Source organism: Nothobranchius furzeri, chromosome 2, assembly GCF_043380555.1.
Source record: "Nothobranchius furzeri strain GRZ-AD chromosome 2, NfurGRZ-RIMD1, whole genome shotgun sequence".
Lineage (NCBI taxonomy): Eukaryota > Metazoa > Chordata > Actinopteri > Cyprinodontiformes > Nothobranchiidae > Nothobranchius > Nothobranchius furzeri.
In genome coordinates, this window is record NC_091742.1 from 73,135,739 (window position 1) to 73,695,926 (window position 560,188).

General features: G+C 41.3%; 8 protein-coding genes and 1 long non-coding RNA gene across 21 annotated transcripts in view; all 9 read left to right on the forward strand.

The window, feature by feature from the left end:
- Positions 1-192,726, forward strand: part of adamtsl3 (ADAMTS-like 3) — a 193,177-nt gene extending 451 nt beyond the window's left edge. Inside the window, exons 2-26 of one of the 5 annotated variants that reach the window (XM_015946509.3) lie at positions 76,435-76,539; positions 136,777-136,904; positions 145,991-146,036; positions 146,193-146,429; positions 148,536-148,662; positions 154,335-154,409; positions 160,018-160,175; positions 171,987-172,098; positions 172,221-172,359; positions 172,455-172,505; positions 172,582-172,786; positions 174,185-174,332; positions 174,417-174,501; positions 180,002-180,288; positions 182,515-182,644; positions 184,879-185,089; positions 185,177-185,356; positions 185,456-185,609; positions 185,966-186,953; positions 187,032-187,159; positions 188,433-188,544; positions 188,687-188,900; positions 188,983-189,092; positions 189,218-189,438; positions 191,982-192,726. In XM_015946509.3, the coding sequence (XP_015801995.3) occupies positions 76,435-76,539; positions 136,777-136,904; positions 145,991-146,036; positions 146,193-146,429; positions 148,536-148,662; positions 154,335-154,409; positions 160,018-160,175; positions 171,987-172,098; positions 172,221-172,359; positions 172,455-172,505; positions 172,582-172,786; positions 174,185-174,332; positions 174,417-174,501; positions 180,002-180,288; positions 182,515-182,644; positions 184,879-185,089; positions 185,177-185,356; positions 185,456-185,609; positions 185,966-186,953; positions 187,032-187,159; positions 188,433-188,544; positions 188,687-188,900; positions 188,983-189,092; positions 189,218-189,438; positions 191,982-192,091 (4,461 nt within the window). In that variant the 3' untranslated portion in view covers positions 192,092-192,726. Of the gene's footprint in view, positions 1-76,434; positions 76,540-107,216; positions 120,228-134,597; positions 135,905-136,776; positions 136,905-145,990; positions 146,037-146,192; positions 146,430-148,535; positions 148,663-154,334; positions 154,410-160,017; positions 160,176-171,986; positions 172,099-172,220; positions 172,360-172,454; positions 172,506-172,581; positions 172,787-174,184; positions 174,333-174,416; positions 174,506-180,001; positions 180,289-182,514; positions 182,645-184,878; positions 185,090-185,176; positions 185,357-185,455; positions 185,610-185,965; positions 186,954-187,031; positions 187,160-188,432; positions 188,545-188,686; positions 188,901-188,982; positions 189,093-189,217; positions 189,439-191,981 lie in introns of those variants that run through there. The other 4 variants (XM_015946510.3, XM_015946511.3, XM_054747522.2 and 1 more) reach the window with 4 other exon arrangements.
- A 6,881-nt stretch (positions 192,727-199,607) lies between these two features.
- LOC107377085 (NACHT, LRR and PYD domains-containing protein 3) lies at positions 199,608-207,028 on the forward strand. Its single transcript, XM_015946507.3, has 6 exons — positions 199,608-199,975; positions 203,069-204,791; positions 205,738-205,821; positions 205,947-206,030; positions 206,225-206,302; positions 206,399-207,028. Exons 1-6 carry the CDS (start codon positions 199,690-199,692, stop codon positions 206,715-206,717), a joined length of 2,574 nt encoding a protein of 857 aa, XP_015801993.3. The 5' UTR covers positions 199,608-199,689; the 3' UTR covers positions 206,718-207,028.
- Positions 207,029-207,166: 138 nt separating this feature from the next.
- larp7 (La ribonucleoprotein 7, transcriptional regulator) lies at positions 207,167-225,484 on the forward strand. 2 transcript variants are annotated; one of them, XM_015946508.3, is made up of 13 exons: positions 207,167-207,313; positions 209,805-210,005; positions 210,082-210,182; positions 210,258-210,341; positions 214,732-214,896; positions 214,977-215,079; positions 215,158-215,454; positions 218,054-218,207; positions 218,295-218,407; positions 218,627-218,739; positions 218,845-219,004; positions 224,677-224,768; positions 225,137-225,484. In XM_015946508.3, exons 2-13 carry the CDS (start codon positions 209,810-209,812, stop codon positions 225,212-225,214), a joined length of 1,656 nt encoding a protein of 551 aa, XP_015801994.3. In that variant the 5' UTR covers positions 207,167-207,313; positions 209,805-209,809; the 3' UTR covers positions 225,215-225,484. The 2 variants fall into 2 exon arrangements, with proteins under 2 accessions (XP_015801994.3, XP_054603495.2); XM_054747520.2 differs by having other exon boundaries at positions 207,178-207,313; positions 209,784-210,005.
- LOC139065663 (uncharacterized) lies at positions 219,018-223,229 on the forward strand. Its single transcript, XR_011518639.1, has 2 exons — positions 219,018-221,491; positions 222,099-223,229. It is a non-coding gene; the product is annotated as an uncharacterized lncRNA (long non-coding RNA).
- Positions 225,485-235,160: 9,676 nt separating the features above from the next.
- On the forward strand, positions 235,161-485,372 carry LOC107377084 (collagen alpha-1(XXV) chain). The gene is made up of 39 exons (XM_070547918.1): positions 235,161-235,642; positions 235,728-235,797; positions 371,257-371,301; positions 371,924-371,928; positions 372,617-372,637; positions 395,539-395,565; positions 401,557-401,583; positions 417,063-417,134; positions 418,698-418,814; positions 419,706-419,741; positions 429,774-429,800; positions 433,469-433,513; positions 439,842-439,886; positions 440,386-440,412; positions 443,131-443,175; positions 453,609-453,641; positions 454,153-454,188; positions 458,286-458,330; positions 461,096-461,158; positions 462,543-462,611; positions 463,169-463,213; positions 464,243-464,287; positions 464,677-464,754; positions 465,221-465,244; positions 468,832-468,876; positions 469,006-469,050; positions 469,162-469,242; positions 469,333-469,395; positions 470,561-470,611; positions 471,603-471,629; positions 472,510-472,590; positions 472,883-472,918; positions 473,308-473,361; positions 473,469-473,522; positions 473,654-473,680; positions 474,926-474,979; positions 480,873-480,950; positions 483,612-483,650; positions 485,120-485,372. The coding sequence occupies exons 1-39, from the start codon at positions 235,388-235,390 to the stop codon at positions 485,144-485,146; spliced, it is 2,064 nt and encodes a 687-aa protein (XP_070404019.1). The 5' UTR covers positions 235,161-235,387; the 3' UTR covers positions 485,147-485,372.
- A 10,616-nt stretch (positions 485,373-495,988) lies between these two features.
- Positions 495,989-508,507, forward strand: etnppl (ethanolamine-phosphate phospho-lyase). Its single transcript, XM_015946499.3, has 13 exons — positions 495,989-496,118; positions 496,405-496,523; positions 496,748-496,907; positions 499,204-499,278; positions 499,389-499,482; positions 500,410-500,526; positions 500,822-500,904; positions 501,525-501,750; positions 501,869-502,023; positions 502,224-502,313; positions 503,703-503,833; positions 508,219-508,289; positions 508,400-508,507. Exons 1-13 carry the CDS (start codon positions 496,060-496,062, stop codon positions 508,490-508,492), a joined length of 1,473 nt encoding a protein of 490 aa, XP_015801985.3. The 5' UTR covers positions 495,989-496,059; the 3' UTR covers positions 508,493-508,507.
- Positions 508,508-511,648: 3,141 nt separating this feature from the next.
- rpl34 (ribosomal protein L34) lies at positions 511,649-518,942 on the forward strand. Of its 2 annotated transcripts, none has more exons than XM_015946498.3 (5): positions 511,649-511,716; positions 512,102-512,173; positions 512,254-512,353; positions 513,791-513,894; positions 518,819-518,942. In XM_015946498.3, exons 2-5 carry the CDS (start codon positions 512,109-512,111, stop codon positions 518,901-518,903), a joined length of 354 nt encoding a protein of 117 aa, XP_015801984.1. In that variant the 5' UTR covers positions 511,649-511,716; positions 512,102-512,108; the 3' UTR covers positions 518,904-518,942. The 2 variants fall into 2 exon arrangements, with proteins under 2 accessions (XP_015801984.1, XP_070404021.1); XM_070547920.1 differs by having other exon boundaries at positions 511,699-511,791.
- A 1,103-nt stretch (positions 518,943-520,045) lies between these two features.
- ostc (oligosaccharyltransferase complex subunit) lies at positions 520,046-527,127 on the forward strand. Its single transcript, XM_015946496.3, has 4 exons — positions 520,046-520,263; positions 520,863-520,956; positions 521,039-521,236; positions 526,652-527,127. Exons 1-4 carry the CDS (start codon positions 520,125-520,127, stop codon positions 526,668-526,670), a joined length of 450 nt encoding a protein of 149 aa, XP_015801982.2. The 5' UTR covers positions 520,046-520,124; the 3' UTR covers positions 526,671-527,127.
- Positions 527,128-539,850: 12,723 nt separating this feature from the next.
- Positions 539,851-560,188, forward strand: part of LOC107377079 (sodium/potassium/calcium exchanger 2) — a 68,785-nt gene continuing 48,447 nt past the window's right edge. For 4 of the 7 annotated variants that reach the window (XM_015946492.3, XM_015946495.3, XM_015946493.3 and 1 more), the window contains exons 1-2: positions 539,851-539,990; positions 541,946-543,019. In XM_015946492.3, the coding sequence (XP_015801978.1) occupies positions 542,117-543,019 (903 nt within the window). In that variant the 5' untranslated portion in view covers positions 539,851-539,990; positions 541,946-542,116. The remainder of the gene's footprint in view (positions 539,991-541,945; positions 543,020-560,188) is intronic. The other 3 variants (XM_070547922.1, XM_070547923.1, XM_070547924.1) reach the window with 1 other exon arrangement.

The window sequence follows — 560,188 nt, forward strand, 5'->3', positions numbered from 1 at the left end:
AAAAAGCCACCTGCTGCTTTCAGTTTGGCAACAAACAACTCAAAAATAGACTCAAGTCTTTAAAAACAAATCACTGATAATCAGTCAGCCTCTGGATCTGCTGACATAAACATTAAGGCTTCCAAATAGGGATGTGCATATTTCTGCAAATCTGAACACACTTAAATAAAATACTATTAAGGGATGATCAATAACGTGAATATTCAGAGGACGTTTAATATAGATGGTGTTTAAAATTGTATATATATTATATATTGTGGAGTTCTACTCAGAATGAACGAGGCAGCTTGTCCAGTTCTTGATGTTAAACCTTTCAGATGTACAGCAGCAGCAGCGCCACGACAACCGGGGTAATAGCGCCAAACAGCGGTGCTTGAATCAATAAACGAGGCTTGCTAGCTCTCTTCTTTGCCACCTGCGCCATACACACCCCGTTGCCAAGGCAACAGAATGACAGCTCTTCATACCTATAGGTTGTGTTTAATTGTAGGCAAATAAAAACATTAAAACACTCACAGACTTTCCACACAGAAAGAACATGCAAGTGTAATCCGGGCATATATTTTATCAACACATTCTCACACCCGAAGCGTCGAAAAATGACGATGGATGACCAACCTGGGGCTCCCAATGTGCTGTGTCAGACCGTCATTTTCCAACTGCCGCGGTAAAACGGAGATTTCACCGAAATGTGACCTTTACCATCTTGCTATCTAACCTTCTCCTCACCCCCGTCCTAACCTCAACCCTTTTGCGCATGCAAAACTTTGTTTCTAGTTGTATCCTCCCTGTACAACACAGTTAACAGGAAGATGAGAATGGGCAACTGGGTTAAGGTTAGGAAGTGGGTGAGGGGAAGGTTAAATAGCAAGAGGGTAAATGTTGGTGAAATGTGCGTTTTACCGCGGGTGTCAGAAACCCTCTGGCACAGAGCGTTGCATCCCAACGATTTTAAAATGTGAAAAAGCACAAACAGGAAGTCAACTTTTACTTTGATAGCTGCACCTCAACTACAAAGCAGAAGTACCGCAATTTTGCTTGGATAAGATATTGTGAGGTCTGTTTTCTCCGTTGTTTTCACAGTGGAGGACGACCTGGCGAAAGTATGCAGGAATATGTTCTTCTGACTTTTTTACGGCTTCTCTGACTTCATCTTACTTTGTTTCTTCTGGACGCAATTCAAACACCCTGCAAGATGTCGGCTTTCACCCTTTAGAGCTTTCTCATGATTACGAGTTATAAAACACATTATATCGAGAAACTTTCTTGTTAAAATGAGATTTATGTCACTGAGCGCCCTGACGTAGTGTGGAAGACCTGATGCTGCCTGATGCTGCCGGGGCAGATGGCTCCTCTGATGGCGTTTCCTTGTCTTGCCTTACCTTACTTGGCTCATCTGGACTCAGCCAAATATAATTTTTACTTGTGGGTGTGTGTGTGTGTGCTTGCATATGTCTGTTAATGTTTTTAACCTGTTATGGGAATCTAGGGTCATTTTGTAAAGCACTTTGACAAGCACTTTGTTTGAAAAGCGCTTTATAAATAAATTTGATTGATATTAACGAGAGTCTTTTATTACAAGATAATGATCCTTCATTTTTTGCGCACACTGACAGTAATACGCTTCCGTACATCGCAAATGTCTGCTCAGTTATGGCGAATGACTGTAACCATGATGATTTAGCGTCATTACTCATTAAGTATGTAGAGTTCACATTTTAAAAAGTCTAGACACTGGTTTCCATCAGCAGGTGTCAGAGTTGTGCTGTGAGTTAAGCAATCAGAAGAGGAAGAAAATGAAACAAGAGTTTGCTTGCAAAGCAAAAATATTACAAATTAATTTAATAATAAGCAGAGGCCTTTTGCTTCTGCTGCTTCACTTGGGTCAAAGTTGGTTCCAGCTTAGCAGAAGAATGAGTTTGGCTCCTGGAAGTTCTGCCAGTGAAGCTTGTTTGTGTGGGGGCCAAATGGCCTTTGCCTTCATCCCTACATGGAATAGACTTTTCTTTGTGGATGACTTAATGACATGCCTCACGCAGCTTTTGCAGGGTCCAGTTGCTGGTACTCTCCGCTGGAAGTTGCTTTATAAGATATTTGGAGGCAAATTTCTTAAAATGTCTCTTGATTTATTCATGTAGCACCTCCCAGCCCATGGAATAAACATCATCTGTCTTTCATCTTTCAAAATGCCCTAATTATTGTTTATTTTGCAGAATCTGAAATCAGATTTCTGTACTGCTTTTAATTTGTTGATTGTAATTCAGTGCAGTCCTGACATTTCTCAAAAAATTCTTTTTTTTTTTATTATAATTTTTAACTAATCCTGCGATGGACTGGCTCTCTGTCCAGGGTGTACCCTGCATTATTGCCCATTGACCGCTGGAGATAGGCACCAGCCCCCCCGCAACCCTACATGGACAAGTGGGTTCAGACAATAGATGGATGGATGGATATTTAATTAATTTAGTCATTTGTTTGATTGCACAGCTGAAAAACAACTTCAATGTTAGTGACAATTGCTGCAGCATCCAACAAACTCAGTGAAAAAATATTTCAACCACTATTATTTATGATTAGATTAAATCATTCTATTGTAAAAGCACATTGTTTAATACAAAAGCAAACATTAAAAAATGTATGTAAATTTGTCCATCTGCTGGCAAATGATTTGATCGAAATACATTTGTGAACTGGAATTAAACTTTTAATTGCCTCTTTGCTGTGTTATGTTCACTGACTGGAAAAAAAGTTGGACTTTTAACTGTCAGATTGGCTGATCTCAAGGACTATTGTAAATGAGCCCATCCTGGTCTCTGGGTGGTACTGGTAGTATTTATGTGTTTTCCTAGTTGGTGCAGTGGCGGTTTTACCATTAGGCATAGGTCGGCGGCCGCCTGGGGCCCCTATGTTGGGGGCACCCTATCCCTGACTGCTGGCACCCCTCTGTTAATGCCACAATGGACTATTCCTTTAAGACACCGATGCACAAACAGGAAGTGATTGGTAGTCATTCCAGTCCAATCCAGTTGGTGGCAGTAATGCACCAAATTGTTGTTTGCCAAGTGCCATGAGACCACAAATGAGAAAAAGAGAAAGCAGAAAAAGAAGAAGAGAGGCGGGAGCGTTCGTAACAAACTCAAAGCGATAGTCAAAACATTAAGCATGAAATGGAGTTATCCTAGTGGCTCCAATAAGAGAAAGAAGCAGCTTGCTTTAAAAAAGCTTTTAACGTCACTTCCAAAAGTGACGTCGTTTTTCTATGTAAACATCAAAAGAAGCAGAAAAGGAAAGACAAAGGAAAATGTTTAAAGGGAGGAAATCATAGACCAAAATGGAAAATATAAGGGGAAAAAAAGGCAAACGCACAGGAGCACTTACAAGAAGTAGAAAGCAGAGCAAATATTGAAAGCACTCAAAGGGAGAGAAAGGCAGGAAAAAAGAGGACTAATAAAAAGTGAAAATAACTAATGTCAGAAGAGGGTAGAGTTTTACAAATCCAGGTGAAGATAAGATTGTCAAAAAGTTAGTGTAAGGGGGCCCCATGTCTGTGTTCGCCTTGGGTCCCCAAATTGCTAAATCCGCCACTGAGTTGGTGAGTCTCACTAACCTGTGCCTGCAGGTTTGATGTAATGCACTTTAATGCATTAAAATACTTTTAGTTAGATTTCAGAATTGATCAATTCTGATAAGTATGCAATTTTTTGCCAATTTTCTAATAATTGGTTAAGAATGAAATAATGTATTTTGAGCTCAACACTGTTACGCCCTTCTGTTTCATTGGAATTGCTGGGTGCACCCGTTGGTGCAAGACAAAATCCTCCTCAGGAGCCTGTTCACTGTTTTAGGAGGATGCTATTAATAAAAAAAAATACTCTGGGTTAAATCTCCTTTTGGGGTTCAACAAGCCCCCAATTGTTAATGGCCAGCTCGTTGTGCCGTAACAAATGGAGAGACACACCATAAAAATGAATAAAATATAATTTATTCAACCAAAATGTTCTCAAATTAAAATGCAAACAGCAAAAGTTAAAATCCAATGAAAACCACTTTTGTAATTTGCTGTTATATTTTGTGCTCCCAAAAAGTGCATCAACCTCTCATTTACCGTCCTTTCCATCAGTTTACACACAATAGCGATCTAAGCTATTGGCCTATAATTCAGAGCTACTGTGATCTCTCCCAGGTCTCCATAATGGGATAAAAGAGCTTTCTTCCAATCGTGTGGCAAGCACACGCTTTCTTCCAATCGTGTGGCAAGCACACCTCCTTTCATATGAAATTACGTAATAATTTACATAAATTAAATGTTTAAATATAATATGGCATAATTCCTGGCTTTGCCCAAAGTATTTGCTACTTTGTCAATAAAAAAGGATAAACTTTAACATTATCTTTTATTCTGCTGGTTCAACAGGTCCTGGACAAGCCCCCAATTATTAAGTAATGGCTCGTTGGGACTAGGGCTGAAACGATTCCTCGAGTACCTTGAATAATTTGCGTACAAAAAAGCCTCGAGTCAAATTCTCTGCCTCGAGGCTTTGTTTAATTCATGTTTAATGAATTCGTGGCTTTGCAATCGCCCGGGGGTCATGTTTCACCCGGACCGAAATAAGTGACGCACATACACACTGCACTGAATGCAGACGCGAGTAGCGAATGTAACTTAATTTTCTCTTAAGCCATGGCGGACAACGTGGACCCTGGTGGAGTGCGAAAAAGACAGAAAATGCCAAAGGTGTGGGACCATTTTTCACTTTGTAAGGCGGAAAACGTAGTCCAGTGTAAATACTGTAAAATGGATTTAGCCTACCACAACACCACATCCTCCATGCTGCAGCACCTGACCAGGAAACATCCACATGTAAATGTCACTTCTGCAAGCAGACTCGGAGGTCTGCTATATATTCTGTGGACACTATGTGACTTTTCATTTGTAGCACTCAGTTTCAGCTCACACTGTGAGTCTGGTAGCAACACATCGGACCTAAAAATGTGCTAACAATAGCAGTTTTTACACATCGCATCAGACTTTTATTGTATTGTTATTGATGTCTGTTGTCCCTCGGGATTGTTGCAGGAGGACACAGGTATTTATGAGTGGCGGAGGAAAATGAAAGAAAGTAAATAAATGTTTTGTGATCAGTATAATTTGACATAACCACGGCAAACATGCTTTCTCGACAATCCTTGTTATTGAGTGAGAAAAAAAGTGTAGAAATGAGAACGGACGTGAGTTAATAGGGAAATAGCTGGCGAGCCATGTTTGCGCATGCGCCGTGAGCGGTTCTGGTGCTGGTAGATTCTCGCGCGAGGGGAAAATCGGCTCAGGTTGTATACTTATTTTTTTGCACAGGTATTTGCTTACTGTGAAGTAAAGTTGAAGTGCTGAAGTTTTGAAAACTAATTTTGAATAAAACGAAGAATAACTGGCAATTGCTTGCTCATTTTAAGAGGTCTTTCATATTTTATAACATGCTATTTGATATAAGGGTTTACAAACATAAAAGGGTCATTTATTAGAGTACTCGATTAATCGATAAAAGATTCGATAGAGTACTCGATTACTAAAATATTTGATAGCTGCAGCCCTAGTTGGGACATAACAAAAGGAGCAACGCCTGATGTAAAGGTTAATAAAATATAATTCAACCAAAATAATCTCACCTGTAAACAACATGGGTCAAAAGATGTGTGGCAGCATACCTGCGGGGAAAGCAGAGAGAGAAAGAGGTTAGACTACTGCAAGATTTCAGTAGACACACTCCAGGTCCTCAGGTGTTTTTCATCACCTCAGTCGGCTTGGTGTTTGAGATAGACTGCCCTGATTCGCCACTAAATGGCCCACAGGATCATAACAAAATAATAAAATCTAGCGTAATCAGTCAAATGTCCCATTTTTAAAAGTTTGGCATCGCTATCATCTATCGATAAAACCATATCTGTATACTGAAAGCTTTCTGCTAGTTTCTTCAAGTTCTCTGTAAGGTTTTTGTTTCAACTCCAGAAGTTGATTAATAAATATCAGTAACTAATCCCTTTTCAGCTTGTTCAAGCATGTAATAAATCGTGCTACTTTTTAGAAAAGCTGTTGAGTAATACGTTGTATGGCTTTCCGCTTTTAATGGATTTAAATTAGTCTTGATTGTAGTTTTGCGCTGCCACGGTCACTTCACCACATGCTTTTTCTCTAATAACAGCTTGAATTCAAGAGGAAATTAGCCACAAAAGCAACAGATCTTGGTGTTTATTCAAGGATATGATCCCTCTGAGTCTTTATGCAGCGAGCCGAGTGGATTGAAGTCTGCAGGACTGGGAAGCTTTGCGGTCTAATGGTGGGATTAAGTGGGGTCACGGTGCACAAATGGTCCCAAGAGAGGGTCCGTCAACAACATCACTTGTTCCCTGAAACGTGCACTTCAGTTTGATCACTTGATCATAAAGCCCACAAACTATCCAATTAGTTTTTATGAGTGCCTTTGTTGTGAAGTTATGTGGAATGGGAAGTGAATTAATTTTGAGAGGGATTGGTCCCTCTTGAGGACTAAAGAAAAAGGCTTGACTGAACATCTGGTTGGTGATGGATGAAGCAAGTTTTTGGAGTGTGTTAACAAGGCTGGGTGTTTTCAGTTACACAGCAAAAGCCCTCATACTCATCTCATTGTTCCCATCTGGGCTTAATCTGTGGAGTGGGACTGAGGATTTGTTGCATGTGGATGTCTGCGTACATGTGTGCTTGCAGCCTGCTTAAGCCCAAGCACTAAATTTGCTGGCGGCAAAACTGTAAAGGTACCCATGAACAGTTTCATTTACCATGGTAGACTCTGATCTCCTGGCGGGGTGGAACTGCTTCCTGTGTGTGTGCCACTAAGGAGTGCCAGCATGCCGCTCTTTCAGCTCCAAATGCAGAAAGCAGGCATGCATCTCTAGAAAAGGAAAGCCAAAAGTAGCTTCACGATGCTCTCAGCGGGCCAGTGAAGGAAAAGTTGTGCAGAACAGAAAAGCCTGCTTTACCCTTGGTGCCTTTTGGAAGCATGTGGATAAAATTTTATCTGTCACTGAGCGTTTAGTCTTAATATATACAAAACCTGGCTAAAGGGTTTTGTCTTTCAACTCCAGAACTTTATTTCTACTTCAAGAAACAATTTGGTAAAGTCATCAAAATTGGTATCTGTTGATAGCTTTGCCTAAAAATGGACGAACCAAGTCTAGTCTAGTTTAAAAGTGTGTGATTCCCTAGCCAAGTTTAGATATTGGTTGATTAGTCTGATTCAAAGGGAAGTTGATGGGTAACCTAACCTCTAACCTAGTTAAACATTTGGGAAAGTCAACAAAGTTAGTACTTGTTGAAAGTTGATAAATAACATTATATAGATTAAATATTGGTTGATTGATTAGTTCAGTGTTTCTCAATTACTTTACACCCCCCCCCCAGGGAATGTATATTAATTCGTGCACCATACTAAAAAGTCAGTGTGTTGGCCACTGAATGGTTCGGTCTGAGTGAAATTGTTTGAACACATATAAGACACTCCCCCATTGGCAATCCCAACCCACTTCAATGTTGGCAATACATAAACGCTAACCACAAAAGAACGCTAGACTAAGCTACTGCTAATGCTAGCCTGAGCTACTGCTAACATCTTTGTTGCACGAGAGGAAAACCACAAAGATGAAGGTCTGGGAATATCCAGACTTTGAATGAAGGCCCGATAGATCCATATCACCTCCCTCTGTGGCCAGAATACCACATTTGCAACTTCAGCCTGCTGGTCCAGTCTGTTGGACTTAGGAAAAATGGAGCTGACGTACTTGGCGCTGCAGTCTACTTCAAGCAGGTTGCCTGCATGTTTTAGATCATGAACTCAGCCATTTGTTTCATTTTGTGATCAATCACTCCTGTAGACACTAATGAAGGCCGAGGAGACATTTCAGCATGTAGATGAAGGTCTTAAAAAGATGAACGAAAAGCGAGGAGATATTTTTCATTTTTGGTTTTACTAGCGGACACGAGGGGGTGCTCAAAGCAAGTCAAAACTGCTTAGTCTCCCTTTAAAGGTCAGATATAGGTTGACCCCGGCTTTCCACAGGAGCCGTCAGCAGCACGTTACTACAGCAGCACGTCATAGCTGCTGATAGGAACCGCTGTGGTCAACAGAACCTTTTCCACCGGAGCCGTCGGCAGCCGTCAGCAGCGCGAGTCGGCCGCGTCTCAGGAGCAGCATGTCGCGGCCTTTACGCGCCGGTTCTATTTTCTACGCGCGACGCCTCTGAAACGGGTCAAGTTCGACATTTTTGGGGAAGGAAAGACAGGAAATCGGACGCGGAAATGGAGAGAAGCTCTCGAGATTTTCAGAATAAAGAAACGTACTGCCTTCCGGTTGCTTTACTTTTAAAAAAGGTTACTAACTGTGCGTCCCCGTGAGAAGTTATCACATAGCTAGCGGTCTCCTTTGTTTTTCAGGTCCGTATTGGCGATTATAAAATGGACAGAACATAAAACACAAACCATGTTGTAATTTTCTCCTGCTTGTTATTGTGTTTACTGACGAAGTCACTCGTGTGACTTCGTGCTCTGTCGGTGACAGCGGCTCCCCTGCTGCTTCGCGTCTCGTGGGAAGGGCCAAGCAGCAGTTTAAGCGAGCAAGACGTGCTGCTGCAGTAACGTGCTGCTGACGGCTCCCGTGGAAACCCGGGGTAACATATAAAAGTAAACATTTAGTAGTAATAAAATCAGACAATAAAAACTGTTAAAGGTTATTTATCAGCCTTTTACATATAATGTTTAAAAATGAGGAAAGTCACATAACAGGGAACATAATATGCTAATGCTAATGCATCCTTAAAGAAATGGCTTGATGAGCCTAGATAATTAATCATGTATGGCAAAAAAGAAACTTTCTGTGGACTCATTGCCTCAACTCCTGGAGCTGATGAACAAAGCGTGCTTTGTGAGCATTTATTACATGTGGAACGCAGAATTTGGAGTTTGCTGCCTCCCTTCTGAAATCCTGGAGAAATGGATATTGTTGTTTATCTTTCCATCACTTGATGCTGAGTTCTAATAACATGATGTGACTGAGTGCCCAGAGTGGCCTGTGCCAGTAAAACCACAAAACTTCCTGGAATCGGTTTGCAGCGTTCTGCCAGTGAGTAAACAGGACGTGTTACCCAGACTTCAGCACAGAAGTGCATCACAAGTTTCATGTGGTTCCTGGGAAATTAGTCACGCTGCATCACACACAACATGGTTTTGTATTAATAAAGCACTGCCAGCAGATGGCAACATCTCTGCAGAGGCTTCCAGCCCATTGGCGATAGCTTCTGCAGCTCCCACGTCCATTCAAGACTTTATTCTATTGTGATTTTGCAGGTGGCTGCCCCGTGTCCCTGCTCTGCTTCCTCTGAAGCTTCTTGCCAAAATATTTGTTCCTTCATCATGAAGTTTATTTGTTATTGCCGAGGTTGAAAGCCGAGCCTCTGGCGTTCCCGTCCTCTGATGAAGCATCTTGGGCTCCATCTGCAGCGAGTTGATGTTCTCTCCATCAGCGTGATTGAGCATGGTTGTTCTTACCCCGTCGTGTGTTCCAGGACGCCATCTGCAGGAGCCGGGGCCCTCCCGTGCATCATCTGGCCTCCACATTTTTTTCATGCAGCGCTAACTTGAAAAGCTACAGAAAACCTTGCAGCTGATCAGCATGTGGTTATTCAGTTCTGCCCCAGCCTTGACCCCCGGACCTATCGCAGGGTGGAATTGCAGCAGGAGTGCCGGGGAGTGTTGCTAACGAGAAGGAAGAAGCAGCACTGACCTCTCTCGTGACACCTAATTAGACGGGAGTAGCAGGTAGGAGGATCTTGGTGTTTGTCTTGCTTTACAATCAGCACTAAGGAGGACTGATGAAGGAGAAATGTAGATCCAACTGACACTCCAAAGAGGATGATAGAGGTGAAAGGTCAAGAGTGGTAGATGAAGGAGGAACAGCCTTTAGTAAATAAAGGATTAAAGAGAAGCAAGAGGTGAACTGCAAACCCAGGAAATTTGCTTGATAGGTAATACGGTACAAACATCTCCATCAAAGGTTTTAAATATTTAGTAGAAAAATAAGTTAGAAAGACGTTTATATCTGGCCCCAAAACCTGATTTAAACTCCTGTCAGCTCAGTGACAGAGACACACAATGCCACGGTAGGGACCCTCTGGCAGGCGCGCAGAGGCTGACGGAGATGTACCCACGTTTTTACTCATCGAAAGTGATGGAGAACAGAAGTCTGTGATTGGTCTGCATGCCACTACACTTAAATTTGTCAACAGTACCGCCATTTGCCCCCAAAACAATAAAACCAGTGCTAAAGACATCTAGCGGCAGACATGGAACAGATAGGAGAATGTGTTACGGAAAAAGTGAACATTTATACTACCTTCACTAAAGTAGTACAACGATATGCAGAAAACTTTTCATGGACGTGGGTTTGGATGCGGAGGACATTATAAATACAAATATGTAGGAATGTCCGATAATATCGACCTACCGATATTATCGGACATCATTGGCCTCAAAATGTAATATTGGAAAATATCAGTTTGGTTCGCTGGAGTTTTTGACAATTAAAATTGCGCCCACATTTTCAAAGTTAAACACATTTCTTTTAACAACGGTAGTTTCTGCTTCAGCCCTCTCCCCCCTCCCCCTGCGCAGCGGCCGCAAACTCACTGATGCGCCTGCAGCCTCTCGGAGTTCCTGCTGCTCTAAACATTAAAATAATTATTTCATTTTCTGTTCCTCACTTCTGATTTCCTTCAGTGGTGTCTGTTTGTTGCAACCACCAGGTACAAAAACTAACTTGTTTTTATTTGACTATTTTTCTGTCCTGTCTGTTTATTATCTTCCTGCATCTCCTCTCAATCCTAAAGAAAAGCTGCTACCTGGGTTCATTTATATTCACCTTATGAGTTACCTTTGAACTGCAGTTCTAAAAGATCTACCGACCGCAAAAACAGCGGAGTGCGAGCTGCTCGCTGGCCACAGTTCGTCACCGGAGGACAAAACAGGTGATGCGCCCCGCTCTACAGCAGCGGGGTGCATCATGCAAAAATAAAAGACAGAAAAAATAAAAGGAAATGAGCCGACATGAACGATCGCGTGTTAAATTTGTTTTTGAGTGGTGACACCTGATTTGATAATGTTACTGTGGCCGTGCTCAGGACGCAGATGTTTGGAGCGCGTCAACGATCAGAGCTTTGCATGAGCAAGCTGGTTAAGATTAGGATGGGGCGAGGGGAATGACTCAGATCCTGTTCTTTTTCATAATGGCCTCAAATTTATTTTAAAGACCAAAAAACAAACAAACAAACAAAAAAAAAACTAGGAAAAAACCCAACCCATCCAATCTATGGAATTTGGTGAGTTTGTTTCATTGATGATCTACAAATATTTACTGCTTCTTTTCCATAAAAACAAACAAACTTTTCATTCTTTTTTTAAAGGTTGTGTGTTTAAAGTCATAATAAAATCTACTTTGCATATTTTTTTTCATTAAAAAATCTAATTGTTGGCCTCCAAGTTTTTCCTATTTGAGAGTTTTGGTCTGCGTTTAGAAAAATCAGGAACACCCTGCATTAACTCAAACATTTATTACTCTCAAACTAAGAGTACATGAAGTGAGGGGCCCAGGCTGATGGTGGATCTGGGCTAGCTTAGAGGTGCCACATTAGAGTTAAAAAGCAATTTTGGTATTTTAATTGACATAAAAATGAGTAATGAATGCCATACAGATGTCATAGTAAATAAAACCGTAGGGGGGTGGGGTTTCAGTCCAGGATGGTCCATCGACATGAAGTAGGGAGTGAAATATAAAAGTGCTTTTCGCTGGTCAAAATAAAGATGCAGTAAATTTGGATCCACTTACTGGTTGACAGACGTGACAAACAAACAGAGACAGTTTTCTCATTCGTTGATCTCATTCCTTTGGGAAAACAAAGGTTGAATACGAGTGTGAGAATGGCTAGCCGTAAAATAAATAAATAACGACACTAAAAATCTAGTAGAAACGCAACCGACTGCAGCGTTGCTCAGTGGAAGGATCTCCACCACGGTCGGCTGCAGATTCCCACATCTGTTTCCCTCCGGTGCCACATGTGCTTTGAGTAAACGCAGGGCAGGCACGACCAAACAACACAAACCCGGTTATAAATGAGGTGCCGTTGGGATTACAACGCATATGTCCACAGAAGCAGACTGATGAGCATGTAATCATGTAAAGCAGGAATTTGGGTCTCTCTCTCTCTCTCTCTCTTTAGATGTGTTCCTGTTATACTCATCAAATCAGACATAATATAGGAAAAACTTCCATAAAACAAACTGCAAATTGTTTTTGCACTTCCTTTTCAGTGTTATAAACACAAAAACTGATCTTCATCCATCCCATCCATTCCCTTCCACTCTTCCGGAGTCGGGTCGCAGTAGCCTAAGTCGAGAGGCCCAGACTTCCCCCTCCCCAGCCACTTGGGCCAGCTCTTCTGGGGGAATCCCAAGGCGTTCCCTGGCCAGCCGAGAGACATAGTCCCTCAAGCGTGTCCTGGGTCTGCCTTTAGGTCTCCTCCAGGTTGGACGTGCCTGGAAAACCTCACCAGGGAGGCATCCTGACCAGATGCTGGAGCCACCTCAACTGGCTCATCTCAATGTGGAAGAGCAGTGGGTCTACTCCAAGCCCTTCCCAGATAACCTATCTTTAAGGGACAGCCCGGCCACGCTGTGGAGAAAACTTTTTGGCTGCTTGTATCCGCAATCTCGTTCTTTCGGTCACTACCCAAAGCTCATGACCATAGATGAGGGTTGGAACGTAGATCGAGCGTTACATCGAGAGCTTTGCCCTCTGGCTCAGTTATCTTTTCACCATGACAGACCGGTACAACGCCCGCATCACTGCAGATGCAGCATCAATCTGCCTGTCAATCTTGCGCTCCAGCTTTCCCTTACTAGTGAGCAAGACCTCAACATACTTAAACTCCACTTGGGACAGGACCTCATCCCTGACCTGGAGAAAGCATTCTACCCTTTTCCGACTCAAGACCATGGTCTCGGATTTAGAGGAGCTGATTCTCATCCCAGCTGCTTCACACTCGGCTGTGAACCACTCCAGCAAAAGCCAGAGATCACGTTCTGATGAAGCCAACAGGACTACATAATCTGCAAAAAGCAGAGACCTGATCCTCAGGCCATCAAAACGGATCCCCTGAACACCTTGGCTGCTCCTAAAAATCCTCTCTATATAAGTTATGAACAGAATCCGTGACAAAGGGCAGCCTTGGCGGAGTCCAACTCTCACTGGGAACTAGCCTGACTTACTGCTGGTAATGCGGACCAAGCTCTGACATCAGTCATATAGAGACCTAACAGTCGTATCAGAGGGCCTGGTACCCCATACTCTCGGAATATCCCCCAAAGGGCCCCCAGAGGGCCGCGGTCGAATGCCTTCTCCAAATCCACAAAACACATGTAGATTGGTTGGGCGAACTTCCACGGACCCTCCAGGATCCCCCTAAGGGTATAGAGCTGGTCCAGTGTTCCACGGCCAGGACGAAAACCACATTGTATCCGCTGAATTTGAGGTTTGACAATCCATCAGACCCTTTTCTCGAGAACCCCTGAATAGACCTTACCAGGGAGGCTCTGAAGTGTGATCCCCCTGTAGTTGGAACACATCCTGCATTCCCCCTTGTTAAATAGGAAGACCACCACCCCAGTCTGCCAGTCCAGTCTACACGATATTGCAGAGCTGCCTCAGCTAACACAGCCCCGCGACACCCAGAGCCTTAAGGAACTCTTGGTGGATCTCATCCACCCCTGGAGCCTTGCCATCAAAGACCCTTTTGACCACCTCAGTGACCTCAGCCCCAGAGATTGGAGAGTCCAACCCAAAATCCCCAGGTTCTGCTTCCTCAACTGGAAGATGTGCCAGTGGGATTTAGGAGGTCTTCGAAGTATTCACCCCACATATCCACAATGTCCGGAGTAGAGGTCAGCAGTGCATCATCCCCACTATAAACAATCAAAATGCTCTTTGTTTGTAGAGGGACATTAGGCAGGTTTAGCACTGTTTTGGCAGGTTTTTTTGTACAATTGAAAGCAAGCTGTGATGGAGCAAAACTACAAAGATGGAGTTGGCTCAGGAAACCGCCTTGGCCCTAATTTTGGATGATTTAGACCTGGGCTTAACTTTGAGACACAAGCAGATAAAGATTCTGCTTCTTGGATGAAGTGTGACACTCTGTCCCATTGACTGATTTCCGTTGCTATGAATACGTCACATTGTCCGTTGCTCTCTTTACTCGAGACAACAATAGCACAAGGTGATCAGTAAACAGTGTGAGATGATCTGTATGCGGCACAGAAGCACAACTCGGCACAAAATTGGTGGTAATGTTGAACATTCTGCTAACTTTTATGGCTTTTTGTCAGACACAGGAAATGGCTGCAGGCAGCAGCCAGAGAGCTCCGGAGCAACCAGTGTCTCTGCCCCCTAGCCAATCAAAAGCCGACAGTCGTGATACTGGCCCGGCTCAGCCCTTGGAACCACGATGGAGCAGGGACTGAAAAGTAGAGGGGGAAAATACCAAACTGACCTGTTGGAAAAAGCGGCCAGATCGAACCGAACCCTCCCGAGTCACGCTGAGTAGTGCTGTTGGAAAAAGCTTATAAGGCATGCCAGTCATTGGCACACACTATGCTAACGCCTGCCTGTTTGTGATCAAGGACAGCAGATTGAGTAGAAATCCAGTGGGTGACCAGCTTAGGCAAGCTAGTCACCAGCCTCTCCAATGCTAACAAAAGCTAGCAGTCTCCTTCTCACTTTGCCATCAACATCTGCTCACTTACTAGTGTCGGCCTATCATTAACGATAAATAAAACAAACGTAAATAAACAAGGCTATGGTCAATTATAAGAATTTAAATTGAGATGAATACTACGACATAGCTCATATCACCTATCCCCACGATGACCCCTAAACCAGGCCAAGCAAATTCAAAGGTAGATTTGACCTGAAGTTGAACTTGACCATACACTGTAGATGACCTGTATTTGAAACCCTTCAGAAGGCCCGTGTAGTCTTACTGTCTGCATGTTTCCTGGTGACTGATGTTTGACCCTTAAAATAAACTCTACCATGACTAAAATGCACCCACAGGTCACTGTAGTTTTCTGTCATCAGCTCGCCTTGGTGTTGCGTTTGAAGTGTCACTGGGGAATTCCATCCCAGCATTCCTATGTGCCGTGACATCATCCTCAGCCGAGAAGCAGGATGGGAGTTGACATTGAGCGTGCCACTCACCCCTCATTTTCCCTGCTCCTCTTTCATTGGGGCATAACGCTGTTGAAAATGAAGCCTTTTGTGTAAGCAGTCGAGTTTCTTCTCTCATCTCGACAATGAGTCACATCGTTACTGGAATAATTGGGATTGTGGCGACCAGGTGGCCTGCGAAGCCTTGAGGTTGATCTGACAGATGCTGGAGTCAGTTTACTGTGAAAAAATCTGGATGTAAGTCGAGATCAGTTCAGCAGAAAGCTAAAAGAAGACAGACTGATGAACAAAAACAGACCAGGATATGGACAGTATCTGCAGAATGTTTTAGTTTGGTTTTGGCCACCGTTTATCTCTAAATTATCCATTAAAATTTAAACACTCAGATGAAGTAGCGTGTAAAAGGAATACGTTATGGTGTTCATCTTCCCCAGGACCACAGTTTTACAATAAAAATATTTTAAAATGCCTAAATACATTAAACTAATCAGCATTAAAACTCAAAACAAAGGTTAGAATAAAATGTCTTTAAACAATTGTTTAAATATCACTTATTTTTTGCCTTTGAAATGTAAATGAAGGCCCTAATATATTTGTTTGTGTTCCTCACTGGACACATATGAATGAAACTCGCAGAAAAGTGGTCATCGGATGTACGTCTACAACTGAAAATTGCTCCAGTCAACATCATGTATGCTTTTGGTCTGTGGGAGGAAAACCGGATTGCTAAGAGAGAACCCACACATGCATGGAGGGAACATGCTAACATTATACAGAAACTCTGCAGTCAGTCTTCGTACCTGCAAGCTTCTTGCAGTAGTGTTACCATCTGCACCAGCATGCAGTCTAAAGTTTAAATCTTAACAATTAGCAATGTAAGACAATAACAGTAGACAAAATCGTTGTGATTATTTGTGTTAGAGATACCGAAGTGATATTTAAAAGCCATGTAACGATTTTTTTAATGAGTTTACGTATGTGCAACCATTTACTGTATTTCTTTAGTGTGGTGCAGTTCAAACTCTGACTGCTAGATGGCAGCAGTTTTTACTGCCTTGACTCTGACGGAACAGGATCTTGTGATACCATTGGATGTTTCTTGGAAGCATCAGGCTTAGGTTTTCTAAATAAACTCCATTTTAAAAATTGTAAATATCATCTGGCTTTTATTGTCCCAATGAATAGGGATATATACCTTATCCTCTACGGCGGTTGGGCAATTGGACAAATTATTAGACTATCAACAATGGCTGAGCCGTTAACAGTCGTTTTCACAAAATACTTTATTAGTTTGCCCGTGAGTACGTTTGTTAATGACTCGATCAGGTGCGCAGATATTTTACACGTTACACACTGAGTACATTGTGGAGGTGACATAATCATTCAACAAAAGATTCCCATCAGAGCATCTGAGCATTATCTCACACGTTCTCCGCATTCTGCTGTCGACTGTGTGGAAGCGGACAACGCGCTGAGGAGGATCTCTGAGCGTCTGACAGACCACTAGTACACACGAGCGCAGTGTCAAGTGCTTCCAGATAAAGTGGAAGCCCTTCTTTCAGAAAGTCTGGTAGACTTCTGGTTATTTTATTTGGAGAAATGTTTCCTGATTTTAAAACTTTGGCTGAAGTAGCGCTTGTTATTCCAGCACTCCCTTGTGTATCCAGTGTGTCAGAGGAGCGTGGATTCATCTAAAACAACATGTAAACAGCCATGAGTCTGTTTGACCCCTTCTTTCCTGCACATGAAAGCAACTCCAAATGGCCGTGAAATGTACTTTGTGGCAGTTAGCCGTTGTAGTGGATGGCTTCCTTTCCACTGGCAGCACAGTGTAATGTTTTGGATGCACCCCAGAAGCGAGGGAACGCCATAACTCTATTTTTTACCTGTTATTTTCCAAAACACATCAGCTCCGCAGTTTAGATCGAGCCAAACAGGAAGTTTTTTTTTTTTTTTTTTTTAGTTTAGTTTATTTCAAACAAAGAAAACATACATTTTTTAAAAAAAAAAAATACCACAAACAGAAAAAATACATATCATCCCTTCTTCTGTGTTTGAAAAGGAGTAGGCTGAAGTGGAAACTTATATGTCCCTACCCCTTTATACAAGTAATTTTTACTTGTTTACTAAATCTAACACAAAACCGACATTAAAACAAACAAAATGGTACAAGTCACCAAAAACCACCAAATTATATGGAAAAAAAACAACAAAAGAAAAAAAAACATCTTTTTACAATTGATACAATTTACTTTTCCTTAGAATAAAGGACACTCACATAAATCATCTATTTTCTACTATATACTTGTTCAGAATATGTTTTTTATAATTCATTTTAAACACATTTATATTTGTACTTACTTTAATTTCTTCTTCTAAATTGTTCCATAATTTAACCCCAATTATTGTGATACACATCTGTTTTAATGTTGTTCTAAACTTATGTATCTTTAAGTTTAGTGTTCCTCTCAGGTTATATCCTCCTTCTCTCTCTGTGAACAGTTTCTGTATTTTATCAGGCATTAATTTATTTCTTACTTTATACATTATTTGTGCTGTTTTGTATTTAACCAAGTCCTGGAACTTCATTATCCGTGTTTTAATAAAAAGTTCATTTGTGTGATCCAAATATCCTGCATTTGATATTAATCTGATAGCCCTTTTCTGCATTGTTGTTAATGTCTGTAAATGACTTTTGTACGTGTTTCCCCAGACCTCTACACAATAGCTCAAATATGGCAGTAGCATCGTATTGTATAACATATAAAGTGCTTTCTGATTAAAAATATACTTAGCTTTCCCCAATAAAGCAATGCCCCGTGCAAGCTTCCCCCTAACATATTTGATGTGTGGCTTCCAACAGATTCTGCGGTCTATGACCACCCCAAGAAATTTTATTTCATATACTCTCTCAATTTTTACATTATTAATTACTATATCTAATTCATTGTGTCTTCTTTCATTACCAAACAACATAAATTTTGTTTTCTCTAAATTTAGTGACAGTTTATTTACATCAAACCATTTTTTTAATTTATTTATTTCCTGTGTGACCACATCCAGGACCTGTTGCAATTCCACCCCCGAGCAAAAAACATTTGTGTCATCTGCAAACAATACAAACTTCAAAACTTGTGAAACCCTACAAATGTCATTTATGTACATTATGAATAGTTTAGGTCCTAAGACTGATCCTTGAGGCACCCCACATTGTATCTGTCTTAGTCCTGATTTATGTTGATTTATTTGCACGTATTGTTGTCTATTTGATAAATAACTTTTTATCCAGTCCAATACTATACCCCTGAAACCATATTTTTCCATTTTTCTCATCAATACATCATGGTTTACTGTATCGAAAGCTTTCTTCAGATCTAAAAACAACCCTATTGCATGCTTCTTTTTGTCAATGCATTCTGTTATTTCCTCATTAAGATCAATCAGTGCCTGGACTGTTGACCTATTATTCCTGAAGCCATACTGGCATTCCGTCAGCAACTCACATTGATCAACAAAATTATCGAATCTTTTAACAAACAGTTTTTCTAATATTTTGGAAAATTGTGATAGTATTGACACAGGTCTATAATTTGTAAATTGATGCTTATCTCCTGTCTTGTAAATAGGAATTACCCTTGCTACTTTCATGTTATTTGGAAAAAACCCCTTTTGAAAAGAAAGATTACAAATGTGTGTTAATGGTTTTACAATGCCCTCAATCACATATTTCAGTGTTTTCATGTCAATATCGTTCCAGTCTGTACTGGTTTTATTCTTCATATTTCTAACTATCTCATAAATCTCCTTCTCATCAACTGCTCTTAAAAAAACTGACTTTTTATTTCTTTCAACATACTCTGTGGCATCCGTTTGTATCTCATCAACTATTATTTTTTCCTCCAATTTAGATCCTATGTTTACAAAATATTTGTTGAATTCATCCACTGCTTCATTCATGTTTGTAATATTATTTTTTCTCTCTATAAAATGTTGTGGATAGTTATTATTCCCTGTCTCTTTCCTAATTACGCCATTTAATACTTTCCAGATGCCTTTTATGTTGTTTCTATTGTGCTCTAACTTTTTAATAAAATATTCACGTTTACAGCTTCTCACTATATTTATGAGTTTGTTTTTATATCTTTTGTACTTTTGTTCTGCTTCTGTCGTTCTGTTTTTTATAAATTCTCTGTAAAGTGTGTTTTTTTTATTGCATGCATTTTGTAGACCTTTGGTCATCCACGGTTTTTCTTTATACTTATTCCTCTGAATATTTTTGATAACTGGACAGTTTCTGTCAAATTGACTTTTAAATATATTTAAAAAGGTATCATATGCTTGGTCTACTTCATTTTTTTCATAAACAATATTCCAATCTTGTTCTAATAGATCATTTTTAAGACTATTTAACCTCTGTTCTGTTTTCATTCTTTTATACATATAGTTAGTTCCTTCTGTTTCATTTTTATAATGACAGTCATAAGAAGCAAAAACCGGTAGATGGTCACTGATATCGCTTATTAATAACCCACTTTCCACCTTTTCTTCCATTATATTAGTGAATATATTATCTATTAAAGTAGTGCAGTGTAATGTTATTCTAGTCGGTCTGGTTATCAATGGAAATAAACCTAGACTGTACATTATATCAATAAATTCCTCTGTACTTTTGTTTTTATTTGGATTTAGCAAGTCTATATTGAAATCTCCACAAATAAACACTCCCTTCTGGTACAAATTTGTAAACATCTCCTCCATTTTATTCTTAAATGTTTCAATCTTAGAGCCTGGCGTTCTATATATACAGCTTACTAATATGTTCTTCTTCTTTTTCATGCTTATTTCTACTGTTACACATTCCATCACTCCCTCAATAGTAGTCGTCATCATTTCTACTTTTTTGTAATTAAGATTTTTGTCAATATAAAGTGCCACCCCTCCTCCTTTTTTTCTTATTCTGTCTTGGTGGATAAAGTCATATCCATACAATTCAAAATTTCCTTCCTTTTTATGTGTTATCCATGTCTCTGATATGGCAATGACCGTAAATGGTTTCTTGAATTGTGCTATATATTCCTTGATGGCGTCAAAATTTGCATATAAGCTTCTGCTATTGAAATGAGCTATTGTCAAACTATTTTCTGACTTCATCTTTATATTGAATTGTTCTTCATTGTAATAATTACATTCATGTATTTCATTATTAAAGAAATTGTAATCAGGATCAATATTGCTGTCAAAGTCCCAAAACCTATCTTTACAGCCTATATTTGTGTCAATATGTAGTTCATTTGTCATCCTGTCAATTGTAAATTTCTAATCTCCCTCACACTAATCATGTTTCAAAATCCAAATATCATTGAAAGATCAAGTCCTAAATGAAATTTCATTATCCTCATATTTTAATCTACACATTCCATTCCTCCATCCCATCATCTCTTTCACTGAAATTGATCCAAATCTTCTAAACTTTTAATCACCAGTATCTTTGCTTCTTCTGGAGTTCCATTCAATTTAACAAAAATTTTACAATTTGCAGTCCAGGTACCCTGGATCTTTTTCTGCTTTCTCAGAAAACGGGCTTTCTTTGCAATTTCTGCATTATACTTTGTCAGATGCTCATTTACATAGACCTCAGATCCTTTCAACTTTTTTGCCTGCTTAAGGAGTGAATTTTTCATCTTTCTGCTCACAAATCTCATTAACACAGACACTTTTCCCTTCCTATTCCTACTTGATAAAACATGACATGCTTCAATGTTGTTCTCACTGATTTCAATACCCTTTGAGTGAAAGAAAGTTGTTACCTGCCTTTCCACATGATTCATATCTGTTTCAGTTGGTTCCTCCCCATTATTATTTGCTACTGCTCGAGCATATGATCTAGGTTTTATATCAACTCCTGTAATGACAACATCATTTATTCTTGAATATTGCTCTAGTTCATCCACTCGTTTTTGCAAAATATAGATTTGTTTGTCCTTCTCAGCATTTTGTTGTTTCAGTTTTTTTACTTCTTGTACCAAATCCATAATACTTTTCTGTTGTTGCCTGACTGTTGTAAGTTCTTCAGCCAGAAAGTCAAGTGATTTTTTAATTTCATCCACTTCGTCATTATTAATCCTCTTTGGTCCCATCTTGAAAAACTGTTACTATCAGCAGTTAAACCTGTTTCTTGGTAGCTTGTGTTGAGGCCTGTAGCCAATGACTCACCCAGTTGCTAATTGCTGATGTTGAATCCTTTAGCCCAGCTTCCTGAGTTGATGCCTGTAGCCTGTGGCTTTCCCAGATGCTGGTTGCTGGTATTTTTTCCTTTTTAGCCGTTAGTGTTTAGTAAAACCTGGGCTTCCGGGCCTATTGGCCTATGGTATATCCCAGAATCGTTGGTGGTGGTTTGTAGGCTGCTGCTGGCCTGGTGGTGGCTTGGTAGCTGCTGCTGGCCTGGTGGTGGTTTGTAGCTGCTGCTGGCCTGGTGGTGGTTTGTAGGCTGCTGCTGGCCTGGTGGTGGCTTGGTAGCTGCTGCTGGCCTGGTGGTGGTTTGTAGCTGCTGCTGGCCTGGTGGTGGTTTGTAGGCTGCTGCTGGCCTGGTGGTGGCTTGGTAGCTGCTGCTGGCCTGGTGGTGGCTTGGTAGCTGCTGCTGGCCTGGTGGTGGTTTGTAGCTGCTGCTGGCCTGGTGGTGGTTTGTAGCTGCTGCTGGCCTGGTGGTGGTTTGTAGCTGCTGCTGGCCTGGTGGTGGCTTGGTAGCTGCTGCTGGCCTGGTGGTGGCTTGGTAGCTGCTGCTGGCCTGGTGGTGGTTTGTCAAACATAAAAGCAGTGTAAAACATCTGGAAACTTTCAAAATAAAAGTCGCATGCAGGTAAACATATTGATTTCCTATTAAAACTCCTGTAGCCGAAGCAAATAGAGCAGAAAATAAACCAGACCTTTTTTTTATTATTATGCTTATTATTGTGTGAGGACTTGAAGACGTGCGTGGTCTTGCAATTCTCCTGTGATTTTGTGACATCACAGGATGAACTACGTGGAATGCTTTCACTCCCGTTTCGCATCAGATTTGCTCCCGGTTGGGAATGAGCTTGCAGGTAAAACGCTGCTAATACATTACGCGGCAGCTTCCACGGTCAGTGGAAAGAATGGGTTAGGCAAAAATCCAGAACCTCATGATTATAGCAGCTTTAGCATGCTCCCTAGAGACATTTGATTATAGACAAGCAGGTGCACAGTTCAGGTTTACATGGAGCAGAAAAAATGTGCACTTTGGGCCGCAGCAGCTGAAATGTTCCTAATTTAAGTGAAATTGTTTAATTGCATTTTTCGATGTTTCTGAGGCTTTTTGTTCAGATTGTTTAGACTAAAAATGAATGGATATTTAATGGTATTGTTGAATGTTTATTTATTATTATTTTAAAAACAAAAGTGACCAGGAGACATGGATCATACGACCTTTGGCTGTGAACAAATGCACCCTCCTCAGAATGCGTCCAAATGCAGCAGCGATCATTTAATGTCTTACTCAAACTGATAAAAGAAAGAAAGCCGGTAATCTATGTTCATTAAAACAACTGTATTTAAATAAAATGCCACAGTAGCGGGCACCACAGGGGAACACTGATGAGGCTTCTTTTTAACACTAATTGTGTTTATTATGAGCCGTTTACACGTCAGTCTATCAAACAACAAATACAAATTTGAACAAAAAGTAAGAAAAATCACAATGACTCTTTCAGCGAACATATGCAGTGCGCTTCCATTTATAAAGTCCACGTTTGGACTTCTGTCGTATCGTCTGCCCTGTATTGTGATTTATATGGTATCACCGGGATCTTGCCAATACACACCCCTTATCACTATAAATATATGGACGCCTTTCAAAGACCTACAAGTAGAATTTAGTTAAATTCTACTTTACATGTTTGACCTTTAATTCGGTCTGTAGTTCCTCTGATCATTTGCTTAACTCTAGCTTTTTCTATACACGGCTCTCTTATGGCGATAACTTAAAGAAAAAAAGAGATCAGACTTGGATGATTCCTTTCACTGATTCCCAGTAATAACCACATTTCTGTTCTTTAAGAGCTGCTGACATTTGCCTTATCTGCCCGAATAGCTCTCACAGTCACACAAAGTACTCACTCCAGGGCTTTACACATCATCTTCACCTCACAGCACCAAGTGGATTTAATTAAAACTTCTGGAAATCATCCCATTAAAATAAGAAACAATGAGATGTAACGCCTGAGATGAACTGAGTTGACTTTTCCTGTAAAATCTGGAGGAAGATGGAATGTGGGAGCCGGTTGCTTCATTTTGATTGACAGAGAGAAAACGGCTATCTGTTAACTGAGCATATCCTTGTGTGAGTGCATTGTGTACTTCTGCTTGCAAACAACCTAGTGAAAGGATTGTGTGTGTGTGTCAGGATGAAACGAGTACATCAGCTGTCACTGATTGGCAGGAGGGTGCAGCAGGAATGTGGCTGACTCTCTGTTGGACAAGCTGCTCCATCAACACGAGCAAAAGCAGTTATGGGCAAATCATTACCTGAAGACACAGCCTGGGTCTTGTGTAGCTCTTAATAACCTTATGTAGGTGGAAGTCGTGGCACATAACTCGATAAACTATTGCAACTCGTTCCCAGTTTCCTGAGGCATTAAAGTGATTCATATCTTTATAGCTGGTTTCTGTATAACAATTAATATCTTACATGTTGCAGATGAAACTTTGAATGAACTCATTACACAGATACTACCCTCAACAGAGCTCAGAACTACAAAGGCTCTTTTCTCTAAGATTTATTGGAAACCTCAGAAATCATCTTCTCTTATCTTTTGTGAACTCAATCCTCATTAGAGCTGCCCTGCAGTCAGAAACTCAGGATATACGAAACGGCAATAAACCAGAAGGAAGAGCAGGTCAGCATAACTTTTAACTTGAAATAAACTTGTATTAAAACAGGGAAATATACTTTATGGATTGAGAATGCCGCGCTTTAACTCAACTTTTAAATCCGTACAGCAGCAATTACTCCCCGAGCCGCTTTTTTTCATGTAAAACTCACAAGGAAGTAGTTTGTCTCATTCTGGCAACACCTCACAAACACATGCTGCTCCAATAAATAAGTAAATAAATAAATAAATGATAATTGCAGCTGGCATCTTAGTTCATGCAGCCCCTGTCATCATTTTCTTTGGTGCATGGTTTTACTCAAATCAAAGCTATTTGCAGGTACACCTAATCCAGGCCTGGCCAAGTTTCACTGACACTGAGTACAAAACGGTCTATTTGTAGCTCTGACACATACAAAGATCGTACAGCGACACATAAACAAGATGTACTCTTCGTGTTGCTGTTGATTGGTGGTGCTGACTAAAAAAAAAAGGTGCTGTAGAGCCTTATCAGGCTCCAGTTTCACATATCTCAACACAGACTTCAATTTAGCTTATGGTGTGCAGTTGCTGCCGACTCAAAGGAGCATCAGCTTTTGCCCTTCTCAGACTCTGGGCCTCACGTATCGAACAGGTCCAACATTGAACCTAGAATCTTTGAGTCTTTTCAGAGCACATCATTTTTTGGAAGACCAGATAGATGCGCGTGATCTCCTGATTTATGGTTCTACAGTTCCACCCTCCAGTCCAGTTGGTGGCAGCTATTGTGCTGGTTTTCTTCTAACACAATTCAGAATGAACAGTTATACATACTTTCACTGAGCCTCAGATTGTTGTCACGGTGAGAGGAGAATCATCTCCCCATCTTCAACTTTCTGGAAGAGTGAAGTAGATTTTCTTCAAGAACTTGACATTTTTTTTGCCCCATTCATTTTTCTTCTACTCTAACGAGAGCCCCATTCCCTGAGGCAGAGAAACCCCCCACAACAGGACACTACCACCTCCATGCATTACTGTGGGGATGGTGTGCAGTGTTGGGAACGTTACTTTAAAAAAGTAATTAGTTATAGTTACTGATTACTTTGTCAAAAAAGTAACTCAGTTACTAACTGAGTTACAAGATCATAAAAGTAACTAATTACCAACAAAAGTAACTACTTAGTTACTTTTTCATTAAAGCATGCAAGAATTACTACAATAGTAAAATATAAATGACTAATGACTGAACATAATAAAATGTATGTCCAAATGTTTTATATAAACCTGAATAATTTAAACAAATAAGCACTTAACAGGAGGAACTACTAATAGGAACATTACACTAATCTAGACTATTAAAAGGTCACTGTGTGATATTTAACAAAAACCCAATCAGCTAAAATTTAAAATTGCAAATAGAAACACCTGTAAAGGTTCCCGAGCCTTTAAATGGTCTCTCAGTCTAGTTAAATTACAGAAATAAATGTAATTTTGCACAGCATTCTAATTTTTACAGCTTCACATAATTGTGTGTTTTTAGTAGCATTTCTGTTGCTACTAATCTAGTAACGGTTAAATAAATAAATAAATATCCTTTAAAATGACACTAGAAGAGGCACAAGCCTAGGACTTAAATGTACTAACGTGGGTCAGACCCAAACACAGAAGATCTGAAGCTGGGTGGTGAACACACACAGGTAGTTCTAATAACACCTGAGCTCCATGACGTCTGAGACTAATGCATCAGTGTTACAGCGTGACTAAAGACATGATCAGAAACAGGTTACAGCTGGATGATCTAGGAAGGTGGAAGATCAGGACGTCTGAGAGGTGAACAGATGAGCGGACCTTCGGGACGTCCCGCTGTCACGCTAAGGGCACGGCTGCAGACCCGCAGATTCGCTGCTGCAGCAACAAATCTGCGGGTCTTTCATCACGTCTTCCTCGTTCTTCACGGGCCATGATGCTCTTAAACATCTGCCTCTTTAGCTCCTGATCAGCTGACGACAGCTTCAACACACCGCACTGCTTAACGCACGCATTTCCTTACCAGTAACAGGAACAACGTTTTGATAAAAGAAGCGGGTAATTAATTAGTTTGCTTGTTACAGAAAGACATATTTTTTATTAACGCGGTTATTTTAAACGGAGTTGTTCCCGTTGTGTCTACAGAATGCAGCGACTGAGACCGTGAGGGTCTCCGCCCACCCGGCCAATCATCATCGTGTTTGTAAGTGCGTTACCGACACCTCTCTCTCCCTGGCTGCAGCTGAAGTGTGGCGGTCAGAAAGCCTCACACTGTTGCTCAACGTTCGACAAGCACATAGTAACGCACAGCGTTCCGTCCCCAGTAACGGTAACGGCGTTGCAACGGCGGGAAAAGTAATTAATTAGATTATTCCGTTACCTATAAAAGAACGCCGTTAGAAACGCCGTTATACTTAAACGGCGTTACTCCCAACACTGATGGTGTGTTGTGGTTGGTGAGCTGTGTTGGGTTAACAATCCCTGTAACTCCTTCAGAGTGACCATTGGCCTCTTGCTAACCTCTCTTACCAGTTTCCTCATTGCTCTTCCATCCAGTTTGAAGGGACAGCCGGATCCAGGGAGGGTCCTTGTAGTACCAAACATTTCTTGATTATAGAATTTTCCATGGTCCTTGGGATTAATAAAGACATTGAGATTTTTTTTGTATCCGTCTCCTGCCTCATGTCTGCCTACAGCTCTGTTCCGGAGATTATTTGAAAGTGCATTGCCTCCCATAGTCAGTTGTTCGCTGTCAGTTGCACTACTACTTAAAGCCCCCTTCAGACAGGCCATGAAAAACGGAAATGTTCCGGAATCTGTCCGTAAGACCTTTCTGTCTGAATACAAACATCCGGATAACGTGTTCCGGAATTTATCCGGACAAAGCCCCTAGTAACAGGTCCGGACTTGTTACGGACAGGGTGGCTGATTCAGACTGGTGAGGTAAAGTTCCGGACAAGAGGGAGGGAGAGGAGGAGGGGACCGGGGGACGCTGTGTGCACCTAGATAACCCGCTGCTGTAGCATGCGGCGAACCACGGCAGCTCGCCTCCTACGGTACCGTCTAGACGCGCGACGGAGCGCTTCACACAGCTTCCGTGATTCCTTTAACCATTGAGCTTCATCATCCAGGTCTCTTATGCGTCTTCGTGTGCGCAGAATTATGCTTAAGCGCCTCGTGATTTTTATCTTGAGAGGCGCTATAGAAACGATATTTTCTTCTTCTTCTTCTTAACATAAGTCCGATTCCCCCCCACCCCCCGCCGCCGTCAGACATCTGGAACTTTTCCCTGCTGTGTGAACGCAGCCGAAAGGACAAGTTCCGGTACAAAAGTGGTGTGTCTGAAAACACAGTTCCGGTTAAAAACCGGATTGAATTGTCCGCAAATGTTCCAGAATGTCTGTCTGAAAAGGGCTTTATAGTGGTGCAGGAACAGCTGTTTTTATGTTCTACTAATCACATAGTTTGCAATTGATCATTGAAAGCTATAACTATGGTCTGCTAAGGAAATGATGGTTGCTGTTAAAACGAATCTGCAAACAAGCTAGATGATTTTTTGCCCCGTGACCTGTAGCAATCTATAGTAATCCGAATTGATGCACGAATGCCAAAAACAAGCCTTATAGTTTTACGTTCACAGATAGAGCATTACAGATTCAGCTACAATGCCCCACCTGGTATAAAAACTTTATTATAAATGTTTTTGGTTATGCTTAACCCTAATGGAAGGGGTGGGGTGGTGGTGGTGGGGGTGTGGGTGAGGGGGTGGGGGGTGGGGGGAAAGGGAGAAGCAGGAGGTGGGGAGAAAACAATTCCACTAAACAAACAATACAGGATGTACAAGAATTCACTCTTAGGCCTGCAGAAAGAAAGAACTAAGGGACACACAAACATACAACAGAACTGAGACGTCAGTGCCAAACAACACAAGGGTACATAACGGTAACAATATTTGCTGAAAAGTGCTGCAATAATAAATTCACTGTGTATTTAGTGCCAACCACAGCCCAAAGTAACGTGTCAAAAACAAGCTGGTTTGGAATGCAAACACGGTCACGGAGCCCTCAGACCCCCCTCGGGTATCATCACTGGTTCTGCCTTCACTGGAACTGGAAACCCACATTACCAGAGGAACCAAAAGGGTGCTAAACACCAGTAGTTGCTTTCTATGTCTTTTGTTACCTGTGTTTTTCTTTTTGGGACTCTGGTAGTTTGTCCTGAAGGCGAAGTTACGCAGCCATCTGTTTTTCCTTCTCTGATATTATTGAGCGGAGAACCTCTCACTAGGGCTGCTCGATTATGGCAAAAATAATAATCATGATTATGGTGACTGAAATTGAGATCACGATTATTTAGGACGATTTTTCAATTTATGTTGATTTTATTTGTTTTTATTCAGTCATAAAATTGCTCAGGGCACAATCAGGACAAAAATAAATAAGAAACAAGATGATCACTAAAATAACTCCTGATTCCCAGTATAAAAAGACCAATATACTTATAGCTCATAGTTTATGACCCAAGGGCTATAGATCTTGGTTTAACTCATTAAAGTCTAACCAGTACAGACCCATATACCAATATCTTGAAAATACTGACAGCAAGAATTATACAGTGGCATTTATAACAAATAAACGCAAATAAATTGATGTTCACAAAATGTTGCATAACATTTATTGAGTCGTGTCAAGGTGCTGTAGGAGCATGCACTAGCACCGTGTCCTCAGAGAGATTAGTTATTAGTTATCAGCGTGAGGAACTTATTTCTACCTTATTTATAAACTATTTATTTACAAGTCCATCAGTTAATGTAATAATTGTCCCAACCACAGCTGCACCCCCCACCCCCCAACCCGGTCTCACAGCAATCAGGGGCAAGCTGCACGTGTGTTTAGCGCGCCGCACACGCACATTTAGCCGTTTTTAGCGGCTCAGGAGTCCGCAGGTACGGTGTGTGTGTCACTCACTCTGGTTAATCCAACAGGGAGCCGGCTCCGAGAGCTGTCTTTAGCGACTGACACACATCATTCCCTTTCCTAATGTCCTGAAGAACAGTCCGGAGTGCAGGTGGTGTGTTTAGCTAACCTGCAGGAAATGTCGACGACAGTTATCCAGAAAGTAGCTAAGGGTTACCAGAGATGTTTCTGAGGTGTTTGCTAGGTACTTTTAAGTTAAAAAGTCAAAAAGGGGGTCTGAAAAGCTGCTAGAAATAGCGTCAAAGTCACTAAGTTGGCAACACTGTGGGAGGAGCGCTTCATTTGCAGCTCAGGGCAGCGCAAGCGGGAGGAGCAAATAATCGGCTTGTTTTGTTTTTTCTAATCGTTCAAAACTCAGATCGTAATTGTGATTAAAATTCGATTAATTGAGCAGCCCTACCTCTCACAACAGTGATGTTGTGTTGCTAAATGTGTGTGTCTAATGAGGGAAGTGTGGAAATGCAGCAGTTTGGCGAGGCAGACAACTGGGTGGTCTAATAGTTGGTTTTGGTCCGAACTGTGTTATTGGTGGAGGTTTTTAGACAAATGAGAGAACCACTTTGTACTTTTTTATTCATAACGTATTTATAGCTATATTAAACAGCTTTAATATATTTCTGGTTTTCTGTATTTTTTTTAATCTACTTGAACTGTAACTGATATTGTTAACGAACGTTACAATTTGCATTGGTAAAGATGGTAAAATATGTATTTGTGTTTCCATCTAAGGCTGTGAAGCAAAAAGACTGAAGTATACGGTCTGTATGTACAGACCAAGATTTGTTAAAACTGTCTAAAAGTCAGTTTGATATAAACATATAAAAAAAAGAGTCAGTTTCTTTTCACTAAGAAGTCTTTTCCTGACCTTGTGAGATTTCAGTGAAATCATATAACTTTCTTCTGCAAAAGTAGGAGATGTCCCTGTAGCACACACGATGCAATCAAACAGTGCAGTGGTTGGATGGTCAGTCAGTTCAGCAATTTGTCTGAGTGCATTACAGATAAACATAACTGGCCTCCAGCCTGATGTTCAACAAGTCTGGAATCTATTACATTTACCCAAAACTAACAAAAACAACAGTTCCTCTCTTCAAATTCAACATCGCTTGCTCCCGCTTGATGCTAATATTCCAGTGTGTGGTTTTTGATTTGGAACTAATCTTTGCTGACAACAAATATTTTTGCAGGAGGATATTTCCTCTGAAACCAGACTCAGCAAGCCAGCCGCTAATTTATACAGCAGATGTGGAATTGGGCAATGCTTAAAAAAGACACATTTAGGTGGACCGAACACTGTAATAACCAACGACAGCTAAACGAGTTTTGCAATACGCTGCAATGAAACCTACTGCGTTTAAAACCAAACGGTAAACCGTTTAGGTTTGAAGTGTCTCTTTACCTGCAGCAGCGTTTGCGTGCAGGTGTGTGGGACGGCCACAGGTGCAGCTTCACGTTTGACGAAGTGTACCAAAACCATCTGGCTTGTCACTTTTAACTTTTTATCTGTGCAAGCATGTGTATCTTAAACTCAACTTGAGGTCATTCCTGCCCCAACATGTTGTATTTAACAGATTCTGAAGCCACATCTTTCTTCTCTTCCTTTTCTTTCTCTAGGTTTTATCCTGGATTTGACTCTCCCTTTTTGCTAATGATCACCATGAAACACTTACACACTCTCTGTTCTGTTTCCCCTCTACAGTCAGTTTGACCTTTGCTCCAGATGAGCCTTAATGGGATTTCATCCACCTCCACCTTTTCCTCTTCCTGGTTCCAACCTGCTTCAGCTTTCAGGCTTTTCCTTCTCTGCCTGGGTCAGTCTCTGAGGCATAACATGTGAAAGAGGAAAGGCGGACACAGCTGATTATCGGTTTAGGTTTTGGTGAATGACCTGGAACTGCCACACCCTGTTCTTCTGCTGTGCAGAGTGACGGTTGTGATTTAAGATGACCCGGGTCATGGAAAAGATAAAATAAGGCTCGAAGGGACAAAAGTGACACTTGATGAGAGAAGCCATACAAACACTGCTTTCTCTATTTTGTGCTTCAGCGTTTATATGAACCTAATCAACCTCCACAACTTTTATTGTAGGGCTCTCAGATTAAAGCTGTAACTCCAACATGCAACAAGAGGTTGCTCCAAGGACCCCCAAATATAGAAATGCTTCATGATCTAAAAGAAAGGCATGATTTGTCTTTCTGCAGAACTAGACTGACATGAATGAACGATTGCACCTACAACTCAAATTAAATATGCTCAGGACTCTAAAACTTTTTATGACTGACTTGTATCAGTCGGGAAAGTGGACCCAGCAGTACGCATCCCTGTCATCTGTGTGATGCAAGCAAATGAGGGTAGGTCTCGCACTTGTTTCATTAAACCAGGTGCACACAGCTTCTGTCACTACAGAAACAAGGAGCCTGTATGATGCTCTTCTCCAACAGTTTCACGAGGCCTGTTCCTGAATTGTAGTAACATGTTATTTCTTCACAAGTCTGGTATGTTTTATTTTAAATTTTGCAAAATGGAGTCCACGGGAAAGTTCCAAAGAGAATCCCTCCTCTGAAGAAAAAGAAGATCTGGAAAGAACTGGCAACTGTGAGATTTGTGTTGGGTCCCGTGGTTCTTGAGAGATCCCAGTCCCTCTGCAGGCTTCTGTTACCAACAATCATTGTGATCTTCATCCTTCCAACGATCTTGGGACCAGTGGTCTATTTTTAACATGCCGACTTTGGTGGAGGAGGGTTGCAGATTCAAACCCCACTCAGTCTGTCACAGTTGTTGTGTCCTTGGGCAAGACACTTGACCCACCTTGGCTGATGGTAGTCGAAGGGACTGGTGGCGCCTGTTTTCAGCAACTTGCTTTTGTCAGTGCGCTCTAGTGCTACATTGTAGCTCATCACCATCAGCGTGTGAATGTGTGTGTGCGTGGGTGAGTGACCGGTTATGCTGCAAAATGCCTTGAGGGGTGTTATGTATATACAGGCCATTTGCTGTTTATCATTTAAAGCCACACATTGCAACTCTTTCATATTTTTAAATCATTTTTGAGCCAATATGCCTAAAATTATGGTTAAATAAATGTGCACTGCACTTGAAACTTCAGAGTGCTGGTCTAGTCCCTGTTGGACTTCAGTCAATTGAAGCTGACATGCCTGGCACTGGAATGTGCTTCCAGCACATTTCCTGCATGTTTTAGATCATAAACAAAGCAGATTTGTTTGATTTAGTGATGAATAACTCATTTAGACCCTAATGAAGGCTGGGAGACATTTCAGCTGTTAGATTAAGGTGTTAAAAAGACTTAACGCAGAGAGAGGAGATAAGTTTCACTTTTGCTTTGACAAAGAGACTCTAGGGGGTGTAAATGCTGGACTCTTCAACCAGTCATCAGGTTTAGAGTCAGTTACTTTTGCACACAGAACCAAGAAATGCAGAAAAACTGCATTATGTATTTACTCGGGTTATCTCTGGTATTGAAATGCCTTCTCTGATCAGAAAATCTGAAGTGCAACAAAAAACCATAAGAAGACAAAAATTGTCATAGCTTTGAGGCAGGCTCCACCATCTCAGTAGATGTTACCTCTGTCCTCTCCGTGACCTATAATTCCCTTCTTCCTGCCCACCTAGCTCTTAAAGATTAACAGTGCTCAATACCTGTCCACCTGCTAGAGGCATCATGTTTAGGGGCACCGGTGTAATCTCATGGGTCCAGTTAGCTTTCTAATCCTTGGAAACAGAAACAGAAAGCTCGACCAAGGTGGTGCCGTTCAATTTCCAGAGGATCTGTTTTTGGGACGTCCATTGTTCGAGCTGGGAGGTCACCTGTATCCATATCACTATTTACTGAGCCAAATGCGACTTATACGGATATCAGATTCTCTTGGCATCACTTGGATGTTTTACCTTGATTACAGCTTCAGCTTGTTTCCAAATGAACAAAGGAACAAGCCAGAAGAGGCTGGCTCGTGCACTGATTTGTGGCAGTTTGAGTTTTTGAGAGTGTCCTTGTTCCAAAACACACAAGATTAATATCAAACTGAACCTGAAGCTTTCCCTGGTTTCATGACTTCCGACGAATCCCTTAAGATCCTGGGACACGTGCAACACCGATAGAACACCGGGGTCATCCCTTTTACCCTCACCGGCAACAATGGACGGGCCCTTTGGACCACATTTTTGAAGGTTTTGGTTGCAGAGACAATTTTGAGGCTATCAGATTGAAACTGGAGATGCCAGGACAAGTCGGTCCTGTCGGGAATTTCTGAGAGTGGTATGCATCTGTTTTGAAAACCATTCTCCAAACATAAGAAAGCAAAAAGATATCCTTTCATGGCCTTGGTGAGATTATAAAGTCTCAGATATCACCAGAGATCGAAGAGTCATGCCTTTGAATTACATCTTGTCCATAACCAAGCTGCAAAGGTATTTAGTAACCCTACATACCTTATATCAAGTTGTTCGTATTATATTTCCAGAGGACTTGACTGATTGATGTGATGCTACATTAATGTTATCAACATACTCTATCCTGTCTGGTGGGGAAAAAAGACACTTAGATCCCCCTTCATTGGATCTTGCCGGGGTTTCTAATTTATTTTACACGAATTTTAGCCACAGTTGACAGGATTATTGTCTTTTGCTAAACTTTAGGTTAGTTCTTTTCGGTTTGGTGTGCACATGCATGATGTTTCCCATCAGGGTTAAATGGTGCCCGGCACACCCAGACAACATCCTAACAGTGTGATACGATAAAAGCATATTTTTATGTCTTTCTTTTGAATATGATCCAGGTCAGTCTGCCCCCGAGTTTTAACGAGAGAAAATAAAAATGTCCTCCCTATCTGAAATGATGCTTCATCAGAAGACTCCTTAGAGTTTGGGTAACTTCATTTTTTTTCTGAAAAGGAAAAGCTAATGTTGTGTTCTTCAGCAGATTTGTACTGCAGCGGTGCCCGGCAGTGTCAAACCCAGCTTCCCCGCTGAGATGACCCTGGGCACGCTCTCCAGCTGTGCAAACACAACCACATTGCTGAGCACAGAGTCACGTTCAGGTCGAGCCAAATTGAATTATTTTCTTTGCCTTGAACTTCTTTTTCTTCTTTCAGTAGCACACATGCAAACCCCCTCCTGTGCAGCCGGCCTGAGCGAGGCTGCCACCGAGGGTTTTTCCTGTGAACACTCCCCTAGCTTGTCAGGCCTTAACTGACTGAGATGACATGAGTGATAAACATCTAAGCACCAAGACAGTTGTTATATTATTTTAGTTTTGCTTTTATATGCCTGAATTGCATATTTTATAATCTAGTTAAATTTGTTTTTCTTTGCATTTTTATAGGTTGCATAAATGACAATTTTATAATGTAATATAAAACTTTCAAGAAAAGTAATACATTTCAACAAAAACACAGTACAAATGTTGTTCAGTTAAACTGAACATTAATCGTTCAAGGCCAGCAGCGCCTCTACATAACTTACTGAAGAGCGTTTTTTCTAAATCATAAAAGTGGTTTGTTACTTATTCGAGTGTACAGCTCACATTTCTTCCCTGCCTGTGCGATAGCAGCCTGCAGAAATCTGTTGTAAGACCGCATTTTAAATGAGCTAGTCTTGCTGGTGCAGTTCCTGGGTTACTCCTGATCCATGTAAATGCCGTGCCTCATGTAGCAAGAGAATGCTAAAAGTACCCGAGGATGACAGAATTATAACCATCGTCTGTTCTAGAGGATGACAGACATAGGTTTTTCTAATGCCGTTACCAATGCTAATATGTAAAGGTCACGGTCAGCCGATGGTTCACATGCGCTGTTGATTTTTTGGGCCAATTTTCTTGGCTGAATTAGTTTTTGAACACTGAATTTAACCTGTTAAATCTTAATTTTGAGAACGGCATCTAACTAAAGTTAATCAAACAAATCAAATAACTGACCAAGTATTCAAAATGGTAAATAAAAAGAAAATTTTTTTTTAAATAATTTTTTATAGCATTTATTTAGCAAATTCAGGAAGGCAAATCTATATTTAATTTAAATTCTGCAACAGCACTTTGAGTCGGCTTTTCAAAGGAGGTATACCAAATAAATTGTAAACATTGGCTCGATATATCGGCTGACTGATATATCGGTCTACCCCGGTCTGTTCTGCTCGCCAAACCTAAATGAATTAGATTTCTGGACATCATGTTTAGGCCCATCCGACATAGCCAGGTTGCATCTCGGACTGTCCAGGCGCAGTGATGCCAAGGTCAGGGTCTGGGAGGGGAGTCGGTCAATAGCAGATGGTGAATTATTTTTGGGTGGGGTGCATTATGGCATCTGTTAGATTTTAGATGCGCTTACCACATATCTCCACTAGGGGATGCCAAATGATGTTTTCTTCAGGGCTGCCGTCTCTCATGCATTAAGCGTGAGACACACGCATCTGACCCTGTTCACACTCACCCCTCATCTCCAATATATCACGCTAGGGCTGCTCAGTTAATCAAATTTTAATCCCAATTACGATCTGAGTTTCGAACATTACGAAAACAAAACGAGCCGATTATTTTCTCCTCCCTCTTGCGCTGCTCCAAGTTGCAAATCAAGCGCTCCTCCCACATTGTTGCCAACTTAGCAAATTAGTTGCTATTTCTAACATCTTTTCAGACCCCCTTCTTGACTTTTAAATTCTGAAAGTACCTCGCAAACAATGTAGAAACATCTCTAGTAACCCTTAGCTACTTTCTGGAAAACTGTCGTCGATATTTCCTGCAGGTTAGTAAAACATTCCGCCTGCGCTCCAGGCCGTCTTTCCGGACATTAGGAAAGGGAATGATGTAGTGATGTGTTGGTCGCAAAAACAAAACAAAACAAAACAAAAAAAATGCTCTCAGAGTCGGCTTCCCCTTGGATTAACCGGAGTGAGTGACACACACCGTACCTGCAGGCTCCTGAGCCGCTAAAAACGGCATAATGTGCACGTGTGGTGCGCTAAACACACATGTGCGGCTTGCCCTTGATTGCTGTGAGACTGGGTTGGGGGTGGGGGGGTGCAGCATAACTCTGATTGCTGTGGCTGGGACAATCATTACATTAACTGATGGTTTCCTGTAAATAAATAGTTTAGAAATTTATGGTGTTTAAAGCGTGCCACAACCCGTGCACGCGCATTGGGTCCACAGCGCGCGTGTGAACGGGACTCGCGAGCGAAAATATACATGGCAGCGCGCGCGTGAACGGGACTCGTGAGCGAAAATATACATGGCGAGAGGTCATTTGTGCACTGAGAGGGAGCAAACTGTGTCTGTGAGCGCACAAGGATGTGCACAAGTGACAAACCTGCGTGCGTGCGTTGCCAACGAGCACACGGCAGAGGAAAACGTGTGCGCGCGGCAGCCTCTCTGCGCGCTCGGCAGCCTCTGCGCGCTCGGTTTCTAATTCCGCTCGCTCGGCTGTGAGGAGTTTTGGCACTCTGGAGGCGTGGCCTGTGGCAGATCTTCCCTGTCCTCTGATTGGTTAGTTTACCCCGCACTTTACTCTCTACCTATCTATATAAAAAAATCTGAGATTCAGCAGTTGCTGTCATAGCTCAGCTGGGAGAGCGGGTGACTCTCACTCTGGAGGATCCAGGTTCGAGTCCGGCCAAGGAACATAGAGTTGATGTTATAATATTCTTTCCTAATTCCTGTGATATTATTTTACAGTTGTGACCGTTCAACTGTCATTAAACGTCCGAATGTTTGCTGGGCAGTGTTTTAAAAAGTGCACATAAGCTAGATGGTTTTAACCAGGTAAAAATAGACTTGGTGTAGGTATGTTCAAGTTTAAAAAGTTCTTGCCTCATTAATGTATTGTTTATTTTTTTTCAGCATTTAATTGACAAATTATCCTTTCAAATAATTAATTGAAGAGTTACATAATTGTCCATTTAGAATTGTTGAATGGACTGAGTCAAGTTTGGTGCACTTTATATATTTCAAAACATGTTTTTTTTTAATTATGCATATAAATAATTTTAATGTTAATTTATTGAAATATTTCTATTTTTTCATTACCTCACCCTTGTTTTGACAAAAACAAGACCTTGCTGGATAATATAACGGAGAAACTATTTGTTCACAGTACATGGCTCAGTGAGGATCTGTGTACCAAATGAGGAGATACTCAGAAATCTGTCTGCAGATTGTTACAACCCAGACTGGAAGTGGTGGGCTGTAATAAGAAAGGAGACCAAACAGAGGAGTGGGGGGTTCAACAACTGATTTATTTAACCAAAGTAAGGATTTACTAAAGCAAGTTAGTGAACAGAAAATGGCCAGTGAGGACTCTCCACCACACAGGAGAGACCCAGTGAAAGCAGAAAAACAGTAGGCTTTGTAGGCAGCACCACACCCTGAGCCCAGGTGCCTCCAAGGCTGCTTAACGAGCTGCCTACAACAGAAGAAAAACACAATTAAACACAAATGAAAACCCAATGAGATGGTGGGGGCATCACAACACGTTCAGGACTACCCAAACACCAGTAATTCTTGACTGCACTGATCTGAGGTGTCAATGGCTAGCCTAGTGAACTAGACCAAATTCTTGCTTTGCAAAGTTTGGTCTAGGCATGCTCCATTGGAAGCTCCGCAGCTCCTACCAGGACTCTGGCTAGCCAATCACAGCTCTCTAGAGGGGTTTCAAACACATAAAGAGCTGTGATTGGTCCATAATGGTGGGCCAATCATAGTGCTCTATCTGCTTAGTGAACAAATCACAGAGCTTTATCCGCTTTGTGGGCCAGTCAAGGCACTCTATATGCCTGGTGGGTGGGATGATGCAACAGAGTGAAACAAGAGTATGTCACATTCATTGTCCAGTGGAATGTGGAGATCATTTGAAAGACAACGGTAGAACCCGCCCCACAACCCAGAGCCGTCAATGGAGCATGGCCAGACTAAATAATACATTTATTTAGTCTGGCTTGCCAGGCTAGTCAATGGCCATATTCCCCTCTCTTCCAGAGTCATATATTTTCCTCAAGTTCAACTGCACTCTGAAGAGGCTCATTTGGATTGTGCCACATAGGCCAGTGACCTTTGTCTCAGCACTGTATGCTGGAACTATCAGCGACCAACCTGGGAATCTGGTGTGTTGAAAATGCTACAACTAGAGATGGTCTTCATGGTAGACAGGGGTTTCTTCATTGATGACATTGTGCCCTGCAAAGTGTACAGGCCAGCTTTTCTTTCTGGCAAACCTCAAATGTCTGCATGTAAAGTTATAGAAACAGAAGCCATAACATCTCTGAGTGCATGTGGAGCGCTCCATTCATCTGGTCCAAGAACACTAGGATTTTGATTGTTATTTCCCTCCTTGCATTTGTAAACAATCAGCTATATGCTGTGGTTTTTCTCCTTACCAACTTTTAAAATAGCCCACTAGTGAAGGCCTGGGCAAAGAAGCCTGATGTCTGAGAACCTCAACATATGTACGGCAACCATACTGTATATTTACACACTTTCATAAAGAAACTGCATATCAAGCTTTCATTCAGATGACCTTCAACAGTGCTGCACCCTGCTGAGGGACATCCGAGTAAAACCTTGAGATGGCCATTTTCTGTTCACTAACTTGCTTTAGTAAATCCTTACTTTGGTTAAATAAATCAGATGTTGAACCCCCCACTCCTCTGTTTGGTCTCCTTTCTTATTACAGCCCACCACTTCCAGTCTGGGTTGTAACAATCTGCAGACAGATTTCTGAGTATCTCCTCATTTGGTACACAGATCCTCACTGAGCCAAGTACTGTGAACAAATAGTTTCTCTGTGATATTATCCAGCAAGGTCTTGTTTTTGTCAAAACAAGGGTGAGGTAATGAAAAAATAGAAATATTTCAATAAATTAACATTAAAATTATTTATATGCATAATTAAAAAAAACAAATTTTGAAATATATAAAGGGCACCAAACTTGACTCAGTCCATTCAACAATTCTAAATGGACAATTATGTAACTCATCAATTAATTATTTGAAAGGATAATTTGTCAATTAAATGCTGAAAAAAATAAACAATACATTAATGAGGCAAGAACTTTTTAAACTTGAACATACCTACACCCACAAGTCTATTTTTACCTGGTTAAAACCATCTAGCTTATGTGTACTTTTAAAAACACTGCCCAGCAAACATTCGGACGTTTAATGACAGTTGAACGGTCACAACTGTAAAATAATATCACAGGAATTAGAAAAGAATATTATGACATCAACTCTATGTTCCTTGGCCGGACTCGAACCTGGATCCTCCAGAGTGAGAGTCACCCGCTCTCCCAGCTGAGCTATGACAGCAACTGCTGAATCTCAGATTTTTTTATATAGATAGGTAGAGAGTAAAGTGCGGGGTAAACTAACCAATCAGAGGACAGGGAAGATCTGCCACAGGCCACGCCTCCAGAGTGCCAAAACTCCTCACAGCCGAGCGAGCGGAATTAGAAACCGAGCGCGCAGAGGCTGCCGAGCGCGCAGAGAGGCTGCCGCGCGCGCACGTTTTCCTCTGCCGTGTGCTCGTTGGCAACGCGCGCACGCAGGTTTGTCACTTGTGCACATCCTTGTGCGCTCACAGACACAGTTTGCTCCCTCTCAGTGCACAAATGATCTCTCGCCATGTATATGTTCGCTCGCGAGTCCCGTTCACGCGCGCGCTGCCATGTATATTTTCGCTCGCGAGTCCCGTTCACACGCGCGCTGTGGACCCAATGCGCGTGCACGGGTTGTGGCACGGGTCTGACGCGATAGAAATTGATAGAAATAAGTTTCTCACGCCGATAAATATGAATTAATCTCTGTGTGGACACGTTGCTAGTGTACACACACATACAACATCGCTTGACAGGACTAAATAAATATTATGCAACATTTTGTGATCGTCACTAAAACACATGTTTATATGTTTTTTATTTATGTTATAAATGCCACTGTATAATTCAGTATTTGCAAGCTAAGAGCTCTCGTCGCTTATGCTTGCTGAGTAGTTTATAGCTTATTATTTTCTTTATAATCTTTGCCGGGTGTCTTTGCTATATTACAACGTGGCTATTTTACGAGCGCTAAACTTGATATATACGGTGAAACCCCTTTCGTTCCAACACAACACTATAAAGTCATTTATCTTTAAAACCACATACTTCAGCACTACGTTAACTGAACGATATCAACGTTTTACTTACTTTTCCACTCGAAAACTCCCGCTACCGTATTTGTTTGTTGTGGTGCTTCTTCTTCTTTCTCTTCATCAACAATGTGGCGCATTACCGCCAACTACTGGTTCCGGTTTTAGCGGGACTTCCGTAGTCGCGTCATTTCCGTTTTAGCAGAACTTCCGTTGTAGCTTTTGTTGTGTTGTGAGTTTTGTTGTGCTGTGGGTTTCGTTGTGTTGTGTTGTGGGTTTCGTTGTGCTGTGGGTTTTGTTGTATTGTGTTGTGGGTTTCGTTGTGTTGTGGCTTTTGTAATTTGATGACCCTTCTGGGCCACTGTAACCAACAGCCTTAAGATTTTTCCATCTAAAAATAAACAAACAAAAACGGGAAATATCCGGTTAACATGATTCCTGCCTACATCAAACAGTTTTGCCTTCTTGTGAAGATCACAAAGTTATGGAGAATCTATTAAACTTGATTAACATCAAAGGTGCACTGCACCATTAGCTCTGTGACTAAATAGGAAAAAAAATTATAATTGATTGGATCCTTTTCTTATGTTTTCAACATTTTTATTGTAAAGTTTCATTCAATACAAAGTTTTATGACAACAATCCAATGAGACCGAGCCTGAATTTGTATTGTGAGCTGTTTAAGCGTGTCAAAAAGCAACACCTGCTCAACTATATAAAGTAAAACCACTAATAGGCTGAATAACATCAAATCATTTTAGACACAAAGACTACATCTTATGTCATTTTCAAGTTTTTGGTTCTTCTTATTGTGTGACCCGGCATGGCAGCCCTTCACACAACAGGAATGTACCATTTTCTGCAGGTTTGTAAGCTCACAATCTGCTGGAGGATGTTTATCAGTCTCTGATGCCACATTCCACCATTTTCCGGTTCTTCTTAATAACAAAACTCCACGAGGTGACCTGAGCTGAGAACCCACCCTGCCATTCTTGTGCGTGTGTCATCATGGGCATTGTACCACTGCGCCCAAAGGCTCTCCTATTCTTTGTATTGGAGAAGGGTACCTGCTGCTCCCCAAAAGTAAAAGGAAATACATCACAAGATGATTCGGTAGTGTTAAAAGTGTAAATAACATTTTCAAACTACACTAAAATGCAGATTATACACAGCACTTATAGTCGCTGTGATGTAAAGATCGTTTAGTTTAATTTTCAGGGTTTTTTAAACATATTTTGCGATTCCTATTTTCTTCCCAGTCTTGTGAGACTGGTGGGGTGGCGCCTAGTTCCCCTATGGATGAGCCGCTACTGAGTTGCTGTTATGACTTTTAGCAAACTGGACTGGCCTACTCCATCAGTAACCATCTGTAAATTTGTAGTTTTCATTTTAATCAAAAGATGTTCCATGCTTTTGTTCCTAACACAACACTGATTCCACATCGGTGGATACCAAACCGCTTTCCATTTTGTGATCTGATGTGTTTCTTGAATCATGAGCAGGGTTTTCCTTCGTCACTGTATCTATAACATGACCGACCATGTTTCTGGAATTTTAACATGCGCAAGAAAACATTGCAGGGTTCTAGGAATTTAAATTTCAGAGGAAACCATGAACTCTCTGTCAACTTGTTACTATAATTAGAGGCAGCAGGCATGTTCTAAAAGAAGTTGAAAAAAGTGCCCCTTATGGTTTACTCGTGTATGATGTCAGATATTTCTCAAATGACATATTTGAGAGTTTAAATGGCGCCTCTGATCTGACTCTTAACACAACGGGAATGTAGAAGACAAAATGAGCCAAGTCACCCCTTCACCTATTCATGCTTTAACTCCCTCTTAAAAAACAGTTTGGCTGTATCCCAGATGTCAGGAGTGTCATTCATCGTTGACCCCCCTTACCCCATTTGCTGCCAATTACACAGGTATGGCTGGGATGTTGGAGTCATTTTTCCTGATGTGCTGTCATTGTCACAAGTCTATACTTCTCTCCTATTATTAGCATTGACTGTCCAGCCTCAGCATTCTCATTTTCCAGGATTTATTTATCTGAAATGCATTAATTAGAGGTATTTTGATGACATGTTGACCTCTCTACAGAGATTCTTCCTGCAGTTTTAGGTCATTGTCTGTCAGCCAACTGAGGTAATTGCACCCCATGGAATCTGTACATTTTGACAAGGCAATGAATGGATAACATTAAGCTGTCACATCATGTTGATTGCGCTGTCATAGTCCGATTTGGTGTCTCTGATCCTATCTGTGTCTCAAATAAGCCTCTCAAGGGGGGATGGTACAGTTTAGAGGCCCCTGGACAAATCACAGGGTTTCTGAGCTCATCTGTCGGAGCTGCTGGTTAGGTTGTCTGCTGGAGAATGTTGAGTCAAGTAGAAAGGTCTGAGGGTCTGTAGGACACAGCTTGAACTTAAGTAATGATGAAAATAATGATGAAAACCCCATTTAATACAAAGATACCCATTAAATAATACACATTAATTATAAACCCCTTATGGGATTTCTTTATTGTAATTAAATGTATTCATACCATAAGTTTGCCTATTTACTTAGTGATTGATTCTCCGTTGTTGGGGGTAGGTTCCAGTTCATGTGAGCGCTGTGCCAGGTTTAGCCCCACCCCAAATAATCTCATTGGTTAAAACATGGGGTGACATTATTCCCAACTAATAGGGAGCCTAAGTCACGTCCATACTTGCAGACCATGGGTCCCTAGAAGACTAAAAAAAATCTATTGGGCTAAAAACGGATTTTTCTAATCCTGTTTGCTACATTCCATGGATTTCACAAACGATGTCCGGGAATTTTAAAGACACACTTTGATGCGAAGAACTTGCTTATTTTGAATGGGAGAATGGTTTTTTTTCAGGTTTTGTGTGAAAATAACTCCAGGACTACAAATACACATCCCCAAACTGACGTCATCGAACAAGACATGAAGACAAACATGAACATTTTCTGTAAATTTTGCGAACTTCTACTTTTTCCTTCAGGAGGGAAGAACCACCACAAATCTGGCAGTGTGGTAAGTAGCAGCTACGCTAGAGGAGAGGAGATTCTGTGTGCGATGTGCCGGTGTCTGAGTTGCTAATTAAAAAATGTTACAAGCTGTTAAATCTCAAAGTATGGGACTGGCGGGGTTGAAACACACATAATTAGATTTCATTTAAATTAATGTACAGCATGTGCAATCCAGAGCGTAAAGGTTGGTTTATGCTTGACACGTCTGCGAGGTTCGCACGGCTCCGCGCGGCAAAATTGTGTCATTTTAACAACCACGCCCCTTCACCGCGCCTCCGCACGGCCCAAACTTTCCGCACCGCGCACCTAGGAAATGTTCTAACCAAGCGGACGGTCGAACACGGAAAAACATGGCGGACTGGCAAGCACTGGTATGGCAGAGGTTCGTAAATACAGACATTTGTATGATTCAGCTCTCAAAGATCACCGTGATCAACATGTTGTTAATTCTTGGAGAAAAATAGCTGTCGGAAAAGACGAGGACGCTGTTAAAAAATGCTGGAATGCCATGTTGTAAACAACAGTAATTTTTACTTCTACTATGGTGTAGTGTTGGTTGCATGCCGTAGAGCTCCATGCTGCCCCGTTCAGTTTGGGAGAATATTGGCTCACCGCAGATACAAGTAGGGCTGCAACAAACGATTATTTGGATAATCGATGAATCGGATGGGGTCTCGACACGATTAATCGATTAATCTGATTACATAGGGACATTTTTAAAAACTGCTAGGGAAACGTTATTTCTCTCCTTCCTTCACTTTATTAAACACAACATTATTAGAAAACAGTTCAATAGCAGAAAAACAACATGCCATCACCTAAATTGTCTTATAAGGTGTATAGACAGAGACCCTAAGCTACACCTATCTGTGACCTAAAATGCTTGGTCCAAGTTAAACAGCTTAAAGAGCAAGTCAACCCCTACCAGAGTCTAACTCCACTCCCACTTCATGTTTGAAAAATGCAACACATGCTGTTGCCTGGCAGACCGAGAGGGCGGAGTCACTAACAAATACACACACACTCAGGCTCACGACAGCATTGTGACATCATAATGTACCAGTTTACATCATAGCATACTTCTTAGCCAATAGCGGTGGCAGATTTAAATTAAAATACAGTGCAGAGTTTTTACCTGACAACGGCACAACACTGCCAGTTTTAGGCAGAATATTTAAATTTTAACTAAGATGCACTGAAATGCCAAATTATTGACGACACGTGTCTACAGCACGATTAGACACTCATTTATTTAGTTTATCAGCAAAAAAAAGTATTTGGGGGTGACTTGCTCTTTAAGGGCAATTCTCATCTGTTTTGTTTGATCTCATCTGTAGACATTTATTATAATTGGGGATGTCAAACAACTAATTTTTAAATGTAATTAAACATAGGCTGTGAATTAATCAAAATTAATCACTATTTCCAAAAATGACTGAAAAAATACCAAATAAAACAAAAATAAATGAATGCCATCCTCCTTGCGATGATGCCCTGGGCAACTGCCATAAAGTCACATCAAGAAATGTTGCTGATCATTCCAATGATCCCAAATAGACTCACATTAGGCCACATGAAAGCAACTGAACCCAAAAATATATTAACCAGTATATAACTGCACTCTCAAACAACACGCCTGCAGCAACAGTTAGGACTCCTCCCTCCCTTTTAAAAACGTTTTCGCTTCTGAGGACATTGTGGTTGTAAAGCCACATGTTAGTAGTCTGGCCCCAGTGTGATCAACCAGTTTCTGCGGGAATGTGACGGCGGAACCGGTTCGCAGCAGCGCGAGTCCCCCCCCCGTTTATCTAATAAGCGTTGCGCTTACGATTTTATAGACTTTTTTTAGAGGTTTGGGCATGTCTAGCGTGTGTAATAATCCGGGGCTTGGGTGAATCACTTTTGAAAAGTTTTTAACTTACCCCCAAATTCCACTACCTCCGCTCCGCTCCGCTCCGACACGAACGCCGGAGCAAAATCGGTCCCGTTCTAGTCAATCAGAGCAATTCCACTACTGCGGCCGTGCTCCGGCAGTGCGGCGCCGTGCGCCGCCCTCTGTTCCGGCGTCCGGCAAAAATAGAATCGATCCTATTTTTGCCGGACGCCGGAGCACCTCCGCAGTAAATGGACAGAAATCACAACGGCACAACAGGAAAAGGAGCAAGCACAATTTCCGTTTTTCACAATAAATCGATAAACAAAAGGCGTTTTTTGTTTCATATGCACAGGTTTAACAACTTTTAACAACTATCAATGGTGGCTGAAGTTTAAATGCACAAAAGTAAGCCATAAATACAGTTTCCACTATCAAAGTAGTCACACTTTGTTGATCCAAACACTGCTGATCTCTACACAAATGATGTGCAGATTAAACAGCTCATGCCGATGCTTCTCCCACACAACGGGTGTTTGGATCTAACTTCCGCGTTTATTGCTCGGACTGTATCGCAAGATCTTGAAAATCCCGCGCATGCTTGTTTGCCCACCTCAGGTCTCCGCACCGGAGCGGAGCCATTGTAGAGCGCGTACCAGTAAAAATTGAGTTCGGAAGCGAGCGGCTGCGGAAGGCGGGGGCGGAGCGGAGCGGAGGTAGTGGAATTTGGGGGTTACCCGGACACCGAGCTCTCTCCTTCCTCGCTGATGATTTGACATGCTTGCGTTTAAGACGCTGCATCATCACTGCAGCACTCCCGTGCCATGCTAAGTCTGACCTACAAACGTTGCAGGTAACGAATGTCTTCGCCTGATTTAACTGAAAATGCTCCCAAACTTTAGAAGTTTTTACTTTTTGGGGTCTCGCTGCTTCCGCCATTTTCCTCTTCCAAACACCTGCCGGCTCTGCGGTCTGCGCGCATTGGCGGGCGGGAGGGGAGGGGGCTTTTGGAAGAGTTGTGCAACACAACGAATCGATGACGCAATTCGTTGCCATTGCTTTTAGTAATCGATTTTCATCGAATTTATCGATTCGTTGTTGCAGCCCTAGATACAAGCCGCATGAACCATAAGCGCTGCGAGTTGTGAAGCGCGTTCCATCCGCGAGCCGCATCACCAAGCGGAAAGTAAATGCGTCAAGCATAAACCAAGCTTTAGGCAAAGCGGGTTAGAAAATAGCTCTTTTAGCCCCATTGACTCATTGTTTCATTCTTCCGGGGACCCTTGAGCCGACCGGAAAGGGAAGAGAATTAGACTCTATATATTGATGATCTCAGCCCTGCTGTGACCCTGGAATCATCATTACACACTGTGCAAAGACCTAGTCCTACAGACGTGGTCTGGACCGACGGACAAAATATAAACATGGTCTGCAGGTCCATGTGACGTTGACAGGGTTCATGTCCAGCTAGCATAAATCTTGCAAAACAAAAATAATGGAAATGTGTCAACCAAGCCCCCATAATTCGGGTCTGAAAATGAAGCCAACATGGAAGTGAAATAAATTGCAGTTCCACCCTCATCCACTAGGGGCTGGTGTCAGAAGCGAGCAAATCCTCATTGATTCCCATGTTAAAAATGCCAATTTCACAGCAGAAATAAACATGTTTACAGCATGCTACCAGAACATGTTTTTTGTTTAAATTTTCTAGTTCTCACTCATGACAACTCTGAGGGGGGTGAATTTTTTGTCACTCTTCTGTTTAAGTGTATTAAGTGCCTAAAATTCTGAATAATTAATGAGCATCAGACCCATGTGACCACAGAGCTAGCCCCGGGGAAAGGCCTGAACCTCGGCCTCACCTTAAAACTGTTCCGCGACTTTCAGTCTCTCAACTTAGACCATTAGTTGTAGCGTTTGTGCGTTCTTTTTTAATATTATTTGTGCAATTGTTGGACAAAATGACTTGTGGTATTAATTGCACTAATAGAGCGTCCAAGGAGTCTCCACTTCATTTTTTCAGTAAATAAAATTATATTTATGCATTTTAGGTCACTGCCGCTCTTGCACTAGCTGAGCTTAGATTTTAACATGTACTGTTTAACCATGCCATTTAAATGTAATAGGGTAAAACCCAGTGCATTTAACATAATGCTGCATTTTAGAAAATGGGTTGAAATATAACATGTTGGTGGAGCTGGGTTCCGACTATCGGCTTGTGGAGCTCTCGGGAGACAGATGTTTTCCACCCGTTTCTCCCCTGGCTTCGCGGCTTCTGTTTGCTGCGCGGAATGCCGGCTGGTTCTCCCTGCAGCTGGGCGCATCTCTGTCTGATCGCGGCTTCTGTTTGATGCGTCGGGCTGCCGGCTGGGTCTCCCCGCAGCTCGGCGCATCTCTGTCTGATCGTGGCTTCTGTTTGCTGCGTGGAATGCCGGCTTGTGGAGCTCTGGGATGGAAACCTTTCCACCCGGTTCTCCCCAGCGGCAGCTCTGCGCATCTCAGATCGCAGCGGCGCTTATCTGCTGTGCAGCTGCCGGCTTGTGGAGGTCTCGGAGACCTCTGTGTTCCACCCGGTTTTACCCAGCGGTCAGCCCGGCGTATCTCTGACTCAGAAGCTCTGGTGTTGTGCACAGTTAACTCCGGTTGTAGCTAGGTTGCTACCTCCGTTAGCTTAGCTCCCACCTCCGCGTTAGCTTTGGGTTAGCCAGGGTTAGCTTGTAGCTAGTTTGACCAGGTGTCGTCAGTTGATCCCAGCCTTACAGCCCCACCCTCAGCTCCTCCTCTCTTCCCTTTTGTGGAATTGTCTGGGCTTAATGGAACCTGTGACACGGTCAAAATGGCGGTGGCGGCCACCTCCCATTTGGCCTCAAAAACGTGATATTGGAGCATATGGAAAGGAGATGTCCAGTATATTTATGTCGATGAGTTTGACGGGTGTCGTCATTTAATCCCAGCCTTACAGCCCCACCTCTTTTACCTCTTTTGGAATTGTCTAGGTTTGACGGAACCCGTGACACGGTCAAAATGGCAGTGGTGGCCACCTCCCATTTTAGCACAAAAACTTATAATTGGAGCCCATGGAAACAAATTGTCCACCATATATGTCAATGGTGTCAACGCGTGACAAAATAGTTGTCTCGTTAAGTGTTAGATTTAATATGTGTTATCTTTTGATGAAACAATTTTTAAGGATGTCCCAATCCAGCTTTTTCACTTTCATACAATACCAATACTGCAGCCTTCAGTGCTAACTGATACCGATATCAATCTGATTTGATATCAGCACAAATCATACATACTTTTACTTATTTCGCAGTGTGGATTGTATGAAAGGCTTGAACAAGTGATATTACTCAGAGAACAAAAGCCAGCAAGAGTTAGTCTGAAAAAAGTATTTATTAACCGTATTGTTGCATAAATGTGAGCCTTAAACATAATTAATATAACAAATTAATAAAAATAAAAAAATTCAAAGACCCAGAAAAATATTTTAAATATATAAATAAACAAATAGATATATGTTTAAAGTGCAAAACACTAATTCAAAGTCACTTCAGTTATTTTTTTACTGTCAGCAGATAATAGGAACAGATGAGGGCAGGCACATACTGTAAGATAAAAAAAACACAATATTGTTCCTTGACCAACCGCTGCAAGTTGAGTGCACAAAGTTTCAATTTCACCCACACTGCATAAGTCCTGATTCAGTATTTAGTGTTGCTGCTTCAAACGGACGATGAGGTAGGACATATGAAACTTCCCCAATTCTGTTCCAACATAGGAAAAATTGTGCATGGCAAGTGTTGCACTTAGCCACCATGTCTTTCATGGACTTAAATAAAAAATATTGCTGTTGTTATTTGCTACTTCATCAACACGCTCTAATCTGATCACGTGGGCTTTGCATGCTGTATCTGGGTGCTACTGATAGAATTTAAAGCAAAATTGGAATTTAAAGAGCAAGTCACCACCAAATCAACTATTTTTTTCTGATAAACTGTATAAATGTGTGTCTAATCGTGCTGCAGACACCTGTAGTTAATAGTTTTGCACTTTAGTGCATTTTAGTTAAAATTTAAAATATCTGCCTGAAACTGTCAGTGTTGTGCCGTTGTCAGGTAAAAACTCTTCACTGCATTTGAATTTAAATCTGCCACCGCTATTGGCTAAGAGGTATGCTATGATGTAAACTGGTATATTATGATGTCACAATGTCGTGAGAGTGTGTATTTGTTAGTGGCTCCACCCTCTCGGTCTGCTAGGCAACAGCATTTGTTGCATTTTTCAAACATGAAGTGGGAGTGAAGTACACTTCTTGTAAGGGGTGACTTGCTCTTTAAAGCGAAACCGACTGCTTTTATAGGAAATTTTTGATGTAGTCCGATATAATCTGTTACAGTTTGTCTGGGCCGACGTCGGACCTATTTCTGATAATATATTCTAAGGACATCCCTAATTATTTTATACAGGTTTTTTTGGATACACAAATCAAAAGGCATGATAAAAATGTAAAAAATATATGTTTTTAATTCATTGTTAAAATATGTTTATTTTATACCCAAAGATGAATTAAAGCAATTTGAGAAAAAACATTTTTTGACTGAGCTCCTTATATTTTTTGCACAAAGGGTCAAGAATTTAACTTATGTAGGACTTAAACCGGAGCCCATCTGAAAAAGGCTGTTCTTTCAAAGAATATTTCCTCATAAGCACAGTATGATCTCTAAAGTGTGAAATTCCTTAAATTGAGTTGTAGAGAAAGATGAGAGTAACTGATGAAACCTTTTTTTGAGGCTCTGCCAGATCCACAGGCATCTGTTGAAGTCTGAGAGCAGGATTATGTAGATGTGTACTTAACCCTGCCTGTCTCCCTAAACCTGGAACCAGGTGCATGTAACTGCAAGATTAAATATAAATAAAATACAGAAAGTCTTTTATTTTACATTTTATTAGTCACTGGTTGATGCATTTTGTTGTTTTTGTTCATTTAGATAAATACTTTTTGCCAGTTTTGCAATAATTGATTTTTCTGTCATAAATATGATATTCCTATTTATAATTCTAAAGCTATAGATGGCTCTCCACTGTTGATGATCGTAAAAATAATACAAATAATTGTTAACTGGGATATTGGCAAATGCTTTATCTTAAATTAATCTTCCTGTGCAGTAGACAAATGTCAGGAGTCTTTATTGGCTCTTATGTTGTGCAACACATTTATGAACTCGAATCATTCCTTGTAAAAAAAAACAGACTTAATATCACTTCGTGTTAAAGCATGGAGATGTCCGCATCATGATGTGGCAACACTTTTCAGCAGGTAAGAAAAAACAAATAGTAATAGTGAAAATAGTCCCCTACACCTATCTCCTGCATTGGCTTCTGTTAGAAAATAGATTGGTGAAACCCTAGGATTTAAAAATTCTAACAGATCTACGTCACACTGTCTCTTAACATACATGTTGACTCACGACGGGGAAAGCTGTTGTGGATTTAGCATCCAGGAAACAGCAGAGTATGTCTCAACTAGCAGAAGCTAACTGTTAGCATTAGCAACACCACCACACAGCAGAACTCCTCCAGGCTTGTGTTATTTGTGAAGGTAAAACCTCAACAGAGTCAGTGGTAGAGTTGCATTGTTGTTAGCCAATCAGAGGTGAGATAACCAAATATCAGGAAATAAGACTCCGACTCCTGCTTTCTGAAGCTACTTTTTCCTCCAGCTGACTGGTACTTCATCAGACAGATGCACCAGAGCTTTTTTTTCCCCCAGGGTATGACTTACAACGCATTCATTGCTACTAGAGACCACTGCAAATGTATTAAAAACACAAGTAAGGTTAACCATAAAAGTTTAGCAAAGTATCTGGCAGATAGCTCAGCTTACTGGTAAACATCCCAAATTCCTTCCATACTGTGCCCAGTGTGCAGCAGGCTGCCAGCAACATCCCTCACAATTAAAGAATGGATTGTTAATCATGGAGCTAAAAACGTAAAGAAAATGCCACGCTACATGCAGGACAGCCTCACTGCCAGCCAGATGAGATCAGAGCTTGAGAATGCCACACAATTTATGGAAATTTAAATTGTTGATGGTTGGGCATCTCAGCAAATGAGGGGCCTAATTTGGGAGCAGGAATACTGCAGTAATTCAGTGGTAACCGCAGACAGCAGTTTGGAAAAGGGCCAAGACTTCCATAGAGGATGTCTGACAAAACAGTTGTGGAAACTATGGAACAAATTTCTTGGTTATAGTTGGGTTAGAAGAACGGGGTCCTCACAGATTACACCCCCCTCCCTTTGCTTTCATTTCACAGCAGCACCTGGCTGAACACCCCGAAGGTTTAATTTATTTGAATGTTTTATAATGTGTGGTCACGATTCAGGCCAACGACTCACGGGTTTAGTTTTTCTGTCCGTTACAAGGCGAACGGCAATTACTCGATTGGTCTTCTGGGAGGTCTGACATGGACTGCTTCCATGGATTTTATTAAAACCAAATATGTTTTGGGACTTTTCCACTGGCATCGTAGCAGAAGCTTATAGTGATATATTATCTTTAGCAGATAAAGAGATTTCTGACTTACCTACTTCTTGTTCCTCAATAAAATAGAAGAATATAAAACCATTTTGCTTTAAATCATGATTTTTTTAATGTGTCCATCATAACAACTGGAACCCAGTGTATTATGGTTTCTCTGCACTGAAAGTAGAAAACAGAAATAACAGAAAAATGGACATTTACATCATTTTGAGTCAACGTTCATTTTATAAATGAACAGAGGTGGAAAGTAACGAATTACATCTACTCAAGTTAATGTAATTGAGTTGTCTTTTTGTATATTTATACTTTTTAAGTTGTTTTTAAAAGCTGTATTTTTACTTGAGTTTGTTTTTAAAAAAGAATTGTAATTCGCTACATTTAAAATCATATCCGTTACTGAGTAAAAATAAAATGTAGGCTTATTAATAAATAAAAAATATTGTGTGTGGCAGGGTGGGAACAGAAGGAGACACCTGCATAAGTGCCGCATCTAAACCGTGTGTGTGTGTGAGTATACACATTTTGCTCGGAAACATTAGTTCAGTCCCTGTGATCCACTCGCTGTTTACCTCCTCTCTCCCTCCTCTCCTGTGGGTTGGGGTTGGAACCCACACCTTCGTGCACCTGTATTACGTCATCAGAATTCTGCTCGGTTCGGTAACCAGACTCGGTTCCGTGTTTGAAATGTGTTTCCCTCCTGCTCCGCACGGCAGCGGCAAAATAACGTTAAGCGCTCATAACAAGCGGATTCTCAGCGCTTTGCTCATCAAAAGAAGACCTGCAGGCCTCTGTGAGTTAAAACATCTTGATACTGTTGTAAACATTGTGCTCCATCCCCGTGTTTGAACTCAGAAGTTGCCTCTATATGCCACAGATACGTGATGATTTAGCTTGTTTCTTTATTTTACTCCAGAATAAGAGATTAAAGTATTACTAAAGCAGTTCGGTGTAGTTCAATCTGAATTAGTCATTCAGATGATTCTAACATGCTGCAGTGTGTGTGTGTGTGTGTGTGTGTGTGTGTGTGTGTGTGTTACACATATAGGTCTGCATGAGACAGCATGGGTTCATCAAATCCATGCATCTTATTTCTTGGTTGAAGTAATGGTGAACAAAAATAACTTCTATTTCATAAATAATGACGTCTCTATAGTGTCTATGATAATGTTTTATCTGATCTTTGGTCTGGGAGGTGTAACGTATCATGATACAAGCCTTTTAAAACATGTTAAAGTGTTACAAGAGGAGATAAATGCATGAATTTAAAGTTCATGTTTGGAGACCAACCTTCACAGTTTGGAGGCTCGCGCTGGTGAGGAGACTCCATTAGTTCTAGTAACACCTGGGCTCCCAAGGCCTGTTCTGACAGGATGGACGTTACGGGACCCTTAAGGATTCCAGCTGGATGATTGGAGGATTATTTAGGAGGATTGGAATGAACAAACTGATTTCATTGGTGAAGGGTTAAATGAGTGAGTGAACCCACTACCAAGGATGAACTCTGCTAGCTTTAAAAGCCAGAGAGGAGCTCTAGGATGGACACAAATGAAGGAACTGTAATGTAGAGGTAAAGTAGGGCAGGGCCAACGTTAGCAGCTGTCATACGGTCCATTTGAAATGTTTGAATTTCATTTAGCTTGTTATGTGACAAGTTAGAGCACAGTCTCGTGTTAGAGTTTTGTCATAAAAACTGAGATACCTCACATGCTGATGGCATCTAAAAAATTTTTTTTCTCTCAAATTAAAGAATAATTTTAATCACAATTGAAACCTACAGTCGTAGAAAAACCTCGTTCAATCACTGTGCACATCCTGTTCTCACGGACTGGATAGAAATCCTTCCATCAAACTGTGTGTGTGTGTGTGTGTGTGTGTGTGTGTGTGTGTGTGTGTGTGTGTGTGTGTGTGTGCGTGCGTGTGTGTGTGTGCGTGTGTGTGCGTGTGCGCGCACACACGAGCGTGTTGTGAACTGGTGTTGTGGTTTTGCACTGATGTAGCCATCCTTACACTGACCAAAATGTAACTAAGTAACTTTTACTTTGAGTACATTTTATTAACAATACTTTTTACTTTTACTTGAGTAAAAATTTAGGCAAGTACTTTTACTTGTACTTGAGTAACAAATTATCAAAGTATTAGTACCCAAACTTGAGTAGGAAAGTTTAGTACTCTTTCCACCTCTGTAAATGAACATTTAAATGCCTACCATTCTTTGAAGGAATACAGGGTTAGGGTTTAATAAAAGCATCTTGTTCTCCGACATGATGGAGCTTTAAATGTTTTGGTCACATCGTAAGAACAATGTGTTTTCTCACATAATATTGCAAAATTTTGCATGATGTAAAACAACATAGATTATGTCTTTGGTTGATAAGAGTTAGATCAACTGAGCTGAGTGTTTTCTAACGTAGGTTATGCGAGTCGGCCATCTTTAACTGGATGAACAGTTGTAACCAATGATTATTTGTATCGGTCCAATGGTTTCCGAGATATTTTGCTAATGAATAAAAACACCCGTCGCCCACCTTTCAGTACTACCCCGTGTCTGCGCTTGCTTATTTAAGTCTAAGTCACAGGGAGCCAAACTGCCCTCTTTCCAGCGACCTCCACCAGCTCCATCGATTGGATTCCAGGGCGTTAAATCTGTCCAATATGTCCTGGATTGACCTGGGGGCCTTCTTCTGGAATCTTCTGAATTCTCAAACTCTTCCCCCATCTTTAAGGCTGAGCCTAGTAACCCGAGGAAGGTAACTCATTTCAGCTGCTTATGTTCATGATCTTGTTCTTTCATTCATTATCCAAAGTTCATGGCCATAGGTAAGGATTGGGCTGAAGATCTCTTGGTATAGTGAGAGCTTTTCTATCTGGTTTAACTCCCTCTTCACCAAAACAAATCCATCAACTGGGCCTTTTCACTGGATGTGTAAGCATCACAAAACATCAGTGAGGCGTAGTACGCAGCATTTAGTCGTGGATGGGTGCATTTCCACCGGCCGTGAAGTGTCGTGTTTTGGAAGCGTGCTGAAATCACGTGTGGTGTTGCTTTTCTCTGGTGATTTTGTGACCTTGTGTGATCAGTTGCATGGAATGCTGCCAAAACTGCCATTTTGCATCTCAAATGCTCCCAATAAGAAGGGAGTTTATGGGAAAGACGCACCTACTACATCCACTGGTTAGCATCCGTGTCACTGTAGATGCTGCCCTGATCCAGCTGCTGATTTCTGTAACACTATTTCATTAAATATTTTTCTTGTTTTCCCCTTTTTTAGAATAGTTATTTTTACAGAAAAGATGAATGCAAAGATCCAAAATCATTTAGATTGGTTTGTGAATTGACAAATATGTCAGATTCTGATTGACCTTAAACTAGCACCCAACACAAAGCACATACAGCACGACATCTGTGGGAATGAGGCCTTATTAAGATCAGTCTTTAAAAACAAGTCGGGTTTATGTTGCCAAACTAAAGTGATGTGTCTTTTGGTACGCAGCCAAAGATTGAACTTAAGAGCTGTTTAAGTTCACCAGTACAACAACCCATTTAAACGGTCCTCATCCATCATAGTGACAGTCACCTTCAAGTGTGAAATCACACTGGTGTGTTAAATCGGTTCGATGGCAGCTCACAGTAAAAGGTGAACTCGTTGGCCTGCTATGTGTGGATGGTCGGGTTGTAATTGTGCCTCCCAGCTGTCCGTGGTAATCCTTCTACGAACTGAAAAGATGGAGGAGGACAGGTGGCTGTATACGTGTGTGGTACTTTGCTTAGTTGGGGCTCATTTTATCCCCTTTCTGCGATTACAGTGTATGTGGATGCTTGTGTTTGCACATACACTCACCCTCACACACACATTATTACTGACAAAAGTCAGCATTGCAGTGACTTAAAACCACTGATCCGATCAGCACGTGGCCACAATTGGACTAATAAAAAGCTTTGAGGGAGAGCTGTCACACAGCTGCTGCACACATCCTTTAGGATGGTTTTGTTTGATAAATCTATGGCATTTAAAATGGCCTGTAGGGTTAAATGTTAAAAGGCAACCCCCCCACAAAAAATCAACTTGGTCGAATCCTCCAAATCTGAATCCATGGCTTTCAACTGGAAAAAAGGGGACATACTATGATTTTTGAAAATTATGTAGTTACACAAAACTGTTTTGCAAATTATAAAGTTGTTCAAATCTCACATTTTTACATCCTTCTGTGCTGCCATGTAGCTCTCTACTTCCTCTATAAACACGAATAATAAATGACCATTGTTTTCTGTCAGTGTTTGGTTTCAGGAATTATTTTCCTCTACAAGCTGTTTTGAAAATGTCTCTTAATGTGACATCACAATAAGGAAAATTAGAATAGAAATACCTCTCACCTAGCAATGCTGGAGGAGCTGCAGCTCTACTCAGAGCCCCTCCCGCATAAACTCTTCACCTCGACTAATTGTGCATCTATTCTTTTTATCTAGTTTACTGTGGTTTTATCGTTTGGTCTTGTAGTTATTGGTTATTCTCATCTTTTAACTCATGGTTTTATTTATGTTTTGTTTTTGATGCCATAATTTTTTTACGTGTCTTACTTGGGCATGTTTTATTGTTCTGTTCAGCACTTTGGGTTGCGTGAGCAACAGCAAGGTGCCATAAAATAAAGTTGACCTTGATCATGACCTCATAGCAGCCAATCATGGAGTGGTTGGGCATGGCCATGCATGTTCATCTGTATTTGACTGATAATAAAGCCCACATGTGCTTACCCAGAAGTTTGTGTTCATTTAGATACAGGAAGAACCCCAATTAACCATATTTGGTCACACCACTTCCTGAACTCGAGGGAAATCCCTGCATTTCTCCTCAAAAAACCCTTAAGTGACAGCGAGATTGAGACACTGGTTGATGCAGAAGTAATCTCAGCTCAGGGGTAAACAGTTAAAGTAAGAACACTTCCCAGGAAAAAGAGGCAGAGGTAGTAAACACGGTCAGGATAGAGGAGAAGTCCTTGTCAGAAATTAAGAAAAAATGGTTCGACATAAAACAGAAAACAGAAAAATAAAGGACTGATTGTTCCATTCTGTTGTCATTTAAAGTTGACATTTCTCCTCTGTCAGCTGCAGTTCTTGTGGGACTTCAGAGACACACCCCAGTGCAAGAAGACACTGGAATGGGAGACGTTTAAGAACCTCCTTAACCAGCTGGAGAGTTGGAGTCACTTTCTGAACATAAGCTCCTGCACTCTTTGGTAAACAAAAGCTTCAATCACAAAACAAAGTGGCAGAAAAAATAAGTTTATTTTTTTTAAAAGCATGCTTTTTAGTTTTCTAAACTGGTGTGCCCTGAAATAGAAACCAGTTGCCTTTTCACCTACACAGAATCACACTGGATGAAGGGTAAATTACAGCAAATATTCCACAGATACAATGGTGAAATGAAACTGACTCATGTATTTCACTGACTCTGTCTGAATAAGGATGTAATTAATATCTGATAAGATAAAACATCTCCCCACTGTAACTCATAATTCTTAGATTCTTCTCATTGGGGTGGAAATCCACATGATTTGTTTGTTTAATGAATGTTTAAGCCATAGGCAACCAGGACCGTGGACGCAGAAGATGGATAATTTTAGTTTGTCCTCTTGCTAAAGCATGGCCTCATTGTGATTGGTCTACATTTGGATGCTTGAGTTTCACGCCCTCTCATAAGCCTCGTATGAAAAGGCTAAAGTCATCCATCATGAGCAGACACAGTAGGTAGAATAATATTTGCATTAGTGGAGGTTTTTAGGCAGAATTATTACATCTTAACTCCCTATTTTTCATTGCAGAGTATTTTATTTGGACTTTTTGCAAATGTGACTCATCTAGATACATAAATACTCAGAAAACAGTCAAGTTTGGCCTCGTGTGAATATGCAGCAATATATTTACTACAGCCGGTGCTTTCAAAGGTTTTACTTTATATGCAATGATTACGGGGCGATGGTTCAGAGGAGTGGAGTGCCCATCCCGTAACTGGATAGTTGCAGATTCGCATCCCGCTCAGTCGTGCTCTTGTGCACGATGCTCCCTGCCTGCTGTATGGAGGGACTGGTGGCCTTTGTGTACAGCAACCTCACTTCTGTCAGTGTGACTCACTGCAGCTTATCTGGATTCTCCGTCATGCAGAGTAACGCTCCATCGGAACCTCTGCAGCCCCAGCCAGTGTTGTGGCTGGCCAATCACAGCACTCCCATCAGCCAGGTGGGTGGGAAGTTAGTGCGACTGAGCGAAACAAAGATGGCGATGGCTCCAATCACAGCACTCTGTTGGTAGATGGGATGTTACTGAAAAAACAAAGATGGCGTCAGCTCATTTGAAACTGCTTTGGCATCAACTTTGAACACTTTAGGCTTGGGCTTTTCTTTGAGTCAAGAGCAGACAGAGGCACTTCAGTCCTTTATTTAGAAAAAGGTTGTATTTGTGTATTATTCAGTTCATTATTTTGATTGTGTCATACGTCTTGCCACGCCCAAACAGTTCCATAAAAGGGAAAAGAGGTGGAGCTGAGGGTGGGGCTGTAAGGCTGGGATCAAATGACGACACCCGTCGAACTGAAACGATGTAGCTACAAGCTAACCCAAAGCTAACGAGGAGGTGGGAGCTAAACTAACGGAGGTAGCTACCTAGCTACAACCAGAGTCAACTGTGCACAACACCAGAGCTTCTGAATCACAGATACTCCAGGCTAACTGCTGGGTAAAATCAGGTGGAACACATCGGTTTCCATCCGAGAGCTCCACAAGCCGGTAGCCTGCGCAGCAGACAGGCACCGCTGCGGTCAGAGATACGTCGAGCTGCCGCTAAGGGGAGTGGGACTATACTAATAGTCGGAACCCAGCTCCACCAACATGTCACATTTCAACCCATTTTCAAAAATGCAGCGTTATGTTAAATGCACTGGGTTTTACCCTATTAAATTTAAATTTCATGGTTAAACAGTACATGTTAAAATCTAAGCTCAGCTAGTGCAAGAGCGGCAGTTACCTAAAATACATAAATATAATTTTATTTACTGAAAAAATGAAGTGGAGACTCCTTGGACACTCTATTAGTGCAATTAATACCACAACAAGTCATTTTGTCCAACAATTGCACAAATAATATCCAAAAAAGAATACACAAACGGCACAAGTAATGGTCTAAGTTGAGAGACTGAAAGTCGCAGAACAGTTTTAAGGCGAGACTGAGGCCTTTCCCCAGAGCTAGCTCTGTGGTCACGTGGGTCTGATGCTCATTAATTATTCAGAATTTTAGGCTTTTAATACACTTAAACAGAAGAGTGAGAAAAAATTCACTCCCCTCAGAGTTGTCATGAGTGTAAACTAGATCTATTAAACCTAAAACATGTTTTGGAACCAGGCTGTAAACGTGTTTATTTCTGCTGTGAAATTGGTATTTTTAACATGGGAGTCAATGAGGATTTTCTCGCTTCTGACACCAGCCCCTAGTGGATGAGGGTGTAACTGCAATTTTTGTCACTTTCTGTTTTGCTTCATATCCAGACCCAAATTATGGGGGCTTGGTTGAGTCACATTTTTACATGACTCAAGGTGGTACAGCTTCTTAAAGGGACATGAATGTTGCCAACCTACACACATCTTGTCATTTTTTTATCATCATATTTATTGACATGGGAAAGATTATCACGATAAGAGTGAGAAATTTAGAAAATGTATTTATTTTCGATTTATCGCCCAGCCCTAACTCTCACCATGGCCAGCCATGGAAGGGTGTACTGATTTTGCAGCCAGGAAAGAGCGGAATGCGTCTTGGCTAGCAGTAGATAACCGTTAGCAACTCCATGACATGACAGAACACGTTTTGTTGCTGTTAGCCAGCTAGAATCAAGATATTTCCATATCATGAAAATCAATGAGTAAAACTACTTCCCGAAATAGGAGCGACAGATTTTTTTCCCACAAGTAATTGAGAGCTTCAAGCTAAAACCGGAGATAGTTTTGGATGAAAGCATCTGCTGAGAAAATGATCATGACAAAAAAAAATGTATGCAAGAATCAGATTGAGCTTCAGATCAATAGCCAATGAGGCTCAAACACATTCATGAAACTAAACACAGCAAGTGCTCTTGCACGCTTGTTACATCATGTCCTGCGTATTAAACGTCCAGGTGTCATCCGGGAGGGGGAATGTGTAAACAGGAAAAGGTGTCGGAAACTGACCTGTGAATTGCCCCAGATGTAGCCTTTCCCTCACTGCTCACACAGGAACCTTTGCAGCAATCCTCCCATTGTATCCTACAGCTGGTGCACACATTGAGTCATGTTACATGAAGTGGTAGTTTCTCTGCTGTTCCCGTTTAAAGCTGCAAACGATGATAAACCCAAACTGGGCTTCATGTAAAATAATAAAGAAGAGAAAAACAACCAAAGATCTGACCGATCATGGTTATTCACGTACAAGTTTGATTCCATACCACGACTATTTTGATTTCTAGGATAATGTTTGATTTGTTTGCAATACTTGGCCTCTCCCATGGTTATTTATTGCTTCCCACCTCATTTGCTGACTTGTCAGTCTGGAGTCTTTCCAAGCAGATTTAGTGATTTTTACAGTCTGAATTTCTGCTTTCCAGCTGTTCGAGAAAGTCTGTAAACAGTAAATCAACAACATATTTTATGTGCAGCTGTTTTGCTCTTGTGCTTTCTTACAGATTTGATCAGAGATTTTATTGTATTTTGCTAAGTGAATGTTTTAAAACTCAGGAGATGAAACTTCTGCACGGACACATCAGCTGAACTGGAGTAGAGAATGTACGACTTGTTAATGCTGCACCATTGGACAGGTCATGCACTTATGTTGAAGTCAGCTAGTGATCTGTTTAGACACCATGAAGTATTATTTAGTGCAAGCACATCTGTTGTGGGTGTAACATGCTTTGTGTCGGCCAGTATTTTTGTGGCTTATTCTTATGAAGAGCTAAACGTTGTGGAGTTGAGTAAAATGACAGATCTTCACATACGGTGCACAGCATGAATGAGTACACCCCCTTTAAAAAGTATGAATATCAGATTTTACTAAAACTAGTAAAAGCAAAAATGAATACACCTTGCAACAAAACCACTACATCTAGTATTTTGTTTGACCACTGTAGTTTTCAAGGACAGCACCACGTCTTAAGGGCATGGAATGAACAAGTTGGTGACATATTGCAACATCTATCTTTTTCCATTCTTCAAGAATAACCTCTTTTAGAGTCCGGATGCTGGATGGAGAGTGATGCTCAACTTGCTGCTTCAGAATTCCCCACAGTTGTTCAATTGGGCTCAGATCAGGAGACACACTTGGCCATTCAATCACCTTCACCCTGTTCTTCTTCAGAAATGCAGCAGTAGCTTTAGATGTGTTGTTGGAAAAGTGCACGATGACCAAGTGCACGGAGTGATGGCAGCATCTTCTCCTTCAGTATAGTGCAGAACATTGTTGAGTTCATGATACCATCAGTGAAATGCAGCTCCCCAACACCAGCAGCACTCATGTAGACCCACATTAGGACACTGCCACTACCATGCTTCACTGTAGGTACCATGTGTTACTCTTTGAAATCCTCACCTTTACAACGCCATACAGCTTTGAAACCATTAGTTCCAAAAACGGTGATCTTTGTCTCATCACTCCGGAGTCTAGAGTCCCAGTAGTCTTCATCTCTTCCAGCATGGGCCCTAGCAAATCCTAGGTAGCTTGTTTGTGTGTGGGCTTTAGGAGAGGCTTCCTCTGTGGATGATACCCATGCATGCCATTCCTCTGCAGTGAGCGCCGTATGGTGTCATGGGAAACGGTCACTCCAGTTTGGCTTTGTACTGCTTTAGCTAACTGCAGTGAACTTGCATGGTGATTTTCTTCAACCCTTCTCATGAGAGGATGCTCCTGTCCAGATGTTAACTTCCGTGGACGGCCTGGACATCTCTGGAAGATGGTTGCACTTCCATCTTACTTACATTTTTGGATCACTTTTGCAGCAGTATTTTGACTCATGTATTGGAATGTTTACTTTGTGAATTGCCTTGAGACGACTCTTGTTGTGATTTGGCGCTATATAAATAAACTGAAATGAATTGAAATGATTTCCTTTCTCAGATTCTGAGACATTTCTCTTCCACATGGAGCCATTGCTGACAGCATGAAATGGGAAGGGCTTTTCTTTGTTAAGTAATGCCCTTTTACAGTCACCTGTCTGCCGGACGCCTCTTAAGGGATCATTAGACTCACCTGTGGTTGAATCCTGTTCATTTGAATTTTGTATTCTTAAGTGTGGCTTTTCTTCTAAGACTATAATTGGCGTGTACTCATTTTTGCAACATGGGCTTGAATGGATTTGTTAAGAAAATCTCTTTTGATTGTGAAAATGAACAAATCTTGTTTGCAATCAATGGTTCACATTTGTGGGAGTATTTTGTAGTATGGCAGCTCATAGAAAACGAGGTTTTCTGACATGTAGTCAGAATCTGTCCATCTGTCTGTCTGTCTGTAACCCTGCCTGTTTGCAGATAGATAGATAGATAGAGGGAGGGACTTACAGCTTGCTGTCGTTTGCCAGGTGATGACTCAAAGACCTGAAAGTTGGTGAATGGAAAACTGACACTCAGCATTTTGTAGGAATCTCTTCGTTTACTGCAGGTTTAAGTCCAACCATGAGTCACCGTACGTCACTCCAACACCTTCCCCTACTTCTGACCAGGCCCTGTGACGTTTTTATTGTTCTGCTTTGAACGACCTCAGCGTTATGGTAAATAGTTTTTCTTAGCAGTACTTGATGACAATGATAGTTACAGTCAACAAATATTATGAACCTTATATTACAGGATTTGTACAGGTACAATGCCGGTGTGGCTTCACGGCAGTTCTTCCTTTACTGAAATCACAGTAAGAAGAGTAATACTGCTGTAGTGCTCACCTCCATCAAGGCAAACACAACTCCTTCTTTCCTGATGTTGAAAATGCCTTGGTGTCCAAACCTTTTTGTTTCCATCCTCATGCTCCAGACACAGCCTACTCCTTACAAACTCCATCAGTGGAGGGTAAAAGTCTTTAGAGCTTCTCTTCTGGTATTTTTTTGCTTTTATTTGCTGCGCAGGTTTGAAGCCATCACATTCAGGTGACTTGATCGATTCCACAGCCATGGCTTCTGATTACTGGAAATAAATCCCTCTCATATGAGCTTCTTGCTTATCAGATGTGGAAGCTGGACTGCGGTTCGTCTCATTGAAGCAACTCTATAGCTTCAAGCTTCTCGATGAGCAAAGTCTTGTCTTTATTGAGAGGCTTGACAGCAGCAGCCTTCTATCTCACCTTTACAGGCTCTGGACCAATAGTGATTTGTCAACTTATCATACCAACCTCCACTTATACCATAGATTTTGTAAGGTTTGCTAAATATGTTCACGAATCCTCTTATGAGCAATTAAAAAGTAAAAAAAACCTGCATTCCTCTTTGTTGTAGAATTGGTGCTTAATCAGGGAGAATTACTTTTTCTAGTCCCTTAAGATTTCCAAATTAAAGTTATATTGTATATTTCCACACAATCTGCAAAGTAAAATATATACAACTTTAAAAAAGGGATGAAGTGGTGGATATATGAAGGACTTCCTTACCTTCCATTGCTGTTCCTGAAACAAAACTCAGGTTTCAAACTCAGCATTAGCCATATACATGTTGTGGGTGTCAGCCGTCTAGTGAGATAGATTTATTAATATGTAGAGGATCTTGTATGTATTTTATACTATTAACACTATCAATAGTTTATTCCCTCCATTTTGCCTGATGTTTTATTTTTATATATTTTGTGAAAAATTCATAACTTTGGATCTTAACAGTAGTCAGAAGAAGAACGGCGTTTGTGGTGATCTGACAAGTATGCATCCCTCTATTTCAACATTTCCTTTGATTTATATTAACTTCTGATACATTACAAACAGGTTTTACTTGTTAGAGCATCTTTTAATGTTTCTATTTTTATTGATAGAAGTTTAGACCAAATTAAACATTTAAAATTGCTGAGTTGATTTTTTTTCAAAAATTTTTCCAGTATAAGAAAAAACACGTATTACGTAATTCTGCCACTGATTGAAATTTCAACCTTACATGAGGTTTTGTGCGCTGAATTAATACATGTTTTACATTTTAGCTTGCCCTAAAACTTGTGTTAGGAATATTTTATAGTTATACAGTGGGGCAAAAAAGTATTTAGTCAGCCACCGATTGTGCAAGTTCTCCCACTTAAAATGATGACAGAGGTCAGTAATTTTCATCATAGGTACACTTCAACTGTGAGAGACAGAAAGTGAAAAAATAATCCATGAATTCACATGGTAGAATTTTTAAAGAATTTATTTGTAAATCAGGGTGGAAAATAAGTATTTGGTCAACAACAAAAATTCAACTCAATACTTTGTAACTAGGGCTGGGCAAAATGATTATTTTTGTAATCGATTAATCTAGCGATAATTTTTTTGATGCATCGATTAATCTAACGATTAATTTGTTAATTTGATTAGATTAAATTATTGATTATTTCCCAATTATTTACTTGTATAGCAGTTTGATTATTACTAATTTATGTATCTCAGTGAAATAAATGCAAATTTCTTCATTTGAACACATTTTAATTAAAAAATTCAAAAATAAAGTTGTTGTAATAGTAGTACAATCTTACGTTAGAGATAACATTTAACAAAAAATCATATGTTGTGCAAACTATTCATATAAATCTAGGAGAATTTATAACAAAAAAATATATATAAATAGCAGCAATGGCGTCTTTTAACAAACAAAATCTAACATAAGTAACCTAAGTAGGACTCTGTGACTAGACTTGTCCAAGCATCAGTGGTAAAGGAGATTTTGGATGAGGCCTTTTTTAGTTCGTTCCTTAGTTTCTCAACTGAAGTTTGATGCTTTCTCTCCATCATGCTTGTAAAATGGCGCCTAGAAGGCAGAGTGTAACCTGGTTGAAAAGTGGTCAGCATTTCTTTGAATCCTTCACCCTCAACCACAGCAAGTGGTCTCATGTCTTTCAGAATCATAGATAGGACGCTTTCAGTAAGTACAGCCACCTCCTGGGGGGTGCAGGGCGTTCTTTTCTGACAGTAGTCCTCCAGACTTTTCTGTTTGTTCCTGAAAACATAAATCACACAGACAACACACAGATGAATTAAAATTATTACAAAATATTTATGTAGAAAGCATAATATCAAAATAATAATTTGAAGATCTGTAATTCAGTGTTTTCTCAAAATATTTAATCTATAAGATTTGTTTAAAAAGAGGTTTTTAACACAAAATGCTGCACATTTTTGTAGTCATTAGATGGTGCAACTTAGATCTATAAGATCAACAAGCTAACGTTCAAACAGGATGAGGCATTAAACTTGACAATCAAGAGTCCGTTGTCACTTTGCTTTTGCAAGCACTTCAACAATATTGTAATAATGTCCATGACGGCTACATTTAGCAGGTGATACATTGTCTTTGTTAACATTTTTACTGCGGACAATTAGCGCTGTCCCACATTTTCAGCTCTGGCCAATTCTCATAATCAGCACGTGTGTATTCCGACTCATTTGGCCATCATGAGCCACAAATAAAAACCAACAAAACAGATAACAGTTGCTGCTATATGTTACTGCTAAGCAGCGTGGCAGCAGTGGGTCTGCTTGTGTGTGTGAGTTAGTGCATGGCTACGTGGGAGTGTTTGGATGTTATAAAACAGCGTTAGTAAAAAAAAAGTTGAAAACTTACGGTGTTTTTTCGTTTGCTGAAGCTGCTCCTGGATGCCTTCATTTGAGGTGCTGGTGCATAGCCGTCGTGCTTTTATGATAGGCCATTTCCACTTTACACAGCCAGCAAACGACTGAATTGCTTCCTTTTCCGTTAAAATAGTCCCATACATTTGAACTGCGAGTTCGGGTTGAGTGATTTAAGTCGACTGCCCCGCTCATGTTGCCACTACTCGCCGCTGCCATGTTTGTTTTTGAACGTGATGACGCATCGACGCAAATTATTTGCGTCGACGTATTTTACGTGTCGACGTAATCGATTACGTTGACGCGTCGTCCCGGCCCTATTTGTAACATAACCTTTGTTGGCAATAACAGAGGTCAAACGATTACTGTAGGTCTTTACCAGGTTTGCACACACAGTAGCTGGTATTTTGGCCCATTCCTCCATGCAGATCTTCTCGAGAGCAGTGATGTTTTGGGGCTGTTGCCGAGCAACACAGACTTTCAACTCCCTCCACAGATTTTCTATGGGGTTGAGGTCTGGAGACTGGCTAGGCCACTTCAGGACTTTCAAATGCTTCTTACGGAGCCACTCCTTTGTTGCCCGGGCGGTGTGTTTGGGATCATTGTCGTGTTGGAAGACCCAGCCACGTTTCATCTTCAAAGCTCTCACTGATGGAAGGAGGTTTTGGCTCAGAATCTCACGATACATGGCCCCATTCATTCTATCCTTAACACGGATCAGTCGTCCTGTCCCCTTAGCAGAAAAACAGCCCCAAAGCATGATGTTCCCACCCCCATGCTTCACAGTAGGTATGGTGTTCTTGGGATGCAACTCAGTATTCTCCTTCCTCCAAACACGACGAGTTGAGTTTATACCAAAAAGTTCTACTTTGGTTTCATCTGACCACATGACATTCTCCCAATCCTCTGCTGTATCATCCATGTGCTCTCTGGCAAACTTCAGACGGGCCTGGACATGCACTGGCTTCAGCAGCGGAACACGTCTGGCACTGCAGGATTTGATTCCCTGCCGTTGTAGTGTATTACTGATGGTGACCTTTGTTACTGTGGTCCCAGCTCTCTGCAGGTCATTCACCAGGTCCCCCTGTGTGGTTCTGGGATTCTTGCTCACCATTCTCATGATCATTTTGACCCCACGGGATGAGATCTTGCGTGGAGCCCCAGATCGAGGGAGATTATCAGTGGTCTTGTATGTCTTCCATTTTCTGATAATTGCTCCCACAGTTGATTTTTTCACACCAAGCTGCTTGCCTATTGTAGATTCACTCTTCCCAGTCTGGTGCTGGTCTACAATTCTTTTCCTGGTGTCCTTCGAAAGCTCTTTGGTCTTGGCCATAGTGGAGTTTTGGAGTCTGACTGTTTGATGCTGTGGACACGTGTCTTTTATACAGATAATGAGTTCAAACAGGTGCCATAATACAGGTAATGAGTGGAGGACAGAAAAGCTTCTTAAAGAAGACATTACAGGTCTGTGAGAGCCAGAGATTTTCCTTGTTTGAAGTGACCAAATACTTATTTTCCACCCTGATTTACAAATAAATTCTTTAAAAATCGTACCATGTGAATTCATGGATTTTTTTTCACATTCTGTCTCTCACAGTTGAAGTGTACCTATGATGAAAATTACTGACCTCTGTCATCATTTTAAGTGGGAGAACTTGCACAATCGGTGGCTGACTAAATACTTTTTTGCCCCACTGTATTATTTTATCACGCTTGAATCCCTTAACGTGTGGCATTAAAAGTTCAGAAAAGATCCTCAGTAATGTCAATCCCCTTGAAAATTAGTTCATTCGTCCTTATTCTTAAGAAAGCTGATGTTCAGGGGTGGAGTAGAGAATGATGATCAACCTTTTGTACACCACGGTTGCATCATTAGCAGTTCTAATCTTCTAGTTTGTTATGAAGCTGTCAGTGCTTTATTTCTTATGGCAACAGTAGCTCAGGAGGCTGAGTGGGTTGTCCTGTAATCGGACAGTTGTAGGATTCTTCCCGGCAAAGAATTCTGCTGTTGTGTCCTTGGGCAAGACATTTAACCCACCTTGCCTGATGGTGGTTGGTGGAGGAACCAGTGGTTCCTGTGTTTGGTTCTGTCAGTGTGCCCCAAGGGCAGCTGTGGCTAAAATGTAGCTCATCCCCACCAGTGTGTGAATGTGTGTGTGCGTGGGTGAATGACCAATTGTTTTGTAAACCACCTTGGGGGGTTGTAGAACCCTAGAAAACACAATTTAAATACAGGCCATTTACCATTTCTTGTGACAGCAGAGTAAAAACAATGCACTGAACACACATCCCTGAGGGACTCCAGTAGCACAGTTTTATGTCTCAATGCTAACAATTACTGTTAGTCCTACTCCTGAACAGTGGCAGCTCCAGAAATTTTTTTTCTGCAGGTGCTGTGAAGGAGCTAGTCTTTTTATTGAGGGTGCCATGATGGAAGTGGTCATGCGTACCTATTGTTCTCCAAAACACCTTCAACACTAGCAGATACACATGCGTGCACCAAACCTCAACAACACCTGACACAATCATTAATATACATCATAAACATATGAACAATCGCTGACTTTTCCATGAAATCATAAACACATACAGCCACACAGAAAACCATCTATAGTGCTGCAAGGTTAGCTAACGTTAGTGTTAGCATCTCCAGCAACAAAACCCTTGACTGCTGCGGCGGTTGAGGGTTGACTCTCTTCATCCAGATCCGTAGGTTTTTGTGGGTCTGAGATCACTTCCAAAGATTCACTCGTTTCTGACTGAACCTGTGGAAATTTGGGCAACCAAAACCAATCCATTTTACCACTAGCTCTACCTTTCACTCGTTCACAGATGGAAAATGAGGTCAAAGGTTAACCTCAGTTTCCTGTTTTGGTTTAAGTTTTTACTATCTATATGATAATTTACTGATTATTTTTGTTTTTTATGTTAAATATTATCACATCCACACGTTAAATTGAAATTAAATTGTAAAAAAAAAAAATCTAATATTTACTTGGGGGTGCTAAGGGGGTGCAATGACTAATCATGGGGTAGCTATAGCGCCCCCCTGGCGCCGCCACTGCTCCTGAAGGGAACTCCCAATTGCACTTTATTGACGAGCTGCTCCAGGATCATGAGGGATGCTGAACAGAATCCTGGTTTAGCTTTAAGAATGACAGTATGAAGTAAATTACCCTAAACTGAAGCACACTTTGTGATGCTCTGCTGCCTTTCAACCTTTGCACTTAAAATTTTGAGATTTTCTGCTGAGCTGAAATAAGTCTTTTACATCTGAGCTTTATGCTAATCTTGTTCATTCCTGGTGTTTCACAGTAAGCAGCAGCAGCACTGGCGAGAGAGTTCAGTGGGCAAAGTCTTGTTTTTATTGAGACTTACGCCAGACTAACTTTCTTTATCAGGTTTATTAGATAAGTGAAGGAGTCATGTAACAACAACATTCTTTGTTGACGTAAATGTATTTTTTCTGACGTCCGTTCAGTATGATGCTTTGGTTGTAAAGGCAGACAAACGCAACAACTATTATCCCAATGTATAAAATATAATATTTTTTCTCATTGATTGGTGAAAAATAATCTGCATAATGTATTAAATCAGTATCCAGTTTCGGTATGAAATTGATCAAACTATAATTGAATGTGCTGCTTCATGAGAAAGGGTTTGTCAGAGAAACTTCTCCTGCATCAAAAAGGTGCCACTCATCATTATGAGACATTATAACACAAGAGAGGCAGAGCATGAATGCAAGAGGATGTGATGACAGTGCCAGAAAATGTTTTCCATCTACAGAAAGTGGATGTTTCTCCTCGCTCCCCTTAAGGCTTCTCATTTCTTGTGCTGTTCCAGATGAGTCGTGGTGGGAGTTGAAGATTGCAGCAGTGTGGATGAGCTGAGCTCCCTGCCACTCTTCTCCACATCTCCTCATGACAGACTGCACTTGGGAAATTTAAATCAAAGTGAGAGAATTCTGGCAGCAAAAAACAGGGGGGGATAATCTGGGTATATCTTTAAAAGAGTGCCTCAGGAAGCACACTAGATAACTAAAGAATCCATCAAAAATAAGGGAGTGTGAGTCTCGGTTTTGTCATGAGCGTGTGAGAAATGATCTGTGAGTTTCTGAACCGTAAAACATCTTTTCTTTATTTTAGCATTCAGGATGTTACTTAAGGTGTGGGAATGCCACAAAGGCCCTAATAGTTCTTGATCAGTCCTTAAAGTGATTACTTATTGATTACAAGTAAGGGCATTTGTTTGGAAAACAGTAGGCGTGAGCAGAAGTGCTCGTCGGAAATTCTCGCCTGATGTGAATAGGGCAGCAACAGGCAGCGGGCAAACTCCGTGAGTGATCCGCTTCGCGGCGCTCCGCAGCTGGTGTGTTCCGGGCGTTAGTGATGGCCAGCAGCATATTTATGCAGTTCATCCCAATGATTTATTGCAAGCCCTCTGCAATAGTAATATCACACACATTGATATTGCAAAGATGGTGCATTTTTGTGTTTTGTGCAGCCATAATTTAAAATGAGTGTTCATAGTCATGCTTTTTTCAACAAGGTAAAATAATTTTCTAAAGACTTAAGATGTGGTCGAAGAATTAGGGGAAAAGACATTTTTCTCCTTTCCGTGTGCAAAAATAACAAAATGAGAGGAAAACTGGGCACAGTGTTACTTCCTTAAAAAAGCATTAAGTACAAACCCCCCGAAGTCCCACTTTACAGAAATTAGCAAAAATGTTTTTTTATCCTCCCAGGTTAGATTAAGACAAGAGCCATTATTTAACTAGGTATCCTTGTCTAAATATTGGATCTTATTAATGTGAAGTGGTGGAACAAGAAGCATAGGGATTTGAACTTGTGTGGCACAAGAAATGTCACTCATTCTATGCAGGTCCTACCCAAACAGGAAGCTGGCACCCTGCTACAGACGAGCTTCATTATAGTATCAGGTTGGATGTTATTTCTGTTGATTATCTGCTTTTGAAGAACCGACTTTCCCCTGAGTTCACTTCCTCTTCTGTTTCGCTGATGAAGAAATGTTCTTTGAAACCCGAGCACTCCAGAGGTTCATGACTCACTGGTCTGGAGACATGTTTTAACTTTCACCCTGATCCTTTCTGGTACACACACACACACACACACACACACACACACACACACACACACACACACACACACACACACACACACACACACACACACACACACACACACACACACACACACAAAAGTAGATTTTGATAGCCTAGAAATCTAGACAGACAGAAGCATTTATATAGCACTTATCACAGACATAGAATCACCGAGTGCTTGACATAGATCAAAATAAAATAAAACAATGTCATAAAATCATAAATAGATTAACATCATAAAATCAAAGTGCTCTCAAAACAAAATTTGGTTAACATCAGGAAAATAAAGTCATAATATAAATGTTCATAAACAGATTGAAGATAAAAAATTTGAGTTAAAAATAAGAAAATGAAAGGTTTAGTTAAAAGCAGCTTTAAATAAAAGGGTCTTTAGCTGTTTTTTAAAAGTGTCCAGACTGTCAATACTGCGTAAGGATAAAGGAAGATCAATCCAGAGTCGGGGTGCAACAGTCTGGAAGGAGCGATCACCTCGACTTTTATATCTGGTCTGTGGAACTTCTAGAAGGTTCTGGTGTGTGGACCTGAGGGCTAGGTTGGAGCATAACCCCGGCTTTCCACAGCAGCCGTCAGCAGCACGTTACTGCAGCAGCACGTCATAGCTGTTGATAGGAACCGTTGTGGTCAACAGAACCTTTTCCACTGGAGCCGTCGGCAGCGCGAGTCGGCCGCGTCTCAGGAGCAGCATGTCGCGGCCTTTACGTGCCGGTTCTATTTTCTACGCGCGACGCCTCTGAAATGGGTCAATTTTTGGGGAAGGAAAGACAGGAAATCGGACGCGGAAATTGAGAGAAGCTCCCGAGATTTTCAGAATAAAGAACGTACTGCCTTCCGGTTGCTTTACTTTAAAAAAGGTTACTAACTGTGCGGCCCCGTGAGAAGTTATCATCTAGCTAGCGGTCTCCTTTGTTTTTCAGGTCCGTACTGGCGATTATAAAACTGACAGAACATAAAACACAAACCATGTTGTAGTTTTCTCCTGCTTGTTGTTGTGTTTACTGACGAAGTCACTCGTGTGACTTCGTGCTCTGTCGGTGACAGCTGCTCCCCTGCTGCTTCGCGTCTCGTGGGAAGGGCCAAGCAGCAGCTTACGCGAGCAAGACGTGCTGCTGCAGTAACGTGCTGCTGACGGCTCCCGTGGAAAGCCTGGGTAAGGCTTTAACAGTTCAGTAATATAGGGAGGAGCTTGACCATGTAGAACATTGAAAGTTATAATCAGGATTCTAAAATGATCTCTAAAGTTAATGGGTAACCAGTGCAGAGACATTAGAATAGGAGTGATGTGAGCTCTTCTGTTTGCTCCAGTTAGGAGCCTCGCTGTAGAGTTCTGGACCAACTGAAGGCGGTCAAGGGCTTTTTGTTAAAACCTGTGAAGAGTGTGTTACAGTAATGTAAGGATTGAGAATTTGGTGCTTTAAGAGCTCAATTTATATTACCTCTACTTATGACCAATAAGCTGTGACACTCTATCTAAATATAGAATATCAACCCTGCTTGGTCTTTACGGTGTTATATTAGGGGATTGTACACACTTCGTTTTGATTCAGAAAACTGTCAGGTTTATAAAAGTAAGAATTTATTTTACCAACAATTAAAACATGACCAGTTTAACATTTACTGTGATGGATGGAACTAGATATGATGTATGAAACCTACGTGTGAATGAGGTGTTATCAGAACTTCCGTATCTTAAGTTTGTCTTGACGGCAGAGGATAAATGACCAAGTTTTAGACTAATAAGGGGAACCATGCTTTCAGGGGCAATGATCAGACATTCAGTCTTTTCAGAGTTTAACTGAAGGAAGTTATCTTCTAGCCAGCTGGTGATAGCTGATAGACACTCTAGTAATTCAGACAGTTTGTAGAACTCAGAATCCTTAAAGGAGCAGTACAGCTGAATAGGTGAAGGGTGTTTCTCAATGCCAAGGAACCTTGCCTTGATGTCTTGGCCCCGCCCCGATTGCTTAGGAGATACGTCATCGGGAGCCGCCAAGACGCGTTCCAATCGGTTCCAGTGTTCATGATCTACCAAGGCGTGTGCTCTCCGTTTGTTAGCCATTTAGCTAGCTGAGCAAGGATACACGGGAGGTGTCTTGTAGCCTAGCCTTGGTCAAAAATGACCCACAATACACCGCTGTATTTTCAAAAAGACGGCGGATCAGAAGCCGGCAGCTACTTCAGGGACAATTTTCAAGTTTAAAAGTAAGTCCGCTAATTAAAAAAAATATAGTTTTTAGATCTAAAGTAGTTTTCTATTGTTGGTTAGTTGCTTAGTAGTTGCAGCTTCGGTGGCTAGCGGGTAGTAACTCACTTATATTTTTAATTTAATAAATATATACACAATTTAAAAAGTAAAAGGCACGTTATACATTTATATTGAAACTAATACGTATAAAATATAATGTTATCTCCCATGTCACGTGATGTTCCGTGACCGCGGCTTCCACTTACTGTAGGTCACGGATGTGCTCGGAGTTCTACGCCTGCCGATGACGTCATCATACTCCGGCAAAACTGCTCGGCCAAAATATATTACATCTCTTTTTGATTCTGTTCTTACACATTTTGGAAAGAGTTTAGCAGTTTTGTTTTTAATTCATGTTTCTTGCTGCCTACATGTTTTTGAATGTGGTAACGTAACTTCCAGTCATCTAGTGTGATGTCATCGACCAGAAGGAAACATGGCGTCTAATGTGGCATCCTCCAAAGACACTAGACCCATGCCCTATGTACTTTGGAGACAATTTTTATGGTTATATGTTACGAAGCATATTTTTCAACAACTGGGCATCTTAGATATATATTTTACCACAATTCAGATATTTCCAGAGATTAATGGTAAAAATACACGTTGTCTCTTTAAAAGGAGCCTGGAATATCTAAAGGGCACATTCAGTCTATTATAAAAATGCTTAAGCTGATAAAAAATGTAATCAAAAATGTCATTTAGCTCACATTGTTATATGCTGTTTTTTATGCTGTTTTTTCATGTCAGAAGTAGTTTAGTTGCGTGATTCAGTATTTTGCTGAATAAAAATGAATTTAAAAGTAAGCAATGAAAAATGTGATCATGAATTTACTGTTAAAAATTGTAAATAAAATGTGAAATATATTTTATACTTTTAAGTCAGAAAGATCTATTTTATTTTACATTTTGGAGCAAGACTTAAAATAAGTTTAGCAGCCAGCCACTAGAGGGAGCTTTAGTTCAATTGAGCTTGTTCTTAGATTGGTTTTGCAGCATAAAGTGAAAGGTTTTAAGTAAATACTTGTGTCAGTAATTTGTGGTGTTCAGGACGTTTGACATTGGCGCTGAACAGCTGAGTCGTTTTCTTAGCAAAAGGACTTTCATAGATTTTAAGACTCTAGTGAGAGAAAAGTGTGGTCACGCACCATTAACCTGCAAACTCTCCAGCAAAGATTTATAAGGAGCATGGATGCACATTTCAAAATAAATCGAATAACAGATCTGCTGAAGGTTTGTGAGAAAATAATTTCTAAGGTCGGGGGGGAAAAAGAGGAAAAAATCTCCTGAGGGATAGAAAAAGCGAAACCACATATATTCATCTCACTCCGGCCTCAACTTAGCCTTGAGCAAAGACATCTGGTCCCCTAAGTTGGTTTCTGAACATCTTAGCTGACACATTAGCAGAACTTTTCCTAACGTTTGCATGCTTGACTTATATTTGCTTGAACCCTGGTTTGTGGTAGTGCAACATTTTCATTGTCAGCATCCGTAGCAGAGAAGCCACGCTTCATTGCAACGCTGAGCATGTCGGGAGGGATTTTATTATACACCCAGACACTCAGTAGTAGTTTGTGTTTTGATTTCTCGTAACAGTAATTTATTTTTCTGCCGTTTGGAGATTATTGGGAAACACTTGCTGTATTACATTTCCATCCTTGCATTTCGCTGTGTTCTCACAGGTATGAGTTTTCATGTCTTTCCTGATCTGCAGACCCCACATGCTGCTACTTTTATGTAGATTGGTCAGTTTTCTTGTCTTCATGCTAGGCACTTCAAATAAAATGTTAGATGTGCTTCAACACTTCCCATTCTGGTGTCTATCAAAGAAGAATCCTATGTCTTACAAGCCTCAATTGGCAGGTTGTTTGGTTTAAGACCATTGATAGGTCTTTTTTAGTTCTGTGACCTATCCACAAAGAGTAAAGTTTGTCTGTAGTTGCTTAGAAACGTGGGGTTTTGCCCTGTAACTATAAATCTGCAACCTTGAACGATGTGAACGACCTCAAGACCCCCCCCCCCCCCCCCCCCCCCCAAATCTACATTCTTTGCTCCTGATTTGCACTACTTAGCACAAGCCCAGGAGGCAGGCAGTTGACCCCGGTTCATTACATGTTGTTTATGACCCGTGTAGTGCATCTGAAGGTCTCTGTGCCGTGAATTAGTGCATCCTTTAGAATGCGGGCCCTGCCATGCTGCTAATGGGCCCTATCTGAGATTCCCTCTACACTTCTCCCCACCAATCTTCCATGAACACGTGTATCTCTACATCTTATGGTATCAGATGTCTTGCAATGTAAAGTCCTCCAGAACCTGCAGCTTTTTTGCAGTATGAAAGATGCATGATTTAAATAATAACAATAAGGACGTTTCTGAGTGGGCGTGTTATTTCTTGCAAAAACAACAATCTTTAAAGCTGCAATAGCAAATCTGCAAAACAAGTTAGCTTTTAAATGCAAACACAGTCATGGAACTTTAACCCCTCACATCAGCTATCATCCCTAGGCCACGTCTGACTGATACCGGATCCTACATTACCAGAGGAAACCAGAGCGCGCTAAACAGCAGTCATCGTTTTCCAGGTCCAAATGTCTTTTGTTGTCCATGACTGCAAATGCTGTTTTTCCTTTTGGGACTCTGGTGGTTTGGGACCGAGCCGTGTTATTGGCTGAGGTTTTTAGACAGATGTGAGAAAACCACTTTAATTATTTTCTTTCTTTTACTCTCCACAATATATTTACAGCCACACTATGTTAAAATGTTGTTAAAAGGCATGAAAAAGAATAAAACTGCACCTTTGCCTATTTAACATGGTTATAACTACAGTAGCTGTCGTCAGAGTGTTGCCACCAGGTGCTGGTGGGAAATAAAGCCACTTAATAAAACAACTGATCTTAATGAGTTTTCAAACGTGTCAATCACTTTTCATCCCATTCGTCCATAGCTAGCTTAAGCTATGATGGCTTTAAACTAGCTATGGCACATTTTTAAACTGTAAGACCCATCTTTGTTGTGGATATGTTTTATAAGGAAAATATACAACGTATTTGTAAAATGTATTAAGCCTGGTAGAGGAAAAGAAAGGTTAAAAAGAAGAAACAGTGTTTAGGGTATGTCTGCAAGTGCATGGAAAATATAAATAAAGATTTTATATTTTACAATAGAGACTATTTTACAGCTGTTAATGATCAAACATACAGTGATAATGACATTAATGGTTTAATAACCTGGGTCCTTTTGAATAACAAATGAGAAAATGCTGCCATTTATCCTAAAATGATTTTTGTAGAGATGCAGATGTAGTAGTCATCTATTGCACTTGTACAGATGAGTGTGTGTGTGTACGTGTGAATAAATAAAGGACCAGAGCTTTACAACACGAAGAAAACAGAAATGGTCATGAGAAATGTATCGGGTTCATCCCTAGAGGTAGGACTGAAGGCAGATGCTTAACCAACGGACCTGGATGGAGTCATTTAGAGAATTTTATTGATCGTCCTCATGTTTCAGGTTGTCGTGTGGGCCAGTGATGGGGATGCAGTGTTCATCAGGGAATACACTCTGATTCGACGAGATCACCTTTCTGAAGAACCCCTCCAAAAGCCAGAAGACCCAGTAAGTTCACATTAGCATGTTAGCTCAGTAGGGAGTCACTTGTGTTCCAACCAAGTCCCCACAATTTGGGTCTGAAAGTGAGGCCAATGCGGAAGTGAAATAAATTGCAGTTCCGCCCTCATCCACTAGGGGCTGGTGTCAGCAGCGAGCAAATCCCCTTGTTAAAAATACCAATTTCACAGCAGAAATAAACATGTTTACAGCCTGGTTCCAAAACATGTATTAGGTTTAATAGATCTAGTTTACACTCATGACAACTCTGAGGGGGGTGAATTTTTTGCCACTCTTCTGTTTAAGTGTATTAAAAGCCTAAAATTCTGAATAATTAATGAGCATCAGACCCACGTGACCGCAGAGCTAGCTCCGTGGAAAGGCCTCAGTCTGAGCCTCGGCCTCGCCTGAAAACTGTTCCGCGATTTTCAATCTCTGAACTTAGACCATTATTTGTAGCGTTTGTGTATTCATTTTGATATTATTTGTGCAATTTTTGGACAAAATGACTTGCTGTGGCATTAATTGCACTAATAGAGGGTCCAAGGAGTCTCCACTTCATTTTTTTTCGGTAAGTAAAATTATATTTATGTATTTTAGGTCACTGCCGAGCTGAGCTTAGATTTTAATATGTACTGTTTAACCATGAAATTTAAATGTAATAGGGTAAAACCCAGTGCATTTAACATAATGCTGCACTTTAGAAAATGGGTTGAAATATAACATGTTGGTGGAGCTGGGTTCCGACTATCGGTATGGTCCCCTCCCCGCAGCTCTGCACATCTCTGATAGCCGCGGCGTTTGTCTGCTGCGCGGCTGCCGGCTTGTGGAGCTCTCCGATGGATACCGATGTTTTCCACTCGATTCTCCCGAGCGGCAGCTCTGCACATCTCCGATCGCAGCAGCGCTTGTCTGCTGCGCGGCTGCCGGCTTGTGGAGGTCTCGGGAGACCTCTGTGTTCCACCCGGTTTTACCCAGCGGTCAGCCCGGCGTATCTCTGACTCAGAAGCTCTGGTGTTGTGCACAGTTAACTCTGGTTGTAGCTAGGTTGCTACCTCCATTAGCTTAGCTCCCACCTCCGCGTTAGCTTTGGGGATAGCTTGTAGCTACATCGCTTCAGTTCGACTGGTGTCGTCAGTTGATCCCAGCCTTACAGCCCCACCCTCAGCTCCACCTCTTTTCCCTTTTTTGGAATTGTCTGGGCTTGATGGAACCTGTGACACATTCAAAATGGCGGTGGTGGCCACCTCCCATTTTAGCTCAAAAACGTATTTTTGGAATCTATGGAAACCCATTGTCCAGTATATATGTTGATGGTTCCAACTGCTAACTGAATGGTTTTAATTTCACCTGGACCATCTCTGGATGTCTCTACCTCACTCTAAAGCTCCTCTTCCTCCTGTCCTGTGAACCACTTAACTGACAGAGCGATCCAGGATACACCGATTGTTGCTTTGAGCCACATTAAGGGCTGAAACCACCCAGAACAGTCTGGATATTAGGGTTTGTGCAGCTAAGTGGTTGTTAATGACCACTATTAGAGTCACTTTGCAGCAATGACTCAAGACCCAATGAGAGGACACGTCTACTTAGTCTGTCCTCACGTGTTTCATGGATTTGTGCAAAGTGATTTTTTTATTTTGACACTTCTCATCTGATGGATGTTTTGTTCCGCCTGGATTGTCTTTGCCGTTTACACACTTGATTCCACATAAGGCAACAACAATCACGGCTTTTTTTAAATGTCTTCTTGTGGGACTTGAGAGTGAACAAGAGCCAAAGTGGTTCTGCTTTCTGGAAGAGTGTCAGAGTTGGGATTAATTGAGGTTGAGGTGGGGAGTGTTTAGTGGCCATGGCAGCAGCTTGAAGAACAAGAGAGGCCCGTAGCTCAGCCACACACCGACTTGGCAGCTGTGCTTCACATTTAACAAGAGGTGAAAAGAGTAGTGGTCTGCACAATTAAACACACAATTTGTCTTCTGGAAACGCACCTACATGTTTTTGTACGCCAACGTAAAGTAATATTTAAGCTCAGCTTTTTAAAGGTTAATTTTACTCCAAGGCAAAAGCTTCCAGGACTTTCTTAGGTTTTTGCAATATGAAGTTTACTTGTGCATGACTGAAAACATGCACTTTTATTCACATGTTATGTGGAGGAATGTAGAAGCAATGACATTTGGGTGGAAAATATTTCTGGAGGCATTCATTAGTAGTACACTAATAAATAAGGATATAAAACTGGCAAATGCTGGTTATATTAAACAGCAGGGTTTCCCCCAGCGCTTTATAAGCCTGGCGGCCCACCAGGCTTTGCTTGCCCACCCTCCAGGCTAAGCGTCATGCCCCGCTCCCCTTCCCGACCCTACCGTAGAGCCAGCAGCAGAACGTGTGCTGGGTAGTTTTGGCTAGCTTTTAGCACCCCCTAGTGTCTGTTTGTTGAATCAAAAGCAAAATGCCCGAAGTGTGACCTCTTTGAAAGGACGAGGAGATGTTGAAATTTGAACGGCTATAGCTCCATCTCCCCTCCTGGGGGAGGTGAAAGCCACTCCCCATACTGTGCAGGTACAGGGACAGCGGAGTCATTAGAGAAAGCTAACACGGCAGTCCAATGTAGGGCATGGTTGAACGCTACGCTAATATTTAGCTCCAATACACAAAAGAAAATATCTTTTCATTCCACTCCCTCCTCTTCCACAGTTAGTTTGAAGCTTACAGACTGACATTTGTTAAATGCATGTTGAGTTAGCATTCAAGCTAACGCCATGTTAGCCTATGGTAAATAATTTTCTGCACTGTTATTTCTTTTACGTAAACAAAATGTTTTTGTTTACAATTCTCTAAAACACAGTAAATTACTTAGTATTTCTTCTTCTTCTAGCATTGGTCAAGGTTCTAGGCTCACATATAGCATTTATTTAGCTGTAGAGGCCAGGAAAAGGGACTTAAGCAAAATAAACTCAGAAAGATGACCTAGAACAGGTTCAGATAGTCAGCTTTAAGCATTTTTACTTAGAAACATTTGAAATTACGTACCCCAGCTTTGAGATGTCTTTTCTTTCATCAGACATCCCTATTGCAATGTCAGAAGTACTGAATCTTATTTAATTTAAACTTTAAAATCACAATTTTTTATCAGATTTGTAACTTTTGATTTTCCTTCTTACAGTTTTGTATTATAAAAACAAAACTAAAAGAAACAAAACTATAACAAAAGATTTATAAAAACAGAAAGTTACAAAGATCTTATCCTCAATACAATTAATGATTTAACATCATCCACCCCATCTGGATGATGCCTACAACAGTGGCAGAGGGGTTGAGTGACCGCCCTGTAACCAGAGGGTTGCAGGTTCGAGCCCTGCTTTGTCGCAGTGGTTGTGTCCTTGGGCAAGACACTTAACTCTCCCTGCCTGCTGCTGGTGGTGGTCGGAGGGACTGATGGCGCCTGTGTATGGCAGCCTTCTGTCAGTGTGCCTCAGAGCAGCTGTGAAGCTCATCACCACCAGCATGTGAACGTGTGTGTGGGTGAATGACAGGATCTGATGTGAAGCACCTTGGGGAGTTGTTGATCTCTAGAAGACACGATAAGTGCAGCTAATTTACTGCATTGTTTTTTGAGTGTTGAGTCTGTAAAAAGCCTCATTTGAAATGAATTTAGCTCCAAAATTGTACCTTTGAACATTAGCTTGTAAGACAGGTTTGCATACTCTCGTGAGAGGCAGGGACAAACATGTTTCTGTGCTTCAGGTGATGCTCAGCCTCTTCTGAAGCTGAATAAAGGGTTTGCCTTTCTGGGGTCTCATTTATCAAGCTTGCTTACGTACAAAACGGGGTCACAAAACTGCGTAAGCAACTTTCCACGCAAACTTTGGGATGTATGAAAGAAAACTTAGCGGAAAAATGTGCGCAACTTTAAGTTGACTAAGGACCTGGCTTACGCACATGTTGGACATGGAGAGCACCTGCTTTGCTGCTGCTGAGAAGGATACAATTATGCAATCCTGCAGCATTATCACTTGTACCGCTTCGTTTTCACACAGAACAAGACCCCACACACTCACACGTGCGCGCGCACACACACACACATGCGCGCACACTTACACACACAACCTGAAGCGCAGAATACGGGATGCAGAATATCAGCGGGGGGACAGATTGAGACAGAATGTCATGCGTCTGTGACAGTGTGTGTCCTGTCACTGTGACCCGATTGATCATGTGTCCTGGCTACTTGGACAAGGGAGATCTCTGTTTGGCTGACTGGTTGGTGACTGGGGATCGAATCCCGATTGGACCATTTTTTTAATATCCGCCACAGATCTCTCTGAAGAATTCACAACATTGACGACTTCAGCCGTGGATTTTCTCTTATTTGTTTTGCAAAAGCACTTCCTTTCATTTCTCCACCTCACCCACAGGTACCTCAACTTCTGCTTCTGTGAAATTGAGCTTCCTTGATCTACGGTCGCCATCGTCATTGGCGGAGCGCTGCAACAGCCAGCTTATGTATATGCATGAGATCCACAAGGCACTTTGCATTGACTATTTGTGGCAGTAAGTGGGCGAGGTGAGGGCGGGATGTGACTAAAATGCAGTTGAGAACATTTCTAGATAGTTTCTGACTTATGAAGCGGAGACTGCGTGCAGCTGTGCGTACTCCATGTTTGATAGATCACAAACCTACCGGTACTTGGCGTAAGTACATTTGTTTTGCTGAGCTTGAGTATGGTTTTAGTAAGGATTCTACGCAATGTTTGATAAATGAGACCCCAGGTTTGTTTACTTTGGGTCGAGTGCTGCTGGATGCGTACAAGTGCTTCATGAAGCTTTGGTCTTAGTGAAAGTGCTGAGCGCTGGTGAGAGTGGTGTAAAGCCACGTGGCTTTGGATTCAGGATCCTTCTATCACCCGTTTGTTCCACCAGCATATGTGTTCAGTAAATGTTTGGCCCACGCTCTGCCACAGCGATTTACTCCCTCAGCTTGATGTGGTTTTGCAGCAGTGCACTGTGGGTACTGGCGTTGTGCTGCTGAGGTAACGCAGAGCAGGAACGGGACTTCACCACAACACCCTCAGCACAAGTGTGTGCGTGTGTGTGTGTGTGTGTGTGTGTGGGTGGGTGGGGTGGGGGTGGGGGGGCTACCAATTCTCACACACCCCTAAAATTCATGTAATCCTGATTCTGTTTGCATGCTGACATCTGCAAGTATTGTGCTGCGTTCTACAGAAATCCACGTGTTTGTGATTTCTGAGCCTCAGTGTTTAACCACACACACACACGCATGCACGCACGCACGCACGCACACACACACACACACACACACACACCTATAAGGAATTATCTCCCTCTCTTTGCTTCAGCTCCTCCTTAACATGTGGAGGCGTGCAAACTGTTCCTGGATGAGAGATTGATTGGTTTCTGATGTTTGTGTTCTTCTTCATTAACTTGCACAGACACTTGCAGAACGTCACAGACGTGATCATGCCAAAACAAAAGAAAAAATAGTTTTGGCACAAGATGAACTAATCCTCTGTTAGTGGAGGTGATTGTTTTGTTTTATTCCCTGGCTCTGGTCGTGTGGTTGGGCTCGTCATGGAGGCACCTGTCATGGATGTGGTTTCCCTCTGGGTGAATTAGGACATTGTAAGCAAAATTAGATCTCCACCGCAGATTTCAAAACAAAGATAGCGCAGCTAAATTACAACATGTCACCCTGGAAAGTGTATTCTAGATGTGAAAACATACAGTAACTCTTTGTCTTTAGCAGCTTGAAGGAAATCAGCTTGCAAATAAAAGTGTCACAGAAAAGCAGCTTTTCATTTTGCGGTGTTTGAATGAAAATAAACTGCAGGGAGGCGGTTAGGAACTTTGATAAAGGTGTGCGAGCCCACTTGGCTGAGGCAGCTTGGAGTTTGTGGCCAATCGTCAGTGTGAGCAAGCTTTAATCTGAGTTACAGCATTAATTAGCTGCTGCTGATGGATCTCTGCCACCCAGACAGCGCTGACACGGAGCTTATTCTTCTGCTTAACATCACTCGAGTGGCTTTCTGTCCTGGTGCACATTAAGAGTTCCGTGTGAACGAACATACAGTGCTGTTCCTTCTGTTTTTAGCTTTTTCTCTTTTTGTGTCTAATGAAATAACTTCTGTAAAGTTTCTACTTCTAAAGATATAAACGCTACCAACCTGGCCTTGTGTGATAGCCCACTTACTTTAAACAACTCTGCTAATCATCAGAATTCATGGTTGAATCAATTACAGCAAGTAGCACAGGTCCTGAAGCAGCAAAGCAGCTCCAGACCAACATACTACCAACACTGTGTCTGACTGCTGGTTTGATGTTCTTCTCCTGAAATAGTGTTCTTTTGATTTAATTCATACACACTCATTTTTTACAATACATTTACAGTGGTCTCTCTTATGAACGAATGCCTTCTGAATTGTTCTCCGTAGGGGAAAAAAAACTCTAGCACTTTTTTTTCAGGAAGTATAGTTAGCCTGAGGAGATGGGAGCAGAAGATGACAGGATCTGGAGTCTTACTCTGTAATATTCATGTATTCAAACATCTCACCTCTGATTGGCTAACAGTAATGTAACTCTTCCACTGCCTCCGTTTGCTTTGGAATGTTGATGTTATTTATGGAGACAAAACAAGTCTGGAGGAGTTCTGACCTGAGCATTTCCCTGTCTGTTTTCTCTAGGCAGCTAATGCAGGAAGTAGAGTCAGGGAACCGTTTCTCATTTAGCATGCATGTGGAATAGAAAAAGTATTACACATCTCTCCGTGAACCTGCTCTTTAACCAGCTTTGGTGCTAACTTAGTCTCTTGCAGCTGAAAACAAATAGAACAGAATAGATTAGACTTTATCAATCCCATAGTAGGGAAATTCACTTGCTACCGCAGCACTTACACTTAGAGAAAAGGAAGATGAAAAATAATAACAGGATTACAGGTAAACACACAAAAGCAATACGCTATTATTGTAACCTTCAACCACCAAAACAACAAATAAAAAGGAAACTATGCAGCATAAAGGACACAGACATACTAATGTACATTTGGTATTCCACAAGTATTGAACACATATTGAGTACTGCATTAGTGTTGTTGTGTACCAGGATAATGCCAGTACCAGTTAAACTGAGGAGTTATTCACTCTTACTGCAGAGGGGATGAATGACCTACTGTAGCTTTCTGTTTTACATCTGGGATGTCTCAGTCTGCCTCTGAAGGAGCTGTCCATGGTCTCCACTGTGGTGGAGGGTCACTTGGGTCAGAAGCAGCAGGGATAGTGAAGCTTGCATTGACAGGTGGTAGCACTAACAGCAACCAACTCACTGAGAAGTATTATAACAGTTTTGACTTAAAGAATTTAGCTGGAACACGTTTGGCCATATTGAAATGTTTTATTTTGAAAGTGGAACATCGTCAACTCTAGTCATTACAAACGGATCTAAGTCCTCCTAAAAGGAACTTGGATAAATGTTTTCAGACTCTACATCAAATGGATTCACAGAATACACTCTCAGCACTTACTCTCGGGCAGCTTTTTAAAGTTTTTTCCTCCCTCAGAGCCCTCTGAGGGAACTTAATCTTTTCACAAACCACAAAATTGAAAAATGACCTTTGACAGTTGTCCAAGTTGAAAAGTGAACACGGTTTGAAACACAAGCAGGCACACTTAGACCAAATCTTTGTACAACACAGAGGTAATCCACTGAACGGGTACAGGTATAATTTAAGGATATCTTTGGGTTCTCATTAATGTTGCCACACACACACACATATATATATATATATGGCAACACAGCAGATGTCCTAAGTCATGGTACAGATGTCGGTGTAAGTTTCTATGGAAAAAATAAGAATAATTAAAATCTTATCCGCTATGCTAATTGGAGGGTAGGAAAATGCCCACAGATGCACAAGAAATGCTACAGCTTGCTAGCATGGCAAGCCATCCTATGAACAGCAGAGGCCAAAAGTTTGACACGCCTTCTCATTCAATGTGTTTTCTTTATTTTCATGACCATGACCATTTACAAAGGGGCCAACAAGTGCTAAACACCTCTGGGAACTCCTTCAAGACTGTTGGAAAACTATTTCAGGTGACTACCTCTTGAAGCTCATCAAGAGAATACCAAGAGTGTGCAAAGCAGTAATCAGAGCAAAAGGTGGCTTTTTTGATGAAAATAGAATATAAAACATGTTTTCAGTTATTTCACCTTTTTTTGGTTAAGTATATTACTCCATGTGTTCATTCATACAGGGAGTGCAGAATTATTAGGCAAATGAGTATTTTGTCCACATCATCCTCTTCATGCATGTTGTCTTACTCCAAGCTGCATAGGCTCGAAAGCCTACTACCAATTAAGCATATTAGGTGATGTGCATCTCTGTATGAGAAGGGGTGTGGTCTAATGACATCAACACCCTATATCAGGTGTGCATAATTATTAGGCAACTTCCTTTCCTTTGGCAAACTGGGTCAAAAGAAGGACTTGACAGGCTCAGAAAGGTCAAAAATAGTGAGATATCTTGCAGAGGGATGCAGCAGTCTTAAAATTGCAAAGCTTCTGAAGCGTGATCATCAAACAATCAAGCGTTTCATTCAAAATAGTCAACAGGGTCGCAAGAAGTGTGTGGAAACACCAAGGCGCAAAATAACTGCCCATGAACTGAGAAAAGTCAAGCGTGCAGCAGCCAAGATGCCACTTGCCACCAGTTTGGCCATATTTCAGAGCTGCAACATCACTGGAGGGCCAGTGCCTTCAAGAAAAACACGATTTTCATGCAGGACAATGCTCCATCACACGCGTCCAAGTACTCCACAGCGTGGCTGGCAAGAAAGGGTATACAAGAAGAAAAACTAATGACATGGCCTCCTTGTTCACCTGATCTGAACCTCATTGAGAACCTCTGGTCCATCATCAAATGTGAGATTTACCAGGAGGGAAAACAGTACACCTCTCTGAACAGTGTCTGGGAGGCTGTGGTTGCTGCTGCACGCAATGTTGATGGTGAACAGATCAAAACACTGACAGAATCCATGGATGGCAGGCTTTTGAGTGTCCTTGCAAAGAAAGGTGGCTATATTGGTCGCTGATTTGTTTTTGTTTTTGAATGTCAGAAATGTATATTTGGGAATGTGGAGATGTTATATTGGTTTCACTGGTAAAAATAAATCATTGAAATGGGTATATATTTGTTTTTTGTTAAGTTGCCTAATAATTATGCACAGTAATAGTCACCTACACACCCAGATATCCCCCTAAAATAGCTAAAACTAAAAACAAACTAAAAACTACTTCCAAAAACATTCAGCTTTGATATTAATGAGTTGTTTGGGTTCATTGAGAACATGGTTGTTGTTCAATAATAAAATTATTCCTCAAAAATACAACTTGCCTAATAATTCTGCACTCCTTGTAGTTTTGATGCCTTCAGTGAGAATCTACCAATATAAATGGTCATGAAAATAAAGAAAACACATTGAATGAGAAGGTGTTTCCAAACTTTTGGCCTGTACTGTCTGTATATATACTGTAGTCTGGCCACGTTCAATAGACAGAGCTTGGTTGTGGGGTGAAATCTATGGTTGTCTTTCAAACTGTCTCTGCATGGTGATTGGACAACACTATCAAATCAGAGCAATGAACAATGTGATGTTTTCATCACTATGGAAATCAGTCAGCAGGGCAATCCTCCATAGACCGTCCTTTTTGAATGGAGCGTGGCTAGACTGACCTACAAAATTCTGCGGTTTGTCTAGAGTTCTAACAGCTAGCTGCTGCCGCTGTAAAAAAACATACATTATATGTAAATAATCACATCAAGTGAAAATGACAGTGTTTTATAAGGAAGCTCTATGACATTTTATTTAGACTGCAGATGTTTTAGGTCGGCAGAAATCCACTTTGGTCCTGGCTGATTTGTAACTAGCTGTTAGCTCATCAATCTGGTCAGCACCAACCTGATTCTCCAGGTGACGTCATTCAGCAGGTAAGGTAAAGTAATAACTGTCTATACCTTTTTACAGCAAACCCTCCTAAAGAAATCAAAACAGTTGCTTTAAAAACTTTTAAGCTAAAATAAATACAGTCTTTAAAATATTCTTAGGCATGAAAGTTTTTAAATAAAGTTTTAATTTATCTGGTGTGTTTTAAACTAAGAAAATTAAACCTGACAAGTTATTCTCCTTGCAAGTATGGTTTTAAAGACCAGAATCACCTGGAATCACAGACTTTCAGGCCTAATGATTGAAGGAAAGGAGACAACACCTCTTCTTATGGAGAAATGTAATTTGTTAAGAGATTGTTTAAGTTCACTGGCCTTTCATCTCAGATACAACCTGAACCAGAGCAAGATCTGTTTGCATAATTAAGTCACCATAGCAACGTGCCAACAGCACCTGATCTACAATTACAACACTTTCAGAGGGAAGTACATCCTCTCCTATAGACTTCCCGTATTCTTCCCCCCCTGTGATTTGTGTTTTCTACTCAAGTCTTGATCCAAATCATAGAGGAAAGTGACCCAGCGGAGTTCTGAAGCTTCCAGATTTATGAGGCCAACAGTGAACGATGAAGGTGTTGTAATAAAACCACTCTCTGGAGGCGTCGGGCTGGAAGCCAAGGTGTTAGCTGACTTAAAACAACCATTTGCTCTGTGGAGTAACATCGTCCCCTGATGAAACGTCTGTGTTGTCTTGCTCTGCAGCGTGTCAGTGAAGATATTCTGTCTCTGATTTATGAGGGTAATCTTCACGTTGCTGCTGAGCCAACGCAAAGCCATCAATCATTTGATTTTTGAAGAAGTGATTAATAAAACAGAAACAGCAGGAGACCTATCCTCTCATCCTCATTTTTATTTGACCCCTCAATAATCTGAAGCAACGTTCTGTTTCCTCCACGAGGACGGCTGTGATTTGTGGCGCCTTTCGGGTCTGCAGGTTCGACCACGGACAAACAAGTCATGTTTTTCAATGAGCCGAGATGAAGTGCAGTTTTTCTGCTGGAGGTGGTGGGAATGTTTAACGTAGAGAGATAAAAAATTAACAAATCTTCTGTAGGACCTTTAATAAATGTGGATATCACTGAGGCTTGTAGTTTTGTTTTGCAGACACAAGATGCTGCTCTTGAGCCACACAGCCTCCAGGTGATGAGAAATTATAAAATATTTATTTAAAATAGTTTTCAGTGACTAAACTAAGTAGGCAAATCATATTCTTAATTAGGGGAAAATTTCAAGACTCGAGATTATAACTCAGTCTCATTTTAAAAAAAGGAGTAAATTTACACACAACTATCAGCTTTTCCTTCAAAGATGTATAAAAAAATTTACTAGTAATTTTTAAAATGTAATATAATGAAATGTAATAAAGAAATGTTTAAAAATAAAATTTATGAAATCCATTATATTTTTTCCAAACTACATTTTTCATTGATAATTTTTTAAAATAATTTTTTCCACCTAATTGTTAATGTTCATTTATAAAGTATTTTACAAAACAAGAACTGTGGGGCTGCAGAAACAGCAAGACACTCAATAATAAAATAATAAAAATCCAAAAGGAAAGTAAAATGTAACAACAAATTCATAAAACACACTAAAAGGTAAGATTAACCAGGTCCCACCTTCGCTGAATACCATAGAAGAGAATTAATCGTTATCTTATCATCTGATGAAGACCAGCAGGTGGGAGCACATTACACCAGTTTTAGAATCTCTACATTGGCCCGCTGTATGTTTCACGATCGATTTTAAGGTTCTCTTAATGGTCTTAATGGTCTTGGGCCTTCTTATCTTTCGGAACTGCTTTCATCTTTCAAACCCTTGCGACCTCTGCACTCCTCTGGCCGCCGTCTCCTTGTGATTCCAAAAGTCAGGACGCATACCCATGGCGAGCCGTCCTTCGTGCCAGTTTTTTCCTCTGTGGGGCCCTCTGCCTCGGGGGTGGTGGTCGACTGTGGCGGCCTGGGAGCACCTCGGGGAGTTCTTAGGCGGTGGTGGGGGTTTTCGCCCTACCTCCCTGGGAGCCCTGGGCCGGTGCCTTTGCTGCTGCCATTGATCAACTACTACCGAGGCAGATGGCTCACCTGATAGCGTGTCATTCGTTACCGTTCATGTGTGTGTGTGTGTGTGTGTGTTCCTTAGGAAAAGGGTTGTGGGATTGGGGGGGTGCAACTGTCATAATTATTTTTATATTTTGGGGGAAATGATAGGATTAGGGGTTATATGGGATGATTTTAACCTGTAAAGCACTTTGAGCTGTATTTTTTGTATATGAAAAGTGCTATACAAATAAAGTTTGACTGACTGATTGAATGAAAACCAATCATTTAACTGAAAAATATCTAGAATGCCTTAAATATTTAATAATTTTAATTAAACTATAGCAAAAATTGTTTAACAGAGAAAATGCTTAATGAAAGTGCCTAAAGGTCAGCTGTTAAATTATAAATCTGAATTATTCCAGAATTAAGTCTTTCATTTAAATAAGCGATTCACATTTAAACTCTAAATTTACTCCACGTCGGATTTAATGCACAAACTGTGGTGTGAATTATTTTATACCGTCAATGTTACAATAATTATATCAGGATGCCTACTCTGGTGTTTTGTTGACTTTTGGCTACACTCTAGCTCATCCCCACCAGCGTGTGATTGTGAGTGAATGACTGATTGTGTTGTGAAGCGCCTTGGGGGGTTGTAGAACCCTAAGAAGGCGCTATACAAATACAGGTCATTTACCAATTAACTCCCATCTGTCTCCTGGTGCTGTGTTTTCATGTTAAAGTTAGCAAAAGCTGAAGCTAATGCTAGCTCATAGACGTTTTGATGTTCTGCTATAATCAAAACCTGTTTGCTGCCTGAAACTTACAGCAGAACTATTCAGGAAGGAGATCAAAGTCACACCTCATACAGTGCCCTTGTCGACAAACCATCTCCAATCAAAATTCTACTTAACTTTCTTAAACTTCTCACGGTGAGTTTCGCCAAAGGACGTTTGTACTGTTTACATTTTTATTAAGAAGTAGAATGCAGTTGAGGAGTCAGAAACTTCAGTACTTGATTTGGTTGCTTTATTGCAAACCTCTGACATCTTCCTGACCTACTGCTGCCCCGTCATACCATTAAACAGGGTCAGATAGTCAAATTGAAGCATTTTTAAGTTGCTTTAAAAGCTGTAAAAAATCTTTCCCTGCTTTAAAACCAGGTGTATGTTACTGATATTCATGCTTCTTTAAGATGCTGTGCTACAAGCTGGATGGGGTGGAGTCACGTTACTTTGTGTATGTAAACTAAGCTGAGCAAAAATATAAACGCAACAGGGTGTCCTTTCATTATGGGCAGTCTAAGGCTACGTTCATACTGCAGGCCTTGATGTTCAATTCAGATTATTTGCATAGATCTGATTTTGTTGTGTGGCCGTTCACACTATGACTGAAATGCGACATCAAACTCTCTCCAGTGTGAACGCTTCACGGCCCCAAAGTGACCCGCATGCGCAGAAGACAAGAAGTCACACTCAGTGGAGCCGAAACCAGGAGCGGCGGAGTCAAGGCCGGATTATAATATGGGCAAACTGGGCACAGGCCCAGGGGCCCACAGCCACAAGGGGTCCCACGCAAGCAACAGTCTTTTTTTTGTGTGTGCAGAAGTCTTATCGTTGGAGAAAAATGTTGACAAGTAATTAAACTTGCACCCACATTTTCTAAGTTAACACACATTTCTTTTAACAACAATAGTTTTTGCATCTTTACTGCCTCCTTCAGCTCTCCCCCCCCCCCTCCCCCTGCGCAGCAGCCTTTAAACTCACTGATGCACCCGCAGCCTCTCAGAGTTGCTGCTGCTCTAAACATTGAAAGAATCATTTAATTTTCTGTTCCTCACATCTCATTACCTTCAGTGGTGTCTGTTTGTTGCAACCACCAGGCACAAAAGCAAACTTGTTTTTATTTGACTATTTTTCTGTCCTGTCTCTGTTTATTATCTTCCTGCATCTCCTCTCAGTCCTAAAGAAAAACTGCTACCTGCCTTCATATATATTCACCTTATGAGTTACCTTTGAACTGCAGTTAAAAAAGATCTACCGACCACAAATATAGCGGAGTGCGCACCACGTGCCGGCCACACCGGTGAGGTGAAATCACCGGACGACGAAACAGGTTATGTGCTCCGCTCTGCAGCAGTAAAACACATCAGGCACAAATAAAAGACAGAAAACATAAAAGGATATGAGTCGACATAAACAATCGCATGTTAAATTTGTCTTTGAGGATGTTACTGTGGTCGTTCTCAGGACGCATCTGTCTGGAGCGCGTCATGAGACAAGAGGAGGAAGGAGACAGAAAACAAGAGGAGGAAGGAAACAGGAGACAAGAGGTGGAAGGAGACAGGAGACAAGAGGAGGAAGGAGACAGGAGACAAGAGGAGGAAGGTAACCGGAGACAAGTGGAGGAAGGAGACAAGAGGAGGAAGGAGACAGGAGACAAGAGGAGGAAGGAGACAGGAGACAAGAGGAGGAAGGAGACGGGTAACAAGAGGAGGAAGGAGACAGAAGACAAGAGGAGGAAGGAGACAGGAGACAAGAGGAGGACGGAGACAGAAGACAAGAGGAGGAAGAAAACAAGAGGCAAGTGGAGGAAGGAGACAAGAGGAGGAAGGAGACAGGGGGAGGAAGAAGACAAGAGGAGGAAGGAGACAGGAGGAGGAAGAAGACAGAAGACAAGAGGAGGAAGGAGACAGGAGACAAGAGGAGGACGGAGACAGAAGACAAGAGGAGGAAGAAAACAAGAGGTAAGTGGAGGAAGGAGACAAGAGGAGGAAGGAGACAGGGGGAGGAAGAAGACAAGAGGAGGAAGGAGACAGGAGGAGGAAGAAGACAGAAGACAAGAGGAGGAAGAAGACAGAAGACAAGAGGAGAAAGGGGACAGAAGACAAGAGGAGGAAGGAGACAGGTAACAAGAGGAGGAAGGAGACAGGTAACAAGAGGAGGAAGGAGACAGAAGACAAGAGGAGGAAGGAAACAGGAGGTAAGTGGAGGCAGGAAACAAGAGGAGGAAGGAGACAAGAGGAGGAAGAAGACAGAAGACAAGAGGAGGAAGAAGACAGAAGACAAGAGGAGGAAGGGGACAGAAGACAAGAGGAGAAAGAGGACAGAAGACAAGAGGGGGAAGGAAACAGGATACAAGAGGAAAATGGAGACAAGAGGAGAAAGGAGACAGATGACAAGAGGAGAATGGAGACAGAAGACAATAGGAGGAAGGAAACAGGAGACAATAGGAGGAAGGAAACAGGAGACAATAGGAGGGAGGAGACAGGAGACAAGAGGAGGAAGGAGACAGAAAGGGGGGGGGGGGGGGGGTAAGCACATTGTGCCCAGGGCCCCCTGCAATGATAATCCGGCCCTGGGCGGAGTTGTGATGTAATCCTGATCCTGTGGATAAACTATCAGTGAAAATTTGTACACCTGTTAATTCTTCCTGGGAACTGTTTTTAAACTGTAAACTATTTTACTCCTTGTTCCTGCCGTCTCCCTGGATTATTATTTACCAAAAATGTTCTGGTAGTAATTCATTCACGGAGAATCCCCCTCTCACGGAGCCCCCCCCCCCCCTCCTTAGCCTTAAGGCACACCTGTACATTATTCATGCTGTCTAATCGGCCCCTTAATATAACACACCTGTGAGGTGGAATGGATTATCTTGGTAAAGTGCTCACTAACACATGTAGACAGATTTCAGAACAATATTTGAAAGTCAGGGGTGTTTTTGTGTATGTAGAAACAGTTTCAGATTTTTCAGTTCAGCTCATGAAAAATGGGAGCAAAAACAAGAGTTGTGCATTTATATTTTTGTTCAGTACACACTCCAGCTTTAGAACTAGCCACCACTGACTAAAGTGTGGAACACAAAAGCAAAAAAACAATAAACAAGATAAAAAAACAAATAAGATAAATAATGTAAGTCAGTAAAATCAAATAAAATGTAAAAAAAGATCTTATAAGGCATGAAATACACATGGATTAAAAAAAAATTCCCACATATTAACTTTTTAAATGTCCTTGATTTTTGTCCATGTTTTGTTACTATCTAGAATTTTTTTTCCATTTATTTCATTTATTCACATTAAAATCAATACACAAAACCAAATTACTAAAACCAAAATGAAAAGGGGACATAAAGAAGAAAAATGTATGTTATCTGCAGTTTTTAACTAAAATAACATTAACACAAATGAATCACCAGTAGGGTTGTCACGGTGTGAAAATGTAACCTCACGGTTATTGTGATCAAAATTATCACGGTTTTCGGTATTATCGCTGTATTTTTTTTAAACGTGCTATATTTTTAGACAACTTAATAAACCCTGTATATCAGGAAAATATTGTCCTCAGTTTGTGTCTAAATTTTGCCTAAAATTTGTTATTGTAATTATGTTGTTTATTTGTTTACATTTGTCCCCTTTAGTCTTTAAAATACCAATATTTGCCCATAACTTGTTATTTTTTGTCTGTTTGATGCCATCATTTTAAAAATATTAGATCAGATGATACTCAGTACTCAAGTAGCCTTCTAATCAGATACTTTTTTTTACCCTTACTTGAGTAATAAACCCTATATCAAGAAAATATTGTCCTCGGTTTGTGTCCTTCCAGTGAGCTTTGCAGATGTGGGAAAATGTCATCAGGCAGTAATCATTGTTAAATTCATAATTATTCTCAGAGAGAGACCAACTCTTATCTGCCCCTGGAAGCCCCGTAATGCATAGCGTCATTTCAATATGGGGGTGTCCGCAACACGGTTTATATGCAGGTAGCGGCGCTGCGGCTGCTTTATATAGCGACTCGTTGCATGCTCCCTCAACCCAAATCCTCGGATCACCCATTTTATCTAAAACGCTAACGTTAACTTGCCTTGCGTTGACTGTAGAGTTGTGGGTGATGGTCACGCAGATGTGTCATGAGATTTGAAGCGTTGTTGCCTTTCACAGACTTTTTCTGCACGAGCTACAAACAGGATAGCCATCTTCTATCAACTGTCCCTCGGCATTCTTCAAATATCCAAAAAATGCCCATACTTCCGACTTTGTCTTCTTTGAGGGATAATAAATGTCCTGAGCGTGGCCGTCTCTTCCTTTGACCATTATTTCAGCTTTAGCTTAAAGAAAGTTTTGGTTTTAAACAATAAAGCGCGCATGTGCCGCCGGCAACTTCAGTAGATGATGCGGTGGCTGGTAAGGGTCACCGCACCTACACCACAGCCACGGTAATCCACCGAGATAATATATTTAAAAAAAAAACGACTGTTATTATTTTTGTCAACTTTTTTACCGAGGTTTACCGCTACACCGGTTACCGTGACAACCCTAAACACCAGTATAAGTCTAAATTAACTTTGAGCAATACACACACACGCACACACACACACACACACACACACAATATATATATATATATATATATATATATATATATATATATATATATATATATATATATATATATATGTATGTATGTGTGTGTGTGTGTGTGTGTGTATGACATCAAATAATATTAATTTCTCATGTCCTTCTCTCAGGATTTTACTATTTCAAATAAAACATTTGACCACAGGTCATTGAAATATTGAATAAATACATCCAAGAACAACACACCTTAAACCCATTTGATGAGAAGTTTGAGCTATTTCTAGCATAAACTCCACTCTAGGTGTACCCTGCAACAGTTACTTGTTTAAAATATTCCAAAGAAAGAAGCTTTTGTAACAATAACAAGCCTTGCTGCTGTTTCCGTGTGAAGTGGAATAATTTTGTCCTTGGAAAAACGTATCGACTAGATTGTAACATCCTCTCCTTTCATGGTTATCCTCCCTGCTTCCTGCCCGAGCTGCTTCCTACGCAGCGGTACAATCACTTCACTGCATGGGAGTTCACTACAGTAGCATATTTAGACAGCTGTAAGCTCAAAGTCTCTTGGGAAAACAAGGTAAAGAGTTTTATTTAGATTTTTTCAATGTGGGAGGAGGATGAAATGAGAGTGAGCTGATCTACTACAGCACTTTTCCTGTGTGGTTACCATCCAGTCCCGCTTAAACTGTTTCCTCGCCCTCCCCCGTCACCTAAACAAGCTCTGACTCGACGTCAGCCTTAAAGGTGGACAACTTTTCTGTGTAACCTGTAAAATAGGATGCACTTTCCCTGTTTCAGCTCTTGTGTAAATGAAGATGTACCGAGTTAGGAGTTTTGTAGCAGTAGCTCAACAGGTTGAGCGGGTTGTCCAGTAATCGGAAGGTTGCAGGTTCGATCCCGGCTCCGGACAGAGAATTCTGCTGTTGTGTCCTTGGGCAAGACACTTAACCCCCCTTGCCTGCTGGTGGTGGTCGGAGGGACCGGTGGCACCTGTGCTCGGCAGCCTCGCCTCTGTCAGTGCGCCCCAGGGCAGCTGTGGCTACATTGTAGCTCATCACCACCAGTGTATGAATGTGTGTGTGAATGGATGAATGATACACTGTAGTGTAAAGCGCTTTGGAGTCCTTACTCTGAGAGGTGCTATACAAGTGCGGGTCATTTATCATCATTTATCATTTGTTATATAAACGGGAGGTTTTCATAGTGTGTTTAAGGAAATAATGTATTACTTGGCACACCAAGGAGCATGGCACACACACACTCCTGTCTGGTTTATTTCCATCAGTAACTCTCATTAACTCTCTCCAAAACTTAGATGCTGAGAATCAGGAAGTTAGGGTTAACAGCATCTAGAAACCCTGGAGCTTCAAGAGATATTGCTGTCACCACTTAAAACATGAAATAATATGTTTTATTTGTTTTATGTGCTTTACACAAGAATTGTTGCAATATTCAGGATCAGCAGAAAGAAGATGTGCCATATATTTCAGTTGACTTCCAAGACGATGGACTTTTGATTGTTTCTTCATGCTTTTTGGGGGTCCTTTGAAGTTTGTAGTTCTTTAATTTTCAGTCTACTTTTCTGAACATTTATAGTGGAAATGTTTTACTTAAAGGTCTCATTCACTCGTTATTTCAATAAATCAGCAGTAGCCTCTAGTGTAAATTAATGCCTTGTGAGTTATTTTCTTCAGAAAATTGCTCTGATGCTCCTGTTTCAGGAAGTAGAAGTTAAGCCTGGTTCATGCTGCTCCGTCAGCTCCGCAAGGGACAGACACGCACGGATTGACGGAAGCGTTTTGCTCTCATACTTCTCCGTCTCCTGGAGAGTGTTGCAAAGCAATTGCCCAGTAGGACAACAGAGGGCGTAGCGCTGTTCTGTGTTTTATCCTGTCATGTATCGGTCCAAGATAGTGTGTTTATGTTGTGTTTTTTGTGTATATAAGAGACTTTTTAACACGGACACATTTGTCTCTCATCCTCCTCCACCTCTTCATGCGCTCCCCACCTCTAAACCCACGTTTCCTGTCATTTCCGTCCACAAATAAAACGCTTGCTGCACATCTTTTCACTCCTCCAGTCACGGGGAATTAAACGTTCATATTTTTAGAGTTTTTCACGAGGATTCTCCAAGCTTCGCCGTGTCTGCCGCTTGTTATCCTCGGCTCTCTTTATGTTTTTGAGGGTGCAATGGTGGTGCTGTAAACAACAGCGGCGTCCTGACCAATCACAAGCTTGCGTTGTCCGTCTCGACTGACGGATGTATTCAGAAAAGAGAGCTTGACTCCGTCCGTCCTTGCAGAGCTCTCCGGCAGGTACGCAAGGACGGATAATGGCGTTGCGTGTCTCCGCACTGACGCAGACGGAGAAGCATGAATCAGGCTTTAGTCGGAGGAGTGGGCGGTGGAAAATGGCTGGAGTTTGAGTCATGCTTATTAATATTCATGATATGCAAACGTGTCACCTTGCAATGCAACACGTCTCTTCCACTGCCTCCACTCACTGTTGATGTTTTATCTCCACAAATTACACAAACCTGAATGTGTTCAGCATGTGGTGGAGTTGCTAATGCTAACGGTTAGCTTCCACTAGCTGAGTTTCGCTCTGCTCGCTCCTGGCCATAAAATAAACACAGCCTTCTGCGATTGAAAACCAAAGTGGGTGGATTCACGAATTCAAACTTTCCCTGTGACAAAGACGAGACTTGTCTTTTCCCACTCAAGTCATTTCTGTTTCTTTTCTGCTGCTATTTTTCAAGTTCAGCATGCATGTGCAACTCAGAGTGACAAATCTTTTTTCAAACAGAACAATGGGGCTTGTGATCACACGTGATTACGCATAGCATTCTGGGATGTGCATGGACACGTTGGAAGCTTGACGAGTGTAAACAAACCGTGAAACAAACGGTACTGTCGCAGAAAAGAAACGGATTTGGGTGAAAAAAAGTGTTAAACAACATTATAAAATCCCAAAAAAGAATGTAGAATATACAGGAATACATTAAATAAAGACGTTGGGGACCGGGATGTGGACAAAATCAGCGTTATGAATGATTTTATCCACATGAAAGACCCAAGACTGGAGCACTGATGACGTATTTTTGCCGCTGCAGTTCTGCATAACGGACATTTTCGGCTTTCTTGTTTGCTGTGTGAGCGGATGTAAACGTCCGGATGAGAGGTAAATGTTTTATTTGTTGGTTTTTCTAGTAAAACAATAAAAATATCCCACAGAAGAAGTGTAGCAGGAGAAGTTGTTTTGTGTGTCAGCATGCCCGCATTAGCTTACCGGTATTTCAGTGTAGCCTCCATGTGTGTGTGTGTGTGTGTGTGTGTGTGTGCGCGCGTGCATGTTGTGGTTGAAAGAAAGAAGCGATGTATAAAAAACATGTTTTTATATTGTGCAACAGATCCTCCAGGCATCAAAAACCTGAGTTAGACAAGATATTAATTTATAACATTATAACTCATGTTCAATCTCTAAAATAAGTTTTGTCTTTATTGATTTGTATGCTTCTGGTGATGTTGTTTATCTTAAAACAACTTTTTCTCAAGCTGAGACGTTTAAGCTGCCATCCAGACACAAAGAGTGTTCTGTGAAATGGTGAAATTCCAGTTTTGCAACCACATGGAATCGTGGTAGCACCATTTTTGTATATCTTTGAAAACGTGTTCCAGAGTAACACGGTCTCAAAACGCCACCAGTATGTTTTCATGTCAATTCACTAACTACAATATTCATAAGCTTTGATGTCATCAACTCATGTCTAATATAATGACCCATCATCTTCTGGTGCAGTGCAAAAGCTTGCTACACACATTGTGGGTAATGTCTGGTGTTGGCTACATGAAGACATTTCTAGAAACAGTCTGATGAGTATATTTTTCAAACCAAATAATAAAAAGACTTTTAAACAAACTGTTTGCAATGTCTTGAGTCACCAAGTAATCCCCTTCTGGGTTTATATTAACTCTTAGACATGTTGAATTCTTCACTCAGCTTCGTCATACATCAACTCATGATTACATCTAAAAGAGTCGTGTTCAGCTGTTTTCTTTCCCTATTGTGGTCATATTTGTTGGATTTTGAGTCTCCCAAAAACAGAAGACATTGCCACAGCAGCATACTGTCACGCTTTCTTGTCCTAAGCAGAGACTTCTGTTTAATGTTAGTTAGGACATTCGGGAAGGAGGCTCTTTTCATGTTTTTGTTGAAGCTTTAGTAAAAATCTGTATGCGTCCCTGTGGGCCACATTATGTAGACCTACCAAAGAGTCTGCTGTATTTGATCTGCTAGTAGTTTGGAGAACATTTCTCATTTAGTTGTGTGAACTAACTTGTCTCTCCTGCTCACACCATGTTAGCAGAAAGTGATAAATTGACTCTAATTAAATGATAATCAGCTCGAGGCAAAGTCAACTAACCACCGTGAATAAATGGAGTCATTCCTCACGGGCCTGTTGGCAGCTCAGTTGTGTTCTTTATGTGCTAGCTGATTAAGAAAGCACATGGATGAGGAATGTGTGGTGGTAAAGCAAAGCCAGTTAGTCGCTGATGGACAGCTTCCTCTAAATGTACAGGTACTCCTTAAAAAATGTAAATATCATGAAAAAGGTTCGTGTTTTTGTCACTCATTTAAAAAGTAAAACTCAGATATTGTTGATTATTATATGTAGAGTGAAATATTTAAAGCCTTTATTTCTAATCATTTTTATGTCTGTGGCTTATAAACAAAACATTTTTTTAATGTTTTTCACAGTGTTTTTTAGATTGATATTTAATTCCTGCAGCACAGTTGATGTGAGGAAGTTTCGCTTGTGAAAGATGAGAGACAAAAGTAGAATGCAAAGATCTCCACCAGTTTCAAAACATCATTGAGCTGATTTTTTTTACCATTTTTCTATTCCAGTTACTGTAGTTCCAAAATATTTTTGGGTTTTCTTGGATCTTCTGCCTGTTTCAAATTACCTCCAAAATGTTTCAGGGATTTGCATTTGGGTATTGGCTAATCCTCAATCAAGTTTGGGCATAGTTGTGGGCAGTTCTTCTTGAATTATTCTCTGATGGATTTGCTAAAGATCACGTTGAGAAATCCTCCTCTGATTGAGAAGAGACAACGAGTTATTTTCTATCAGCACTTTTTTTTTAACCGTGTCCTGTCTGGCTGTGAAGCAAACAGAATTGATGTCTGAATGCTGGTAACAAGCCTTGCAGATAATGAACAAGAGTTTGCTTCTAGACCTGCAGAAAGAGAAAGAATAGAAAAAAATGGGACACACAACAATACATCAGGAGCAAGCTATCACTGCATCAGCCTGATGATGAAATATAAAATCAACATTGTTTAACTGAACAATCACACAGTATTAAATCATAGGGCAATTAGTGGCAACGACAGCCTTAAGACATGTGTTGAACGTGCCCAAGCCCATACTTTTGAGAGCACCATGTGAGCCCCTGTGTGTGTACACATGCTTGTTTATGTAAGGTTTCTCTCTAAAAGTGTTCAATAGAGTGTGAGGGACCACAGATCTGCCCCCCAAAGATGTGTAGGAGACGGGGGGGAGCTTCAAGTCCCAGAGATCCAGGCGCTTCCCCAGAACACAGGAACCCCAAGGAGACTGTAACCAGAAAGGCCCCCGCCCCTTTTGAGAGGCACAGAGGATCGCCCCGGGGGGCCACAACCAGCAGCCGGCAGAGTCCCGGGAGATATCAGCGGCAAGCACACAGGCCCGCCCGCAGCCTCCCACCCCCTAGCCGGCCGAGCCCGGGACCCACCCCTGCCGGGGACCCAGCAGAGCCCAGGGACCCAGACCCCACCAGGCAGCCACCGGGATTAATCAGGCAGACGCCAAAGATCTTAAACCCCCTGACCTGGGAGCCACAAACACTCAGGCAGACCAAGGCACCACACCCCACGTCAGGTGTGGCAGGGGGAGGGGAGACGAAGATCTATATCATCAAAAGAAGTCCCAGGAGAAGAGAGGAGTCAAAGGCCCCACCTGACATATACAGTCATACACAAACACAGTCACACACTCCCTCCCTCATGCTCACACATGCACTTACAACCAAAGACTTACAAAAATGCACGCCGGACACCCACTCATGCTCCCCATACACACCCTATTCACCCTGGTCCCGGTACTGCTGCACATTGGGTACAATCATTACCGGTTACCAGAGTTTGACCCTTTCTGCTGGGGTGCTGATGAGCAGGCACCCCGCCCAACACTGAGCACAGCAACCCACCACCCCAGACCCCAACCAGACGGCCAGATATCCCTCCTAGCCTCCAGCCCCAGGAGGCCAAGCAACAACAGATGTGTGCTAAGACCCCTAGTCTCCCTCCGCCTGCTCCAATATAGTGTTGTGTGTTGATGAGGTGTATTCCATGGCTGTGGTGAGCGGGCAGTGCGGGCATTGTCTGGCCTATGCCAGCTGATGTCACTGCACCACCCCACTTGCACCCACAGCCCTCGGTGTCTAAGTGCAGTTTAAAATTGGAAGTGGGCACCGGCACTCGGGAGAAGGCTGAGAAATCCCCCTGCCAAGTGCCGTTGAATGTGCTCACTCCCAAGGCCCTAAGTGTGTGTTTGCGCGGAATGTCATCGGTGGAAGTGTATAAGGTGCAAATAAAATTGGGGGGCAGGTTGCCACAGGAATGCGGAAATGGGGTCCATACCCACACTCCCTGACTTGTCCACCCCCCAAGGTCCTATGTGCATGTTTGTGTGATGATGTGAGGGAGTAGGAGGAGAAAAATATGCGGGGATGGGGAGAAATGGCTGGTTGGGCTTAGCCCTCCAGGGAGCCAGCTCCCCCACTGGCCCCAATAGGCATCTCTGTTGTCAAAATGCTATCCAGGGCATGGAGACCCCAGCCCATCCTGCCAGGGCCCAAAGCAGCAGCATTGCAGAGCCTCACGGAGTCCGAGGGCACCAACCCAGCAGAATATCTATGCCCATTCCTGCATTTGCACAACTTCCAGAATATATAAGACATAGGACATCCAGGTAAGGTTGGGTCCTCCCCCTCCTGGACCTCCCCCTCCCCTGTGATGGGACAGCAGAGGAGCCAAGGTCTACCCGAGGCCCCTGACCCCGGGCCAGGCACTGCTGCATGTTCCTGCCTTCTTCAGGACCCGACCCCCAAGGCCCCGCCCAGATCCCCACATGGGGCCGGCCACCCCCGCACCCCGAGCCCCCAGGCCCCCACCCAGACCCACCCAGGGGCAATGCAGCTGCCAGGCAGTGACCCATGGCCGCCGCCAAGACCTCCAAGGGGCCCCACTCACAACCGCCAGTAGTCCACCCCCCGAGGCAACTCAAGCACCTCCAGAGGGGGGCAACGGCCCCCCAGTCCCAGACACCCCCAGTGAACCCACCTCCAGGGAACATCCAGATACTCCAAACTCAGACCCTCCACCCCCCCACCCACATCATTCTGCAGGACAATATCAATGGTCCCCCATCGTCGCTATGTGATAGAACCGATCAAAGGAGCCCAGAAAGATTGATTTGAAGTGGAAGCAGAGGCTAAATCAAGTGTAATATGATCTAACAAAAGATTTCTATACTGGTTAATGCAGAGAGTTTCTCTATTTTTCCAATTCAAGAGGATAGTTTTCTTAGCAATGCATATGGCAGTCAGAACCACGTGAACCAAAGATGTTTCAATCGGGACATCGTCCAGGTTTCCCAGTAAACAAAGAGAGGGGGAAGTTGGGATATGACATTTCAGACATTTTGACAGATCATCACATACTCTACCCCAAAATTCCTGGACAGGTGGACAGGACCACAGTGCATGAATGTAATTGTCAGGAATGTTGTTTGTGCAGTGTGTACAGGTGTCAGATGACACAAACCCCATCTTGAACATCTGATGACCTGTTTAGTGTACTCTGTGTAGAATTTTGTACTGAATTAATTGTAAATTGGGGTGTCTGATAATTTTAAAAGTTTTTAAACAAGTCTGGGACCAGAAGTTCTGGTCAAAGCTAACTGATAGATCCACATTCCATTTTTCAATAGGATTGCAATTTTATCGTCTATTTTGGACAGTGTCTTATATACTTTAGACAGTAGCTTGGGGGGGTTGAGATTATAAAAGTCATATACCCTTGGTGGTGTTTGCAATTCTATTTTATAGAGCTTAAATTTTTGTTTGACTACAGATTTAATTTGGTGATATTCTAAAAAGCTATTCCAAATTCGGAGACTATTCGATTAAATGGGATGAAGTCCAATCCCTCATATATGTGTTCCAGGTATAGGATCCCTTTATTTTTCCAGTCTGGAAGGTTCATCATTTGGTTATTTTGCAAAATGTCAGGATTGTTCCAGATAGGTGTGCGTCTGCATGGTACTAGTGAAGACTCTTGTCATTTTTAGATACTCCCACCATACTGTCAGAGAGGTGCTGATACTAATACTTTTGAAGCTTTCATGTTTTCTTATGCTTGAGCTAATAAATGGTAAGCCTGAAAGCTCTATCGTATTGCAAAGTGTCTGTTCTATATCTAACCAGGACTCATCTAGTGGTTTATCTTGCAACCATCTTGGTATATATTGCAGCCTGTTGGCTAAGAAATAATAATAAAAGTTGGGTAAATCCAGTCCTCCTCTGTCTTTGGTCTTCTGAAGCGTTTTAAGCTAATTCGTTGAGGTTTATCCTGCCAAAGGAATTTAGTAATTGAGGAGTCCAGAGATGTAAACCAGTCAGCTGGTGGTTTGTTTGGGATCATCGAAAATAAGTAATTTATTCTGGGTAAGACCATCATTTTAATTGTAGCAACCCTCCCCATGAGTGATATCGGTAAGGATTTCCATCTTGCAAGATCATCTTCCACTTTCTTTAAAAGTGGGATGTAGTTTAGTTTGGTTAGATCTGCCAGCTTGGGAGAGACATTAATTCCCATGTATGTGATATTCCCTGACTCCAATTGTGTATTAAGCAAATTGACAAAAGAGAAATTAATTGGTAGAACTGTGGATTTTAACCAGTTTATAGAGTAATCTGAAACTCTTGAAAAAGAGTATCAGTTCTATTGAATGGGAGAGAGAGGATTGAGAATTCTGGAGAAAGAGTAAAACATCATCTGCATAAAGACTGATCCTATGTTCTATTTTCTTACACTCTATCCCTTTAATATCTGTTGTTTGCCTAATTGCTGCCGCTAGTGGTTCGATAAAAATAGCAAACAGTGAGGGGGAGAGTGAGCATCCCTGCCTGGTCCCCCTCTGAAGACAGAAGCTAGCTGATATTTGGTTGTTTGTCCTGACACGTGCTGTTGGTGAACTGTATAATGTTTGTAGCCAGTTTATGAAGAAGTTCCCAAAACCAAATTTATGTAAATTTGCAAATAAGAACTTCCAGTTAACTCTATCAAAAGCCTTTTCTGCATCTAGAGATAATATACTAGTTTCTATGTTTCTACTGTAAGAGAAATCTATCAAATTAAGTAATCTACGCGAGTTTGTGGATGACTGTCTACCCTTAATGAATTCTATCAGCACTTTGATATGATGCAGACATCACCGTTTAATGAGTGTATATGTAAGTTCTTGTATATAGCACATTTTACTGAGGCACAAAGTAAACATATTTTTAAAACAATACAGTATTATTATCAATTTAGTAACAAACTTACATGCAAACACAGATGATAAAATTTGTTAAGAAACTGCAAGGATTGAGATAATTTTAGCTTCAATGGATGAAGAAATCGATCCAAAATCTTGTTGACGTCAGCTCTAATATGTGGTTCTAAATTCAAGTCGAATTAGATATTTTTCAAGCCAATTTTACATCTGAGGCTTTCTGACAGAAATTATATTTAACTGGATACGATTTTCCCACTTTTGGGGGAATTTAAAGGCCGTCAATAAAATGCATCAAGAGAGAATATGAAGTGTGCCTGGAGCAGAACCCTGAGGGACACCGAAGGTGAGTCACACCATTACCAGAGGAGTATTTTGAAACTTTTCAGTTTGTATTTTACCTGTGAAATATGGCTCTCTCTAGAATAGTGATCTAAAGTTGGGTCTTATTTTAAGGATGCACCAATTGGTGACTCTAATCAGCTGATTTCCAACTTTACCAAGTTCATTTTTTATTTAATTTGTTGTGATGTAGTCATTTCTAGTCTTGGGCTAAGTTATAGCTCCTTTAATAATTTGTTGTAATCCTGTCTTCAACGTGATGGATATTAATGAGAGAGCTTTGGTTTAAAAAGCCCTTTTCACAGCTGACATTTTGACATGAAAGAGTAAAGAAAGCACAGGGGTATTATTGAGCACAACATTCCACCTTTGCATCTGTACAAGCTATTTAATCCATAAAACTGCTAAAAAACTTCCTGTGAGTGGAATGCAGCCCTCGATGATACACCTGTGCTTCCCCTCATCTTTCAGCCTACCTTTTTTTTTAGCATAAAGCTAATTAAAGTTTACTGGTAAATGTTTAAAATAACTAGAGAAAGTACAAGAGTTAAATATTTCACTATGAATGGACTCTAAAGTCATAAAAGGCAAAACAATGCATTATTTGTTGTTAATTACTTTTCTTAAAAGCTGAAATCGGCGTAAACGTAAATTGGCAGGTCAGAGTTTGACAAACTATCCAAAATTGAAAATCAGTCCATCCAGTAATTAACATTACTTGGTATATATGGTGTGTGCGCGCGCGCGTGCGTGCGTGCGTGCGTGTGTGTGTGTGTGTGTGTGTGTGTGTGTGTGTGTGTGTGTGTGTCTTTCTCTCTCTCCCTCTCTGCTCTGTCTTCTTGATCCCCAGTGAGTCGTGGAGGATGGCTGCTTAAGCCGGGCGTACACTGTGCAACTTTTTCACTTTTTTGAGCCGATTTTCCAGTCGTGCGAGAAGCCACGACATCGGGGCGAGTTTTGCGCCGAGCGGTCGTGTAGTGTACAGGGGGTTACGAGAGGCGATTAACACCACGTGACCAGCCGCCGATCAGCAGTCGTGAGGTCGCAGGGACTTCTGGTGTGTTTAATATTTCGCTCGTTCCTCGTGAGGGTATCGCACTGTTGAAGCGGCGCTGCGAGCAGCTGCGAGCAGCTGCGAGCAGCTACGATCCAAAAAAGTATCAGAACCGCTCACGGCGCATGCGCAATCCTGCGTCAACGCCGGTCGCTCGCTATTTCCCTAATAACACACGTTGTTCGTTTTTGTTTCTACACGTTTTTTTTACTCACAAAGATTGTCAAGAAAGCGTGTTTGTCGTGTTCATGTCAAATTAAACTGATCACAAAACACAGATTCACTTTCTTTATTTCGTTTTCCTCATCCAACCCCCATAAATCCCTGTGTGTCCTCCTGCAGCACTCCCGAAGGACAACAGGCAAAACAAAAAAGTCTGACGTGTTGAGTAAAAACTGCTATTTTTAGCATATTTTTTAGGGCCGACGTGTTGCTACCAGATGTACAGTGTGAGCAGTCAGGTCGCATGCGAGAACTGGGTCGTACAGTGTGAGCACACGACTCGTGAGATCTGCTCTGCGAGGAAGTCGTACAGTTTGAGCTGAAGCTGAACGCTGCGAGTGGAAAAAGTCGCACAGTGTACGCTCGGCTTTATACTGAGCCAGAATCCTCTGGAGGAATCTTCCTGGTAAAAGGGAGTTTTCCTCTCCACAGTCGCTATTTGCTTGCTTAGTATGAGGATTGCTGTAAAGTCACTGACACCAGTCAGTGACTCGATGCAATATTCTGGGTTCCTTATATAGGAAACTTTTTTCTGATTGGCTTAATGAACTGACCTGTATTAGAATGTTTACTGTGTGAAGTGCCTTGAAACGACTCTTGTCGTGATTTGGCGCTATTTAAATAAACTTGAATTGAATTGAATTTAAATGTACTTCATCTGCAAATGCAAAGTTTGTTGTCTACAATGTTGAACAAAAAATGATTTGTGGAGTTTCAGAAGATCATATAAACAATGTGCTATTTCTCCTCTGATGGGTTTCATATTTGTAGGTCAGATGCAGGTCACACCAAAGATTCAACAAAGACTCTCCTTTGGACTCTGTGCAATTGTATCATTATTTAACTAAGTGAAAAGCGCCAGACTTCAGTGAACGCTCCATGGGTTACCACCTTTTATCATATTTCTCTCATTCTCTCTGATCATCTCAGAGCCAAAGACAACACACAATACATCTTCAGCAATGAGAAACACATGTTACTGGTGTGAGTTAATTTTTCGGGTTAAAAAACAGTAACCTTAGTAGTGTGCAACCCATGCAGCGGAACAGACGTGTCTTTTGTGGCTACAGAACAGCTTCAGATTGCTGTGAGTGCAACAACCCCACTCTCAGATATGATAAGTGGTAAGCCTCTGAGACAAACCAGGGGCCTTTCGTTTCGGAGGTGCTCTTCTGTGTCTGCGGTTGAATTATTGTCTCATTTTGCAATTAGAGAAGATGTTAACAAAACAGCCTGTTTCATGTCTGCAAATCAACAACGCCTGTTTTTCAGCTTTGAACGTCACTTTTCTAGAGCTCCATGAGATCACGATGAGTCTGTCTTTACTTGTATTTTCCAAGTTGCCATGTGTGCTGACATGATTATGAACGTCATATTTACAGTTCTGCTATCCTGAAAGCCAAAAAGCTTCAGTTTCACAGTGTTGATTTCTGGAAATTACTTCAGATTACTGGATGCTATATAATTTTTTATTTAAAGACGGCAAAAAAGTCATGAACGTATAAAGCCAGTTTATGACACCAAAGATCCCGGTACCCAGGTCCCCCTTCATGTGCCACCTAGCTTCCAGTACACCCAATCTTTACTTCTCTCCCTGCAGAAGGTGAGCCAACACAGAGGTAGCCCCACAATAAGGAACTCAACCACAAAGGTTTTGCTTCCCACTAAACAATCTGAGTGAGTTGCTGCCTTCATCTCTGGAGGTGTTGGATGTTTTGCCAAAGCTTTATTGGATCTGATCAATAGTCTTTCATATGTCCTTACAAACTTCTATGTTGCCATCAGACTTAGCCTCAGCATCTACCTCTGTTGCTCACTACATACCCCTCCAGTACATGTCTACTGCCTCTACCAATCATTGGACCAGCCATGTCTTGTATACATCCTTTTTCAGTGGAGCGGCTCCCTTAAACCATTTGTGAACACCAAGGATTCCCACCACAGCGTGTGCAAGGAGCGTTGTCACTGCAGCTTGCCTAAGCAATCTCAACAATTAGAGTGGAATGACGTTCATTCTGACTCAGTGCCCCCCCCCCCCCCCCCCCCCACACTGCCATTGGGACAAGGTCAAAGCTCAGTCAAGAGGTGGGAGTTCAAGACCATCTTGACAGATTCTACCACTAGGTGTTCCCAGCAGATACTCACTGTATGTTTGGGCATATCTGGTCTACATGATATCTTCCCCCTGCTTTCAGATCCAACCAGGTGGTGAAGAGTCTTCTCCTTCCTTTACCTGAATGTCCAAAGCATTTGGTAACAGGTTGGATGACATTAGCATGTGGAGACAGTTTGAAAGACAGCTGTAGATTCCACCCCATGACTGAGATCTGTCGATGGGTCATGGCCTGACTATATTTACATGTTTATGATGGCTTGCCAGGCTAAAAAGTCAGTCGGTCAACCTGTGACCTAGGCAGCCCTGTCACAATACCAAAAATCAAATGTTGTCTTCCTAGTGGCAGAAATGCGACTCTCTCAGAAGCCCAGTAAAACTTCAACCCTAACCCTCTCTGCCTGACAGGGCATGTGCGATGTCCTAATACTCAGTTTTCGTGCCCTGGGATCAGTCTGTCAAAGCTCGTACCTTGGCCTGCTACCTGATTCACTCAGCACTAGACCCTTCATGCTCCTTGTGCATACGACGACGAGTCTACAGGTGGATAAGCCAATCTAACAGGTTCAGGGTGGCCCCATTGGTAAAACTCGGTAACCAAGATTTTCCAGGGATTCTCTTACGATGAAACATTTTCTTCAGTGTTAAGAATCACACTGGATAAACCAAGCCTCGGTATCTTAAAGCCTCGGTAGAGCTGCTGGTTTTCAAGCACATTACCATTTTTTATCTCATCTTTGAAGCATCAACAGCCATGAGACGACAGAAGCATGCAGGCTGATGCTCTGTTTTGATTATCTCAACAACAGTCATTAAAACGTTCATGTAACTAAAGTCTAATTTATGTTGAAAATGCACAAGAAAAAAAGGCCTCAGACAGGAAGTCATTTACAGAGAAGATGGATGAGAGGCACGATAAATGTTTCTGTTTAGCTTCATAGTTCCAGAAGGGGACAGGATGTGCTGCTATGTGTGTTTTAAACCTTTGAAAGGAAGCCGTGTTTACTTTATTCCCTGGAATTAACTATATTAATGTGATAAAAAACAGTGGCCAAGAATAATAACATACTGTTGATTTTTTTATCCCAATTTTTCCTTTTTGAAATGTAATCAGTTCATTTTGTCACTGCTTTGGGTCTTATTAGTCCCACTTATATAAATCACATCAGAAAATGGGGGATTTTCCTTTTTACTCCAACATAAATACGAGGTCATCATTGAGCTCAAGCTACTTGTCAGCCATTTCTTACCGAGACCATTTGATTAAGTCACAATTTAGATGTTTATTTAATTCTGTTCACTTTTAGATTTTATTAAGGAAATTATAACTGCTTGTCAAATAAATACAGGTTTGTTCAGGAAGCTATCGACAACAGGTAAAATAGTAATTACTAATAACTTAGCCAAGAAACATTTTTAAAGTTGTGGCTTTACTGATGACTGCAAGTTGGATACAGTTTTATAAAACATGTGTAAACTCTTGACAGAAACCATAACTTCCAGGTGATACGTCAGTACGATCTTTATTTTAAAGGACAAGGGATCAAGCTATAAATACTCCCTGGTGCTTTGGAGGTGCCCACATTTGAAAGCACGTCCCACGCTCCCCGTTTCCTCGCAGCCCACCATGGCGGTCCAGTTTTGACTGACTCCAGCAGCTTTACGTGGCTAATTTATCCCCGTCCTTTCCCTTTTAAAACGTCGCAGTTGCTATGATGAGTGAGGGGAAGTGGGGGACTGGGACAGAGGTGGTGGAGTTCATGTAGGATTAAAATAAAAATAAAAGCCTTATGGCGCTTGCCTGTGAGTGTTTAAGTAAAGCTGCTAAAACATTTGCTAATGGGGAAAGCTGGATGCTGAGAATATATGAGCGGCAGTTTGAGGAAGCAGTAAATGTCACTATTGATTGTTAATTACTCTGCGTGTCGCCCCCGTGGGCTGCAGCATTCCAGCTCAGGTGGGACAACATTGTGGTTTCTGGCTTTCTCATTATGTCACTATAAAAGGTTCAGAGACTTACTATGAAATATGACACTATAATAGTCATAGTTACCATTCAAAGTGAGACACATTGCCCCGTTTGCACCCATCTAACGTCCTCCTTATCAATAATAAATAGTCTGTAGCTTTGTGTCTACTCCAGCCAGACGAAAAATTTTCAAGAACTGACAGATTGCCCCCAAATTCATCATCTCTAAATGGTTTAGCTGCTTTATTTTGGTGTTCTCACTTCTGCTGCTGGACCATAACAAGATAGATGTTTATTCAGTTTGGTTTTTCCATTTTTTTAAATTTGTTATAGGCATTAGAAGGTTTTAGAACTGTGTGAAATTTTTCTTTAGAAAGAAGTTCCAGTCCAATCCTACTTATTTAGGAATGAATGCCTTGTAAGTTGTACTCAGGGGGAAAAAAACTCAAATGCCCCTATTAGAGGATGTAGAAGTAAGCCAGAGGAGAAAGTAGCTTTAGACAGCAGGTTTTAGAGTCCTAATTCCTGACACTTGCCTCTGATTGGCTAACAGCAACACAACTCTACCACTGACTCTATTTGCTTTGCAACATTGATGTTTAATCCCCATAAATAACACAAGCCTGAAGGAGTTCTGCTGTGTGGTGAAGTTGCTAATGCTAACAGTTAGCTTCTACTAGTCGAGACGTTGTCTTCTGTTTCCTGGATGCTAAACCAACGACAGTCTTCCTCGTTATGTGTCAAGTTGGGTGAGTCCATGAATGTTAAGTGACAGTGTGACGTAGATCTGTTATGAATCTGAAGTGTTTTTCCATCTATTTTAAATCAGAAGCTAATGCAAGAGATAGGTGTAGAAGACCATTTTCATGTCCAGCCTGTATGTTAAACTCAGAGTGAAAGACCATTTTTAAAAATGAGTAAAACAATGGTTTATTTAAAGGTGCTTTATGTAGAAATGAAGTAAAGATGACATCCTGTGGTAAAATGTGGTTACTGCAACCCCTTTAAACAACTCTGGAGGTTTTTGCCAACCGTCGTCAAATTACCATTGTCAGTGCTGCAGTATTAGCTCACAAGAGACACGGCAACCACACACTCACTGAGGGTAAACAGTGGTTACATCCCCCTTCCTTTGTTTTGAAACGACAAAAACTGACTATCACCGCAGCCAGCTGGATACGTTTCAGCATTACCTTCCTTCCAAAATGACAGAAACATTAGACTCTTTTGGGATTTTCTCACTCTAAAATTCTCACTATATTCTTACATACTGCACTGTAGTGATGTGACGTTCACGAACGAATCGAATCTTTTGAACGGGTTTTCAAAGTAAATGATGAGAGCCGAGTCCCTGCAGAGAGCCGTTCATCTTAACAAAACCTCCCTGGAAGTCGGTCAAACTCACCCGCTCAAGCCCCACCCACTGCTGTGACGGTCGTAGGAGGAGGAACCATAGATATGTATATAAACACGTGATTATAGATAACCAATCCCGTGCGCCCTCACGGACACCGCAGGAAGACGTTGCTCTTGATTACCCCCCCCCCCCCCCCACACACACACACACACACACACTCTTGGCTTCACTTCGTTCAAAGGAGCCAGCTTTGAGGTAAACGACCGACTAATGAACGGCTCCATGAAAGAGCTATAAATCCCATCACTACTGCACTTTTAACACAAGTAAAAAAATACAATCCAGAATAAATAGATAAAAGACAAATATTAAAAAATCACTCGGAAAACAGATAAAAACAACACAAAACAGCCCTATAAAAATGGGTAAAGGCTACACATCAATAAACTAAGACTTCCACAATTTATTCAATGACTAAAACAGATCATCTTTGTTCCTTAAAAATTAAAACACAAATTTAGACATTTTTACTGGCTTTTCTACCATTTCTCTCACTTTATCTCAATGATGTCACAAATACAAGAGCTCCTGATGGGCTTGAGAAACACAGTTTCCATCCTCTTTCTTACTTCCAGCCGTCATGAGGTGAGATGCTGGCTAAACTCTGATCTGGTCACCAGTCCAAGGCCACCTTAAGTCAGACATCCACCTGGGCTCAATGGAGGATCACCCATTAAATTAGCTTGCATGTTTTTGGACTATGGGAGAATACGGCAGGGAAAAGGCGGGAATGAAACCAAGGACTTTTGCTCTAACGCAGCAGTGGCAACCAACTGCTTCACTTGGCTAAGTGCTCAACATTCATGTAGAATATGTATCTTTTCTGCAGATTAGTACAAATTAAGTTTAATGGATGAATTTTCCTTGTTGCCACCTGAAAGTACATTGCTCTATTTCCTGCACACAAATTACTGACAGCAAATACTGAAATAACTTCAAAAATGCAACTATCCAACGGAACACCTCTCCTACACAATCAGAATGATAGAATAATTGTGCCACAATACATAATAAAAACATATTTGGTAATTATTTTTAAAGCTTGTCTTTAAACTGCTTGTTTTAGGTTCCTTCCATCTGGCCTGAATTCATTTTCACCGGTCGTCAGAGTTACATCTTTATTTTAATCCCTCGTTCTCTGGGTTGGGGAAGTGTCCTTGATTTTCAGCTGCATCTCGTAAAAATCCTGATCCTGGTAAAACATTTAATGCTGTGACCCAGTAAGCTTTTTAAACAATGACTTTGGTGTAAATCATGACTGGAACACATGTAGGCCGTCTGTGGGGGAGGCGGGAGGCTAACCCTCTTGGATCATGTCAAGTCTGCGTGGGAACCACCGTTTCAGCCTCTCCAGTGCATCTTAATGTCAGCTCCAGGTAACTTTAGCTTCATTTGACTTTCACTCTGAGAACTCTGGGACTGTTAACTCAGGTCGTCACTTAACGTGGCAAACATTTAAACATTTAGTCAAACATAAAGAAGTAGACTTGGAAGAAGTTAAACCGTTGGGCATGAGAGAGCTTTTCTAGCCTTGTTTGATGCTACATTTAGTCTTGTTTCTCAAACTTTGAGCCAAAAGCTGAAGGCATCTTATTCCTACTCCATTGTTTCTGCAAACACTTATAGTTGCCTTCAGGTCAATGTTACTTAATCATTTAAAGAAAACCTTTAACTAATGGCACCAGCTAGCTGTAGCACTTCCTGTGTAGCTGGGAACATTTTCTGAAGGAATGTCAAATTATGTTTGCCAGAATTAGCAAAACTTACAACATTGGACAATATTTGTATGAATCACAACAAAATTAGAACTTGTAGTGGGATCCAGGATTCAATTTTATTATACAGATTGTCTTTCCTTTGCTTTTTTAAAGCCACAGTGTATCAGCCTGGCAAGCCGTCCTATAGATATGAATATATATTCTGGCCACAACCCATATGTAGATCCCGGCCCATGACTGTTGTTTTTTCAGACCGTCTCTACATGCTATCGAACAACAAATAACGGGACATACTCGCCTCTACAGATGTCACTCAATGGGGCAGTCCACCACACACTATTGAAGAACACAAATACATCCTTTTTCTACCTAAAGGGTTTAAAGCTGCTTTCTGGAGTTTTCCCATTTCAGAAATGATGTATGATTTTTGAGAAATCTGTAAAAGTGATTGTCTCATCATGTAATGTGATAAAATGTAAGCAATACGACTTTTTTATTTTTCTTGCTAAGCACATCCTCTGCCCCGCAGAGCTCCGTGCAATAGGAAACTGAGCGCCCACCAGAACTAACCAATAGCGTTAGACTACTGCTTAGATGCTTCAAATTTAAGGAATACCTCAGCTGATGCAGAGTTGATTAACTTTTTACGGACAAGTAAGTCTCTAAAATATAAATCTATGAGAACACAACTACATGACAATAATACTCGTGAAATAACATGTTTCAGCTCTGTTTGTCAGCTACAGAATGTGTGTGATATGCTTGTCAGCCACTAGATGGTGCCATCGGATAAGAGAAATACTCCAGAAAGAAGCTTTAAGTACCTCAATCTGCTCTTGACTCAAAGAAAAGCCCATGTCTAAATAGTCCAGAGTTGTTGCCAAAGCCGTTTCTAAGGAGCCATCGCCATCTTTACTTTGCTCATTTGCAGTAACATCCTGTCCCCCAAACTGAGAGTGCTGCCATTGGCCAGCCACCAAGCTGGCTGGGGCTGCGGAGGTTCCAGTGGAGCGTGGCTAGATCATTTAGCTTTGGCTACTGACAGTCTAGGTTTTAGGCTAACGGTGTGTTATATTTATACTTGTTTACTGTCAAATTCTGTGTATGCCATTCCTAAACTTTTCCTGTTGCTGTAATTTTTTTCTCACCAAGGTATATTCTAAATGTTTGTATCAGCTTGAAATTTTACATTTTTATCAAGGATGACTGATATTATTGTTCTACTATTAATATCACCTGATATTGGTATTAAAATGTAATATTGGAAAATATTGACATCGATTTTCAGTCTTTTAATGACCCAACACTTACATAATATACACATATTATACATCAAGCCATCTACTTTCCTCTCTCGAAATGTCTAAAATATGACAGATCTGATATTTTAGTTTATTTGGCACAAGTTGTGAAGAAGAAATTTGCTCTGTGTACTGAACGTACGCTGTCCACACAGCACCTAGCTACATGTAGCTAACAGCTAACAAAAGGCTAAAACAATAACAAGAATCTTCACCCATGATTTTCTTTTCTGAAGGTCTTTATAAATGTTTCATCATCGTAGATGCAATACACAGAAAAAAGGAAAAACATTACTGACTAATACACACATCTTAGCGTTGCACTTAGGGAGAATGAGATTCAGCTGCTGTTGGAGACAAAATAAGCATGGCACTTTTTCTATTACTAATTTTAAAGTAGTTGCCATTTTGCACAGATAATGTTTAAGCATGCATGGTGGAAGATACATGATGTTAGTAACCTAAAGGATTTTTATCATGGGGACACAGCATTTATCGGTATTGGTTTATATTGGTATCGTAAATTAAGAGTCAGACAATATCAGGAAAATAATGTCAGTAAAACAGCAAATATCGAGCATCCCTTTTTTATCATTTTTTTAAAGCTGTCCCGTCCTGGCTGTAGAAGCAGACAGAATGGTTGACACAGGTGCCATTACATGCTAGAGCAGTTTTACTCTACAGCACAGGTGTCAGTCTCCGGTTCTCGAGGGCCGCTATCCTACATGTTTTATTGTTTTCCCTGTTTTGACCCACCGGATTTCAGTCAGCAGGTTATTAACAGGCTTCTGGAGAGCCTGATGAGCTGCTGCACAGGTGATTCAACCACTGAATCAAGTGTGTTGGAGCAGTGAAACCACTAAAACATGCTGGCTCCTGGCCGTCCAGGCTGGGAATTTAATACCCCTGCTGTAAGTGGCCCTCAGGTACTTTGGCCATGCCTGTTTTAGACTGTATTTCTGCTTCAACACAACAGGGGCCTCATTTATCAAGCTTGCTTACGCACAAAACGGGGTCGGAAAACTGCGAAAGCAACTTTCCACGCAAACTTTGGGATTTATTAAAGAAAACTTAGTGGAAAATGTGCGCAACTTTAAGTAGACTAAGGACCTGGCTTACGCACATTTTGGGCATGGAGAGCACCTGCAGTGCTGCTGCTGAGAAGGATAAAATTATGAAAATCTGCAGCATTATCACTTGTACCGCTTTGTTTTCACACACAACAAGACCCCACACATGCACGTGCACACACACACACACATGCGCGCATACTCATACACACACGCACACGCACACGCACACAGCCTGAAGTGCAGAATACGGAATGCAGAATATCAGCAGGGGGACAGATTGAGACAGAATGTCATGCATCTGTGACAGTGTGTGTCCTGTCACCGTGAGCCGATTGATCATACGCCCTGGCTACTTGGACAAGGGAGATTTCCTTTTGGCTGACTGGTTAGTGCGCAAGACTTTCACCTGGGAGTCTGGAGATCGAATCCTGATTGGACCATTTTTTTATATCCACCACAGATCTCTCTGAAGAATTCACAACATTGACGACTTCAGCAACGCTGTGCCACTCCGTGGATTTTCTCTTGTTTTGCAAAAGTACTTCCTTTCATTTCTCCACCTCACCCACAAGTACCTCAACTTCTGCTCATGAAATAGCGCTTCCTTGATATGCGGTCGTGGTTGAAATGCTGCAACAAGCCGGCTTATGTATATACTGTACATAAGGCACTTTGCATTGACCATTTATGGCAGTAAGTGGGCGTGGTGAGGGCGGGATGTGACTAAAAAGAAGCTGAGACACTTTCTCGTTAGTCTCTGATTTATGAAGCGGAGATTGCGTGCAGCTGTGCGTACTCCATGTTTGATAGATCACAAACCTTATTGGCGTGAGTACTTTTTTTTTTGAGTACGGTTTTAATAAGGATTCTACACAATGTTTGATAAATGAGACCCCTGGTGATTATCTGGTATCTACAGATGGTAATCCGATAATCCAACCATTGAGTTGGTTGTGTTGGAGCAGGAAAACATTAAACCCTGCGGGATAGTGGCTCTAGAGATGGGATTGGACACCACCGCTCTATGTTAAACACCAGCATCATCCCCCAACAGCTAACTGACACTTAAGTCCCACACAAACTAACAGGTTAGCCACATTTACTTTGAAGAGAAAACTTAAGTAAACTGTAAAGGAAAATGACCGTCATCTGGATAAACATTGTTTCAGTTGACCTCAAATTAAAGAGCTTTAGACCATCTGACTAAACAGGGGGTTTGTTCACAACCTGTGTATCCTCTGACATCTGCTCTCAGCTCTTAGAGATCAGTTTGGAGTTTGGATGTTTTTGTAGCTGATGACCAACCCACTATGGTCCTGGGTGATAAAAGGGAGAATATTCACTGGAGCAGTCACTTTAGCAGATCCTCTGCACAGTCTAGCTCTCCAGCAGCCTGATTACTTCACCTTCCTTGCTGTAGGAAAGAAAAACCAACAGATTATGTTGTGTCATATTTTTTCTCACCTCATCATCATCCTGGATTATTTGTGTTGTGCTAAAGAACCGAGTCCATGCTGCTGTCAATCAGACAGTGTTAATTTCCTCCCTGGATGTTTGGTTTTAAACTTGGGCCACACCACCCATACCATAATTTATTTTCTGTAGTCATACATTTGCAAATGTGAGAAGGATTTCCTCTGAAAGTAAACATCAGAAGGTTTTGGATTAAGACAAGCAGGGGTTGTATGACCTGCTTGTGAAAATGGCCATGTCCTTCACTGCCGACACCGCAAGAAACGTCAATGTTAAGTCAAAAGTTGTGTGCTCAAGTATGTTTTTGAAACTTCCCCTATTTGCACATTTAGCATACACCCTCCTGGAGTAGCTCTAACAGACTGAGCATTGTACTGTCAGCAGCAGGGTATGGGTATAGGTTTTAAAAATATAATTGGATTGGTTGACACTGTCACACATTCCTCACAATCTTTACTGAATAGAACAGTTATTTATTCATTTATTTATTGTTGGTGTAGAATTTACTTTATGAACTTTTTTTTATTGTTTGGTCTGAATTCCTCAATAAAAGACTTATAAGACCCATCCAGGAGCACCGGAAGTTTGGCGCCAAACAGCTACTGCAAAGAAAAAAACACCCCTGTCTGCTTCTGTTATACAGAAAAGGAACCATGATATCCTATGCAGGCAATTTGGAAAAGGTTTTGGTGGAGCTAAAGCTAAAAGTCTCATTGATACTCATCTGTACACAATTATAGTGGTATTGGTTACAAGTAACCAATTACAACCATGTGTATAAAGAAATACATTTGAACATACAAGATGCAAGGTAAGAAGTGATTAACACCTGGAGAAAAGGATTGTAATTGTATTTTCTAGTCCAGAAAATGTTCTTTTTGTTCCATAGAGGGGGTGAGGCTTAAATTACATACTGCAGCCAGCCAATAGTGAGCAATCATTTTGTTTTGCATTCTTTATTTTAAATATCCTGTTTCAAGTAGAGTTTTTGCATTCAGTCATGCATAATTTTAACTTAGGCCAGTTGCAACTTCTGCAATACCATAAGCCATATTGGAGCACATGTTTATTATTATTAGAATTTTTATAACACCAAATTACAGCAAGATAAACCTCAGTCTTGTCTGGATTGAAGAGCAGAAAGTTTTGAGTCATCCAGCTTTTTTCTGTCAAGACAAGCCTGTAACCGATTAGGTTCATCAGGGTTTATGGATAAATATAACTGAGTATCGTCAGCATAAGAGAGGAAGTTTATCCCATGCTGTTTAACCCCCAGAGACCCATGGTTGTAATATTACAACATCAGATTTAAGTCTACAAAAATAAACCTTCCCCATTTTTTTTCTTTTTGAAACCACATTTACATTGCTAATAGGTCCTATTGTTCAGTTCTGCAACACTATTGGCTGTTAAAATGTGTAAATAGGCCCGTTTATCTGGCCTCCTAGAATAACATGTGAAAGGTTAAAAAAAAGATTTTGCAGTTGCTTTCTAAATTTGGGTCTCTGGGGGTTAATGATTTTACCAATTGGAAGCATATATGTTTATATGGTAAAAACAATGGGTCCAAGCATTGAACCCTGTAGTACCCCACAAGTAACCCTATAGCAGTGCATCTCAATCCCAGTCCTCAGGACTCCCTGCTGTACATGTTTTCCATGGTATCCTTTCAAACACCAGTGTTTCCCTGATACCACACACACCTGACCTAAATGATTGAGTGATTAAAAGGCATCTGCACACTCATTGTCTTCCTGAGGAGGCAATGCAATGCAAATGCAAATCAGGTGTGCTGAAACAGAGACATGGAAAACATGCAGGACAGGGAGTCCTGAGGACGGGACTTTGGGAAACACTGCCCTAGAGTTTGAAGATTTTTCATTTACTTGAAAACTGAAATCAAACCAGTCTAGTGCTGTTCCTTTGATCCCTACAACATGTTCAAGTCTTTGTAAGAGAATATTGGGTTTATTTATTTAGCAGATGTTTTTACTCAAAGAAACGCACAAACATCACCAAACATCTTACCAGTGATTTGTAACAGTAGTTAGAGGTTTTTAGTCCCACACATTTTGCAATTTTTTTTACCCATTAAGAGCATTTAAGTTTTAAGGTGTCTGATTTCTAGCTAATACCTGTTTTTGGCACATGTGAAGGAACTTTGTGCTCCAGAATGCAACCTAGCATTCTGAAAACAAGCTCATAGGACAGAAACCTTTCAGACAAAGTGCAAAAGTCTGGTGATTTCCCTTCCTTATAGTGAAAGAACATTATGGTGTAAAGCTCGGTGAATGTGCAGATCAGTGAATGTTGGTGTTATATTTTGGGAACTACCTTTCAACCTAATTTAGGTTACATTTCTCAGTGACCAAACTAACATCATGAAAAGTAACAGCACTTATTAGTTTTGTGCATTGGCAAGAATCTAGCGATACGATATGCGATCACAATACAGGGAGATGATACGATATATCCTAAAAGCCAGATGTTATTAACAATTTTTAATACTGGGCCCAATCAGGCCAGATTCTTCCAAGACACATCCAGTGCCAGATGTAGTTGTTTTGGGAGATTGAAGACGGTCGAAAGTGCTGCCACCTAGCAGCTGGAGTTAGAATTGCACCACACAAAAACAAAGCAGTAACATTTCTGAATAAAAGATGCTCTGCTTTTAAATATCACTTCAGTTTCATAACACAAAATATCGTGATATTTCAGTGTATCAACATTGTCTCACGTTTCTAGCACTCAGGCTAGCATAACAAGTACAGAAAGGTGCTTGCACACAACCCAATGTATATAATTATTTGCACAAATGATCAGAATGGATCATAATATGTGTGTACTATGGGCAAAGGGGACTAAAGGCTGCTGGGTTTGCGCTCAGTCCTTTCAGTAATTTATGCAGTTTATCTCGTTGGTTTGCTGATTATGACAGAGACCTTGTCTCAGACATTTATGTTGGTACAACCACATTCTTTATAATCATTATCCAATATATTCAATCTATTGATGGGTAGAATGACTCAAGAGAATAATATACCTTGGAAAACCTGGAAATCCAGGTGGTGTATAGTAAATTCCCTCAGTTCCAGGAGCTGTTAATTGTGAATAGTATTTTTAAAATGATTATTATTGGTCTTTTTCCCCTAACAGGCAGAGGATTCAGTCCCTCTAGGGTTCACCTGGTTTATTCCCAACCTTCACACCATAAATGTTCTCTCTGGCTCAAAGTGCCAGATGTTATGAAAGGACCTATTGAAGTAGACCTTCACCTCAAATGGAACGGGAAATAAGTCTGATAGCTTCAGTGACCAGAGCATGATATTTGATTTACATAGGACTCTCACACATAACTCCATGATGGAGACAAAAACACTCCGGATTTGTAGACAGAGTCATGATGCCAAATCCATCATTTCCCGTGCATTGATATGGATGCCTGTTTGTGAAGAAACCACAATATGATTGTTTTTGGATAAAAGAAACAAAACGAGAGAGAAAGCAAACTGAAAGATTTTTTTTAAAAGAGCAGGAATGTGAGACCGAAATCTTAGATGATTTAAAAAGAAGCGGAAAGAAGAAAATTGGTGTATAGCTGAGCCATTATTCCCACTGTCTGACAGAAAACGTGTGAAGTTACGAAGCTGCAGCTCAACCAGCTCCTTGTTTGGATTAGCACGCTTGACTGAGACCTTTTTGGCCTATTTACTGATTGGCTGTGTGTGTGCCAGAACCAAGGCGTTGTGTAGCCCGGATCACCCCCCAGCTCTATGCACAGCACACACACACTCAGTCCCCTCCCTCCATCCAGTTCCACATGTTAACTCCTGAGGAAGAGCTGCAGAAAGTCAGAAAGGAGACTGCCGGTGGTGCAGGCAGGGCGCAGAGTGAGGGAGGGCAACAGGCACCGGACTTGGAAACAGACCTGGGAACAGCGAGGCATCATGGAATTCTCATCTTGGAAGCTTCTGCTGACAGCTCTTCTTATTCTGGTACAAAAAGGGTTTAGTTGTTTAATTTCTTCACTTAACTTTTCTCCAAACTTCCAAATGCGTTTTATGAGCTTTTTCAGCTGAACTGTTAAAAATAAATGTGTTTTTTGCATCTGCAAAAAGAAAAACGTCATTCACCTCAGCTATTTTTAGATCCATGTGTGCAAGTAGCGTATATTTTCCTGCTCTTAGGGCTCCCCATTACATTACAGGGACTTCCTTGTGGTGTGACAGTTACTTGTGTAGCTCGTGACAAAGGATTCAGCAGATGTGTGGATATCGTATGTCTCTCTCTGACTAAAAAAGGATATGGTTTGTATATTTACCCCGTCTGCAGGAGAAGGCACCAGCGTCAGGTTTCCTTTTGCTTGTTGAGGAGTTTTCCATCTTTAAGGGGAAAGTCTCAGCTGCTGACAGGTGTCTCAATTAAAGCCTGTCTGTCACAGTGTAACATATAGTGGACACTGTGCTTTACAAACAGTTTAAAACCGTCTTCGAAGCGGTCTTCATCAAACTGTTAGTAAATAAAAGAATAATTTAGGTCTTTTCAGGAATTTAACTAGGGTTTTAATGTCACAGTTAATGTCACAAAAAAGTTTTTCTTTTGTGTAAACCATATAAAGGCATCATGTAAAGATTTTTAATATGGATCTTCATTCAAGCATAGGCATACCTACAAAACACACAGTCTCCATTAAGAAATGTAGGCTCCCATAACAGCTCTTCTCTGCTTTTATAGCAGTGCTTTATGCCCATTATGTACGTGAATGATTTATGAAGTTAAAAATTAAGTGTAATTAGTAGGTGAATGTGTGTGTGTTCAAGCTAATTAAGTGTTAAAAGTATATTCTGATTATTTTCCTACGTAGGGCAGATTTTAGGCATATTTGTGATTGTTTTTTATTCCAGTTTGATAAGAAGTGATTTTGGTTTCCTAATTTACACTTTCATAAGTTTAATTTACTTCTAACCAGTACAACACTGCCACCTGCTGAGCAGTGTCTGCACTCTCCTTAAATCGCGATCTCTGTAAGTTTTAGGCTTTACCCTAACCCTAAAACCCAAAAAGTTATGCAAGAAATAGTTTAGCTTTGAAGACAAAGCCTAATGGATATCGGTGTTAACATTTCTTTCATTATTCATTCAACGTAAACAGCCATAGCCTGTTGGGATAGAAAACTCTCATGAAGTGAACAAACATCCTGTTAAATAGTGTGCCCAAAGGGAAGCTTTCTGCATGTGTTGATGCTCTTATTTTGAAGTCATTCTGCAGCTTTCATTGTGTTTTTGGCTAAAGATGATAAATAAAGCCAGCATTTTCCAACTCATTAGGTCTGTCATGGTTTGGGGCAAGAGTCTAACCCAAGACATGCAGAATCAGTACAGGACAATGGCTGAAGGAAAAATAACAATATTTTATTAAAGAACGTTAACTAAGGACACACTGGAAGTCCAGCGGGTGAAGGAACGAGAAGGCAGTGTCTAGAGGGGAGAACAACAGAGGTGAGTCCTGGGAGATGTAGTCCAGAAGGGGAATAATGAGTGGGGACTTATGGAGGTCGAGGAGACTAGGCGAGTAAGGGTAGGTAGTGAGCCAGGGGTTTGTCCAAGAGGAAGATTTGGAGCTGGAGAGAGAGCGGAGGGTTGATGGAGAGCGAGAGGTCCGGACGGGTGGATGGCTGAATGAAGAGGAGCCGGTGTGGAGTCCTATGGATTCAGCGTGGGATTTTCTTATGCGAAGCAAAACCTGAGGTAGGTTGTTCAAAAACATCCAAGAGTTACGAGAGTTCCAAAAAGTCACACAATACACTAGGAGACCTAGAGACGAGTACAATTGGCTAGAATCTACCAGTCAGTAGCAATCATCTCGTGTCGAGTAGTGTTCACTATCCTCCTTGAGTATCTAACTCGCTGATTAGCTGACGAGATGCAGCTGCCGCTCCCTCTCCTGCAAACAGAACACTCTGAGATGGTGAAGATGGGAAGAGTACTCACCCCGGCTTATGACAGTGCCCCCTTCCCCCCCCCCCCCCCCTCGGCATCCCAGCCGAAGCAGACTCGAACTCCCAGATCAGGGACTGACCCTCAATGAAAGACAGAGGAACCCAGGACCGTTCCTCAGGACCGTACCCCTCCCAGTCCACTAGGCACTGGATACCATGACCACGGCGACGTGAGTCCAGGATCCAATTAACAGTATACACCAGCCCACCCTTGTACAGGCGAGCCGGAGGAGGGGGCGCAGGTGCAGGACAGAGGGGACTGGAGACCAAGGGCTTGACCAAGGATACATGAAAAACAGGATGCACACGAAGGGAGCTGGGAAGGTCCAAACGAACAGTGGAGGGAGTAGGGACATCGAGGATCCTAAAGGGACCAATGAATCGTGGGGATAACTTGCGGGTGGTGGCTTTAAGAGGGATGTCCTCAGAGGACAACCAGACACTTTGCCCAGGAGCATAGTCCGGAGCCGGTCGCCGCCGACGGTCTGCCAACAGTTTGTTTTTGAGGACAGTACGGTCCAACGCCGTCCTGGTGGTGGACCAGCCACGTCTGGCACCACGGAGGAATTGTGGAATGGAGGAGTAGACTGATGACTGCTGGGGAAAGAGTGAAGGTTGATAACTGAGGGAGGATTCAAAAGGAGACTGACCTGTAGCAGAGGATACGTGGCTTTTATGTGCGTACTCCACCCATGGTAGATGGGTACTCCAGGAGGAAAGGTGTGAAGAACAGACGCAGTGCCGCATGGCCCCCAGTTCCTGGTTCATGCTCTCACACTGTCCATTTGTCTGAGGATGATGACCAGAGGTGGGCGCCACCTGGGCCCCTAGAGTCTCTGCAAACTCCTTCCAGACTCTGGAAAGGAACTGCAGGCCTCGATCCGATAGGATCTCCTCAGGAATTCCATGCAGGCGAGAAACGTGTTTTATAAGAAGTTACGCTGTGACTGAGGAGGAGGGAAGAGATTTTAAGGGAACCAGGTAACAAGCCTTAGAGAAACGGTCTTCTATGGTGAGTATGATGGTGAAGCCGTGAGAATTAGGTAACCCACAAACAAAGTCTAGAGCGATGTGAGACCAGGGGCGAGAGGGAATGGGTAGAGGGTGTAACAAACCTGCTGGAGCACGATGATTTCCCTTCTGCTGGGAGCAGATGTGACAGCCTGAAACATAACTCTTAATATCTCTATAGATAGATGGCAACCAAATGCACTGTCTGATGAGGGCCACAGTACGACCCACTCCTGGATGTAAGGCAGACTTGCCGGTATGAGCTCAGTGGATTACCTTGCTCCTCATTGACGGGCGTGTGTACAATCTTCCTGGAGGACAGTTGCTAGGATCGGGGTCCGCCTTGAGGGCTTCCAGCACTTGGTCCCTGACTTCCCAGGTAACCCCTCCTATAACACATGCTGGGGGTAGGATTGTGGAGGGTTCTGTGTCCAGATCAGGGGCGTACTGTCAGGAGAGAGCGTCTGGCTTGGTGTTCTTAGAACCTGGGCGATAGGAGATTTGGAAGTTAAAATGGGAAAAGAAAAGGGACCACCTATATTGGCGTGGATTGAGCCGTTTTGCCCCTCTTAGGTAAACCAGGTTCTTATGGTCCATCCAAATGATGAATGGTCTCTCAGCTCCCTCCAGCCAATGTCTCCACTCCTCGATAGCCAGCTTAACAGCAAGCAGTTCGCGGTCCCCCACATCGTATCTGCTCTCTGCAGGGGTCAGACGACGGGAAAAAAAAGGCACATGGGTGGAGGCATTGATCCATTACCGAGATCTAGGACAGCACAGCTCCCACCCCAGTGTCCGAGGCATCCACCTCTAGGGTGAACTGACGTAGTGGGTCAGCTCGGTAAAGCATGGGAGCATTTGTAAAATTCCTCTTCAGAGTCTGGAAAGCGGCATCTGCATATGGGGGCCACAAAAAGGGTTTGTTCACAGAGGTTAGGTTGGTTAGCGGCGCTGCTGTCTGGTTGTAGTTCCTGATGAACCTGCTATAAAAATTAGCAAACCCCAGGAACTTCTGTAACTGCTTTTGTGTGGAAGGCGTGGGCCATTCCGTGACTGCTTGCACTTTTTCAGGATCCGCCTTCAACCACCCGCTCTCAATGATGAACCCCAAGAATTTCACAGTGGGGACTTGAAACTCACACTTCTCGGCCTTGGTGTACAGTCTGTTCTCTAGTAGGCGCTGTAACACAGCCCTCACGTGATGGGTATGCTGTTCCTTAGTCTTAGAAAAAATCAGTATGTCATCTAAGTACAGTTACAAACTTGTTGATGTAATCACCCAACACTGAGTTCACTAGTGACTGAAACACTGCGGGGGCATTCGTTAACCCAAACGGCATTACCAGGTACTCGAAATGGCCAAGGGGTGTCTTGAACACCATCTTCCACTCATCCCCCTCTCTTATTCTCACCAGATGATAGGCGTTCCTTAGGTCCAACCGACTGAATATGGAGGTGTCCTGAATAGGCTCAAAAGTGGAGGAAAGTAACGGCAGAGGATACTTATGTTTTACAGTGATCTGGTTCAAACCTCTATAATCGATGCAGAGCCTGAGTGACCCCTCTTTCTTGGGAACGAAGAACCCCGCTCGCAGAGGAGACGAGGATGGTCGTATGGTTCCATCGTCTAGCCAGTCTCGAATGTAATGGGTTCGACACACGGGAGGCAACATCGCCTCTCCATTCATTTTCAATGAGACATGCATGACAAAGCGATAATCACGGGTCTCCCTACTACCAAGCGAAACGCGAAAAACGTGCGTGTGAAATTTTGCGCTCGTGCACGTGTCGTGCACAGGCGACCCAGCGACACGATCCAAGAAAGTTGAAACATTTTCAATTTTTCATCGCTGTCGCTCGGATGAGGACCAATCAACGGAGGTTTCATTCACTGACCAATGAGCGGACAGGATGCTCCGTACACCTCTGAGCAAACATGGAGGAGAAGTTGATTAATATTATGTTTTATATAGTAAAATCACAAGTAAGATTTCACATAACTCTAACAGCACCTTGTGAAACATCATCTCTACCACTTAATTAACTCTGAACTGCTTAAACAACCTTAGTTCCTTTCAACCTGACACAGCCAAGCAAAACAACGGAAGTTTCGATTTCGCCATGGAACAGAGCATGTAGACGGCTTTGCCGCTGGCCGCTACCGCGGATCACCTCCCGTGTGTCAGGTAATGAAAGTGACAGCGACAAATTTCGCTGATCGCGGTCGTTTGTCGCCTCCCGTGTGTCGAGCCCATAATGCTCCATGCTTTCTCCTTCAGGCTTGGAGAGGTGATAAAGATGGCTAGACGGCAAAGGGGCTCCTGGTAGCAGATCAATAGCACAGTTGAAGGGCCTGTGAGGTGGTAAAGAAGGTGCACGGTCTTTGCTAAATACTTGCTTAAGGGCATGGAAAGCAGGAGGCACAGCAGAGAGGTCTATGTTCTCTGTTGGAGGGGTTGTGGGCCCACAGGTGGTCAGAGAGGCAGAACGTAGACATCGTTGGGAGCACTCCGGACTCCAACCTATGATTCCATTTTTGTTTGTTTTTTTAAAACACAGGAAAGGGTTTTCATTACCTCGCTGACGTACGTTTCGTTTGCTGACTGCAAAACATCCTCAGAGCTGACGCTGATGGTGGCGTGCGTCACTTCCTACGATCTTGTTTTCCCTCCAGTCTAGCATGGGGTTGTGGCGAACCAACCAGGAATGACTAAGCACCAACGGCGACTGAGGAGAAGGGAACACGTAAAAAACCTGGGACTCAGTGTGGTTACCTGACACCATAAGACGGAGGGGAACAGTCTGGTGGGTGATGGTGGAGAGGTTTTGGTTGTCCAGAGAGGAGACTGAGAGAGGAGTGGTCAGCCGGTTGGTGGGAATCCTCCATTCAGCCACCAGTTGGGGGTCCAGCAGGGACTGCTCACAGCCCGAGTCCAGAAGGGTCTTGAGTTGGATCTGCCTTGAGTTAAAAAGCATAGAGCACGGGAAAGAGCACCAAGAACTAACAGTCGGAGTTAGCACCCACCAGCAGTCCCGGTCTTACTGGCGGGCTCTGCCTTTTAACAGAGCCGAGCAGTTATTGGCAAAATGTCTAAATACACCACAGTACAAGCAAAAGTCAGACCTTAATCGATGCTTTCTCTCCTCCTGAGAGAGTTGAGTCCTACCCATCTGCATGGGTTCCTCTGTTGATGTGGAGTCTGCTGCGGAGCACCCTCTAGCTCCTGGAAACCGTTCCTGAGAAGATGACACACTCGGTCCCGGTTCTTGTCGTCTCAACTCGAGGTGACGTTTATCGATGGAGATGGCCAGTCTGATGAGCTCCTCCAACGAGCCGGGTTTGGGGCCCAGGGCCAACTGGTTCCTAACCCGATCGTTCAGGGCCTCGGTGAAGGCTGCGATGAGAGCGTCCTCGTTCCAGGTCGTCCGGGCCGCCAGGATGCGAAACTCCACCGCCATGTCTGCCACCGATTTCCTGCCTTGCGAGAGAGTCCACAGCTTCTTCCTGATGTCCGAGCTGGACTTGAAGCTTCCAAAAGTCAATTTAAAAATCGGCTAAAACATCGCTAAAGGGTCCATGTAAAAAAGCGTCATTGTGGCTCTTAGCCTCTGCCTACCTTAGCGCTTTCCCTCGCAAAACCCCAACTATGTAGGAAATCTTTGCGGAGTCAGAACTTCCTAAGTATGGCACAATATGAAATTCCAGGGCAACAAAATGAAGTACAGAAAAAGGTGAACATTTTTACCCTGCCTTTCATTATCGCTGTTACATGACAATGCCACACAAACCATATTGGGACCCATTTTCCCCGCTAGAACACCTAGCATGTAGCTAACATGAATATCAGATTCTGCCAACAAAATGGCTCTAAAACAATTCATATGTAAATGTTTTGCATATTTATAGCAAAATCTAATTTTTCAGCTGCTTCAGTGCTGCAACAACATTATATAATAAGAAATGATTATACCTTGTGTTTTACAGCGTTGTTAAAGCTTCAGATTATTAAAAATGCATTGTTTCAGCTGTGAGATTAGTCGATGGGATCAACGAAAAAGAACGTTTCTCTCAGACTCCATGGAAACGTTAAGAGAATTCACAAGAAGTGGCTTTCAATTGGTTTTGTGACTGGCATATTTTTGTGAGTTTAGAAAAGAAGCAGATGAGACAGCGTGTCCGACAATTTTGTTTTTCACCTGACAATATTAGAATATGTCCGTAATGTCTTAGATGTTTTTACAAACAATGTATACTTAATACTCCTGGACAGGGTATGAATTACACAGAGGCTTGTGGGGGAGCCCAGTTATAGGGGCTCAAAACACGGGAAGCGACAAACGATGGCGATCAGCGAAATTCGTCGCTGTCGCTTTTATTACCTGACACACGGGAGGCGACCCGCGGCCAGCGGCAAAGCCGTCTACACGTTCTGTTCCATGACGAAACCGAAACTTCCGTTGTTTTGATTGGCTGTGTCAGGTTGGAGGGAATTAAGGTTATTTAAGAGGTTCAGAGTTAAAAAAGTGGTAGAGATGATGTTTCACAAGGTGCTGCTAGAGTTATGTGAAATCTTACTTCTGATTTTACTACATAAAACATAATAATAATCAACTTCTCCTTCATGTTTGCTAGGAGATTTACGGAGCATCCTGTCCGCTCATTGGTCAGTGAATGAAACCTCCGTTGATTGGTCCTCGTCCGAGCGACAGCGATGAAAAGTTGAAAATGTTTCAACTTTCTGGGATCGCGTCGCTGGGTCGCCTGTGCACGACACATGCACGAGCGCAAAATTTCACACGCACGTTTTTCGCATTTCGCTTAGGAGGGAGACCCGCGATTATCACTTTGTCGCATGTGTCTCATTGAAAATGAATGGAGGAGAGGCAATGTCGCCTCCTGTGTGTCAAGCCCAATAGGGGTGGGGGGTGTTCTGTTTGGCCTTGGCCCCCAAAATGCCTTGAGACGGCCCTGGTTGCGTGACAGAGTTTTGAAGGTGATCTGAATTGTATCAGATGTATAAATATTACATGTGTATAACTTATTGTTTTTTACTGGTAAAAACGTGTAGTGGAGATAAATCTACCTACATTTTACTTTTCAAACATTTTTCTTTATTTTCTTATTTTTATTTTACTATTTTCCTGTCCTGTCTGTCTCATCTTCCTGCATCTCCTCTAAACTCTCCAGAAAAATGGCTGCTTGGATTCTTACTTTTTTACCTCATCAGTTACTTTTGAGCAGATCAAAGGGATCTTCTGAACGCAAAGCGGAGCGCACGTTTCGATGCTGCGCCAGTGAGGTGAAATCAGCGCAGCACATGGTGACTGAGTGCGTCAGGCACGATTAAAAGACAGAACACCGGAGGATATAAACGGACATGAACGGTCGTGTGTTAATTATAGTTTTTTGGTTGCGCCACTGAGAATGTGCTGTGCGCAGAACGCAGCTGCCTGGAGCGCACTAATGCTCCCCTATTATTTGATCCCTGTCTCTGGATGAAAAACCGGACATTATCAGGAATACAAGACACCCCACCCCCACCCCCCACCCCTCCAGACAGTGAAAAGTGAACATGTACACGCAGTTTATGGAAAATTTAAACACGAAACGGGAGACTGTCTTAATTGCGAGACAGAGCTTGGTCACTTGGCTTGCTACTCTCCAGGCCAACGCATGTTGGCACGGAGCACGCAGGGTGTGGGGTGGTGGGGGTGTATTCAAGAGTTGGGGTTGCTAAGCTGTTGCTTGGCCCAATCTTCTAGCCAGGGGCGCTGTAAAGCGGTGAAAGATTAGGAAGATTCTAAGGGCCCACAGCTGTCAGGGGCCCAAAAATGTTGTTGAATAAAAAAATTAAGTTTAAAAATCACAAGTACTTTACTTTGCAGTATTTTTTCTCATTTAAGACATTGAACAAAAAATCTTTTAGTCTTTATGAAATGTATATTTATTGAGAGGTCCCTACTTTATTTTGACTAATTAATTTTGGTGATAAACACATTGTTTTTCCACATAATGATAATTATATATATATCAATCAGTAAAAATGTATAGATTGTTTTTGATGCTGGGTAGGTTGAAGCATTGTTATTTAGTCTGTTAACGTAACATAAATTACTGTGAGATTATTACTGTGAAGCACCTTTTTGAAGGCACCATACAAGAAAAAAAACCCTCTTCATCTACTAAACACCTTGAAATGAAATGTTTTGAATCTGATTGAATTATGGGAGGTTTTACAAGATGTAATTTGTTTATGTAGTTTTTAGAACACACCAAAAATCAGTAATTTCCAAATAATTCATCAGAGAGCAAAAATGAAACAAAAGCTGTTAATAATTGTAATAAATAAACTTAATATAACACTGAACACAATAAAATATGAAGAAATCCAGTATTGATCGTTATTGAGCATTATTATATCACTGTAAAAAATAAATCTTGCTGTGTACAATCAAGGCTGAATATATTTGTAGCAGTTTTGTTGTTGTTGAGAAAAATGGGTTTCTAGTGACTTATATACGTATTCATGCAAAGTTGTCCAACTTTAAAATTTTATGTAACCCTAACTGACTCTGGTTTGAACTGTGAGCTTATTCATTTTGTGTCTATGATGAAGCCATGGAGACTTAATAAAGAAGTCTCCTTGTGAGCAGTGAATCCTTATTTTTTGTCAGTCATACAGAAATACTTGATTTCAAGAGGAAAGACAGCTGAAAATGTAGTTATGTAAAGCTTTGACACAACATGGAAATTTAATTAGATATCCAAATTTGAATTTTATCATCAAATAAAATTTTAGAATAAACACATTTTAAGGGAGTAGTAGGGAAAAGGAGATTAACACCTTTCAGCATGTGCATTTCCTGCTTTTTCTAGCAGTGATATTGCTAATTCTGTTGAAGGAGATTCACTGTTTAATGAGAGACAGCCAGTGAAAATGATATGTAAATAAGTAAGAATGCACATAGACCTACATAATTAAGCAAAACTGAAACACTAAATAAAGTATTTATATATTATATTTTTTTCTCCCTTCGAATCTGGGAGGGTGGAACCCCAGCTCCAGCTATGGACGAGCCCCCAGGGGGCCCAACTTGATATTTTTTCCATGGGGCCCAAAATCTCTGGCAGCCCCCCTGTGTCATGATCCGCCCCGGCCTCCCTGACTGTGTCTCTCCTGCCCTGATTAGCCTAATTGTTCTCACCTGTCCCTGATTACTCTGCCCATGTGTTCCTGATTCCCTTGTGTATTTATACCTCCCTCCTTGTTGCTGTCTTTGTTGGTTCATTGTCGTTTGTGCATGTTCGTTCGTCCTGTTGCTCCCGTCCTACCAATTAAACATCTTTTATTTTTTACATCCGTCTGCCTGCTCTTCTGCCTCCTGGAACCCACCACCACACATGGTCTGCCACCTCCACCCGCAGAACATGACAGAATGAACCGACCAAACCTGGACCTGTGGTGAGCTAACACCTGCTTCTGGGGGATTTTTTTTTTCTTTTTTGTCCCCTTCAGCTGTGGGAGATTTCTGGCCTGGAGTTTGTGTTTTCGGCGCATCCTACCTGTTCTCGGGGTGGTCGAAGTTCCTCTGGGAGATCCTGGCGCATCCTATTTGTCTTCGGGGTGGCCAGGGTCATTCTCCTCCTGCTGTTTTGCCCCGTCCCATTCGTCTCCTGGAAGCCGCGGATCCTGGAGCCTCAAGGGAATTACACCCCCTACGCACGCCATTATTCTCCGGTGTGTTAGGGCTGGTCTCCCCGCTCTTCTCCGGTGGATCCTGGAGCCTCAAGGGAGCTACACCCCCTACGCACGCCATTGTTCTCCGGTGTGGTAGGGCTGGTCTCCCCGCTCTTCTCCGGCTTCCCTTCACCCGAGCCTCCGCCGATGGACCCAGCAGATCGGGATGTGCACCTGCTCTGATTGGGATGTCGAGTACCTGCCGCCGAGCTGGGCTTCCACGCGGCGCTCCCGCTGCTCGACCATTTCCTGGTCCACGCCTGCAGGTTCTGTGCCTGCAGGTTCTCCACGCGGCAGTTCCTGCTGGGGCCTATGCCTGCTGCTGCAGTTCCTGCTGGGTCCCACGCCTGCTGATGCAGTTTGTCTCAGTGTTCCTGGTGTCAAGTCTTCGTGAGTCAAGTCAAGTGTTCGTGTCTCAAGTCAAGTCAAGTCTTCGTGAGTCAAGTCTTCGTGTCAAGTCAAGTCTTTGTGTCAAGTCAAGTCTTCGTGTCAAGTCAAGTCTACGTGTCAAGTCAAGTCAAGTCTACGTGTCAAGTCAAGTCTATGTGTCAAGTCAAGTCTTCGTGTCAAGTCAAGTCTTCGTGTCAAGTCAAGTCTTTGTGTCCAAGTGTTCGAGTCCCAGTCAAATGTTCGAGTCCCAGTCAAGTGTTCGAGTCCCAGTCAAGTGTTCGAGTCCCAGTGCCAAGTCTTTGAGTCCCAGTGCCAAGTCTTTGAGTCCCAGTGCCAAGTCTATGAGTCCCAGTGCCAAGTCTTTGAGTCCCAGTGCCAAGTCTTTGAGTCCCAAGTCTTCGAGTCCGAGTTTCCCAGTCTGAGCTCGAGAGACCCTTTGTAAGACGGAGTGCCCCCTGATCTGAGAGGCCCCTGCTCCGCGTCCCTGGACTGAATTCGTGGAAACGTCTGTTGGTCGTAAGACGGAGTGCCGCCTGATCTTTGAGGCCCCTGCTCCGCAGCCCCAGACTGTGTTTGTTCCCTGGTCTTGTCTTCTGTGTTCCCTTGTCATGTGTACCCTAGTCTGGTCTTCGTTCGTGCCCGAGTCTCCTGTGCTCTGTGGCTTGTGGGCGTCTGGTATCCGCCCCTTAAGGGGGGGGTACTGTCATGATCCGCCCCGGCCTCCCTGACTGTGTCTCTCCTGCCCTGATTAGCCTAATTGTTCTCACCTGTCCCTGATTACTCTGCCCGTGTTCCTGATTCCCTTGTGTATTTATACCTCCCTCCTTGTTGCTGTCTTTGTCGGTTCATTGTCGTTTGTGCATGTTCGTTCGTCCTGTTGCTCCCGTCCTACCAATTAAACATCTTTTATTTTTTACATCCGTCTGCCTGCTCTTCTGCCTCCTGGAACCCACCACCACACATGGTCTGCCACCTCCACCCGCAGAACATGACACCCTACCCCTAGCTACCACCGCCCATGGACGGTGCAGAGGAGTTGGCGCTCTTTCTGAATCACCACGGCACAGCTCCGTGAAAGGCTGAGCAGAGGATGCTTTTGTCAGGGCTTCTCGTTAGGTGCTATTTCACCCAAATTTCTTAAATCACTCACTCCAGCTTGCGCTCTTCTGCACCCATTGGCCGTGGTTTCACTGGATTGCGTCTGTGACATGTGACAGACTTGCTCCGAGCTCCCGCAGCTATTACATTTTTCACCTCGCGCACCCCCTAGCGGCAGCTCGTTCAACCCCAGGGGTGCGCGCACCACACTTAGGGAATCCCTGGATTATTGGATCCAAACACCAGAGAAGATGGCATACCACCTAGTTGAACCATGTCTTCCTCTGCCTTCACAGGGAAAAATAGCATCACAGTCAGCCAAATGACTCTTCATCTTTATTCTTCCATCCTCTATTTTCTTCTTCTTCTCCTGCTTCATAATTTTCTGTAATTGAGCTCAAAATCCCCAAAGAGAATTACGTATCTAGCCTGTGTTTATTTACTGGGATCCACACATAGAAATGGTGAGTTGTCCACACATTTGGCTAAATGGTCTCTTGACTTTGTTGAAGTCTCACTGTTAGCCTTTGCCGTTCCTCCAACATCGCCAGCACTGACAGTTTCATATCGTCCCCTACACAGTTTTAATACCCACCAGCCCTCTCTGCTTCTCTACAGCGTGTTTTTGCTTCCACGATCCAAAGAAAACAATCAGTGCTCTAATATTGCCTTGTATCTGCTTTCCTCTGTGAGATCCATTCATCTCTGTAGACGAAGCACAGTGCCACACTGTTGGAGAGAGGACCTGAGGAGGTCAAGATAATTTAGCTTAGCCTTCCCTCTTTCGCAAGCCTGCCTGACTTGTAGAGGAACAAGTCTACTTCTGAGCAGAACTTGAACGCCTATCTAGAGGATTCTAAGTGAAGTGGTATATTATTAGGAATTTTGAAGTTGTCAAAACCTCACTTGGATTTTATTTGTGTTTAAAGGAAAAGTAATGAACAATTACCTTCTTAGCTGCTTAGATCTTTGCTTCCTGTTGCTAGCTCAGTGCTTAACTTGGACAATTAGTGATTCTGAGCAGATCAAGCTAACGTCTAGTTCTAGCATGACCAGTATTGTTTCTCACAGTAAATTGTGTGTAATTTTTGTCATTGTCAAACATGTTTTGAAGGTTCATCAACTTGAGAGAAAAAAAAGCCTTTTTTGTTTATTTGTTGGATTGTTTTGCTCCTTTTAAAAATTATAAAATCTCGGTTGAATGCTTGAGGTTTTAAAAGTTCACATTTAAAAAGACTTCTGTAAAAGTTGATTTTTATCAGCATTTGACCCATCCTTACTTCAGTAAGGAGCAGTGGGCTGCATTTGTATCTCACCCGGGGAAGCTTTAGGGTTCAGTATCTTGGCTAAGGATATTCAGCACACAGCCCGCCAGGACTGGGGATCGATTCAATGACCTTCGGATCATGGGACAACTGCTCTCCCCACTCAGCCACGGCCACATCTAATGCTATACTTTTTTACTTGAGTAAAAGTAAAAATGTAGTTATTTCAAAACTACTTAAAGTAAAAAAGCAAACACAATAAGATTTTTTTTTAAATAACATAAAGCTGTGCCACAGCACATACACCTCCCCAAACAAGCACTTTTACTATGGGCCTGAACTACTGATGGTATATAAAAATGTTAATGTTGAATAAAAATTGGGATAAATTAGGCTACAATTTCAGCCACATAGGATATAACAGAACAGACTCTATTGTCATTACACATGTAAAAAGTACAAAGCAACTAAATGCAGTTAGCATCCATCCAGAAGTGCCTAGCAAAAATATAGATATAGCCAATCTATAGCCAATGGTTTTACGGTTTCTGATATATACGTCCATTAAAGTTTAATGCATTCACATGTATTGCAAATACATTAAAGAACAATATGTGGATCATGGACGTAATTTTCACTTTAGAAGTGGAGGGGACGGGGGGAGGAGGGGGGGTATCTTTACAGTATGCTCTAATGGGAAACGGGCTTCAACACAAATGGTTGTTTTCTGCTTGGTCCTAGAGTTCAACCAGTGTCAATTTAATATAGTGTAACATTGTTTTTGGATGGTAAAAAGTGCAGGGGTCAAAACTTGACTTTGGAAAAAGTGGGAGGGACATGTCCCCCCCCCCCCCCCCCCCCCCAAATTACGTCCATGTGTGGATGGTACAAACCAACTGGGTATTAGAATTGTAAATGCCTAAAATTATTATCCAACAACAATAAAATTCACTACCTTGATGGTGCAATTAATCTAAATGTGTTTATTGAGTTTTGATTGAGAAGACAAGCCCAAATGTACTAGTACTAAATGTACTACTAGAGTAGAAAGCAGATAATTGAGGTAAAATTCACTATTACTATTACTACTTACCAAAATGTAAGGAGTAGAAGTGAAATGTTGGTGTCACGAGCTGAACTCAGAAGACCCGTAATGACGCCAAACACAGTTAAAGTATATATATATAAAAGAGTCTTTTATTTTTGGTGGCGTTACCAGATGGGCGAGGCAGGAGACAGAGTCAGAGGGCAGGCGTGAGTCAAAACCAGATCGGCACAAGCAGGTACAGGGAGCAGGCTGGAGACGTGGTAGAAGACAGGCGAGGGTAGTGATGGCAGGCAGAGTTCAAGGCAGGGGTCAGGAAAAAAAACAAGGTCCGGAGGCAGAGATCAGGCAGGGTGGATGGCTGGAGAATTTACTGGCATGAAGTTTTCAATAATCTGGCATAGACTGGATAGCAGGATGGTTCTTTTATAGCAGGGGAAGCAGGTGTGTGAGATGAGCTGAGGAGTCAGGAGCAGGTGAAGTGGATGAAGCTGATTACAGGAACAGGTGAGATGAATGGAGTTGATGGTGGTTGCCAGGGAAACAGGGCTTGTCAGGAGCTTGGTGAGGGGACCAGGTGAGCTGAATGAAGGCTGAAAAATGAGAGTCATGACAGTTGGCTAATATTTGATTACTCTAGTAAATAAGTAGAGCATAACTAAAGTCCCCACATCTCTTTGAAGCATTAGATAAGCTTAAAAAATAGTTAACAAAAAATTCTAATGAATATGGAAATGTTTGAAGAAAAGATGTAAGATTATAACATTGCATTATTATTACCTTATTATTACAATTATTTTATTACTATTATTAATTTACATTAAACTAAAGCCTTAAATACCACTCCCCACGGGGATAAGTCAAATGCGGAGATGAATTTCACCCGTGTCTGATGACTGATGGAACCTGACTTTAACTTTAAACCATTTTCTCATTGCTTGTTTCATGGTGAGGAAGTCAAAGGGTTAAGTAAGGACACCGTAGGTTTAATGGCACGATATTATGTCTAATGATTCACCTCCTGTCTCCTGAGCCAGAAGAAGGTGGATTCGTCCCGCTGTTCGTTCCAGGATTTTTCCCCTTTAATTTTAGTGAATCATTTTCCCATGTTTCATCCATTCAACAGGTAAAGAGACAGTTTTTCCTTTGCCACAGTCCACTAAGTTAAGCTGTCTGGCTTTAGGTGGCAAAAACACTCTACATGAGCCGAGTTTTCCTTGAATCTAGCGCTAACGTATTTTTCTAAACTCTGAAAAGTGAAGGTGGAAGCTGATGACTTAATCGGTGAGCTGTATATGCATCGTTAAAATTATGTTACAAATGAGTGTTTTTAGCAGCAGAAGGCTTAGGTTGACTTGCCTATTAAAACGGACTATGAGAGGAACGTTAGAGCAGGATAAGATTCTGGACATAGACGAGAGCTTCCTTTTTTGGCTGTTATTGTACATCTGAGATGTGTGCTGTCCTCTCATAATGTTGATGTTGGATTCTGTGGTAGTATATCTGACTCTAGTGCCAAATACAGCATAAAGCAATTAACAGAGAGAGGCCACAAGTGTGGCTGGAACTTTAATAAGCACAGGAACTTTCCATAATTTAAAGGTTTATTCAGTTTTAAAAGCATGTGAAAAGGTCGAAAGTCAAGAGCTCCTGATTACTTCCTCTTACCACCTCTCTCATTCTGTCACAAACACTCGTCACTCTCAGCAGCTACTGGGGTTCAGTAAAGCCTCTCTTTGTGAGCGTGGACTCAACAGTTTAAATGTTGATTGAAGGAAAAATCACAGCTCACATGACTGACTTTTATCCCTGAAAGTTACTTTCGTTTTATACTTCGGTTATTTTAGGGGAAATCATTTCAGGATCAACCAAGCAAAGCTGACATTCGCTAGAGAACACTTTGGTGTTACGACAGTCCCAATGCTTAAGTTGATAAAAGACTTTTTGGCAGCTAAAGAATTCTGCACTCATGCATACAAACTGTTCTCTGGTGTGTAGAGCTCACGGACGGCCCGATCTGAAGAAGACAGGGACACCCTCTGGGATGCCTGGGGCTCATGGAGCGAATGCTCTCGTACCTGTGGAGGCGGAGCCTCATATTCTCTGAGACGATGCCTCAGCTCAAAGTAAGACCAGCTCTTGTCTACCTATTTGTTGTTTTTAACTATAATTTTGTTCTTTTTTAGCTTTGAAATGTGTTTTTTATTTGTCCTCTATCATGCACAGCTCACTGTTTGTTTCATACTTTAATAAATTAGAGGTCTCGGTTCTATTTCAGAGATTTTGTTTAACTGATATATTTTCTGCAGTTTAAAAAAAAGTGAAAAGGCCCCCTCTATCCAACCACTCTAATACCCATTGTATCATTTCATCAAAATACAAAACAAGAACATTTGAAACAAGGTTAAAGGGCTGGTTAAGATACTTCGAATGGTGTTGTTGTGAAAGGGTGTTAACATCTGAAATAGTGGGTTATTAGGATGGTATATAATAACTTGTTTTGCCTTAATTGCTATTAGAGATCCAAAAGTTTGCTATAAAATTTAAATAATTATTGGCCAATTTGTTAATGAGGTTGAATGTGTTGCCAATCTGTACCCTTATTTATTTATAGAATAGAATGGAAAATCCCTTTGAAGTCCCTCAGAGGGGTTATTTTGTTTTCACCACACCAAACTTGGTTTATTAGCAACACTTGTATACTTTGGCCAGTGGCCAGTAGTCTTCTAGTTGTGTTTAACTCAGATGCAGAAAACTTTATGAACCATTGGTCCAGATTAGAAACTCTTTTGTACATTAATTGCGTGTTTATCTTCGTTATTCATTTTCTTGTTCTTTTTTTACAATTTAGTAAAAAATAATGTTTTTTACCTGACATGTTTCAGCTGGTATCTCTAGCCATGATCAGAGATAGCTGGTGATGGTGGCATCACTGTCTTTAATCTGCGAGCAGCAGAGGACAGTGTCGCCCTCTACTGCCTGCGTCCTCCTTGCTGATGAATTCTGTCCCATGCAGGATCCAATGTAAATACTCCATTGTCTCACAGAGACGATGGAGTATTCACATTGGATCCTGCATGGGACGGTGTCATCAGCAAAGAGTAAGTGTGCAGTAGAGGGTGACACCATCCTCTGCTGCGCACAGATAAGAGGAAGTGACGCCACCAACACCGGCGATCTCTGGTGATGGCTGCAGGTACTAGAGTGTATTTGACCCCAAACCATAAATTCATCATTGACAATTAGACCAGCCGATGTGTCAAAGTCTCACAATCATCTCAGTGGGTGATGAAGTGAAACGTGGTTCTGAAACCAGGAGACTGCATTAGTTAGGAACAAACAGCTTATCATCTTGTTTTGTTTCTCAGGAGGAACTGGGACTTTGAGCGTCATGGTTTTTTTTCACCCTCACGTCAAAGTCACCTGGTTGGAAAGACTTGGAGCTAAACTTTGTGAGCTTTGAGATTAAAGCTCGGGGTCAAGTGTTTACTGGGCAAAGTGGCCAATTATAACTGGGCTTGATGGGCTAGCAGGAAAAAAAGGACAGAAACACAGAGAGGGTATGTTTTCCACTGAAATGTTGTCACATTTATAGGCTGGGAAATAGCAGCAGGGTGACTTCACTGCATTCCTCAATTTTACAGTTCCCAGAATACATTGCTCACTAGCTAAAGGTAGCCAGTGAGCTTTGCTGTTAAAATCACCACTTTTGCACTTTCAAGAGGGAGCCACCAATGACAGGAGCAGCACACATGATTTTAAGGTCATAACCAGAGGTACCAGGTGGAGTTGGCATTACTGCATTACTATGAATCCATGCTGCGGAAACAACAGACCATCAAAACCTCACCTCAAAGGGCCAGACCCACCCCCTGTATTCCCCCATAAACACTGAGGCCAGTAGCTTTCTCTGGAGTTCCTTTCATGATGCGAGCAGCAACCACTTCTCCCTGCTGCCCAGAAAACTTTGGTCAGGCAAGCCTCAGAGCACTACTGGCTGCAAAACCGATTGATGTGTTAAGAGGTGTTTGGGGTTTAAACTCCATATGGGATGTGGACAGAGTGTATAGAAGTACATCTACTTGCTTTTTGGACCTTACATCCCAACCGCTGCATGGGAATGGAGGGAGCAGTAGCCTGGCCTGGGGTGGCAGATAAAACAGTGCAATTAAAAACAGCACAAGGTCTGTTGTGTGAGTGTGTGTGTAATTTCTTTGGCTAGAGGGGCTGGAAATGAGCCTGCAAAACCCTCCAATCCAATGTCGTTCCAACTTTTTACACACACACACACACACACACACACACACACACGTGCACCATGCAAGGAGCTGACTGCCTCTGCTGAAACACGCAAGAGTTGATTAGGACACCGATCACCTGGCCCTCATTAGTCTTATCCACACAACACTCTTCACATGATTAAAACCTCCAGCTCGTTGTTGGTTTGAAACAAGTGTGGACATATGGATTAGGTGCCACTGAAAAGAAAAAATGTTGTTCTTAAATTTATGAGGCTTGTGGATGGCAAATACATCAGATTTTTTAAGAAGTTTTCCCATTAAAGAGGCCAACCTCAGCTTCATTTTGACCAACACCAAAAAGACACTTTCATAAGACACACCGTGGCGGGAAGTCAGGGTAATAATGCCGCCATGTTGTGTCTTATGAAAGTGCAGTGGCGGTATGGCGATGTGGGAATAGTGCAGCAGTCTCGCCGCCAAGCTTGATTGTAATATTGACGCAACGGCAGACTTCTGAATGAAGATTTCGCCTTCGCGCAACAGATGGTGGTGTCATGATTACAAGTGGTCAAGCCTCGGCCGGCAAACAATGACAGTGAAATTGAAGACAGGCAGTCAGTTTTGCTTTTGAAAACAGAATCAGCTGAGACGGCTAACTAAAGCGACGCAGAGACACTGGAGCTTTAGAGCTGAAGCACAGATAGACGGTTCACGAGAACTGTGAAGGACAGTCTACAGTGGCTTCAGTGAAAAAAGACAAGTTACGTCGAAGCTGGAAGGATGTGCATGACAGCATGGAGACCACCCCGTGCACCCTTTAAACCGCCATCATGTAATCTTTTGTGAAAAACACATGATCATGCCACATTACTGCCACACGCTGACTACTTATGAATGACCAAAGACTCCCTACATTGCTTTATGAAAGAGTCTCTTGATCCCCCTCCACTAATTTGAAATAAAGATGAGCAAAGCACTAGTTAATTTCCACTAGATCTTTTCCCCTATTAGATCAAAAGAACAGTTCGTTTTGTACAACTACTACTATAACATTTTACAACCTATAACAGTGTATTGATAAAAATGAAAACATTTTTTGGGTTTCAGCTCGACTTAATCTTGGTTTAACGTCTATAGACGATCTCTGAAGCTAGAGAGAGTTCATGTTACAAGTACTCTACTCTTACTCTGGCAAAAAAGTACCAGGATTTAAGTGTGAATCCAAATTTTCTTGCCTCCAGAGTTTTAAAGTCGTAGTAATTCCCTACTAAATGGGACAGTCCTTCAAAAAGCTGAATTATCATCTGTTGGTTGTTTTTTGATAATTTTAGTACAATTACAATAAAGTGAATACTTTAATAAATAATAAAGTTACATACTTTGGTAATTGTTTCTACTTATTTTAATGCAATAATGGAAAAAACAAACCATAATACATATTACATCAACTTATGATCTATATAATTCTAGAAGGTTCACCCAAAGACAGACGGATGTCTTGAATATTCATCCAATGAGCTCTATCTCTTTTATTATATTGGAGGAACCAAACATGTACACAAATACACAGCCTGCACTCAGTTTAGCTCTTACATCTTACCCCAAAATTCCACTATCTCCGCTCCGGTCCGCCCCCGCTTTCCGCTGCCGCTCGCTTCCGAACTCAATTTTTACTGGTACCCGCTCTACAACGGCTCCGCTCCGGTGCGGAGACCTGAGGTGCGCAAACAGGCATGGGCGGGATTTTTGAGATCTTGCGATACAGTCCGAGCAATAAACGCGGAAGTTAGATCCAAACACCCGTTGTGTGGGAGAAGCATAGAAATGAACTGTTTAATCTGTCCATCATTTGTGTTGAGAGATCAGCAGTGTTTGAATCAACAAAGTGTGACTACTTTGATAGTGTAAACTGTATTTATGGCTTACTTTTGTGCATTTAAAGTTCAACCACCATTGATAGTTGTTAAAAGTTGTTAAACCTGTGCATATGAAACAAAAAACGCTTTTTGTTTATCGATTTATTGTGAAATAACGGAAGTTGTGCTTGCTCCCTTTCCTGTTGGGCGGTTGTGATTTCTGTCCATTGACTGCAGAGGTGCTCCGGCGTCCGGCAAAAATAGAATGGATCCTATTTTTGCCGGATGGCAGAACGGCGGGCGGCACACTGCGCCACAAGGCCGCAGTAGTGGAACAGCTCTGATTGACTACAGCGGGACAGTTTTTGCTGCGGAGTTCGTGCCGGAGCGGAGATGGTGGAATTTTGGGGTTAAGAGCATTGTTGTGACATTTGCAAACGAGCTGATTCTTTTGAACGGCTCATAAACATGAACGATGGGAGCCGAGTCGCGGCTGGGCCGGAGCCGTTCTTTCTGTCTGTCTCTTTTTTCTATGCGTGTTTCACACAGATGCACACAAATTAGCTACCCCGTGAGACAGAACCGTTATAGGGGAGGGGCGGGCCTGATATGATGATGTGATGCTCACAAACGAATCGAATCTTTTGAACGGGTTTTCAGAGTGAACGATGAGAGCCGAGTCCCTGTAGAAAGCCGTTCATCTTGTCTTCCGATAACAAACCTCCCTGGAAGTCGGTAAAGCACACCCGCTCAAACCCCACCATCCGCTGTGACGGACATGGGAGGAACGCTTCCCAACACCGTGCGCCCTCACGGGCACCGGAGGAACACGTTGCTCTCAATACCCCCGCTCTCTTGGCTTCACTTTGTTCAAAAGAGCCAGTCTGTTAAACGGCTCTTTGAGGTAAACGACCGACTACTGAACAGCTCCCATGAAAGAGCCATGAATCCCATCGCTACTTAAGGGCAAGGACACGCTGTTGAGGAAAGAAATGTTCATAATTGGGATAAAAAAGATCAGTGGTTCAAGTGAGGAGTAAAACATTCAGAAAAAGGATTTAAAAACTAGCCTGTGGGAGGGGGTTGATTTGTAAACAAGCTTGCATTAACAAATATCTCACTACAGCTTAAAAGCATTGTTCTCTGCCTTTTTCCTTTTAAATTAATGACGTTCCTCAGACAGGAAGCCAAAGGGCCTTACTTGGACCTACGTGGAACACCAAGAGGTGGCAAAAATATGGATTTCCAAACCAAAACAGGGCTCATTCAGGCAAAGGTGCATTTTTCGGGCATAATTGCTGGCACCCCCACCCCTACCCCACTCCAAAAACCCCAAAAAGATATGACCTCAGTTTTTGCCATAACTTTTTCTATTGAAGGTTATTATGAAAGGATACTGGGACCATGCACACTCTGCTACATTGGAATTTAATTCCTTCTAACAAGCAGAGTTTCAACAAAGATGTCCTGCCTGATATCAAAACTTTATTGGAATTGCTTTTGATTATTTGTTCTCCCAAGGGACTCAGAGATGTAAATGAAAGTGAAAGGAGGTAAATGAGAGGGAGAGAGAGATGGGGGCAAAAAAGTTCATGAAAATAAATTATACAAGAGGTACAGCTGCAGAAAGAGAAAAACAAGGGACACACACAAAAATACAACAGAACCAAGATATCACCACACCAAACTCCATAAGGACAAATGTCAGTAACAATGTTTCCTATTAAAAAGCACATGGTGATAATTATTTCATTTAGTACCCAAGGGCCTGGGCCACAGAGAGCGAGCTACAACACCCAGACATGAAAACCACCCATACACAAACAGAGGGAGGCACCACCCACTGGCAGGAGATGTGGCAGGGGGAGGATAGGATAAGATGTTGTTGTGACCCAAGATGTCCCAGGAGAGGCAGAGTCCAAGATCTGACCTGACAGATAAGCAGTCGCACACATAAACAATCACACACTCCCACCCTCATGCACAACTGATGAACACATCCAGCCTAAAGACACAGCAAGAATGAACACCATACACCCACTCACACTCCCCATACACACCCTGGCCCTGCTAAATGAGAACAAGGGTGTGAGAAGACCCCAAATCTCACTCTTCCTACATTTGAAGTAGGGCAAAAACAATCAAAGTATCTATAAATTTGAATGCCTATCTGTAGGTAAGATTCTGAGATATCCCATAGTATGAATTTTCACATCTGAGGGATAGGGCTACCCTTTGACGACACAGTGTGTCCCATTACGTCTACTGCTGAATTTGGTGATTACAAAGTCAGGAGCAAATGAAAAGGGGAAATTCATTTTATTCCCTTTTCCTCTCTTTTTTGAAAGTCTAGTTTGTATATTCCTGGTCCCTGTGGGAGTTTCCACCCCGATCTTTGGTACCTGTCTCTCAGCTCATGGTCTTTGAAAGTCTCTTGTTTGGGTTCAGGCCCCGTGACTCGCTGTTTGGCTTGGCAGAGGGGACTGTCTGGATTCGTCGCAGCCTCTAATGTTCTTGCCATGCCACACGCGCCACATCCACTCCCTGCAATAATACTGTAAAAAATCTTTAAGCTTTCACTCCAGTGTTATTCCAAACTCTTTAGACGTTGTCTCCAATCACAATTCCAGTTTAACTAAGGAACAGGGACACAGGAATTCCCCTTTAGTTCCCAAACCCAAAAGACTATCAGATAATCAGTTTCCACTGTGGTCGCGGATGATTGGCCTATCATTGTTACCATCAATGCTTTATCATCCCTTGACGAGAAGGCACAAAGGAATCCCCCGTTTCAATAAGCGGTGAGCTCAATAATTTGGGCAGAACAGCCAGACTGGAGAGAGTCATGATCCAGACTGCTTTAATCTGTTTAGCAGACACAGACTTGAGGACTCCACTGTGCCTGCTTTGTTAATGTATGTTATATTTCTGTTAATTTATAGAGCAATGATTTATTTATAGACTTCTACAGCAGAACACACGTGAGTCCATTCAAATTTCAAATTCCCACATGAGATTACCCAGAATAATGTAATTTTAACAAGGTTCCTCCACGTTTACTAGTTGGGGTGAGTTGATCAGAAGCTTCCCATACATGAACATCAGTTTACAAACATATACTTGTTTGCACTTTTAGCGTATTTTTCCTAGTTAACATGATGCATAGAGTCACCATATTTAATGCACAAGTTGTGACAAACTTTTCGCCCCCTTACAGTTGTCCTCTTTTTCTGCTTTATTTGTCACACCTAAATATTTTAAATAAACAAATTTACATATCAAAGATAACCCGAGTTAAAACAAGATGCAGTTCTTAAATGACGAGGGGGGAAATGCTATCCAAACCAGCCTGGCACTATGAGGAAAACATAAAAACCTCATAAAGTGATTGGGATAACCGGTAACGAGTCCCTCATGTTGCTGGTAAGGAATCTTTGTCACATTGGAGGGTTTTCCAGTATATGTGTAAAGCCGGATTTATACTTTCCGTCAGCTCCAAAAGGGAGAGACACGGACGGAGACATTTTGCCCTCATACTTCTCCGTCTCCTGGGGAGTGTTGCAAAGCAATTCCCCGCCAGGACAACAGAGGGCGCAGCGCTGTTCTGTGGTATCCTGTCATGTATCTGGCCCAAGATAGTGTGTTTATATTGGTTTTTTTTTTTGTATATAAGAGACTTTTTAACACGGACAAATTTGTTTGTCTCTCATTTTCCTCCACCTCTTCATGGGCTCGCCACCTCTAAACCCACGTTTCCTGTCATTTCTGTCCACAAATAAAACGCTTGCTGCGCATCTTTTCACTCCTTTCACGGGGGGAATTAAACGTTCATATTTTTAGAGTTTTTTCGCGAGGTATTCTTCAAGCTTCTCAGTGTCTGCCGCTAGAAATTGTCGGCTCTCTTTATGTTTTTGAGGGCGCAATGGCGGCGGTGTAGACAACAATGGCGTCCTGACCAATCACAAGCTTGCGTTCTCTGTCTCGACGGACGGATGTTTAGAAAAGAGAGCTTGACTCCGTCCGTCCTTGCGAGGGCTCTCCAGCAGGCTAGCAAGGACGGACAATGGCGTTGCGTGCGTTCGTCCTGACACAGACGGAGAAGTATAATTTAGGCTTAAGTATTCTGCTGTCCAAAACAGTCTGATGTCTCAATCATGTTGGACAGAAGGTTGTACTGAAACCACCTCGCTTTTAATCTAGAATCTTCTGGTGCTGAACCATAACTGGCAACAGCCATGAAACTCATGGTACGGGATTGAGAAAATAGTACCTTTGCTTTAAAAAATGGAGCACTAACCACATTTGACCACAGCCATTCTTACTAATTGCACCTTTAAGGTCAAAGGTCAGACATTCTCCTTCAGGATGTTCTACTAGAGCAACAGGCCATGAAGCAGCAAAGCAGCCCCAGATCATCACACCACTACCACCATGCTTAACTTTTGCTGTGGTGTTTTCCTAAAATACAGAGTTTTACTCCATGAAAGGAGATATTTTAGTCTACTTCATGTTGTCAGACAGGCTCTACTGAAGAGATTTCTTAATTTTGCAGGTCTAGTTTTACTGATGGGCTTAATGAATTGGAATGTTTACTTTGTAAAGTGCCTTGAGGCGATTCTTGTCGTGATGTGTATAAATCTGTATCTGTATAAATAAACTGAACTGAATTGAATTAGTTGTAGCTGGTTGGTCAGCATTCAGCTTTCTGAATGATGTGGTTAAGTACACTAAATTCGTATTTCTTTAAAGGGGTCAGTCACTTTTTTGCATACAGCCAGTTTGACTTTGGTAACTTATATTCCTTTAGGAAATAGTTGGTGCATGAAAATTGTTTGCTATTTTGTTAAAGCTTTCAGAAAACAGTAAGTTGGTAACATTGGCTTCAAAAGTAATATACCACTCATGTAACATGTACACATTTTATGTGTGGCTTTAAGTCAGAAAACAAAATGCTTTGTTGCAATGCAGAATTCCCTTCTGTTAGTGCAATGTCAAAGCCTTGCAGACTCTCCGCAGATCTTTGCAGGCTGACTCAAAATCATTATGAGTTTAATTCACTACATAGTACTTGCTTGCTCTTTTTACAATTGAGATGTCTGTTGTTTTCCTCTGCAGGACTTGTGAAGGGCAGAATATCAAATATCGCACATGCAGTAATGTGGTAAGCCCTTTAAGTAACAGATGTCCAATGAACTATTAAAAAAAGTAAAATATGGCTTTGGGATTAAACTTGATCAAATTTAATGCTCAAGCTGAGTAATATAGATTCAGTGGTCTTGTTGTGTGACTAACTCCTGTGTATTGGTGTTGACAACAGGACTGCCCTTCAGATGCAGGTGACTTCCGGGCTCAGCAGTGTTCAGCTCATGCTGATGTGCGTTACCAGGGTCAGTTTCACGAATGGCTGCCTGTCTATAATGATCCGGACAACCCTTGCTCTCTCAAGTGTAAAGCAAAGGACTCGGATCTCGTTGTGGAGCTGGCACCCAAAGTGTTGGATGGAACACGTTGTTACACAGAGTCCTTGGACATGTGCATCAGTGGAGTCTGCCAGGTGGGAGAAAGAGCATTATGTAAGGATTTCTGTCCTTGTGTTTACATTTTTGAGACGTAAAATGTACATTAGAAAGAACCCTTAATATGAGGGTTAAAACAACAAATTTCAACTTAAAAAAACAGTGTGTCAATCATGTTGGAAGGAACACTACATTGAAACAGATTTCTCTCTCAGCCAGCTGAGGGTTTATCAGTTACTCTTTTACAATCCGTGAGTTTATGAGCTTGCCGCGTCTCAGTTGAGCTAACGCAATAGCGTGGGCATTTGTAATTTGACACCAGCAGGCAAAAAGCTCCAGAGTTGTTTAAAGAACTGAAGCCAGTAAACAGGAGTGACCTAGAAGTTATTTCTTGTACCCCTAAGAAGCCACAGCATCTTTTAGTTTTACTCTAATATTGGTGGAAGCAGACTAAAGGCTAATGTTGAGCTAACAGTTCAAACAATGAATTAGAAGCAAATAGTCCATTCTAAGAATATCTCAAGCTACATTTTTATTTCTATACTATTACCAACATCTCAATATTACAGTGCAATGCATGCGTGAAGTGAATAATGAGTCAGTCGCTGTGTTTAACTTCTTTAATGAGTCGTTCAGAACTATAACAGCAAGCTAACAGCAAGACAGCTAACAAAACACTTCCTCTAATGCCAGAGACGCATTACCGTAATAAGTGTAAGATGTGCTCACTACTGTAAAACACCCAAGAGGGCCAACACCAGAGATGACAATGTATTTATCGACTTATCAGCTTACTGTGTATGACTCATGTTTGCTCATCATCTAGAATATTCTGGTGCTGTTCCATAACAGAACAGCAGTGAGAAAAATGATATTATTGCTTAGGGGAGTAGACTGTATTAACCCAATTGAACCACAGGACGTCATCCTTTCATATTACACCTTTAAAGCATACAACAGGCATACCAAACTCAGAGTTTCAGGTAATTATCTCATTCAGCTCTGCTTACCTACCAGTTTTCACCACCTTATTGCAAAAAGGAAAAAAAATCAATTGAGTCTGGCAATGTTTTAGTTCTGGACAGAGCTGTTGCAAGATCTGATAACTGGTAGCTTTCAAATAACAAAAAATGTTCTGAAAAGGTTTTCAGGATAATTAATCACTTAATTGCTCTTTGGTGGGTTCTTAACCCATGTTCCCATCAGAGAGTGTGCAGCTCTTTTAGAATAAGCAGAATAGGACATAGATTTAATAGGTACAGGTTGGTGATAGGCGGTGTTATTACAAATTAAATCTGCAGGCACTCCCATTTGAAACTTTGGAACATGGTTGTTGAAATAATAACCTTGAATGAAGACAATTTTCTGATTTTAGTAGGAATTGAACAAGCTCAAATAAAGATAGAAACAGTTCTAGACTGTAAAATTTCCCCTCATAAACCTGTCATCATGAGGAAAGTCAAATCAGATCAGGATTGCTTTGAGTGGTACGTCTGGTCCAAAAGGGAGTGCATTAGTTTTGATACAAGAACTTAAAAGTAAAAAAAAAAGAAATGGTGCACAGAAGGCCGAATCGCTTCTTATACCATCTGATTAAAAGAATCAACAGGAATAATCCTGGGGATGTGGGTTTTAGACCCGCTATTCAGGAAATGGTTTACAATGCTTTTTTTTATCTTGCTTGAATGGAATTACATCCTGAGGCAGTGCGTGTGCATGTGTGCACATGCACGCCCTAAGACACACATTTTCTAAGGCTTAAAATCACATTGTGGTTTTGGTTTTTGTCTTACGGTCAGAAAAAACCTCCACTAATCAACTATGCATTGGTGGATGAGGCTAATAAAAGAGTAGAAAGAAATTGTGAAATGTGTGGAAACCACAATAGATTCAACTGGACATTTGTGATGCAGGCATTAAAAATTACTATGGATGAGACCAAAGCAATGTTTGTTTCTCTTTCCTTGGGAGTACTCTTGAAGGTTTCAAGTCCTCTTATTTGAATACAGAAATTTTTGCAGTACTTTTGTTCAAAAAATATGAAATCTTCAACTATTTTATTTGCTGACTTTTCAAAAGGATACAGCAGAAACCAAGTTGCATCTCACATTGTAGGAGGTTTTACTGTTTTTTGTGTGCCACAGATCGTTGGCTGTGATCATGAACTGGGGAGCACAGCGAAGGAGGACAACTGTGGCATCTGCAATGGCGACGGCTCATCCTGCAGGCTTGTGCGAGGACATTACAAATCCCAGCATGCTTCTGGGAAAAGTAAATTCTTTCAAATAAAAAAAATAATAATAATAATAAAGGGGTCCTAGAATTCCAAGACAAATTTATGTTTATGTATTTAGCAGACGCTTTTGTCCAAAGCGACTTACAAGTGATAATCGGCAGGTTGCCCTTGAGGCTAGCAACAACAACAACAACAACAAACAATTTCCAGTCAGTCATAGGTGGCAGTGAGGCAGCATGATGAATCATGGAGACGAGGGAACAAGAAGTGGACAGTAGAGAGGGGGGACGGGAGCAGGGAGGGTGCTAGTTTAGAAGATGCTCTCTGAAAAGCAGGGTCTTCAGGAGCTCATTGAAAATCGAAAAGGAAGCCCCTGTTCTGGTAGTGCTTGGTAGGTTATTCCACATTTGTGGAATAATGCATGAGAAGAGTCTGGATTGTCCTGAGTGTGGTGTAGGCACTGCTAGCCGACGATCCTGTGTTGGCCGGAGCGGCCGGGCCGAGACGTAAGCCTTTGCAAGAGGATTCAGGTAGAGGGGAGCTGTACCATCCCGGACTTTGTATGCTAGCGTTAGCAATTCGAATTTGATGCATGCAGCTAGCGGTAGCCAGTGGAGCTCAATGAACAGAGGGGTGACGTGCTCTTTTTGGCTGATTGAAGACCAGACGCGCCGCTGCGTTCTAGACCATTCGAAGAGGTCTCACAGTACAGGCTGGAAGACCATTTAGAAGGGCATTGCAGTAGTCGAGGCGGGAGATGACAGTAGATTGCACCAGGAGCTGGGTGGCATGTTGTGTTAGGTATGGTCTGATCTTTCGTATGTTATACAGCGCAAAGCGGCATGAACGAGCAACAGAGGCAACATGATCTTTAAAGGTCAGGTGTTCATCAATCACAACACTCAGATTTCGAACTGCCTTAGAAGGAGCCAGAGATAGGAAGTCATTTTTGATTGAGATATTGTGCTGAATGGATGGTTTTGCTGGGATGACAAGTAGTTCAGTTTTAGAGAGGTTGAGTTTGAGATGGTGGGATTTCATCCATTTTGATATGTCAGAGAGACAGTTTGATATTCGTGCAGAGATAGTGTGGTCATCCAGTGGAAATTACAGATAGAGCTGGGTGTTGTCTGCATAGCAGTAGTAGGAGAAGCCATGTGATCGAATGATCTCACCCAGTGAGGTGGTGTATATGACAAAGAGAAGAGGTCCTAGTACAGAGCCCTGGGGGACTCCTGTGGCAAGATGGTGCATGGTAGAGGATTGTCCAAGCCAAGATACACTGAATGATCATCCTGTGAGGTACGATTCAAACCAGGCGTGTGCTTTCTCTGTGATGCTCTTGCTAGAGAGTGTGGACAAAAGGAAACCATGGTTGACAGTGTCAAATGCAGCCGATAAGTCGAGCAGGATAAGCACTGAGGATTTGGCAGTCGCTCTAGCTTCTTTTAGCAGAGAAGTTTCAGTGGAGTGGCCCTTTTTGAACCCAGATTGGTAAGGGTCAAGCAAACAGTTTTGTGAGAGGTTTTCTGTTATCTGCTTGAAAGCCACCCTTTCAATGATTTTGGACAGAAAGGGGAGGAAAGAGATAGGTCGGTAGTTCTCTACATGATTTGGAGGAAGAAATGCTTTTTTTTTATTATCAGCGATTAAACCTGAGCATGCTTGAGAGAGGTGGGAAATGTACCGGATGTCAGTGAGGAGTTAATCACATTTGTGACTGCTGCGGCTACTGTAGGAGAAATAGCTTGGAGCAGCTTGGTCGGAATGGGGTCGAGTGGGCATGTAGTAGGGTGGCTGCACGTGAGAAGCTTGGACACACAGTTCTCAGTGAGAGGGGAAAAAGAGGAAAATGAAGCAGTAGGGCTTGAGGTGGTTGGGCTAGAAAGAGTTTGTGGTAGCGAATGTTCAGGAGTGGCCAGTTGAGTAAATTTACCCTGTTGTTATTGAAAATAGGCAGCTTAGGGTGTCTAATGTAACAACAAAAACTTTGTGCCATCTCTGACCTGCTTTCTTGTGTGAATTAGTAAAATTAGCTCCGATCCAGTCTTGTGATTCGAAATAATATTTATAATATCATCATGTTTCTTTTCAATGAACTACCTGAAAGAGTGATGTTTTATGGCAGTTAAACTAGGAAATTAAAAAATACAAAAATAAAGAAATACATAAATAATGACAAAAAATTTTTAAGGTGGAATATGGAACATGAAAACCAAAGTGATATCTAGTGTGTGGAGGTTGTAGTTGCATAGAACAAGGTTTCCAGCCTTTGGGATATCAGGTTCGCTGCCAATACGTGACATTTTTTATTTTGGTCCGTCTGTATAGGCTTCACCTAAATTCACTCGGGTTTTAGATCTTTTATAGTCGCTCCTCTTCTGAGAACGAAAACGGCATCTCCTGGGCTCAGAAGCAGCTGCCATTTTCCACAGAGCCAGCCTCGCTGTGCCAAGCGGACTTATTTTCAGCCCTCAATGGCGCCCTCTATTGGCTGGTAGATGTAAACATAAACCCAGTGTCGTGCCCATCAAAATAAATAGAGCTAATATAACTTTTAAAGGAAATTAGCATTTCTTGGTTCTTTTTAAACACAAAAGCAATTTTGTTCTTTACCTTGTTTGCTAAAGTTCCAGCTACTTCTTTTTTTCTGTGTTTAAAAAGAAGCAAGAAATGCGAGTTGAAAAGAAAAACAGAATGACCGTACAGAAGATTTTAAAAGGAAATACTGTACCTTCATTCTGCACACCTCAAAACGCCCCTCAGAAGAATAATTTAAAAACAAACATAGCTTTTTATTCTGTTGTTTTTTTATTAAAGGCTGGTTTAACATGCCGTAACATGGTAAATGGCCTGGATTTGTATAGCGCCTTCTTTGGGTTCTACAACCCCCAAGGCGCTTCATAGCACAATCAGTCTTTCATCACACACACATTCACACGCTGATGATAATGAGCTACAATGTAGCCGCAGATGCCCTGGGGTGCACTGACGAAAGCAAGGCTGCCGAACACTGGTGCTACTGGTCCCTCTGACTGTCACCAGCAGGCAAAGCGTCAAGGCAAGCTTAGACACACCACTTCAACTTAAACATTATACAAATGCCAGTCACAGTAATGCTAACCACAGAAAAACGCAAGCCCAATCTACTGCTAATGCTAGCTGGAGCTCCTGCCAACTTCCTTGTTGGAAAACAGGAAAACAGCAAAGAAGAATGTGGGAGTACACATTTTTCTGGAAGTCCTGGGAATATCCAGATTGTGAATGAATGCCAGATAGATCCATAGCTTGCAATCCGGTTCAAAAGAGTATGGCTGCACACTGCCTTGTTCGTGCCAAAAACACATTTTATCCACCTCGATGTAGCGTACCATAGACACATTGCTTGGTGTGTGTGTGTGTGTGTGTGTGTGTGTGTGTGTGTGTGTGTGTGTGTGTGTGTGTGTGTGTGTGTGTGTGTGTGTGTGTGTGTGTGTGTGTGTGTGTGTGTGTGTGTGTGTGTGTGTGTGTGTGTGTGTGTGTGTGTGTGTGTGTGTGTGTGTGTGTGTGTGTGTGTGTGTGTGTGTGTCTTCTCAATCCCCAGTGAGTCATGGTGGATGGCTGCTTATACTGAGCCAGGATCCTCTGGAGGTTTCTTCCTGTTAAAAGGGAGTTTTCCTCTCCACTGTCGCTAATGCTTGCTTAGTATGAGGAATGCTGTCAAGTCACTGACACTAGTCAGTGACTTGATGCAATTTGCTGGGTTCCTTATATAGGAAACATTTTTTCTGATTGGCTTAATGAACTGACCTGGATTGGAATGTTTACTGTATGAAGTGCCATAAGATGACTCTTGTCGTGATTTGGCGCTATATAAATAAAATAGAATTTAATTGAATTGAATAGCGTAATACAGGTCATTCTCAAAAAATTAGTATATTGTGATAAAGTTCATTATTTTCTGTAATGTACTGATAAACATTAGACTTTCATATATATTAGATTCATTACACACAGCTGAAGTAGTTCAAGCCTTTTATTGTTTCTAATATTGATGATTTTGGCATACAGCTCATAAAAACCCAAAATTCCTAACTCAAAAAATTTGCACATTTCATCCGACCAATAAAAGAAACGTGTTTTTAATACAAAAGAAGTCAACATTCAAATAATTATGTTCAGTTATGCACTCAATACTTGGTTGGGAATCCTTTTGCAGAAATGACTGCTTCAATGTGGCGTGGCATGGAGGCAATCAGCCTGTGGCACTGCTGAGGTGTTATGTAGGCCCAGGATGCTTCGCCTTAAGCTCATCCAGAGTGTTGGGTCATGCGTCTCTCAACTTTCTCTTCAAATATCCCACAGATTCTCAATGGGGTTCAGGTCAGGAGAGTTGGCAGGCCAATTGAGCACAGTAATACCATGGTCAGTAAACCATTTACCAGTGGTTTTGGCACTGTGAGCAGGTGCCAGGTCATGCTGAAAAATAAAATCTTCATCTCCATAAAGCTTTTCAGAAGATGGAAGCATGAAGTGCTCCAAAACCTGATGGCTAGCTGCATTGACCCTGCCCTTGATAAAAAACACAGTGAACCAACACCAGCAGCTGACATGGCACCCCAGACCATCACTGACTGTGGGAACTTGACACTGGACTTCAGGCATTTTGGCATTTCCCTCTGCCATCTTCCTCCAGACTCTGGCACCTTGATTTCCAAATGACATGCAAAATTTGCATTCATCCGAAAAAAGTACTTTGGACCACTGAGCAACAGTCCAGTGCTGCTTGTCTGTAGCCCAGGTCAGGCGCTTCTGCCGCTGTTTCTGGTTCAAAAGTGGCTTGACCTGGGGAATGCGGCACCTGTAGCCCATTTCCTGCACACGTCTGTACACGGTTGCTCTGGATGTTTCTACTCGAGACTCAGTCCACTGCTTCCGCAGGTCCCCCAAGGTTTGGAATCGGCCCTTCTCCACAATCTTCATCAGGATCCGGTCACCTCTTCTCGTTGTGCAGCGTTTTCTGCCACACTTTTTCCTTCCCACAGACTTCCCACTGAGGTGCCTTGAAACAGCACTCTGGGAACAGCCTTTTCATTCAGAAATTTCTGCGTCTTACCCTCTTGCTTGAGGGTGTCAATGATGGCGTTCTGGACAGCAGTCAGGTCGGCAGTCTTACCCATGACTGCGGTTTTGAGTAATGAACCAGGCTGGGAATTTTTAAAAGCCTCAGGAATCTTTTGCAGGTGTTAAGAGTTTATTAGTTGATTTAGATGATTAGGTTAATAGCTCGTTTAGAGAAACTTTTCATGATATGCTAATTATTAGAGATGGGAATTTTGGGTTTTCATGAGCTGTATGCCAAAATCATCAATATTAGAAACAATAAAAGGCTTGAACTACTTCAGTTGTGTGTAACGAAGCTAATATATATGAAAGTCTAATGTTTATCGGTACATTACAGAAAATAATGAACTTATTCACAATATGCTAATTTTTTAAATTTTTTTAGAAGGACCTGTATTTCCTTGATCACAGAACCGTAAAGCTATAAAAATGTTTGTGTTTATTTTTTAGGAGTTTTTATGTTCTTGAGCGGTGTGCTCAAACTTTGACACATTTTGTTTGTCAAACTTATAAAAATTAGGTAATTATAAATTATTTGAGTTTGAAATTACCGTAGTTTAATTTCTGTTTTGTTAGTATTGTTGTTTTCTCTGTCTTGCTCCAGCGGAAGACACAGTGGTCATCATCCCCTACAAGAGTCGTCACGTACGTCTGGTTCTGAAAGGCCCGGATCACTTGTGTAAGTCCTGGTAGGTCTGGGGTGTCCTTCAATCCAAAACAGTAGAAAAATACCCTGCTGCTATTATTTGGTTGTTATATTGGTAGATTCCATTGGTCAGGAGTACACTGGTTAAGTTAGACTCTCCTATATTTAGTCTCTGTTGTGGTGACTCACTTTCCACCATAGTATAAAACAATAGGCTAGACCCTCCACATGAACAGCCATGACCTTTAAATGCATGGACTCCAATAGAACTTTGCACTTCTTCAGTTGAGTGGAGCACCAAGCTGAGACAGTTCTTCTTTTGGATCAGACTCGTTTGTGCAATGCATCCCACCAACACCTGATGATGCTTTGGTAACCTGGAGGCTTGAAACCCATTGTTACCGTACAACTCCCATTGGGAGTCATAACTGCTGCCAGGCTGTAATGTTTCCACAAAGTTAAATGTGCTTTAGCTGGTTCATTTGGAGCAGCAACATCTCGTCTCTCGTCTCGTCTTCCTCCGCTTATCCGGGTCCGGGTCGCGGGGGCAGCATCCCAACTAGGGAGCTCCAGGCCGTCCTCTCCCCGGCCTTGTCCACCAGCTCCTCCGGCAGGACCCCAAGGCGTTCCCGGACCAGATTGGAGATGTAACTTCTCCAACGTGTCCTGGGTCGACCCGGGGGCCTTCTGCCGGCAGGACATGCCCGAAACACCTCCCCAGGGAGGCGTCCAGGAGGCATCCTGACCAGATGCCCAAACCACCTCAACTGGCTCCTTTCGATCCGGAGGAGCAGCGGTTCTACTCCGAGTCCCTCCCGAATGTCCGAGCTCCTCACCCTATCTCTAAGGCTGAGCCCGGCCACCCTACGGAGGAAACTCATTTCGGCCGCTTGTATCCGCGATCTCGTTCTTTCGGTCATTACCCAAAGCTCATGACCATAGGTGAGGATTGGGACGTAGATCGACCGGTAAATCGAGAGCCTGGCTTTCTGGCTCAGCTCCCTCTTCCCCACGACAGATCGGGTCAGCGTCCGCATCACTGCAGACGCCGAACCAATCCGCCTGTCGATCTCCCGATCCCTCCTACCCTCACTCGTGAACAAGACCCCGAGATACTTAAACTCCTCCACTTGAGGTAGGACCTCTCCCCCGACCCGGAGGTGGCAAGCCACCCTTTTCCGGTCGAGAACCATGGTCTCAGATTTGGAGGTGCTGATCCTCATCCCAGCCGCTTCACATTCGGCCGCGAACCTACCCAGCAAGAGCTGAAGGTCAGAGCTGGATGAAGCTAGGAGGACCACATCATCCGCAAAAAGCAGAGACGAGATTCTCCTGCCACCAAACTCGACACACTCCACACCACGGCTGCGTCTAGAAATTCTGTCCATAAAAGTAATGAACAGAACCGGTGACAAAGGGCAGCCCTGGCGGAGTCCAACCCTCACTGGGAACAGGTCCGACTTACTACCGGCTATGCGGACCAAACTCACGCTCCTCTGGTAAAGGGACTGAATGGCCCTTAACAGAAAGCCACCCACCCCATACTCCTGGAGCGTCCCCCACAGGGTGCCCCTGGGGACACGGTCATAAGCCTTCTCCAAATCCACAAAGCACATGTGGATTGGTTGGGCAAACTCCCATGCCCCCTCCATCACCCTTGCAAGGGTATAGAGCTGGTCCACAGTTCCACGGCCAGGACGAAAACCACATTGCTCCTCCTCTATCTGAGATTCAACTATCGATCGGACCCTCCTCTCCAGTACCTTGGAGTAGACCTTTCCAGGGAGGCTGAGGAGTGTGATCCCCCTATAGTTGGAACACACCCTCAGGTCACCCTTCTTAAAGATGGGGACCACCACCCCGGTCTGCCACTCCCTAGGAACTGCCCCCGATGACCACGCAATGTTGTAGAGACGTGTCAACCATGACAGCCCTACAACATCCATAGCCTTAAGATACCCAGGACGAACCTCATCCGCCCCCGGGGCTCCGCCGCTGTGTAGTTGTTTGACTACCTCAGCAACTTCTGCCCCCGAGATCGGACAGTCCATCCCCAGGCCTCCCAGCTCTGGTTCCTCCTCGGAATGCGCATTGGTGGGATTGAGGAGCTCCTCAAAGTATTCCTTCCACCGTCCGACTATAGCCTCAGTTGACGTCAGCAGCTCCCCATCCCCACTGTAAACAGTGTGAGCGAGTTGCTGCCTTCCTCTCCTGAGGCGCCGGACAGTTTGCCAGAACCTCTTTGGAGCCGATCGATAGTCTTTCTCCATGGCCTCACCAAACTCCTCCCACGCCCGAGATTTTGCCTCGGCAACTGCCACTGCTGCACCCCGCTTGGCTATCCGGTACCTGTCTGCTGCCTCCGGAGACCCACAGACCAGCCACGCCCTGTAGGCCTCCTTCTTCAGCCTGACGGCTCCCCGAACCTCTGGTGTCCACCAGCGGGTACGGGGGTTGCCACCACGACTGGCACCGGCCACCTTACGACCACAGCTAGCAACAGCCGCCTCGACAATCGCAGAGTGGAACAAGGCCCACTCGGACTCAATGTCCCCCACTGCTCTCGGGACGTGGTCAAAGCTCTGCCGGAGGTGGGAGTTGAAGACCGTCTTGACAGGTTCTTCTGCCAGGCGTTCCCAGCAGACCCTCACTATGCGTTTGGGTCTGCCAGGTCTACGCGGCATGTTCCCTTGCCATCTGATCCAACTCACCACCAGGTGGTGATCAGTTGACAGCTCCGCCCCTCTCTTCACTCGGGTGTCCAAAACATACGGTCGCAGGTCAGATGATACGACTACAAAATCTATCATCGACCTGTGACCTAGGCTGCCCTGGTACCAAGTGTACCGGTGGGCATCCTTATGTTCGAACATGGTGTTCGTTATGGCCAAACTGCGGCTTGCACAGAAGTCCAATAACAAAACACCGCTCGAGTTCTGATCAGGTGGGCCGTTCCTCCCAATCACACCCCTCCAGGTCAAGCTGTCATTGCCCACGTGAGCATTGAAGTCCCCCAGCAGGACAATGGAGTCCCCTGATGGAGCACTATCTAGCACTCGTCCCAGGGACTCCAAAAAGGGTGGGTACTCTGAACTGATATTTGGCCCATAAGCACAAACAACAGTCAGGACCCGTTCCCCGACCCGAAGGCGCAAGGAAGCTACCCTCTTGTCCCCCGGGGTAAACCCCAACACACAGGCAGAGAGTTTCGGGGCTAACAAAAAGCCAACCCCAGCCCTCCGCCTCTCACCCGGAGCAACTCCAGCAAAGTAGAGTGTCCAACCCCTCTCCAGGTCTCGGGTTCCAGAGCCAATGCAATGTGTCGAGGTGAGTCCGACTATATCTAGCTGGTACCGCTCAACCTCTGCCACAAGCTCCGGCTCCTTCCCCGCCAGCGAGGTGACGTTCCATGTCCCAAAAACTAGTTTCCTTGTCCGGGGATTGGACCGCCAAGGCTCCCGCCTTGGTCTGCCACCCGATTCACATTGCACCGGACCCTTCATGTTCCTCCTGCGGGTGGTGGGTCCACAGTTGGACGAGCCCATGTATCCGGTTCGGGCTGGGCCCGGCCGGGCCCCATGGGCGAAAGCCCGGCCACCAGGCGCTCGCTCACGGGCCCCAACCCCAGGCCTGGCTCCAGGGTGGGACCCCGGTAACCCTCCGGGCCGGGTACTCCGACTCTTCGTTTTCACCACCATGAAAGTTTATTATTCGGAACATAGAACAACAGTTAGTTACATTTTACACATTTTAGATGTTTGTTCTATGGAGTGTGACAGACATTTCTGGAAGAGACATTTAAAGTGGTACTTCACTGAAAAAACATTTTTAAATTATTACATCTGATTATAATCTCTTGAGTTTTTCATGCGACTGAACATGTAAATAGTCTCCTACACCTTTCTCCTGCATAAGCTTCTGACAGAAAGTAGACTAAGTCTCTTGGATTAGAACACCCTGACAAATCTACATCACACACTGTCACAGAACATTCATGGACTCACCCATCTTGACTCATGATGGAGAAGGCTGTTGTTGGTTTAACGTCCAGGAAACAGCAGAGTACGTCTCGGCTCATAGAAGCTAACCGTTAGCATTGGCAACTTCACCACACAGTAGAACTCCTTCAGGATTGTGTTATTTGTGGAGATAAAACATCAATGTCAGAGAGAAAACTGAGTAACTAGAGCTGCATTGTTGTTAGACAATATGATGTATAAATATTAGGAAAAAAAGACTCCAAACTTGCCGTCTGAAGCTCCCCTCTGATCTGGCAATCTTCTAGATCCTGAAACAGACACACCAGGGCTTTTTGTACTCAGAATACAAATTAGAAGACATTCATCCGTACTAGAGGCCTCTGCAAATGTATTAAAATATAAGTAAAGTATGTATTTAAATAAACTTTTCCCGACATGTCTGCTCTCTGAGACACAACTACCACCAGCTCTTTGGAAGCTACACTTGTTTCATGCTAAATCCTTTTTAAAACAGGAAAACTCTTAGAAAATCACATGCTCTTAGTCATAAATGTGTATGGCTTTTCATTAAACACACATTCAACTTGACTCAAAATTGGGCTAACTGTACACTGAGAAAATCAGCCTTTGCAAAGCATGTTCAATTCAATGGTGGGTTTGGGTCAGAAGATTTCCTTGTTGTCTGAACCAGTGTTTCCCAATCCTGGTCCTCAGGGCACACTGTCCTGCATGTTTTCCGTGTTGCCCTTTTAAACACCAGTGTTTACCTGCTGCCACACACCTGACTTAAATCAGGCATCTGCAGCACTTGATGTACTCCTGAGGATCCAAAGTAAATCAGGTGTGCTGAAGCAGAGACATGGAAGACATGTAGGGCAGTGTGCCCTGAGGACCAGCGTTGGGAAACATTGGCCTGAACCACCTACCACCAGGTAGCTCTACCACATGATCCATTTTCTTAACCTCATCTATCACTGGTCATTATAGTATGGCTGATTAATGTATTTCTTTCATTTGCTCTGGCTCTGGTAGGACATGAGTCTTCCAGAATATATAACTTGATGTAAAACTCATCCTCTCTGCACGTATCGTTTGTTCCACACTTAATGTACTAATTACAGCTATAACTCAGTAAATCAAAGGGACAGTTAAACATTTCCCTCTATTAATTTATCTTTAAAAGGAACTAAGATTTAAACTATTCATCTCCAGAAGTCAACAGCTTCTGGTTCTTGTGTTTCTCAGCAGTTTTTCTTTGAAGTTTCATACTGGAGTTACACAGAATCCAGTCCGTTTTAGTATCAGAGGTAAAGTTGGGTCAAACAGGGGGGAAAAAAACCTCCCACAGATCTGCTGACGAGCCTCTTGATGGTTCTGGACTGATTCTCTTGGCTTTTAAATGTAAAAACCAGACTGTCTTCATGTGTTACTGGCTCCGTCTAAAGACCTGTGTGTGGTCCGAGACAAATTAAATCAGTGGTTTAAGCAGTCAGATGTCCTAATCACATTTTTATTTGCTTGTTAATTCTGTTTAAAGAATAGCGACACAAGAATGATGAAAAACTACAGAGAAATCAAGAATCTAGACGAAAGTTATACCCAAAGTTTGGTGGACAAACAAACAGCGAGTCTCTTGTTTTCTACTTTGTTTCATTGGTTAGATGTGGAAAGTAAGACTCTACAGGGGATAAAAAGTGAGCTGACGCTGGATAAATCTGGTCAGTACCACCTGGAAAACACCACCTTGGACTACCAGAAGCTTACAGATAAGGAAATCCTCAGGGTGACTGGACCTCTCGGGGCAGACTTCACTATCAAAGTAAGAGCTGACAACAGCACATATTTACACCTTCATTCTGATAAAGACTGATAATTTAAAGTTGCATGTTAAAACAACTCTTAGTGATTCCATCAGAGGGTTTAACAACCATGAAGACATATTTTCTTCTCAGTACTGTGTCAACATTTACTTTACCTCACCTACTCCAATGATCTAAACTAATCACGAGTCCAATTGGGAACCAGTGTTAGTTTTAGATCATGGCTTTGACAAGGGTCTATGCTAATGACCAAAACAGACAGCTGCTTCCTCCTAAATCAAATGTGAATTTTGTGTTAAACAAAACTCGACTGCTGAATAGCTTGTTATTCAACCCGTCTTGTGTTTCCTGGTTTCTAAGTTTTGTCCCCAAACAGAAAATTTTTTCTTGTACTTTCTAAAGTTTACTTGAAAAAAACAACAACAAAAAAAACAATAAGAAATTCTAAAGGTCTTTATATTTTTTATTTCTGTAGACTTTTGCTGCTTTTTCTACTTATTTTCAGGACAACACCTGGCAGTTTTCATAGGGAGGTTTTTCTCTTGCTTGTTATAGAAATGTTCAACATCGGCTTTATTATTTTTTTTAACCAATATGTGATATACTGATATAGTCTAACTATTTCTGATACTGGTATATCTTTAACTAACATCACATTTCTCCTATCATACACATTTACACTTAAAAAATTATCTGTTAAACATAAAATATATCATATATTATATTCAAAATGCAGTGGTGGATAAGGTGCCTCCCTCTCTTGACATGAAGGGAGAAATGAAAATCTAAAAAGTAAACTACAATATTTAGTCATATATTTACCATAAATATGTCAGTTTCGTATGTTAGTATGCACATACGTGCAATCAGAAGTATTTACTCATCATTTTGACCAGTTGTGTCTCATTTAACAGTGAAATTTCTCCACCAGACTCACTAATATTGCTTCTGGGATGCTGGGAAAAGCGCCCTGGAGTTGCAGTTAAACAGCTAATCGTGTTTGGTTGCTAGGAAGCCCTTGAGAATTTTTGGCCAATCAACATCACTGACTTTATTGCCTCTGGTGCGCTGTCGGACAGTGCCCTTGCTACAGAAAGTGGCTAGCTACATGCTAGACCCCCCTCTCCTGCTGTGAGAGAGACATATGTGCACAGTATTTAAAAGTTGTGCTATTAAAAAAACAAAAACTGATACCGATAATTTCCAATATTACATTTTAATGCCATTATCAGCTGATAATAATGAGGGGCTGATAATATCAGATATCTCTTGTTTAAGTCAGACAACGCTGGCCCTGTAAATCCTTCTGACATAAAAAAGACTCCTAAACTCAAGGGGTGAACATCAGATAACAGACATTTTGGAAAAAAAAAAATATATATATATATATATATATATATATTAAATTGGACCAATACTTGCATTTTTTTCAAAAACACTTTGTTCATTTATATATGAGATTCTATTTAAAAACACCCAAAATAACATTATAATTGGATTTTAGCATCAGCAAGGTGATTTTAAAAGAGCTGTTAACTTCATTCTAATGGACGATAAACCTGCCGGGTTATGTTTCAGGTTCTGGACATAAAAGGGTAAAATAAACAGCCAAAGTCTAACAAAAGAAAAACTTTCCTAAAGCCTCCAGAAAGACCAATCATCAAGACTATTTTAAAAGAAATTAATAAAGTCCAACTCACTCAAAGAAAAACATAGAAACTCTCCTATGGAGGTTTAAAACATTTGCACAGCATGTCTCCTTCATTTGGAGAGGGAGTAATTATTGGAGTGCAATGCATAAAAATGCATCTCATACCTGAAGTTTATGATTATATATTGGCCAGATAATAAAGAGCTAATAGAGCTTTATGAATCAGCTGTAAAGCTTGTGTTCACAACTGACACTTGAATTAGTTTTGATGTATTTTGTGTCAAAACGGTTGTTTCAATAATGTTTTAATGTTGTGACATGGTAGCGATAACTCACACAGGATCCCATCAGTTAAGTCCGACCTTTCAGCTGGAGTTTCAGCAGTTTCATTCATAGTGTTATTTTTTTCTGCTGTAAAGAGCCTTTCCACACCAGATAAAGCTCTCATTGATGAACTCCAGCTGAACCTCTCCGTGTTAAGCAGGGTACTGAGCAGATCTGGTTTCTTATGTTTAGATTTTAAGATATCGGAGCATGTGTGAGCCACTGCAGTCTGAAATTTAAATGACTCCTGTGTCTACTTCCTCAGCACGAGGGATGACTTGTGTTTAAGCACTGTGGTAAAGGGGTCCAAAAACAGCAGTTAACCTGCTTTGATGAAGTAAAGTCTTCGCAAAAAGGGCTTTTTTAGGTAAATCTGTTCTACTTTTGGATTGCATTCAGTGGCCTAGATTATTTTTAAATTGGTTACCTCTTTTGATAAAGTTTCAAACTAAGCTCATGTATGAGTGTTGAGTAAAGGTGACGTCATTAAAGTAACACGTTACTCGCAGAGCGTTTCGCTGCCCTGCATTGTCCGGGCTGCATCTGTTGACATACTTGCTCCTGCACGACACTGCACTGCATGTAGTACTGGAGTATTCCACTAGAGGTGCACTACAGAACTCGGACTGGAAAAAGAACTAAGTATGTGGAGTACACCCAAAACAAACATGGCATAGAATCCATTTTAAGTTTCTAAAATGCTGTATTCTACACAGTCTACCACATTTTTGAAACTTTGATAAAGATGCAACAGTCTTTCCTCACTAGAAGAGACTTTTCCCGACATCCTGCCCTTTTTTAATTATAATGTATGATTTATTTATTTTGATGGTTGTAGGACTCTGACTATTTTCAATGCTCGATAAATTTGCTAAATCACCAAATTGTAGAGCAGACCTTGGGTGTTTGGTTGGCATTGCTGTTTGAGGAGAAAAAAAGTATTTGTTGGGGCTTTGAGAATTAAACAAAGGATAAAAATTTGGGTCAGCACTTTAATTTGATGTCTACTCAAAACCATCCACCATCGGGTTGTTCTATGACAGTAGGCGCTGTAACGGCAACAGGCGGAGGAGTGGTTCAGTGCAGCTGCATGTCTGGTAATATTGTGTAGAATCGTGTGGAATTACTGGAATAATGACATTTGATCGAGAGTTTTGTGAATAACAAACAATTTCCGTGGAATGTGTTTGAATCACGGCCGGCTTTAGTGGGACCGATCTGTGCGCAACCAAACTTTTCTGTCACTGACGGGAAGCCACGGACAGCTGACAGCTGTCAAAATGAGAACATTTGCTGCAGTGTCCCTGCTGCTGCTTCTGCTGCTCTGGTTTATGTTGGGACCTCTGCTCGCATTTGAAGCGAGTCATGGCCATGAAACACTGCGCTATAATCGGGAGGATCTTCTACTTCTACGGGAGGCGGATTACCTGGTTCCAGCGGGTCTGCAGGACTGGGCAGAGTTTATGTTGCGCACACAACAAACCGGGAGTGTGACGAGGAGGACTGGCAGGAAGAGGAAGAGAGGCAGGAGAGGTGGAGTGCGGCAGAGACTGAAATATCTCTGTCGTTCTCAAAAAGTCCCCCACTACCCTCTATCCTGCTTGCTAATGTCCGGTCCCTCTGAAATAAACTGGAAGAGTTGCATGCAAATGTAGCGTGTCAGTGGGCGTACCAAAACGCAGGGCTGCTCTGTGTCACCGAGACATGGCTGGCTAACACCATCGCAGATTCACAGCTCTCCCTCAGTGGCTTGGGGACGCCAGTATGCCTGGACCGAGACACCGGGAGCAGTAAGAAAAGACATAGAGGCGGGTTCTGTATGTACATCAATCAGGCGTGGAGCAGAACAGCCACTGTAACCGACTCTATCTATACAACAGACCCAAGTATCTCCCCCACGAGTTTTGTCAGCTCACCCTAGTGCTTGTTTATGTCCCCCCATTGGGTAATGTGACGCGTGCATCAGAGACGATCGCATCATGTGTTCAAAAGCTGGAAGACGCCTCCCCCAACTCACCCGTGTTTGTCCTTGGGGACTTCAATGCCTGTAGACTGAATAAAACTACCAACCTACCACCAGTATGTCACCTGTGCCACCAGAGGCGATAAAACAATCGACCTCTGCTATGGCAATATCAAGGACTCATCAGAGCCTACAGAAAACCAACCACTCAGCACCGCAGACCATAATATTATCCACCTAGTCCCAGCATATCGCACCAAGCTACAGAGGGTGTTGTGAAAAAGCACATCCAACAGTGGAATAGTGAGGTGCAGGACACTATTCAGGGTTGTTTTGATTGTACTCTGTGGGAGGAGCTGACCACAGGCAACACCTTAGAGGAAGCTACAGATGTAATAACATCTTACATCTCCTTTTGTGTTGACATGCTGGTTCCCAAGATGACAATTTAAGTGTATTCAGTTAATAAACCCTGGATCACTAAATCACTTAAAACTACTCTGAATTAAATGAAAGTAGCTTTTAACTCATGGAACAGACTAGAGGGTAAACTTATTCAAAACTAGCTGAACAAGGAAATCAAAGCGGCTAAAAGGGTCTTTAAAGACAGGGTGGAGAAGCTTTTTAACCACGGTAGAGCCAGGGATGCTTGGCAGGGGGTCAAAACCCTGGCTGGGCTCCCTTCTAGAGTGACATCTTCTGTGCTTCCTGCAGAGGTGTGCGTTCGCATGGCAGACAACTTCAATAACTTTTTCTGCAGGTTTGATCAACGTGACTTTACACTTGAGGTAGGACCTCTCCCCGACCCGGAGTTGGCAAGCCACCCTTTTCCGGTCGAGAACCATGGTCTCAGATTTGGAGGTGCTGATCCTCATCCCAGCCGCTTCACACTCGGCCGCGAACCTACCCAGCAAGAGCTGAAGGTCAGAGCTGGATGAAGCTAGGAGGACCACATCATCCGCAAAAAGCAGAGACGAGATTCTCCTGCCACCAAACTCGACACACCCCACACCACGGCTGCGCCTAGAAATTCTGTCCATAAAGGTAATGAACAGAACCGGTGACAAAGGGCAGCCCTGGCGGAGTCCAACCCTCACCGGGAACTAGGGGTTGCATGACTTAATTTTTTAAAAAGTCGACAGTCAAGTAATGAAAATCGAGTCGACTTCGACTAGTCGTTGATGACGTCATACACCTGAAGCGGGGGGGGTCGGTAGGTCCGCTGGAGTTTTTGACAATTAAAATTGCGCCCAAATCGAAAGAAAGAAATTTCTAAGTTAACACGTTTCTTTTAACAACGGTAGTTTCTGCATCCTACTTCAGTCCTCTCCCCTCCCCCTGCGCAGCAGCCGCAAACTCACTGATGCGCCTGCAGCCTCTCGGAGTTCCTGCTGCTCTAAACATTAAAATAATTATTCATTTTCTGTTCCTCACTCCTGATTACCTTCAATGGTGTCTGTTTGTTGCAACAGCAGGTACAAAAACTAACTTGTTTTTATTTGTCTATTTTTCTGTCCTGTCTGTTTATTATCTTCCTGCATCTCCTCTCAATCCTAAAGAGAAACTGCTACCTGTGTTCATATATATTCACCTCATGAGTTACCTTTGAACTGCAGTTCTAAAAGATCTACCGACCACAAAAACAGCAGAGTGCCGCTGCTCGCCGGCCGACTACAATGGGACCGTTTTTGCTGCGGAGTTCGTGCCGGAGCGGAGCGGAGATAGTGGAATCTTGGGGGTGCGTCACCGGAGAACAAAACAGGTGATGTGCCTCGCTCCGCAGCAGCGAAACGCATCAAGCACAAATAACAGAAAGCATTAAAGGAAATAAGCCGACATGAACGATCGCGTGTTTCATTTGTTTTTGAGGTGGTGACACCTGATTTGGCGGTGCTCAGGACGCAGATGTCTGGAGCACGTCAACGATCAGAGCTTTGCATGCGGAAACTGGTTAAGATTAGGATGGGGGTGAGGGGAAGGTAAAATTGCAAGAGGGAAAAGGTCACAGTTTGGTTAAATGTCTGTTTTACCGCTGGTGTCAGTACCGACACTCTGGCACAGTGCGTCGCCTCCGCCTCCCGACGCGGGGGCTCATCACCTGCTGGAGGACTGCATCTTGTCAGTCATTATCACGTGACAGCGACTAGTCGATGACAGGCATAAAAAGTCACTACAGAGCCGTGAAGTCGACTAGTCGACTAGTTCATACAACCCCTACCGGGAACAGGTCCGACTTACTACCGGCTATGCGGACCAAACTCAGGCTCCTCTGGTAAAGGGACTGAATGGCCCTCAACAGAAAGCCACCCACCCCATACTCCTGGAGCGTCCCCCACAGGGTGCCCCTGGGGACACGGTCATAAGCCTTCTCCAAATCCACAAAACACGTGTGGATTGGTTGGGCAAACTCCCATGCCCCCTCCATCACCCTTGCAAGGGTATAGAGCTGGTCCACAGTTCCACGGCCAGGACGAAAACCACATTGCTCCTCCTCAATCTGAGATTCAACTATCGATCGGACCCTCCTCTCCAGTACCTTGGAGTAGACCTTTCCAGGGAGGCTGAGGAGTGTAATCCCCCTATAGTTGGAACACACTATAAGTATCTCGGGGTCTTGTTCACGAGTGAGGGTAGGAGGGATCGGGAGATCGACAGGCGGATTGGTTCGGCGTCTGCAGTGATGCGGACGCTGAGCCGATCTGTCATGGTGAAGAGGGAGCTGAGCCAGCAAGCCAGGCTCTCGATTTACCGGTCGATCTACGTCCCAATCCTCACCTATGGTCATGAGCTTTGGGTAATGACCGAAAGAACGAGATCTCGGATACAAGCGGCCGAAATGAGTTTCCCCCGTAGGGTGGCTGGGCTCAGCCTTAGAGATAGGGTGAGGAGCTCGGATATTTGGGAGAGACTCGGAGTAGAACCGCTGCTCCTCTGGATCGAAAGGAGCCACTTGAGGTGGTTTGGGCATCTGGTCAGGATGCCTCCTGGTCGCCTCCCTGGGGAGGTGTTTCGGGCATGTCCTGCCGGCAGAAGGCCCCCGGGTCGACCCAGGACACGTTGGAGAGGTTACATCTCCAATCTGGTCCGGGAACGCCTTGGGGTCCTGCCGGAGGAGCTGGTGGAGAGGATGGTCTGGAGCTCCCTAGTTGGGATTCTGCCCCCGCGACCCGGACCCTGATAAGTGGGGGAAGACGAAGACGACGAGACGATGACTTGGAATGGAGGAAACAGAACTCCTAAAAGCTATAAAGTGTAATTTTCTGATGTGTTAAAAAGCACACAGCTAGTTCATGCTGCACTGTAAAATAACAAGCTGGACACTTGGTTAATTCATCTGAGAAAGTTCAGTCATTTCCATTATGAACTCTTCAATATGAATGAGAGCCAGAAGACTTTAATCAAAAGTGTCTAAAATGTACTGTTTTCTAAATGTTGAAATATCTTTGATCAGATTGCTATAAGAGCACCGAAAGGAGAGAACAGACTAGTGTTTATGAAAGCAGGAGACAAATCCTTCTAGGATTTACTTTAAAGCGATTAAACATGCTTAGAAGCCAAAATGAATTAAAACATATAACCCACACCCTGTTGAAAGAGTGTTTTCTCTTACCACACAAAATGAAATGATTGAAGTCGTTATTTCTGTTTGAAGAAAAAGAGTCAGGGTGTGTTGTAACAAATGTGATGAGATGGGAAAATAATGTGAAGTTGATGCCTCGCTGGTGTTGAATTTTGGGTAATTAGGTTTGATTACGCCTCAGATCGTGAGAATCGAGCTATCACCGATGTGTTATTTGAGACCAGAAAAACTTCAGTGTTGTTTCCTCTCCTCACAGTTTAGAAACTGAAACTGGCTTCTACTCTGAAGAAAATTATGTATCTGTCAGCTTACAGGTAAAATAAAATCATCTCCAAGATCATTGCAGTGACATTAACAATGCATTTGACTTTTAAAAATGAAATTTACTTCTTAAAATAAAAAGTTCTGTAATTTTTTAGAGCAGGTAGCTAGAATCTAATACCAGTCTCATCAAGATTTTAAACACATCTGTGGCTGCAAAACCTTTGTGCAACTACTCTGCTCAGTCACTAATTTTAACAACTTGCAGGAATCTTGGAAGATTTAGTTGCAATTTTTTGAAAACAATTGTAACGATAACTATAGATTTATATCTATATTTCAAATGTGGTGTAGATTTAGCTTGTTTATAATCTTATATTAATTAATCGGGGCACCACCAGTTTTCGGAACTGGACCGTTGGATTTAATATCTATATCTTCGCAATGTAATCAGTCTCAGAGTTAACACCACTAATTAATCTAAAGGATACATTCTTGACAGAATGTGCCGATTATTCCCTAGAATTGCTAGACAATGATCCGGCGTTATTTACGTTTTGTGAGTTTATTACAAACATCAGTTGTGACAATTGACAAAGAGAACCAAACGCAGCTTATTGTTTCATGCATGAGAATAAGTAAGTGAATAAACCCAAAGCTTTATGGCAGTGCGACGACATTACTAGTCTGTAATAAAAGTGGAAATTTGGTGACACATTGGATTATAGTAAATATCTGGAATAATCTCTGAAAGGAGAACAAAGTGTGTGTGTGTGTGTGTGTGTGTGTGTGTGTGTGTGTGTGTGTGTGTGTGTGTGTGTGTGTGTGTGTGTGTGTGTGTGTGTGTGTGTGTGTGTGTGTGTGTGTGTGTGTGTGTGTGTGTGTGTGTGTGTGGTTCCTATGGGTATAAGAATGCAGGAGTGTGTGTGTTTGTGTGGCTCGTTATGGCAGAAGAAGGAAGGGGATCTTGGGTGCTAAATGTGAATTTGGGATCGAAATAAAACACGCCACAAAAGAAATGTAATAATCTGAATTTGCGAATCGGCTTATGGCAGAAAACCAGCCAGATAGAGATGCTCACAGACCTTTTTCCGTCGCCGGAAGGGTAGCCAGCGGCTGCCACAGCCTGGGGTCCTGGCTCGTGCCGGGGCCTTTTTTGGATTAGATGGCGCTGGCTCCCTGGTCGGTCAACATCGGTCATGGAAGGGAGTGTGTGGCCCTCATCAGTCTTGGCTTGACCCTTAGGTTCCTCCAGCTGCACCCAAACGTGCAATTCAGACCGCGAGTCCGAATTATTCAAACGAGATCAAATAAGAGAAACTGTTCGAAATTGGGTTTAACTCTTAATGTGAGGACTCGACCGGACCGCGCCGTTTTCCGGTTTCATGTAGAAAGTTAAAACAAAACAAAATGGAGCTCTGAGTTTACTGTAACTTTTGAGAGCTAATGGCTTGCATAAGGCATCTTTCTTCTATGTTCTGCCACCACAAGGTCTGAGCTCTGATTTAATAAACTTTCTTGGTCACACCTACATGTATTTCACTCATTAACCACTTGATTGCACTGTGGCTCTTTCAAATAACCCAGTCTTCCAACCATGAGGAATTCATGCTCACAATTTTAACAAAGTTATTCAAAATAAGGCCTCAAAAGGTATTACTTTAAAAAGAAAATAACTAACTTCAGGTCTTTGCCTTTGAATTTAATACAACAGTACTTCAATAAAAACGACGAGGTAGTGATTCCATTTTAACTTGATTCATTAATTAGAAGTAAAAAAACTGAGAAATGTTACAGGGTACAAGAACATGCATGGACTGTTTGGGTTATCACCAAAAAGTAACCGGAGCTTTAGCTGACATCTAATACAGGCTCCCCTTGTCTGGGTCACGTCTCCTTTAAGTGTTGGCATCTTCCTGTTGTATTAATTCCAGTGCCCTGATTCTTTAACCCTACTTACACACAGATCTGTGCATATTTAGTTTGTTGGGACAGTTTTACTCGTTGCATGGTATTCTTCATTTTGTACTTGTAAGTAGAAAGGTTCCTAAATATAAGAACAGCTCTGACCATATGAACAGCATCTAGTGGTAGAATGGGGGAACTGCAGTACTGAAGGTTTCGGTCATACACACGTGTTCCTCATCCAGTAAATATTTTTACCCAATAAGTGATTTAAATGTCTGTGGAAAAGCAGCTTGATCACATAACTGGTGTTAGAACCCATAAAAGACACTTATGACCGACGAGAATCTGACGTCGCAGCATGGCTGATCTTGTGTTATTGGAAGCTTTAGCAGAGCTTGTATTCTGGAGGGAATGTGTCTTCCGTGAGTACACTGATCTGATTCCTGAAGGAGATCCTTCTGGACTTACACTGTAATTTGGAACCATTTGTGGGGCAACTGGCAAACCGCAACAATCTGATTCCAGTCCATATTCAATTTTTGACAGCTATGAGAACGCCCAGAAACTCCTCTGTTCCCCGGTGACAGCTCAGAGAAGTCTGGATGCAGACAACAAACATTTCATATCAACAAAACTAACTCCAAAAAGAACATGCATACAACTCCTTCAATGTAACTGTAAATGGCAACAAAATAGAACCCCCAGACCTTTACGATTTATCATATTTTATTTTATAAGGAATCAATTTTTTCTTTATTCCTGACAGGAACCTCTCCTCTGTCCCAACCACATTTACAACCTCTGCAACTTGTCTGGTTCTCTTTACTTTGGCAGCCAGTGCCTCAATCTCACTATCAATGTAGTTTTTTTTTTTTTTGGGAGGGGGGGATGTTGGGATTCCCCTCACGAGCTGAGGATGTAGCGAGACCAAATGTGGTTAATTGAGGGTGTTTCTGTATGTAAATGACTGTAAAATACAGTTTGGATTTATCAACATATGATTGCGGAGGAACATGTGTACCAGAGGCCACCACATGTTTCATAAATAATGATTTAGGCCGTTTGTACGAAATTTCTTTTTTTCATTTGTATGATGGAATATGGAACAGTTTCTATGAATGTTTGATAAACGAGAGCCAAGGAAACTGTGTGTAAGACAAGACTGCATGTCAAGTATTATTCGAAATGAAAACATAGTGAGTCCCTGGGTGTTTGTAAGTAATTGTGGAACTAGTCTGGAACCAGATTGAGTTCTAAAAGTCAGCTAGAAACAGAAGTGAAGTTACCCAGTTCAGCTAACCCTCAAATAATCCAACAGATGCTTATTAAAACTTAGTTGTGTTGTGCAGATGAGTGGATGGGACATTTAGCATCACACCCTCAATGCACAGAGACTGGCCCTTAACCCTCCCACTGTCTTTATGGTTGACCCCGCGAGGAAAGTTGACCATTGAGCAGGATTGATGGTTTATTCCTTGAGGTCCATGTGGCAGGTATGAGGAGTGAGTACTACCTCACCCCTGCCATGTGTACCTCAGGGGATAAACCATCAATCCTGCTCAATGGTCAACTTTCCTCTCGGGGTCACCTATAAAGACAGTGGGAGGGTTGAACCACAACATTTCAGGTCCTGCAAATGGGATGCCATTTGGGGCAGCAGTAGCTCAGGTGGTAGAGCGGGTTGCCCCATGATCGGAGGGTCATGGGATCGATTCTGTCTCTTGCCAGGGGTATTCTACTGTTGTGTCCTCGGACAAGACACTTCATCCAACTTGCCTGTTTTGGTTGTGGTCAGAGGGGCGGACGGCGCCAAATGGCAGCCTCACCTCTGTCAGACCGCCCCAGGGCGGCTGTGGCTACAAAGTAGCTTACCATCACTAGCAGTGTGTGAATGTGAGAGTGTGAAAGCGTCTTTGAGTGTATTAAAAAGCGCTATATAAGTTCAGTGCATTATTATTATTATTATTATTATTATTATTATTATTATTATTTGTTCACTTTTCATCAACAATCAAAGAAAGAGACATTTCATTTATCATTACGTTTATTGTTTTTTTTTCTATTTTTAAAATCACTGTGAATAATCAGAAAAGTTGACTGTTTATAAACTCCTATTTGTGTAGCTACAGTTTTCCAGTGGAGCAGACAGTGTTGTCCAGTACATCTACTATCAGCCCATCGTCCATCGCTGGAGAGAGACTGACTTCTTCCCTTGCTCTGTCACATGTGGTGGAGGTAAATTTAAAACCTAGATTACTTTCTTTCTTTCTTTTTTTTTTGACTAACTTGTTCGCTCCTATATGGACATTAATAAAATCTTATGTAAGTGCTATTCTGCTCACATTTCTGGTGTGAAGGTTACCAGCTCACCTCCGCTGAGTGTTTTGATCTACGGAGTGGTCGAGTGGTTGTAGACCAGTACTGTCACTACTATCCAGAGAACGTCAAGCCAAAGCCCAAACTGCAGGAGTGCAACATGGAGCCCTGCTTGGACAGGTTGGTTGTCAGTTCTTTAATTAGTAAAATCTTTGAATTGTAACATCACATTTACTTTGATATACGTAATTTCCTTCATTATTTCTGTCTCTTAGTGACGGTTACAAAGAAATTATGCCGTATGACCTCTACCACCCCTTGCCTCGGTATGTCCTCTGCTGCTTTAACGTACAATATTTACAACCAAGCACAAATCCACTCAGTTGTCTTTCATTGCTTCAGTTGGGAAAGCAGTCCCTGGACAGCATGCTCCACTTCCTGTGGCGGTGGCATCCAGAGTCGCTCTGTCACATGTGTTGAGGAAGACATCCAAGGAAACATCACTCCCACAGACGAGTGGAAGTGTCTCTACAATCCGAAAGCTGCCATCCTGCAGCCTTGCAATGCCTTTGATTGTCCCACCTGGCTGGCACAGGATTGGTCACCTGTAAGTACTCATCTTTATTTAGATTTTTTTAAAACATTTTTGATGAAGCCAAGTGTTCTGATTTGCAAGGCCACCTTGCCAATTTTAGGTAGTCACAAAGCTGTAGCTGTTGAAATGTGAAAGGGTAAGCCTGCATCAGAGGTGTAACATAGTCATGACAGACATTTGGAATTCCACTCTTCAGTACTTCGAGTGTTGCTTCAGTATTTTGTGATAAAAGGAAATTTCCCGTACCATCTACATTACAATTCTCACTTATGCTAGGTCCACACTGGTGGCATCAGCGGCACGGAATGGCAGTGGAAGGTTGCTGCTTCACATAGAATCCATTATAGCCTATGGGCTGATCAAAATCGGCTGCGGCACGGAGCATTTCAGGTCCCATAAGCAGTTTGCCGCACAGCTAAAGACAATTTATGGCTTTGTGGTTATGAAATTTAGATCATGACCAAAATAATGAGATTCTGGAAACAAGGTAGTTGAAATGGGCTTCCTCTGCAGGGTGGCAGTGCCAAGCTTTAGAGAAAAGGTAAGGGGCTGTATCACATGGTAGCTCAGAGTAAGGACTCTCTGGTCAGCCTCATTTTCATGACTCTATGGATGTTTTCTGGTTTCCTGGAACTCACTGAAGGGATTATACATCTTCTCTGTCCTGGGAACCCCTTGAGATCCCATAGGAGGAGCTAGAGATGGTCACTGAAGAGAGAGGGTTTCCAGTAGCATCTGATGTGACCCAACTGTACATAAGAAGGAGAAATGGGTGGATGTTGTAGGTGTTATTTGTTAAAAGAGGAAAGAAAACATCAAAATGCCTAGTTACATTACCTGGAAAAAAGCATCTGTCACAAAGGAAGGCCAGTACAAAAGTCCTTCTGGGAATTGTAATGGAAATGTAATTAAAAGCTATGAATTTATTAGTGATTATTGGTAGGAGCAGTTACAGTTAGGGTAAAAATGCAACAGTTGAATCCAACTTTACACCATGCCATTACACACAGACATTCATCAGTCTGACCCACTTGGCCACGCTGTTTTAGATTTTTATTTTTGAAGCGGCCATTACCGTAACCAGTCTAACCATAAATGTCTCCGACAACTTCCTGACTGGCTTTTTTCTGCCTCACCAGTTAAACGGGGACATGCTGAAACCCACGGAGCCAGATTTGTTGCCCCGTTAAAACCTGGTATTGCTGTTTGCATAGCACATTCCTCCCCTGCATTTCAAATGCTTGGTTTGGCAGGAGATGAACAAAGTTTGCTCCTGAACGGAGACTTTTATGGGATGTTGGAAGTTTTCTCTTCTCACTATCATTGAGTTACATGTTTTATAAACTACATGTAAAAGGAAGTAACCACAGTAGACATGTGTGAAAAAACTGTTTGACCTGTCGCCACCAGTGCACGATGACCTGTGGTCAGGGCCTGCGTTACAGAGTGGTGCTGTGCATCGATCACAGAGGGCTTCATGCCGGAGGCTGCAACCCCACCACCAAACCCCACATCAAGGAGGAGTGTCTGGTTACAGTGCCCTGCTACAAGTCTATAGGTTGGGGAATCTTAACCACCAAAGCTGCTCTCATTTCCCAATGGCTGCATGCAACATTAAGCATATCTGTGCAATTTGCTTTAGACACACTACCTGTGGAAGCGAAACCTGTGTGGCATAAGCAGGCCATAGAACTAGAGATAGAAGTCACTGCGACAGAGGAACCAACGTGAGTACCAATACGCTTTCTTCTTGGACCAATCATTTGGTTGGTCGATTATCTTGACAGATATTTAGCAATATTGCCATATTAACTCATTCACTGCCACTAACGACATAAGTCCTCATTTTAAATCCAACCGTTCACTGCCAATGAATTGTTTTTACTGTGTGGGCGTCGGAACGAGCCCCCACACGGTGAGAACAAACATCCCAGCTCTAAAGCCGATCTTCATCCGCCTACGTCACACGTCACGTGATCAGGAAGCAAAAAATCCATGTGTAAGGAGATCATTTTGGGCAGCTGCTGTAAAAAGAAGTGAGGTGCGGACCGGAAAATCTTCTGCCGATCACAATTCGACAACGGATTATGAAAGAACGGATAACGTTCGAAACACGCTGATTCTTCCTGATGTAAGAGGTGAGTCTACTCTTTGTTTTGGTAGTTTTGGCGTCGACATCATCTTAGAGCGCAACGTTCTGTGACTCTTAAAAAAATAGTGTAAATGCTGAAAAACGCTGGCAGCGAAGGGGTTTTCTGATCAGGAAATGGCTGGCAGTGAATGAGTTAAGCATCACTGGATAAAAGTCAGGGACACCTTCTAATTTCCAGGAAAAGTAACTATAGCATTACTTTTTAATAAAAATATGCAGGGATATATGGATCCCTTCTTAATAGAACTAGAATAAATTACTATAATACTAAAGTATAAATTACTAAAGCGACTAAATTGTGTGCCCAATCAAGTATTAAAACACAGAATAATTGAATTAAATGGGCATCTAACAGAACTACAAACAGGAAACATTACACTAATATACACTATTTAAATGCTCCTGTGTGATATGAAACCTCAATTAAAATTTATAATTACAAATAGATTTATTTCTACATTTTAGCAGAACATAAGATTGCTTCATGAGATTACACTGCTTCCAACTGATGTAGGAAAATCACTTTGTTCCTGGGCGTAAATAATATTTTGCATGGAGATTCTTGCATTTATCTCCATAAAGGAATATAAATTTGGTCATTTTTTTGTCTGTCAACTTTGTATTATTGGATATTTTATTTATTTATTTATTTATTTATTTATTTATTTGACCATTTCTGCCACTAATGATCTATGAACACCATCTCTATAAATACAAACCCTTATAAAAAACACTAAAATAGGAACAAATCTGATCATCGACTTAAATTTGCGAACTTGGGTCGGGCCCAAACATTGAAATGCTGACCCTGTGTTGTAAAGATGTGCAGTCAGCTCTAGTAACACTTCAGTGCCCAAGACGTATTCTGAGACTGATATAATCAGTGTTACAGCAGGACTAAGGAAAGGATCGGGAACACAGACTAATTCCAGTTGCATGACTGGAGAATGATCTAGGAAAATTAGAAATTGTGACGAAGAATGAATAAACGTGGTTAACAGGTGAGCGGGTCTTCCAAAAGGCAGCATAGGCAGCCTCTCTTTCTTCTTGTTGCCAGTAGGGGACCCATGGTCCAGAAGTAGATGGGTGTGACTTAAGCCTAGGGCACACCGGAGGTAGACGCGCCACACCCGCGTCGTCATTTTAAATAGAAGCCATTATAGTTAATGAGAGTGGGTACACAAGGAGCGCTGAAGATGGTCGGTAGTTCAATTTGAAGCTCTGCGGCGCCGCAGCTGTTTGCAGCATTGTGGAGTACTTTACAACAGACATTACAACGTGGAACGGCTTTACGGCACAAACCCAGTCGCAGTTTTGATAACTTTAAAGTACTATCAATCTTAAAATATTCAAATAAATAGCATCCTTACCCATTTTTAATGAATTAGAGTCTCACAAAACACGACAGCAAGTCTGATCACGTATTAACAATAGAGTCACTTCCCACTTCCTGTTCTCAAGTCCCGCGTGATGTTGTGGCTATCGCGCAACTTTACAAGAAGTGCTCAGCGGCGCGGCCTGTGTGACCACTTGATTTCTCAAAATCGCAGGCAAGCGAGGACACTTGAAGGATAAGGGAGACACTTTTGAAAATGACAATGCACATTTTGGACAGAGAAGATATATAGTTTGAGAGAGGAGTAAAGGAAGCTTTCTATGTTAAATACAAAAAAAACTGACATTAAACAGACGGGGAGGCCTCAGGTTTAACCTTTCCATCACCTACAATGCTGCTCTAAACCAGATCCCAAAACAGTTTTAGTCTAGGTCACACCCTCTTGCATCTAATCAAAACAACCAGTCCAACACAATAGGACCTAAAGGCATCAACATCTCCTCATGGGGTAGGGAGGAGGGTATTTATAGATACTTTCTGCTCCTTAAACAACAACAGACAGCTTATAAACTTGACTCTCCCACAGTTCAGTCAGAATTGATAAAGGTCCTCGAATGAGAAGCGAAACGTCTTCAAGAAACCAAAGAAGTCCAGTTGCCTTCATTTGAACCCCTTTGGATTACCATGACCTGGATAACTGAGAACCTTCTCCAGCACATTCACCACTGTCTTTTAAAATCTATCAGTTTCCAATATGTGTAAAATTTTAATGGCTTGAATTAAAAAGCAAACCCACCAAAAATTACTTTAAATTTTGGCTTTTTCCTGCCTTGATTTCTAAAAATTGGCTTCACGATCTATAATTTCAAGTTTAACTTGGTTCTCAAAGTCAGTAGAAGTTCAACCCTCTCAGGCTCAAAATAAGTTTTCATAAAAGAACGAACAACTAAGTCCTTCAGGGGTACTTCTGAGTTTAAAAACGCTCATGAAATACGTATGTGGAGTAACCAGGTAGGTAGGTTTTAACTGTTGCAAATCTGCAACGCCTGCCTCCAGAGGGTTAAATTACAGAAGGAGTTTCAACATAAAGCAAAAGTGATGTCACAGGCAACAACTTTCCAAACCCAAAGCTTAAAGACATAAATCTGGAGGTGAAATTGAAACCGACAGGGTTGGGTGCTGCCGTGAAACCACCACAGTATCACGGTTGTGTTCATGTCAGCAATAATCCTCTTCAACCTCAAGTCAAAATGTCCAACCGTTGGTCTTGCACTTGGCCAACAGATGTCAAACTGTGCCCCTGTTTGTGCACATACCTTCCAGCTGCCAAATGTTTGTCCTTGGGTTGTTTTAAAAAAAAAATTTGTAGCATTGAAAGTGTTCTAAGTATCCAAGGTTATTTTAGGTAAAGAAGGGGAAGCTGAGGGGGAAAAGAGGAGAAAAACATATTTTTTGGAGTTCTGGTCACTGCCTACCAGCATTACCTCATCAAACTCTATGATCTTCCAGATGTTCTGTCCCCTGAAGAAGGACAATGTTTGGATGCTGCCCAGTGTTTTGGATGACTTACATTAGCAACAAGTTATCCCATTTTAAACATCAGTTACTTTGACTTATATTTGGAGCGAGAGAGAAGGAGAAGAAGAAATGCCAAAACATTTGCTTTTTGTTCTGTTTTGGAAAAAAGAAGAAAATGTTTCCTGAAAAATCACAGAAATATCTACGTATAATCTGGATGCATTCACAAGCCAACAGCAATATCTTCCTGTCGCATGGGGCCAAATCACAGATGTGAGGGTGAGGAGAAGGAAATTCCTGTTTTAGGCTTAATGCACCTTTGTTGCCAAGCCTTAAATGTTGTCCTAGTGGGGAAACTGCTCAAAATCTATTTGAGCTTCACAACCTGGCCAAATCTGTTTTTCATCATACAGTATTTCTGTTGATGGAAATTTAATTGATACAATTAACATGAAGTCTTGGCAGACAGAACAGAAATCGGTTGTTTCCTGCCACAAAAGAAATCAGGATTGTTTTTGAACTGACAGATGCACTTTAACTGTGCGTGAAGATAAATATTTCTGTGCACTTGCTTGTTGACTTTGTTGTTCCAGATCCAAGCTCTCACTGTGATTCGTTTCATTCATTTGTCCAAACTGAAGCGGGTCCCCGCGCTCTCGTCAAGAGCGAACTTCTCAGTGGTTTAGAGCTCTTTATTGAGGCATTTTGTAAAACAGCATGGTGCTTTTGTGCTGTGGTCAGAGAAGGAGGAACGCTGCACACGAGTGAAAGCTGCTGTGCGAGAGGAACATTTGTGCCACTCATTGGAACATTTAAAGTACATCAATTCATACATGACTTACCTTTTCCAAGTTTACATTCCAGTTTGTGTGCATAAGCATGAGCAATCTCTAATACATAACTTATTGGATAAAAAGTAAACTTAGCTAAACTCTTGGCGGTTGCTGTTCTGTTAGCTGTGAGGTTTTTAAAGGCATTTACATATTTAGCTGACCTAATTTTAGGAATTATGTCATTAAGGACACCTTTGATGATATTTTCATCTGGTATAAGCTAACTATTAGCAATAGCAACTTCATCACACAGCAGAAGCTTCTGCGGGTTTGTGTTATTTGTGGAGATAAAACATTACCATTGCAGAGCTAATCAAGTCAGTGGTAGAGTTGCATTGCTGTTATCCAATCCGAGAAGAGATTCCCAAATATTAGGAAATAAGACTCCAAATCCTGCCGTGCTCTCCTCTGATGTGGCTGGTGCTTTTCTCCAGCGGTCTCCAGGCAAGCAAGCGGGGTACACCCTGGACAGAGAGCCAGTCCATCACAGGGCAACACAAAGACACACAGGACAAACAACCAAGCACACACACACACACCTAAGGACACTTTAGAGAGACCAATGAACCTGACAGTCATGCTTTTGGACTTTGGGAGGAAGCTGGAGCACCTGAAGAGAACCCACGCATGCACAGGGAGAACATGCAAACGCCATGCAGAAAGATCCCAGGTTGGGATTTGAACCCAGGACCTTCTTGTTGCAAGGCAACAGCACTACCCACTGCACCACTGTGCGGCCCCAGGTCTGACCAATGGCGATAATACTTTTTTTTAAGTCAGAAATTGTCCAATTAAATCAGCCAGTTGAAAACTCTTCCTACCACAGGTTAGTCTCCACAGTAGGTCTCTTTTACAGATTATAATACAGATGTTGTTCTTCTAAAGCTATCTAATAGATATCCTGACTGCTGTATTCTCTCTTGGGTATTGAAGGAACACATAACTGGCACAGAACGGCTGTTACAGTCTCCCCCAATCAGCAGATGTAAACACAACTGAATTACTCCAGAGTTTTCCCTCTCTTTGATCTTGTACGGGTCTAAGGCCAACATTTCACTGAGCATATTTGTCAGTAAAATTTAAATATAAAACGGACTTTAGCTCTCTCCCTCTGTCTTGTGTTTGTATTTGTGTTTATTCTCCATTTCCTAAGAGCTTACAACAGATGTCACCCTTCAGGCTTTAAATACTCAGTTCCTCGTGCTTAAATTTGAACATAGATGTGCCCTTCATCCTGGAACAGGTGGCTCTTAATACTTTACAGCTCTTTTATTAGTCACAGTATGTATTTGGGTGAAGTTTCCAAGCCTGCCTGTGTAGATTGTGTGAAACATAATAATCTGAATACTTTCTGTATCGTGTGCTGCATGAATATTTTGATTCTTTAGATACATTCCTGGTCCCTGGCAGCCCTGCAGCAGGACATGTGGAGTCGGAATGCAGCGGCGGACGGTCAAATGCCAGGTGATGCTGTCCTTCTCCCAGAGTGTTGCTGACTTGCCCGATGATGAGTGTGAAGGGGAAAAACCTGCTACAAGTCAGCCTTGCTACAACAAACCCTGCCCTGGAGGACTGGGCCATGCCCGACAAGAGAAGGAGGAGATAACCCATGCCGGTGAACTCTACGACTGGGAGTATGAGGGTTTTACGGAGTGTTCAGAGAGTTGTGGAGGAGGTAAGGATCCTAACATAACAAAAACAATGGTGCTGCTTTGCTGAAAAGTGGACATGCAGTCAAGGAGCCGTTGGTCATTCATAAGTGCTCAGCCTGTGTCGGCTATGTGGCGCCATTTTATGTGTTTTTCTCATAAGGTTATCTGATGGAGGGATAAGGAGAACTCCCGATTACTGAAGTGGCCCACTCGGTATTACCGTGATTATTGCCCCCCCCCCCAAGATCACATGTCCATTAATTGCAAGAGCTCTCCAATCGTCTTGCAAGGGTGGACAGAGTAGAATCCACTTTTTTAACCATCAGTCGAAAACTACGGAGCCCGCAAGCTTGTGATTGTTCAGGATGCCACTTCCTTTAACTTAATCAACAGCACAGCCATTTCCCCTAAAAAAATGAATAAGTTAAACGAGAGCCAGAGATATCTAGAGACAGACATAGAGCAGATTGAAAAACGTCTTGTGGTAAAAGTCCAACGTTTACGCACCCGTTACCGAAGGAGTACAAAGACACGCAGCAAACCTTTATTTGTGTCAGGTTATTACGTGAAACGTGAGTTTAGAGGTGGTGACTGAATGAAGAGGCGGACGACTGTTTTGTGTTAAAAAGTTTGAAATACATAAACACAATATAAACACACTAGAGACAAATGATATTGATAAATGACCTGTACTTGTAGAGCGCCTTTCAGAGTCAGAGGACTCCAAAACGCTTTACACTACAGTGTGTCATTCATCCCTTCACTCACTGGTGATGATCACCGACAGAGGTGAGGCTGCTGAACACAGTCGCCGGTCCCTCCGACCCCCACCAGCAGGAGAGGTAGGTTACGTAGAACAGTGGAATTCTGTGTCCAGAGCCAGGATCAAACCTGCAACCATCCGATTACTGGACAACCTGCTCAACCCCTTGAGCTACTGCTGCTCTGTGACATGACTGCATTGATGGCAGGATGCCCCGGAAAAGCGCTACGCCCTCTGCTATCCTAGTGGGCAATTGCTTCACAAGGACACAGGAGAAGTATAAAAGGAAAACATCTCTGTAAATATATGCGCATGTGAATGCAAAGTTGCTGACGGAGATGTATAACCTAGCCTTGAGTGGTCTGCTCTGGGCTGGTACCAAATTCCCACACTGAATTATTGTCCCATTCTGCCCCTAGGCAATATTACTGTCAAGTTTGAATATGCACCAGTGGCATAATATTATTGCCCTGACCCCATGGTGCATTCAAAAGACACACTGTGGTGACAGTGTTGCCCTGACACACACACACACATCCTGAGGGTTGGGTTTCTGTGGACCATTACACCACTGTGATATTTTAAGTGCCTCTTTTATCTTTTTGAAATTTACAATACGTTTAATATGATAGTAAATCATTTTCCTTTGCAGAGTTCTTTATGCAAGCCTCCTGTTGCGCTTTCAAAAATGTCCTTGGTGCATTTATGAAATTTAATTTGTTTTATTCCACAGATGACTCAGAATTGTGACTTCATTTAAGGTCGTAAGGAGCCACGCCCTTTACAGTCCCAGGGTTTTATGTTTCAGATCATCTGGCCCTACTGAAAACATTTATACCTCTGCTGGAACTCAACTAGGCTGATGAACTCATTTTATATGTGCAAATGTATTTTCTTAATATTTATTTTGTAAAATTTACACTCAAAGTGTGAATTCAGACAAATCTGACAATACCGATAAAATAAAATTGTTTGACCCATCCTGTAATAATAAAGCACGCTCAGGTTAAATTTATACGGAAAACATTATTAGAAGATTGTGTCTACCAAGCCCAGCTGTATTAAGTTTCACCAGCATTATTGAATAAAATGCCAAAGAAAACCATATAAATAGATGGCAACTTTATATGTCCATTAAACAGCTTATTTAGTTATTATGACTGTAGGTCTTAAAATTTAACAAATACTCCACATGACATATTGTGTTATGTCATTATTTATTTTAACCTAAATTAAGTTCAATTGCAGGAGCGGTGTGTGGAAAAGCCAAGCACACCCTATGATTTAAAACATTATAAAATTACAGCAATAACTTAAAGTAGTTGTCTTCTGTATGACCTTCTCAGCCTCTCACATCACTGGGGAGGGATTTTGGCCCATATGCTCACCTATAAGCTTGTGTGTAAAACTTCAGAGTTCAACAAAATTTTGTCTGAAGTACCTTTTTTGTTATACTGTGCACCTTCTTTGTGCTTTTGAACTCTAGGCGTGCAGGGAGCAGTGGTGATCTGCCTGAACAAGCAGACCAGGAAGACAGCAGACCAAAGCCTGTGTGAGAGTTCTCGACGGCCTCCACAGCTCCTGCAGGACTGTAATGCTGAGCCCTGCCCGCCTAGGTACAGTAAAACCGGCCAATCAAATGTCATATTCACCTTTGTGGTTATATATGAAATGTGTTTACCTGTGTCTGGTATGCCGCCTTGTTTTGCACAAAAAAACTCCCAACACATTATAGTTTAGACAACTTGAGTCCAATGACGCTGCCGCTGATTGGCGGAGATGGATGGTTGTATAAGGACATGATCCAAAGTCAGCGAGTTTACAATCTACCAAAGTTCAGAAATTAAACTCATCCTAAAATAAAAATAAAAGACATGGGGGATGCTTCAACCACCCAAAATACTTGGTCTCACCAAACTCCTTCCATGCCCAAGATTTTGCATTCCACGACCACCCAAGTCACATTCTGCTTGGCCTGCCGCTACTCATCAGCTGCCTCTAGAGGCCCACAGGCCAAAAAGACCCGATAGGACTCTTTCTTCAGCTTGACGGTATCTCTAACCGTCGGTGTCCACCAGCGGGTTCGGGGGTTGCCACCACAACAGGCACAGACGATCCTTCAGCCGCAGCTCCGGTCGGCCAACTCGGCAAAAGAAGCACGGAACATGGTCCACTCAGGCTCAAAGTCCCCCGCCTCACCCGGAACATTTTGGAAGTTCTGTCGGAGGTGGGAATTGAAACTTATACTGACAGGAGACTCCACCAAATGTTCAGACCCTCACAATACATTTGGGCATGCCGGGTCTGACTGGCTTCCTCTCCCACCATCGAAGCCAGTGGTCAGTTGACAGCCCCCCACCCCACCCCCCACCCCCTCCGAGTGTCCAAGACATGCAGCTGCAGATTAGATGAGACGACAACTAAGTCGATAATCGAGCTGCAGCCTGAGGTATCTTGGTGCCAAGAGCACATGGACACCTTAATGTGTTCATTATGGACAATTCATGACGAGCACAGAAGTCCAATAGGAAAACACCACTCGAATTCAGGCGGGCCGTTCCTCCCCGCCTCAGGTCTCACTGTTGGGTACAATTATAATATAATACAATTAATTACAACCAAATGTCTAAGAAAAATTATATTTTTACTTTTCAAGATAAAAACTGACAAAAGTTTGGAGATAATTGTCTGGGGTTTAGTTTTTATCATAACACGAAACTTACTCTGGAACCACCCAGAGGGGTGATGTGGTTTCGTTTGGCTTCAAAGTGCCCCTTCTATATAGTTATTATGTAAGTCAGTGGTTGCTCATAGTGTCTAAACCTATGTGTCATTTAAAAGAGTTGAGTGGGATTGCTGAGAGAGAACTTACATTGTATTCTATTTAGTTAAGACCAATAAAATAATTAATTAGAATTTTATTCTCTTGATTTTTTTTTGTTCGTTCAAAATAAAACTGACTCATCTAGAGCATTAAACAATCAAATAGCAAATTGTTAATCATATCTACATTGTGGATAAACGGTAAGTAGATTTTGTGGTAGGCCACGTTTCAGGTCACCACCACACATACTGTCAGTGCTCCGCCATTCACACTCTTCTCAGAAACCCAGAGGCTTGCAGCTTTGCTTGCATGTTTTTCCAGGCCTTCAGTCTTGTTTTCACGCACAACAAACCCTGTATCAGACTTATTTCCTTTGGCCCTTGACTTCCTCCCTGAGGCCTCACCTCACCCCTCATAAAAAGCTACACTCTTTGGATAGTGTTCTCTCAGAGGGAAGACAGCCATAAGATTTAGTTTGTACCAATCCTCGAACAAACTTTATTCCCGATCCTTAACGCCCACCACAACCCATCCCCCGACTCTTTAAGTAAATATAAACTGATTTGAAATCTAACTTAATCTGTCAAACCAGATCTAATGTTGCTGAAACCTTGAAAAGAAGCTGAAAGTTCTTGGACTGAGTCCTAAGACTGGAATACAAGCACAAAATTTAAAGTTACCTTTGACGATGAATTGATGGCTTGGTTTAAAGTCATTGTTGGCAACCACTTACTGCTCTTCCCTGTAGACAACTAGAAACATTCAAGATGACACGATAGCTGAGGTCTTTCTCCAGTATCCCATTACACAGTGGGGGATTGTATTCGTTTAGCCTTTTCACTCTTATTTCATGAATTCAGTTTCCATTCATTTACATACTGATAACGTTTTCCAAGACGTCCCTCTGGATCAAGGACTAGACTCGACTTTGTTCACAGCACTGTATTTAGATTTAATAATAATTACATATATCATGTTTTATAAGTTAGCCTCAGATGATGAACTAGGTGGCTATTGTTTTCACAGGTGGGAAACAGGTGAGTGGAGCTCATGTTCTGCTACATGTGGGGTTGGTCTGATCACACGCTCTGTGGCATGCACTCATCAGCCGTCTAAAGACAGCCGCTACACTGCAGTATTGAAGGATGAGGACTGTCAGAATCCCAAACCAAGTGCTTTCCAAGCATGCAATCGTTTTGACTGCCCGCCTAATTGGGACACACGTGACTGGGGACAGGTAAAGTATCTCATGTTCAATAATTGCCATATCTACCCAAATCTAGCACACCAAACCCTTGGTTTATCTATACTGTCATCTCTATAGTGCTCCCAGACCTGTGGAGGGGGAGTTCAGAAGAGACGAGTGCTTTGTAAACAACGCTTAGCAGATGGCAGCATTCTGGAACTGCCTGACACCTTTTGCACAACAAGACGCCCTGCAAACCAGAGGCAGTGTGGCATACAGGACTGTCCCCCTCACTGGGTTACAACTGCTTGGTCTCAGGTAGTTTGTTTTTCAGATAGGAACCAACAGGTTTTTTTTTTCATGCAGTTTTATTTTGCTGTTCAGGTTTTGCCAACATGCCTATTTATCTCTGTCCAGTGTTCAGTAACTTGTGGAAATGGCATTCAGAGTCTGCAAGCTGTCTGCAAGAAGCAAGGAGAGAATGGACAATATTGGACTATTGACTCAAAGAACTGTTCCATGATGGTCCGTCCTATTAGAGTCAGACAATGCTTTTCAAAGCACTGTGAAAGTAAGAGGGATACTCTCATTGGCTCTGTTAGGATCATTTGTATTATTAGATGGTGGTGGTGGCCAATCCTGGTCCTAGAGGGCCACTTTCCTGCACATTTTTGAGGTTTTTCTGCTTCAATACAATTGATTTTGTTTCAGCAGGTGATAAGCAAGCTTTCATAGAGCTTGAAGATCTGCTGAACAGGTAATAAAACACTGAATCAAATGTATTGGCGCTGGGAAATAATTAAAACATGCAGGATAGGGACCAACGAGGACCAGCATTTGGACATATAACTGATACATTTGAAATCAGGCAAGAATAAGAATGTAGCTTTGCTCCGTGTCTTTAAAATTTTGGCATTTTACTTACAGACTCAATGAAGCCTGACCCTGCCATTTTGGCCCAGAAGAAGATTTACATCCAGTGGACGAAGATCAAAAAGGTACAGCTGGTTATTGGGGGTTATGCCTACCTCCTGCCCTGGACAACGGTAATCCTTCACTGCCCAACCCGCCACTTCCGCAGAGGCCACATTCAGTGGCTCAAAGAGGGGAAGCCCCTGGTACATCTACCACATTTTTCCTTAAAATCACAAGGATATCTAAAGATTCAACACATCCAAACATCCGATGCTGGAATTTACACTTGCCTTGTTGGTCAGGCACAAGAACATTTTGTCCTACAGATTATTGGCAACAAGCAAAAGCTGACCACTCCAGAGTCATGGTTCCATGAAGGGGGGCAACTTGCTATGACCTCAACAAGTGAATCATCTAAGGAGCTACCCACCTCTCTCAACAAATATGACAACCTCGTTGAGCACTTGCTCGAGCTTAAAGGTTCTGTCCATGATGAAAAATTCCTTGCTGATAAACCTCACTTGAGTGAGAAGAACTGGTCGACTCAGGAGGATGAGGTCACAGACTCTTCAGTCCCAGTTGTGCTTGCTACCAACAGCCATAGACTAGATGAGCTCATCCAGAACTTGCCTGAAGGTTTTAGAGGGCCACACAGGGAACAACTCATTGTTCAGTTTCTTAATGAACTCAGTATGATACAAAAGGGCTCTAAAGAATCTACACTTCACCCTTCAAATGGTGCAGAATCTTCTACACAAGGACCACTCCTTTACCAGCCAAACCGCAAAGCCCCAAAATCCAGGGCTGGAAAACCAGTTATTGTCCAGCAGTCTAAAAAGGTTAGCCTGGTGCCACAGTCTGAAGTTGTTGTTAATGTTGGAGTGCCAGTTTTTCTGCAGAAAAGAGTAACGTCTTTGGAGATACAGTGCGAAGCTTTGGGGGACCCTCGGCCATCTCTAAAATGGACTAAAAACAGAAAGGACCTGCTCTACGATGCCAGGTGAGAACTATGCCACTCTTGGAATTTTTGAGTGAATGACATAGCTGACTGTGGGTATTTTGGTTTTTGTGCTGATAGAGTTGGCCTTCTGCCCTCTGGCTCACTGAGGATCCGGTTTCCAGGCAAAGGGGATGAGGGTCTGTACACCTGTACAGCCAGAAATCACCATGGAAGTGCATCTCTTTCATCTTGGCTACAGATTACAAGTAAAGTCAACACATACAGCTTGATTGTTGCTTTCTTCATGATGTATGTAGTTTGTGAAAATTTTTGTAACACTTTACAATAAGGGTCCCTTTATTAACATTACTTGGTGCATTATTAAGCATTAATAAACTATTACCAACTGCTTAACCATGTTATGTAATGCATTACTGAGTAGCCCCCCCCATCCCCCTTTTCCCCATAGACACACATGCACACACACACACACACTGTGGCCCTTTGTGCTAACCGTATCGACACTTAATAGTTTACAGTCCTGGGAACGTTAATAAAGAGCCCCTTTGTTTATTAATGCTTAATAAAGCACTAAGTAATGTTAACAAAGGGACCTTTTGTTTATTAATGCTTAATAATGTAATGTAATGAAACAGACCCTAATTTTAAAGTGTTACCAAATTGTTTTTTATTTCCTTTACTATGTGGATGAAGATGCATATACCTTCACCAGAGTACAATTTCAGGAGAAGGAGAAAAGTAGTCTGGTATAAAAAGTTAATAGGGTTAAATGCAAGTTTTTTTCTTTAACTTCCCTCTAACTGTGCCTTGCGAGCAAAAAGATATCCAAACAATGAAGTCTGTACTAGCTTGATGTCAAATCTAGTTGTCCTAATCTAGTTTAATGTGTTCCAGTTTATTGTGTGTGTGTGTGTTTTTTTTTTTTTGTTTGTTTTTTTTGCGGTCCAAGCATTCTGAGAAAGCAGACAGACATATTCAGTGAGCTTTTACTTACCCTAGCGGCGCATCTGTCTGAGTCAGCGTTGGGGAATGTCCGGTGAGCGTCACAGTATGAGTCGTCTCTAGACTTCGCAGCCCTTCGTCTCCTCAAAGCAAAGATCAGTCACAGTATTACTGCATCACCATCATCAAAGTTCTGCCACTGTGGATTTCCTGATTCTGCTGAACTCTTCTTCCCCATGCGGCAACAATTAGAGGTTCCAGGCAATGTTTCAAAGAAGATCAACACAACGTATCCCATTCTGCTAATCTAAATGGAAAGGATAAAGAGGCTTAAAAGTGCTTTAAAAAAAGACTTTTTTTGTATAGTTGGTTAAAGACAGTGTAATTGATGTGCTTTCCAGCCTTTTACACAACAGTCGTGCAAAAATAAATAAAGAATAAACATAAAACGTGTGATTATTTGAAGACCGTATTTTTGAGTTAGCTGATTTTCAGGTTTTTGGTTTTTAAAGTCATAAACATATTCTCTAAACCTTTTTTTAAGAAGTAAAATCTGTTATTTTATTATCATTTCAGGTGGTAAAGTACGAAGCTGTGTCCACAATAACAGTACTGACCATAGATGTTTTGAAAGGAATAGCAGCAGTGGGTTTACTGAGCTGTGTCGAGGACAGGACTGTCCCTTCAGGTCAGTTGATGCTCCTAAATGTACATGCTCTCTGGTGTGTTGAGTATTGTGTCTGCTAACTGGGGAAAGAAAAAAAAATCACACCGGTGTTTTTCCTGTTATTCAAATGTTAATTTCTCTAAATGGTTTTCTTTTTTAACAGCTTGCTTAGGTGGCGAGTGGATGCTTGGACGCCCTGTTCGGCCACATGTGGAGGTGGATCCCAGTCCAGAAGTGTACGCTGTGTGAGGGGTTCTGAGGACAGTTTAAGAGAGGTTGAAATCCAGCAGTGCTTTGGGAAAGGGAGGAAACCTTCAAATACAAGGCTCTGTAACATTCTGCCCTGTGCCAGATGGACCACGATGTCATGGGGGCAGGTGTGTGAGCTCACATCTGGCTGACACTACAACTATAAATAGAAGTAGAAATAAAACAATGTTTTGGTTAACATTTTTTCAGTGTAATGGACAATGTGTGGGTCCTAGTTTGGCTACTCAACACAGACATGTTTACTGCCAGAACACAAATGGAACCAAACTTCCCTACAGGATGTGCCATGGACTCCGAAGGTAAGCACAGATTTCAAACCTATTTGGTTTTGTTCAAGCTAATGCTAACTTACATCCTCCTTTTAAAGTACAGTGAGAACAGGGATGCATGGTGAACTCATTCTAATTTGTGTTTGTACTTTTAGGCCGAGTTCTGTGAAGAACTGCTCCACAGAGACATGCTCTCTTCACTGGCACGTTGGTCCATGGACACAGTGCACAGCCACATGCGGACAGCATGGCTTCCAGTCACGTCAAGTGACCTGTACACACTATCGGACAGGAAGAACAACTCGAGAACACCACTGCATGTGGAGACCTCGGCCTCCCAGCTGGCAGAGGTGTAATATTTTATCATGTAGCAGAGGTAAGAGGAAATGTACCTTTTTTTTAAGTTAGTGTACCAAAAAGTCTTTGCCATCTCCGACCTGCTTTCCTAGTGATGATGTAATGACCATGGAGAAATTGTTTGTTCTGAGAAAAGCTGGTTTAACGCATCATAGGTTTAGACACAACCCCTTAAATTAGCATGGCCCTACTCTCTAAAACGTCAGCAATTTCTGAACATTGGTCACAGTCAGAGGTGGACTGGGACCAAAATTCACCCCTGACATTTTAACGAATCGTCGGCCCACATTTGGCCCTCCCCATTGGGAGAGCGGTGGGGGTGGGGGGTGTTGCCGCCAGCGGACTCGTCTCTAGGCCGAATGTGAGATCTAATACGGACTGGGACTGTTAAATTACAAGCAGGGTCAGACCGCTGCGACCGGGAGCCCTGGCCTTCCAGATCAGTTAATTCTCCACGGGCGGAGATTAGCAGGACATTAGCTACATGCCAGCGCGGTAAAAGAACTCCTACATCATCGCTCTACTGCGTTTTTCTTGCAAAAAATGCCTGGAAAAACTCTGTTAGCTTCGAGTTACCATGTAGCTAATGTTCTGAAGATCACCAACTGTGGAGTAGTGGCGGCCCAAGCTGGGCAAGCAGCCCAATTGGCTAAGCGGCCCACCGGGACAGTGCCAGAATGCCAGATAGGCCAGTCCACTCCTGGTCACAGCAATGACTAATCACAGAACAATGCTAGCTCAAGCTACTGCTATGAGCTACAGCTAACAACCTTTTTGTGAACACATCTTTAAACTAACTTATTTTAAGCCCGGGCCACACTGTATACTGGTAAGAAATTTATTATCAAACATACTCACTTAGATAATTATTCAGTCAGAGTTACATCATATAATCCATTCGTTTCACTGAAAAAGGAGCAGGCAGAACTAAGAACTTGTTTAGCCCGTCCAAGTAACACGGAATAAAAAATACATGTATCTGTATGTAAATGTAGTTTAAATGTCTTCCCACAATAGCTCATGTAGATTCTGTCTGAGTTATACCATAAAAATCCTGCAGTTCCACTAAAAGAGTATTTACCTGCAAAACAGCCTGTTAGCTCAGCTTTCTGCTGCTTCCTCTGTAGCAAGTTAGCAGTACACAGGTTAGCTCCAGTAGCTGCAAAGTCTCTGATGTTCCACAGGTTCCTGAAAAATTAGCAAACTTATTAACATAAACTGCACTAATTAATTCCATGAAACCAGTAATGAATATGTTAAGATGAGTTTTTAATACGTCTCTCTGGAACAATAGACCATTGTCCTGAGGCTAGCACAATGACTTGCTTAGCAGCTAGCTAGTGAGCTAGCGTCTGGTTAAAACCAACTTAAAAAGTGGCTTAACTTACAGATTAACTAAGAAAAGATCAAATATATTATCAATACTCACTTTAGATCCTCAGTCGACACCACAGACAGCAGAAATAATGTGTTTGGGGCTCAAAATTCATGTCGTTGCCCGAGGTAGAAAAAAATGTCTTGGAGGCTACATCATTTCCGGGTCACTGAACTGTCACTCAAGAGAAACCACTGTCCTATGGGAGAGGACTTCTCAGAAGTCCCACCCACCCGAAAGGGTTGTGTCAGAATTGCAACCAAAAACTCAGGGATTGCAAAGGAGAAAGCCAGACAGTGTAAGTGCAAATCTGGTAGTGAGAGCAAAGCTCTGAGCAGCGAGAACGAAACTAAGGAAACTGATAACAAAAACACATAGAGGCAAACAGAAAAAGGAAACATACTTTGTTACTCATTTTAAGAAGTTGATTCAGATAGTAAGTTTTACTTTTGAAACTTTTTTTTTCCTTTAGTCAATATTTTTGTTCTGTCAGTTTCTTAATTTTTGTTTGACTGTCAAAGTGTTTTTCTTGATCATTTTAAGAATCTGATTCAGATCGTAATTTTTTCTTTTGAAACAAATGTTTTTTCTCTCAATGTCTTAAAATTTGTTTGCTCTCCAAAGTGTTTTTTCTTGATCCTATTGGCACAAATCTAATCCCATATTAACGCTACTGCTTAGTGCTGACCTGTGCTCAGTTCATATTGCATTGAGCTGTACAAGACAGATGGCTGTCTAAGCAAAGAAAAAAAACGTATTTCCTACATTATATCCTAGTACATGATAAGACAATCGCTTTTATGTATTTCTGAAAATTCACACATAATTCCTGAAAGGGGAAAACTCCAGACAGCAGCTTTAACCCTCTGGAGGCAGGCGTTGCAGATTTGCAACATTAAAACCTACCTACCTGGTTACTCCACATATGTATTTCATGAGCATTTCTTTACTCAGAAGTGCCCCTGAAGGACTTAGTTGTTCGTCCTTTTATCAAAACTTATTTTGAGCCTGAGAGGGTTAAGCAGTAATCAAGCTTAGTGTCACGTCCAAAATAGTCCAAGTGGAAACAACCCTTGAACCTGAAGACATTTCTATGATTGTCAGGGACACAAGCGTGATCAATAACCTGTGTGTGTCTGCTGTTTCTCCTGGATGATATGAAATTATGTATTTACTGTGTTTTCCAGCAGCAGATTGCAGAGACAGTACAAGGTACTGTGAGAAGGTCCGACAGCTGGAGCTCTGCCTGATGCCTCAGTTTAAGAACCGCTGCTGCTTCTCCTGCAGAAACACCTGAGAAGAGGAGACGGGGCAAGACACATGGGGAAATCTCAGGCAGGCTGGGGAAGGTTCCGTTGGGAATGTGAATCCTCCAAGCCTCCATCCAGGATCTCCAGTGATTTATCTCAGATGGGGTTAACTGGGAGGAATATTTTGTTGTAGCTGTCGTAGCTGTGGGTTTGAAACTGAGAGGGTTCTGACTAAAAGGAGGAATGTCTGTTTGGTTTTACTTCATTATTTTTTATAAAGTTTATGCAATCAGATTTTTTTTTCAAATGAAGGCAACTCAAGATCCATATTTCAAGTGAGCAACAGAAACATGTGACGGGAGTGCTCATTTGACTCCACAAACTACAACATTTGTGAAAAAAATGTAGTTAAGAAAACCACTGGACAGATGTGTGTTGTTTTTGTTACATTAGTGTAAAAACTGTCTCCAGGCAGATTTGCGCTTTAATTAGCATTTTTAACACACCGTGGGTTTCATACAATGTGTTTGATGACAGCCATTGGGGAAGTAGATCACAGTCGGTGTTCCTGTTTAGGTTGATGCTCTGACAGCAGGACTGCAGGTGTTTAAACCAAAGTTCCTGGCAGAAAAGAAAGTTAAACAAAGAATTTCCATGCATGGGTTGCACTAAGGGAGGTGTGTGTGGGGGGGTGGGGTGGGTGGGTGGGGGGTTCCATTGCACTCAAAACTCAACAAAGTCTTTGTTAAAAACATGGCTTGCAGAGTTATTTCTTAGAAATTAGTTTGTAAGTAATGTGCTTTGTCTTCCTTTTTTCCTTTAATTTTGGCCCAAATGTCCTTTTAAACCACTAAGGCCCAGTTCACATGGCAGGATTTTTGAATTGTCAGAACATGAGAGAACAAGAACATAGGTGGTGATAATTAAAAAAACATAGATTTACAGTTTTGACTGTGTACGACATCACGGCCAAAACTTCACACTACAGTGAACCAATTTCACACACGAACATTTCCCAGTCAGAAGGGAAATCTCCTGAAATTGCATGCGACTTTGAGTCCCGACATCCTTCTGAGCAGACCAGAGTGCTCTTAATGCAAAACACGTCAAAAACATGTGATAAGATTATCTTTGAAGCCGTTTGGATGAATTCAGGAACCCTTTTTTACTTATTTTTGAAAATGATCAGTAACTGACTTATTCATATAGCTACATAAAAACAGTCTTCACCCCCTATTTTCTGCATTAGTTTCTGATAGAAAAGAGACAGAAAAAATATCAGTTAAAAAAAAACGTGACAGATCTATGTCACACTGTCACTTAACAATCATGGACTCACCCATCTTGACTCGGGAAGGCTGTTGTTGGTTTAGCGTCCAGGAAACAGCAGAGAAGGTATCAGCTAGCAAAAGCTAACTGTTAGCATTAGCAACTTCACAACATAGCAGGACTCTGTCCGGCGTGTTATTTGTGGAGATAAAACATCAGTGTTGCAAAATAAAATGGGGAGCCTAAGTCTCCTCCCTTTCCGGTCGGCTCATGGGTCCCTGGAAAAACGAAAAAATGCAACGGGGCTAAATAAGCTATTTTCTAATCTGCCTTGCCTTAGCCCCTGGTCACACCTATGTTATACTTCTGTATAAATGAAAAGTAATTATGGGTGTTTTGACCACGCCTGTCATGTACTTTGAGATTTATCAGCTTGTAAAGGTTTGTAATTAGCATGACTACAAATCAGACAGTGGCATGTCACCACAGAATCTCCTCTCCCTAGTGTAGCTGCTACTCACCATATGGCCAAATTTATGGTGGTTCTTTCCTCCGGAAGGAAGAATTTGAAGTTCGCTGAACTTACAGCCATTATCCCTCTGTTGTTCTCCATGTCTGGTTCGCATTTGTAGTCCTGGACTTATTTTCACACAAAACTTTAAATAAAGTTCCCCCCCCCCCCCCCCCATTCGAAAAGAAGTGATTTCTTGGTATCAAAATGTGTCTTTAAAATTCACGGACATCATATGTGAAATCCATGGCACATAACAAGCGGAATTAGAAAACGGCATTTTTAGCCCCATTGACTTGCATTCGTTTTTGTTTTTTTTTTTCGTTCTTCTGCGGACCCATGGCCCAGAAATAAATAGATGGCCATATCTTAGTCTCCCTATAGAGTCAGTGGTAGTGACATTTCTGTTGGTCAATCAGAGGAGAGATGCCCAAATATCAGGAAATAAAGCTGTAAATTCTGGCCGAAGTTACTACCCCCTCCTGCTGACTTCATCCTCAAACAAGAGCATCTGAGCTTTTTCATCCCCAGAAAATGACTTTTGAGGCATTCATTCCAACTAGAGACAACTGCAAATGTATAAAAACTAACGTTGATCTTTGTTTGTCAGAAGGGATTGGGTCATAAATCAGCATGAATATCATGCAGTGAGAACTGGGCCTAACATTACATTACAGACTATTGAAGCAGGATTTGCACTTTTAATTTCACAAAAACGGAAAAATTAATCACCTACAGTTACTTTTCAGGAAGCTACTGGCTCTTCATCATTGAGGTGTGGATATTTTTATTTAAGAGAATATCATTAACATTGTTCCCCTGCTGTGTACATATTTTTGTTTAGTAATTTTTACTATTTATTTTTGTGTGTTTCCATGTGTACAGTTGTGTATTACTAATTCTTGGTACTCAAGTAGGATTTTAAAATATAACTTCACTGCAAGCGGGGGCGTCCTCTGCTGGTGATATTGTGTTCTGCTTTATGCTAATTGTACTGGTTTGTCACAAAATAAAACAAAATGCATTCCTTTTTTAATAACCTGGACATTGTGTGTGTGTGTGTGTGTGTGTGTGTGTGTGTGTGTGTGTGTGTGTGTGTGTGTGTGTGTGTGTGTGTGTGTGTGTGTGTGTGTGTGTGTGTGTGGAAATAAAACCTCTATTTACAAGTTAAAATGTTTAGATTTTTCTGAATACGAGAGGAACAAAGTAAATCTTTCAAAAATATAGGTCAGAAGACTGCAACAAAAAGACCCCCCAGACATCCTTTGGAGTGGATGGAGGACAACGCTTGTCTAAATCTTTTATTGAACTGGCAGTCCTCACAAACTGTATGACTGCTCAAAAGGAGGTGAGAGCATCTATAGAGCTCGGGACGTCACGAGACTCAGAGAGTAGGCGCCATGTTGGCAGGCAACAATGGTAAACAAAATGAATGGTATCAGTTTGGATTTTACTCCGTCTGAGTTTACTTTACACTTTAAAACTGAAGAAATCATTTTATATAGTCAGAAATTAAGTGGATTCTTTGACCATTACCATGCCCCTTGGATACTTTTTAAAAATGCCCGAAGCTGTCGGAGCGAACCTGGCCAGGGAACGCCTTGGGATTCCCCCGGAGGAGCTGGCCCAAGTGGCTGGGGAGAGGGAAGTCTGGGCCTCTCGACTTAGACTACTGCCCCCGTGACCCGACTCCGGATAAGCGGATGAAAATAGATGGATGGATGGACAAATAACATAAATTTACATGTAAGAAGTTTAAAGAGTGCTGTGCTGTTTGAATGTATCAACTGAATGCCAAGAGAAATCACTAGTTTGATTTTTTTTTCCGTGAATAAAATAAATATGTCAGGCAGGAGGTCTCAGGATCTGTCTGAGAGCTGTCTCGGTGAGACAGATAATAGCAATCCAAAGTGCTTTTTATGTGTGATCTGACAATTGATCAACCATTGCTTAAAAATGAAATACAGCTTAGCCGGTTAATTGCTGTGATCATAAAACACGTACACGGCAGCACGCAGAACTCATAAGGCAACGTTTTACGTGATGTTCACTTAATGCTATGAGTAATAAGACAGAAAAAGCCACGCCAGAATAAGTTTAGGAAGCCCACTAAGAATCGTAATAAAAGTATTTAAAATAAATACCATACACAGTTGAGGAAACGTTGGTTTAAGCACCTGATATAAAGTGGTCGCTGCATAAGCGAAAACCTTTACTCTCGGGATCCCACAGTTTCATTTTAGCCTGGAGGCTAGCGCGTTTCATTGCGATGATCCAACATTTGCGGCATTCCGAATCTTGGGGAATCCTGTAGAAGGCTCATCCCTTATGTTGTCCGCATCTGTTCTGGCATCCTGGGGCACAACAGGAATCTACCATATTTCCTGTTTAATTGAGTTTTGTGACAATAACAAATAGCCCAGCTGCGGGCTTCTGCCTGCCAAGGTGGCGCCGTTTCGATTTGAACTGTTGCATGCTGGGAGAAGTGATGTCAACTCCCGAAGCTCTATAGCTCAGGAAGGAAACATGTTTATCACCAGTCAAGGCTGTATGACTACAATGACAAGAAATCTCTCCTGGAATTTGCCCAGAGGTCTGTGGGAAAATCTGAGGTCGGAGGAATTTTTGATTTGATGAGACAAAACCTGAGCTTTTTTGTCATCAGTCCACATTTGGCAAACGCCACAAACTTTACATCACCACAGACGCACCATTTATGTACATGGTGAAGCACGGTGGTCAGCGTCATGCTCTGAGGATGTTTAAGACACTTAGAAAGGTTTGTAAAGGTAGATAGAGAAGATGAATGCAGATACATGTCATCAAAGGGAAGGATAATGTGCTTCAATGTCAATGTAAATGAACAGTTTTACAATGAAAAATTGTGAAAAATGTCAGTGTAATATCATATTACCTTTACTTGGACAAAAGCACCAATTGTACATATTAAAGGTGTGGAACACTGAAAAACCATTTTAAAGGCATTGGCCTTTGATCTCAATGAAAATTGTAGAAAATTGGCCTTTACTACACTTTACCATATACAAAAAAAAACTTGGTTCCATTTTTCATTTTGTTAAACAATTTTGTCAGAAATCATCAAAGAAAATCAAATTTATCTCCTCAACACTGAAGAACTGTGCTGCGCATATGTCACTCAAAGATGTCTCAGGCAGCAGCTGCTGCTAATGATACATGATTAGCTGTATTTTGTTCAACTTTGTGCTCCCAATGATTACGGAAAATTTGCGTTTACAGCTGCAGCAAAAAGTCTGAGCCATAGGTCAGAGACCTACTTGCATTTCTAGCTAACGTAGCAACATTAAAGTCATCAAACTGTTTGTGAGGAGAAACTTAGCTAGCTGACGCACAACACTAGCTTCCTGCAGTGACCATTAGCACAGCTAATGCACAGACTACAGGGGCTGGTCAGGGCGGTTCACTCAGAGATTAAATCTAAATGAATAGTCTACATATTTGTAAAGGATGGGTAGTTTACATCTTACTTATGAACCATAAAATGTGAGATTCCATAGAGATATGAAATATCAATCTGATGGATCTTTGAATATTTTAACCAGAAGATCAGAACTTTTTATTGCAGGGATTACGTGACACTTCGTATTAACTCCGAGGAAAGAGAGAGAGAGTCAGGCTCATAATAGTTAAGAAATTTATTTCTACACAATTTAAACAAGACTAACTTAAACACTCTGTGTACTGACGGACTAGGTGGAATGAGACATGAGAGGATGGTGTATGTGTGGAATGTGGTTATCAGAACCTTAGGATCCGGAGAAGCATTTAGTTCTGAGTGGGGGTGAATGTTTCGCTCTAAACTTTAGTAGGAGATTTATAACACACATGAAACGCCATCTGTCGGTCTACGTACCCCAGGGGAAGCCTCCGATTAGATCCAGAATGTCAAGGTTCTTTTGGACCCTCCTTGGAACCGAAGCCAGTAGGAAAGCAGCGGTGCCAAGCAAGTTATAACATTGTCATTTCACAGACTGATTGAACATTGGGCTCACATTAGTATTGGCAATAACAAACGTTGGTTGATTATGTATTTATCAAGAGAGTTCTTCGTCTTGAGCTGTAACAGAGGTTACGCAGTTCCGATGAGCAGAGTGCATGAAAGACCTTGGCCAATATCTCGTGTAGATTAGGCCTGTGTCAGAGACTTTATGTCTCTGCTTGAGCAGATGCAACAGATCATGACCTTTAGGTCAAAAACAGGACATTCATGACGCTGCATATTGCAATTATAAATCCATCTGGAAACGCCTTGGATTACTGCAAAAACTAGACGAGCTAACAAGCGGCTGCAGCACCAGCCTGTCAGAAGAAGTTATTCTGGTAAGCTATCGGTAAATTTTTTTCCAATGTTATATAAATATTTACACACACCAGTAAAATTGGCAGAACAGTGTTTTATTCTGTAGATTATTGGATTATATTGGCACAGCCTGATGAGGCTAGCAGAGTTAGCTGCTATGTTACCAGTAGGGACAAAACGTGTATGCAATAAAAGTAAATAAATGGTGCCGACTTTGGTTCTGAAGAAGATCGCTATCCTTTCACAGCGACGTTCCACGCCACTGATGCTTTTAGTGTAAAACTGGGGTGAGTTTTGAACATGTCCAGCTGTGCATTCACCTAGGGCCTAGGCTAACCGCTGTTCAATCTGACACCAGCTTGCGACTCACAGTCAGACCTGCTGAGCCGACACTATCTTTATAGTTTTTTCTGCATTGCAGCTCTGCCCACCAAATGTATCTCTAAACCAAAGAGTACTGTGACTGGCCTGACCTTAAATTGCTAAAGGGCCAGTGGTAGACCTGCTGAGGCTACAATGGAGTGTGGCCAGACTGACCTGCAGAGCAAAGACTAGATTTCTAGGTACTTCTAATGACCACTAGAAAACTGTTTTCGGTCTTTCATAGTACATCCCCCAAAATGGAGAAATTAAAGTGTAAGGAACACCATGGGTGGAAACTTTTTTCAACCAGACCTCATGTTAGAAATATACCTGAAAAAAGGCGTTACCTGGAGGACCGAGATGGTGGCACTGAGGCAACGATTGACAGCACCCACCTTTAACCCTCTCAGGCTGAAAATAAGTTTTGATGAAAGGACGAATAATTAAGTCCTTCAGGGGTACTTCTGAGTTAAAAAATGCTCATGAAATACATATGTGGAGTAACCAGGTACTGTAGGTAGGTTTTAATGTTGCAAATCTGCAACGCCTGCCTCCAGAGGGTTAAGTAAGTTGTACTAACCTGCCAAAATAATAATTACACTTGTCTACAGCACAATCAGACACTCGTCTATACAGGTTATCAGCAAAAAAAAAAAAAAAAAGAAAAGTTGATTAGGTGTTACTTGCACTTTAATAAAACTGATAGCCAGTATTTAATTTTTTGTAGTCAGGAGAGTAGAGAAAAATGAATACTAATCTTTTGCACCAATTTTTTTCACAAAATAAAGCAAGCATTTTCAGTTTTTTTAGATTAAGGGCATTGTTTGTGTGCTTTTAAAAAATGTCAACAAGAAAAAGTGTTTAAACTGTCTGAAAATGTAAAAGTACCAGGAAAACTATTATAATTAAAGTCTTTCAACAAATTTAACTAACACTTGCTAAATAATAGCTCCACTAGACGTGACAGCTTGCTGGACCTGAAAAACAAGACAGGCAATGCTTGCTGTTTTGTTTGGTCAGTGACATAAGCACTTCCTCTTTTTTCTATTGAAAGTATTCAGTTCTCTCTCTCTTTCATTACTGAGAGAAAGATATCTTGAGAGTAGATCTCTGAGCAACTACATTTGAACCGAAGCACCCTGTGGATAATTTCCAGGTAAGGTATGGTGGAAATCGATGCCTGTAGCTCTTGCTTGACAGCATTGAGGGTGCTGCGTGTCTCTCTTGTGGATGAACTAGAAGGACAGATCGACTCTCTGCTGGAGGTTTTAGTGAGTCAGGAAGTGTTCACTCGGGATGACCGGGAGGACGTCTTGTGTCAGCCAGGACCCCGGGCCAGAGTAAGAAAGGTGTTGGACATCCTGGAGTGCAAAGGTGAAGAGGCGACAAAGATTTTCTTCACTGTTAGGAGTCATCATCAGAACCCCACCTCTCAGTGTCCATCTTCAGGTACACAATGATTCGATTTACATTAAAGCAACACTAAGCATTTTCCAGATTTTCAGCCCTACTGGTTGAAAGCAGAATTACAACTATCATAAAAAATACTGCTGCAGTCTGCTGTAGCTAAGGCTAACTAAAAGCTAACACTAACATAAGCCATGAAGCACAAAAGACCTACACTGTTGAACTGAAAACAGTAGTCCAGTAGCAACAAAACCAGGTCACCATCAGTCCGTGATTTCAGCTTAAACTAGTGTAGGCAGCGCCAATGTTCACTCTGGTTTTAGTTCTTTGTTTCATCCCCCCAAAAAATACTTTCTTAGAAAAAAAAGCTACATTATTTTTCTTTTGCTTTTTATTGACGGTCGGCAAACTGAAAATGTCAGCTTCTAGCTTTTTAACTTCCGCAGAGTAATCAGCTAACAGCTATTAAGCTCACCTACTCGTCCCACAAAACTGTTAACTGTGATTTCTGGTGAGCAGATGTCTGTCCAAGGTGAAGTTAGTAAAGTATTTACCTACAGAATCACTGAAACCCACTTTTAACCCTCTGGAGGCAGGAGTTGCAGATTTGCAATGTTAAAACCTACCTTCCTGGTTGCTCCACATACGTACCGTATTTCATGAGCATTTTTAACTCAGAAGTACCCCTGAAGGACTTAGTTGTTCGTCCTTTTATCAAAACTTATTTTGAGCCTGAGAGGGTTAAAAGAGTAACTTAAACTTCTTCTGGCTCTTGGAGAGTACAGACGCTTTTTTCTCCCCTACCTCCCTCCTTATCCCAAGGCTCTTTGTCCTGCCTGTGTACGATGCTTTCTGCATTTTTTCTGGAAACTGGAAATTATTAAAAATGGATCTGGTCAGTTGGTCTCTCAACGCGACTGACAATATTTTTTCAACAATGAGAACCGGAGAAGGGGCTCCCGGATGCCCCTCTGGGACAGAGCCAGCTGGGTATATCATGGACTCCTGGAAACAGTGGAACCTGATCTGCCTTTCTCAACTGTCTGTAGAGGATTCTGAAGATGTCTGGATATTCGTGGTGTTGGTGTCGGAATTCCTGCTGTTTGGCCTGAGCGGTTACCTGGCTTACCGGAAAATTAACGAGCTTTTGAGGAATATTGACTCAATCCCGGAGCTCAGGGATGGAATGCATCGTGCTGTAAACGCACAAACTCATATAATTGTCGAGATGAGTCGTAAGCTTGGAACTTTGGCTGAGATTCAGGCTCTGGCACAGAAGGTGGATACCATCAAGGAGCGAGTGGATGGATCAGAATGGATTGGGATTGATTAATTATGCGATTATTGGATCTAGAGGGGTTGTAGACCAACAGAACAATAAGGCACAGAGGAAATTATCTCTGTCTGGCCCCAAAACAATTTTTTATCTGAATCTGGTGCCCTTAGAGCCTGTGAGGCTGAAGTGAAAACTCCCCCCTCAGAAGAAATGTGGAATGCTGTCGTCGCTATGGAATCCCTTTCTCCCTATCCCAGCCTGGGCGGGACTGTGACCGGTGAAGGCCGTGGAACTGTATCAAGGAGTCACTGTGCTCTCTAACCCATTATCTCTCCCTCCCCTGTCCAAACGCAGGTGATGAGCGCTGCTCCATGCGGCTGCACGCACTGAAGTGAAGAGAGTCCCAACACTACCTCCCCACCTAGTGGACACTTATGTGGTGTAATGTCTGAAATCTGTGTGCATATCTGTCTGAGGTGTTTTTTTTTTTTGCATAGCAAAGCTGCCCTCTCTGTGGAGGGTAACTCTGAAGTGCCTTTTTCCCTCCCCCTGACTCTATCCTCATATAAGCCATCTTGATCTATTACGGTAGCGCGACTCGGGTTGCGAATGACCACAGTCACCAATTCTTGTCATGTGTCTTTGTCTATGTACCGTATGTATGTATGTATGTATGTATGTATGTCTGATCTCAGAATTGCGTGTACTGAAATTCTAAATTCCTTCTGGGATTAATAAAGTATTTTTGAATTGAATTTAATTTATTTAAAGTGATATAAACTCTTTAGTGTTGCTTTAATACTTCACTACAAGATCTGGACTTTGTATTGAACAAGAGAACTACAACTATGTTTACAGGGTCAAAATAAATTCGACTCAAATGAAAAAAGTAATTAGCATGTTTTTTTATCCCTTGGTTGCAGATATTGGTTTGAAAGTAAAATGTAAACTCGCTTTAAAGAGGTGGACCTATTATGCACCTCTTTCTACAAGAGTTTTATTATCTCTTTTTGTACTCCTACCATTGAGTTATTCTACATTTGAATTAACAGCATAAACAAAACAATACATATCAGAATGTATACGGCTCATTTCTGTCAGCAGTCAAATATTCTATAAAATCCACTAATAGATCTGCAACTTTACTCTTCACATGGCTTGTAGTAGATCTATTCAAAATCTCGTTCCATTCATCTATTTAAAACTTTACTTTTGAGGTAAAGTTCTTCAAATAGTTCAATATGTTCTAAAAATATTTAACATCCAAGATATATAAATTATTAAAAAAATACTACTTTTTTATATGGGACCCTTGTTGATAGGTGAGCCTTTAGAAAACGTGTGTTCAAAGGGTTCCAGAGCAGAAACTAATAATCTGGAGGTGGTACACCAAAACCTGTAGCAGAATTCCATCTTTGTATCACAAACAGACCATTAAAAACATTATTAAGAAGTATCATTATTTTATTTTAACCTACTTGTTTTATGTGATTCACATTATTGTCAGTGATGGGATGGCAACATTTCACTGTAAAGAGTGTTTTTGGCAAAGAAAATAAAATTTATTAGACTTTATTTGCCTTTTGTGGCTGTCCAGGTCTTTTTGCTTCGGTTAGTTTTTTGTCAACAGTTATTTATTTGCTCACCTTTAAAGTCTCAACAGACTTGTTTAATGATTCCAGTCTGCTAAGGATCTTGGTCTAATGAAAGGTTTCACGTTACATCAAATGCAAGTCTAATGAATAATGAAGTACATGTAAAACACATTTTAAATTTAGAACTAAAGTTTCTTCATTAAAACAGGAATAAATGAAGCATTTATCTGTTGGTTCATTGGTTTTTGTACGTTTTCCTTACAGACTACAACAAAGTGCAGCAAAAGCACAAAGATGTCCTCAGACGCAGGAGTGAGAGCATGCTCTTCTACAACAGCAGACATGGAGAGAAAGTCCTTTTTTCTGAACATTACGTCAACCTTGTGTTAGTAGATGGACACCAAGGTTTGGAGAATAAAAGACATGAGGTGCTCACCTTTGGACAGAAGAGACTGTTGCTGCAACAGAAGTCTCCTCTGCAAAAGAAAATCACACCATCTCAGCTGTTTTCAAGACGAACTGGAAAACGCCCAGTAAAGAAAGTACTGGTGATGGGAGTGGCAGGGATCGGTAAAACAGTCCTGGTGCAAAAAATTCTTTTTGATTTCGGTGGAAGCAACGATTACCTTTCATTTGACTTTGTTCTTCATTTGAACTTTAGAGACTTGAATTTAATTGACAAACCTACAAGCCTTCGTGAGCTGGTCTTACGTAAAAACAGGCACCTTGTTAAAGAACTCGATAGGATTTTAGCTAACGACGACAAACTCCTGATCATTCTTGATGGCTTTGATGAGTTCAGACACTACAGGAGCTGCAACGCTGACGTATTTGTGACAGAGCCAGAAGAAGAAGCAGGGGTGACGGAGATTTTAGGGAGTTTACTACAGGGCGAGCTGCTACCCAACGCTTCTGTGATGCTAACAAGTCGACCCACAGCCATAAGCCATGTCCCCGTAGGTTGCATTGACCGCTTTGTCCTCATTGCTGGATTCTCCTTCACTGAAGCACAAGATTTCTTCTTACGATACTTTGAAGACACTGCCCTTGCTGACTGCATGTTCTCAGTGGTATCAGCGAACGAGCTGATGCTGACACATACATACATACCTGCATTTTGCAACATTGTGTGCTGCATACTCAAAGAGAGCAAAATTCTTGGCGCAGAAAGCCCCAAGACCATGACAGATATCTATATGCAGTATCTGGTGGCCTTGCTTCACTCTCATACCCAAGTAAGAACTGAGGCTTGTCTGAAAGACCCAAAAGCAGGAAGCATCCAGCAGCTGTCTGAAGATGTGCTAAAGCTGGGTCGGCTTGCCTTCCAAAGGCTCATGGAGCATCAAACGCTGTTCTACGGCAGTGATCGGGATGTTGCAGCGTTGGAGGGATGCAGCCTCGTTAGTACCTTCCTCGACAAAACCATTGCACAAGAGCCTGGCTGCACTGAAGAGGTTTTCTCCTTTGCCCATCTCACCATTCAGGAGTTCTTTGCTGCACTATACTGTGCAGTGACAGATCAACCGCTACCTGATGCACTGCAGAGCAAAGCAAACCCAGCAGAACACACAAGCAATGGAGACTTGGACCTGTTCAGCCGTTTTCTGTCAGGAGTCCTCTCCGAACGCAATTCAAGTTTTCTTTCTAGAAAAGTGGGGCTGTGCTGCCTTAAGGAGAAAGTCGAACTTTATCGTCAGAAAGTCATCACCGATCTTAAGATGCTCTGCGAGAACGGAACCCATATTCTGAACAGCTTGCACTGTTTCTTTGAGCAGCAGGACCCTTCGTCTGCATCAAAAGTAGAACCAAATATGCTTAGAGTTAATGTAAGTGATGAAACTCTCTCGCCAATGGATTACAACGCTATCAAGTATTTCCTAAACCTCACAAAAGGAAGAATATTCGAGCTGGATCTAACTGGGACAGGAGTAAACGGCGACTCGCTTAGAGGTATCCAATCCCTTCTGCCTAGATGTGAGAGACTTTGGTGAGTTTCAGGTTAAATTTTAACTGAATTTAATTTAAATATAGAAGTACAGATTTCATGTGTTTATTTTTTTTATCACACCTAAATGTAGTAATACTGCAAATAAAAGCCAGTATCACACCAAAAACCAGAGTAAATACAAACGTTTTCAAATATTAGTTTTATTTATTAAAACTAGAGAGAAAAATTTGAGGTTGCATCAATTACATTGATTGGTCCAAGTCCCAAAGCAGTCCCACATCATCCCACTACCACCACCATGTTTGACTGTTGGTTTTATGTTTTAATTGCAGTTTAACTTCGGATGGAAAGGGTCAAATGTCTTCAAGACAGTTTTATTTTTGCCTCAGAGTATTTTTCCAAAGGAAGAATTAGACACGCGATTTGATCAAGAAACACCAGAGCGCTCGGTAGGAACCGGAGCGGAACGATGTTACCGTATAAGAATGAAAGAAGGCCGGTTGATAAAAAGTTCATAGGAGATCAGCAAGGATATGAGCTCTGAGTTCGATTCCAGAAACAATGACTGAGCGGTAAGCTGACGAGGTTGGCCTCCTTATTTAGACTCGCCTGGGTGATGATGGGTGTGACGCGGTATGCATAGCAACCACTTTCCCTCTGGGATTAATAAATTAATTTTGAATTGAATTGAATTGAAAACTGTGTGTCCCGACAGTACCTCCGACAAAGGTCATGAATACTAACTGTGACTGTGACATAGAAGAGACTGCTGATTTGATCAGTTTTCCTTCTCTTTTAGCTAGCTAATGCAGGTAATGGGAGTTGAATACAATTTACACGTTTAGCATGCATGTGAAACTCAGAGAGACTGGTCATATTTCAAGTGTTACACAGTTTCCCAGTGACGCCTTTAATTAAACAAAACGAAACCACAGCACTGTATGTTCAGTTGCTTTTCCACTGACAAAACTACTATATTCTAAAGGCTTGGAGATAACAACTTGGACATGGATGCCATCCAGGTTATTGCCGATACTCTGAGAGTGTCAGACAATATCACTCACCTTGGGTAAGATCTCGATAAAATATCTGAACACGTTTCAGTTTCAAAATAAACCCAAAGCTTGAAGATTTCCTAAACAGAATGACAGACTAAAATATGTCCCAATGTGTTACTTTCTTTTCCTCATTTAGACTTGGATGGTCAAACATCGCTGATGAGGAACTGGAGGCTCTTTCCAATGCCATACGAGTGAAAAGAAGGCTTCAAGAGCTGTGGTAAGAACCTTCTGAGGGTGACGTGGCATTTCAAATGAACTCTTTAGGGAAGTGAGTCAAATGACAGAATTAGAAATCGGTTTAAGCTTTGGTAATTTTGTAACATTCTTTTTTCCGGTTTGATGAATTTCCACACCTCTTGATTGATGTAAACACTAAGTGGGGGATTTTCTAAACACGCTCTTCTCTCACAGGATGGAGGGGAACCGAGTCAGCTACAAAGGCCTGTTTTCACTCAGTGACTTGACTCCATTTCCACTGAAAAATATTGTGTAAGCTAATGGCTTTGTTTTAAATCAATTTAAATTCTAAATATTTGAACACTTTGTTATTGTAAAAAAATGCATTTAATTTTCATCTTCTTACAGAGCCATATGGAATGACTTGTATGACCCAGAGCCAGAGTCCCTGTGCAGCCAAGAGAGTATTGCTGTGAATTTTACAGATGACGAAATGTGGGACGAGTGGGGGAAATGGGTCCTTCAGCGCTGTGAGGTCAGCAGCAATGAAAAGTTGGTCACGGTACTGCGTAACGTTTGCAACACATCAATAGATTGCGTAGAGGATCAGCGGGCAAAGACTTTCTACAATCAGTTATCGCAACTCATCAAGAAAAGGATTGAGTGCTGCACTGAGGATGATTTGTGCAAGAAACTAAAAAAGTTTGAAAGTATTTTGAACATATGAAAATGTGTAGGAAATATATGAAATATGAAAAATAACAAATGTATGTAGTTTTGTTAATGTCAAATATCGCTTTTTGTGTAACTTCTTATGACTCTACACATACATTAGAATAAAATGGGAAGTATTAAATAAATGAATGAATGAAATAATTAATATGAAGGATGAAACAATGCAGCACAATAAAGAATGGCCCGTACGGAGATTGCAACCGCAATCTTGGCGCTATTAGCACCACACTCTAACCAACTGAACTAACCGGCCACGGTTTACGTCGTGAAATCGTTATGTATTGATCTTAGCTCATATTTCGTATTCTGCTGTCCGCTATATGATGCACATTATTTTGTTTATATTTTTAAAAAAATCGACTGGATAGAGTTCACGCAAATTATCAACAGAATCACTGAAACCGAAATGAATGATTGGTTTACCTTTATTTTGAAAAGACTTGCCGGATGTAGAAAAACGCTCATGACGACTTCAGGCTGCGACGGCTCTGAGCAGTCATTAGTGTGATGTTATGCAGCAAGCTGCGATTTAATAACATTTTTACGAATTTAAAAGCCAACTGGTCTTTTTATATTTTCTTAAATTGGGTAAGTTTTCATTCTAGTTTTTCCTCTGGGTGATAAAGATCGGTTTTCCAGGTTTGGAGGTACTAACACCAGCGCAGCGTTTTTGAAACCAACCCGCGAATTCCCCTGTACTAACGTCGAATGTTGTTAACAAATGTTAGCCTTACGGACCGCGGAAACAGTCAGAAAATGTGTTATTTTCCTTCTAAATAATATATGTTTAGTGCCATTCTGGTTTTAAGTATATTATGCTTCACAATTCAAACAAACACGTCATAAAACGACAAAATACACTCACTGGCCACTTTATTAGTTACAACTGTCCAACTGCTCCTTAAGGAAAATTACTAATCAGCCAATCACATGGTGGCAACTTAATGCATGTGGGCATGTAGAGATCACGAAGACGATCCCCTGAGTTCAAACCGAGCATCAGAACCGGGAAGAAAGGTGATTGAAGTGATTTTGAACGTGGCATGGTTGTTGGTGTCCGATGGGCTGGTCTGATTATTACAGAAACAGCTGATCTTCTGGGATTGTCACACACAACCATCTCTAGAGTTTACAGAGAATGGTCCAGAAAAGGGAAAACATCCAGGGAGCAGCAGTTCTGTGGTTGTTGATGCCAGAGGTCAGAGGAGAATGTCCAGACTGGTTCGAGCTGATAGAAAGGCAACAGTAACTCAAATAACCACTCGTTACAACCGAGTTATGCAGAAGATGCGAACCTTGAGGCAGACGGGCCACAGCAGCAGAAGACCCCTCCACGGGTACCTCTCATGTCAGCGAAGAACTGGAAACTGAGGCTACAACTCACACAGGCTCACCAAAATTGGACTAAAGAAGATTGGAAAAATGTTGCCTGGCCTGAAGTGTCTCGACTTCTGCTGTAACATCCATCCTGCCTTGTATCAACAGTTAATGCTGGTGGTGGTGGTGGTGTAATGGTGTGGGGAACATTTTCTTGGCACACGTTGGGCCCCTTTGTACTAACTGATCATGTTGCAAAGCCACAGCCTACCTGAGTATTGTTGCTGACCATGTCCATCCCTTTATGACCACAGTGCACCCATCTTCTCATGGCTACTTCCACAGGATAATGCACCATGTCACAAAGCTCCACTCATCTCAGACTGGTTCCTTGAACATGACAATCAGTTCACTGTACTCAAATGGCCTCCACAGTCACAAGATCTCAATCCAGTAGAGCACTTTTGGGATGTGGTGGAACCTCTGAGGAATGTTTCCTGTACCTTGTTGAAGACTTAAGGCAGTTCTGAAGGCAAAGGGGTTCAACCCGGTGCTAGCAAGGTGCACCCAGTAAAGTAGCCAGTGAGTGTATATATCTGGTGTAGTTCCTTAAATGGTGCTTAAATTCCGGACGCATTTTAAATAGGGTAAAAGTATAAATAATGCAAATAAATGACAAACTTTTTAATGGTAAGTTAATTAGATGAAGGTTTTGTTTGATTTTTAAAGGTTTTGTGCACCTGTGAACCGACGGCAAGTGGCAAAGAAATCAAGTACATTTCTTTTACAAAACATTCATGTTTTTTTGGGTAGTTTATTAATTCTGGCTGGATCAAAATGATTTTGATGGCTTCATCTAGTCTCTACACTAGATTTAAATACTAAACAGATCTGGTGGCTTAAATCTGTTCTTATCGTCTTTTAAAATGTGATCTCTGCATATTTTAGGCTTTATATATATTTAGACAAACATCAGTTACACAACTTAGCATCCAGACAGCATATTGGTGAATAAACTGTATGTTTCTGGTGTTCAATATACAGTTATAAACTCTGAGAGTGGTAAATATTGTATGATCTGCCAAATGTAGTCAGGGCATGTCAATTGAAGTCTGTTTTTTAGGAAAAGGGTCAAACTACTTATAGTCCAAATGTTGGCCCAAAAAGAGAGTGACACCTTTGTTTGTTTTCAGATTTGTGTATTTTTGGTCTCTTAACCTTATTTAGTCGTTTAACTGTACTGTTTTTACTCTGAGGCGTTGTTGTTATATTACGTATTATAACTACCTTCTCAGGGTTTCTATGGAAATAAGTGCTTTATGCTTTTTTTGTGCTACCCTGTATATTTATTGTTTTTATGTCATATTGTGAAACTTACTTGTATTATTTTATTCTATAATTATGTTATCTATACAAATAAAAAATCAATCTATCAACATAAAGATCATAATAAACAATCCAATGATCTACGCATCCCTAACTCACTCATTGTCACAAGGCTCTACCCTAGAGTTTCTAGTACAGTTTGACTGTAAAAAGTCTTGACTCTCATTGTTTGTGTTCATGTAAACAGCTCTAGACATGTGCGTGCTGCTTGTGTGTTAGCAGCTTGTATTATCAGTAGGAGACCGTCGTTCATTCTGTCGCTTTGTGATTAAATTAGGTCTCGTTCCTCCCAAAAACTCCCGTAAACAGACAAGTCCACAGTCGTCTACTCTTTCTGAATGTGTCTGTGTTAAAGAGCTCCGCTGTCACCCCACAGCCAGGATGCTGAACACAGAGAAAGAAGCAGCTGATGCAGTAACATCTATGGAGAAGAACAAGGAGATGGAAAGAAAAAAAAGGTCTCGAGTTAAACAGCTGCTCAGCGACATAAAGAAGCAAGTGGAGTTTTGGTTTGGAGACGTCAACCTGTACAAGGACCGCTTTCTGAAAAAGCTCATCGATGAGTCCGACAAAGGATGTGAGTGTCTGAAAGTGCTAGTTCTAAATCTCAGATTGACTCGATCAGAGCTTGACGTGTTTTCCACTTCTTGTAGATGTTGATATTTCTGTTTTGACGAGCTTCAGTCGGATGAAGAAACTGACAACTGACACTAAACTGATTGCCAGAGCACTGAGAAACTCATCTGTAGTGGAGGTGATGACTTTTTTTATTCTCGTTACTCGTGACTGTCACTGTTTAAATGACATTCTAAACGCTTTTGTGTTTTAGCTCAACCTCGAAGGAACTAAAGTCAGACGTCAACATCCACTCGGAGACCCACCGAAAAACGTCGACGACCGCACAGTTTACGTGGTAACAACAAACGAAACTCTGCTTTAGTTGCTAATTTTTACATTGGGTCATTTCAGATGATGATATGTTTTTCTATTTATAAATCCCATTAAAAAAGATCAAAGAGTCCATAAAACCCAGCATTTTTGGTGAATGTTCAGTCATCCGGGTCGTGGTAACCCAAAATGGTTCAAATGAAGGCAACTGGACTTCTTTGGTTTTTTGAAGACGTTTCGCTTCTCATCCAAGGAACTTTGTCAATTCTGACTGGAATACGGGAGAGTCAAGTTTATACGCTGTAGCTATCTGTTGTTATTTAACGAGCAGAAACTACTCTGAAAACCCCTCCTCTCGTCCCCCGATGAGTCATTAGCCTCTATTGTGAGGGAGTCGTGTTGATTAGATGCAGGGGGGTGTGACCTACAGTGGGGCAAACAAGTATTTAGTCAGCCACCAATTGTGCAAGTTCTCCCACTTAAAATGATGACAGAGGTCAGTAATTTAGATCATAGGTACACTTCAACTGTGAGAGACAGAATGTGAGAAAAAAAATCCATGAATTCACATGGCAGGATTTTAAAAGAATTTATTTGTAAATCAGGGTAGAAAATAAGTATTTGGTCACTTCAAACAAGGAAAATCTCTGGCTCTCACAGACCTGTAATGTCTTCTTTAAGAAGCTTTTCTGTCCTCAACTCGTTACCTGTATTAATGGCACCTGTTTGAACTCATTATCTGTATAAAAGACACCTGTCCACAGCCTCAAACAGTCAGACTCCAAACTCCACTATGGCCAAAAACAAAGAGCTTTCCAAGGACACCGGGAAAAGAATTGTAGACCTGCACCAGACTGGGAAGAGTGAATCTACAATAGGCAAGCAGCTTGGTGTGAAAAAATCAACTGTGGGAGCAATTATCAGAAAATGGAAGACATACAAGACCACTGATAATCTCCCTCGATCTGGGGCTCCACGCAAGATCTCATCCCATGGGGTCAAAATGATCATGAGAACGGTGAGCAAGAATCCCAGAACCACACGGGGGGACCTGGTGAATGACCTGCAGAGAGCTGGGACCTCAGTAACACAGGTCAACATCAGTAACACACTACAACGGCAGGGAATCAAATCCTGCAGTGCCAGACGTGTTCCGCTGCTGAAGCCAGTGCATGTCCAGGCCCGTCTGAAGTTTGCCAGAGAGCACATGGATGATACAGCAGAGGATTGGTAGAATGTCATGTGGTCAGATGAAACCAAAGTAGAACCTTTTGGTATAAACTCAACTCGTCGTGCTTGGAGGAAGATGAATACTGAGTTGCATCCCAAGAACACCATACCTACTGTGAAGCATGGGGGTGGGAACATCATGCTTTGGGGCTGTTTTTCTGCTAAGGGGACAGGACGACTGATCCGTGTTAAGGACAGAATGAATGGGGCCATGTATCGTGAGATTTTGAGCCAAAACCTCCTTCCATCAGTGAGAGCTTTGAAGATGAAACGTGGCTGGGTCTTCCATCACGACAATGATCCCAAACACACCGCCCGGGCAACAAAGGAGTGGCTCCGTAAGAAGCATTTGAAAGTCCTGGAGTGGCCTAGCCAGTCTCCAGACCTCAACCCCATAGAAAATCTGTGGAGGGAGTTGAAAGTCTGTGTTGCTCGGCGACAGCCCCAAAACATCACTGCTCTCGAGAAGATCTGCATGGAGGAATGGGCCAAAATACCAGCTACTGTGTGTGCAAACCTGGTAAAGACCTATAGTAATCGTTTGACCTCTGTTATTGCCAAAAAAGGTTATGTTACAAAGTATTGAGTTGAATTTTTGTTATTGACCAAATACTTATTTTTCCACCCTGATTTACAAATAAATTCTTTAAAAATCCTGCCATGTGAATTCATGGATTTTTTTTCACATTCTGTCTCTCACAGTTGAAGTGTACCTATGATGAAAATTACTGACCTCTGTCATCATTTTAAGTGGGAGAACTTGCACAATCGGTGGCTGACTAAATACTTTTTTGCCCCACTGTAGACTGAAACTAATAAATAAAAAACTAACAACATCCACTGCAGCAAATAACGTCTGCAAAGCATAACTAACAGCAGTTAGTAGAGTTGGACATGTTTGAATAGGAACACATTCGATTCCAATTACTTGTTTCAATTCTGGTTTCGAGTGATTTAGATTCTTTCAATAGACAGGGTCAAAAAACGTACAATGTTTTAAATGAGCCGGCTAACTATAGGTCTTACATGATGAAATAATCTGAACGTCCATCAATTTTATATACTTTGCAACATTTTTATATTTTTAAATCATTTTCTTGAGCCAGTATGCGCTAAAATGACCCATTACAGGGTTAATGAAATGTCACTCAGCCCTACCGCCCACTTTGGCCAGAATACTGCACTGCAACTTCAGAGTGGTGGGCCGCCTCCTGTTGCACTTAGTAGAGCGGAGCTGACAAACTCACTGGAGTCTGCTTCCAGCAGGTTTCCTGCATGTTTTAGATGCCAAAAATGAATCGCCCCTGTGGACACTAATGAAGCCTGGGGAGACATTTCAGCTGTTGGATTAAGGGGTTAAAAGGACCAACGCACAGCAAGGAGAAATGTTTCATTTTTTTGTTTTATTAGTGGACACTAGGAGGTGCTAAAAGCACGCCAGTACTGCATGTCGCGGTCTAAAAGTGACATTAGAATTTGCCTGAGAAGGAGCAAATATAGAAGGAAAAAGGATTGGTCCCAGGACCGAACCCTGGGGATCCTTCAATGAGCCGCTGTTACAGTGGATGAGTATTTCCATGCAGCCTTTTAAATGCGTCCCTGAAGAGTAGTGTTACATTGTTCTACAAAATTTTTGTTTCAAGTCTTACTTTTTACTCTCTACGCTTCCAGAACGCATCAAGCTCAGCAGTTCACATCAGGGCAAACAGGAAGTCATACAAAAGCAGTGTAAAACATCTTGAAACTTTCACAATAAAAGTGGTGTGAAAATTTCCAGTTGCTTAAAGTACAAGTTACCCTGACTGGAGTCTTACTGCACTGCACCAGTGACCGACAATGACATCACACACACGTTGCTCGGATAGTGAAACAGCAGCAGGCTTCCTAGTATGAAGCATTTCTTCACCAGAGGAAGGAGAGGAAAACAGAAGGATTAATGGAGGAGGTGAAAGGCTCCGAGCCGTATCGTTTCGTATCTTCTTGTGAGAGGCCGAGACTCATCTGCGGTGTAATGCGGCCATGCTAGAAATACTGGCTAGCCTAGATAATACCAGCTTAGCAATTAGCTATGACTGAAATTCAAATGTAGTTCTGACTTTTAACCTTAAGAGGGCACTACACTGGCAATTTTAGGCTCATTTTAAAAATTAGAAATAAGATGCAATAAAAACCACATTAAAGAACGTAAACCCTTGACCTGTTGGAACACGGGGCCGTCTTCCTGCTTGATGCTCATATACTGCTAGAATCAGGTGTAATTTTGCAGTTCTCCGATGACAATGCGGTACCAGCTTTGTGGAAGGCTTTCGCTGCCATTTCACATCTGAAACGCTCTTGGTGGGAAGGGATGCTTTGCTGAGCTCACAGGGAAAACGCATCTATTTCACTATGAAAGTTGATTGTTGCAACTCACTTCTCTTTGGTCTCTCAAGCAAGTCCCTCCATAAACTGCAGCTTCTCCAGAATGCTGCAGCACGTCATCTAGGACTCCATGATCTCACCACATCGCCCCCATCCTGCAACAACTTCATTGGCTGCCCATTAAACAGAGAATCAGTTTCAAAACTGTGCTCATCACATTCAAAGCTCTCCGTAACCTGGCTCCGCCCTACATTTCTGATCTCGTTCACATCACCACTCCTGTCCGCGCACTCCGTTCCTCTGCTGCTCCTCAACTCTCGGCTCCCTCCGCTCACCTTGTCACCATGGGGAGTAGAGCATTCAGCCGCTCTGCTCCCCACCTCTGGAATCCTCTTCCCCCGATCTACGCACCATTCACTCTCGCATTTTTAAAATCAAAACTTAAAACCCACCTCTTCAAACAGGCTTTTACCACATAGTTTTAATACATTGTTTCAAATTTTAGCATCCTAGCGTTTCTACATATTTCTGTACTGTGTTTATCTTGTTTTATTATTTTTCCCCATCGTTGTAAAGTGTCCTTGGGTGTCTTGAAAGGCGCTGTCAAATAAAATGTATTATTATTATTATTATTATTATTATTATGAGCTGCTTGTGCGTCTGCTGGAAAAGTCCGGTAAAGCTTTCACTGTTTCATACAGTTTTCAACACAGTAACACATGTCACATGGTGAGAAATGGCGCAGTTAGATTCATATTTAGACAGTCTCGTGGTTTTAAAGGGCATTACTGTTAAAGATGTATTATTTTTTATTATTTTTTAAGGAACTTCTGCCTAAAGATGTGAATCACAGCTGGATAGAACGAGTGTTTTCAAGGTGTGGGGTGGTTGTGTACGTTAGCATCCCGCGCTACAAGAGCACCGGTGACTCTAAAGGGTTTGCATTTGTGGAGTTTGAAAAGGAGGAACAAGCACAGAAAGCCATTGAGGTAACTTGGATGTTGTAATCGATTTAGACTCTGTAGTTTGTTTGTGAGAAACTCAGCCTCACAGGACTTTTCTGTCTTAGATGCTGAACAATCCACCAGAAGATGCTCCAAGGAAACCAGGGACTTTCCCCAAAACCCTCTGCAGGAAGCCGATTCCTTTTCCAGCTGACAATCCACCACCGCGTAGGTTTACAAATGGAAAACGCTTAACTAGGTTGTTAAACGCTGTTGGTGCGACACCTTGTTTTTATTGCACTGTAGGTGAAGAAGAGAAGAAGAAGAAAAAGAAGAAGAAAAAGAAGGACGTTACAGCAGAGCGAGCCCCAGCAGAGAAAATCCAAGAGATGGAAGCTGAACCATCTGAGGAGAAGAGGAAAGACCCAGCTGCCGGTTGTGATCCAGAGGTGGCCAGCACGCACAAAACGCCGCCTAAAGCATCAGAGAAAAAACGCCGCCGCTCACAAGCGGCAGAGGCTACAGAAGGTGACATACCGTCGAAGATTAGAAGAATAAGTGAAAGTGAGTCTGGACAGAAGGACAAAGATGGAGCGAAGATTGGTGAGTCACTAATCTGGTTTGATCAGGATCAAGGATCAAAGCCCACCAAAAGCAAAAATCTGGAGTTTTTACTCAGACGACACCATCTGGAGGTCGTAAATAAGTTTTGCACCTTTGAGCCCCTTTCCCTGTATCCATGATTACGACTGGAAGCAGCACCTCTCTTTCATGAATGCACAGCAGTAGCTGGCCACACATTGTGTTTACAATTATTATTCTCAAGTTATGATGTAGTGTATGTGAGACAGTCGGCACGCCAAGTTCCCGCTCCCTCAAAAGTTGCTACGTCAGCGGCTTTGTGCTGTGTGATCTAACTGCACATTTCCAACTGGCCTTTAATGGCTAGTGCAACTCCGTCCTTTCCAACAGATGCGTGTGCGGCGTGTAACGTAATAGTGGCGATTTACCTGTGAGCATCATTCCAACAGTGAGTGTTTCGGATGCAAAATGGGAGTGAAAGTGTTCCACCCCACTAGTCTTGGGATGTCACAAAATAGCGGTAGAATTGCAACACCACTCGTGATTTCAGAAGTTCATGCAGTAACTAGCAAGGAGAAAGTCCGCTGCATGCATCCAGAAAGGTCTGCGGTTTATTTCCTTCTCTGTTAAACTCGGCTACGGAGGTTTCACAGGACATGACATACTTTTTTTTTACTAGTTAAGCTACTGGAAATGTGCACCTGACTTTTCTTTAGAAAATCTGTGGACATTTTACAATGTTTTTGTGTTTAACTTCCTGTTTAGACTGACCTGAACTGCTGAGTTTGATGTGTTCTGGAAGCTTAGCACGTAAAAAAAAAAAAACCTTAAACGTAATCAAACTTTCTTTTCGCGTCGGCGGCTAATTGTTCTATGCTAGAACCTTCCTTTTACTCACATTGTTTTATGCTAAGCATAACTTACTGCTTCCAGATCAGCAGAATGACTGAGCTTGTTAGCTACCAAATCCTTTTTCTCTCTAACCTAACTGGGAAATCTAACAGACAAAATGCTACATAGGGGTGGAATATTCCCTTAAGTGTAAACCAGTGTTGGGAGTAATGCGGTACAAAAGTAATTAATTACTGTAATGCATTGCTTTTAGCAGTAATGTGGTAATGTAAGGCATTACAGGGAAAGAAAATGGTAATATTTACTCGGTACAACTGTCAGTAACGCGGTAATTACAATGCATTTTTAAACCCAGAATCAAGATGTGTTCCTTAAAAATTCAAATTGCGGGAAACCCGAAGAAAGATCCAGTATCTGCATATATGACGTCATTTATGGACTCAGCTTTGCGGGCAGAGAGGACGCAGCGGCAACGGCTCAAATACTCCAGCTGCGTCCTGCACGCGGCCGCTGTAACATTCACAAAATCGCTCCACTAAAACAAAATAATTCACTTGCGATCGTTCATATCAGCGCATGTTCTCTGGTATTTTGTGCTTTTCTGACGTGCTTTGCCTCAGCTGAGTTCATAATCTGTGCCCCGGTGATTTCAACTCATTACTGCTGGAGCGCCGCGCATGTGTAGATCCCTTTGGCTGATTAGTTAGAAAGTAGGAAGTCTAGGAAACAGTTTTTCTGGAAGACGGAGAAAACATGCAGCGTGCAGGAAGGTTAGAGAGAGAAAGGGCAGGAAATTATTCAAATAAAATCAAGAAAACAAAACAAAGTGCTTGAAAAGAAAAAAGTAGGTAGATTTATCCCCAATAGACATTTTACCAGTGAAAAGCAATAATATATAAGCATTTAATATTTATACATGTGATAGAATCAGATCACCCCAGAAGTCAGGCCCACATCCAGGGCCGTATCAAGGCATTTGGGGACCAAGGCAATATAGGCTTGGAGCCCCCACCACCCCACTCCCTGCTCAGTTAATATAAGACGGCAGCGTGTTGAGAGTACATATTATTGTTGCTTTTATTTAATAAACAATCATTTTAAAGCACTGTTATTATATGTGGCTGTTTTTAACAGCAATCCTAGCTCAGACACCACATCACCTTCCACATATATGTCATGAGCTCACTGGGCGTCACATTACCAGATTCATATTGAAGTTGTTTTGGTGAAAGTAACTTAAAGTAATGCAAAAGTAGTGTAATGCCTTACATTTTTAAATCAGTAATATTGTAATTTAATGAATTTCTTTAAAATGAGGGTAACAAGTTATAAATAATGCATTACAGTTTTGAAGTAACTTGCCCAACACTGGTGTAAACAATAAAAAAGCGGCAGATTTAAAAAAAATGTTATCGTTTTAAAAAAATAATGCCAGCAAATGGCCGAAATAGAAAAAATGGCATATATCGGTCGGCCTCTAGCGAAAACAACAGTCTGCATCGGTCTAGGAATGTTCTCAAATTTTCATGTATGCTCAGTGATTGATCTCTGTTCATGTGTTTACCTTTTGACCACATCCTTTCTAATAACCTGAATGATTAAAAGTCCATTAACCAGCCTAATTCATTCACTTTGGGATCGAACACTGGGAGTACAGAGGGTGGTTACGTCAGAATACACACCTACTTGAACAAAGTGATGATGCATGTGTTGAAAGTGTTGTGAAACCACGCGGTTTGTTGCAGTAATGATGCCCCCCCGCCCACAGAATCACACGCTGAAAGTGACACTGAGGAAAATGTTGAGAAAGGGAAAGACAACGGTGATGACTCAGCCGTGAAAGCAAGGCGGAAGAGAAAAAAGAAGAACAAAGAGAAGCTGAAAATCGGAGAGGAAGTCATCCCGCTCCGCGTTCTGTCCAAGTATGCTCCTTAATAACAAACACAGACTGATAAATTACCAAAAAATGTGTCACTTTGAGGATCTGTCTTCCTCTTTTTGTCATGAAGGAAAGAGTGGCTGCAGCTGAAAGAGGAGTACTTGGTTCTGCAAAAACGCAGCATGGCATCGCTGAAGAAGACCATCAGGAAGATTAACGAAGACAAAACCCAAGATGGAAACGGTGAATTTACTCAGATTAGTTCAGATGTACTCAAACTATTGTGTCACGCACAAGAAAATGTTTAAAACCCCATACAATAATAATTTACCACTTATTGTACTGACATCATAGTTTCCGAACCCAAGGTATTTGAGGCGTTTGTTGAAAATAACTGTTCTTTTTCTGGTGTTTTTGTTCGATTACATTTTCCAAACAGTTTCTTTTCATGTTTGATTCTAGCTGAGCTGGAAAGCAAAAGTGAAAAAGAAACCAACCATGGCCCTCAGTTCATCAGCGGTGTGATCTTGAAGATCACTGACAGCAAACCGTTACCATCCAGGAAGATCATCAAGGTTCAGACTCGGCTTTTTGCTCATTTGTTCCAGTTTTCATGTTCGATGAGAACAATTTAAAGCTAAATTAAACGTGCACACTCTGTGTGGTTTGTGTGTGTTTAGGATACTCTGTCCAAGATATCCCCAGTGGCTTATGTTGACATCTTGGAAGGAGATGTTGAGGGTCACATCCGTTTTCACACCTCAGAGGAAGCAAAAGCGGTCTGCAACATTAAAGAGGACCTGCAGAAGGAGCACAGCTGGAAACTACAGATTCTTAAAGGTACAAGATTCATTTATAGAGGTTGAATAAAACAACCAATAACTGTTTTATTCGGGGTGTGTACGGGCAAGAATCAGGTGATGCCATATCACAATTCAGGGAGCACAAAACTATATATTGTGATATTAAAAGCCAGATCATATTTGCAGTTTTTAAGACTGAATTTAACTGGAAAACTCAGGCCAGACGCTTCAGATGCATTGTGTTCTTACGGGATCTCAATGTTCTGTCAGAATGAAGGAAGTAAAAACTGCTGCCACTTAGCAGTCGGAGTTTAATTGCGCCACACAAAAGAAATACAAAACTTAGGGATGGACAATATATCGGCATCAATATCGGTGTCGGCCAGTGTTAGTAGGGATGAGCGAGTACACCACTAACTGTATCTGTATCTGTTCAACCAACTAAATTATCTGTATCTGTACTCGGAATGGGCGTGGCATAACCCAGAAGTGGGCGTGGCTTAACCGGAAGTGGGTGTGGTTTACATCAATCTATTATTTTAAGTCTGAAATTGATATGAATTGATCAGAAGTTGCTATGTGTATTGTTTATTTGAAAACTATTTACAGAGCAGCCTCAGAATAGAGATGAAATATTTTGATCACAATAGTAAAGAAACTATTACAGAACAAGTGTTTCAATCAAATCAGAACATTAATATTTAAGTGCATGAATTAATACATCTGAACTCATGCAGTAGGAACTAGGAAATATGAAATGCTAGAACCAGACACAACTTTATATATATATTTTTATTTTAACTTGATTAAACAGATTTTTTTCTTAACATTCTTGGCATTTTGCCCCACACAAAGTTAAACAAAACAATGTTGATTGAGGTGTGTGTGTGTGTGTGTGTGTGTCTGTGTCTATGTGTGTCTGTCTGTGTGTGTGTGTCTGTGTGTGTGTGAGAGAGAGAGAGAGAGAGAGAGGGAGAGAGTTAAAAAAATAAAAAACCCGACCGGAGAGGAGGTAGAGACGCAGCACGTCAGCTCTGTCTTGTCAAATGTACCATGTACAGTAAGTTACAAAAAAAGTAACTTTAAATATTCAACCGAAAAAGAGGCGAGCTGAAGAAAATCTAAGGAAAACTGAAGAAACGTGAGCAACAGTGAAGCAAGCACAGCGAGATCCGTTACTGTCTGTGTGTGTGCGTGGATGAACAGGACGGACTGAGCTCCCGGCCGGCTAGAGTTTTGTGTGTAGGGAGGGGCGGGCGCTCTATGTGACTGGCCAATCACAGAGCGTGAAGACAGTCAGTTACCCAATGAGGATTTTCCTTCAGCACAATTACAGATATTTACAAGGTTTACTCGTGTCATGCTCGTATTCATCAAAAATGCTTTATCCGTACCGGATACTCGTCTGAAACGAGTATCCGGCTCATCCCTAAGTGTTAGTCATTTTTTTAACACATCGGTATCGGTTTGTTGAGTAACACCAGGCTGATTTGCTTGCCTGTTTCAGAGGGTGAGGGGTAGGGCTGGGTCGACGGACACGTAAAATACGTCGACGCAAATAATTTGCTCAAAACAAACATGGCGGCAGCGAGTAGTGGCAACATGAGTGGGGCAGTCGACTTAAATCACTTAACCCAAACTCACAGTTCAAAAGTATGGGACTATTTTAACAGAAAAGGAAGCGATTCAGTTGTTTATTTTATTTTATTTTTTTTTCAACTTTATTTTCATTTATTGACATTAAAATAAAAGTACAAAACTAAATTGCTAAAAGCCAAAATGAAAAAGGGGATAGAAAAACTTTTGCTATCTGCCCCTTTTAACTAAAATAACATTAATACAAATGAAACAAACATATGATTCTTAAAAAAATATGAACAATATAGTTTCTGGACCGGTTGGCCGACACAACCTCAACCCATGAATTGAAAAAAGAGAGAAAACAAGTTACACAGAAAGAAGCATAAAGTTATAGACTTATATACTTACATATATACACACATGCATACATAGACTTGTGCTCCCCCCCTTTTTTTTCTTTCATCCCCTCAACCCCCTCCCCTCACACATTTATGTAACAGATCTATATAAGTTAATCATTTCATTTTTTCTCTTTTTTGAAAGTCAATATTGTTTTTGCATTCTTGATTTCAGTATTTAATTTATTTCACATTTTAACTCCATAAATGGACACACAATGTTCCTTTATGAGTATCTTATGTCTAGGTATATTCATGTCCTTTTAAATCATATCTGCCATGTCTTTTTGTAAATCTATTGATTAAACCTGCAGGTGTGTACTCTTTGTTTGCAGTATACATACATTTTAAAATATTGTAGTCCACCAGATCATAGAATTTTGGTGTTTTTAATTTTACAAAGAATGGATTGGACGGATCTCTGTAGTTGCTCCTTGTTTGCCGGCTTTGTAAAATGGAAATGGCTTATCATAAAAGCACGACAACTATGCACCAGCACCTCAAACGACGGCATCCAGGAGCAGCTTCTGCAAACGAAAAACACAGTAAGTTTTCAACTTTTTTATTAACACTGTTTTACACACCCACATCCAAACACCCCCACGTAGCCATGCACTCACTCACACACACACCGAGATAAACACAACCCCTGGAACTCACTAACCCTCATTTAAGCTGCTTAGCGGTAACACAGTGCAGCAGCTGTTACCTGTTTTCTTGGTTTTTATTTGTGGCTCATGATGGCTAAACGAGTCAGATCGCACACAGGCTGATTATGAGAACGAGAGCTGAAAATGTGAGAGAGCGCTAATTGGCCGTGGTAAAAATGTTAAAGACAATGTACCACCTGCTAAACGTAGCCATCAAGTACTCAAGTTTCATGCTTCATCCTGTTTGAACGTTTTTTAATACTTCATGCTCCTCCAGCTTGTTAATCTTATAGATCTAAGTTGCACCATCTAATGACTAGAAAAATGTGCAGCATTTTGTGTGAACGACCTCTTTTTAAACAAATCTTACAGATTAAATATTTTGAGAAAACACTGAAATACAGATCTTCAAATTATTATTTTGATATTATGATTTCTACATAAATATTTTTGTAATAATTTTAATTCATCTGTGTGTTGTCTGTGTGATTTATGTTTTCAGGAACAAACAGAAAAGTCTGGAGGACTACTGTCAGAAAAGAACACCCTGCACCCCCCAGGAGGTGGCTGTACTTACCGAGAGCGTCCCATCTATGATTCTGAAAGACATGAGGCCACTTGATGTGGTTGAGGGGGAAGGATTCAAAGAAATGCTGACCACTTTTCAACCAGGTTACACTCTGCCTTCTAGGCACCATTTTACAAGCATGATGGAGAGAAAGCATCAAACTTCAGTTGAGAAACTAGGGAACAAACTAAAAAAGGCGTCATCCAAAATCTCCCTTACCACTGATGCTTGGACACGTCTGGTCACAGAGTCCTACTTAGAAGTAACCTGTCATTTCATTAATGACAGTTGGGATCTTCTCTCCTTCAATTTAACAACACTCCCAGTTGAAGAGCGCCACACTGGGAAAAATGTGTCACTCACTGCTGCTGCCCTCGATCCACGTTTTCGTAAACTGAAATTCCTTTCTCCAGAGGATGCTCTGAAACTGCAAGTAAGAGTACAGAAGGATGCACTTGACCTCAAAAGGGAGCAGAGATCACAGCTATAGCAGGCAACTGTGGGTCAGGAAGCCTCAGCAAGTCCCCCAATAAAGAAGAGGTCTGTGTTGTACACTTTGTTGGGTACAGATTCTGAGGAGGAAGATTGTAATGAAAACATTGACCAGGGTGGGGACAGAGAAAATGAGACGGTGAGGAAAGAAGTACTGTTGTACTTTGGGGAAGCCCATATTCCAAGGGATAATGACCCCCTTACATGGTGGAAGAATAATGCAACAAGATTCCCCACACTGACTGTTTTAGCCAAATCATATCTGGCTGTACCTGCCACATCGGCACCGTCTGAAAGGCTTTTTCTGTTGCTGGAAACGTCGTCACCAAAAAAGGGCAAGCCTGACTGCTGAGCATGTAGAAATGCTAACATTCCTCCACTCCCAACGCATAACCGCTTCATGTGATGAATATAATTGGAGACACACACACACACACACACACACACACACACACACACACACACACACACACACACACGCACACACACACACACACACACACACACACACACACACACACACACACACACACACACACACACACACACACACACACACACAGAGAGAAACAAGGGAGAAGGCAGCAAAATGGATGTTATTTAGTTAAAGAGCACTTTTTTTGCAGAGAGCAAAGTGAATGTTACATTTTTTTGTTCAAAGACACCATTGCTGCTGTTTATATTTTATTTATTTTTTGTTGTTTTGCTCAACATTTAATTTCTTGTTAAATGCTACCTCTAAAATAAGATTTTACTGCTACTTTATTTTGGATTTTTTTAAATTAAAACTACAATGCATAACTACTTCATGTGATGAACTAAAGAAAAGGCTAAATAGATTTTATTTTTAAAATGAACAACACTTTTTAGCAGAAAGCCAAGTGAATGTTAGATTTTGTTTGTTAAAAGGCGCCATTGCTGCTATTTATATTTTATTTATTTGTTGTTATACATTTTCCTTGATCTATATGACGTTTGCACAACATTTAATTTTTTTGTGAAATGTTATCTCTTAACATAAGATTGTACTACTATTACAACAACTTTATTTTCAAAATTGTTTTTATTAAAATGTGTTCAAATGAAGAAATTTGCATTTATTTCATGAGATACATAAATTAGTAATAATCAAATTGCTGTACAAGTCAAATAATGGGGAAATAATCAAAAATTGAATCTAATCAAATTGACAGATAAATCACTAGATTAATCGATGCATCAAAAAAATAATTGCTAGATCAATCGATTACAAAAATAATCGTTTTGCCCAGCCCTAGTGAGGGGGTGATGTGTAATTGTTTAGTCGTGTGAACAGTGATCATCTCAGAAGCGTAAACGTGTGTTTACATAATAATGTAAATTCAGCTTTAATAATTTTCATTTTATACAGAATTGCTGATTTTAGATGCATTCATGTCAGTATATCGGTATCAGCAAATATCGGTTATCGGCCATAAAAGTGATCTTAATATCGGATATCGGTATTGGCCCTAAAATTTCAAATCTGTGCATCACTAACAAAAATCAATGCGCTGCTTTTAGATGCTGGTTTAGTATAATAATACAACATATTGTGATTTTTCTGTGTATTATTATTTTCTTACTTCCCTGTTTTTTAATACAAGTTCTGTGCTGTCATCTACTCCCAAACTTTTCAGCTTCAGACACACAAAATGGCACTTGTCAAGACATGCAGTCCCAGATTTCTCTGATTCAACAACTCACACTTCCTTTAAAGGCTAAGTCATTCAGGGCGTAATTAAACCTCAAAGGAAAAAGAAAGAAAGTTAATCTTTACTTATATACATTTATGACAATTTAGTTAATTTTTTGTAACTATTAAATGGCTTCAGCAATTGTTTTTCAGTTTTATTTCTGGAAGTCATCCCGGAACCCCCTGTGTAGCTCTTGCTGGCCCATAGTGGGGTCCCGACCCCACCTCGGGGCATCACTGCTCTAGTCTTGTGTTTTTCTAGTGTTGTCTAGAGCAGCTTCATTCAGAGTTTATTTTCTGTTAAAGGTGACCACGAGCAGCGGTACTGGCAGAAGATCTTGGTGGACCGTCAGGTCAAGCTGAATCGACCCAGAGAAAAGAAGCGAGGCACAGAAAAGGTGAAATCACACTTTCATGTGTTTTATTGGAGAAGCAAACTTGAAAAATTCCAGGTTAATTTTGATTATTTTGGAATTGCATTCATTAAATATCGACTCGAAATTTCATTTCCCTTTTCTTTTAGTACTTCTTAGGACAACAGAATACAAATATTAGGCATTTAAGTTATTTGTTTTATCCTTTTTTGTAAAATACCAAACCTCATTAGGTAAAATCAGAAGTTTCCCCAGTTTTCTTTAAGAAACTTTTTTGTGAGGAAAATTATTTGAATTTCCTCTTAACAGTTCCAGTATTTGTTCATGATTTAACTTGAATATAATTTTTTCTTTTGTCACATCTAATTTTATATTGCTCTTTCACACTTCAGCTCATATCCAAAGCTGAAAAACTCATTATCTCACAAGCCAAGGAGGCACATAAGCACATCCATTTTGACGAGGACTGACACCCGCTGGAGACACACTTCAGATGATCAGCTGATGAAGAAGGGTGGTCCAATGGTCCAGATGATCCCTCAAGTGTTATTTTTTTCTGATTAGTGCGGGAGCCCCCAAGGTAGCCCTAGGGTGCTGCTATGCATATATTGTGTTTTGTTTACCTGAGAGTGGCTTTTACGTGGAGGTCCTGTGTAGATGTAAATATGCTTTTGAAGGTTACTCCAATCAAGAGATGATTAGTACATCTGTTTTGAATAAAATATAATCTTGTGATTACAGCATTGGTGGGTTTACATTTACAACATTGGAGGTAGATTTAACACACTGTCACTCATATCTTTACACTCTCTTTCATTTCCTGTTTCCTCTTCAGACCAATAAATTGCTTTTCTAGGAAAACACGAAAATTTTCAAGTGATGCCAATCATTTGTAGATTATTAGTGAAGTAGAGACTATTCAACGCAGCAAATGACCTGTACGGCTTTTATTTAATATCACACCTTCTAGAGTCCTGCAACCCCCCAAGCCACTTTACAACACAGTCCATGCACCATCCACTCGCACACGCTCTGATGGCCCACTGACAGAGGTGAGGCTGCCGTACACAGGCGCCACCGGCCCCTCTGACCACCACCAACAGGCAACATGAGTTAAGTGTCTTGCCCAAAGACAGCAACAGACTCCGCGAGGATCAAACCTGCAACTTTCAGGTTACAGTGATGACGCTTAGCTCATCTTTCACCGTACCTAAAATCTGATGCCAAATATGTAGATTTCATTGGCGTAAAAGACATCAGTGTTTACAACCTTAACTGGATTCTGTTCTGATTTTAATTCATTAATAGGAAATAAAATAAAATCTCACTTTTTTTTTCCTTTGGTGCTGCCGTGTGCATCTCTTCTGCCTCTATAAACACTTCAAACATGAAAAGAAACCGTCCATCAGGATTGGAGTCTTTGGTGAGTCCATGGAGCTTAGTTTCAAGGGATTAGTCTTCAGACAGAAACGAGACTTCTTTGTCTCCATTAAGATGTTCCGCAGCACTTTTCACGTGAAAGACTCTACCATTCATTCTTTGTCTCATCTGTAGATGCTTTCTAAAACATGTTGATCTAGCCTTGGTTTGCCTGATCTGGCATCTTCAGTCTCTTGATTGTTCTTCAATAGTAACCATACTAAGTCCTTGTTGAACATTTAGAGTCCAACTGGGTGTCTCCTACTCTGTTCCCAAGCTTAGAAATTCTTTAGAAGTGAGACAAAATAATGAATACCGATGAAAATTATACTTTGGCTTTCTCATTTCACTCACTTAAGAGGTTCTGACTTTTGTAATAATATTGCATTTAATTGATAGGCACCTTTGAAAACCCGAGGTCACCTCACAAAAGCATGTTAACACAAGAAAAATAAGAATAAGACCATTTAAACTAGAATTACAAAAAATAGTGTAAATTACAGAGTGGAGAGTTTGTTGACTAGAAGCCAGTTTGAACTGGTGGGTTTTGAGTTAGGTTTAAATGAGAGGAGGGAGTCTGTGTTTCAGATGTCAGGAGGAAGTAAGTTACAGAGCCGAGGAGCAGAGCGACTCAAAGCTCTGTTTCCAGCAGTGGTGAGACGGGCAGTAGGAACCACAAGGTGAATGGCAGAGGAAGACCTGAGGGAGCAAGATGGGACAGCAACATGGATGAGATCAGAGAGGTAAGGAGGGGCGAGACAATAGATAGATCTGTAGGTGAGGAGCAGGATTTTGAAGGAGATTCTGTGTTTGGTAGGCAGCCAGTGGAGATGCTGATGTGATCTCTGGAGGGTTTTGGAGTGATGGTCCGTGCAGCAGCATTTGCTATGCTGGGGTAGTGTTTGCAGATACTGCAGGTAGATGTTAGGATCAAATCAAGTGGATTAACTTGGTAAAAAGTACAAGGTGACCTACTGGGAATAAGCCGTGAACATAGGAAGTTTTTCTAAATCAATTTATTTGTCCGCTAGATGGCGACAACACAAAGGAAAACTCATCTGTGAGTCAGAAGAAACACCGTTGACCTAAACTCATTACACTTTAGGTACAGCTTAGCTTAGTGCCTGCTTAGAACAGCTTTCATTCTTGTCATATATCCAATAAGGTGTTGGGAACATCTGTCAGAGGTGGGACATGGTTGGCCTCAATAGGTTGTGGGGTTTAAACCAAGTTCAGGCGGTACTACCGTCCTTAAAGTCCTATAAATCTGGCAATCATCGGTGTTTCTCTCATCATCAGATATTATAACAGAATATATAACATTGCACATAAACAAATGTGTGAAACTACTTTTTGAAGATCGATCTCCTGTTCTCCAACCTGTCCAACCAGGGCCAAATTAAGACTTTGTTGTACCCTGGGCAACAATATTCAAGGGCCCCATCATCACGACCCAAGGATCACCATAATATGGTCACATACAGAATATTTTACTGTAATATGCAGTAAATATACTCAATACTTGAATGCCTGACATCATGTAACCCACTCAGGGTAACCCTTGACCCACCTTGTTTGGACTGACCAATGAGGAGAGGGTCTTAACTTGAGGCCCTCTCTTCATTGGTCAGTCTGCATGAGACTGACTCTCAACTGACGTTCAAAGTCATAGGCAGCGAAGCGTCTCTGTGCAGTGCAAAAGCCCGGGTGGACAGTTTGTTGAATATAGGGTGACCATATTTCCATTTCTAAAAAAGAGGACAGGGGATCTGTGCCTATGATGTCACACTATGGCAACACCACACAAACCATGTTGGGACCCATTTTTTGTAAGAATTAAATTAATATCAGATTCTGCCAATAAATGGGCTTTAAAACAATTCATATGTAAATATTTTGCATATTTATTGCAAAATCTCATTTTTCTGCTTTAGTGCTGCAACAAGGTTTTATTAATAAGAAATTATTTGTTTTACTACAGCATCGGTAAGCTTCCTGTGCACAGATTATTAAAGATGCTTGTTTCAGCTGTGAGATTAGACGATAGGATCAATGGAAAAATAAGTTGTCACACACAAATAGTGGCTTTCAAATGGTTTTGTTACTTTTTGCAAGTTTAGAAAAGAAGCAGATGAGACAGCATGTCTGATAATTTAGTTTTTCATCTGATAATATTAGAACATGTCAGTGATGTCTGAGGGGCTTTTACAAACACTGTATAACTAACACTCCTGGAGAGGGTATGGATTACACAGAGGCTTCTGGGGAGCCCAGTTATTGGGGGGGGGGGGGGGGGGGGTGCCTTGGCCCCCAAAATGTCTTGAAACGGCCCTGGGTGTGTGACTGAGTGTTGAAGGTGATCTGAATTGTATCAGATGTATAATTATTACATGTGTGTAACTTATTGTTTTTTACTGGTAAAAACGTGTAGTGGAGATAAATCTACCTACATTTTACTTTTTGTTTTGTTTTCTTGTTTGTATTTAACTATTTTCCTGTCCTGTCTGTCTCTCATCTTCCTGCATCTCCTCTAAACTCTCCACAAAAACTGTTGCCTGGATTCTTACTTTTTCACCTCATCAGTAACTTTTGAGCAGATCAAAGATCTCCTGACCGCAAAGCGCAGAGCGCGTTTCGATGCTGCGTCAGTGAGGTGAAATCACCGCAGCACAGGTGATGAGCTCCGCAGTAGCAGAGCGCTTCAGGCACAAATAAGACAGAAAATAGAGAACATGTGCGAACATGAACGATCGTGTGCTAATTATAGTTTTTTGGTTGCGCCACTTTGAGAATGGACCGTGCGCTGGAAGCAGCTGCCTAGAGCGCTGCGCAACAACGCGCTGTGCCGCTCTCTGTGCTCTCTGCCCAGAAGAGTCCATAAATGATGTAATATAGGTAGAAAACTTTTTTCCGGCTCCCCTGGATGTGTAGGATATCCAGCTCCCCCATAATTCGATCCCTGCTCCTGGATGAAAAGCCGGACATTTTCATCAAGAACCCCCAGTCCGGACGCCCCGGACAGAGAGTGAAAAGTGGACATGTCAGGGGAAAACAGGATGTACGGTCACCCTAGTTTAACATAAAGCGGGAGATTACAGATACAGTATTTTGCTCGTGCCCTTGCTGCCCTGGGCCCTTTAGAGTTTGTGGGCCCTGGGCAATTGCCCAGTTGCCCATATGGTTAATCCGGCCCTGATCCAACAGACATGGCACATGTGTGATGTGACCCGCTGATACACAATGCTGACTGAAGTGCTGTGCTGTGGACCATGCACCAAAGCTGCAAGATCGGGAGAAGGAGGCACTGTAGGTCGGTGGGACTCTGCTATTTTGTCCCAGCGAGGCTCACCAAGCTGCTTTTCCTGCTATGCTCGTGAGCAACTGAGTGTGGTCTCAATCTGTCCTGCTCAGAGGTTTTGTCTGAAAGGAAACTAAACATCATTTTTACTCTAACAGGTGCGGGGTGGGTTAAAATGTGGTGCGGCTTTTCCATGACAGAACCAAGAGCAACACCATGTTCAAGGTGTGGAGACAGGTCCAAGAGAACCATGGAGGAGCCTCTTCACCAACCTGGGCCTGGGGGGGGGGGGGGATAACTTCTGCTTTCTGCCACAAGTTTGCGCTCACACCTCCTCCCAGAGAGCTGCTCTCAGCAAGGCTCCTTCACCACACCACACATTTCTTCATGTGACCAGACAGCCAATCACTGTCCCCACGTTACAGCCTGGATCACAGACTCCTATGTGAGTGAGTGAGTGAGTGAGTGAATGAGTGAGTGAGTGAGTGAGTGAGTGAGTGAGTGAGTGAGTGAGTGAGTGAGTGAGTGAGTGAAACTGTAACGGTTGTGGCCTCCTCCACCATGGTCTCTGAAACCCCTGGGCACATAGGCAGGCCTATTCCGCCTAAGGTGATGCCTGTTCAGTCCAGCTCCAGCTCTGAGTCTTCCCAGCCTCCTCAACCTTCTGCCAGTCAGGAGTCTTCTGAGGCCATTGTTATTTTGTCTACTTCCTCATCATGGTCCAGGGCCACACTTTACAAGTGGAAACAGAAGACACATTCAAAAGACCCTCTGAAAAATGATGTCCACATCAAAAGGTCTCACAGGCATTAGCTTCAAAGGTTTTGTTTGGTTTGTGTTCATTATTGACTCCAAAGACGGTACTGTTGCTCTCTAGTGTCTGTGTTGCATTTGGCTCAACATTTTAGGCCTACAGAGCTTGTTTGATTTATACCGATGCTGATCCACTGCATCTTCAGTTTTGTTAGATATTTTTTATACACATTTGAAGCATGTGATTGTTTTATTTTTTTCTTTTGCACAAACAGATGCTGATGTTTGTCAGCTGTAGTGTTATTTTTGTATTTGTATACTCTTAATGCTTGCAACTATAATTTATAATTTAGATGTGTAGTTATTTACTATTACCAATTTTCAACAAAACATTTGTTACAGTAAAGCGAACACTCTGATATGTCATAAATTGTCATCTAGACTTAAATTGCCATTTGTACGAATTACAGCAGATGCACCCGCTTGAGGGCAAGTATGGCAGATTTGGACCTTCTGTGTGTGAACACAGTGCTTTGAGAGAGAGCATGTAAAATAAAATGAATGCTCTCTTAAAAAGTAAAATATGTTTTGAATTAAAGGCAGGATATTACGCCCACATCTGATGAAAGTTCTCATTTCATTAAAACATCATCTAGGACTGTTTAGAAATGAAACACTGATAAAAAAAAATTAACAAATCCACGCGTAATCATAAACTGATAGGGAAGAGCAGTTGATTTTCTTGGCCACCAGATGGCACCAGACACTGATTCTACCTTGAAGAATAAATGACAAAACAAATACTTTTTCATGACTTTTTTTTAAAGGTTTAATTGAAATTAAGCTCAAAGTATTGCTCAGTATTACACAAGACTGCGTCTGACTGAAGTTTTACCATAAAATCCCAGAAACCCATGAAATGTAGGCCTGATTGGGAAACATTAAAATGACGGACTGCAATATTTTAAGGGCACGCCCACGGCACTGTGGTTGGCAATTTTTCTACTAATTTCAATACTGCTTTCAGCAGTAGCTGTTCACCATGTACAGTCCTGAATCAATTAAGAAAAGGTCAGACATTGCCTCATATGCATCTATTTTTTTTTTCAGTTTCAGTAGACAAAAAGGATTTCCCATCATGCACTCTTTCTCTGTTAGTTTTATTTATATTCTTTATATATACAATATATATATATATGTATATGTATGTATAAGAGGCAACACCCACAACATACATGGATATTACATTGTGTTTGACAATTTCTCAGCTCATTTTAATACTGCTTTCAGCATAAATAATTAACAACAACCTTGAATCAATTAGGAAAAGTGCAAATAGTGGCTTAGATTTCTCTTTTTTAACTAATTTCCCATCATGCACCTTCCTTAAAGGGCGAGTAACACGTGAATCAACTTTTTGTTGTTGCTGATAACCTGTATAGATGAGTGTCTAATAGTGCTGTAGACAAGTGTTCTCACAAGTTTAGCAGCTTAGTGCAATGAATTAGAATTTTGTCAAATAATTGTATTTTGGTTTGAATGTGAAAGAGTTTCTAAAACACAGCACAAGCAGCGACTATCCCGGCATGCGTTGTAGTCGAGGACGCAATGCATTGACATCTAAGGCCCAATCATACCCGTCTCCTTCCTGGCATTGTTCAATTGCACCTTCCTGCCCAGGAGTGCGAGTGCATCGGGTGTCCTGATTCTTAAGTGCCCCTTTTGCACCCTTGATCTGCAATATGCCCAAGTCCACATCAATGCACACTTTGGGCAAGGGTATTACCCACAATCCATTGCTGCATGGGCATTTTGAGAAAAAGGCTGAGCAATGCTCAAGTGCTTTTTTATGAAAATATGCATTTTCAAATGAAAGAAGTTTATTTTAGGACGACTAACTATATTTATTCATGCTCTGAATGTTTTAGACAAAGATTTAATGTGGACAGTAGTGAATGTCAAATTAGTCAAGTAACTGTTTGTTTGAAAGTTGTTAAAGATTTATTTAAAAAGCAGCACAAACAGCGAGCAGCATCCTGGCATGCTTCACGTTTGATCATATAATGCTCCCTGTCCCAATTCAGCGCGCTTGTGTTCTCGCCCGAAGCCTTACTGCGCACCTCCTAAATGTGCACTTCACATGGGTGCAGTGCCAGTATTGGAATTGGACCTAAGGCTGCAAAGAATGAAAGGCACACTTGGCAGTTTTGCTTGTCTTTAGCACCCCTTAGTGTCTGTTTAGTAGAACAAAAAGAAAAACGTACCTCCTTGCTGTGCGTTCGTCTTTTTAACACCTTAATCTAACTGCTGAAATGTCTCCCCAGCCTTCATTAGTGTCTACAGGAGTGGCTCATCACTAAATTAAAGAAATCAGCTGTGTTCATGATCTAAAACATGCTGGAACCAGACTGCAGTGCCAGGTATGTCAGCTAATTATTTTTTTCTAAGTCCAACAGACCGGACAAGCACGCTGAAGTCGCAAATGCGGTATTCTGGCCACAGAGGGTGGGGAGTCTGAGAGACATTTCATTGGCCTAGTGGTAGAGTGTCTGCCCTGTGACTGAGAGATTTGGGTTCAAAACTGGTCCAGTCATAGCGAAGACTTTAAAAATAAGACCCGGTGCCTCCCCGCTTGACCACTGGCTTTGAGGGGCGCGGTTGGGAGATTAAACCACCAAATTGTTTCTGAGCCCAGCCACAGCTGCAGCTCACCGCTCTCCATGGGGATGGGTCAAATGCGGAGATGTAATTTCACCAGTGTGATGTCGACTATGGGACTTTAACTTAACCATGAATGCCATTTCAGCACTAGCCTCAAGAAAATGTTTTAAAAAATTTGAAAAAGTTGCTTAGTATGGCTTTAAAGGTGGAATGTAGAGCACAAAGACCATAACGACATCTAGTGTGTGGAGGTTGTAGTTGCAACAATAGAACAAGGTTTCCAGCCGTCGGGACACCAGATCAGGGGAGGTTCTGGAGGGTTAGGGTTAGTTGTAAAATAAAATATGGACTGGAATCGGATGTGTGCGGTTTATATGTCGCTCCACACTGCACAGCTCTAGAAGGATCTCCTGTCAGGGGGCTCACGGAAACTCGTTTACATCAGAGAGGTGCTCTGACTAATCCTTAATAACACGATAGAAAAGATCTTTTATCTAGCGCATCTCAAGGAAAATCATGAAGTTCTTCACAAGGAAAAAAAAAAATAAAATTTACTTAAAAATAATATTATTTAATTAAAAAGATTAAAAATATAAAAATGGGAAGATGAAAAATTGTGATTACAAAAAACCAAGTCCATTCTGCAATGTCAGATTCCCATCGGGTGTTTTAGCACCAATTAGGTGATGTGTAGATGAGGAACGTGTGTGGATGACTGACCTTTGGTGTTGCGGTTCCCCGTACTACCACTACATGCTGTTCCTACACATGGTCTGGCGTTTTCTTATATTTAGGAACATTTCCACACACAGGTACGAAATGATGAATACCACACAATGCATACATTAGTTATGCACACGATACGTGCACAGATCTGTGCACAAGTGCGGTTGATACATGAGGCCCCTGGTTTGGTGACGATACGTGACGTATTTTTTTTTTGGTCAATCTGCTGTGCTTCAACTAAACGCACTCTGGTTCTAGATCTTCTATGGTTGCTCCTCATCTGAGATGGATAACGACATCTCCTGGACTCAGAAGCAGCTGCTTGACTTGCCGAGCCCGTCATTTTCCACAGAGGCAGCCTGCCTCACTGTGCTGAGCGGTCTGTTTAGTGACCTGCAATGATGCCCTCTTAATGCTGGTAGATTTAAACATAAACCCAGTGTTGTTGCCTTCAAAATAAATATTTGATCATTTTTTTAAATTAAAATATAACTTTTAAAGGAAATACTGTATCTTCATTTTGAACACCTCTAAACGCTCCGTGGAGGTGTTATATTAAAAATATGTAGGTTTTTAATTAAATTGTTTCATGTTCAACCTTTAAATCTAAGACAGGTGCACCATAGGATGAGATTTGTGATAAAAAATTAAAGTGATTCTTCTTTGACAAATGCTAAAAAAAAGCCTCTTTTCCTTTTGATGATAGAGGAGGAAGTACTGGTGTATGTCGGGAGGTGGCGCCAAAGCACAGTACATTTATTGTGACGCTCCTGGAGACGTCCTCAGGCTCCAAAAACACCAGAGAATGCACTTTTCTGTCTGCATTTCCTTTTTAGAGCATTTAGGAAACTATGAGGGGTTTCATGATATTTTTATGAACAATTTTCTAATCGTAGTCATTAGAGTGGGAGACAGAAGGCTGTTGATCATAGGTGCCGCACGTCACAGATTATTGTTATAAAACGTGTGCACCTTTATTGTTCTCTCTCTGACATTTTTAATTATTCCCAACAAGAAGACGCAATGATCAAAACCCTCCTAGGTGTGCTATTATGTCTTCTATAATATGAATTTCGTCCGTGTAAGCCTTGGAAGCACGTGCGTTTTAGGTTGTTTAGCGTTTTTACGCAGTGCCAGAAACAAAATCCATCCAGAAAAGACTAATTCAGCTTGAGGGTGAAAAATCACAAAACAAAAACACTGTTTGTGGTTTTCCAGAGCACTTACAGTGAACCGTGCTTTGCTGAATGCAGCTTTAATCCCTTAAAAGCCTCCCGACGCAGCTCCATGAGCGGAGAAATGATCAGAGCTGCGCTTTGGAGGATGGCAGCCGCCCATTGGAGCGCAGAAAGGGCCTCATAAATTATGCTAATTAGTCATTTCAGATTGGGGGCGTGGCTTATGCCTTAATGAGCGGAGTTGGAGTGTGTTTGGAGAGGTATCTGCTCGGAGGTCTCCTGTCTGACTTTCTGTGGAATCTCCTGCGTAACGACAGCTTCCTGTGCAGCGGACCCACCGTGCAACAAGTTTACAGGCGAGGACCGGAGCACCTCCACCCCCACCTTTGGACTCCCCAGCGCGCCGTCAGACAGGTTGTTTTGGCTCCACTCCTCCTGTCACTGTAAGCAGCACGCAGCGTGACTGCGCACCAGATGCGTCTCGCTCCCGGCTGCGTGTCTTGTTCAGAGTTCAACTGGAGATATCCCGAAGACAAGAAGAAGAGCGTGAAGTGCGTCATTTTTTAACACTTAATAATATTAGTAGTACTGATTATTTTTTAATAAACATGGAGAAAGAAGAAGCGGCTTCTCTGAAGGAGCGACACCGCCGCGCAAAAGTGCTGAACATAATCTCGTCCCTGTGCTCTCTGGCGTCCATCGCGTTCTGCGTCCATCTGAGCATCAACGCGGCCCAAATCCAGAACCGAGTTGTGGATCTGGAGAGCGGGACGGGAGAGCGCACCATCATCCCCGGACCCGGCTACCCCATGGAGGATTTCAACGCTCTGATTCAGCAGAGAGTGGATGAGCTGCTGGCTCAGGTCAAACATTGGTTTATTGTTTCTAGGATGAAATATTTTAATATAAATACATGTAACTAAAAGTGATTTTATTTTGAAATTCCAGCACTCGTATGAGAATTTCGTCAAGATCCGGACTGCAAGACAAACCTCACCTGAATGCAACTGCCCCCCAGGTAAGAGAAGACACTTTCTCTTCATCTGATCTGAGAGCGAACCAGAACTTTGTGGTCCAGTGTTCTGGTGTTGGTGACACCTGGCCGTTTGTGTTGATGGATAGCTATGAGAGCCTCATAAACAGAAACAAACAGCTCAGTCTATTCATAGAGGTGCTGAACGCAGGCTGTGTGACTTGTGATGCTGCCTCTTCTTGTCCACTTAGTAAAAAACACCAATGAAGGCACAAAACCTGAGATTCACATTTCTCACCAGTAGATGGAAACATTTGTTCCTTTTGCTGGTGTTGGGCAGCTTTCTAATAGTTTTGGCATGAGCTCAAAGTTGGGTTTGTCTGCTCCAGACTGTCAGGCTTTGCTGAAGGAATTTCACATAATTCTCAGGAAAAATGAAAATATAAATATATTTTAGCCATTAAAGCATAAAAAAGTTACCTGTTTGGGTTTTTTGGTGAAGAATTTAAAGATAAGGCCAGATGGTTTAGTCGAATTAAATTCTAATTCTTTTAATGGTTGAAATGGTATGTTGATGGCAGACAAATATTTTTAATTTTAAAGTCAGATGGCTCATAAACAGTTCCATATTCAACCCAACTATCATAACTAACATTTAACTGTTTTTAAGTGCTCTACGCTTTAACAGGATTAGCACATTCTTCAGAAACCATTTGCTCTCTGGTGGAAAATCTTAAGACTGTAAGCGGCTAACCAAACTTTTATCACTTATTTTATATGTTTACATAGTAACATTTCATATGAAATGTGTTTCATTTCATATGAAATGCTATCATTTAAAATTTTCAACAAAGAAAAGAAAATTTCCGAATGCAGGCTTTCCTGCAGGAGTGCATGTGAATGTACATGTGAATTGAAGCAACACAATTTTTAACACTTTAAGCTGTTGCTTTGAAAATGGTTTCAGTGGTTCTTGAGCCAGGAACCTGAACGGCTTCACATGGAACAGCACTGTGTAGCTCTCTGCTAACTAGAAACTGCACCAAACCACTTTGACACTAGCTTGAGGTGGAGTTTACTGTGCCAGTAGCTAAAATAATGGCTAGCAGTTAGCTTTTTCAGTTTGCTGAATGTCAATGAAAAGTGTAAAAAGAGGATTTTTTATTTAGTTGGTGTCATGGTGGAGCTCGGAAGTAAGAGGAAGAGAGTAATGCATTTGGAGGCCTTAAAGGAACCTTCTGTTGCAACTTACTTGGCTGTGAACAGCTGATTTATATGTATTTTTCTGAACTGGTTAAACTTTGAAAAAGATGGATCAGTTTGCACCAAAACTGTGCTAACAGACAAAAAAAAAACCTCAACTGACAGAAAGCATCTGCAGGTTTTCAGTTTTCTTATACACGGTGAGACTCAACCATACATACGGTGTTGACACAAACCTGACCTCTCTGTTGGGCGTAAACAAAGAGATTAAGCAGCAAAATGTATAATCACACTTCCTGCAATCAGTCACAAAACAAGATGAGAGAGGGTGAAAATCTTGAACTCACGAGTCCTCTTGCTTTTGCATTTGGTTTTATACACTGCAAATGACTCATCTGCTGAGTGGGCATGACTGAATTAATGAGCCAGAAGTGGTGGAAGTATTAACATTAATTAGACCCATCACAATCATACTACTCTCTATACTTAATTATACATTTGCTCTTAATATTTCCATCCAGAGCTTTGCAAAGGGCAGCAATGAAACAACGAACACAACTTGGATCAAATGAAGCACAACGATGCTAAAACCAAGCTGGAACACGTTGTGCTCTCACATCATCAAACCTCTTTTTTATGTAGGGCTGCACAATAGAAAAAGCATGTGATTGCAGTATTAACAGCGAATATTCTTTATAACCAAAACAGGAGTTTTTGTGTGTTTTAATATCTCACCTTCTATCATGCAAACTTGACATGGTTATAAATACTTTTAACCTACAGCAGATGAATACACTGAACATGAAATGTAATTATTGCAATCCTTAACAGTTTTGATCTGATACATATTCAACATACTGTGATGTATCATTTAAAAAAACAATTTTATATAACAAATTTACTATGGAAGAGGATTAGGGTCACTGAAGAAAAGAAAAAGAATTCGGACTAATCTCGAAATTATTTTTCTTTTCTTTTGTTTTCCAGTGGTCCTAACCCTCTTATATATATATATATATATATATATATATATATATATATATATATATATATAAAACTGACACCATGATATTTCATGATTAAACAATACAATCCTAAAAAAACAAGTAGCTGTAACTCATAATTAGCTCCCTTAAGCTAGCATGTGCGAGTAATGCTAGCACATTGCAATCAGGCTAGGCTAGTGGCATTGCAAGTCACCAGATCTTTTGTTTTAGCTATGTTAACAGACTAAAGCTTTAAATCACCACAACCAATCACATCCTTAGCATTACTTGCTTTCTTTTCTTTTATCTTCTTTAAAATATTTTCTTTTCTTTTCTTTTATGCACAAAAGTGATCAGGATTAGCACGTGTCACATCTAAAGCAGTCCGGGCAGAAACAACCCTCTGCTGTCAACCTTTCCATTAGGTAAACTGTGATGATTGTGCATTGGCTTGGCTTTGGCAGATCGCCAACACATTCAACTCCTTTAGGATTATGTTACTATTTGCACATTTCCCATTTACCACTGAATGTATTTTAAGGAAACCCTTATTAAACAATCAGTTGATGTAAATTTACAATCAAAGACCTTTTAGAGTCAACCTAACTCAATATATTTGCTGTTGATAACCAACCTTACAAGCAGAGGAATGGCTATAACCATGAAAATTTAGATATAAGCAAAAAATTTGGGTTGTTGCTAGCAGAGACTCATTCACAACCAACAATGTGACCAAAATGGCTAAAACTCAATTTCCCAGCATCAAACTCTGGCATGGGATATGGTCGATGAGCCCCAAAAGAATGCTTGGTCTTTTAATCACCTCATTTAACATCCAGCATACTTTATGGAAGCTGAGAGGTTTATTTTTATATAAAAGTAAATAATTTTACACTCTAAGACTTCTGAATGGGTTTAGTCTGAGAGACAGCCTGTGGCTGTTTTTCCCTGTGAGTGAGGACAACAATGTGCTTTTCACAGTCTTCACTTTATTACTGTCAGGAAAGATGGAGAGGTTGTAAAGGCAGGGCAGTGGTCCATTGCTTGGGGGATGTTTTGCTTCCAAATCAGAGGAAGTTTGAAATGTTTTTACCCTGTAAAAAATATATAATTTGAATCTAAACTTTCTTTCATTTATTGTAATTTTAGTTATTTCCTGGTGTTATTTATCATGGTAGAGTTGTTTCTGTCCGGAAAAGCTTTGGTTGTGACTAAAACGTGGACAACAATAACTCTTGTGTTCAACATGCTTGTGTTTAGCATTACCTGCATGTTAGAACGAGCACGATACAGCTTTTTAATTTTAATTTTTTTTTTGCAGCTGTAGACTTCACTAAAGGCACAGGAAAATTATAACTCCCCAAAGTCACACAAAGGAAGTTATTTTCTCCCTCAGATGATTCTGCTCCTGAACAGCCAGAAACATCTTGTTTAAGGTCCAAACTTTACTTTCTTCAAAATACTACATCACAACATAAGACAGGCAGGACATTCTCTTTTCCACTTAACAGTGAGAGTAGACTGAAGTCCATTTCACACTTGCTTTGCTTTCCATTTACTGCCGGTAAAGAAACGTGTTTCTGGTCCTTTTTCTGAGACATACTGCTGAGGAAAGCTAACTACGATTGACCTTGCAACTTTAAAAAGCAGAAATATGAACACAGTAGTTGTTGAAATAAGTTAAATTTAAAGAAAATTTTACTAAAATAAGCTTTCCTCCTCAATGGTTTATTTTACATTAACTATCTAACCACCAGGTTATTAATGTAGCGCAATAAATTTAATACTCTGACTTATCAATTGTTTTTAGGGGTGTGTATTGACACAGTACAAGGGAGAAGATACAAAATATATCGTAACATAGGGGAGAATATACAATATACAGTGGTGTGAAAAACTATTTGCCCCCTTCCTGATTTCTTATTCTTTTGCATGTTTGTCACACAAAATGTTTCTGATCATCAAACACATTTAACCATTAGTCAAAGATAACACAAGTAAACACAAAATACAGTTTTGAAATGATGGTTTTTATTATTTAGGGAGAGAACAAAATCCAAACCTACATTGTCCTGTGTGAAAAAGTATTTCCCCCTGAACCTAATAATTGGCTGGGCCTCCCTTAGCAGCAATAACTGCAATCAAGTGTTTGCGATAACTTGCTACGTGTCTTTTACAGCACTCTGGAGGAATTTTGGCCCACTCATCTTTGCAGAATTGTTGTAATTCAGCTTTATTTGAGGGTTTTCTAGCATGAACCACCTTTTTAAGGTCCTGCCATAACATCTCAATAGGATTCAGGTCAGGACTTTGACTAGGCCACTCCAGAGTCTTCATTTTGTTGTTCTTCAGCTATTCAGAGGTGGATTTGCTGGTGTGTTTTGGGTCATTGTCTTGCTGCAGCACCCAAGATTGCTTCAGCTTTAGTTGACGAACAGATGGCCGGACATTCTCCTTCGGGATGTTTTGGTAGACAGTAGAATTCATGGTTCCATTTATCACAGCAAGCCTTCCAGTTCCTGAAGCAGCAAAACAACCCCAGACCATCACACCACCACCACCATATTTACTGTTGGTATGATGTTCTTTGTCTGAAATGCTGTGTTACTTCTACGCCAGATGTAACGGGACATTTGCCTTCCAAAAAGTTCAACTTTTGTCTCATCAGTCCACAAGGTATTTCCTCAAAAGTCTTGGCAACCATTGAGATGTTTCTTAGCAAAACTGAGACGAGCCCTAATGTTCTTTTTGCTTAACAGTGGTTTGTGTCTTGGAAATCTGCCATGCAGGCCATTTTTGCCCAGTCTCTTTCTTATGGTGGAGTCGTGAACACTGACCTTAATTGAGGCAAGTGAGGCCTGCAGTTCTTTAGAAGTTGTCCTGGGGTCTTTTGTGACCTCCCGGATGAGTTGTCTCTGCGCTCTTGGGGTAATTTTGGTCGGCCACCCACTCCTGGGAAGGTTCACCACTGTTCCATGTTGTTGCCATTTGTGGATAATGGCTCTCACAGTGGTTCGCTGGAGTCCCAAAGCTTTAGAAATGGCTTTATAACCTTTACCAGACTGATGGTGACTATCTCCAGCAGTCAATGGGCAATCAGGCGGGGTACACCCTGGACAGAGAGCCAGTCCATCGCAGGGCAACAGAGACACACAGGACAAACAATCACAGACACAAACACACGCACGCACGCACGCACGCACGCACGCACACACACACACACACACACACACACACACACACACACACCTAAGGACAATGTAGACAGACCAATCAACCTAACAGTCATGTTTTTGGACTGTGGGAGGAAGCCAGAGCACCCGGAGAGAACCCACAGTGAGAACATGCAAACTCATACAGAAAGATCCCAGGCTGGGAAGCGAACCCAGGACCTTCTTGCTGCAAGGCAACAGCTCTCAATCAATCAATCAATCAATCAATCAATCAATCAATCAATCAATCAATCAATCAATCAATCAATCAATCAATCAATCAAACAAAACTTTATTTATAAAGCGCCTACCGCAACCCTGTCGGGAAGCCCAAGGCGCTGAACATGGTACATGAGAAAGTTAAATGTGAATAAATGGAAAATAAAAGCAATTCAAATTACAAATTACAAAAAAAGGTAAAACATTCTAGTAGAAGACAAATGGGTAAAACAAGGGATAGAGTGAACCAATGAAAACAGGGAAATAAAATCAACATAAAAGAGGGCCAAATTCAAACACTTTCAGGAAACGCCAAACCGAGGAGGTGGGTTTTTAGGCGACTTTTAAAGACTGGCAGAGATGGGGACAGCCTAACTGAGGGTGGCAACTGGTTCCAGAGTGACGGTGCTAGGACTTAGAAAGCCCGGTCCCCGCGAGTACAACACCTAGAACGAGGGACAGCGAGCAGGCCTTGGTCAGAGGAGCGCAGAGCGCATGATGGGTAATGTCTGTATGAATGAATATCTGGGGATATCTGAATGTCTGGGGAAGCTCTAACCACTGCACCACTGCGCAGCCCCATGTAAATACCAAAACTACCAAACAAAAGTAGACTTACTTGTTACATCAGGACTCACTTCTTTTTCTGTTCTTTCACACACCATTGTTGAGGTGTGAGCAGCAGCTTTTCCAGTTTGCACCTCACCTTAGGCATAGAGACATCCCAAAACAATCTCCTAATTCATGGATTGTCTGCTGCATGATCACATGACGCATGTGTGTCATGCGCCATGTGTCATGCGTCATGATCACATGATCACATGACGCATGACACACATGGATGTAAATCAACTTTTGAGCCGTGATGTTTACTTTCACTGTGCATGAGCTCGTTCCCAAGCCTACCCTCTTAATAAATGCAATTATTGAATAAAGTCGTCTATGGCTGTGAATGAGTTAAGTAATTATCATCCTTTACACCTGAGTGTGCTATCGATATTAAAGCAGATGTTCCCGTACGGTAGGGGTTAGGGTTAGGAGTTTGAAGTCAAGTTTTAGTTTAGTTATCATAGAAGTTGGTAATGATCTTTATGAGCCTTTAAACAATCTAATTAGGTAGTATAATGCTATTTTCTTTCAAGAGTTGATTAAAATTAATATAACTCCATCATTTTTCAATATAAAATGTTAATAATGTGAAACCCTTGCATGAAAGGCAGCAGGTGAGAGTCCTAGGTCTGTCATTTTGTCAACCTGTAGTACTTGTGTATGAATATTTAGCTGTTATGTAGGCCAAAATAAACAAGCTCCATTAATCAGTTGTTTGCTGGCCTGATTTCTAGAGATGGACCTATGAAAAACATTCAACACGAAGCCGAAAGTCCAGTTTGGTCTTAGGTAATTCACAATCAACCTTTTTCAGGAGAAACTTGTAAGCTTTGACTCTTTCTGGCAGTGGCCTTGGTTGATGTATTCATGTATTCAAACAACTTCGATGATTCTTCTCGGCTGAGGTTGGATGTTCCTGATTCTTTCAGCAATAGTTTTCATTTTCTACACACAGTCTCCCATTTAGCTCAACGTTCCACACAGGACTTGTTGTTTAATTGGATTTTAATAAAACGTGCCATCAGCAAGCCTTCCTCTGTCGTATGCACTCCTTCTCCCCCTCTGCAACACTTCTGGAAGGTAACGCGTATCCTGGCAGCTGAAACATAGACCTGAACACTCCAGAGAATACAAGAACACACCGCTCGCAATTTATGTGAATTTGTTTCCCCCCACCGCTTGGGCTGTCGAGTGCAATGAGGTTGGTGGTGATGGTGGTGCGTGATGCGGGTGGGGGGAGGTGGACTGGGATCAGCTGGATGTTATGACCTCACATTTCAAAATAAAATCATGAGCAGGCGCAGCCATGTTTTGACTTCAGCATCAACTCTAGACTAGATTTGCTTTCTGTGATGTCAAAACTAATTGTTCTTTAGGTCCAGGCTGGTTTACACAAAACGTGCAATACCAGTGGTGTGATATAGTAGCAGTTTTGCTCCTCACTTCAGTAGGTGATTAATCACTGACAGCTTTTGAATTAAAGCCTTCTGTGTGGTTGGGAGCCTTAATAGTTGTGTAATTACCAAGTGCTAGGGAAAGCTAAGCAGACTTCCAGGTAGTGGCAGCTGCTTCTGGTCAGTTTTGGCACTAACTGAGGTTGGAGATGATGAAGGATCTGCAGGCGGGTTCACCTGTGAAGAGACCGTTATGGTTCTGACTGATGCTTCGAGGCTTGAGACTGTATCTACACTTAAAGCTTGGTACCCTCCATGTGTTGAGTAACCCCCTGCACGAGTCTCTGTACGCAAGCGAAGCTCTCAGTCCCAAAGAATCTGTTTACAAGCTTGATTTTTAAATAAGATGCACAGATGGCCTCTTTATACTCTTAACGCGGCGGGTTTTCTGGCAGATGGTTAAGGACGGAAATGACATCTCTCTTTTTTTAACTCTGCATTAACCTGAGGGGAACTCTGTGAATGGAGAGCAGATGACAGGATTTTTGTTTGAGCGAGGTCACTATGGCTCTCTGCTGCAGACCCAAGTATGCCGGGCTGGCCAAAAGACTGGAGGAGAATCAAAAGGCTCAAGCCCGATGTTTCATCTCGCGTGTCCTTGAACATTTCCTGGCGGTAATCCTCAGCCGTCATTTAGTGCGGAATAAAGCAGGAAGCTTGGAGATCCTGTCTTGGCGGCTCGCACGGTTACTTCTTGGAGGTACATTAAAGTGTTTCCATCATCACCACTTGATGGCACACCCAAAATCTGAATAAAAAGAATTGTCTCCTTTTTTTTTGTGATTACGCGTGCACTTCATTCAGAGCTCTTTTTCTAAGAAACGTTCTGCTTCATCAGAAGTATTGGATGTATAGCCCTCCAGGTCAGCGTCAAATCTTGTGTCTGGTTGGAAAAAGGGATTTCCTGTCCATAAATTCAACATTCAAAACAATACAACTTTTCCTTGCCCAGTATACACCAGAGAAAAATCACTGCTGTAGGTCTCGTTGATCCTTCGTTTCCCAGAATGCACCGGACCTCGATCAGAAATGAGTGGAACATTGTAAAAAGGACGACCTGCAAACTCTCTGTTGCCCTTCATCTGTGGACCACTGAGGTCTTCTTTGTGTCGACACAACTTCACATCTTACTCATCCCTGACCTCTGAGCATTCTAGGACGTTTAAAGGGACAAGGGGTGGCCTTTTATACACAACACCCTCCCCAGACAGCGTGTCTTCTGTTCAGTTACTGGATTTTCTTCTAAAGTCAATTTTTCCTCTTTTTACATGGAAAACATTAGAATGTCATTGGTTCTCATTTTGGTAGAATGATTTAGATTACGCTAACAAGAAGCAAGAATAAAGTTTGATCCTTGATTTGGTCTGTAATTTTGGAGATTTCAACTTGTATTCTTGGTTATCTTATCTTATCTTATCTTATCTTATCTTATCTTATCTTATCTTAAAGGCTGGAAAGTCTACTGGTAAACACCAGTACACTGGAAAAGAGTCCCAGAAAGCCAAGAGGCAAAATTTAAGAATGCCGGTACTGGTGTGTACCGACCCACTTAAAGCATTAGAATTGATCTTAAATAATTTGTTTTTCACTTGTTTTCAATATGTAAGAACTTTCTAGCATCTGTGACCAACTTAACATCAGCAAAGCCAGTGTTTCACCTGTGTCCTGGAAACTCCTTGTTCCAGAAAAGCAAAGAAAGCTAAAGACCCTTCAGGCTTTCCCCACATGTCGTGTCCCCCCCCTTCCCTCCCCACTGCCAGTAGCTTTGTGCCCCAAGCCTCTCTGCAGACTTTGCAGGCAGAGGTGTGAGGAGCACAGATGTTTCAGCTCTGTACCCCCTCAGTTTAACAAGAACAGGCACTACAAATGAAACAGACTGGGCCGTAGAAAATGAATAACTGTAGCACTGGAACAAGCAGCAACAGGAAGATGCGACTCGATAAATGGCATTTTAAAACAATTCGTAACATGAGCCTGAAAACTCGTGCAGAGACAGTATTTATTTACAGTTTTAGCTGGACAAAAGAAGAACAACAGTTAGCTATTTTAACCCTACATTATATGAATATTGGCATAGCCCTTTTAGCCCTTTTTTTAAATGAGAGGAGAGATGGACAAAGAGTTTGATGTATAATACATGCATAGTATTTAAAGGTTGTGTCATTAAATGAGTAAAAATTGATTACAATAATTTCTGATTTTATATTTTGACACCATTTTCAGCCAGTAACAATGCTAGGCCAATATAATTGGACATCTAGTCCTCTCTTCTGCGTCAGGACAATCTCTTGATGTCAAAAGGAGTCAGCTGATGTTTACGATATCCTCTGGTTACCTCTCTTTGGAAGTGTATTTGGTCCATTGTACAGGTGGGAGACAATGGGGAAAAAACCCAGAACTCACCTGGGAATGTCCTGGGGTCCCTCAGGAAAAAGGAGTATTTCTGGGCTTCTTTTCTTGACCTGCTACCATCGTGACCTGACACTGGATGGATAGATGGATGGCAAACCTTTCCATGATGATTTGCAGTAAATGAAACAATTGCTAATATTAACAATCACTTTCTTCTGCTGATTTATAGATTTTTGCTTTAAAGCTCTCTTTGCTGTGGTCTCTAGTAGAATGAATGCCTTGTGAGTCCGTTTCTGTGGTAAGCATGCACTTTCGCTGCTGCTTCAGGGTAGAGGTGTGTCTAAGGACATTCAACAGTAATGACTTGGTAAGGCAATGTGATGTTCCCAACTTTACATTCAAGAGAATGTAAACATTAGTGAAACATATTTCTGAGTGTAGTGGGAATCAAACCTGTAGAGGTGAAACCACGGTATACATTGGTCCATACCCAACACAGTCATGGCAGTACGTATTCCTTTCATGAATGGCAACATTTTAGGTAGATCTCTTTTTCAGTTTCGCACAGAAAACAAGGCAACATTCCCTATAGCTATCCAAGAACAGCACTGAGTCGAATTATTCCTCAAAGTGGGAAAAAATGGTGGAAGAACGTGAGATTTTGACCAGCAGCCTGCCAGATGATGTGTGCTCCCAGACTCCCCTGGGGCACCACCAAGAGTTCAAACTGAAAAGAAACCACGAGGTCCAAAGTGAACTCCTGTTGTTTTATGTCCACTGGACCGTGGATGGGATTTCAAGGGTGTTGGACAGTAAAAGAGACGCTCTTGTTTTACTGTCCTCCTCTGTGTTTGTGTTTGAGATTGTGTTGGCATGTCTGATGCCTCCCACCCTGTCACCGCTCACTGGGGGACTTGCCAATCAGCTTTTCCTTCTCAAAGCTGTGCTAAATGTGACATGAAATATGAGTCCAGCTGTAGAACTGAACGGCTAATAAACACACAGAACCCCTGTGCACTCACGGATATAGTGGCACACACCTGCAGACACAACTGGATCACAGATTCGTGGAAATTTATACCACAAACGTGGAGAAAACTTGTTAACTTGGCCTTCTACAAACAGCAAATGGGTTTTTGTGGTAAGTTAATTTTATTTTCTTAATTAAGTTAAAGGGGAGGAATTAAGTGGATTGGAGCCATTTGTTCTTAATTTTCCCAACAAGCTGTGATGTTTAAAACTGTGTGGGATGTGGCTTTCTAATTAAGGCTTATGTAATAAAGTTTCTGCTCCAATATTTATAAAGTGTATTTTATTCATTTCCAAGCAGTTAATCTGAAAGATGCAACAACATAATTTGGTTCAAACAATCTGTTGCCTCAAATGGAAACGTTGCTGGGACTGTTTATGATTGACTGTCAGTAAAAATGACTATTTGCTCAGACAGTTATGACTCTTCTAGAAGGAGGTATAAACAGTTACATCAACCAAAGACAGACAGTAAACGCAGGCTGAACGATTTTAGGAAAACACATTTTTCTGGCAGAAATTGCGATTTTAATTGGATTAACAATTTTTTTCAAATCAAGCTTCAGTAAAATATACACACTGTGGAGAAAAGGCATACATTTTTCCTACATTGGTCTACCAACAAGGGCTGTCTGGACATTTGTTTCTCATAAAACATGCTATAGCACCAAATGGCGACACGTGTTCTTTGATTAGCAAAATTTTATATGATTTGATGCAAAAATTCAAAACTTTTTCTAAAGAGAAGTTGTTCTTTCAGGTTCACATAATGTTATTACTGTAATTTCCTTTTTGCTGTTGGAGGAATTTGGCAAGTCATCAATGGTGCTTGGTGAAGAAGAGAAAATGAGTGATGGTGACATCCACAGTCATAAATATTGGCCGTAGTAGCACCATGAAGAGAAAATAACTCAAAAGATGGGCAAATGCGCCATTCTGTCAGCTCAAGCATTGTGCTCCCAGAAACCTAACCCCAAAAGCCTCCCACTCAGTGCTACCGCCCCAACAGTAGCTACATTTACATGGGCACAAGTAATCGGAATGAATGCCTTATCAGATCAAAAAGTTTTCATGTAAACATGTCAATTTGAATATTCTGATCTGATACGGCCATGTGTTCGTTGGGATGTGTGCAACTTCAGCATGACATATTTCTGCCTTTGCAGCCACTCTGGACAAGTCAAAACATGGCGGGAGATAAACAGAAGTGATCTGTTTTCGACACAATTTTTTTACAGGAAACACTACGGGACCTCAACATTATTGACCATTTCGATGGCCAAAAGGTTAGAAATGCAAAGTTATAAACTCAAGTGCATCTAAAGACTCAGGAAGCGGGGTTTCTCCGAAGTATCGACCTAATCAAAAACAGCTGGAAACGTAAGTCAAAGGACAAAGCTAGAGAATAAGAAAAAGAAATGCGAGGCAAAAGACATGTGGACAAGATGGCGTTTGTTTGCAGCTCTGCGCATGCTCACTATTTGATCTGACTGAATGCTTGGTGCATATAAACTCACAGCATGATCGGATAATTTCAGTTAGTGTCCATGTAAACAGAGATTTGGGATTTCTGATCAACCAATGTTTGAGTTGGTTAGGGGAAATTTGGTGCATTTTAACGTACAACACATTCTCACAAGTGAAGCGTCGAAATATGACGCGGGGTGACCAATCGTTTGTTTTGCGACGCGCTGTGCCAGATCGTCGCTTTCCGAAGGCCGCGTAAAAACAGAGATTTCACCAAATTCTGACCTTTATCCTCTTGCTATTTAACCTCCCCCTCACCCCCATCCTAACCTTAACCCAGTTGCACATTCAAAACCTTGTTTCTAGTTGTATCGTCCCTCTCAAACACAGTTAACAAGAAGCTTAGAATGAGAAACTGGGTTATGGTCAGGATGGGGGTGAGGGGAAGGTTAAATAGCTAGAGGTTAGAGGTTAAATGTCTGTGAAATGTGCGTTCTCCTGCGGGCTTTAGAAACTGACGCTCTGGCGCCGCGTGACGAAAACAAATGCTTGGTCACCCATCGTCAGTTTCAGCTGCTTCAGGTGTGAGACTGTGTTGAAACTATCAACATAAATATACTGGACATCTCCTTTCCATAGGCTCCAATATCACGTTTTTGAGGCCAAAATGGGAGGTGGCCACCACCGCCATTTTGACCGTGTCACAGGTTCCGTCAAGCCCAGACAATTCCACAAAAGGGAAGAGAGGAGGAGCTGAGGGTGGGGCTGTAAGGCTGGGATCAACTGACGACACCCGGTCGAACTAGCTACAAGCTAACCTGAAGCTAACCCTGGCAAACCCAAAGCTAACGCGGAGGTGGGAGCCAAGCTAACGGAGGTAGCAACCTAGCTACAACCGGAGTTAACTGTGCACAACACCAGAGCTTCTGAGTCAGAGATACGCCGGGCTGACCGCTGGGTAAAACCGGGTGGAACACAGAGGTCTCCGAGACCTCCACAAGCCAGCAGCTGCACAGCAGACAAGCACCGCTGCGCAGAGCTGCCGCTGGGGAGAACCGGGTGGAAAGGTTTCCATCCCAGAGCTCCACAAGCCGGCAGCCCACGCAGCAGACAGAAGCCGCGATCAGACAGAGATGCGCCGAGCTGCAGGGAGAAACAGCCGGCATTCTGTGCAGCAAACAGAAGCTGTGAAGCCAGGGGAGAAACGGGTGGAAAACATCGGTCTCCCGAGAGCTCCACAAGCTGATAGTCGGAACCCAGCTCCACCAACATGTTATATTTCAACCCATTTTCTAAAGTGCAGCATTATGTTAAATGCACTGGGTTTTACCCTATTACATTTAAATTTCATGGTTAAACAGTACATGTTAAAATCTAAGCTCAGCTCGGCAGTGACCTTAAATACATAAATATAACTTTACTTACCAAAAAAAAAAATGAAGTGGAGACTCCTTGGACGCTCTGTTAGTGCAATTAATGCCACAGCAAGTCATTTTGTCCAACAATTACACAAAAAATATCCAAAAAAGAATACACAAACACAGAGACTCAAAATGCCGGAGCAGTTTCCAAGCCAGACCGAGGCTCTACTGAGGCCTTTCCACGGAGCTAGCTCTGTGGTCACGTGGGTCTGATGCTCATTAATGTAGAGAAATAGAGTGATGAAACTATCTAGAGTTGTATTTTAATATACTGTAAGTAGATCACTTGTTATAATCAGAATATGGGCTGTTTTTATCATCAGGGAGTTTAATTAAACACTCTGTATTGACTTTGAGACAAGAAAAGAGAGAGTTGGGATCATTTAAGAATCTTTAATTTCTTAATTATAAATTCTTAACAATCTACCAGGACTAACTCTGTGTTGTTTGGAAATGAATGTGATGTTCGATGTGTGTGTGTGGTTGGTTCAGACTCCTTAGGCTGACGTCATTGAATCTGGTAGTCTGATTGTTATGACTAGATATCACGAGGCTTATAAAGTGATGACATGAGCTGCTATTTTGCCATGTACGTACCCAGTGGGCGCCTCCCAGGTAGATCAGGAAATGCCAGGTCTGAAGACCTCGGATGTGCGCTGGAGCTGGTCGAAATAGCGATCGCAGCGTTTCAAAGCCCGTCTGAAGGGTCGACCCAGGTAACAATAGGCAGCGTCAGCAGGTGCTCTTATTTTGAAAGGATGTCGTCTGGTTGTTAAACGACGAAAATCTCCAACTTCACAGTTCTTAGTTTAAAGAAAAAAACACATCTGGTCAGGCTGTGCTTCTCTTTGGGATGACGGTGAATAGAACTGAAGTCAAAATGGAACTGAGCTTAAAATGGCGTTGCCTTGTTTTATATCTCTGAATTGTTGATAAGTTTTAGTAAAGCGGATTGGACACTTTAAGTCAACAAGCCAGATTCTCTTGCGGCAGCCGAAAGCTCTGATTGGTTGGAACAATGTGTCATGCGTTTCTATGGATATGAGGGTCAGTCTGTCTGTGCAGTAGTCCTGTTTTCATTAAACACATAAATCATGACATCTTTATTCCACAGATCATTCACTTGATTATTATTGATCAACATGTGTTTCGTATAGCTTTAATCACAAATTTAAGTACTTTGATTATTGAAAAGCGTTCTTCTTCTCCTTCTGGCTCTTCTCCTGGAATGTAAACAGTCTGAGGAACACCCGACCTTGGCGTTTTCTACACGGGTGTTACTGTGTACAGGGGCAGCTGTGTGGAGCTGAAAATTATGAAGTTCATAACGTTACATATATTATACAGAATTTTAGGCTTTTAATACACTTAAACAGAAGAGTGAGAAAAAAATTCACCCCCCTCAGAGTTGTCATGAATGTAAACTAGATCATTTAAACAAAAAACCTGTTTTGGAACCAGGCTGTAAACATGTTTATTTCTGCTGTGAAATTGGTATTTTTAACATGGGAGTCAATGAGGATTTGCTCGCGTCAGACACCAGCCCCTAGTGGATGAGGGTGGAACTGCATTTTATGGTACTTCCGGGTTTGACTCAATTTTAGAGCTCCATTTTGGGGGTTTGGTTGAAACGTAGCTACTGTTAGCACATTGGGGAAAACCCTGGATGTGTAAAATATTTGACACAATAGATCCTGGGTAAATCAGGAGCGCTGCAAAAAGACACAGTTTGACACATGATTGTGTTTGAAATTGCAATTTCAACCTTCTGGGTTCCTTATATAGGACACTTTTTACTTATTGGCTTAATGAACTGAAGTGTATTGTTATGTTTACTAAGTGAAGTGCCTTGAGACGACTCTTGTCGTGATTTGATGTTATATAAATAAACTGAAATGAATTGACATAAGTTGGACTTATTGTTGAGTAAAATTTTAGATACATGCACAGTTCAGTTTGTGGCTGTGTGTCATTTTAGGATAAAAATATACCTTGTTAGACATGTTGGTTACAGACAGTGAGAATGTTCTGAGCCATTAAAGCTGCAGCAAGTCGCCCCACGTCTACTAACCTCTTTCACTTTACCAATCGACATGGCGCCCTACAAGGCTTTGTTGGAATCTACGTTAATGAGCCACTTCCCAAGAGCCATGCTGCTTTCTCAAGCAGTTTTTTTCATCCCATGAGATTCTGGTACCATTACCTACAATCCAAAGTGAATTTCTCAGCAAGAACTGCTATGTGCATTTTTGCTTGAACTAACGACCATTTTGATTATATTTACCACCTGTTGAGGCAATAAAAGGCTATTCAGGTAGAATGTGCATCAAAAATGACATTCAAAACTTGTGTCCCGTGTGATAATGTTTATAAATGCATTGTCATGGCTTGTTATTTTTGCAGGGTTTGGGAATACACTTCTGAAAGTTGAAAGTGTTCTCTTGGTTTATTAAAACTCAGTTGAGCAAAGTGTGTGTGTGGTCAAGGTTATTGCGACAACATGAGCTTTCTCCCAGCTGATGTATTTGTGAGTCAGTTTGGCTGACTTGAAGTCCTATAATTTTTCTCTGTTAAAAGATTTGAAGAGAACCATTACAGTGCCCTTGTTCATCAAAACAAACGAACTTCCCTACGCTCCACCCCCCTCGCTCGCTTTGCCACTGTGGAGCATTAGAAGGCTGATAGCCATAAGATAAATTACAGAGATGAAACAGTGCCTAATGCCCCACACATTTACACCTGATTGAATGTGACATGTCTTACCAGTAGTTTGAGCTTGCCTCTGAGTATTTGTTACACAGAGTAAGAAGGTGACCCGATTCGTTTATCTTCCCCGTACACAGCCAAACGCATGTGTAAAATCAATTTTCAGAAATGGAGAACATTTCATAAACACACTGTCGTCCAAATTGACGATTGTATTTCAGCTCCAGCGTGTGTTCGCTGTCAGCTCCAGCAGGCTTTTCCCTTTCATGTAGGATAATAAATGACGGGGAAATTCTTGCATGTGTGTGGCGTCGCAGTCGAATCCCCTAGTGTGCCATAGACCAGAATATGAACGTGTTATTCCTTGTGCAGTTTTTCAAAGCAAACAGCCATTCTACCTATTAAATAGGAGTTCGTTTCCAAGACAGAGGTCAGCCGCAGAAGGTGGTTAAAGCTGCAATGGCAAATCTGTAGAACCAGCTATAGCTAAAAACACAAACACGGAGCACTCACCCTTCCTGTTGGTTATCTTTTTTTGGGACTCTGGTGCTTGTCCTAAAGTGGTAGCAGCTGGCTGTTTCTCCTTCTCTGATTCTATTGAGCGGAGAACCTCTCACACCAGTGGTGTTCATTTGCTAAATACGTGAGTGGAGGACCCAGGTAAATGCGGAAGTTCAGTGGTTCGGTGCGATCGACAACCAGATGGTCCAGCTGTTGGTTTTGGTTTGAGCCATGTTTTATGTTGATATTTTTAGACAAATGCGAGCGAACCACTGAATTAATTCATCCATTCATTTATATTTTTTTAAATCTCCAGAATATTTTAAAGCTACACAACATTAGAATGTTGTTAAAAGCATTAAAGAGTGGTTTAAGCTAGCTTGCTTTGCAGATATGCTATAGCTTTAGGGATGCTTGTGGCAGAGGTGTGACCAAGTCACTGCTTTGCAAGTCACAAGTAAGTCACAAGTCTTTCCAGTCAAGTCAAAGTCAAAGACAATCAAGTCCAAGTAGAGTCCAAAGTCAATGATGTGGAAGTCCAAGTCAAGTCCAAGTCTCTAACTTTGAATTTTCAAGTCATAATCAAGTCATCTGTCCGATTTCAATTTAATGACAATGATATTAAATAAATTCCAGAAATAAAGCTTCTTAAAGCTTCATTTATTTGCTCAAACAAGCAGAAAGTGCAACTGAAACTGATTATAAACAAAGTGTTGTTGCATTTAGCAGAACAAGATCAAACCCAGAACCAAGAATTATTTATGATTTTTGTCCATGTCGTGCCACTTTTGTGTTAAAATGTCAAATATGCTCAAGTCATCATCAAGTCAACAGATGCAAGTCTAGTCAAGTTGCAAGTCATTGGCATTCAAGTCCAAGTCAAGTCATAAGTCTTTATAGATTTTATCAAGTCAAGTCAGAAGTCATTAAAATAATCACTCGAGTCTGACCCGAGTCCAAGTCATGTGACTCAAGTCCACACCTCTGGTTTGTGGCATGGTAATATGAGGGTTTCATCTGAATGAGAACATTAAAGCAACCTGGCATGGTAGAATTCAAGGTTTAAACCAAAGAAAGGTGGTCTCAGAGGAATTCAGGCTCTATTGCTTGTTAACCCTCTCAGGCTCAGAATAAGTTTTGATAAAAAGACTAGCAACTAAGTCCTTCAGGGGTACTTCTGAGTAAAAAATTGCTCATGAAATATGTATGTGGAGTAACCAGGTAGGTAGGTTTTAACTGTTGCAAACCTGCAACGCCTGCTTCCAGAAGGTTAATGCCGTGCACATAAAAAAATATCCTTTGCCATAGTTCCATTTTGAAAGAATGTTCTAAAAACAGAATAAATTAACAACTTTACTTAATTTTGCCAGCACCTTTATTAAGTATAAGAACAAGTCCACTGGCGTCTGTTTGCAGCTTTTTTGCATCAGTTTTTTCTAAAGGTAGAAAAATATAGGACCAAAACCATGGTGCAGGATACGAGCGTCTCTTTGAGAGGTGCAGGCTGAAGCGAGATGCAGCGTTGAGTGAGGTCAGAACGGGAGATTTCTAGCTTGCAAAATTTCTTTGCTGCAGTTGGCACATAATGAATGTTATAGTGGCTGATTCTGCTGAATAAATAAGTTCTCATGAACTCCACATAACCCGAGCCACTCACTTTTTAAATACTGTGAATAAAACCCCTATTTGTGGTCGTACGCTGGCTTGTAAGAAAAGCAGACTGAGGGAAGTGCATGGGGTTAGAGGCTAAAATGTTTTGCGAGCCCATGGGGCAACACTGAGAGCTTACAGGAGAGAGGAAAAAATGCTCTCTTGCCATATCGTTCTCTCATTTTTCAGACACTCAGCCCCAGGTTACTACTCCCCTCTGGCCGGTTCTCCGATTAGAAAGTGTTAGCCAAGGTCAACAAGGAAGGCAGTGAAAAAAAAACTTTGGTAATCACTTTCTAGATCTGCTATCAGCCTTCTTCAATTACCGGTGACTCTTAAGCAATTTTTTCACTTTTTCACCTTTTCTTTCGTAGTTTTTCTTATCAGTTTGGATGGGGGAGGGTATTTAATTAGCTGCAATGTGCAGCTTCACCACTAGATGTCACTAAATCCAACAGTCTGTGAGTGCAATGCTCATCAAAGTTTAAGTTGCTTTAAAAATCGTTGAAACAGAAACACAAACATATCAGTGATTATACGGTTTAGTACAAATGATTATTATGCAAGGAAAAAAAAACAAAAAGCAAAATAGAATTTTGTTTTCAGTTCACATGGATGTTAATAAGACAAATAGGTCATGTTGAAGGCTCTTTCCAACCGACCTGTGTTTAATCGCCACGTGCACATGCACGCACGCACAGACACACACACACACACACACACACGCACGCACGCACGCACGCACACACACACACACACACACACACAACACTCAAGTCTGATGCACTTTAATAATTGCTCTCTCTGTGCCGCTGTCTGCTTAGGGTGCCAGGATTATTTTTCCTTCCACTTGGTTGTTCTGTGTGATGGTGGCTCATCTACTCAACATCCTGTTGATCTAAAAGAGACATGTACTGAGCAGCATCCCTTTTTTTCTGGTATTTCTTTATTCTCTTTTCTTGTCAGTTGCAATGGATGCAAATTGTTTGGAGTTTTTAGCTCTTGACTTGATTTAATGATGGGGCAAGATTAGAAAAATGACCAAACATGAGAAGCTATGACAATCTCAAACAGCAAACTGATTCTATGCAGAGCAGTCTCTCTCTCTCTCTCTCTCTCTCTCTCTCTCTCTCTCTCTCTCTCTCTCTCTCTCTCTCTCTCTCTCTCTCTCTCTCTCTCTCTCTCTCTCTCTCTCTCTCTCTCTCTCTCTCTCTCTCTCTCTCTCTCTCTCTCTCTCTCTCTCTCTCTCTCTCTCTCTCTCTCTCTCTCTCTCTCTCTCTCTCTCTCTCTCTCTCTCTGTGTGTGTGTGTGTGTGCGCGCTGCTGATAGGAATCCCCCACGAGAACATTCGGGTCACTGAATCTCCTCTCAAATAAGCCTCAGAATAAACATTTATTTGTGTGTTTTTTCCCCTTCAGAGTTGGGGAAAAACTAGAAATAAACAGTGTTTTTTAGTATGCTTAATCCAAAAGGGTTTCTGTGATGAGAATGATAAATTATAGAAATGTTGATGGAGGCCACATTAAATGGTTCATGAAAATAGCAGCCCCCTTGGAGTGATGACTGCCTTCTCTACATAGCACGCTTTGATGATTTTAAATGGTACGCTGTTCTGTCTGCTCTGACTAAATGTCAAAGGCCTGAAAAAGATTGTGTAGAAGGCAGATACAGGTGCAACAGCGTCAGTCTTTGGTGTTCAGAAGTCACAGTATTGTCACGGATAGCTGGGGTGTAACTTCACTCATCACGTTTATTAGAAATCCATTCACCTAAAACCTCTAGCCTACCGCTGAGTTCAGAGTAAGTTTTTATCGATGTCTGCAAATATTAAACAAGTCACTTAGGTCTTGTAGCTTGTTTGGTTGTTGTATAAGTGTTTGGGTTCGTAGGATGTTAAGCTATTTCACTAGAAGAAAGAAGACTTTGTCAGACCTTCAAAAAACTTTGGGCTGGAGATGAAACAGAGAAGAATGTGTGTTGGTGTGTATGTACTCTGTCTGTGTGTACCCATACAGACATTTCCAACTGGTTCTGGTGTAAATAAAGGTCCACAACCACAGCAGGTGTGGCGAGCAGCGGGGTTGGGAGCTGTGGATGTCTGAGTTCCTTCAACCTTTGGCTGCAGTGAAACCATACTGGAGAAGTCAATATTTGCAGGCAGTATCAAAGCTGTTCCTGTTTTTGGTATCACAAACCAGAACGTACAGAGGCAAGCTTGTGTGAGACTCAGGCAACAGTAGCAGTAGAGTTTAATGCTAGTCTTAAACACTGTTTGGACGGAGTTTACATGTCTGTTTTGCATTGTCCAATACATTGGTATGTCTGTTTTATTGCATAATTCTACCAAATACTTACAATAAAGGTACTTTTTAAATTTAAAGCCACTATCTCACTGGGACAACTATTTTGAGAAAAAAAATTGCAGAAAAATATGGAAATGTTTTATTGTATATTTAGAATGTATGGCACATTTGTGAAAGATTTTATACGTAGTTATATTCATTAGGGATGTTCTAAAATATCGATACAGCAATATATCATGATATTTCTTCCTACATTATATTGATATTTAAAAGCTGTGTATCTAATTTTTGAAAGAATTTACATGCAAACATTTGTGTCTTTTCTTTTATTTGGTGCAATTCAAACGCCGACTGCTAGCTGGCAGCAGTATACAATGGGTCTTGTTTCCATTATTGAAATGTTTATCCCTCTTTTATGGTTCAGACACTTCATGTTAAACATGTTAAGTATAAGCTTGGGCTGTTTATTGAATTTTACTACAATTAATTCAATCTAAAAAATCGCCAATATCGTCAGAATGTATCGCAATATATCGTGAAATATTGTATTGTCTCCCCTGTATCGTGATATGCATCGTATCGCCATAATTTCACCAATACACATCCCTAATATACATGATCTTGTGGGGCATTTTCATTTAATTGCCCATCAATTGTGACCAACTTGCGACATTTTGTTATGTAGTTTAGACCCTGCACACACATAGCTGGGGAACCTACAAGATGAAGATATTTTTGAACATTTTGACTTGTCATTCACACTAAGGTTAAGATATTCAACACCAAAATTATTATTTCACAAACTCCTGACCAAGGAGGAGATTTGCAATTTCTAAATGATCAGCATTCAGGGTTGAAGATTTCACAACAAATATAATCTGACATTACATGTCTGACCTGTGTTTACTCTCACTTGTTTTTACAAGCTCAATTACTGCTTTTTGTACTGAACTACATGTGAAATATGACGTTAAAAACAGCTATTGCTCGCCTCCTAGTTATTCTACATCCAAGAAATGTTTCTTGGCAAAGACACCAATGATTTGGGGAACTACAATACACCTACATGCTTGGGTTGCCTATGAATATCTGTGCCTATATGCAATTCACCCAAATGTTAGATTTTGCCATCCTCACCTAAAGTTTTGCTCACATTTCTCACTTGACTTGCAGATTTTTGGAATTTGTAAAAATTTTGAGGCGATAGCGAGGGACAGTAATTCACGCATAAGAAATTGGGAACTCTTGCAATTTTTTGACAGATTTTAGAAATACCTTGTGGAAGTTTTTTTTTATAATTTGTTGAAAGAATGAATTGATTGAAATCTATAAAACAATTGGTAAAATGTAGTCTAAGCCTGTCACAGCCCATTGAGACATTAGATTTAGCTAGAGGACTTTAGCGATCTATTAAGACCACTGCCCTTGGCTGCTACAATTGGCACCGATTTTTGATAGATTTTCCATTTTCTTTTGTTAAATTTTTCTCAGTAGGCTTTGATTAATTTGCACATTTACTGCTAATTTAAATCTTATGGTTTTGTTTGTATGAACAGAAGTGGCTCTGACTTAGGCTGTAGACACCAGGCTGTATTTATACGAGGGAAAGAAGAACTGCAGAACAAGATTTGTCTTGAGACTTTTAAAATATGAACAAACATTGGTTGGAACAGTTGGCTTGGTTAGTTTAACGACACTTCCACCAATCAAAGCAAGTTGTTTGTTCCACTGTTTATACGCAGATGACCTTTTGCTTTATGCCCTTTACTCCAGTGATCTGACATCTGCTCACAAACTCAAACATTGCTTATTTAAATTGTGGATGTCCAGAAATTAAACCAGAACGAAGTATTGTATTGCTTTAAAACATGACTTTTGCATGTACAAAATCCACATCTTAGGTCCATACCACACATTTTAATGTGTAGAGATCGACAAGGGACCAGATTGCCGTGTTGTCTCTGTCCATCCCTTGCTTCCTCTTGAAGCTGTGTGGAAAAACACTTACATGTCTTTGCTTTGATTTGCGGTGTGTACAGAGAGGTTTCTGTCAGGCTCTCTCATGTGGTCCTCTGCCTCTTCTCCAGTCTGCTCACTGAAATTCACAGGAGTTCAAGACAAGACATATGCCTTGACTTTATCACAGTTTTTTCCAATACCAAATGCAGTTAGTATTTATATGCACTAAAAATATTTGAACAGGCTAATATTCTTTTAGGATTTCAGTAAATTAATAGCCTCACAAGCCATGTGAACATATAGACTGGCCAAGATCCACTGAGAGAGCCCAGTAATGAGGCGGAATCTACGGTTATCTTTCAAACTGTCTCCACATGCTATTGCACAACAAACCTATGGAGGTCAGTCAACGGTGAAGTCCACCATACACTGTTGAAGAAGATGCTTTGTCACATCATCCCACCTACCAAACTGATAAAGTGCTGTGATTGGCATAACAAAATACTGCTCAGGCCAATGGTAGACCTGAGGTGCCAATGGAGCATGGCTATCCCAGCCTGCAGGGAAAACTAATTTTGCTTCAGCTACTGTCTGTCAAGATTTCTAGGCTAAAATCAACAGTTAAGATTGTAAAAGCTGAGTTCCCCAACGCGGCCACAGCTGCAGCTCACCACTCCCCACAGGGACGGCTTAAATGCGAAGATGATTTTCACCAGTGTGTGATGACTTTTGGGATTTTAACTTTATTTACAAAAGTTATGAACAGTTCGTACTTTTCTTTTAGCCTCCTCTTTAAATCGTGTTTTATTCTGACTGAATTGACAAGCTAACAGGCTATTAGCTAGCCAAAATGGGACTAAAACTAAAGTGGATGCTGTAGTCGTAAAACAAAATTAATTTTGTAACATTTACAGAAATGCTTTGGTATAAGCTTTTGGATCACTTTTGGTTTAGAACAACTTTATTTATACAGAATGAGACTTTCTGCCCTGGGACAATTTACAACATGCATTTTTTGGTTTCATTTCTGCTGGATTACTTGTGTGATGGGAATCTGATGACAGTGTTAAAGTTTATCAGTCTTTGAAATCATTTTGACATTTAGTGGTCAGTTATTTGAAAAAATTAACAGGTCACGCTAGTAACACTTGAGCTAGATGTTAGCTTATTTAGTTAGCTTATTTAGTAAGCTAGCAATGTCTATTTACTGTGAACTTATTCTAAATGGTATCTACATAAGGAATGATATTAATTACTCATAATTTTATAGTTTCAAGAAATGTTCTGTCAGTCATCAAAAGGAAACAAAAAACTGTTAAACAGTTTATAGACAGAGTAGCTAAAATAAACCGACTCTGGTAGTCATTTATACAGTTGTGAGTATAATTAGACACATACTCAAGTTCTCTTTAGATCTTTTTGAGACACTATTTAGCCCACAATGAGATGCAAAAGATTTGCAGGACCCTCCAGTTAGGCAGCACTGCAGCGTTTCAGTATCATTTTATAGCCTCCTTTCCTCCTCACACTCCAGTCTTCAGAGAGGCCGTGCAGACGTGCTGGGGAGTAAGGAAGTCAGCATGCTTCATTAGCAGAATATGGCACACCAAGCATGTCACAGAAAACAACAGAGGCTCTGTTCAGAAAAGAAATGACACTTAAAACATAACAGTGAGCCAGAAGCTGCCCTTTAAGGCACTGCTGATGGCTACAAGACCTCCTGCTGTGGTTCACAGATTTTTTAGTGAGCTGGGAGTGTTGAAACAGGCCTACTTCTGCAGAAGCTTCAACAGGAAGGATTTGAATTACAAATTAGACTTTAATGTATTTGTACTATTTGTGATCACATTATTAATGTATCAGTTGGCTTTTTTTATTCTCAGCTTTTGGCAGATAATTACCTGCAATTAATTGTCAAGACACACAGTTTGATCCTAAAAGCGCTACTTTTGATGGTCATTAAATACATTCATGTTGAAATGTTCTTAGGTTTTAGTATGTTAGGTTAATATGTGCTAATATTTGAATAAGGACTTGATAGCTTACAGAGGAAACGTCTAAGTTGTGTTTAACGTGACTTGTGTGGCTGCCAGGATGGGAATCTACACCTTTGCCTCAAAATAATTTGATGTTTTTAAAGAGGCCCCTCACTCATATTTTTAATGCATTTGCAGTGGTTTAGTAGGAATGAATGACCAATAAGTCAAACTTTATGGGGAAGAGTCAGATGTGCCTGTTCAAGGCAGCCGGAGAAGAAAGCAGCACACGGCATGATTTGGTCTTATTTCCTGATATTTGAACATCTCTCCTCTTATTGGCTAACAGAAATGCAAATCTACCTCTGCATTGTTGATGTTTTATCAATGCTCATGTTTGTGGATGAAGAAGTCAGCCAAAGGAGAAAGTGGCAGAAGACGAAAAAATATGAAGTCTCATTATCATGCCTCTAGTTGGCTAACAGCAACGCGATTCTTCCACTGACTCTCTTTGCTCTGTAACACTGATGTTTTATCTCCACAACACAAGCCTGAAGGATTTCTGCTAATGCTAGCGGTTGGCTTCTAGTAGCCTTCTACCGCCTCTGTCAGTGCGCCCCAGGGCAGCTGTAGCTACATCGTAGCTCATCCCCATCAGCGTGTGAATGGATGAATGACTGATTGTGTTGTAAAGTGCATTGGGGGGTTCCAGGACTCTAGAAGGCGCTATATCAAACACATGCCATTTACCATTCTACTATCAACAGCCTTCTCCGTTGCGAGCCAATATCAGTGTGTCCAAGTGACCGCTTGACGTATCTGTCAGGCTTTTCAAATGCATGAGTTTCACCGTCTATTTTCTATCAGAAGCTAATGCAGGAGACTATTTTCAGGTTTAGCCTGCATGACAAACTCAGTCACCGATTATTTTCTAAAACAATAAGTAAAGAATAGTTTCACAGTGAAGGACCTCTTTAATTGATTTGCAGATGTGGTCAAAAAATGTGACAGTTTCACAAAACAGAACTGATTTGTCCGTCTGTGTATGGTCATTTTCTGATTCCAGTTCAGTTCTGCACTTTCCTTCTTACAAGCCAGACTTTCCTCTGATTTAGTGTAGTGAGCATCCTTTTGTGCACTGATACGCTCTGTACAAGTGAATGAGCACATCTCTGCTGCAGTCAGAGGGATTTCCCACTCAGTTTACAGCCCACCTTCATCAAATTATTCAGTTAAATTAACGATTGCTCTAATAATTTAAAATATCATAAACCAACCTATGTTGGTATGTCCCTATACTGTCCACCTCAAAATGAAATCCATGTGTGTAATTTTATCAAAACGGTGAATCCCTGTAGACAGGTGTGTGTCTGCTGGACCTCCAGATAGCTGTAAAGTGTGTGTGTGTGCGCGCGCGTGTGTGTGTGTGCATGTGTGTGTGTGTGTGTGTGTGTTTGTGGGGGATTACAGAAGGTGAGAGTACTGGAGCCGTGCCACAAGGCCAGTCCCGGCTGCTGCTGTTTAGCCGAGGCAGCGCCGCTGAAACAGAAAACAGATGACAGAAGGAGGGGGGAGCTGAATGGCTGGCTTGTTTTTGTCCTTCTGTTCTGTGTCTGTGTTTACCCTTGAGGGGTGTCGATAGGATATGGCTACCATATTGTGCATGATATTAGCCATGTTGCAGCGTGGCGTGGTGCTTTCATTTGCTCTACTTTCATCGGTTACATTACCATCAGACTTACATCCTGTAAAATCCAACTGTGACTCATTCCCTGTTGGAGTCACATAGGCCTCCCTGTGTTGTGGAAACCTGCTGCTTTAAATCCAGTTTGAGTTAGAGGGGACCTTTTTACATCTTTTCCTAAGAAACTGTAGATTATAGTCTATAAAACACATGGAGGAATTTAATCTTCAGCCTTTCCTGAATTAACAGCTGAGCCCATCTTCTACTTTTACAATCAGAGCTTAGCTTTGCTGAGAGTCTCTAGACAGCCCACTGGTTTTGTTGGTATGGAAGGGTTCACAAATAAAAACTAATTTCTGACTATTTAAGGCCCTGTTCTCATTAACAAGGATATTTTACTCCCCTCATGCACATATTTCTTAGAGAAAATCAGACACTTTGAAAAAACTGTTTTTATTTCATGTAGATTTGACAAATTCTGATTTTTAAAATGGAAACAGAGTGATTACAGCCCAACTCAAGCAATCTCTTTATTGGTTTATGTAATATAAACTAGAACATTAAAGGATAATGGAGTAGATAACAGCAACACGACTCTACCACTGACTCTATTCTGCAACATTGATGCTTTATCTCCACAAACAACACAAGCCTGGAGGAGTTCTGATGTGCGGTGAAGTTGCTAATGCTAATGGTTAGCTTCTGCTAGCCAAGACATTTTCTGCCATTTCCTGGACGCTAAACCAACAACAGCCTTCCCCAACACGAGTCAAGATGGGTGAGTCCATTTTCTAATCCTACAGTTTCACTGTCCAGAAGCTAATGCAGGAGATAGGTGTAGGAGACTATTTTCATGTTCAGCCTGAATAAAAAACTCAGAATGACCAATTATAATTAGAAATAATCATTAAAAAAATTAGTTTTAGCCAAGTTGATTTAACATGTCATATGTACTTAACACTGTACACAATCAGAAAACCTGAATAAGAACTGCATGCTTTCTAGACCTAGTGGCAATCAATATAGATATTTCTAAAATAATCAATAAAAAATACACTAGCCTATAGAGATGGGGAAGAATGTGAAAACAGATCGTGTAAACATTCTAGTGTTCCATGGAGAGAAACACCTTCTGTGTGTGTTTGGGCCTTCATTGGTGCTTTTATTTAGAGTTGCCCCATTACCAACTGAAGAGGAGAAATAAATATAATTGCTATATTAGTAATTTCTAACATTTTCATGTTTTTCCATAACCGAGCAACCTTGAGTTTTTAATATGTTTTCAATTTTTATATAATCAAACATTGTACCTTTTTTCATAAAAATTGTTTTCCAAAGGAACCTTTACATCCCGTTTCCTTCCCGAGAACAAAACGCCTAACTCCTTAAATCCGTAACGGTTCTGCTTCTGTGGCTACGAGAAGCATGCAGGGGTGTTTTTCTTTCATCATCTTGAAACGACGTGAAATGATTTAGATCCGGGTTTGAGCGACTGCTTTGTGAGTTTTGGCAGTGGATGTAGCTTTGACACAAACAAAGGTCCTCCATGATGTTTTCTGGACTATTAATTTGGCAGCCACCGTTAATCGGTAACACTCTCATTAATCTGCCTTGTGTGTGTGTGGGTCAGAGCAGACTCGCTCACCACCAGTTTCAGCACTTTCCTTGCATTGCATCTACATTTTGATGTAAAAATTAATTTATGTGCCATCATAAACTTTTTAGTGTTGTGTGAAATTTAAGATTTAAAAGTGGATGTGTTCTGATGGCTTAGGCCCGAGCGACTGACTGTTAAGTTGCTGTTGTCCTCTGTCCCACACTTTGACATCCCATCAGTACATTGCCAGAGCTTGGACTTGCAGGGTGGGTGTCTGAGCCGACAGGAAGACTCTTCTGTCTAACACAGACGACGCTCAGAGACAGGCAGCTGAGCTATGTTTGATGAATCTTTGCGCTATCTATCATTCGCCACTTTTCCAAACTCTCAGAGCTTCTTTGGAGGTGCCACAGATCCCACACTGCAACGTCAGCACGGACAAACGGACATACGGGGGAATGGCTACTCGCTTGTTTATGGTGTTGTGCATTCAGAGTGCATGAGCTTTTGACCTGTGAGAGCTTTCATCAGAACGGTGGGGCAGGCGGCAGAACAACACTCCAGGCTAAAATAGTAAAGAGAGGGAAACATGAGATTTTTTGCCATCTGTTGTGATGCTTACATCTCACAGACACGGTGCTGAAAGAACTCTTAACAATGCTATTTTAAGCATCTGCTGTATAATTCATCAGACCGCTGAATTTGGACCCTTCGGTCACCATCAGAGAATGATGTCCAGTAGTGGAGTTCATCTCTACCTGCCTCACGATTCGATCCGATTCAGATTATCTGCCTAAAGATTCGATTTGAGTCTGAAGTGTATGACGATTCTTCACACACAATTTTTCATTACTTAATAAAAGCAGTAGAGTAATTTTTAATTTGTTTTTTTATTTCGATACCCCTGAAAAACAGAACATATATCTATTCACTATAGTGAGCAACAATTTTTAAAGTCTGCTGCCTATAATTACTTAAATAATATAAGCAATAATGTTTTTGGTGGAGCAGCTTTAAGATAGAATATTACTGAACTTAAAAATAGTAAACAAATGCTGTGTTAAGTGATTCTTTCACATCCAGGATCCCAAAACCGAAATTAGCCCAGACATGTTGGCCCTGCATCCCTGTCCGCCTTTTCTGTTTTAAATTGGCGCTAGGGCAACGCAGTGCGCATGTCATTGCAACTCTGCCCCCGGAAGTAGTTGTAAAACCTCAAAACTTTATTGTCCTCGCGTGTCCACAACATAGACATAGGGAGAAAATCTCATTATGTCACGTTGCTGCATCGATGCAGAATCATGCACGGCTGAATCGCGATGCATCTTAGAATCGATCATTTTTCCCACCTCTAATGTCCAGGCTATTTGATGTTTATAGAATTAAAATATCTAAAGAAACCTAAGTACCAACACTAGGTATGTCTGATACAAAAAGTAATTTCGTAAAAATATCGATTATTTTACTCTTTTAGTGATGCAAATTTTACATATCATGCACATAATCAAAGTTTTTGGTTTCTTCTCCCCCTCTAACAATGTTCTAACAAAGACGAGCTCGGCCAGTGAAACAGCCCGGACTGAAAGCAACTATTGGACTATCCAGTTGTTTGTCTGGCTGATCCACAACACTTCTGTACTTCTCTGGGTCGTCCATTCATAACGCACTCATGCATTTATCAGCAGACCACCACTGGTGTGAGAAGTTCTCTGCTTAATAATTCCACAGAAGGAGAAACAGACGGCTGCTACCACTTCAACTTTGGGACAAACTACCAGAGTCCCAGAAAGAAAAACACTGTTTGAGGTCACGGACTACAAAAAACATTTGGACCTAAAAAAACAATGACTGGTGTTGAGCGCTGTCTCATTTACTCTGGCGATGTGGGTTCTGGTGGATGTGGAACCAGGGCAGAGTGAGCGTTCCACGACCGTGTTTGCATATAAAACCTAGCTTGTCATCAGATTCGCTATAACAGCTTTAAGTATGCATGATAGGAGATGAGTATTTTTGTATTGTTTATGGTGTCAGGATTAAGACAACATGAGATAAAAGTTGAAAAAAAGGTAAAAAGAAATGTTCCAATGTTTTTTGTTTTTAACAGGCAAAATAATTGTGGGCATACACATACTAGGTTGCTACATCATCGTTCCAGTTCAACCTCACATGCACCAGGAGGTGCAGAGACAACTATAAATCTCATAGTTTTAAACATTAAGGATTGCGTAGGGACATATTGAGATAGCTGCATGAGAATACACATCTCTTTAGTTGGCTTTGAATTCTGAAACCACCCTGGTCAGCTCTGCAGACCAGGTAATTTCAATAAACACAATGTCAAATTTATACTTCTTCAACTTGAACAAGCTTAATGTGCACATTTTCAATTGTTGTTTCTGGTCCACACATGTATAATTTTGCCAAATGACTTTAAACAAACAAACGTGACTGAAAGATCCAGACCTGCCAAGAGACAGGACTGTCATTGGTTATGTAGAAGATGAAGTAATATTTAGTATTCTTCCTCCCTCAGAAACCAAAATAAAGTGTTTTCCTTCTTTGAGCATATTTTTCTTTTGTGTTTGTGGTATAAACTGTAGCCAGCAACTCATTTTGTAAACCTTGTGGAACCAGTTCATGTGCTGTGCCGCGAAGCTGCAAGGACACAGATTCTCCGTCTTGTTGACAGTCCAGAATTTTTCTCTTCCATCTTTTTTTCCCTCTCTACTCTTGAGTTACCAGCTCCATCAGGCCAGGACGTTCTCTTCTGCTGCACAGGGGGACTGATGGGTACCAATAGCTTCTTCTTCTGGGAAACATTTTTCTGAATGAAAACTTGTGTTGAAATGGTTACAATGTTGGAACAATGAGCAACTATCAAGGTGAAACAAACAAGCACATTATAATCAATTCTTCTTTTGTTGAAGCCACACACTCAAGAACCAGAGTTCTAATTGCAACGCCTGCATGGGTTGTGTATACATATTTGCATTTAGGCCGTTATAGTGAGTTGCAGTACTGTATCACTGGAATCAGATTCATGTTACCAGCACTAACCCTGACCCTGTAGGCTGCCTTCACACCAGTTGGAAACCTTTCAACAGAACTTTGACGGACCTTACAGGGGTGCCAGGTCCAAAAAGGTTTCTATAACAAGGTTATGGGGATTTATCATGGGATTATCTGTGTTCTAGCTGGTGGACGTGTCTTCAAAATGCGTGGCCCATGCACGTCTATTCAACTTGTTAATGCTAAAAATGCTAAGGCCAAAGTTCCCACTGCTCCATCAGCATCGTGATCATGTGATCTTGTGGTGGAAAAACAATAAAGAGTAACACATCGTTACTAAGGAAAAACAGATTTATGACTTACAGCAGTGGTTCCCAAAGTAGGGGTCAGGACCCCTCTTTGGGTCACCAAGAACCATACAGGAGGTCTTGAGATGATTTTCACAAATGAGAATAAAATTGAAAAACAGTCGCTGAAGTTATATTTCTATCACAGTTGTTAAGAAAAACTCCGTAAAAATGTAATAAATGTGCATAAGTGAATATGAGCTGAAGTGGTTTTCTGTATGCTCCTACTTAAGCACGTTTTTATTGTTAAATCAGAGATTTCTGGGATAATATGTTTAGACAATTGCTATTTTGTGGGTCTGAAGCTGGAAATTATGGGACCCACTGACACAGTGCATATGTATAATCCTATTCTGAGGTAAAGCTGTGCTTTTCTCTCATATATTGTTCAATTTCAGACAAGCTACACTGTGGTCTGGAACAATGTTCCAGTTCTGACAAACTACACTACCCTCCTATAGGGTTCCATTTCAGACAAGCTGTACTTACCTAACTAAGAGCCTAACTGAAAAGACTCCAAAAGAAATTCAGACCAGATTAAAGGGTCACGGTCTATATTCCTTGTCCAGTAAAGGCATGACGCCCCTGGGCAGACTTTCTTCAGACCCATTCTTTCAAATAGACGTGATAAGGCAGGAGATTAAAAAACACTGGTACCTTAAATAGAACATTGGTATTTCTGGTATTCTCATTTACAACAGCTGGACATGAGTATAACATGTTCGCTAGACAAATGGGCCTAAGCCACGTAGTTAAGACCCTGAAAATCCAGGATGCAATCAGTGAGCAGGGTCATTATAGCAACACCTGTTATAGGAATCCAAGGAGCAACCCTCACCCAAGCAGCTGAATCCTCCTTTTTTCTCTCAAATCCCTTAAGAACAGCTAGCTGACTGAATTGGACACATGTAGAGTACGTGCTTATCTCGAGCAGCATCTTTTACCCTCTTCAAATGAGCGCCCCTCATACCTTTGTTGTATTTTTGTTTAAGGTTGAAGTCATCGACACAATCCAGCAGGCATCCGCGGTAAAAATGGGCACACACCTGTTCCTGGAGCACACCTTTGGGTAGTAAATTAATTTAAAAAGTCTGTTTGATACTTAGTTAACAGAATGTTTTCTCATAAATTTAATCGAAAGTTTTTAGTTTGTAGCTTAAAAAAAGCCTTAAGGTGCTCAAGTTGTGATTTCATCAGAATATACAGATTATGCCCCTCATTTTAATAACACAGTCCTAATCTATTGCAGGCTGAAAGGTAGCCTGACTAGTTACATCCCTGAACATGGTTATTCAGCTGATGACGATTGATTTCAACACTTCTCCTTCTCTTACAGGAGCCTGTTTACTTTCAAAAAGTCCCAATGTTCTTGCTAATTAACCCCACATGTCTTTTGTATTGATCCTCAGAGAGGTTAGAGGAAGTTGTAAAATTTTAAGGAGGGGGTGGGGCATGTTGATGTCTGCCAAGCAGACGTGAGAGCCGTGGCTGTTGCAGCCGTTTCCTTTTTAAGTAAACCTTTTGATGCTCCAGTGTGTGTGTGTGTGTGTGTGTGTGTGTGTGTGTGTGTGTGTGTGTGTGTGTGTGTGTGTGTGTGTTGAATGTTTGTTACGAATCAAATGTTTGGATTTTAACTGGATCACTAACAGATTACACTAATTTGACAGTTCCTTTGGACTTGGAGATGTAACCTTGACTTGGACTGGTACACTACTGCAGCTTTAAACCTGGTCCATTTTCCAGTTAAGGACTAGAAGTAAATAAAGGTGATAACTACGGATGTATCCTTTGACTTCATGTTACTTCACTAGACTAACCCTTCGTGCATTGTGGTTGTTTTTTTGGGCTTACGTCTGTGTCACTGTCAGTTTTTGATGTCAACCGTGCTCCACACAGCAGTAGTCGTGACCTCTGTCGTTTGCTTAACAGTATGAAGCATTTAGTGAAAAATGGCTGTGTGTGTGATCTGTGCACCACTGCCAAATCAATCTTCTGCAGGTTTACTATGCCCTGCAGCCGCCGACAGCCAGTTGGCAGGTATATCTGCAGTGATTTAAAAAGGACAAAGTATGTGAGATTAATCTTACAAATAAACAAAAGATATGTGCTTGTTTACAACTTCGCTGCTGACACAACAACCATCATGTACCACATGCCACCAAGGGAAATTTTACATAGGGGTGCCGTCAACTGAACCACAGATAAATGGGTTTTTGTTCAGGCCCAACCTGCAAATCCAGAGCTAAAATCCCCATGTTACACATACCAGTGTTATGCAAATATTGATTTAACAGGAAATGGTTCCGAGATCTTCCTAAGGGAGTACTTAGCAGATTGTAAACATGGTCAGATTAATCCAGTCAGTGAGGTTTCAACATTGCCTCTGCATTTTGTTATTATGGCACAAGATTGACGCCAATGGTATTAAGTCAGCCCTGCCTGCAGACGCTGAGCTGAACCTGGACAGAGCTACAGTCTGTCTCATTAACCATGGTGATGTTGTGCTTGGATATGAAGTTATATACCAAAGAGTAACTGGTGCTCGCTGTTGCTGACTGCATTGCCCTGCTGAATACCTCCACCCTTCCTTAGAACACTACCTCATACTCATACAGGGCTGCCAACTAGTGCTGATCCTTTGCAGAAGTCTTGGTTTCTTTATCTGTGCAAAATTCCCAAATAAAAAGAGAACTTAGGTTTAGCTTTAAATCCCGTTTCTGGAAACATTTTATTTAGTCAAATTTTAAAGTTATTGCAAGGTGGATGGTATCCCAGATAACACATTCCACAGAATTGTCCCGTGAGGTCACAAAATCACGGAAGAATTGCAAAAACTCAAGTGATTTTGGGTGTTTGATTTGGTGGTTTGGCTGCATGTATCCAAAAAGGTATGTGACTTATTTAAATTTTGGTTTACGCCAGTTGCAGGGTTTTTAATGACAACTGATGTTCGTTTATCTGCATGTGACTTTTATTTAGAAAATTTCCAGATGTTTTACACTGCCTTCATGATTGACTTCCTAGCCTGGTCTAAACCATGGAGTTTGACATGTTTTGGAAGCATTACGTGCAAAAAATAGACTCAAAACATTATGACATTTGCTTCTGGGGCGTCATAGGCATCATTTTAACCGGGGACGCCGGGGACATGTCCCCGGCAAAATTTGTGATTGGCAGCTGTGTCCCCCCCACTTTCAAAAAAGCCTGCCTTTATTGTTCCCAGCAATTTTTAAACCCCACTCAAGTGTATGGTTATTGTCCCCAGCAATTCTGAAAACAAACTGACGCCCTTGTGGGGCGTGTCGAAAACGTTACACGTTACTGCCGGTGGAAAGGAACCTGTCCACTATAGCGGCGGCTAATTGCTGCATAGTACATTTTGTGGCTGATCAGGCTCTGCAGAAGCCTGTTAACCACCTGTTGATTAAAATCTGGTATGATAAAACAGGGAAACAACAAAAACATGCAGGATACCAGCCCTCAACGGATCGGGATTCTCCTCCGTTGGCATACAAAACGATTTCAAGTTTAATTGGCTTTTTTCAAAGCAAATATTTGAACTCGAAAGAAGGCATAGGTAACAATGTCTGCGGCATTCCATTTTCTGCTTATTAGCATTTTAGGGAAAATAACCAGCATGCACTAATTGTCTCAAATCAAGATAGTACTGTGAGTGAATTTCCCAACCAGCAAATATTGAATCACAATCTTCTGTATCAGTAGAGTGTTTCATCCTGATCAAACAGGTGGTTTACATCCCTAGTATGAAATCAAAATGTTTGTCACTGAAAAGGTCTGATGAAAAGTATTTTAGGTGATATATTTAACATTATCCTACTAAAAAATCTATATACTGAAGTTTTTTTTGTTACTGTTAATCAGCAAACGGTGTCCCAGATTTGTAGACAAGAGGTATTTATATCAATAAAAACCACCAAAAGAATTTCAGCTGTCTTGAAGTAGTATTGTTAGCTTTAGCATAGTTAGCATGGCTAGCTATAATAGCAGTTTCTGTATTTCTAAGATGGTTATTAGCCTACAGTCTAGCAGGAAGTTTCCTCTATATGGTTTATTCCATGGCTGTAGTGTGATCTAATGATAATAAAATGTTACAGTGTTTCTAGCTGAGGTGGCTAATTTGTTTTCCAGTTGGCATGACTCTGTCTAAGCTAGCACTGAAGATGTCCTAGTGATTTTGCCTACTAGTAACGATGAGCTTTGACAGAACAACAGACAAGAACATTTTCAGGAATGAAAACCAGATTTTCTGGAGTCAGACATGTTGGTCATTGGTCATGTTTAAAACCAGATGAAGCGTTGGTGCATCTTTAGATAAAATCATGACGCATACTAGCATAGCTGATGAACTCAACAGGTATGTTTATGTTGCAATGGAATCAGCAAATTTCCATTCAAAAGTTAGACAAGACATTTTCCTGACAGGAAAGATTAGTATGTTATTTTCCCCTTTTCTTGCAAACTGAGTGTAACCCAGTCCGCTTTAAAGTCTACTTTATTTTTCATCGTTTGCAGTGACGCATTTCAGCTAGTCTTCAGAAACATAATCTCCTTATTATAACAGTGCACCTGAAGGAGAAGTTGAGTGTGCATGAATGAAAGTCTGGTAATGCCTAAAACACTGGGGCTGAAACAGAAACGCCTCATCACTCACCACTTCACTCCTTTTTAAGCCAAGAAAGACAATCTAGCACAAGAAGACGGAACTGCATCACTGGAGATCAGGGGTGACAGTAACATGTCTATCTTAATAAAACAGCCAAGTACCTCCCTTTTCAGTTTAAAGGAGAAAAAGTGAGTGGCTGCAGGAAAATGCTAAGGCCACAGCTGACTTTTACTTGATGCCATCTCAGATCACCATAACGTAGTTATTAATTACATTTTGTGTACTTCTCTACTCTATAGATCAGTGTGACCGTTTAGACTGCTTGGTGCAGCCGGGCACCAGGATGTAAGGTAAGAGAAAGTGCCCCAGGGACAGCACCGAGTTAGAACTTGGCGAGGAGCGGATGAAGCTCAGGTTACTACCAGCTGCCCACCCAGATTTTCTGGCAGGTTTAAGTGTCCAAAACCCAATCCCTGCCAACAGTGAGCTCAATCCTAGACCCTGAGGAGAGTATTGTGTCTCTGGCACAGCTCGATGTTCAGTTGCAGCACAAGCCATGCGAAGAGGAGCTAAGCGTTGATACTGTAGCTCGGTTAGGAAAGCCACAAATCAAAGGTACTCCACCCATGGAAAGAGATGCCCCATAAAAGTTTGAAAATGCATACAAAGTCTAAATGACTCATGAACAAGTGGGACACCATAGGATTTTAGAATCCTCCTATGTATGCTGCTGCAGCTGCACTGTTTGAGTTACACATAGAGCTTTATTGTTCATGAAGACTAATAGAGTTGCCAAGCAAACACAAACATTTCTGCATAGACCCTGTGCATGTGAAAAATAATACATTTGTGTGTAAACCAGCTTGATGGACCTGGAAACAAAGCTTTTGTGATTCTGGAATTCCTGCTTGAGTCCTCTATCATCCTGTAGTCAATAGAGCCTGAAATTAAACAGCGAAATCGCAAGTAGACTCTTTCCATGATCTGTCCTCGCCGTCTCTCTTCCTGTCATCCTGCAGCACATACAATTACAGAATCTAATGCCCTCTTTCTCCTCAAAGACACCTTCCGTTTAGAAAAAAACAATTTACATCCTTCAGGACTGACTAGCTAAAGGCTAGTCAGAAGCTCAGGAGGTACAGCTGGTGGTCAGGTTCGACCCCGACTACCGCCAGAGAATGTTGCTATTGTGTCCTTGGGCGTGACACTTAGCCCACCTAGTCTGCTGGTGGTGGCTGGAGGGACCGGTGGCGCTTGTGCTCGACAGTCTCGCTTCTGTCAGTACACCCCAGGGCAGCTGTGGCCATTGAATCTCATCATCACCAGTGTGTGAATGACTGATTGTGTTGTGAAGTGCCTTTGGAGTTTTTAGAATCCGAAGAAGATGCTATAGAACTCCGGGAGTTGACGTCACTTCTCCCGGCATGCAACAGTTCAAATCGAAACAGCGCCATCTTGGCAGGCAGAAGCCCGCAGCTGGACTATTTGTTATTGTCAGAAAACTCAATCAAACGGGAAATATGGTAGATTCCTGTTGTGCCCCAGGATGCCAGAACAGATGCGGACGAGATAAGGGAAGAGCCATCTACAGGATTCCCCAAGATCCGGAACGCCGCAAACGTTGGGTCATCGTAATAAAACGCGCTAGTGACCGGGCTAAAATGAAACTGTGGGATCCCGAGAGTAAAGGTTTTCACTTATGCAGCGACCACTTCATATCAGGTACTTAAACCAACGTTTCCTCAACTGTGTATGGTATTTATTTTAAATGCTTTTATTATGATTCTTAGTGGGCTTCCTAAACTTATTTTGGCGAGGCTTTTTCTGTCTTATTACTCATAGGAACAAGTAAACATCACGTAAAACGTTGCCTCGTGAGTTCTGCGTGCTGCCGTTTACGTGTCTTATGATCACAGCAATTAACCGGCTGAGCTGTATTTAATTTTTAAGCAATGGTTGATCAATTGTCAGATCACACATAAAAAGCACTTTGGATTGCTATTATCTGTCTCACCGAGACAGATCTCAGACAGATCCTGAGACGCTCCTGCCTGACATATTTATTTTATTCACGGAAAAAAAAATCAGACCATTGATTTCTCTTGGCGTTCAGTTTATACTTTCAAACAGCACAGCACTCTAAACTTCTTACATGTAAATCTATGTTATTTGTCCATTCATCCATCCATTTTCATCCGCTTATCCGGAGTCGGGTCGCAGGGGCCGTAGCCTAAGTTGAGAGGCCCAGACTCCCCTCTCCCCAGCCACTTGGGCCAGCTTCTCCGGGGGAATCCCAAGGTGTTCCCTGGCCAGGTCCGCTCCGACAGCTTCTGGCATTTTAAAAAAGTATCCCAGGGGCACGGTAAGGGTTGGAGATGTTTAATCTATTCAATTTCTGACTATATAAAATGATTTCTTCGGTTTTAAAGTGTGAAGTAAACTCCGACAGAGTAAAATCCAAGCCGATCCCGTTCATTTTGTTTACCTTTGTTGCCTGCCAACATGGCGTCTACTCTCCGAGTCATGTGACGTCCGGAGCTCTATACCAGCGGTGAATCTAGAGGTCAGGTCTCACAGGAATTCTGTAAAATATCAGCTGAATTAGCATTAGCATATCTACAACATGACAGAAGGGTTGCGTTGGTGGTAGCTAATCGTCTCACCTCTGATTGGGTATGTCTCATCATGAAAATGAATAAGAAGACCCCCCCCCCCCAAAATAAAAAATAAAATAAAATAAAAAACAGGAGTGCCAGAGCTTTTTTTCATTCGACAGTAGCAGGTTTATTTAAATTACATGTGGATGAAAGCACTTACATATTTTTTTCCAATACAAATTATTTTTATGACCTTAAAGACCTATGATGTAGATATCTGTTGTAGTAACAGGTGATAACTCCTTTAAGATGTAACAAAAGAACAAAAAATAGAAGTTGTGCATTAAAGTTGTTGAAGCTGTTTTTAGTAATCTAAATTATCCATTTAATTTAGTAATTAATTGCAACATTTACACAAAAACATCTCCTTGAATAGTTGAACTCCCTTGAATCAGCCTCATTTTAATCAGAGATGGTCATTAACAGCCTACTGGTCCAGTCTAATGCACTCTTGCTGTTTGGTTTGTTTATTTTTAGTCAAGGCAGAGCATCGAGGCTGGAGGTGTGTGTGTGTGTGTGTGTGTGTGTGTGTGTGTGTGTGTGTGTGTGTGTGTGTGTGTGTGTGTGTGTGTGTGTGTGTGTGTGTGTGTGTGTGTGCGCGCGTGTGTGTGTGTGTCACAAAGACCCCATAACCATCCCATGAAAGGCCAACATTGTCAGCATCCCAAAGATCTCCTTTGTGTGTGGACATGTTTGATGGGGGCCTTGTCATCTTCACGAGACTGCATGTTTGACTCACGATAGGAGGCCTTCATGAGAACCACTCATTCCAGTCGGCTGGTTGCTGTAGTGCCAGCTCTTCTTTCTGCCAGGATTCCCCATTGAAGCTGTTAAAAGTCACATTTCTACCCATCTCTCATGGTTGTCGGATATCTAGCCCATCACTGCTTTGGCAGCTGCTGAGATACAGTATAGATTGTTGTTGGATATTAGAGTACCACAACAGTAATTGTGCCTGGGGCTAATCTAACCCAAGGTAGAATTATCAAAAGAAAGCAGCCTGAGCAAACTTACGGCATTAATAGGTTGGTGAAAGGAGGACTAGGTTCTGACTGGTCGTAGATGGTCTTCCAGGGATGTAGCGAGGTTGGATAGCTGGATGAACGTGAGCTGTCTAGATTGTCATGATTTAAGTGCCTGATCTGTTTTTAGACAGACTAGATCAGAAGCAGGTAATCCTGGTTCTGCTATCCAGCATGTTTAGTTGTTTCCCTGCATCAACGCACCTGGTTTTAATCAGCAGGTGAGAAACAGGCTTCTACAGAGACATGCGGTTTTAAATTCATGTCAAGCTAAGTAAGCCAAGCCATGCAAAATTCAAGTCACGTCAAGTTTAATTAAGCTAAGTCAATCCAAGTCAAGTCGAGTCAAGTCCAACCCCCCCAGTCCATTAATAAACTTTTTATGGGCCCTATTCTGTAAGTTGCTTGAACCCTTGGGTCCAAATATCCTGAACCTGAAAAACAGCTAGAGAATCTTTTTAAATAACTAAGGTAGCGAGATACCTTAGATTTAGATGCCAACATTGTGATTTTATCGAGTCCAGACTGGAGGTCTTTTAGTGGTGCATTACAGGTTCAAACGTCAGCCTATAGCAATTAAAACACAAACAATTCATCTTTATGGTATATGGCCTGTATTTGTACAGAACCTTCTTAGTGTTCTGCAACCCCTCAAGGCGCTTCACGCAGGGCCAGATTAAGACTTTGTTGTACCCTGGGCAACAATATTCAAGGGCGCCATCATCACGACCCGAGGATCACCATAATGTGGTCACATACAGAATATTTTACTGTAATATGCAGTAAATATACTCAATACTTGAATGCCTGACATCACGTAACCCGCTCAGGGTAACCTTTGACCCACCTTGTGTGGACTGACCAATGAGGAGAGAGTCTTAACTTGAGGCCCTCTCTTCATTGGTCAGTCTGCATGAGACTGACTCTCAACTGACGTTCAGTAATAGGCAGCGAAGCGTCTCTGTGCAGCGCAAAAGCCCGGATGGACAGTTTGTTTAATATAGGGTGATCATATTTCCATTTCCAAACAAGAGGACAGGGGATCTGTGCCTATGACGTCACACTATGGCAACGCCACACAACTCTTGGACCCATTTTTTTGTAAGAACTAAATTAATATCAGATTCTGCCAATAAAAGGGCTCTAAAACAATAAATATTTAGCATATTTACTGCAAAATCTCATTTTTCTGCTTTAGTGCTGCAACAAGGTTTTATTAATAATAAATTATAACTTTTGTGTTACTACAGCATCGGTACGCTTCCTCTGTACAGATTATCAAGGATGCTTGTTTCAGCTGTGAGATTAGACGATAGGATCAATGAAAAAATAAGTTGTCACACTGGAAACTGTCAGAGAATCCACAAATAGTGGCTTTCAAATGGTTTTGTTACTTTTTGCAAGTTTATAAAAGAAGCAGATGAGACAGCATGTCTGATGATTTAGTTTTTCATCTGATAATATTAGAACATTTCAGTAATGTCTGAGGGGCTTTTATAAACACTGTATAACTAATACTACTGGAGAGGGTATGGATTACACAGAGGCTTCTGGGGAGCCCAGTTGGGGGGGGGGGGGGGGGGGGGTCATTTTGTCTTGGCCCCCAAAATGTCTTGAAACGGCCCTGGGTGTGTGACTGAGTTTTGAAGGTGATCTGAATTGTATCAGATGTATAAATATTGCATGTGTGTAACTTATTATTTTGCAGGTAAAAACGTGTAGTAATCATACTGTTAAATGGATACAGTCTTATTTATCAGATAGAAAACAATGTGTGCAAATAAAGAATAGCAAGTCACCCTATCTTAACTGCATGCAAGGTGTTCCCCAGGGTTCAATTTTGGGTCCCCTGTTATTTTCACTTTATGTAAATGACTTGCCTAATGTATGTACAAATGTGGACACAATTATGTATGCTGATGATACAGTAATTTTTACGCAAGCCGAAACTCCGGATGATGCAGCCCATCAGCTTTCACTGGCATTACGTGATTTACAAAAATGGCTGAATGACTCATGCCTGTGCCTTAATTTTAACAAGACCGTATCAATGTTTTTCAGTAAACCTAAGACAACCGTAGCTGCAGGAAAAGTTTGCTTGGGTGCACATGAATTAATTAATGTTGAGGAGTTTAAGTATTTGGGAGTGCGATTAGACTCTAAATTAACTTTTAAAAAACATATTAGTAAAGTAGTGAAAACTGTTAATGTTAATATACGGAACTTTAGATATATCCGATCGTCATTAACACACACGGCAGCGATTACATTCCTGCATTCTATGATACTGGCTCATATTGAATATTGTATTACCAGTTGGTCCTATACGAGCTCGGCTGCTATTGGGCCAATTGAAGTATGCTACAAAAGAGCATTGAAAATATTAGATAAAAAACCTCTCTCATATCACCACTGTCAAATTTTAGATAAATACAAGTTTTTAAATTTTACTAATTTTAAATTATTTAAATCGGCCTGTTTAATATATAAAGTTATACATGGCCTGGCGCCACCACCAATGAGTGATTTTATTAAACAAAAGTCTAGCAGTGTTGTCGGGTCTCGACTGACTCGAGCCACTGCTAGAGGTGACTGTGAACTGACATTCAGGCGGACTACCTTTTCACAGACTGCTCTGTCATACCAGGGAGTGACATTCTGGAATAGTCTTCCACTATCTGTAAGGGAAAGTACCAGTCTAAACATCTTTAAGAGTCGCTTAAAACAGCGGCTGAGGGACACACAAACATGTGATCATGTCTAATATTTATATTTCATATTTGTCCGGGAAAAGAGTTGGTACAGTATTAAAAGGGAAACAACTGCTAGTTTAATGGGTGAATGTAATCTCACGACAGTCAGGGCATATGCAGTATCGGGGTTTGTGCAATACAATTGATGTGTTTCCGTTATTGCTGTCTATGTTGTTCTCTGTGTCCACTTTCTTTGACATTTGTTTGTGTTTGTATAATGGGATGACAGTTTTTGTCTCTGTCACATGACTTGTAAATACTCTCTCTGTATGTTTACACTACTTTGTGTCTAACATCAACCTGCCGGAGGGTCTGCAGATGGAAATTAGCCCAAGGCTATAATCTGGCATATTTACATTTATTGAAATGTTCATTAATATGTATTGACCCACTTCCTAAATAAATAAATAAATAAAAAAAATAAATCTACCTACATTTTACTTTTCAACACTTTGTTTTGTTTTCTTGTTTTTATTTAACTATATCTTCCTGCATCTGCTCTAAAGTCTCCAGAAAATCTGCTGCTTGGATTCTCACTTTTTCACCTCATCAGTTACTTTTGAGCAGATCAAAGGGATCTCCTGACCGCAAAGCGCAGAGCGCGTTTCGATGCTGCGTCAGTGAGGTGAAATCTCCGCAGCACAGGTGATGAGCTCCGCAGTGGCAGAGCGCTTCAGGCACAAATAAGACAGAAAGTAGAGAACATGTGCAGACATGAACGATCGTGTGTTAATTATAGTTTTTTGGTTGCGCCACTTTGAGAATGGACCGTGCGCTGGACGCAGCAGCCTGGAGCGCTGCGCACCGATCATCTCTCTGCCGCTCTCTGCTGAAAAGAGTCCATGAATGATAATATAGTAATATAGGTAGAAAACTTTTTTCCGGCTCCCCGGATGTGTAGGATATACAGCTCCCCCATCCCTGCTCCTGGATGAAAAGCCGGACATTTTCATCAATACAAGAACCCGGACATCCAGGACAGAGTGAAAAGTGGACATGTCTGGGGAAAACAGGACGTACGGTCACACTAGTTTAATATAAAGCGGGAGATTTTAGATTTGCTCGTACCCTTGCTGCCCTGGGCCCTTTAGAGTTTGTGGGCCCTGGGCAATTGCCCAGTTGCCCATATGGTTAATCCGGCCTTGGCTTCACGGCACAGTCATTCACCCATTCACACAACGGTGATGATGAGCTACAATGTAGCCACAGCTGCCCCAGTGCATACTGACAGAGGCGAGGCTGCCAAGCACAGGCCACTGGTCCCTCCGACCACCACCAGCAGAGGTTGGCTGCACTCGGGAACTATTTGGTGTTTCAACCCTCCAATCTAACCCCTTAAAGCTGAGTGTCAAGCAGGGAGGCATTGGGTCCCATTTTTAAAAAGTCTTTGGTATGACCCGACTGGGATTTGAACCCCAATCTCCCAGCCCCAGGCTGGACACTCTACCATTAGGCCAGTGAGAAGGTACACACAAGTGGATGTGGTAACATATCCACCCTACAGATCTGTGTAAGGTACAGTGACGACTCAGGTTTTTATTCTGCTCTCTTCATCCTTTCCTTCTACTTCTCTCCCCACACATACCAACTTACTTTTTAATTAGGCTGAATCCCCCAAAAAGCTGGTTTTGCTCATGTATTACTCAGTTTTCATCATCACAGAGAAAATACTTCTAAAATAATAAATGAAAAACCACCAATGAAGATGTTTTTCGTTATTCTGGCAAAATATCATCTCACAAAACCCCTTCTAACATAAATGTAATAGAAAACACTATAAATTTTACGTTTATCTCTAGCTTTTAGAGTGGTGGTGTGAGAGAAAAGCCATAGGTTGTGCATAACTGTCTCAAGTCTGGGCTTCTGTTTTCTGCTGCAAACCTGTATCTGGTCTCTCTACAATGCTGGATCATGCTCCTGTAGGATGCATGCATGCAAAGCTCTGCACAAGCTTTTTTTTTTCAAAGCAAGAGCTTTAATTTTTAGAGTTTGTACATAAATTGCGTAATCCAAGGCAAAAGTACAAAATCTTGTCCAATGCAATTTAAGAGCAGTGAAATCTACTGCAGGCTATATTTAAATCACAAATTAATTCCTTTGAAGGCATATTGTCAGACTGAAAAGGGATCCTGCGATTAAAGAGACATCCCAGCCACCCTAAGACAGTCTGTCTGAGATCCTGTCATCTGGGGAGACGCTGTGAGCAAACAAGCGGCCACCATGGAACCAGGCGTCTGCTGGAATTCCTCGAAACGCCTGTAGTTATTTGTGTCTGTCCTGATCCACATCATTTGCAACGCTGAGTATCGAGTGTTGTGTGTGTGTGTGTGTGTGTGTGTGTGTGTGTGTGTGTGTGAGATAGATTTAATGGGGAAGTTGAGATTTGGTGTAAGACTTTGCAGGGGGAGTTGCTGTTGAGGTATGAGAGCAGCTGCTAACTCCACGCTCTGTTAGTAATGTCTGGCGCTGAACCTGGAGTCAGGACTCCAGCCGTTCATTAGAGCTGGAGCAAACCAGGCCAGGTTGGTCTGTGTCGTCGTGGCATCACTACACTCTCCTGGATCATGCCTTTGTAGGAGAGGGAGGTTTGGGTTGGCCAGCTTGGTGGCAGTGAAGTATTTTGTCTCAAACAGGGACCTGTAGGCCAGGTTTTTTTGTGTGTGTGTGTGTGTGTGTTTTTTACTTTACATTGTATATTTATGTGATTTAGCAATATCTGAGGTGTGTTTTGATTTCCACTGGCATGTTAATGAACATTTTGTAGCCCCAAGAAAAATACTGTTGCCTACTTTTAGACTTTAGTTCCGTCCATGAGTGATTGGATTCTTGGTTTATGGCACATGAAAATGTCTGGCGTCAGACTCGAGTATTTTCGATATAAATGGCAGAACGCTATTTCTTTTTTTTAACAACTGGCTCCAGTTTTTTACACTAATGTCAATATAAAAGTTTGGTTAGAAGCAAAGAGCCTGCAGCCAGATCGGTCTGCTCGAGGACACAAACCAACTGGTGAGACGCTCAGGTCCACACGTCTTCCTCGTCCGAAGGGCTCTCCCCATCCGTCTCTGTTAGCTCCCGTTTGACTGAGTACTCTGAAAACAACTTCACGGTTGTAAAGAAGGATTTGAACTGTGTCACACAGTAAATGTGGCAGTGCATTTGTAATGGACCCAAATGAAACTGTTTTTGCAGCGTTTCCTCCTTGTGATGAAGACTGGACAGATCGCATGCTCAGTTGCTCTTCCACATGTGGGAGGTCCGAGAGGTTTAGCTAAAGGCTTTTCCATAAAAAAACATGTAACATGTCAGTGGTCATGATAACAGGTTTACAATAACTAAAGTTTAGTTCAGTTTGTTCAGATGAAAAGTGAAATAAATCATGTTCATGGAGCATGTTTTTAAAACACTGAATTCATGATCATAAATCAAAGTTCATTTATCATTTTCTTCTGACAAACTCATGAAAACAGTAAGTTATTGTTGGTAAATGACTTCAGCAGTTCTTAATATGCAATTATCTGATTTTTAAATGTACTAGTAAACATGATTTATTGTGTAAATATGCCAGATTTGAGCCACAATAGCTACAGTTGAAATAGTGAACAAGTCAGGGCTTTTATGACATTGTTTTTGTTCATATGGTTTTAAAGCCTCTCAAGGATGTTTTCTTTGGATCATGGGTTCTTTTTCACTCATCCTCTCTCCCATTGTGCCTCACCATAACAGTTGATGCTCACAAATAAGACGTGTGGAAGTCAAAAGATGAGCGAGGTATGAAGAATATTATCTACAGTGGAAGTACAGTCCTTACTTCATGTGTCTTAAAGCCGCGTCTTATTTAATTGTCTTTATTTTTATATTAGATAAGGATAAATCTTTTTTAAAGGAAGGGAAAACAATCATGTAAAGTCCTGAAACAGGACAAAAGAGATGCATGAGTCTATATCTACAGCAAACCAGCTAAAAACTCTTTGAAAATCCCCTTTTTTGTTTATATAATGCAATTTTAAACTGTTTTCTTTGATACTTTAAATAGAAGTATTTATATTAGAGATGCATGATGTATTGGCATCAATACTGAAATTGGCTAATACTACTTTCTCCTCCAGCTGAGTTGATAAAGGCACTTATGGGGTTTTTTGCCCCCAAGTACGACTTACAAGGCGTTCATTCCTACTGACCACTGCAAATGTATTGATCAAATGAGTGTTCCACACATTTAACGATCAATATTTATTTACCTCTATTTGTCTGTTTCAGGAGGGAAGGGGCGTGGTCTTGTGATAATTCTTTGGTTACGTGACAGTGTTAGTAAAAATCTCAAAAGGGTAACGTGTATGTGTGTGTGTAAATATATATGTATGTAATTATACTGTATATATGTGTATTATATATAACTATAATATTGATTGTTGAACATAACAGCAATATTAATGTCACATATCAATATCATCCCACATTTATATTCATGGGGTCTTTGTTATTAACTGGTGGTAGCTTTGTTGCTAGCTATGGATTTAGCTGACTGACCACTGATGAATCTCTGCAACAGGTGATAAAGTAGACATAAACAAAATGAAGAAGCATGGTGGAAAATCATTGCAGTCGTTTAGATTAATTAAAATTGTTCAGTACAAAAATGTTATTTTTTAAGTTAAAAACTTTAAATGTATTTTTAAACATTAAGTTTCATGTAAAATTTTCCAGCTTAATTGGCTCAAAGAATTTTTCAGAAAATTTTTGAAAATGAAAGAAAAACTTGGCCAAATTTTACTAAAACAAACCCACTAGAGCATATGGCCGCCAGGACGCTAGCCTAAGTTTCAGGATCTTCTTCAACCTGGCACTTTGTTGGTTTTCATATGTGTTAAATAAATCCTGCAGAATGAAACGTGAAACTAGCGCAGAACCCCGAACCCTCTTGGGTCAGGGTTTGGGGTGAGCTGTGATTTGTTGTAAAAGTAACTTTCTACAATGAAAGCCCTTAAATTTTCTGTTCGCCAAACAAAGTCAGGAAAGTGGGCAATCTTGAAAGACAAATAAAACAACAAACCTTCCACCATTTCCCATCATCGCCTCCTGGGCCAAGTGTGGCTCTCAGTTTCAGACCCCTCCAAGCTGTCAACATCAGACCTCAACTGCCAGTTGCTTACCACATTTTCTGAGCCCTTTTTGTTGCCCAAACCACTCCACACATGGGTTTCAAGGAGTGTCCTAAATCTGACACAGAAAAGCCATTTCAGTGGATCCTGTCTCTTTAAACATTTCTTCCACGTCACCAGAAATTGCTTCATTTTCTTGAACTGATCTGGTTCCAGATCCACAGGAGCGCTCTAAATGCTCCCAGGGCAGGACTATTACTCACAAATGTCACAAACGAGTCCAGGTCACAAACGTGTCAAGTGAGCACGACATTCTGCCTGGCATCAGGATACCAGAGCTCCTGATCTTCTTCATCACCGCCACTGCTGACACTAATGACTGCGTGTCCTCAAGAAGAACATCGCGTTTGATTTACGACAAACTGGTTCTGTTACACAGACTATGTTTGCAGCATGTATTTACTCTTCAAGTGCTGTTGCTGGAGCTACATCAGAGGGTAGAGCATTGGATTAGATTATGGTGCATGTATCTCAGGCTGAGTGAGCAAGTATTTACTGAGTATTTAGTACTGATTTAAATTCTTTATCCGCGTGTACCATCATTATGAAACAGAGCAAAGTAAGTCTGGGGATAGTTTACTAACCTTTCCACCTAAAGGACAAATTAATATTGTTATTAAAATATCAATGCATACTTAAAAACCCAATATTAAGATGATCAATGAGAACCACTGATAGGAGTATTTTGTGTAGTTCACTAGAGTATGTTTGCTGGATATTCTTAGTGCTTGTAGTAGGCAGATGGTGACGGTGGAAACAGATGTTAGTTAAGGTTTTAAGTGCCAGACGCGACACTCTTAGATCAGAGGATGTTGGGGGTGTACTACATCTTTTTATAGTGTGTCTCGTATCAGGAGCAACAGCTGAACCAGCCCGTGTGTTTTTAAAGGTTGTGAACACACAGCTGGAGCGGGCTCTGGCCTCTGGCTCAGTGTTCAGGTTTAGTGATTGGTCGATAATTCGGATTAGGGTGTGTGTGTGTGTGTGTAATTCTGCAGGTTCTACTTGTAATTGTAAATCATCCGTCCGTCCGTCCGTCCATTTCTCTTTAAAGTTCGTTCTGGTGAATTCCAAAGAATTCCCTAGCCCAAACTTCTATCTAGCCGTTCTAGCACAGGCTTGTCCAAACTGTGGCTCGGGGGCCACATGTGGCCCTCTGAGCATTTTTGTGTGGCCCCCACTTGCATTTCTCGAATAGTGTAATTGTATTTTTCCAGCATAGTGTTGACGTAACTTGATGCTTTTTAACATTTTCATGTCCAGTTTTTTACTAATATGCCTAATTTTAGGCCTTCTGTGAGCCTTACAAAATAAAGTCACCATAAAAGTTTAGCCTGCTTTTGTTTTGTTTTTTGTTTTGTTTTAACAGGACACCCCTGCTCTATAAACTTCTTCTAGAAAGTTCTCCTCATAGTGGGATATGCTAGAAATACTCAGTGTCATGTTCTGTGTCCCTCTGCCCCCCCCCCCCCCCCCTCCTGTTCTCACTCCAGGTTCTCCTCTCGTGTCTCATTGTGATCCCCAGCTCTCTCTAGGCTTCCCTCAGGTTTCCTCCTTGTCTCTCCTTGGTAATTCCTATTTGATTTTATATTAGTCCTCCTCATCCCTCTAGTTATTAGTTGTTTATATTTGCCCTTAGTCTTTAGGTTTAGTTACTCTGTGTTTTATAGGTTTATGTTTATCTTCCCTCCTGCTTAGTTCTTTTCCCCCATTTAGTTTATTGAATGCACCTGCCTTCCCTCCAGAATCTCACTCCTCACACCTGTCACCTGTTCCCCTGATTACCTCCCTCTGTGTTTAAAAGCCCTGTCTTGTCCCTCAGTGTTTGTCGGTTCATTGTTGTCAGCATGTTTTTGTTTCCCCGTGTAAACCTTAGACTCCTGCTCAGTTAGTGACCTTCTGAATCTTTTGTTTGTTCCTGATACCTGGCTTGGCTTCCTGTTTGTGATTTTTGGATTATTTCCCAAATAAAGGATTCTACCTTTATTGTCAATTAAACCTTTCTCACGTCGCCTGGTGCTCTGCATCTTGGGTCCTACTCCTCCTGCTCCGTACCTGACACTCATTGTGCTGGAGGAAGACCGATCCACCATCAGCTGTGCTGGGATTCTCCTCAGTGATGAAGTTCCTCACCTTACCTTATGAAAGGAAACTCATTTCAGTTGTCTTTTCTCTTATCATAGGTAAATGTCAGATTAAAGATGGACAGATCAGCCTTTTGGCTTGGATTTGTGCGTTTGCTCCAATATTGTAAACCAGTGTTTCCCAAGCTAATAACAATGCTTGTATTATACATATCTAAAGAAAACTGGAAATACCTAAAGCAAAATCAGCTTGAACACATTTGACCAGTTCATGACCACTGATTTAAACCCAGACTTGAGATCCATTGCTTTAGACAAAGTTCTGATCTCCATTCTGCCATAACTCTTGAGCAAAACATCACAACAGCCAAACTCCTCTACATGATGCAGAGATTCAGTACTAATCCATTTAATATTTCTATGGTTGAGAACCATGACTTCTGTATGGCTCTCTACCCACCCGCTTCACACATCTGTAAACTCCTCCAGAGCTTGTTGAAGATCATGGCTGGAAGTCGCCATCAGAACCACATCATCTGCAAAAAAATGAAAAATTAGAGGTTCCCCAACCAGACACCCTCCCCTCCATAGCTACGCCTCAAGATCCGGTTCACAGAGGTGATTGGTGACAATTTAGACAGATGAAATCCTCAGTTCACCAAAGATATACAAAGGAGCAAGCTGCCAGGAAAATCGATAAATTAAAAACAAATCTGTACTTTTTTTCCTTAACCATATCCAAACCCAGTCGAGTTTCCTCTGCTTAAGTACCTGCAGAAATGTCTATGCTTCCTCTGTTTTTTTTAATTTACAGAAAAGTACAGCATAAAATTATTTCATTTTATTAGAAAATAATAAATGTTTGCAGCTCAAACACTTTTAGCAATAAGTGTTTTGTTCTGGGTGAAAAAATGCCACCAGCGGTCTTCGCATTTCAGGAGTGAAAATAACTCATGAGGTCTGTGAGACATTTTCTCCTGAATTTCAGTAATTCATAGCAGCTACACTCCATGCTGCCTAATAGCTGTTTTAGTGGATGTTGTCCTTTATGGATCACATCTTGTAACTGCAGTTGTTACACAGCTTGGAGAATTTCAGTCTCTTTCCAGTTCCTTGGCAGAAGCACTACAGCATGTCTTTTTTTTCCTTCCTGCTTGAAGGCCGGTTTTCTCACCGCGATGCTCTTTATTGATGTAAAGTCAAGGAAAACACTCTAGAGTCAGAATCAACCAAGTGTGTCCTTGAGTAACCTGTGCTCACAGTGTTCCACAAGGGTAGGCTGCAGTTAGTCTCCTCCATTTAATCTGGATGATTGTGATGTTAAAGAGCATATTGCAGGTTAAAGCCTCCTTTGAACACATGTTTAGAGAAATATAACGGGAACTCGTTCTAAATGGAAATGCACACGTGAATAAATACTTTATGCTTTTGTGAAAACCAAACCAGACAGAGGCAAACGCAGGCAGAGGCGGTCCTATTAGCCTAATCCAGAGAAAAAATGGATTTTAATGCCGGTTCTGACACAGAGGAAAATGTTTATAATTACACTAATGGTGGACCACAACCATACGGTTAGGAGCCTGCTGCATATCCCAGAGAGCAGAGACAAGCCAGAGGGAGAAACAGTGGCTGAAGGAGAGAGTTAACTGTGGTGTCGGGAGGTTCTGTGGAGTGAGCAGGTGTCTCGGAGAGTGAACGATGCTATCTAGCTAGCTTAAACTCATGTGCTAACATCACAGTATTGTACAGATTACTATCATAGAGGCTACCAGACAATTAAGATATTATCGGTCATTTAATATACTGTATTGATCCGACTGTAGGACGACCCCCCTTTCCAAGATTAATCTTCAGGAAAAGACAAAAAAAAATCCAAACAAACAAATAATTTTTTTAATAAACTATTTTTATTGAAAATTTGAGAACAAATAGTGAGCGAAAATACTATTTTAATGCAAACCATCAGAACGTTGCTGACATGTGAAATAAAAAGTCAAATGAGGCTTTTGTTCAGACGCCCTCTGCCTCGCTATACTCACTCATGCTGCTGCGGTCCTGGTGTACCATCAGATCACTACACCAGCCGGCTCCTCCCATTGAATGTCATCCTCACTGCCGTCCAAGTCATCCATGCATGCAATGTTTGACGCATCTGCTGAATTGACCACCATCATCTTAAAATTTGCATAACTCCTCCTTATATATATATATATATATATATATATATATATATATATATATATATATATATATATACAGTGTTGGGCAAGTTACTTCAAAACTGTAATGCATTATTTATTACTTGTTACCCTCATTTTAAAGTAATTAATTACATTACAATATTACTGATTTTAAAATGTAAGGCATTACACTACTTTTGCATTACTTTAAGTTACTTTCACCAATACAACTTCAATATGGATCTGGTCATGTGACGCTCATGACATATAAGTGGAAGGTGATGTGGTGTCTGAGCTAGGGTTGCTGTTAAAAACAGTCACATATAATAACAGTGCTTTAAAATGATTGTTTATTAAATAAAAGCAACAACAATCTGTACTCTCAGCACGCTGCCATCTTATATTAACTGAGCAGGGAGTGAGGTGGTGGGGGCTCCAAGCCTATATTGCCTTGGTCCCCAAATGCCTTGATATGGCCCTGGATGTGGGACTGACTTCTGGGGTGATCTGATTCTATCACATGTATAAATATTAAATGCTCATATATTATTGCTTTCACTGGTAAAAATGTGTATTGGGGATAAATCTACCTACTTTTTTCTTTTCAAGCACTTTGTTTTGTTTTCTTGATTTTATTTGAATAATTTCCTGCCCTTTCTCTCTCTAACCTTCCTGCATGCTGCATGTTTTCTCCGTCTTCCAGAAAAACTTTTTCCTAGACTTCCTACTTTCTATCAGCCAGAGGGATCTACACATGCGCGGCGCTCCAGCAGTAATGAGTTGAAATCACCGGGGCACAGATTATGAACTCAGCTGAGGCAAAGCACGTCAGAAAAGCACAAAATACCAGAGAACATGCGCTGATATGAACGATCGCAAGTGAATTATTTTGTTTTAGTGGAGCGATTTTGTGAATGTTGCAGCGGCCGCGTGCAGGACGCAGCTGGAGTAGTTGAGCCGTTGACTGTTGTAAACGCGCAATGAAATTTTCGCGGCGGATAAGATGCGGCTGTCTTGACCGCGGCTCACAAATGACGGCTCACTTGACCGCGGTCCGTTACCGCGTACCGCTGCGTCCTCTCTGCCCGCAAAGCTGAGTCCATAAATGACGTCATATATGCAGATACTGGGTCTTTCTTCGGGTTTCCCGCAATTTGAATTTTTAAGGAACGCATCTTGATTCTGGGTTTAAAAATGCATTGTATTTACCGCGTTACTGACAGTTGTACCGAGTAAATATTACCATTTTCTTTCCCTGTAATGCCTTACATTACCACATTACAGCAAAAAGCAATGCATTACAGTAATTAATTACTTTTGTACCGCATTACTCCCAACACTGTATATATATATATATATATATATATATATATATATATATATATATGTATATGTGTGTGTGTGTGTGTGTGTGTGTATGTGTTTATGTATGTATACATGGAGCAGGTGCTGTGAAGGAGCTAGTCTTTTTATTGAGGGTGCTATGAAGGAAGTGGTCATGCGTACCTATTGTTCTCTAAAACACCTTCAACACTAGCAGATACACATGCGTGCACCAAACCTCAACAAAACCTGAAACAATCATTAATATACATCATAAACATATGAACAATCGCTGACTTTTCCTTGAAATCATAAACACATACAGCCACACAGAAAACCATCTATAGTGTTGCAAGGTTAGCTAACGTTAGTGTTAGCATTTCCAGCGGCAAAACCCTCGACTGCTGCGGTGGTTGAGGGTTGACTCTCTTCATCCAGATCCGTAGGTTTTTGTGGGTCTGAGATCACTTCCAAAGATTCATTCGTTTCTGACTGAACCTGTGGAAATTTGGGCAACAAAAACCGATCCATTTTACCACTAGCTCTACCTTTCACTCGTTCACAGGTAGAAAATGAGGTCAAAGGTTAACCTCAATTTCCTGTTTTGGTTTAAGTTTTTACTATCTATATGATAATTTACTGATTATTTTTGTTTTGTATGTTAAATATTATCACATCTACACGTAAAATTAAAATTTCATTGTAAAAAAAAAATCTAATATTTACTTGGGGGTGCTATGGGGGTGCAATGACTAATCCAGGGTATAGCACCCCCTAGCGCCCCCCTGACGCCGGGATGTGACAGCGTCCGGAGGTGTTTGTGAGAAATCTAGCTGTGGCTTTCTGTGCTTTCGGATAGTCAGTTCCCTGCAATGACACTTTTATTAAGGTTGTGCCACATAATCCTGCTACCAACATGGTGGTCTCTTTCCCTGAAGAGAAGCACCCGGAAACTCGGCATGAGTGTTTTGCTGAACCACAGCAGGTAAGTCTATCTGCTGTAAGTCCAACACAAAAACGCGGAGCAACATTCTGTGTTTAAACGTTTAAACTCTAAAAGTTAGTGGGACATCACATAAAGCACCAATAAATAAAACAAATCCTTTCTCACTTGGAATCTCAAAGATAGAAGAGAAATACTAAAGTGTTACGACAAACTCCCTCCTAAAACTAGAAGTTCAGCAGCATTCAGAACATTTAAGGTGCTACTTACCAAGGTTAAATTAAAGCCAGTTGTTGAATTCCATCAAGCAGAAACATTTTAAAAAGGGTAAAAATATTTTGCGTGGCTCTAAAACCCTTTGAGTTTTAAACACAGCTCATTCAGGGTTTATAATTTAAACCCACATTGAAAATGGGATGCTCTCATCTCATCTTTCTTTGGACTCTTAAAGTAAATCCTGGTAGGGAATAGTGTTGTGCTTCACTCCAGTGACAGGAAAGAAGGACAGCATGTTCTTTCAACTCATCTTCAAAAGCCACAACGCTCCACTCTCACTCAGCTGATGATTAAAGAATATTTACCCACGTGCAGAGGAAACATAAAACTTTAAACCTGTAACGGTGTTAGATTTTTAAAGGTGTATGAAAACATCTGGATGCAAGTGATTAGAAGAGTTTAGAAACAACCTTCAGTGTTCAGATCACCTAAATGTTCCTTTTTTGGCTTTAACTGGATTTTCCATCAAATGCATCAGCGATGTGCAACTTTGTGCATTTTACCTGCAAACTCTGCATCACATCCCTTTCCCCAGGGAGGATTTCTGGTGTGAATCGCCATCAAAAGTGTTCCACTCAGCTGGTTCTTCGCAATCACAAAATCACCTGAGAATTGCTAGTTCATGTGTGGCTTTGGCAGTTCACACGATAACAAGCATGGAGAAAAATGGCAGCATGCATCCAAAAGGTCTGGTTCACAGGTGTCACAGGTAATGACATAGTTATTTATTTACCAGTTAGGCATTGGGAAAGCTGTGTGCGTCTTTTATTTTGAAAGTTTCCTTATGTTTGACACTGCTCCTAAGCTTGACATGTTCTAAAGTTAAAGTTAAAGTCCCATTAGTTGTCACACACACTGGTGTGTGTGCGAAATTTGTTCTCCGCATTTGACCCATCCTCTGGGGGAGCGGTGAGCTGCAGACACAGCCGCGCTCGGGAACCATTTGGTGGTTTAACCCCCCAATCCAACCCCTTAATGCTGAGTGTCAAGCAGGGAGGTATTGGGTCCCATTTTTTCAAAGTCTTTGGTATGACCCGACCAGGAATCGAACCCAGATCTCCCAGTCTCAGGGCGGACACTCTACCACTGGGTCACTGAGCTGGACGTGTAACGTGTAAAGAATAAATTTGGAGCAGTGTGGAGCAATGTGACACTATACATTGTTGCCAGTGGAAAAACACCCATTAGCTACAATTAGCTGCGTATTACACTACACAGACATTACGCCATGCTCATGCATCCGGTGGAAAGCCAGGGAAAGACTTAATATCTTAAAAACTTTTGTCATTGTGAAATTTTCAAAATATTTGGTGAATCAGCAGGGTCAGTAGTGGGACATGTTACAGCGAGCTCAGGAGAAAAGGTTCGCTACAAACATCTAGCAGTTACACATTTAACATAAAGCATACCATATACATCTGTTATTTGGGTAAATTATTTTTCTTTTATTTGTTCAGCTGAGTCTAGAACCACGATGAAAGATGTGACAACCTGAATTCTTTAGCTAACATTGCTAAATAAAATCAAAACATACAGAAATGTCACTTAACATTCATGGACTCACCCATCGGACTCACGACGGGGAAGGCTGTGGTTGGTTTAGTGTCCAGGAAACAGCAGAGAATGTCTCAGCTAGTAGAAGCTAACTTTAGCATTAGCAACTCCATCACACAGCAGAGCTCCTTCAGGCTTGTGTTATTTGTGAAGATAAAGCATCAACGTTGCAGAGAAAACTGAATCAGTGGTAGAATCACATTGCTGTTAGCCAATCAGAGGCGTGATATCATGAAATAGGACTTCATATTTTGTCGTCTTCTGCCACTTTATCCTCCGGCTGATTTCTCCGTCCTCATACAAGAGCATCTGAGCTTTTTGTCTTCAGAGAACAGCTTGCAAGGCATTAATTCCTACTAGAGACCACTGCAAATGTGTTAAAATACGAGTAGGGTTGACCTTTAATGGTAAACATCATTATTGGGATTGAATTTACTTCTACAAGGATGTGAGATTTTTTTTGCCAACAACTATTAAACTAAGTTTTGTTTTCCGCCAAGGTCAAATGGCTGTGGTGGCCATCTTGGATGGTGTAGACTCCAAAGTTGATCAGTTGTAAACACGCATCCAATGATTACCCTGTGAGATTTCTTGCCTTCATGTTTGCTCCTACAGAACCATGTCCTGCTTGGTGTTTCCACCGCGTGCAGCTATAATATTATTTTCTGCAAGACTTGTTAAAGCCCAAGTACAACATTCCATGAATTCAAGCAGAAATAATCAACAGGATCTCATATCAGTCCCCAGGCATCTGTGGTTTTAAAAAAAAAAGATAAAATTGGGCTTCACAAGTTATTTTTAAAGATGCTCATCACCTAAAATTAATTTCTTGTTAAAAGGAAAATAATTAATTTCTTAAATCTGTTGAGATATCTAAAGCTAGAAAAAGTTAGAGCTGCTCAGTTGAAAAAGACTAAAGTTTCTGCAAACAATTAGACATTATCTAGATTTCACAGCTGTCCTAATGACACTCATGTTGACAGCTCAGCCATCAGTGGACCCTCACTGATGTTTAGTCTTTGCTGTCCGTCTCCGTGCTGCTGAAATGTGTTTATGCCTGCTCTCTCCGCACTCATTACGTCTCCTGCACGCGCTCGCTGAGGTTTCCGCTTCATTCGAGATCCATGGGACCTTTGTGTGCGCCGTGCAGATGAAAGGTCCGCGGTAAAGCAGCAAACCAAGTGGAAACAAAAGGATTCTTTCTCTTGCGTTCACAGATTGTAGCAATCTCAAAGACAGCTGTTGCGCTCCCGGGTGTCCCTCTGACTTGATCTCTCCCCTTCTTTTCCATCCTTGTCTTTCTTAGCTGGTATCGGTCCATGAAAATATCAACAAAAATGGAAAAGGAAAGGGTTCAGCGTGGCAGAGAGAGTAGAACACATGCCTAAGTCCTCCTTATTCTGTTTACTCTGTCTTTAGCTGTGCAGATACTTTACTCTTCAGCATCTGCAACTTTTACTCGTCGTCTGAACATGATGAGAGAATGCAAATTAGAGTCTTGCAGTGTGTCTGTTTCTGGGTTTCTGGGAAAATGGTCTCCTACACCTATCTTCTGCATTAGCTTCTGATAGAAAATAGACATTAAAACTCTAGAATTTAAAAAATCCTCACAGATCTATGTCACTCTGTGGACTCACCCATCTTGGCTGTTGTTGGTTTAGCATTCAGGAAACAGCAGAGAACGTCTCTGCTTGTGGAAGCTAACTGCTAGCATTAGCAACCCCACCACACATTAGAACTCCTCCAGGTGTGAGTTATTTGTGGAGATAAAACATCAACGTTGCAGAGCAAATGGAGTCGTGTTGCTGTTGAACAGTCAGAAGTGAGATGGCCGAATATCAAGAAATAAGACTCCAAATCCTGTCGTCTGAAGCTACTTTCTCCTCCAGCTGACTCCTCTGTGTTGATACAGATACTTATTTATTTATTTAATCGTTATTTAACTAGATAAGTCGAATGAGAACTCATTCTAATTAACAACCACTATGTGACCAAGAGACAGCAGCAACCGATCATAATTAGCTTTACACCGAGGAACAACAGATAAATAAAACATACAAGATAAAAGTAAGGTAAAACAGTTATACATGAAGACAAATGACTGTTCTCATATATAATATGTACAAACAATCAAAACAGACTTAAAACAATCTTTAAGTAATCAGAATCACATTGATCAGAAACTATTGATTGCAATGAATTATTGGAGTGTAAGAAGTGAGCTTCTGTGATTTTTGCAGCTCATTCCAGTCATTGGGAGCAGCAAACTGGAATGAGGAGCGACCAAAGGAGGTGCAAGCTTTGGGAATAACCATTGAGATTATGTTACTGGAACTTAAATTGCACCGGTTGTTGGAAGTGGTGAGTAATGAGCGAAGGCATGACGGGGTTCTACCGATGATTGTTTTGTATATAAATTGATACCAGTGTAACAACCTGTGGGAATGGAGTGATGGCCAGTTAACAAGTGAGTACAGATCACAATGATGAGTAATTCAAGGGGCACCAGTGATGAAACGGATTGCTGAGCAATAAATGACATCACGTTTATGAAGAAGTTTTTTGGAAGCAGTTTTATAAATGATGTCACTGTAACCTAAGATGGAAAGAATTGTCATTTAGACCAAGGGTTGCTTTGCAGAATGAATAAAGGATGACCTGTTGCGATACAGAAACCCAATTCTTGACTTTAGAAAATAATGAATTAATGTGAATTTCAAATGAACATCTTTGGTGTGTTCTTGCTGTGTTGAAATTCTAATTCCATCTTTTAGTTCTTTTTAAAACACAGAAAGGTTTTATTTTCCTGCAACGTCAGCCTGACGAAGTTTGCAGCCGCAAACGACACGTTGCAGGAAAATAAAACCTTTCTGTGTTTTAAAAAGAACTAAAAGATGAAATTTCAAATGAATGTTGTCAAGCCAGATACCCAAATACTTATGAGAACTGACACGTTGTAGTTCTGTATCATCTAGGGAAACAATACTAGGGTGGAAAGTTGATTGTGGTAAGTTACGGTTGGAGATCATGAACTTTGTTTTACTTGTGTTTAAATAAAGACGAAGGTTGGAGAAGGCATGGTGAAGACGATTAAAGTTGTACTGCAAGGAGGTCTAAGCTGCATTCAAGGAAGAACTGCATGAATTTAAAATGGTGTCGTCCGCATATAAATGTATCTGAGAACTGTCAACAACGTGAACAATGTTATTAATATGGATTATGAATAAGGTTGGGCCCAACATCGACCCTTGAGGAACACCCATAGATAGAGGTAGAGGAGCAGATTGGTAACCCTCTGTTCTCACTGTTTGCATACGGCCTAAGATATAACACATTCACTCTCTGGTGGTGATGATCTACATTGTAGCCACAGCTTCTACAGCTGCCCTGGGGCACATAGGCAAGTCTGCCATACACAGGCACCACCAGCAGGCGAGGTGGGTTAAGTGTCTTGCCCAAGGACACAATCACAGCGACAGACTGGGTGGGGCTTGAACCTGCAACCTTCTGATTACGGGGCGAGCACTTAACTCCTGTGCCACCGTTGCCACATAACTTGTAAACTATGCCACGGATGCCTGAGAAAGTCCTAAATGTTTGAGCCTGCTAGGTAAAATGTTATGGTCCACAGAGTCAAAGGCTTTAGCCAAGTCAACAAACACATACGATGTCATTTAGCACTTTAAGTGTTGCAGACACACATCCATGGCCAGTTCTGAAGCTGGACTGCATGGGGTAATAATACTGCTGGATTCCAGATAGTGAGTTAGCTGTATGCTGACTAACTTTTCAATGACTATAGAGAGGCTAGGCAAGATAGAGATGGGCCTAAAACAGCATAGGTCCGAATGATCTCCCCCTTTAAAGAGTGGAGGAACAGATGCAACTTTCCAGTCCTGCAGAAATGCACCAGCTCTGGCCATTTTACCCCTGAATATAAAAAAAAAAAAGTTAGAAAGCTTTTTTTTTGTTAGTTAGCTTTAATTGTAAAAAATGTCAGATAAGACTCACATGTAATAAACAACCATTATTTGAAAATGAAGTGGAGATCCTCATGTCTTTATATTTCAGCTCCTAAAGGTTCACTTTCTGCATTTGCTCCAAAGCCTTGTACTTCTACACAACAGCTAATGAGGAACAGTTGGGTCAAAGTCGGGCTTTGACCTGGCGTTTAAACACAAATCAACTCAAAGCTACACGAACATGGAGTGCAATGAATTTGCACCCCGGAGCTTGGAAACTATTGCAGCTCCAAGGAAGGTGTCGGTTTTAATGGTCATAAACAAATATTAGAGATCTAAATGTAAGCTTTATGTTACAAGTTAAAGGCCTCTGGCACAGTAGAGTTTTATGTGAAATGTGTAAACAGGCGTGTAAAACGTAAGTACCTGTGGAGGGGTCAGTCTGATGCTAGCATGGTTCTTTTATTTAGCCGCTTTCATCCAGTGGCAGCAACAGACACAAATGTAGATCAGTAGATAAAACCAGACAGCTGCAAATGGAAAAATTTTGATAAAAATTTTTTTGAAACATCTCAGTTTTCTAATCATGTGCATTCCTCTGGTGGTGCTAAATCCAGGTTTCTGAAATGGACTGTAAATATTTGCTGCCACTTGCTGCCTTGGAGAAAATCTGCCAAGGGCAGCTTTTTATTAGCAGACTTTAAACTTCCCACAGGTGATCGTTATTTTAAGCACTCTTACTTAAGAAGCACTTGGAGGCAAACCAGTCTAGTTTTATATGTAGGTTACACGTAGAAAGTTATAGTGGGAAGTTGTCCCAAGTTGTCCTTCTCAGACTTTCAACACTTTTATTGTATGAGTGTTTTCAAGGTCAAAGCTGAGACAGTTTGTCATCAGCATAGAGCATGATTCGCTAAACCATTCTTACATTTGAGTTGTTTTTTTTAACCACAAATCACATTTTTGCTAATAATATACTTTCAGTATTTTTATAGACAGGAAAGTAATTGAGTATTGAGCTGAGTAACCCTAAACCTGCAGTGACCAATCCTGGTCCCTTGAGAGCCACCTTCATTAATATTTTAGATGTTTCTCCAGAATTAATGGTTAAATTAACTTTTCAGCAAGTCCTCGTGTTCTGCTAAAGGCTATTAATCACCCATTGATTCATATCAGGTAAGATTTTAAATATCGGATACCAATGCCTTCATCTCAGTAAAGAAAATCTCCCAAAAAATAAACGAGGCAAAGTGTTTTCGAGCTGGGGGGGGGGGGGGGTCGTGTTTGATTCAGTGGCAATGAAAACTAATTTAGTTTAATGTGAAAACTAACCAATTTTTTGTCTCCAGTGAAGAAGTTTCTTAAAAATTCTAAATGAAGGCAAAAGGAGCCTGATAATATTTTTGCCCATGTTCTCATGTTCAGTAAGCAACCGTTGGATGGACATCTACATCTGACTAGGTTTTGGAGTCAGTCCAGTTCAAGATGGCTGCAGCAGCTACTCATAATAAACATAAAAATGGCAACTTCTGTCAAGTTTGTAGATGCTGAGATAAAATTTGTAAAGACTGCAAAATCCTGAAATAAGTAAGAGTACGCACTGAAACGATTACAACATTAATTCTCACCATAGGATGCTAGTCACACGTTATCTTAGTTTATGGTTTGTTATTGTGCAAAAGTCAGGAGTTAGTTTAGTTAATTTAAATGTAATTATGAGTGCACCTGCAGACCTACTTCAATCCATTGAACCGATGGAACATATAAACTTTTCGCTCTCCCAGTGTTGATTTGATTGGTTAATTGTTTAAATGTGCAAAGCTAATTTAACCTAATTTAAATTCTTATACTCATTCAAATAAAATCTATAAAAGTAGATATTAGCAGAATTAAAATAATATTTTGAACTTAAATGAAAGAATAGGCCAGGCTTTGGTTTTTAACAGGTCATGCTTGTAAATGAGAAGTGATTCTCAAAAAGTTTACCTGGATAAATAAAGGTTAAATAAATAAATAGATAAACGCAACATGAAAGTCTTTGATTGTTGTTTGTTTTATTTCTGTGAACCCTTTGGTCAGCTTTATGCTGTTGTAAGGTGCTGTACAAATAAAGCTGCCTTGCCATTTAACTCACTGTAGGATAATTCTAGGTTGAAGTTTATTGAACACTGGTTCCAGCATTATTATCTCTTTGCTTCATGCTCACACTCCACTAGGAACCCATGCATTTAGCTGTGATTTTAATGGATATATAGGTGCTAGGCCTGCAAAAACATTGAAGAAATGCGTTGGCAACTTTTTTTCGTGTCGTACAACCTTTATGTAACAGTCAATGCGTGCAGCTCATCTGTAGGCGGCAGCAGAGCAGACCGAGGCAGATTGAAACGAGAGAGACATAATGTGTCGCACGTGCGATGAAAAAAAAAACTCGGTGTGCATTAAACTAATTTTAGATGTAGAACTCGTGCGACATCTTTTCAAGTAACTTTTCCCCCCAGAACTTAATCGAACAAAGTAAAGTTGCTTTTTATTGTGTAAGGAAGATGCTTTTTCCTGCTACACAATGTGCTAATGTAGGTGCTGTGGAGGAAAACAGAGAAACCAGCAAAGACACAAATGCAGAAATAGTCCAAAGTTTGGGATCAAAGTGCAACTACAGGCAGATTAGCTAATGCTAGCAGGTAGCAGGCTCACGATCAAGTGGGGTTCAGAAAAAACACGATGGTTGTGAAACTAAGAAAACCTAAACTCTACAAGCAGAAGAAAAGTCCACCATCCTGTTTATTCTTAGCCGTCTGCAGCGCTACGGAACCGCAGCAGTCAGGTTGCTGCTTCAAGTCTGCTCTGCTCAACACCGCAGCAGGTTGCCACTGTAGCATGTCATTCAAACTATCTGTGAACATAATTTAAACTGGATTATTGCTAACCCGTACATAATAGATATGTCACCATTACATTTTTAGCAGTAGAAATTAATTGTTATTAGCGTTTCCAGTAGCTTACTACTGAACATGTTAATGAAATACATAAAATTGCACTGATCATAATTTAACTATGGATATGTTTAGGTGAGAGCATGTTGTTTTGTATGCTGTTGAACTATTTTCTAATCGTGTTCTGTTAAAGTGAAGTAAGGAGAGAAAAAATGTTTCCCTAGCAGTTTTAAAATGTTCCCGTTTAATCCGATTAATTGATTAATCATTTTGAGACACCCTATCCGATTCATCGATGATGGAAATAATCGTTTGTTGCAGCCATAGTAGGCACATCCTTTACAATTTCCTCACATGGCCATAGTTGGAGCTGCCTCACACTGAGGCAAAAGTTTAGGATGAATCTGGATGGATCCATGTGGAGCTGAATCCAGGGCCTGGAGAACTACAAAAGAAGTGCCAAAGGAGGAAAAGGTCTGTCTGTAGGGAACGGCTGTAAGCGACCACAGCGCTGTATTCTTGGCTTGAATGATTTAGAACTTTGTTATCAGAGCCTAACTCTTATTAAATATCCTTAAGTGCAGTTTTTGCCATCATAGTATTTTTGAACATTCCATCTACATCAAATAAAAAAAAACATGTGGTAAGAATTCAGAGTGAAAGGTCCAGGTTTCCTATATGAGGGCTGAGAGAATACTTACAATACCAACCCTCTTCACCAATCTCCAAATGGTCAGTTAGAAAAACCCAAAACAGATGATTAAAACTAATATTTTAACAGCAGTTTCTCCAACAAAAATAATAAGTTAAAGTAACAAGGAAAGATGCCAACCAACATTTTTACAGTGTAGGGCTGACTGACCTGTAAAACCATCCTCTGTAGTCACTTTTTAAGTCAAATGAAAAAGCTGAAACCAACACAGGAGTTGTTTTCTTGGCTGAATAGAGAAAAACCTGAAATGTGGGAAACTGCTCTCATTCAGCATTTACGTCTGGGTCTCATCAGATGGAATTGTTGGATTGTTTGGAAATGGTCAATATCCCATGTATTTATGCATGCTGTCAACAGCACAGCCACAAGGCCCTGCCAGCTGGAGAAAAAAGTGTCAACAAAACCATCTGGATCGTCTTTTCAGTCAGGTAATTTATCCTGAATCTGACACCTCCTCCTCACCCCTCAACCGTATGTCCAGCCACAATGATTCAGCCAGCAGTTTGGCTTGGAGGACTTTTTATGTGTTATGACATGGTTTAGAAAATCTCAAAAATGTGATAAACTGAGGGAAACAATAGTGAACAACAGTCAATAATTAACACGTTTTTCCCATTAGCTCACTTTCTTCCCCACCGATCCAGGAAGGTGCAGTTTGAACTCGAGAGGCTTTAAACCGGTTGCTTCAGGTATCACACAATAGAGTTTGCTGTTTATGTGTAAAAGATCATCAGTTGCACACATGCTTATCGGCCTTAAAGCACATCAGAGGTGCTTCGCTATGCATGAAATGATGAAACGTGAAAACCCAGCAACCTTTCTGAGTTTGTCTTTCTCAGCCGGCAAATCCACCAAATACCACTTTCAAATCCTCCTTTTCGTGAAAAGTAATATTTAATTGATTAATCAATGTCATGTACCATTATTAGTGAAACCAACAGGTTAAATTATTGTACATAAATGGAACACGTTGACTTCAATCAAACGTTACAAACTTTAAAGGTGCAATAAGTAAGATTTCTACAGTAAAATAATCACAAAACAACATTTCAAAGAATGTTAACTAGTAACAAAAGCAACCCAAAAGTAATTTCTTACCCCTAAGAAGCCACAGCATCTTTTTGTTTTACTCCAATATCATGTAAAGAAAGCTAAATGCTAATGGTGAGCTAACAATGCCAACGGTGAATTAGAGGCAAATAGTCAGCTCCAAAAATATCTCAAGCTACTTTTTTCAATTATTACTGTAATGTCCAGAAATGGTCAGCTCGATATTTCAGTGAACTGTATTTGTCTACTTATCAACTTGTGTGTGACTCCTCTTCACTCATCATCTAGAGACTTCTGGTGCTGATCCGTAACTGATGGCAGCTGCTCAGAGTAGACCTATTTGTGTTGGTACAGGGAGTGCAGTGCCCACACTTCAACATATGATGTCATTCTTACTTTGAGCACCTTTGATGTCATCTTGTAGAGTTTTGGAGTGTGTTTCTGTGTAAAATGTATTGATATTTAACATTTCACCAATAGATAGCCTACTGAACAGCCTCTGTTTGAAGAAATAGAGTTTACATCCAACAAACATTATCAAAGAAAAACAGACCTATATCTTGTTTATAATTGGTGATAATGAATTATAATAAAATTTCAATAGGTAAAATAATTGAAAAAAATTTAACGACTCAATAAATATTCTGCTTTTATTAAGTTATAAGTGTTAAACTCTTTTTGTCTCAGTTTACAAAGATTTACAACTTCTTCTCTATGACACAAATAAATTGCTCTTTTTATTAATATAGTGTACACCTAATGTACTGTTGATGTCAGTATTATCACAAATAAATAGTTTAGACAGTAAACAAAAGTATATTTTTTTGTGGTCCATGGGAACAATTATTTATTAGAAACTTTTGATATTGGTTCTCATTGAAAAATTAAGGACATTAAATTTATTTACGTTTATTTCGGTTTAATCATGATTATTTACAAAAGTACATATAAATATTGTTTCCCAGGGGTGGAGTCTAGCAGCTTTTTCTTCTTCTGCCAAACTACCCATATAAGGAGAATTTCACAAATTTACTAACATTAGCCAAACTGCTATGAAGTTTAACTGGAGTTGTTTTCTGGGTGGTAGAAAAACTGTTCTCAAACTAGCCGTTGGCCCATCAATCGTTTAGGATGTAAATGCCCTGAAAACATGCTCGTGTTCAGCAATCTATCTACAGTGATACAATTGTAATTATACATATTTTTACACAAATCACATTTCCACATTGCCCAAAAATAAAATCCCTGCCAAAAAAAGTATGTTGGTAAAAGTTTGAAAGTGGCCAGAATAGCTTTGATGTGTCTCTCATGTCAGCGGTAAACTCAGTTTTTCATGTTTTCGTTGTTGTCAGCTCTTCATGTTCCGTCTCGATTGTGTAACCGGCAATTTGCACCCCACTTTTCAACCAGAGAACAAACAACAAAGTGTGCCACCCAACTCTAATTTTGCATCCCCCTACAGAGCAGGAATGTTATTTAATTTCACATAAAAGACCCGATTTATGTAAGAGAGTGAGTGTGGCATGCACAGACAGTCCCAGCTGTATTCCTCTCAAACTTTGCATGTATTCTTGCATGGTTTCCCTTTGTGATAAGTACCTGTTTTTGCTATTTAGCAGCACACAGGGGAAAGAGAAGATATTCTTGGCTTCAAAGTCCACTCCAAATGACACAAAAGTGGATAATGATAACATGTTGGAGATGAAGAGATTTGTTTTGATGATGTTTAATCTCTAACTGCTGCATCCTGGCAGCTGTCTGAGGATTAATTCCGTACCAACTAGGGCAACAAATGTAAATGTGTAATTCACTTGCTTCTTTATTTCTGTGGTCTCTGGTATAAATGATAGCCTTGTGAGTAATTTTCTGTGGAAAAGAAGCTCTGGCGCTCCTGTATTAGGAAGCTAAAGTTAGCTAGGGGGAAGGGCGGGGGGGCAGCAGATGCAGGATTAGGAGTCTTATTCATTATCAGGGGTGGACGAGAATTCAACCCTGGCCTTTCTCAATCCCGCCAGCCGTCAGATCAGAGGTAAGCGGACTGGCCTGGCCCACATTAGGTAACGGCCCCACTGGGACAGTGTCCATTTGGACAGCTTGCCTTTGATTGGCTAACAGCAACCTGACTCTTCCACTGCTTCCATTGCTCTGCAACACTGATGTTTTATCTCCACAAATAACTCAAGCATGAAGGAGTTCTGCCATGTTATGGAGTACTAATGCTAACATTTAGCTTTGACTAGCTAGGACGTGTTCTGCTCTCTCCTGGGTGCTAACCCAACAACAGCCGTCTTAGTTTTCAGCCAAGATGGGTCCATGACTGCTAATTTACAGTGCGACGTAGATTTGTGACTTTTTCCTGACCCGACTTTTCCTCCTCTATTGGCTAATTATTGGCTAATGCAGGAAAAAGGGGTAGAAGACTATTTTCATGTTCAGCATTTATGTAAAAATCAGAGTGATTTATCATATTTCAAAAATAAGTAAAACATGGTTTCTCAGTGAACTTGCTCTTTAATCGGCCTCATTACATTGTAGATCTGCTTTGTGTTCTTCTGATTTGCCCTGATTTAGATGAAAATGTCCAGAGTTAAGCAGTAAAAAATAAATCTACCAAGAAAATGGATCAGAAGTACATGTGGCACATGTGTCAAGGCCATGATTAATTGCTGTTTGGGCAGCGTAATGAGCAAGCCAAGCTAAAAATTGCTCACAGAGAAGCTGACAGGCTGAGTATTACTAAACGTTCACCTCTGTCCCCTCTCATTCAGCATCTTCTCTCTGCTCAAACCTCGTTTATCTCCCAAATTCTACCAAGACTTCCCCTCTTCCCTGTCTGGGCCAGCTATTAATAATACCACCTGCTGGATGGTGGCCTTCATTACACTGGCAAAACTGTAAATCAGCGAGAAAGGCCAGCGAGGGTGCTTGGCACAGGCTAAGCTAGTCATACCATTGGCACAGAAAGCTATGCCTGGCACTCACTGACTAATGCATTTGCCTGTGAGGCCGAAGGGAGAGACGCGGGAGCAACGAGGCCAAGGTTAAAAGGACCTCTGATCCTGTGTGGAGCAGGGATTTAACACTGAACATAAAAGGGATTAATGATGATGAATACTGCATTATGTTGTCTTTTTGCAGCTGAAAGGAGAGAGAGAGTAATGAGGTTCAGCTAAGGAAACGGCTAGTCGATAGGTGTTTCTCACCTTAAAGCCAAAGAAGTGCTAAGAGTCAGAAGGTTGAGCACTTGAAAGCACGCTCGGCGGGACGGGATCAGGGTGTGAGTGATAGGGTCGGAGGTCAGCTCTCTCAAATAGCCTTGGGGAGTACAACAGGCCATCGGCTCCTTTGGCTTTGAAATGAGAAGTGGCCCTAGCCGCTCTTGCAAGCTGGAGCAGATTTCAGCATACCACCGGGACACAGTTGTTGTGTCAGGTGTCTTTATAGGAGAGGTTATTTTTGAGATGGTGATGGGAGTATTTACTTGTGTAATTGGTAGCTGCACACTGTTTTTACTCTAAGCTAAAGCAACAAATTAGCAGCACTTTTTACTGTGTGTTTGTGTCCGACGGGAGGGAAGTTGCACAGTTTAAGCGGATTGTAATTTCTGAAAGTGACAGATGTGACTTTGCAGAAAAACAGGCTCCTGGTTAATTAGCTCCTGCTTCCTATTTATAAAAGACAAATGCCACCAAGCTCCAAAGGACAGAAAAAAAAACCTCCATTTGTCTTCAGGGAACGTTTCTTCCGTTAATTACCGTGCGATGTGACTACGGTGAACAAAACGGGACACAATTTGTCAGCACGTTCTCCGTTCCAAATCAATTAGTCATCAGAAGTACCTCAAAGCAGAACAGTTAACCTTTATCTCCATAAATGTTTCAAGAGTTTTACCCCTCTGTCAGCATTGCCGTTTCCTCCGCAAAGCCCTGCGGTGATTATCGAAAATAAAAGCATACATGCAAGCAGCCTTTGTCCTCTCATGAATAAATTATATTAGAAGTTTTTATTAGAGAAGAAATAAAGAGCCAGAATCTGGTCCTGTGAGGGGTCTGTAAGAGCGGTGGGTGCAGCGAATGAAAACATTTTCAGGAACATATTTAACTGTTTTTTCATTTTGCAGATGCAGACTGTGTGTACGGATTTAAAACGTTTAGCTAAACGTTTGCCAGTAAATAATACGTTCATTTGTCACAAATATTATGCAAAGAACAGTTACAGTTTTTAAATTATTTCCTTTTTAATGTTTTGCAAAAATGCAAATATTTTATATCTGCAGCTTGACTTTAGCATTGAACCAATGATGCCTTTCAGCTGCAAAGACAGTTTGTTTAATTAAAATCTTTCTTAAAGTTCAATTGGTTTAAAGTTTAGGAACAGAATAATAGTAAATGCCTTACGGGTATTTTTAACTTTTAATCTTCTTATCCCTAGAAAGCAGAAATTAGTCTGCACCAAGGCTGACGCCAGTGAACCAAACATAAAGTAACATACCTTAGTGGGTTGTGTCAGATCAACTGTTGTTATACATCATTTTCTGTTTTGTTGAATTTTTCAACCAACGAAGGTGCCAGAGGACTATGCCCATCTCATAATTAGAAGGTTGTGGGATCGAGTCTCAGTCTGTCACTGTCGTCGTGTCCTTGGGCAAGGCACTTAAACTGCTTTGCCTGCTGGTGGTGTTCGGAGAGACCGGTGGCGCCCCAGTGTGCCCCAGGCAAGGGCGTCATTTTGTTTTTAGAATTGCTGGGGACAATAACCATACACTTGAGTGGGGTAAAAAAATTGCTGGGGACAATCATTAAATAGGCTAGCATATTTAAGTATTCATCAGTTTTTAATGTTTCACTTCAATATGCACAGTAGTGTATTGACAGTTATTAAAAATCCTGTTTTGTAACCCCCCATTAGCCTGTAAGCAAGGTGGAATCTTTACATCCATATAGCTAGCCTAGCAAAAAAGATGTTGTATTATTATTATTATTATTGTATTATATTATAAATATCCTTGTTATATTATTTGTGACTGTCAAATGAGATTTTCATCGGATAGAGGAGATTTTGCGCATATAAATGTGGCTAATGTGTGTTATCCAGCATCACACTCTGTTCAGATTAAAAAGACAGCGAAGCAACTTAACACTCACTCACGAGAAGTTAGCTTCTATTAGCGACATGCGAATCGAAGCATTATCACCCATATAACTTGCTTTTCTTTTTAAAGCTACAGCTAAACTTCTCACAGAACACTCCCAAGAGCCCTCGCATGTCAAAAACAAGTCACAAAAGCTACTTAACTCAACTTAAAATTGACTTAACATATTATTCTGCTCACGTGTACTCACCTCCACCAGCTACATGCTAACAGCTGGGGTGGCTGTAAGCACGCCTGAAGGACCCCTGCATTAATCGCATAAAAATATCACCTTCTTTTGATGTTAAATAAAATATAACATTGCTTACCTCTTGGAGCTAAACAAGAATAAGGGATTCTTGAGCAGTGTGGGTGACGTGCTCTCCTGCTTATCACAACTGCTGACAGCTGCATGCAGGACAGCAGGGTAGAGAACTCAGCATAAGGCAGGGCACTTTTTCAGAAATGTTACAAATTAATTAATTAATTGATTACGGTTTTATTATTATTGAAAGCTCAAGTATAAATAATTAGATGCCAGTTGCGACATTAAAAAGATCTGCTGGGAGCAGACGTAGGTTTACGATCTGAGCTGGTAAAAAAAAACCCAAAAAACTAATTTTTTGAAAGTGGGGGGGACACAGCTGCCAATCACAAATTTTGCCGGGGACATGTCCCTGGCGTCCCCGGTTAAAATGACGCCTATGGCCCCAGGGTAGCTGTGGCTACATTCTAGCTCATCACCACTAGCGTGTTAATCCTCTCACTCAGAAAGGCGCTATACGAGTGCCAGTTAAAGTCGGACCTTCATCTAGAAATTGGCAAATTAATTTGTTAAGTACTGCTGAAAATATTATTCTTCAGGCTGATATGGATACCACAAATAATGTGACACGCTATGCCAACTGAAATGAAGTGACCTCAAGGCTCTCGGATGAGATTATTCAAATCTAATTACGGGCCAACCAATTCAGTAATAACCAATCAGGCAATGCAATTGGATTCAGTTTTCAATCCTGTTCCATAAAGTCCAGTCTTGAAGTTCCAGCTAATAAACCCATACCTGTTCTGGGTAAGACCCAAAGATGAGTTTATGAAAACACAGCCTGTTAAACCCCAATGGACCTCTTCTCCCCTCACGGTAAATTTCATAATTGGATTCCTGAGAAGGCTGATGGCTCGGTGGAAACTCCTGCTGGTGATATTACCCCCCCAATTCACACAACTCAGTCTACAAGGTTTCAGCGAGGCTGTTGCGCCTCTGTCCCACTCCATTAGAAAAGTGCTGACAACAGACACAAGCGACAGCTCCGGAGAAGAGAATTAGGACGGTTGCCTTCTTCCCTCTTTCTCCCCGTCTGGCACAGACCTGAAGGGAAAGGTGGCAGCCAGACAGCGTGCAGCTGGCTTTGCCTCACTTATCTAATCAAAACCCTGCTTTCCTCACATTAGCATGTCCTCATTTCTTTTTGGGGTGTCTTTAAGTCTGACATGTGACAGGTGATATGGGGGGAGCTGCCATCATTAATGCAGGCGTTGTCAGCACACACACAACAAGCAAGCCAAAGCTGTGGTGTAAAAGGACCTCATGTGTTTTTTTTTTCAATGACAGAAAAGAAAAGAAAATTCTCTACAAATAAAAAAATAAAAAATCATATAAAAGTTTTTCTTTTCATCTGAAATATATTAGAGAAAAACTTCATAGTGACTAAAATAATAACATGTGGAAGCAGTAACTGAGTTGTTACAACAAAATTATTGATGTAATTGGAAAAGAAAGAAAAGATTCAGGTCTTTTGAAGTGGGGTCATTTAAAACTTCTTTTTGAATGATGTCAGATTAAGAAACAAACACTAGTTTTGGTCGGGCTGATGAGCTAATAGCTGGGTACAGTAGGGCATATATCAGGTAGATTACTAATAGCAAGAATGTCCTAACAGTTGTTTTCAAACGTCATTTTCATAAATCTCCATGAGTGTTGATTTTACATTAGGGATCAATTCAAAACCTTACGTGATTCATATAGTTAGCTGCATTGCTAAATCAATCAAATACATGAGTTTTGTGTTAGCAGTAAAATTCACAATTATTGACAGTGTGAACTACTGTGACATGTGTGAGAATGTTATTTTAAAATGGTAGAATTCCACTTTGACATAGTCCCTCCAGCGTGTCTTGGGTGTCCTTTAGGTCTCCCCCCGGTTGGACGTGCCCAGAAAAACCTCACCAGGGACATGTCCAGGAGGCATCCTAACTAGATGCCAGAGCCACCTCAACTGGCTCCTCTCGATGCGGAGGAGCAGCGGGTCTACTCTGAGCCCCTCCTGAATGACCGAGCTTCTCACCCTATCTCTAAGGGAGAGCCCAGCCACTCTTCGGAGAAAACTCATTTCGGCAGCTTGTATCCACAATCTCGTTCATTCAGTCACTACCCAAAGCTCATGACCATAAGTGAGGGTAGGAACGTAGATCGACCGGTAAATCGAGAGCTTCGCCTTCATACTCAGCTCTCTCTTCGCCATGACAGACCGGCACAACGCCCGCATCACTGCAGATGCAGCACCAATCTGCCTATCGATCTCACGCTCCAGCTTTCATCACTCTTGAACAAGACCCCGAGATACTTAAACTCCTCCTCATCCCTGACCTGGAGAAGGCCTTCTACCCTTTTCTGCCTCAAGACCACGGTGTCAGATTTAGGTCTCAGACAACAATCTTGTTCTGTTATTAGTAAAGATAATCATGTTTGATCACGTTGTGGTGATTAGGGGTTGCATGACTTAATTTTTTTTAAAGTCGACAGTCAAGTAATGAAAATCGAGTCGACTTCGACTAGTCGTTGATGACGTCATACACCTGAAGGGGGGGGGGGGGGGGGTTGGTACGTTCGCTGGAGTTTTTGACAATTAAAATTGCGCCCACATTTTCTAAGTTAGCACATCTCTGGTTAAGATTAGGATGGGGGTGAGGGGAAGGTAAAATTGCAAGAGGGAAAAGGTCACACTTTGGTTAAATGTCCCGCCGGTGTCAGTACCGACGCTCTGGCACAGCACGTTGCCTCCGCCTCCCGACGCAGGGGCTCATCACCTGCTGTCTTTTTCGAGGACTGCATCTTGTCAGTCATTATCACGTGACAGCGACTAGTCAATGACAGGCATAAAAAGTCACTACAGAGCCGTGAAGTCGACTAGTCGACTAGTTCATACAACCCCTACTGGTGATAGCAATCACTCATAAAACTTTAATCCAATATGAGTTTTTGAAAGTGCTGACATTATCCTCTCAATCAGCATCTAAGTGAACAGTTTTGTTTTTGAGTGGTTGAGTGTTTAATGCAGAAAAATCCTTTTCAGTGCCTCCTGTGTTCCACTCGTTTGCTGGGAACATTTATGTGCGTTTGCACCTTACTTTAGTTTGCTTTTAATGTGCACCGTCACCAAATTAGCTTTTCAAAACAAAGCCTGAATTACATAATTGCATGTTTAAGTAGCAGCCTAAATGAGATTTGCTCTAAATACAACATGATTTATTTTTTCATGCTTTCAGCAGAAAAAAAGATGAAAGGAATCTTTCCTGCAAGTGCATGTTGTTATACTGAAAACCTCAAATATGTTTGATCTTGATTTTGGTTTCTGCTCTTACTCATTAGCAGCAACACAGTTTGCCAAACAGAGGCAGTCATGCGGAAGGGGAGAAAGGTTCAAACTGATGGGCTTTGTCAACTCTCATTAATTCTGACGATGCTGATCAGAAAGAATCCGCTGCATAAAATTCCCAACGATCGGAATGCTCGTGTTGATCGTCTTGCGTGCTTTTGCTTTGATGCTATTGAATGGCCTTCAAAGGACAAAATTAGGCACTATTAACATTTCCATGGCAACAATGTGGTAGGCGAGAGTTCAGCACAACTATGGACTAGATGAACGAAGTGGATCTCACAGCGGGTCCACGGTGTGGCTCCAGTGACAAATCAGATGAATGTTTACTTGTTAGGTGTATCCTGCTGGAGATTGAACCATCGACCCTTCAGCCTAATTCAGTCACGCAGTAAATAATATAATGTTTGTGTCGTTAAACAGGGTGTAAGCTAGCTGGAAATGTGAAACCTTTTTTGTGGCAAACATCTAAAAGTGCGCCGTTTAGTTCCTGTCACAGAGCACGAAGCCCCCTCCATCACAACGTTGCAAACTTAAAAATCTCCACCTACTTCAAAGAAGAACCCTTGCTGCTTTGGGAGAATGGAAGAGTTTAATTTTAACCGTCGGGCCGACCAGTTTCAGAACAAAATCCATCCTATTTTAATGTCATGTCTTTTCATGATGCAAAAACAAGATCCGTTCCCATTTTTCTAAAACAAATCCTGAGATGGAAAAAGGGCTTTTCAGAGGACACGGTTGAGTGATTCCTTTTAATAAAGTGAAGTTGTTGTCACGTCTTGTGCACAATTCTTTTACTTGGAATAAACGGCTCATTTGTCACAGTTCTGTTGGCAGTGGAAGGCTTTGGCATTAATTGTGTTTGTGGATATTGTTCTCGTGGAACCTCTCTTTCCAACAGACTCGCCTGATTTCATTTTTACTGAAAAACCAAACATTTTTATACATTTCAATGCTAAATAAAGGCTGTTTACATGCCTGAATTCATTTCTTGTTTCACCTATTAAATGAGTTAAGCCGTGCAGTGGGTTACTGACTGCTGCTAATCCATTCTTTTTTCTGAGCAGAGTCAGGAACGTTTTCCTTGAGTGTTGTCACTTCCGGTTTCCAGCAAGTGGTGCTGTTTTTAGATGGATGAGCTAGAAGAATTGGAACAGTGATAGCACGTTTTATTCACGGATCTTCCTTTTTTAAATGAAAATATAAAGATTAGGTCTGTTACAACATAAGGGCTTCCACATGTGTTTAACGTGGAAGCCGCCCTTTGAGCAGGCTGTCTTCGCCCCCCGGCCAGAATCCTATCGTGTCACAATGTTTTGCTATAATGTCAGGATCTTCTAGTATGCAGTTCAAGAGTTGCTAAAAAGATGGGGCCTGGTTTGTTGTGTTATGGTAGGATCATTATGGGATGTGCTGCTGACGTATAGTATGTAGGGGCACTTCAGAGGGTTCAAAAGACGACGGGAACAATTGGGTGTGTACTAAAAGTCTAGCGGCATCCATTATTACTTTCACACTTAAAGTAGCTTTCCGGAGTTTTCTACTTTCAGAAATGATGTATGGTTTTTCCAGAAATCCGTAAAAGTGATTATCTTATCATGTACTTTGATATAATGTAAGCAATACGTCTTTTTATTTTTATTTTTTTTTGCTAAGCACACCCCCTGCCCTGCAGAGCTCCGTGCAATAGGAAACTGAGCGCCGACCAGAACTAACCAATGGTTGTACTAACCAAGATGCTTCAAATTTAAGGAAGTATCTCGGCTGATGCAGAGTTGATGAACTTTTCACCGACAAGAAAGCCTTTAAAATATAAATATATGAGAACACAACATGACATGAGAACAATACTCATAAAACAACGTGTTTTAGCTCTGTTTGTCGGCGACAGAAGCACATTCATACACTAGAAACATGAAGTCACCATCTTAAAAGAAACGGAGCGACAGATTTTTTGTGTTATATGCTTGTCAGCCACTAGATGGTGCCATTGGATAAGAAAAATATTCCGGAAAGAGACTTTAAAGACATTTTCCAGACTTGTGAAAGTCCAGGCATGTTCTAGTATAGGGGTAGGGAACACTGCTCCTGGAGAGCCACTCTCCAACATGTCTTAGTTGTTTCCCTGCTTTAACCCTCTGGAGGCAGGCGTTGCAGATGTGCAACAGTTAAAACCTACCTACCTGGTTACTCCACATACGTAATTCATGAGCATTTTTTAACTCAGAGGTACCCCTGAAGGACTTAGTTGTTTGTCCTTTTATCAAAACTTATTTTGAGCCTGAGAGGGTTAACGCAGTTGATCTACCTGTTCGGCAGCTCATCAGGATCTGTAGAAGCCTGTTAGTCACCCGCTGATTAAATTCAGGTGTGTTGAAGCAGGGAAACCTCTTAAAACACGCTGGATAGTGGCTCTTCAGGACCACCTCTGTTCTAGTGGATTAGAGACCACAGGGCAGGGCTATTCAATTCTGGGCCTGGAGAGCCGGTGTCCAGCACGTTTTGATTTTAACTCTGCTTCAACACACCTGATTTCAATTTGGAGGTGATTAACAGGCTTCTGCAGAGCCTGATGAGCTGCTGCACAGGTGAGTCAACCACTGAATCAAGTGTGTTGGAGCAGAGAAACCCCTAAGACCTGCTAGATACCGGCCCTCAGGAATAGCCCCGTCATAGGGAGTCCTAATCTAGCCTAACAGAAAGCTAGAGGACACCAGGACAGATACCAGGATGTTAACCCTCTGATGCATGAAATATGAAATCTTCAACCAAGATTTTTTAAACAATTTTTTCATTCATCTTTAGGTGTGAATGAAACAAATTTCAACAAATATTTTTGTAACATTTTGTTAATTTACAAATAGTTGATTACATGCCCATCTCAGTGGGCAGCGTGCATTCTGAACATGAAATATGTTGGCTTGACTTACTGAAGTCCAAATGGAGGGGCTCAAATGCAACAAAGTCTTCAACAGCTGTGCTTAATAGCAAAAATAAAGAAATAACAATTTTGAGTACCTGTCCACTGTAGTGACCATCATGCACCAAAGGGTTAAGTGGTTAGAATTAGAACTGTGACGAACTGACGGCCTTTCATTTGAGGTTTTTAAATACAGTTCAGTGAATGATCAGTGGTGGTGGAGCCTTTTTACTAGGGTGCCATCTGCTTGTTTTTGAAACTAATCCAAGTGATTCATTGATAATGATTATTAAAAACGGTACAGAGAAGAAAACCAAAGCCACAGGCATTCCCACCACCCATTCCTCATTAGATATGTCTGAAGACAAGCTTGAGTGGCTTTTCTCATTTTGTTTTCTCTGTTTGTTCGAATTTTGCTGCAGCTTCCCAAAAAGAGATGTTCAAAGGCATAAAAAGCTATCAATCCATCTTTGTAACCCTAACGAGACAGTGAACGTAACATGATTTGTTGCTCATCTAGGGGTCTCTTCCTGTGCCTTTCAGCAGGGAAGACTTACTGAAAACCCCACCAGCTGAGGAGCAAAGCTGCTACCAGTCCCAGGCTCTAATCTAGCCGTAACCCAATCCCTGCACAGTGCCTTTTGTGTCCGAATGGGCCCTCAGTCACTTCAGCCCCGGAGCTTGTGGTCTGCATTCCTCCTGTCGCAGACGCAAGCTGTCTAAATAAATTCCTCTTTTCTCCGGTGGCAGCTTGTGTTCAGGGGGGCCCCTGGTGCTTTTTAATGCCAACATCCATGCTTCTCACATGGTTATGAACATCCGCAGACCAAACTGTTGGCACGCTAACGCACACGCCACAGAGCAAACACCAGCTGGGGACCTGCTGTGCTAACATCTAAACAACGTTGGTTTGTCTGTGAGCATCCCGGCGTCGGGACTGCGTCACCTTCATGGTTAGCATCACACAGTAAAGGTGTCAGTTCCAGAGGTAGCATACTCTAATTTCCCTCTGGGATTAATAAGGTATCTTTGAATTGATTGAATTGAATTGAATTGAGCATTGTGCACAGACTAAACAGTCAGCGGGACCCGTCCTTCAACTTGGCTGGATCCAAAGTGGTTTGCCGATCTGTTGATGAGCTTTTCCATCATTTCCGATATAAGGATGAGAACATTTCCAGCAGATCAGTTTTTTCTCCCTTCATTGAAATTTGCAAGTATCATCCCGGAGATTCCACCCCTTTTACCCGTCCCGCATGTCAAAGATGTTGGAGGCATGCGAAGAGGAAAGCATTTCATTTCATCAGCAATAATTACAGTGTCTTCGGGAAGATACGAGGACATAATCCCTTTCATAATGAAATAATGATGGAATAGAAGACAAGATGAGCTCTCCAAGCTATGATTATAAACAGATGTTCAGGTTTTAAAGAAGAGTGCATGATCATTTTTCTTTAATGTATGTCAAAGAATGAAGGAGACTGAGTCGCAGTTTACAAAGCCTCGTGTTGCACCATAAAAAACACATTTTTATTAGAAAAAGAGGCAAATGAAGGTTGGTAACGTGTGTAATCCAAATGAATTCATCTGTACCAACAAAGCTCTTATTTAGGGACTTTTTAGTTTTTCTCTAATCTTTTCCTGCAATTATTCAATCCTGCAAACAGTTTAAGAAATCCTCTGAATCATTATGAACTAAATATTGTGAATCCAACACCATGAGGGTTTGTCAAACCCCAGTGACGAGGATGCGGACCTGATATTTTGGGCTAAAAAAGGTTTAGCTTACCAGCCAACATTAAATCACTGACTTTTGTTGCGAGCATATGAAGGACGGGTCTTTTCGTTGAACCTTGGAAATGCGTAATATGGTTTCAAAAAGTTGCTAAAAGAGAAAATTTGTCAACTTGGACTCACCCCGTTTTTCCTTTGCTGCGTCTAACCACAGAGAGCCAGAGCTTTCGGTGAAAAAGAACAAATTGACCATTTTCCATCTCTTGTCATTGAGTTGCATTAAAGGTTTGAGGTTTTTCAAGCCACAAGCATCTGGATTTAAAAATAGAGCCTCATATTGGCTTCTTGCACTTTTTATTTGGTTGTTTACTTTTACTATTCAAATAAATCAGACCCTCTTTTTTCCTGTTATTCTGATTGCACACACTGGACCAAATGTCTTGATCGTTCGAGCTCAGACGTCGATGCTCTGGAGTAGACCTGGCCGAAGGTTTCCCTGGCCACCCCGGGGTTCGGATAAATGTGACAAACGCTGAACACGTCAGTTGTTTTCCCGTCTACGGCCAGAATAAACAGCCACGCTGCTCGCTTTGGAGCCATTACACATCTCAAAATTAGCTCCATTGCAAAACCTGACAGGGAAAATGAAGTGGTAATGGTGCTGAGTTTTAAAAGTGGCGTCTAATGACTCATACCAGAAGCTGCCGCTTCAGAGGTGCCAATTAAAATTCAGCTTTTTCATGTATTACTTTTGTTTTTAGAGTCGATCGCTGCTGTGAAACCGCCACGAGGTCCAGGAAACTTTAGTGACAAAATCTTGGAGCTGCCTCCGTGTTTTTCTCACCAACTTCTCGTATCTTTGGCGCGAGGCGTAGAACTCGACGCTGGAATTGTAGGGCAATAAAAATAAAAGCAACGCTTGTCCAGATGAATCCGGAGCCGGTTGTATTAAAACAGCTGGAGGGTGTTATTTGTTGAGGTCGGCGTTGTGCTGCGTGAGAGATCTTATTAAAATGTAGAATTCAAGTTGACACAAACAACAACTTTGGTAGGCGTAACCTCTTCTGACTACTGAACATTTAGCTGCTGTCAGCCTTGTCATTGCTGCACCTTTAAACTGCGTCCTTATCCACAAACTGAAGGTTTGCGTGATTCGTTTTTGATTATTAATATTATTTGAATCAATCCCGAAACTTTTTCCACCTTTGTTTCTGTTTATCCGAGATAATCTAGCTCCATATACAGCGCTTGAGTTTGCTTACGGTGCATTTCCTCCTTTCCAGTGTATCAGCCCCCCCCCCCCCCCCCCAAAAAAAAAACAACTGTTTTCTAACCACACTGTGGAAGTCCAGAGTTATAAATGTTAGGTGTGCCGCTGCCACTCAGAGAATATCTTTTCATGCATCAGCAGCCTGATTTTAAAAGGGTCAGAACTTGCGTGCCTCCTGTGTCGAACACATTTCCCCTTCCCCACTCACCCGCCTGATCTCTGCTGCATTTTATTCAGCTCAGCGTTTCTTCTCGTTTGGACTGTTTGCATAAGTGTTCACCCACAGACGGCTGCCTCACGGGAGAACGGGACAGGTAATGTGAACGAAACTGAATTCTTAACCAGCAGAGTTAAGAAAACGTTTTATTTTTTAACAGCAAGGTGAGGAATTGTGACGCTTGGAGCTTCATTCATTATCTGAACCAATTATTCCTTGGTAGGGTCCTGGGGAGCTGCTGTCTAGCTCCAGCAGACATCGGGAGAGAGGTGAGGGACACTCTGGGCAGGTCTCTAGTCCATCACAGGGACGCACAGAGACAACCAGTCCCACACCACTCTCAGTGTGTTAATGTGCTTTATCAGAAAACCAAATTATTGCTTTGGTCCGGCTGACAGCTAACCGAGCTGGACTACACCTTATCGAGCTAAAGTACTCAGATAATGTGGTTACCAACACCTTACCAGCTGATCGTGAAATGTACTTTGCTGCATTTAGTTGCCGTTACAGCGGACGGGTCGGTTTCCACCCACCGCAAGGCGCCACGTCTTGGAGTCGTCTGAGAAGCGAAGAGACGCGTTGCTTCCATTTTGTGTCTGTTTTTTCCCGGGATCCACTGATTTCCCTCTTTCCCTTTCCTTACATTTCTAATCACATTTTTTCCCTTATTTGAACTATATTTGTATTCATTTAATATGAAAATCTTTTTATATTTAGAATTTTATGTTCTTGTGAGGCAACTCGTGATTTTTATCTTGAGAGACACTAAATAAAGTATTATTTTCTTAAGTGCTACGCTTCCAAAACTCGTCAAACGCCAAAGTTCAGATCGCTCCCGATGTGCAGTCAAACACGAAAGCAGCGCAAAACATCCTGAAAGGTTCTAACTAAAAGTCAGGCTGATTTGCTGTTGCTTAGCTAGTAAAACACCTACGTTATCACCTGTAAAACCTCCATAAACAGGTAAACAGACCAGAAAATAAACAGACCTTTTTGGACACAGGCAGCCATCTTGCTCCTTGCTTGTTGTCGTGTGAACTACACATTGCTCTTGTGTCTGGTGGAAAAGAGGAGTTAGAAAACCAAATGTCTCTATTTGTAAATGACATCCCTGCTTATCCGAGCTATCACCTGCCTCGCTACTCCCCATTCTGGAAGTGGTCCTCTGATGATATCATCGCCATAGAGTGCAACACATCTCCCACCATCAAACAGTGCTGTACGTAACACTCCTGCCAGCATTTACTAACTATTTGTGGGAGGCTATAAGCTAACCGCACTTCAATGATTTCTCATTTACATTTGAATTCACTACGTCTAATTTAAATATGTCTATAGTTTAAATTTTATGCTTTTAAAAACATCCTTTTAGATCATGTTTATGCAGTTTTAGATTTTCTTGCCCAAATGCAGCTTTAGTTTATTTACAGGATTGTTGGTACTTATTCATGCAAAGCCCAAATGCTCCTTTTAGCCTTAAAGGAGAAAATAGAAAAATAAAAAATTAAACAAACTCCTTCAATCATACTTTACATCTGGACGGTTTAATGTATTCCGGTTTGGTCCCAGAGTCGTATGATTAATGGTTACTCAGCTAGCGCCTTAATTACATGCAAACTACTCTGAATTTAAAGTAGACTCTCGTGTAGTCTATGGGCCAGGGACCCTGTGCTTCGGGGCAAACTGCACTCCAGCAGACCTGCCTGTCGATAATTTCCCAATTCACTTCTCACTTTGCAGAATAAACACGTGTCTGTGCTCTAATTACCTGCTACAACTCCCCGAGCGCACACCTCGCTGTCTGATCACAAACCTTGGAGCGCAATAACATTTTTCTTTACTACAGCTGTCACTTTGGATCTTTTTAACCGTGTTTTGGTGGATGTGCAACGTTCCAACTGTGTGGGCATAATAATGGGCTAAAGGAGACCTTACGTGTGGCGGAAAGGTGATAAACTGCTTCTGTGGAGTCAACATTGTTTGCAGGATTGGCGTGTTTACTGTCAGCTATCCAGGAAGTCAATGGTACGGGTTTTAAAGAGGAAGGTAAACGGGAAATCAGCGAAAAAGCGCTTTGGGAACAGGCAAAGCAGCAACAGGTGGTTGTAATTAACAAATTAGTTAACATTTCATAAGGAAACCGTCGTTAACGCGGTGCTTTATCAGACCTGCTTCCTCTGCACGCTGCCTCATACCAGATTTATTGCTGAACCGCTTGTTTCTTGTTTTTTAGCTCAGCACCAGACCATACCACAAAGTCAGCTGCATTCTCTTGTTACTTCCACTATCACTGTGGTAAATGAATTCTGTAACTATTTCAGTTCAGTTAGTTAAAAAATTAAGGCCTCTTTTGCCTGAAAGCTGTTCTTAGATAGTTCATTATTTGAAATCTTCCTTGATTGCATCGGCACAAACAAGATTATGCTCCCGCCTCCCCCTCTACCTCCCCTCTAAGACTCGCTCCCTCTTCAGCGTCCCTGCTCCGACCCTCCTTGTTTACTCATCCCCATCTTTCTGGAGACTGACGCGGGGTTTGTAATGATTTTTTCCCTTCTGCAGCGTCTACATTTAAATCCTCTGCGTCCTGTTTGTTGTGGGTGGCGGGCCCCAGCAAAGCTGCAGCTCCTCCATCACGTAAACAAACAAACAATTACTGCACCAATGAGAATTTTCTCAACAATTTACGAGATTACGTTACATTCACTGCAGCGTGTGGCTTATGATGCAAAAACTTAGTTTGCTTTTTAATTTTATTATCCAGGAATAATAGTTGTAATGTGAAGCATATGCATGGCTACGAACAAAGACAGCCTTGTTCTCCTGCTGGAGGAGCTCTGATGTGATGAAAGGCAGGAGCTGCTCCTCCGAATGTGAGAAGACGTCTTCGGTGGTTTTCTCTTACAGTAATTGATACAGATGTCTGGATTTAATCAAGCTTTCATTAACAGTATTAATACATTTTTAATTGGCTTTTAGTGCAAAAATACACAGTCGTAATTTTAATAGAAATCACAGACTTTAATATTCTTCCTGTTTTCTTCAGGATCGACTTAAAAAAGGAGCTGGTTTTTACTTTATGCTCAAAGAACTCCATTAGAGCTGAAGGCTAATGATTTAGCTTGTGACTAAAAGTGAATACTTTATATGATGTTTTTAATGAATCAGTTAATTAGCTGATTAATTCTTAATGAATAACTGATGAATTGGTTAATCAGCTCCATTCATATTATTTAGGAGTCTTAAGTTTCCCCGAGAGTTGGTGAATATTTGTCTTTGATCATTCGACTGATAAATTAGCTCAATTTTTCCAGATGTTTAATTTGCAGAATAAAAAATGAGATGATTAATTACAGGGATTTTAAATGATTAGCAGATTATTCATCCTACTTGCATGAATAAATCAGCTGATTATTCAGATGATCAGTAAATTAGCTCAATGGTCAACCAAAATAATAAATTCCCATCATAATTGGCTGTTTAACAAATTAGTTGAGGAATTCTTGACAATTGGCTTATTCACTGAAATGTCCAACCATTTAATCATCTGATTTATTCTTGTTGATTGATCTGTTATTGAATCACAAACTGGTTAATCGTTTCATGGATTAATCAATAGATTCAACCTTGTCGATTCATTCTGGAAAGTACCAAAATTAATAAAACTGTTTAAATGGCTTCATGTGAAAGGGACTCGGTGCGAATAACTCCATAAACATATTTTTCTATCGACCATTGATATGATATTTAGGAATGGCATCCTGTGGTCAAATGTGGGCGCTGCAGCCCATTTTTAGGAACAGAAATCACTCTCTCACTGCCGTTTTGTGAGGTTTGTGGCGCTTGTCAGTTACGGATCAGCACCAGAAGATTCTAGATGACAAGCAAAGACGAGTCATCCTCAGTAAGTTCATAAGTAGATAAATACAATGTTGTACCTAGAAGCACTCTTGGTGGTTTTACTACACTTGTGTCTAATTACAGAACATTATCAGATTTCCTGTGCTTTAGAAAACTAATCGCTCATTAAAGTTGCATAATTAAGTGATTTTTTATTTCAGATGACCTAAAAATGCAAAATAAATTAACTAAAATAGGAACACATTCATTTAAGCTGATGACTGTAGCAGGAACATTTTCTCACTGATGGCTCTGTGATATCTTGTCATATGTAATCTATTATTTGTCCCTTTGTGTTAGCTGTCACAGTTCCTGTGCCGGTTGACAAACTGTTCACTACCGGAGATAGTGCACACGCGCGCACGCACACACACGCGCACACACACCAGTCCTCTGTTGATTGTTTGAGGATTCTGTGGATCTGTCATTTAATCAAAAAGAACACACCAAGAAATAGCACTACAGCAAAGCAGCATGCTTTCGTATCGGTGCTTTGTGTGGTCCTGTTCTATTCTTATTCTATGACTGAACTTAATAACATGTTTAATTCTTAATTACAATTTAAATCTCAAGTCAATACAGGTCCTTTAATGTTATTGAGTTTTTCAAAAATTCCAAATGTTGTAAAATCATTTAGAAAGAAATATCTCGTCTACTTGCTTTTCTTACAAGCTACACTGTAAAAAATGAAATGTTGTATTTACTTAACTAAGTTTTGTCAACTGCTTCCACTAAAGCCAGTTGCTTAAAGTAGATGTTTGGATTATTATTTTATCCAATGGCACCATCTAGTGGCTGACAAGCATATCACACCAAGACATTGTTTCATTTCCATATTTACGGCTGAAAGCAACATCTCTCTTTCATGAACGTGCTCCTCTAGCTAACAAAACTAAGCTAAAACATAGTTTAAAATTATAACGCTCACATTATGTTGTGTTTTCATTTATTTATATTTAAAGACTAACTTATCCATGAGATTTCTCCAGCCTTCAGAGAGTACAGACGCTTTTTTCTCAGCTCCCTTATCGGCTTCCCCAAGGCTCTTGTCCTGTCTGCCTACAGAGCACTTCTCTGCATTTCTCCTGAAACCACTACTCTTTTTTTTGGAAATATGGACTTAATTAATTGGTCATTCAACGTGATTGACAAAATTTTCTCTACGATGAGAACGGAGAAGGGGGCTCCCACCTGTCCCGAGGGGACATTCGCATCGGGATATGCACTCGATTCTTGGGAGGTCTGGCGAATCGTGTGCCTCTCTCAGCTGTCCATCGAGGACGTGGAAGATTTGTGGATATTCGGCCTGATGATCACTGGATTTCTTCTGATTGGAGTGGGAGGATATCTGGTTTTCTGGAAATTTGGGAAGACGGGAGCGACTGGAGTGCGACCCGTACCCACGGAATGTGCCGCTCGTGCGGTGACCTCACAGACTGGGACGTTACTCGAGGTGAACCGTAAGCTGGACAATGTCCTTGCGGCGTTGCCTGTGTTAGTGCGCAAGATGGATTTGATCTCGGAGAGGGTCGCCGGACAATGCGGGGATGTGGAATGTAAAATTGGCTTCACTGGTGGACATGAATGACCACTTAGAGACTACAAGACGGAGGGGAAGATTATCTCTGTCTACCCTAAACAAAGTTATGTTTATCCTTATCCGACGCCATAGCAGCCTCTCAAGGCTGCCTCAACACACCCCCACAAAAGGAGGAATGCCGACAGATGCTGTGTCCCGACCTTCACCCTCTCCCTTCAGGCTATATCTGCAGGGACCTCAATGTGCTCTCTGTTCCTTATCTCTCCCTCCCACCTGTTGTTCTGCAGCTGGTCGATGCGCCGCAGTGGCAGCTCCCATTGGAGGCTTCAGGATCCCGCCCACCCCCACCTCCCCATTGGACTCTGATGTTGTACACGTGCTGTCTGTGCTTCCATGTCGGGTGTTTTTTTGCATTGGAGTGCTACACCCTGCTGGTGTAACCCTGTTAATGCCTTTTTTTCCCCTCCCTGAACTTTCCTCATGTAACACCCTTTTCATCTAACTATTAAGGTAGCGCGACTCATGTTGCGAATGACCGCAGTCACCAATTCTTGTTATGTGTCTTACCCACGTATGTCTGATCTTTGAATTGTGTGTGCTGAAACTGAATTTCATTTCTCTGTATGTCCTGCACATGTGGAGAATATGACAATAAATGACTCTTGACTCTTGACTCTTGAGAAAGGTCACCAACTCTGCGTTAACCAAAGTACGTCCCAAATGCTCGAGCACGCTCTGTGATTAGCATCTGTATGTAAGTGCGCTTATATCCGCTGTTGAGATATTCAAATGTGTGTACTCATGTTCGAAGATGTGTAAACTGAAGTGTTATTGAGAAGGTTGTGCTTTTAGTTTTTCACCACCAGAGGGGCACGCACACTGCGTCATGGCGTAATGGTCGTTGAGGAGAACGTGGTCTCCGGTGTGGATGTTAAAAACGTGTGTGTCGCAGTTCTAAAATAAAGACACCAGAAGAAAGCATTTTTGGTCCCATCTTTTCTTTCTTCGAGTTCAACTTTGTTGATGCTACAATGCTCAACATCCGCAATTATTGAATTTCCCTCTGGGATTAATAAAGTATTTTTGAATTGAATCGAATTTGAATTGTTCTTTCGGTCACCACCCAAAGTTTGTGACCATAGATGTGGTTTGGAAAGTAGATCGACCAGTGAATCGCTACAGTGCCCGCATCACTGCCGACGAAGCACCAGTCAGCCTGTTGATCACATGTTCCACCTTTCGCTCACTCGTAAACAAGACCCTGTGATACTTACCTCATTCCTGACATGGAGATGACATTCTACCCTGTCCCGACTCAAAACCATGCATCACTTGGTTGTTTTTTAACACAGAAAAAACTAGTTTACCGTTTTTTTTTTACTGATGTTTCGACTACTACTGCAGTCTTCTTCAGAGCTTGCCGTCACTTCCTTCAGGTTTATGTGCAGGTAAAACCATGGTCTCTGATTTAGAGGAGCTAATTCTCATCTCAGCTACTAAGATGTGTTTAAATGAAATGCATTTATTTTTTTCCTCTGTATTGTAGCTATGGTGGTAAAACATCTATAAAGATCTTCAGATAAGAAAAACAAGCCTTGGCCGAAGATTCCTGTTTTTGTTTCAGTCATTTGTTTGCTGTCTAGCTACATGAAGCTACGCGTTATGAGGACTGTGTACGCAAATTTCTACTTCACAGGTTGTGCCAAATAAACTAAAATATATCAAAAATTTTACCTCACATCTGTTATTTTTTGACATTTAGAGAGAGAGGAGAAGTGGGTAAAGAGTTTCATCTAAAATATGTGTGGTGTGTAAATATTGGGTCATTAAAACTCTGAAAATAGTTAAATTTTAACATATCAGCTAATATTAATGATAGACTGATGATATCGGAAATCCCTACTTGTAACATAACAACATGCAGTATAACACTATACCTGTATATTACTCTTTACATTTAAACTAGGGTTAGTGAAACCTGTCGACACAGCTTGGTTAAATAAATTCAACCAATCTTTTCTTACAGTGTACTGTGTTTAAAATAATCCTCAAAGTGCTCTGAGTGTATCTTTGATAGTTGAGTAAAAACAGCTAAGAAGATAAATAATTTTAATTTTGCAAACATTTTGGAGTGAATCTGATTGTCCTCTCTAAACAGGGTCTACATCACCTTACTGTTTACTCCTTGTAAGGTATTCAAACAGAAAATCGTGTCACTAATGCGGCCTTTCACAGCGAGCTGGGATGTGGACCTTTGAGTTTGTGTGCTGGGGAACAGAGCGAGTAAATCACCTCCTCGTCATAACGCTCCATAGAGGGCAGTCGGAGCTGGAATCACTTTCAGATCCAAAGTTTTAATGTGCAGCCTTGTTATAATGTCACCCTACGTCTCGGTGCCAGTTGTTCCGTTGGAAGGAATGGATTATTTGGTGTGTTGTTAACATTCTCGGCCAGGAAGGATCACGCCTTATCTCTGCACAAGCCCGAGATGAAATACTGCAATTACCGTGAAGAATTGAAATGTCAGGGCAAGTTTAGCATTTCCAGCAGAAGAAATGGAATTTCAGACCTACTTCCAAACTGTGTTCTCCAGGAGAGGTATGGGTGTGGAGCTGCCTCGGCAAGTTAGGGAACTGCTAATTTAAAAAGTGAGTTTCTGCCTTTGAGTGATGCAGAGCTTCAGAGAACAGCCTAAACAATGAATAGTTTAAGAGTTGGACCACTGGAAGAGATCTCTCATCAGTCATGATGAGCACTGTATGGGGGACCTGTTAGGGTTGAGGACATAGAGGTCACTGGATTTAAACAAGTTTTTAATGCAAAACTCTTCTTAGAAACATATTAAGGGAAATGTGACAGTTTCTGGGAGGAGAAAAAACCCATCTAACTGTTTTCCGTAAGTGTTTGCTTTCTGGAAATGTTTCAAAGGTTGTTTCGTTTGTGACATCACTAACGGGAAAAGTAGCACAGAACCTCTTACTTCTCCAGGCTGTTGGAGAAACTATGCTACGAGCCCCTACTGGATGTCAGAGCTTCTCAGCTTATAGCAGCCTGAGCAGGGGATGGATGGGCGTGGCCAGCCTCAGCTAGTTTTCTTAAAGTGACAGAGCCCTGAAATGGTTCATTCTGGAAGGTACTGAAACTGCTTAAACCTTCTTTATTTGAGAGGAATTTAATGCAAAGAACTTCATAGATGTGTTTTTAGAACAACCACTGAACTATTGTTACTTAGAAAAGCCACAAAATCTCCTTCAACATCTCTATATGTACAAAACTGAGAGAACACATTTCTTTAGTCTCTTAATATTTTCACACCTTGCACTTTCTAGGCTCTACGGAGCCTAATGAAAGTTTTAATTAATTTCAAAGGTCTAAAGCACACTTTCTTTTTCTACTTTATTAAGGCATCTGTAATTATAATAACCAAGCCAAGCAGTTCCATTTAGTTTGATAAGCTTCAGTAAGTGTCTAATTCATGAACAAAAGTTATTAAAGTCAATATTGATCATTTTAGGGTGATTTTTTTAAAAGCCTAATGTTATTTAAGACAAGCCTTAATGCATCTGAGAATAGCTGGTGTGGAGTAGTAGGACCGTGTAGCCAAGGACGACCATAGGTTGTGGTCAGAATCCAGTCTGCCACTTAGGAGACCTGAAACCAAGCAGATACGCCTTCCTAAAGTTCAGCTGTCACCACGTGCCAAAGAATAAAAAAAACTGAGTGGATAAGTCTAAACAGCTTGTGACCTCGTCTGAAACATCTAACCCTTCTCAGGTCTCTGGTGTTCTGGATTTTTTTTTAACATGGGAAGCACCTGTCTGCTCGGCTTCCTCTAAATACTCCAAGGACATCACCCATCACCATCCGGTTGTCCTCAAGCGAGTATTTTAAAGCAGTCCAGAAGCCCAGGCCTTGGGATTGTGTGGTATTGGTAGAACCATCAGTTGTTGGACTTTAGTATGGGTGAAAGGATGTCTATGGTCTGGGTAATGTCTCACTCTGCCTCTGTGGGTTTAACAGAGTTCTTATAGATTCAAACAACAGTTAGCATGGAGAAATGAAGACATTTGATTGTAATCTAGAAAATCTTTGCTTGAATCAGGATGTTGGAACAAAACATCTGTTGTCTGTGGCTTCTAAAGAAAAAGAAGATGCTCCCCAGAGGTTGCTACTGTGCAGTGATAAAAGACAGATCCTCTTACATCCTTTTCCGTTCCTCCTCACCATCTGCAGAGCCCCGTCTGTGTCACTGGGGTGAACAGTGAGGAAAGACAGGTTGCTAAGGTTTGAGACTTCCAATTCCCACACCCATCTTCTGCCCTTGCCTCTTTTTCCTTTGCATCACCCGGCTGGCAGCTTCACAACCTCAACACAGCCCATGATGTAACTCTGACGACCCATGACACAAAACACACACTACAACAGGCGCAAGGGTTTTCATATCCAGAGGTGTACTGTTACCCTCTGTGGCAAGGTTTCACATGAGTAATATCTTCTGGCATGGTCACTCTTGTGTCCTTGATTTTACTGTCAACGCTGCAAAACATGAAGCTGCTTGATCGTACGAAGACTGAACGGCTCTGTTGTGCAAGCTTCTATAGCTCCAAGGAGACCAGCATTCAGGAGCTCTAGGTAGAGCTGTGATGTCTGTATTATCCATCAGACCTGTTGGATTAAAGCCACGGATTCAAAAAACAGTATTATCTTTTTAGGGTGGGAATACCTGATAAAAAAAGCTTACCTAAAATAATCAAACTTGGCTAAGCTAGTTAGCTAACCCAATGCAATGTACACATCTGAGGATTTTGAGAGGAGGTGTTTGCAACCCTGACAACTGAGACATTGTTGCAGGTGCAAACCCACCAGTCACACCCAACAAATGTGAACCACAGCAGACAATATCCAGGATAAACATGTTTTTATTTTGAAAGAAGTGGCCTTATATATGCACTATTCCCACACACTGTAAAAAAAAACGTAGATTTTACAGTAAAATGTCGGCAGCTGGGGTTGCCGAAACGGTACCGTAAAATTACGAGCACATTTTTTTCTTTTATGGTAAGAAGGTATTTTTATTGTTGTTTTTACATTTAAAAATTGTACTGAAGTCAGTATTTTACCGTAGAAGACAATGTTTTTAATAATAATAATAATAATAATAATAGCAACAACAACAACAATAATAATAATACATTGAACTTATATAGCGCTTTTTAGGACACTCAAAGATGCTTTCATGCACTCTCACATTCACACACTGCTAGTGATGGTAAGCTACTTTGTAGCCACAGCCGCCCTGGGGCGGTCTGACAGAGACACGACAGCAGAATACCCCTGGTAGGAGCTGGAATCGAACCCATGAGGCAACCAGCTCTACCTCCTGAGTTACTGCTGCCCACAACTTTTTTTACTTTTTTACTTGAACCCCACCCCCCCCATTGTTTTACTGTAAAACAAACATTGTGTCTGTCTTGCTCTTCTGTCATTTATTTGATCAGAAAAGACGTAAATTCAGTGATTTTGACCATAAATAATACAGAAACGAATGTGTAGAAAAGTCAGTGCACACAATGATTTTATATAAATAATAATGGCTCCTTTGGCCGCACGTCACTGCTACTTCTAATGTGATATTACAGAATTCAACCAGAAAAATTCATTGTAATTGATTTGTATTGCTACATGGTTGTTAGCCTGGTCTCTGAGCACAAGTAGCACATCCCAACAGGAACATAGCAGAGTGACATCATTCTAATTACTTGATTTATGAAGCTAAATGAAAGATAGCATAACCTAAACTAACCCTTATGCTAACACTAACTGTACATTTAACTAACAGACACTTGATGGAAACCCTGATATGTCATTTCCTTTGCGAAAAGTGCTTATTAATTTGGTGTGTTTCCTTTACTCTGTGTTTAGGCTCAGCTAAGCTAACTATTATTAGCTTTTCAAAACAAAGACAACAATCTTATGTTTCACCTTGTAACTTCACATTGAGCTGAAGTCATATTTGTGTTTTCTGAAATTCCAACCCTCGGAGGAACAATGAGTTAAACTTAATGTGATGCTGCCAAGGGCAGGGCTTATTAGCTCATTCTAAATGCAATTTTATCCAAAATAAGGGCTCTTTCAGGCAAATGTTATGTGGAAACCATTGTTGTAGAGTGGCTGTAAATGCTGTTTAAGACTCATTATCAAAGGGGCCTCCCTGGCAGGGTGCTGGCACAGACAAGATGGGGTCTCACCATCTGTAAGCGGGTTAGGAGGAAAAAATAAACGCGTGCTTCCACTGTGTTCATGCTTTGCTTTGGGCTGAGGCCAAGACTCAAAGTTTCCCAAGCTTTATTGGTAACGGTAAGGCCTTTGATTGTGCTATAACTACAGAAGTGAGACCATTTGTGGCAAAGCCTTGAGTCACTCAGTGTGTTATCAGTAGTGGTGAGATATCAAAACTAATTTGTCCACGTGGTCGCACCATTTATCTCCACTCAGATGTGATAATTCAGTGTTACTATTCGATAAGGCCAGAGTTTGTCTCTGGCTTTAGCTTGTTCATCAAAGAGCATAAGAATGTCTTTCATGTCAGTATGGTACCTTCAGGAGAAATGTGAAATCATGCTCTCTAAAGTGCTGCCGTCTAGAGAAAAGTTCAGAAGTAACCCGTTGGAGTTGTGAGGTAAATATTTGAAAAGAAGATCAAGGTACTTAAATGTTCAGTCACTGATTTTTAAATGCTTTTGTTGAGATTAGCAACGGAAAACTTTGATTCTAACAAACTTTTACGATGAGTGGCTGAAAACTTGGGTCTTAGAAAATTCCACCACTAGCACATTTAAAGGCGTGGAGCACAGAGAAACCATTTTTTGCTCATTACTTCTGATTATATTCGGTCACTCTGAGTTTTTCATGCAGGCTGAACATGAAAAGAGTCTCCCACACCTATCTCCTGCCTTTACTCCTCTCTCAAACCATCTATCTTCTCTGAGGAGTTACAGAAGAGAGATGAGTAAAGAAGCTACCTATGTCAAATGTGAAAACCCCACTTTAACTAGGGGAGGGGGGCTTAGATTCCACCTTTCCAGTACCTATAATGCAGCTTTGAATCTCATTCCTAAGCAGTTTCAGTCTAGGTCACACCTAGACCCCCTCTCAATAGAGGCCAACGTCTCATCAGGGTGTAGAGAGGAGGGGCACCCAGAGTAGTTTCTGCTCATTAAATAACAACTGACAGCTACAGTTTGTAAGCTTGACTCTCACATATTCCAGTCAGAATTGACAAAGCTCCCCAGATGAGAAGCAAAACGTCTTCAAGAAACCAAAGAAGTCCAGTTGCCTTTATTTGAACCCTTTGGGCCACTACTTAAAGCTGGTGACCGTAGGTAAGGGTAGGAACGTAGATCGAATGGTAAATCTAGAGCGTCGCCTTCTGTCTCGGCTCTCTCTTCACCACGACAGATCGGTACAACGCCCGCATCACTGCAGACACAGCACCAACCTGCCTGTCGATCTCACGCTCCATCTTTCCATCAGAACAAGACCCCGAGATTCTTAAACTCCTTCACTAGAGTCAGGATCTCATCCCTGACCTGGAGAATACATTCTACTCTTTTCCAACTCAAGCATGAGCACACCAATTGTAAAACAACATGTTTTAGCTGTTTGTTGGCTAGAGGAGTGTGCTCATGAATGAGAGGCGTTGCTTTCAGCTGTAAATACAGAAGTAAAACATTATCTTGGTGTGATACGCTTGTCAGCCACTAGATGGTGTCATCAGGTAAAAGAAATAATCCAGAAGTCTACTTTAACATTCATGGACTCACCCATCTTGACTCGCAACAGGGAAGATTGTTGTTGCTTTAGTGTCCAGGAAACAGCAGAGTACGTCTCGACAAGTAGAAGCTAACCATTAGCATTAGCAGCTCCACCATACGGCAAAAACCCTTCAGATTTGTGTTATTTGAGAGAATAAAACATCAACGTTGCAAAGCAAACAGAGTCCGTGGTAGTGTCACATTGCCGTTAGCCAATTAGAGGAGAGATGTCCAAATATCAGGAAATCAGACTTAAAATCTTATCATCTGAAGCTACTTTCTCCTACAGCAGACTTCTCCATGCTGAAACACGTACAATGGAGCTTCCCCCCCTCAAAGTAAAACTTTCAATGCCTTCATTCTGACCATAAACCACTGCAAATGTATTAAACATATCAGTAAAGGACCTTTTTAAAGTTTCCTTTCACTTTATAATGTTATGTTATTCTTGACTAAACAGAACAATCATGACAAACAATACTATTAGAGCAGCTGGAATTTGACTCCAACACACAACCCAGAATGATAAACTACTCTGAATCCATAATGGTAGCACAATAAACCATGAAACATAAGCAGGGAGCTACTTCTGCAGTATGCCAGATTTCCTTTCACACTATTAACCAATGTACCGGCCAAAACCTGATGACACGCAAATGCAGTTTCTTTGGATTAGAAGGAGGAAAATGGGATAAAATTACTTAATTATGAGGAAAATACCATAAACTAGAAAACACAATTAGTACTGTGCTGCATTTCCTGTGGCTTTAAATATAATCCAAATTGTTTAATTAACCAATAAAAAACTATGTTATCCATTGGTCTGGTTCAAACATTTTCATGTTGCATGTTTACAGATTGGTTTTGCTGAATGGAGTCTTTCCATGGACCGTTTTAAAGCGTTTTCCCTCAGAGTTGAAGCATCCTGAAGAATAACTTAGTCATCGCCAAACCCACTCATAATTGATTACAGAGAAATGTTCCTGTTCTCATTCGTTAATAATTTTTCGTTATTAAGCAAGTCATGATCATCATGTCCAGTAGTTTTTCGTTTGACATGGCACACTATTTAACCAGTACATTTACAAAAAGGTGTTTATATGTTTTCTTCAAGCAGGGTTTCCCCAGCGGTTAATAAGACTGGCGGCCTGCCAGGCTTTGCTTGGCCACCCGCCAGGCTAAGCGTCATGCCCCGCCCCCTCCCCGACCCTACCGTGCCCGCTGACAGGAACGGCGCAACGAAACTAGACCCGTCCATCAGCTGATACTGGTGAGAAACGGCAGCGGAACGTGTGCAAACCCCCCACCCCCCAGCTCTCACGGATTAGCGCTGCGGTATGGGATTAGGAACTCCTGACAGATCTACGTCACACTGTCGCTTAACATTCATGGACTCACTCATCTTGACTCACAATGGTGTTTAGCAACCAGGAAAGAATAGAGCACATCTCAGCTAGTAGAAGCTAACTGTTAACATTAGCAACTTCACCACATGGCAATTGTTGTCAGGCTTGTGTTATTTATGGAGATACAACATCAACAGTGCAGAGCAAACAGAGTCAGTGGTAGAGTTGGTTGCTGTTAGCCAATCAGAGGAGAGATGTCCAAATACCAGGAAATAAACCTGTCGTCTGCTTCCCCTTTCTCCTCTGGCTGACTTCTACGTTCTCAAACAGCAGCTTCTGAGCTTTTTTCTCCAACAACTAACATCATAATGTTTTGCTAATTCCTACAGAGGCATAAACATTATAATTTGCCATCAAAAAGCAAAAGGTTGACATTATTTATGAATCTATCAAGCTCAGTAATTGTTCTATTACTCTAAAAATGAGTTTTCCTATCCTGTTTGTGACAATTTACAAAAGTAAGGTTGGAATCTATATCTGCCAATAAACCAAATCATCCTTTCCACTTTATGACATAAACACCGTTCAAACCAGTTTAAACCTCCAATCTCTGCTTTTAATATTCCACATCTGTAAATGTTTACTGTTTACGCAAATCACGACCACTTTAGCATCCGTCCTTCAGCATACTTCTTAGAGCCTCAGCTCAGTGACTTTCCCAGTAATGATTGATAAAGTGGAGCTTGTGGAAAGTGCTGGCTGCCAGAGTAGGTGCTACATTTACGACATCACAGACAGTTAACCAAGCAGCGCACACACACACATGACAACAAGTTGGACGCCAGCGCCACGCGGCCTCCCATGGTTTCAGAGGCTGGGGTATTTCAGAGGGAACTGTCGGGGGTGGCTTCATGCTGAATTTGCAGCAGAGCGTCTTCACACGCGGGCTTCAAATGCTGTAATTGCACTTCTCTTTAGGAGTACAGTAATTCACTGGCGCTCCTTTCATCTGCTTCCAAAAAAACACGAGTTCTCATGGAACATAGGCGGTAATAAACAGCGTAACTTGGCGATTGTAATGTGAACAGTATGCTGCCACTCATACGAGTAATTGACTTCAGCCGACCTACAATCAGTGTCCTGTTGTAGAAATGAAATCTGCTCCATTCCCAGAACAGAGCCTTGTATTAGGATTAAGTGTGTGTTGCTATATAAAACATCCTTATGTGTGCAGTTAGCACTGTTTATTATCATGCAGGTGTCGTAGCAAGGCATGTAGCTTTTTACTCTGTGTAAATGGAAACTGTGTGCATGTCCAGAGTGTGGGCTGGATGAAGTTCCAGTGGTCTCCTACTGTAAATAAGAAAACTTGTATTTGCTATGAAATGTCTAATCCCATTTTCATTAGCATTTGGAAGCTGCAGCTACAAGAGGCTCAAAGCGATGCCGCTTACACAACTCTTCAGGTTTTATTTGGTCTGAGGACCAAACATGAACTCCACCCATGAAAAAAGTTTCCTCCATGTCATTACCCCTGGCCCCGTTCTGTCTTTAAATGAAGCAAAGAGAAGCTTTGTAGTTTGATTAAAAGGAAACCTTTAGAAAAGCGACAGCAATGCACAATCGGCGGTTTGGAGGCATGAAATACTATCTTGGATGAAAAATAATGAAAAAGGCCATTAAAAATAAAGGAATGGTGAAACGAATGATCTTTCCTGTGTTCGTTTATTGAGAATGCGTTCCTGGATTACCGTGGACGTTTTAACTTTCTGTATCCAGGAACTCACCTTGTGTTTAACTTCCTGACAACCAAATGAAAAATCCACCTGCTGTACTGCTGGTTTTTGTTTATCCATACCACAATCTCTTCTTTTTGACAGTTATTAGTTTGTTTGTCATTCGCTGGCGTCGCCTGCCTCCTCAGATCTTGTTTTGTAAAAGTTTCTCATACTGTACTTTGTGTATTGCGGCTTGGGCTGCAATTTCTGTGCTGCCAAGGTTAAGCGACCAGGACAAATTGAATTTAGTGTTTTTTCTTGTGATGATAAAGAAGTAAGAATGGACTCAGAGGCTTGATCTCCCTGTAATCTGACTCATTAGGAGATGTAAGAGGAGATTATGGTTCAGCCTAGTTAAAAATGGCTGCAGATTTCTTGCAACCCCTTTGAGTCAGCACTGGCTTCAGTTTCCGAATGGCCTATTTTCTGGCTTCCAGCTTGGACCTCTAGCTCTAAAAAGGTGATAATTCCCTCAACATGGTCATTTAAAATCTTCCAATAAGCAGAGTGGTAACAAGTCAAGAGTTGCTAGCAAGAAACCCTAACCCTAATCCTAACCCTCTCAGTCAACTGTGGAAGGCCCAGCGACTGGAGAACACAATATTCATTGCTTTGACAACACATTAGGATATGGGTAAACTAGTTTGTAAGAGTTATGAATAGCATAAAATAAATAATGTGTTTTCTACACCTATAAAAATTGAATCTAGTTCAAAATACATTTGCATATTCATCAGTTTCACACTAACTGAGTAGTGTAGTTTTAAACGGCTGTCTCCTGTGCAACCTGGGCTTGAATATTTCTGCTGCAGTAACTAGGAAGTGTTAAATGAGGTGTACCAATATTTGCAGTTTTAAAATGGCTGAAGTCTTGTGTGAGCTGTTAGTATTAATCCACTGTTTCTCATAAGCAGACTGCATCCCTCTGGACTTCATATTGCATCATGTACAGTTTATTTTACCATTAGGTTCACAGTGGAAACATATAATATTTGGTTTTTTGAAACATGATCAGTCACTCTGAGGTTAACATGCAGGCTGAAGGTGAAAATAGTCTTCTACCCCTGTTTCCCGTCTTAGCTCCTGATAGATAATAGAAGAGGTAATGCTCAGGTCAGACAAAGCCACACGTCTAGGTCACGCTGGGAATCAGCATTCATAGACTGCTTGGCTGTTGCTGATTTAGGAAAGAGCAGAGTATGTTGTGGCTAGTAGAAGCTAACCATTAGCATTAGCAACTCTACAACATGGCAGAGCTCCTTCAGGCTTGTGCTGTTTGTGCAGACATCATAGCAGTGAAAGCAGGTTGAATTAAGGCAGTGGAAGAGTTGTATTGTTGTTAGCCAATCAGAGGCAATATATTTTCATATCATGAATACTAACGGATAAGTGTCAAAATCATTTTTCCACCCCACCAACTTCTTTGTGAAACAAGAGCTCGGGAGCTTTTTTTCAACAGAAAATTACTCATCTATACTAGAGACCATCGAATGTATTGAAATAACAAGTGAATGACTCCTTTAAAGGTCAAATTATTGTCAAATTAATGCAACAACACTGGAATCCCATCTCTTTGATTCAGGAAAAACCATCTCTAAAGTACAGTTTAGACGGAATCCCAATGATATTGGCATGCCAGGGTTTTACAGAAATTGGTAATCGTAATCAACCTGGAAAACTGACATGAGTGCATTTCTAGAAACACAGCGATTTTCTTTTTCCTCCGACGTAAGTCACTGAAAAGAGTATCCTTGTTTGTTCACATTGCATTCTGCCATGACTAATATTTGTGTCCTTTCCCCCTAAAACACACATGGTGCTAACTCATCTACAGATGCAAATTCCTCACTTCCCATGCAGGCTTGTTTCCAGAATGTCAGAGTCACTTTCCATGTTTACCATGGATCATCTTGACTTCCCTGCTAATATTTTAAATTTCCTTTAAACAGGATTAATCAGGATGTGTAAATACCAGTTTGTGTCACTATTTTAATAACTTTTTTTCCCCAGATAAACATTGAATTTATAGCAGTTTAAAGGTGCAATATATGAGAATTCTATTATGAAATGTTCACAAAGCAGTCTAATGACTCACTCACGTCGGAAGGAAGGTTATACTGAAACAGATTTCCTTCTCAGCCGCTTTGGAGATTGTCAGATGTTCTCCTTTAAAAAAACGAAAGAGGGACATAGTTACTGTTTACATTTATGTGAGTTTATGAGGTTGCCAAATCTGCAGCACCGGCATTTATAATTCAACACTAGCAGGCAAAAGAGGTTTAAAAAGGTTTAAAGAAAACCAAAGCCAGTAAACAAGAGAGACCCAGAGTTCTTGTCCCCCTAAGAGCATTATTTTTTTATATTAGATAAAACATGCCAGAGGCTAAAGTTGAGCTATTAATGCTAATGTAAATTAGAAGCAAATAGTTAGCTCTAAAAATATCTCAAGCTACCTTTTCAATTGGCAATTGGTGCTGTTTAGGAAACAGTCATGAAACTCTCTGAACAGCAGTGAGAAAGTGATTTTTTTACTTGAAGAAATAGAATGCAGTAACCACGTTTGACCACAGGATGTCATTGTTTCAAGTTGCACCTTAAATCAAGCTCATGAATTTAGCTTTTTCCTGCAAGTTTAATATCTTAGGAAAATATGCATACTTGGTTCATGACCAAGATTTAGGTGAAAATATTGACCAGCTGTAAAAATTTGCCTGGAGCCATTTGTTAAACTTTGTTATGGAAACAACTGTAATCTTTTTTGCTGTTGTATTAATTTAAAGGTATTAGCTCTTAGCTTAGCTTACAGGCAATCGTGTGAAGGTTGGGGAGGCAGCTTTGATTAGTCTGAGTCAGTTATGTGGGTTTCAAAAGTGAAATTGGCTGAGCAGGCTGAGTCTTTGTCAGCAGCTGTCTGCTTTGTAGTTTCACCCACAGGCTGCCCCAGGAAACCACAGCTCTTAGTTGGGCTGCTGGGAAGCTGTACTGGTGCAGTTGGAGGAGGAGGGAGGGGTTAAGCTATTTGCTCAGGGGAACATTGAAATTAGTTTGAAAAAGAGGGGACAGTGTGGAGCATTAACTTTCACAGCACATAATGTGTTTTCACTAAATATCTAGGGATTTTCACTTAGAGCCTTCTGAATTTTATCATGTTTCTCCAAATGTCCTGTTAAATCCAGCAAAAGACCACTTGGATATCTATAATATTTTTCCATTGAAATGTAGAAAATGAATTAAATGACACCCAGTTGTTGAAAAATGTTGGCTGCTTTGTAACAAATAACCATTAAAATCAGGTCTAAATTACATGGGAGTGGGCCTAAGTCTCTGGGTGACGCCATATTAGACACCATGGGTGTTTCTCAATGCCAAGGAACATTGCCTTGATGACTTGGCCCCGCCCCGGTTGCCTAGGAGATACATCATCGGGAGCCGCCAAGATGTGTTCCAATGTTCATGTTCTACCGAGGCGTGTGTTCTCTGTTTGTTAGCCATTTAGCTAGCTGAGCAAGGATACATAGGAGGTGTCTTGTAGCCTAGCCTTAGTCAAACATTACCCACAATACACTGCGGTATTTTCAAAAATACGGCGGATCAGAAGCCGGCAGCCACTTCGAGGACAATTTTCAAGTTGAAAAGGAAGTCAGCTAATTTAAAAAAAATTTTTTTAGATCCAAAGAAGTTATCTATGGTTGGTTATTTGGTTGCAGCTTCGGTGGCTAGCGGGTAGTAACTCGCTTATATTTTTAATTTAATAAACATATACACAATTTAAAAAGTAAAAGGCTCGTTATTTATATTGAAGCTAATACATATAAAATGTAACGTTATCTCCCGTGTCACGTGACATTACGTGACTGCCGTGGAAGCTGCGGCCACGTGATCCAAGTCTCTTCCATTTAACCGTTTTCTTTGACCAAGGAAGGACAGTGTCCTTGTAAGCAAGGCGCCTGGCCTCGCATGTTTCCTTCTACGGGAGCCCGTGAAGACATAATGCATTTACTGATTTGTAACAAACGGTTAGCAAACTTTAACCATTCATAAGCACTGTTGTTTTACACATTTACCTCTTCACTCGTTGCCAGTGATGAATGGGAGTCTGATGTGCTTGCTATAGCTGGAGATTGAACGATCTGACGAAGTACTCTTTTGAAAACTGTACTCCTAGAGATTTTTGACCCTAATGACCCTAATGTAAGGTCTCACTCGAACAGAGAAATACTGCTTGCGTGCAGTGATTTAGGTATTTTGCCCCCTATCGCCAGGGAAAATACACACCATCACTTTGAATGCATGATACAACCAAAACTCCACTGAATATTATGAAACCCCTTTTGGATTAAACATCTAATGGGAACAATGTGTTCTGGACTCTCTACCAGCTTTACTAAAGCCCTCTCTCCACCTGAAACTACAGGTCTGGATTAAAAATAATCCCTAAAGGATGAGCTCTGCCCCTTTTCCTCCTGTCACATTTGACCTGGTCACTTTGAGTGACAGATGGAGAGGAAACATAATACAGAGGAACTTCACCAGCGCACTTTACAAACACCCCTTTATTGGTTTTTTTTTCTGTAGAATTTCAAGAAATGGTTTAAAAAAATCTCTGGCTATTTCTCACATGGTATTGCGTTACAACATCTGCCCCAATTTTTTGTTTAGTAACAAAAATGTCCGTCTATACCCGCTGGTATCACTTTTTTCTAGATTAGGCAGTAACTTAGGTATCTAACAGTCTTATTCAAAGCCAAATATTTTGGTTAATGCTATTATACTAATGCGTTTCCTCATTACCTTAAGCCTTCCAAATGTTTTTATTCAATTTAAACGGTGGTCGTGCGCCCTGTGTCTGATATTTCTCAGCAGCAGGCGCCATTGTTCACGGTCTATTCTATTAGTTTCACTTACAGACTCCTCTGGTGATGTCAGCCTCACAGTTGGGGTGGAGAAAAAAAACTCCTTCCATGTTTCTGAAAACTCTTTGTTGTTTGAGCACAAAACCAAGACCTGATAATTTGCTCACTAACTAACACATACCAGTTTTGTGGATCAGAAACATCTTTAGGGTTAGGGTTGGATGTAAAGGGACAGCAGCAGCAGACCACACAGGTATAAATCATGTCAGCTACAGTAAGAACAAGAAACTGATGCTACAATTCACACAGGATCAGGAGAAACGTGTCCTGGTCTGATGAGTCTGGATTTCAGCTGAAGCTTTCGGATGTTTGGGTCAGGATTTAGTGTCACCAGCATAAAACATGGATCTATGCACAAAGCTCAGTTCATCTCTGGTTTCTAGAACATAACAATGAGTTCACTGGACTGCAACCACCTCCAAAGTCACCAGATCTCAGTCCAGTCCAGAGCCTTTGAGACGTGATTCAGTGGGAGGCTTACTTCATGGATATGATGCAATCTTGTCAATGTGGACCAGACTCTTTGAGGAATGTTAACAAGTTATTGGATCTATGACATGCTGAATTAAAGCAGCTCTGAAGGCAAAAGGGGTCCAATCTGGTACTGACAAAGTGTACCTAATAAAGTGGCCGCTGAGTTGATGAAACACGTGAAGATCGGTGTTACAGGACTCCAGCCTTAGTACAAAGAGACATACTGCACAGCTCATTTTGACTGAAGTGGGAGCCACCCTTCATGGTCTAACTGGGAGACCAGTCCCCACATTCATACAGAAACTCAGTCAGGTCTTAATGGGTTAAAATAAACTCCTAATATGAGTGTCTTTCTCTAAAAAATAGATGACCTGACCTGGTTTTTCCTTCTCAAAAGAGTAACGTGTACCCCAAAACAACTCTTGCTGATTTAGACGAGAGTTGACTCGGGACAGATTAGTGCATAAGCACACAGGAACGTTTATGGAGGTTGACAGGAGGTGGGTTAGGACGTGAGATTGTGCTGCTGTGTGCATCTGAGTGCAGCCTGAAGAAGATGTGAGACGCGATGTAGGTGGAGGTGAAGGAAAGCCAGATGGAAGCTTCAACTACACCTGAAATACCTGGATAAAAGAAAGGTGGTGGTGCTGTCTTGTAGTGCAGCCATTTTAATCTAATTCCAGTGTGTAAATTAACAAAATGCCTACTTTGATTTTTCTTGTAACCAATTAGCAGCAAAATATTGGTAGATTAGCTTTATTAGCTACAATAAAACATAAAATCTGTGGAGCAAAAGAACACATCGACTCGCTGCATTTATTTATATTACAGACCACTGGGGAAGAAAGAAAAAAGGGGAAAAGGGGGAAAAATTACGGGAAAACATTAAAATAAAAAATAAGAGAGACCACCGATCATTTGCTAAAAGAACGAATGAAGTTGGTCTTCAAAATTTAGATCTGAGTCCAGGTTTACTCCAAGGTAGCAACGTTCAGAAACCTGGTCAACAGATCCACGCTTAATAATGAATAAAAATACTAACTTTGGCTCTTTAAGGAAACAATTTCTGTCCAAAAAATATCCCAAGGTTATTTTGGGCTTTTTTTAAAACAGGAAATTAACAGAAAATATAAAAGCAAGGTTTTTAAAGAAATTCATTTTAAGGTTGAATATGGAACAATTTCATAAAAAGCTATATTTAAAAAAACTACCTCCACGAGGCGTTTAAAGGTGTGCAGAATGGAGGTACAGTATTAGCTTTAAAAGCTATATTTTAACTCATTCACTGCCAGCATTTTAAAATTTTTGCACAGTTTTTTTGACGAGTCACAGAACATTGTGCTCTGTTGTCATGTAAACACCAAAACTACCAAAACAAGACTCACTTCCTACATCAGGAAGAATCAGCGTGTTTCTAGTGTTATCCGTTCATATTCACGATCTGTTGTCGAAGTGTGCTGCTGAAGCATTTCTGGCTGGCGTCTCACTTTTTTCGCAGCAGCAGCCCAAAACGATCTCCTAACTCATGGATTTTCTTCTTCCTGATCACATGACGTGTGACTTACGCGGGTGATGATCAGCTTTTGAGCCGTGATGTTAGTTCTCATTGTGTGGGGTCTCGTTCACAGGCACGCCCCGTTAAAAAATGCAATTGATGACTTAGTCATCAATGGCAGTAAATGAGTTATTTGAATATTTATTTTGATGGCACAGCTCTCAGTTTATGTCTACATATCGGCTGATATAGAGGTCACCATTGCGAGTCACCAAACACAGTAAACAGTCCGCGCGGCAAAGCGAGGACGATTGGTAAATGCTGGACTCAACAAGTCAAGCAGCTGCTTCTGAACCCAGAAGATGTTCAAACATCAAATACTGTAGAAATGAGTCCTCACCCTGTACGATTAGTCACCGGACATGGTGCTGGGTGGTCACCAGCTCAGTGGCTTAGTGGTATGAGTGTCTGCCCTGGAGGTCAGGGTTCAAATACCAGTTGGGTCGTACCAAACCGTTTAAAAACATGTCCCTGCTTGACACTTATCTTTAGGGGTTTGATTGAGGGGTTAAACCAACACACGGTTCCCGTGTCTGCCGCTCACCACCCCCCCAGGGGATGGAGGGAGTACAAATTTCACACACCAGCGTGACAACTAGTGAGACTTTAACTTTACTTAACGTAACGGCAGCAAACCTGGTATCCCAACAAGTGGAAACCTTGTTCTATTGTTGCAGCTACAACCCCCAAACACTAGATGTCGCTTTGGTGTTCGTGTTCCACATTCACCCTTTAATCCCTCTGCAGTCAAACACTTGATTTGTTTTATAGATCAGTGGGTCCCCAAGCTGGGTCGGGACCCAACTGTGGGCTGGGAATTACTAAATTAGGGGTCCTCAGATGATGTCTGGAAAACCAATAAAACTAAAATATATTTCCTTTTCTCCACAACAATAACCAAGAACGTCATATAGAAAATGTGTATTCTGACTGTGCCCGTGTTATTTCAGCATTTTAATGATGATTGTGAAGTTCAGCCAATGATATCTGGTCTTTGATGTTGTTTTGTGGGTTTTGAAGTTAAAATGGTTGTGAATCAATGGACTGGATGCATGATCAGCTATTATTTTAGGCCCACATTACTCTATTTCTAGCCTATAATCACTTCTAATCATTTTTAGATTAGGTTATTTTCCTTTTACAAGAATCCTGCTCACCATGGAGCCTCTACAGGAGTTTATAAAATAAACTGAGCTGCATGGCCGACTCTCAGTGAGTCTTCGTTTTGACATCCCGATGATGACACTTTATTTTTGTTTCCGCTCAGGACCAATGGAGGCCTCGGAGACACTTGCAGCTTTCAGCATCCTCCCAGAGCTCGTCTGTGCTCCTCGGTGTTTATTCAGGGTGTTTGGGAGAGCCCAGAAACTCTGTAGTCTGGTTTCATCCATCTCCTGTAGTTATTTGTGCGATGACGATTCAAATATCTGATTTTATACTGTATCTTTCCAGAGCTTTCACCTATTTGTAGGTCAGAAACACAGATGTCGCTTCCAGTCCTTCCACTATTCTGTCCTCAGCTTCTGCAGGATATACAGGTCTGATTAATTAGAGAAATCAGTGGATTTTACAGACTTCTCCATGATTATATGATCCAGTGGATGGCTACATGAAACCAGAAAAGTCCTCTGCTGAGGGCAGATTTGAGAGCTCAGAGAAATGTTTCTATTGTGATGAAAATCCCATTTTTCAAAGTTTAAATTCACAAGTTTGACTCATTCATCATATTTCAGATGATAAAAAGATATTTTGTTACCATTTAATGTTAAAACTACAAAGCTTCAGTGTTACAAGCAAAACATCAAAGAGTTTAATATTCATACAACACATGCACTCATGCACGCACGCACGCACACACACACACACACACACACACACACACACACACACACACACACACACACACACACACACGCACGCACAAACACACACTCTCTCTCTGAACTGCAGACTTTCCATTCTGATCCTAAATCTGTCATTCTTCCATTCTCCTGACTGACTGCTTTTATATCCAAGCCTCCCAAAAGCCTCTATATTATACATTTTCCGTTTCTCATGACAAAGCAGGGCCGGGATGACTTTGTAGAGGGAAAATGGCAAACGTTTGGCATGAATTACAATTTCAAGCCCGATCTGCTGCCGACATTTAGTCTTGCAGAAGTGGCAGTGTGATTTCCGGGCTGGCTGGGTCACGGCTGCATGCAGTTTGTTGTTTTTTACCAGATTAGTTTATTTGTTATCAGTTAACAGCATTTTGGTGCATCTCAAGATTAATGACGCTATTAGTAGACATTTAAAATCATACTGCAGTAAACAAAGGGCAGCAGAGTTCATGAGTCTCAAATCCTCAGGGAGGCTGTTTCATAGCTTTGTTGCTTGAATGCTTCTCAGGCTTCTGCCTAAATCAAAATGTCTGTTTCTACTATCAGAACTTCTGGGTCATTTTACAAAATCTTCATGTCATGCGTGTCTCCATTTCACCATCCTATCCTGAAAGGACAGCTTTCTGGGACATTTCAGGAAACAGAGTATCCTTAGGGAGGAAGGCACTCAGAAATGTACCAGTAGTAGTAGACTTATGGGTTTTTCATGCTGACTGCTTGTAACTCAGAAGGAAACAATGTCTGCAGATGTCCCCAAATAACTAACATTTATAAAATTGAAATAATTGCTGTAGCAGAATGGAAGAAAAAGAAAATAAGCAGCACTGATGCTGCTTTAAAATAATTTGTAAAATTCCGATGTTGAAAAGTGCGGCGTAAATCCCTCCACAGCGCCGTAACGTAGGCTGTGTTGTTGGTCTCCAAAGCGCCATAACAAACATTTCTTCTGGTCATTAAATGCAGTTTAGACGTTTTTAATGCCACACAGTCGCACTCCCAGTCTGCAAAGGGGATTCACACTTTTAACGTTATCAATGTAACTCGCTTCTAAAACGGTTGCTATGTGCTGATTTCTAAAAGGGTCGGTTGTATTTTCCCCGGCCAAAGATTTTCTAGAACTCCTTCAGCAGAAGCGCAGCTTTCACTTTCTTTGCTCCGGTTCTGCAAACACAGGTGTATTTATACCGTGTAAATGACCTCTATAGGAAGGAGGAGTCTATCTCTTTTCTTTGTTTTAATAGCTTCTGCTTGTTGCCTCAGAGCAGACTCCAAACCAGAACGTCAGGGAAGATGTCAGGCCTAGGGATTCATTTTTATCACACTGTATTGGTCCGATATTTGAAACTGAGCCATTCAGGTGTATGTTTCGGGAAGGGGGTGTTGACCATGTGACAAGATAGCGATGCAGGACTGTATGTTTCACTGAAGCAGAGAAGCACTGTGGGTGCTGTGGTCGCTTTTACATGAAAATGTAAGGAAATACACATCATCAGCCATAACAACAGCATATGGGATGGCTCTCTGGATGGCTGGGAGCTTTCTTCAGCTGAATGAAGATAAGACTGAGATCCTCATCTGTGCCCCAGACAAGCTGGTTCCCAAAGTCAGAGACTCTCTTGGTCAGCTTGCTTCTCACACCAAACCTTCTGTCAGGAATCTTGGCGTGACCTTTGACCCAGCTCTCACCCTGGATTCTCTTGTCAGTTCTCTTGTTCGCTCTTCCTTCTTCCATCTCAGGAACATTGCTAAGCTGAGTCCCATTCTGTCCCGCTCTGAACTTGAGACAGTTATCCACACCTTCATCTCCTCACGCTTAGACTACTGTAACTCTCTTTTCACGTGTCTGAGCAGAACCTCCCTGAACCGTCTACAGGTGGCTCAGAATGCCTGTGCTCGGCTTCTGACCAAGTCCTCCAAACACACCCACATCACCCCGCTTCTCCTCCAGCTTCACTGGCTGCCAGTCAACTTCAGGGTTCATTTCAAGATCCTGGTTCTGGTCTATAGGGCCTTACATGGACAAGCACCATCTTACATTGGTGATCTTCTTAGTCCCTACACCCCCAGCAGGTCCCTGAGGTCCAGTGATCAAAGCCTACTGGTTGTGCAGCACCAGGCTAAAGACCAAAGGTGACAGATCATTTGCTGCTGTGGCCCCCAGATTCTGGAACTCTCTCCCCCTGAGCCTGAGATCAGTGGACTCAGTGAACTCCTTTAAAAAGCAGCTGAAGACTCACCTCTTCAAGCTGGTTTTGGTGTGACCTTCTTCACCACTCTCTCTTTATTCTGCTCTCCCCACCTATTCCACCTTCCTCAGGATCCACTGATTTTCCTCTTTCCTATTCACTCTTTCTCTCTTTCTTAACATTTTTTCTTTTAAATCGCAATTGCTTATTCTTGCTCATTTTAAATATATTTTTAAACATTTTCGAAATGCTTTTTTGTATTTTTACAATTTTTATATTTTTTGTTTTTGTTTTTGTGAAGCGCCTCGTGATTTTTTATCTTGAGAGGCGCTATAGAAATGATATTTTCTTCTTCTTCTTCTTCTTCTTCATTTATATAGAAAGTTGCTGTTTCAGACTAGTTTGGTACTAAATCACAACAGCTGGCCTGGTTCACCAGACGTGTATCACCCTCACCTCCAGGAGATGGACCCAACTTGCAGCTGTTTAAGGATCAGTGTGACAACTTTTTCAAGAGGGACTGAACCTCAACGTTAGGTTGCAGACATAGTGAGCTGTGTCTGTTGGTTTCTTGTGTGTTTGCATCTTGTTCTCATGAAATGTTAAAGGTCTTCTGACTTTAAACTCGGTCTTTTCGTAGCACACACTCATTCATAGACCTGCGAGAGCTGATTCCAGCTCTGTCTGTATCCGGGGGTAACTCTTCTACGGGGTCATGATTTGGTTTGGATGTTTTGAATATAAACTGCTAGAGTAAAAAAAAAAGCTGTTTACATGATTCTGGCTTGCTCATTTTGAGGGTTTTGAACTTTGATGAAGCCCTAATTATTTTTTGATAATTTCTCAGTTTCATAGACAGTTGTATATTTTGGAGATGTGAACATTCTTTCTTCCAGCTCCATGTGATGTACATGAAAGACGATATCAGAAGAGTTCAGAGGCAAAGAAGTACCAGAAACGGGAAAATCTGTAAAAGCGTGGTTGGATTTTGTTTAATTTAGTCACACTGACGGTGCTGTTGGTGAGTAGCTGTTTAGCCTGAGAACACCACGTGTCAGCCCATTAACATAGCTCAGGATTGTGTCGTAACATTTATGAGTTAAGTACATTTCAGGCAGTGATTTCATACGTGTTGAAGAGCTGCAGTGACTGTCCTTGAGCAGTTTGAGGGCCTTGTGGTCTATTTTAAGCAGCTCTGCATCTCTAAATTCAACCGCTCTCACACCACAAACACATATGCACGTCGTGCACATTCCTGGTGTTGATAAGGTCAGCCAGCAGTCATGTCATCTGCCAACAGCAGGTATAAGATTACACATGGTTTTAATGTGACATCCAGAAACCACAAAAGTCTTAAACACTGATGAAATATTTCGTTTGAACTTGAATGAGAGAGAGCGATCAGTTGATGCTAATCTTGTTTTCTGGCTCTTGTTGCAGAAATGCCTTTAGCAGCTCTGTGATGCTCTGCATGGCGCCATCAGGCAGCTTGGGTCATCATTAAGCAAACGCATGTTCAACATCTTCATGTGAGGTTGTGTTTATCTAACTCTACCTGTACACTCAACAAACAACTTGTTGGATTATTTAAATGAAAAATAGTATTACATTACATATTGTTACACAATAACATTGGGCCCAATAAAGAATTTAATACCAGGTTGCGGCAGTTGAAAAAGGCCAAGCTGCCGGCCCAGATGATGGTGCAGTTTTACACGGCCATCATTGAGTCCATCCTCACCTCCTCCATCACTGTGTGGTACGCTGGAGCCACGGTGAGGGACAAACACAGACTGCAGCGCATTGTGCGCTCTGCTGAGAAGGTGATTGGCTGCAGCCTTCCATCTCTCCAGGACCTGTACGTCTCCAGAACTCGGGGGCGTGCAGGTCGGATAGCAGCTGACCCTTCGCACCCGGGTCACAGACTTTTTGAGCCGCTCCCCTCCGGCAGGAGGTTACGGCCCATCCGGACCAGAACCTCCCGCCATAAGAACAGCTTCTTTCCATCTGCCGTTAGACTTGTGAATAGATTATAAACACACAGCCATGCTCGTCTTCTGTACTCGACACAACGTCACGTTATCGGCCATGTTACCATTACCTGCCATTTTTTATCGCTGAAAGTTTTATTCTAGTTTTTTTTATATATTTTATTCTATTTTTAATCTTATTATTCATGTTATATGTAGCACATTAGTACCGAAGCAAGTTCCTAGTTTGTGAATTGTTTATATATATATATATATATATATATATATATATATATATATATATATATATATATATATATATGTATATATAATTTTTATATATTTTATATGTATATAATTTTTATTTTTTGGTCAAGGTTTGTGTTTTATTTGGTTTTAGTGAGATTTGTTTAAATTGACACTATACGAGTCATGTTTTAAAGAAAACTCAATCTTGGTGCGTGATCAAGTTCTTTGTGTCAGACTTGTTGAGTGAACAGAAATATAGTTAACCAAGGTTATTTTTTTTAATTTCAGAATTTCAGACGGCTTAAGATTCACTCAAAAGAAAGTCTTGTTGTGAGTGTTTTTTTGTCTTTCGTTCAAACTAGCTGACAACAGGACTTTCCTTTCACCATTTTACCTTTCATAAATCCTGCTTCATGATGGTTATCGTGAAGCATTATGGTGCAGCAGTAGCTTAGGAGGTAGAGCGGATCGTCCAGTAGTTGGAGGCTTTGTAGGATCCCGGCAGAGAATTCTGCTGTTGTGCCCTTGGGCAACACACTTAACCCACCTTGCCTGCTGGTGGTGGTCGGAGGGACCGTGACGTCTGTGTTCAGCAGCCTCCCCTCTGTCTGTGTGTCCCAGGGCAGCTGTGGCTACACTGTAGCTCATCACCACCAGAGTGTGAATGGATGAATGATACACTGTAGTCTAAAGCGCTTTGGAATCCTCTGACTCTGAAAGGTGCTCTACTGTCATGTTGGGGGGGGGGGGGGGGGTGGAGAGTTCAGGAGGCAGGAGAGCAGGCACAGATGAAAAAAATGGATTTAATAGTAAACGGGAGCGACAGGACAAAACGAGCACATGCACATACAATGATCCGACAAAGACTGGTACAAGGAGGGAGGTATAAATACACAGGGAAAATTAGGAACACATGGGCAGGTTAACGAGGGGCAGGTGAGAACAATAAGGACTAATCAGGCAGGAGAGAGACACAGTCAGGAAGGCAGGGGCAGATCGTAACATCTACAAGTGCGGGTCCTTTATCAGTGTTTTTACCCAGCTTTTAAAATTCCCGGTTTCAAACTAAATCTTGTTAAATTAACACTTTCCTGTGATGAAGCAGCTGGTAGACAGCATAACAAGATGTAGTTGATCCTGCTGTGTTCTGCGTTTCTCTGTTCCGACTAACTTCCACTTCCTGAAACAGGAACGCCAGAACATTTTCCCACAGAAATCGACTCCCAAGACATCCCTTTATAGAGACCACAGCAAATGTACTGAAAAACTTGTGAACTAGGTCTTTAAGGTAAAACAGCAAAGTAACACAAATCAACAAAAGACCTGAAATAAATTATTTGATATGTTTATCCTTTCTTTTTTTTTGTTGGAAAAACATCCTGACTGTTGTGGTTGGGATTTAAAACTGCTACCAGGTGGTCCTTTGGTTTAAGTTTCCATTTCACCTCCTTCTGTTTAGTTATTATATACATCGATTAATCAAATAGTCGTCTAATTGGAGATATCAGCTTCCTGAGTTCTCTAGTGAGAAGCTTTGCTCTGTCACTAAATGTGGCTGATCCTTGTTTATGAGGGAAGATGGAGGCTGGGTCTCCTGCCAAAGCCAGAGTAGAATTAATTAACACGACGTTAGAGAGTTTCACATTTAATTGAATTCATTTGTGATCGAAGGTTGTTCCTGAGATTTTTAGCATTAGTTTGCTTGTTTATCAGACTTCTGGGTTTTTTTTTTGGCATGATTACAGAAATCTCTAGCCTGGCAAGCCAGACTAAATAAATGTATTATTTAGTCTGGCCATGCTCCATTGACGGCTCTCGGTTGTGGGGCGGGTTCTACCGTTGTCTTTCAAATGATCTCCACATTCCACTGGACAATGAATGTGACATACTCTTGTTTCACTCTGTTGCATCATCCCACCCACCAGGCATATAGAGTGCCCTGATTGGCCCACAAAGCGGATAAAGCTCTGTGATTTGTTCACTAAGCAGATAGAGCACTATGACTGGCCCACCATTATGGACCAATCACAGCTCTTTATGTGTTTGAAACCCCTCTAGAGAGCTGTGATTGGCTAGCCAGAGTCCTGGTAGGAGCTGCTGAGGTTCCAATGGAGCATGCCTAGACCATTCTTTGCAAAGCAATAATTTGGTCTAGTTCACTAGGGTAAGAAATCTCACCACAAAGGGAAAAACACAAAATTTTCATCAGGCTTTGTGTATCGGGTGGATGCAGGCCGATACCAACTACTTGTTTATGTATAGCACTGACCTGATGATACCATTTTATAAAATATAGTTTATATCAAAGAACCCCAATTTACAGACTTCATTCAAGCAACATGTCATCATGAAAGCAACATGTCATCATGAAAGCAACATGTCATCATGAAAGCAACATGTCATCATGAAAGCGCTGTTATTAGCATGAATGAGCGTTTAGCCTTAATGACATAATGGTGCATTCCTGGACCAAAAATACAAAGACAGACTCTGGAGGAGCATCTTTAATTTTTGAACATTAAAACACACCCAGCTAAGTGGCTTTTAGTGGTAGAGTGTCTGGGCCCTGGGACTGGGAGATTGGGGTTCAAAATCGGTCGGGTCATACCAATTATTTAAAAAACGGGACCCAATGCCTCCCTGCTTGACACTCAACTTTAAGGGGTTGGATTGGGAGTTAAATGCAGAAATGAATTTCACCCGTGTGTGATGATGAATATGTGACTTTTAAACTGCTTTTGTTTGTGCACTTTTAATTTCCTTTAGTTAGAACCACATGAACATGAAAACGTAGATAAAGAGATTAAATGTTTATTTTAAAGGAATACAAATATGTATTAATCTAGATTAAAAGTCCCTCTTTTTAAAAGCAAGATATCTTATTTGTACCAGAAGCCAATGCTTTTTTATGATGACACAAGGGCTTAGAGGGGGGCGCCAACAAAAGTGTTGTTTCGGTTGCTGGATGTCCTCAGGATATAAAGAGAGGAATTCTGATGGAGCTGTCAGGATGACCACTGGTGCCAAGTGAATTCTCAGGATGAAGCGTTGGGACTTGGCTGATCGATCGGCTTATTACTGACCTCTCCTCATCAGGAGAGAGTGTTCTGCTTCCACCACGACCGCAGTCAGTACTGCGGGAAGAATAATTGCAGAGTGCAGTTTAATGGGGTGGGTCTCAAGTATCCCGGCTCTCCGCCTGTTGCCAGAGGAAAACACATTGATCTCCGAAGGTGATGAAAAGGCTCCCTCAAAGGCCCCGAGTCCTCCTCGGGAGGCTTCCAGTGCTCAACACTGAACGGGAGCAACAACAGAGATGATCCATGCATGCCTGCCAGCCGTGCTTGTATTCATATGGCTTTGCTTCTCACCCTGTCCCACTCTGTGTGTTTGACAAATAAAAGTAAGTCTGTTGAAGTTGTGGCTGTTCAGCCAGCGTGTTCAGCAGCAGCAGCAGAAAAAAAGACGTTTGTTTGCAATTAAGCTTCCCTAAGAGTGAGGCTGTTTTAATTTGTGCTCTGCAGAAAAAGAATGATGCATTTTTAATACGGGCTTCAGTTTGCTTGACACGGTGTTAATGGAGCCGGCAGCGTCAGACAATTCCTCACATCTTTAATGGATTGACTCGTGGCTTAATGAAGTGATAATTGGCATCTGGACAACCACAACACACACACACACACACACACACACACACACACACACACACACAAAATGACTATGTTCCTCTGGGATGGATGGAGAGATGAATTCATTACAAGTTGATAGTTTTTTTTTAGACCACTATCGTAAACTCACTCGTTGTCTCTTATTTCTTTGTGTGTCTTCATTTTATTTTTCCGCAGGGAAGTTTTTGACATAAGCGATTATTCTATGTATCGTTTTATGACATCACATAAAAAAGCCCAAATAAACATTATTACATCGAGCCTTTTCCATTTTTCACTATCATTTGGAATTTTTTTTTCGTACTTTCTCAACAAGTATTATAAACTCATCTTGGTCGTTCTGGAGAAAGTACACAGATGTTTGTGTTATTTTCTTGACTGGAGCTGCAGTTTGTAAGCTCTCTGATGCATAATAAACATTTTAACAGGATGCATTAGCTCAATGTGTGTGTATGTGTGTGTGTGTGTGTGTGTGTGTGTGTGTGTGTGTGTGTGTGTGTGTGTGTGTGTGTGTGTGTGTGTGTGTGTGTGTGTGTACTATAAAAGTTATGTGGTGGCAAAATGAAAAAGTAAACGAGGGGAAAAAGGAACAATGAATGAATGTGAAAATCAGACACAATGGTCTCTTTCTGGGCAACAAATTGAATGTAATTGCAAAAATAGGAAATGACCATAATCATTGTATTTACTTAGGAAACCGTTGCATTGGAGTTAAGTATAGTTGAAATAACGATAATGAAGACGTATGCCGCAGAATCAGAGGACGATGTTAAATATCCGTCAGAACCTTGTTTTTGTAGGTCGGTTGGGATTCAAATGTGGGTCTTGGGGAAAATTAGAGCAGAGCCCAAATTCTTCTGCAGAAATTTCTTTTTGTGTTCTGCAGCCAGAAAGCCTGCAGAGTTCACACTAACAAAGACTTTTGCACTATTGACTCATAATCCATCGTTCTAAAAATAAAAAATCTTTATTTAGATTAACTTTTTGTAAAGAAAGGCTAAAACAACCCCCCCCCCCCCCCCCCCCCCCCGCATACTTTCTAAACACATCTTACTTAATAATAGGGCTGCTGTTTAATACCACCTATCATATTGAAATCTGTTTCTTCTATTAGATTGCAAAAATTTTGGAATCAGACCATCCAATTTCCAGAGGTTGAACTCAAACTGACTCGAGGAAAGCCCATGTGATTCACAAACATCCACGTGTCCATACGTTTCTATAGGAAAGCAAACTTAGACAGCTTTGAAGACTAATCCAGCTCAGTGGCCTAGTGATTGAGTGTCCACTCTGGTACTGGGATATCAGGGTTCAAAACCGGTCGGGTCATACCAAAGACTTAAAAAAAAATGGGACCCAATGCCTCCCTGCTTGCCACAGCTGCAGCTCACCGCTCCCCCAGGCGATGGGTCAAATCCGGAGAACAAATTTCACAGAACTAATGTTACTTTACCTGTAATTTTCTTCCTCATTTGGTTGAAACTGGTTTTATTTAAGGCCTCTGGCTCTCCTGCTCTCTCAGACTGGAAGATGAGGGATTAATTAAAGTTGTTTGGGTCAAAGAGAGTACAAGGGCTCCTCTTCCGGGGGCTGGATCGGTAGGTCACAAGACAAATGGGACATTTCACTCGACGGTACTCATGACTGATGAGTCAGGTTTTCGTCTGGTTGTGTTAACATCTGCTGACTTTCTAAAGAGAAAACTGGATGCTCCTGAGAATGATGGATACCTTTTAACACATGGTCGGTCTGTTTATGGAGATTAAAATAACAGACTTAGTCTCATCCTGAATAAAATGCACCTATTACATAATTATTCTGCTGCTGAGGCTGTTGGATTTTTTTCTTTGTCTATTTCTGACAGCAATTGTCATTCATCACAATATGAAGAGAGCATTGACCTCCGTGGTGTAGATGGACTCTAAAGTTATGGTTACATTTCCATAGTTTTCCCATGAATTAGCATTTTACTCATTGATTTATTCATTGTCATGAAGAGAATAATGATTTTGGACTCAAATGGCTCCCTTGTTTTGCCAGACATTTCCACAAAAATGTACTTAAAAAGTAACAAATGATTGTACTGGACAGATTTGGTTCTGTTGACCTAGATACCCAAGTTTTTCATGATTTAATAAACTCATCTATCCATCTTGTGGTCACAAATGGGGTATGTTAAAGTCTGTTATGACCATATATTCATGAATTGCTGGAATGTCTGTGAAAGCATCGGCTATTTGTGCTTTAGAAGAAATATGTTTACCTTTTGAAGTAAACTTTGATTGGAGCCAAGTTGGTTCGATATTCAGCCAAAAATAGACTGAATTCTATCCAAGAAAAAGTTTTACCTGTTAGAGTGGGTGGTGTGGCAGACATTAGTGAATGAATGAAAAAAAAAATAGAATTGAGAATTTAGGGGAAATTTAATTTGTTCTTAACAAACTTCTGTTATTTTCTTGGTTTTTGCAAATTAGCAATGAACACAGTGTAGTTTTGTCTGCTCAAAACCAACATTAGTCGGTACATTACAGAGGGCTGTTGCACATGATTGCACGTGGAGAAACGTGTCTGCACACTAAATAAATTTAGAAACATGCATCAACAGCATTCAATCAACAGAAATACTGAACAGCGTTTGAAGTAGCCTACTCATTCATCATTAGCAACAACACAGCATGAAAGCATTACACCTTATTTAGCAGACATAGCGCTCGCTAACAGGCGCTAGCCGTTTTGCTGTGGTCAGCTGTTAAAGGTATATAGCAAAGGACCTTTTTCTTCCGGGTGGATCATCTGAACCATTGGTCCGCTTAACTGTCAATCATTCTGGTGACCCATTCACACAAGGCCGTCATCATACGTCGTCATACGTTGCTAGGTAGGTTTCACTTCCTGCGCAAAGCAAAGGTTGGGCTCCCCACTTACGCCTCTGTCACCGGTTTTCTGCTCGACAGGTAAGCTTAAGTTCGACATGCTGTTTGGAGAAATTCATTTCGGATTACTGCTAGAAGAAGTTTGCGTTAAAGCTGGCAGCTACTTGTAACAAGGACAACTGGGTGTTCTTCCTTATGCGCTTTTTTTTTTCAAAACGGGGAGAGGGCGGTTCTTTCCTGAAATTCAGAAAAATCCTTCGCTATACCTTTAGTATAAAAAGGCATGTTAGTAAAACAAAGCAAAAGATAATCCTCAACTAAAAATACGTTCAACATCCCTTACTTTCTTTTCATGGAGTGAGCAGGCAGAGTGTGTAACATCTAAATCCTTCCACGTGGAAACGATCCTCAAACAGGTTCTGTCTCTTTGGCTGCACATGCCTTTTGGACTGTTCTAGGATCTACCTGTCTCGGCAGATCGCCAACATGTTCCAAACCTTCAAGATCTAATGTTGTCATTAGGAAGATCAAATCTAACAACAAGCATCAAATTCATCCTGAGAGAGATTTTCAAATGAAATGGCAATGGCTCCATTTTAACAAGTTCCACCACACCAGTATTCATAGTTGTATGGACGACGACAACGTAACATCACACAATTTACAGCAGGTGGGGAATTCAGGCCAACATCATTATTAACATAACTATTAACCAATCCCTTCAAGGGATTTATGTGTGGCAAAATCTGTGATAAGGAACTAAACGTAAAACCTAGAAACTATAAAAAATCAGATTTTATTTTACTTTCATTGATGCATGTCACATTTACAGTATACGTCACTCAAAAGTACCGTTTTCTTTTGTCTCTGTTTGTATTAAGAAATAACGTCGCAAGTCCCGCTGTGAACTAAAGATTTATGGTTCACTTGTGGTGATGTTACCATGGGGTAATGCAAACTACAGCTGATTATATAGTGCTGAGAAGTGCGTTTGGGCTCACTGTAACATCTGAAGCCAGTTCTCTTCAAATCTGATTTGTTTTGGAGGTTGGAGCTGGTGCCCAGCTTGCTGTTTTTGGCTAAAGTTGGACTTTCATGCTGAGGAACGGCTGTGTTACTTTGTGAGAGAAGTTTAAGGTGGTTTGATTATGTACATTGAGCTGTGAGACAGGGCTTGTAGTGTAAATAAGTCCACTCGGTGCTGGCTCGTATCATGGAAGGAAGACTAGAAGTGACAAAAGGTTGCACCGCTCAGGTTGAATCATTCTGTCGTGGATGGCAGGCAGCGCAAAAGTTGGTTTACTCTCAAGTGAATCAATATAAACCAAAAATACCATGACCATATCAAGCTATGCCTAACGCCTTATCATTTTACTGTGAACAATGTTAGCAGAAATACTTTAAATCAATGCAACCGTGGCTTTTATCTGCATGTTTTAAAGTGCTGCCCATTACATTCCTCAATGCTAAATAGCACTGACTACTACTAGCATACTTTGGAGCAGAAACAGTGTGGGATGTAAAAACTCAATGTTGTGTGACTTCTTCTGAAAAAGCAGAGAGTGAATATGTTTTATTGACTTTATTTTTTCCCATGCTGATGGTTTCATGCTGCTCGTCTTGTTCCAGAACCATCAGAGTTCACCACCGTGATGAATGGAGATCAGATCCAGTTAGTCATGTTTGAGAGTGTGTGAAGTTTACGTGATCATTTAACCCAGCTGATGTCAACTAGAGATGACAGCGTCTCTGGCAGAGCCACCGAGTAACGATTTGGAATGCCGTCTGTTGTTATGTTTTTATAGGATTGTGTGTCGCTGTTGAACATAAAATGTAATTTATACATTTGGCCGCAAATATTTTCTGCTCCCAACCGTTTTTGAACAGAAGTTACTGCATGCTTTCCCCTCAACCCTACAGTCCCTTGTACACGTTCTGATTTGAGTTTAACTACTTTACATGTGTCTGGAATTCACATAAAACAAATTTAACAACTGCAATAATTATCTCGTGAATAGCTTTGCTCCAAAATGTTCACGAACCTAAATGGTGAATGCCACGGTTGGACTAATGAAGCAGCTACAGACTCTTACCTTGGAGGAATCCCTATCTGTTGGTTGTGGCTGTGAGAGTAGAGGGACCTTAATCCCTGTTCCTGTAGGGTTACCCATGTAGTCCTGTACTCTCCAGGCATTTAGAGTCCAGTGAGGAGACATGGATCACTGTTGAAGGATAGTGATACTTTCTGTTTCCCAGGAATAGAATAGAATAGAATAGAATAGAATAGAATAGAATAGCCTTTATTGTTGTACAAGGTACAGCGAAATTGGAGTGCAAAATGTAAAAGAATACAAAATAATAATGCAGAAATAAAATAAATGTAAAATCAACAGTAATGTTTACAAACACAGAGCAGCAGCATGTATGAGGTAGCAGCATTAGTTGGGTTATGTGCAGGTCACTATTGTGAGCAGAATTTTAGCATATTGAGTAAACACAAATAGCACATAGAAATGTTATTACACATGATCAATGTGGAACAGTAAATGTGTGGTTTGGGTTTTACAGAATAATTTGGCTTTGTGGTTGTTTACTACACTGATAGCTCTGGGACTGAAGCTATCCCTGAATCTATTCATCCTGGTTTTATGTGACCTGTACCGTCGGCCTGATGGTAGCAGGTCAGATGGTTACTGGGGTGAGAGTGGTCCTTGCTGATATTGCCTGTTCTACTGAGGTAACGGGAGTTGGCAACGTCCTCCAGGCTGGGCAGGAAGCTTCAATTTGATATATTGAATCATCACATTTATGTTTCTCAGCCACCGTGTCGCTAGGAGTTAGTTACTCACATCTATATATTTATTAGGGATGTACACTTTAAACACTGAAAGTACCGCGGCATTGAATGTCATGATACTGAATCACTTTTTAAAAGCAGTGTATCAAATGTTTTACGAGAATTTACCTGTGGTTGTTTACTGTTTTTCTTTTGTGAGTTGTAATTCAAACCGCAACTGCTAGGTGGCAGCAGTCTTTGCTGTCTTCATTCTGACGGAACCACGAGAACTCATTGTAACTCCGGGTGTGTCTAAAATTTCAAATGTCGTCTGGCTGTTGCAGCGATTACCTTACATAGGAATTCCAGCGCAATGGCTACAAAATATCTGTACCTCCAGATTCAAATACATCAACCATGTGCTGCCCACAGGTGTGCATAAAGAAAATCTGCAGCTCACTTAAACCTTCAAACAGCACAACAGATATTTTTTTATTGATATTATAAAGAAAACATAAGTTTTATCCATCCCATGATAGAAATGTACATCATGCTGAATAAGCAAACTGAAATTGAGAAAAGTGTCGACCACACCTGAGCCTTTACAGGAAACTGTCACATGACCGTCCTTTTCTGAAGACATCTGATTTGAGTCTGATTTAGGAGATATTCTAGTCCGGCTCCAAACAGACTGACCAACTGACACTGACATACCTCCGCCCTGCTTAACAAAGCCAAGAAAACAAACCCTGTTTCATATTTTGACACGTTTCCATTTCTCTGTTTCAGGATAATAAAACTCATTCTCTTCTGCTCTCTTTAAAAAAAAAAAGCACGACCAGAACATAGTGGAACATCCAAAAAAACACAAGATTCATTTTGTTATGTCTGACCAAACATCTGAGAGAATATTAAGTTCACTTTGATTTATTTTACTGCCAGACAAAGAAAGCTGTTGAAAAGGTTTTAACAGATTGTTCAGAGTTACTGACCCGCATCATGAAATTCCCAGCCGCTCTTTTCTTTTTTCTTCCGCTAAAACCATTGTTCCATGACCGCTCTTGGGAATCTGTGGAAAGTCAGCAGCCAAGATGTGTTTTTTAGATTTTTTGTTTGACCAAGTCTGATTTTATTTATGACCAAAAGGCTTGGTCCAGTTTGATCTGAATAGATTATTTTAGATAGATGTGAGATGAGGAGGAGTCGTGCGTCCGATCTCCTTCGCCAAAACTCCGTAAGCGTGTGTGTTGGGGGGGGGGTTTAAAACCCTAGGTCTGTATGTCTTGCTGGTATATTCTGGCTGTATTGGGATGTTTCCATAATGCCTAAAATGAAAAAGAATGAGGAGGACATTACGGACCGTGATGATATTTCTAAATAATCTAAGGTATTTAGGTCTAGACCAACAGCTCTCATATGTTAAATGTTTTCTTAGCAGCTGTTGAAACTTTTCCGCTGAAATCCGAGGGATGTTGGTACAGAACAGTCCTTTCAGTGTTTGGTGTCCTTTCTACAGGGCTGCCAAGTGCTTTCTGCTTCTTATAAACCTTAAATAAAACAAACCAAAGAAGAAGCAGGTTTGGTCTGAACCGTAGTAAAATAAGAATCAAACGCTACCTGTGGTTACGTTGAAAAACAAGTCTGGACTCGTCACCGGCAGTATGGCAAGCCAAATGAGCATTTATTCTGATATCAGGATATCAGCCAGAATTGTCATGAACATGTAAGCCATTTCTGTCCACTAGTTAACTAGTTAGCCATGTTTGTGTCAACTAGTTAAATAGTGACAGCCTAAATGTCAACTAGTTAACTAGTAAGGCCTAAATTCTCTCTAGTTAACTAGTTAAAATGTTTCATATCTTACTAGTTAACTAGTATTGCTCAGTGTGTTCACTAGTTAACTAGTGGACAGATCAATGTCCACTAGTTAACTAGTTAAAACACATTTAGTTTTTACTAGTCAACTAGTAAGGTACAAAAACTCGTACTAGCTGACTACTGAATGTAAAAATCCCACTTGTTAACTTTGCCCATTTTGGCCAGCCGCTTGAGCATTAATTCTGATATCTTGTCAACAGGTCAACTAGTTAACTAGTGAGGGTCAAACTGTACACGCTAGTTAACTAGTGAACACATTTTGACCTTCACTAGTTAACTAGTTGACACAAAAATGGCTCATTAGTTAACTAGTAAAGGCCAAAATGCATACCAGTCAGCTAGTTGAAGGTATTTGTGTCTCACTAGTTAACTAGTCAGGGTCAAAATGAGCCCACCAGTTAACTAGTGGGAGACGGAAATGTTCACTAGTTAACTAGTGAACACATTTTGGCTTCACTAGTTAACTAGGTGACACAAAATGGCTCACTAGTTAACTAGTAAAGGCCAAAATGCATACCAGTCAGCTAGTTGAAGGTTTTTGTGTCTCACTAGTTAACTAGTGATGGCCAAAATGTGCACACCAGATAACTAGTGACAGAAGAAATGCCCACTAGTTGACTAGTGAACACATTTTGGCTTCCTAGTTAACTAGGTGACACAAAAATGGCTCACTAGTTAACTAGTAAGGGCTAAAATGCATACCAGTCAGCTAGTTGAAGGTTTTTGTGTCTCACTAGTTAACTAGTGACAGTTCAAAGTGTCCACATGTTCACTAGTGAAGGCAAAACTCCTAACTAGTTAAGTAGTTGGAGTAGGGCAGTGCCACTAGTTAACTAGTGAACCATTAATGACTCACTAGCTAGCTAGTTGATTGTAGCAGGCTCACTAGTTACCTAGTTGATGCATCCATTGTCCAAACTAGTTAACTAGTGAGGACATAAATGTATACTAGTAAACTAGTTCAAGCCTACATTCACACTAGCTAGCTAGTTGCACAGAATTCTAATTAGGAGGCAGAGAATTTCTCAAATTGAGGCTTTCTATTGGCTCACTATGTTAAAATAAAATATGACAACCAATCACAGTGCGGAATTTTGCAAAATCCCACCCCAAACATTTGCATGCGGCACACAAGTTAACATGCTGGCCAGAGGAACCTCAGCTAGTAAACTAGTAGTGGCTTCAGTGTGACACTTACATGTAAACTTGTGAAGGCGGAACTGCTCACTAGTTAACTAGAGAGGGTACAAATGTCCACTAGTTAACTAGTGAGGTGCAAAATAAGTGTCACTAGTTCACTAGTGGGCCCCAAAACGCCCACAAGTTAACTAGTAAGGTGTGGATATGCTCACTAGTTAACTAGTGAGGTGCAGATTTGCTCACTAGTTAACTAGTGCACCATTAAGCGCCCACTAGTTAACTAGTAAGGTGCAAAAAAGCATCACTAGTTAACTAGTAAGGTGCAGATATGCTCACTAGTTAACTAGTGGGCCCCAAAACGCCAACTAGTTAACTAGTAGGGTGCGGATTTGCTCACTAGTTAACTAGTGAGGCGCAGATATGCTCACTAGTTAACTAGTGACGTGCGGATTTGCTTACTAGTTAACTAGTGAGGCGCAGATATGCTCACTAGTTAACTAGTGAGGTGCGGATTTGCTCACTAGTTAACTAGTGAGGCGCGGATTTGCTCACTAGTTAACTAGTGAGGTGCGGATTTGCTCACTAGTTAACTAGTGAGGCGCAGATATGCTCACTAGTTAACTAGTGAGGTGCGGATTTGCTCACTAGTTAACTAGTGAGGTGCAGATATGCTCACTAGTTAACTAGTGAGCATATCTGCACCTCACTAGTACCTCACTAGTTAACTAGTGAGCATATCTGCACCTCACTAGTTAACTAGTGAGGTGCGGATTTGCTCACTAGTTAACTAGTTGCATCTAAAAACACATACAAGCTGACCATTTTTGTCCACTAGTTAACTAGTGGAACAATTGAAATTTCACCAGTTTACATGTGTGGGAGTGCAGCAGCTCACTAGTTAACTAGTGCCTGAAACACAAATTATGCATATTCTAATGAGAAGGCGGGCAGAAGACTCCTGTTGGGTATAAGAATCCCACCCAGTCTAAAACGTATGTGCTGTGGCCTCACAATCTGATGGGTGTCCCTGAGCGCCAAGGCTTGCACTCATTAGTCATGGTTTGACACCTACTGGTTGGTCGTTGCGGCGGGTTCGAATCCCGCAGATGGCATTCCGCAATTGCTGTAACATTATTTATTTTCTCTTTGTGTTGTAATGTTCAAAGTTTTATTGTTTTACTGCTTTTATTCCCCCCTCCCAAATCAAGTAAAGCACCTCGTTTGGTGTCGTGTAAGGGAGATCAGTTGGCGAGTTCAAGTCCCATTGAGCAGAATTGGAATTTAGTGTGCCAGTAATTTTATTGTAGTTCATTTTTGTTTGGTATTGAAAGTTTGGTATTGAAAAAGGCTATATTAAAAATAATTATTGATATATATATATATATATATATATATATATATATATATATATATATATATATATATATATATATATATATATATATATATATATATATATCTCCATCCATCCATCCATCCATCTTCCCAAGAAATAGATCAAATGACACTGAGGGAAAAAACTGTGGTTATTTTGGAGAGGGTGCTGGCTGCAAAACCACAAAGGCGGAGCTGCACCCCGCCCATTCACGCAAACTCAGCCTAGCCCACTGACTTCCGTTTTTGTTTTCAACTTTATCGCAAACTGACCTGACCCACATGAATTACGGCTGTTCCTAGTTTACAGTCGTTAATGCTATGTTCTATACTCCAATTAAACAAGATAAATATAACTTGCTACATGACAAAGACTGAATATATCTCGAAATGAAAAGGTTTCTTTTAACGAATATCTGCCTACAGCTGGTCTAATAAAAGTGGTGTACAACAGCACTTCAGTCTATTGAATGGCCTCTGGTAGTCTAGTGGTAAAATCGACTGAGTTGGATTTTGCTTTCCCCTCAGCTGATGCTGGTTCGATTCTCGGTGGGGTCATCAGCAGTCTATTTAGCCACATTCAATTTGTTTATATTTTAGTTGTAATGTTTCTTTTCAGCAAAATATTTATGTCGCTAAAAGTTCTTTGAATTTGGTCGTTCCTAAACAGCATTTTAGTTGAAACTCTGCTCACAAATGGACTCACACTGGCTAAATAAACGAATAAATAAATAAATAAACACATTATATGTTAAACGGTATACCAGTAAATTGTTGTAAACATAGTACTGGCAAGTGTAGCTAGAAATGAAGAAAAGAGGTTGTAAACTACCTAAAACTTACACTACTGGGAGGCGAAACAGCATGTCAACCTGACTCCATAACCACTACACCACCACATCTGTTATAAATCAAGTGGCGTTACATGTAATTGTGCTGCCCAGTGTGTCTCTGAGATGGGATGTATGGTTTATTGGCGGTGTCTCAGTAGAAGTCATTTCAGAAATAATTTGTCAGAAAATTCACAGAATATCCAGATTTGAGAACCAAGACCAGACCCGCTTCGGGGGAGGAGACCAAATTGACGCTGAGATGGGAGGAAAATGCATGAATGAGGCTAAAAATGGCTTTGGCGTGTTTCTTATGAGGAAATGACAATATAACATGATTAAAAGTTCCAAAAGTTAGATTTTCTCCTCCTTGAACCGTCACCTTATCGTGGTGGAGGAGTTTGAGTGCCCTAATGATCCTAGGAGCTATGTTGTCTGGGGCACTTAGTGCCCCTGGTAGGGTCTCCCATGACAAATTGGTCTTAGGTGAAGGGTGAGACAAAGAACGGTTCGAAGGATCTTTCATGGCGGTTAAAATGAAGAGTCGGAGTACCCGGCCCGGAGGGTTACCGGGGTCCCACCCTGGAGCCAGGCCTGGGGTTGGGGCCCGTGAGCGAGCGCCTGGTGGCCGGGCTTTCGCCCATGGGGCCCGGCCGGGCCCAGCCCGAACCGGATACATGGGCTCGTCCAACTGTGGACCCACCACCCGCAGGAGGAACATGAAGGGTCCGGTGCAATGCGAATCGGGTGGCAGACCAAGGCGGGAGCCTTGGCGGTCCAATCCCCGGACAAGAAAACTAGTTTTTGGGACATGGAACGTCACTTCGCTGGCGGGGAAGGAGCCGGAGCTTGTGGCAGAGGTTGAGCGTTACCGGCTAGATATAGTCGGACTCACCTCGACACATTGCATTGGCTCTGGAACCCGAGACCTGGAGAGGGGTTGGACACTCTACTTGCTGGAGTTGCTCCGGGTGAGAGGCGGAGGGCTGGGGTTGGCTTTTTGTTAGCTCCGAGACACTCTGCCTGTGTGTTGGGGTTTATCCCGGCGGACAAGAGGGTAGCTTCCTTGCGCCTTCGGGTCGGGGAACGGGTCCTGACTGTTGTTTGTGCTTATGGGCCAAATATCAGTTCAGAGTACCCACCCTTTTTGGAGTCCCTGGGACGAGTGCTAGATAGTGCTCCATCAGGGGACTCCATTGTCCTGCTGGGGGACTTCAATGCTCACGTGGGCAATGACAGCTTGACCTGGAGGGGTGTGATTGGGAGGAACGGCCCACCTAATCTGAACTCGAGCGGTGTTTTGTTATTGGACTTCTGTGCAAGCCGCAGTTTGGCCATAACGAACACCATGTTCGAACATAAGGATGCCCACCGGTACACTTGGTACCAGGGCAGCCTAGGTCACAGGTCGATGATAGATTTTGTAGTCGTATCATCTGACCTGCGGCCGTATGTTTTGGACACCCGAGTGAAGAGAGGGGCGGAGCTGTCAACTGATCACCACCTGGTGGTGAGTTGGATCAGATGGCAAGGGAACATGCCGCGTAGACATGGCAGACCCAAACGCATAGTGAGGGTCTGCTGGGAACGCCTGGCAGAAGAACCTGTCAAGACGGTCTTCAACTCCCACCTCCGGCAGAGCTTTGACCACGTCCCGAGAGCAGTGGGGGACATTGAGTCCGAGTGGGCCTTGTTCCACTCTGCGATTGTCGAGGCGGCTGTTGCTAGCTGTGGCCGTAAGGTGGCCGGTGCCAGTCGTGGTGGCAACCCCCGTACCCGCTGGTGGACACCAGAGGTTCGGGGAGCCGTCAGGCTGAAGAAGGAGGCCTACAGGGCGTGGCTGGTCTGTGGGTCTCCGGAGGCAGCAGACAGGTACCGGATAGCCAAGCGGGGTGCAGCAGTGGCAGTTGCCGAGGCAAAATCTCGGGCGTGGGAGGAGTTTGGTGAGGCCATGGAGAAAGACTATCGATCGGCTCCAAAGAGGTTCTGGCAAACTGTCCGGCGCCTCAGGAGAGGAAGGCAGCAACTCGCTCACACTGTTTACAGTGGGGATGGGGAGCTGCTGACGTCAACTGAGGCTATAGTCGGACGGTGGAAGGAATACTTTGAGGAGCTCCTCAATCCCACCAATGCGCATTCCGAGGAGGAACCAGAGCTGGGAGGCCTGGGGATGGACTGTCCGATCTCGGGGGCAGAAGTTGCTGAGGTAGTCAAACAACTACACAGCGGCGGAGCCCCGGGGGCGGATGAGGTTCGTCCTGGGTATCTCAAGGCTATGGATGTTGTAGGGCTGTCATGGTTGACACGTCTCTACAACATTGCGTGGTCATCGGGGGCAGTTCCTAGGGAGTGGCAGACCGGGGTGGTGGTCCCCATCTTTAAGAAGGGTGACCTGAGGGTGTGTTCCAACTATAGGGGGATCACACTCCTCAGCCTCCCTGGAAAGGTCTACTCCAAGGTACTGGAGAGGAGGGTCCGATCGATAGTTGAATCTCAGATAGAGGAGGAGCAATGTGGTTTTCGTCCTGGCCGTGGAACTGTGGACCAGCTCTATACCCTTGCAAGGGTGATGGAGGGGGCATGGGAGTTTGCCCAACCAATCCACATGTGTTTTGTGGATTTGGAGAAGGCTTATGACCGTGTCCCCAGGGGCACCCTGTGGGGGACGCTCCAGGAGTATGGGGTGGGTGGCTTTCTGTTAAGGGCCATTCAGTCCCTTTACCAGAGGAGCGTGAGTTTGGTCCGCATAGCCGGTAGTAAGTCGGACCTGTTCCCAGTGAGGGTTGGACTCCGCCAGGGCTGCCCTTTGTCACCGGTTCTGTTCATCACTTTTATGGACAGAATTTCTAGACGCAGCCGTGGTGTGGAGTGTGTCGAGTTTGGTGGCAGGAGAATCTCGTCTCTGCTTTTTGCGGATGATGTGGTCCTCCTAGCTTCATCCAGCTCTGACCTTCAGCTCTTGCTGGGTAGGTTCGCGGCCGAATGTGAAGCGGCTGGGATGAGGATCAGCACCTCCAAATCTGAGACCATGGTTCTCGACCGGAAAAGGGTGGCTTGCCACCTCCGGGTCGGGGGAGAGGTCCTACCTCAAGTGGAGGAGTTTAAGTATCTCGGGGTCTTGTTCACGAGTGAGGGTAGGAGGGATCGGGAGATCGACAGGCGGATTGGTTCGGCGTCTGCAGTGATGCGGACGCTGAGCCGATCTGTCGTGGGGAAGAGGGAGCTGAGCCAGAAAGCCAGGCTCTCGATTTACCGGTCGATCTACGTCCCAATCCTCACCTATGGTCATGAGCTTTGGGTAATGACCGAAAGAACGAGATCGCGGATACAAGCGGCCGAAATGAGTTTCCTCCGTAGGGTGGCCGGGCTCAGCCTTAGAGATAGGGTGAGGAGCTCGGACATTCGGGAGGGACTCGGAGTAGAACCGCTGCTCCTCCGGATCGAAAGGAGCCAGTTGAGGTGGTTTGGGCATCTGGTCAGGATGCCTCCTGGACGCCTCCCCGGGGAGGTGTTTCGGGCATGTCCTGCCGGCAGAAGGCCCCCGGGTCGACCCAGGACACGTTGGAGAGGTTACATCTCCAATCTGGTCCGGGAACGCCTTGGGGTCCTGCCGGAGGAGCTGGTGGACAAGGCCGGGGAGAGGACGGCCTGGAGCTCCCTAGTTGGGATGCTGCCCCCGCGACCCGGACCCGGATAAGCGGAGGAAGACGAGACGAGAGAGAAAAGTTAGATTTTTAATTATATGGAACCTTTACAAAAACTGTTCAATTAACTTCTCAACTCCGTCCTCAATCTCGCATTTTTTAGCTACAACACCCTCTTTGGTTCCAGAATGCTATCAAGTCTGACAACTGGAAGGAATTAGACTGACTCTAATGGAATGGGCGGGGCTGATTCTGGAATGGGCGGCGCTGACTCTGGTGCAGCTCCACCTTCTGGTGCAGCTCCGCCTTTGTGGTTCTGCAGCAAGCACCACTTGTTATTTTGAGCTAGTACCAGAAGACAGTGTAACCTTTTTTAGTTCTCTCCAGTCAAAACAAAACTTTAGACTTTTTTCTTTTTTAAATTTAACAGGGAACAGCAATCAATTGAACAGGGAACTGCAACCAGTAGTCACACAACAAAATAAAATCACACAAACAAAATAAAGTTACTCTCCTTTTTTCTTGGTGTCTGAAAAGGGCAGGGAAAACCATCAGACTCCAGTCACCCATCGAATGGACTCTTCACCCTCCTGCCCTCTGGGAAGCGCTACAGGAGCCTATGGACTAAGACTACCAGGTCCCGAAACAGTTTCTTCCCCAGTCTGTCAGACTCCTAAACTCTGCCTGCTGACATAACACCCCAAACCAGCAGCACCCTACATAAACTCTGTAGAAACAAGAAAGCCCTGGAAATCGATGCAGAGCGTCGCGGGATATGCCTGACTGGTCATATATATTACCTCTCATGACACTGACCTCTGACCCTATGAACTTGTGTATGTGATGAGTTTATTTACCTTTGATAGGGAGTTATGACCTCTGATTTTGTCAAAATCCTTCAACCCGTTCAGGAGATATTGCACACAAAAGCCAAATTTTCATATATACGGCCTCACACAACCTTGACCTTTGACCCTATGAGGTTTTGTACCTCATGAGTTTATTTACCTTAGATAGGGAGTTCTCACCTGCGATTTGGTCAAAGTATTTCAACCTGTTCAGAAGATATTGCACACAAAAACCAATTTTTCATATATACGGCCTCACACGACCTTTACCTTTGACCCTATGAGGTTGTGACCTGATCAGTTTATCTACCTTTGATAGGGAGCTATCACCTCTGATTTGGTCAAAATCATTCAACCCGTTCAGGCAATTTTTGATATATATATGACCTCACACAACCTTGACCTTTGACCCTATTACATTGTGTTCCTAATCAGTTCATGTACCCTTCATAGTAATAAAATACACAGGCGAGGGTCCGACTCTCTGGAGGACGCCATGTTGGATTCTATGTTTATTTAGCTGTATTTATGGTTTTGCTGGTGGTTTTTGACTCCTTTGAAAACTGTGCAACAACACTCTTCTTCTTCCTTTTCTCGTGTGTTATTTGGCGGATGGCACTCAACATAAAAAGATGCATTTCTCAAACAATTAATGTATTGGAGCGTGAACCTGAGTCATTAATCTCATATCCTAATTTGAGAGTTACAGCTAGAGTCCAGAGAGTTTTGTTGGCTTTATGAGCATTAGTTAGTAAGGTCCTCACTTGAACAAAAAATACAGCTTGTTTGCAGTGACTTTGGTATTTACTACCCCCTATTGCCAGAAATCTACACACTTTCCCTTTAAGCGCGTTGTCTCTTTAAGACTGGTCCTGGGTGACATTGGAGTTTACAGCGAGGCCGTAGAAATTCTCTGTCTGGATATTTATTGTGGAGATTAATGGACTAAAATGGGTTGCTGCACCGTGACTGTCTTCTCCTTTTTTTGGAGAGTAAAAACTATATTTTGGTTTTTAAATGCTGCCGCTGCACCGTATTAAGAAATGATATTACTGGTTGGTTCGAAATGGGTTGAAATGTTCACATTTCTTCTTTGCTTTACATGCTGATCACTAAAGCGTGCTTTAATTAATATTGCGTTTTCGTAAAACGTAAGAGCAAACAAGGGGGATTTTAATTGACAAAAATAATAAAATCAGCACATTTCCAAGCCAACTGCGGTTAACATTGGCACGTCGGCTTGAAAAATATCTCCTTTTTGCCGTAAATAACACACATTTCATAGCTGTTGTGGGTTATTTATGTGTTCATCAGTGCTTGAGAACTGTAACTTTGGGGAGCGGGTCGTAATTGTGGGCTTTTAATGCGGTGCTGTCTGTGGCGAGGTGTTGGTAGGGTCTGATCGGAGCTGCAGCCAGAGCGTTTTGCCCGACCAGCGGCTGCTGGGAGCTGGTCCACGGTGAAGCAGCCCACGCAGCCGAACGAGGGCTTCCCGGCTAAGAGCTGACCGCAGCGGCCCCGACGACCGCGGGCCAGCGACCCGAGAAATAACATGGGGAGTCCTGCTGCTGCCTGCTGTTGTTTGTTTTCCGTAGTAAATACCTGAATATGCAGAGACTCAACAGGTCATTCAGTTGTGTGGTATCATTCAGATGATCAAATGAAATGTTGCAACATTAATATCAGTTTACCTGATCTTGATCAATAATCACATTGATGAATTGGTGCATGAATAACTACAGACCCTGCTTCCTGCAGCAGCTTTTTCTGCTCTAGATTTATGATCTGCTATTTGTATATTTCAACGAAAAAGACGGAAATGGCATTAATTATTTAGATTTATTTGTGGATTTTTTTGTCGATGTTAACCCTGTTGTGTCTCAGTTCATGAAGCTGTTTTCAATGTTTCCTGCGATGCGAGCAGCTGATTGTGCAGCAGATGGCCGCGGACATGATCAATTTCGAAGTGCTAGTTCTGGATCAAGAGAAAGCCTGCTGTGCTGTGCCGATGATTTTATTTTGCGAGGATGGATTGAGGAAGGGGGACACACATGCTTAAATATCGACTGTCGGCAATAATCAGATTCATACTCATAAAATACTTGTTAACATGTTTTGTGTGTGTGTGTGTGTGTGTGTGTGTGTGTGTGTGTAACTCTGCCCACTAATCCGTTACGTATTTTGTTTCTTGTTGACATAAATACAAAAATTATGCAAAAGAAAAGAAGTGAAATAATGTACACAACTAAAGTGTATGATCCAGTATCAAACCCGCGACCTTCACCATTGCAGGCGAACGCGTTAGTCACTAGACCACCGGCACTAGGTGCTACATCTCCTCGCAAATTCATACCCTTAAAACACTATGAGTGCTGGAGGCTTTACAGCAACGTATGTAAAATAGAGCCTTTTTTATTATTATAAACTTGTCGCTTCCGTACAAATGTGAAACAATATATCTGACGGAGATTTCTGCGGAGTTTCTGCACTTTCCTGTCAACAGAAACAGACATGCTGTCTGCCGCTGCCTTCCGCCTCCAGGCTTTTTCAGACTAATAACTGAAAACTAAAGACTGCACACGTTAACTGAACAAAGATTACAGCAATACACCACAACTTTCTCGCTACAAATATCGTCAAAACATATTTATGTGCTCAAACGATCTTAGTTTATCAAATTTTCTCTTAGAACAGCCTGAACAGAGTCCGCCATACTTTCTCTGTTTCTCAGTCCTACATGGACCAATCACATAGCTGTTCTGCATTTCTTCATTTGCATGTAAAGGCCGGATTTGCTCACTAGCTAACTAGTGAGCAGTACAGCGGTCGAACTAGTTAACATGTTACACAGAATGCCAGCCAAGTGTGTATTTATTCAAATTCCACAAATTTACTAGTTTTAGGGGCATTTTTCTGCAGCTAGTTAACTAGTGACAGTGTTTTGTGTTCACTACTTAACATGTAAGGCTCAGTTTGCCCTCTATAAGCTAGTGAGAAAAAATTATAATGCAGATATGCTCACTAGTTAACTAGTGAGTGCTTCCTGTCCCATTACAAGTGAACTAGAAAGGCCAAATATGTCAACTAGTTAACTAGTGAAGGTAAATGTGTCACTAGTTAACTAGTAAGAACACATTTTTACATAACAAGTAAACTAGATTGCTCCAAAAACAGCAACTAGTGTGCGTCTTGTGCGCACTAGTTAACTAGTGAGCATATCTGCACCTCACTAGTTAACTAGTGAGCATATCTGCACCTCACTAGTTAACTAGTGAGCAAATCCGCACCTCACTAGTTAACTAGTGAGCAAATCCGCACCTCACTAGTTAACTAGTGAGCAAATCCGCACCTCACTAGTTAACTAGTGAGCAAATCCGCACTTCACTAGTTAACTAGTGAGCAAATCCGCGCCTCACTAGTTAGCTAGTAAGCAAATCCGCACTTCACTAGTTAACTAGTGAGCATATCTGTGCCTCACTAGTTAACTAGTGAGCAAATCCGCACCCTACTAGTTAACTAGTTGGCGTTTTGGGGCCCACTAGTTAACTAGTGAGCATATCTGCACTTTACAAGTTAACTAGTGATGCTTTTTTGCACCTTACTAGTTAACTAGTGGGTGCTTTAGGGCACACTAGTTAACTAGTGAGCACATCTGCACCTCACTAGTTAACTAGTGAGCAAATCCGCACATCACTAGTTAACTAGTGAGCATATCTGTGCCTCACTAGTTAACTAGTGAGCAAATCCGCACCCTACTAGTTAACATGTTGACATTTTGGGGCCCACTAGTTAACTAGTGAGCATATCTGCACTTTACAAGTTAACTAGTGATGCTTTTTTGCACCTTACTAGTTAACTAGTGGGCGCTTTAGGGCGCACTAGTTAACTAGTGAGCAAATCTGCACCTCACTAGTTAACTAGTGAGCATATCCGCACCTTACTAGTTAACTTGTGGGCGATTTGGGGCCCACTAGTGAACTAGTGACACTTATTTTGCACCTCACTAGTTAACTAGTGGACATTTGTACCCTCTCTAGTTAACTAGTGAGCAGTTCTGCCTTCACAAGTTTACATGTAAGTGTCACACTGAAGCCACTACTAGTTCACTAGCTGAGGTTCCTCTGGCCAGCATGTTAACTTGTGTGCCGCATGCAAATGTTTGGGGTGGGATTTTACGAAATTCCGCACTGTGATTGGTTGTCATATTTTATTTTGACACAGGGAGCCAATAGAGAGTCTTAATTTGAGAAATTCTCCGCCTCCTAATTAAAATTCTGCGCAACTAGCTAGCTAGTGTGAATGTAGACTTGAACTAGTTTACTAGTATACATTTATGTCCTCACTAGTTAACTAGTTTGGACAATGGATGCATCAACTAGGTAACTAGTGAGCCTGCTGCCATCAACTAGCTAGCTAGTGAGCCATTAATGGTTCACTAGTTAACTAGTGGCACTGACCTACTCCAACTAGTTAACTAGTTAGGAGTTAAGCCTTCACTAGTTAACTAGTGTGCACATTTTGGCCATCAATAGTTAACTAGTGAGACACAAAAAACCTTCAACTAGCTGACTGGTATGCACTTTGGCCTTTACTAGTTAACTAGTGAGCCATTTATGTGACAACTAGTTAACTAGTGAAGCCAAAATGTGTTCACTAGTTAACTAGTGCACATTTATGTCTACCACAAGTTAACTAGTGTGCACATTTTGGCCATCACTAGTTAACTAGTGAGACACAAAAACCTTCAACTAGCTGACTGGTATGCATTTTGGTCTTTACTAGTTAACTAGTGAGCCATTTATGTGTCAACTACTTAACTAGTGAAGCCAAAATATGTTCACTAGTTAACTAGTGCGCATTTATCTCTACCACAAGTTAACTAGTGTGCACATTTTGACCCTCACTAGTTAACTAGTGAGACAAATACCTTCAAGTAGCTGACTGCTATGCATTTCTGCTTTTACTAGTTAACTAGTGAGCAGTTTTTGTGTCAACTAGTTAACTACTGAAGCCTAAATGTGTTCACTAGTTAACTAGTGCGCATTTCTGCTGTCACTAGTTAACTAGTGGGCACATTTTCACCCTCGATATTTAACTAGTTGACACAAACATGTCTAACTAGTTAACTAGTGGACAGAAATGGCTTACATGTTCATGACAATTCTGGCTGATATCCTGATATCAGAATAAATGCTCATTTGGCTTGCCATACGGCAGAGTCTGACGCGATCTTGGAAATGGCTCAGCGAGAGCAGAGCTGGAGGCTGAAGCTGGGCCAGAGAGAGGGCTCCAACTGAGAACGTATCATCATGCAAGTGGTCTGAAATACAATCCTGCGTTTTGAGTCCTCTTAACAGATCTGGACTATAAGAAACCAGTTTATTGATTTTATATTACAAGTCTACAGGTGCTGACATATGTATACCGGGTTTGACTCATACTCTGGTCCTCGTGTTTATCCTAAACACAACAAAAACCAAACGTATTACTTAAGGCGACCAGAAAACATTCAGATCATTTGCTAAATGACTCGACTGTCCTACCAGTAAGGACTTGGATCCAGATCAAAAGTCTCAGAGGCCAAAGTTAGGACTCTGGCTCCACTCTTTTTGTTGAACCACACAACGGACTTTTCTTTGCTCAAGTTCATCAGTGATTGGGATCAGAGTAAATTCTTCAGACTGAATGAATGAATCAGTGAGATGACATTTGATTCTCATCACAGAATCAAATCACTCGTGTGTTTCTGGTGAACAGTGATTATTAGAGCAGTTCAGGGTTAATTTTACCAACTTTTAGGTTAATTCAACAATGGTCAAGGTCCTTGAGTGCCACTATCCATTATGTTTTAGTTACTTCCCTGCTTCCACACGTCTGGTTTTAGCCAGTAGGTGAGCTTAATGAACCTGCTGAACAAATCATTTAACAATTGAATCAGGTGTGTTGGAGCAGGAAAACAACTACAACTAAGCAGGATAGTGTTAAGTAAAACACTCAGGGACCAGGGTTTGAGACCCCTCATCAAAGGGGTTCATTATCATGTGAGCATTGTGGTATTTTTTTTATTACTGTTTGCTTTAATGACAACTCCTGGTTGAAGATGGCATGAGAGGGCCAGACAATCATGTTAGTTGTGTCCAATCAAATTCACATAAAATTATGTGCTTTATTGCCGTGGACATCAGTACCTAGCTAGCTTGTTTAACATGTTTCTGCAGTTAAAACCACTTAAAAGTTTGCTTGAACTGCTTAAAATATGTTTGTTATTAGAGTTAGTTTTTTTTAAAGATGGTCAAAACCTTTGTTTGATTTTGAGTTTCTGTGACTAGCCGTTAGCTTGTCAGTCTGATCAGAACCAATGTCCAGACTGTGGTTGATCAAAGAGCCATCCGTTTACAGTAAATATAATAATGTTTTCATTTTATTTTTTGCACGTTTAGACTGTTTTTTTCTTTTGTTTTTGCAGTGCTGAGGGGGAAAGATCAGAGAATAAAAAATAAAAACATTTTTGATGAAAAAAATAAAACACAGAATGTGCTTCTTGAAAGTCATTTTAAGAAAAAAAAATTTCAAACAGCTTTAAAAAATGTTTTGTTTATGAAATGTCTACAAGCAATATGATGCAGTCAGGTATTCAGCATGTGAAAGCGGACAATGCGTGTAATTGTTTAACTCCCAGCTGGGATTCAGCAGCAGGACATTGTCTCTCTCTCACACACACACACACACACACACACACACACACACACAGACGGGAAACTGGAAAGCAGAGTCTAGATAAACCAGAGTGCTCATGCTGAAAGAAAACCACAGAGAGGGGGTGTCTGTGTGTGTTGCTTCTACCTCTGATTGTGTCTCAGCGAAAACTTGATAAACAACGAGATTACAGAGTCTTTAAAGTGTGAATACAACACTTTCAGTGGTCTATTTTGACACCTGTGGGGTCGGTTTGACTGTGAAAACTGTCGAAGAACATTTGAGCATCTAACTGTTGACTAAAACGTGTTTCTCTTTGCTGCAGGACCTCCTGGTAAGCGAGGAAGAAGAGGACGTGATGGAGAACCTGGTATGTAAAGTCATAGATCAGGGTAATCAATCTATTGGGCCATTCCCATCTGTACCGGGTCGGCCCCAGCCTGGTCCGGTTGATTCCACACATCCTTGCCTTAAGCCCATGTGGGCTGATTCTACCCACCAATCAGAGGCTTGCTCTAATGGAAGGTGTGAATTTGCTGTCAGCAGTGGGTGTGTTGGCCCTGGTCGGCCTGAAGCAGACCCCCTCGAGAAGAGGGCTGAGAATGAGCCTTGGTTGGCCCGGAAAAATACCAGGCCACCCAGATATGTAAACAACCTACGCTACCCGGCCCGGGCCGACCCGGTACAGATGGGAATGGCCCATAAGTATGTCCAGGGACTATTTCAGCAAAGTGTTTTATTTTGAAAGTCATGTGAAAGTGCATCATGGATCTCTAGACTCAAAAGGTGGAAGATGTAATTTGAAGAGTACTCTTGGCTAAAGTCTGAGCTGACAGCATTGATGTTTCTGGGTTTTTACACTCATGGTTTCAGAGACATTCTGGTGGCACCTGTTGAAGTTTTGTCAGATCTTTTTGAATGTGTTTTTATTTTTAGCCCTTGCCACAATCTTTTACACTTTTTAAGACACTAGTTGCCTGGATTTGCCCCAGAACCAGTTTCCTTCCGATCTTTTAATTATGTTTTAAAACAGATTGTAATATTCTAGACTTTCTCAGAATGAAGGGAGTTCGCACGGTAAAAGGTACTCCTGCCACATATGGAATGATGGTGCCATACGCTTTTGAGGCACCGTCACCCCATATGTGGCAGGAGTCAGAGAAACTTAGAAGAATCTTCTCCAAACACAACATCCTGGTAAACGTTAAACCCAGCAACACCCTCAGACAGAAGGCGTTGTTTGTACGGTCCAATGTAGTGAGGACTGTCCAGACCAGGGTCAGCAACACGCGGGCGGCTCTGGCGCTGCACGCTGCTCTTTCATCCATCTGATGCTGCTCTCTGTGCTTGTGAAAGTATGAATGAACATTTAATTAAAATGCATTTTATTTTGCAGCATTCATTTTTTTTTACCTGTGTGCCAATTCTAAATGTCAAGATTATCGTCTTTTAAAATCTTAACAGAAATGATAAAACCTGAACTAAATATTTTGTCCCTCTGCATCATAATGCAATCTGTGTGTGTGTGTGTGTGTGTGTGTGTGTGTGTGTGTGTGTGTGTGTGTGTGTGTGTGTGTGTGTGTGTGTGTGTGTGTGTGTGTGTGTGTGTGTGTGTGTGTGTTTGAACTGGTCCAAACTACCTGACCAGTGGCCAGAACGCACTCCGTCTTTCGTGTAAACCTGAGCCGGTCCAGCCCGGTCTACAGGTCACCGGCTTGTGCGTTATCAAATGTCTCTATAGGCGCTCTCCGAGCTGAAGAGGAGATGAGATTCTGGACTTTTGCCTCAGACAGGCTCATGGTTGCATCGCCACTGGTGACAGGAACAAGCGCTATTCAGCCAAAGTTTCATGATCAACGAGCGTTTTCTAAGTGACATGTCTCTGAGAGACAGGGTTTGGACAACAGTGGGAGGACTCTTCCTGCACGTGCTGACAGCGAGCTGCACTGAGTCTGAGTGATTTAGCGACCTCTGCGATGTGCGTAACGATTAAAATGTCAGCGTATTTGCATGCGTCGGCATTCAAATCGACCAAGCCTTGATGTTTCTCCATCAAAATAAACATTCAAATATGGGAAATATTAGATCGGTGCGACTGCCGTTTAGCTGTTTTGTTTCCTGTGAAGATTGTTGCAAAGAGAAACATTTAAACTTGATTAACACCAGAGCCATGCACACTGCACCGTTGTCTCCATCACTGTAAAGGTGGAACAAACATGAACTGATCGGATGCTTTTCTTACATCTTCTACATTGCTTAATGTAAAGTTTCGTCCTGTACAAAGGTTAACTACAACAATCCAACGAGACAGAACCCAGATTTGTATTCTGAACTGTTTTAAAAGGAGACATGTGACGCTGTAAAAAATCAGCACCTGCTCAGGCCCTGTAGGCCCACCCAAAATGCCACGGCTGCTGCGGCTCCCACTGTTTTCCTTACTCTGGGAAACGAGTAATAATGGCTCTTTGATGGGAAAAGGTTGCCGACCCCTGGTCCTGACTTTTATGTTGGGGAAAGTAAACAACAACTACACAAGCACAGGGCACAAAACCGCAGAGCCACCTCTTCAGGACAAGACTCTGCAGTCCACCTACACCTGAAGGACCAGGGACACGCTTTTGAAGATGACAAAGTACACATTCTGGACAGAGAAGATAGATGGTTTGAGAGAGGAGTAAAGAAAGCCATCTATGTCAAACGTGAAAAACCTACTTTAAATAGGAGAGGGAGGGCTTAGGTTTCACCTTTCCAGTAATGCAGCTTTGAATCTAATCCTCAAACAGTTTCAGTCTAGGTCACACCTTCCTGCATATATAATCAACACAATGACTCCCTCTCAGTAGGGACTAACGACTCATCGGGATGAAGAGGAGGGGTACCCAGAGTAGTTTCTGCTCCTTAAATAAAAAAACACAGCTACAGCTTATAAACTTGACTCTCCCATATTCAGTTAGAATTGACATAGCTCCTCAGATGAGAAGCGAAACGTCTTCAAGAAACCAAAGAAGTCCAGTTGCGTTCATCTGAACCCTTTTGGACTAGCCTTCGTAGTTTTTCCCACCCTTATCTCACCTCATCTCAGCCTGTCACCTAGCAACCAAAAGAGCACTAAACAAAGGTTAAATCTAAACTTATCAGTGATTCATGGAGAACTACAGGACCCAGCTTACTAGCTTGTTTACAATGAATAGTCAGAAAATTTTTGGCAAAAACTATTTAAAGAACAAATACCTTAAAAAAGCATAACAACACAACCTATTGATGTTTTACATCTGTTTTTCTGCCAGATGTTAACATATAAACATTTAAAACCGTAAACCTCTCCATCTTCATCCGCCTTTACTACAAGAACAAAAATCTCTCATTCAGCTTACGATGACTCCTGGGATAGCCTTTACACCAGACACATCTTGTCTTCATTGAATTTGGACAGACTTGTCGCTTCGCATTGACACAGTGAGCATTAACACGTGTACTCAGACGGCTTCAACCTCTGGATTTGGACAGCAGCTGGATTACATCTGATGAAGAAAACCTTCATGAGCTGAGTCACAAACCAGAATCTCCAGGTGCCTAAGGAAAGGACACGTTCTGCAGCAACACCCCTGCAGCTGAATGATGTCGCCGCAAATTGAATTTGCAGCAAGAGCTTACGCTTGGCTGGGAGCTGCGTCCACACTCCGCTCACCTGAGAGGGAAAGTGATAACGGGCACTAGACGGTGTTGGCTTTGTGCTCCCAGGGGAGCCCAGAGAGACGATTTTGGAGCTAAAGTATTGTTTTATTAAAGAAAGCAAATAGAGGAGGGAGCAGTCTGGATTCGCCCAACCCAGACTCTGGTGCGTGTTAAAAATTATATCACTTCCTTCACTTTGATCTTTCCCAATTAATTTATGGAACCATTTCGAGGCTCATGTGCTTCCCTCTTCAACACAAAGAACTAGTCTACATTTCTGCAGAGAGGGAAGATGAAAGCTGCTAAATGAGATGGCAAACAAACCGTTGGGCTGCAGATCTGACACGCTGTCAGGCTCGGTTTGTGTGGGACTCGAATCTCAAATAAACATCTACCAAGCTGGCGGGACACTTTTCATTTTCCTCTGCCCTCTCTCCAACCAGAACAAAACAAACTTGACAAATCAATTGGAAACCAGAAATGATCTGACTGACCATGATGTCGGGGGCTTGGTGGTCTAATAAAGGAAGACACCAGGGAATAACCGAGCTGTCAGACTGCAGCGTTCTGTGTAATGGTCCCAATTAGGACTCTGACTTTGATGAAGGATGTTGACCAACCCACTTTGGGTCTGCTGCACGAAACATTAGTTTTGAACCATTTGGAATGTTTGAAATGAAGGGAAATCTGGAGGTTTTGCCAGGTATATCACTTCTGGGTGAGCAGAGATGTGACATGAGCTTTTTATGAATCAGACTTCCCTGTTTTGGAGCGCGAGGTTTACTGGCAGGAGGAAGATTCCACCTTAAAGGGAAAATCAGAAAAAGACACACTAGTGTTTACCTGTTCATTGGTGGGAAGAAATGAATGAAACACTTCACCTGGATCACTTGTTTGCTCATTGGGAGCTTATGGAGGAGAAGAGTGTGGTGTGAGCATTTAGGATGAATACGTTTTTTTTTAGCAGAAGGAAACGCCACAGTGCCAAAACGTGAAAGCAATTCTGGAAAGTGGCAAAAGTTTTCCTTGTGTGGGAATAACCAGGACTTGTTGTGAGGAACTGGTACTCACAAAGGGAGGAATTGATGCTCGACTGAGCAGCCTGAGTATTTCAACCTCAGGGTGATGAAATCAGGGGTCATGTTTTTACAAGAGGGACCACTATGGAGGAATAAAAACACTCATCGGAAAAGGTTTAACAAAACTAAAAAGACCTGATTGTGTCTTTTAAAGTACACATTTCATTAACTGTTAATATCTTACCTGGTGTAGAAGCTGTGGATAGCTATGGACAGACTCAGTTTAGAAAAACAGAGATACGTTTAGACCATGCAGGTGAGATAGCAGGCTACAAATCTGATTTCTGTCACCTTAAAACAATTTTGTGTCTCATGTTTCTCGTGGCAATTCATGTAAAACCACTTTTTACACCATTGAACCTTTTTATTGCCGTTCAGTTTGCATTACAAGATCACTCTGTAGAAATCGGTGACTCTGACTAGAAGTGGTACAGATCTTCTGCTTCAGAAATGCGTTTAAAGAGCTGTGTATGGAACTGTGCAGGCTTAGGTGACAGTGTCAGCAATATTTCCTTTAAAGTTCAAAATGTTTTCCAAATCTCTATTAAAGAAGAAAAAAATGGTAACGCTTCCTTTTACAGTCCCCTAATTACTCAGTACTTGCATGGCAATTACACAGTAAGTTAAAGTGTATTATTGTTTCTGAGTTCTTAAACAGTTATTATCATGTAACTCAGGTTCAATTCTAGTTTTATTTTTATTAATCATTTCCAGAAAATACTGCTTGACACAATAATTACACTTTATTACAATTATACACTTTAGTTACACAATAACGCACTTTAACTTACTATGTAATTACCATGTAAGTACTTAGTAGTTAGGGGACTGTAAAAGGAAGCGTTACAGGAAAAAAATATATTAAAGGTGTTGGGACTGTTTAAGGTGAGTATGTTTTTTTTAGCAGAAGGAAATACCTCATAGTGGGACAGCAGTAGCTCAGAAGGTAGCAGGTTGTCCAGTAATCAGAAGGTTGCAGGTTCAACCCCAGCTCTGATAGAGAATGCTGCTGTTGTGTCCTTAGGCAAGACACTTAGCCCTCCTTGCCTGCTGGTCAAAGGGACCGGTGGCGCCTGTGTCAGCATGTCTCATTTGCATGAATCCACTTTGGAACAAGCCACACTGACTCAGTGGCTCATCCATTTGGTCAAAAGTAAAGTAAGTCAGTCATTTTTTAAGTGTTGCCCACTGAGCCTCACCTCGTGGCTCCACTAATGCAGGAGCAATTTTCCCAGGTAAAAAATAAGAAGAGTGAAGTCAGAACTTGTAAAATAAATGAAAATCTCTTTAGTGAGGGTTAAAGCAGCTGGCTACTCGATAAAAACACCCCTTGTATTTGTCGGGTTCTGGGAAGCGCTGGTTGGTCAAGCACACAGTCCTTTGAGCAGCAGTAATTGGAAAAAAGTGTCACCTCACAAAAGTCTTTGAGAATTTTTAACAAGCACACAACCTGTAATGGAATAAAATGGAGCAGCTTTAAAATGTGATTGCCAGACCTGGTGGCCATCATTTCCAACTGCATGGAAACCAGATTAAACGTTTTTATTTCAGACTTATTTTATTCCTTTGTGAAACCTCAACAATAACGATGTGATCTCAGAGAATTATTGATAACCTGATGTCTTTACGAAAACTTACTAACGTTAATTGTTTTTCTTCTCTTTTTCAGGACCTCCTGTAAGTATCCCAGCTTCCTTCTTTGATTTGGGATTCCCCCCTTAAGGTAAACTTGAACAGTAAGAGACACAAGCTCTACGACAGGGGTATTCAATTCCAGGCTTGGAGGGCCGGTGTCCAGCACGTATTAGTCATAACTCAGTTTCAACACACCTGATTGTTTTTCTATTCATGTTTATTTGCAATATCCACGCCAAACCAGGCATATTGTTATAGGTAGTTTCCTGTTTCATTAACCGTTCATCGTATAGCTAAAGCTGCACGAACAAAACATTTGTGAAATGTAGTAAAACCAAGAGATTACTCCAACAGTAAGCATCCAGGCTGTAACACTGTTTCTCACAATGTCTACATTAAAGCTGCAATAACAAATCCACAAAATAAGCTAGATTTTAAACACAGACACAGTCACCGAACTCTCACTCCTCACATTGACTATCATCCTTAGGTCACGCCCACCTGATATAAGAACATGCATTGACATAGGATACAAGATACCGCAAAACACCGTTCGCTGTTGTCTAGATCCAAAAGACTTCAAATGGTGTCTATCTTTTTGGGGACTCTGGTAGTTTGTTCCAAAGTAGAAGTGGTAGCAGCCGACTGTTTCTCCTTCTCCGATGTTATTGAGAGGAGTGGTGTTCTGCTACTAAATACACGAGTGTGTGGCGGACCCAGGGAAGTGTGGAAGAAGAAGGGTTTAAAAGAAATTGTTTTTATGTAGCACAAAATAACAAATAAAAAGTACTTAAAAATAAAAATATAAAAGGGGGATAAAAGAAAAAAAAATATGATTAAAAATGTGAAGCAAACGTGAAAATAATAAGGTAATGACGGGATCCAGAAAAAGACAGAATTGGCAGAAAGAGCTAGTGAGGAAGAAGAGGATGAACAGAAGGTCACACCAAAGCTTGAACAGGTGAGTTTTCAGCTGCTTTTTAAAGGAGACCACTGAGTCCACGGACCTGAGGCTCAGGGGGAGAGAGTTCCAGAGTCTGGGGGCCACAGCAGCAAATGACCTGCCACCTTTGGCCTTTAGCCTGGTGCTGCACAACCAGTAGGCTTTGGTCACTGGACCTGAGGAATGTGTGGCAGTTTTGTGAGATTGACAACCAGATGGTTCAGTTGTTGGTTTTGGACCGATTTGTGTTATTGGAGGATGTTTTTAGTCAGCTGCGAGAGAACCACTTTATTCTTTCCCCGTTTATTTCTAATCTCCACAAAATATGTATAGCTATACTTTGCTAGAATGTTAAGAGACATTTTAGCTTTGAATAAAACCTGGTCTCTACTATACTTTTCATTTTTGAATGAAAGATGCAAAAACCAGCAGAAATATCAGCTAAATATTTCTGATAGTCTGGACAAGGCTACAAATGGGGCATCACACTGTCATTTTCCACTAAGAGCTAGAAAATGTATCAAAGCAAACACAGAAGAATAAAATCATGTTTGACAATTATTTTAAAGACCAATCATGACGACCTACTTCCTGACTGAAATCTCAGGGATCATAAAACATCATCAAACTAATCTCTGCATGGCGGCTTTTCTCTAACACAAACCTTGTACCTGATCTGCTCACCCTGTTTTGTAAAAGCCCTGCTCCCATCATCCGTGCCCGCCCGCTCCCAGAACCTGCACAGATTATCTCACCTCATTTCGCTGCCTGGCGCTCACAGATTCACTGCTCTGAACAGATGGAAAACTTCAGAGTCTCCCCAAAGATGAAGAGAAACACATAATACACACATAAACAGCAGGGTTGTGACAGTTTGCTTTATAGCCGAGTCAAAGCGGGCACTGCATGTCTGCATGCATATGTGTGTATGACTGTTTTTTTACAGCCCAGAGGCAAGTGTGGTTGGATAGGTATAATAGCCTGTGCCGGCTGAGCTGTAAAAGTTGTAAGTTAATCCTCCGAGCCTTCTCAGACACTCGCTCATGTGGTTCTGGGTTATAAGTAAGTGCAGGTGGTCCCCCTTTTCTGTTTCTCTGGCCAGGACTTTCAGCAGAGAAATAAAACCAGTCAGTGAAACATCTCCAAACTGGTCCAAAGTCCAGGAAGCGTCTCTGAAATGTAGGATTCTTGAGTTGGAAGTAGCTGAGACCAGTTTGTAGACTGCCTTCCTCGGGTGAAACTGTAAATAAAGCCCACTGGCTTCGCAGTTGTGACTAATAGGCCACTTTCCATAGTCATTAGATGTATTTAAAGGGCAATAAATAAATAGCGGCTGACTGAATGGATTATTTAAAAACAGATTTTAATGAATTCTCAAATCTGGCAGCAACTCCGCCAGAGCTCACCGAATATGAGACGCTTGGTAAGCGATCTCATGCTGCCTATAGTTTGGTATACCCACCGGAAGGATGGCAGAGGACGCATTGCTATAAATATGCAAAAGTTCACACCTTGATTCAGCAATGCCATGTAAACTGTAGACAGAGTCAGCCCAACCAGCCACTGAAGAAGACGTCATTACAGTGTTGTGTGACCTCATTGTTACATCTAGCCACAGATGTATGGAGAGGGATGACGCTCCTCAGTACAAACTCAGCAGTAGAGATGTTCTCTGGCAGCTGGTTATTTCCATTACGATGCGGACATGCTTTGTTTTTTTGTTAGGATTTGTTTCCTTCACTAGAGTTTTATGTCAGTTTTGGCAGCGAGGGTAATTTGTGAATTGATATAGGGTTAGAGCTAGGAAGCTTCATTCTTTCATCGCCACACATTGAAAAACAAATTAATGAAGATATGTTGCTGGTCCATGCTTGTTTTATTAATTGGACCTTCTTCATAGAAGCCAGTGTCATTGTCAAGGAACACCTGGTAAAAGTCAGTAAAAGAACCTTATGAAAGAACACTTGGGAATGTCCAGTCAAGCAAGCTGCTACAGCAATGGAAGATTTATCCAAGCAACGGCTTGGCAACCCCAATTCTTGTTCTTGTTTCGCCCCCACTCCCATGCCCACTCTTCAGTTTGCGCCTCCAGACATCGGAGAGCCCGTAACGAGTGCTTCTCAGAAGTAATTTCTTGCACCCCTAAGGATCCACGGCGTCCTTTTGATTTACTCTAATATCAGGTGAAGCAGGCCAGAGGTTTACGGTTAATTAGAAATAAACAGTCGGCTCTAAAAATATCTAAAGCTGCTTTTTCAATTTCAAAAACCCCAATATTTCAGTGAAATGTATGTGTGAAATGAATGAGTCAGCCGTGGCGTTTTACTTTCCTTAATGAGTCGTTATGAGCCAACAGCAAGACAGCATCTTGTTTCCCCCAGCAAGAGCAGCCTTCTGGCGCTCATCTGCTGTACAGTCACAGGTGGGAGGGAGATCTTGGGAGAAGCAAAGAGTACATTGACTCCTACAGTTGATGACCTCGCCAGGCTGGGGGGGTAGGTCGGGTTTTCGCAGCATCTGTCTGCATTCCTTCGTGGGGGTTTTAGTTTCTTGCAGCTCAAGGCTACCAGGACGTCAGATTCAGATAACAAGAATTTGTTTGGGTCAGGCTGAGATAATTTTCCTCTCTGCCTTCAGTCTTTAAACTGATCATTCCAGTCCTTCAGTGAAGCCAATTTTGGGTTTTTAAACCTGTCCATACCGTCCGGTGACTTTCTCCGAGATGACATCCATTTTGCGCACTAATACGTTATCGCAGCTAGAACATTGTCCAGCTTACGATTCACCTCGAGTAACGTCCCAGTCTGAGAAGTCTCCACACGGACGGTGCTTTCCGTGGGTGCGGGTCGCCCTCCAATCACTCCCGTCTTCCCAAATTTCCAGAAAACCAGATATCCTCCCACTCCAATCAGGAGAAATCCAGTGATCATCAGGCCGAATATCCACACGTCTTTGATGTCCTCAATGGTTGAGGCATATGATCTTCCACTCCTTACGGGAATCCAAAATATACCCCACCGGGTGTGTCCCCTGTGGACATGTGGGAGCCCCCTGCTCCGTTCTCATTGTTGAAAAAATCTTATCGATCGTATTGAACGACCAGTTTATCAAATCCATGGTTAGTAAAAATAGGGTTTTTCAGAAGAAATGCAGAGAAGCACTCTGTGGGAGACAGGATAAAGAGCCTTGGGGAAAAAAAGATAACGGCGTGAAAGAGGGAAGCGTCTGTACTCCACGAGTGCCTTGAAGACAAATTAGCTTCAAAAAATGTTGTCCGATGATTACATACTGGTGATCTTTGACAAGGGTATTTTGGGCAGGTGGATTGTCAAACAAACAAACAAACAAAATCAAACAAACAAAAACAGTACCTCTAAGAGCCCTGAAAAGCCTGGGATCAGCAGCAGAGTGCAAAATGTCTTTGTGGGGTGATAAAGGACGAGGCTAAACCAGTGTGTGTGTGTGTGTGTGTGTGCGTGCGTGCATGCATGCATACGTGTGTGTGTGTGTGTGTGTTGGGGGGGTGGAGGGTGTGTGTGTGTGTGTGTGTGTGTGTGTGTGTGTGTGTAATAAGTAAGTTTTCTGAAATGTACTCTAAAACTTCTAAAAAGCCAACGTAACGATGCCAAAACTGGAGAAACACGATCTTTCCCTGGCAAAACCTGTTAGGATTCTGGCCTCAACATTCTGTAAGATTTTTAAAGAACACTTTAGACACCCAGCTAAAATAACAGTCAACTTTACAAGTGATAAATATGGAGAGCTGTTTTTGGCATCACTTTGGTACTTTTGCTCATATATTCAGTTACATTATAGAGATGGTATCCTATAGTATGTGAAATGGTGGCACAAGTATCTACTTCTCTCCTTCGTTTCTCATCTTTCTGGGACTTTAAGGGTGATTGATGTCAAAACCCCCACCGCTGTGCGTGCACACAATTTAGCACCAGTCAAGCCTAAAACATCATTCCAAAGGCTGCACTCGAACACCGCTGTACCTTCTTTTCCTTTTTTTGAGAAAGCACAGCCAGTAATGTCAGACAACATCAAAATTATACAGGCAGGGAGAACGAGTAGCCTGGAAGTCTAAAAACCTGCTCGAGTCAGTAAGAAACTTCTGGATTCTCAGAGCAAACCAGCTGCAGCCCGTGAGCTATTGCATGAGTTCAGTCTTGTTGGCAGCAAGGTAAATAAAGCAGGCTGTCCCCTGCATCTGTATTTGACATGTTTCCACCTCCCTGCTTCATCAGCTGAGATTCCCGCGTTGCAGTCAGAGGATGATCTGTCACAACGTATGAATTATGCATCTGCAGCACAGCGATTAGAGGAAGTATGGCGGTGAGGCAGAGGAGCCCGGGCACCTCTCAACCCTTCATCCCTCATCTGATATTCACCACAGCCTCCTTACCTGTTAATAAAACATATTCCAGCAGGACTTTGATCAATTCTGCCCCACAGAGGAGGAGAGGATGCCACTTTATGTAGCCATAGTCGAAGGAGGCTCTGCATACTCGCGAGTTGTGTTGATTTGCACTTTTTGCTGAGTTTGAAACTAAAGGTTCCCATTAAAATTCACAAACAGGAGAGATTCACTGGTGCAGAGCAGAGCTGGAAGTGGATCTGTCTGACGTGACAGCAGATATCTGGGCCCAAAAGGCCAGCGGTGCCTGGGGACGCTTAAGTGTGAACACAGAGCTGCCTCCTGGTGCTGTGGCATCAGTTAAAAATGTTTGGTTGTCACCTGATGGGGATAGGTGCACTCAGCCCAGGGGTCTATATGTTTTATAAATCAGTCCGTCTTAGCTGAGCAGAAAGCTTGTAGGAACAGTGATGTTGCTTCTTTAAAGTAAAAGTTTCACATTGCACAGTTATTCACATATATCCATTGGTCATTTTCTGAAAGCAGAAGCAGTTTCATTGTAGCCTGGGGCATTTCTACATGAAATGATGTTTTACTCAGAATACTCATGCATCCATACCCACATAGCATCCACTCACTGGCCTTTTTATAGGGTAGACCTTGCTAGTACTAGGTTGGACCCTATTTTACATTAAAAGCTGACTTAATTCTTCATGCGATGGAGTCAGCAAGAGGCTGGAAACATTTCAGTAGTTTGGTTTACACTGGCATGGCATCATCACACATTCCATGATGAGAATCTCCTGTTGCACCACATCCCAAAGGTTCGGGGATGGATTGAGATCTGGTGATCCTGGAGGTCGTTGGAGTCCAGTGAACTCATCGTTATGTTAGAAACTATTTAGAGTTGTGACATGGTTGGAGGTGCAGTGTACTGAGAGGCTGGGAAGGCAATTCCAGAAGCTCTGAAGTCAGAACCACAACAGCAGTGAGATGTGAAAAAACAGCACGGTTGGCCGCCCCCTCACCCTGGCTGCTCAGCCAGAGTCCAGTCCATGTCATCCTGTGTTCCATATACCCCTCCCTTGTCCCACCAGCATTCATTTTAGTTCTCCGTGCCCCCCAGTGAATTTTATTTCCTCCTTAATTTTACATGATCTCCCTCTCCCAGTTAGTTTAGTTTATTTTGTATTCATTTTCCTCATCATCATCATGCGTCCTTCACCCTTGACCCCGGTGTTCTCTCAGACGTGTTCCTGTCACCTTAGACTTACTTCATTCAGCCTTCTTATTAATCCCTATCTGCAATGCTTTTAGTCAACCCTCTGCCCCCTTCCTTCATCTCCCCCTTCATAGATTTATTTGGTTTTCTTCAGTCATTCCCTGTTCATGGTTTAGGTTTTTCTCCTAGCTTTCTAGTCCAGTAGTTATGTTTTCTATTTATTGTGTTCTGTTTTCCCCGTATCCAGCCCTGTGTTTTACTTTTGCCCTTAGTCAGCCTCGTTTAGCATTTCCCTGCTCAGAGGATTTTTTCCACGTTCAGTTCTAGTGTCTTATTATCTTTCTGTATCTTATTTTATCTGTTTCAGTTCAGTCCTCTTGTGTTTTTGTATTTCCTCCCATCCCTCAGTTAACCCGTCTCACCTGTCTTCCATCAGTAATCATTCATCAGTGCACCTTCTCCCTTTGTCTCCACTCACCTCCACAGCAGCTCTGTTCATAGCTCCTGGTTGGTTTGTTGTGTTTTGTCTGCTCCAGCTCCACATCCTTTAAATAAATCTTTGGGATGTTTGAAACTGCCTCCTGGATATCCTGTGTTTTGGGTCCATTTTCAGCAAACAACGTTATGACACCTAGCTTCCTTGTTTGAGACCCTGTACCCTTGGGTCCACTGTAGTCATAAAGGGATGGACATGGTGAGCAACAATACTTAAGTAGGCTGTGGTGGTTCAAAAAGCCGCCTACAATAGATAAATATTAGTTAGTAATGGTCTTTCCACAATACCCTGAAAATGAAGATGTGAATTGTCGCGTTTCTACATTAAAGACAGTAAAAGATTTCAGTCAACCAATCAACCATAAAAGCACGTTCCCACCACCATCCTATAGAAGGCCCAAGGTGTAATATAACATAGAAAAACAGATAAGAGCACAAAATGCGCCTAACCATTATAATAAAGATACAAACAGCAATCACAGATAAAACACTGCATCAGGAATTCATAATGGTGCTTCAGTCTGGCTTTAAAAATCTTGAGAGAAGAGAACTTTTTAAACTTGAGTAGGAGATTAATCTAAAGATCGGGGCAAAGACTGCAAAAGCTCGGTCACCCCTGGAGTTACCTTTGACTCAGGGACAACTAGCAGGTTTTCTCCAGTTGACACCAATTCATGGCAAATGCAAAGCAATGCCATGGTTCCAATAGAACAAACAGAACAACAGAACATTTTCACTTCCTTAACAAGATTCCTCTGGGTCAGAAATGTTCCCACATATTACACGAGAAGAAATTTGGCTTGAATGTTTTTGGCATCCCACTTTAAATGTGCCCCCCCCCCCCCCCCCCTTCTTCAGCAGGGTCTTAACATGCTTGAATTGCATCCTGACATTGTATTTAAACATAACACACTCCTTTAACCAATGGCACTATCAGTTTCATTTTGCTCCGTTCCCAAAGTCCCTTCTCCCACAAGAACATCCAACACATAACAACAAGCAGACACACTCACAAACACATACACACACATTAAAGCCATTTTATTCCGGTTAATTGTGATACATTCTGGATATGGGAACCAGATGCCATTCCCAAGTCAGTTTTCCAATGTGGTTTTCCTATCCCTGCCTAACCTCCACGTCCAGATTCCCCCGACGAGCACCAGCCACTTGTGGTTGTCCGTTCCTGCCCATTCTGCTCTGATTACTCACAACCCCGTCCTCTATTAGTTTTCCGGCTCGAGGAAAAGTTCCCTAGGGGTCCACGGTAATATTACTGAGTTTTCCCATGCAGAACTAACAGCTGGAGGTGTGCATGTGGAATGGACAGCTTTCTTTCTGTTGCAGGCTAATGTCATCTATGTATGCTTTCTCAACTAGATTTGTGCATTTACTCATAAAGAACTACTGAGAAACATTGTTAAACATCTATTGATGGACATGGATGTTGTATTTTTGTAGTGTGCTCTTTTCCTTTTGGTCTTACTTTTGATTGCTGTTTGGTAAAAAACTGGACAAAACAATTTTGGGAAAGTTGTAAATTGGTGAAAATCCGGACATCCTTTATTGGTCCATCATGGGCGATCCCAGTCACCCTGGTAACCAAGCAGGGCATATCTGAAATGGGCATGGCGTTTTAACACTATGCATAATCTTTGGAAATACCAAAAGTTAAAATATCCCTAATCAATATTATCCTGCTTTTATTTGTAGTTAAATATATCGCAGATCAATTTATCATAACACAAAAGCACACTTCTGTGTTTCTAATTTAAATAGCATTTGTTTTGGTCAAAATTACGTTCTCCCTAACCCTTACTAAAATAAATTCCAATCCAAACATATACACATTTTGCATCTTCGTAGGTTTAAACTAAGACTTTTCTGGAGTTAGAGGAGTTAGGGCTAGGGTTCCGTTGTTGAATGTATTTGTTCAAGAAGTAAATGATAAAATTCCAAGGTTTATGTTATCGTTTGTGCTCACAAATGCTCCCCCCTTGTGTGTAATCCTAAATGAAAATTTAAAAGCGTGGAACTTTTTGATTTTGTTTTCCGTTGACTAAGCTCCTTAATCAAGACTTTTACCTGTATTCCATCATGCCACCTTTTTAAATCACCATCATCTCATGGTTAGTTCCATAATCCTTAATAGCCTTCTGAACTGACACCATTCAAGGAGCTATCGGCAGCAATTCTTTATAGTTCGTGATCTTTTTTTAGATCTTATAACCCTAACCCCTGAGCAAAAACATGAAAAGAATATTTTAATGTTCTATCTAATCAGCCTACAGGGTTTATGCCACAAAATTTTGATGCTTCCTAACTTTTTTAGCCAGTCGAATCACTTCCAGGTTTCGGTAACATTTGTTTTCTATTGTGTTTTTTTAAGCACTCCCTGCAGGACCGGCCAAGTACAACCATCAACAGGATGATCACGGCCGTTTTTAAAGCTGCTATAGCAAATTTGGAAACTATATGAGCTTAAAATATTTTTTTCATGCCTCTTAACACTCTAACACAGTATAGCCATATAAATGTATTGTGGAGATCAAAACTGAAACAAAAATAATTAATAAAGTGGTTCTTTTGCATTTGTCAAAACCTCCACCAAGAACATGGTTCAGGCCGATTGCAACCATTACACCATCTCATTTTTGGTCTGGCCGATCATTGCACTTTCATGTTCCCCTGTTCATAACACACACACACACGTAGCAACAGAACACCACTGTTGTCAGAGGTTCTCTGCTCAATAATATCAGAGAAGAAGAAACAGCTGGCTGCTACCACTTCAACTTTAGGACAAAATACCAGACTCCCAAAAAGATAAACACCATTTGAGGTTGTAGACAACAAAAGAAGTTTGGACCTAGAAAATGACAACTGGTGTTTAGCACTACCCTGTATCCTCTGGTAATGTTGGTTTCCGGTTCCGGCAGAAGAATCTCAGGGAAGATAAATGAGGGGAGGGGTGAGTGTTTGCGTTCAAAACCTAGCTTGTTTCGTATATTCACCATAGCGGCTTTAAAACGCCACATTCAAATAAAAACAAAGGTTTTAATTAGTGTGTGTCCACCTAAATTAATTGATAAAGTGAGTTAATTCTGCTTTGGGTTGCTAAATGACAATACATGCTAGAGCTTTACTAGCAAAAGTTAGCAGTGTTGTAGCAACCCTAATAATGTTATCAGTCAGCCTCATGAGTCGTTTTTGGTTATGAAATAATAACTCTCTGCTAATGTTGTTAGCGTTGCTTCTCCAGTAAAGCGCTAGCTGATATCATTTAGCAACCCAAATCAGAAGTTTGCTAACTTACCTTTATAATTATGAATGCAGGTGCACATATCCAATTTAAAACCTTTGTCGTCATTTGACTGTGGCGTTTTAGATGTGACCTAGATAATCCCGTGTACGTTGTTGATCATTATCCTTGGCGGGTCTTGCAGTGATAACATACAAACACCACGAAGAACACTAACGTTACTGTGACCCGGTAATTATTAAAAAAGTCAGGAAGTGTCAAACCGGAGTTCAATGGCGTAAAGCCTAGTCTGCCCCTTTCCTCCTCTTCCTCTTTGTGATGCGCTACTCTCCCTACCTGCTCCCTCCTCCGTTAGTCATTCCCTGTCAGCACTCGATGCCTGGAGGATCACTTTGTTTAACCTCCTCTGTACACACATGTTTATTAATAATGTGTGAGAGAGGCGCATGCCTGTAAAGACGAGGCTGTAAAAGCGGTAGTTTTGGCCAGCACTCTCAGAGATGCCAGTGCCTCGGGGTGTGGTGATTGGATCCATGTGGCCCACGGTTTGGGCTTCAGAAACTCCTGCCAGCCCATTTGGCCCAACTTCCACAAAAGAGGATATGAGCTCTGTTTGACTAACTGATGTTCTGGACCTCGACTGGTTTAAACGGTCACTCTGATGAAAACAAATGCATCCTAGTACAGACAGAGGGTACAAGCAGATCCTCTGTTCCTGACGTTTTGCGTCAAGTGGCATTATATGGATTGTTTCACAGAATCCTACAAGCAGCGTGCAGCCAAACCCAAAAGAATTATTTTGCTCATGTCAACAACAGCTAAAGCTGTGGACACCAGCCAGGCCCTCTCTTTGTGTTGTAAAGTCAGGCAAGCGCTGTCAAGCTTCAATCCATCGTGATTCTTCCCCCCCCCCCCCCCCCCCCCCCCCAGTACATTATAGAAGGAGAGGAATGTGAGAGACTTTTGAATTAGGCGGACAGAAATGGGGTGTTTTGCAACTTGTAATTTGTTCTAAGTGGTTCCTGGAATCATGTAGCATCAAGAATAAAGTTGCTGGTCACAAACATCTTGAGCACAAACACAAAATCATTTTAAAGGAAAATGCTTGAATGTTTTCTACCATTGTTTTATCAGTACTCAGCTACAGGTGGGTAGTAGAATGATAGCTCTAGAAAAAAAGTATGAACAACACTAATCCACCTGTCTGGAATCAAATGCTAGTGTTTTGCATTTGTGGCACCACTAATTAGTACCATTCTAATGTTTCTGTAGCAGAGAAGTTTAAAATGAGCTCTCTAGTCTAGTCTAGGAACGCTCCGTTGGAACCTCCACAGCCCCTAGCAGCATTGTGGCTGGCCAATCACAGCTCTCTATAGGGGTTTCAAGCCTATAGAGAGATGTGATTGACCCACCAATGTGGGCCAATCACAGTGCTCTATCTGCTTTGTGGACCAATCACAGCGCTTTATCTGCTTTGTGGGCCAATCAAGGCCCTCTATTCGTCTGGTGGGCGGGATGATGCAACAGAGTGGAACAAGATGGCGACAGCTAGTTTGAAATGGCTTTTACATCAGTTTTGGACTATTTGGACTTGGGCTTTATTAGAATCAGGAGCAGATAGATGCATTTAATTTTTTTCATTAAAAAAAAAAGGATGTATTTTCACCTTCTTCAGTTGCGAACTGCCTCGTTTATGGACATCCGTTGTGGTGAGTACGTCACGCTATTCGTTGTCCAGTAGCATGCGGCGATCATTTGAAAGACAGCGGTAGAACCCGCCCCACGACCGAGAGCCGTTAATGGAGCGTTGCCAGACTGAATCATATATTTATTTAGTCTGGCTTGCCAGGCTAGTTTATAATAACAACTCATCACATTTTAAAAGACACTGTCAGGAAAAAAGTGTTTGTAAATCCAAGCTAACATTCCCCTAAACCCAACTAAGACATCTGGTGTCTACTGATAAAATTACTACAGCAAGGATGGTTTGGAGGGAATTTAAAGTGACCATAGAATTAAAAACAACATTTACATTATTGTTGTTCAATTAAAGCAGCTTGGGATGTCTAATGTAACATATCAAAAGGTTTTCTTTGTCTTTGACCTTCTTTCCGTTATAAATTAGTAAAGTAATAATGTAATGGCTATGGAGAAATGGTTCGCTCTGAGAAGCCGGTTTAACACGTCATAAGCGTAGACACACACCATTAAATTAGCATGTCCCAGCCCACCTCAGTGTAAAAACATTGATGAATGTAACCGTAAAAAATGCAAGCATGAGTTGCCAGCCAGAGCTTTCAGCTAATGCTAGCCCAAGCTATTGCTAACGTCCTTGTTAAAGAAACACAAGAGAAGAATATAAAAGCTTTTACATTCCATATATACTGGAAATATACAAAATTTCAATGAATGCCGGATAAATCCATAGCTTTCATTGTTGGATCACAACCTGCTGAACACACACTTGCTTGTTCTTGCTCTTTTATAACAACGCAAGTCAACAGAACCCACATAGCATTAGCAGCTTTAAACCATGGGTAATGACCGGCTCTGGGCTTTCCTTTCTGGACTGTTGCCTTCTTTTTAAATGAACAAAAACCTGTTCTGCTAAAATAATTAGAAGCTAGCTGTTATTTTTCTGTGGTGAAGCTAAATACAGTGATATAATGTCAAATAAAAGACAATAGTTCACTCAGAAGCACCAGTGAAACACTGGCAGCACTGAGACCAGTATTTAACTGTTATTACAGTCTGACTAGTGTTGCAGGAGTCACGTAAGATGTACATCGGAGTGCCAGAGTCCTTTCATTGAGCATCAGTTATTCTTTCCTTTTAATATGAACTGATGTAAGTGACATGGTCAGATTTGTAGGACAGTTTGTTCGTGGCTTTGGCCCTCACTTTCTTTGCCTTTTGCATATTTTTCCCACAAACCTTTTCATTCTTCTCCTCCACTCTGTTCAAAAGGTGCCAGAGGTTTCCTTGTTCTCATACCGAGAGCTCGTTCAGGCTTTTCAGGGAGATCGTGGTCACGGTTTTGGCTTCAAGCACTCTGCACTTGTGTCCAGAAAAAAATATTAATCCCTTTCCAGTGGTGTGTAATAACCTTGACAATATCATAAATGCCGGATGTTCTGTTCGAAATCAGCTAGCATAGGAAGTCTGAGACAAGTTTTCCCATTTTTAAACTTCCCAGACTGTAATTTGTACTTGGTTTTTATGGTAGATGGAAGATTTCCCAGTAGAGGTACAATGAGACGGACAGGTGGTCAGTCCATCTCAGTGCCAGCAGACACACACGACAAACAACCGTGCACAATAGTTTCAACAAGGAGTTTAGTTTCACCAGTAGAGCAAACATGAATGTTTATGGACTCCCTGCTAAGAAACTTGGGGTATTTGTGCTGTGAGACAACAACCCAGAAACAACGTTACTGTTTTTTCTGTTTTTTTTAAGTATATGGAAGTATACCAATACAGGTTAGCACAATTTTTTAAAATGAAGCAGTTGATGAACAATTTATGAATAAATATTGTAAAAGAATGGAGTTGGTTGGTTGATTTTATTTGTTTTGCCATCAAAATATAATAATTAACATTCATGTGCATGCATTTCGAGACTGTAACAATAAGGCAAAACCATTTTCCCTACAAAACTATTCATGTAAACATTAATGTAAACATTAGCATAATACTCTAACATTCTTTAGAGTTTTCTGGTGTTGTACTGAAAAGCAACGTTATGAAGGACCCGCTAATGACGAGAAAAAGGCCTTTTGTTAACTGTCATTGTTGTCAGTTCTAATAAAAATAACTCCACGCCACAATGTTGTGAAATCCCAAGATTTTGCAGAATGTGTTGCGAAAGTCTGTCACCTGCCACCATACCAAATGTTAGCCCAGTGTCTAGAAAATGTACTGACTTGGCATTTTTGTACTGTAGTGGCTAATGTCAGTGAGGTTTGGCGGCCATGTTGAATTTGGTTGGATCCAGACGCTAATCAGTTGTAAACGAACAAGCAATAAATATCTGTCTGAGAGTTGCATTGAAATTTGTCCAGTGGTTCCTGGAATACTTTTCAGACAAAAATAAAACCACACGGGAAAATAAATAACTTTTGTTTTCCAGTGGGGGGGGGGGGGGGGGGGCATCAAAAAGTGTTTTTTTTTCACCATTTCTTTAACGTCAGTAAACATTTAGTTTCCTCCTGACTAACTCAAGAAATTAAGCTTCTTGATGCTTTATCCAACACACCCTTATGTTTTTCTGTACAAACACTGACTGACCCTGTGACACACTCCTGAATTATAAAGTTTATTGGGAAAGAAAACAGGTGACGACTAACTCATAGTGTTTTACAGGAGGATAGCTCTGGTCAAGAGGAGTAAGGTCTCTTTTTTAGAGTCTGAACAGAGAAACAGTCATTTGACACAGTCTTGATGGGAGCTTTTGTAGTGCAGTGCACATGAGACCAGGAGACAACCAGGTGTGGCTCAGGTGGGTGGCTAACTCAGCAGAAAGTACCGCGTAAGAGTCTGCTGAAAACCATGACACAAACAAAAGAAAAGCAAACTATGACATCTCCATTGTCACCAAAAACAGAAATGTTATAATTTAAGCATCTTATTAGCCTATAATCTCTGGGCTGAATGCATTATATCATGTTACCATGCACGTTAAAGCGGCTGTACAGAGGATAAACAGTGTGAGGAGGTAATACACGGTGATTAAACAGAAGCAGCTCTCTGTGCTGTGGAGCATCTGCTGGAGGCCTGCTCACGACAACAAGTCAACACTCAAATGATAAAAAGATGTGAAAGTATACACAGGTGCTGATAAGACAGCCTTCTGAGGGAAAATGGAAACCACAAAGCAAAAGCAAAGACAAGAAGACTCCCAATGAATTTTAACTTTAGTACTGTTGGATCCTTTGAAATCGTCTTTCCATGAGAGCTGTTTAATAGACTCTATTAAAGACTTTCTGTGTACCCACAGGCGAAGCTCCAGTAGACGTCATCCCATCAAGTCATGTACGAATGATGACGCGTATAAGGAGCAGGTTCTCAAAAAAAAAAAAACACTTAATTTGCCAAGAAAATAAGGAGGATGAATTGAACTCCTAACATCTCTAATTTGCTGCAGTTTTATTCATTTTACAATCGTATCATTTCAGAGCAAGCTAGCTGCAGAACTAAAACACCTTATTTAAAATTGTTTGTAAAGGAAATCATATTTAGAAATGTTTTATATTTGGACATTTTTAGCATTTATAGCATAATGAACTGGAATTACGTAGTTTTGTTGGTATTTGAGATGGTGTCTCAAGGGCTAGGGATTTACCCTGTAATTGGTGGGTTGCAGGTTTTAACCCAGACTCCTGCTGGCAGTTGTTGTGAGTATGGGCAAGACACTTTACCCTCCTTGCGTGCTGTTGGAGGTCAGAGGGACTGGCAGCTCCTGTGCTTGGCAGCTCTCCTTTATCAGTGCATCCCAGGGCAGCTGTGGCTACATTGTAGTTCATAGTGTGTGTGCATGTGTATAACTGGTTGTGCTGTAAAGTGCCTTGGGGGGGGGGGGGGGGGGGACTCCAGAGGGTGCTGTATAAATACAAACAATTTACTATTTTATACCCCAATGAAGATTATTTTGTCCCCGATACTGGCCATGTAGAGTTAGGTGTCATAAAATGTCTAATTTATACATCTGTCTATAGTTTAACAGCACAGACTTGCAGAAGGCAAACCATGAGCAGACATTGTGGTCAATCACATCATCATAGCTCTCTTCTGATTGGTCAAACTGAGTGTTACAATCATTCCTGGTCTCCCCTAACGGTATTCATTTGGTATTTCTTGGCTCTCGGTGGGATGGGGTTATATTGGTTCACAAGCACAGCAGTTTCATTCAAACTACATTTGCGTGGTAAAGTAGAAGTTACGGTCATGTTACTGTTTTCTGCCGATATGCTAACCTTTGATAATGCGCTTCACAAAGTTAAATGATCTGACGTGCGAGTACTCTTTCAACAATTTAAACAAGAAGTTATGAATTATGATTCAACTAAACACTTGATCCTTCACACATTTCTGTTTACACTGAGAGAGCTCTTTGAAAGGGAAGCAAAATATTTGCAAGAAAACCGCGAAGTCCTTTGTACCTTTGCTCTGGACCGACTATGTAAATTAGATGACAAGCTTTACTTTGCTGCATTTATCGTTTTTTAGCTTTTATTTATTCCAAGTTTTCATCATTGTAATGCAATGTTTGCTTCTGCATAAGCTGTGCTGCCCATTCTTTAGTTTTATTGTCCAGGGTGCCAAAATCACCGTACAATGCCAAACAGGGCAGACTGACACTAAGAGCCTCAGTGGTGATATTTATGTATTTCTTTGTTGTAGCTGTTTACAGGTTTGCCTATAGCCTCCCATTGTTCAAGGCCAGTTCCCATGCACAACATAAACCATTTAGAGAACCACACTGGAAACTTATTCACCCTCTCTGGAATGCCTTTACATCACAATAAATGTTACGTTTTATTTCAACATTCTGCTTTTCCTGCCCAGAAAAACCACATTCGGAAACATTGTTTTTACAATAACGCATTTTGTGTTTACAAGGTTGTTGTTGCACTTTGTATTGTTGGTTAAGTACCAAGCATCGGGACCACCTCCTTGAGTGCGTCTGCCTTTAAAAGCTGCATTTCCCACCGACCTTGTGCCTCAGCTTTTTAACGCGGGTCGGTGCCTCTTCTTGATTTCTCCCCTTTTTAAAGTTAGCTGTGCAGGTTCACAACCTCATGACCAAGGCAAAAAAAAAAGACCTGAGGTGGCTCGAGCTGGGAATGCATTCACTTTGGTATCGAAGCAAAAATGCTACAGATGATTAACTAAGCATTGAAGCATAAGTCCAGTTGCAGCGAGCAGGCAGAAACCTGGTTATGAATGCATTTCCCTTCATCTGAGTGGTAGAAACTGGCAGAGGAATATTACTGAACCGTTTTAGTGTTTAACTGTGCAAGTGTGTGTGCCAGCGCTGTTGCAGGCTGTCTGTATGAATAAGCCTACAATTCTGGGTCACCGGTTCATACAGTGGACTCCAAGGAATATAATCCAAACACAGGAATTATACTAATGTGGTCCATCGTTGGAATCATGTCAGTTAGGCAGAAAGTGTAACCCTTGCATTAAAAAATAAAACTTTATACCTTTTTTAGGGATTCATAACCACTCTCATGCCCATGACCGGCTAACTCTTGGTCAGGTAATTACAGCACGTCTCTGTTTCAGAAGGAATACACAAACTCAGCAGTTTTATTTTCTCCCAACAGTCTAAAATCAGAGCAAACAAAAGATCCCAAAGTGGGCTTCACCTTTCAACCGGAACGTTAGGGGTACTGGTTTGTTTTGAACACACGTTCGTAGGGATGCACACCTCACTGTCAGATCGTCTGCCTGGTCGTTTGCAGAGGCCAGCCCGGAGCCGCCGCCTGCTGACTGACAAGCTGGAAGCAAAAGCTGTTGCACGGAAACTGCTGTGTGCAATGAAAGGAGGCAGTATTCCTCCTGTTCACGGCATATTTCGCAACGTGCCTGCCAGTACTCGGTTAGCGATTGCTGGATGTGATCCTCTAAGTAAACATGGACTTGATTTGGGTCTGTTTTATATTTTAATTGTGTGTTTTCATAAGCCCTGCTGTCTTCAGTGCATAAGGCACTGTTTGCCAGTCGGTGACACAGGATTATAATCAGATCCCGACAGAGATGTCAGATTGTACTCATAGTTCCTTCTCGCTAAGTTCATGACGTTCAGATCGTGCTCAGTAGCTCCTTTTGTTTCTTGGTTAACGTGATTGTTATGAAGCCAAGAAGATCTTAAAAACATAATTTTTTCTTCATCGCTGCTATTTAAACTGTTTTTTCTTGTGTCTCCTTATAGGGCCCCCCTGGTATAAAAGGTGAAAAGGTGAGAACAATCTTTGTTTTTATCTATTCTTATAGGGATGATAGATATGTAGATCAGAGTTTTACATCAGTGGCTTACAAGCTGACTATTTGCTTGCTCACGAGTTGAGCTCTGTGAAGAGAGAATCGTGCTGAATTTGCACCAACAGCTAATTATCTTTAAGCTGAAACGGGGGGAAGCAGTTTGAATGAATCCGTTTAGTCGGAGCAGCATTCACACAACTAAACTAATGCTGTTTTTACACCAAGTCCTTGATACTGGACTTTTAAAGGTTAGGTAAGATATCAAAATATTCATTAATAATGTAAATACAAACAACTTTGATATCTGAGAGATTTTAATTTTATATTAAAAAGCCGGTTCTCTCAGAAAGCATTTTTATTTATTACTCTTGAAAATCATCGTTCACTCTGAGTTTTTAATGCAGGCTGCTGGTCTCATACACCTACCTCCGGCATTAGCTTCTGAATATAGAAATATGGAAAATAGATGATGAATCTCTAGGACTAGAAAATCCTGACAGATCTACATCACACTGTCACCTAACATTCATGGACTCACCCATCTTGAGTCACGATGGGGAAGGCTGTTGTTGGTTTAGCATCCAGGAAACAGCAGAGAATGTCTCAAGTCGACTAGCAGAAGCTAACCATTAACATTAGCAACTCCACCACATAGCAGATCTCCTTCAGGCTTGTCTTAAAACATCAACGTTTCAAAGTCAGTGTTAGAGTTGTACCGCTGTCCGCTAATCAGAAGTGAGATGTGCAAATATCAGCAAATAAGAATCCAAATCCTGTCGTCTGAAGCTCTTTTCTCCTGCAGCTGGCTTCTACGCCCTCAAACAGGTGCGCCAGGGCTGTTTTTCCCCAGAACACTACTCACAAGGCATTTATTCCTACTAGAGACCACTGCAAGTGTGTTAAAATATATGTAAAATATACAAATATATATGAGTGTGACCTTTCAAAATGCCATAGTGATGTAGTGGCCACTCCTTTTTTGAGTAGACTTTTGTCTCGGGTTATATTTTTTCCATAGGAGATTGGTAGATGCATGTTTTGAGGACTGAAGGCAAGCCACCAGTAAAGCTGTGGACTACTGGGAAGGCAGCAAGCAAACTGAGTGAGGACTCACTCAAACGCAGTGTTCATGGGGAGAAATTGTGCCAGCCGGTCCATAGCTGGGCACAATTTGGAGCTATCCTCTTTAGAAGCAAATTTTCTTGCCCCTGAACTTTTCTTGGTTCAGCAAGGTGGCTGTACAAGCTGACATAAGCTCACTGCTTATCCTGAATAGATCTTCTGGTATCCAAACAAAGCCATGCTTGGGATGGAAGTGATGAAGAAATGTTGGAAGATCAGCCATTCCACAAATAACACAAGCCTGAAGGAGTTCTGTCGTGTTGTGGAGTTGCTTACGGTTAGCTTCTACTAGCAGAGACGTTCTCTGCTGATTCCTGGACGCTAAACCAACAACAGCCTTCCCTCGTCATGAGTCAAGATGGGTGAGTCCATGAATGTTAAGCGACAGTATGACGTAGATCTGTCAGGATTTTCTGAACTAAGCCTGCATGTTGAACTCAGAATAACTGACCATTTTCAAAAATAGTAAGTAAAAAGAGTTTCTCAGTGAACTCGGTCTTTAACGCTCCATTTGGTTCTGGAAGCCCACTTATTCTCACATGGACTTTAGTGTTTTACTGTGTAAAAATAATTTATATGGCATAAACGAGACAAAACATTGGAAAAGAAACAAAGATTTAGCTCTTCAAAACTTGCAAGCTGCTTCAACAGATTCAAACTGAGCTGCCCTTGTGTGTGGCTCCTCCTGTACCATATGCGTCATTCTTTTAGGTGTTTAAATCAGACTTTTGACTAAAGATGACATTTTTATTTTCTTATTTCAGGCCCACTTACACCATTGCTAGTCAAGACAATAAAACATTGTTTCTTTTTCCACAGAATTTTTCTTTCCAAACAAAATGTGATTTGAAATTTATTTGCTACTTTATTTTGAAATCAACTCATTCTGACCTCAAGTGTGAATGCTGAAATTCTTCTGGAATTCATAAATCCACAGCAGAGCGTGTTGAAAGCCACATCGCCCAAGTCAAACCCATAAATGCCTCACTGAGCAGTGCTCTATAAAACAGCAGTGGAGAATGCAACATAACCACACTGGTTCTGAAGGACCAGGGGCAAAGTGCATGCCTGTGGAATCACACCGAAGATAGTAAAGTCCTCAAATTCATTCAGTATGAAACCAGTTTCTGTATCAGGGATCTGTTACTGGTAAAAGTTAAATACATATAAATACAAATGATATAATGTAAAGTGATTTATACTTTGGTAATGACCCAAAGTGACAGGATGATTACGCTGAAATAGAAGGAAATGGCGTGAGAGTTCTAACCGAAGCTCAAAGTCAGACACAAGTAGATGATTTTGTCATCTGGGCCAAATTGGCCTCTTTGGTAACTGATTATTTCTTGTAATGTGGGACGCAGAATTATGCTAGTTGTTGTCACTGATCAACGTCATAAATCAACAGTGACGTCTTTTTCTTTTGTTTACATTGTGCTGCTTTAGACAAAGCTGTGGCCAGAGGTTTGGAGAATGACACAATTATTTTTCACTAATTTTTCTGCCTCAGTTGTAATGATTGGCATTTCAATAGAATGTTAACGACAATTTGTGTCAAAGTAATCCCTGGAGCACATAAAGGCACCTGCTGATATTTCAGTGATCCTCTGGGTAACACAGGAGAGGGCTATGTTAAGCAAAGCCACACATCAGAAAACCAAGCTATTGCCCTAAACAGTGACATTAGTTTATTTAAATGCATGTAAACGTGTTAGTCTGGTTGAAGGCAAACTGGTTTAATCTGGCTGAAGTACCCCGATAATGCAGTAGCAATCCGACAGCACCAGTATGTAAATGGCTCAGTCGAGCTGATACCAGTAACGACCAGAAGTGACGAGACCACGGAAGCAATCATCTGACAATATCATCACCACAAAGTAATACATGTAACACTATCAAACATTACAGTAGGTACCAAGTGAGCTGTGCTGCAGTGTTGGTGCTATCCATTCTTCGGTCATTGTTCTACCAGCGTTTGTTTACTCTCTGTATTGCAATGCTCTAACCGGAAGAATGCCGACACAAAAGGGAGTATGTCGCCACCTACTGTACCGGAGTGGAACAAACTTAATTTAGCCATTCGGTTTTCTAAAGTACACGTAAACTAGGATAAAGGCTCCCATGTATTACTTAGATTGACTTAGATGCACATGTAAACACACTGATAGAAGCTAAGTGTGTCAGGCTGATTGAGTTAGAATAACAGACTGAGCAAATTTTATGAAAGGTTTGGTTCCCATTGTTGCAAGATACTTGCAAGAGTACGTGCAGTCACCTTTGCATTTCACTGAAATATATTCACAGGTGATGAATATATTGCTAGTGAGTTTGCACCATTGCAAGATAACTTTAAAACATTACTTTTAAAAGTCTTATTGTTGTGGAGAAGACATTAGGACAAGCAGCACCAAAACTGTCTTCTAAAAATGGACTCAGCGGTGGGAGTGGGGCACCACCAGTGCAGGGCTTGTTCAGGAATGACAGCAGGCAGGTGTAAAAGCATCTGTAGTTCAGTGAGGAGGAGACTTTTATAAGATGTCCTGTGGTCTAGAAGTTCAGCAAAGAAGCCACTTCTGTCCAAGAAGAACATCAGGGTCCAGGGATTGGACTGCTGAGGACTGAGGAAACGTCATGTTCATTGATGAATCTCTTTTATGATTGTTTGGGGCATCTTGGAAAAGGACTGTCTGGATAACTCAAAGAAAGCACTCTCACCAGTCTTATGAACTGTAAAGCATCTTAAGACCAGTTAAGTGTGGGGCTGCTTCTCAGCCAAGGGACTGGACTTACTTCATTAAGAGAGAATGGTACCTAAACATCATCCAAGAGGAACTCCACCCAAGAGCAGATTGGTGATTAACAATGCATTTTCAGTGGAGGATTGTGTCATAAAGTAAAAGTCAGAACTAAGTAGCTTGGTTCAGTGGTGAAGAAACTCCCCAAACTTTAACCCCATTGAGAGATTGTAGTCAATCCTCAAGAGACAGGTGGACAAAGAAAGACCAACAAAGTCTAACAAACACCACGCATCAATTATAAGGATTGGGCTGCATTAGTCAGGATTCAGTCCAGAAGTTGATTGACAGTATATCAGTGTGAATCAATCAATCAATACTTTATTAATCCCAGGGGGAAATTAGAGTTTCAGTACACACAATTCAGAGATCAGACATACATGGGCAAGACACATGACAAGAATTGGTGACTGTGGTCATTCGCAACCCGAGTCGCACTACCTTAATAGAGATAAGAGGGTTACATGAGGGTTGGATCAGGTGGAGGGAAAAAAAGGCACTTCAGAGTTACCCTCCCACCAGGAGGGCAGCTTTGCTCTGCAAAAAAACACCTCAACAGATATGCAACAGACTTCAGACAACACAACATAACATGAGACTCCAATAGGAAGGCGGGGGGTGGGGGGGTGGGGGGGGGGGCTGGGATCCTGTTTCCCCCAGCGAGAGCAGTCATCTACGGCACTCATCTACTGTACAGTCACAGGTGGGAGGGAGATCTTGGGAGAAGCGAAGAGCACATTGACTTCTGCAGATTGATGACCTCGCCAGGCTGAAGTCCACCAATCCGAAGGCGGGGGGTGGGGGGGTCAGATCGGGTTTTCACAGCATCTGTCTGCATTCCTTCGTGGGGGTTTGTTGTTTGCCGCTCAAGGCTACCAGGGAGTCAGATTCAGATAGCAAGAATTTGTTTGGGCCATAATAATATAATAAATAATAATCATTTCCCTCCTATGGAGGTCTTGAAAAAGAAAGACTAACACTACAAAAAATAACTCTGAAGAAAACTTAACATAATTGTCAAGAAGATCCTTAAAAATTTTACGTTTTTATATTTCAGTCAATCGTAGAAATGTCCAAGAAAAAGATCTAAAAACACAGAAGCTGCATATTTTGTGAAAATCAATGATGGAATCATTCTTAATACTTATGGCCACGAATGTAGAGCACAAAACCCCGCTCATCTGTTACAATCCACAAATAGCTTTATTGCTTTATTGACTAAAGCCACATTTATGCTCTTCGTATAAACCCAATCAGTCAACAGTTCAATAAAATTAAAAACAACTTGATGCACCACCCAAGACGAATAAAGCAGCCGTGAGTGTGGCCATTCACAACTGTTTTCCCTTTGGATTTGGCCCAATGAAAAACAAATGCAAAAATTCCAAGAGGTGTTTAATTTGAGATTGCAACGGCATGCCAAGGAAGTGTATTTGATTCAAAAGTGGTATAATTTGTTCAGCCTGTCTCACCTAATGGTGACCCAGTCAGTCTAACAAATGAGATAGTTTGAGGATGTTCACTTATTGTAATTTAGACAGATTAAGGTTAAAATTCACTTTCTAACATTCGATCATCCTTCATCTACTTCAAACAAAGCCGTTCTTTTGTTTGGAGTTTGCAGTAAAGCAATGAAACCTCCGTCTTTTACATGGAGATTGATATGAAATCCAAATGTTTGAACCATCAGAGCTTAGCTCGGTCTCTTCTTCATCGTACTCTCCTAAAAAAAAGCGGCAGAAAGCCAAAGATCTCTGGGGCATAAAATCTGGCATGAATCTGGTCCTCCCACCCCCTCCTCACCAAACCCAACAAACCTCACACCGCTGCTCTCTCGTTCTCCTTCTCCAATACCCAATTCATGTCATTCCATGTTATCATAAGTGATTTTACTTTCAACCGCAAGGAATAGCTGAGGGTTCCTGTATTATTTTACTTTATCAGTTAGTTCTGAATTATGGCTGAGTGCTCTAGCCGTGAGTCTTGGTGTGTTCTGTTCTGGTGAAGCAAAAGAGTTCAATTCTGTTTTTTTTTTTCCTTTCCATCTGCAGGGGGATCAAGGTGACCAGGGACCTCGGGTATGTGGTTTGACTTCTTAAGATTCCCAGATCAGTGTGACTATATGTGTGTGTGTGTGTGTGTGTGTGTGTGTGTGTGTGTGTGTGTGTGTGTGTGTGTGTGTGTGTGTGCGTGCATGCGTGCGTGTGTGTGTGTGTGTATCCCTCAGAAGAAATGTGGGCTAAAGGTTTGAGATGCACAAAATTCCTGGGATAGAGTTCTTCCAATGTGGCCAAAAACAACAAGCATCTCAGCAGCGCTGCGTATTTCTACATCAACAATGAGTAGACGGACTACGATGCTTTAGAAGATTTGGGCTGGTGCAGAGTTGTACTTTTTTTTACTCCTCGTCTGCAAATTGAATGTGCTGTCTTATGCTCAAATTAATTAATAATCAGCACATCTGTCTCCATAATTACTCATGATTAACTTCCGTCCTCATGGCACCTTTGCTCCAGCTCCATAGTCTGACATTTCCATAAAGGTGCAGTATCTAAATGATGCTATTCAGTGCTTGATAACCTCTGAAATAATTATTCTATCTCAACTTAGCAGCTAGAGTAGTTTTCCCCCTTTTTCTTCAATAAAGGGTCAAAAAAGAGCATTCATTTTAAAAACAGACTGCACAGGTTTGTTTAAAGTTAACTGCATTAAGAGTGGGGGTGGGGTTGCACAAGCACGCACATACACATGTTCACTTTATTTCTATCTGCTGTTGATCATCGAGGAAGGATTGGATGTAAGTCAAAGTCACTTTGAATGTCTGTAATTGATTTATAATGGGCCAGAGTGCATGCAGGGGTTGGCACACAAGGAAAAGAAAATCCATCAACACAGTTTGTCTTGTCACTGGAACTTTAGCCATCTCTCCAGTGGATCTGATCCCAATTCAGCGCTGGCGCCCACCCAGACATCAGTAGTTTGTCGATGAACTTTGTCAGCTCTCCTCCCGGCGAGTTGCATCGAGTTTTCTTATGATTTGAGAGTCAGTACAAATGCCCCTTTCTGTGAAATTCAATTAGTGGTCACCAAGTGACACATCTAATGTTTCTCATAGACGTGGTTCACATCGCAGTCAACCTCAGGGATTAGGTTCTCCTGGGTAATTTCCCACTTTCACAACATTCACTAACACATTTTGAACTTGGTTATTTTCAGTGGTTTTAGAAAGGGTTGTATAACCATTATTGTTGCAAGAGCCACTGGGATGAAACCAACACAAATCAGATTTATTTCTGCAATAAACCTGCAAACGGTTTGGTGATTATTATGACTTTTAATAATCAAGACATTATATTTGGAGAAATAACACAGCGTGGAACCGTTTTAACAACAATTAGCTGGGTCCCATTTGTCTTCTGGTATAAATAAACGTTCATTTCAAGCGTGCATTTCATTAGTTCCGAATTACCACACAAGTGTCCCTTAATAGGTACAAATTAGCACATGTTGTTAAAGTCACAGAAGAAGAACCAGAGGGATAAAAACAGTGTAGGTCACCACTGAACTGTACTAGTTTCACAGATGAGTTTATTGCCTTTGCACATTAGATTAGTGAGCAAATGTAGTAAAACCATTTAAGCAGATTTTTCCTAATAAATGAAGACAGGACAAGTGGTGTCTGACCTTTGATCAGTCTGGGTGGAAATGAAGCTTGTTTTATGACTCACAATGGATTCATGCGTCTGCTTCATCCACATGGATCCCAACAAGCAGATAGCAAGATTTCCACCCTCATGCACTATACACACTGGTGTGAACCACAGACATACATAATCACTAGACATGGCTTCTTTGCCTGTAAAGTAAGTCAAACCCATTTAAAAGCATGACACATTGTATTTTTGTGATTAGAGTCTGCGCTCTTGTGATGAGGTGATTCTCAGTCCCCAGTGAGTCGGAATTTAACCTCATGTAATTCCCTTTTCATCTCATTAAGGTAGCGCGACTCATGTTGCGAAGGACCACACTCACAACAGAGTTTTCCTCTCCACTGTCGCCGCATGCTTGCTTAGTATGAGGATTGCTGTAAAGATTCATTGAAGAAGTATGGGATCAAGAAAATTCAACCCATGAATAAAATGATTTGAGATCTTTATTTTTAAATTAGTACATTTATTATTTTTATCTTCTTTAGATTAACAGACTTAAATGATGCTCTGCAACCAACCACCAGGGGGAGCTCACTTAGTTGTGTTAGGTTTTCCTGTTGAGTTAAAGGTATAGCAAAGGGTCTTTTTCTTCCGGGTGGATCATCTGAACCATTGGTCCGCTTAACTGTCAATCATTCTGGTGAAGCATTCACGCAAGGCTGTCGTCGTACGTTGCCGGGTAGTTTTCATTTCCTGTGCAAAATGAAGGTTGGGCTCCCTACAGACACCTCTGTCCTTGTTTTTCTGCTCGACACGTAAGCTAAAGTTTGGCATGCTGTTTGGAGTAATTAATTTCAGATTACTGCTAGAAGAAGAAGTTGGCTGCAAGGCCAGCAGCTACTTGTAATGAGGATAACTGGGCTTTCTTTCTTATGCGCATTTGTTTTTCCAAAACAAGGAGAGTGTTGTTCTTTCCTGAAATTCAGAAACATCCTCCACTATACCTTTAATGTATAATGTATGATTTAATCATCACACTCCAAACAGACCAAAAGCCTCCACATGACTCACACATTTAACTTGATAGGATCACTAAAAACATGAACCTCGACTCAGACTTACTTACCAGTGACTCATCACTTCCATTTGTCCTGAGCTTTTTGACATGAAAATGTTTGATTGCATTTGGTGCATTGTCCACTGTTGACTCACCTGTTGGATGAAAGAGGCAATTAAATCGGCCAACTAAAATGAGGAGGTTACCAGTTATCACACACCTGGAATTTGCTCTTCCAGTGATCATTCAGCAGTGGTGGGTGTGGTCAGTCAGGTATGCCACGCCCACAGATAGACACCTCACACCACCCCCTTATGACATATTTGATGGAAGTAACTGAGCGCCAGTTGAAGTGAGATGATATGTAGGGTCATTCAACTATTTGCATAGCTCAACAGGAACCAAATCACAAACAAGCAAAAAACTTTGAATGAACAAAAAAATAATAAGTTGAGGCTATAGGGCTATTTAATGTTAGCTTAAAGGCTAAGTCAATTTTCTATCTTGTTCTATAAATCATGAGGCTGAGAGCTAGCACCGCAGATTCATGGTAACCTTACATCACAGTAACTCCCTTCATTGAAATTGAATGATCTCTGCTGATTACTGTGTGCGGTCCAGTGTCAGTGTTTTGAGCCTGAGCCGAAAGACAATCAGACAGAAAAACATTTAAAAAAAATTATCAGGTTAATGTTTACAGTGTAACACAGCACCAGCACTTTTCCTTTCCTACAAAAAGTATGGCTTTAAAGACGACTGTTACAAGTCTTTAATTAAAGGTGTGGATCAGTCATTTATGCAGTGGTCTTTAGTAGGAATAAATGCCTTGCAAGTCAAAATCTGGGGAAAAAAGCTCGGGTGCACCATTGTTTGGAACTAGAAGTGAACCACATCAGAATTGAGCTTCAGACAAAATGATTTGGAGTCTTATTTCCTGATATTTAGATATCTCTCCTCGGATTGGATAACAGCTACAGCAAAGCCTGAAGGAGTTCTGCTGTGTGGTGGAGTTGCTAATGCTAGTGGTTAGCTTTTGCTGTTTGAGATGGCCTTCCCTGTGGTGAGCAGAGATGGGTGAGTCCATGAATGTTAAGTGACAGTGTGATGTAGATCTGTCAGGATTTTCTAATCCTAGAATTTCACCGTCAATTTTCTATCAGAAGCTAATGCAGGAGATAGGTGTAGGAGACTATTTTCATGTTCAGCCTGCATGAAAATCTCAGAGTGACCAATTATAATCAGAAATAATCATAATAAAATGATTCTTCAGTGTTCCACACCTTTAAATGACATGTTTGGTCAAATGACTTCTTAAGGACTCGGGAATTCTGCCACCTTACCATGGTGGAGGGGTTTGAGTGTCTCAATGATCCTAGGAGCTAAGTTGTCTGAGGCGTTCTGCCTCTGGTAGGGTCACCCATGGCAAACAGGTCCTAGATGAGGGATCAGACAAAGAGCAGCCCGAAGACCTCTTATGACGAATTATATAAATGGAAACCGTGTTCCCTCGCCCGGACGTGGGTCACCAGGGCCCCCCTCTGGAGCCAGGCCTGGAGGTGGGGCACGTTGGCGAGTGTCTGGTGGCCGGGCTTTCACCCATGGAACTCGGCCGGGCACAGCCCAAAGAGGAAACGTGGGTCCCCCTTCCCATGGGCTCATCACTCGTGGGAGGACCAAAGGGGTTGGGTGCAGTGTGTGACGGGTGGTGGTCAAGAGCGGGAACCTTTGCGGTCTGATCCTTGGCTACAGAAGCTGGCTCTTGGCACATGGAATTTCGCCTCTTTGGTGGGGGAAGGAGCCTGAGTTGGTGTGTGAGGTTGAGAGGTTCCGACTGGATATAGTCGGACTCACCTCAACACATGGCTCTGGCTCTGGAACCAGTTTCCTTGAGAGGGGTTGGACTTTCTACCACTCTGGAGTTGCTCCCACTGAGAGGCACCGAGCAGGGGTGGGCATACTAGTTACCCCCCCATCTTGGTGCCTGTACGTTGGGGTTTACCCCAGTGAATGAGGGGGTAGCCTTCCTCTGCCTACGTGTAAAGGGACGGGTTCTGACTGTGGTTTGTGCTTATGCACCAAACTACAGTTCAGACTACCCACCCTTTTGGAGACCTTGGAGGGGGTGCTGGAAAGTGCTCCTTCCGGTGACTCCCTCGTTCTGCTGGGCGACTTTAACACTCATGTGGGCAACGACAGTGAGACCTGGAGAGATGTGGTCTGGAGGAACGGCCACCCGATCTGAATTCGAGTGGTGTTTTGTTATTGGACTTCTGTGCCAGTCATGGATTGTCCATAATGAACACCATGTTCAGACATAAAGGTGTCCATGTGTGCTCTTGGCACCAGGAAACCTTAGGCCACACCTCGATGATCGACTTTGTTGTTGTTTCATCTGACCTGCGGCCGCATGTCTTGAACACTCGGATGAAGGGAGGGGCAGAGCTGTCAACTGGCCACTGCCTGGTGGTGAGTTGGCTCAGATGGTGGGGGAGGATGCCGGTCAGACCAGGCAGGCCCAAATGTATCACGAGGGTCTGCTGGGAACGTTTGGCAGAGTCTCCTGTCAGAAGGAGCTTCAATTCCGACCTCCGACAGAACTTCCAAAATGTTCCCAGGGAGGCGGGGGACATTGAGTCTGAATGGACCCTGTTCCATGCCTCCATTGTTGAGGCGGCCAATTGGAGCTGTGGTCGCAGGATCTTCAGTGCCTGTCGTGCTGGCAACCCCCGAACCTGCTGGTGGACACTGACGGTTAGGGATGCTGTCAAGCTGAAGAAAGAGTCCTATCAGGTCTTTTTGGCCTGTGGGACTCTAGAGGCAGCTGACAGGTACCGGCAGTCCAAGCGGAACGCGACACGGGTGGTCGCCAAGGCAAAAACCCGGGCATGGGAGGAGTTCGGTGAGACCACGGAGCAAGACTTCCGAACAGCTTTGAGGAGATTCTGGGCCACCATCCTGCGCCTCGCGGGAAAGCAGTGCACTACCAACACTATCTATAGTGGGGACGGCGTGCTGCTGACCTCTACTGAGGACGTTGTGGATCGGTGGGCAGAATATTTCGAAGACCTCCTCAATCCCACCGACACGTCTTCCAGTGAGGAAGCAAAGTCTGGGGACTTTGGGTTGGGCTCTCAAATCTCTGGTGCTGAGGTCACTGAGGTGGTTGAAAAGCTCCTCTGTGGCAAGGCTCCAGGGGTGGATGAGATCCACCCAGAGTTCCTTAAGGCTCTGGATGTCGTGGGGCTATGTTGGCTGACGCGGCTCTGCAATATTGTGTGGACATCGGGGGCAGTCCCACTGGACTGGCAGACCGGGGTGGTGGTCCCTTTATTTAAAAAGGGGGACCACAGGGTGTGTTCCAACTACAGGGGGATCACACTCCTGAGCCTTCCTGGTAAGGTCTATTCAGGGGTGGAGAGGAGGGTCTGTCGGATTGTTGAACCTCAGATTCAGGAGGATCAATGTGGTTTTAGTCCTGGCCGTGGAACACTGGACCAGCTCTATACCCTTAGGGGGATCCTGGCGGGTGTGTGGGAATTTGCCCAACCAGTCTACATCTGTTTTGTGGATTTGGAGAAGACGTTTGACCGCGTCCCTCGGGGGGCCCTGTGGGGGGTACTCCGGGAGTATGGGTACCAGGCCCTCTGATACGGGCTGTTAGGTCCCTGTATGACCGGTGTCAGAGCTTGGTCCGCATTGCTGACAGTAAGTCGGGCTCATTCCCAGTGAGAGTTGGACCCTGCCAAGGCTGCCCTTTGTCACCGATTCTGTTCATAACCTTTATGGACAGGATTTCTAGGCGCAGCCAAGGTGTGGAGGGCATTCGTTTCAAGTGGTGCTCGCTGCAGAACCACAAAGGCAGAGCTGCACCAGAAGGTGGGGCTGCACCAGAGTCAGCCCCGCCCATTCCATCAGAGTAAAGGTTGGTTTATGCTGGACGCGTCTGCGAGGTCCGCACGGCTCCGCGCGGAAAAGTTGCGTCATTTTGCGTCATTTTAACAACCACGCCCCTCCACCGCGCCTCCGCACGGCCCAGAATTTCCGCAACGCGCACCTCGAAAAATTTCTAACCACGCGGACGGACGGACGCGGAAAAACATGGCGGACCGGCAAGAACTAGTACGGCAGAGGTTCGTAAATACAGACATTTGTATGATTCAGCTCTCAGAGATCACCGTGATCAACATGTTGTTAATAATTCTTGGAGAGAAATAACTCGCACTGTCGGAAAAGACGAGAACGCTGTTAAAAATGCTGAAATGCCATGTTGTAAACAGTAATTTCTACTTCTACTACGGTGTAGTGTTGGATGCTTGCCGTTGAGCTCCATGCTGCCCCGTTCAGTTTGGGAGAATATTGGCTCACCGCAGAGACAAGCCGCACGAACCATAAACACTGCGAGTTGTGAAGCACGTTCCATCCGCGAGCCGCATCACCACGCGGAAAGTGAATGCGTCAAGCATAAACCAAGCTTCAGTCCAATTCCTTCCAGTTGTCAGACTTGATAGCATTCTGGAACCAAAGAGGGTGTTATAGCTAATATCATCTAAAATGCAAGATTGAGGACGGAGTTGAGAAGTTAATTGAACAGTTTTTGTAAAGGTTCCATATAATTAAAAATCTAAATTTTGGAACTTTTTACCATGTTATATTGTCATTTCCTCATAAGAAACACGCCAAAGCCATTTTTGGCCTCATTCACACATTTTCCTCCCATCTCAGCTTCAATTTGCTCTCCTCCCCTTAAGCGGGTCTGGTCTTGGTTCTCCAATCTGGATATTCTGTGAATTTTCTGACAAATTATTTCTGAAACGACTTCTACTGAGACACCGGCGGAAAAACCATGCATCCCATGTACAAAGACACCCTAGATAGCACAATTACATATAACGCCACTTGCTTTTTATCAGATGTAGTGGTGAAGTGGTCATGGAGTCTGATTGGTATGCAATTTTGCGCAGGTTCACCTCCCAGTAGCGGAAGTATTAGGTAGTTTAAAACCCTTTTTCTTCTTTTCTAGCTACACTTGCCAGTACTGTGTTTACAACAATTTATTGGTATACCATTTAAAATATAATGACTGATGTGTGTTTTTTATTTATTTATTTGTTTATTTAGCCAGTGTGAGTCCATTTGTGAGCAGAGTTTCAACTAAAATGCTGTTTAGGAACGACTAAATTCAAAGAACTTTTAGAGACATAAATAATTTGCAGAAAATCAACATTACAACTAAAATATAAACAAATTAAATGTTTCAGCTGGCTAAATAGATTGTTGCTGACCCCACCGAGAGTCGACCACCATCAGCTGAGGGGAAAGCAAAACTTAAAACAAACAACCTTACCACTGGACTACCAGAACCAACATAATGTCATAAACTGCTGTTGTAGCAGGCTTTTGTTGGAACGGCTGTGGGCAGATATTTGCTAAAAGAAACCTTTTCATTTCGGGATATAGTCAGGCTTTGTCATGTAGCAAGTTATATTTGTCGTTTAATTGGAGCATAGAACATAGCATTAACAATTGGGTCATTTTGCCTTGGCCCCCAAAATGTCTTGAATCGGCCCTGGGTGTGTGACTGAGTTTTGAAGGTGATCTGAATTGTGTCAGATGCATAAATTTACATGTGTGTAACTTATTGTTTTATACAGGTAAAAACGTGTAGTGGAGATAAATCTACCTACATTTTACTTTGTTTTCTTGTTTTTTTTAAACTATTTTCCTGTCCTGTCTGTCTCATCTTCCTGCATCTCCTCTAAACTCTCCAGAAAAACTGCTGCCTGGATTCTTACTTTTTCACCTCATCAGTTACTTTTGAGCAGATCAAAGGGATCTCCTGACTGCAAAGCGGAGAGCGCGTTTCGATGCTGCGTCAGTGAGGTGAAATCACCGCAGCACAGGTGATGAGCTCCGCAGTAGCAGAGCGCTTCAGGCACAAATAAGACCGAAAGTAGAGAACATTTGTGGACATGAACGATAGTGTGTTCTTTATAGATTTTTGGTTGCGCCACTTTGAGAATGGACCGTGCGCTGGACGCAGCAGCCAGGATCGCTAAACACCAACGATCATCGCTATAGAGCTCCGGACGTCACGTGACTCTCAGAGAGTAGATGCTCTCTGTGCTCTCTGCTCAAGAGTCCATGAATGATGTAATATAGCTAGAAAACGTTTTTCCCGGCTCCCCTGGTCCCCCCACCCCACTCCCCCACTCCCCCACCCCCTCCCCCGGACAGAGAGTGAAAAGTGGACATGTTCGGGGAAAACAGGATGTACGGTCACCCTAGTTTAATATAAAGCGGGAGATTACAGATACAGTACTTTACTGGTGCTCTTGCTGCCCTGAGCCTGGGCCCTTTAGAGTTCGTGGGGCCCTGGTCAATTGCCCAGTTGCCCATATGGTTAATCCGGCCTTGGTCAGGTTAGTTTGCGATAAAGTTAAAAACAAAAACAGGAGTCAGTGGGCTAGGCTGAGTTTGCGTGAATGGGCTCTGGTGCAGCTCCCCCTTATGAAGAAGAAGAAGAAAATATAATTTCTATAGCGCCTCTCAAGATAAAAATCACGAGGCGCTTCACAAAAACAAAAACAAAAACTTATAAAAAATTTTAAAAATATAAAAAAGCACTTAGAAAATGTTTTAAAAATATATTTATGGTGCAGCTCCGCCTTTGTAGTTCTGCAGCGAGCACCCTCTCATTCGTTTTGGTGGCCTGAGAATCAGGTCTCTGCTTTTTGCAGATGATGTGGTCCTGTTGGCTTCATGAGAACGTGAAATTCAGCTTTCGCTGGAACGGTTCAGAGCCGAGTGTGAAGCAGCTGGGATGAGAATCAGCTCCTCTAAATCTGAGACCATGGTCTTGATTCGGAAAAGGGTAGAATGCCTTCTCCGGGTCAGGGATGAGGTCCTGCCCCAAGTGGAGGAGTTTAAGTATCTCGGGGTCTTGTTCACGAGTGAGGGAAAACTGGAGCATGAGATCGATAGGCAGATTGGTGCTGCATCTGCAGTGATGCGGGCGTTGTACCGGTCTGTCGTGGTGAAGAGAGAGCTGAGCCAGAAGGCGAAGCTCTCGATTTACCAGTCGATCTACATTCCTACCCTCACCTATGGTCATGAGCTTTGGGTAGTGACCGAAAGAACGAGATCGCGGATACAAGCGGCCGAAATGAGTTTAGCCGAAGAGTGGCTGGGCTCTCCCTTAGAGACAGGATGAGGAGCTCGGTCATTCGGGAGGGGCTCGGAGTAGACCTGCTGCTCCTCCACATCGAGAGGAGCCAGTTGAGGTGGCTCGGGCATCTGGTCAGGATGCCTCCTGGACGCCTCCCTGGTGAGGTTTTCCGGGCACGTCCAACCGGGAGGAGACCTAAAGGTAGACCCAGGACACGGTGGAGGGAATATGTCTCTCACCTGGCCAGGGAACGCCTTGGGATTCCCCCGGAGGAGCTGGCCCAAGTGGCTGGGGAGAGCGAAGTCTGGGCCTCTCGCCTTAGGCTACTGCCCCCGCGACCCGACTCCGGATAAGTGGATGAAAATGGATGGATGGATTGACTTGACCCCTGACTTGAGTGGAAAGCCTTGTGATGTTCAAAACAATGATTTGATCACAGCTCTGCATACTCAAGCCAGATTTATTTAAACTTTTCAAATAAAACCAGCAGACATGTAATTCTGAGAGTCTGTTGTTGTGGCTAAACATGGTGCACACATATTTCCTCTGTCTGTACCCCACATGTCAGGGTCAGCCCTGCAGGTTATAGGTCATGCCCAAAAATGAGAGGTTAACAAAGCAGCTAATAATAAATTTAACACTTCTGACAAACAAATGCATGGCCACCACAGGAGCAGGACTCTCACACGGATAGGTGTGTGGTCCTGATGGGGGGTTGCACTGGTTCCAGCTGTCATGAGAAGGTTTGCTGGGTTAGTTTGAGGGAAAAGTCCCAAGCTTTCCTCCTAAAAATGCCATTATTTGTCCAACACTGAGGGATTTGGCAGTTTTTCTCCTAAATAGAGAACCCGTGATTATATAAATTCCAGGATTTGACTTAGGACAAAAAATTTTTTTTGCCATGGACTACTTATATTTAGAATGAAATGAATTTCATAAAAGGCTCAGTCTGTAGTGCTTAGCCCATCGTCTGGGTCCAGCTGATCCTGATTGTCCTCACGTCTGACTTTGTGTTTACTACATATCGAGTCCTGTCGCTCCAGGCGAATACGCAGCATTCAACTCCCCACCAAATAACCGACATCCGCTTTGGGAGCAAAGCAAACAAAAGCAGTCTGTAACTGGTTAGGATGTTCTGTCAGCCACCATGTTATTATCATTCTTACACATGAACATCAGCATTGGAGCAATATGGAGAGTGAGCACATATTCAGTAAAATTGTCTAATATTTTTACCATCAGTGTCTCCAGTTGTCTCAAAAACGATTGTAAACACAAAATCCGATGCCGCTCCCGCCTGGAGTTATTGTGTTGTCTTCTCCCCTGATCATAATCCAGCGCTTGGTTTGCTTCTTTGTCTTCTAAATGTTTGAGGTCGTAAATAATTTGAGAAAAACTCGTGTTCCAGTCCCAGTCACACACAGAACAGCTATTGTCTGCAGTCTGACTGGATCCACTGCTCTGTTCTGCTGCAGGCATGAATCAAAACAGCCTGCCTTGAAAGTCCTATTCTTAATGAGCCATGCTTTTTGAATTATCTTTGGAAAACCAGAGGGATGGCACAAAAGTCATATTTGGATAGGCCAGATTTTTATCTAGACTATAGATTAAGAATGATTTCTCACGGGGCATGTTTATGGTTGTCTGCCAGTCTTGAAGAAGTACTTTCAACAGTTCATTCAGCTTTTATTCATGTTGGTTATTTGTGGTGGAGCAGAACCTGCAGCAGAAACAGGATCAGGAGGATATTTGATCAAAAAGAAGCTAGTGTTGTGCAATCGCTCCTCGATCTGTTACTATGCAACTTGGATAAATATCTGATTAAACTGGGTTCAAATATAGTTAGGCCTCTCGTATTTTGAAAAATACTTTGGAGTTTGACAAGATTAAATCCGTTTGGACAGACACTTTTCTTTATCTCATAAATTTGCTGTGAATAAATTCACACCAGATTGTGCTCAACTGTCATTAGTTATGTTTACAAGTATGCTTGGTGTCAAACCAATGATCTTTCTCTGCATTATCTTATGTAGTTATATCTACTAGAATCCTTTAAATGTGCATTAATCATACATAATGAGTAAACTAGGGTGTATTTCTACAGTGTTTTCCCAAAAGCTAAAGCATTTGGTTAATTAGATGATCTGGAAACAACTTTTCAAAAATAAGCGGTACCAAAACATGCTAAACGGGCTAACCACCCCTTAAAAACATGTAATTGTCTGGTAATTGGGACCCTAATGTAGTTTCTGTTAAAGTTGTGGTCCATGGTGTGATGATATCAAGGAGAAGGGGAGAGGATTTTGAAATCTGAATGGCTATAGCTCCCACTGCCCTGCTCCGTCTGGAACAAAAAGTCTTGTCGTGCTAACAGAGGCCACTGTGGCTGCATGTTTTTGTTTTGTTCCTGCTCAAACACAGCTAAATTATGTCCTAGACCTTCATTTGGTTCTGCAGGAGCTGCTAAACACTTGTTTAAACAAATCAGACTTCAAGTGAGAAACATCCAAAACTAGAAATCCAGTACTCAGAGCCCACTCTTGCAAACACTACAACAGGCTAAAATCACGCTACGCTAATCACTTAGCTCCAATACACAAAATATAAATCTCTTTATGTTCCCCTCCCTTCTCTTCCACAGTTGGTGTGGAATTTACAGACTGCTATTAATTGAATGCGGGTCTAGTTAGCATTCAAGCTAGGTTGGTAAGCTAAACTGACCAAGGTGTCTACATCACACGTAGTGCATGCTGGGGAATGAGGCGCATTGTTATAGACTGACTGTTCTAGTGTGGATATGCAATTCTGTGGGTCAAGTAAATGATGAATGATTTTGCTGTAGAGGCCAGGGGAGTTGTGTAAGGGAAAATTAAATGATGAACCTATCATAGAACAGGGTCATATTTAAGCATGTATTTTTAAAGGTGATGATAACTGTAAAACATTTTTTAAATCTTATTTCTGATTATAATCAGTCATTCTGAGTTTTTCATTCAAGCTGAACATGAAAATAGTCTCCTACACCTACCTCCTGCATATGCTTCTGATAGAAAATGGACGTGAAACTCTAGGATTAGAAAATCCTGACAGCTCTACATCACACTGTCACTTAACATTCATGGACTCACCCATCAGGGAAGGCTGTTGTTGGTGTAGCATCTAAGAAACAGCAGAGAACGTCTCGACTAGAAGCTAACCATTAGCATTAGCTACTTCACCCCACAGCAGAACTCCTCCAGGTGTGTGTTATTTATGGAGATAAAACACCAATGTTGCAAAAGAAACAGAGTCAGTGGTAGAGTTGCTGTGCTGTTTTCCAATTTGAGATATGTCCAAAAAGCAGGACAAAAGACTCTTGTCACGCCTTGTCCTGTCTCCCCTTTTGGTTTAGTTCTGTCTCTCTGTTAATTGCTCCCACCTGCCTCTCGTTTCCCAATCACCCAAGCTCCCAGCCCTCCTATATTTAAACCCGTCTGTGTTGTGTCTTGTGTTGGATCATTGTTTCTATGTCTAGCATGTTGGATATTAAAGCCTTTGTAAACCGTTTCTGCCTACCTGCCTTCTTCACCCGCGTTTGGATCCTTGCCTCCGCTTCACTCACCGGCACGCGTCTGACAACTCTAAAACCTGCAGTCTGAAGCTCAGCTGTGGCATAGCTCACTTCTAAGTCTTGAAAATGGTGCACCAGTGTTTTCCTTCCCCAGAGGATGACTTACAACGCATTCATTCCTAATAGAGATCACAGCAAATCTATTGATTAAACCTTTAAACATTTTAAACTCTGTGCCACAGCTTTAAGAATTTCATTCTACTGACACATTCCTATCACCTAAAAATGTCAATATTTTCTAATTCATATACATTTCTTTATTTATTGAACTAAATTAGCCTAGAGGGGTAAGACAATTTTAGTTTTCTGATTGCCTAAAGTTGTAGCAGTATCTTACAACATAGAATTGTCTTTGTTTCTTATTTTATTTCCCCAATATTGGAAACTCTAAATTAGATGGAGGAAATAATAAATGTTTCAGCTGATAGTTTTCATGACCATGTGCCTTGTCTTGATGGTTTACAATGATGCAAGAAAGTCCATAAAAATCAAAACAGAACAATAATTTCCTGCAAAATTAGTATACTTATTAGGTTGTGGTGCATTTATACGGCTTTGTAAACCAGGTTAAGCACATGTCATTGTTTATAGATTCAGATTAAAGTTAATGCGCAGCTGCAAACCATCGTTTCCTTTCAACAGGTAGAAGAACCAAGGGTTTCTCTTTTCTTTCCAGTTTTGAGAATTCGATCACATCTGTCTTGAAGTTTATGTGGAAAGAAAATGGAAACAATTCGATTGAATTTCCATCAAATATCTCCATCTGCTGATCCTTTCTGAAGCTCAGTACTACTCCTTAATTTACCAGCCTGTCATTCATGACTCGGAGTATTGTGGGATAATCTTCTCAAGACTGTTTTCTGTATAAGAGGGATTCAATAAAAGGGGAGGATAACTTGCTGCATGTAGTGAAATGTCTGGTCTTCGGCTCATTATTGAGGGACATATCAGATTCATGCAAACAGAGTGATTGTCGTCCTCCTTGGACTGTACTTGTTCACCCAGTGTTTGGATGTCATGTGTGTGTTGTGCCATGTTCTGATGTTTTGTCCCTTTAGGGATCGCCTGGTCCCCCTACCATGGCTGCTTTGCACAGCAATCAGATCCTGACTGTGAAGGTTTGTCTGTGGTGGAGCTGCCCGCCTGCTCTGTCCGACCTCTCTGCAGCACACACTGGGAGTTAATGAATCACTGTCAGCTGCTTCCCTTAAAGCCCGATGATAGAGTGTGCGCAGGAAACTCCCCATATAATCAATCACATCCAGTCGATGGTGATCCTCTTCTCCCTGCTGCTACCAGTCTTTCACCTAGGTGATTTCTGCTCCGTTTTACATACCCGGACTTCCACTAAAGGCAAAGGTGGCCTTTTACAACCTTGTATTATGTAGTTAACTGGAACGAGAGCCAGTATCCTGAAACCAAGACATGGTCTGGCTCACATCCATTGACGCTAAAAAGAGTGGAAGCAGCTCTAAAGGGAGTACTCAATAATGAGCAAAAGTGGCAAAAATATTATGCCCATGGTTCACCGCTAATCTTTCAAACCACTAGTTTAATCATCTGAATTGTTTCAGAAATGACAGTAGGCCCAATGCTAGTGTGGGCTTGCAGAATAATACCTGAACTGAAAGACAGAAGGCAAACTTGCCTGAACCCAGTTGGCTGAGCAGCATTTGCTTGGGTGTGTGCTGCTCCCAGGGTCGGACTTGGCAGCGGGCACGATGATGATGACGGTGCTTCCACAGATGAGGGGTTGTTCCCAATATTCCAGGGATGACTGTAAACCCATTGTGGTGTATTCACACCCCAGAGGTGGTAATTATGGGCCCAAGCTCCAAAATGTAAGTCCAGACATCCGAAATAAAGCACCTCAGTGGAGGAAAAGTGTGGATTAACTCCCTCCATCTGTGAAGGCACCGGTCTGGGGTTTCACGGGGGGCTTTCTAACAAAATCTGTTTCTCTTTGCATTTGGCTTCTCCTCCTCCTCCTCATCCTCCTCCTTCTGGGACCTTCTTCTTCTTCAACCTTCTCTCACCTCTGAACTTCGACTTCTTGACCTCACACACCTGCTCAGATGGTCTTCCCAAAGATCAATCATGGCTTTCTTTCCGCTGACCAGCAGCTCATAAAGCGTCGGCTCATTAAGGTAGTAATGGGTGTGTCCTCTCTCGTGTCTTTGTCCAAGTCTCCCCAATTCTGGCCAGTGCATGCAAACCTGCAGATGTTATAGGAACACTTACACTTGTGTTAATATAGAGGCGTCTGGAAAAGTCCTTAAAGCTGCTCCTCAGATGATTTGATCTGAATTGGATTTGAATTGGAGCTCTGTGGAGAGAATAAGAACTATTATTGTTTTGCTTGTTGTAGATAGCTTGATTAGCTAACAGCTAGTTCCAGATCAAAGTGGATTTCAGACCAGCATAGTTGGTTACCAACATATGTTTGGTGTTGGTTTAGCTGGTGGACCAGCATTGCATACTGGTCCAGAATGTGATGCTGGTCCAGCACAGGAAGCTGATGATTGGATGATGGTCCACCAAGCTTGACCAGCATCACATAAGTAATACTGGTCCACCAGCTAAACCAGCACCAAAACACAACATATGAATGCTGGTTTCTGCTGTTTTTTCCAGCAGGGTTACTCTCATAACTGCATTGGTCTCCAACCTGCTTATCTGGGCGTGGGTAATGGTGGTAGCATCCACAGCTAGGAAGTCTAAACAATCTTATTCCCAGCATCCTCCATGGCCTCCTCCCGTGAGAGCCCAAAGCATTCCCTGGCTAGCGTAGAGTTATAATCCTCCAGCATGCCCTGGGTCGACCTGGGGGCTTCCTTTTCCCAGGACATACCTGAAACACCTCCCCCTCCACATAGAATTGTAAACAAACACCCATGTACACCACCCTAAATTTAGCATTACATGGGAATTTACAGTCACATAAATTAGCAATTAGCTGTAGCACTTCCATTGCTACATGGGACAATTACAACTGGAATATCAGGACACTTCTAGGTTATCCATGTACAACTGACAGCAGTGTAAAGGTTTATATAACAACTTGTGTATACATTAGTTAATATATGTTGCTTCATGATAGCAGAAGGCGTTTTTGGTTTTTTACCAGATTAGCGGTTAGCTTGTTCGCTTATCTGTCCAGGCAGATTTACACTCTCTACATTCAGGTTGTTTACAGAGACATTTACATCAGACATTAATTGTTTGTAATTTCTTCACAGAACTCCATTTCTAAAGATCCGCACTCCCTTTTTAGAAGCTCTGTAAAGGCAACTGATTTACTATGTTGGAACCAATCAAAGAACTGTTCCTGAAAGTTACATTCCTGAACATGTTCTCTTGTAATCCAGTTTAAATGTCGGACCACACACTTTCAGTATTTTTCCCTGATTATGACCAAACTCTTCATTAACATATGTGGCTTATATCATTCTGTACCTAATGCACAGTCCACGTAGGATTGCAGGCATTTAAAAGGATTAATACTTCAGTTCTAAATCATCACGTCTTCTCTTCACTGTTGTGTCCAAATTACAACCCTACCTTCTAATTATGACTGTAGGAAGGCCACAGCCACCCATGAGACCATTACACTTCTCTCTTTATCATCATTTAACTGGAGTTTCTTCTGTCTTAGTGGATTCAACAATATCACATCAAAATGATGCAAAATGTCTTCTGTTGCTCCACAGGGAGATCAGGGCCAAGCAGGACCACCCGGACCTCCGGGGCCACCCGGTCCTCCTGGACCAAGAGGTCCTCCAGGGGACACCGGGAAGGATGGACCTAGAGGCCTGCCAGGTCTCCCAGTGAGTACCAGATTTTAAGTGTCATTAATTTTAATCTGTGATACTGCCTTAAAAAACTAAATCGTTTCCCCATCAAGTATAAACTCTGTATTCAATTTAATGTGACTAATTGCTTTGATCATCAGAGCCAATGAAGCCCTTTATGCCATTAATCGCCCTGATGGCTAAAGCTAACGAGTTTCCCCGGGAGAGTGTTTGAAGGCACAGATTTGCTCTCATGTTTTTAGTTTTTTATTCGATCATCAAATACTTCATCTCACTCATTTATGTCAGCTCGGAGGGAAAGCAGCTTCTTAGTCAGGTTCAGCCATTAAAACCTTCTGTGGGCTCCAGCTGATCTTTATTGCGTTGGCAGCAATCACAGTAGGAGCACCGATACATTATGACTTGTTTATGCGGTTCTTTCCAACTTTTTTCTTTCTTTTTTTAACGAGTGTTTTCAGTTCCTCTTAAAGAAGTTGCTAAAACTGTAAATGTTTTCCAAGAAGTCTGACTTCTCCCTGCTGCTTCTTATTTATTAACTTTTAGTTTGTGTGTTCTCTTTTTGTAAATAATTCTCGAGGAGGGAGAGTGAATTTGTCCTGTAAATGTTACAAAAGTGTTAAAATGTGTTGCACCAAGATGCGACTAGAATCAGAAATCAAAATGAGACAGGACACAGACTGAAGGGTCCAGGTGGAGCTGCACAAAACTTACATCACAAACATCCCTGCGTTGCAAACCTGTCTCTTGTGCAGAATGTTTTAAACAAAATGATTGCCTCATTTAGCTCTGATCACATTATTTTTCGACAATAAACTCCAATAATATGCAACTTAATGACACGCTGAAATATTTCAACTCCACTAATATTGATGTTTGTTTTTGAAACTGTCCCTTTTTATCATATAGGGTGATTCAGGTCAGCCTGGAGAAACAGGATCCATGGTAAGAGCTAACTCTATTTTCATAAAGATCAACACTAGAGGCTGACTTTTGCTAATCAATCAATCTGTATGTTGTCTGATCTGTGCTTCTAATAAACAATGTGATCAGTTTGAAATGTGGACCTTTAAAGTGTGCCATTAGATGTACAGCAGCTTTTCCTAAATGAACTGACAGCCGTGTGAATTAGTGATGACAGAAAATATTGATATACTGAAATATCTCAATATTTTGTGTTATGGTACTAAATCCAGATTTTATTCATTCACTGCCATTGATGACTAAAGTCGTCATTTGCATTTTTTTTACTGTGTGGGCATCGGAATGGGCCCCCGCACCGTGAGAACAAACATCCCAGCTCTAAAGCAGATCCTCATCCGTGTACGTCACGTGATCAGGAAGCAGAAAATCCATGTGTTAGGAGATCGTTTTGGGCTGCTGCTGTAAAAAAAAAAAGTGAGGCGCGAACTGGAAAAGCTTCTGCCGATCACAATTCAACAACGGATTATGAAAGAACGGATAATGCTCGAAATGCACAGATTCTTCCCAATGTAAGAGGTGAATCTCTTCTTTGTTTTGGTGGTTTTGGCTTCAACATCATCCTAGAGCGCAACATTCTGAGACTCTTAAGAAAACTGTAAAAACGCTGAAAAACACTGGCAGCGAAGGGCTTTTCTGATCAGGAAACGGCTGGCAGTGATTGAGTGAAAAGCAATTTACTGATTTTTCTTTTGAGAATTTACAGGCAAACATTTACTGTATTTCTTTTATGAGGTACAATTCAAACTCTGACTGCTAGGTGGCAGCAGTTTTTACCGCCTTCAGTCTGACGGAACAGAATCTTGCAATAACACTCGATGCATCTGGCCTGAATTTTCTATTAAATTGAGTCTTTAAAATTGAATATATCATCTGGGTTTTAGTATTGTGATAAATTGTCTTATCATTGTATCGCCACATCATCCAAATAATCAATATATCCTGTTGTCTCTTCTGTAAAGTGATACTGTATATGTCTACATATGTTTTTTTGACCTCCTGAGACTATGAGGTGCAGCTTTAACTTTTATCTCACCATTTTGAATTAGTAGGACTACATAAATTAATTAATATCGAAACTTATTCTATTCCAGAAGAGAAATTAAGTAACATCAACACAATATTTTAAAGTATATCAATTGCAGAGGTGATTTAAAAATAAAAAATGACTCAAGATTTTTTTGCTGTGTTTTTCAGAATGTATAAATCTGAACACATCTAAATTGTGAACAAATTAATTGGATCATTTCATCAGTTTCAAAATAATTTTTTGAAAAAATGCCTTAAAGTAGTCCGTGTTAAATTTAATTGAAATCTTTGACTTTTGCCTTATCACACATGTAATTAATAGGATGTTTTTAGGTTGGTCACAGTCAATCCTAATGACACATTTAATAGTAACCAGCAAAAACAATTTTCTCTCACAACCTCAAACATCAGGGACCAACCGTGCACCAGTTAACAAGGTTCATGCTGCCTGCTGAGTTTAGCAAATAAAGATTTTGATTAAAGTTTCCTCATAAAAGCTTCATTGAAAAAGTCAAAAGAAACTCTATTAAAAAGAAATGGGGAACAAGTGATAATGGGACAAAGTCACACGATGTCCGTTGGATTTCACAATGGAGACGGGAGGGAAATGGAGCTGAGACAGGAAGGGCTTTTATCTGTGAAGCCATCACCTCTGACCTTTTCAATGGTGTAGAAAAGTGGTGGGTTTAAAGAAAATGCATAAAAAAGACTTAAGCTTATCAGCTAAAACAGCCCGAAGTGGGGGAAGATTTTTGGATCATTTAACATGTAAACGTCTTGACTTGTTATCGCTCATCGCCAAAAAGCAAAAGGCAGGAAATGAGGGTTTTCTCATATCTGATGCGTGGTTGTAAACTATGATGTGAAATGCTGGATGGATTTTAATTAAATTCTCCAAAAACAGTCTTTAGATGTTCACCTATAACAGGGTAACTTTCTAGAATCAACCCTATTGATGACCGCCAAAACCAAATGAGCATCAAATGGCCATAACTTAGTCAATTTAGCAGACACTGAGCAAAAATATGGAAAAACAGCAGAGTTTTCCCATCCATCCGTTCACACGCTGGTGGGGACAAGCTACGATGTAGCCACAGTTGCCCTGGGGTGCACTGATGGAAGCTAGATTGCTCCGACCACCACCAGTAGGCAAGGCAGGTTAAATGCAGCATTCTCTCAGATCCAAGACCAAACCTACAACCTTCTGAATGTTGGTCAACCTGGTCTACCTCCTGAGCTCCCGCTGCCCAGAGATTAGAGCTTAACACCAGTTGCCTTTTTCATCGTCTAAACGTCTTTTGTTGTCCAGGACTTCAAACTGTGTTTTTCTTTTTAGGACTCTGGTAGCTTGTCCTAAAGTAGAAATGATTGCAGTAGGCTGCTTCTCCTTCTCTGATGTTACTGAGCGGAGAACCTCACACCATGGTGTTCTGTTACTAAATACCTGTGTGTGCTGCAGTTTTGTGACAACCGGATGGTCCAGTGGTTGGTTTGGGTCTGAACCGTGTTATTGGCTGAAGTTTTTAGACCAATGCCAGATAATTTTTGATTTTCTCCATATTTATAGGTGTACTGTGTTAGAACGTTAAGAGGCACTGTGTATATGTTTCAAGCTAACTTGTTTTGCAGATTTGCCATTGAAGTTTTAGCCAAAATGCATTTAAAGGCTTTTATATGCTGTCAGATGTTGCTTTAATTTTGTTGCACTCAAACAGTTCAATAAAACCTTCAAGCTGCAACTGCAGCATCCACAGAGGAGGCTTTTGAGTGTTTTCTCACGAGTCTCCCTTGATTTGAAATCTTCGTCGACAACAGCAGCTGGAGGTTTTCGTTAGATGATGAGCTCAGAGTCTTCCTGAAAAACTTTGTAATAGGAAATGATCTGAAAAATAAAGCACTCTGTGTCACTAGTATTTATACCGCATGACAGTGATGCACTTTTAACAAGGAGTAATTTGATCGTCTGGAGGCAAGCCTTCCCTGTAAAACAGCAAGAGATCAGTTTGAAGCAGCTGTTTGAAAATGAGGTGACACAGAACCTTAAAGTGACAGCCTTGTTTCTATTAGCCGCTAGATGAGTTTCAGTCACTGCACATAGGCAAATAAAGGCTGCGTGTTAGAAATCAACCTCCCTGTAAATGGATTGTTTCACTTTAGGGGAGAAAAAATGAATAAAAATAAACTCCTTAATCAGAAACACACTCAGGGTCGTCTCCTGATGTGTCTTTAATAAAACAAGTACATTTAAGAAGCACAAAGGCTAATAATGTGTCTAACTCAACTGACGGATGGTTTTATTTTGCACATTCAGCTCAAGGAAAGCATTCAGGTGCCACAACTTCAGCAACTTTTTCCTCTCTCGCAGTGTTCTTGGAGCGATTGTTCAATTGACACAGCGAGGAGGTTTTACTTTTTTTCCTTTTTGACATAAATGCTATTGTTTAAGAGGCATGAGTAGATTCCAGAGTTTTCCAGCAGCCTTCCAGGACATGTGGTGTTGGTTAGGAGGATTAAACTCTTGTGAAGAAACAAGGAGGGAAAACGGGAGGGGGGGTGGGGGGGCAAAGAAGAAAAGGAAATATTTTCGGTTCAGAATCATCAGTGCCATGAGGTTCCTCTGGGGTAAATTAGAGGGTCGTCAGCTGCCTGGAGGTGGCTTGCAGCCCGGTACAAAGTGTTTATTTGGAACTTGATTTCTATCAGAAGAGATTAAATAAGCCTAAATAGACTCCATGCGTAGCTGGTTTATAAAAAAAATGACTTTCTCTTTCTCTGTTTTGCTGTCATTTCCAGTAACATTGCAAAGTCTTAGCCATCCTAAATCCTATTCATTCCTCACTTACCCACAATGCTAAGTGGCTTACCCATCTCCTTTCTGTAGATGCACATGAAGTGTGCATGCATAAATGTAATTGTTCTAATTTTCTTCTTGTGTGTGCAAAAACAAAGATGCAGATTGGAAGGTTAAAGATGTTTAGGAATTATTAGGAGACGTTACGTGGAAAAGGAAATAATGATGATGAATGGAACCAATGCGTTTGTTCTTGTTTTTAACAAACTTATTTCTTAAGCCGTCAGCAGCTGAACCATAGTTGGACAAATGTTTTTGTCCCTGAAAGAGGAATGCAACAAGTTAAAACCAATCAACTACCCCGGTTCCTCTGTTTAGTTGAAAAAATATTTTAAAAATGTTTAAATTAAGTAAAGTAATAAAGTTCAAAGGTAATGTTATTTTCCCGAAGAATTCTAGTAAAAAGGCACGAGAAAATTACAAAAAGTAAAATAAAAATAAAGAAATTAGTTTTGAATTCTGATTCAGCTCCGACATGCAAAAACATATTCTAGCAAATTCCAGTTTATCTAAAATTTGGCCCCAAGCTGGAATTTGAACCTGGGACCTTCTTTCCTCACGGAAACGGCACTAACCACTGCCCCACTGTGCAGCCCTTTCATTTGAACAAATCATTTTATTTTAAAATTTCCTACTTTTTTTTCTTGCTCTTCATGTACAGTACATGTATTTTTTTCTTTAAATCTAAAAGCAGAGTGGGTAAAATTGCAACACTTCACCCTCTCAAACTGACCAACCAGTTAACTAGTGAAATCAGAATTATTTGTTTAAATGTTTCACAGATGTTTAGCTAGTTTGTTCCATTTATTATTGAAGCACCAACTTGTGTAATATTTTTACCTGTTTACAACCAAATTCTGTGTATCCAGTGCACAGACTTGCCCCTTTTTCAATTATATTTCTCACCAATATCATTTGTAAATATTTCTCTCAGCTTGAAATTTTACATATTTAAATACATGAACTGGTCTACGCTCCATGGTCATCCGCCATCTTGAATTACGGTAGCTATTTAAGGACATTCGAGCTCCGCGTTACGCGTTTGTCCCAGCAGAGGGCAGCAGTGTCCCCTGGAAGCATGAAGTCTGCCAATTTAACTAAGAAGAGGAAGAGACTAGCTACATCAATGCTTTACTTTGTTAGTTTAAACAATAAACAATGAAATCAAAAGACCTCACATTTGTCAGGTAGTCATCACATCAAACACTCGGCAGCTGCATATGATGAGATCCCTGCCCGCTATCAGCTTGACACCAGCCTCCAACTGATTCAGTCACTCACCCCAAGTTGCAAATTTTTCCATTCTTCATACTAGAGCTCCCTATCCGGTACCAACGTATCAGTGCTAAAGTCTTTTTTAAAGGAAGTATTCAATAGTTCCTTCTAGTCAAGTCTCTTCTACCCTCGTAAGTCGTCTTTCTCCCGACACGCTCCAGTGCTCGACCGCTAAGCTAACATAATATTTTCTTAACTATCATCACATGTGAAAGGTACAACCTCCACTGGACCCTAATGGGAATCTGAGGGTTCAAATGTCCAACCTTAATCAAAAATAGACCTAAACTAATTACCTGACCCGATGACTTTAGAGGAATCGTCCCTGCAGGATGTCTGATTTGCCTTTTTTCTTGTTAATTTTTATTAAACCAGTACTACTGGTAAAAACAAGCATTATTGAAAGTCCTGAGAAATTGAACGTGATGCAGACAGCTCAAGTGAAATATGTCTGAGGTCTCTGCAGTATTTCTCCTCATCACAATGTTATGTTAACCTCTAGCTGCAGTTCCCAAGTACAAGAAAGTCGTCTCTGCCTGTCACAGTGATGCATTTCCTTTCAAATTAAAGGCAGCATAATTTAAAGTAAAACAGAATTACGTTATGGAGCTTTCGAGTGAAACAAAATGTTTTGACAAAAAGCTCTAACCTGCTCCAGAAAAGCACCAAACATGCAGCTTTGATCAGGCCAAATGAGTTTTTCTGTAAATGCTGAGCGAGAGCTGCACGCTCTGGAATTCCTTCAGAAGCTGAAGTGCTGCCGTCTGAGTGTGGGAACTGACCTGGCAACCGCCTCGTTGTTTGTCATTTCCAACTCATGAATGAAAAACCAGTTTGTGTTCAGATGCACAATAAGCATCCTGTAGATGTAGAACGCTGTATTTATGTGTGCGTGTGCGGCTGAGGTGTTAAATAATGTATTCTTTGAGTTAAAAATTGAGTTTAGCATCCCTTTTTTTCACAGAAATAACTTTATTCTCAGCTTTTATTTCCTAACAATGTTTGGGTCCAGCTTGAGAACAAAAGAGCCCGGACTTCCTCGAGGGCTCTTGACTTTCTGAAAGAAAGAAAAAACTTATTTTGTGCAAGTAGCTCCTGAGTTCTCTCAGATGGAGCCAGGGTAATTAGCACTCAGGCGAGTGGCGCATGCTCTCACATACCTATTGGGTCATGAAGATGTTTACTGAACCCTACTGAGGTTAGCAAACAAAGACCTTTGAAGCCAAGTAGGGAGAAAGAAACTTTTTCTCTTGGCTCGTTGGAATAAGAAAATGCTTTTACTGAGGTTTTTGTTAAAGTGCAGATGGAGCGCACCCTAAACAACCTGAAGTGGTCGATTCTGCCGCGTGTGTGTGTGTGTGTGTGTGTGTGTGTGTGTGTGAGAGAGAGAGAGAGAGAGAGAGAGAGAGAGAGAGAGAGAGAGAGAGAGAGAGAGAGAGAGAGAGAGAGAGAGAGAGAGAGATCCTGCAGCTGAAGAGACCTTTTAAAATGGCCAATGTTGGAAAACTAATAATAGGGTATCTTTTAGGTTGAGTTATGTGATGAATGCTTTCCTTCATCAACAAAAGCTTAACAAGGTATGATCCAGCAAACAGCTCCTTCCCAGAAATCTAATCATCATTAAGTCATAACTTGGCGCCACCAAACCGACTTCATGGGCGCTCATATTTGCTCTGACAGTCAAACTTTTCAACTTGAATATTACCTCATTGGCTACTTTTTTATATTGGTGCTTTGTGCTCAACCGGGGACTACATCTTTTTGACAGTTATAGTGCTTCATCATGAACCAAAACAAAAAAAGAAAACTGTTGTAGAACTCTGCTTGCGCGCGCGCACACACACACACACACACACACACTTTGTTGTTCCAATAAACTTTCAAATAACTATCATTGTTTGAGCATTTTTCTGTGCGAGGGACCTGGATGTGAGTTTTTCTGACTATCTGACACTACACATAAAATACAGAGAAAACAAAAATTATTTTTTGCTCATTTGTGACTCTCTAGAGCCCTCACAATTCACCCCCATTAAAAGTCCTCCGGCCATAACACACAAAAAATTATTTAGGTTTTAATATTTTATAAAGTAGATTTTTTTTGACAAAACATGACACTAAAAGGGTTAAATCTCAAAAACACTCAAATATTTTATTATGTTTTGTGAGGACTGAAGCTAAGGATAGAATCTGTGTAAAAAAATAGACTTTTGAAATATTATATAATTTTTATTATACATTTTGCTAAAACACATTATTTGTGTGAGGGTCCTGTGTAGCTTTTTTTAAGGAGCCTCCAAGGGTTAAGACAAAAACAAACAACTACCTGATGTGTAATTGTTGCATAATGTCTGCAATGTGTCATATGCATCAAATTGTCGTTGTTATACCTGATGGGTGTGTTTCCATAGAAGTCCCAGAAACTTAGTGTCGCATCACTCTTCTAAATTTGGTCTTTAGGTCTTTTTTTATTTATATTTTTACACACTACACTTCCTGAATTTATCAAATTCAGCAGTTCATATCAGGCCAGACAGGAAGTTAAGCGGTGTAAAGCTTCTTTCAGATTTCTAAGTGGAAAACCCGTGCTGATGTCCGGTTGCTTAACTATTATACTATTGCCTTCATAGCTGACGTAATAAGAACAGAAAATAAACTTTTAGATGCACACTGCTATTTTTCTCCTTGCTTGTTATCACAAGAACTGGTAAAATCACGTGATATCTTGCAAGTCTCCAGTGATTTTGTAACTTTGGACCTGCATTTGCTGCCAATCCATGAATGAAACACTGGTGGGAAAAGAAGTACTGCTGAGGTCATGGGGAAAATTATTACGTTGCCTAATTCAGTTGAAACTGGGGTACAGGTTGGCCCCATAATGACATATATGGGCATGTAATATGGGTCCTAAAAAGTTTTGTCTGGGATTACCCCACAGGGGTTTTCCCACATTGATGGCGATGGTAGAAGGCTTGTACTTGTGTACTGTGCATCGTTCGACTATTGGGTGCACTTTACACAAGGAGATGCTGCATGTGACTGATGCAGAGGACGCCTTTTCTCCACCCACAGCACAAACAGAGCTGCTTGAGGTATGCTAAAGCACATTTGGACAAGCCAGCTTCATTCTGGAATAAGGTGCTGTGGACTGATGAAACTAAAACTTGAGTTATTTGGGCATAACAAGGAGTGTTATGCATGGAGGAAAAAGAACACAGCATTCCAAGAAAAACACCTGCTACCTACAGTAAAACATGGCGGTGGTTCCATCATGCTGTGGGGTGTGTGGCCAGTGCAGGGACTGGGAATCTTGTTAAAGTTGAGGGATGCATGGATTTCACTCAACATCATCAGATTCTGGAGACCAATGTCCAGGAATCAGTGACAAAGCTGGCAAGACAATGACCCTAAACACTGCTCAACATCTACTAAGGCATTCATGCAGAGTAACAAGTAGACTGTTCTGGAATGGCATTCTCAGTCCCCAGACCTGAATATCACTGAAAATCTGTGGTGTGACTGAAAGAGAGCTGTCCGTGCTCAGAAGCCATCAGACATGAATGATCTAGAGATGTTTTGTAAAGATGAATGGCCCAAAAGACCTCCAACCAGAATTCAGACTCTCACTGCTTCCAGTGAGAGACTATAGGAAGTGTTTAGAGGCTGTTATTTCTGCAAAAGGAGGACCTACAAAATATTGAGTTCATTTTATTTTTATTATTTTTTGTGATGCCCAAATTTTGCACCTGCCCTATTTTGTCAAACCATTTATTGCACATTCTGTAAATCCCATGAACTTTTTTTCTCTTCTTAAATATTACTGTGTGTGTCTTCTATATGATGTATTTAACTGAATGTTTTTATCGTAACAACCAATGATTTATACCTGGAAAATCATGAAGATTAACAAGGCTGCCCACACGTTTGCGTCCCACTGTTTCTATTCCTTGTGCGGCCCACTAATGTATGCAGGCTGAGGGACAAGCTCTAATATGAAGATGAAGTTTGATGAATAACTGCTGCTCCTCATTCTAGAAATAAGTCAGTTGAGGTGGTTTGGGGATAACTTTAGGATTTCTCCTGGTTCCTCTGGAGCTTCAGTTGGCATGTCCCAATGAGAGAGGACTCAATGACAGTCCCCTCCAATCTGGCTTTGGGTACTTACAGCAGGAATGTTATGAATGCAGTATAAAGGTTTGTTAACTGCATTCAAGTAAAAGATTATGTATAATATTCAGATTTTCTAAAGATCTCTAAACTGAGATCATTCAAAGAGAAAAGAATACTCCAATACTCTAGTTCAGGAGCCAACATGGCTCCTAGCTGGTTAACACTAAACTGAAGGTATGAAAATAAACTATTTTCTTAGACGCCTTCATCACTGATTCAGATCTCAGAAATGACAACCCCCCCATTTAAAACATTGGTAAGCCTTCCAAACATTGACCTGACCCATTTAGGTAATGAACTTCCCGATGTGTTGGATTGCACACTTCACCCATTAAAGCAAGGCTGGTTTTTATGGTTGTCAAAGCGCATGAAGAGAGAGATCATCATAAAAGGTACAACCACATGAGTTTTTGTTATTCATCGTCTCATTAGACATTCATATTTATGAAAGAGCTCCATGAAAAGAAGGCTGAGATGCTTTTCAGACTTGAAACAAGGGGTTGATTGTGATTCCGTTTTGCCTGAAGGGTGTGTGCTCGCTCCATAAAATCCTCCCATGACTGCCAGCCTCTCTGCTGGCTTTGGGAAGTGTATTATTTCATCTGACATGGGCTTTTTTGCTGCTTTTTCTCTTCCAATAAATCTCACTCTGTCTCCCTTATCATTTGTAGGGGCCTGAGGGGCCACAGGGGCCAAAGGTAAGTCAAAAAACCCATTTTTAAAAATTCTTCTTACATTTGTCACATATTAAATAACATTTGAGGGTAAAAAGTTAATGGCTTTGTGCTTTCCTGTGTCCTGTGTTATAAACCAGAATGTAACGTTCTCGGCTTTGGAGTAACGTTATTGATTCGATGGTAGCTAAGTCGCACAAGTGGTTGTAAAAATATGTCGGGTGTTAAATATATTCACCCAAAGATTAGAGATGGAGTGCCACAGTCGGGGCAAGTAAACACGAGGTGAAAAGAAAACGAGTGAGAGACGGAGAACAGAGAGACGTGGAGTTAAGTGAGGTGATACAGGCTGATGTGGGAAACAGATGTAAGCCGTATCCAGCCATCAGGTAGCTGCCAGTGTTTGTTCAGCGTAACCCAATCAGACATTTCCTGTCTGAGCTGTCATCCATCGGCAAGGCCTCCCGCCGGCGTGGGAAGAGGTGGAGTGTAGTACGTGGAAGGTTCAGTGATGACACAGAACCCTGTTAATGAATCACAACCCAGGCCCAGAGGCTTCCCAGTTAGACCCTCTGCTGCTCAAATCCTGAGTTGACCAAGTTTTCATCACTTCCATTGGTCGCCATTGGAGGATAAAAACACTCTGGGTGAATCAGGTTCATTCATTACCTTAGAAGAAACCCAGACTGATTTAAAAGTCTTTTATTATACCTTTTCCACCAAGCCATCGGCTCTAATACGCATTACCATGGTAACAACAGACCTCTTGGATCAGAAAATAGCCTTCATAGATGTGAATGGAAGTTCCTCAAAGCATGATTGATAAAATAAACGTAACTAATGTTCATTCAAGTTACAGGAGCACAAGCATAACAGTGTTCATTTTGACAAGAAACGTTAGCATTTTGACTAAAATTGGCTTTAATTTCAGTCAAGCTTTAGTCGTCTAAACTGTTTTAAATTTAGTCTTATTTTAGTCGACTAAAAATATGTTTTTCTCCTGATGCAATAATTTTCAACTTCTATAAAGGAAAAGTTAGCTCCACCTACTTGAAACTGTAAGCTGTATAAAAATTCACATTTCACACAGAGAACACCAAATGCTGATGATATCGGCTGTAGCAGCACAACAAAAATCATTAAACAACTAGATGCATAGATTTGCACGTTCGTTTCAGCTGCAGGAGCAAACTACACCTTGTGCCCTGACCCGCCCCCGCTCGCTACTACCACTGTAATGGAAACCCCGCATGTGTACTCGCCAAGCAAATACTTTTCAGATCGTCACATCTGCTTTTCCTCCCAGTCGTGGACATTTTCTCCTTTTAGACATAAATAGTTCAATTGTTACCATCGTAAACATCAATATATGATCCATTTACATAGTTTGGTAAAAAGTTTATTTTTTTACCTATAAAAGGAAGTGATGCCACCGACACCGGCGAGATACCAGCTGAAACATGTCAGGGAAAAAAAAAAGATTTTTTACTCAACTGTGTAAAAAAAGAGCAAAAAAAAAAAAAAAAAAAAGGACAACGAAGATAAACACAGAATGAACGTACAAAAGAGTATCAATAAATGATGTCTGTGGTTATTGATAGCTTGTTCAAACAGCGGCCGGCTCCAGACTCTGATTGGGTCTTTTCTCATCAAGTCTTCTCTGTTCAGTTTGCTGATTGGTTCTTTTTTCTGTTCTCCCATATTTTTCATTTTCTGATGGGATTTTTGTTACTATCAATTTTTATTGTCGATTCTTATTCGTCATTGAAAGTTTTGATCCATATTAGTCTTGATTTAGTTTTTATAGAAGTATAAATTTTAGTTTCTGTTTCGTTTGCAAAAATATATTCGTCACGTCAAAAAATGTATTTTGTCCACAAAATTAACACTGACACATTATTCATTTAAAAAAGCACAAATATTAGTTGTTGTATTTTTTTCACATCTTCAATAAAACAAAGTGAAGAACAACCAGTTATGTTCAGTTTCCAGGTCTAAGGAAATTCTCCGGTATATGAGAGCCAAAGCAAGACTCTTGTCTTAGAGAGTCTTTAACCAGGGCTCTAGTCTTTGAGGAACAAATCCTGACCAGGGGCCTCATTTATCAAGATTGCTTACACACAAAACGGGGTCGGAAAACTGCGTAAGCAACTTTCCACGCAAACTTTGGGATTATTGAAAGAAAACTTGACGGAAAAATGTGCGCAACTTTAAGTAGACTAAGGACCTGGCTTACACCCAGTTTGGACATGGAGAGCACCTGCAGTGCTGCTGCTGAGAAGGATACAATTATGCAATCCTGCAGCATTATCACTTGTACCGCTTCGTTTTCACACAGAACAAGATCCCCCACACGAGCGCGTACACACACATGCACGCACACTCACACACACGCGCTCACGCACGCACACACACACACACACACACACACACACACACACACACACACACACACACAGCCTGAAGCGCAGAATACGGAATGCAGAATATCAGCAGGGGGCAGATTGAGACAGAATGTCATGCGTCTGTGACAGTGTGTGTCCTGTCACTGTGACCCGATTAATCATGCGCCCTGGCTTCTTGGACAAGGGAGATCTGTTTGGCTGACTGGTTAGCACACGTGATTTTTACCCGGGAGTCTGGGGATCGACTTCCAGTTGGACCATTTTTTTTATATCTGCCACAGATCTCTCTGAAGAATTCACAGCATTGACGGCTTCAGCCGTGGATTTTCTCTTATTTGTTTTGCAAAAGCACTTCCTTTCATTTCTCCACCTCACCCACAGGTACCTCAATTTCTGCTTCTGTGAAATTGAGCTTCCTTGATCTGCCTTGATCTACGGTCGCCATCGTCATTGGCGGAGCGCTGCAACAGCTGGCTTATGTATATGCATGAGATCCTCAAGGCACTTTGCATTGAATATTTATGGCAGTAAGTGGGCGTGGTGAGGGCGGGATGTGGCTAAAAAGCAGCTGAGAACCTTTCTAGATAGTTTCTGATTCATGAAACGGAGATTGCGTGCAGCTGTGCGTACTCCATGTTTGATAGATCACAAACTTACTTGGCGTGAGTACATTTTTTTTTTTTTTTTGCTGAGCTTAAGTACGGTTTTAGTAAGGATTCTACACAATGTTTGATAAATGAGACCCCAGGTCTTGTGTCCTTAGGGTCAAGGGCTGAGGAAGTCTCAAGTCTTTGAGGGATGAGTCAAAAACTTCAGACCTTCTACAAGGGACTGAGTGAGACTTGATCCTGCTCAGTCTGTTGCAGTTGTGTCCTTGGGCAAGACACTTATGTTTCCTGCTGGTGGTGGTCGACGGGGCCGGTGGAATTCTTGCTTCTGTCAGTGCGTCCCTAGGCAGTTGTGGCTAACTTGTAGCTCATTGCCACCAGCGTGTGAATGTGAGTGTAAGTGGGTGGATGCCTGAATGTGTTGTGAAGCTTCTTGGGGCCCTATACAAATACAGGCCATTTACCATTTAAAAATACATAATGAAAAAAACATTCATTTAAAAAAAGATTTATAAGAAATATTTGTGATTTTTTTGTGACTTACAATGGGATCGAACCTAACTTTACATTATTTTTTGTTTCTAAACTCTATATTTGAAATAATGTACACATTATGGGAGAACTGGATTATTAAAATGATGAAACATCAGATAAAAGAGATTTTTTTTTCATTTTCCAGGGATCTTTTGGGCCTCCTGGTATTCCAGGTGTTGATGGACTTAAGGTGAGAACACCCTGAATAATATTAAAACACTATAAATGATATGAATGGTTCCAATGCTTCTCTTAGTGTAAATTAGCTATACATTATGTTTGGTTCATTTAAATTAGTTGTACGCTTTCTTTTAAAATAGGTGTAGCTTTTCTCAAAAATGTCTGCATATGAAGTTCTGATAACTAATTTCCAAACGCACCTGATAGCGTTTTATCTCTTTCCTTCATCCTCCCTGGTTGCGAGTAATGTACTACTATATTAGAAACATTCTTGTTTTCAACCATTATTACATGTCGGAGAATCCCCCTGGGCTGCATCATCTTCAAGTCTTTACCGCTGAAGTCTGCTCCTTTCTTCAGTTCCCTCTCAAGACAAATAAAAGAGACAGTTCAGGTGTTTTTACACAAATAAAAATAGGAAAAGGTTGTTTTATTTAAGTCCAGAACAAGGATTGGTTCATGTGACAAGAACGATTGAGAAGATAATTCCAAAGGCGCCGTCAGTCTGAACTCCAGTGTGAATTCATAAAGAAATAAGAAAAGAAGCGTGCAGCTATAATAAGAACCAGAGGATAGAAGCAGCGTCTCAGTGTGAAAAACCCCATACTAGCTCAGGGAACAGCTTTCATTACAGACTCGTGAAAGGAGTACGGCTTGCCAGTACCCATGAAATAGAACTCCGGTGCTTTTCAATCCTGTTATAAAACAGCCTGTTATGGTATGTAAGTCTCGCTCATGCAGAAAGTTGAACTCTGTGCCGGTTAAAGCAGCCAGCAGTGGCAGGTTGACTGTCAGATAGCACAATGATGTGGAGGGAGGATGATCAGTAACACAAACCTTATCAGTTCAGGAGGTTTTAATCAGAGTTGAACATCACTGTGGCTAAATGGCGTCACCATTATGCCAATGACTCCCATATGTAGGCTGATGAATGATACAGAGGCCAGACATTCATGAAGTTTCATCATTAGTGTGGGAGAAGGATAGTTCACACACGGACCACGAGAACCCTAACCTTCTCAACCCTAGCCTAAGAATAGCATCAACAATAGCTTTTATTGTATTCTTAATATTGTTATTTATCACCATGACATAAAAAGCCCCATGAGCCTCCCTGGTAAGGTTTACTCAGGAGTCCGTAGGATAGTTGAACCTCGGATCCAGGAGGAGCAATAGGCCTGTTTCCACTATCTGAACTTCCAGGGAATTTTACCAGAAACTCCCGACATGCTCATGTCTCCATTCACCAGGCCGTCTGAACGGGCCTTTTTCCAGGGCATTTTCAGGAACTGTTGAAGTACCTGATCAGGGGTAGTTACTCTCAAAGGAGGTTGCTGAGCGGAACTTTTGGTCAATTGATGCTGATTGGTTGTAACTCAGTAGGAGGTCAGCAGATGTCATCCAAACAACCAGTGTTTGTAAAATTAGAAGAGTTGCCTGTGAAGCAGAACGGAAGCACAATCAAACAAGCATTGTTTGCACTGCTTTAAAATCCGCATTATTAAACTCCCAACAATGAAAACTACAGAGGAAATCCACCTACAGTGACATAATTATGGGGCTGTGATGTCTCACAGAGCTCCATGAAAATAACACTTCTGGTCATTGAACACCACATTTTATATCACACAGCAGCTCTCCGTCTTCTGAAAGGATTACATTGCTGTACTTCAACAGAATAAAACTTTTAATGTTACCGTGAATGCTTTTTGGCACTGATCAGTGACATCACTCATTGGTGAAGTAGTTACGATACGCTGACCTCAGTGCATAGTCCTGAGAGGACTGAACAAACCCGGGACATTGTATCTCCTGGTCAAATGTCCCCCTCCCAGATTACCCTGAAGTTTGACAAAGGAAACACTCCCAATGTGGTCTTAGCTGTGGAACACTGGACCAGCTTTATACCCTTAGGGGGTTCGTGGAGGGTGCGTGGGAGTTCACCCAACCAATCCACGTGTTTTGTGGATTTGGAGAAGACGTTTAACCGCGTCCCTCGGGGGGCCCTGGGGGGGGGGGGGGGGGGGGGGGAGTATAGGGTACCAGGCCCTCTGATATGGGTTGTTAGGTGACTGTATGACTGGTGTCAGAGCTTGGTCCGCATTGCAGTAGGTCGGGCTCATTACCGGTGAGAGTTGGACTCTGCCAAGGTTGCCCTTCATCAACAGTTCTGTTCATAACTTTTATGGACAGGTTTTCTAGGCACAACCAAGGTGCTGAAGGCATCTATTTTGGTGGCCTAAGGATCAGGCCTCTGCTTTTTGCAGATGATGTGGTCCTGTTGGCTTCATCAGAATGTGAACTCCGGCTCTCACTGGAGCGGTTCGCAGCTGACTGTGAAGCAGCTGGGATGAGAATCGGTTCCTTTAAATCCAAGACCATGGTCTTGAGTTGGAAAAGGGTAGAATGCCTTCTCCAGGTCAGGGATGAGGTCCTGTATGGAGCTTGAGATTGATAGGGAGATTGGCACTGCAGATTGGTGTCTGCAGTATTGCAGATGCTGTGCTGATCTGTTGTGGTGAAAAGCGAGCTGAGCTGGAAAATCTACATTCCTACCCTCATCCATGGTTACGAGCTTTGGGTAGTGACTGAAAGAATGAGATCACGGATCCAAGCGGCTGAAATTAGTTTTCTCTGCAGGGTGGCTGGGCTCTCCCTTAGAGATTGGGTGAGAAGCTTGGTGATCCGGGAGGGGCTTGGCATATACCCGCTTCTCCTCAACATCAAGAAGAGCCAATTGAGGTGGCTCGAGTATCTAGTTAGGATGTATCAAAGAGGCCTCTCTGGTGAGGTTTTCCGGGCATGTCGCTCTGGGAGGAGATCCAAGGGAACACCCAGGAAACGCTAAAGGGACTATGTTTCTTGGCAGGCCAGGGAACACCTTGGGATTTCCTTGTAAGAGCTTGCCCAAGCCGCTGGTGAGAGGGAAGTCTGGACTTTTCTTGTTAAGCTACTGCCCCGTAACCCAACCCCAGTTACAATAACAGAGCATACAATAAATATCTTTGTATCAAAATCTAGGTCATTTTTAGGGATATTTGTCAACCATTGAGTTCAGTAGGGCTGTATTGACCACAAAATCGAATGCAATTAAATGCACGAGTTATACCACAGATTATAAATTTACCAACATCGTATTTTTCATGTTTCAAATTAAGTCAAAGGCACCACCTTTCTGGAGATGGGTTTATTATTGTGAAGAGTCAAACATATTGAATCCTATAATATAATTTCCAACAAAATAGGAGCTGGAACGAGCTGCCTATAAATGTAAAACAGGCAGGCTCCCTTTCTGTGTTTAAATCTTGCCTGAAGACTCACCTTTTACATTTGGCCTTCCATTGATGTGGTTGGTTTTTACTGCGCCTCTTACAAGATTTGCTGCAAACTGTATTTTTCCTTTTTGATACATGTTTTTTACTGTCCAACACTTTGGTACACGTTGTTTTTATTGGTGCTTTATAAATAAACTCGATTTGGAATATCGTTTCAGATTTTATCATTGAAATGGTCTTTTTCCTATCACATGGTATTGTATTGTTCGGTAGCATATGTCATTTATACGTCGTATAAAATTGTAGTGTTTTATCCATCGACATATATACTGGACAATTCATGTCTATAGGCTCCAATTATAAGTTTTTGTGCCAAAATGGGAGGTGGCCACCACCACCATTTTGACCGTGTCACAGGTTCCGTCACGCCCAGACAATTCCATAAAAGGAAAAGAGGTGGAGCTGAGGGTGGGGCTGTAAGGCTGGGATCAAATGACGACACCCATCGAATTGAAGCAATGTAGCTACAAGCTAACCCAAAGCTAACGCGGAGGTGGGAGCTATGCTAACAGAGGTAGCTACCTAGCTACAACCGGAGTTAACTGTGCACAACACCGGAGCTTCTGAGTCAGAGATCCGCCAGGCTGACCGCTGGGGAGAACCAGATGGAACACAGAGGTCTCCCGAGAGCTCCACAAGCCGGCAGCCCCACAGCAGACAGGCGCCGCTGCGATCAGAGATGCGTCGAGTTGCCGCTGAGGGGAGGGAGACCATACCGATAGTCGGAACCCAGCTCCACCAACATGTAATATTTCAACCCATTTTCAAAAATGCAGCGTTATGTTAAATGCACTGGGTTTTGCCCTATTAAATTTGTGTCATGGTTAAACAGTACATGTTAAAATCTAAGCTCAGCTAGTGCAAGAGCGGCAGTGACCTAAAATCATCGACATAAATACATAAATATAATTTTACTTACTGAAAAAAAGGAAGTGGAGACTCCTCGGACACTATTAGTGCAATTAACAGCACAGCAAGTCATTTTGTCCAACAATTGCACAAATAATGGTCAAAAAAGAACGCACAAACGCTACAACTAATGGTCTAAGTTGAGAGACTGAAAATCGCGGAACAGTTTTAAGGCTAGGCCGAGGCTCAGGCTGAGGCCTTTCCACAGAGCTAGCTCTGTGGTCACGTGGTTTGGATGCTCATTAATTATACAGAATTTTAGGCACTTAATATACTTAAACAGAAGAGTGACAAAAACATTCACCCCCTCAGAGTTGTCATGAGTGTAAACTAGATCTATTAAACCTAAAACATGTTTTGGTACCAGGCTGTAAACATGTTTATTTCTGCTGTGAAATTGGTATTTTTAACATGGTTGTCAGTGATTTGCTCACTTCTGACACCAGCCCCCCAGCGGATGAGGGTGGAACTGCAATTTTTGTCACTTCCTGTTTTGCTTCATGTCCAGACCCAAATTATGGGAGCTTGGTTTTATCTCACATAGTATAGTACAATATTAATATTATATTTCATGTTTTATCATTGGAATGAATACGTTTATTTTTGAACACATAAGGAAACACATCAATTACATAATATATATCCACAAATTTCCAAAATCCTTCTTACTAAATGATGGACTCTTCCAGACAAAAACACAACTACAAAAAATAAAAGGCAAAGGAAAAACTATGGAAAAAGAAAAACAATATAAATTTCTCCAAGTTAAGAACAGGAGAAGGAAGAAGCTAACTTAAAAGTACCTTCCCTTTTTATGTAACAAGTGTTCACTTCGCTATTATTACTCATTCAAAGACCTCTCATTTCTTCAGATGAGTGTTCTGTTTTTAACATCAGTCATTTTAATGATTAAAAAAACTAAAAAAAAGTCACATAACATCAGATTTTCTATTGTATCATATCAGAAAAGTAATCATAGGCATATTTTTCATCTCAGCTAAATTAATCAGCTTCATCTGGTTTGAGTTATCTGTCCAGTTTGAGATGCAGCATCTTCTCAAAACATAGTGATGTGGTAGGTTTGCACAGGTCAGAAGGTTCATTGTTTCTGCCAACAGATGTCCTGAGGACAGAGGTTGGTTTCTCTCCTCAAAACTAAGAGAGAGAGCTGGTATTCACTGCATTGACTTTCTTTTCGTTTTTTACTCATTTACAGATGCAAATGAGAGACAATATGGCTTAATCAGCTTTTTGCATTGCTTTAAACATTCTAAATGGTGTTTTTTTTTAAGAATTTCAAACATTTAAATATTTTATTTGGTTTATGGTTATGGTTATGGTTATGGTTATTTTGGTTTATTGTTGGTTTTTATTTGTAGTATGTTATTTTAAGGCTTTGGGACCTTAACCCTAAAGCTAAAACTGAGTTTGTGCAATTTTATTACTAAATCAACTCTAGTTAATACATTTTTAATAATTGTGACTGAGCTGGTTGAACACTTGAAAAACAAACTTTTTTTTTTTAGCTCTAGAGCTGTACACTCAAAAAAGTATTCTTGGCCCGATAGTAAAACAACAGCTAAAACTCTTGTATAAGCTTTGAATAAAGTGTGTGAAATCACAATTATTACTTATCAAAACGGTTAAAGTAAAATCAAATGTACCAAGTGTAAACCTAAACTAAGCATTTTTAGTTTATGTAATCCCGTTTTGGTCATTTTTAATGAATTACCTAGGAAGCAGCAAATTCTCTGTCGTTTGGACTTAATTTGGACCAAAGAAGACCAATAAATAAACTGCACATGCACCCCTCATACACATGCCACCTCTTTAACACAGGGCAAAGCTTCACCTTTAAACTGTTCATTTTATGCTTGAGGATTTTACAATTCTGCTTCACAGTAAACATTATATCAAAGATCCCATGGGTGTTATATACAAAAACTAGACTTTTATTGGAGCTGAATGTTCTCTTCATCCTGAACAAACAAACAAATATGTATTTGTTTTAATTTCCTGATTATAAGCATTGAATCAAGTTGCTGTAAGATCACACTGAATTCAGCCATTATTTGTATGTTGTGCTGTCAATAGGGGGATATGGGCATCCCAGGAATAGACGGTATCCCCGGGTCCAAGGTCTGGTGCACACATTTCATGTGTGCTTTTAATTCTATGAATTCACCCTGATCACCATTTTTGAGTTTAGTTTAAAGCCATTTCACTGTTTTTGGTGTTTTTTGTTCGTAATAAGCTTTTGATGTCTCCAGCTTTGCCCCGTATGACCATTTTCCCTTCATTTATTTTTCTTTTTCTTTAAATGTTCATACATACTTTGTCCTTCCCAAGCATGAAGCCATGATTATATAAAAAATGTTAGAAATATGTCTCCTTTAAATCAAAAGTTGAACAGTATTTGTTGCAGTGATTTACTTCAATTAAATATACTTAAAAAAAGCTGACGTGTGTGTGGGTGTGACTGCAGTAAAAGAAGCCGTAACGAGAGCGTTTCTGTAATCTGACATGAGTTTAACCCTCCAGATATAATCTAAGCCAGTATTTCTGCAGCCCAGCCCACCTCCACCAGACATGTCCAGCTTTTTAATCCTCTGCTCTCTTTTTTCTTGTGTTTCCACAGGGTGACAAGGGAGATCAGGGTGAAAAGGTAAAGTAATAACTCATACCTACAGCCGTAACGCTTATAGCATTCCAACATTTGTTAGAATAGCCCCAACACCAGGGCACATCCAACTTATTTTGCCTTCAAAGTCAACTCCCACTGAAGAACTGCCCATCAGTGATCGAATGAGTCATAAAACTGCACCCAGTTTCTCCAAGCAATGACCTCCACGCTTCCCAAAAAATGAATGTGACCTCCCAGTGGAGCTTTATTCTCTCCATTCCTTAACTCTAATGGCGCCCAACTAGTTCTCTTTGGAGTGGGAGGTGTGAACCAAGTCGACGAAGAAGGAACTGATGATTCATCGTGCTTCATCGACCACAAAACTGGCCTTTGGGCTGTTGTTTTGAGTCGAATCAGACATGTTCTCTCTATCGCCAGCATACCTGCTACACTGTAATAACATGGCTCTGTGGAAACAATCTGGTAGCGGTGCAGCTCACACGTTGTGGACGTGCTGCGGAGAATTAGCAGGGTGCGAATAACAGCTCGATGTGCAGTTACTGAAATTGCACCCAGCAGATCCTAATGATGCAAGAGCATGCCGTTTGAAAAGTCATGAGCATAAGTCAGTGGTCTGAGAAGGTTTCAGTTTGTGTTAAACCCAGTGTCCAGGCATCACTTTTATAGTTACTGGAGAGCAAACGCTGCCACCCCTGTTTTTATGACTCCATAAAAATCTGTTTTATCTTCTTTTCTTGCCTGGCCTTTTTATGTTTGACCCATCTCAAAGCCCTGGTGCTCCTTTCTGAGACAGCATTAGTTTGGATTAACGTAAATCTGTAAGGAAAGCCAGCAGAATATAATTTTAGTTGATTTCCAGACATTTCCTTCCTAGAGAGTCCGAACCTCCAAACTGTGAGTGGTTCTTTTGAAGTAAAGCCAGCTTTATCGATGTAAAGTGTAGCTTTTGCCTTTATCCTCCAGGAAACGAGCCAGCACATTCAGGAAGTAAAATTGTTATGACCCTAACTTCATAAAGGTAGTCGTTTTAGCTTCCAGTAGATAGAGTCCAACTCTTACAGTAATCCCATTTAGTTAAACTCTTTTTGTATTACTTTACACCAGGGCCTGAGCTTTAGTTTATTACCATGGACCTCCCTTGTTGCATGATTTGTGATCTAATTTTAGGAGAGAACCATGTGGGTCTATAGAAAGTTAAAGAATCAATTTATTGCCAGACAGCATTAAAGCTTGGTCCAAGTACTAAAAGGTTTTATTTTGAAGGAAGCCAGGTGTGTCACCATAGTCTGTTGTTTTTGGCTTTAATTAGAAACCAAGTACCCAACAGGCAAGCGTAAATGTTAGCCTTCTGGGTAATATACAAGTACTAGGCGTGTTGAAGGTTTGATTTTTCCCAAATAATATAATGCTTGAAGTTCAGAGTTTGTTTTGATGCATAATCTGTTAGTAATACGCATTTCTGCAGAAAATTTAATGAGAATAGTACTTTTTTATTTTTATTGCAAGATATTTTGTGTCTCAACCAAGGAACTCTCTCAACTCTTCTCAAAGAAAATCCCTTTACCATTTGTCACAACAAACTGGATTCTGCTGATGTCTCTAAGTTTTCTACAGCCAAATATTAAAGATCAACTTAACTGAAAACCCATTTTTAAATTATTATTTCTGATTATAATCAGTTACTCTTGAGTTTTTCATGCAGGCTGAACATGAAAATGGTCTCCTTCACCTATCTCCTGAATTAGCTTCTGATAGAAAATAGACAGTGAAACTCTAGGATTAGAAAATCCTGACATATCTATGTCACGCTGTCACTTAACATTCATGGACTCACCCGCTTTGACTCGCGACGGGTAAGGTTGTTGTTGGTTTAGCGTCCAGGAAACAGCAGAGAACGTCTCAGCTAGTAGAAGCTAACTATTAGCACTATCAGCACCACCACACAGCAGAACTTCTTCAGGCTTGTGTTATTTGTGGAGATAAAACATCAGTGTCACAGACTCCAAATCCTGCCGTCTGATGTGGTTCATTTCTGTTTCCTGAAACAGGAACTCCTGAACTTTTTTTTCCTGGGAGCGTGACTTATACTAGAGATCACTGCAAATGTATAAAGTTATTTTTTAATTTTAGAGTGCACTTACTTTTTCACATTGGATCAGGGTGGTTAGAATAGCTTTTTAAAACTACCTTTTGTATTTACTCAGGCTTTCTTTGGCATTCTTAAAACGAGTTTGCTGATCTGAAACATGTAGTTATAATATGTAAGGAGGAAAGTAGTTTAATGAAAAGCAGGATCGGGCCAGTTAAATGGTATCGTTAGTCATCTGGCTACGTCACAAATCGAGCTAGAAACAGCAGCGACATTAAAATAAATTCTTCAGCCAAGACAGAAAGGCTGTGAACTTAGTTATTTGTGCTGCAGCTGTTGGCACCGAGGGCTTGGGACCTCCACAGTACCCCACGTAGAGCATTACATCACCTGAATTCAGCGTGACCTGAAACACATGCGATGAGTCAGCGAGCAAAGATAAAGGACCATTGCATGCTAACGTACATTAATACTACCTAATTTTGGCTGCAACATACAGTACCCTGCTTTGCCTCCAACCATCCGTTACAGTATTTAACATGGCAGCCGGTCACAGAGAGAAAACCTGTCCTGCTGCGATCCTGCTGAATCAATCATGTCCATTCCTGCCTTTAAAAGATTGAAAACGAGTACTTCTGATTTCATCGCAGGGCGACATGGGTGAGGACGGACCGAAAGGTGACATGGGGGAGAAGGTATGCAAACTATTTCATTTTTTCTCTGTGTTTATGTCTTTGAACCTGCTCAGAAAAACAGTAGATGGTCTGGCTTTGGCCAAAAAACATTACTCAGTGTTAATGTTAGCCATCTGAGATCGGCGACTACCATCAGAGGCAGCTGAGGTCATGTACCATCCGCAATCATACTGGTACTTGTGTTTTGCTGGAACTTAATTTCAATGCAACACTGATGTTAAACAAGAAGAAGAAGAAGAAGGGGAACATTTATCATCAAGACAGCTTGTCAAACTAAAACCCATTTTCAACGAAAGGCAGAACAGCGCTTTGCTAAGTAGATGTATGTTTCTGTTCAGAAAACTTTTGTTTCCAGTCTTATACAACTGCTGACATCACGTTAAGAGGTATTATGCTTTCTATCCAAAACTCTTCGCCTTTACTGTTATTATGCTAAAGCAGCGTACGTAAAAACCGGCTGCAGCCTTAATTGTAATTTACGAGCTCACAAGATAACGTGGACTTCTTTACACGTCAAACTTGTTTGGGAGCGCCTCAGAAAACTGCCATTGATTTGGGCGAACCATTATGCAAAAATGTTGATTCAGCTTCTTACATTTCTGGGAAAAGAATAAAGATTCTTCCCAGATTGCCACGAAAGTGATAACACAATTGCTGATCCAAGGCAGCCAACCCCTGAATACTTTGATGTATTATGCACCGGAGATGCTGCCTTTTCCTCAGAATACTGTTAGATATGAAAACAAAATGTAATTCATAGAGCGGCAGCTGAAAGTGGAAGCAGTGTACTCAAAATGTCACAGCCAATTTATTGCTGTTCAGCGAAGAACAACTTTGATAACCTCTCACTTTATGGGTGCTGTGGTTTTTTAAAGGCTGCCGATGTCGGCAGCCAAGAAGGACACAATTCGAGGGAAACAGATGCGAGATATCTTCTGTGGAAAATGAATGAACAAAAGGGAAAGGTGGGCACCGGGCAATAAAACTTTGCAGCTCAAGCAACACTTTGATCTGTTGTACCTTGGTGTAATAAAAAAAGGGGGAAAGTGATGGTACCTCTAGCCTTTTAGACACTTTTTCTTTTTTTAAGCTCATTCATGGATTAAAGTGAAAAGAGAAGAAAGTTAAAAAGTTAAAACTCGAGAGCCAGATGAATGATTACCTCATCTAACGTTGTCAGCATCAGGTTAGACGAAAGTATGTGACATAAGGAACGAATAATTTCAATAAAGATACGTTCAGATGAGTTTAACACATGTCAGATTGATATTCCATGCCAGATGAGTAAATGTATGCTCGAGCAGGGCCCCTGTCATGAGACATTTGGTGTCTGATCAATGGCTCCTCCGTGATGTTATTGTTGTTTCACTGCTGGTGGAAGAAACCAGAGAGCAGACTGACACGAACAGGGGAGGAGGGCATCTCTGGTCTTCTGGACTGAGGATGCCAAAGTTAACAACACACGGCACGCAGAGCAGGAAAATGTGGTAACATTAGGGAAGAGGTGAGACAGAACTGAGCTTCGTTATGTTGAGCAGAGAGACCTCGGGGGCGTAGAGCGGGGAGGCAAATGAGAGTTTGGTTTAGTGCTGGGGTTGGGGGGGGGGGGGGGGGGTCTGTGGTTTGTGAAAGACGGATGAATGACAGAACTGGTCACTTAAATTTAAACTCACTTTCAGAAATGAGATTAAGTACCAGCATGGTGAAATGGGTTTGTTTTTAAACACTGATCTGGTGGATCATGAATGACCAACATAAAGGCTGTGTTCCATGTTCTAGGGCTAGCCCTGAACCGTGGTTCTTAATTGGAAGTCACAAGGGGTAATGTGATCTGAGTATACCAGTGAGCAATGGTCTCTACCAGGACTGTTGTTTGTCTCCGATCCTGCTATTTGTGTTCATAGAGAGGATCTCTTATGTAGACTTGGAGAGGCTAGGCAGAGGATTTGGATTCCCCTTGTTTCTGTGCAGGGTGCTTCCATAGTTACACTTTCTAATTGGCTACACGTCATATTCAATTGGCTGCACACTTGTGTGTCCTTGGACCACAGCACACACTGCAATATTGGACCAAGACAATCCAACATGTTGAATATCCTTGATTTGTGACTAGAAAAATCCCAGCGAGCATGCATAAGTAGACCTCATATGTGTATATATCAGCAAAGCATATAGATGCCAACAGGGTTGGTCAGTGGTTTCCATGGTGGCCCCACAGTGTTTGTCCACACAGATTTTAATGGGTTTTAATTAGGAGCGTAACAATATCCAAATCTCACGATACGATATTGTCGCAATATGAACCTCACGATACGATATTTATTGCGATATTGTGGGGAGGCTCACGATATTGTGCCTATGCTCACAATACTATGACTCACAACATAAAATACTTAGACTGGTCAATGCTACATTTGTCATTAACTTTATTATCATTATGGCATTTTGAACAACCTGAAAAGCCATAAAGTGCTAAATTCAAGTAACAGCTCAATATATACTTATAAAAGAAATGGCAGCACAGGTACGAATTTAACAGCCAAAATGAAGGCATTATTAAACAGCCCATTCAATAAATAAAAAGTACCCAGGCACTAAAATACCAAGCTGTGTGGGCTGCACGCACTCCCATTGGTGAATTGGACGATGACGCGGAAGCAAAGGATCATGGTCTATGTAGTTTACTTTGCAATTCTCCTGTGGAGCAGACTGAAAAGTGTTATTTTTACCTCAAGACGTACTGTACAATATCGTAACGAGACCACGACGATATTGTGGCCCTTTCACTACGGCAATATTGTAATATTGCCAATATTTTTACAGCTCTAATTTTAAAGGGTCTACATGGGTTTTCAGATGGTATGACCATATATAGACCCATGAAAGTGACAATGTGTAGTTTTTACCATTAATCTCTAGAAATATCCATCAAAGTGTTGTTGAAATTGGATTAAATGATGCCCAGTTGTTGAAAAATATTGGTGGCTTTGTAACAAATATCCATAAAATTCAGGTCTAAAATACATGGGAGCGGGTCTGAGTCTCTGGGTGACACCATATTAGACGCCATGTTTCCTTCTAAAGGAGCCCGTGAGGACAAAAGGCATTTGCTCATTTATCACAAGTGATTACAAAACTTTCACCATTCATACACACTATTGTTTTATACATTTACCTCTTGGCTCATTGCCAGTGGTGTAAGGGATTCTGACATACTTGCTATTTTGTTGGAGGTTGAACGATCTGACGATGTACTCGTTCAATAATTGAGCTCCCAGGGATTTTTGACTCTAATGGCCATCTGTCGGTATAGGTAAGTGCTGCCCCCTATCACCAAGGAAAATACACTCCATAACGTCAAAGTCCATGTGGGCATATCCCTGTGGGGCTACTACGGAAACCGCAGACAAACTCAAGGATCTGTGACACCACAGACATGTAAAACAAAGGGATGGGGCTCAGATGGATTGGGGGAAGTTGTGAGTTGACATGTGAAAGTGAACAAAGTCTTGAACCTTTTAGTTTTCTTTTTTTATATTTCTGCATCTTTACACCATTTTCCATAAACCTCTCTATGACTGATTAAAACCTCTTAATTAAACTTTTGAAACTGGTGATTTCATCATTTTAAAGTAATCACTACAAAGATATAATAATGCATTTTACTTTGGAATATATCTTGATTTCAGTGAACCCTTGCTGGTCTAAAACGGGTTCAGTTTAACTACAACAGAGGCCCAGGCAGCGCTAAACACTAAAAAGTCAAGATTGATTTCTTACTCTGTTTGTTTTGCTTGGTTTAGTTTGCTGGGTACATATACTGTAATTAAATCAACTGCTGCAGCGATGAGAAGAATAAAGCCAGAGCACGAAGAATAAACAGTGGCAAGCTGGTTTAACTGGGCTTAAAGACCGGGAGGAAAACAAATCCATCCCAACAAATCATTTCATGCACCGCTGTATGTGACCAATATCAAGGGTATCTAAGTCGTAACCTTTAAAGTCACTGGCATTAGTCTTGACATATACATTTAACGAAGCAGTAACGTTCATTTGAAGAGTTTTAAATTAGTTGTTGTGATTTTCCACCATGGTGACTGTTTCATATTCTCACCTGCTGTGTGATTTTCACAAGCCGTCATTGTTTTAAGTAAAGAGCTGCTTCCTGCTGCGTGTGCACATCAGTGTCTGGTCTCATTCAAAATAAATCATCGCCACAATTAAAAACTTTAGTTCTGAATCATTTACTCTCTAAGTATTTAACTAGGTGTGAAATTAACTCTGACTCATCTCGTTGGAAAAGTTTAAAGTCAAAGATTTTTTGGGAATAAATGAAGCCAATCAAAGCAAGCAGCCCCAAAGGTCCTAGTGGGATGGAGTTGGATGAAGATAGGAGGACCACATCATCCACATACAAGCAGAGATGAGATCCTCCTGCCAGTGATGCTGCAAGGTTTTCATGGGGCTCCAAGCGTCCAGCTCTCACCAGGAACAGGTCTGACTTATAGCAGCACGGACGAGACTCACTCTCTCCACAGAGACAGGATGGCCCATAACATTCACTCTGAGTGTCCCCCACAGTGCCCCTCACATTGGGAAACGGTGAAGAGCCTTCCCCACGAAACACACATGGACTGGTTGGACACACTCCCATGCTTCCTCCAGCACCCTATAAAGGGTAAAGAGTTGGACCACTGTTCCATGGCACTGACAGAAACCTCATCTTTCCTCCTCATTTCGAACTTCAACTATGGAGGAGACCCTTCTCTCCACCTGGGCTGCTAGATTGTGGCAAAAAGGATAATCACCAATATTTAGATTGAAATTGAGTTCTTCATTATTTAACAATTTTTTTTAACTAGCGTTGATGACAAAAATATATTGAACATTAACAGTGGTTTGTAAACATTGTTCCCAGATTTTTTTTTAAACTGAAACGATGGAAGTCAAATAAAGTTGAGTTTCGTCTTGAAAAACGTGCAAATACTGAAAACCAGAGTTGTGACCAAGTCAATGCTTTGCAAGTCACAAGTAAGTCACAAGTCTTTCCAGTCAAGTCTCGAGTCAAGTCCAAGTCAAAGACAACCAACTCCAAGTCGAGTCCAAGTGCTTAACTTTGAATTTTCAAGTCATAATCAAGTCATCTGTCCAACTTCAATTTAATGACAATGATAATAAATAAATTCCAGAAATAAAGCTTCTTAAAGCTTCGTTTATTTGCTCAAACAAGCAGGAAGTGCAACTGAAACTGATTATAAACAAAGTGCTGCTGCATTTAGCAGTACAAGATCAAGCCCAGAACGAAGAAAGATTTATGATTTCTGTCCATGTCATGCCACTTTTGTGCTAAAATATCAAATATGCTCAAGTCATCATCAAGTCAACAGATTCAAGTTGATTCAAGTTGCAAGTCATTGACGTTCAAGTCCGAGTCAAGTCATAAGTCTTTATAGATTTTATCAAGTCAACTCAGAAGTCATTAAAATAACGATTCAAGTCTGACTCGAGTCCAAGTCATGTGACTCAAGTCCACATCTCTGCTGATAACTAACACAAGACAATTACAGTGCAACTGCTTCCAATATAAAGTAAATAGAAACATGTAAGCATCTGCGTTGAACGTCCACCACTTGTTGTATAATAATTATGGAGTCCTGTCCTGCTGTGCTGTGTGAGTGTGTACAGTAGCGTGATGCCACCTGTAGCTTACATTATTATTTGGTTCACTGTATCTTGAATTTATTTTGCTTTTAAAACAACTGGTTTTGTGATTGGGTGAGATCAATCAAAAAAGGTTTATGATTGGTCAGTAGATTGGTAATGTGGTCATGCTGTTCATACATGCGCAGATCATTCCCATCTCTAAGGACGATCAAGGGTGCAGGCTGGATTTTTGGCTAACCTGCAAAGAAAATGGACAACAGAGTTGTACAGGAAGTAGCTAAGTGTCATTCGAAATGTTGCTATTTTTTTTTATAAATACGCTTTCTGTCATGAACCTTCCATGCCCTGACCTCCATGCACCATCATTCACCTCATCAGCCTTCATGCATCACACCTGGTCCCCTCATGCCACCGCTCAAGCCAAGCCTAGTTTCCCCAGCAACCACAGTCAACTCACCATCAACATCATCCAAACCACCTGTCTCTCATTTACTCCTCATCAGCTCCACCTGCATTGCTCCCTATAAGACTCTTGGTCCAGCACCATGCCAGTGCCAGATTATTGAACACTTATGCTAGTAAATCTTCCAGCCTTTTTACATCCTGCCTGTTCATAGCCTCCAGACCTCGTTTCCACGCCTGACCCTTGCCAAGAACTCTTCCTGCCACCACGACCCTTGCCTGTCTACTACCACGTCTCTAGCATGCTCCCTGTACCTGCTTTGTCCCGATCTGGCTTCGACCCACACCTGCCTTCGACTCTGCCCTTACCTGAGTATTACCCTGGTAACACCTCCTCATAGCTTCAGGCTAATAAAGACTGTTAATTGTGTTTGGTGTCTTCATGGGTCCTCCTAGTTCAGTTCTTGACACTTTCAAAGAAATGTTATTAAGGGGGTTTAAAATGTCATCAGAAAAAGCAAAAACTGCCTAAACTGGCAACACTGTGTGGGAGGTGTACCCAATTTGTAACTTGGAGCAGTGTGTGAACCAACCGGAGAGGAGGAGCAAGTAATCGGCTCATTCTGTTTGATTGTTGAAAACCCCAAAATGTAACGGAGATTAAAACTCAATTACTCAACCAACTTCACCCTCCAGGACCTTGGAATAGACTTTTCCAGGGAGGCTGAAGCAAGTGTGTGTGAAACACACCCTCTGGTCCCCTTTCCTAAAAATGGGGACCACCACCCCAATCTGCCACTCCACACACAATGTCTACCAAGACAGTCCCACATCTTATGAAGTGCTTCGAACGTTCATGCAACATATCAAGTCTGTTCTGCCCCCCTCCCTGGACCCCTTCCAGTTTGCATACCGGCCCAACCGCTCGACCGATGACGCCATCTCCACTGCACTCCACTCAGCACTCACACATCTGGACAAAGAAGACTCATGTCTGAATGCTGTTCATAGACTTTAGTTCAGCATTCAACACCATCATCCCCAAACAGCTTACTCAAAAACTGGTCCAGCTGGGTCTCAACACCTCACTGTGTAACTGGCTGTTGGACTTCCTCACTGGAAGACCACAAGCAGTACGGGTTGGCAGAAACACATCCAGCACCATCATTTTAAACACGGGGGCCCCTCAGGGATGTGTGCTGAGCCCCCTCCTCTTCACTTTGCTGACCCACGACTGTACACCATTACACAGCTCTAACCTCTTCATCAAGTTTGCGGATGACACAACAGTGGTGGGTCTCATAAGCCACAGGGATGAGACAGACTACAGGAACGAGGTGAGCCGCCTTACCACATGGTGTGCTGACAACAGCCTCTCTCTAAATGTGGAGAAGACCAAGGAGATTGTTATGGACTTCAGGAGAGCACACACTCAGCATGCTCCTCTGACCATCGACGGTGTGTCTGTGGAGAGAGTGAGCAGCACCAAGTTCCTGGGTGTGCACATTACAGAGGATGTCTCCTGGATGAACAACACCATAGCATTGGCTAGGAAATCACAGCAGTGTCTCTTCTTCCTCCGCAAACTAAGAAGAGCAAGAGCACCAGCCCCCATCGTGTACACTTTCTACAGAGGCACTATCGAGAGCATCCTGTCGTGCGGCATCACTGTGTGGTTCGGAGCCTGCAACGCATCCTGCCTTAAAACCCTCCAACATATAGTTAGAGCAGCAGAGAAGATCATTGGGGTCTCTCTCCCCTCCCTACCAGACATTTACAGCACCCGCCTCACAAAAAAGGCCCTTTGCATTGCGGCTGATCCCACTCACCCATTGCAAAGCCTCTTCGAGCTGCTGCCATCAGGGAGGAGACTGCGGAGTCTCAAGGCCAGGACCAACAGACTGAAGGACAGCTTTGTCCATCAGGCAGTTAGGAAGCTAAACTCCCTCCAGGCTCTCCCCCCTCTCCTCTCTTTCCCCCCAAAGTCTCTCTGAACTTGGTTACTTTTTTTATACTAAATGTTTATTTGCTATCTAGCGAGAGTTTGAGAGTAACGTATGTTCATTCTCTGTATGTCCTGTACATGTGGCAGAATTGACAATAAAACTGACTTTGACTTCGACATCTCATTTGCACATCCCTCTCCCAGACAAAAAGTAAGAAATGGCCTAATTTACCAAGCACCCAATGTGAGAGCTTCAGGCCATTATCTTTAAACGCCAGTACGCACCGACAGGTCTGGGTGGCTGTAACGAAGGGGTTGTGGTGACAGCCCGTCGTCTCACTCAGCCCTGCGGTTAAACCTCAAGCTGCAGCCTTGGCTTGGTAATTGGCCCAGAAGAGACTTTTCAACACTCTCTTGTGCCACACCTCACCTCTGCTACTCTACTGCTTTTTCCATCTCATACATTTGGAAGAGCTAAAACTATGATCACTTGGCTCTCGCGCTTGGTGTCAGATCTGTAGTGACAGAAATCCTTCTTGGGGTTTTCTCAATGGCAGCATGGGACTGAAGTGTTAATTGCCTGTGTAGCTTCCTCACACACTTCCCTCTACATGACGGGTGCTAGGTTTTGTGTAAAAGCTGCCTGCTCCCTCCTATTGATGCATTCATAAAAGTGTGATTGTTTTTTGTATGAAAGATAAACCACAACACGAAATCCATACTAAGGATGTGGCCATAAAGGTCGTGTGTAACATCGTGCTGAGGCTTTTGTTTGTTGTAAAACATAAATAAAGGAGAGCTTTCTTTCTTCACCCACTCAGATGCTGTACTTTCCATAAAAAGTAAGATAAATTCTGAAATTGTTTGTATAAAAATGTAATAAGTTATTAGAAAGAGGTAACGGCACCCTGAAGTGAGCCACAAAGGAAACAGTAAGGGTTTATTGTGGCAGAGGGAGAAAAAAAGAAAAAAGCTGCAATTAAACATTGACTTGTGTGCTATGCATCATAATGATTCCCATAAAAAGCTGAGGGTGAAATGCATTCCTTCAGTGACTTTTTAGCATGAGGCATGATGTGTAGTGAAAACCACAGAGTCTACACAAGAGAGCGATACCCAACGTCCTCCTCCCTGCTCCATTTTCCCACCAACTGCCCATAATTACGCTTATTGGCCCCTTATTTTATGTCTGCTGTTAGTGTATGCTGCAGTAGTGATGCGATGCATAGCAGAGCGCCTGGATAGCTTTGCTGGAAAAAGACGACATAAATAGTTCTTGTCTCCATCTCGTTCAATTCCTTACCTGAAGATGTTGGAGAAAAAAGGCTTTGAATGGTTGCAGTTTATCTTTCAAGCCTCGTTTACTGTGGATTATTTTCTATTACAGTGTAAGATTTCAGCCCTCGTGTCACCATCACTACACAGCTGTACTCTGACGTTGTAAAAACATTGAAAAAATCTTTCACAAATGCCGTACCAAACTCCTGTGAGAAGCTGCACTCAGCGTTTATTGTCTAAAATAACCAACAGTCATCCTTCTGATTGGATTTCCTCAGTTTCAGCCAACGAAATGCAGCTGTTGTGTAATTGTGTTCAGTATTGTTCAGTAAATTGGCTTTTTTTTTAATCATCTTTGTCTACCTTTGTAGTGATATATTTGTTGGGGGCGGGGTTGTTTGTCTCACAGAGTTTTTAAAGGGGCATATTAACACTTCCACTGTCCTATCAGGTGACCCCACCAGGACAGAGGGTGGTTAAACATGGTTGACAGTTTATCTCTTGGCAAGGGTGAAGTGGAGTAAAAAAATGAAATAAAAAAGCAGCTGGGGCCCATCAACATTGTGGGAGGGTTAAATACTTTTGTGCTGCCGTGTGTGTTCACTACCGCATCTATAAACACTTGAAAAATTAAAGTGTCCATCTGTTTTCTGGTAGTGTTTGGTTTCAGGAATTATTTGCATAAAACAAGCCGTTTCAAAAAGTCCCACATTGTAACATCATAATAAGGATAATTAGCATAGAAGTACCTGCAGACTAAATGAGCAGCAGCTCTTCTCTGAGAGACACCCCCCCCCCACCCCCCCACCCCACCCCCCCCATTCCCACACACACACACATATCTGAGCTCTTCATCTCATAGCAGCCAGTCAGGGGATGGAGGGCATGGCCAGCTATAGTTTGTTTTCTTAAAGTGACAGAACCCTGAAATGACTAATTCTGGCAGGTACTGAAAATGTCCTGTACAAAGTTACTGAAGTGTGATACTGAGTTTGTGCAAAACACTTCATACATGTTCTTTGCATGGACATTTGTTTTGTATAAAACATAGAGTTATTCGAATGTTTAAACAGTCAGGATATGTCCCCATGAAATTAAGTAACGTGGGTTAAAATTTTTGTTTTCTGTTGATTTTTAATTTTAGGGTGATGCCGGTTCTTCTGCAGCAGGGATCAAGGTGAGTGCTTCGATAATTGTGACAGTTTTGTATGTGGCTACTTTTGTAGCATTCTCTCTCTCTCTTTAGCTCAAAGGTACAAGCTAGCATCAAAGACCTAATCTGTAAGACACAGACTAGTTCAAAAGCAGATTAACGCTGTTTTTTGAACAAAATCTCCAAATTTTGACTGATATAACCTGAAATGAAACATATTTTTTTATTTATAATAACTGAAATATTTATTTTTGCACAGAGTAAAATGATAGATTTTTGTTATATATTTCAAAACAAAATCAGCCTGATCAGGGGTGTTTAATTATCAAGTTGACTATTATCAAGTTAATAGTCCTCATGGGTCACAGATATTTAAGTATTATTTTTATGAAAAAATTATTTCATGTACATTTTTCAGTTAGCACTCCTCAACATAGGTAAAAAAAAAAAGGGCCGATTAGTAAAAATCTAAATATTGATATAAATCCAGACACTTAAGCAATTTAAGCAGTGCCATTTTTCTCATGCTTTACAGGGTGAGCCTGGAGAACCTGGACGAAGTGGAATGAAGGTAACAGCTTTAATATTCTGCACAAATAAACCCATTTTACATTATATTTCATTATTGAAACAAACATTCATCAAAGTAAAACAGAAATTCTGCAACAGACCAAAATAGCTATTACTGCAAAGTGCCAACATTTAAAGACTGATGCAAAACGGAGGTCGCTTTAGTCATGTTTTGGTGCAAAGTATCAATGAAGCTGTCAGTCATCACCAGTTTTGTATTTAAAGACTTCCATAAACCTTAAACACACATTAAAGAGTTCCTTAGATGTTTTGTTAAACACACTTACCACTATTCTCAGTTCCTGTACGATGTTGTTATGTTGGTTTGCATTGATGCAGCTAAAAGCCCTTTGTGGTTTCAGTATTGTTTGCTCCTATAACCTTTCTCTCAATCGTTTTTTTATTTGTTTTACTTTCCTAAGGAAACAACTAAGTATTAAATCATGATGGCTTTGTCATATAGATGCTGATGAGCGACGATAATCATCTAGCAGAAGAAGAGCTAATCACCCTTAAAATGAAAATTTTACACGAACACGCTGCTGCGAGTTCACCAGTGAATCATCTTATTACACCTGTAAATCTTATTTGTTGCACATAAATAACACTTTTTTCCTTCCGTTTGGACAAACTGCTTCCAGAGAGAAAAACTTTTCCACAATTTTTTTTTGCCTTTGTGCTGGGAGAAAACCCTGTAAAGCTTAAAGCTGTGGTCTGCCTAGACATGAATATGTAGATGTGCTTACGTAATCGCCACCATATTGGATAGGTTTCTCACTCTTCAAACACAGGGTGAGTAACTATAACCATTTTTTGTGCCGCGTACAATTGCAACAACTGGTGCACTATCTAAAATAGATCAAGTGGAAACCTACCTGTTGGGATTTAATATTTAAATTGTTTTAATTTATTGTATTTAATTGCATCTATATTTTAACTATCATGCCATACCATATTTCTGTTTTTGTGACAAAACATAAATGCTTTTTTAGTTTGGTAAACATCTTCCTTAGTAGAAATACTGAGGGCGAATGAAGACCCATCCTAGATGGCAGCTGGCCTGTACGGTAGCTCCAATAGCCAGCACCAGTCCATGCCATGCCTACGTATATGGCTGTGATGGTCTGTAGCAAGATGTCATCTAGGACAAGAGGAGAAGATTTGGAAATTTAAACAGCAATAGTAAGCCTAAGTCTCCTCCCTTTCCGACTGACTCATGGGTCCTCGGAAGAATGAGAAAAAGAATGCAAGCTAAAAACGCCATTTTCTAATCCGCATTACTACATGACCTGGATCGCACATATGTTGTAATGCAATTTAAATGAACACTAATGATGGGTGTTTCGACCACGCCAGTCACGTACTTTGATATTTATCATCTTGTAAAAGTACTTAATTAGAAAGATTACAAATCAGACATCGGCACGTTGCGTATGTGACGTCACCACAGAATCTCCTCTCCTCTAGCGTAGCTGCTACTTACTTCATGGCCAGATTTATGATGGTTCTTTCCTCCTGAAGGAAGGATTTGAAGTTGGCTGAACTTACAGCCATTTTCCCTCTGTTATTCTCCGTGTCTGGTTCGATGACATCACTTTCATGAAGTGCATTTGTAGGCCTGGACTTATTTTCACACAAAACCTAAAATAGCGTTTCCCCCGTTCGAAAATAAGCACTTTCTTGGTATCAAAATGTGCCTTTAAAATTCACGGACATCATATGTGAAATCCGTGGCACAAAACAAGCGGAATTAGAAAATTGCGTTTTTTGTCCCATTGACTTGCATTCACTGTTTTCGTTCTTCCGGGGACCCATGGTCCGGAAGTAGATGGGTGTGACTTAAGCCTGATTCATGCTTCTCCGTCTGCGTCAGTGCGGAGACACGCAACGCCATTATCCATCCTTACGGGCCTGCTGGAGAGCTCCGCCAGGACGGACGGAGTCGAGCTCTCTTTTCTAAACATCCATCCGTCGAGACAGAATGCAAGCTTGTGATTGGTCAGGACGCCGCTGTCGTCTACACCGCCGCCATTGCGCCCTCAAAAACGTAAAGAGTGCCGAGGATAACTAACGGCAGACACGGAGCAGCTTGAAGAATACCTCATGAAAAAACTCTAAAAACATGAACGTTTAATTCCCCCATGACTGGACGAGTGAAAAGATGCGCAGCAAGCGTTTTATTTGTGGACGGAAATGACAGGAAATGTGGGTTTAAAGGTGGCGAGCCCATGAAGAGGTGGAGGAGGATGAGAGACAAATTTGTCTGTGTTAAAAAGTCTCTTATATACAAAATAACACAATATAAACACACTATCTTGGACCGATACACGACAGGATACCACAGAACAGCGCTACGCCCTCTGTTGTCTTGGTGAGGAATTGCTTTGCAACACTCCCCAGGAGATGAAGAAGTATGAGGGCAAAACGTCTCTGTCCGTGCGTGTGTGTCTCTCCCTGTTGGAGCTGACGGAGATACATGAATCAGGCTTTAGGCTCCCTATAGCCTCCTCTATCCTTCTGGAAGGAGCTGAAAGCCATGCCTCATACCACACATGTGCACATAAATAGCTAAATAGCAATGTAGCGCTAATGGATGTCAACAGTGACTGCAAGTTTTCAACGTGTATCGCTTGCACACACCTGATTCAAACTGCTGAATGCTCTCCTCAGCCTTCATCAGGTTCTGCAGGAGCTGCTAATCAATTGTTTTGATCAAATCTGCAGTGTTGAAGCAGGGAAACACCTAAAACTGGCAGGACACTGGAACCATTCATTGCTAACGCTACAACATACTAAAACATTAAGCAGTGCTATGGTTAAACGCTAATCAATTAGTTCCAAAACACCAAAGATAAATCCCTTTTTGTTCCCCTCCCTCCTCTTCCACAGTTAGCTTGAAGCTTACAGCCTGACATTAATCCAGTGCAGGTCGAGTTAGCATTCATGCTAGGTTGTTGTGCTAAGCTAATGCATCCGTATCGCCCCGTACTGCCTGCTAGGGAACTGGGTGCATTCTTGTTGACTGACAGCTCCCTTCTGTGGATATACAACTCTGCTAGTCAACGCTGTAGACTCACATAAACGATTTGTTTAGCTGTAGAAAAAAAGGTAGAGGGAATCAAATAAAATATAAATTGTGAAAGATTATCTACTTTATATCATAGTACGGGGTCAGATTGTCAAATGTAAGCCTTTTTGAAGTGACTTTAAAATGTTTAATCTATGCTTTAACTATGACTGCTTACTGTTCCTTTATGTCTTCCATAATCTACTTGACCTAATCCTTACAACAAATCCTTTTCATCATTATCAACAATCACAGAATCGAGATGCTGTTTCCCATTAGAGAACAGCCATCTGACCACCATTCATATCGTTTTATGTTGAGTAGTAGTCCACTATTGCCGTTCATTTACTGCACTTTCACCGGCCACAATGTAAATTTACAACCTCCACTCTGATCCCACCGAGTGCCGTTAAAGTTGATCATTCTCGTGCAGCACTAATCATTCCTTTTTCATAAGCCATAAATACGATGGGCTGAATTGAGCATTAAATTATTCCGAGTCAGACTTTTTATGTTTTAAACCTCACAGAGGCCACTAAAAGGTCCTGGCCTTTGGTTTTTCCACAGTTGAAACAAACGACTCGCCCGTTATAGACAAACAGGCCAACTTCCCACACTCCCAAACTCTAATAATCCTAAAGCCGCTGCTGCTTTCTCAAATATCTTTTTGCAACCTTAACCCAAAAGTATGAAACTTTTTTTTTTTTTGCATTTTTAGAAACCAGAACCTTTCACACCTGTCCTAACCAATGAAACCATAAGAGTTAAACGCTGTTGTGAAGCGCTGAGTGTTTTAACAAGCACTAATCAAACTGTCAAGCCAAGGCTGCATGAGTTGGGATGAAAATGCATGCGCCTTCTCCTCTGCTAACGCTCCCAAAAGCAGATGACAATCAGCTCAAGTACAGCAGCTCCATAGCCAGAGACAACACAAAGCATGTAGGGCTAATGAAACCCCAAAGAGCCAACAAATGAGGCCTCACTCAGCTTGGCTTGGCTCGGCTGTAACGTGTCACACTCTTCCTGTGTAGGGAGAGCCAGGACTACCAGGGCTGCCTGGACTGCCAGGGATAAAGGTAATTGCTTCGCTGTTTTCATCCCTTTCCACCTCCCGTCATACCCTCGGTGTTGTCCCTTTCCATCCGCTTCAGCCCATCTGAGAGCTCAGAGCAACACTCAGCTGACCTCCTGTCATGACTCGTTTATGACAGGAGGTCTGACTAGCCTGGCATTTTATGCTTTCAGGGATTAGCACACAGGATTGAACGTTCCATCTGCAGCCTTTGCAGAGAGACAATAGCACATTCAATGCAGTGAAACATGATGATTTCAGTGCTTTTCATTTGCACACACCACCATTCTGCAGGATAATTGTCCCATTAAGATTCACGAATAGCATCCCTGGGAAGAGCTTTAACTCATTTCCAGGTAGTGGCAATTAAGACAGTCAGTGCAAAATGGGCCGAAACTGCTGCAGCTAAAAGGACAGTTCTGATGGAAATGGGGCTTTGTTGAGAAGTTGTGTGGAGTTAATATCTTACCTGCAGCTGACACCAGTCTAGAGGCTCAGAAGAAAAAGCCTACCTAACATCCAGTTGGATGGAGACTAGTCTAGAGAAGTGTTCAGCCATTTAAAACTCAAATAAAGGTCTAAGTGAAGGCTAAAGTATGGATTCCACTGGGTTGGTTTAGCAGCTATGGTTTTGCTAGTGTAAACACTTTAATGATGCTTAATAGAGCATTCACAGTCAATAGAAGACAGTGACTGTTGCTAGAACTGGGTCTGGTTTTTGTATTACGTTCCATTTGTTTTTCACAGAGCAGCATTGCAGCCATGTAATTACATCACTTACTGTTTTGTTTTGCTAACTCTCAGTTTAGGTAGTTGGTAGTGGTTCCAAAGCACGATTTAGAGTATTTGTCTCATTAGTCCTGCCACAATGTTGTCATTCTAATTTCTAAATAAAATTTTTGAGAACAGTTGACATTTGGGAATACTCCTTGTGGATCCTGCTATGTGACAATGGAGACAGGTGAAGGAGAAACAAAAGAGTTCATGTAAAGTCAGCGCCAACCAAATCAGCGCAGAGAACCCAGTACTATCTCAGCACCGACCCTCTGCTGGGCAAGACGAAAGTCAGTTTCACTTTTACTATCATTATACAAAATATGTGATTCAAATGTTTAGAAGAAGAATCAATTTCCCTCTGGGATTAATAAAGTATTTTTGATTTGAATTGAATTGAAGTAAAATTAGCAGGAACTAAATCTCATTGTCTCTGCAATTAGTTTAGTCACCAAATGAAATTCGGTCAGCAGTGAGCCGTTTTAGACTGCATTAATAAACACTGTTTGAAACAGTTTTATAAACCATGCCAGCTCTTTTAATGTCACCAGTTGGTGTTTATAAATCCTGCCTGGAATGCTAGGTGTGACTCCTGTTCACAGTGGTGCTTATAAATACCAATTACAGATTAATAAAGACTGTTCAGAAACAAAACAGTGTTTATACAATAACATTTAGAAGTCTGTTTGCAAAAATGAAACAAAGATTTGATCTGTGTAGATAAATTGTCTCCCCGCTCTATGATCCTCTAACTCATAATATACAAGGGAAATAATCAGGTACTGTTAGAGTGGAAAAGCAGAGGAAAAACAAATGTTTTCAAGCTTTATTTTTATTTATTTAAGAACCATTTTGGACCTAGTTCTACACACCTCTAGAACCTCATGGTGGAAGATCTCTTTAATTTGGCACTTAGTAATATTGAACATCAGACCTTTTACCATTTAGTCCATAGTAAAAAGGAAACCAACTAAGAGATTTAGTTTCATCATGTGTTCCCATGGGCCCTGGTTTAGCTCTAACTCAATTTTTCAGTGAAGGACTCCAGATTACCCTCACTGCTGTCGATGGAATTTGGACAACTTTTATTTGCAGCCAAGATTTTTTTTTTTTACCATTATTGTCACTGAAAGCACCAGTAGCAAAAGCTAAATGCATAAATGGCACATCATAACTCCACTGCCATCCTACATTAAGAGTACTGTAACCAGACTAATGTATTTCAGGGCCATTAACTTGAAGAATAACGTGTGAATGCAAGAAAAGCTCACGCAGGCATGATGTTGTTTTGTTTTCCTGTAATGTGCTGGCCTTGTAAAAGAAAGAAAAACCACCCTTTCGTTTTTACACTTTTTATACACTCCTGTTTGTACTTAAGAGGCCTGTATGCTTGATGGATCCTAACAAAATGTTTTGTTTCTTCTGCCAACCTAGCACTCGCGGGTTGTTCTTTATTCTCCTCCACATTCTTTGCTGCGTATGCGCTCAAGGTTTGAAACGTTTGGGAGCCAAACATCCAAAATGTTCTGGTTGCAGATGGTCTAATGATTAATTCCATTTAGGTGGTTTCACAACCAAATCAATGCAAATGAGGGCCGGTAACACACCTCATACTGGAATCTCATTCCTCCTGAGTAAAAGTATAAAAATAGTAAACGTATTCATAAGTGGCTCATTTTTTCCCCTCTCCTCTCACTTCTGTGAGTCTTGATGAGTTTCTAATCAGGTCAGTCGTATCGGGGAGCCAAATGTCAATAAATGTGAAACCAGAGGATGAATTAGCACGCCGCTGAGCGCCTGCCTGTGTTTGTAATTTATGCATGTGTTCCTGAGCCTGTTTGTGTTGCACGTGAACGCGCGTGAGCAGTAAGTGCATGGCTGTCCATATGAATATATACAGCACACATCACGTGTATGGGTTCGGCAGGACCTGTTTAAAAGGCCCGGTGCTGAAAGTGTGTAATAGTTGCTATTTATTTATGTTTGGTTTTTCAGGGTGAGCCTGGGTTTCTTGGTCCCCAGGGAGAACCAGGGCTGCCAGGACTCCCAGGAACTAAGGTGGGTGACCCTCATCAAAGAGGGGGAGCTGAAACATCTACACTTCAATTTAGACATTAACAAGACATTAGTAGACATTACACCGTCTGATTTACGTCCTTATGTCCTGTTACTGTTGTTATCGCCCACCGTTGAAAGGTGAAAGACTGAATATTATATTTTTTGCTGCCTGTTTGCTTTTCTCATGAATCACTGGATGGATTTGAACGAAATTCTCTGAAAAGCTTTATTACATGTTCATCTATAACTCGGTAACATTAGGAGCCACAAAACATTCATTTTTATCACCACAGCTTATCAACTAAAGTGAATACAAAAAGTGGATAAATGTCATGTTCCGTAGATTTGGACCAAAGGAGTCAGCAAATACACAAAACGAAGCAAACCACAAAAGTTTTCATTTATCAGGATAAACAAGACAGAGCTGGCTTGACTTTCTTTCAACTTGAAATATCTACAGAGCAAGAAACTTGGCTTGGCTCGACATGGGTTGAATGACTTGACTGGATTTAACCAACCAGGCCTGACTTGACCAGACTTGACTTGTCTTGAGTAGACATGACTTATTTGACTTGAGCTGGTTTGATTTAGGTAGACGTGACTCTGGCTTATACTTGACTTGACCAGCTCTGAACTGGAACATGCATGAGTCTGTTCTGTATGAAAGGATGAAGCTGCATGAGACTCTTGGGCAGCTTGTAGTGGGTAGATGAGCTGGCTCCTGGTTATGTGGGTTGCAACAGTCCCAAAAGCTGTTTGTAGACCCTAGATAATAAAATGTGTATGCATCTGAAACTTTTTGTGCAGATTCACACAAACACCTGAAACTTAAGAAACAGACAGAATAAATTAAGAAAATAATTATTCATCCACAACCTCTTAAACTCTATTTATGCTTAGAAAATTATTAAGTGTTTGTGTTTGTGTGTGTGTGTGTGTGTGTGGGGGGGGATTAGTGAACATTCCTGGGGTTCTCCGGTTCTTGATCTGAGCTGTCAGGCTGTCAGCTATAACAGGCTGAGCTTTCCAACATCCCCCTCTAGTGGCTATTTCACCTTATTTAAATCATAACATCTTTTGGAGGTCGAACCTACAACATAAAGAACAGATTCTTTTTTTTTGGGGGGGGGGGTGGGGGGGGGGTAAGCTGCATCCCAAATGCAGCTCGTCCAAGGTGCCATCCACCAAAGGCATATTGTGCTGACACAGTAAAAATATCTACAGTGTGGAGGATGATTGAGAGAGCTGAAAGCCAGGTTGGATGTTTAGAAGGTGCACCACCACTCCTGCTCACAAGGACAAGAACCTGGGTCTGGATCAGTAGTTCTGTGTTGTTTTAAAGGCTGCAGGAGGTCAGATTTTAACTTTTGTTGTGTCTGATAAGGGCGAGAGAGGTGACCATGGACCACCAGGAAAGGGTGAACGAGGAGAAATTGGACCAGTTGGGCCTAAGGTCAGTGTTCATGTTTAAATGAAAGTTTAATCTGTTTTTATTGCTTTGCTACCATCTAGTGTGTCATTAGTGAACTACACAGGTGAATGAGTTCTCTTATTAAACTATCAAAGAAAGCTGGTTTAACCATTATACCTTGTTTGTTTTTGGCTTTCAAAGCTTAAAATAAACCACATATAAATGAGATCAGCATTGTTGATGTCTGCCATCACCTCATGGCTGCTTAAGCTCCAGTCTAAACTCAAATCTGCTCCATATCCCGTTCCTGACCCGATCCGTGAAACCCAGCCGGTGTTGCTGACAGAGTTCAAATAAACACTTTCAGAGTTTGCTGAGTCATGTTAGAAGTTGTTTTATTTTACCAAAGCAGGATGTGCTGGTCCCTGAAGAGGAGTCGGAGTGTTGACCGTATTTCCCCTGGGAAATATCCGCACAACAAACGTTTAATGACTAATAGACTTGTCTCAAATGAGCCTCTTTTATGATTGCTATGGTTTATATATAAACTGTCATGTTTATTTCTAATCCTTACTATACGGCTTTCTCACTAATGCCAGGGTTCACAAGGAGAGGCTGGACTGCCTGGCCTCAAAGGGTCAAAGGTGAGCATGGCTCATGTGTTTTCTTTAATTAAAGTAGGGATATTAGCTTTTGTCTGCTTGTGTTTTGCTGATCTTAGATATCCACCGTGTGTTTCTCACTCCTGGTTCAGATATTTTTCACCTTTGCGACTGCTCAGCTTTATTTGGTCAAAAAATGCCATAATTTCTACCTCTGGATGATGACCTCAGACATAAAACTCCAGATTTCTCATTTGAGCAGGCTGGTATGGATGCATATGCAGTATCACGTCTTTAAAATGCTGGCACCACTTACAATGCCAGGGCTTTTTTCAAGTGTGCAACGCGTACTAGTACGTTTTACAGTCACTCATCTTCTGTTAAAATCTCTAACTCACCCCACCCCGCTCTGGTGGGTGTATATTGAGGTGCATAGGGGTACTTATTCATATCCACTTAAAGCACTGGTTTTGTCACCTTCATTGGATAACCTTACACATCAGCTCAATTCCAGATGGCTGCTATCAGTTAAAGGTGTGGAACACTGAAAAAACATTTTTAATGATTATTTCTGATAATAATCGATCACTCTGAGTTTTTCATGCAGGCTGAACATTAAAATAGTCTCCTACACCTATCTCCTGCATTAGCTTCTAATAGATTAGAAAATCCCGACGGATCTACGTCGCACTGTCACTTAGCATTCACGGACTCACCCATCTTGAATCACAATGGGAAAGGTTGCTGTTGGTTTAGCGTCCAGGAAACAGCAGAGAACATCTCTGCTAGTAGAAGCTAACAGTCAGCATCAGCTACTCCACCACACAGCAGAACTCCTTCACACTTGAGTTATTTGAGGAGATATCAGGAAATAAGACTCCAGATCCTGACGTCTGAAGCTATTTTCTCCTCCAGCTGACTTGTACTTCCTCAAACAGGAGCATCAGAGTTTTAAACTATGGCTTTAAAAGTGTTTGTCGAAATGCAACACGTTCTAAAATACACAAAAATAGTTTACGTGTTTAAATTATTTAATCTATATTGAGATATTTGGGTTTTATTTTACATCAGGGGGAGACTGGAGATAAAGGAGATCTGGGATTTGATGGTCCAAAGGTGAGCCCTTTTATTTGTGTATATGTTTACATTTTAAACTTTGGTTGGGATGTAAATCATTGCTGGGCATCACACCACCAGAGAGCAGCTGGTCAAAAATAGAGTTAAAAAGGGAAACTGATAATTTTGTAGTTACAGATCTCTAGGAATTTCAGCTTAGTGGCCATTTTCTATTAAAATTAATGGATGGGTTAGGGTTAACAACCCAAATACAAGTCTTTAGTATGTGTACATTAAAATGTATGTATTTTGATGATTTATGCTCATGTCTTTCTGATTATTTAAAATCAGCCTAATTGATCCTTCGATTGATCGATTCATCTGTAACTTGAATCAAACGTTTGTGGTGAAGTGCGGGTAGCTGAAGTGTGTTTCTTGGTGTTCCGCAGGGTCCTCCTGGGCAGAAAGGAGACAGAGGAGCCACCGAAATCATCGACTACAACGGAAACATCGAAGAGGCTTTGCAGGTTTGACCAGTCTATACCAAAAATCAGTTTTTATTCACATAAACAGAAGGCAAAGCAACAAGGAAATAAGATTTTCTTTCTTTGTTTTTTCTTTTAAACGTCACTTCTGACATGACATAGAAGCAAGATTACCATCTCCTTTTGATGTTTCTTTTCTGTCTGGCATTTAGACCTGAAAGAGTCAGCTCATTTGCATTTTAACTAAATGAACAGAATGTGCAGCAGGAGAACCTGTGCTTAACCTTCTCTCCGAATGTTTGTTTTGACCTTGATTACATTCATTTATGCAATGGCAGTAAAGTATTTAGCACAATAACTTGTACTTTTTTCAGCTCAACGTCTAAAGTTCATGAGAAAATAGAAAATAAATCTTGCTCATGCTCTAGATTAACTCACTATATGTTTAGAATGGATAAATAACATATATAATCTCATCTTCTTATTTCCACTCCTTTGGCCTCTGCAGAGGATTACCACTATTACAGTGACGGTAAATAGACTGTGTGTGTTTAGTGTGTATTTTCATCTCCATAAGTGATTCATCTTAACTGTATGGTCCCAACCCAACCCAGCACCAGTTTGTGCCACCCCCGTTGTGTTTGTGCATACTCAACCAGGAATGCCTTTGCTGTTGTGTCTGTTAAAACTCCATCATGTCTTTTAAAAGACCTTTTTGATTGTTTGGTTGTTTAACGTGTTGGAGGTAGCTTTTTAAACAAACTCAGCTTAGAGAATCAGTGCTGGTTCGGACCAGATGGATGAGCTAACGGCCAGTTTGGGAGGGGCTGGGTCTATAGCAGATTATTTTCATTAAAATTAAACTCTTAGATCTATCATTGTAATCTATGCTAACATAAACCTAAATGTTGGGTTTACGTTGAATAGCAAAAATAAGTGGAGATCTGTCAGGATTTCCTATTTTTGGCTGAAAATTCATTCACATGTTTAAAATAATGTTTAAAACGTTACCGTATTTATTTAATTTAAACTTATTTTAACTATGTGAACATACTAAAAAGTTTCAAAGATCAGAGAAGTTTCACAAAGACAAAAATCAACTTATTTAACTGTAGCTACTGTGGCTGTTAACTGTCCCATTAGTGTCTGTTTCTCCAAACTGAGGTTGCTCGAGGAGCGATCTACAACAGGTACAATAAGAAATGTTTGTTTTCTTTTGTTTCTTTTCCACACAAACCAGTTTTCATCAATCTGAACTGTCCTTTTAAAATGTAGTTAACCCTTAACAGCATGAAATATTAATCAATGATCGTCTTTACATTTTTCCTTAAAGAGCAAGTCACACCAAAATCTACTTTTTTTTGCTGATAACTAGTATAAATAAGTGTATTATAGTGTTGTAGACAAGTGTAGTGATTATTTTTGTATTTTGGTGCATTTTCTTTTAAAACTTAAAATTCTGCCTAAAACCTTCAGTCTAGCGCCCTCTTCAGCTCAAAAATGTTCTACACAAATTTACAACAGCAGTTTGAAATGTGTCTCGACCAATGGGTGAAAGGTCCCATGCAACTTACTGAAAATTGTTTATTGGCTAATTTAGTGGCTGCGTTTCCACTAGACAAGTTCCAGGAAATTTCTCGGCGGGATAAAGGTGACAGGGAAAATACGTTGGCTCGGTCCAGCTTTTGTTTCTTCCTACAGAAAATCATCCCTTTTACAGCTTTGCTAAGACATCAGCATACCGTGCCTGTATCTGCAGTGAGTGACATCACTGATTGTGCCAAAAGGCGCCCACAGCCATATGTTGATTAAATTAAAGACGTCTCATTGGCCCAAACCCAATGCTCACACTTCCAGCCTTGCACCCTTCAGTTACAGTTCAGTTCCAGTCCACGGGTGCGAGTACGTAGGATTTCGCAATCCTCAAATGTGGAAATTGGCCATGCCCCTTTTGCACCCTTGATCCAAACTTTGCCCAAGTCCGCATCGATGGATGATCTGGGCGAAGGGTATTACCAACAGTCCACTAGTGCGTGGGAATTTTGAGAAGAAGGCGGAACGTGAGCTCGATGACTTTTCTTAAAATATGTATTTTCAATCGAAAGAAGTTCATTTTAAAAGGATTAATGATATTTGTTCATGCTCTGAATGTTTTAGACTGAGATTTAATGTGGACAGCAATGAATGTAAATTTTGTCAATTGTTTGAAAGTTGTTAATAAAGATTAAAAAAAAAATAATAACAGTAGCACAAACAGTGACCAGCCTTCCGGCATGCGTCGTGGTCGATGACACATCGGTCGGCGTCCCATAAATGGTGTAAATTACAATGTTGTGGCAGAATTTTAGCTGCATCCTTTTGCAGTTCAGAAATGACGATTTTAAAGCGGCATAAAAGCTGCTAAGTTTCTTTTCCTTCCCTTCGGCTTAACCTGCATTTTTGCAAATGTTGGTAATTTGGTGACTGAGTTACAACCAATCAGCATGAGTTAGCCACAAGTTCCACCCAGCGACTCAGAATAAAGACTGCAAGACAGATACTTGTTTGGTTCCCGAAATGGCCCGGAAAGACGTACCGGTGAAATGAAGACACATGCATCCAGTCCGTGAAATTAGGTGGAAAACAGACCTCAAATAATACTCTTTTATGATCTTTTTTAACCTATTGTGTAATTATTTAACAATATATCAATAATTGGGAAAGTACATTTGCCCTCAGCATTTAGATCCTACACCAGAGGGCAGTAAACATGTATAGGACTGGACGTGGCAGGTTTTCGAATCCTAATACTCAGTCTAGAAGCCCTAAGACCTCATTTATCAACCGTACTTACGCACAGATCTGTGTTTATTTCAAGCATAGGAACGATTTTACACATTGTGTGGTATTTACCATTTTGTACCGGTGCGTGATAATGTTCCTACATATAAGAACAGCTCTGACCATGCGTAGGAACAGCATCTAGTGGTAGAACGTGGAAACCACAGTAATGAAGGTCTCAGTCGTCCACATGTTCCTCATCCATAAAGTATTTTAACCAATAAATAATTATGTTGGTGGAAAAAAGCTTTCTCGTATAATTGGTGCTAAAACCAATAAAAGGCACATGTGACCGATAGAATTCGGACATTATACCATGGCTGATCTGTGTTGGAGGATTTGGCAGAGTGTCCGCTGTGAATGCAGTGATCTGATTCCTGAAGGAGATCCTTCTGGAGCTGTGCTGTGGTTTGGGAACCATGTGGAGCGACAGATAAACAGCATGAATCCGATTCCAGTTCATATTCTATTTTACAACTGCGAGAACCCCCCAGAATCCCCTCCGCTCCTCATCATACATGCCACGTTGTCATGGTAACCAGACTGAATGACAGCTAAGAGGCTACACTCTCAGACAACATTTCCAAATAAAACTAACTCCAACTAGAACGACTCCTTAAATGTAAATGACAACCTGTTACTCTGCGATTTATCCGATTCGATTTGTTTATTTATTTCTGACGGAGACCTCCGTCCCGACCACGTTTATAACTTATTTGGTTCTTTTGCGCTTCGACAGCCAGTGTTTCAATCTCGTTATCAATAAAGGTTTTTTATTTTTTATTTTGTTTTTGGGAAAAAGGTCAGTTTGTACAAACGTTTGATACGTGAGGGCCCAGAAGTTGGGATTTTGTTTTCAAGAGTCTACAAGACGAACTGATCACAATCATGCAAATCTCCCTTTCTATCACTTAAAGCCAGTATCTCACAGTTGATGACAAGTTGGAGACACAAAAATTTCCAGTCGGAATCCCACTGAGCTGGAATGTACTAAACGTGTGTCAGAGTGTTCACTACCCAGCGGAACAAGAGATAGACCATGCAACTTACAAGAGGAATCTGAGGACCCTTGAGAACAATTAAAACATTTTGGAAACTCTTTTGAGGTTATTGTCGTTTGTTACCAACGGTTGCACAGTCCTGTGAGATACTGACTTGGGATGTGTTTTTATTAAGTCTTTCATGTTTGTTATGATCTGACATTATGATCATGTGTAACATAACCAGCCTCTCCTTGTGTTTTTTGTTTTGTTTTGTTGCTCTAAATAAAGCTGTTAAAGTGTGATTCTTTCTGCTCAGGGTCCTCCAGGGCCGCCTGGACCAATCGGACCTCAAGGAATAAAGGTACATAATAATTTCATCATTTTTCCTCACATTACGAACAAAATGTTTCAGACTTCCCCGTGAATATAACATAAACATAAGAATATTTTGATATTTTCATATAAATTATGTATTTTTGTGTTGCCTCAGGGCGATCGTGGTTTGCCTGGTCTCCCTGGACTGGATGGAGAGAGAGTAAGTCAGAATTATCATAAATAACAACTAATTGGTCTAACGTTCCCCTAGCTGTGTGATGAGTTCAGATCCTTTTTAGTCATCTTTCTGCACACATCTGGTCTCTTTAAGGGATTTAAAGGCTCCAAAGGAGACATGGGAATGCCCGGGGCCTCTGGAGAGAAAGGAACCACCGGTTTACCTGGTTTACCTGTAAGAGTCACAACATCACACAGAAGAAAGCTTCTCAAATGTACCTTTGCAAGATCTGCAGTCTTCAGACAACTCAATTTTTATTCTTAGGGTGTAAATGGGGCAAAGGGAGATAAAGGAGATGCAGGACTAACTGGTCCTCAAGGTCCATCTGTGAGTAATAGTTTTCCCTGTGATCACTGTTAATCTGGATTAGTTTACTTATAGAAACTGAACCATTTTATTCGATTGCTGTGCGTGTCCTCATAATCTTGTGCAACACACACACACACTGGTTTCTTCCCTGAGCAAGCTGTCTGTTCACCTAGGCAAGAGCTTGCGCGCGCACACACACACTCACACACACACACACACACACACACACACACACACACACACACACACACACAGAGAGCTCACTCTCTTCTCCCGTTCCTACTGATCATGCTACAGACGGAGAAGTTTATTTAACAGCATCCAAAATGAAAATGAATCGCGTATGCGGGAAACCCTAACCTTATGAACCAGGTTTTTGGTGGGTGCAACCAGACAAACTTGATTATTTTAAGTAGTTTGAGCTCAAACATACAGTTACAGTAAGCTAAACCATTAAAAAGTACTAAAATTACTTGAACTCATACTGATTGGACTTAAAAACACAATTGGAATACGAAAGGACATGAAACGGCTTCACTAACTCAGGATTAACAAGTCATGTTAACGGTTTAGACACATTTAAGCAATGTGAACAAGTCCATATGAGTTGAATCAAAACCTGGGTTTACAGTGTATCTGTTGCTATAGCTGACACACAATTTCATCCCTTCTGACCTTTAGTGTTATGTGATATCAATACATGTTTCAAATTCCAACACAGTGATCAGTTGTTGCTCATTTCCTGCCTCCTGACCTCTGATTATGAGGAGCTGCACTCCTGAATTTGAGTCACAGTTAAAAGTTTAAACGGCTGCACTTTTAACCCTCCCACTGTCTTTATGGGTGACCCCGCGAGGAAAGTTGACCATTGAGCAGGATTGATGGTTTATCTCTTGAGGTCCATGTGGCAGGGGTGAGCTGGTGCTCACTCCTCACCCCTGCCACATGGACCCAAGGGATAAACCATCAACCCTGCTCAATGGTCAACTTCCCTCGCGGGGTCACACCCACTAGGACAGTGGGAGGGTTAAGCTAATGAGTGCAAGTGAGCATTCTGAAGCTAAAGGTATTAGCATCAAATTAATTACAGCTTGTCCCCTAGCACTGTTTGTGAAATGCAGAGAAGACAACATTTAATAGTCTCCTTGCGTCCTAATTCAGAATTTTCTACATATGATTTCAGATTGTCGGCCCTCCAGGGCCCCCAGGACCGCACGGGCCCCCGGGACCTATGGTGAGTTTGACAGTAAAATATATCTTAGAAAGTCATCTGATCTGTAGCTCCAACCCAGGGGTTGTGTTAACCGGATATTTTCTGTATTTGACCATTTTTTATTTAACAGTGACAGAAAAATCTGACGGTTGTTTGCCATTTTGACAGATTGCAATTCGCACCCGACTCTTGCAGGTGCGCAGACATTTTAAACGTTACACATAGAGAACATCGCGGAGGTAACAAAAGCAATCAAGAAAAGATTCCCATCAGAGCATCTGAGCATTATCTCATTTTTGGACACCATTCTCGAACCCCTCACTATTGGCAGCGCATCCAATTGGGCAGCGCGCTGAAGAGCAGTGGACATATGGAAGGCCATCAGGGACAAAATACCACCCGTAAAAAAACACGCTTCCTGTCCACAAGGGTATTTTGTCTCTGATGGCCTTCCATATAAGCAGGAGCATGGAGCATCTGTGTGTGGCAGCAGAGAATAAATTCAGCTACCAGAACAACATAAAAGCCATGAGTCTGCCCGAGGCAAAAGTCCAGAACCTTGTGACATCACCATGTTTTTTTATACTATGTCGGACAAAATTACAGACAACTAAAATGTCTAGTGCAACCTCTGCTAAGACCTGATGTCATGTAGAGATGTGTGATATAATGTGGTAAGCCACTACCTGCTGGAAAATGAAGTAATTGAATTCTATTTGAACTGGTGTTTGGGTGGGAGTGTAGGGGAACCAGTAAAAAACAAACTAGTTTAAAGTTCAGTCCTAACATTTAAAATCAAACTAGTTCAGTTCCTAAAAAAAAAACAAGTTCACAGTTCCAATAATTTTCTGGACTGAGATATCTGATGTTTTTCCTGGGATCTGCTTTAGCCACTCCTCCATTTAGGGGCTTACTGCCCCGAGTGCCCCGATGACCACAGGCATCCTGTCTGGTGTTATCTAACCTATCTTAATCCAGTCATATAAAATCTATTGTTCACTTTCTCTTACAGGGACCGCATGGCTTTCCTGGACCAAAGGTAAATCAGACCCCAACCAAACCTCTACGCGTATCAGACAATTAAGAATTACTTCAGAACTGTTTTAGATTCATAGAAAGTAATTTGTTAAATGCCAATAGAGAGGCTATTGGCATTTAACAAATTGTTTTCTATGAATCACTGAACTGATGAGAACAAATGTGGAAGTTCAAGTTAATTACAGATCTGCAATTGTAAATATGCAAAGAAGCTAAACACAAACATAAACTAAACATAACACGATCAACTCTCACCCCTCTTGTCGGCTTTCATCTCTGGGCCACATCTGCCAGAATCCACATTACCAGCATAAACAACAGAGAGCTAAACACCAGTCATCATTATAGGTCCAGACGCCTTTTCTTGTCCGTGACTTCAGATGGAGTATTTCGTTTTGGGACTCTGGTAGTTTGTCCTAAAGTAGAAGTGGTAGCAGCCGGCTGTTTCTCCTTCGCTGATATTATTGAGCAGAGAGCATCTCTCACCAGTGGTGTTCTGTTGCTAAGTGTGCAAGCACAAAATGAATGAAGGACCAAGGTAAATGTGGAAACATGGTGGTTTGGTGAGACTGACGACCATATGGTCCAATAGTTGCTTTTGCACTGAACCGTACTACTGGCGGAGGTTTGTAGACAAATGCGAGAGAATCACTTAATTCATTCATTTTATTTATTTTTTGGTTTATTTTTATCTCCGCAATATACGTATAAATAGCTATACGATGTTAGAACGTTGTTAATAATTATGGAAAAAAATGTTTTAAGCTAGCTTGTTTTACAGATTTGCTATTGTAGTTTTTACTTTAGTTCAGTTAGAATTGATAGCTGCTTGCCACAGTAAACTAATTATTTATAATTAAAGAAACTTTTTGTTTTCATAGGGAGAACCTGGTTTACACGGTATGAAGGGAACGAGAGGGGAACCGGGACACAAAGGGGACCGTGGACCGCTGGGCCTCCCTGTAAGTAGTGCATTTAAATACAAAACAAATGTCCATTTTCACTGTGTCACATGTTTTTTTTATTTATTGTCAAGCATAGTGTGCACATGCAAATGTGTGTTTATGTATGCGTGTGTCCCTATTGTCTGTCCTCATTCTTGTTCACCTGGACTGATTTCTTTTGCCAAGCTCCCAGTAACACGCAATGTAATTTAGCTGTTATAAACCCTGCCATCAACCTGTCCTAATAACAGTGTTCATCTGGTACTAATCCCGCCTTGTTCATGTCACTCATACCTTCATAACCACACAGGGAGCCTCCGGCTTGGACGGCAAGCCCGGAATTAGGGTGAGTGTCATGTGATCAAGAGGCTTCACCACCCAACGCCTATCCACTTCTTTGTTTTTTTCTTCCCAAGTCACCATTACATGTTTTCCTTTTATTATTTTTATGCATAACCACTTGCACTATATCTACACAGTGTTTAGTTCACACACAGGAAGAAGTTGCAACAAACATTTCAAGGCTCTTGTTTTTGTCCCGTTTTGCATTAACACACAACTCATAAATTAACTATCAGCAGTGTTGTAAATGTCTCCTGTGGCCAATGCACGTCTACGAGCTGTGTGTGATGGCTGTAGCTCAGACACAAGCTTTATTTGTTCGGGAAATTCTTGTTGTTGTAATTACTTTGTCTTAATTTGTGAAATTCACCATAGCAACAATATTCTCTGCAGGGTATGGACGGGCCTCCGGGTCCAGCTGGTCCTGCTGGTCCGAAGGGTGACATAGTAAGACCTCCATTTGACTATTTAACTATGCTGTTTATTTTGCTTGTTTCTTTATTTTGGAGTGCCATGTTTTGCTTTAAATGAGGCAACATTCATCAATTTTTTAGGGTGAACGTGGAGCACCAGGTGAAGCCGGACCGAGGGGACCTTATGGACTACCGGTAAGTCTGATACGGTTAACGGAACGGAAACATGGTACACGGCAGTGTGGTGATTTATTTAAAAAAGAAGCATATGTAGATGTTTGGAGATGTTTTTCAATATAAAATCCATTGTTCTTTGCTTTTTTTAGGGTGCAGCTGGAACACCAGGGCTGGATGTAAGTGATTTAAAGTTTTGGGTCAAAAGTAAAAAAAAAATTAAAAAAAATGTTGAAAAGCTTAAACATTAATTCAAATGGATTTCTCCACTAAGTAGAACATTAACCGAACACACAACTTTTCAGAATCAAGTGCAACAACGTAAAGAGAGATCCAAAATCTGTTTTAAACAGTGAGGTTTCAGGGTTTCATCCCTGTTGGCAGTAGCTGTTAGTCTCATCACACCCATTTAATTAGAACTTTAAAATTACGGAGGAGTCACAGCTGCATTTTATTTAGTGGAAGTCATACTTGTTTGCATTTTTACAGACCAACAAGCACGAGCAGCTGCAGAAATGTCTCACAGGTCGCTGAATTTACATTTTCAACTCAGTTTACAGCCACATGATCTCTCCTTTGGCATAAATGATTGTATAGACCCTGAGACATCTGTTGTGTAATTACAATTCCAGGATTTAATTAGGTAAGATAATATCCATGAAATTTCCACACATACTTATTTGGGTTGATAACATTTATGACCCGGTTTTCTCTTTTCAGCAGTGTGAGATCATGTTTTTGCATGTATGTGTTCATTAGCATGATATCTAACTGGAGGCATTTCCACAAAACTCTCCGCAAGTGACCATTTGATGGACATCTACAACTAGCAACCCAATTCAAAATGGCCATCACTGTTAATCAAGATTAAAAATGTAACAATTCGATGTGATAGCAGCAGTGAGTCATTCCCACCGCAGACTCTGAAAGCTAACCAATCATGTGTAAGAGTGTTTTTGAGATTTGAGCTGGCGTACCAAAACAGCTATGGTTAACCTATAATTTCTCAAACTTTGGAGCTTACATAAAATGCTAAAGACTTTAGGATTTTAATAGAAACATACAAATTTGGCTCAGATCAATATTCTCTGAGGATACTGAACACCATACCTAATATTAAGAATCTAGTAAAGAAAATCTGGTGCCAAAGGTCAATCAAAGACAGCAAATGTTGTTGTAGTCAATCCTGTAGAGTTGCTGTTTTCTTTTAAACTACATATTTCAAAACCACCAGCATACCTTCAGACAGCTGTGTTTTGGTCCACATCTCTTTATGTTTTGTTATCTCTACTTTTCACCTTCCCTCATCCTCAGGTTTCATTTCTCTTTAAACCTGATGTGTTTACCTTTGTAATCATATCAAAGCCCTTCTGTTTTTGCTTAGTTTAGGCTGAGTTTGATTAAGTCAAGTTGTACTCTTCCAGGGGTTACCAGGTCTAAAGGGAGATAAAGGCGACGTTGGGGAAAGAGGAGAAAAGGTAGATGTAGTTATACTGTAATGGTGTGTTAATACTACTAACAAAGCAGAGAACTGATGTCAATGGACAGTGTAGACATATTTAATAGCTATTAGTTTCGTAGTTGTTTTTAACCCTTCTTTAGTTTCAGGTGCACATTGACTCTTTACAATGCAGTTTATTAAAAAAAGGAATGGTTTTAAGATTTGTAATCATCATTGTAATGTTTTGTTTACCTATTTTTGCAGAAAAAGTATTTATTCTTTAGGTAAACCAATTGGAAGACCATTTTGTTTTTGTTGAATTCAGCCTTTACAGGAAATATCATCCCCAGTCCTCTCAGACCAGTGTTTGTTTTCCTCTTTCCAACAGTTTACCATCTCATTGTTTCAAAATCTGATCTCATTACAAGCATCAAAAAGTGAAACCAACATTTAAACCCAAACATGTCCATTGACAACAGGCTTTTCAAACACATGCTCATATTTCACATTTTGTGTGCTTTCCATGCATGACCTGAAGTAGCACTGTCCCTACTTCTTGAGCCTGTTGGTTACCTTTCCCTTTCACTGGCTACACTTATTCACCGTTTGTCTCTTTTTTATTGTCTAATAGGTTTAAATTTTTATCAGATATGTGTCTTTAAAATGCATTTGGTGTGTTATTTACATTTATTTTCTGTTTGAATAAAACTATTCTCAATACTGATTTCTCATGATACAAGTGTACACTCTTCATGGTTCTGAACAATTTCAAGAGCTCCATGTGCCAGTTTGTATTTACCAGTTTTTTATTTAAATCATTATTTCTATAATACAAGAAAGAACTGTAGTAAATAAAAAGCAAAAGTGTAAGACCTACACAGAAAAATATCAATACAGTGATGATCAACTCAGACTCGTCCTCAGACTTTGGTCCTCTATGACACTATCCCAAAAAAGCAGATTCTGTGGGATTTCTCTGAAGCTGTTGGAAGCCACCAACAAACATCTGGCAGAATTGATGTTGACATTAGAACCGTTTCCACTGTGGAAACATCTTGGTATTTTTAGCGGCCTTCACACTATGCGTATGTCTCCATTTCACCAGCCCGCCCCAAAAGGTTACTTTCCAGGCCCTTTTCGGAACCAAATGAGTAGCTTCATTGGGAGCCTAAAGGTTGGTTTATGCTTGACGCGTCTGCAAGGTCCGCACAGCTCCGCGCGGCGAAATTGCGTCATTTTAACAACCACGCCCCTCCACTGCGCCTCCGCACGGGCCAAAATGTCTGCACCGTGCACCTAGGAAATTTTCTAACCACGCGGATGGTCGGACGCGGAAAAACATGGCGGACTGGCAAGAACTAGTATGGCAGAGGTTCGTAAATACAGACATTTGTATGATTCAGCTCTCAGAGATCACCGTGATCAACATGTTAATAATTCTTGGAGAGAAATAGCTTGCACTGTCGGAAAAGACGAGGACGCTGTTAAAAATGCTGGAATGCCATGTTGTAAACAACAGTAATTTTTACTTCTACTATGGTGTAGTGTTGGATGCATGCCGTAGAGCTCCATGCTGCCCCGTTCAGTTTGGGAGAATATTGGCTCACCGCAGAGACAAGCTGCATGAACCATAAACGCTGTGAGTTGTGAAGTGCATTCCATCCGCGAGCCGCATCACCAAGCGGAAAGTGAATGCGTCAAGCATAAACCAAGCTTAAGTCTCCTTCCTTTCCGGTCGGCTCATGGGTCCCTGGAAGAAAGAAAAAAAGAATGCAAGGCAATTGGGCTATCTTCTAATCCGCTTAGCCTTACGCCCATGGATTGCACATATGTAATACTTGGCCAGATTTATGGTGGTTCTTTCCTCCTGAAGGAATGATTTGAAGTTCATTGAACTTACAGCCATTTTCCTCAGTTTTTTTCCGTGTCTGGTTTGATGGCGTCCCTTTCATGAAGCGCATTTGTAGTCCTGAACTTATGTTCACACAAAACCTACAATAACGTTTCTCCCTGTTTGAAAATAAGCGCGTTCTTGGTATCAAAATGTGTCTTTAAAATTCACAGACATCCTATGTGAAATCCATGGTACATAACAAGCGGAATTAGAAAATAGCATTTTTAGCCCCATTGACTTGCAGTAATTTATTTATTTCTTCCGGGGACCCATGGTCCGGAAGTAGATGTGTGTGACGTAGGCTCCCTATTGGGGTGCGTATTTGGAAATGGCCTGTTTGGTTTGTTTGAGTCACTGGGCGAGACGTGTGTTTATATCATGCTGATTGGTTGTAAGCATAGGCATAGTTATTACTGGACAGAGCAATGCCCATTCTCCTCATTCGACTAAATGAAGCAAAATGGGAGGTTCCAATCACCACCACATTAGCCATCAGGCCCAGTCAATCATAAAATAAGAAAAGACACAGAGCTGAGGGAAAAATCTAATAACTTTTTCCATTAAATATCTATAAAAATCAGGTCTAAAATACATGGGAGCCAGCCTAAGTCTCTGGGCGACGCCATATCAGATGCCATGTTTCCCCTCAATGGAAGCCCTTGAGGACAAAATGTATTTACTGATTTGTAACAAATGGTTACAAAACTTTCACCATTAGTAAACATTGTTGTTTTACACATTTACGTCTTCACTAGTAGCCAGTGATGAAAGGGAGTCTGAAGTGCTTGTTGTTTTGCTGAAGTTTGCACTCCCCAGGGCTTTTTGACCCTAATGGGCATCCATTGCAAGGTCTTACTCCAACCATAGGCGTCATTTTAACCGGGGACGCCGGGGACATGTCCCCGGCAAAATTTGTGATTGGCAGCTGTGTCCCCCCCACTTTCAAAAACGCCTGCTGATGAGGATTTTTGTTTTACCAGCTCAGATCTTTTACCAGTGGTCGGCAACCTGTTCCCATTAAAGAGCCATTATTACCCGTTTCCCACTGTAATTCTGGACGGACCTTAATAAGCAGTGACTTAAGTGAAGCAGGCAGGTCGCGCTAGAAAATTTTGTTTAAAAAGACGTCATAAATGTGTTCCCCCGTCCTTTTTATTTATAAAATATGAAGTAAAAACTCACAATTTAATTTTCATTCATTTGTCATTAATATGTAGTCTACACCCGTGCGTTAAGTGGACCATCTCCCAGTAAACGCAAAGCATCCAGCCCACCTCTCCAAATGCGTAAAATGTGCATCAGCCGCTAGTTAGGCGCACCATCAGCTGATCAGCCCAGACAAGAGCAGAGCAAATAGAGACAGAATAGAGGATGATTCTGTCTGGATGTGGATGGAGATTACATTTTACAGCAGCCTGATCATCATTTAAATACGTAAACCATCACCTGTCTTCTAGTCCATGCTATCAGCATATATTTTAATTGGTGTGTGTGTGTGTGTGTTTTCCACTTCAAACACGGGTCTAACCAACCAGACCAGTGTGTCCAGTAACATATTAATGTTACAATTAAACAGTTTCCCTTCATGTAGGCTAGGAACGTTTCACCTGCGTGGCCCGACCGCTTCTGCTCCACATAAACTTTGTGCGTGATCAAATGTCTCTACGCGTCATGCGTGTCCATATTAGAGAAGGGAACAAGCGCTGTTCAGCCAGTTTCATAATTTCATAAAAAGAACATTTTTCCAAGTGACACATCCCTCAGAGAGACCGGGTTTCCAGACTGTTTCAGTGGGAGGAAATCTTATCGCATGCACCATGGTTCTGCGCTGCGCTGCGAACCCCAGATCTTCAGCTCACTGTCCACCGTGGGCGCTCCGAGCCACGCTGAACACAGTGTCCAGTATAAAGCTCTGATGTTCTGATGGGAATCTTTTACCTCCGCGATGTGCGTTAACGATTAAAATGTCAGCTCATCCATGTGCATCAGTATGCGTCGGGGTAATTCTTTCAAACCAAGCAACATCCTTGAGTTCATCTGTCAAAATAAACAGTCAAATGGAAATATCTGTAACCTGCCGTTTAACTGTTTTGCCTTCTTGTGAAGATTGTTGCAAAGAGAAACAATTAAACTTGATTAACCCCAGAGCCACCCAGAGAACCAGAGCGCATGTGGGAAGGTTCCTCCCACTGAAGCGAGTGTTTTCCAAACCCGGTCTCTCAGAGAGACTTGTCACTTAGAAAATGTTCCCTGATTATGAAACTTTGGCTGAATAGCGCTTGTTCCCGTCTCCAATGTGGCGACACATCCAGGAGCCGTCTGAGGAGAATCCCAGAATCTCACATCCTCTTCAGCTCATAAAGCGCCTATGATTACGCACAAGCGTGACGCGTCAACCCGGTCTCACAGTAAGACCGGGTTGGACCTGTTCAGGTTTACGCAGACAATCTTTACATTTAGAATTGGCATACAGATGTAAAATTAATGCAGTAAAATATAAAGCATTTTATTTAAATATCCATTCATTATTTTACAAACACAGAGCCGCATCAGATGGATGGAAGAGCCGCATGCGGCTCCAGAGCCGCCGACCCCTGTGCTAGCCTATATTGTCCCCAGCAATTTTTAAACCCCACTCAAGTGTATGGTTATATTGTCCCCAGCAATTCTGGAAACAAACTGACGCCCTTGACTCCAACACAAAAATACAGCTTGCTTGCGACAATTTAGGTATCTACTGCCCCTTTCACCAGGAAAATACATACTGTCACTTTAAAGTAGGAAGAGTTGCTGGTAAAGCAAAATGAAAGGAAAAGACAATAAGCAGCTTTGACGTTGATTTATCATTGTTTCCTACTGCAAAAAAAAAAAAGGAAATTCAGCCGCAATGAATAAGTCTGAGTTGTATGATGTTCCATCATTCTGGCGCAAAAAAATAAAAAATTAAAGTTCTGAGAAACCTGCAAATGGTAATCTTGATATTATTGTCCATGACGAGTGTATGCATGAGTGAATATAATGTATGGAGGTATAATGAACAATTTAAATTTATGAATTGACTTTTTGAAAGCAACATGAAACAACCATTTAAAACAACAAGGAACCACAACATCAATAAACTGCTATATAGCCTGGTTTACAATGTTTGTTATAGAAGATCAGCGACACAAAACACATTATGTGTAACAAATAATACATTTGTTGGACATGTTGCCATAAAATGTCACTTTGAAGAGTTAGAATGCTTTTCCTCTTAATCACAAGAACAACTGGAACTGTGAATTTACAAAACGTACAGGTAAGATATGAGTAAAATGTGGTTTGGCCTTTATGAACATTTATAAACATCCAGTTTTTGTTGCTGTGTATTGGGTTTAATTCTGTTTCTCTGGAGGTTTTCCCCTGCTGGCCTTTCTCATCCTCCATGCCCTTGACAACACTTTGTTAATGAAGCCTTTCTCCTTCCTTCCTGACTTGTTTCCCCATTTTCTGTCCTTTTCCTATTAAAATCTTCCAACACTGCCTGGTAATGCCTCCCACCTAACCCCTATTGACCCCTCGTGGGCCACAAATGGCCCTCTGTAATTCCTTCTTGTGAGCAATGTTGGATAATGAAGTTAACTTGACCGACCACTTGTATCCACAGGGGGAGAAGGGAAAGAAGGGCAAAAAAGGGCCTAAGGGCGAGAAAGGAGAACAGGGTGCCCCAGGATTAGATGCACCCTGCCCATTGGTATGTCCCAACGTGAGCTGGAGTTTTCACACCAGCCATGGAGAGCAGCCGCTCTGAACAAGAAGGAGCTCCCTTTGGGCACACTGAGGCCAAATATTTCTGCCTCCATAATAGCCCTCAGTTTAGACACCAGATGTTACAGTAGATGCCTGAATCAGCTGATCTAATTGGATTTTCTACTCAGCATCCTCACAGGGCAGCTCCTCCTTCCCCTTCATCCTCAAGTCTGTCTTTACAGACAGACGTATGGGTCAAGGGTCCACCTCTCTCCAAGTAACACTCCTAGGTCATCTTTGCAAACAGGGTTTCCGGGGATTTAAGGGTGAAAAGGGGGAACCAGGGCAGCCAGGTCTGGATGGGCTGGATGCCCCATGCCAATTGGTACAGTATTTCTCTCTTTCCTTAACCTCATACCCCTGCATGACATTCACGTGCAGCATCACCGACACCAGCTCGGGCATGATATATTATTTTTATTTTTTTATGAGCATGAAGTCTTCATCTTAATGTAACATTAGTAATGAATTTTAATCCCATTTGTTTTCATATTTGATCAGTTTTTTTTAACAAAACCTCACAAACAAATATCACTAACATCTTTACTGCAAGCAGCCCCTTTTAGATGAGCCACATATGTAAATGGTAATGGATTCTTTAACGTATCTCGCTAACTGATTCCTGCCCTTTCCTTGATTATAACTGGGAATTAAATGTGTACTCCTTGCTGAGCCCTCTTTTGGCCTTTAACCTGTCGCTAACACAGATCCCTTTACTGACGCGTTGGCTAAATGCTAAAGACTCACGAATCCCTCTCTCAGTCCGTTTTTCTCCTATTCCTTCCTGTTTTTGTACCAATTGGGCCAGACATCACGAGAAGAGAAAGTCAAACATTCACAGATCTGCATATTTCGGACATTCTCGGAACATAGCAGTTTGATGTCTGATCTTTCTGAAATTTGTGGGTAGGAATTTGGGTGGTTTAATGAATTCATTTTAAAGCATCAGAGATGTTTTATGTATTTAACTCCAAAAGAAATGGCTCATGGTCACTTATAAATAGGGTTGGGCATCAAGCATCGATTGGAATCTGGACAAATGTTCTGTTTTTTCTAGAATCGTTCAATTTTTTTTTTACCTGATTCCCAGTTTCATTTATCAGTCTGCCAACCAGAAGAGGCCACCAAATACCATAGAAGAAGAATCTGCCAGAAGCGGTTGTGTTATCATAAAAATATGTGAAGTGTTCTAAAATGTAGCTTCACTTTAAAAGTCCATGGAGGCATTCAAACATGAAGTAAGTAATACGGTTAGCTGGCAAATGAAAACATGTAAAGTCTTTTGACCCTGCCTCTTGGAAGAACTGGCATCAAGAATCACTAGGAACTGGAATCGAAACAGAGAATTGTAATTGGAACCGGAATAGTTCCAATTCAAAAGATGCCCAACCCTCATTCAAATATTTCAAGTTAAACAGATTTTGTTATATTTTCTCACTTCTTACTTTTTAACTGAGGGAGTATAACAAACTCGGAGTAGAATCATCATGATGTGCATGTTTACTGTTGTGTATTTTGTGCATGACTCAGTAGATACTTTTGACTAAAGTATTATGTTATTTTAGACTAACTAACAGGGTTATAATTGAAAACTAACCAAATAAACAACCTACGGTGGTGCATTAGACATCAAAATTAGACAATAGGGGGAAAATGCATGTTGTTGTTGGAGAGTTTTAGTTTTTAAATTGAAAGTATTTTGGATGATTGTTGTCAATTGAATCAAACTGAATAGAACTGACATGTCCAAAAAGTTAAACTTCTATGTAACGTTTTCTCAACCTGATTTATTTAAATCTTGAAAGTTAAAATCCAAATTAAAAATCAAGTTATCCAAATAGTTTTTATTTTATTTTTTGAGGCTTTTGATATTTTATTCAAATATAAATTGAAAAAGAAAGAAAGAAAGAAAGAAAGAAAGAAAGAAAGAAAGAAAGAAAGAAAGAAAGAAAGAAAGAAAGATCTTCCTTGGATCAGTTATTATATCATTATATTATGCTTTAAACTCAGAAATCAATTATGCAGCATATGTAATTTATTGAATCCTGTTAAGTGTATTTGTGTTTTTACTTCCATCTGAAAAATTATAAAGTTAACCTTGTCCTTTATGACAAATCTGAGACAAACAAAAACATTTAAATACACTTTTCAAATATTTTTTCAACAACTTTGAGTGAAATTATTAAAAAAATTCTAAATGAAACTTTTCACCTACTAAATGTTTGTAAATAAAAAAAAATATTCCCTTGAGTCATTTGTTCCAATACCATTTAATACATTGGAAAATTTCTAAACTGCATGTCTATCAAGTTTTCTGCAAAAAAAAGTCTATTTATTGATGTGTACTTATTAAAACAATTAGTCTCTGAAGTTTGATTTAGAGGGAAGACTGATTTATACCTAACCTGTTTAGAAGCTCTTTGAACAACCTCAGTTTGGAGAAATATAGAGCTAACGGGTTGTCTGATGAGGCCAGGATCATAGAGGATTGATGTAATTTTGATTGATGATTATAACTTACAGCTGATGAAAACCCAAAATCTCAGATAATAAGAATATTGTCTAAAAAAATTCTATATTCTAGACTCAAATTGTCCCACTCTAATCAGCTAATGAATCCAGAACACCTGCAAACGGTTCCTGTTTTACTAGAAGCTTTAATTATTATGAATCTTTGGAGCTTGGGGATTTTTAATGAAGCAATAAGTCCACTTGGATTTTGACCAGTCAGACTAGGGTCTTGTCACTCGATTCAGAGTAAACTCTTTCTCCAAACTGAGGCTGCTCAAAGAACAATCTACCTAAAAATGTCTCAACAATCTATATATAATTAACAAAAAAATAAACAATAAACAAAATCTATAGCATGTTGCGTATAAGCCTTTTTGTGCAAACTTCTGATCATTAATCTAATAAATAATGCAACAGAATCACATTTTAACACACATTAATGTGCCTGTTGTGATGGTTTCTCCTCTCTGAACAGGGCCCAGATGGATTACCAATGCCTGGCTGTTGGCAGAAGGTAGGAGAAGTAGTGTCACAGACATAATTCATTATTACTGTAAATTTGCTTTTAAAGTAGACATCCGGAGATTTCCCTCTCAGGATTTATGTATTTTTTTTTAGAAATCTGTAAAAGTGATAGTCTGACCTTGCACTGTGCACACATGTTTGTGGATGTGCACTGAAAGAAAAAGTCTGTTGTATTTACTTACTTGAATCATGTACAACAGTTACATGAAATTTGATTGTTTTGGTTTTATTTCATTATGTCATGCCGACATGTTAAATCCATGTTATTAGAACATGACCATTACATGTTCTATTAACATGTATTTAACATGTTGGCATTATGAAATTATATCTTTGTAAAGTCAAACGCTGAATGACTACATTAACTTACATATTGATACATTTATTAAACTACAACTTACCTTATCTGCAGAAAGTTTGCAATATACCCAATAAAAAATGGCGGATGAACAAGTTGAATTTTTCTCCAAAGCTTCTCCTCTAGGGGGCAGGGTTTCCACAGAAACCAGGATGTAAATGTTCCATGAGAACATGATTTGCACTTGTTCACCTGACAAACAATAAAATCATGTTTGGACCAGAAACATAAACAAACCACGCAGTATACACATAATACATTCATTTCATTTCCACAACCTCACTAAAGCCTTTTTTGGGTGTACCTGAGAAAAACTCTGGATGTCTGCTTTAATCCTTTTTTCTTTACTCATGTTGGTTTCCCGGTGTCTGCATGGAGTTTCAGTCCAATTATTCATGAGTAAATGAGTGTTGAACCGAATCACACTGAACCGAACTGGATAAAAACCTTCTCAAACTACTCGTTTTGTCTCTTCTGTGCTTTTCTTGCAGTGATCGCTCTAACCTGAAACGCATGGAGTTTGTAAATAATGCTTCTTTTATGGTATTTATAGTTTTTTAATGGAGAAAAGTCAAAAAGAAAAGGAGGAGATAAAAAAAAACGGTGTAAGAAAAAGGAGATAACCATGCTGAGTGTCCTGCCGTGAGCTGCTTCTACTCACATCGCTGTGTGGAAACCAAACATTGTGTGTGTCTCACATCCACGTTGGCGGCAGAGCTCAGATCCTCAGCCGGCGGAAGAACTCAACTCTAAGTTTTTTTGGTTTTTTTGCATGGCTTTAAAAAAAACCTGGAGCTGTTGCAGTCAGGCCTGCCTGCTGTGTGGTGGAGGTGAGACGAGGAGAAAGAGGAAGGATCTGGACTAGCTCCTTAACACAAGCGCTAGGTGTTGTGTGTTGTTTTGTCTCAACAAGCTCACCACCTGATCATGCAGCTCAGAGACTAAAAAAGGATGAAAAAACAAAGGCCTGCGTTGAGCTGACCCCTTGAAAAAGCATGAGTAGTATATTTAAATGAATTGTACATACTTGTCACCGGTATGTGGTTGTGTCATAGCTTCTAGAAAAATGGTAACTTTTGCTTTCCCTATATCTTCCTAAGGGAGTCACCCCATGGCTGGTAGCCTGAGAATTCTCAGAGAGTAAACCATTGGTAGTTCTTGCTTTATTGTGGTGGGGCCTGCAGAGCGCTCGGTCTCAGCGGAGCTTCACCGTGCGTCGGTCAGACACGTTAAGCTCTGGACGAGCGCACGCAGAGAAGAGAAACCACGAAGATTTGAGTCTGGACAGGCCAAGCACCAGAGCAGTCGTTAAGAAGGCTCATCGGTTTCCTTGGCGATCACTGACTGAACACAACAGCGTTTATGTTTTCTTCATTGATTCTTTTTGCTCTCATTCATTTGTATTTTGTGTATAATAGCCTTTGGTGCCTCAAGCTTTTATTCATTCCTTTATAAGAAATGTACAAATGTGTATCTTGTTCTGAACCATGTTGATGGTGTATATTTCAGAGAGGGAAGCTTTATTTGGGAAGACAGAAAAGACATTACGCACTGTTATATATTTTCTCATGTGAATTACTTTTAACAGGATTAGCTTCACCGGAGTGCATGTCACTCATTGTATGAAGTATTGTTTGTACAGTCTTCTTAGTTTGCTGCATGAACAGTTTACTCTGGCAAGGTTTCTTAAATATCAGAAATAATTTAAAAGGTGGCACATCTCAATGTGAGGAGGTGGGTTCCCCCTTCAGTTTCAGGAGACTAGCTGATTTGTTGGTGTTTCCAGTGCTAACGATTGTTTTTAAACTCTTTTTATTTTCTTTTGTTGTCTTAAAGTGGTAGTTCAGATTCTTTCAAGTAATATTCTATGAAGGTTTTGGATTACAAATGTCCTAAATGTTGTAGATGGCTCTTCAAACAGCCTTAGTGGGGAGAAATAAAGTTTTATTTTGACCATATAGATGAGATAACGGTTAGTCCTAGCAGGGTTGAGACCAAAGTAGGTCACTGCTGTCTAAAAAGAGCAAGTTCAATGACAAAACGGTTTTTACTTGTTCTTTTTGAAATACGGTCAGTAACTGAGTTTTTCATGCATGCTCAACTCAAAAATAGTCCTCAACCCTTATTTCCTGCATTAGCTACCGACAGATAACGGGCAAACGCTCAGGTCAGAAAAAGCTACAAAGATCTACATCACATTAAAATTAGCCTTCACGGACTCTCATTTCTTGGCTCGCGACAGGGAAGGCTGTTGTTGATTCGACATCAAGGAAACAGCAGAACACATCTCAGTTAGTAGAAGCTAACCACATGGCAGAACTCCTTGAGGCTTGTGGTATTTGTGGAGATAAATCATCAACATTGCAGAGCAAACGGAGGCAGCAAAAGAGTTGCTATCCTGTTAGCCAATAAGAGAGGAGATGTCTGTATATCATGAATATTAATGAGTAAGACTCTATTACTTTTTGTAACTTTTATAGATTTTTTTTTTTACCAAAGTAGCTTTATTCATGTTTTTCTCCAAGACAATAAATTGTCCTCAAATCTGTAGCTTTGTGCTCACTGGAAGCTAACTGTTTCTACCTGCTTCCACATAAAAAATGTGTTCAAACTCTAAACACGTCGCAATATATTGAATACATATTATTTTTTTAACCTGGAATAATAATTTCATGCAAATCTGACATCATTGGCAAGATTATTCATTACATTGTTAGCATCAACCTCTATGTATTTTTTTGCATTACAATTGTTTTTAGATGACAACAATCATCTTTTCTTCTTAGCATTTCTTTGACTAGCCATTAGCTTGTCAATCCAATCACAGTTTATCTCCATTTCTCCAAACTGAGGCCATTTAAAGCAAAATCTACAACAGGTACAATATCATTTATTCATCTCTTTTTCAAAGAATTTCACCCAAAAGATCTGAACTTTTTCTTTAAATATACAGAAAAACAAGAGAGGATACATTTAGAGAAATTCATTTTCTCCCACTTACATCATTCAAACTGTTGGCCAGTTGTGTCACATTCCTAATCAGATGGAGCAAAAACAGATGGTTTTCACCTCCTTTACTTTTGCATGTTTCTTGTGGTAGAATTGCACACACAGGCGGTGCCATGTAAGGTAACTCAGTGCTTTTTTACGTCCAGTCGTACAGACATACATGGAAATCCAACATTTGGTTGTGATTGTTTCGATCCTCTCAGCGTGGTAAAGATGGTGCTATCTGATCGTCAGTTGATGTGCGCGAGACGCAACTGGTTTCTTTATTGTTGTTGGGCTTTTTATGTGTTCAAAGTTTTCTGTGCATATATTTTGAAGTATTCTCATTTATTTATTTCTCTGTCATTTTTTAAATGAAGGTTTTTGTTTTTTGAAGTTCTAATCAGCATTCCAGCTAATTTCAGCTAAATAAAGGTCAAAGGCATAATGAAACACACAGTGGCAGGAAAGCTGCATTGTACAGGAAACTGTTCTCGCTGTGCATTTACTTTACTTTACGGGCCTTACCGTGCCACACATACATTTGCTTTGGATCTATTTTTGTGTGACAGAGTGATGACAACAAAGTCCCCATGGCCTGAACGTGGATGAGCGCTACCGTTGCAGCCACACAGTCATAAACAACAGCCTAGTCTCACACGCTCTGTTTTATTTCTATCTCTCCAACTCTTTGCATTGAATGTAGTTTAATATATGTATAGTGGATTATTAATGTACATGTGTGCTCATTTGACAAAGTGCAATTTATACTTTGGTTCATGCATGTAGCATAAAATGCTGCTTTAAAACGTCACATTGCAGTGATTTACAGCTCCATTTGTTCAGCCATGAATACCACTACCTGCAGACGTTTATTTACAGGGAGGAGAGGGAGCAGACTTTTAACTCAATCTTAATTTACGTCATTTGTGCTTCAAACCCTCCCTCTTTTGTTTAAAAGTGTTATTTTCATGGATTTTTACCAAGTTTTTACATTTTTTTAAAAAGTTGTGTTTTGATTTCTAGCCTTTTTTAACAGAATTTGTTCTCACGAGGTGCTGTATCTTTAGAATGTGCAGCTATTACGGTGTTTTTTGTTTGGGTTTGTCTTTAAAGTTTTGGATTTTGTTCAATGATCTATTAGCAGAAGTGCCAACATACCTGAAATGTTTCTGTACTGCTGCAATATTTGTTACATTAGAATTGTGCCAAATCTGGAATATTGGTGAGTTTTTAAAAAGGTCAACATGTGGATTTAAAACAAAACTGCAGGTGCAGGATTATGAAGTTAAAACTTTATTCTCGCAGCCTCTGATACACGGCAGAAGTATCATTAAACTGTTTGGGTTGTGACTCTTCATTTCTATAACTTCATTCACTCAATATGTTTCTTAAGACTCTTATCACATTCTGTATTTCAAGTAGATATTTCATATGACTGAACTGTTGGAGCCAAATAAACAGTCTTTCAAATACATGCAAGTGGTTTGTTGCATATTAATACATTTATTTGAGTCAAAAGCCAAAGGATACATTTGTTTTAAAAAGGTATAAATGCTCCATATAAAGTAGATATGCAGCCTTCATATTAATAAAAAGTATTCAAATATCTACGCATTATGAGTCAGTGTCAGTGTTTACAAAGACTGAATATTTTAAGTGAAAAAATCCTTAAATCATTTAAAGGAACAATAGATTGTTTTTTTAATCTTTCAGCTAATTAAAGGTAATTCAGAAAGGTTTTACAAACTAAAAGATTACAAAAAAATTCGCTTCTAAAGATTTAAAGGTTCCCTTTTATGGTGCATGAAGTTAGAACGACATCCTGGGGTGGCATTTGGGTACTGCAGTCCATGTATCAAAGCCTCTAGCCTTTAGCTGATTTTAAGCCCTTTATACAAGACACACCGTGCCGGCAAATCAGCATTAATACTGCAACGTGTGCCTTATAAATGCGCCATGACAGCATGGCGGAGTGCAAATTTTGCAACATTCGTTCTGCCTCGCTTGGTAGTAATAGTGATGCAATGCCGGACACGTGAATGCATTTTACGCCTTGGCACAACAGAAGGTGGTGTCAAGGTTCACGTGAAAAGTTAATGTCGAGTTCCAGCCAGCAACTATATTGAAAATAATAGTAAACACGAGTTGTAAGTTTCATTTTTGTAAACAGAACCAGCTGAGATTATAAACTAGAGCGATGCAGAGCTCCAGGAGCTTATCTCCATTAGAGCTGGAGCTCCGATCACCAGAGACCGCACGGGGAATGTGGAGAACAGACACCTTTAGAAGTAGCTTGTTAAAAAAAAACTTAATGAGCCTCAATGGCAATTAGGGATGGGTACCTTTGACATTTGAATCGATCCAGTACTAATTCCCGGTACCTACGAATCGATACCGGTACTTAACGGTACCAATTTTCGATACTTTTAAGTGTTTAATTTTTTAATTCTCTTTTATAATTAAATATATATTTTTCTCAATATATAACCATATTTGATAAATATCACGATGAATAACATAGAGCTGTTTGTATCTTAACATCGTCCTTATAGTTTTATAAGCTGATAATTAAACTGAAGCAAACATCTTTACTGTGAACTAAATTTACTGTGTATCTTCATTCCTTTTACCGTCCTTTTTCAATTGATTTTTCCTACTGGGAAGTTAGAAGTTCCGAGGAGAAAGCGAACGCACCATTAGATGATAACAATGGTGGCATAGGAAGCTAACATATCAAGCTAACGTTATCTTAAACAGTTTATTTAACTGCTGGAGCAGATTAAAACGATGATGCCTCACACTTAGATCGTTGCCGCTGGTTTCATCTTCACCCAGTCACCCGTCGCATTTAGTAAAGTGAAGCCAAACTTTAGAGCGCGTTCGTGTTCTTCAAGCCGGAGATTCGGAATTCCGAGGAGAAAGCGAACCCATTTAGTGAAGTGGACCCAAGCTTTAGCGTGCGTTCTTTCTACCATGCTGCTCTGCTTACAACTCGCTCGCTGCGACCGATGACATAACGCTCTTGCGCATGCGCAGCTGTCTAGGCAACTTTTCGTTGTGAAGGACGGGTACCGAAACGAGGCACCGTTTCAAATTAAGTGAATCGGTGCTCGGTCGGTACTGTGGAATTTGGTCGGTACCTTAAAAAGTACCGAATTCGGTACACATCCATTGGCAATAATAAACAAGTTGTGTTAGAAATCTGAGGCAGCCAGAGACCGCCCCACACCTACTTTATACCGCCATCATGTAATCTTTGGTAAAAAGGACATGATTGTGCCACATTACCGCCATCATCTGACCACTTATAAACAGCCTAAAGCTGGGCGGACCCTGTGCGACTTTTTCACTCGTAGCACTCAGCTTCAGCTCAAACTCTACGACTTCCTCGCAGGGCAGATCTCACGAGTCATGCGCTCACACTGCACGACCCAGTTCTCGGATGCGACCTGACTGCTCACACTGTACGTCTGGTAGCAACACGTCGGCCCTAAAAAATATGCTAAAAATAGCAGTTTTTACACAACACGTCAGACTTTTTTGTCTTGCCTGTTGTCCTTCGGGAGTGCTGCAGGAGGACACACAGGGATTTATGGGGGTTGGATTAGGAAAACGAAATAAAGAAAGTAAATCTGTGTTTTGTGATCAGTTTAATTTGACATGAACACGACAAACACGCTTTCTTGACAATCTTTGTGAGTAAAAAAACGTGTAGAAATAAAAACGAACAACGTGTGTTATTAGGGAAATAGCGGGCGAGCGGTCTTGATGCATGGTTGCACATGCGCCGTGAGCGGTTCTGATACTTTTTGGGTCGCAGCCGCTCGCTGCGCTGCTTCAGCAGTGCGATACCCTCACGAGGGACGAGCAAAATATTAAAACAAAATATTAAACAAGACGAAGTATTGTTAGAGGTGATGGTGTGTGGATAAGATATATAACAAAGTCAGATGGCTGACAGATTTCAAGTAACAAATCAAATGGATGCTGAAACTGGGACATTGGGGTATGATAGCAATATAGATCCTGACTGTATTTTTTTTACTAAAATGTTAAAGGACTGTAATTATTATACAATGGAACAATTTAATAGGAACATAGAGGGGGTAAGAATATAACTATGGTTCATTTCAATAGTAGAAGTCTATATGCAAACTTTCAATTTATTAAAGCATATATAGCACAGTTTAATCAACCATTTGATGTGATAGCAATATCAGAGACTTGGATAAACACTGGAAAAGAAGAGGATTTTGAGATGGAGGGATATGAGCTCCTCCATCTAGATAGGACAAATAAAAAAGGAGGTGGGGTGGCACTCTATGTTGATAAAAATTTAAGGTTTGAAAAAATGAGTAGAATGACGAGGATGGTAGATGGAGTGACGGAATGTATAACAGTGGAAATAAATATGAACAAACAGAAAAATATCATTGTTAGTTGCATATATAGAACACCAGGATCAAAGATTGAGACTTTTAAGGACATTATGGAGGACTTGTACACAAATCTGAATCAGAAAAGATTGTTTATTTGTGGAGACTTTAATATTGATTTATTGAACCCAAATCATAATAAGAGTACTGAAGAATTTATTGAGTCAATGTATTGTATGGGATTATTTCCCCTGATAACAAGACCGACGGGAATAACCACTCATGGTGCAACTCTATTAGATAATATTTTTTACAAATGTAATGGAAGAAAATATAAAAGCCGGGATATTGATAAATGATATAAGTGACCACTTACCAGTCTTTGTAACTTATGACTGTTTCTATAAAGTTCATAGAAATGTAGGTAAGATGATATATAAAACAATTAGAACAAAAAAGGCAATGCAGTGTCTCAAAAATAGTTAATAAAACAAGATTGGACTATTGTATATAAACATAAGGATGTCAATAAAGCCTATGAGGCATTCTTAAGTATATTCATGGCCTTATTAGAGAAAAATAGCCTACTTATTGAAGTCAACAGGAAAGACAAATATACAGGAAGACCATGGATGACGAAGGGACTGCAAAATGCCTGTAAAAAAAAGAACACCTTATATAGAGAATTCATTAAAAAGAGAACTACAGAATCTGAAAAGAAATATAAAAAGTATAAAAATAAATTAACTAACATAATGAGAACTTGTAAAAAAGAATACTTCATTAAAAAGTTAGAAGATAATAAAGATAGCATGAAAGGGATATGGAATGTATTGAATAGTATAATAAAAAATGCACCAAGGACTAATGACTACCCTGGATATTTTCTGGAAGGGACAAATACTATTGGTAAAATGAACGAAGTAGTAGATGGATTTAATGATTTTTTTGTACATATAGGGCCAAAACTAGCCGCGGAAATAAAGGTTGATATGATGGAAAGGGAGACTGGAGGAAACATTGAAAGGAATGCAAGTTCAATGTTTTTAAGAGCAGTGGAAGAGAAGGAGATATATGATATTGTCAGTGGACTTAAGAACAAAACAAGTACTGACTTCCATGATATTGATATGTTAACAGTAAAGAGAGTAATTGATGGTATTGTAAAACCGCTACAATATATTTTTAATTTGTCTTTCCAGGAAGGGGGTTTTCCACAAAAAATGAAAGGAGCAAAAATTATTCCCATTTATAAATCAGGTGAAAAGCATTGTTTTACAAATTATAGACCAGTGTCGGTACTCTGCCAGTTTTCTAAGATACTGGAAAAACTATTTCTAAAAAGACTTGATAACTTTGTGGAAAAACATGATCTGTTGGCAAATTGCCAGTATGGGTTTAGAAATAACAGATCAACAGTTTTGGCATTTATGGATTTAATGGAAGAAATAACTGAATGTATGGATAACAAGAAGTATGCACTTGGAGTTTTTCTAGATCTAAAAAAAGCATTTGATACTGTTGACCACAAAATTTTAATAATCAAACTGGAGAAATATGGGTTTAGGGGTGTGGTATTGGATTGGATAAAAAGCTATGTGATGAATCGGCAGCAATATGTACAAATAAATGAGTTTAAATCTAAATTGATGGATATTGAATGTGGAGTACCTCAAGGATCAGTATTGGGACCAAAATTGTTTATAATGTATATAAATGATATTTGTAAAGTATGGAAGATCCTAAAGTTTGTAATTTTTGCAGATGATACCAATATACTTTGTTCAAGTGGGGAATTTCAACAGGTTGTGGAGGTGATCACACAGGAGTTAAAGATATTAAAGACGTGGTTTGATAGAAACAAATTGTCCTTAAATTTAAATAAAACAAAATTTATGTTATTCGGAAACCATAAGAAAGATATTAACATTGAAATTTGTGTTGATAATGTATATCTAGAAAGGGTTAATACCATAAAATTTCTTGGTGTGATCATTGGTAATAAGGCCTGTTGGAAATCACACATCACTTATGTGAGGGGAAAGTTAGCACGGGGCATTGCTGTCTTGGAGAAAGTAAAACATTTTCAATATAGGAAAACATTATATATGTTATATTGTGCTTTCATATTACCATACATGAGTTATTGTGTAGAAGTTTGGGGAAACACATATAAAAGTAACATTCAGACCATAATCATAATGCAAAAAATATTCAGACTATAATCATAATGCAGAAAAGGGCTATTAGACTAATAAATCAGGAGGGGTATAGGGCTCACACAAACGCACTCTATTAAGACGCAAGCTTTAAAATTCCAGGACCTAGTCAAGTTTAAAACAGTGCAAATAATATATAAGGTAAGGAAAGGGATGCTCCCAATTGAAATAAGTAAATGGTTCTTAGAAAGAGAAGGGAGGTATAATTTTAGAGGGAAGTGGAATTTAAAAGTACAAAGAGTAAGGACAACATTGAAAAGGATGTCTATTTCAATAGCGGGTGTTAAATTCTGGAATGAGTTAACAGAAGAAATAAAGGATAGTAGTAATGTAAACCAGTTTAAAATAAAACTCAAAAAAGAAATGTTAAATAAGTATAAGAATGAAGAAAATGCAATTAACCCAGGTCGGCATGCAAACTGATGTTTAATCTATTCTACAAATTAGAAAATCCAAATATAGTTCTAGTTGAACATGATAATTTCATTTATTTATTATTATTGTTATTTTTTTTTGTGTGTGTTTTTTTGAAGGCATTGTAACTGTTTTGTTGTTTAAATTTTGATGATGAGGATGTAAACCTGAGGGGGTAGGGCTAAATAAGTATACACTTCTCCCTACTCCTTTTCAAACAATTGCGTGGAATGATTTTATGAAATGTTGGTGAATGTATATGTTTGAAATAAAGTGAACTGAACTGAACTGAACTGAAAATATTAAACAAACCAGAAGTCCGTGCGAGCTCACAATTGCTGATCGGTAGCTGGTCACATGGTGTTAATCGCCTCTCGTAACCCCCTGTACACTACACGACGCTCAGCGCAAAACTCGTCCCAATCTTGTGGATTCTCGCACGAGTGGAAAATCGGCTCAAAAAAGTGAAAAAGTCGCACAGTGTACGCCCAGCTTAAGGCTCCCTGATGTCACTTCACCATTGCAGCAAATTGACAGCATTGTTTTGTAAAGAAATAACTTCTGGGTCACTCCTGTTGTTGGCTTCTATTTATTCCACAATGCTGCTGCTATTAGTCAGTGCTGAATTACCAATGCTGGCGCAGACATAGCAACCCCTTGGGCACAAATATGATTGACTGGAACCAGGAAGTAGAGACAGGGCAGATTAACGCTGGGGACACACCGGCCGCGGAAGCGCCGCGGAAATAGGACTGCCTTCATTCTGCGCCCTTGTTAAGCTATTCTATAGACCACATGGGCCGCCGAAGCGCCGCGAATCGCCTCGCGCGCGCCGGCGCTCCAGCCCACGCCGTGCAGCGATCATTTCTGCGTCGGCTCTATTTTTTTTCGCGAGCTGCGGGTGAACCGCGTCAATTCTGGCAGGAAGTCAAACCTAGACATAAGAGGCAGGCCGGTAAATTTAACAAAATAAAGCATTTCAAAATAAAAATTCCGCAATAGTCAGATGTGTTCGTAATCAGACACTGCAGAAAAACCACACGAACACACACACACATACACACATACACACACATACTCACACATCGAACTTGTGTGCGTGTGTGACCACGTGAAGGGGGTGTGGTTTTGGGTGTCTTTTCACTGGAGCAAACAGGACAGAGAGGCAGAAAGTCTGAGGCAAGCAGTTAAGATGGATGACTTTAAATTAAATTTGGAAGTTGAGAAACACAAGGAGCTGTACGACCCCCGAAAAACATGGTTATTTACGTACCCATGTCGGAAGAAACTGCTAGGATACAGCTGCAAAATTGGAGCGGGTTCCAAGAGATTCAACTGGCAGAAACAACTCATAAAAGTTAAGTTAAAGTCCCATTAGTTGTCACACACACAGGTGTGTGTGCGAAATTTATTCTCCGCATTTGACCCGTCCCCTGGGGGAGCACCGCGGTGAGCTGCAGACAAGTTGCGCTCATACTATAGGTTCACACACACACACACACACACACACACACACACACACACACACACGCATGCACGCACACACACACGTACAAACACTCAAACGTAGAGGAAAAGAGCTGAGAAAAGGCAGAGAGGAAATGGAGGACACCAAGTGTTTAAAAGAAAAACTACAGCTGAGCCGAGGCACGCCTCGACTGGGGCGCGTCTGATCTGAACTGAGGAGCGGCAATCAGCGGCCGAATTTCGTGAGCGATTCGCTTCTCGGCGCTTCTCGGCGCTTCCGCGGCCGGTGTGTCCCCGGCGTAAGACATTAGATGGTTTTTGTGATTATTTTACTGTAAAGGACTTACATAGTGTACCTCTAAGCTTATTGAACACATTTAATGAGAATTAGAAGAATAAAAGTTATTTACACACAAACACTTTTTAAAATGTTTTGACCCAATTTGAATTCCATACAGGCAGCTTAGAGCTAGGCAAGAGACGGCCCTCATGACGCGCCCTTGCGCTCACACGTGTATAAAGCCGGGAGGAACAGATGTGACTGGAGAACTTTTCCAGCTGTACTACATCAACATGTCTGTTCAAGAATTAGAGAAGAAGAAGACCATAGACCTCAGGAAGAAGCACATAGGGTAAGAGAAACCCACTCTGATATGGTGATCAGGATTTACAGCAGGTTGTCAACTTTTATTTTACAGAAGAAAAAGTCTGTTATTCTCTGAGATTGTCTGTTGTATTTAAGCTTATTAACTTTTAAGGATTTGATATTGTTAAATCCAGCTATGTATACTAGTGGATTGCAGCAGTAAGCATTTAGTTGGTTGTAGCACAGATTATTATCAATATTTCTTTATATAATATGTATGTATTGTAAAATTTAAAAAAGCTGATTAATGTTATTATTTTGTTCCTCTGCAGGCCATCTTGCAAGATTTTTTTCAGCCATGACCCAATCAAGATAGTGCGAGCCAAAGGCCAGTATATGTATGATGAAAACGGACAGCAGTACTTGGACTGCATCAACAACGTGGCTCACGGTAGGCTTGCGAACACTGACAAACACATTCAGCTGAAGAAATTACCTCCATACTCCCAAAAAGAAAAAAAAACATCTGTTCTGGATCAAAAACGTTAAACTCTTCTTTAATTTGGTGTTTCTTTATATCAACCCTCAATTATCTACTTTTACTGCCTGTTTGTATGGAGGGAAATTATGTAGGGATCTCCTAATCTGTAATCCATCCTTTCTTGTGCTTCTCAGTGGGCCACTGCCACCCAGATGTGGTGACAGCTGGAGCTCAGCAGATGGAAATGCTCAACACCAACACACGCTTCTTACATGACAACCTCGTACTCTATGCACAGAGGCTGCAGGCGACGCTGCCGGACAAGCTTTCTGTGTGCTACTTTGTCAACTCTGGGTACATTTAGACAGTTCACATTCTTCACCCGGCACATTTTAAACCTGCCAGACTTGCTTTCCTACTTTTCTTTGAATTGTGGTGCTGTTTTAATTAGTTCTACTGCACTTTAAGACACATGATAAAACCTGCCTTCATGGCGAGTGTGCAGCCTTGCAAACAGATAAAAAATATGATGCAGATTCAGCATTAGTGGTTTCCTAAAAGAGGTGTTTATCAATGGGCTCTGGTCCAGCATGGTTACTGATTTACATCTACAGTACCGCTGCATGAACGGAGAGAATTACTTGAACAAATTGCATTGTAGATAATGATCCGTGAACTCAGCACCACATATCAGTGCAGGGAGAAGTCATAAAGCTGACAGGAAATAGGAATTGTTGACATTTCAATGCTGAACATACTGTATTTACATGTCTTTAACAAGATGTACAATCATGTTTAAAATGTAGTCGTCTGCATTAATGTGAATCTGGTACATTTCTGTACTGATTTATTCATCAAGAGTTTCTTTAGAGATGCTTGATGGTGTAAAAAACATGTGTGATTACAATTATTTATCATGATTACTTAATGAGTTTCAGGGGATTACAGTTACTGGTTTATCTCAGTGAGTGGCAGGGTTCAGCTGTATAGGAAAAAACATCAAGTATAAATTATGAGTCAGAAATTACTTTCATCATAATGTTTAGATCTATAAACATTATGATGAAAATAAATATTTGGGGAAAATGGTTGATTAAAAACGGCTGTTTAAAACATGCACAGACAGAAACAACCAATCATTGAATCTGAGGCCATGTGCACACATAACCCACAAGACAAGGATCCACACTGGAGGCATCAGTGGTGCGGAATGGCAGCGGAACGTTGCTTCGTTAAACAGAATTCATTATAGCCAATAAGGTTGGTCCAAACCAGGTGTAAAACAGCAGCTTCTGGGACACGTCAATTTCCACAGTTAACAAAGGGCTAAAAAGGAAATCACACACTGTTTCAGTGGATAACATCCAGTAATTTTCTAAATAAAAGACTGTTGCAGCAACAATATTTCATATCTATGTGGATCGTGTCAGTACATGTGACCTAACAGCTTATTTACTCCCAGCATCTTTCTAGAAGAGCACCGATGTGTTTTTCATGGCTTTAATCCTGGCAGTGGAGAGGCACATTATTATATATCAAACGTGATTTCTTATTCTTCATTTTGGTTTAATAGCGGATGAGATGAACAAACCGTGACCTTTGTTCTGAGGGATTTTGTGATCTTGCAAGTCCAGCGAGGAGGGCAGAGAAGTCGCTCTGTAGCTGAGACATCCGCGGTGTGGATTGATGCTCAGTGAAGCACGTGGGTACACCGTCCAGCTCCCGTTCCATGCCGCTGTTTCCCCCAGTGAGGATTCGGGGTGATGTTTGGCCTGTCGTTCATACAAAAGTTAAGCTATAAGCCACCAAAAAACAATTATTTCAAAAACTGACAAGTTGGAGATTCATGATTTTTTCATTGTCGGCATTTGCTTGTAGGTTTCGTATTGTCCCTGCCTGCGACAAAAATGCTCTGATGTCACGTGTGATCTGTATTCACAATCACTAGTTTTTGGCGCTCATTACCTGCTCTTAAAGACCACAGGCGAAGAACAGTTATTGCCCACCAGCTAACTATTCCAAGGAACATTTTTCAGCAAAGATGCCAAAGATTTGGGGAACTACTGCCACCTACAGGCTTGGCATGCCTATGAATGTGTGCCACAATGCACTCAGTTTTAATTTTTTGATGAAAACAAGGTGGTGTGGACCAAAGTTTTTTTTCTAGATGGGTGGGAGAGAATAGGTTTGTATACATGGCCAGTGAAAACATGAGCAGACAGAGCTGCTATAAAAGGAGAGAAGAGCTGCTATGGAAGTATGAATTTATGCTTGTAAATAAAACTAAATGGAAAATATTACTGAAGGTTACTCCATGATGTTCATCACTACCTTTGGGTTTGTTGTCATTTAGACAACTTTACATAAACTGTCATTTCAAAAAGTGATTTGAACCTTCATAAGGGGTATAAGTGGGCATTGTTTGTAAGGCAAGACAAAATAAAGCATTCTAGCAAAACACAATGTGTATAGCACTGTAGATACTGCTAAACCTAAGCCTTCACTCATTACCTTTAACCACAACTAAGTATCAGCCTCTCCTGCCCCTACATTAGGGAATAAAACACCAAACTGTAAGTGACGTTCGAGTGACATTTACCTGTGTGTTTTGTGGTGACTGAGTAACTTTATTTAACCCTTGCCCTTTCAGCTCTGAAGCCAATGACCTGGCCCTTCGACTAGCACGGCAGTACACAGGCAACAAAGATATCATCACGTTGGAGAAGTAAGAACTGCTCTATGATATTGACATTGAGCATCTATGTACAAGAACACTTTAAATTAATACATGTAGTGGAATCAGCTGAGTCTTCTTCCATTGTGTGGATTTTGCAGTGCGTATCATGGCCACGTGTCATCGCTAATTGACATTAGTCCATATAAGTTTCACCAGCTGTCGGATGCAGAGCAGAGTCAGTTTGTCCATGTGGTGAGTGTTTTGTTTCCCCTCACTGTCTGGACTAGCTTCACACTATTAAAACACCATAACTCAGCCTGCTCTGCAGCCTTGTGGCAGGCTGCTGAGTGTTCAGCATACATGAGAGAGAGAAACAGGATTAAATACAACAGCTTTACTCAGCAAATCACTTAATGTTCCTTAGTTCTTTGTGTACTATACATTTAAAATTCCTTGTATTAACAGCTCTACGAAGGACATTTTGTCTTTATTTTTTACTGTTATTCAGCAAAAACTTTTATGTAGAAGTCAAGTGCGTCCAAATTTAATTGTTTTGACTAATTACTACAATATTGTTGTTGTTTTTTTTTTTCTTGCGGCGTTGACGCAAGTTTTAGTGTTTATCTTGTCTTTGATGGTTTTTGAGTTAGTGTTTCTGTTGATTTTACCATAGATAATCCTGTTTGTCTTTAGCTGTTTGTGTTCATCTTCTATAACCCCTTCTTCCAGTAAGGGTCGCAGCGAGCTGGTCCCTATCCAGCGGTGATTGGGTGAGAGGAGGGGGACACTCTGGTCTGGTTGCTAGTCAACCACAGATTCATTCTGGGAAAATCATGACCTCAGTAAATAATCAGTGTCAAAAGCTCTACATATTGAGTTTAATCATTAAAATATTTTATTATATCTAAATACATATAACCCCATACTAATAGGCAACCTGCAAGTATAAATGTTTGATCTCCATTTTTACATTTTTGCAAAGTTTAGTCTATTCTTTTTCATAAAGTTGTGTCATCTGCATACATCCAACATGTTATTTAAAGAGTAATATGAGAGTACAAACTGAAAAGCTTGTGACTAAATGTAGAGCCCTGAGGAGCACCATACATATTTGTACAATTAATATTCACACCAAACAGAAGACTGAAGTCTTATATAGATATATTGTCTTACGTACAGGCTCCTAGTCCAGATGTGTACAGAGGTAAATACCGAGCAGGCCACCCTGATCCAGCCACAGCATATGCAGATGAAGTCAAGAAGATAATCAACAACGTTCATAAGAAAGGACGCAAGGTACAGTTTGTGTCTGATATCTGTGATATTATTCCTCTAAAATGTGTTACACTATACATTATAAACCTGACAGGAATGACAATACTGATATGTCAATGTTAACATAAAGTAAAGACTTGGTTGTAAAACATTTCAAATTTTGGTAACACTTTATAATAATGGTCCCTAATTAATGTAACATGTGCATTATTTAGCATAAATAAATTATTAAATCAAGTATTACCAGCTGCTTAATAGTAATGATAATATTAACTAATGCATTACTAAGCCCCTAAGTGTTTTCTTTTATGTGCAGATTGCGGCTTTTATTGCTGAGTCATTGCAGAGTTGTGGTGGGCAGGTCATTCCTCCTGTGGGTTACTTCCAGCAAGTGGCTGAGTACGTACTAACCCGATTTCATTTCCACGATCTGGTTCTTTCGGTCACTACCCAAAGCTTGTGAACATAGGTGAGGGTAGGAACGTAGATCGACCGGTAAATCAAGATCTTTTGGCTCAGCTCTCTCTCCACCACGACAGACCGGTACAACGCCTGCATCACTACAGACGCAGCACCTATCCACCTATCATTCTCGTCCTCCATCTTTCCCTCACTTGTGAACAAGACCCCGAGATACTTAAACTCCTCCACTTGAGGCAGGACCTCGTCCCTGACCTGGAGAAGGCTTTCTACCCTTTTCCGACTCCAAGGAGCTGATTCTCAGCCCAGCTGCTTCACACTCCAGCCGCTCCAGCGAAAGCCAGAGATCATGTTCGGATGAAGCCAACAGGAACACATCATCTGCAAAAAGCAGAGACTCAATCCTTAGACCACCAAAACAGATCCCCTCAACACCTTGACTGCGCCTAGAAATCTTGTCCATAAAAAATGTGAACAGAGTCGGTAACAAAGGGCAGCCTTGGCTGTTTTCTCAGTTAGAAAGAAAGCAAAATGCTTTATATGTCTCTTTTACAGATGATTTAGTGAATTCATGAGTCTGTTCATTTTCTGATCTACAGACTGGTTCGTAAAGCCGGAGGTATTTTCATTGCTGATGAAGTTCAAGTGGGCTTTGGTCGCATTGGCTCCGATTTCTGGGCCTTTCAGCTCCAGGGACAGGACTTTGTGCCTGACATCATCACCATGGGGAAGCCAATCGGCAACGGACACCCGTTGTCTTGTGTGGTGACGACCAGAGAGGTGGCTGAGGCCTTCATGTCATCTGGAATGGAGTACTTCAATACCGTAAGAGAAATACACAATAAACGATGACTTTCATGGGTGTCAAACAAGTTCTCCATGTGGTAGAAATGATAACATCTCTTTTCTGTATTTTCTCTGTGTTTCAATATGAATATCTCAGTTTGGTGGTAACCCCGTGTCATGTGCCATTGGCCTGGCTGTCCTGGATGTAATTGAGAAAGAGAATCTGCAGGGTAACGCGCTGCAGGTGGGCCAATACCTGACCAACCGGCTGGAAAAGCTAAAGGAGAAGCATCTGCTGATTGGAGACATCCGGTGAGCAAACACTAACTTAAAAATATAGTAAAAAATCTGTTTTCAGTGACATTTAGTGCAAGTATTGGCATAAAAGGACAGCTTCTATTAGGAGGAATATCATCTAATACAAATCTTACACCAACCAGAACAAGAGATGCTGTACATTTATGTTCTTTTTCTATATATATTTATTTTATTATTTTTGGCACTCTCTACAGAGGTCGTGGTCTTTTTGTTGGAGTGGAACTCGTGAGGGACCGGGCAAAGCTGACTCCAGCTACAGCAGAAGCACAGGAAGTCATTTATAAGTAAGTTTGGCATCACTTTAAAAAAGGTCCCCCTTTATGGATATGTTATCAATTATTCGGTAACACTTTACAAATCATTAATAAGCAGCATTAATTTAGGGTGAAAATGAGATCAAAGTGACTCGCCTAAGCGTTCCACGCAGCAGGTCCAGTGAGGTCACAAAATGACCAGAGAATTGCAAGCCCCTGTGTGGTTTTGGCAGTTCATGTGATAACTGGCGAGGAGAAAGATGGCAGCATGAATCCAAAAAGGTCTGGTTTATTTTCGGTTCTGTTGACCTCAGCTATGGTTTCACGAGTAATGATGTACTTTAACTATTTAAGCTACTGGAAACCTGCACCTGACTTTTATTTTGAAATTTTCCAGACGTTTTCCATTGCTTTTGTGTTTGACTTCCTGTCTGGCCCGATCTGAAACATTGAGCTTGATGCATTCTTGAAGTGTAGCGTGTAAAAAGTAGACTCAAAGCCCTTCTGGGACATGTCCAAAATGCAAGGCTTCACAGCCGGTAAAAACACACCCATCCACTTTACCAGCAGCTAATTACTGCGTATGCTTCACTGGCATCACGCTACGCTTTCTGGGCCGTTCCCCCAGACGTGTACATAGAGAAATTAAGAAAGAAAACAATCTTTTGTATAGCGCCTCTCAAGATAAAAATCACACGGCACGTCAAAAAAAACAAATAGACTGAAAAGATTTCAACATGTTGTGTAACATCTGTGAAGAGCCAAATGCGGTCTGGCAATCCTCCTGTGATTGTGTGATCTCACGGGACCAGCTGCGTGGAACTCTTTCGCTTCTGTTTAACATCTAAAATGCTCAGGTGGGAAGGAAGCGCGCGGGCAAAACACGTTTTTTTACGATGCGCGTAGCTCACTCCAGTATTTCCCAATTGGTCCTCACAGCACACTGCCCTGCATGTTTTCTATGTTGCCCTTTCAAACACCACTGTTTGCCTGCTGCCACACACCTGACTTAAATGAAAGAGTGATTAACAGGCATCTGCAGCACTTGATGTCCTCCTGCGGAGCCAATCTAAATCAGGTGTGCTGAAGCAGAGACAAGAACAACATGTAGGACAGTGGTCTCTGAGGACCAGGGTTGGGAAACACTGATTTACTTAACCAGAGCTACGCGAAAGGCCCGGTTATTGTAAAGTAGAACTTTTAATTCCACATAGAAATCACCCGATAGAATATTTATTCAGAACTCTTTTAAGTGGTTTAGAAGTTTCCTTTCTTATAGGACAATAAATAATAGAACAGTTGATGAAGCTCCTGGGTAATGTTTGTATGTTTTAACCAGGGTATGAGTCTCTGTGACTTTTGAGTCAGAATCTGTAAAATTTGTGAAACTGCTGTTCTAAATAGAGATATTTGTCCCAGGCTGAAGGAGCAGCACATCCTTCTTAGTGCTGACGGACCTCATCGCAACGTGCTGAAATTCAAGCCTCCACTCTGCTTCACTACTGAGGATGTTGACCTGGTGGTGGAGAAACTAGACCTCATTCTTACAGGTATCCTTAAACCGTCTCTTGATAAAGATATTAATAATCCTCTTTTATTTTATTGTTTTACATATCAGGACGTGATAAAAATGATCTGATCTTTAACACGTTCCAAAACACTTAAGATATAATCTCAAGTGTAGTCTGGAACATACAGGTGTGTGTTAACACAATGCCAAAGGCATCAGTCTTAGATTAGAGAAATTGTTGCATCCAGTCAGTCAGGTCATTTTTTAAATGATCAAGTCCACGATTTTACAGAGAAAATGATTATTCACAGATAAAAAAAAAAAACCTTAAAATCTAATCAAATTCACCCCAAGGTTTACGCTCTCATTCACTCTTTTTTCTAAACATTTGCAGTAGGGCTGTCACAATAATCGCAAGAACAATATATCGCAATATTAAGAAACCCACCGCGCTGCATGACGTGCCACCGCAATTACCGCACTTGATTAAATCTCGCGACAGCGCACGCTGAGAGGTAAAGTCCGCGCTGATCGAGGAGATAGTAGGGCACTTTTTTTTCTTTCTGTTAGATGTTGCAGCCAAATTTGCATTTCAAAGTTAAACCTCCTGAATGTTGTTTTTAAGTTCAGTCAGAGAATGCCGTTACTGCCCTTTGATCTGCATTCAATAAAGTGTTAAAAATGGCCATGTATTTTTTTCTAACATTTTTTAAATGTGTAAGCACAATGTTTCAAGGAAATATTGCCATGAGTTTAGTAATTAACAAACAAATTTGCTAAGTACATAAATAAAAACGAGGTGCAATAATATCGCATATCGCAATATTGAGCTGCCCTGACTCACCGCAGGGGGAATTCCTCAATCGCGACAGCCCTAATTTGCAGTAGTCTCTTGTCTAAATGAATGCCTTGTGAGTCATTCCCTGTAGAGAAACAGCTCTGGCCTGTTTCAGGAAGTAGATGTTAGTCAGAGGGGAGTGCATAGATATGTATGTATATAAACATTAGATGGTGAAAGTGGGAGTTGACGGCGTAGCTAAATGGCGGCCACCTTACCTCAGACAACAGACCCCTCCGCTCTCAGTGGTAGCAGCTGGAAGGTGAGTGATCAGCTTAAACAAAAACACTCTTAACTCAGTGAAATATTAACGGATTAACAAGCGGTTTGCCTTGTTACAAACCTTAGAACACATGGGCTTGAGACAACATACTTGCTTATGTTGAAAGTAACGCTTTTGCTTTTGAAAGTGGCTTCATTGTGAACCATATGTCCCGCCTAGGCTATCTGCATGTTATTCAGGTTGAGACCACAATTGATATTTTATGTGGTTCTAACCAATAACGACTTTACGGCAGTTGTGTAAATGGCTGTGTTTGTGGGTGTTTTTGTATTTATTAGGTGTCTAACTTGGCTTAGAGATGACGAGGCTACGGTGTGTGCACTGCTTAGCAAAACAAAGTTGATTATTTACCTCAGTGACAGTCGCTCGTTTTATTAAATGAATGCTAAATTGCCCGTGATTTTTAAGCGACTTGGTTTGTTACACAAAACTTATACTGAGATATATTAAAACAGGACATTTCTGGATTTATGTTTGCAGAAATACACCTTTAGTAATTGTGAAGCTTGAGGGTCAACATGGCTGACTTTGTACAGCCTACGGATGCTCGAATCGCCGCTGTGACAAACTGAGACAATGTGGGATCACCTTTCATCTGTAACTGTTGCAAAGAAAACCTATACTTGTACATTATTCAGTCTGTTAATTGTTTTTATGTCAATGAAATAATTTGAAACTGCTGTTCCATAGCTGCTGCGACCTCCTTCTATACATTGTTTATCTGGTTTTATGACTGTTAAAAATCTCCTTCACAATATCAATCCATTATCCATCCATCTTATTTATTACTGCAATCCATCTTATTTATTAACCTAATCTATCTTTTGATTATTTCCTAATTTTTTTGGAAAGCATTTCCAAAGAGCTTATAATTAATAAAAGAAAGTCAATAAATAAGAAAACAAAAATTAAGAAATACTGAAAATACAAAATAATTTGCTGGGTGAATTTTTTTTGCTGGTGGTCTGGTTCTGGCTGACAGATGAGATTTGGAAGTTGGTTGTCTTATTTGTTGGGGTGCACATATATATATATATATATATATATATATATATATATATATATATATATATATATATAGATAGATAGATAGATAGATAGATAGATAGATAGATAGATAGATAGATAGATAGATAGATAGAACATGATAATAGGCTATTTATACTTTAACTTACTGTAGCTTACAATTAAATGTGTTATCTTTGAAAGATTAAATGCTTTGTGGAGTGAAATAACAGGAATTTCTGGGCAAAACCCATCCTATTTCATAGACACATCTCTGGTGTTTATAACAAATCAAACCTTTTGAAAATCAGTTGAAAATTGAGCAAGTTAGAGTTATTTAAATAGTACATGCACCATACACCCCAATGTCAAGAAAGGGGGCGGCTGTCTGAGGTAAGATGTCCGCCACGTTGCTACGTTGCATCCCATTGGCGAATAGCAGAGATGAGTCATCTAGTGTTTATATACATATCTATGGGGGAGGGGGCAGAAAGCATCAGAATTTGGAGTCTTACTCATTATTATTCGTGATATCCGGACATCTCACCTCTGATTGGCTAAGCAACACAACCCTACCACTGACTCAGTTTGCTCTGAAACATCAATGTTTTACATCCACAAATAACGCAAGCCTGGAAGAGTTCTGCTGTGTGGTGTTATTGCTAATGCTAACAGTTAGCTTCTACTAGTCGAGATGCGCTCTGCTCTCTCCTGGATACAAAAATCTACACAGCCTTCTGTGGTTGCGAGTCAAGATGTGTGAATCAATGAATGCTAATGCACAGTGTGACGTAGATCTGTGTGGCTTTTTCTTACTCGCCCATTTACGTCTACTTTCTTTTGGTGGCTAATGCAGGAAATAGGAGTAGAAGGCTCCATGCTGTAGTTCTTTCTTAAAACACAGAACCGTTTTGTTACCTGTTTTCCCGCTACGTTTCGTCTGCGGCTGCAGACTACAAAACTGTTCTGTGTTTTAAGAAAGAACTACAGCATGGAGTTAGAAATACGACACAGCAAGAACACACCTAAGATGTTCAAAGGAGTAGAAGGCTATTTTCGTATCCAGCCTGCATGTGAAACTCACAGTGACCAGTCATAATTCAAAATTAGCAAGAAAGAATGGTTTCTCAGTTAACTTAATTTTTAGGAGGATTGAATGCTAAAAAAAAACCATTAAAACCCTGTTTTAAACCCTACAAGCAACAGTTAGCATCTTAAAGGTTAAAGCTAGTAAAACAATCTCTTCTCACTAGAAAACAGCTTGACTTAAATATGCCAGTTTTTTTTTAGAACATAGATCCGTGGCCTGACCAGATGAGACCAGAGTAGAAATGTCTACCAACAATGCAAACTACCATGTTAGGCAAATAACAAACCCAGAAAATCAACACTCAACACCGCAGTACGGCAGTGGAAGAGTAATGATATGGGCATCTTTCGGTCACTGAGCTAACAATTATCTCCTCTGGCCGAACTAGTCTAGAGTCAAATGCCAGTGAATCTGGCTGAAGGCTGAAGTTTGGACCAAACTGCTAGCCTAGCAAGCCATCCTACATGTGTAAATATTTTGTTTGGCTCTGACACATGGACAGAGCTCAGTCGTGAGGTGGAATATATGGTTGTCTCCACATACTATTGGACAATGCTAGGACCAATCAGAGCAACGAAAAACATGACATACTCATTGCTATGGAAATCAGTCAATGTGGCAGTCTGCCATACACCTTCGTAAAAGTAGAAAAAGAAGCATCTCATGTCTCTATCATCTAATGTCTCAAAGAAATGCCCAAGTCTGAATCATCCAAAGTTGATGGCAAAGCCATTTCAAACTAGCGCTGTTCCTGAGCTGCCTCCATCTTTGTTGTTTTGGTCCATTGCAGCTCTGTCTCCACCGCAAAGAAGAACCTTGTAATTGGGATACGGTCGCCAAACGTCTTTCTTCAAACAGAGCGCTGTGATTGGCCCGGCCTAAACTTAGACAAAGGTAGACCTGCTGAGGCTACAACAGAGCCTGGATAGACCGACGTACAGAGCTAAATCTTTTGCTACTACAACGGTTGGTCTGGATTTCTAGGCTACCAAACTGGGTCATTCAACAGGAAATGATCCCAAACACAGCAGCAGGATAGTGGAGAAGAAAGAAATGTAAAGGAGGTCCTATATACTGTTGGGTCATGAGATAGATGCACAACTCTTCAATTCAGGCTTGTTTTTGCTCAATACATTGGTTGAGTCTTTGCACGTGTGAGCTGGAATATAAAAGAGCTCTGAGTTTTCTGTTGTGTTCTCATGTCTGCAGAGCTGGAGGAAGCTTTAGGCTTGAAGAAGCACACAACTCAGAGCGTAGTAACAGAAAACTGTAAACGAAAGGTAAGATCTCCAGTCAGACCAACTCCTAACACTTTCTACAGCTGCTTCATGAAGAGGATTAAACAGCTTGACTGATTTTCATTTTTGTTTCATCTCTCCACAATCTCAAGCTATCTGCTGAAGGAAACGGAAACAGTGAGATAATAGAGAGAGATGAAAGAGTGCAACAACAAAACAAAACAAACAAACGGATCAAGACATGAAGATGAAAGTCAACACATGATATAAACGCTCGATCTTTGGGTGGAAACAGTGCATCACACTTGTTTAACTGACTTTCAGATTAAAGTTCATCTTTGTGATTCAAAATGTTATGAATTGCTTAGAAATAAAGAGTTTTATGTTTAAATATAATTTATAAAGTCAGGCATTTTTACTGAGTTTAAGTTTTATCAATTTCAGACTTCATAAATCTCTCTCTCTCTCTCTCTCTCTCTCTCTACATATATATATATATATATATATATATATATATATATATATATATATATATATATATATATATATATATATACATATTAGTCTTATGGTTTTTCTTCTCTGACATCTCTTTTGTTAGTACTTGGCAAAACTTGGTGCTAAAAGTAAATGTATGGACACGAAGTAATGAAATAAAACACTTTAATCACCTGACTGGAATCAAATGGGATTCTTAAACCTTTGCTTTGTTTTCCTGAACCTAAACCAAACAGGAACACTGTTTGACAAGTCTTTAATTATTTACTAATGTCCCAGGCTGAATGTGGCCATAATGTATTGTTTACTTGTGTAGTTTTCATGCTGATGAATGTGTTGGTCAGAAACTGTGAAAGTAAGAAGAAATTAGCAAAGGTCCCATAATGAGCAGAAAAGATCAAAAAACACAGATTACCTGGGACAAATAAAAATCATGAGATTAGAGAAATTCTGTCTGTTTCTTGTTACAATTGTCCCTTCTTTACTCACTTTAGTTTGATTCATTCCATCCTAATAGTTAAATATTGCAATTTACAGAGCTAAACTCCTTGTTTTATCAATTTAAGATGCAACCTTGTCTCAAAAGATGGCTGACATAATCTCATTACATAATTATTTACGGCTGGTGTTCCCCCCCACCCCACCCCCACCCCCACACACCCACCTACCCCGTTGTTATAAGTGTATTATTTTATCTTCTTGTTCAGGGACTCCAGATTACAAACAGCCTTTTAGCTAACCCAGGTGCATTTGCAGCAATGCTATAAATGAACAAAGTCCTTATTAACCGAGGTTTGTTCTGCTGTTACATCGGAACGATCTGAACCTTTTCAACAGCATCTGTTTGTGATCTACTGCTATCTACCGGACACTTTGCGCAATAACTTCCATTCCTGTTCTGCTGGTCCTGAGTGAATTATAGCCTCTCAGATTCCTGTTCTTAGCTGACAGGGGGGCACCTGAAGTCTTCTGCTGCTGGAGTCCATCTGCAGGAGCTGATCAGAGATGCTGTTCAGCAGACCTTGGTAGGAACCAGTGGTTATTTCAGCTGCTGTTGTATTTCTATCATCTAGAACCTGACCATTATCCTCTGACCAGACATTATCATTTACATTTCTACTGATAACTAAATATGTGTTTTATAAGCTATTATCTACTCTAGAGAAGGTTGTGGACCAAATTCCAGCACTCATCAGCCCACGTGGTACCAACAACCATTCCACCTTCAAAGTCCTGTAAACCCACTTTCTTCTCTATTTTGATCCTCAGTTTGAACTGAAGTCAGGACTAAAGTTCATTATGTCCAGATGCCCAAATGCATTCAGTTGCTGCCATGAAATTAGTTATTTGTGCTAACAAGAGACAACCAAAGCGCTACATATGGTAAAGAGGTCAGAGGGGTCCTCCACAAATACAATATCTGCGCTTACAGTGTAGCATAATAATCCTGTCAGTCTCTCTCTCTCTCTCTCTCTCTCTCTCTCTCTCTCTCTCTCTCTCTCTCTCTCTCTCTCTCTCTCTCTCTCTCTCTCTCTCTCTCTCTCTGTGTGTGTGTGTGTGTGTGTGTGTGTGTGTGTGTGTGTGTGCGCGTGCTTACAGTTTACTCCCCTGTTGAGACATTCCCACGTGACCCTTCAAGAAGCTAGCAGAAGTTTGTAGGAACAATAAAAGCAATTCTTAAATCACTTTTCGAGCCTCTGTAAACTGATCCTGTGTCTTGTGATACTTATTTTTTCTTTATTAGTACATTGTTTCTTAGCTTTTTCCTAATTGGATGTTACTTGTAACCTTAAATGGAGAAATTAATTAATTTTTGAATAAAGCTGTTAAAAAAACAAAATGTGGAAAAAGTGATGCTGATCATGAAAGTGCAAGTGAGAATGACATCCTGTGAACAGGCGTGAGCGTAACCACCTTCACTACTCTAGCAAGACAAAGGAATGGTGATTGATTTCCAGAGAAACACTCCTCTTCACTCACCGGTAAACATCCATGATGGTGGTGGAAACCTTTACAGATGCTCTTTATGAGAGGGGCCAAAGCTGCCTCCACCTCCTGAGGAGGCTGGGGTCCTTCTGAGTTGATTCCCAGCTGCTAAAATCCTTTTATCACTATGTTGTTGGCTCTTTTATGCTAATTTTGTCTGTTGCTGCTGTCTTTTGACCAGATCGTTGTAAATGAGAATTAGTTCTCAAATGACTCATCTGGTTAAGTAACGGTTTAATAAAATATTACATAAACAAGCTAGTTAAAATGCTAGCTTGATTCTGAGCTGCCAACTAAATTCAGTTGAGAAGAAGTGTGAAGGGAGGATGCTGGGGAAGATGAGCTCCATCTTGGAAAACCTCTCCCACCTACTGTAATTGACTGTGGAGACCATGGACAGATCCTTCAGAGGCAGACTGAGACACCCCTAAAACATCCCCTCTGCTGTACAAGAGTATAACTCCTCAGTTTAACTGGTACTGGAATTGTCCTGTTACACAATAACATCAATTAAATATTCAATAAGTGTGAACTACCATGATGCACTTCTGTTTTTTATGCTGAAACTCAGTTTTCTATTATTATCCTTTTTTTTATTCCTGAAGGTTACAATAATAGCCTACTGCCTTTGTATATTTACCTGTATTATTCTTTTTCCTATTCTAAGTGTATGTGCTGCCATAGCGGGGGTATTTCTCCACTGTGGGATCAATAAATTCTATTCAATTCTATTCTATTCTATTACAATTACTTACATAAATAAAATACATAAGCAAAAAATTTGTTAGTAAATTGTATAAATGGAATAATTCCAAAAAAAAGTTTCCCAACAAATTCGTAGACGTCGGGAATTTGTTCCGATAGTTTGTGTTTATGTGCTCGATAGGTGCAACCAATGAGTTCAACAGCAGGGGGCAGAGTAACAGGAACATACTAAAGTCTAACTTCCGCCCACTTCTTTCTCTTCCGGTTACGGCGAAAACAGGTATGGCGTCTCCTGTTTTCCTCTGCGTGACAACGAATTAGTAATCCGCTGTAATCCTTTGCTTTTACACCAAATGTAAACATTTTTAAAACAACATTTTACACATAAAACGTATTTGTTTATGATGATGTGGTCATTTTAGAAATAATTGACTTTAGGGTAAAGATCTTTAGTTGTCTCATTTGTGTCGGTATAAGGCCGCTCGTAATGTCCCACCGGCAAAGTCATGAATCTCATGCGTAAATGTTTTCGCTACGGATAAAATTTTTATAGAAAGTAACAGTAACATTCATAAAATTAATATTTTCTAATTCGTGAATGAACATGTTTAGCTAAAGATAGCATGCTAGCATCCCTTCTCATTTAGCTAAACCTTGTCTTCCAGCTCCAGGATGGTGCAGCGCCTGACTTATCGCCGTAGGTTGTCCTACAACACCGCCTCTAATAAAACCAGACTGTAAGTCAGTTCGTTGTTGGTTTTATCCGGTAAACTCGTACTTGGGTTAACAACAACGTGTTGTGATTGTCGGTCTGCAGATCACGGACACCTGGCAACCGAATTGTGTACCTGTACACCAAGAAGGTTGGCAAAGCCCCCAAGTCAGCATGTGGCATCTGCCCCGGTAGACTGCGTGGTGTAAGTAAACATTCAAAGCATGTTGTGGTCTGATGCACTTCGGAGATTGAGTTCTGGGTCATTTTAAACCTTTTCTCTGTATGGATGTTAGTGAAAGTTATTTTTGCAGTCGACATTCAGTTCAATAGTAGATATGTTGGTGGATAAGTCAAGTTAGATACTGTTCAAACCAGATAAGCTAAATGTTGACATATTTTTAATGTAACTGAAGCAGCATGAGTCTTACAAACTTGTCACTCTCTTAAAACTCAAATATTCCTTTTTTTTAGCAACATTCATTTGGAATTACAGTTGCTAAACTAAGCTAGTGAATAGTTGTTTGACATTCTGAGAGAATGGGTGAGATTAACATTGTTGAATTAAAGACAATTATAATAAACATTACAAGACTTTAATTTAAGGTGGTATTTTGAATGTTTTTTTAATCCTAACCCTCTGTGTGTGTGACACAAACACACGAAGACTTGTTATTCTGGCACATATCCATATTGACTTCTACAATCACAGCCTGCTACATGCACTGTGTAGGTTTCACCAGTACAGTCCACACTTAGACTAAAGTGGTGGTGGTCATGTTTACAAGATACACCATGCCAGCAAATCGGCGTAATATTACCGCAACAGTGTGTCTTATGAACTCGCCGTGCAGGCATGGAGTTTTGCAGATTTTGCTGCAATCTCTTCGCCTTGCTTAGTAATATTGCTGTAATGGTCTGACTTATAAACGGCTATTGCGCCATGGCACAACAGAGGGAGGTGTCATGACGTGGGTACTGGGAAATATATTAAAAATGAAAGTAAACACGGGCGATAAGGTTTGCTTTTTGAACAAAATCAGCTGAGAAGGAAAACTGGAGCGCTGCAGCACTCCATGAGCGTCTGTTAGAGCTGCAGCTCAGATCATCAGAGATCGAGATAAACACCTTCAGAAGCAGCTTGTTAAGAAAAAACCTCAACGATAGCAGCTTCAATTGCAATAAAAAAGCAAGTTATGTCCAAGATAAACTGAAGTCTGCTGCATCGCAGAGACCGCCCACATACCCCCTTATAATGCCGCAATCGCCTTTTATAAAAAAGACACAATTGCGCCACGTTACCACCACGGTATGACTACTTATAAACGACCTAAGGCTCCCTGGTGCCACCATGGCGTTGCGGCAAATTGCCGTTATTGTTTTGTAAAAACAGCATATGTAAACCGTGCATGTGGTTTGATATGTAATATAAATGATTTAGTACTTGTTTTATTACTGGTTCTGTGGAGGAAGTAGTGTTTAGTGAATTAAGTTTTGTAATGCTGCGCTGGCTGCATGTGGGTTGAAAAACAATATCAAGTTACTATCTACTGTGGTGGACATGGGTATGTTGGGAGTTTCCATATGATGGTTAACTTTCACCAGCATGTTCTGCTCTTTAAAATGAAGGTTTGTGTTACAGATTCGTGCCGTTAGACCCCAGGTTCTGATGAGGCTCTCCAAGACCAAGAAGCATGTCAGCAGGGCTTATGGTGGATCCATGTGTGCAAAGTGTGTCCGTGACAGGTACGTTATGTTGGTTGTCTGGAATACTTTCTACTATTGTACTAGGGCTGCACGATAATAAGAAAAATAGGCAATAACTAGGGTTGGAATTCGATTGGAACCGGTTTGTTAGATTTTCCCGGAATCGTTCCGTTTTTTTTTTGTTTTCGATTCCAAGAATGCAGACGGAAGAGGAATCCGCTGCCGATCTCCGCGAAAAATAATAGGGATCTGCAAATTGTGATCAATGCTTTTCAGAGCTGAACACACCAGCTGTCTTGTGTGAAGCACAAGTCCCTCCTCCCCCCACCTGCGCGCAGCGGCCAAATACAGTTAAATGCGTCTGCCGAACCTTTACTCCATAATGTAAACTTTAACTCCTGCAGCGTAGAGCAAACTTGTTAAAATACGTCAACACGGTGGATTTAATAGAAGCTTTAAATAACAAACTCTGGACGGTGTGAGGTGAGTTTGTCTCACGGCAGAAAGAAAAACACACGGAACGCCAGCAGTCAGACGCAGCCGCTCACCAACACGTGCGTGCGTGTGTGAGCGTCAGAAGGCTGAACAATAACCTGTTTCTAAAGCCGGGCGTACACTGCGACTTTTTCACTTTTTTGAGCCGATTTTCCAGTCGTGCGAGAAGCCACGACATCGGGGCGAGTTTTGCGCCGAGCGGTCGTGTAGTGTACAGGGGGTTACGAGAGGCGATTAACACCACGTGACCAGCCGCCGATCAGCAGTCGTGAGGTCGCAGGGACTTCTGGTGTGTTTAATATTTCGCTCGTCCCTCGTGAGGGTATCGCACTGTTGAAGCAGCGCTGCGAGCAGCTACGATCCAAAAAGTATCAGAACCGCTCACGGCGCATGCGCGCGCATCCTGCATCAATGCCGGCCGGTCGCTCGCTATTTCCCTAATAACACACACTCTTCGTTTTTGTTTCTACACGTTTTTTTTTACTCACAAAGATTGTCAAGAAAGCGTGTTTGTCGTGTTCATGTCAAATTAAACTGATCACAAAACACAGATTCACTTTCTTTATTTCGTTTTCCTCATCCAACCCCCATAAATCCCTGTGTGTCCTGCAGCACTCCCGAAGGACAACAGGCAAGACAAGACAAAAAAGTCTGACGTGTTGAGTAAAAACTGCTATTTTTAGCACATTTTTAGGGCTGACGTGTTGCTACCAGACGTACAGTGTGAGCAGTCAGGTCGCATGCGAGAACTGGGTCGTACAGTGTGAGCACACTACTCGTGAGATCTGCTCTGCGAGGAAGTCGTACAGTTTGAGCTGAAGCTGAACGCTGCGAGTGAAAAAGTCGCACAGTGTACGCCCGGCTTAAGACATCATGCTAGAGCTGCTTTCTCTCTGGTGGACCAAACCAGCTTCTGCCACAATAAATAATTATAATAATATAAAATAACTTTTTTTATTCCCTTTCTGAACTATTTTCGGGGTTATCTGCGGGGTCTTAAAAAGTCTTAAGTCTTGAATTTGGTGGAAGGAAAATTAAGACCGGTCTTAAATTTGGTTCGTATTGACGTGATTTTAAAATACGTTAATCTTATACTTGCAAACTTAACGCTTTTCAGCGAAAATAGCCGTTTATTAAACCAAATGTGTTCACGTGAATCAGTTTTTGTTTTAAGGAAGGTGAGTCTTTGGTTGGGTTTCAGTCACTCTTTATAAGAATCAGTTTCAGAAAAATGAGGAGTGTTCATCCTCTTCACAAACCATCTTTGTTAGTGGGTCATTTGACCAGTCACAGAGACAGCTAGAGAAAAACACGCAGTGGTAGCCGGTATCACGGTGCCGCTACTACTGTCGCTTCAACATCTCGCAGCTTAAAGTTCGGAAAATCATCTAAATCCCCTCCAGATGCGTCAGTTTTCTGTCCAGAACTTAAGCAGGTTTGTCTCCTTTCAGTTTCAGCCTTAACTGATGTTTCCCAAGGCTTGTGTTCTTTTGGGGGGTGGAGTTGAGTTCAAGTGTTGGTCAAAAACAGCTTTCCCAGTAATTAGACAGGTCCATCCTAACCTAAAGAAGGTTCTGACAGACAAGGTGCTGCGGTTGTTGTTTCAGATGCATACAGGCTAAACCTTTTAGGCACGTCTTTCCTACATATAAGAGATTTGAAATCAAGAAGAAGAAAAACATGCAACAGAGTATGGGTCTGTTCTCAATGAGTTATTAAAGTAGTTGTTAAATATTAAATAATTACTTGTCTTCACAATCACATTTTCTTTATTATTGGTTGCTCCATTTGTGTTTCCATTTCTGATGCATGTTGGTGTTGATACAGCAACCAGCAACGTATTGTACAAAAAATCCCAAATAAAACTAATAATGTAAAAAGTTTATAACCTATTTCAAACTGTGAGGAATATTTTTAAAACGTAGAATCAAACAAACTGAAATAAACCCGTCTACAGCTCGTCCTGCTCACAACCAACAAGCTGCACACAGTTAGCTCATTAAAGGTTCTCTAGCTAAAACTGGCAACATAAAATATCGTTGGCTTTTTTTGGTACGAAGCAATTAGCTAACGCTTCACAATGCAACAAAATGATGACATTTCATCAACTTACCGGAGAAGATCCTTCCGAAACACCGAAAATGAACTGCAGTCAATGCAGCAGCGGGGCTGTTTGGAACTATTCGAAGCTACATGAAGCACGTGACTCCCGCATTCCGTGACATAACTCTCTACAGCTCTGACAGAACCCTGCCCTCCTCTCCCAATGATTGGACAGGAATTCGAGAAACGTGATTGGTAGCTAAGACTCGTGCTCTCATTGGTTCCACCCAAGTTCCTCCCACTGACGCTAGAATCGAGACAAAAAGATTCGTAACACTGTAGATTTGAGGTTTGTACCTGTAGAATGAAATGTGTTTTGAGAGTTTTGATTTCAAACTTGTACCTTGATTTTTTCAATTTGGAAGTCTGCTAGTTACAAAATGAAAGTTTCATGTTTCTGGATGAATGTTTGACGTTACAAAATGAGTAGTAAATGTACAAAATAAGTTTGATTTTACAAAATAAAAAATGCATGTACAAAATGAAAATTTCCTGTTACAAAACAAGAAATACAAGTACAAATTGAGAATTACAAGTTAGAAAACTAAAGTTACAAGTTACGAATCCAAAGTTGCATGTGATGAAACATGTTCGAAGTTACAAAACTTGGTACAAGTTACGCTGAATATTGTCCCAATCCTAGCTCCATAGTTGTCCTGCTGGGGTATTGCTTTGTAACACTTCCCAGGAGACGGAAGCATGAGGGCCAAATGTCTCCCGTCAATCCGTGAGTGTCTGTCTCTTGCGGAGAAGCATGAATCAGCCTTAACAGTTGATTAGTTCTTTACAATAGTCTTAATTTTATTTTTACAAGGTCTTAAAAAGTCTTAAATTTAAGTTTTGAGATTCCTGCATATACCCTTTTTCTGTTGAGAGTTTTAATGTTTGAAATCTTATATTTTTACTGACAGCAGCTACATCAGGGTATCCGCGGGTCCTTAAAAAGTCTTAAATTCGCCTTTCCAAATTTAAGGCCTTAAAAATCCTTAAAAATTACTAATAATCCTTAAATACAGTTTCCAAAGGTCTTAAATTACCAAAGACCCAATAAACAAGATTATTTTATTTCAATTTTCATGAATTTCTAGTTAGTGTTGAGCATTTTTTGTGTACGATGTTGGCGTAAGCGGAACCATACACATTCAGTTGGTTATGAAAGGGGGCTTTTTTAGATGAGCACATTAGCTGTTTAAGCTAGTGGGAGATTGCACCATGGGGACGTGCAACTTCTATGGTAACTGGATGGCTAATCCCACTTTCGCAACGTGGTTCGCACCGGTTCCAGGCAATAGCTGGAAATTATAGTTCAAATTTAATTTTAAAAAATAGCTTAAATTTGGTCAAAGTGGCCTTAAAAAGGTCTTAAAAAGTCTTAAATTTGGCTCCCTTAAACCTGCAGATACCCTGTACATTTAAGTTTCACTTTCTGTTCTGACTGAACAGCTGCTGCAGGTAGAACAGCTGGACGTTTCTGGACATGTTGGAGACATTTAGCCTCTCATCCCAGAGGCTTCTTCCATACTTTGGTTGTGGTCAGAAACAAACACACTGGTTGTGCTGCAAGTCTTTTTCTTTTATTCTCCAAAACATGTTTTTGTCTAAATGAAGGTGATTTTTATTCATAAAATTAAAATTCATGTTAAAGTTAAGATTATTTCATCAAGTAAGACCTGTGGTTAGCTAGCTCAGTTAAAACATGGTATGTCTTGAAATAATCTGAATCGGGAATCGATAGGAACCGGAATCTAAACGAGGAATCCGAATCGTTCAAAATCAAACGATGCCCAACCCTAGCAATAACAGTGATTAATATTGCGATGATGACATTATTTGCAATAAATAAAAACTCAACGATTAACTCAAAAAATGGAGAAAATTATCGTAAAAATGAGAAAAGCAAAATATGTGAGGAAAGGGAAAAAGAGAAGGCAATCAGTGGATCCTGGAAAAAGCAGAATCAGCAGAAAGAGCAGAGCAAAGCTAACTCAGGTGTTTGCTAACCATCAAAATTGAGTGCTGTCCACCTCTGGGGCGGGCATCTAACCTATGAGAACCCACCCAATTGGCCAAATGGGTACAAAGCTCCATTTGATTTGTTAAAAAAAACATCATCCATGTGACAGAATTCGTTATGTGTAGCAAACATTTGAGCTGACCATTCATTATGATATTAATCTGTTTTTTGCGATATGCATATTGCGCATGCTGATATCGCAATATATTGTGCAGCCCTAAATTGTACTTAATGTCAAAGTGTTTTTTATTGATAAAACTGCAAAATGTTTATAAGGTTGCTCTAAAGGTCTGAATGTGTACGTTTTGAATGCAGAATGTATTTAAAGTGACATCTTTGTTTTTATTTCAGGATCAAGCGTGCTTTCCTGATTGAGGAGCAGAAGATCGTTGTCAAGGTGCTTAAGGCACAAGCACAGAGCCAGAAAACGAAGTAAAATGTGTATTTGCATTGCCACAATAAAAAAATAACATTAGGGCTTTGTGTTGTTTTTCATTTTTAAATATATGCAGATATAGGTTTGTCATCAGTATCAATGTTGTGCTTTTTGACTCCTGGCTGCAAACAAGATGCTACCAACCCATCTTAAGTTATGATTTGTAAGCACAGTAGTTTTTTCTTGTTTTGTTTAAGGAAGATAGTTTTGTGTCAAAATTTATTTCAATAAAAACTGATACTTGATACTCTATTAGATCCAATCCTGGGTAGCATGGCTACAATTGTGAATTTAATTATTTTCCAAATTTAGGGGCATGCTGCATAAAGGTTGGTTTGGTTTTAGTAGTATAAATTTCACCCAGACTGTTATTCATTTAGATCAGTGGTTTCCAACCTGGGTTTGGGACCCCCACCCTCCAAGGGGGTCCTCGCAAAAATGTCTGCTGAGATTTTGAGGTTACAAAGATTAAATTTGTTAAAAAAAAAAGATAAAACACCCAATAGTATAATAAAGACCATAAAAGTTATAACTAATCAATGACTAGTTGTGTGTATTGGGTTAAAGCTGAGGACGACCCTGGCTCAAGCAAGGGGATCCTACTCAAGTAAGGGACGGGAACCACTGGTCTAGAGATTTGTTCCATATTTACTCTTACACATGTAAATGGAAAGATACTTGGCTATAAGTTTTAAGTTGAATTATAAAACCCATTTAACAAACTAATCGGACCACATTAATTTCGAGAAATTATTTTTGAGAACTGCTTGTTCAAATAAAGTCAGAATTTGTTAAAACACCAAAATTATGACATCTCCCTTCGAAAAATGCTCAGCACATTTGATTATTTTCTTACATGGTCTTTAAAAGTATGAACAATTGATAAGCTTATGTAAGTAAAACGAAAAACAAAGTTACATTTACCACTTTTTTTTTCATTTCTACTAAACCTATTCAAATGATCAGTTGATTAAAGGTAGTGCTGTCTCTTTAAGATGACGTCAAGTCCAAAAAATAAGCAAACTTTTTAACATATTTAGACTAAATTATATTAGGATCTAGCTATATTATACCATATTATAAAAACGTGTATACAAGTCATATATGTATATATATATATATATATATTTATTTATTTATTTTACACTTCCGGGACACGTCAACGAAGTCAGCGCTCAGACGAACGTCAGCCTTTGGCTGCATCGCTCTACCAGAATCATCATGGAGACTTTGTACAGCATTCCGTTCGTTGTTCTTGAATGTCCGAATATAAAGCTGAAGAAGCCTTCATGGCTGCACATGCCGTCGGCCATGACCGTGTATGCGATCGTTATTGTGTCCTACTTTCTCATCACAGGAGGTAAACGAGCCGTTGGCTAGCTAGTTTGTGCTAAATGCATCTCGTTAAGACCTGTTTCCTAGCTGTCCACTTGTCTCTACTGCCTTTATCTTTCCAGTTTCACTGAATTTATAAAGCAGCTGTGTCGCGTCCATTGTAAAATGTGAAGGGAGGTTAATTCAGTAGCTAAACAAAGAATAGGCTAAGATTAGCCTGGTTTATTTGGTAAAACCGATAGGATTTTGAAAAGTTGTTGTATCAAGGATCTAATCGAGGTGCTTTGTTGGGAGGAATGCCAGGATTTAGTTTGTAGGAAATTTTAAAGCTAGTTTTACAAAATGGTAATTTCTCAAGGTTTAGGGTTCGATAGGGTCCCCTGCTGGTAGTTTGTGGCAACACATGAGTTTGTAATCTGAGACTGATTTTTTTGAAAAAATATTAAAAATGAACAAAAAAGGATTAATAGGCAATTAATTTAAGGATAAAGATGTAACCTACATTTTTTCACTAGGTGAAAACACTCATCCCCTATTCTTAATTCTAAGACTTTTTGCTCTTTGTTTTAAACCTGAGTATATATTTGTTTATGGTTTGGTTACATTTAATGTTCCACTCCACAGGAATCATCTACGATGTTATTGTAGAGCCTCCAAGTGTTGGCTCGATGACTGATGAGCATGGACACCAACGGCCAGTTGCCTTCCTGGCTTACAGGTACAGCAGCCGTATATATATACATCAATCATTCCCATAATTTTGTGGATGCTTAACTGGAGAAATGCATTTTCCCCCCCAGAGTTAACGGCCAGTACATTATGGAAGGTCTGGCCTCAAGTTTTCTCTTCACAATGGGAGGCCTGGGTTTCATAATCCTGGACCGCTCCAACGCACCGAACATTCCAAAACTCAACCGCTTCCTGCTTCTCTTCATCGGGTTTATCAGCGTTCTCCTCAGCTTCTTCATGGCCAGAGTGTTCATGCGCATGAAGCTTCCGTGAGTCAAAACCAGTTGATAAAATGGGATCTGTGTTTATAATTTGATGTCTCAAAGATTACACAGTATTGTGAAAACCCATCTGCTCCTTTGCCGCCTAAATATTTCAGATCAGCAAACACATGTTAGTGTCACACAAAGTAAATGTAAAAAGCATGTTTAAATAGTTTCTTTTAATAAGGGGAAACCCCATCCAGCCTAAACATAACAGGTTGCAATGTCAACTCCTTCACCCACGGCGTCCCACAAGGTTCTGTGCTGGGGCATATATCTGCTCCCTCTTCAGCACATCCTGAGCTCCTTTAAAGGAATCTCCTACCATCTTTACGCAGATGACATCCAACTGTACATCTCCTCTAAGCTGCATGAGATGCTTAAGCTGCAGCTGTTACACACCTCACCTGCTTAGACTCTGAATAAAAACAGCTGAAAACTCACCTGTTCAGGCTGTTGAAAGTGCTATAAAAAAAGTGGTCTAGGTCCTAAGTTGGCGAAGCAGCTCCAAACCATCTCACTACTACTGTCGCGACCACGCGCGGTTCCATCCGCTGGCACTTTGTCGTCCCCGTGCACGGGCCCGGCTCCCACTCGTCCTTTAACTTTGGACTCCACGCTCCGCGGTGCGGATCAGCCTCTTCCAGCTGTTTCACACTCGCCCGTTCGAGCGCAGCCCTCCATGGGTCACTCCCAGTTCTCTGGTGCGAGCGACGGCGGTAAGGGCGCAAACCCAGTCCTCAGACGTCGTTCATTTGACCTCGAACACGCGTCCACTGTTGGAACGCGCGCAAGAATGGCGCCGCCTTTGTCTCATGAGCAAATGGATATCGGAGACCATTCATTGCGGTCACACACTCCATTTTCAGTCCGCTCCTCCTCCCTTCAACAGGATCGTGGAGACGACGTTCACGTCACAGGAACAATCTCAGGCCCTGGAGCTGCGGGAACTTCTGTCCAAGGACGCCATTTCCCAAGTCCCTCGCGGACAAGAGCTCTCAGGCATTTACTACCGCTACTTCGTAGTACCGAAGAAGTCTGGAGGAATGAGACCAATTCTCGACCTTTCCCTGTTCAACTGCTCCATAGCAGTGATGCATTTCCGCATGTTAACAATGAGGCAAGTCCTAGAATACGTGCGCTCCGGGGACTGGTTCACGTCAATAGACCTGAAAGACGCATACTTCCACATCCCAGTAATTCCCAAACACCGGAAGTTCCTGCACTTTTCATTCAAGGGAGTTTCAATACCAGTTCAATCGTCTCCCTTTCGGCTACTCGCTAGCCCCGTGCACCTTCTCCAAATGTCTGGAGACCGCTCTGCAGCCATTGCGCACGGCGGGAATGAGGGTTTTATTTTACCTGGACGATCTGCTCCTATGCGCCCGGTCCAAGGACGAGGCGTCAGAGCAAACCAGGAAGTTAATGGAGCATCTGTCAACCCTGGGGTTTTCCATAAACTGGGAAAAGAGCTCCATCCTTCCATCCCAGTCAATTGTGTTTCTCGGGGTGGAGCTGAACACCTCCCTGATGAGAGCATGTTTCTCTCCGGCGAGAGCGGCAGATCTCACCACGGTGATCTCCCGCATGCAACCCCGCAAGATCGTGAGAGCCCTGTTAGTCATGAAACTTCTGGGCATGATGGCTGCAGCCCACGCTGTGGTGCTGTTAGGTTTACTGCACACGAAGCGCCTGCAGCGTTGGTTCATCCGCCTCCTGGTACACCCGATACGTCAGAAGAGACGTATGTTGAGGGATCCCTCTTCAGTGGGCGGGGACCTCACTCACTGGGGGAATCCCTGCATCCTCTCACACGGGGTCCCCATCGGACGTCCTACGTCACACGTATCTGTGTTTACGGATGCGTCACTGTTGGGTTGTGGGGGCACGTGCTTGTCCCATACGGTGGCAGATCGCTGACCCTCCCACATGCAAGAGCACATAAATGTGTTGGAGCTTATGTCAGTGAGGTATGTGATCAGACACTTCGCTGCTCTTCTCGAGGGCCGTCATGTCGAAGTTCACACAGACAACCAGGTGGCGGCAGCCTACATAAATCGCCAAGGAGGAGCTTGATTCCTCCCACTATTGCGCATAGCCACAGATTTACTCTGTTGTGCACATGTCCACCTGCTGTCCATCAAAGCCACCTACATTCCGGGGGTCCTGAATATAGCAGCGGACATCCTGTCGAGAGGGGGACCCCGCGACTCCGACTGGCGTCTGCATCCCGCACTGATATCACAGATATGGATCAAGTTCGGGGAACCCTCTGTGGATCTGTTTGCGGCTCGCGAAAACGCTCAGTGTCGCCTGTGGTTTTCCCTGAGTCCCCGGGACCACCCCCCACTCGGAGTGGACGCCTTCTCACACCAGCCCTGGCCTCAGACGCTCCTGAATGCGTTTCCGCCAGTCCCACTGATTCCCCGTCTCCTGGACCGAGTTCGGTCGGAACAGCTCTCGGTAATTCTGGTGGCTCCCAGATGCTTGTCTGCGTCATGGTTTTCAGACCTGCAAGCGCTAGTGTCCGGCTCCCCGTGGAGGGCGGACGCCCTTCTCCAGGTGGATGGGATAATCAAACATCCTCCAGAAATAGGCCAACGGCTGTGGGTCTGGCCGCTGAACTGTCACGCTTAGAGGCTTCTGGGCTGCCGCATGATGTGGTCTCCACGATTCAGAGTGCGCGGGCACCTTCTAACGTCACATCTTATGCTGCTAAATGGGCAGCTTTCCAGAAATGGTGCACAGAGCGGAATGTTCAAGCGCTCTCCTGCCAGCTGGCAGATGTCCTATCGTTTCTGCAGATGCTGATGGACAGGGGCCTCGCATTCAGCACTATTAAAACATGCTGCAGCTATCTCATCCTGCCACCAGGGTTTTGGAGATAGATCTGTTTTCAATCATCCAAAACGTTTTCTAAAAGGTGTCAGAAGGAACAGACCTGTGTCCCGCCCGCTATTTCCCTACTGGGACCTAACGGTGGTTCTGCGCAGCTTATCTGAAGCCCCATTTGAACCCTTGGACCAGGTCTCACTCAAGTTCCTGCCACTCAAAACTGCCTTGCTGCTGGCGCTGGCATCAGTCAAGAGAGTGAGCGACCTAACTCGCCCTCTCAGTGGCTCCCACATGCCTCAGGATCCGGGAAGATGGCGGGTCCGCTGTTTTATGCCCCAACCGAGCCTTTGTGCCCCAAAACATTAATACTTCCTTCAAATCCAGGTCAATTTCATTGGCTGGACCTTTTCCTCCTCCCCATAATTCTGATGAGGAGGCGGCTTCCCACCTTCTCTGCCCGGTGCGCGCACTCGCACGATATGTGTCACGCCCTTCAGGGATTCACCGCTCACAAAGCCGGTTTGTGCACTACAGAGATTCTTCCCTTGGGCAAGCGCTGTCGACCCAGCGTCTTTCACACTGGCTGTGTGACGCCATTTCACTCGCTTACACATCATCAGGGCGGGATCCTCCTGAGACACTCAGGGCTCACTCAGCCAGAGGGATTTCCTCTTCGATGGCGCTCCTCAGTGGTGTGTCAATGGAAGACATTTGTCAGGCTGCTTCACCCTGTTCCTTTACTCGTTATTATTTACGAGATGTGTCTTCAGGATCCATCACTCGTTCAGTGCTTGGACCTCAGCAGGCTGAGTGAAAGCATAATGGCACCACATCAGCCCTACTTGAATGAATTTCATCCTCTTGTGGATGATGTTTTTAGTGGGGCCCCACTCTTCTCTCTGGCTGCCTCAGCCTTTTAAGCCCTGGGCTGAGGCTGAGCTACCCCCACTAAAAGGAGACATGTTGGGTGTGTCCATTGGTTGAGCTAACCAGTGTGGCGTAAACCCATCCAGCTGCGCATTATTCCAATAGCAGCTAGCTTAAGGGCTAAGACTAGACGAAATAGAACGTTGGTTACGTATTGTAACCCCAGATTCTATGAGCCTAGTCGCAGCCCTTAAGCAAATGGACCCACTGGTTCTGTAGGACTAAGAGCCATCTGAGGCGAACAGTGGAGTCGCTCCACTTATATACCCACAGGGGTGCCCACCATTGGTGGGCATACATTTAAGCTCTTCATGATTGGCTGATGCTGAGATCATCCTTCCAATAGCAGCTAGCTTAAGGGCTAAGACTAGACGAAATAAAATCTGGGGTTACAATACGTAACCAACGTTACTTTTACAACAGATGTAACGAGACATTCATGCCCACATTAGTTTTATCTGTCTTCTTCTGTTCCTTAATTCCTGATGATGTGTTGCTTTTTTAAATATTTAACCCACTTCATGTTATCAGACAGGTTCTATAGAATTCTACAGGTCTGGTAATATTCAGGTCAGGGTGTGGCCGGTGGAACTGTAATCAGTTCGAACAGAGTTTCTGAGGAGAAAGATGACCGCACGTGTCCAAGAAGGTCTGCGGTTTATGTTCTGTTCTGTTAACCTCAGCTTTGGAGGTTTCACATGAAATGACATACTTGTCTTTATGAGTTAAGCAACTGGAAATCTGCACACTACTTTTATGAGTGTCCGCCCTGGGTCTGGGAGATCAGGGTTCGATTACCGGTCAGGTCACATTAAAGAATTTAAAAATTGGACCCAATGCCTCCCTGCTTGACACTCAGCTTTAAAGGGTTGGATTGGGGGGGTTAAACCACCAAATGGTTCCCGAGCGCAGCCACCGCTGCAGCTCACCGCTGCAGCTCACCGCTCCCCTCCATGGGGATGGGTCAAATGCAGAGATGAATTTCACCAGTGTGTGATGATGACTATGGGACTTTAACTTGTGTTTTACGCAGCTTCCGTGTATGACTTCCTGTCTGAACTGAACTGCAGAGTTCTGAAAACATATGGTGTAAAAAAAAAATAGCAGTTGCTTCTCTTCATGGCTGGCGGAAAGGCGTCCATCCACTATAATAGCGGCTAATTGCTGCAGAGTATGTTTCGCAGTGGTTTCACATCCGGTGGAAAGGAGGGGTAAGGCTATTGACTAATGCTGAGCGTTGTTCAATTCAAATTTCATGGGGCTCTACGGGGCGGGGGCAACTTGGTAAAAGAAAAAATTACATATTTTCTACATTATATCATAGAATATGGTCAGACTTTCATTTTTACAGATTTCTTTAAAATTGTACATAAACTCAGAAAGGGGGAATACCCCGTATTGATTCTGTAAATCATGACTTAACCGGGGATTCAAAAACGTTTTCACATGAGGCCAGGTTGGGTTTCAGAGCTTTTTTTCTCTAACGAATGACATCATCTATTAAAAACAGCGTTTAGTGTTGACCCAGGTTGTCTTCGTCCTGATATTGAAACATGTTAGATCTGCAACATTTAAGTGGCAAAACAAACGGGGCAAATTCTGTGTTACAGTTCTGTAATGGTAACAGAGATCACGCTAACCCGTGTTTTATGTTTTCAGAGGATACCTCATGGGATAAGGATACAAACATCAAAGATCAACAGAGTCAGACATAAATGGCACTGGCGTCCTACAGGAAGTAGCATTTAGATCACCTGTAAATGTTACTGCTCATCACACATGAAGACATTTTGGATTGGAAGCACTGACCAGCTGAAGAACTGAGACCATCCCGTCACAGTCGCATCTGCTCTGTTTGACTTCATTTCTCCCTTTTCTTTCACCATCACGTTAGTCTTTGTTGGCTCTGTTTGTAGGTTATCACAGGAAAACCTATTGCCACTATAGCATACATCAGTAGAGGGTGAAATGTTCATGAAGGCGAGAAATGGTGACGATGAAGCATTCAGAAATAAAATGAGTTCTATGTGATTCTATGGGTGTCTACATTGGTCTGCTTTGTATAGAAAAGGTCTTGAACCTGTAACGGTTTCATTTTTGTACAAGGTTGTGAAATAAATCTCCCTTTACAGAAATCCTCCATCTTTTTATTTGCTTCAGTCCTTAAAGAGAAACTTACCAGCTTGGGTTTTGTTCATCAGTGATCCTGGATGCTGTCACTGCTTTTTGTTCTCTTCTGTCTTGCTGGGTTGTTTCCTGAAAACGGATCAGTTCACCTGTTTGAATTCAAATAAAATGCCATTTTTCCTCCACAAGGTGGCGTTACTGCTCACATTTTTTTTGTTCCGAGTTGCTTTTGAGCTAGTGTCCCATGGAGCACCCCATATTGTTCTTCAGACATGTTTGTTTTCCTCTCGTCTTTGATCACCAACTGTAAACTTTAATAATTATTTTCATGAGATTTGAGAATCATGTGATTAATGATCTACATAGAAACTGGACCACAGTGAAATAAAAGAAGAAACTTTTATGGTTTCCTGAGTAGTTTTTCTGATGGAACAGTGATGTTAATAAAAAATCGTGTAAACTGATGTTTTCGAAATCTAAATGACAAACTGAGACTTCACAAAAACCTAATGGAGTTGTGTCAGCATTTAACATTTAAATGACCTCTGTAGGTGTTTTAATGAATGTTGGCCTAAAGGAAAATCATACTTATTTTTGCTTTTGCTGTCAGAAGCTGGATTCAGAATGTTTAATAGAATAATGCAATTGCAATGAAAGTATTTATTAGATAACTTCTGTACTTTAGTCAAAAATGACTTTAAACCCCTTCTGGCCTCATCCAGACTGAATATGATACTTCTCCATCTGCGAAGGGTACGGAGACAACACAATTACATGTTGGGCTCTGCAGCAGGCCTGCAGAGGTTGATGGAGATGTGCCCAATTTTGTAACTATCCTTCAAAAGTGATAAAGCACGCAAGCCTGTGATTGGTCAGGACGCTGCTCCCTTTAAGCAGCACCACCATTATCCTCTCTTGGCAGACACAGCAGATTGAAGAATGTCTCACGGGAAAAAGTCCAATGACAAGGATGTAAATACACTCGGTACTGAAGGTGTACATATATACAGCTTTAGGATTAGCTCCTTCATCACCTCTGGTGGAGGACCTATGGGTGGTAAGAGCCTATTTTATTGCTATTTGTTTTATCGCAGGACAAATAAGGTTCTACATCTTCATTAGTTGGAACTTCAATGTTATCTTGGGTACGGAATATTAATATTTCACCATGATTCGGAGAGCTGCAATGTGTCACTGAACTGCCAAAATACTTCAAGTGCCACCTAGTGGCCACACAAGTAATTGCCAAACACTGAAATGTAAAACAACACAATGCACCTCATAACCTAAAGATACTACACTATTTTATAGAATCACGCAATAAAACAAAACAGATTATTATATATATAGGTGTTATATTAACATTAGAAAATAAATTCAAGTGGGTTTTTATTGTGTAATATTTCTGGCATTAATGGGTTAAATTAGCTTCTAGACTTTATTGTCTTGGCTCTGCTCAAACTAGCTGTTAGCATGTCAATCTGTTTGATCGATTATCTATTCCACTTCATAGGACCCATAGTTCCTCTTTTAGTCTCCCTTCTCTCCTCAAGGTAATGATATATAATACAGCCAATAATGAAGATATTAGTGAGGGTTTGGGAAGAGAAGCGGAAGAACAACAATTGTTGCTTTTTTAATAGAAGACTAAGAAACTAGAAAAAATAAGATTCAGATTCAGGAAAATTTTCTTCATTAAAACAAACACAAGATCCTTTTTGTCTTGTATCAATTAAAGGTGCATTATGTAGGAATGAAGTAAAACTGACATTCTCTGGTAAAATGTGGTTACTGCAACCACTTTAAACAACTCTGAAGCTTTTTGCTGGCTGTTGTCAAATTATCATTGTTGGCACTGCAGCATTAGCTCGCAGGAGACACAACAACTCCACACTCACTGATGTAAACAGTACGTCCCTCCTTCCTTTGTTAGAAAGGAGAAAAACTGACAATCTCCGCAGCCAGCTGGATATGAAATACGTTTCAGTATAACCTTCCTTCCAAAATAACTGAAACATTAGGGAATTTAGGGATTTTCTCACTGTAAAATTCTCACTATAATCTTACATACTGCACCTTTAAGTTTTACAGATATGTGTCTTTTGAAAAAACATTTTTTCTTCTTTTTGTTGAAATATTGTGTGCTGAGTTTTCTGTTTAGCATTTTAAAAAATCACATTTAAATCATTTTTGCTCATTTTATTTTCAAAAACTTCCAGCTTGGTGTCACTGGTTCTCATCCCAAAAGGGTCTATGCTGGTAAACATTTGGTGTTTTTTCTTCCTATATTTTGTCAAAGTTGAATACAACTACAGCATTTCTTTTTTTTCTCGTTGTGATTTTTTTAAGCTGCTAAACTACAAAAATTGCATCGTCATTTAAAGCAGGGGTGTCCAAAATCTTCACGACAAAATCGTCAGATTAAAAGTCTCCGCGGGCCACAAATATGTGATTTTTTAAAATTATTAACTGGAAATAATTATTACATTTATACACCACACACAGAGAGATAATAATTGATGACATCTGCAGCTGGTTTTAATGTCAACAGATATTCTATAAAGGAATAATCTCACTCTTAGTTCAAGATGTTAATCCAGGGAAAGACTTCCTGTGCAAAAACACATTTTTGAGGGTCTTGAAATGCACACCCTGTCCCTATCCAAAAGTGCTGTGTTTAAAAAAAGCACCACCTGAATTGCACCCGATTGCATAAGCTTCACCAACCTCACACCTTTCCACAGCTCCTTCTGAATAATCTGCTGAGATTTAAACCTGCTGTTTCTGTTTAATAAATCCACTGCGATTAAAATGGGATTATGGCTCTGCTTTTACGTTCCCATTGCCATGAGATAGAAATTTCTGCACTTTTTGTTTTACTTAGCAGAGGGGTCTTTCTCCTCCCTCGTCTTGTTTGGGTTTTGGCACAATCTGACTAATTTCTCCATTCGTCTAGTCCTAACCAGACGGACTGCAAGGGCTTTTGACCTCTTCTGCCCCTCGACTTGCATTGCACACCCATCCCTGCAGCTCTGCTGGTCAGCCCATCTGCTGACATAAGGATTAACTTTGTAATGCAGCACATTTCCTCTATCAATGCTGTGCTGCTTTACATGAGATTTGGCACAAAAAGTCAACAATGAAAGAAATTGTGCAGCAATTTTGGGTCATGTTCCTAAACCTTTCCACCAAATCACCATTACTTCTGTGTACTGATGATTAGATGTTCAACCCTAATAATCAATCATGAGAACATATTATTTTCCATCGTTTGAATCAGAGGATGTAACTCACAAATCACTGTGCCACTCGTTCTGTTTGTGCTGTAGTGATGTCTAACATTGGTTAACTGCTGTAAGGTCACCAAAGATTGATGAGATTTTGTGGTTCACTTCACCTCCTGACCCCAACACAAAGATTTATTCATCTGATATATTCTACTCAGATTAAAATATCTCATTAATGACCAGAATACACAGAATATGTTTAGAATAATAGCAGAGCAACTGAGTTTTAAGAATATCTGGTTGGATTCAACAAAAATGTAATAATTATTTCATGGACAAAAGCTAAAAAACTACAGTTTACTAATTGATTTATGTAGTTTTCATAACTTATGTATATAAAATATGTTCACACATAGCTATATCACAATATCAATTTTAAGGCATTAACCCATTCATAAAGGTCAAACTTTTTAAAAGCAAAAAATGTACAGTCTCTTTAAACTACAAACTTAAATCAAACCTCTGTATAATATACAATACAAAGTCTGAGTTGTACTAGAGTAAGGTGGCCTAATGAGTGGAAGCGCCACGAGCCAACTGGCTGGCCAGGCAATTACTTGGGGGCCCCAGGCCACAAGGGGGCACCAGAGGGCCAACACACTTTAAAGTTTGGACCACAGCAGTAGTGAGACAGTAAAATCTGTCACTTGACAGCACCGTTGGCCATCTCACACCACTTGATGGGATCCTCCCGACTACTCTAGTGCATATTTTGATTGACAGTTATACGTCTAGTCTTCTTAGGACAATAGCATATTTTGCTTTGGGCCCTATGACAACCTTGCAGCCCTACTGTTAATGAGAAGGCTACTATAACTCTTGATAAGGAAAAAATGTTTAGCAAAAGTTTTGTGGAAGTAACTTTTTTATAGAGCTGTGACCAAATTAAGCAAATTGAAGCGGATTTACCTGGTAAACGCTGAGAATACTCGCCCGAGCAAAGACAGGAGAGAAATCAACAGAGCGGGAAGACCCAGCTTGTTCATTTTAGTAAAAATATCAATACAATCTGTGGTGTGACATTTCCAACCAATAGAGAACCAAATGTCTGCTTTCAGATTGGTTACAGAATGTTTTTTTTTATATAAATCCACAACAAATCCACACAATTTAGACCCACTTGGACCAGTCTTCATCAGAGCCAGCGAGCTGTATCAGTGTTATGCCCTACTGTGTCCTCTCTGTCCAGGCTTTAGTACAGGCTGCACCTGTGCACCGTGTCTGATGCAGATCGCCACTGGGGCTGCTTGCCTGTTTGTCTGATGAGGCGTATTTTAATCAACTACTTGTAAACTCCAAAAACTGTGTTTGTCTCCGTTTTATGCAATGGCCCAACGAGATACATTGTAACAAAAACTCATCCTCTTTTTTTAATTTAAAAGGGGTCATGTGATTGTATTGTTCTACAACAGGACTCCGTTGTTTGGAGTCGAGTCTAAATCAGGGTGTTAATTGGCTGCGTCAGACCTTTTTGTTGAATATTGTTGAGAGTTAATACTTGTTTTATAACTTCCTTCCATATCGGAAAGAATCTTGCTTTTCATTTTCACCATCCCATTTACCTCCCACCGCTGCTGCCTCAGTGCTGACAAATCCACATAGCTATGCGGGACACAAAGGCTCGGATTTAGCTGCCGGGCTGACGTTAGGGTGGGCAGGGCCAGCATGGAAATTTCTGCTGCTTTGCCCCGGCACAGATTTCAGACTAATCAAAACAACTGCCGCCGTCAACCCTTCCTCACTGACTGCAGCCCACATGACCGGTAGGCCAGTCATCACTTTTATCCTGGAAATGCAGCCAGATCAGGACAGGCCAGTGATGAGTGCAAGAGAGGAGTGCAGCCATTGTTGGAAAAGAGCTGACAGCTTGGATTGGGATCTGGTTTGATAGGCAGAAATATTGACAGATCTAATCTGAAGAGCCGGGTCACCAGAGTGCAATGAGCTTCATGTGGATGACTCATACTGCAATTACAGATCATTTTAAATTGTCTAAATCAAACACACAATTTACCACATCTCTGAGTAGGTTAGTGGGAGTGTACTGCTCCTGAGAGAGCTCCACATGCAGCCAGCATGGCTGCAGCCTTGCTCCGCTGCAGCCATAGCCAGGCAGCCAGAGCACCCAGGAGCTCCTGCCTCCACTGCGGTCAGAGATCCTCCAGAAGGGAGGGAGACTATACCAAAGTGGGGGCAGTGCTTTACCTCAGAGCATCTCAACCATGTTTCTCTGGCTAAAAGCACCTGCCAACCTTTGTTAGCTTCGGTTTGCTAGCTTGAGCTTCGGTACCCCTACCAACATGTCATATTTCGACCCATTTTCGACCAAGCAGTGTTATGCTAAATACGCAGCATTTTAGCCCATTTAACCAGCACATTAAAGTACTGGTAAATGTTCTGATATAATTTTACTCGTCAAAAAAAAAAAAAAGATTAGCTGAGACTTCTTGGATGATCTCTTAGTGCAGTTAATGAGCTTGCCCTCTTTGTCAAATAATTTTATGATTAACATCCAAACACGAACACACAGAGGGCACAACTTAAGTTCAGAGAGTGGAAATAGCCGAACATCTATTAACGCCAAGGCCGAGGCCTTTACCTAGAGCTAGCCGCTAGCGCTAGCTCTGACATTAATCAATATCTTATTATTCATAATCTCAAGCATTTAATTACACCTAAAAGGATGAGTTATAAAAAATTCATTGCCATCAGAGTTGCCATGACTGTAAACTAGATCTATTAAACCTAAAATGGTTTTTTTGAACCATACTGTTTTTTCTGCTGTGAAATTGGAATTTTTAACATGGGAGTCAACGAGGGTGTTGGAGCCAGCATTTAGTGAATCAGGGGGGAACTGCAATTTTTGTCACTTCTGTGTCACTTTTGCCAGCTGGAGATTTCCCCTTCGTTGTGGAAATGTACCGTATGAGGTGTTTCAGACAGGTCCCACCAGCGGAGGACCTCAGGGCAGAGCCTGGACTCATTAGAGAGGCTTATCGATCGTTCACACTAAGCGTGTAACGGCAGCCCGGTTTCCACACCGTTTCCAGACAGACTGCCATTCACACAGACTGTGGTTCATGTGCTGTACACTTCCAGAAATCTGCTTCCACAACAATGATTAGATGTGTGCTGGGACGTAATTTTGGGGGGGGACGGGTGGGACATGTCCCCCCCACTTTTTCAAAAGGCAGTTTTGGTCCCCCGCACTTTTTTCCATCCAAAAACAATGTTACGCTCCATTAAATGGATTTGGTTGAGCACTAGGACCGAAACGGAAACCGGTTTACTATTAGACCCGCCCAAAAGCTAATCTATTGGCTCTGCTGATACTTGCTAACGTATTATTGACTGTTGCTGCTGTCACTCAAGTTGTAAACAGTCAGAACGTGCTCACGTTGTTTTGCTAGTTTGGAGCCGCTAGGGAACACCGGTACTGAGTCACATCGTCAACTAGACGCTGTGTAATATCAGAGCTCAGCTCAGCTTCCATTACATAACATTTGAATAAGTGTTCATTTGTGAGTCTTTGGTAGTTAGGCACAGCCAGGAGGCAGCATGTCAAGAAAACGAAAAGTGGATATAAGAGACTTCTTTCAAAGTCTAAACGTAAGTTGGAACATGTGACAGACCTGCATTAAGCTCAGACTCACCTCCTCCTTCACAAACATACTTAAAACTAACTTTTACAAACTCATCTCCTCCACATAACTGACTCCTCAGACACAATTTATTCGTATTATTATAATTATTATTATTTTTATTATTACTATTATCATAATTATTATTACTAGTAGTAGTAGTAGTAGAAGTGTAACTTCAAAACTTTTATCATTTAACTTTATTGTAAACTCATCTATTGCAATGCATATTTTCACATTAAAAAGCTCTGAAAAATGAACAGTATCATCATCATCAACAGATTTTTTTAAGCTTAATGTCAAAGATGTACACTTTTCATTAGATTTATCTTATTTTTTCCTTTTATTTTTTGTGTGTTGAAATGCAACAACTGTTTAAACACTTTTAAGGGAAAAAACATATTTAATATGTTTTTATACACTCAAATGTTAGGGTGATGATCATGTGTAAAACCTTAGTTCAGCATGTCCTCTAACACAGCAAATGAACAAACGGCCAGATCTCAGGAGGGACCGTTTATGTATAAATAATTTTTATACTTTTGACTAGGCCTGGGAAAGTAACACATTTTGCTGGACGATATTTTGTCCAACAAATTGTTGATGATAAACGATATCATTGTCAACATTATCTAGACCAAAATAACCACTAATATAATGTTAATATATCATAATAATGCAAGTACACCCTTTAAAATGCAACAAATGAACCTTCATTTAACATTGAAATGTCCAGAACCAGAACTTCTAAATGAATAAAAATAACAAACAAAAATTAAATAAAAAAGGAATCTAACTCCCTGTTAGAAAATGTTGCACCAAAAACAATAAAAAAAGACCCAAAACAATAAATGCAATGGCCTATCCATTGTCAACAGCCAAAACTGCACTTCAATAAGGATGGAAAAATTATTGAGATGGGCACGTGACGTGTCAAGGGGTCTTTACATAACACCCCCCACCCCAAATCCGCACAAGCCTGCTGTGTCCCCCCCACTTCTGAAATCAAAATTTCGTCCCTGGATGTGTGACATAATATGTTTAAAGATATACCCGTAAATATAACGTGAACCATCAAACACTGTGAGCTGATATCCCTGTGACCGCATGACAGCCAGTGTGAATGCTCTGATTGAACTCTTTGGTCTAGGTGGAAGCCTTATGTATTGCAAACTGCATTCGTTAAGTATTCAGTGTTTTTGAGGCTATAGAGTTCCTCTGGATGAGTTTAGAAAAAGTCTTCTGCTTGGATAACTAGAGAAGATAAATAAATGATAGGCAATCATTTCTTTAGAAATAGAAAAAAAGCCCCTGCGAAAATGTCCTTTCTGTTGTTAGATGTGATATAAATTAGTTTAATTAACACAGTTTTTAGATAGAAAGACACTGAAGATGCTGACTTGTGTTTTTCCACACCTCCACTCCCTATTTTCATCCTCTGAACAAGTCGATCAGATGCTTACTCTCCTAGAAAATGGTGGAAATTATTGGAAAAGTTGAGGAAAATCAGCACCCACAACTCTACAGCCTTTATATGTAGTGGGTGTTGGAGACACAATCAAGCTTGTACTCAGAAATTAAGCTTAAGTTGACATGTCATTCATTTCTGATATTTTTAGGTGAGTTTGTTAATTGGACATATTTTACGAGGACATGATGTGAATCTGAGTCTTTCCTCGCATCTTTAAGAGGGCACAAGATTATTGAATTTAGTAAACCAAGAATAAAGGTCACCATAACTCACTTTATCAATTAACCAACCAACCAACAAATCAATCAATCAATCAATCAACCAATCAATCAATCACTTTATTAAAGACACAAGGTCCAAAACAGATAATAAAAACATAAATAAGTAAAACAGGTAAAAATACGTGCAAGCTCTTTTAGGCTCACATAAAGTTTAAGATGCCAATAATTCCACATGTTAGAATAAAACATGACAGAACTCTGTGTGGGGTTTGTCAGGGACAGGATTATACTGTTCTTAGAGTCCCTTAATCTACACATACAACTGTACATGAGATTCTGTCTCACTGCAGGGCTTGTAGGTACACCCACACTAACAAACATTGTGCTTGCACTGCACCGTCTTGGCATTCTAAGCATTGTCCATCCCATCCTTATATGCAACAGTGAGTTTCCTCATGCTGCTTTGCTTATAACGCTTCCATAGATGGGCCGTGTACATAGGGCAGTTTTTACAGGTACAGAACACATTCCAAATCTGCGTGCCAGTGTGTTTGCTTGTGCATACAGTAGACGGCACTGTCTGTAAATGTCCACATCATCATCTGTCAGGTCAGCAGATATGTGATGTCCCAAACATTTAATCTCAGAACATTCATTTAGAACAGCACCGGATAGAAGGAAATCAGGAAAAACCAGCTTACTGTCCTTGGTTCTCACGATTAAAAGACGACTTTTTTGGCATTAAAATTGATGTCAAACTCAGACCGTCAGTAACTGCTGAAAGCCAGCACCGTATGGGCAGAAGATCACCAAATCGTCTGCATATATTAAGTGGATTAATATGTCCCACCAACCACACATCCAGTTCTGCAGTCATTAAGCCGCTTCGACAGATCGTCCATATAGACATTAAACAGAAGAGGAGACAGAATACCTCCTTGTCTAACACCATTACAGACCTTAAAAGGAGAGGACACACAATTACCCCATTTCACCTACACAGACTGGTGTGTATACCAAAATGATAAAATCCTAATTACAGACTCAGGAACACCCCTGTCCTGTAATTTATAAAACAATGTTTCATGGTTAATGCGATCAAAAGCCTTTGATGCGTCAATAAAACCCATAAAAATAGTGGGATTACGCGTGTTATAAAAATCTAAAAACTCTTTCAGAGCAAAAATACACATGTCTGTACCATGCTTTGATTTAAAACCAAACTGATTGTCAGTTGTCAGAGTAAAATGCTCCATTCTATTTTAATCAACTTTCTCCATAACTTTAGATAAAATACTGGCCAGAGCTATTGGCCGATAATTATCTCTCACTGATTTTGCCAGCTTTATCTTTTAAAATTGGCACTACTGTAACAGATAAAATGGAGTCAGGTAAAATGCCTTGAATTAAAAACCCTGTAAAACAGATAGCAAGCAGAGGAAAGAGTTTTCTACTCGCATGCCTTAGGTGTTCTGCAGAGATAGCATCCCTACCACATGCCTTATTGTCCTTTAAGCCCATAACTGCGTCATGGACCTCCTGTGGAGAGACCCTCACATCCTCCATAGTATCAATACTATCCACCATAGGTGGGTTACTTTTTACACAGTTAAAAAGCTCACAATAATGACTCTGCCACATCTGGGTAATATTCTCTGAGCCACTTATATCATCAATGTTTGTTGGCAGTGGTGCTCTAGAAGCTTTCATTCTTTTTCCTTCTTTTATCGATAATGTGATGTAATGCAAGTGAATACTTTCACTGACTGTGTTAGCTAACATAAAGCCGCTGCAGCGAAAAATACAAAAGCACTGAGGGCAGGAACCAATGAGGTCAATGACTCATCATTTATTATACAACACAAGCTCTTGCTATAAACACCACCATCATATACTGACTGCTCCCATCCAAAAGAGTTCAACCTGCTTAATGGTAAAAAGGTTTTATTAGACAAGGCTACCAAGGCCCTGTAAGGGACGATGGTGGAGTCTAATAAAGGGGTACCATATAAGCTGAAACATGACTTTTAACCCTCTCAGACTCAAAATAAATTTTGATAAAAGGACGAACAACTAAGTCCTCCAGGGGTACTTCTGAGTAAAAAAAAAATGCTCATGAAATACGTATGTGGAGAACCAGGTAGGTAGGTTTTAACTGTTGCAAATCTGCAACGCCTGCCTCCAGAGGGTTAATGTTTATTTAGCCTTTTGTGCTAATGTGCTTTAAAATAGCCTCATAGTTTAACATTTAAAATAAAAATGTTTTCAGAGCCTCCTTATTTGTTAGTTAGCTTCATATTATGTGGGTTGCAGGTCTGAATTGGTGAAAAAGCTAAACATGGAAGTCAATGGGGCGATAAGAGCTATCTTCCAATCCCGTTTGTTATGTGCCATGGATTTCACACTTTCAAATGGTGGCAAAAGTTATTTTAGGTTTGGTGGGAAAAGACAGAGCACTACAAATGCTCGTCCCACCAAGTTGATGTCATCAAACCAGATACGAAGGAAGATGGCTGTGAGTTTAGTGAGCTTTAAATCCATCGTTTAGGACAAAAGAAGCAGCATTAAACATGGAGGAAAGGACTATAAATCTGGTCATGTAGCAGCTATGCTAGGGGAGAGGAGATTCTTCGGTCAACTTGCCTAAGTCTCCTCGCTTTCCAACACATTCTCACACCCAAGGCGTCAAAATAAGACGCGTGTGACCAAGCCTCAATATATGACGATTCGGGACGCCCCAGGGATTCAGGAGACGACGATCTGGGACACGCTGGGTCATGTGGCTCTGCTGGCGTCACTGTTAGACGCGCGCGGTCACACGGACATTATTCAACTATTTAACCTTCCCCTCACCCCAATCCTAACCTTAAGGTCCATAAACTGTGACCTTAAGGTTAGGATTGGGGTGAGGGGAAGGTTAAGTAGTTCACAAGTAGTTCTAATGTCTGTCCCACCACCGGTGTCGGATACCGACGCTCTGGGACGCTGCGGCAGCTGTTTGTCCCTGATCGTCGTGTCCTGACGCGCTGGGGCGTCCCGAATCGTCATATATTGAGGCTTGGTCACACGCGTCTTATTTTGACACCTTGGGTGTGAGAATGTGGGTCCCCGGAAGAATGAAAAAATAAATGCAAGTGAACGGAGCTAAAAGAGCTATTTTCTAATTCGCTTTGACCCACACCCTGAATCACACTTTACTTGCATTCATTTTTTCTTTGCTCCAGGAACCATGAGCCAACCCGAAGAAGAGGAAACTTAGGCTCCCTATAGGTTCCTGAAATGGCCCAGAAAGTCATTTCAGACTGGCCCGGTGAAATAGAGACATGTTCATGCCACAAAGGTCCGTCAATTACCTTCAAGTTTTAATAGTGGAAACAGGTCTCCAGTAAAATTCATTCAACACAAAAATCAAAGCTTTGTATTCCTGACTCAATGTTCGATGGATAATTAGAAACCTTTGATTATTTTCCGAATCTCCGACATGTGAAAGTGAAAAAAGCTGCTGTTACATTCCAATAATAATTGGAAAGAAGCAGTAAATGTAGGTTTCAGCTGGACCGTTTCTGTCTCTAATGAAGAAGTTCATTAATGCAGAAATAGTTTTAATGAACCAGTAACACATTTGACTGAAACAGCTCTTGCAGACTTCACGAATGGGTGTTATCTGATAGACTGTGATGGTTTAACTTAATTTCACACTGAACCGAGTTTAAACCATTCCTGCTGCAGCTGTTATAGCTCCAAGTGAAAACAGTGACACTGCACCTTTAACTAAGAAATGTAGCCACAACTTGCACGTAACCTTGAAATGACCCAAGTTTCCACCTGTTCCGTCATCACACAAAAAACACGGATACTGCCTTCTCCGTGTAACCACGGCAACTCCTCCCTCAACCTGAAGCATCACTAAAGAGGGGAGGGAGACACCGCCTGTCTATCTATCAAAACCCCCACGAGCTCACGTGCGTTCAACATCGTTCTAACACACCATCTGGTTTTTTGCTCCTCCCGTCTGATCTGAGACCGGAAGGATGCTGCTGCTCCCGATGCTGCTGCGGCTGCAAGGAGGAGGAGAGAGGAGGTGAGCGCATTTGGAAGAGCGGCTTTCTCTCCAAAGCTCCTCCTCTGTCGTCAGTGAGTGAGCGGTCACATTTTTATTTATTTTTTTGCTGAATGAGAGCAAGAGGGCACCGGAGAGGATTTCCTGATCGGAACCCGCGCCCCGCTGTTGTTTTGTCGCCTCTGTCTAAGGTAAGGAAGGTCTCGGCGTGAGCCTCCGCGCGTCATGCGCCTCTCCGACTGAGTTGGGTCTGTTGTTGTTCGGAGGAGGATGTTAGCTCCGAAAGGGCGATTCTGAAGGGCAGACTGGGAGGGAAGGATGGGGGAGAGAAGAGTTGTCTCCTCCATAATCACCTGAAGTCAAACAGGACAGGACGATCTACCAGAGACAGTTATTACAAATCGTCTTTTAGATGTGACCATAAATTAGTCAGATGATTGTAAATCACGCTTTTTTCTTTCCCCTGTTTGCAGGGATGGACCTGAACTTGTAAAGATGGATTTCAGTTAATTTCTGAAGAGGAGAGCTAATGGTTGACCACTGAGACCATTTTGTGGCAAAGCAGATTAATTTTTAATTTGCAAGCAGGTCAATGCCTTACTTCTCAACACTTTAGAGTTTAGTGTGGCAGAACAAAATGAGGTGATTTGAAAGTGTGTACAGTCGGTCGTGTCTTTGTATCTAGAACAGATTGGATTTCATTCTCTTCTGTCTTCTTTTAACTTTGCAGATTTACTGAAGACACCAACTCAAGATTTACAGATTTTGCTATTTCAATTTTTTATGGTACTTAAATGTTGAGGTATCATTTAATCACTTTCAGTAATAAAACTCAGTCGCAACTTTTCAAAAATAAGCAACTTACATGGACGTAATTTTCACTTTAGAAATGGGGGGGTACGGGGTGGGGGGGGGGTACCTTTACAGTATGCTCTAATGGGAAACAGGCTTCAACACAAACGGTTGTTTTCTGCTTGGTCCTAGAGCTCAACCAGTGTCAATTTAATATAGCGTAAGATTGTTTTTGGATGGTTAAAAGCGCAGGGGTCCAAACTTGACTTTGGAAAACGTGTGGGGGGGGCATGTCCCCCCTGTCCCCCCAAAAATTACGTCCATGAACTTACAAATCTAAACATTTGTTTCAGTTACTGATGGTACCGTGACTCGTATGTTTTACCACAGAGCAACATTTAAATAATGGTGAATGACCAGCATTAGGTTCTACAACCCCCCAAGGTTCTTTACAACCAGTCATTCACACACAACCTCACATGCTTTCACTTTCTGGTGGAGATGATGAGCTATAGCCACAGCTGTCCAGGGGTGCACTGACGGAGGTGAGGCGTCCATGCACAGGCACCACGGGGGTCCTGACCACCACCAGGAGACAGGATAGGACAGACATATGGCGTTATGATATTATTTATGGTCGTGAAACAATCATAGTTTAGTTCTAAGAATTTGAGATTTTTCCACAGATTCTAGGCCGAAACATTCAGATCATTTGCAAAGTAACTCCTTCTTCACCTACAACTTCGTCAATATATAAACAAATTATACGTATAGGTATCCCCCCCTCCCCCCCTGTCTATTTCATAGGACTTACCTCTCAAATACCCCGCCAGAAGGAAGTCAATGTCCCATTGGTTTCCATTTAATCACCAGTTTGACTTTTTCTTTCCAAACTGGAAGTGAAGAGCATATTTACCTTGTCATAACTCACAGACAGAGCATTGTAGAATCATAAATATCAGCAAGTATGATTGCCAAAACTGTTCTGTCTCCCAAAGTTGATACGTCTGATCGATTATGCACAGTGCTGATTTCACTAAACTCTGCTTCTCATTAAGTTTGTAATAGAATAAAAGCCAGTGGTACGTGCTTTTCAAGGTGTCCTTAAATAGCCTCTTCTGTTTACCATGGTTACCTAACAAGCTATTATCAACAGCTAAAACCTTTCCTTTGACCTTATACAGTTCTCACATTCATGTAGCAGCTTGTCCTAAAGGGTTAAGGAGCTGCTTTCACACCCATTCCTTTTCCAGAAATGTTATAGCTTGTTTTATTGCTTGATTGCCTGTTCTGGACCATATTTCTTGCCTGATTAAATGGTACTTTGTTTTTTCATTATTTCAATGTGATTTAGCTGAGGCTGATATGATGACATCATTTGGCGAACCAGATCCTGGACAGCACCTGAAACCTTCTCAACTCGTTTGAACCTGGGTAGAAGGCGATGTGTTGTCTCCGATAGATCCTGCTCCCTCACTCTGCCCTACTACCTGCTGAGAGTGAGGACACCAAGTGCTTCTCAGTTATGGGTTCAAATCAACTCAACATGGACTATCCAGAGCGAAGACTTCTGCTAGGTCCGACCAGGAAGCAGCTGGGTCGGAAGTGTCCGCGGAAAAAGCTAAGGCCAGTGCGGATCCTAGGGTTGGTTGTTAGCCTGGTGGCCTTAAGTGTTGTCTCCATCAGTGCCTTGGCCATAAGTTCATATGGTCCCAGAGAGTCAGAGCTCCCCGAGGAGACCCTTCACCAATCGGCCCCTCATAGGACCCTTCTCTTCACCCAGCACCAGCAAGACCCAAATGTGTCAGCTGACATGCCCATAGCCATGAAATCTACAGCAGATGGCAACGAGACACAGGGGGATTACCCACCAGACCTTTTTAGCCTGGCCGAAAGGCGCCAAGGAGCCGTGGTCCTCCACATGTTTGGCATGATCTACATGTTCATTGCCTTAGCCATTGTGTGTGATGAGTTCTTCGTCCCAGCGCTGACAGTGATCACGGAGAAGTTCTCCATTTCTGATGATGTGGCAGGTGCCACCTTCATGGCAGCAGGTGGTTCGGCTCCAGAGCTCTTCACCTCCATCATCGGCGTCTTCATCTCACACAGCAACGTGGGCATCGGGACCATAGTGGGCTCGGCCGTCTTCAACATCCTCTTCGTCATCGGAATGTGCGCCATCTTCTCCAAGGAGATCCTCAACCTGACGTGGTGGCCACTGTTCCGCGACGTGTCCTTCTACATCCTGGATCTGATCATGCTCATCATCTTCTTCCTGGATAACACCATCTCGTTTTGGGAAAGCATCATGCTGCTCACAGCCTACGCCGCCTACGTGATCTTCATGAAGTGCAACAGCAAAGTCGAGGGCTTCGTCAAAGGTTGCATGCACAAGAACCAAGTCGTGGAAGTGGAGGTGCAGCCCAAGGTGAGCCGAGCATAAAGTTTCTTGTGGGAAGTTTGAGTATTTTGGCATCTTTGATGTCGAGTATGGCCGAGTATGGTTTGGACACAAACATTTCCATTAAACATTTCATCTTGACACATTTTCTATAAGACCTAATTAAAACTGTTATGCAGAGGCAATCTTCTGAAAGACACCCATACTTATTGACATCCTATCTATCGTTGACTGTAAAAAAATAAAACCATCACCTCTCAGTCTGTAACAGCAGCTGCCACACATACGCTGTGCTGGCTTCTATCTCACCCTCATTACTCTTAAAATCACAGAAAGTCAGTGGGTGTTCGAGTGCGGTGTGCTGTCAACAGTCAAACTGACCATTTCACATTAATGATTCACTCTTCACTGCTGTGCGGTGCTGGCATACAGTCCTCCACTGTGGGATTAATAAAACACAGTCAAATGTGTAATTCTGGGTTAAGCTGCTCAAATTATGTCCCTGTCTGAGAAACAAATCCTTTGGTAAATCTCAGATGCTATTTTTATCTTTATTTTTTTCTTCTTGGTTAAAGATTTTCCTCATAAATGCTTCATTAAACACTCAATGAGGCCAACCACATACAGTGGGGGGATCGGGTCGTATCTCCTTGCATTGTTTCTAGCACCTCTACAGCTACGATTCGTGACCTCTTTAGTGCAAAGAAAGAAAGAAATCCTTTGTTGGAGGAAATAGTGGCAATAAACGCGTTGGTTTTCCTGACACTGAAGCCCTCAATGACACTGCAGGGCAGAAACCTCTGCAGTGCAATTCGACACTAGTGTAGAGATTATCCAGGCGGATTTGGTTTTCTTTGTGACAAGAGATGGAAATGAAATTTTTAGGAAGTAGCATTTTAGGGCTGTCATTAAGTAGGGATTTATTTTAGGTACATAAAGTTTTTTTTTTAAACAGCGGGTTACACAATGTGTGGAAAAAGCTCAGAGGGAAGCCAATAGGACCATATGCTGAGCTGCCTTTAAACCAAAGTCCTGCTGCTTTAACCTTGATGGTGTTTACGCTGCGTTATTGTGTTCTGGGCTCATGTGGACAAACACCAACCGGGTGCCAGAGAAGACTCAGGTGACCTTGGACTCCAATGGATTTTGTGCTTAAAAATAGATTTTTAAACAGAAAATAATTTGTTAATCATACCTGACTATGTCCCGTCACCTGGCTTATGCAAGCAGAATTTGGCAGAATGTTTCTTCTACGTTAAAAACAAAAGCACACTCTAGTAAAAAGTAAACCACATTAAACTAATAATAGGTTTTTAATGAAACTTCTTTCATTGTTGTCCTTGTTTCAAGGGTTAATAGAACTGCAAATATCATTAGAGGATAATCATCTAAACACTCATTTTAATCAAGTTTTGACACTTCAGGGACGTGGTATTTTAAGACACGAGTGTTATTTTGAGCCTTAATAGATAGTAGTTGGTGTGTGTGTGTGTGTGTGTGTGTGCGTGTGTGCGTGTGTGCGTGTGTGCGTGTGTGTGTGTGTGTGTGTGTGTGTGTGTGTGTGAAGTCCAGAGACGTGGAGTAAGACAGGTAGCTGAACATGAGGATGAGCAGGACTACTCACAGGCTTTTCAGTAGCCAATTCCAAGGCCAATTTTCAGAGACTAGAACAATCAATATCTGTTTTGTTTGGGTCCATAAATGCAACACTTTAACATTTATGCACTTTTTCATTATGTTAGTGTCGCTGCAACAAAGAAAAGAACACGAGGAAGTGTCAAAATTAAAGTAATAATGTCAAGCAAATACAAAAATTATTCAGATAAAACAGCGAAAATGCTATTTAAAAGAAATAAGGTGAAAGTAGCTTAATTCAACAATAGCTCTCAAACCCAACTATACTGTTCTTTTTCCATTGTTTGAACTAAAAGCTCTTGGTGTGTTTTTACACCAAACTACCAGAGTCCCAAAAAGAAAAACATTTGAAGTCACGGACAACAGAAGACGTTTGGACCAACAATGGCTGTTGTTTTGCAGTTTTGTTATTAACTCATTCACTGACAGCCGTCTCCTGATCAGAAAAGCCCTTCGCTGCCAGCATTTTTCACCATTTTCACAGTTTTTTAAGAGTCACAGAATGTTGCACTATATGATGACGTCAACGCCAAAACTACCAAAACTACCAAAACAACCAAAACAAAGAGGAGACCCGCTTCTCACATTAGGAAGAATCTGCGCGTTTCGAGCGTTATCCATTCTTTCTTAATCCATTGTTGAATTGTGAGCGACAGAAGCTTTTCCGGTTCGCGCCTCACTTTTTTTTACAGCAGTGGCCCAAAACGATCTCCTAACACATGGATTTTCTGCTTCCTGATCACGTGACGGGTGACGTATCTGGATGAAAATCGGCTTTAGAGCTGGGATGTTTGTTCTCACATTGGCCTTAGTTGTCATTAGCAGTGAACGGTTTGATTTAAAATGACGACTTTTGTCGTCATTGGCAGTTAATGAGTTCAATTTGTGTTTCTTACTGGATAAATGTTTTTCAACGTGGCACCGTAACCTCCGTAAGTTGTACGTCCAGCCAATCATCTAGTGTGACGTCAACAGGTGCAGGATCCCGAGCCGTCTAGGAAACACGGCGTCTAATATGACGTCCCCCAAAGACGCTAGACCATTATAAGCCTAACAGAAAGAGCGTGAAACAATCCATACTCTGTCACTTTTAATGGTGTGACCCGATATTTATGGTTATATGTTACAAAGCCGCCAATATTTTTGAATAACCGGACATCATTTTATTCATTTTAAACAACATTTTGATGGATATTTTCAGAGATTAATGGTAAAAACTACACATTGTCTCTTTAATGTTCAGCCCATAGTTAAAACAACAACAGGGCAGCACCCGTAGATGAGATACACGATAAACAAATTTCCCATTTGTTGCCTTCTTCCTGATTACTAGTAGAAGGTGGACACGGTCTATTTTTAAACACGTCTATAGGAACAGCATTTTGCTGCCCACAGATGTGCCTGTTTGTTAATTGGCTTTGTGTGCACAAACAAGGTTGTAAATTTTCCTGCAAAAGTTGTTTTAATAAATTGTTCAGTCTACCTATTGTTAAAAATCAATTTTCTTTTGTTTTTGCACTCAATTTACTTTTACATAGTTTCAATTCAGAGTAAGTTTATTGTACCCTAAGTGGATTGTTTTATCACTGATTGCTTTCTAAAAATGCCCTTGGTACAGAGTCTTTGATTGTTAAAGGGTGGTTTTAAATGTTTCCTATTGATTTAAATAAGATGTCTTTCATGCTGTGTGACATACAAACACACACCCTCTCCATTTTATAATTGCTAAATATGTGTATATGCCAAATAAGAAATTAGATTCAGAGCAGTGTTATGTTTTGCAACTAGATGTCATTAGTTGGGTTTGTACCCTCGGACTGCTGCCTTTAATCTCATTACATAACTGCTGGTTCTCCTCTCCTCCTTTAGCACAGTTTCTTATGTGCAACATGTTTATTCTGCATCTTTTTGCACAAAAATAGATAGCTTTGTTTCTCCCATTTGCTACAAAACAACGCTCTGGCTCGCAGACAGAGAGTTAAACTGAGAGCGAGGCTTGCTTTTCGATCAGAAGGTGTCATGATTTGTTGTTTTTCTGTCTTACCCACGGGCTGATGTGTAACATTATCAACAGAAGACTAACAGACCTGTCAGATCTCAGCTCCCTGCAGTGGCTGTGCGATCTATTCCTGCTGTTGTTTTATCAGCAGCCTCATCAAAAGTAATCTGCAATAACCCAGTTAGCACAACTAGACTTTATAACACGTCTTAAACTGACTTCTAGTAGCTAAAGATAGCAGAGTTCTCACCTTCTAGCGAACTTAAGACGTCACAGCATTTAAAGTGACAGAGTATGGATTGTTTCACGCTCTTTCTGTTAGGCTAATAATGGTGTCTGTAATGGGTTTGAAGTTTAGTGCAATCTATAGCTACTCAGTCACCTGGAGGTGGCAAACAAAGTGTGTGCTACTAACGACTGCCAAAACAACAGGCTGATTGTTCAAATCTTTCTTTGTTTCTGTTTCCTTGCTATAATCTAGTGAGTCCAAAGGGCTTGAATCCACAACTACTCTGCTGCATGGTGGCGCAGTGGTTAGCACTGTTGCCTCGCAGCACGAAGGTTGCAGGTTCGAAACTCGGCTGCAGCCTTTCTGCGTGGAGTTGCGTGTTCTCCCCGTGCATGCGTGGGTTCCCTCCGGGTACTCCGGTTTCCCCCACAGATCACTACACGCCCTATAGGTTATAAATTGTAAGTCGCTTTGGATAAAAGCGTCTGCCAAATAAATAAACATAAACTACTCTAAAGTTGCTAATTAAATCTGTCTTATATTGAATTCTGAGTTCAAAGCAAAAAAATTAAAAAATAAAAAGCTTTCCATGCTAGCTAAAAAACCTAGTATTCCTGTACTGAAGGCAAGAAAAAAGTCTACCTGCCCTCCATCTTTTGGAGTTATCCAGATTCAATAAGGATGCCACAAACTTAAAAAAATAAAAAACACTAAATCATTATAATGCAGCCAGTTTTGCAGACATTGACCTGCAATTTGGTGCCCTTTTGTGCATTACTGAATGGATTGAAATGACACTCTATAAAGAAAATAAAAGCTGCAACTGCCCACCCAAGCTAGGGAGCCCTCCTCCCTTTCCAATCGGCTCATGGGTCCCCGGAAGAACGAAAAAAAATGAAAGCAAGTAAATGGAGTTACAGCTATCGTCTAATCTGCTTTGCCTCATGCCCTGAATCACACATGTTATACTTCAATTTAACTGAAAAGTAATGACTGATGTTTCGACTATGTCTGTCATGTACTTTTAACATTTATCAGCTTGTAAATATTATTACATAAAATGGCTACAAATCAGACATTGCATGCGTCGCTACAGAACCTCTCTTACTTACCACATGGTCAGATTGTTTGCTTTGGTTTTTAATGAGCCTTCTGTTGTCCTGGAAATAAAATCTAATGCTCACTAAATTTACAGCCATTTCTCTATCTCTATCCAGTCTGAGTTCTCTAGTGCATCCCCTAGTGGAACACTACAGTACTACATGCAGGGCAGTGTAGAGGCCAGTATGCGAACAAGGACTCAGACCGCGCCAACGTGAGGTTAAACAGCAAGTATATGACGGCCCTAAGGCTCCCTATTACCTATGCCTTATTATTTAGGGTTAGTTTTTTATCTTCCTTTTGGAGCGATGACAATTCACAGAAAATGCAATATATCGATATTGGGATGAAAACAACATCTATCAGATATTACATTTTTGTCTTAAAACTCACAGATCTCGCTTGCTCTCAGCTAAATTTGAAGATTTGAACAAAATGTAAATAAGTATTATTTTTGCAAAATGATCTAAATTTAAAGTCTCAGTGTCAGTTGAGCAAGGAGGGCGCCCACTTGAGAACCCAGAGAGATTATTCCAAAATGAGTCTATCAATGCAAGTAGGGGTTGTGACATCTAGCTCTTTGAAACAAACTGGCATGAAATGTGGTAAGAGACATGAATTCCCTCGAGGAATTGTATGGACCTTTAATCATTTTTCAGTGTTGCTAGTTTTTGACCCTCATTACAGAGACCTTTACTTATTAAGTTGTTCTTCGTTGATCTCACAGAATGACATCATTTGAGTTACATGATCCAAAAGGCTTCATTAAACAATGAAAAGACAGCTTTTGTAGGTCAATCAATGCTTTTTTTAATTCAATCTGGAAACCACAGCTGACAAAAATACAAGTTTCATCTCAATAGCTGTTTTAGTGATGATGTCTGAGTACAAGACTTCATTGAGCATCTGCTGAAACACTGTTTTTTGTCTTTTGTGAAGCTGAAGATGTATCTTTTACTGAGATTTTGTTGTAATTTGTTGACTTAGAGCACCGGTCACGAGTCAGTGTCACACATCATTTCCCTGTTAGCTGCAGATGTTTACCCCCACCTCTTAATTCTTGCACGTTTTTCTTGAGTTAAGCTCCTTACACTGGTGGTTTGGTTGGTGATGTAATAGGACAGAAGCCATTCGTTGCCACAGACGAAGGTCTGATCCCAGTACACTTTGTACGTTGGGTGTCACAGGAGGTCAGCTGATGCGTGATGCTGCTTCTGCTCCACATGAATACTAACACATTCATTGGTACCTCACTGCACTGCCTCTAGAACCCACTCAAGGTCACAGTACAAAATGCAGGCTACTTCTGTAGCCTCATGTACACGGAGAGACACACATTTGCTTTCATAACCCCAGGTTTGTGGGTGTACATGATGTTGAATCTGTACGTTTTACTCCTGCCCTGGTTTCTCTCTTCTTGCCTTGAGAGTTTTATATGAAAACAAATAGAAAAATCTGAAGAAGCTTCTTGGATGAGAAGCAAAATGTCTTCAAGATAATGAGAAAAGTCCAGTTGTTTTCATTTAAATTGGTCATGTCCTGGATGACTGATAACTTATGCTAATGTATTCTTTGTAGTTGGAAGTTGAACCTGAAACAAAAAATCCTCTCCTTGAATTCACATTTTGGATTTCCAATCAAGTCAGCCTTAGCCTTGGATCAGCTGGGGAAAATGGTCATCTGTCACTCAGAAAGTTGACTGCTTGATCCCGGCTTCCTTTGTTGACGTTTCCCTGGGAAAAATAGAGGATGCCCAATTTACAAATCGGTATGAGAATAGGAGAGGAGCAGTGCTTGGTGGTGAAATTGGTTACACTGTTGCCTGACTATGGCAAATATTACATGTATTATTCAACATCCCCAACATCAAAAGTCATTTTGTGTTCATGACCATACTGCATTAACCCTTACTAGAAAGATTTTGTTTTGTCTAACTAGTTGGAGCTAATGCCCTTAGTCAACCAAAGCAGCCCAGAAATCCCCAACTATGATTTTGCAAGCCCTACTGGACAACTAGACCAAACTAGACAATAATGTAGTTCAAGTTAACTAGTAAGCTTAAAAAACCTTTACGTCTTTCAATAAAGAATATACCAACAAGTTGACTAGCAATAGTCAGAAATACGCATTTGTGGAATAATACGACTGAAGAAATATTTACCAGTAAACCAAAGCTTGCTTTAGGTGAACTTACTGGTTGATTAGTGCAGCAAAAAATCAACCAGTCAGCCTAAAACATCAACCAGTGTTCTTTATATGTGCTATTGTAGCTTTAATTAGTTGACAATGCAGGCATGCTAGTCAACTATTCACGATTTTTAGCTGCACCAGATGACTAGTAAGATTAACATTGCACCACTTTGTGAGCTGTTTTGGTGCTGGGATGATATTCATGCATGGGTTACTGGACCAGCATTGTATGCTGTGCTTTTTAGTAAATTTGTTTAACATAGTCTTCTAGATAATTTGGATTAGTGGTCCACTAGTGCATGAACAAACAGCTCTTTGGAGCTTTTGGCTACAAGGGAGGCACTTGGCTGACTAGTGGGGCAATAACTGCATTTGGTTGGACAAAAGTGCCCATGGATGGTGAAGAATTCTCACTAGTCAGGAGTTTTATTTAACTAGCACAGCAACGTTATACTAGTGTGATCAAATGTCTAGCTAGTGCAGTATAGTTGCTAACTAGTAACAGAAAGTAATGCTTGATATTGGGCACGGTGAGTAAATACAAAAATAGGTTGCCATACATCACATCCCAGTGAGATACTGGCTTTAACAACAGAAAGAAAAGTCTTTAATCATCTGGACGCCGCCCACTGCCTACCATCCTTCGAACCCCCTCCTTTCTCAGGCTGACCCAGGCTTATCGTGTTATCTTCTGGCCTCTCTCATTGTTTGTCTGATGGACCGGCTGGCTGCTTTTGAAAACGCTGGTTCAGACAGATCAGATTAACCAGCACTTTGTGTTTGATGGCTTTATGAAAGACAGGGGAGCTACAAGCCCCCTTCCACGTATCATTGTCATATCGACACACCAGAAGTCTGTTTAACAGTAACAACAATGATGGCCTCTTTAGGTGTTGGGCTCCGACTGAATAATCTGGTCTAAATTTGATTAGACTCTACTGCGACTCTACTGGGCCGTTTTCAGAATTGAACACTGAAAATAATAATTAAAAAAAAAACAATTAAATGGTTCCTGCAGACCAAAAAATAAAACAAGTTAATTTTTCTGTCATTATGGGATGCCCTCTTTCATCAGTGTTAGATAAGTCAGAGTGTTTGGAGGCAGATGTTGATTCTGTCGAGATAGAAGCTGCAACCTCTGATGCATTACCAAGCTATAAATAGCATCACGGAGGCTAAATCTTCCATCAGGATGTGCTTCAAACATTGGTTACAGATCTGGTTCTCGTCAGGTGGTGGGCTGTTTGTGGACAGTGTTGTCCACATGGAGGATGCTTTACTCCTACTATCTACTAGCACATCAAAGCATCAGCTGTTCCACGCTTCTCCTTTCCCCCGGTTCAACCAAGTACACAAATAAACCACGCAGCAGACGACGGGAGAACATGGTGTCATGTTCAAGAGATTATCGGCCATTTAAAATGATGGCCGGCTAATTTTCAGTAAAGTCCAGATGGGCTCTCACAACGACATGCCAAATTGTAAACTACATCTGTTTTATTTGGCCTTTTGGGAGATTGGATGGATGATAAATGCTGTTGTCAGCCAATTTCCTTTAAATTCAGTTCAAACACTAATTTAATCACTGCAATTTTCCCCCCTCTAAACTAGATAGTAACACTTTTATAGTAAGTCCATTCTGATTTAACTTTCAAAACTCCCACGACGTAGTACGAGTCCTTGTCCTCGAGTAGCAGAATGAATTTCAATGAAAGTGGTGAGCGCACTGAGGTGTGAGTCCTTTATGAGTTGTAGAGGTGACCTTGGCTTCAATTAAATGGAAAAATATGGACTTCAGAAGTCAATAATGTTTCAGTGTGCTGCATGAAAGCACAACGTAGCGAATGTACAAGCTCAAGCCTGAAATAACTCATCAGAGAACAAGATTGTAGCTTTAAATAACAATACAACAGAAAAAGGGATTTACTATCAGTTTGTTTTGACACGTTTTAGCTCAATGTTGTACCCAGAGAAGCTAAACTATTTAATTTTTACATGCACACAATATGTGAAGGCCGATACTCTTTAGACTTTCTGTTTTTCTAAACAAAATATTCATAATCAGTTTAACTTGCCATTTTTCTTGTCTGAGTGATTGCTCATGTAGAATAGAATAGAATAGAATAGAATAGAATAGGAATACGATAGGACTATGCTTTATTGTCCCAAAGAGGAAGATTTCAGGGTTAATTCAGGCCACAGTAAAGCAAAAAGCAAAAAAAAAAAAAAAAAAAAAAAGAAAACAGAAAAATAAGAGACGAAGGATGAGTAAAAAATGAAAACATACTTTTTAAAAGAGGTTAATGCTTTCAAAATCATGAAAATGTGATTTCTACATAGTTTTATGTTCTGTGTTAAACACTACATGCACAGTGTAATAATCTTATTTTTCTCAGTGGGGAAAAAGCTTTGGTGCACCTGTTGGAGGATGTAGAAGTGAGTCGGAGGAGAAAGTAGCTTCAGACGGCAGGAATTGGAGTCATATTTCCTGATTTTTGGACATCTTGCCACTAATTGGCTAACAGCAACACAACTCTACCACTGACTGTTTGCTCTGCAACGCTGAAGTTTTATCTCCACAAATAACACAAGCCTGGAGGAGTTCTGCTGTGTGGTGGAGCTGCTAATGCTAACGGTTAGCTTCTACTAGCCGAGGTGTTCTCTGCTGTTTCCTGGACGCTGAACCGGGTTTGGGTATTTTATATTTAAAAACTAGTGACAATAACATACTTGGAAAGTTATTATTAGATCTGACACCATGGTTGTGAGTCAGAAAAGGGTAGAATGCCTCCTCCAGGTCAGGGATGAGGTCCTGCCCCAAGTGGAGGAGTTTAAGTATTTCAGGGTTTTGTTCATGAGTGAGGGAAAAATGGAGCGTGAGATCGACAGGTGGATTGGTGCTGCGTCTGCAGTGATGCGGGAGTTGTACCGGTGTGTCGTGGTGAAGAGAGCTGAACCAGAAGGCAAAGCTCTCTCTTCACCAGCAGATCTACGTTCTATCCCTCACCTATGGTCACGAGCTTTGTTTGGTGGCTGAAAGAATGAGATTTCCGATACAAGCGGCCAAAATGAGATTTATCTGCAGGGTGGCTGGGCTCTCACTTAGAGATAGGGAGAGAAGCTCGGTCATCCTGGAGGAGCTCGGAGTAGACCTGCAGCTCCTCCACATCGAGAGCAGCCATCGAACGTCTGGTTAGGAAGCCTCCCGGACTCCTTGGTGAGGTTTTCCAGTCGGGAGGAGACCTAAAGGAAGACCCAGGACACGCTGGAGGGACTATGTCTCTGGCCGGGGAATGCCTTAGGACCCCCCCTGGAGGAGCTGGCCCAAGTGGCTGGGGAGAGGGAAGTCTGGTCCTCTCTGCTCAGGCTACTGTCCCCGCGACCTGACCCCGGATAAGCGGAGGAAGACGGATGGATTGATGGATGGATGGATGGAAACGTTTCTTTGAATGTTAAAACAGCAAATACAGCATATAGAGAACCTTAAATGTGACTGAAAACATTAAGTTATAAAACAGATTATTTTAAAGTGTGTGTTCAGCCAACAGAAGCAGACATTTAAACAGAAAATACCTGGGACTTTGATCTCCCCGTGACAAAGACAAGTCCACGTTTTATCAACCGTTCCAGCTGTGGCTCTTTGTTAACAAAGGTAATTGGTTTTTCTAATTTTTTAATCCCCTCCCTTGTTGTTGGACTGTTAGAGAAATCATAGGAGAAAAATAGATAATGTAATTACAATGATAGAAAACAAGACTTGCCCTCTATTCAGAGTTTCATCTTTTGCCTTCCCTGGGAAGTTTGTGTTCCATTTGTTCAAATTCAATCGAATCGCCATCTTGAAGGTGCTGATTGCTGCTATTTATCCCTTGTTGCCATGGATCATAATGACTCAGCTGTAGGTCGGACTTGGCTGGCTTATCAAGCTCCTCTGTGTTGTTAAAGGTTTAGGGTCACACTATAAAGAAGTGGGTATTTTCCTCTAAAACAAATGGCTTTTTAGCACTCCTGCAGACATAAATCATTTTGATTACATAAGAGTTCAACTGATTAACTCAGTTCCAAAAATGTATAACAAATATTCTTAATTTGAAAGCAAAATGATTACACCATCAGGCCATGTCTATGCAAACCCAATTATTTTATTTATGATCTTGTTGATCTTTAAGATTGATGTATTTTTTAAAGATTATGCCAGAAAACTCAATTTTTACTTTTATTCTTGTCAAAGTTTTATATCCACAAATCAAAGTTCCTTAACTGTAAGACCAATTTCATTAAATTAGTTTTCTAAACAAAGTGTTATTTTTTTTCAATAGTAGATGACACTGATAAAATAGTGCTTTTTATAAAGTGCTTAATTTTTTTAACTTTGATTTTGAGTGTTTTAGATTGGTCTCAAACTCATTGGGATATAGGGTTAGGTTGTTTCGTGGTGGTTGGTTTATAGAATAATCAAGTTGTATTTTTCTTTTCATGTTCAGGTTTTTAATGAAGGTTTTCTTGTTTTTGCACCTGTTTATTTTATTTATTCTAAAACAAACCCCTACAAGTCAAAGAGAACAGAGCTAAATGTCCAACAGTCAGTGACCATAGCACTGCCTTAAAGACCAAGTCCACTCTATTTTTTTCAATCCATTTTCAGTGGTCTGTAGTGTAAATTATTGCCTTATGAGTCGATCTCTGCAGAAAAAAGGTCCCATGCTACTGTTTTAAGAAGTATATGCTACAGGAGTGGTTAGCTTCAGACAGCAGGAATCTTATTTCCTGATATTTGCACATCTCGCCTCTGATTGGATAACAGCAATGCAACTCTGACTCAGTTTGCTCTGCAACACTGATGTTTTATCTCCACAAATAACAAAAGCCCGGAGAAGTTCTGCTGTGTGGTGGAGTTGCAAATGCTAATGATTAGCTTCTGCTAGCTGAGACATTCTGTGCTGTTTCCTGGATGCTAAACTAACAACAGCCTTCCCCGTCACGAGCCAAGAGGGGTGAGTCCATGAATGCTAACTTGACAATGTGTGTCACAGGCTTTTCTGACTCCAGTGTTTCTCCGTCTATTTTTATGAGAAGCTAATGCAGGAAATAGGGGTTGAAGACCGTTTTCACATTTAGCCTGCGTATTAAAATTTGAGTGACTGATCACATTTAAAAAATAAGAGGTAAAAAAAGGGTGAAATTGTTTAAGTGTGGGACTAAAACATCCAAACCTCTAAAGGCAGTGACTTCACAGCCCCACACTGTAATTCTAATGGCTGGAACATCAACTTGGCAGAGTCGTTGCAAAGGGTTTCGTATGTGCATGAGCACGTGGAAAATAAAAGTTATTTCTAAGAGTGTTATAAAAAATATCAATGAAAAGAGCAGTTTTGAGGAAAAGCAAAGCAACTTTGAAAGCAAGTCATTCTATTTAGATGTAAAAAAAAGCTTCCTTCTGAGAGTTAAACTCAAGAGATTTAGCTTTCAAAATGGGAACAAATCATGTTTAGTGTAATATCACTACTATAATTAATTTTATTATACCTGGAGATTTTTTACAGGAAAATGAGTAAGCAGTTGTTTAGCTGTTAGAGTGGCACTTTGTTTGATATTTATTTTATTATCTATTTGTCAAAGTTTTTATCAAATTACACAATTTGCCTGGACTAAACATTCCAGCACATGGTCCGTTCATCCTGGTGGGATGGAGGAGAGGTGGGCACGGAGTCCCAAATCATTTCTCTGTGATTGAACATCTGTCAACAGTAAACAGAGGAGGAACCATCTTAGGACTCAAGCTGTCCTCCGCTGGCATTTTTCCCTTTTCTGTTTTGGGTCAACTGCTCTTCTTGGATTGACATTTTGTCTCGCCGCTCGGGCTGTGCAGAGAACACAGAGCGCAGATGTAGTCTGCTCAGTTTAATCCCTGGAAGTAAATTTTGCGACATTTTTTGAGTTTATTTCTGTTTTATGTAATCATAAGCAATGTTTGCTGCACCTTCATTTGTTGGCTTCGAGTTGAACTGTGTAAATGTAAAAATTGTGCTACCTGCAGTGCATAGACAAAAGTGAAAATAAATAAAGAAATCAATAAATTTTATCTGAAAATTTTGCCTTCATTCATCCAAAACTGAGCCTCACTGCTCCTCATCAGATCACACTTCCAAAGTCTTTCCCTGAACCTGTACTAGATCTCTGGGCCAATACGTATACTGTAGCCAGTGGTGTGTCCAGGCTTTTGAAATGGGGGCCCCAGCTGGGGCACTTGTTAATGCATGGGTGGCACACAAAGTTTTGGTTTTTAGTAGTTTTCTTCTAGGGGGTGGGGGCACAAAATCAGTTATTTTTTGCATTCTAGTGAAGTAGTGCGCTCCACTTTATGCCCTGTCCATTTTTTCTCTCATACTCTTCCTCTACCAGAACCTTTTCTTCTTTGTATATTCTGTAGGCCTTCTTCTTCTCCATCTTTGAACTGTTTTGTGATGGTTGGCAAACCACTTGGTGCGTTACCGTCACCAAGTCTAGTGGAGTGTGGACTCTAAATATTATTTATGTCAATCTGAAAAAATCATAAAGAATAATAATAGTAAAGTGGAAATGTTCTCCAGGCCTTGGTCTAGAATCCAATGTTAGTCTTGTTGATGCAAAAAAAGTGTAAAAAAAACTAATACAATTATCATTATTGCACAATTTGTACCTAGCAATAAATTACATCTCCTAATGTCTTGACTGACATAAAGTGTAAAGAGGATTGCTTTTTTTTTAGAATGGACAAGAAAGGGTTAATGTGCTTGTTCACTGAAATAGTAAACTTGCTCTTTTTAAAATATGACCAATCACTCTGAGTTGAGTATGCATGCTGAACGTAAAAATTGTTTCCCCTATTTCCTGACTAAGCCACTAAAAGTAGACCAAGCGGTGAAGAAACGCCTGGGTCAGAAAAAGTCCATCTCGTCTATGTCACAGGGAAAATTTGCATTCATGGCTCGCCCACCTTGGCTTAATTGCAACTTCTGAAGGCTGTGTTGATTTTGCAGCCAGGAGAGAGCTGAGCAGTAGATGCTAACTGTTAGCATTAGCTACTCCACAACATGGATAAAAAATGATCAAGCTCATGTTTTTTGTGTGGAGAGAATACATCAAGGTTGCTTTTTTAACCCAGGAAAGAAGAGTGAACAGTGTTGCTGTTAGCTTTATTGGAGACAAGATTCTCACATATTGTGAATGTTAATTAGTAAGACTGCAAATCCTGTCTTTAGTTTTGTTTTCCCACAGAAAATGACTCACAAAGCATTCATTCATACAAGAGACCACAGCCAGATTATTAAAAAACTGGTGGCAGTAGAAGCTCTTTTATTTAAATAAATATATATCATAGTTGCTTTGGTTCTTTCAGGTGCAAGTTTCTGGATTGTTGTTGGGAATGCTGTTGGTCCTCCACCAGCCAGAAATCTTTAGGGCTTCCCCACTTCCCCTGAGGGTCAGGGTAACCTTGCAAATAATTCCTGCTAATCAGGGCTGTTTTCTGAGGTGAATTTTTACCATTTTTACCTGTTTTGGTCCTGTAGTGAAAACACATGAGAGTGGAGAGTAGGAAGCTAATGATACCTGAAGATTTTTAGCCACAGATCTTTAACAATTAGCTGTCTCCCTTATTTAAATGAACTGTTTTACCGTTACTGTTGGTACCAATATCAATGGTACATTTTCTGTTTTACCTGTAAAATGCAAATCAGATCAGGATCACTTAAAGTAAGAAAAATAGGGCTCTATGGTAGTAGTTTAAGGTTGCGACGCCATGAATATTTCTATATTTAATAATGCAGGCCTAAGCCGGTAAAGCACTTCTTGCACACGTGAAACAAGAGTGGGGTTTTTTCTAAAGTGCACCCTGAAGGTGAAACCTCAAGGTTTGCGAGAAACCGAGCTCCCTATTGATCCGAAGCTATTTTTAAAAGTGGAGTTGAATCAGGATGGTGTAACTGCACTGTAAAAGCATCACATGAAGGGCATTGAGATGCCTATCTCATGGAGTGGCAATCACAACCCATCACCAGTTTAACAGTTAAAAGACCTGCAAGGGTCTCACATGCTCGCCTTGTACCTCGACTGGGATCTTTGCCCCTCATCATCAGCCTCGTTAATCTGTCGCAGCTGAACATCACATCAGCCCTGAGTTCACATAATTTGTGAAATCCAGGGCAATGGTGTTTGCTCCTGTCGAAAAGAGTGGTAGAGATCTAACAGCTGCGCACAGACTTGGAAGAATTTTAAATAAGAGCAAAGACAGTAAAGTGATTGCAATCAGTCTCAAATGAGCCGGTGAGGGAAGGCTCCTGGCTTTGTTGAATCTTGAATTTTTTTCATCTAAGATGCTTCATTTTTATTACATCAAACACTGACAGATGAATGATGCAGCCCCATCTTCTCTCAGACCCACCAAGGTGACCTGGGAGGACTCTATCATCATATTACGGTCTGTATTAAATGTCCACTGGCAATGTGAAATCCAGGAAGGGAGATTCCTCTTCCCAAATATCCTCACAAGAACATTATCATCACTTTAGTTTAATAGCTTATTCTGCTGCACTGGTGGACATATTTTATGTTGACACTGACCTCTTACACTCAATTTATTCTAATGTGCAACACGGTCCTGCTGATGGAAATTTACCCACAGCAAAAAAAGGCTCTTAATCTGCAACTATATATAGCTACAACAAATCCTCTTTTTATTCCCGTTTGAATAACATTCAGTAAAATCGAGTCTTGTCCAGCTGTTGCGCAGTGGGAGGCAAAGCAGCAGAAATGCATCTTTAATTGGGCTAAATTTTAAAGAGGTCTGATACAAAAGAACCTGACAGGCTTTGATCGTCTACAACAATGTGTTTAAATTAAAAACTGATGAATTTGGACTTGTTTCTTAAAATGAGATGAAACTGGATGTGCTGATTTGATCATAATAATGGCCATTTGCTTTTAGTGTGGGAAGAGAAGGTCTGCTCGCTCTTGAATACATTTCTATTTATTAAGCCTGTAATTAAGGGCAGCAATAAACTGAAAAGTTTGTGGTAAATACAATTTATGCAATTTGCCCCAATGACCACCACCAGTTCACCATTTTGCTGTAGTTTTCCAAAATGTAACTTTAAAACAGTTTTAGCCATAAGTGGATTTTCAGCAACCTCTCCTGCCGGTGTTTTACTGTAAAATCTGTGTTTTTATAGTGTAAATTGTGTCCTAGAAACTTTTTATGTGGCACAATAAAAGCATTGTACAGATATTTTACAAACTGAGGTGACAGAGAGTGCTAACATACAACGGAGGACGACGCGCCACGCCCATGTGCCGCGTCGCACCATCATTTAAGATAGAAGCCTTTATAGTTTTTTTTTTTTAGTTTTTTTTTTTTTTTTTTTTCCTTCCCAGTGTCCTGTCTGGCTGTGAAGCAAACAGAATTGATGTCTGAATGCTGGTAACAAGCCTTACAGATTTACTCTCAGGTGGAGCATCAAAGCGTCTGCTTTTAATGTCACGCCTGATACTTAAAACTTTATTGTCGTTGTTTTTGAACGCTTTGTAATTCCGACCAGACACGGAGACAGAGGTGAAAGAGAAAGGAAAAGACAAAAGGTGGGGAGAGAGGGAGAGGGGGGGGGGGTTTCCACAAAAATAAACAATAATGAACAAGAGTCTGCTTCTAGACCTGCAGAAAGAGAAAGAATAGAAAAAAAAGCAGATTGTCCAACTTTTTGAATACCAACTCGGGAGTGAGTTCCAGCTAATTATTTTTTAGCTTGTGAGTAATGACAGCCTCTTACAAAAGGAATACACCATATCTAATTAACTAATTAGCTATTCATATGTTTATTCAGATAACAATTTTCCTTCAACATTTATATTTTAAGATTGATTTACACAAAGAGTGTGATCGTCACAAAAACAACAGTGTTTTCCTCCGGTTGATAATGCTTTGAATGGGTGCTTTTTTGTTTGTTTGTTTGTTTGCAGCTTTAATTTTTGCCAGCATTGAATAAAAAAATCACTTTAGGAGTAAATC

Bases quoted from the DNA above. Each gene is read 5' to 3' on its own strand.
- larp7 (XM_015946508.3), top strand. From the start codon at position 209,810: ATGCTGAACACAGAGAAAGAAGCAGCTGATGCAGTAACATCTATGGAG. The intron at 210,342-214,731 runs GTAACAACAAAC...TTATTTTTTAAG, and splicing joins ACGACCGCACAGTTTACGTG to GAACTTCTGCCTAAAGATGT. The intron at 218,408-218,626 runs GTGAATTTACTC...GTTTGATTCTAG, and splicing joins CAAAACCCAAGATGGAAACG to CTGAGCTGGAAAGCAAAAGT.
- rpl34 (XM_015946498.3), top strand. From the start codon at position 512,109: ATGGTGCAGCGCCTGACTTATCGCCGTAGGTTGTCCTACAACACCGCC. The intron at 512,354-513,790 runs GTAAGTAAACAT...TTTGTGTTACAG, and splicing joins GCCCCGGTAGACTGCGTGGT to ATTCGTGCCGTTAGACCCCA. The intron at 513,895-518,818 runs GTACGTTATGTT...TTTTTATTTCAG, and splicing joins GCAAAGTGTGTCCGTGACAG to GATCAAGCGTGCTTTCCTGA.
- LOC107377084 (XM_070547918.1), top strand. From the start codon at position 235,388: ATGGAGAAAGAAGAAGCGGCTTCTCTGAAGGAGCGACACCGCCGCGCA. The intron at 468,877-469,005 runs GTACATAATAAT...GTGTTGCCTCAG, and splicing joins TCGGACCTCAAGGAATAAAG to GGCGATCGTGGTTTGCCTGG. The intron at 483,651-485,119 runs GTAGGAGAAGTA...TATCTTCCTAAG, and splicing joins TGCCTGGCTGTTGGCAGAAG to GGAGTCACCCCATGGCTGGT.
- ostc (XM_015946496.3), top strand. From the start codon at position 520,125: ATGGAGACTTTGTACAGCATTCCGTTCGTTGTTCTTGAATGTCCGAAT. The intron at 520,264-520,862 runs GTAAACGAGCCG...TCCACTCCACAG, and splicing joins CTACTTTCTCATCACAGGAG to GAATCATCTACGATGTTATT. The intron at 520,957-521,038 runs GTACAGCAGCCG...TTTCCCCCCCAG, and splicing joins GTTGCCTTCCTGGCTTACAG to AGTTAACGGCCAGTACATTA.
- etnppl (XM_015946499.3), top strand. From the start codon at position 496,060: ATGTCTGTTCAAGAATTAGAGAAGAAGAAGACCATAGACCTCAGGAAG. The intron at 499,483-500,409 runs GTGAGTGTTTTG...TCTTACGTACAG, and splicing joins AGAGTCAGTTTGTCCATGTG to GCTCCTAGTCCAGATGTGTA. The intron at 500,527-500,821 runs GTACAGTTTGTG...TTTTATGTGCAG, and splicing joins TTCATAAGAAAGGACGCAAG to ATTGCGGCTTTTATTGCTGA.
- LOC107377085 (XM_015946507.3), top strand. From the start codon at position 199,690: ATGGTGGAAATCGATGCCTGTAGCTCTTGCTTGACAGCATTGAGGGTG. The intron at 206,031-206,224 runs GTAAGAACCTTC...CTTCTCTCACAG, and splicing joins AGAAGGCTTCAAGAGCTGTG to GATGGAGGGGAACCGAGTCA. The intron at 206,303-206,398 runs GTAAGCTAATGG...ATCTTCTTACAG, and splicing joins TTTCCACTGAAAAATATTGT to AGCCATATGGAATGACTTGT.